We start from the raw sequence: 576,716 nt of genomic DNA on the forward strand, positions 1-576,716 counted from the left end.
AATTTCCATAGTGACAGCAGAAATAAATACACAAACTGGATGGAGGCCACAACCTTAAATGATATAAGAGCAGGGAGCAGAGAGCGCCTCCCACTTCACTGAGTTCATGTATTATTGTGTTTTCACCCATGTGGCCCCCTATTGTAAACACAACTGCAGTGCAAAGTGACTCAGTCTATGTGAGTCTGCTTACAAATATTAGAGGAGGATTCCTTTACATCACGGCCTCTAGTTTCACAGCAGCACGGATCAGCTCCTGGTCAAAAACACTCAATTCATCACCTTAAAAAACAAGACAATAAAGAAGAAATGTTCAACTAAAAATTTCTGTGTGTGTACTAATATGCCTTTGGCAAAAATGCAAATTAGTAATAACTTACATTACAATTACATTACATTAGTAGGGACATTGTGTAGCTTCTCTAGTTGTCCATTTACGAAAATCAATTATTTCATTCAAAAATATTTGTTTCATTCATCAGTAATTACCCCCATCAACAAACTGAAGTGTTCTGGTAAGCTTTGAATTTGCCGTTCATATCTATATACATAGAGCGGGTAAGCTCAGTGCTGGCTGCCATCTTTTACGTTCAGTGGCAGCGTGACTGTAGGAAACTACGGAAACTCACTGGAGACACCGGAGTGGTCGGTTCGGGGAGAAACGATCGAGGTGGCGTCTGTGAAAACCATCACCGCGGTGTAGTGTGAGGAAGGATGGAGGGTCACACTGATGCTGTCAGGCAGATGGCAGTCGAAAACAAACCAGATGTCGTTTTAGTCGACGAGAGAAAGCCGGTAAAACGCGGGTCAGGTAAACAATACGACATCACCATGACAACATATTGCTATGTGTATTGTTTTGCCTCGTGCTGGCGGACCACTTGTTTACATAGAGGCTTGTTTATGCCGTTACGCGCAGCGGCTGTCGTCCGTCTCCCTGATTCCACGTAAATGCAGCATAAAGAATGCGACTGAGTTGCCTAACCGCACCGCTAGATGGGAGTAATTTCTACACAATGTCCCTTTAAAGTTGATCAACTTTTGGTGATTCTGTGTAGCCTACGTGACAACTTCTGATTTAATTGTTCACTGTGGCTATAGATACATTTCTGTTCCTGGTGGTGATGCAGTAGTTAAAGCTCAACTCTCAGGCGGTTACGCCACTCCGACGTCACGGTCAAGATACTAAGGGTTGAGGGTTGGGTGCTGAACCATCAAAAGCTGTAGTCTGACCTAGAGCACTGGAAAAGAGAGTAACGACACGCATTGGTTCAATGGAAGCGCCTCCTGATGGAGGAATATGGGTATTGCAAAAGCGCCCAAGAACTGACATCTCGGCATTGTTGGTGAATGAGCAAGTGTGGTGTTTTCAATAATTTAAGGACATTTATAGATCACCCACGTTAATAGCATCACTGAGGATCCTTTACAGATGAACATTAACACATAGGCGAGTAAAAAAAACACAAAAAAAAAAACAGTTGTCTACATTAATGTTTCAATCTACATTTTGTAATAAACAAATTATAAGTATAATTTGATATGACCAAGACACCTAAAAACAAAAACACGGCCGTTTTCATCAATTTACAAGCAAGTGGGCAACACACATACATTGGAGTGAATGAGTTTTCTGGGCACATTTGCAATACCCATATCCTGCCACTCGGGGCGCAAAACCCTTACCACGGGAGTCAATGGTGGTGTCGTTACTCTCTTTTCCAGTGCTCTAGTCTGACCGAGGTTGCCGCTGTGAAATGAGGCCAATAAGTGCTTAGTATACATTTTCTCAACAAACCATTCAACTGTACATTTATGCATCAACACCATGCACCCCCAGAGCTGCTCCTAAGATTAAACATTCATGACATTTCAGATTAACGCCAACTCGTATATCTACATTGTGCTGCAATATACACAGTGGTCTTTCTCACTGTTCATACTGTTAGAGGCACAAGCTGCTGCCATTGTCAGACACACAGCTGATCACTGCGCATGTTTCCTGATTAATATCCTGTAGAGGAAACGACATTTGTTTTTTTTTGTGTGGCAAGAGCACCACAGTACCACAGTAGTAGTTACTTGGAAGAGCGTTACTTGTGAAAACCATTGCCACATTAGGTGGACGAGAAATTCAGTCTCTTGTCCTGCAGACTCAGCCTGTGGGCTTCGCTAGGAGACACTTTGTTCCTCCACAGCCTGAAAAACACAGCAGTGGCATATTAGAAATTAATTTATAACTACCTAGTATGATATCAGCAGGTGTCTGAGAGACATTTTACCTGATGATCTGAAGAGCAGGGCATGACTGTAAGGCTCTAACCAGGGCCTCCACTCCACAAACACTCACATTGTTGGACTCCAGACTGGGACAGATAAACACATGGATACCAAGACAAGATGTGAAATAAAAATAAAAAAAATAAGAAAATATTTTCAAACTTGTCAATTGTTTTACTAAACTCACTCTATTCTGGTCATCCTCTGACAGGAAGGCAAAACTCGGGCCAGCTCCTGGGCCACCTCATCACCACAGTTATTCCATCCCAGACTAGAGAAAGACAGTGAGAGTAAAGTTCACAGACAAGAACAATTTATTCAGTTTATATTTAATTGAAACTGTCACAACAGTCTTCACGTGGCTTTCGGTCTTGGACTTTTGCATGATTAAAGTTTTGAAATAAACGAGATGGATGTTTTGAAAATTTGAACTTCACAATCCGACCACAGCTTCTATTACACACAGTTATTTCTATCACTGTAGCAGCACTTTAGTGAGTTCATTGTATGTCTCTTACCCCACATCCTGTATGAGAGGACAGTGGGCCAGACTGGCAGCTACAGCACCCAGGTTTGACGTGCCAACAGAGGTCAGCCTGAAGAGAGAGAAACAGTCAGTGAAGCCGGTCATCCATTAGTGTTGACATTCCCACAGCAACAGGAGGAGGAGCTGGACAGTCTTACTGAATCTTTGTGAGGTTCTTCATGCACATTATTGCTTTGGACAGACTCACTGAGCCCTCGTTTCCAATACTGTTCTCTGAAATACTGCAAAAGACATAACGACACATAAAGGACACAAACCTCAGGATCACTCTGTTTAATGTCATAAATGTCAATGACAAACTTGAATGGGTGTGTGAGACTTACTCTAACACTGTGATGTGTGTCACTGATGTGAAGACGAGGGCCGTCCTGGCAGCAGTGAGATCACCAAGACAGTTGCTGCCCAGACTGGAGGAAAGAAAAAAACATCTTTACATTCTTTACTGGGAGAACTATGTAAATATAAGTATTGTAATAATGTCTATTCTTCTTTTTAATCCCAATACATCTGACAAAAAAAAAAGCCAAAAAAGCCAAAAACCTTTTCAGTGTTACAGAAAAAAAAAGGATTAAAAAAAAGATGTTCATGGCCATGGTATGGCCAAGTAGTGCTCATTTGAATTCATAAAGCAAAACACTGCACCTTATCAAGTGTTTTGTTTTCCAATATAATATTTACATGAATGAGCTACATACATAAAAATTAAAAAATGTGATATTTAATGTCCTCACTAGAGCTCCTCCAGATGACTACAGTTGACCAAAGCCTCCAGTAGTTTGTCTCCTGATTGGTCGCTGATGAGGTTCTTTGAGAGTCTGGAAGGAAAAAGACACACAAACAAATTTGATATATAAATAGAAAAAGAAGTAGTTGGAAGTCTTTCTCTAAAAGATTCAGTGGTTGTGTATTCTTTGAGACGACCACTGGGTGGTGCTAACATCAGAAATGTCCGATTCTGCATATAACTTAAACAGGAGCCATGAAGCAATTTTCGAAAAAAAAAAAAAGTATACAGCTACAACATCTTGTAATGAGTGAACAAATGATTGAATGACCACAGCTTTGTGGCACCTTTTTACAAGAGCTTTTAAACTGTCAGTGTCACTCCTGGAGAGGAAGGACATGCTGCCAAATAGGAGCAGCTGCTGCCCATAAAGACGGTGCAGACTGTCCAATAAAAGAGCTGGTGGTATGTTGTGACTGTCACTACATACTGAGCAGAGGCCAAACTCATGATTTATAGACTTTAGTTTATTAGTTTAAAATAAAAATGTCAAAGCGTAACATTATTTGACCAGTTAAAATGTGTAGTAAAAAATCAGTAGTAAAATGTGTGGAAGAGGAAAGGGCCCATCAGGTATGATATACATGTACAGTTTATGCCCTTGTAATGTCAAAGGGTGATATTGCCATGTCACTAATAAGGGGATATGTTGTTATCACATTATACTGCAAATATGAAGGTACATGTTAATGACATCTATTAAATAGAAAGTATATTATATGTATATTCAAATTCTGATTATTAAAAAATGTCTATATGATTTTTTATGTAGTATAAGATGCTATTTTTCTTATTCATTTCTCATTCATTTTAAGCATGTGTCCCTAAAGTTGTCTCTAAAATATGAAAATATAATGACAAGCTTTGGGCTGGTAATATATTTATAGGATATACCGTATCTCTATAATATATGCATACAGATACATAAACAAACATACTGAATTTGTGGGGGCTGGACATAGACAGTATATTACTACATACCTTTTTAATTTAATTTTAATTTTTTAAAAATAGGTTTCCTAAATAATTAGCATTTTGGCATTCATTTTAATTTAAGATCTTAGAAACTCTTCTTGCAAGCTTAAGAACAATAAAATGATGACCCGCAGGCTTGAAATACCACGGCTGACGTGTGTAGGTGTAGAAAATGAAGTGGAAAGATTTATGATATATGAGCGGTGTACTGTACCTGATCTTCCTGAGTCCGGTCCAGATAGGAAGCAGTCTGGTTAGCAGCTCCACTCCTCCGTCAGCCATCCTCCCGCCCTCCAGCCTGAAATCACAAGACATCCAACATGGCTGATTACAACTTTACTTCAATGACAGATTTGAAAGGGGTTTATCACATTTATCACACGGTTTATGTGCCAGGTTTTCTGCATGTGTGAAACACTAACTCGATCTCCTCCATCCGTGTCAGTCCATCCATAGCAGAGAGCAGATCCAACACGCTGTTTGCTCCTGATGGTCCAACTGCAGTGTCACTTTTGTTTAACCTGGCACACACACAAGCCACATAAAATGAGTCAACTGGGCAATAAGCCATTCAGTGAAACTGTTACCCTATACCTAATAGTAAGAGCGCAAAGATTAGTAGTGTTATACAAACCATCATGTCATCTGAGTCAGATTTATATCTATGCAAATATGATATGTATTCATGTACCGTACAGCTGCTGACATTTCATGTCTGTGTCCTGATCTTGGGAGATCGTAAGAGAGCTATACTTAACAGCTTAACACTATGAGTGGGCGGGGAGTGATATCTTTCCCCTGAGGGTGGGGAGCGTCAGGGGGGGTGCAATTGTAGGATCAGACTCAATTTATTTATGATGAGTATCATGTGGAGTTGATGACATGTTGGAATGATGAGCTGCAGCAACAGTGGCTGCAACATGAGCGGTGAAGCTGCTGCTTTGGCAGGGACGCGAGTGGCGCTAAATAACGTCCGAATAAAACGTGTCAGTGTCACCGCAGCATTATCATTAACGACTAACTACTTGGAATAGCTCTGCAGGCTTAAGTTTCGATATTAAATAAATTACAAGTACATGGCAAGTGGCTACAGGAGGTCGTATCTTACTTGGGACGCCTTCAAAAATGAGCTTTGAAAGGTCAGCTATGAATACATGTTTGTAACCATAATTATCGCCCTCCGGTTGTAGGCATCTGTCAAATAGCTACAGTAGGGTGCATGAAATATGGTCACAACTTCTTGCTCTGCCAATGTTTTTGCACAACATTATGATGTCACAGTGAAGTTGAATTTTGACCTAGTTTAGTTCTAGTATATCTATTTGTGAGCTGTGGTCAAAAAATGTTTTGTGTGGTATAATATGACAATTTGACTGGCAAAATAGAAATCAATTCATCTTTGGGTCCAGTTTTTTTTTTTTTTGGTCTTCAGAATTTTCATGTGACTGAGTAAATTAGACAGTTTCTCACCTGAGACAGCGAATCGATTTGATTCTCCTCAGTGCTTGTGCCAGACACGCCGTGCCTTTTTCATCCAGGTGCACAGAGTCCAGACTTGGGGTGTACACACAAATTAACACAACACAGAGACACACAGAAACACACTCATACGTCATGATACTTAAAGGGATAGTTCAACATTTTGGCACATTGGCCCATTGCCATAATCTCCAAAAGTTTTAGGACTGGGGTTCATTATCTTTAATTGTCGGTGCAAGCTATTTTTAGAACGGCGGAGCAGAGCCGTGAGCTGCTCAGAGCTACGCTACAGAGGCTCATGGGATTTCTTGGTTTCCCTCATCAAATACACAATCCAACAACTTAAAAATGCTCTCCTCTGGACAAGTTGTGACCTGCACATTCACCACGCTATGAGATAATAACGGAATGTTACGAGACTGAGTTGTTTTTTGAGGCAAACCAAGAAATCCCATGAGCCTCCGTAGCGTAGCTCTGAGCAGCTCACTGCTCTGCTCCGCTGTTCTAAAAATAGCTTGCACCGACAAATAAAGGTAACGAACCTACTCCTAAAACAATAGGGATTATGGCAATGGGCCAATTTGACCAAATGTTGAACTATCCCTATAAGAAGCCACTCTTTCTGTCCTTGTTTTTATAAATATGAACATGTGTGTGTGTGTGTCTTACCAAAGATCTTCGAGGTGAACACACTGTCCCAGAGCCTCCATGAGCTGCAGCCCTCCAGCCTCCGTCCATTGACAATGAGACAGACTAGAGGAGACAAGTCAGACGTTCATGCACTGTATGAAACAGCACCAGTAGTTTTAGTTTTATACCAAAAAACATGTGAACTGCACATGATGTCTCTTTTACACAGTGACTGTGCCTCATAGGTGCATTGACTAATTACAAAGACAATATACAACACTTACATCATCTGTACTTCATGTTAAATGCTTACTTGAGTGATCGCAAACGTGGAAACATCTGGGTCATAGTCTGAACTGCCTTGTCACTTATCACATGACCTGATAAACTGTGAGGAAGAGAGAAGAATTGCTCGAATATCAAGAATTATTTCTGAACATACTTTCACATTTATAATTTCTTACTTATGTTTACAGGTGTAATCAGTAATATATAAAGGATGCTGAGATTATTGTTTGTTGGTTTGTGCTTTTGTGCACTTTGTACAAAGGGAAAGGGCAATAAATGATCATGCTCTGGACAGGTAATAAAATGTGTTTGTGTTGCTCACTTGAGGCACTGAACAGGTGTCGACTGCAGCAAGACCTCAGAGAGCTTCTCAACCACAGTCAGGCTTCTTTCTTTAGAGACAAAACTGTAAAAGACGAACAGAGAGCAGATACTTGTCATGCATGAACTTCATACCAACTGTCAGCCAGAGCGTGAGATACAACGAAAGCTCTCTTACCTGAGAGATATGAGTTTTGGCAACAAGGTTAAAACAATACAGAGAGACTCAACTATCTCCAGGCTGTTGTGGGAGAAACTGTGGACAATGACAACAAACATGACCTTTATATTATTGTTTCTCTCATAATTTATTAATATGCCATTATTGCTCATGGCTATTTAAACAGAAAATGGAGAGGACTCACTCCAACTCTGTGAGTGAAGGACACTGGAAGATACTCTTCATAGGTGTGAGCTGGTGGCCCTCTAGGGCACAGTCCACAAAGCTGTGAGAAAGAGGAGAGGAACAGGAGGGATTAACACCTTACTCCTTCCTGAACACGAACAACTGCCAAAAGACACAGTGTGTGCCGTTGTCTTTTCCCTGCTGTCATTAGCTGTGCAAACAAATAAATAGCATGTGGCTTTTTTCCATTCCTGAAAATAGTTTCCAGGGTTTTGCAGCCTAGATACAGGAGCCAACTTAATGTACAGTATATTTCAACAAGGAATTTATTATCATGTTTATTTCTTTATGTTTTTAATTTTGTATAAATGTTAGTTAAAGGTTTATAATATATTTTAATTATTTAACTTAATTATTACCTGACTGAGGTCAGTCCGGTTGACGTCATCAGAAACAGGTGTAGCGTGGTGTGGTGCACCCTGTAAAATCAACAACATACATTCAGTTAACCTGGATTTGGGAAAGTCTACAGTGACTCTTAATGCTTGTAAAGAGAGTACAGCCTTGGTAAATGTGTGTGTGCATGAGTCTGCGTGTGTGTATTTGCATTTGTCACCTGATAGTTTGAATGTTCCTGCTGAGCTCAAGACAACGACTCACTAAACCAATAGCTTTTTCTGCTCTGATCCAACTCTCCTCAATACTGAAAGGAAGACACAGGATTTTAAGATCTTATTATATAAGATATGTTTATTATTATATAAGATATGTATTTCCAGATATTTGTTATTGTGAAACTGGTTTATCATTTCAGATCAGAACAAACAGGATCTACTGTTTGTCTTCTCACCTGACACTGCATCCTCTCTGACCAACCTTCAACACCTGCACAAAGTCTTCAATCCACTCTGACTGCAGTGAGTTGTTCCTGAACCTGTGGGCCAAACACAGGGTATTAAGGGCTGATATGGAAAATAAAATAAACACAAGACATCTAAATACAGTTGAAATGCACTACATCCAGATAAAGCCTTGTCTAAATCGAAGTCTCAGTTATAATCCTTATGTATAAGACTAACCTTTTATAAAACAAGTTTTTCTTTGACAAAAGTACAGAAAAAGATTATACCAAGTGCAGAAACTTACTCCAGTTTAGTCAGACTGGGACAGTCAGACACGATCTCTGCCAATCTGACCAGATGTTCTTGTTCCAGGTTACTCTGACTGACACTGGTGGAAGGAGCAGACAATGAGTAACTACACATATGAGGTTTTTTTTTTAATGTTTATACTGTCTGATAATAAATACAGTAAAACCTGAACACTGAGACCACATCACACTATAAAACACAGAGAATTAAGAATCAAGAAAATCAACAGTTCACAGCTGATCGTGCTGGTTCTGGTTATTGTTGTACACTGCAAGGCAAAAGTGTTTTAGCACAGCCCGTGTGCAAAATCCTGATATGTCGGATGTTTGTAAACTTCTAAAGGTTTTGTGGCTCTAGTTCAGTGTTTGGACAGGGATTACCAAACTGTTGTGCGTCATGTGAGGCAGAACTCCTGTGTTTTAAAGGCAGTGAACGCATAAACTGGATTGGCCACCACTGTCACAACATCAAACTGTCGTCGGTCACACATCAGAGCATTATCAGCGTTCAGTGATATTGATCAGAAGTCTTACCTCAGAGTTTTTGCACAGCCTCCGTACTGTCTGAACCAGATAACACATCTCTGCTCTGCTCCCAGACTACCACCAAACGTCGCAAAGTTGAGTCAATGGACAAAGAAACAGACAGGGGGGGGTGAATATATTATTGTGTTCTTTTTTTGCATTGCTTTTTTTTTTATTGCTCCTCATCACTCATTCATTCCTACAGGTCAGACTCACCTGACCTCAACACCAGAAACTTTATCACAGGTACACAGAGTCCTGGCCACGTCCAGCAGCCCCTGCCGGGTCAGGCAGTTGTTGCTCAGACTGCAGATGAAGGCATGTTTAAAAATATTAAATGTCATGGCACTAGTTCACAAGACTACAACTATATACTGTGATAAATGTTTGCTGTTGTTGGCAACTGTTTTCTAAGTGGTCAAAAATAAATAGAGCAGTTTTCAGGTTCATCTCTCTCTGAGAGACCACATCCTGTGAGGCTGAATGAAGTGGCCTAGCTGGTAGTGGTGAGTGCTTTTTTGTGATATCAGAAAAGTCCTGACAGCTTGTTTTAGGGATCTGTCTCAAAATATATAGAGACTAGATTTACTTTATAATCAAAAAAGACACAGACATGTCACTTAAATTACTATATGGAACCAATTTGGCAACTTAATACGGGAAACGTCAGTATGTAATCTTACTTGACAAAGCTGTTGATTTTAAGCCTCGGTAGAGAATCCATGAGACACTTGACTCCTTCATCTTCCAGTTGACTATCTGTTAAACTGCAGTCAGAAGAAAGAGTTGCTTAATTTCCAGTCTGTAAGAAATCACTGGTTTGCACATGGATACGGTGCTAATATATGCAAGAGTGTGTGTGGCACGTACTCCAGGTCAGACAGTTGGGGTCCCTGCTGTAGGACCTCAACCAGTGTCTCCATGCTGTTGCTGTCCAGCCTAAAATTAGTTAACCTAGAAAACAGACAGAAATTACATGAGGGCGTAAAAGTCATAGGAAGTTACAGCGAGTTGTTGAGTATTACTGTACAACCTTCTTCTTTCTTAGGCTGAAATTGTCTTCCTTATTTGTCAAACAGCACACAGAGAGAACAACTCTCAGGGAACCTAATGTACTTCAGTCTGACTCTTCCTAATCAGATAATCAATTACAAGTTTTTCCTGAGCCATTTACTGAGTGCAAAAAGAGAATGAATGGGAAAAGGGAAGCTAAAATATAAGTTAAATGACACACATGGAGTTAAGAGAAAGTGTGTTATATGTTAAAAATATTATAATTCATAGCCAAGATTGATCAAAAAGATTTTAAATTGAAAATGCCTGCTGATCAGGCCGTATCTGTTATCAATTGCTCTTGCCTTGATAAAGATACACAAAGTGGATAAATACATTAGTTTTAGTCACCTTTTGTAACATGATAGAAAGTGCACTTAAAGTTACACTTTAAAGCCTTGACTTGCTTCCTTTTTTCCCCTGTACAGTAAGTTGACATACGAGTTTAGTGAAAATGCCGATCTGTTGTTGATTGCTTATGTGTTGTTCAGGAAAAAAATGACATGAAAAAAATCTTAAATTTTCCCCCTTTACTGGAGAGAAACACACACATAAACTGCTGCTTGTGGGTCATAAAAGCTACATTTTTGTTGGTAACGCTCAATTGTTGATATTATGTGGGCTGTTCAAAAAGACACTGCATACTCTTTCAACTTAGCTTAGACAAAAAAATAAACAAAAGACCCAAACCAGTTGGTACTGAAGCACGTCATTTTCCACAATAAAAATACAAGCAGGCAGGATGTTGTCGTGTGTTTCCTGTGGAATTACAAATCGCTGCCAAGTTCCGCCACCGCATGCCAAGATCATTATCACTGTCAGAACGAACCAGGCAGGCACAAAGACTGAAAGAGCAACTAGAAGACACTACAACTAATCCGATTCTTGCAGAAGTGACAAACTCTGCAGGTCTGAAAAATAAAGTTGTGTGGAATGTGTCTTTGAATTAAATCAGTAAACAAGAGAACAAAACAAACTCTCAGTTATTGATCACAGACCTGCATCTGGCTTGTTCTGCTTTGACTCTGTCGAAATGGATGAAGCATTCACTCTGGGGCCTGAAGAAGAGGTCAAAGGAGCAGTTATCAGAAATATTACCATCTATGGCAGATATCTATTATTGTAAGAAACCTATTTGTGATAGTTGCCGATTTCATTTACAATGTGTTTTTGTTTATTTCTTTACAGATGTAACACAGATCAATAATGTACCTGAGTTCCACTGACGTGACTCGCTGACTGGCGGTCAAACACCTGACCAAGCTCAGTGCCCCAGTTGTGGAAGAGATGCTGTTGCTGAGACTGGAAGAACAGAGGACAGGGTTTATGAAAACTCAATGTATTTAAATGACTCATATAAGTGTCATAGGTAACCCTAACCCTAACCTTGTCTACTCAAAAGGCACAGCACTGACATCAATGAGGGAGCATTAGAGTGGTGGACGAGTTCAAACCTGACCATCAGTATTAACAACATTAATCATTAAATTTGATCCAAGCAAAATAAACTAGATATAACTACAGAAATTCAACCACAACACCGCGTGTGCATGTCTTACTTGAGCCTCTGCAGTGACGCCATCTTCGGCAGGGCTTTGACCAAATTCTTGACACCTTCGTCTTTCAGTGAACTGTGAGACAAACTAACACAACATACAAGTATGTCAATTCCCATCTCTTTAATAATATCACAAAATAATAACATGTGGATAGATAAACAATTATTGAACGTACTCAAACTCCAAATGGGAGCGACACTGAGCCAATTTTCGACACAGCGCGGCGATATCAGATGGCAGGATGCTGCTGTTGTTTATCCTACAAAATAAAAGACAATAACTTTCCTAATGACATGACAATCAAATCAATTCATTATCTGGTTGATAAATCACAACCATCACAACGTCCTACAACTATGATGAGCAATAACTTCCCATACTTGAGAGCCTAAAAGTGTGGATTTTTTTCTTGAAAAATTACTATTTGTATGAACCACTCCTCAAAATAGTTGGAGAGCATCTAATGAATCTTTGCAGCTCTAGAGTTTGTGTTTTTAAGAATAAAGTCAGACAACTGTGTCTTTTTTTGTACCTGAACATCTTCAGCCTGTCTTTGACATCACTGAAAAACAAGATAAAGACAGAATAAGCTTTAATAACACAATGTAGACAGTGGTTTAATTTTGAATGCAAGTTTCCCACCTTCTGTCAGAGCAGAACTTCAGGATCAACTGTTTCCTCCCTCCATCACTGTAAAAACAACTACACTGTCAGATCAACCAGCCTCCATATTAATGCCAATTTATTGTTAACAAGACCATCATCTCCACAATAAGTTTAGCTCTTTGTATACATGCCTGCTCTTTTTTTTAATTTAAATATGCAGGTGCAGAAACAGTACCTGATGTGGATTTCTGTCAAGTTGGGACAGGAGCACAAAGCACCAGCCAACATGACCGCTCCCTCCATGTTGACATCATTGTTTGTTGCACTAAAAAGAAACCACACACCAACACAATGAGCGAGCAGGACGAACATAATTTGCCGTCTCTGATGAACTGCTGTATTTGCACAGAAGGTGGCCCCAAGGTAAACGCAGTATATAGAGTTGGCAGCACTATCCAAACAAGGATCTGTTTGCAGAAAAAATGATAGTCCTGCTTCTACCAACTTAAAACGATCAGAGCAGTCCTCTTGCTCTTTTAATTCATGTTGTTCTAACTGAGCTGCCATAGCACGAAATGATGTCACAAGGGTCACTCCCATGGAATATATGCACATCTTACTTTTTCTTTCTCTCCTACTTTCTTTTCTTGTAATAACAAGGAAATGAAACCTTGTTATACTGTAATTTTGTTTGTGAGCCTTACTTGATTTCCTGAATTTGGCTAAATTGAGGCAGGACATCCAACAGCTTCCTCAGACCTTTGGTGCCTAAACAGTTGCTGGACAAACTGAAAGTAAAGAATATGGAGAAATAAACAAAACAAAATTGGAGAGCTGCAAAAACAAAGGATAAAATTAGACCAATCAGATGATGTAGAAAAATAAACATACAGCATAAATAACACTGAAATATAACCTGTCTGAATTAACCAGTGGGACAAATGATTACACATGAACTAGAGGCCATTTGGTACTGTGCCTAATAACATCTGGCAAGGGGACTACCAATGTAAACCAGCCCTGGCTGCAATTGGGTACAACCACATCACTTCCTCCTTGTTAGAAAGGAATGCTGAACATTGTACACTGTCCTCCTGAATAATAAATAAACTGAAATTGAAGTTACAGCTAATCTAAGCCTATCAGTGTTTCAATGATCACTATGGTGGACTGAAATGTATACTGATCATCAGTACTCAGGGAAAATGACAAGCAAGCTAATGGTAAATGTGAGAATATGAAGAATTATAAAGAGTGGCGTTCTCCCAGTCAAGCTGTCACTTCAAATTTAGACCACAGCAACACTACACAGCTCAACATGCTTCTGTTACACCTTGAAATATAATCAAGCACTAGCAGATAGAAACGGTGTAAACAGCATGAGCAGCATCTGCCAATACAGTTGGCTATGGAACTGCCGTGTATTAGACACACATGCTGAGTAAAGATGAAACCTGTTTAAGGGTCGTGATGGAATTTCACTGCGATGGCGGAAAGTTTGAGGGAGCTGCTGCTGATATGTACGCAACATGAGAGGTAAGGTGATACCCAGTTTCAAACCTCCGGATCACAACACAAGGTAGCAAATCCAGGTTTAGGAGTTGGGGGCACACACATGTGTCAGTCTTTCCATGTGTATTTACAGTACAGTATGATGTTTGATTGTATGTCTCGATGTGTGTCTTACTCTAGCACAGTGAGATCACAGGCGGTCCCCAAACTCCTCCACACTCTCCCCAGATCATCATGCAGCAGACCACAGCAGCTGAGACTTGACACAGAGGCAACAGCTTCATGATTATGGTCATAATCATCGTCATTAGTGATACAATGAGTAATCTTAGCGACACCATCGGCATCATTGCACATTCCACACGCCTTTAAAGTGCATGGTTGACTCATTGACTGTTTCCTATTATATGTTTCAGCATCACACAACATCCTGCTGTTGCTCATGAAATCCAGTTCATTACTAAGAATTAATATTCATAATTGTACTTCTGGCGCCTTTTGCATAGTTATGTTAGTGCAATTTAACAGCTTTATGAGTGACTAAACACTTAATAATAAGACAGCACAGATGCAAAGACAAACAATTTGACACTAATGCATCTGAGAAATAATAATAATATGAATGAAACTGATATAATATAACTAATTACATATATTTATAGTTTTTAGTAAATAAATAACTTCATACATACTTGAGTGTTTTCGACATTTCATTGGCAGGGTTTTCTTTCCCTCCAGAGAACACTATAGACACTTGAACAGGATCTGGACTAGACTGTAGTCTAAAACAACAACAAAAAATCATGCAAATACATGACAATGACAAACACACTGTTTAAACTTTTCAATGAGTAATCTTTGATGTAACATTATATCATTTTCATTACTTTACAATAAAGAAAATGCTGTAAAATACTGAAAAGTAGTGATTAATTTTAAGGAAGACAAAGGCATTGTTGCCAAAAAAAAGGTGTTGTGACTGACATGAGTCATTCTGCAACTGTTATTCATGTGATCTTCCCGTATGTGCAGTTATAGGGCACAATGCACGTTATAATTGCGGTTGTACCTGATACGAAGCTCCACCGCAGAAGGACATTTTGGCAGCAGGGCCGTCAGAACCACCAAGCCCTCCACTGAAGAGCAGCTGTCATTTATGCTGAGTGAAGACGAGAACATCAATAAACCGCTGCGGTTCATTTACGTATGAATGTTGAACACAATTCTTGTACTCGACCCTCTGTTTGAAACAAACTCAACATCCGGAAAACATCCAGCTTAATATCACAAATCAAGTCTTACATCATCTTGTTGCTGACACTGAACTTTGGCAGAGACTCGGTCAGTGTCTTAAGAATTTCCACATCCCACTGGCCTCCAGACAAACTACAATGGGCACACACACAAACACACACAAACACACACACAGGGCCTCATTTACATTTTCTTTGCGTAAATATTCAATATGCATGGTAACAAGCTGAAGTGATTGACATGTGAAGTGGCATACTTAGGATTACTTACTCCAGGACAGAAATGACAGGGCAACTTGCCAATGTCTTTGCCACCTTTTGCATCTCAGGTTTGTTCCACTTCTGGTTCAACAGGCTGGTCAAAAAACAACAACAACACCAAAAGATGAAGACTATCATAAATACAATACATATTGATGCTTAAAATTGTAATTTGAGTCACCTTTCAAACAATCTGCACAGAAACTAAATTGAGTTAATCAAATCAAGTGCAGGTCTCATAGTAATTATACAGTAGTGTTGAGGTTACTGGAAAGGAAGAAAAAAAGTTAAGGTACACGCACTTCACTCACAATCGACCTTCAAAGAAAGAGCAAAGTTCATGTAAGAAATTGGCTATGCACACAAGTTTTGGAAATAGTTAACCTGATAGTTTTATGTCTTACCTGATGGTTGGTACAGAGTTTGGTTTATGGCTGTGAAAGGGGAATACATAAAAAGAAGTACATGTCAGTATTGTTGGTGTTTGTGTTATGGTTTTATTACTTTAATCTAATCATAAAACCAACCTGTTCATATCTGAGATTTGGGAGAAAGTTACTCTCACTTCTTTGATTGCACTGCAAAGGGACAAAAAAGAATCAGTGAAGTGTATAACAAGTTGTATGCTTACAGGTCTATAATTACACTACACTCAAAATGAAAATTGGCTGCAAAGATGTCAGTACCAAACCAAAAGAGGGAAGTGCAATATCAGTATACTGCAGTCAACTGTGGGATATCGAAACTGTGTTCAACTGTTGAGCCTGTGTGGATACCATACATGGCCTCTGTGATGTATCATGCAAAATATAATAACACCTGTAGCTGCAGCTGTGTGTGTGTGTGTTAACATACTCTGCATGAATATGTTGGATGTTCAAACACGAAGACATTTTCTTGATGAGGTAGTCCACTGCTTTCAGAGAGCTGTTGTTTCGACTCAACCTGTAATTTTGCGCAGACACACATATTCTTATTCTTAATCTTTAGATGCTCTGTTGAAGTTATTTAAATGTTTCAACTTACATTACAGAAACCAGTTTGGGTAGTTTGGCAAAAATATCAGCGATTAGTTTGATCCCCTCGTCTTTCAGATTGTTGTCGCTTAGACTGCAACACAAAGACACAACAACAAGACCCGCATCAGAGGACATGTTTAAACCTGTTAATGGCCTTGATGATGTACATGAAAGACTTAAAATATACTTGATGTCAGTGATGTCAGGACATTTTTCTAGAGCAGAGGCCAAACTCGCTGTTCCTGTGGCAGTCAGACTGGCACCACAAAACCTTAAAAAACAAAACACACTGACAATCAGCCAATCACAGCAATAATAGCCAGGTTTAAAACATTTCAAGCCTGCAATGAACTACAAAAGTACTACGAAATGGTAAAAAAAACAAAAAAAACGAATCAAAATATTAGATTAAAACAATAATAACAGGTAAGTTTGCATAGGACACGTTGTGAAAGGGGGTGTTCCAGTCAATGCAAGATGCTTCAGTGAGGTAAAACAGGGAGATGAATGAATGTTGTGTCTCAGTTAATCTAAACAAATATCAATTAGAAACACTTAAAATGGCTATTTACTATTAAATAAATACTTTCTAAGTTTATGATATTCTACTGTAGGACAAAATGGAAAAAAAAAAAATCTTACTCTAGTTTTCTCAGGGTTGTGAATTCAGGCAAAATAGAGGACAGCTTCTCAGCAAACTTGTCCCCATACTTGCGGCTGCGAAAACTGAAGGCACAAATACAAAAAATGAGTTTTAAAACTGCCTTATAACTAATGCTTTTGTATGTATGTACATAGATTAACATATAGGGTGACATAATATATGCATACAATATGGAATAAGCACTGTATATGAAGATGGGAACTCTGTGATACTGACACAGAGAACTATGGCGAAAGACCTTGGCCTATTCGATGATGCATCACAGCTTTGCATATTACTTCTAATTTGCCTGAGGTCTACTTTGCAGAGCTGCCTAGTGAGCACACGTGCAGCGTTATGGACCTATGTAAACCTGACTCCTTTCTTACTTACCCCATCAACAACCCAACTGATATTAAGAGAAATAAAAGACCCTTCTCAACTTTAACCAAGTCAGAGAAACCAGGCAATTTGGAGTAAACAACTAAAACCATTCTCCTTGTTGATTTATTGTTACCTTAGGAAAACTGACACCAAAAGGACTGTGATTATCTTTTCAGTGTGAATCCTGAGCTCTCTATCTTCCTATTCTCTAACCTACAGGAAGTTTCTATGTAATTAATCTCAATCTTGTACAATGTCCAAACTTTACCATAGAGATTTGAAACAAGATGAAATTCAGAAAGTCTTTATTAATACCACCATAATCAAAAGACTGCAGTTTGACTGACATATCTATCCCCAGTTTTAGGAAACATTGATTATCGTTTGATGTGTAATGTGATTCCTGTCATTAGTACCATTTAGTTTAGTTTATTGGTTTAAATATACAGAGACAATGCACATTAATAAACATTTCTGTAAACATGCCGGTTTAGCCAAGTTGGCTAATTTTCAACCATAGTCTCTGGGGCAGGTGACTTGAGCACTACAATAATTTGATTTATATGTGATGGAAGATGGATGTGTTAGTTTTATTGGTAATTCAAGATTGAACAGAGAAGGGCTGGCCCCCTGGAGCGTGTACCGGCCCCCCAGGGAATGACCTTGTCACTTCACATGCAGGAAACTCTGAAGCAGTTAAAACAGTCACCGACCGAGTCAGCTGCACAATATCAAAAGGCAAAGCAGCAGATTTATACGGTTCTCCAAAGGCCCAAAAGCTAAACCCAGATTCTGACAGCTCAACACAATCAACTTCACCGTTCCCATGTGTTACAACTGCAGGTTCCAACTGCCCATTTTAGTGAACCCCGCCTCTGGTCGTAAAAATAGCTATTGGCCTCACATTCCTTGGGTACTTTGCATTTTAGCATCCAACTGTCTATTTTGACACTTATCACATAATTTATTTTTGGTATATTATAATTTGCTCCAATGGAGAGAAGACGCTGAAAACCATACTAAATATAAAATGAAGCTTCTGAAGTCAGTTGGAAAATAACATGTTTTTCATTTTAAAAACAACTGTTTGTTTCACTGTTGTATTGACGCTACAGTGTACGTACAGTAGCACTTTGCTTGTGTTATTGTTGTGTGTCTACCTACCTGAGGTAATGAATGTACTGACACCTCAGCAGGACATCTAAACACTCCAGCTCCATTGAACATGCTCCAAAGTCCAATCCGATGCCACTATCACCTACTGAATTAGCTACAAAAGCCAGAGCTTCGATATCATTAGGCAATAGCCAGATGTTGCGCAGCTCCAGGGTCGGTCTCGTACCCACAACCTCCTTAGCCAGTTGGTGGTCTTGGCTCTCCTGGACACAGTAACAAAGCTCCAGGATCTGGATATAATTAGGAAGGATCAGTAAAACAAAGCACAGCATGAAATTTTGCCTGCTAATTCACAAATTAGTTCACATCGTGTGTTACTTCTGTTTAATCTACCTTGGGTCCAGTCAGAGTGTTGCTGTGGCAAAGGGTTTTCAGCAGTTTGAGAACAAGGGCTTGTCGTTTCTGGACCCAAATTTGGACTCCTGGTCCACCAGACGCCCTGGCTAACTGAACCAGGGCTGCAGTGCAGTGTTGGGAGGCCAGACCACACAGATACAGGTGCAGGGAGTCAGTGAAGACTGACCTCTGGTCTGACTTGGTTGTCCAACGTGTTTTCAGATTGAATCTGTTAGAAGAAGAAGTGGAAGACAATTTTACACTAAAATCTTAAGAGTTTTGATTGTTGTTGTTTGGTTTGAAAGTTTGTTTGGGTGTTGTAAAATGATCTATGTTGGTCTGCTATTGAGATTTTTACTTTTCCACCTTATGAACAAGTCAACTACAGCAAGTGGCTTACTTCACAATTAGAATTGCACTACAGCCTAACCTAGTGTAAATTCCAATTTTTCCAAGTCAAAGGCATCTCTGGGCAATTGAATCAAGTCCAGTTGACTTGATTCAATTGGCTAGAGATACAATTACTTTGATACAGTTTCATAATAGCCATCAGTATAAATAACATTCTTTTAACAGTAGAAGACACAAGACCTTGAGTTAATATTGCCATACATAGGCAGGCTTTTCTTGAATGACAGAGTACACCTTGTGCTGCGTCACAGTCACATCTCAAATTCAGTGCCCCCTCAACTCTGCTGACCCCCGACCCACCACTGCTGTGATTGGACCATCTGCTCAGTGCCTGTTTTGGTTTATTTTTGACCTCCTTTTAGGGAGGAGGGACAGAACAGTTGTGTAGGCTGCTCAACTTACACATCTCATTTTACTTCCACAGCCAAGTTATTCCTGGCGTACGGTCAGCCTACAGCTGGTCAAATCCTGTAGCATGCCTTTGCTTGCGTCAGTAACCAGTCAATTTGCAAATACAGCTGTACACTAATGACGGATGTGCAATTTTGAAATGTAATTTTGCTATCAACTCTGAACATGGCTCTTGCTTGAATAGTATTGTGATTATCCATTTGTTATTTATCAGATTGTTTATCAGATTTAAGTTACGAGGGTCTATTTTGGTGGCAGTGGAACGACAGGTGCAAGCAACACAACAACAGGTTGGTTTTAATTTTGCATTGCTGGGAAGGAACCTGTTTTTAGTGGAACATTTGCATGTCTAGAGGTGAACACTGTCTCCGTTCGGTGAGTGAGGCTTGTGTGCATTACATTACATCTAAGATTGGAACTGTGTCCAACAATGAGTACATTGTACAGTGCAAATGTATAAAAGTATAAACAGATCTCATTGAAGAGAGGCAGCAGTTTGGTGTTAATGAAATTTGAGTCACGTGTTGCACTGTCAATACAAAAGTACAAGTTTGATACAAAAGCAAATGCGCTGCACTGCAATTAAATAATAATATTTTATCGTAACTGTAATAAACGTTAACTGATTAAACATGCAACAACATCACAGGACACTAAAATAGAGCCCACCCCTTGATGTGACAGCCTGGACGTCACCACAGCACGTACACACCCCCTGAAACAATAACAACCACCTGTTTGCTCATGCCACAAACGCTTCCTTTAATATCCTCAATCAGTTTTCGGGAGGGGGTTAGAAGAGGTCAGCAGGAATGACAGGAAGCAAGGCGCTCATTACAATAGCCACGAGTGAGGCCATTAAATCTCTTATAAATTGTCATCTTTCCACCACTGGCAGCTGGTCTCTGTTAACTACTTCTAAATGCTTTACATTCCCCTTTCCATTTTGTTCTTTATGGAAGCTGCTCATCAACAACTCAGCAACTTTCATGAATGAATGACTTGCCGACTGACCTGCTGACTGAGAAACTATTTGTTTATTTATTTATGGCTTTAGGGTTTTCCTGTTTGTGGAAGTTTTTTTTCTGCCTTAACTAAAATTAAAGTCTAAAAGAACTTTGTAATTGCAGTATCTTTAAAAATCAAATGTTTTTGTTTTGTTCTTTGTGGGGCTTTAGTAGATGTTCAATGTGTAGCAGATCGTTAACTTGACTTACGTATTACCCTAAATGCCAGGAGAGAGACCTGGCTTATCAAGTCAAACTGTCACAATCTTCATTTACAGTGACCACCTCACTGATCAATAGTAGAAGACTTTTGTGGTCTAAAATAAAATATAGCAATGTTCCTTTCCAGACCTCTGTGATTTTATTTCCTCACCTCTTCTTGAGCTGCGTGTCACTCACATCACTACTCGTCATGATTCTGATTGCAGCCAAAAATTCCTGTATGGTCAGATGAATGAAACAGTAGGCGCTGACAAGCTTCCCGTCCTCAAGTCTCAGCTCCACCTTCCAAGCACAAGGATAAACATATCATTAATAATGGCATGCTGTGTGCACTCTCTCTCTCACACACACACACACGCACACACACACACACTGACAATGGACCCCACTGCAACAGTTGGCCTGGCTAAAAACAACATGTGCGTTTATTACATTTGCAAGTGGGATCAAATCACTGGTATCACCTAAGGCATGTACAGATACATTTTACTGCTGGGTGTGAACTGATGTACTTAGAGCTGTCTACATGTGATTAGATCACTAAGGACACATGTTTAAACCAGGTCTCAACAGGGCCAGATTAAAAGTCTTTAGCAAGAGTAACAATATATGTCAACAGGCTTTGATTGAGGTTGTTTATGTTACAACATACTGTATATTTCTAATGCTCTTGCCTAAGTGTAGTCATTGAAATTTAGATGTGAGGCAAACAAAGATTATTTCAATGCCTTTAATCTCAGAGCAGACCCCACACACCAAAAAAAAAACCACGAAGATATGATTTCCATCCATGTCTGACCTGTGAGAAGAGCCTTGTCCTGAGGGCAAACTGCAGAACATCCTGATGTACAGCTTCTTCTAAGAAGATGATCCTGCTTTCATCTAAACCTCTCCAGGCCAGTTGACTTAGTTCACATATCTCAGATCGATAGTGACTCAGCCGACGAACCATGCTGCACAGTGAAACAGAAAACCGATTTAACTTAGAAATGAATCAGAATGTAACCAACTCATTTACTATTTGCATTATTAGACAATTAATACACAGTGTAATATTACATTATTAATGAAATCAGTTCTCTAATTGTCCTATACCTTTGTGCAGATTGTGTGTTTTTTGTCTTGTCTGATCTTCCTCCTTTACTAGGCTCATTGCTCAGAAATGCATCGAGAAAAGTGAGGTAGACCTGGGTAAGAGTGGGGGGTATCTGGATCCGGTCAGTCGTTATGTCTTCACTTCCACCTCTTCTTCCTTTCGTGTCATTTTCTGTGGTTTTCCTTTGCGTTTCACTTCCCTCTTCTTCCCTGATTTGGACTTTTGTTTCTCTCTCTTCACTTTCGATTAGAAGATGCTTTAGACAGATGCAGCAGATGTTGCAGAGGGCAGGAAGGCATGACATGGCATGGAGGTGTCGGCTGGAAAGAAGGAGATCCACCGCCTGTGCCCCGAGATCTTTGTTTGCCGAGTCACCTTTTGAGAAAAAAATACACAGTGAATTGGTTTAAGCCCAAAAAAACACAAAGTAGACCCACACAAATGTTTAAATCTTTCTATGCGTTTTTGGATGTGTGTTTTTTTTTTCTTTATTAAATAGAGAAAGTGGAGGGAGACTGGAAATACTGGAGAGAGACATGCATTAAAATACCAGCCACCTGGTAATCATACCAACTATACTGCCAATAAAGTACCAACTAGATTTGTAGAACATTATGATGTCATAGGAGTTTCCCTTTGACCTTTTGGATGTGTCATAATTTCATCATTTTAACCCATTTTGTATCAATAACTCAAACAGTGACTTGAATTATGGCCAAACCTTTGGTGGCCAAGATCTAATCAGTTTATCTTTGAGTCCAAGTTGTTTGCCTCAAATTTGAAGTGATTCCCTCAACATGTTCCTCAGATCAAGAATGGGCATGAAAACGTTACGTAACGCCCAGCAGACACAGACAGAGAGAAAACATGTCTGTCCATTAGTTGGCAGTTGGCATGTGGCTGTTGGGCAAGAGTGAGGCAGCCTGTGTGTGTGAGATTGCTGCATTTGTGTTATCTCCACTGGACAGACTGTTTAAATGATGCTCTTCAGTCACATAGACTGAGCGTGTTCTCGATTAGAAACTCCCTGAATTCAACAGAAAAAAAAATTCTGCTCTGCACAAGCCAATCAAAACCTTTAATAAACAAAAATCTGCACAACTCAAGAGATATATAGATAGATAGATATATAGATAGATAGATAGATAGATAGATAGATAGATAGATAGATAGATAGATAGATAGATAGATAGATAGATAGATAGATAGATAGATAGATAGATAGATAGATAGATAGATAGATACAGTAGAAGCTTTATTGTCATTGTAAAAGAATACAACGAAATTGCCAGTGGCCTCGGTGTCAACAAATGTAAACAAATAAAGATTAAAACCATATTGCAGAAAAAATGAATTCAGAAAAATAAAAGTATGCAAGCTTTTACCTTTTAATCCAAAGAAGTTTAGCACATACTCCTTTATTTGGTGGTGGTCCCACCCCAGCAGTTGCCCTACTTTGTCCGATACGCCCTCCAAATTCATGACATCACGCAGACGACAAGTGACCAGCACAGTGCATCCTGGAAGCAGCTGACGATTCAGTAAACCTGAGATGAGGTCTGCAATGGGCAGAGGTTTTTCTGGGTCCAACAGTCCTTTCTGTGGTTCTTGTCTGGCGACTTCGCAGTAAAACTCATCATATCCATCCAGCACCCAACAGCTTTGCTCTGGATTAGAAAGGAGGTAATCCAAGATGGCCCTCTGTCCAAACAAAAAATAAACGTGGAATGTTTGAACAGTGAAAGCATGTACGAGTTCACCTGTTTTATTACCCTGGCATACCTTTTCAATGTCACCCCCCTTTGGAGGGAGGTAGAGTTGGAATAGCAGCTCAGACAGGGAGAGAGGGCCAGACAGTAGATTGAGTTGACGAAACTCCAGCAGGACAAACAGATAGGATGATGGGATGGGGCCCTGGTTGATAAGAAGGGAATTGAAATCAGTGGCAAGACAGAAGGTACAGACAAAAACCCTGGAGTAAAACCCTGACCCTGATCCAACACACAAAAAAAATCTCATTCTGCATGCTGACCTAGTATTGATACTGATAGCTCTGCTTTTGGAAAATATGGCCTGTATTACAGTCTCCCTTTAATGGTCTCCTGGGGTGTTTTGTGTATTATCCCACATGTGCTTTTAAGTTAAGACAGTAACTGGACACGATTTGGTCACATCCCTTTGTTTCATTTCAGTAAAAACATGGACTTGATGATCTCACATTCTTTGATGGAGACATCTAACCACTAAAAAGAAGAAGCAGGTGGGGCGTGGTGGTTTGCATAGATTCTTGCCGGTTTTTTGCTTTCATAATGATGTGTGCACAGTGGATGCGCCACATTGTTTACAACACCAACAATCGAAAGCGGCCATGTTTACTGCAATTTGCCATTGTGGTTGAATGAATTACTTTTCTTAATTGACTCATTTCCTCCTGCTTGCAGCCTGCACTCACATCTCAAGTTGTGTCTGAATCTGGCCTCTGTCTTTGCTCACCAGTCTCTTGGGAACGGCCGCGACGCGATACGTAAGCGGGGCGGAGCGGAGGTTTTTAACTGCTACACGACACGCAACACGGCTTCACTGTTTGTTGTTGCAGCTGTCAGCTTCACCTTGTCAAGCCTGCAGTAAATGAGTGCACTTTATGCATCTCAACACATTTTACATCCCTCCTGTTAAAATGGATTGACAGTACCTTTTTCACAGGTAATTTGCTGACTATGTAGGGTTTGCAAGTGCAGACTATATTAAATGGTATCAATTAACTGTTTAACTACACGATCATGGATCCACAATGTTAAAAAAACAAACCCCATAATGTTGCACTGCTACTGGCTTTGCCTCTGGTACATGAGACATTTATTTTCATCACTTTTAAACGTAATATATTCATTTTATACACAGTTCTCTGTAGTTTTCTACCTGTTGGAGGGCCGCGTAGTACGCGACGAGGAAATAAAATAGACTCGGCGCCGCGCGACGGCCGCTGGAGTGCGCGACGCTCACATGGCCGGTGGAGGAGCTTCCATTGACTGAATGGGCGCGAGCTGCTGCGGCTGTCGCGCGACATACGTTTCGCGTCGCGGCCGTTCCCAGTGTATTTCAGCCGTTACAATAATCATCTATAAACTGCTTCATCTTTGCAACATAGCAATAGCTAAATTGATTGTTTTTGCACATTTCATGATTATGAAAGTGTGGTTAATATGACATACTGAAACCTGCCTTCATCCCAAACATGACCACAACACAGTGTGGAGTTACACCAACTCCAGTTTTTTTTTTTTAGAGAGGCGGTGCACCTGAGTAATGCTACAGGGGGTGTGTACATTAACATTTGCTGATGTTTGTCATTTTCAGACTTTTAATCTTGCAGAGTCCGGTTTTTTTCACATGTGCATTGACACTGCCCATTACCTAAACCAACACATTTACCTTAAACATTTAATGAGTAATAAAAAAGTATGTCAACTTACAAGACCTTGTGCCCACTGCTGTCCTAAACAAGACATCAGCAGAGTTTTTCCTGACCCGGGCTGCCCAACAACAGCTGTCACCTTCCCTGCACATCCTTGGAGGAAGGTCTCCAGTGTCACTTTAGACTCCAAAGACCCAAAGTCCCCATCAGGCTCTAAATTTGAAAAAAAAAATCATGTTAGTGCACAACATACTTTAATAACACTTTTTTGTGTATATAATAAGATGAAGAAGTCAGTCTGACCTGGTGTCCTGCTCCCTCTGTCTGGCCCAGGGGTTTGATCGGGTCTGTCTCTTCCTCTGTTCGCCGTCCTTAGGCTGACCCACACATTGTCCAACTGGACCTCCTTCACCAGACCCTCACTCAGATGCTGCCACCTCTTTTTCAGCAGGCTCGTCACTGCAGCAATGTAGTGCTCCCAGTAGTCTGCAACAAGAACAAGTCATAGAACAAGAAACTGTTTTATTTTGTTTGGACATGTCCCTCTGTGCATCTGAAAAGTAAATTGCTTCATGAAATTCAAAACATTTCCAAGTATGTAAACCTAATCCAGCCACCGGTCAAAAACTCTAAATCATGTGCAGGGCATACAGAGGAAATGAGTAAGTTCTTCTCAAGTAACCTAGCTTTGGTTCTCACACTGGGTTAGCCCTGGTAATGTAATACCCAGTAAGAGAAACATAGTTAACATTCCCAGTTTACGCTCATGGTTAACACATTACTGTGGAATGAAAACATCTCATATCTTTCCTACTTGGTTTTACTATCTGTGTTGACTAATTCAGTAGTTTTATGGTTATGCATTGATACACAACGCTTAACAATTTAGTTAATACTACCATCTATTTCTGCTATGTCAAAGCCTCAAATAGAAAGTCTAACTACGAGTAACACATGCAGTTGCGTGTCTACACTTCCTCATCGCATAGACTTCACTTTGAGATGTCATCCATGTAATGTCTCTTCACAGCACTATAATATTTAAATCATGTTAAATTACAGATTATATGAAGTTAAAGATTCACAAAATACATTCACAAAGGCTACCTGGTACTCTCTTTACTGTGCTTAGTTAACTCTCACATACGGATATATTGAAAAAAAAAGTTTTGGGTTGTGGAGGATTAATTCATTTTAGCACTTCAATTGGCAAACAAGGCTGATCCTGCTACTCTGTATCTGATTCTCTATGTAAATCCACAAACTGTGTATGTGAATGCAGCTGCAATGCAAAAGGGTTGGAGTGTCAAGTGCATGTTGTACCAATGCGTGGCCGTTTAATGAGCTGCTGCTCTGACGGTGGCGAAGACGGCTCCTCAATTGTTACACTGGGACTGGAAATTCCACAACTATCTATAATGCAGAAGAAGACACACACAGCATATGAAAAACATAAAAATATTATAAAATTAAAAAATAGACTAATTCCATCAACTACACTGCAAGAGTTTTTTTTGTTTCTATATCACCAGAGATTAAAAAAAAAAAGAAAAAGAAAAAAGAAACTATCGGAAATAATCACATCACATGATCACATGATCACATGATTTACTGAGCATCTTTGATGCGTCTCTCCACAGTTGCCTTTCGTTTTCACTTTTGCACTAAAGTCTGCCAGTAAGCCTCGAGGATATGGTTAAAAGGAGTGGATAAATCATAATTCTGTTTAATTTTGACATTGCAGAGGATGACACACAAATGTACTGATGAATATCAAATTACATCATCTACCAGATGAGCCGCACTTCATTTTGAAAGCTCTTCCTGGTGTGCTCAATATGCAAATACATAACAGCAGCACAGTCAACAACGTGTCTGTGAGTGTGAGTGTGTTGGCCTTTTGTCCATCGTGGAATTAGGACTGTTAATGAAGTTAACAGTATGTTTTGTTACTGCTAAAAAGTCACTTGTGGCACAAAACTGTGGCTGCATTGTTGGGCTGCACTTCTAGCCACAACCCATAGGGTGCTGTACTCTGAGGTACTTTCCAGCAATCACATTAAACAGAAAGAAAGAAAAAACACTTTGATATCAACCAACTGAGAGGCGTGCAGCAACAGTTTCTATCAGTGATTCATTTATAATTACCCTTAACAACAAATAAGCCTACCATTTCTTTTACACTCTCTTTAAACACACACAGCTATTTTTCTCATAATCCCCAAGATATGTGTATGACACTACTGGTTTTAATGACTAGCTTGCTTTAGCTTGTAGCTCGTACCACAGACTGATGCTCTCACACAGCAAATGGTGCAGACTCTGTATGATCTTTCAGCCAGGCATGTGCCAAAATTTTATTTTCATACTCACTGTTCGCATATCCAGCCACTGACATAAGCCTCGACTCCAGGCGCATGGGCATATTCTCACACAACATACACAGGCTTTGGAGGAAGCTCTGGCAATCTGCAGCACGGGCCACCTTGAAGTGCTCCAGCATGGGTCTGATGAGCTGCATTACTGCAGGTGAAGTGTTAATAGGGTCCTGATGTGCAGTGTTGTGCCTGACCCCACTGGGCATCATTTTCCACAGCTCCATTATAATTGCAGGTGACTGACTTCTAAGGACGTGGAACAGTTCTGAAGACTCCTGAGCCAAGACCGAGTTCACATTTTCGTCTCCAGGGTCAACCTCCTCATCCATGGTCAGACTCCATCAGCTGATACACAAACAAGAGAAGTTGAGGACCAGCACAACATGTTGTTGTCATACATTCACACACAAGAGGCTTCAGCAAAGGAATAAAAAGTCAAACCTGGGCTTTTTATTGTTCCTACAAGTCAGAAAATGTAAATGTACGCACTTTACATGCTCAAACTGCAGAGGGCCACTACTAATGACCACCGACATCATCATCAACACACTGGAAGTCACTTTTTGCAACAACAAAAAATGTTTTAGATGTATCAGAGCAGTTCCCTTCATTTATAGTAGACACTAAGCTGAATCTTCATTTATAGCCAGGCAGCAAGTTGACGCATGCTGTCTTCGAGTCAGACTTTATTCAACTAACTAAAGCAGAGCGCTTTATATATAGAAGGATGCTGCCTAGTTTTGCCTCATTTATGCATTTTCAGTCAGTTTGACGCATGTATTCTCTGAGATCCTGTGCTTGACCACAAACAAAGGGTGTGTGCGTGTATGTGCGCAGTATAGTGTTTGATGCGCACTTTTTTAACAAGTGCACGTGGGATTAATTTCATTTATGTTTTAGATGGTCAGTAAACTCCAAATGTGTGCATGATACATGTTTTGGAATCAGAAAGCACCACGAGGGCAGAAAGTGCGTCTTTTCTCCCCACACACCTCCGCTTGTCCCAAACTGTAGCCTACTGTACCAGAGCCGAGGTCATTTAAGGTAACGACACCAGCCGCGCGTTGTCATCTCGCTTTTTAACCCCTACCCACGTTAAGGGTAAACTAAACAATGCGGTTCTGTTCGTGTAGAGGCAGGTAACAATGAGAGAAATAAAAATAAAATACACACTCACCAGCAACTGATGTCGCAGACTGCATCTCTCTGCAGCCAGGTTAGATATTTATTTTAAAACGAAACTGAGGGAGGACTAGGAGGGAGACTTTTGGTTTCGTTTTTGACTTGGGCGCAGTTTAGTCTGGCACTGGCGGTCCTGACCGACCGCACTGAGACTGCCTGGTGAAATTGATTGATTATGACAACATTTTGTTGTATAAATTATATTTAATCGTGTATTTTGGCTACACATTCAATCAACAAGACACGACTTTGTGGCATTCCCTTAAGTGATGAGCTCAGCGCGATTGTGTTGACATGAAACAAGCGCACCCTCCTGTCGAGCTGCAATTACCAGGGTTCCTGTTGCAAACACAGCAAACAGAGGAGCCTGGCTCAGACTGGTTCCTGCTGCATGACAGTCGTCAGGGAGGCAGGTGGCCAGACAGTGAAAGTGAGTGTGAGGCACATTCCGAGTCTCATTTAGTTATAACTCAATTCTGTAATCTGTTTCAAATCATGCAACTGGAGTTGATTCAAAAAGCCAGCTGTGATAAAAAGAAAAAATAAACATCTCTTTTTTAGAGAGAGCAAGCAGGCAGCAGTGGCTGCTGGCCTGTCATGTGCAGGGGCCCCGGTCCACTCAAGATCTTCTGCAGGGTCTTTAGTGATAACTGACATTTTGTATACTACTACAGTATCTTTTTGTGGTCTGAGGTTATGAGAAAGGATGACCAGCTCTTATTATGATCCGGATTCACCATAATCCAGAAAAAAAATTCTTGTAAGGAATGGTCAATATCAAATAATTAAATTTCACGAAGATGTATCCTTGATCCTTGTTCCCTCAGAAACATACTTTTGCTTCACCACACAGATGTTTACAGCTGATCTTGATAACTCAGGGACACAGAACAAACAACCTGTCTTGTCTGTCTACTCATTCCCTCTCTACGCGTGGTGGACTGCAGTCCCTTTTATACAGTAGCCTACCCACCTAGACATCAATAGTTCATACCATAAGTGGACAAGGTGTTTCTATACTGTGCTGTTTCACTTTGGTTACTTGCTGACTGGCTTTTTACAAAAGCTCCTGCAAATGCCTTACACCTCAAAACTCACACCCCACCACCCGACTTCTGACCACTTCCCTCTTCATTCTTAGTATCCTGACACATATCTTATTACATAGGACACGTGTAATAAGATAAATGCCACACACCAAATGTTAGGTGAGCCTACAAGACAACACATAAAGGAACAAATTTGATTAAGTGATTAAAATGGGTTTGCACTCAAACCCAGACAGGTGGTTGACTGTGGATATACTCTTCTGTGCTGTGGCAGCTTTAGATATAGGCGACAAGGGCGACATCTTATCAGGGTGTGCTATGGATGCTTGCAAAAAAAGTTGTTACACTTGTGTGATCGATTTCTATCTCCCATTTGCACATCATGTCAAAGACGTCGTGTCACCGTGTCAGAGCGGCCCCCCTCTCTAGTCTATACGTGTTTCTGCTGAGATGGTCTCTTCTCTCACTCTGTCACTCTCTGAGGTGATGATGGGGATGGGGGGCCCACTTCTATCTCTGTACAGTACTAATGTGATTAGTAAAATCAGTCACACCAGAAAACAATTTATTCACGTTATGGTGAATACACGGGTTGTGTGAAATTATGTCTTTCAGTAATAGAGATATAGCAAAATCATGCTTGTGGTACAAAACATGATATTACTATTTAAGACAATTATTTGTTCTTCTCTCACTTAACATATTCTGTAGATTATTGTAATCTGAACTAGCTACATAGACACCAATCTACATCATATTTTCAATCATTTCAGTAAAACTGCGCATCAGTATACGGTTTGCTCCTGCCCTATTGGCACTCACAGTACATATCCTATGAATAAAAGCATTCATCTGTAAAAATGTTGTAATCAATATACAGTAAACTGACCCAGGACTAGACTTGTGCCCTCCCACTATTAGATGACTTGCAGACTTCTTTGATTTCCACACTCTCACTTTTAACACTACTCAAATGACATGATGGAGTATGACAGAGGTCCACCCCTAACAAATGTAGCCCAAAAAGGGTGAGCATGTGCTCCTCTCTGCACCCCAGGTTAGATGACAAGTGGCTCACTCTAAACACTAAATCAAACCCACTGTATACTGATACTTAGACTCAATTTCCGCAGAGATTTATATTCTAGGAGAGTGGCATTCCTGTAAATTGTACATTTCTTCAAACAGGAAAGAACGTTGGAATAAAAAGAATTGATGAAGATAAATGAATTAAAAATTGGTAATAAAAAAATAATAATAATTGCAATCCATAAAACTAACCATGAATGATACATTGCATAGTAAGTCAACCAGGCAAATCATCATTTTCATGTGCACAGTAAGCAACACCATAATAATTAAATTCAATTAGGATTTTTCCACAAAGAAAAACTGAGCTTTGATGGAATGTAAAGCCTGGTTTACTCATTCCTTTAGCTTGAAAAATGAAATGTATCATCATGGCAAAAAATATAACAACCAACCCACTCTGGCTCTAGTCTGTATTCAGAGAAAAATATCTGCTCCACATTACCGACCTCAACCCAAGTCAGTTTATTTGGGTGCAAGAATTGATGAAATAATTTCAAACAACAAATTTGCATTCCTAACATTAACTTAAATTATCACAACATCAAGTAAAGAACATTCTACTTTGAAAGCTTTCTGAGATTTCATTACAATTGGAAAGTGCGCAAAAAAATGTTTTTCTCAGTTTTAATCTCGGTTTTCATTTAAAAAAAAAAATCCATATCAATAAAATAAGAAGGTGCTACTGGAAATATAATGCAATTGTGGAATTTATATTGAAGGTGTTAATACCTGAAGATGTGTTTAATTTTTATCTGAAACCATTAATCCATTAACTGTCTATAAGTACCAATATATGTATTTGAGTGTTTTAACCACTTTTGAAAAGGATTATCCTGAAGTTAGTGCCAGCTAAATTCTTTAAATGCTTAAAGACTCCTGTGTCGTGCTAACCATATTTGTCATGGTGCCTGCTTTGGTCATTGCTTTGTAAGCAAACCAGACTGAATATAAGGAGTCTGCGAGGGGCCTCAGAGTGTGTGGTGGAAGACCGGTGAAGCTTCAGTCTGTGGTGAGACCTCCTACTCCTACTACTCCTCTCCTACTCTTTACTACTGGACCTTTTACATTTTATGAATCAGTTTGCAGAAATTAAAAAGTAAAAGTAAGCACAGCATGTATGTTATTGTCCAGGGCATATTTTCCTTTCCTCTAAAAAAGATTTTTATTTTCAATTACTTTCTTTTTTTTCTTGTATCTTTAAAATATTATATGTGAGTTTAAGAAGAAATGTAACTAAGGTATTAATGTTTGGGGGCTGCCTGTAATTGACTAACACATGATGTTTTTCAACAGGATTCTGCAATATAATATTCTTTTCACAAAGAGGAGCGTAAGGTATGTACATCTTTTACCATTGGTTACTATTCAAATATACAAAGGGGTCCAAGATGTTTAAGTGAGTTTAACAGTGACCCCAGGTGTTGTTAATACTCAACTCAGCTTTATTTATATAGCACATCCAATGCAGAGATTGATCCATAGTGCTTTACAGCAAAACAAAGAATACAAAACAGCAACAAAAGAAATAAATGTAAAAGGAAGATAAATTATATAGAATTATAAGAAGGGAATCAAACCAGGCACTGTTAAAATCAGGGCAATTAAAAGCTAGGGAGTAAAAGTGAGTTTTGAGGTGAAATACAATACAATTTGCAGGTATGCATAATGGCTAGGTGTGAAAACCTGCTGAAATAATGTAAGGTCATTATTTGATGAGGACAGGTTAAGTAACATATCACACACTAGGCAACTGCTCAATCACATGAAAAGTAAAAAAGATTGCTGTTGTTTTACTTGCTAAACAGACATAAGCCGCCACCATGAGTACGGACGCAGAGATGGCCATTTATGGCAAAGCTGCCATTTACCTCCGTAAGCCAGAGAAGGAGAGAATCGAGGCTCAAAACAAACCTTTTGATGCCAAGGCTGCCTGCTATGTGGTTGATGCCAAAGAGCTGTACCTGAAGGGAACAATCCTCAAGAAAGATGGTGGCAAAGTCACCGTCAAAGTCCTGGACACTCAGGAGGTTTGTATCATATTCAGAGTAATATATGAGTTAAATGTGATCAGCTCTCATTGTAACCAATTTCCTGTTGCAGGAGAGGACAGTTAAAGAGGATGACGTCTCTCAAATGAACCCTCCCAAGTACGACAAAATTGAGGATATGGCCATGATGACCTATCTCAATGAAGCCTCTGTCCTGTATAACCTCAAAGAGCGTTATGCAGCATGGATGATCTACGTAAGACAATCTGCCAAATGATACACACAATACTGAAAATGATTATACTTGTAGGAAACATGAAGTTAACTGTTTTACCTCTATGATCTCTTTCAGACCTACTCTGGTTTGTTCTGTGCCACCGTGAACCCCTACAAGTGGCTCCCAGTGTACGATGCTGAAGTTGTGAATGCCTACAGAGGCAAGAAGCGTATGGAGGCTCCACCCCACATCTTCTCTGTCTCTGACAATGCTTACCAGAACATGCTTACTGGTACGTCCTCAGCAGTATAACATTTGTTATGTATGAGGTTTATGTTGTAGAAATAAGTGCTTCATTTCTTTTTTTTGTGACTTAACAGACAGGGAGAACCAGTCTGTCTTGATCACGTAAGTTTCATTTTTGTTGACGTTTTTCCAAGATAATCAAATAGCTTGATCAAACTCTTACAAGTCTTTGTCTATACCTAGTGGAGAATCTGGTGCTGGAAAGACTGTCAACACCAAGCGTGTCATCCAGTACTTTGCCACAATCTCAGTTGGTGGTGGTGAAAAGAAGAAGGAGAGCAAAATCCAGGTATGTCACAATGACTCTGAATGTGTATTCAGTGCATATAGTATCTCCACAAGAAAAAACACATTTTGATATGATTTTGTCACTTGGATAATAGGGCTCACTGGAGGATCAGATTATTGCAGCCAATCCTCTGCTGGAGGCCTATGGTAATGCCAAAACTGTGAGGAATGACAACTCTTCTCGTTTCGTAAGTATGGAGAGATGTCAGCAAGAGAAAATTCCTCTTACACATTGCCAGTACTGAGAGATTTTAACAACTGCTTTGTTCCAAACAGGGTAAATTCATCAGAATCCATTTCGGCACAACTGGCAAACTGGCTAGTGCTGATATTGAGACATGTAAGTAATAATAGAAGTGAAAAAAGTGGGGGGGGGGAGTAATAAACCTCATAGTAAATATAAATGATTGGAGTTGAGAATTGTCCAGTGATTTAAGACCCACATTTGCAGATCTGCTGGAGAAGTCTAGAGTGTCATTCCAGCTCCCTGATGAGAGAGGCTACCATATCTTCTACCAGATGATGACCAACCACAAGCCTGAGCTGATTGGTAAGCAGATTAAGCTGCTGTACAGTGTTAAATGTACTTCGAAATTTCACTGAAAAACACTCTATTGAAACTTACCCCATTTTTTCACCTGCAGAGGTGTCACTCATCACAACAAACCCCTACGACTTCCCCATGTGCAGTCAGGGTCAGATCACTGTGGCCAGTATTGATGACAAAGAAGAGCTGGATGCCACTGATGTTAGTGATCTTCATTGTTAAAATCTTTACAATAATTTGCATGTTAATGATCAATATGGCTTTCTGAATGTGTTTTGTGAAGTGATTACATATTCTGATGACACTTTTTGTGAACACAGAATGCCATTGATATCCTGGGCTTCACTAATGAGGAGAAGATGAGCATCTACAAAATGACCGGTGCTGTGCTCCACCATGGTAACATGAAGTTCAAGCAGAAGCAGCGTGAGGAGCAGGCTGAGCCCGATGGCACAGAGGGTGAGTATTTATGATCATTCATGAAAATTTGGGTCCAACAACAACAGAGATTCTTGTCAGTCATTCGTGTCTATTATTAGAGGTCAATGTGATGTAAGTGTTAACTGTATATCACTGAACTGTTTTCAGATGCTGACAAGGTTGCTTACCTGTTGGGTCTGAACTCTGCTGACATGCTGAAGGCTCTGTGCTATCCCAGAGTGAAGGTCGGAAATGAGTTTGTCACCAAGGGACAGACTGTGCCTCAGGTAAATATGAAGTATAATTTTCCTATCAAAACAAACATACTGTTATACTGATTCAAGGGAATCAGTATACTGATTCAAGGGAATCAGTATAACATCAAGTCCATGAAAGATCAAGAAATGCAATGCAGTTTAGCCATATTTTAAATGAGTTTTATACATGAAATGCGAAATGCTTTGACTTGAGCAGTATTACCCCTAATGTCATTTTTATGTTGTTATTTAGGTGAATAACTCAGTGCCTGCCCTGGCCAAGTCTATCTATGAGAGGATGTTCTTGTGGATGGTCATCCGTATCAACCAGATGCTGGACACCAAGCAGCAAAGGAATTTCTTCATTGGTGTGCTGGATATCGCTGGCTTTGAAATCTTTGATGTAAGCTTCATTCACTATTTCAGCCTACAATACTTATCCTTCTTTTGGCATGTAAAGGATTAGGCTGACTATTTCTCCTCTAACAGTACAACAGCATGGAGCAGCTGTGTATCAACTTCACCAATGAGAAACTGCAACAGTTCTTCAACCATCACATGTTCGTCCTGGAGCAAGAGGAATACAAGAAGGAGGGTATTATCTGGGAGTTCATTGACTTCGGTATGGACTTGGCTGCCTGCATTGAGCTTATTGAGAAGGTACAGTTTAATTTTGTGATTCTATTCAAAGAGATTATTCTGAATATTTAACGACAGTATCAGTTCATGGTGTATCTCTTTCTGCTTTATCAAGCCCATGGGTATCTTCTCCATCCTTGAAGAGGAGTGCATGTTCCCCAAGGCCACTGACACATCCTTCAAGAATAAGCTGTATGACCAGCATCTTGGCAAAAACAGAGCCTTTGAGAAGCCAAAACCAGCCAAGGGCAAGGTTGAGGCCCACTTCTCCCTGGTGCATTATGCTGGTACTGTGGACTACAATATCGCTGGCTGGCTGGACAAGAACAAGGACCCACTGAACGAGTCTGTCATCCAGCTGTACCAGAAGTCCCCTGTTAAACTGTTGGCATCCCTGTATCCCCCTGTTGTTGAGGGTATGTATTCATTCAGTGCATTATAATTCTTTATTATTTTAAGGCTGGATATGTATTCATGTGCTGTTAATCAAAACACAGAAACCGGCGGTGCCAAGAAGGGAGGCAAGAAGAAGGGTGGCTCTATGCAGACTGTGTCTTCACAGTTCAGGGTAAAGTTTGACATCTACATTAAATCTTATTTGGTACTTAAATTCAAAATGTGTTAATTTTTGTAATAACGGTTTGCCACTTTGTATCCACAGGAGAACTTGGGCAAGCTGATGACTAACTTGAGGAGCACCCATCCCCACTTTGTGCGTTGTCTGATTCCCAATGAGTCCAAGACTCCAGGTACAAAAACACAATCTCATTTGTGTCTGGGTGTGTTTGTTTTGTTTGGGGATGATGTTCCAAGACTTCCAAACAATAACTTTAATTTAAATTCATTCACCGTACTAATGGCCAAATCTCTTTTACACAGGTCTGATGGAGAACTTCCTGGTCATCCACCAGCTCAGGTGTAACGGTGTGCTGGAGGGTATCAGAATCTGCAGGAAAGGTTTCCCCAGCAGAATCCTCTATGGTGACTTCAAGCAGAGGTATCAATATATAGTTAATTAATATAGTTTAATAATTTAGTTTTGTTTAAGACAAGGTAAAGAAAATGCTTACACTGACTATTAAATCTCTCACAATAGATACAAGGTACTGAATGCCAGTGTCATCCCTGAGGGCCAGTTCATTGACAACAAGAAGGCATCAGAGAAGCTGCTTGGATCAATTGATGTTAATCACGATGAGTACAGATTTGGACACACCAAGGTAAGCAACAACAGCAACAAAAAAAAGGTAGAGGCAGTTAACATTTACTCATTTCTTCTCTTTACTTAATCAGGAGGCCTGACACTCAAAGGTTTTCTATCCTGTAATGTGTTTTTTTCTGATGCTTCTGAAAAACCTAAGAAAGATTTTACTCCAACACCTACTTCAAATTTAACACAATTTTCACCAACCAATTTACAAAAAGGAAAGTCCAGTAATTTTGTGATTATATTTCATGTTTGACAGAATCATGGCACTTTGTAGAAACATTACATTGGAATCTAATTTGAAAATTCTAGGACACACCATTCAATCTGGTAAAACTTGACTCACTATGTGACTGGATATGATTCAAAGTTTCCCCCAATAGCACAGTGACAGTCATGTACTTAGCAGCTTACAACTAGATCTAATTGTTTTGGATGGTTAACATTGTTACAGATTCTCACCCCAAGGCTGCATAATGATTAACAGTACATTAACAATTCTTTTCAGATACATTGAAAGTATAAATAATACAGTGAGGCACACTCTCTGAGTTCTTTACAGTGTGTAGACAGATAGTGATTTTTTGTGTTCTGCTCACTCAGGTGTTCTTCAAGGCTGGTCTGCTGGGTACTCTTGAGGAGATGAGAGATGACAAACTGGCAGCTCTGGTCACCATGACTCAGGCCATGTGCCGTGGATACCTCATGAGAAAGGCATTTGTGAAGATGACAGCACAAAGGCATGTTGGAAAGAGCTACTTCTGACACACAAATCATGGTAGGAATATTAAGATGAATTGCCTATAATACAAATCTCTTCTCTACAGGGATGCCATTTATACCATCCAGTACAACATCCGCTCCTTCATGAATGTCAAGCACTGGCCATGGATGAAGGTTTATTACAAGATCAAGCCTCTGCTGAAGAGTGCTGAAACTGAGAAGGAGCTGGCTAATATGAAGGAAAACTATGAGAAGATGACAACTGACCTGGCTGCTGCCCTGGCCAAGAAGAAGGAACTGGAAGAGAAGATGGTGTCTCTTGTGCAGGAGAAGAATGATCTGCAGCTCCAAGTGGCATCTGTAAGTACATGTGAAAAGATAGCTGTGATTTCTGATGTTTCTGAAACAAGATTTTGATGTGCTAACAGAATACATTCATGCAACATGATCTAGGAAGGAGAGAATCTGTCAGATGCTGAGGAGAGATGTGAGGGACTCATCAAGAGCAAGATTCAGTTGGAGGCCAAACTCAAAGAGACAACTGAGAGACTGGAAGATGAAGAGGAAATCAATGCTGAGCTTACTGCTAAGAAGAGGAAGCTGGAGGATGAATGCTCTGAGCTGAAGAAGGATATTGATGACCTGGAGCTTACCTTGGCCAAGGTGGAAAAGGAGAAACATGCCACTGAGAACAAGGTTTGTCAACATGAATATCTTATAGATAAAGGGAAATCAGCACAATTAACTGCTGAATAACAAAATCTTTCTTGCAACCATAGGTGAAGAACCTGACAGAGGAGATGGCCTCTCAGGATGAGAGCATTGGTAAGCTGACCAAGGAGAAGAAAGCCCTTCAGGAGGCTCATCAGCAGACTCTTGACGACCTGCAGGCTGAGGAAGACAAAGTCAACACTCTGACCAAGGCCAAGACCAAGCTTGAACAGCAAGTTGATGATGTAAGTTTTTAAAGTCTATGACTTGGCAAAACAAGACCTTTCATGAACATATTAATAATTTATTGATATCAACTTGCAGCTTGAGGGTTCCCTGGAGCAAGAGAAGAAGCTGCGTATGGACCTTGAGAGAGCCAAGAGAAAGCTTGAGGGTGACCTGAAACTGGCCCAGGAATCCATCATGGATCTTGAGAATGACAAACAGCAGTCTGATGAGAAGATCAAAAAGTAAGAGATTTAATTTCTTCTCAATTTAAAAAGAACCATCATGTTTGTTGACACACTCAGTAGGTTGCATATACTCATACACTGCATTTTCTTACTTACACAGGAAGGACTTTGAAATCAGCCAGCTCCTCAGCAAGATCGAGGATGAGCAGTCAATGGGTGCTCAGCTCCAGAAGAAGATCAAGGAGCTTCAGGTAATGACACTGATAGAATGCATTGGTGCATATTGGTATGTTTTATTTTAATATTCACTGTTCACTGAATGACAACATATTTACATTAAACAGGCCCGTATTGAGGAACTGGAGGAAGAGATTGAGGCTGAGCGCGCTGCTCGTGCCAAGGTTGAGAAGCAGAGGGCTGACCTCTCCAGGGAACTTGAGGAGATCAGTGAGAGGCTGGAGGAGGCCGGTGGTGCCACTGCTGCTCAGATTGAGATGAACAAGAAGCGTGAGGCTGAGTTCCAGAAGCTGCGTCGTGACCTGGAGGAGTCCACTCTGCAGCATGAAGCTACTGCTGCTGCTCTTCGTAAGAAGCAGGCTGACAGTGTCGCTGAGCTGGGAGAGCAGATCGACAACCTCCAGCGTGTCAAGCAGAAGCTTGAGAAGGAAAAGAGTGAATACAAGATGGAGATTGATGATCTCTCCAGCAACATGGAGGCTGTGGCCAAAGCAAAGGTAAATGATATATTAAATCGCAATTTGATAATTAGATAGTATAATAACTGAGAGATACATGAATTAAACTGATTCTATTCTTTCTCAACTCAAGGGAAATCTTGAAAAGATGTGCCGTACTCTTGAGGACCAACTTAGCGAACTGAAGACCAAGAATGATGAAAATGTCCGCCAAAACAATGACCTGAATGCACAGAAAGCACGTCTCCTGACAGAAAACGGTTTGTTTAACACACTGTTTACCTACAGTAATCTTCAGTGTAGAATGAAGCCATACTAATGTTTGATGATAATTATTAAACTAGGTGAGTTCGGCCGTCAAATTGAGGAGAAGGAGGCTCTTGTCTCCCAGCTGACCAGAGGCAAACAGGCTTTCACTCAGCAGATTGAGGAGCTGAAGAGACAGACTGAAGAGGAGGTTAAGGTAAGGACATCGAACATATGCCCTGGTTTTACTTAATGGCATTTAGACATTTGATGCATTCAAGCATACATCTCTTCCACTAGGCCAAGAATGCTCTTGCTCATGGACTGCAATCAGCTCGCCATGACTGTGACCTGCTGAGGGAACAGTTTGAGGAGGAGCAGGAGGCCAAGGCTGAGCTGCAGCGTGGAATGTCCAAGGCCAACAGTGAGGTGGCTCAGTGGAGAACTAAGTACGAAACTGATGCTATCCAGCGCACTGAGGAGCTTGAGGAGGCCAAGTGAGTACCACTCAGACAATGAAATGACAGATATTGGTATCAACACTTGACACTGCAGTAATGGTCACTGGTCTTAAGCAAAAATATCTGTAAATGATTCTATTAGATTAAAGGTTTTTAAGGACTGACAAGAAAATGTAACATTTTTTTTAAAAAGGAAAAAGCTGGCTCAGCGCCTTCAGGAGGCTGAGGAGCAGATCGAGGCTGTGAATTCCAAGTGTGCCTCTCTGGAGAAAACCAAACAGAGGCTCCAGAGTGAGGTGGAGGACCTCATGATTGATGTTGAGAGGGCTAATGGACTGGCTGCTAACCTGGACAAGAAGCAGAGGAACTTTGACAAGGTACTAATGTTAATCTTGTGTGGCCAGGTGAAATGAAAATCTAAACAATAAAAATGATTTGTTTCATGTTCGTTTTCATATTGATACATAACTAATGAAACTGTATTAATTGTGTCACTCAGGTGTTGGCTGAGTGGAAGCAAAAGTATGAGGAGGGTCAGGCCGAGCTTGAAGGAGCTCAGAAGGAGGCTCGTTCTCTCAGCACTGAACTGTTCAAGATGAAGAACTCATATGAGGAAGCTCTGGATCAGCTGGAGACCATGAAGCGTGAAAACAAGAACCTGCAGCGTAAGTTCCTGCCTCATTGCATTGGAAACTAGGTTTAAATTTTGAGGCTTACTGATTATTAACCACACTTCTTTCTCTGCAGAGGAGATCTCAGATCTGACTGAACAGATTGGTGAGACTGGCAAGAGCATCCATGAGCTGGAGAAGGCCAAGAAGCAGGTGGAGACAGAGAAGTCTGAGATCCAGACAGCTCTTGAGGAGGCTGAGGTAAATTTTTATCTGAGGAGATAAAAATCAGCATACTGTGAAAGATCTCAAGGCAAAGATGAACATTTTATTCTTTGATTTCAATAGGGAACTCTGGAACACGAAGAGTCTAAGATCCTGCGTGTCCAGCTGGAGCTCAACCAGATTAAGGGTGAGGTGGACAGGAAGCTGGCAGAAAAAGATGAGGAGATGGAGCAGATCAAGAGGAACAGCCAGAGGGTGATTGACTCCATGCAGGGTACTCTGGATTCTGAGGTCAGGAGCAGGAACGACGCCCTGAGAATCAAGAAGAAGATGGAGGGAGATCTGAATGAGATGGAGATTCAGCTGAGCCATGCCAATCGCCAGGCTTCTGAGTCCCAGAAGCAGCTGAGGAATGTGCAGGCACAGCTCAAGGTATTGTTGTCATAGTGCTGCTGCACAAACTACAGTATAGTGAGTGGTCCCACAAAAGATGTCAGTGGTGTTAATCTGAATATTTGAATATACTTTTGAACTAGGATGCCCAACTGCACCTTGATGATGCTGTCAGAGCCCAGGAAGATGTCAAGGAACAGGCTGCCATGGTGGACCGCAGAAATGGTCTTATGGTGGCTGAAATTGAGGAACTTAGAGCTGCTCTGGAACAGACAGAGAGAGGCCGCAAGGTCGCTGAACAGGAGCTGGTGGACGCCAGTGAGCGTGTTGGACTTCTGCATTCTCAGGTGATGATCATTTCTTCAACAATTTATAAAAACAGATGGAGTTTGATAGTAAAAATATGAGGCATGTTATCACCTAAGTGACATTTCTCTTTAAACCTCTTAGAACACCAGCCTTCTGAACACCAAGAAGAAGCTTGAAACTGACCTGGTCCAGATCCAGAGTGAAGTTGACGACACCGTTCAGGAAGCAAGAAATGCAGAGGAGAAGGCAAAGAAGGCCATCACCGATGTAGGTTTAAATTTCATTTGGTCATAGTACCACTCCAGTTAAAATTTGGTTTGTATGAGACTTCTAATCCCTATTATATATTCTCTAGGCTGCCATGATGGCTGAGGAGCTGAAGAAGGAGCAGGATACTAGCGCTCACCTGGAGAGGATGAAGAAGAACCTGGAGGTTGCTGTTAAGGACCTGCAGCACCGTCTGGATGAGGCTGAGAACCTGGCCATGAAGGGTGGCAAGAAGCAGCTCCAGAAACTCGAGTCCAGGGTACAGTAGTCATGTTAATGTTTTGCCAGTTGAACAGAATTAAAAAGATATACAAAATACATTATTTTAAACATTGCATACATTTTCCTTTTTTCTGAAGGTGCGTGAGCTGGAGACAGAGGTTGAGGGTGAGCAGAGACGTGGAGCAGATGCTGTTAAGGGTGTCCGCAAGTATGAGAGGAGAGTGAAGGAGCTCACCTATCAGGTAATGCTCTGATCACATTTAACACATACAGTATACATCCATCAGATATCAGTTTACTTCCCATTAAAACATTTAAACATATAAATGAATTTTTCATATTACAGACTGAGGAGGACAAGAAAAACGTTGCCAGGCTGCAGGATCTGGTCGACAAGCTGCAGCTCAAGGTGAAGGCCTACAAGAGGCAGGCTGAGGAATCGGTAAGGACAAAACATGTGTTAAAAAAATAAGAATTCTGCAATATGTCATAGTCTAATGTACAGTATATTTGCTGGCCTTTTTGAATATTTAAACATTTTACATAATATTGTATTCCAGGAGGAGCAGGCCAATGTTCATCTGTCCAAGTGCAGGAAGGTCCAGCATGAGCTGGAGGAGGCTGAGGAGCGTGCTGACATTGCTGAGTCCCAGGTCAACAAGCTCAGAGCCAAGAGCCGTGACTCTGGCAAGGTAAATATAAAGTATTTTAGTAAAAGTGACCAATATCAAAAGAAAAAAAAAAAATCAAACCAAAAAGTTTGATTGTCAACTAAAACTTCTCACACAAAACATGTATCTGTTTTTACAGGGAAAAGAAGCAGCTGAGTAAAGCACAGTGTGTTTTACGATGTTGAATCATCTAATGTCATATCACTTATGCTGACACAATAAAGATCAAGCTATTGCTCTAATACTTCTGTCTGTCACTCGTATCTTTTTGCCTTGCATGAAAGGTTGCTACTTTGAGAGTTCTGTGCACTTTTGTATCTCTCTGAGGTTGGGGAGATAAGGGCAAATTTAAATGAGTGTCACATTAGTCACTTTATTTCTAACCTCAAAACTGAACACGTGATAGATTAATTACTTAATCTAAAACAAAATTCCACTCAGAAGTCAAACATGGACAAGACTGATTTGATAAAGTAAAGGAGTAAATTGAATATGACATTACCTCAACTGTTTCATAACAGCTGCTGGCAGACAATTACAATTTCAATAATAGTATGTTGTTTTATCAGGTGACAGTTTGAGTGTTTTTGGAAATGCAGTGCAAGTTTAACACTACTGAATGTGACACTGAAAAATAATATTGCTCAACTACCAGAGTGAGGCTGACCTTCACAGTCCAGTGATATGCATGAGCCAGAAATGGACTTGAGGCTGTGCCTGCAGAGTCAGTTAAAGTGTTCATAGCTTGACATATGAGTGTGAATACCACAGACCTATCCCTTACACTTAATAAGGAGCAATATATTTCATAGTTAATTTCTTGCTCAACTATTACATCTCAATTACTTGGTTGACTAATATGTCTAGAATATTATAAGAAATAATTCATCAGTTGTCTGGGTATATATCACATTTAATAATTTGAATTAATGCATTCATTAAATATCATATTAAATAATAAAACATCAATTAAATAATAAACTTTAATTGAATTTGCAAAAATACATAAATAAATAATCACCTGGAATCATGACAGTTTATAAAACTGCATAACATTAAAATGACCTATTCTGGGTAGGGATTATCACAAATTCAGGATCTGCCTCTGCTGGTGAAACACAGGATGGATGTACAGCAACAAATGTAAAACTCATGTAACCATCAGCTGTCGACCTTACCATATTTGGTATGTGTTCTGTTTTTAACTTCTGCTTTGTCAGCAAAATGCAAGGATTCCAATTTAAGCCAGCGTGTGTTAGAGGACCTATTAACTTATGTTTGTGGTGTAAAACTCTAATGAAATACTTTAATGAATTTTACCACATTAGATATAAGAGTTCAGTTACAAATTATGTGTATGAGATCAATGTGTTTTGATTAATCAAACATTCTTGTATCAACATTCCTACAATAACACATGTTGACATAGATGGTTTTAACTTCTGCTTTGTAAGCAAAACACATTCAATGCAAGGATTCCAATTTAAGCCTGGGAGTGTGGAAGAGGACCTATACGAACTTATGTTTGTGGTGTAAAACTCTAATGAAATACTTTAATGATTCAGACCACATGTGTATTACATATTTAAATTAATTAAACATTCTTGTATGAACATTTTTAAGACACATGGTGACATAGGTGTTTTAACTTCTGCTATGTCAGCAAAACACATTCAAAGCAAGGATTCCAATTTAAGCCTGGGAGTGTGGTGGAGGACCTACTCACTCATGTTCATGGTGAAAAATTCTCTCTTTAATTAATTAAACATTCTTATATTAACATTAATTTCCTACAATAACACTTGGTGACACAGGTTAATGCTGAGAAAATATATAATGAATAATGACACTTATTTTTAGTCATTATGAGCTCAGTCTCATTTGAGACCCTTTGAATTCCAACTATTGCTTTGCATGTAACTTCTGGGTTTTTTTTTTTTTTTGGTCTATTTCCTGTTTGGAAAAATTTAACTACACAAAGGGTAAGAGTGTCATAACACACACACATGAGTATTCACAATAATATCATTGAGAATCTGAGGGAGACTGACAGAAAATGCATGTTTAAGTAACTCGGGTAATGCTCCTGAATTCACTTAAACATTTTTTCACTTTACAAAGACTCTATATCTTCATCAAACCTAATATGATTTCATTAACTAATTTCTCTACCAGGAACCAAAGAACCCTTTTGAAAAATAAGGAGTTTTAGTTAAGTAGACGATCAGAGTGCATCAGACTGCAGAAAACTTAGTCCATAGAAAACAACAACCGGTGCAGTCATTTGGATTCGTAATAGCATCAAATAATTCCACTGTCAATCTGAATCGCTAAAAACATATCTAAAAAGATCAAAATGTTCACAAAATTCCTCAGTGCCATACGATTAACTCTATTGCAAAGGCAGAAAATAGACCTGAAGGTTGTGGCAAGACCTAAAGTGGGACTGAATCTTTGGACACTGGGGAGCCATTATAGACAGCTGCATAACTTTAAGTATAAATTAATGTTAAGGGAAATGTTCTTTCATCCGTAAAAGAGACAAAAAACTAAAAAAAAAAGGCTCTTGAAAGCCTCTCAGATGACTTGTAGCTACACTTGTCAACAGAAATAAGAAGAGGAGAATTATGAGGGGTGATTAAGCACCATGCCATATTCTGTAAACCACACCACATTTTATATGTGTCCCGTTATAACTTTTGCTGCATCCACAATTCTGACCTTATAAAAGGGTACTTAGAGCACTGAGCAGTGTGTGGAGACCCTTGACAGCCCCTGCTACTGGTAAGATCATCCTCTGTCTGCTCTGGAGAATATCGATGTTTTCATTTTAATATGTCTTTAAAATATAAATGTGTTGGATATATTTTGGAACAAATCTTCTCTTTAAACGTATCTCTGTGTCTGAAAATATGTACTATGTTTTTAGGATTGTGGAACATAACAACATTTTGACAGAGAGAGGGTCAGGTATGAATATAGTTTGAATTTAATGCATTTTATATGAAACATTTGATTGAATTAAGTTATTTTTGGCTGTTCAGATTCATGAGCTGATGTAACCTCAAAAAGGTGTCTTAAAATTACTCTCATTTCATTTTACCTCACAGACATAAACTGCCACCATGAGTACAGACGCTGAGATGGCCGTTTATGGCAAAGCTGCTATTTACCTCCGTAAGCCAGAGAAGGAGAGAATTGAGGCTCAAAGCAAACCCTTTGATGCCAAGGCTGCCTGCTATGTGGCTGATGTCAAAGAGCTGTACCTGAAGGGAACAATCCTCAAGAAAGAGGGTGGCAAAGTCACCGTCAAAGTCCTGGACACTCAGGAGGTTTGTATCATAAATTCAGAGTCATATATGAGTTAAATGTGATCAGCTCTCATTGTAACCAATTTCCTGTTGCAGGAGAAGACAGTTAAAGAGGATGACGTCTCTCAAATGAACCCTCCCAAGTACGACAAAATTGAGGATATGGCCATGATGACCTATCTCAATGAAGCCTCTGTCCTGTATAACCTCAAAGAGCGTTATGCAGCATGGATGATCTACGTAAGACAATCTGCCAGATGATACACACAATACTGAAAATGATTATACTTGTAGGAAACATGGAGTTAACTGTATTACCTCTATGATCTCTTTCAGACCTACTCTGGTTTGTTCTGTGCCACCGTGAACCCCTACAAGTGGCTCCCAGTGTACGATGCTGAAGTTGTGAATGCCTACAGAGGCAAGAAGCGTATGGAGGCTCCACCCCACATCTTCTCTGTCTCTGACAATGCCTACCAGAACATGCTTACTGGTACGTCCTCAACAGTATAAAATGTGTTAGTATGAGGTTTATGTTGTAGAAATAAGTGGTTAATCCCTTTATTTTGTGACTTAACAGACAGGGAGAACCAGTCTGTCTTGATCACGTAAGTTTCATTTTTGTTGACGTTTTTCCAAGATAATCAAATAGCTTGATCAAACTCTTACAAGTCTTTGTCTATACCTAGTGGAGAATCTGGTGCTGGAAAGACTGTCAACACCAAGCGTGTCATCCAGTACTTTGCCACAATCTCAGTTGGTGGTGGTGAAAAGAAGAAGGAGAGCAAAATCCAGGTATGTCACAATGACTCTGAATGTATATTCAGTGTATATAGTGTCTCCAGAAGCAAAAACACATTTTGATATGATTTTGTCACTTGGATAATAGGGCTCACTGGAGGATCAGATTATTGCAGCCAATCCTCTGCTGGAGGCCTATGGTAATGCCAAAACTGTGAGGAATGACAACTCTTCTCGTTTCGTAAGTATGGAGAGATGTCAGAAAGAGAAAATTCCTCTTACATCTTGCCAGTACTGAGAGATTTTAACAACTGCTTTGTTCCAAACAGGGTAAATTCATCAGAATCCATTTCGGCACAACTGGCAAACTGGCTAGTGCTGATATTGAGACATGTAAGTAACAATCCTAAAGTGAATACAAATGATTGGAGTTGAGAATTGTCCAGTTTGTGATTCAAGACCCACATTTGCAGATCTGCTGGAGAAGTCTAGAGTGTCATTCCAGCTCCCTGATGAGAGAGGCTACCATATCTTCTACCAGATGATGACCAACCACAAGCCTGAGCTGATTGGTAAGCAGATTAAGCTGCTGCACAATGTTAAATGTACTTAGAGATGTCACTGAAAAACACTCTGTTGAAACTTATCCTATTTTTTCACCTGCAGAGGTGTCACTCATCACAACAAACCCCTACGACTTCCCCATGTGCAGTCAGGGTCAGATCACTGTGGCCAGTATTGATGACAAAGAAGAGCTGGATGCCACTGACGTTAGTGATCTTCATTGTTAAAATCTTTATAATAATTTGCATGTTAATGATCAAAATGGCTTTCTGAATGTGTTTTGTGAAGTGATTATTCTGATGACACTTTTTGTGAACACAGAATGCCATTGATGTCCTGGGCTTCACTGGTGAGGAGAAGATGAGCATCTACAAAATGACTGGTGCTGTGCTCCACCATGGTAACATGAAGTTCAAGCAGAAGCAGCGTGAGGAGCAGGCTGAGCCCGATGGCACAGAGGGTGAGTATTTAACAACAGAGATTCTTGTCAGTCATTCGTTTCTATTATTAGAGGTCAATGTGATGTAAGTGTTAACTGTAAATCACTGACATGTTTACAGAGGCTGACAAGATTGCTTACCTGTTGGGTCTGAACTCTGCTGACATGCTGAAGGCTCTGTGCTATCCCAGAGTGAAGGTCGGAAATGAGTTTGTCACCAAGGGACAGACTGTGCCTCAGGTAAATATGAAGTATAATTTTCCTATCAAAACAAACATACTGTTATACTGATTCAAGAGAATCAGTATAACATCAAGTCCATGAAAGATCAAGAAAAGCAATGCAGTTTAGCCATATTTTTGATGAGTTTTATACATGAAATGCGAAATGCTTTGACTTGAGCAGTATTACCCCTAAAGTCATTTTTATGTTGTTATTTAGGTGAATAACTCAGTGACTGCCCTGGCCAAGTCTATCTATGAGAGGATGTTCTTGTGGATGGTCATCCGTATCAACCAGATGCTGGACACCAAGCAGCAAAGGAATTTCTTCATTGGTGTGCTGGATATCGCCGGCTTTGAAATCTTTGATGTAAGCTTCATTCATTATTTCAGCCTACAATACTTATCCTTCTTTTGGCATGTAAAGGATTAGGCTGACTATTTCTCCTCTAACAGTACAACAGCATGGAGCAGCTGTGCATCAACTTCACCAATGAGAAACTGCAACAGTTCTTCAACCATCACATGTTCGTCCTGGAGCAAGAGGAATACAAGAAGGAGGGTATTATCTGGGAGTTCATTGACTTCGGTATGGACTTGGCTGCCTGCATTGAGCTTATTGAGAAGGTACAGTTTAATTTTGTGATTCTATTCAAAGAGATTATTCTGAATATTTAACGACAGTATCAGTTCATGGTGTATCTCTTTCTGCTTTATCAAGCCCATGGGTATCTTCTCCATCCTTGAAGAGGAGTGCATGTTCCCCAAGGCCACTGACACATCCTTCAAGAATAAGCTGTATGACCAGCATCTTGGCAAAAACAGAGCCTTTGAGAAGCCAAAACCAGCCAAGGGCAAGGTTGAGGCCCACTTCTCCCTGGTGCATTATGCTGGTACTGTGGACTACAATATCGCTGGCTGGCTGGACAAGAACAAGGACCCACTGAACGACTCTGTCGTGCAGCTGTACCAGAAGTCCCCTGTTAAACTGTTGGCATCCCTGTATCCACCTGTTGTTGAGGGTATGGTATTCATTCAGTGCATTAGAATTCTTTATTATTTTAAGGCTGGATATGTATTCATGTGCTGTTAATCAAAACACAGAAACCGGCGGTGCCAAGAAGGGAGGCAAGAAGAAGGGTGGCTCTATGCAGACTGTGTCTTCACAGTTCAGGGTAAGGTTGGCATTATACACTGAAAAATAACATCACATTTAACTTCAAGTGCTAGACTTCATGACAATTGCTATTTTCCATCTATAGGAGAACTTGGGCAAGCTGATGACTAACTTGAGGAGCACCCATCCTCACTTTGTGCGTTGTCTGATTCCCAATGAGTCCAAGACTCCAGGTACAAAAACACAATCTCATTTGTGTCTGGGTGTGTTTGTTTTGTTTGGGGATGATGTTGCAAGACTCCCAAACAATAACAATGTATTCACCGTACTAATGGCCAAATCTTTTTTACACAGGTCTGATGGAGAACTTCCTGGTCATCCACCAGCTCAGGTGTAACGGTGTGCTGGAGGGTATCAGAATCTGCAGGAAAGGTTTCCCCAGCAGAATCCTCTATGGTGACTTCAAGCAGAGGTATCAATATATAGTTAATTAATATAGTTTAATAATTTAGTTTTGTTTAAGACAAGGTAAAGAAAATGCTTACACTGACTATTAAATCTCTCACAATAGATACAAGGTACTGAATGCCAGTGTCATCCCTGAGGGCCAGTTCATTGACAACAAGAAGGCATCAGAGAAGCTGCTTGGATCAATTGATGTTAATCACGATGAGTACAGATTTGGACACACCAAGGTAGGCACCATGCAAGATCTGTTAATTCAGTATTTTTACCAATGAGGATAGGTTTTTTACATTAGATTTTACATTTTTCATTAGATTACATCTACATGAACTACCTACTTAACTGAAATTAATTTAGAGAAGTGTCACAGATGCAGAGCAGTCTTAATATGGACATTCATAAAACATAAATCGTCTGTCTATTCAGGTGTTCTTCAAGGCCGGTCTGCTGGGTACCCTTGAGGAGATGAGAGATGAAAAACTGGCAGCTCTGGTCACCATGACTCAGGCTCTCTGCCGTGGATACCTCATGAGAAGGGAGTTTGTGAAGATGATGGAAAGAAGGCATGTTGGAAAAAACTACGTATCACACACACATGACAAACAGAAATAATGATGATTTCCCTATAACACAAACCTCTTCTCTACAGGGAAAGCATTTTCACCATTCAGTACAACATCCGCTCCTTCATGAATGTCAAGCACTGGCCATGGATGAAGGTTTACTACAAGATCAAGCCTCTGCTGAAGAGTGCTGAAACTGAGAAGGAGCTGGCTAATATGAAGGAAAACTATGAGAAGATGACAACTGACCTGGCTGCTGCCCTGGCCAAGAAGAAGGAACTGGAAGAGAAGATGGTGTCTCTTGTGCAAGAGAAGAATGATCTGCAGCTCCAAGTGGCATCTGTAAGTACATGTGAAAAGATAGCTGTGATTTCTGATGTTTCTGAAACAAGATTTTGATGTGCTAACAGAATACATTCATGCAACATGATCTAGGAAGGAGAGAATCTGTCAGATGCTGAGGAGAGATGTGAGGGACTCATCAAGAGCAAGATTCAGTTGGAGGCCAAACTCAAAGAGACAACTGAGAGACTGGAAGATGAAGAGGAAATCAATGCTGAGCTTACTGCGAAGAAGAGGAAGCTGGAGGATGAATGCTCTGAGCTGAAGAAGGATATTGATGACCTGGAGCTTACCTTGGCCAAGGTGGAAAAGGAGAAACATGCCACTGAGAACAAGGTTTGTCAACATGAATATCTCCATTAGATAAAGGAAAATCAGCACAATAAACTGTTGAATAACAAAATCTGTCTTGCAACCATAGGTGAAGAACCTGACAGAGGAGATGGCCTCTCAGGATGAGAGCATTGCTAAGCTGACCAAGGAGAAGAAAGCCCTTCAGGAGGCTCATCAGCAGACTCTTGACGACCTGCAGGCTGAGGAAGACAAAGTCAACACTCTGACCAAGGCCAAGACCAAGCTTGAACAGCAAGTTGATGATGTAAGTTTTTAAAGTCTATGACTTGGCAAAACAAGACCTTTCATGAACATATTAATAATTTATTGATATCAACTTGCAGCTTGAGGGTTCCCTGGAGCAAGAGAAGAAGCTGCGTATGGACCTTGAGAGAGCCAAGAGAAAGCTCGAGGGTGACCTGAAACTGGCCCAGGAATCCATCATGGATCTTGAGAATGACAAACAGCAGTCTGATGAGAAGATCAAAAAGTAAGAGATTTAATTTTCTTCTCAATTTAAAAATAACTACCATGTTTGTTGACACACTCAGTAGGTTGCATATACTCAAACACTGCATTTTCTTATTTACACAGGAAGGACTTTGAAATCAGCCAGCTCCTCAGCAAGATCGAGGATGAGCAGTCAATGGGTGCTCAGCTCCAGAAGAAGATCAAGGAGCTTCAGGTAATGACACTGATAGAATGCATTGGTTCATACCTTTGATATGTTTTATTTTAATGTTCACTGTTAACTGAAAGACAACATATTTACATTAAACAGGCCCGTATTGAGGAACTGGAGGAAGAGATTGAGGCTGAGCGCGCTGCTCGTGCCAAGGTTGAGAAGCAGAGGGCTGACCTCTCCAGGGAACTTGAGGAGATCAGTGAGAGGCTGGAGGAGGCCGGTGGTGCCACTGCTGCTCAGATTGAGATGAACAAGAAGCGTGAGGCTGAGTTCCAGAAGCTGCGTCGTGACCTGGAGGAGTCCACTCTGCAGCATGAAGCTACTGCTGCTGCTCTTCGTAAGAAGCAGGCTGACAGTGTCGCTGAGCTGGGAGAGCAGATCGACAACCTCCAGCGTGTCAAGCAGAAGCTTGAGAAGGAAAAGAGTGAATACAAGATGGAGATTGATGATCTCTCCAGCAACATGGAGGCTGTGGCCAAAGCAAAGGTAAATGATATATTAAATCGCAATTTGATCATAGATAGTATAATAACTGAGAGTTTCATGAATTAAACTGATTCTATTCTTTCTCGACTCAAGGGAAATCTTGAAAAGATGTGCCGTACTCTTGAGGACCAACTTAGTGAACTGAAGACCAAGAATGATGAAAATGTCCGCCAAAACAATGACCTGAGTGCACAGAAAGCACGTCTCCTGACAGAAAATGGTTTGTTTAACACATTGTTTACCTACAGTAATCTTCAGTATAAAATAAAAACATACTAATGTTTGATGATAATTATTAAACTAGGTGAGTTCGGCCGTCAAATTGAGGAGAAGGAGGCTCTTGTCTCCCAGCTGACCAGAGGCAAACAGGCCTTCACTCAGCAGATTGAGGAGCTGAAGAGACAGACTGAAGAGGAGGTTAAGGTAAGGAAACTGAACATGTGTCCTGGTTTTACTTAATGGCATTTAGACATATGGTACATTCAAGCATACATGTCTTCCACTAGGCCAAGAATGCTCTTGCTCATGGACTGCAATCAGCTCGCCATGACTGTGACCTGCTGAGGGAACAGTTTGAGGAGGAGCAGGAGGCCAAGGCTGAGCTGCAGCGTGGAATGTCCAAGGCCAACAGTGAGGTGGCTCAGTGGAGAACCAAGTATGAAACTGATGCTATCCAGCGCACTGAGGAGCTTGAGGAGGCCAAGTGAGTACCACTCAGACAATGAAATGACAGATATTGGTATCAATAAGTATTTTTATCAAAGTAATTTCTTTGCATTTTCAAAAATAATAAGTAACACTTGACACTGCAGTAATGGTCACTGGTGTCAACATACTGGCTGTTCAATTTAAGCAAAAATATCTGTAAATGATTCTATTAGATTAAAGGTTTTTAAGGACTGACAAGAAAATGTAACATTTTTTTTTAAAAGGAAAAAGCTGGCTCAGCGCCTTCAGGACGCTGAGGAGCAGATCGAGGCTGTGAATTCCAAGTGTGCCTCTCTGGAGAAAACCAAACAGAGGCTCCAGAGTGAGGTGGAGGACCTCATGATTGATGTTGAGAGGGCTAATGGACTGGCTGCTAACCTGGACAAGAAGCAGAGGAACTTTGACAAGGTACTAATGTTAATCTTGTGTGGCCAGGTCAAATGAAATTGTGAACACTAAAAATATCATTATATACGTATATATATATTAGTGTTTGTTTTCATATTGGTACATAACCAATTAAACCATATTAATTGTGTCACTTAGGTGCTGGCTGAGTGGAAGCAAAAGTATGAGGAGGGTCAGGCCGAGCTTGAAGGAGCTCAGAAGGAGGCTCGTTCTCTCAGCACTGAACTGTTCAAGATGAAGAACTCATATGAGGAAGCTCTGGATCACCTGGAGACCATGAAGCGTGAAAACAAGAACCTGCAGCGTAAGTTCCTGCCTCATTGCACTGGAAACTACATTCAATTTTGAGGCTTACTGATTACTAACCACACATCTATCTCTGCAGAGGAGATCTCAGATCTGACTGAACAGATGGGTGAGACTGGCAAGAGCATCCATGAGCTGGAGAAGGCCAAGAAACAGGTGGAGACAGAGAAGTCTGAGATCCAGACAGCTCTTGAGGAGGCTGAGGTAAATTTTTATCTGAGGAGATAAAAATCAGCATACTGTGAAAGATCTCAGGATAAGGATGAACATTTTATCATTTGATGTCAATAGGGAACTCTGGAACACGAAGAGTCTAAGATCCTGCGTGTCCAGCTGGAGCTCAACCAGATTAAGGGTGAGGTGGACAGGAAGCTGGCAGAAAAAGATGAGGAGATGGAGCAGATCAAGAGGAACAGCCAGAGGGTGATTGACTCCATGCAGGGTACTCTGGATTCTGAGGTCAGGAGCAGGAACGACGCCCTGAGAATCAAGAAGAAGATGGAGGGAGATCTGAATGAGATGGAGATTCAGCTGAGCCATGCCAATCGCCAGGCTTCTGAGTCCCAGAAGCAGCTGAGGAATGTGCAGGCACAGCTCAAGGTATTGTTGTCATAGTGCTGCTGCACAAACTACAGTATAGTGAGTGGTCCCACAAAAGATGTCAGTGGTGTTAATCTGAATATTTGAATATACTTTTGAATTAGGATGCCCAACTGCACCTTGATGATGCTGTCAGAGCCCAGGAAGACCTCAAGGAACAGGCTGCCATGGTGGACCGCAGAAATGGTCTTATGGTGTCTGAAATTGAGGAACTTAGAGCTGCTCTGGAACAGACAGAGAGAGGCCGCAAGGTCGCTGAACAGGAGCTGGTGGACGCCAGTGAGCGTGTTGGACTTCTGCATTCTCAGGTGATGATCATTTCAACAATTTAAAAAACAAAAAAGGTTTAATGATGCAAAAATGAGGCATGTTATCACTTAAGTGACATTTCTCTTTAAACCTCTTAGAACACCAGCCTTCTGAACACCAAGAAGAAGCTTGAGTCTGACCTGGTTCAGGTCCAGAGTGAAGTTGATGACTGCGTTCAGGAAGCAAGGAATGCAGAGGAGAAGGCAAAGAAGGCCATCACCGATGTAGGTTTAAATTTAATTTGGTTATAGTACTACTCCAGTTAAAATATGGTTTTTATGAGACTTCTAATCCTAATTTTATATTATCTAGGCTGCCATGATGGCTGAGGAGCTGAAGAAGGAGCAGGATACTAGCGCTCACCTGGAGAGGATGAAGAAGAACCTGGAGGTTGCTGTTAAGGACCTGCAGCACCGTCTGGATGAGGCTGAGAACCTGGCCATGAAGGGTGGCAAGAAGCAGCTCCAGAAACTCGAGTCTAGGGTACAACAGTCATGTTAATGTTTTGCCAGTTGAGCAGAAGTAAAAAGATAAACAAAAGACATTTTAAATATTGCATACAAACCTCCTGTTTTCTGAAGGTGCGTGAGCTGGAGACAGAGGTTGAGGCTGAGCAGAGACGTGGAGCAGATGCTGTTAAGGGTGTCCGCAAGTATGAGAGGAGGGTGAAGGAGCTCACCTATCAGGTAATGCTCTGATCACATTTAACATATACAGTATAAATCCATCAAATATCAATTTACTTCCCATTAAAACATTTGAACATGTAAATGAATTTTTCATATTACAGACTGAGGAGGACAAGAAAAACGTTACCAGGCTGCAGGATCTGGTCGACAAGCTGCAGCTCAAGGTGAAGGCCTACAAGAGGCAGGCTGAGGAAGCGGTAAGGACAGAACGTGTTAAAAAAATAAGAATTCTGCAATATGTCATATTTTTATGTACAGTAGGCCTATATATGCTATCCTTTTTGAAAATTTAAACATTTTACATAATATTGTATTCCAGGAGGAGCAGGCCAATGTTCATCTGTCCAAGTGCAGGAAGGTCCAGCATGAGCTGGAGGAGGCTGAGGAGCGTGCTGACATTGCTGAGTCCCAGGTCAACAAGCTCAGAGCCAAGAGCCGCGACTCTGGCAAGGTAAACACATAAGCTTAATGGAAATACATACAGGAAGGATATCTATCAAAGCCTATACTCCAGTCTATCATGATATCAAATGTATGACACCCTCTTTGAAAACAAATTCCATAAATGACATTGCAAACAAACCACAACATATACTCAGAGTGTGATATTAATGTATGCAAATATGTACTGCAAACATTCATCCATTTTCCTTTTCTTCTTCTTTTTTTTTTTTTTACAGGGAAAAGACGCAGCTGAGTAAAGCACCCTAGCTGGTTGGCTGTTTTCTATTCATATAATATGAAGTGAAATATTCCAAATAAAACTGATTTTCATGTTAAATTGCTGTCTGTGTTGATTTGAACTCATTCTTTTATGAGAAAGAGTAACTATGAGATGTGGGTCACTGTTGACACAGGTAGATATTCCACAGTTGACACTGGAATATTTGGCTTGTATGTCAGTACGTCTTTAAGTTAATAATAAACAAAAATACTTTAATGAAAAAAAAAAAAATTAATTAACATTTGAGGCATATCATATGGAATATGGAACACATTCACCCGCTTTAGAAGATACAGGCTGATGGTCTGCATGTTGGGCATTTCTGCCTGACGCACCTCCACCAGTGCCCATGCAGGTGTGCTCCTCTGAACACCTCTCTGGGCATAAACGGGTCATCAGCTGGGGATCACCGCTCATTGATGTTTCGCTACTTTAACCCCAGTACATCTCCCAATACAATACATGAGCACAAACAATTGGCAGGACAGCCTGGAGGGATTTCATTATTAACAACACTGTAAAATTAGAGAGAGAAAGTTGCACTAATGGTACATGTGTTTTGCTTTTGTTCACTCCTTACCTATGCTCCAACGCACCTGTTTTTCAAGATTTTTTTAGGTGTGCATCAGCCTTCACACCTTGACTACATGTGACAACCTTGCCATGAACATGTATGAATAATTGGTTTTAATGACCACTTTTGGAGATTACAAAATCTATACAGTTAGAGAGCCCATTTACCTCTTGCATCCCCAAGTCAAGCACTGAGTATTTACTTTTGTCCCTGATCCTAACACACGCAGTTATAGAAATTGAAGAGTCGAAAAAATGGTGGGAGATGTCTTATGTCTTAATGAATAAAGACCACATGCCAACCTTTTGGAGAAATATATATTTCTTCAATCAGACAAGAATAAAAAGTGGTGTTTTAATTTTTTCTCCTTATTTATCATGTCTTCATCAGCATCAGCATCAATAGCTTGTCATAAACTTGTTTGATACTGTTTTACCTGGCACACCTGGACCTTGATTACTGGAAGGGATCTTTTTCATTTATAGTTTTTATTAATCCAGGAAGTTATCTTTCGAGATCAACAATCTCTTTTTCAAGGATATCCTGGCCAAGGTGAACAGCAGCATTGTGTACATAAAGACAAACAATTAAACATTAAACAACAAATGTTAACAACAAAATTACAATTGCCAAAATAATTCTAGCAGTAGCTACAGTAAAACATCAATACTTCAAAACAAAAAATGAAATGTCAAAATGATAATGGTCCTGCACAGCTAAGAGTCACACGTGAAGCTGGTGACTAAAGACTCAACAAAAGGATGAGAGACCCCATCCTCAACCTGAACTGCAGGTCATTCCAGGACCTTGCTCTGAAATAGGATAGGCTCATCTTCCTCCTGACTCAGTCCGAAGAAGGGATGGCTTAAACTGCAGTCAACTGCTGGTTGCAGTCAACTGCTGGTTCTGAGACTGATGCGTGTTCTCGATGGCAGTGAACTTGGAGCTGATATAAGAAGGCAACTCGCCCAGGACAGCCTTAGAATATTCCACTGCTGTAACCTGCGAATATTAAATGAAGTAAAACCAGTTAGTTTATATCTTGCAGCATGGTAAAGAGATTCAAATTTAGCTGGGATTGTAGGGCAGGGAAATCTGTAGTGCCATTGTATAGCGACACTACAGTACAGATATGATAAAAGGATGTGGAAACATTAGGAAAGGGGTGTGGACCAAGTCTGTGGTTAATATTAATTACAATCAAATCCATAATTCCATTTTCCACAATATTATCTGTGCTGTCCCAATACATGGGCCGTTTAAAAGATAGGTGGAAGGTGGTGTTTCACAGGACTGGTTCAAATACATCAAAGATGAAAAAAAAAAGTTTTAAGTGGTCTGAGTCATAATCTTGCTGCACATAGTCTTATGAAATGATCAGAAAACAAAGAAACTGAAGGGACTGGGCTTTGGGCCGTTGAAATATTCAATGGTATTAGATCACTGTCTCCATAATTAGTTGAGAATGTGAACAATTGAATCACAGCAATAGGAAACTCAACAAACCAAATTTGACGTACAAAATCATTCTTCAAAAGGAGAATTAGCTGCAATATTTCATATGAACACTGATTATAAAGCATGAAAATATTAGGTGTATTGAAGTTCCCACCAAACAGCGAGAGTCCTATTTATTTCCTTAACATGGATCACCAACACCTACTTTACTTAACCATTTAAGGTGCTGAAGGAAAAAAGTGTGAAGGCTCTCATTATGCAAACATTTGTAGCATCACTACCCTGACCTGGTGGAACACCAGCTGTTGTTAACTTGGATTCATGCCAGCATGAATTCCTATATTAACCTCCGGTCAAGTCTAAATATATCACAATGTTAGATTATTCTTTAAACATATATTTAAAATAATGGATGGGGTGTAGACCAAGTGGTCAATATTCAATTATTGGTGTTTATTTTCAAATGATGTTTTACTATTACCATTTTTAGAGTTCCTACTTTGCTGGAAATTTGGCAATTAGCAAAATGTTAAATACAGCTCCTTGGCACTATAGTGTTCCAAAAAATATTTTCTCAAGTATAACAATCATATCTTGATGGGATTAGTTTACCAAAGAAAATATGAGTGATGAAGAAGGCAAGAGAAACTTTGCTCAAAATCACATACACAGGATCAAATGGGAGAAGCAATGAGCCACTATTTAACTTGGCTGCCTTCTAACTTAACAGGTCTGATTTACTAAAAGCTTGCACGTATAAAAACGTGTGTAAACTTCAAATAACCCACAAAGAAATGAACAAGCTGATTTACAAAGGACGCGCACTCAGGATAGCGAATCAACAGGTGCTGTCCGTTTAGTACCTTAGCCCTATAATGGGACCTTTCTGTCCAGGTGTGCATACTGGGAGGAGAGAAGGCAGACAGCTTGATTTAGCACACGCATGTGATTTACTGGAAGTGAGCGTTGGCATGACTGCGTCTGGATTTAGTACGTTTGAATAGGAGTTGGTAATCAGCCTTGCATAACGCACAATGGCTGCTGTTATTGCAGTAAGAAGCACAATTCAAGACGTACAGAACATACGTTTTTCTCACTCAGAAACAGAAAAAAAAAACCCTCAGACATAGGATATCGTCTATCACCCATGACATTTTGGAGCTGTTGACTAAAGGCTGATTTGGAGTCAGTCAAAAGAATTAGTTAGTCAATACCTGCCATAGCAAAACTTCGTTCACCATTGTATTTCCTCGCGTCTGGATTATTCCAGTGAACTGTAGCAATTTCTCATGTGTGTTATCAAACGTCTTTTAAATGATGTTATAGGCTACAGGCTGCGCATCTCTCCTTCGGTGCGCTCCAGCAGGCTACCTGTCTGCTCAGCTCTGGGACCGGGATTAACAGACTTTTACCACTGCCGTCACCCTATCTTTGATTTAGATTTAGATTTAGATCCAAGTTTGTCTCGAGTGTCCCGCCTGGGCGCTGCGCCACATTGCTCGCACCTCGCAGACAGTGAGCGGCACCTGCTGCTTTACACTGGCCAGACGCGTCTGTTCTCCCGTTTGCCGGAGTTTTATATTAAATCAGTTTTTCTCCTGTACTTCGCCTCTTGTCATTCTTTCTCAACTTCATCTGTTCTCTTACTGTTTTACCAACCGCGTTTCCTTTCTCACAGATGATCCCCCACGTTTTTCTCTGGTGTAGCGCAACAATGTTTATTTGCCCCTTTCTATTAATCCATCCAGTCAAATCAAAAATTTCATTTAGCCTTTGCTCTCAGTCCAAACTCTCCATTGCGAAAATGATTACAACGCGCAGTACCTGCATTTAAATACTGCGTTTGCCCTTGTTGTCATTGACACGATTACTCTTAGTAGATCACCCGCAAACCATAACACACACAATATTTTATCACGAGCACGCAGTTTAAAAGGTCGTTAATTTGATTTTAGTAGATCAGGTCGTAAGACTCTTACGTGCAAGAATTTACACTCGTAAAACGGGAGAAAATAGACTTCAGGGCTATAAAGATGCTTTGGACTGTGGTTACACTCGTAAAACTGCGGTGGAATGTGAGCCTTTGTTAGTTCTTTTGATTAAGGAAGTATAGGCTATCTATTCTTCCATCTGTGTGCAAAAAAAAAAAAAAAAAATCCTGAAAAGCATTCACTGTTGACATAACTTTATGACCAAAGAATGTGCGGGTCAATCTATCTCACAAATAAAGGTTAAGTAAAAAAGAAAAAAAAGAAAAGGAAAAATTAACCATCTCTGTTGTACCTGGACCCTTATATATTTCTCACAGAGAGTCATGACATAAAAAAACGTGACTCAATGACAAAAAAAGAGAAAGAATTGAATAACTTATAAAGATGAATTTCAGAATATGGACAAAGAAAATGTCATCTGTGTCCAAGCAACATATGTTTCAATGAATATGTATGTTATCTTCATCATCCACACCATGAATGGCATGTTTGCCATATTTAACTCTGCTGTGTAGGCAGGTCAGACCCAATATAAGGAGTCCAGGAGGACGCACCAGTGTGTGGTAGACCCTCGGAGACACCAACTGGAGGTAGGTTGCTCCTCTCCTATTCACAGCAAATCAGCATGTTGTGGATATAATTGTTAAAAAAAATTTAATTGTATTTATGTGTGAGCCATGACCTAGTTGGCAGTATATTAAACGAATCTTTGCATTTAATTTTTCCGAGTATTGAAAATATGTATAATGTTTTTTAAACAGGATTGTGGACTATAACAGACTTTTTAACAGAGAGAGGGGTCAGGTAATGCACATTTTCTTTGAATTTGTATGAATTCTGTGTGAAACATTTCATTCAATTGCAAAGCTTTTGTCCCTCCAATGTAGTCAACACTGTTATTTCTGCAATGTTGATACGATGTTAATCTTATCTCTTTTCACTCAGTCATTTGTTATGATGTAGGCTCAATGGAATAGAGACAATGTATGCTCATTCAGTAGTTGAATGCAGTCAGTCCATGATTTTCGATTGTATGAACTGCTTTGCTTTGAAATGGTTTACTTACATAAATCATATTACTTTCAAACTTATTCCTAATTGGTTACTGCCTCACAGAAATAACCTGCCATCATGAGTACGGACGCAGAGATGGCCATTTATGGCAAAGCTGCCATTTACCTTCGTAAGCCAGAGAAGGAGAGAATTGAGGCTCAAAGCAAACCCTTTGATGCCAAGGCTGCCTGCTACGTGGTTGATGCCAAAGAGCTGTACCTGAAGGGAACAATCCTCAAGAAAGAGGGTGGCAAAGTCACCGTCAAAGTCCTGGACACTCAGGAGGTTTGTATCATAAATTCAGAGTCATATATGAGTTAAATGTGATCAGTTCTCATTGTAACCAATTTCCTGTTGCAGGAGAAGACAGTTAAAGAGGATGACGTCACTCAAATGAACCCTCCCAAGTACGACAAAATTGAGGATATGGCCATGATGACCTATCTCAATGAAGCATCTGTCCTGTATAACCTCAAAGAGCGTTATGCAGCATGGATGATCTACGTAAGACAATCTTCCAGATGATACACACAATACTGAAAATGATTATACTTGTAGGAAACATGGAGCTAACTGTATTACCTCTATGATCTCTTTCAGACCTACTCTGGTTTGTTCTGTGCCACCGTGAACCCCTACAAGTGGCTCCCAGTGTACGATGCTGAAGTTGTGAGTGCCTACAGAGGCAAGAAGCGTATGGAGGCTCCACCCCACATCTTCTCTGTCTCTGACAACGCCTACCAGTTCATGCTTACTGGTACGTCCTTAACAGTATAACATTTGTTATGTATGAGGTTTATGTTGTAGAAATAAGTGCTTCATTTCTTTATTTTGTGACTTAACAGACAGGGAGAACCAGTCTGTCTTGATCACGTAAGTTTCATTTTTGTTGACGTTTTTCCGAGATAATCAAATAGCTTGATCAGACTCTTAAAAGTCTTTGTTTATACCTAGTGGAGAATCTGGTGCTGGAAAGACTGTCAACACCAAGCGTGTCATCCAGTACTTTGCCACAATCTCAGTTGGTGGCGACAAGAAGAAGGACTCCCAAAGCAAATTTCAGGCATGTCATAATGACTCTGAATGTATATTCAGTGTATATTTCCACAAGAAAAAAAGAACACATTTTGATATGATTTTGTCACTTGGATAATAGGGCTCACTGGAGGATCAGATTATTGCAGCCAATCCTCTGCTGGAGGCCTATGGTAATGCCAAAACTGTGAGGAATGACAACTCTTCTCGTTTCGTAAGTATGGAGAGATGTCAGCAAGAGAAAATTCCTCTTACACATTGCCAGTACTGAGAGATTTTAATAACTGCTTTTTTCCAAACAGGGTAAATTCATCAGAATCCATTTCGGCACAACTGGCAAACTGGCTAGTGCTGATATTGAGACATGTAAGTAACAATCTTAAAAGTGAATACAAATGTACAGAGTTGAGAATTGTCCAGTTTGTGATTCAAGACCCACATTTGCAGATCTGCTGGAGAAGTCTAGAGTGTCATTCCAGCTCCCTGATGAGAGAGGCTACCACATCTTCTACCAGATGATGACCAACCACAAGCCTGAGCTGATTGGTAAGCAGATTAAGCTGCTGCACAATGTTAAATATACTTAGATATTTAATTGAAAAACACTTACCCCAAACTTACCCCATTTTTTCACCTGCAGAAATAGCACTCATCACAACAAACCCCTACGACTTCCCCATGTGCAGCATGGGTCAGATCACTGTGGCCAGTATTGATGACAAAGAAGAGCTGGATGCCACTGATGTTAGTGATCTTCATTGTTCAAATTTTTACAATAATTTGCATGTTAATGATCAATATGGCTTTCTGAATGTGTTTTGTGAAGTGATTATATATTCTGATAACACTTTTTGTGAACACAGAATGCCATTGATATCCTGGGCTTCACTGGTGAGGAGAAGATGAGCATCTACAAAATGACTGGTGCTGTGCTCCACCATGGTAACTTGAAGTTCAAGCAGAAGCAGCGTGAGGAGCAGGCTGAGCCCGATGGCACAGAGGGTGAGGATTTACAATCATTTACAAAAAAACAATAGAGATTCTTGTCAGTCATTAATTTCTATTATTAGCTGTCAATGTAACGTAAGTGTTAACTGTAAATCACTGAACTATTTTCAGAGGCTGACAAGGCTGCTTACTTGTTGGGTCTGAACTCTGCTGACATGCTGAAGGCTCTGTGCTATCCCAGAGTGAAGGTCGGAAATGAGTTTGTGACCAAGGGACAGACTGTGCCTCAGGTGAATATAATTTTCCTTTCAAAACAAAATTAAAACACTTGTGTTTGTTCCAGGGAATCAGTAAAAAATCAAGTCCCTGAAAGATGAAGATGTGCAGTCTTATGGTTCAATTTGATCCTATATTTATTTTTATTTTTTTCATGAAATGCAAAATGCATTGACTTGAGTGATACCCCGAAAATCATATTTTTGTTGTTATTTAGGTGCTGAACTCAGTGACTGCCCTGGCCAAGTCTATCTATGAGAGGATGTTCTTGTGGATGGTCATCCGTATCAACCAGATGCTGGACACCAAGCAGCAGAGGAATTACTTCATTGGTGTGCTGGATATCGCCGGCTTTGAAATCTTTGATGTAAGCTTCATTCACTGTATTTCAGTCAACAATTCTTTCAATTACAGAATCATTCTTCTTGCCTGTAAAGGATTAGGCTGACTATTTCTCCTCTAACAGTACAATAGCATGGAACAGCTGTGCATCAACTTCACCAATGAGAAACTGCAACAGTTCTTCAATCATCACATGTTCGTCCTGGAGCAAGAGGAATACAAGAAGGAGGGTATTATTTGGGAGTTCATTGACTTCGGTATGGACTTGGCTGCCTGCATTGAGCTGATTGAGAAGGTACAGTTTAATTTTGTGATTCAATTCAAAGAGATTCTTCTGAATATTTAACAAATATATAAATATATAAAAGCATCAGTTCATGGTAAATCTTCTGCTTTCTTCAAGCCAATGGGCATCTTCTCCATCCTTGAAGAGGAGTGCATGTTCCCCAAGGCCACTGACACATCCTTCAAGAATAAGCTGTATGACCAGCATCTTGGCAAAAACAGAGCCTTTGAGAAGCCAAAGCCAGCAAAGGGCAAGGCTGAGGCCCACTTCTCCCTGGTGCATTATGCTGGTACTGTGGACTACAATATCTCTGGCTGGCTGGACAAGAACAAGGACCCACTGAACGAGTCTGTCATCCAGCTGTACCAGAAGTCCAATGTTAAACTGCTGGCATCCTTGTATCCCCCTGTTGTTGAGGGTATGGTATTCATTCAGTGCATTATAATTCTGTATCCTTTTTCTAAGGACTAGATATGCATTCATGTGCTGTTAATCAAAACACAGAAACCGGCGGTGGCAAGAAGGGAGGCAAGAAGAAGGGTGGCTCTATGCAGACTGTGTCTTCACAGTTCAGGGTAAGGTTGACACATACTGAAAAATGACATTTCACTTTAAGAATAAATGTAAGTTCTTGATGTCACAACAATCACCATTTTCCATCTATAGGAGAACTTGGGCAAGCTGATGACTAACTTGAGGAGCACCCATCCTCACTTTGTGCGTTGCCTGATTCCCAATGAATCAAAGACTCCAGGTACACAGGCAAAATCATTTCAAGTTAGTTAGGGGTGATGTGGTTTTGTTGTTATGGTTTATTTAGTTTGTGCATGTTGTAGGCCATGAATATAAATGTATTCAGAAAAGTACTTGTGCAAAATCTTTTCTATAGGTCTCATGGAGAACTTCCTGGTCATCCACCAGCTCAGGTGTAACGGTGTGCTGGAGGGTATCAGAATCTGCAGGAAAGGTTTCCCCAGCAGAATCCTCTATGGTGACTTCAAGCAGAGGTATCCATTTTTAGTTTATTAATATAGTTTAAGAACTTTTCTTTGATTAAGACAAGGTAAAGAAAATGCTCACTGACTATTAATTCTCTCATAATAGATACAAGGTACTGAATGCCAGTGTCATCCCTGAGGGCCAGTTCATTGACAACAAGAAGGCATCAGAGAAGCTGCTTGGATCAATTGATGTTAATCACGATGAGTACAGATTTGGACACACCAAGGTAGGCACCATGCATGATCTGTTTTAATTCAGTATATTTACCAATGAGGATAGGTTTTTTACATTAGAAATACATCTAAATGAACTACCTACTTAATTGAAATTAATTTAGTGCAATAGTGGACCGATGTGCCAAAAGAGGAAGTGTCATAGATGCAGAGCAGTCTTAATATAGACATTCATAAACCATAAATCATCTGTTTATTCAGGTGTTCTTCAAGGCCGGTCTGCTGGGTACCCTTGAGGAGATGAGAGATGAAAAACTGGCAGCTCTGGTCACCATGACTCAGGCCATGTGCCGTGGATTCCTCATGAGAAGGGAGTTTGTGAAGATGATGGAAAGAAGGCATGTTGGAAAAATCTACTTATGAAACACACATGACAAACAGAAATAATGATGATTTCCCTATAACACAAACTTCTTCTCTACAGGGATGCCATCTTCACCATCCAGTACAACATCCGCTCCTTCATGAATGTCAAGCACTGGCCATGGATGAAGGTTTACTACAAGATCAAGCCTCTGCTGAAGAGTGCTGAAACTGAGAAGGAGCTGGCTAATATGAAGGAAAACTATGAGAAGATGACAACTGACCTGGCTGCTGCCCTGGCCAAGAAGAAGGAACTGGAAGAGAAGATGGTGTCTCTTGTGCAGGAGAAGAATGATCTGCAGCTCCAAGTGGCATCTGTAAGTACATGTGAAAAGATAGCTGTGATTTCTGATGTTTCTGAAACAAGATTTTGATGTGCTAACAGAATACATTCATGCAACATGATCTAGGAAGGAGAGAATCTGTCAGATGCTGAGGAGAGATGTGAGGGACTCATCAAGAGCAAGATTCAGTTGGAGGCTAAACTCAAAGAGACAACTGAGAGACTGGAAGATGAAGAGGAAATCAATGCTGAGCTTACTGCGAAGAAGAGGAAGCTGGAGGATGAATGCTCTGAGCTGAAGAAGGATATTGATGACCTGGAGCTTACCTTGGCCAAGGTGGAAAAGGAGAAACATGCAACTGAGAACAAGGTTTGTCAACATGAATATCTTATAGATAAAGGAAAATCAGCACGATTAACTGTTGAATAACAAAAACTTTCTTGCAACTATAGGTGAAGAACCTGACAGAGGAGATGGCCTCTCAGGATGAGAGCATTGCTAAGCTGACCAAGGAGAAGAAAGCCCTCCAGGAGGCTCATCAGCAGACTCTTGACGACCTGCAGGCTGAGGAAGACAAAGTCAACACTCTGACCAAGGCCAAGACCAAACTTGAACAGCAAGTTGATGATGTAAGTTTTTAAAGTCTATGACTTGGCAAAACAAGACCTTTCATGAACATATTAATTATTTATTGATATCAACTTGCAGCTTGAGGGTTCCCTGGAGCAAGAGAAGAAGCTGCGTATGGACCTTGAGAGAGCCAAGAGAAAGCTTGAGGGTGACCTGAAACTGGCCCAGGAATCCATCATGGATCTTGAGAATGACAAACAGCAGTCTGAGGAGAAGATCAAAAAGTAAGAGATTTAATTTTCTTCTCTATTTAAAAAGAACTATCGTGTTTGTTGACACACTCAGTAGGTTGCATATACTCATACACTGCATTTTCTTATTTACACAGGAAGGACTTTGAAATCAGCCAGCTCCTCAGCAAGATTGAGGATGAGCAGTCAATGGGTGCTCAGCTCCAGAAGAAGATCAAGGAGCTTCAGGTAATGACACTGATAGAATGCATTGGTTCATACCTTTGGTATGTTTTATTTTAATGTCCACTGTTCACTGAATGACAACATATTTACATTAAACAGGCCCGTATTGAGGAACTGGAGGAAGAGATTGAGGCTGAGCGCGCTGCTCGTGCCAAGGTTGAGAAGCAGAGGGCTGACCTCTCCAGGGAACTTGAGGAGATCAGTGAGAGGCTGGAGGAGGCCGGTGGTGCCACTGCTGCTCAGATTGAGATGAACAAGAAGCGTGAGGCTGAGTTCCAGAAGCTGCGTCGTGACCTGGAGGAGTCCACTCTGCAGCATGAAGCTACTGCTGCTGCTCTTCGTAAGAAGCAGGCTGACAGTGTCGCTGAGCTGGGAGAGCAGATCGACAACCTCCAGCGTGTCAAGCAGAAGCTTGAGAAGGAAAAGAGTGAATACAAGATGGAGATTGATGATCTCTCCAGCAACATGGAGGCTGTGGCCAAAGCAAAGGTAAATGATAAATTAAATCGCAATTTGATAATTAGATGGTGTAATAACTGAGAGATTCATGAATAAAACAGTTTCTATTCTTTCTCGACTCAAGGGAAATCTTGAAAAGATGTGCCGTACTCTTGAGGACCAACTTAGCGAACTGAAGACCAAGAATGATGAAAATGTCCGCCAAAACAATGACCTGAATGCACAGAAAGCACGTCTCCTGACAGAAAATGGTTTGTTTAACACACTGTTTACCTACAGTAATCTTCAGTGTACAATGAAAACATACTAATGTTTGATGATAATTTTCACACTAGGTGAGTTCGGCCGTCAAATTGAGGAGAAGGAGGCTCTTGTCTCCCAGCTGACCAGAGGCAAACAGGCTTTCACTCAGCAGATTGAGGAGCTGAAGAGACAGACTGAAGAGGAGGTTAAGGTAAGGACATCGAACATATGCCCTGGTTTTACTTAATGGCATTTAGACATTTGATGCATTCAAGCATACATCTCTTCCACTAGGCCAAGAATGCTCTTGCTCATGGACTGCAATCAGCTCGCCATGACTGTGACCTGCTGAGGGAACAGTTTGAGGAGGAGCAGGAGGCCAAGGCTGAGCTGCAGCGTGGAATGTCCAAGGCCAACAGTGAGGTGGCTCAGTGGAGAACTAAGTACGAAACTGATGCTATCCAGCGCACTGAGGAGCTTGAGGAGGCCAAGTGAGTACCACTCAGACAATGAAATGACAGATATTGGTATCAACACTTGACACTGCAGTAATGGTCACTGGTCTTAAGCAAAAATATCTGTAAATGATTCTATTAGATTAAAGGTTTTTAAGGACTGACAAGAAAATGTAAAACATTTTTAAAAAAGGAAAAAGCTGGCTCAGCGCCTTCAGGAGGCTGAGGAGCAGATCGAGGCTGTGAATTCCAAGTGTGCCTCTCTGGAGAAAACCAAACAGAGGCTCCAGAGTGAGGTGGAGGACCTCATGATTGATGTTGAGAGGGCTAATGGACTGGCTGCTAACCTGGACAAGAAGCAGAGGAACTTTGACAAGGTACTAATGTTAATCTTGTGTGGCCAGGTCAAATGAAATTGTGAACACTAAAAATATAACTATATATACATACGTATATATATATTAGTGGGTGTTTTCATATTGGTACAGAACCAATGAAACCATATTATTGTGTCACTTAGGTGCTGGCTGAGTGGAAGCAAAAGTATGAGGAGGGTCAGGCCGAGCTTGAAGGAGCTCAGAAGGAGGCTCGTTCTCTCAGCACTGAACTGTTCAAGATGAAGAACTCATATGAGGAAGCTCTGGATCACCTGGAGACCATGAAGCGTGAAAACAAGAACCTGCAGCGTAAGTTCTTGCCTCATTGCATTGGAAACTAGGTTTAAATTTTGAGGCTTACTGATTACTAACCACACATCTTTCTCTGCAGAGGAGATCTCAGATCTGACTGAACAGATTGGTGAGACTGGCAAGAGCATCCATGAGCTGGAGAAGGCCAAGAAACAGGTGGAGACAGAGAAGTCTGAGATCCAGACAGCTCTTGAGGAGGCTGAGGTAAATTTTTATCTGAGGAGATAAAAATCAGCATACTGTGAAAGATCTCAGCATAAGGATGAACATTTTATTATTTGATGCCAATAGGGAACTCTGGAACACGAAGAGTCTAAGATCCTGCGTGTCCAGCTGGAGCTCAACCAGATTAAGGGTGAGGTGGACAGGAAGCTGGCAGAAAAAGATGAGGAGATGGAGCAGATCAAGAGGAACAGCCAGAGGGTGATTGACTCCATGCAGGGTACTCTGGATTCTGAAGTTAGGAGCAGGAATGATGCCCTGAGAATCAAGAAGAAGATGGAGGGAGATCTGAATGAGATGGAGATTCAGCTGAGCCATGCCAATCGCCAGGCTTCTGAGTCCCAGAAGCAGCTGAGGAATGTGCAGGCACAGCTCAAGGTATTGTTGTCATAGTGCTGCTGCACAAACTACAGTATAGTGAGTGGTCCCACAAAAGCTATCAATGGTGTTAATCTGAATATTTGAATATACTTTTGAACTAGGATGCCCAACTGCACCTTGATGATGCTGTCAGAGCCCAGGAAGACCTCAGGGAACAGGCTGCTATGGTGGACCGCAGAAATGGTCTTATGGTGGCTGAAATTGAGGAACTTAGAGCTGCTCTGGAACAGACAGAGAGAGGCCGCAAGGTCGCTGAACAGGAGCTGGTGGACGCCAGTGAGCGTGTTGGACTTCTGCACTCTCAGGTGATGATCATTTCTTCAACAATTTATCAAAACAGATAAGGTTTGATAATAAAAAAATGATACATATGATCATGTTAGTAACATTTCTCTTTAAACCTCTTAGAACACCAGCCTTCTGAACACCAAGAAGAAGCTTGAAACTGACCTGGTTCAGATCCAGAGTGAAGTTGATGACACCGTTCAGGAAGCAAGAAATGCAGAGGAGAAGGCAAAGAAGGCCATCACCGATGTAGGTTTAAATTTCATTTGGTTACAGTACTAATCCATCTTAAGTATGTTTTTCATGAGACTTCTAACCCCAATTTTATATTCTCTAGGCTGCCATGATGGCTGAGGAGCTGAAGAAGGAGCAGGATACTAGCGCTCACCTGGAGAGGATGAAGAAGAACCTGGAGGTTGCTGTTAAGGACCTGCAGCACCGTCTGGATGAGGCTGAGAACCTGGCCATGAAGGGTGGCAAGAAGCAGCTCCAGAAACTCGAGTCTAGGGTACAACAGTTAATGTTTTGCCAGTAGCAGTAAAAAAACAAAAAACAAAATACATTATTTTGAAATACTGCATACATTTTCCTTTTTTCTAAAAGGTGCGTGAGCTGGAGACAGAGGTTGAGGGTGAGCAGAGACGTGGAGCAGATGCTGTTAAGGGTGTCCGCAAGTATGAGAGGAGAGTGAAGGAGCTCACCTATCAGGTAATGCTCTGATCACATTTAACATAATGGTATAAATCCATCAAATATCAGTTTACTTCCCATTAAAACATTAAAACATGTAAATGAATTTTTCATATTACAGACTGAGGAGGACAAGAAAAACGTTTCCAGGCTGCAGGATCTGGTCGACAAGCTGCAGCTCAAGGTGAAGGCCTACAAGAGGCAGGCTGAGGAAGCGGTAAGGACAAAACATGCGGAAAAAAAATAAGTGTCATATTTTAATGTACAGTATACTTGCTGGCCTTTTTGAATATTTAAACGTTTTACATAATATTGTATTCCAGGAGGAGCAGGCCAATGTTCATCTGTCCAAGTGCAGGAAGGTCCAGCATGAGCTGGAGGAGGCTGAGGAGCGTGCTGACATTGCTGAGTCCCAGGTCAACAAGCTCAGAGCCAAGAGCCGCGATTCTGGCAAGGTAAATATACAAGTTTGACTGGAAAACAAATAGCAATTCAAAACACCAAACGATATTGTCAGTTAAAGGTACCTGAAGAAGATGATCACTTTTTCTTTCTTTCTTTCCAGGGAAAAGAAGCTGAATAAACCACGTTAATCCCTGCGCTGTTTCTCTTCATATAATATGCTGTGAAATATGCGACTACAATAAATGTTTTCTACCTAATGCACTGCTATTACTGTCTGTGTTTTTTCTCCCTCAAGAACATCACTCACAAATGTTTGCAAAGTTAAGTTAGCCACAAATATACACACATGCAAAGTTAACCTACCGACCCCACCTGGCTAGTTAGCTAAAATGAATGGATGAATGAAAATGAATGAGCTGCCTGCAATTAAAACATAGACATATGTCAACTGTTTCAATTGTTCAACTATTTTAATTGCATAGACATATTATGTCTTACTGTACATTACTTTACCTTTAGGGGTACCAAAGCTTGTTTCCCTTCCTTGGTCCTGATTTCTGACAACTAACCAATATACAGTGGCATGCAAAAGTTTGGGCACCCCTGGGGAACATTTTAACAGTTAAGCAAGAGGAAGATTAAATCTCCAAAAGGCATGAAGTTAGATGACACATTCCCCTACATTTTAAACAATATAATCGTTTACCCCCTTCTTTTACATTTTCAAAATGACAGAAAAGGAAAAGGGCCTGCAGCAATTGGTCTAGCCACCCTGCATAGAATAGTAGGAGCATCCCCTTTGGAAACTATCACAGCGCGTATAGTAAAAAGCTTGTCTGATACCTTGGTCAAAGTTATGCGAGAGCTCAAATCTCCTGGGTTTCCCTTTTTTTTGCAGGGTGCTGCTTTATTTCCCCTTTTCACTCTAAAATTGTAGAAAACATAAATAATACACTGACATTGCTTAAAATATTGCAAAGTAGTGCTTCATGTTTAATGTAATCTTTCACTTGCTTAACTGTTCACATTAACAGGCATTTTGATCAGGGGTGCCCAAACTTTTGCATGCCACTGTATAATTTAATTCAAACGTGTTCCTTTTAATTGATTGAATTTTTAGGAGCGATATTATAAGTAGAAATAAGCTTGTAAAGTTACTTGTTATGAATGAATGTTTGATAAAAGCATATATTCCGAGCAAATTCATAATTTCTCATTCAAAAAATACATTATCATCATTGGTTCAGTGGGTACTGGACAGTAAAGGATTGACACATAGGCTACTGTGTGCTCTGGGTGACTCCAAAAATTTGCCAACAGGTGGCAGCAAAGGCTTTATCTTAAGATAAATAAAGGCAGTCATCATGAAAACAGACATAGCTAGGTCCAGTCTGCAAATATTTTTCTCAGATTTTTTTCTATGGTCGCACTCAGGGACCTAGAGCTGTAGAACGTTGACCGGAATTCTCCTTTAAACCTAAAATGAATTAAAACCTATAAACATTTTTTTCTGTGTATTTGTCCGTTTGAGTGTGTGATAGATATTTCAGAAAAAGGACATTGTTTCCAACTGTGCGTACACTCTACCTCTACACCCAGTTAACATGAACTGTTTTCTTTTTTTGTCACATAGACAGTATAAGTTAGTCACAGTGAACTGACTGAACATTCAAAGTTTTGATATAACAATTTAATCATGAGTGGATGGTTTTTAAATCAGGCACAGAAGCTGCACAGCTTGAAGGTCAATAACACAGTAACAAACAATGCAGTTATTCACAGTGCAACACTCAAGTGATCTTCATCTGAAGGAAGGTCAAATCTTTACAGTTGTGAATATTATGAGATTTGAATCTAAAAAGATACAGAAGACCTTTTTCGTACCACTGTGGAATCAAGAGGGGAATGATCCATGTTTGGCTTTCAGTTACATGGGTCCCTCAAGAGCCTGATGCAGAAACACCACATGCAACAAGTAAAACACGAACAGGTAGGACATCCGAGAAGTGCAGGAGATGAGATTAAAGTCTTGTAACTCAGATCAGGAGGCCATGCCACTTTGCTATTGGTTGACGGACTGAGCGCATCATCAAGCTCCAGTGCTCATCTTCTGAACTCTTGTCCTTTCCCAGAGTTAACTGCCCCATCAGATGCTTGGTTGATTTCCTATTCATGCGAGTCTCATAGACAGAGACTGTAATTTTACATTGTTCAAGAGGAAACTCTGGCAGGGAGAACATGAGCACCTCATTGAAGACAGTCACCAGGCAGCGGGCCACTACAGAGGTCTTTTGATACCTCAGTCTGCACTGATTGCACTGGATGCTGATCCTGGCATACAAGGCTGTACAAGACAAGGAAGGCAGATTAGTTACTATGTGAGACTGTATGTGTCTGTGTCTGTGTCTGTGTCTGTGTATGTGACGGCTGGTGGCTTTATTATTGTGAAGACATATGGTTCCTACCTGCTTCTGAGCATATCTCACTGAGAGCTGTTCGGATCTTTAGCAGACCGACCTCCAGCCTCTGAGAAGTGGGAAGAAACTTCAGCGAAAGTAGGACCTCTCCTACAAAATCCTGAAAAGAAAGACACTCGACTTCTTAGTCAGTGAAATCAAGTCTAAAATGATTGTGAGCAAAAAATCTGATATTTATTATTTAAGCTGTTCACCAGTCAAAAACTCTATCTAGCTATTCTCTGATTCCTGCTCAAGGCTTGCTTCATTTCTTTTCAAGTATTTTTTTTTTCTCAATTGAAGCACAGTAGTGGGATACAGAGTGGAAACCCTATTAATACCAATAATCACATTAGGGGATATATGACAGAGTTAAATATAATAGCAAAAAGAAAGCTGAAAATAATAACATATCCATATTATATCATAACAGCAAATTTTCTATTGTGTGTCAAAGTATATCACAGATTTGATTTTTCATGTTATGATAAATGTGTGTTTGCAAACTAGTGTTGGGCGATTTTGACATTCTCAGATCGTCCCAATCGCCCTCCCTGGAGATCGCCGATAGACCTATCTATCGCCCGGGTCCGCGGGGGGGGGGGTTGGCGGCGGCCGTTCCACGTGTTCGTTCGACGGGGGGGGGGGGGGGGCGGCGGCGGCGTATGAGTATCGCTTTTACCGTGCCCTGCTGTCATGCATGCGCGCTTCTCTCTCTCTCTCTCTGTGTGTGAGGGCTAATAACGGAGAAAGAGCACTATGATCAATGAACGGAACGCTATTGTGTTGCCGAAAGCCGAAAAATCTATTCTGGCGGACGTAATTTATTTGTGGCATTAGTGAACACCTCGTCGGGCTGTGACATACAGTTACAGGGCTGGCGTCGGCAGCCTAGTCACAGCCACAACACCAGCTAAACGTGTTTCCTCAAATTTGAGGCGGAGTGGCCACCCTGTTTACCACAGAGATGTTGTGTGCGGTCATATGACTACCTGGCTCCGTCTGATTGGACGTCGCCAGTGGCTGCATTTGATTGGTGAAACACTGTCATATGACAGAGTATCTGTTGGAAGCAGTGAGAGGAGCGGCTTCATTAAAACAAAACAAACAGATGCGCATTAGATCAATAAAAAAGTAGCGAGTATGTGAGTGTGTAAAATCGCCAAGAAAACAAAACATCGCCGATCGTCCTTCCAATCGCCGATAGACGATTGGATCGCCAATCGGCACAACCCTATTGCAAACATAATATCTTCTACCTTCTGGGGTATCTGCAGATCCTCTTGTAGCTCCAGAGGGTAGGAGATGTTGAGCTGCCCTAGAGGAACCCTCAGCTCTCCCAACACTGAGTGTCTTGAGAATTTATCAAAGTCTCTCACCTGAGATGTGCACACGCACACACACACACACACACACACACACAGAAAACCATACAACTTAAAAAACAAAACAAAAAAACTGCATTTTTTAGAATTAATGTTAGTGCATGTGTACTGCACAACCTCCATCCTGAGGTTGATGTGATGAAGCTCATCTTTATCCTGTTGCAGAATACAGCTGAACTGATCTCCAAATAAAGGGTTACAGCTGCCTTTCACAACACGAGTCCGCCACTCCTGCAACACTGTCCACAGAACAGCTGACGTCCTTTCACCCTATAAGGATCACAGCAGTAATCCATAACATCCTCATCTGTCAAAGCTGCTTTAAGCAAAATCGATACAAAATGCAATCATTTTAATGCCCTAAAGTCAAAAGCATAAAAAGAAAAGAAATTTACATGTCAAGTACATATGTGGTAAATAATGAACACAGCATTACCTCCTCATCCTTAGAGCTTTCCATGTCTACTCCTAGTGATCCTGCCCACATGAGTCTTATCTTGACAAATGGCTGGAGGCTGCAGCTCTGGCTCTGTTCCAGAAGACCCTCCACCTGTAAGACCGTGACCACCAGGCGGGACTGCAGTTGGTCATAGTAGACAGAGAACCGTATCGATCCATCCACCTGGTAAAAGATTTTGTGTTAGGGAATATGCCAAGCACCCACTGCACAAATTGATATTGCCAGTTGAACCTTTTGGAGCAGAGCCTACAGCAGCTCCCACTGACAATTAGCCAAGCACCCACTTTGGACTATGCCCGCTAATTAGGGCCACGGGCAATCGCCCCGGGCACTGGTCCCAACAGCTATGAAATAGCTGCAGGGACCAGTGCCCGGGCAAAGCCCGGGCACTACTGTTATTGTGTGGATTTTTTCCTAGTTAGTGTGAATGCTGGAAGCATTCACACTATTGTTATTCGGTTCGGCCATTTTCTGCCTTTCTTTGTCATGTAACTAGTCCTTCATACTTTGTGCTATTTCAACAATTCAAATATCAAAATGTTCAGCCTTTTCGGGACAGGTGTGCTATGTCTTTTCTCTTTTCAACTCTTCATACTTTTTGCAATATTCAACTATTTCTGATTTTTTTTTCCCCATAGAGAATGCATTGGAACAGTCTTGAAACTCTTCAAATCTTCTTACTTCTTTCAGCCTTTAAAGCGTCCACATACTTTCAGCTAGAGACTTCATTCAAATTCTGAGCTGTAGACAAACTTCTAATGTTTTCATCCTGTATGTACAACTTTTTCATAGCTTGTACCGTTTTTGAGATAAATCCTTTAAAAGCACATGAGGATTTCTGACAAATTTCACACTTTTCAATGAGTGTGTATGGGGTTGGGTCAGAGTGAGTGACATCATCGTTAGAGTGAGAGGGATCGAAAAAACATTCAGGATTTTTTCTGGATAAATTGCCAGCACGGCCACAAATTAAACTCTAGACACATGATTTCCTCACCGGTTTGTAGCCACACTTGTCGTGTCTCATTTAATGTGCTCAAAACAGCAGACAGACTTACAGAATTGTCTCTATGAGCCTAATTGTGCAGCTAGACCCGCTCCAGTGGCTCATCCACTTCAATATAAAAGTAGGAGCTGATTTTTTTAGAAAAGCAGAAATGCCCCCCTTTTCTACCTTGCGACCCTGAGAAAAGTTTTTGCCCTACAAACATTTAATGCACATCAATGTGCTCAGGAAGGTATCCTTGCCCCGATGGTCAGGACAGCACATTCTGATAAGAGATACGGTTCTCTTTTTCTGGGCTGTTTTCGGAAGCTGCTCAGAGCACAAATCTCTCTGCTCTGCTCTGCTCTGTGTGCAGTTGGTCCAGCTGTTGGGGTCAGCTCGTTATCATGTCTATTAATAGAACAAGTGCAGGTGCAGCCTGGCTGCTCGTTAAGATGTTTTTAAACACAGCCCCACACACACACATGATAAACCAGACTGACAGAGGATGTCCACGCACAAACACAGGCAACACACTCACACAGACAGACACACACAGTCTCACACACACACACATACACATACACAAACAGACAAACACACAAACACAACACTGTTCCACACAGTAAAATGTAAGCATGGTAGTCGCCATGGTAACTTCTGAGGGCAGGCTGCCAATCAATCAGATCATTAGGGAGAGAGGAGTTTTGTGGCGCTTAACAGTTTTACTTTCTGCACATGTACATGCAGACAGAGAGACCGTCAGACTCACACACCCAGACACACACACAGGTTTTTAGCTCAAATTCATCAGGCTCTCAATTATTTTATACTTTTGATGTAAACATCTCCAACAATTTATATTTTTCTCATGAATTTAAGTTCAGACGTTTAGTCTTTCCAACTCTATTAAAGGGATAGTTCAACATTTTGGCAAATTGGCCCATTGCCATAATCGCTATAGTCATAGCAGTAGGTTCGTTACCTTTAATTGTAGGTGTAAGCTATTTTTAGTACGGCGGAGCGCAGCAGCAGGCTGCTCAGAGCTACGCTATGGAGGCTAACGGAATTTCTTGGTTTCCCTCATTAAACTCATCAAATTCAACATCCCAAAACTCCACAGCGCTTTTGTAGACAAGTTGTGACCTGCACAACCACCACGCTATGAGATAATGACGGAACGATACGAAACGGAGCCGTTTTCGAGGTAAATACAGGGTAAATACGGAGACTGCTTGCTGAAAAACTGTCCCTGAACGCAACGCGCATCAGCGGTTTTGTATGTATTTACCTCGAAAACAGCTCCGTTTCGTATCGTTCCGTCATTATCTCATAGCGTGGTGGTTGTGCAGGTCACAACTTGTCTACAAAAGCGCTGTGGAGTTTTGGGATTTTGTATTTGATGAGTTTAATGAGGGAAACCAAGAAATTCCGTTAGCCTCCATAGCGTAGCTCTGAGCAGCCAGCTGCTGCGCTCCGCCGTACTGAAAATAGCTTACACCTACAATTAAAGGTAATGAACCTACTGCTATGACTATAGCGATTATGGCAATGGGCCAATTTGCCAAAATGTTGAACTATCCCTTTAATAGTAGTACAATTACAGGTGGAGCCAGGACATAGGATGCAGCTTTTAACATGTGTCCTATCTATCTATCTATCTATCTATCTATCTATCTATCTATCTATCTATCTATCTATCTATCTATCTATCTATCTATCTATCTCCCTATTTTTTAACCCCTCTGTCTCCTTTTTTTCTTTCTTTCTTTCTTTCTTTCTTCTACTCCTTCATTTGTATTTTACGTAACTTTTTATATCCTTCCCTCTCTATCCATCCATCCATCCATCCATCCATCTACCTCTTTCTATCTATCATCCCCCTCTCTCTTTTTCTTCTTTCTTTCTTTCTTTCTTTCTTTCACTCCATTTCTGTCTTTTTACTTCTTTGTTTGTTTGATTGTTTCTTTCTTTCTTTCTATTCCTTTGTTTTTACTCCATTTCTTTCTTTCTTTCTTTCTTTCTTTCTTTCTTTCTTTCACTCCATTTCTGTCTTTTTACTTCTTTGTTTGTTTGATTCTTTCTTTCTTTCTTTCTTTCTACTCCTTTTCTCTTCCTTTGTTTTTACTCCATTTCTTTCTTTCTTTCTTTCTTTCTTTCTTTCTTTCTTTCTTTCTTTCTTTCTTTCTTTCTTTCTTTCACTCCATTTCTGTCTTTTTACTTCTTTGTTTGTTTGATTCTTTCTTTCTTTCTTTCTTTCTGTCCTTTTCTTTTTTCTCTCTTGTTTCAATCTTTCTTTCTTTCTTTCTTTCTTTCAACAATTTCTTCAGCTCATTCAGCATTGCTTCCAGCATTCACACCATTTCCATTCTTGGAAATGTTTTTTCTAGTTTTTATTAGTGTGACTGCTGAAGCAGTCACACTATTGTTCTTCTGTTTGGCCATTTTCTTCCGCCTTTTTACGGTCTTCTTCTAGTCCTTCATACTTTGTGCTATTTCAACAATTCATATATCAAAACGTGCAGCTTTTTTTGAACTTTATCGGCATTACTTTTCTCTTTTTAACTATTTATACTTTTTAGAATATTTAACTTTTTCACAAAAAATCTCACATTCATCAAAGTCTCAACCTCTCTTCGTGACAACTCCACTGTAGTGTAGGGGTTAGGGTAACTGCCTGCCAACCCTAAGGTCACTAGTTCGAATCCAAGGGAAGAACTCTTGTTATGTTATGTTGAATTCTGCTCTCCTCCCCCGCCTTCAATTGGTTACAGGTGTTTGTTATCTCCTTGATTACTCATACCAGTTTGCAGCACATCATCACATTACAATGAATGACAACAGTCTTAAAAGCAGTGTGCTCTCTGTAGCCGAGTGGCAGAGTAAAGGTTTTGTGATCATATGGTCATGGGTTCGATTCCTGCCTCAGTCTTTTCACTTCATTGCTTGACTTTTGATTCCAATTATTCAGCTGTCATTGGACAGTCTTTGATTCCTCATAGTATAAAGCTCATTGTAACTCAGGTTCTCTGTGGCCATATGGTTAGTGTGTTAGGTGTTGTGCTATTTCAACAATTCAAATATCAAAACGTGCAGCTTTTTTTTTAACTTTATCGGCATTACTTTTCTCTTTTTAACTATTTATACTTTTTAAAATATTTAACTTTTTCTGCAAATTAAACTCTAGACAAATTATTTTCTCCAGTTTTGTAGCCACACTTGTCTTTTGGCTAAAATTCTGGTCAAAAATGCAAAGAGACTTAGATAATAATTTAAAATATTTTTTAAATGCAGCCAGGGAGCTCTCTGCTCTCATTCAGCCCAATGCTGAGAGTTCTCCACAACATGCCTATGTCTGTGCTCTCTGTGGCAAAGTGGCAGAGTAAAGGTTTATTGATCATGAGGTCATGGGTTCGACTCCTTACTTTTTTTTTTAAGCAGAAGCCAGTGATCCTCTTATCAAAGGTTTTCTTTACCCCTCACATACTGTCTCTGTCTGTAGCCTAGTGGTTAGCTTGCTGGTCTGGAGACCTGAAGGTTGCCGGTTCAAATCTTGCCTCAACAACAATTACAGTGAATTATTTTCCCAGTTGTCCTCTGTTGACTTCTGATAACTTGCTTCATGTTGAAACTGCTGCTCTCAGCCTGAAATTCACAGAAATTTTCACTCTAAGTGTGCTCTGGCTGCCTAGTGGTTAGCTTGCTGGTCTGGAGACCTGAAGGTTGCTGGTTCAAATCTTGCCTCAACAACAATTATAGTGAATTATTTTCCCAGTTGTCCTCTGTTGACTTCTGATAACTTGCTTCATGTTGAAACTGCTGCTCTCAGCCTGAAATTCACAGAAATTTTCATTCTAAGTCATTCAAGCTTGACTCTCAAGCTTTCTTGATGTTGACAGTGTGCAGATCATTAACAGACAACAGTCTCTGCAACTGTGTGTGCACTGTGGCCTAGAGGCAGAGTGGAAGTCTAATGACCATGAGGTTGTGGGTTCAATTCCGACCTTGGTCAAACATTTGTATGGTGATCACTGCTTGCACTATTTGCTAATTCTGCAACAGCGTTCAGTTGCTATCAGCAGTCACACCATTTCCATTCTTGGAAATGCTTTTTCTAGTTAGTGTGACTGCTGAAGCAGTCACACTATTGTTCTTCTGTTTGGCCATTTTCTTCCGCCTTTTTACGGTCTTCTTCTAGTCCTTCATACTTTGTGCTATTTCAACAATTCATATATCAAAACGTGCAGCTTTTTTTGAACTTTATCGGCATTACTTTTCTCTTTTTAACTATTTATACTTTTTAAAATATTTAACTTTTTCACAAAAAATCTCACATTCATCAAAGTCTCAACCTCTAATCTTGACAACTCCACTGTAGTGTAGGGGTTAGGGTAACTGCCTGCCAACCCAAAGGTCACTGGTTCGAATCCAAGGGAAGAATTCTTGTTATGTTATGTTGAATTCTGCTCTCCTCCCCCGCCTTCAATTGGTTACAGGTGTTTGTTATCTCCTTGATTACTCGTACCAGTTTGCAGCACATCATCACATTACAATGAATGACAACAGTCTTGAAAGCAGTGTGCTCTCTGTAGCCGAGTGGCAGAGTAAAGGTTTAGTGATCATATGGTCACGGGTTCGATTCCTGCCTCAGTCATTTCACATCATTGCTTGACTTTTGATTCCAATTATTCAGCAGAGACCTGAAGGTGACTGGTTCAAATCTTGCCTCAATAACAATTATAGTGAATTATTTTCCCAGTCGTCCTCTGTTGACTTCTGATAACTTGCTTCATGTTGAAACTGCTGCTCTCAGCCTGAAATTCACAGAAATTTTATTTGTAAGTCATTCAAGCTTGACTCTCAAGCTTTCTTGATGTCAGAGTGAGACAGAGTGCAGCTCATCAACAGACAACAGTCTTTGCAACTGTGTGTGCACCGTGGCCTAGAGGCAGAGTGGAAGTCTACTGACCATGAGGTTGTGGGTTCAATTCCGACCTTGGTCAAACATTTGTATGGTGATCACTGCTAGCACTATTTGCTAATTCTGCAACAGCATTCAGCTGCTGTCAGCAGTCACACCATTTCCATTCTTGGAAATGCCTTTTCTAGTTATTTTTCATCTTCCGGACGATTTTCGATTCGCTACTAGTCCTGCAACTCGAAGAGTTGCAGGACAAATTATATATCAAAACGTGCGGTTTGATCGGGATCGGGGTGCTATTACTTTTCTCAACAGTTTACGAATTTTTCGCGACGTAGTCGCGAAAAACTGCGCAAAAAATTTGCATGTAAGTCAATGGGACGGGCGAAAAAAAAAGAGCGAAAAAGACCAATCATTGGAGTTTAACAAAAGTCTACTGCTCAGGCATACTTTCACCTAGAGACTCCATTTAAACTTTAAACAGTAGACACAAGTCTTGTGTATTGTCGCATTACTCCACGTTTTGATAGGTCATATAGTTTTTGATCAATCCCTGATCAATGACCATGATCATTTTTGGAGAAATTATGAGTTTATAATGGGTGTGTATTGCATGGAATGTTCGTGTCAGAGTGCGTGACATCATCGGTTAGAGTGGGAGAGAGTGAAGAAACATTCTGTATTTTTTCTGGATAAATTGCCACCACGGCCACAATTTACACTCTACAGACATAATTTTTTCAGAATTTGTAAGACAAACTTGTTATCTCTCATGTCATGTGCTCAAAATATCAGAGAGACTTACAGAACTTACAGAATCAGCCTCTGAGTGCGGCCACGTCTGTCCCTGCTCCTCATTGAGTCCAATACAAATATTTTCTGAGAGGAGCAGAACGGCCTGATGTTTTAAAACTGCCAGCGTCGCCAAAATATTTACTGTAGAAACACCAAATCGTACCGAAATTTTCAGTAAGTCCTTAGAGCAACGTTGATCTGTGTTTTGTTCTGATAGGAGTTACCGTTTTCTCACCCTAAGCCTAATTGTGAGGCCGGTTTAGAGGCAGAAAATGGCTGTTTTTCTCCACGTTTCTGTCTGTCTCAGCCTGCGGGGGCCCCTATCGCCGTGGTAACCTCTTTGATCCTCAGGCCAGAGCTCGTTAACTTCATAAACAATCCACCTGGCGCTCGTTTAAATGTTTATAAACACAGACACAGCTAAATCAGACTGACACAGGATGCAGCTACTAACTAACTATGTGACAAGTCAGTCACACACACACACACAGACTCTAGAGCCAGCTTCATGTGATTACAGTCACACACACACACACACACACACACACACACACACACACACAGGTAACCTAATGTGGTTACAGCTCCTCCATATCAGTGCTTATAGAAAGATGATCATGTGTCTGTCTGATCAGCTCTGTCTTGACCTTAAGATCGTGGGTTTGATTCCCATGTTGACAGAGATGGCACAACCCGCAGTAGCTCCCGTGGCCCATTCAAAATTTCCCGAGAGGAAATTTTCTAGTTGTGTTTATGTTGGTCTTTCTTTATTTGTTATCTGTTGTTGTTGTTTGTTAAGCGACCTTGGGTTTCCTCAAAGGTGCTATATGAGTTAAAGTTTAAGTTATTAATTTATTATTTTCTTTCAGTGATCCATGTCTGACAATCTGGTTTGTTTTCCAGTGGTATGTAAATACAGTAGTAGTATAGTAGTAGTGAATAGTTCTGCAGGGACTGTGTAGAAAGCAAATCTTTATAGACTATCTATCCCCTGCCTCTTCATCTGTAGCCACCATAAGGTTTAGAATAAAGTATATGAATCAAAATGTCATATTTGAATTACCATTTAGCATGCATGCAAACTATTGTATATTAGACCAGTTTCCAAGTGGGACCTAGCCTGACAAGCCAGACTATATCATTAAAATGTATAGTCTATAGTTGAAAAAATATCATTAAAATGTATAGTCTGGCAACGACCGGTAGACCTCGGCTCAATCCAGGGGGCGGGATGAAGGCTGTCTTTCAAACTGTCTCTGCACGCAATAGAGGGTATGCGTTTACGTCACGTTGCCCTCGGCAACGCCCCGTTCGATCGGACTGAGTGGCAAAACAAGCGTCCCTCAACATGCTGGCGGATAGCGATGGGCATTTCGAATAATTTTCTAACCAAGTATCCTAACCTTGTCGTACCCGGGTAACCGAATACTGTAATAAAAAATAAAATGACGTCATGTCTGACGGACAGAGCGCAGCCGGTGCATAAATCTCTGTCCATCAGACAGTCCGCATTACTGACACACAGCGTCGTCAGACAAAATATCAGGTGGATAATAAGAGACTGGAGTTTAAGATGCACATATGGGGCATATGTGCATCTTTATACCAGGGAATAAATGCGCTGCATGCGCTCTGAGCGCTGAGCGCAGCGCATTTATGCCGCGGCTGCCTCGGAGGAGAAAACTTTTTTTTCTTTAAATCATTAGCAGTGCTTATTTATTAGTCCACACTACATTTTGGTGCCTTCGGTCCTCTCTGCCTCGCATCGTTTCAGGAAATAACTGGGAAGGTTTCAGAATGTTTGTAAACTGAAAGCATATTTTCTAACAGACTTGATGACACCTGTCGTCTCTCTCCCGACGGCTTACGCCGAGGGAACCACCACAGATTATTGTAAAAGGTCCGAGGCTCGATCCAAAAATGCTTTTACACAGCAGAAAGTCACGTTGCTTGATCCGAAACTGTTTAACACTACAAAAAGCCGAACCATGGCATGATAATGTAGTTTGATCCGACACTAGACTGCGCTCTAACGTGTGGTTTTTTTAATCCTAGGTTAACCGGATAATAAATTCATAACCGGATAGCAGATTGCCTACTCGGGTACCCGGGTACTCGGGTAACCGTGCACATCCCTACTGTAAACACAGCTGATCGATCGAAAAAAAATGACCGCTCCAGTGAATTTACTTTCCGTCATTGAGAACAGGTTCTTGAATGTAACTTGGTCAAAGTGAGATGTATCCTCAAGATTTTTAGCAGCTCTGTTAGGTCATGCATGCTTTACATGCTGGCAAAGCTACACATGTCAGACTTGTGTGGGCTCGGAGAAAATCGCTTCGTTACTTGCTCGTTTTTAAACTTTGGCAGCTCTGCCACTCGTCTTTTTGCCACCCAGTGGACGTTCCACAGCGACTTCCGAGTACCGTGACGTCATGTGCATACCCTCCATAGGGTAGCGCTACGACTAATCAGAGCAAAGAGCAGGATGACGTCGGTAGATTAAACTTTTCCCATATCCCGTCGGCAAAACACCAAATACATCCTTCTTCGAAATGAATGACTTGAGTGCAGTCTCTTGTTCAACTTTTGAAGAAAATGACAACGCCGATTAGTGTTGTCACGATACCAACATTTTGGTACCGGTATCGGTACCAAAATGTTTTTCGATACTTTTCGGTACTTTTCCAAATAAAAAGAGAACACAAAAAATGTCATTATTGACTTTATTTTAATAGAAAATCTTAGAACTATAACATATGCATCAGTAGCCTACTGAACTCTTCCTAAATTAAATCATTAGTGGTCTGTTTAAAAATGATTATCAACTGCGTTATTTGAGGTCTGAAAACACTGCATCTTTTTTTGTTATTTTGACCAGTTGTAATTTTTGGGAGAAATTGTTCTCAGTAGTTTATAGAATGAAACACAAACGTTCATTTTACACAAACACACACCTATTGTTTCCCATATGCATCGCCACAGAATCAAGACCAAGCCCCCCCCCACCCCCCCATCAACGCAATATCGCTCCGTTAATTCATCTCCGCGTAGCGCTGTTCACTCACTCACTCACAGAGAGAGGGAGAGAGAGAGAGAGAGAGAGAGACAGAGACAGAGAGCATGCCAGTGGTGATCCGCGGTAAAAACGGACTTATCAACCAGCTGTTTGCATTAATTAACGAGTCTGTGGCGGCCCGTCTCTCTCGCGCGCGGCGCGCGCACACACACACAGTCACACATAAACACAGGCACATGGACAGGTGGCGCTGTAACGGTAATAAAAAAAAGCACCTTGCTTCGTTTGTGACTCGCTCACTCGCTCGCCTCGGCTCAAATTACAATGCGGCGACTTCACGCGGCGACGTCACCGCTGCCGGCGGCGCAAAATGAAAGTACCGGTCCCATCTAAGCGCAGTATGGTACCGTTTTAAATGCGTCAGTACCCCGGTACCACTCTAGTACCGGTATACCGAACAACCCTAACGCCGATTCAAACATTCCTTTGCCAAAGCCATCTTGTCATGTTTTTCACCGTCGCAAGTATGTCGTCATCGCGTTAAACCCGCCCAACGACTCTCTAAACAGATAGAGCGCTGTGATTGGTGAACACAAACGGTGTTCGAGACTCAAAAAGTTCCTATGGCTCGTTTCTAGACCTACCTACGGAGCAAATATATTTGCTGCCGCTAGGGTGCGTCTAGATTTCTAGGCTAAGTGGGACCAATTTGGAAAGACAAAGTTGTAAGGAAGGAAGTTTTTTAAAGATAAGAAGTGCAGGATACATCAATATTTGTTACCCTCTTAGTGTCGTCCTGCTCTCCCAAGTCTCCATCTGCCTGGCTGGATCCTGAGGCGGGGAATGAGGTCTGAGACAGACACCGACTCAGCCTGTGAACCTCAGTGCTGACATCCGACACCTGAGTAACACATACGCACCACATCTATCAGTGGTAGTTTTTAGTAGAATTATGCATAAAGTGTTGGACCAATTGATGAAAGAACCACTTCTATTTTGGTACTGATTTGGTTCAATTATTTTCCCTTAATGATGCAAGAAAATGTATAATTTTCTGGAAGGAAATTGAGGTAAAAGACATGTAAGGCTGTTTGACTCTGGTGAAGGGACGCACTCAACTGGGAACCATTTTAATAAACAACTACAGCACCTCCAGCTTTTATTTGACTAGAGAAAAGTCCCAACTCTTTTTTTGTTTGAACAAGTGTGCTCATTAATCTTTATGTACATAGACTGTGTTGAGTTTTGGTTGTATCTCTCCAGACTACAAGGTTTGAACAAAATAACAACACCTTCCAATATAAACCGATATTTTACAAACAACATGAAATTAAAAGCACATGTTTTGCTATTGTACCCTTGTGTTGCAATAAATTGATGTCTAAATACTGCTCTTTTTTCAACCATACTGTAACAGTAGTGCATTCATCCATTAGTCTTGGTTTTTCATCCACATCTTTTTTTTACCTGTGTATGTCAAGTCTCTTAATTCCTTGTTTTGTTTGCTGCTATCCATGAGAACACCTTCCTCTTTGTTACTCTGCTATAGTGTTTATCATTCTGAATAGGCCTCTAAATTAAGACATTTAAACTGCATTTCAGGGTGTTGTTTAGCTCGGTAGGCAGAGCAGGAGCCTCATATGTAGAGGCTTTACGCCGGGATTCCACTGGATGCGGAACGATTCCGAAACGGGTCCGCTACGGAACGGCTGCGTACTCCGACTCCGTCAACTCACACCGGTTCCGTCCGTGATGTTGATTGTTGAGGAGTAGTAGAGAAACAACTTGGTGCTGACCTGACTTGATTTTACAATCACTATCCCCTTGTCCATGGTGTAAACGGGGTGAAATGATGTCTGAAAACCTCCGAGCTGCTGACTTCAGGCCGGTCGCTGCCCATTACAACGTTTTCAAGGTGTAAAGCAGGAAATATGCTCCGCTGTAAACATGGTGTATTTTATTTTGAAAATTAACCGGATGTTTTATTTTGTATTTTGCCCGCGATTTCCTGTCATACACGACCTGCTCTGTGCTGATTGATGCGCCATGCTCCGGCGTCCGGCAAAAATAGAAGATCTGCGTATCTTTTGCGAGGGCTGCCGGATGCCGGTGCCGTTCGGGACCCACGACGCAGCGGACCCGGAGTCGGTGGACGCTCACACGGTGATTATAATTAATACGTAACGGCTCCGCCGCCGTACCGGAGCGGATCTGCAGCCGTTCCGCATCCAGTGGAATTTAGGCGTTAGTCCTCGCCGCACGACCCCAGTAAGATTCCCCTGTTGGCCCTTTGTTGATCGTCCTTTCCTATCTCTCTGTCTCCCCATTTCCTGTCTCTCTACAGTTGTCCTGTCGATTAAAGGCCTAAAAGCCCCCCAAAATAATTGAAAAACAACAACTGCATTTAATTTTCTCAAGCTCATGTTGATCTGCTGAATTATTTAATTGCCAAGTGTAATGCGCAAGTCTTATCTCAATGCACTCATAATCACAGCGCATAATTCAGATTCACCTCACTAACTGTGCGTTCACACCAAAAGCGTCGGGAGCGTTTCAGCGGCCAGAAGTCATTCATTTTCAATGGAGACTGGCGTCGAGGGGTGTCGACACGCGAAGAAGCGTCGAGAGCGTCAAATTAGAAGTTGAGAGGGGCGGTGCGTGGCGCAGTGGGTGGAGCGGCCGTCCCATGTGGAGGCTGCAGTCCTCGCCGCGGGCGTCCCCGGTTCGGGTCCCGCGTCGGGCGGGCCTTTCCTGCGTGTCATTCCCCCTCTCTCTGCCTCCCCATTTCCTGTCTATCTCTACTGTCATCACTATCAAATAAAGGCAAAAAGCCGAAAAAAAAAATAAAAAAATTAGAAGTTGAGAGAAGTTCAACTTTATGCAAATGAGGAGCGTCGCGGCAGCCAGTTGCAAACCGGGAGTCTCACAGCGGGAGAAATTGAGAGCGCCTGAGTGGACACATCTTCCACGCTGCTTGAAAGTCCCGCCCCTTTCGCCGCCGGCCGCTGGAGCTGAACAGAGCGTTGAAAGCGCCTGCTGCCCATGCTGCTGACGCTCCCGACGCTTTTGGTGTGAACGCACCATAAGACAAACATCCAGGCACAAGGGACTGTCCCCTGAGCATTAACTAAAAGGCAGATGCTTTGTTTAAGTTTTTCCATCAGTGGCTTTGCTCCAATAGGTTTATGGTTGTGACTTTGTGCTCCATGGCAGAATATACTGTAAGTCTCCACCATATCACCATCTCCTCTTACCTTAGTACTTGGAGCTCCTGAGTAGTTTCCCGCTGCCGTTGACTTTTCATCTGAATACAGCTGATCACTGTTCACTTTAGTAAAATGAGTCACAAATTTGCCTTTGGTTATTTCTGTATCAGTCAGACAACAAACTTCATCAATCTGCGCTGTACCGTTTTGGGAATGTAAACTCACCCATATCTTGTCGTGTGTATGTGGTCTGTCTCTGGGTGCAGCATCTGAAGGTCTGCCAGGCCAAGATAGCCAAGGCCAGAATGAGGAGGGTGACAGAAATGCCCAGGATGCAGTACTTGACTGTGTCTGACAGCGGCATTTTCAGCTCTCCAGCAGCAGAAAGCAACCTCAGAGGAGGTGGATAGTCCATCGGAGTGATCATGACTCTCTGCCTCCATGTGGTCTGCAAAACATCAATATATAGTATGTAAAGACCACTGGATCACTAGGTGGCTTTATGGACCACCTTGCAGTTGTGTTATAGTCTCAACCGTCAAACAACAACAGAATTAGCAATAAGCAATTTCTGCTCGCTCATAATCAAAATACTTTCACAATATGTAGAATTAGACATCATCAGTTAGCATTACATGTTGCTACCAGTTTAACTTTGATATTAAGGCAGAGCCAGGGCAATCAAACAGTATGTTGGGAGACTGTCGCAGAGCAAATATCACAATAGAGAGACAGTTAAGCCATGCAAAACAGTAAAATAAATGGTGACTGATTGTGCTCCAACTTCCACATACACTAAGGTTCATGAAGGTTAAAACATGACAGCTAGAGCTCTAGGAAGCTGACTGCAGTTACAAGTATTCACACAGGCTGAGATGAAGCATGAAGAGAAACATACAGTTAAAACTACTGTTTGATCAAAATCAGCAAACAGGCAAAGTGCTGCAAGATCAATGCCAAAATACTAATAGGGCTTTTTACAGTGGTTTAGTTCACTGAAGACTTTTTAGACTTTACATGTCAACATCTGGTCAATGTGAACATACTGTTGAGACTGGATTACTGTTGGTGTAGTTTATTATAAAGAAACTCTTAGGTAAAATAGCACTTGGTCACGCATCTACCAAAATATGAGAAAAGTCCGCAAAAAATCTACAAATCAGTAACAAAAATAAGTCAGTTACTGCAATCAGCCCCAAACCTACTTTAAAAGATAGGAGAACACCAAAGACTTTTACATGAATGTGCTTACAATCTGAATCATGAACTCTAATACTGTATATGATGACATCAAAGACAGATATTTAGCCTACCTGTAGCAAGAAGAATTCAGCTCACGGGGCACACATTTTCCTGTGCTATAAATCCATGCAGTGAGCTCTGAAAATTTCACTCACACAAAAGAGCTCGTCGGCAAGAGAAATTCAAAACAGTGCCTTATCACCTAACTGTTCACCTGTTTTGGGCACTACTCTCTCTCTCCTCCTCCCCTCCTCTCTCTCTCTACACACACACACCAGGCAGATGACTTTCTGGACAAACGGGTTTGATTAGATTTGAGTGACATTTGAGGGAGCTTCACATGACCTGAGATCTCCTGCTCTCTTCCTCTGAAAGACTCCTCTGCATACTTACATAGAAGTCAAGGTTCAGGTCAGACAACATCCACAGAAGGGCAAGAAAACAGGATTAAAATTATTATGCCGGACTGTGCTAGTGATTAGCCAAATCTTTGCCACCAGGTAGTATTGAGAACTGCTGACTAGCAATGAATCCTGTCTAAAATGTCGCTTTTTCTCTGCTGTACACCACAGTTGACATGTATATACTTTTCACTCATAAACACATCCAATACTTTAGTTCATTAGCTGTTAAATGTACTTTGCATGGACGTTAGACACATTTATCATTCAACCGTATGCAAAGCAGCTGTGGGTGCTGGTGATATCTCACTTTTACAGGTTACAACCACAGTGACACGTAGACGGCACGGCATCATAACTTTAAATAGCTTTTGCTCTAAAGGTTTTCCATTGTTGCCTAACTGAGTAGTCACCTTTTGTTTTGCAGGCCTGCTCACACAGAGAGGTAAGCTACATAATGGAAAGAGGAAGTATTCCTAAGAATGTAGCTGCTTGCAACATTCACACCATGCCAAGTCATCTTAGTCATATCACCTAACCCATATAGCTTCTTGACGCTTCAAGAATTTGAAAAAAATACAACAAACTTCCCGGTTCCTTCCCAGTCAAAGTTCACCTCAAAACTTATTAGGAGGAAGCATACTTTTCAAATGTACAGTGAGACAAAGTCAACAAAGTGCTCTGCTGAATCAAAGATAATCACACAGGGTAGACCACGGTGGCTCACCTGGTAGAAACAAGGCCGGGTCCACTTCAGCTGCAGAGGTTTAAATCCAGTTCAGGCCCTTCTACTGGCCTCTATCCCTTGCATTTCCTTCTTGACTTTGTGTAGTTAAGGTTTTTTTTTTTTTTTTACTCTGCAAAGTGTCTGTTTTCTTAACAATAACAACATGTTTAAGGTTCTTTAAAAAAAACAAAAAAAAACATTGTAGCAGAAAATAATTACATTTGATGTAAATATGTAGGCCTAGGTGGAGTATGGGCAGTAAACAAAGTCCCACAGACTACATTTCTTTCCCAGTCCAACCAGGCAATGTCTTTTCCTATATGATGCCATATTAACTGGGTTCTTCCACTTGATTTGAGTTTAGATTCTGTTCTCCTAAATCCGTATTATAACACAGCAGGCTATTGGAGGTCTATGAACATTTGGGTAACACTTTATTTCAAGGGGTCCTTGTTCCTGTGTATCTACTGTACCTAATTAATTACAGTGTAATTACCTATGTAACCGTATGTAATAACATGTACTTACATTGTAAATACATAGTGTATTTTGGTGTACTTACAGGTCCTCGTTACACTTGTAATAAGAAATGCCAAAGTGGCCTCTCTCTTTGCACAAGCATTTCTTATTACAAGTGTAACGAGGACCTGTAAGTACACCAAAATACACTATGTATTTACAATGTAAGTACATGTCATTACATACGGTTACATAGGTAATTACACTGTAATTAATTAGGTAGATACACAGGAACAAGGACCCCTTAAAATAAAGTGTTACCAACATTTGATACCAGGTCCATGTCATTGGAGTGACGCCATGGAAAGTCCGATATAGTTTCTCTCCCAGTCCTAGTATGGAATAGTTGAAAGCCTTTCTGCCACTACAAGTATGGAGGACCAAGGGGGTGGATCGGACTACACGCAGGCGTAGCTCACAGTCGGCCATATGAGGACGGGCAACTTGCTCTGACTCTGGCTGCAGTTACAGTGCAGTAGATAGGTGATCCAGTCATCTGCACTAAAAAAACGATTCATAACTCTGTGAAAAATAAATCAGTATGTAGCTATTACTTGAACTATTTGCATAATGTCACTATAATGTTACTTTTACCAAAAAAAATACATTATTAAAATTATCCGTGATTCTAAATATGCTGCATCATAACTGCATAAATGTTCATAAAAATCAAACCGTTTTGAAATCGGACAAAAACTGAGCAAGTTATGGTCATTATAGCAGAACATGCACCATAGGCTTAATGCTCTGAGGGAGAGAGTTGCCCGTCCCAAGATGGCCGCCGTACTGGCTACGCTTTGTCATTGGGAAACAGCTGCGGGTGAGTCATCTATCTATGTGGAGGACGGTTGAAACTAGGCTGCCATCTTGGCTCGGATACAGCGTCTTCTCCATGTGCAGGTAGATTGGCTGGACAATTTCACTTTGTTTTCAAAAACGCGCCAACATGCCAACTAATTTGCTGTCTCCGTCCTGTATAACAGACGTTTTTTGACAAGTGTTACCGAAACGTCATCAACAGTATAAACAGGGCCCCAGCACATAATATAAGGCATCAAACATCTGTTAGCTTTGCCTGGTTTCTATTGAAAAGAGACGAAAATAACTCTCCCACCCACTTGTTACTGCCATGGTTACAGGTAACGTTAATCCGCTGTGGTGGAGGCGATTACATTACCGAGTGAAGTAGAGTCCTGCAGCTCAAGAATGAAAATGTGTGTGTATTACTCCATATAATGCAGCCAAAGTTCCTGTGTATCTTCTTGCCTGTCAGTTTATAAAAGTTATTATCGAGTGTTCACAACGGAATTGGCCATTTCTAACTTCATATATTTGCGGGAGAAAGAATCACGTAAACAAGCGCGAGATTAGACGCGACGTGCGTCACACGCGAGATCAGGAGGACGTTCGTTGCCGGAAGAGAGTGAAGCAGACACGTGAGCAGACATCACAGAAGGGACAATACCCTGAGTTTATGCAGTTTGACAACAAGGAGGACTGGTTTCATTTCGATGGGCGCCCCTATCAGTTTGAGACTGAATTTACCGAACACGAGCAGAAGGAGAGAAAAGTGAAAGAGGGAGTGCTGCGGTGGCGTCTAAATGCTGGACCTGGGGGAATCAAGTGGTCAGTGTGGTGGTCGCTGCCTGTCGGCGGCCGCTGAAACCAGATGTTTATGCTGCCAGTCGGCCTCGGACGCGTGTTGTCAGTGCCCTGGACTCTATGCTGGACGCGGAAAGTTGCTGCATAGCGTATAACTGGAGGAGAGTGTGAGTTGTTTTTGTCTCTTTTCAATAGAAACCACCAGGCTAAGCTAACAGATGTTTGATGCCTCTTGTGCTGGGACCCTGTTTGTACTGTTGATGACGTTTGGTGCTGTTCCGAGCATTATCTGTGGCTATAAGTGGCTTTTTGATCGGTTGCATGTGTGGATCAATAGACTATGCTGTTTGTTATGGTGCAGTCATTGCTAAAGTTGCTACAACTAGAGAAGCTAACTTAGCGGTTAGCAGACTTCATGGGGGGTCTCGGTGTCATGGTGCGTTGGGTTAATTGTGGCCAGGCGCTGATGGTGCTAGCTGGGGCTAAATGCTGTAGTTTTATTCACTTGAAGTGAATCAGGGGCGACCAGACCACACGAGATTCAGAGGCACACCTTTCAAATAACTTTCAAGTAATTACTTCAACTTCAAACACACTACCCCCTCTAACTAACATGCATGCAAACAAACACACACACCACCCAATTAAAAAGCTATTTGAAGGCAAAAACTCATTTTCAAGCACTCTAGTGGCTCAATGGTGATTTAAAAAACCTTTAAAAAAGAAAAGAAAAAGATATTTCAGTAAGATCTTACCATATAATCCTTCACTTCGTTGAGAATGCATAGATAAGGACAAAAATGTCTATCTAAAACTGGAAGAAAAGCTGATTTTTTTTTTTTTTTCAAGTACTTTGCTGCTATCAGACTGGATTGTTTTATTCCGTTATTCCGCCCTGGTTGGTTTGAGAGTTCTTGCAGCTTATTCTTGACACATCATCTGGGCAGACCTTTTTTTCTTGTATGGTGTCCCACTGACAACTATTGTATGATTGGTGTAATGGAAATTTCTATGTTTATGACCCTTGATTGAACTCTGAAGATGTACGTTCATGAACCTTAGGTGAACCTTGAAGAAAGTGCAAAGTTGCACTTTCTGCTGTGCATGAGGCAGCATACAGGTGTCCGACTGGGTTCCTGTTATTTTGTGATGATTACGCTTAAGCAAGCAGTTGTCTCCATATTCAAAACCACAGTGAGATGTCAAAGAAATGTCAACTCGCTGAGGTGTGAAAAAACCACAACAGACCCTTGGTTACAGACAACCATGAGCTTCCTGCCTTTACATATGAGTTGATTTTATAATAACCCAAGATATGCCAAAAACGCTTAGTGCAAACTATGCAAATTTGTTCTGCAAGAATGCAGTAATGTAATTGGACAATGTATGATGCCGCCTCCAAGGAGGAGCAACATGGCTCCTTCTCGCTCTTGTGCCTATGTAACCTGATGTAACCAAATCTCAGCGTGTAGCCTACTCTCGTACAGACTTTTGTGTGTATGACAGTCCACCTCTTGCAAGATCAAATAAAGTACTTAAGTGAAGCCCTTCTTTGCTAGACTTCGATTTTCTCTCTCACAAGTTAAAGGAAATTTCCACAACATTGGTCAGAAATGTGAAGTAGGCTATGAAATGTCCTGGTCAGAACTAACTTTGTTCTTTTTCTTGCCACCTTGAGAAAACAAACAAATTTTCTCTGTTGCGGAGTAGCCTATGTACTGGCTTTTAACACCTTTCAATAATAATAACTTTAAATTAAAATTGTAATTACTTCAACTTCAAACACACTACCTCCAACCTCAAACACACACAATGAAATGCTGAAGGCAAAAACAATTGGAGAATTTTCTCCCAGTGGCTTACTGGTGTTTTTTTGTTTTTTTTTAATGCATAGATGAAGACAAAAATTTCTGTCCTGGCTAAAACTGGATAAAAAGTTGATTTGAAGTATGTTTGCTGATGTCAGACACATGCCATCGACAGCTGTCCAAATGAAACAGTTAACTTTATTCAAGTCTTAGAAGTTCTCTCGGTTTGGGAAGTGCACAGACCATCTAAATATAATGTAGGTCTAGTCGTTCTTAGACATAAGAAATACCCTTTTAAACATGGCAATTTTGTGGCCATGACACTTCAGCTTGGTATGGTAAGCAAAAATAACATTTTATTTACATTGTAACTCAGCAACACTGTACATTGGGTTATCTAAAAAGTTAGCTGCACAACATTCCTCTCATATCAACTTATGAAAACATCATAGTCAACTCTTTAAAACTAATTGAAAGTTATTGCATTTGGATTAAATTTATTAGATTTTGTCTAGCAGATAGAGCTAGATAAGGAAATAACACTGCCTCATGAATGTTTGATACCTCAATGTAGTAAAAGATAGTCATCATTGTGTAAATAGCCAAAGGTTTGCAGTACTAATAACTATTATCAGGATCACCAGGGCAACACCTCTCCTGTATAGTTCAGAAATGACCCATGATCCTTTTCAGTCAGTCCTCCGATCACGGACAGTACCGAAGAAATGCTCTCCTCTTTACTAAGTGGAGCCTGGAAAGGGATAGATAAACAAAATATATATTTTATTTAGTAACATGGTGTGTTTATTCATCAACAAGAGCACATGTGATAAAGCTCTCTAATGTTTGGAAAGTAAAGACCATGTTGACATCATGGTGGTGTGATGGCTGATATTGCCGGATCAGTTCATGAGAACATTTTTTTTTTATTGGTGTGAATTGAAAATATGGTATGCTTTTCGACTTGAGTTAGTCAGACCCTTACCTGAGCCCCACCCATGTCAGTACGGACCCAGCCTGGGTGTATAGCCATACAGAGAATCCCATCGGCCTCCATGTCCACAGCCATACAGCGAGACACCATGTTTAGGGCGCTCTGAGAAGACAAGCAAATCAATTTACCATGCAACACTCACTGTGACAAATGCAATACATCTGTAAGGGCCTGAGCTCCCTCTCTGTAGCCATACCAAATCGGAAATAACCCACATTACATGCTTTCAAGAGAAACATTTAATTAAAGCAGAAGTAAGTGATATATTTGTGTTAATGCTGATAAGTCTTTTAAAACCGTAAGTTACAGCTTCAAGTCGCGACTTACGACTTTGTAGCGTTCCAGGCAACCCGCAACTCGTGTTTCTCCGACCTGTTTTACCTGTGAAAGTCACTATAACGGCCACTCGTAACTTCCGACCCGTGAACTCGCACCAGATCGAACTGGTACGATTTCACAGGTCGGAAAAACATGAGTTACGAGTGGCCCTGAACGCACCATAACTTCTTGTCAGCCGACTGAGAGACCCATGTTTCAGTCCAAACACTCTATGTAAGTGATTGCTGTCGGAAGATATAACTATTTAAGACTTATATTAAAGCAGAAGTAAGTGGTCCGGTCATTTTCGCTAATGCTGCGTTCCAGGCAGGCTTTTGAAATCGTAAATTACAGCTTCAAGTCACAACTCGTATTTTTCCGACCGTGAAGTGGTACCAGTTCGATCTGGTACGAGTTCACCGGTCGGAAGTTACGAGTGGCCGTTATAGTGACTTTCACCGGTAAAACAGGTCGGAAAAACACGAGTGGGTTGCCTGAAACGCTACAAAGTCGTAAGTTGTGACTTGAAGCTGTAATTTACGATTTCAAAAGCCTGCCTGGAACGCAGCATTAGCGAAAACGACCGGACCACTTACTTCTGCTTTAATTAACTGGCTTCATCAAGCACAGTTTTGATTCCACAGTAACAATACCTTCGACGTCCTGTAGGGGTACCATTTGAATTTGTTTGCTCTCTCCCCCCAGTTGAGCTCCACTGAGCCAAGTGTGGAGGAAATGTTAATAACTGCCGCCCTCTGGATGCTCATACTCTTTGAGTCACCTGCTTGGCCTCTGGATGCAGCTCGCTTAAGCAGAGGCAGGAAGGCCTGGCAGTAGTGGAAGGACAGAGAAAAAATGAAGTTGAGTGAAATAAAACAACAAAATTTCCTCATTGTTTTATTTATAATCAGACTGTGGAAAGTTAAAGTGGAACAGATTTTAGATGAAGCTTGAAGAATCGGCTTAATTCTATATTTTATTTTATATTTTTTAATGATAATAATAATAATAATGACACTATAAATTATAGCCTATATAATGTGAATAGTAAAATTATGTATGTATACAGCATTGAAATAAGGACACCACAGCAAATGGATGAACTTTAAGTTAGTTTAAAAACACTGGAGTTTGCGTTATCCCTGTCAAAGTAAAGGGTTTTTCATGCTGTATGAGGGTGCCATCTAGTGGCAGTGCCTGAATTCTCCATACTGATTTTTGTAAAGATAAATATTCAGGCCACATTACTTTTTAGCAATGATGACTTAAGATTGCACCTTTTTTTATTTTTTTTAATGTGAGACAAACTTCCTGATTGTTACTGATTAGCTTTTAGTAGCTGCAGCATCTTATTAATACAGTTGATAATAATCAGATTCTATCCAGAGAGTTGTTTTCTTCCAAGTTTTCTCATTTCACTACTAATGTCAATGGCAATGTTGATACCACAAAGATACCACCACCTAAATGGTAATACTAAATCTTTTTGTTTAGTTTCGACAGGCTCTGTTTTGACATTCACAATATAAAACTCCAAGTGCTGGTTTTATCCAAACAGCCCAAATGCTAAAAAAAAATAATAATAATGTTCTGTTGAAAATAACAAATAATTTACAAAGCTGGAAACAAGAATTTTTGCATTTTAGCTTGGAAAAATTGTGTGATGTGATTCATTGCTCTTTTACCTCCCCTTGTACTCATTTATCATAGAGGAGCTTTGGGCTGCAGTGTGGCCTTGTTGACTGTTCCTCAATCGAAGCAAATTGTGCATCGGCGACTCAGTGAGCATCTGCCCTGCTGACATGTTTTTGATCAGAGCCTGAGTTTCTACCGGCTCAGGGTGCTGCTCTGTAGTCCTTACCATTCTCTGAGGCCAACTGAAACCAGACTTTTAATTAATATTTATGAAATGCAGTCGACCGTGAGCTAAAGGGGTTTTTGTTACTTCTGTCCTTCAAGGTCAACTTGCCGTTTTAGGTTTGCAGCATTTAGAAAGTGAGCTAACTCATGGGCTCTGCTCCTGGTGACTATATGAAACTGAAGTATGGTTTTCTTCTCTTTTGCTTATCCACCGTCTGTCAAAGTGAGATTTGAGGACCTTCCAAACAAACTGTTTTTTCCCTACTATGTAGTTGATCCACCACATCAAAGTCCACAGAAAACACAGACTCGATTGGTTCACAAATTACCTTAGTGATCATAAGAGGAGCCACAGCATTGGTGTGGAAGTTTTCTATCATCTTCTCTGCAGTGACAGAATGAAAGTCGGCTATCACGTTGATCCCTGCGTTGTTGATTAGGCAGTTCAGACCCTCTTCCTTTACCAGCTGGCTCACCTCTTCTGCACATTTCTCGATGCTCTCCTGGCTCACCACATCTAGTAAAGAGACACATGGATGGACACCACACATCAACAAAAAGAAATATGAATAAAAAAGAAAATACAAAATTACATAATATGTTATGAGGAGAAAAATAAACAATGACACAGGTAATATGACTACTGTCAGTGTAAATGTACACATTATGATGTATAGTTTTGATTGTAGGCTATGTACATTTCTACACATGTCAAATATATATGGTAGCTTTATACGTTGTAACATTATTTGATGATAGACACCAACCCTTGTTTTTCCTCTGTCTTACCCAGAGTAAATATGTGGATGTTGGGGTGTTTGTCTGCCAGTTCGTGAAGTTTCTGTGGGTCAAGAAGAGCACATGTCATCATTTTGCATTCACAGATATCCAGTTGGGGAATAATAGTGGCATTATTCTAGGGGTTAACTGCTGCTTTCATTTGACATCACTCCACTCTTGATATAAAACCTCATTATCTGCGTTGACTTTTAGTGTTGGTGCCGACCCAAACCAAACCAGTATAAAGCATGGATGTATTATACAGTAGATCCATGGTATAATTAAAGCCGTAGCCTATATAGCATGGCTACAGGGCAGACAGTTAGTTGTGGGGGTGTTTACCTGCGCGCTCCCCGGGGTTCTGGTCGTGGCTATAATCTTTCCTGGTGAGAAACCTCCACTCGCCAGACTCTCGACAATCTGCAGCCCGAGACCGCGACTGGCTCCCGTGACCAGCAGAGAGCCGCAGTTTTTGAAGTTCATGGCACCGCTCATCGTTAACGACCTAACAACCAACCAACACTGAAGTCAGACTTCTCAGTCAGTCAGCGGCCCAGTAGTTGAGGATTCAGATCTCGTGACAGGGATTAGCGGAATCTGGTAATATCGCGCGATTTCACCGCTAGATGGGAGGATTGCTCCACGCCAAAGAAAAGATACTCTACTATGACTATGACCCAGAGCTGTTACAAGTAGGAGATGGTTCAACACAGTGCAGCGTAGACAACGAGGTCTGGAAACAGTTGAAAAAAAAAAAACTAACGCCCAGTTCCTGACCTTACTTTTTCAGGAATTAAACGCAAAGTATCACACAAAATACTCGAAATGGTCAGACTGTTGTAAGAGGGAGAAACATTGGGGGTCAGAATCAGAACAAACTCACATTTCCCACAATCTAATTCTGCACAAATGCATTGGTTGCCATCTTGGATTTTCTTTTTTTCAAGTTTAATTAAATTACATTGAAAGACAAGCAAATGACATTCAATTAAAATCAAGGTAAATATAAGTTGAGGTAAAAAATATTCAACTGGACAAAAACATGTGGAAAATAATGCAATCTTTCAATCAAATTTGGTTTATTTTATTCTTCAGATAGAGGATATTGAGTGTCTTGAATAACACATGTTATAGGCTACACACGATGTTATAGCCAATTGTTGTCTCTTACATGTAACATGTTTATTAAAAGGTTAAAATCATTAGATGCTATTTTCTGTTGGTTGTCATAATGTCTTTCATAATTGAAGGGACACTGTCCAATAAGCAAATATTTGCTGTATGTGTGAGTGATAATTTGCTGCTTGTTTTTGTATTGTGTTATTTTTCAGATACAGAAGCTACAGTAAGATGGAGGTACAGAGATGGGGGTGACAGCCCAGCCGATGGAGCTTATGCAGTCGCAGCACACAGATGGTTTCCCTGGCAGCTTCCTGAGTCCAGATTCTCTTAAAGCTCCTGGTGCTTGGGAGCAGCAGATAGCCCTTCGCTACTCCAGGTCAGTTAATTTGGAATTTGGCTTCAATGCCTCCATTTACAGACACATTACTTTGGCACAGTGCTAACAGTGCAAATGACGAGTTGTTATTGGTACAATGTGTGGTGCTGGTGCAGAGCTGTGTCTATGAAGCTGCAGGGTATTAACTGGTTTGCCTAAGCATACAGAGTAGTGAGGTAGGCTATTGTCCCATACAGAAAATCCAACAACCAGTTAATATCTTAGGTTGCAGGTGGTCCGCCCAGTAATCTGTGTAAACAGCACAGTGACACCAGACACGTAGAACCACGATTAAGTAGTAAAACCAATAGATACACAAGTGAGTTGTAAATTTACCGATGCAAATTAGCGAAAAGTAAAAATGAACGTGCAATTATTAATTAAGAATCATTTCAAATAGATATTGAATGTTTTTTTTTTAAATAAAGTAACCATAACAGTCAATTTAACAGCAAAGGACACATATGAAAAGCGATTAAACAGTAGTTTAACATCAGTGTGCTGGTGAGGATGTGCCTCATCTGGTCTCTGGACTCTGGTCAAACAATGCTCTGTGAATGAATAAGTCACAATTACTATTTCATCTTCATTGGAGAGTGGAACATGGAAAGGAAGATGGCAGATTTGCACCTGTAGGGGACTGGGTGTGAACTCTAGATGACATGACATGACAACCTGATATTTTCCTTCTTTTTCCCAGTGAGGTGGAACACTCTGGCTGCTTTTTATGATACGCTGATAGTATGTAGTCATTATTCTTTAACATTCATTTCTTAATTATACATCATGATTAACAGGCACAGCGAGTTCCCTCAGAGCTGTGAAATTTTGAAATTTTAATGTGCAATTTAATTGACTATATATCTTTCTCATGGCTGCCCATCATTTCTTTTTGTGTGTCTTCCTTTCCACTTGAACGACAACTTAGGTCAAGCAGAATCAGCAAAATGAAGATATAACTTATTAAACACTGCACACTTGGTGGAAAGACAGTTTGAGTCACTCCAGGAGGAGTTTCTGTATGTAAAAATGGCATTATTGATCACCTGATAGTACTTCCTTTCATTGTATCCCTTTGGGATCATCTTTCATATGTTCTTCCGGAATCATCCAATACTGGCTTAGTGGTAAGAAATAAACATTACCGGGCCGCTGGGACTCGGTTAAGAGCCCTGTGAAAGAGAAAAGCATAATAGAAATCATTGTCAATCTTTATGCAAGCAAAGGGGAAAAAAGGTATTCATTTCTGCAGCTAATTCAATGTTCTGAATTTCCAATACAACAATCTCACAGATGACATTACTTAGCAGGGTGATACGATTCTGGGTCACTTGTCACTGTCAAACAACATGTATGTCTATTTAAATTCAAATTCAACAAACTTTATTTACTCCCAGTCCCAGGTGGCAATCAAAAGCACATAAGCAGCAGCATCATTATCAAGAAAGTGTACAAATCATAAAATGTGGAAAAACTATATAAAACTATGTAGAAAAAAAATCAAATGAGGTATATTGTACCGTGCAAAGGACATTCATGTTATGTGCAAAAAGTGAAAGTGGGAATTTTTTGTTTTATAGCCCTGGCATAAGAAATGCTATAAATAAGAAGTACTTCAAATTCATGTTAAACACAGGGGAAATTGCATTTTTTTTTTTTTAAGGAATAATTTGCAGCGCACCTCTCTGTTGCAGAGCTTTACTGTAAGTTTCATCTCGTCATTGGTTTGCTTGGCTCACGAGAAAACACAACACAAAAGACAAACCACCACATGAGCTTTGAAAGCGCTAGTTAGCATGTTGGCAGTTGTGTCTTGTTGTCTTTGAGAGGAGAATTTGCACATAGACGGCCAAAACAGATGCTTCCCCTGGCTGCCAGTAGTTCCTCCCTGACTGTGCTTCGGCCACAATCAAATAGCTTGGAGCCTGGCAGGAGAGATTCCCACTTGAAAGAAATCCAGCTAGCTCGCAAGATTAGGGCCACGCTATCTGTTTCTGCTGTTTTTCAGTCATTTTGCTACATTTAGCTAATTATCTACTGACTGTATCATTGTATTAAGATATAGACATGAGAATAGTGTTGACTTCCTTGCGATTTCTCTTTTAGAATGTGAATAAGCATTTTGGCAAATCTACCAAACATATTTAATTAGATAATTTACTAGTTTAGTCAGTTTAACGGATAAGTAGACTCCTTTTGTGATGAAGAAGAGAGGAATGAGCTAGAATAGACACTATGACTAGTAACACGTAAGCATTCATTGTTTGGAAAAGAGACTATTCATTATAATTCACAATGCTCAGACCAAACTACAGCATTTGTTGTGGTTATTTCTTCCTCAGAAGTGTGTCCGTTTATGAGCAGTGATTAATAAATATCAATTGTTCAAATTAGTTTTTTTTTTAGTGGCATCCAATCTTGCTTTTGCGTTATTGTGCTACAGCGAAGAGTCGGGGATAAAGCCGACAGTCAGGAGCCAAACCACAGAACGGAGTGTGCCTGTATTGATTTTGTCATCTGTCAATGTGCGCATGTATACAGTGCTGTGATGCACTGTGTGTTTGTGTACATGTGCGTGCGTGCATGCCTGCATTCAGTGTGTGCGTGTGCCCAGGTGTGTGGGATACACATGAATCTAGGTTGGAACATCCATTTTCAATAACTTATTTAATTCACACGAGCTATATTTAAAGAGATCATAAATAAAATACTAGGGTTCGTTTCATCAATAAATAAGTCATGGCAGTTATCCTCTTATATTCATATTCTCTTCTATCTTTCTCCCCTGCGCACAGTGTAGTAGTTGGCTGCCTCCAGTCTTTATCACATTGGTTTATCACAGTGGGCTGGATGGCCATGATTTTAGTGCACAACAGAGACAAACAAAACAAAACAGCTGAAATTTCTGAAAAACATATCAGAGGCAAAGCAATTTCCCTCAGTTATTTGACCTGCTCAAGCAGAGCTCCCTCCATTTCATGTTCAGTTATGTCTTGAATTATGATGCTGAACATTTTCAATCTTATTTAACTTCACTTAGGTGTAACCCACATCATAACAATTTATAAACCTTCATGACAATTTGATGGAGCCACATGTGCTACTTGCAAAAGCTACATGCATTAGCTGAAAGTTCAACAACAAACCGTCTCCAGCTGTGGGAAACAATGTCAAACTGTTTTGATTTTGCATCTTCACTGCTTTTCATCTACTGAACATGCTAACCAACTAGTCTCGTCTTGTTACTCTCTAATAGTGAGTAACTGGAGCGTTGCATCTACTAATGGCAGAGTATTACAACCTCTTTTTTTTGTAAATGCAACAGTGGCCAAAGGTATTGATAGGAAATCATCAGCACCACCTGCTCCCGACAAGAAACTATAACTAAAACCTACTTGCAGTCTCTTAAAGAGTTTTTAGAATTTGTTGCTTTGGAAGATATGTTTTTCATTTTTATTTTTACACTGATCTGCACTGTTTTCTGTTTGAGCTAACATCAGCATTTACAATGACAACACTCACATGTAAATGCTTTGCAGCTATTAAATTTTCAGCTTCTCTTGTGAGTGAACCCAAATGTAATGGCAGCGTATTCTATAGTTAACTCTAACATTTCACTCAAAACTACAAATATCAACCTGCTCGGGGCAGCGGACGTACGTAGAAAAGGTCAGGGGGTCACCAAAGGCACTGTAATGCATCCTCCAGGGACCAGAAGTGTCTGTACAAAATGTTATAGAAATCCATATACAAGATTTGATATTTCACTGGGGAGTGGACCCACCACTGATTATTGTCCCCAGAGTCACGTTACGGCATGAGAGTGGCAAAACACATAGCAAATTCTGACTGTAGTATAATGCAACATAATATCCTGCTCTTATTGATTTTTTTCCCAGCCTATAGGATTATACAGTAAACTATACCATATGCTATAAAGTATTTAATTACCAACATAAAAATGTAGCTAAGTTTACTCTTTTGGTCAAATAGGTTGTATGTCTTACTGGACTTATTTTCTTTTTTCTTTTTTTAGTTTGTTCTTTAGCTCTGGATGTGAAAAAAAGGAAAATGACAAAGTTCATCCTTCATCTGTTTTGAGAAGAGTGTGATTTTAAATGTAAAAATCTGCAGCAGGAGGCACTGCTTAGTAAGGCTGCATTCAGGGACTGTCGCTGCTTCTTGCCTTTGAGTGTTGCTTTTTAGTTCAGACTTCCTGCAGTGCCACGCTGGGTAAAACTCACAATTGACAGTTTTCTTGAGAAGCAAGTCAGAATTCTTGATGAGAGATCTGTGGAAGCAAGAGAGTATCTCTTAAAACACGAGGGTAGCTCTCCACATTTTTCAATTTTTTAATTTGAGACTGGGGTATGTACAGTTGTCCAACCTTTTAGCAACTTCCTCTTTGGAAGTGTTTGATTAGATGTTCCTCCCCTCCAAAGTTTATCAGTGGCTCCTTCTTGGAGTTGTGAAATTATTTCCACTGATTTACTCCCTTTGGCATTTTAAACAGTTCTCCTGCATGTTGGAAAGCCTGACGACAACAACAACACCTGAGTCTGTATACACTTTCCAACCACACAGTAATTAAAGATCTCATGTAGTTGACGCACGCACCTGAAGGAGGGTGGAAACATTTCTCACAGAGCAGCTGCAGGTGAGTGCAAAAACACCTGCTCCATTTAGCCAGTATCCACTCAGTCCTTACTTGCCCCACACACACACACACACACACACACATGCGCACACACACTGTTTACTGAATTAAACCAGAATCCTCATCCCCACTTTTAACCTTTTCTTCCTGAGATCAAGTCGTAAACTTCCTCTGATGAACTCTGACTCACTGCTCTGACTTTTAGTTAGTAATGCATCCTCTTCACATTTAACATTTTCCTGCATTTCTCACTCTTGGCCACTGTGTTCAACAAAGGTTACATACTGTAGCGTTGCATAAACAATATTATTAAATAGAATTTCTTATCAGCTAATTCAATGCTACTACTACTACTACTTCGATGATGCACACTTTCCTTGTGCAGCTGTGTGACGCATAAAGATTTAAATGCCTCTGATTAATTGATGTGGGTTTGCACCAGCTCCACAGTGAGATGGGAGCTTGTGTGCCTGCTGTATTATTCAGATTGCTTTAAAAGCATGTCAAGTCAATTACAGGGGTTTTACTAGAAATATCATGTCCTGTCCTACTATCTCAGGAGTAACATTTTAGCTCAGGCGCAGGGAAAACCTCCCACTCAGGAAAGACTCAGCTGAGGGGAAGACGACTTCTAGGACCAAAATCTTTTGCTCGTCATTTTAGATGATTGTTTAGGTAACGTTCAAATAGTTATATTTCATTGGAGGCCTTATTTAATAGAATCTGCATTCATGTTTCTAACAAATCCAAAGTTTCTGAGATGTCACCACATCATCCTTTTTAGTTTCATCTAATTAGATTATCTGCCCTTTAGATTTGCTTCAGTCATTTATGAGTCACAAAAATCAAGCCTCAGTATATGTAAATGTTTTCTCGCTCTCTCAACTTTAAATTGGACCAATTTATATTAGATAATCATGTTGATGAAATGTCCCGCCCGAGGTGATAAACTCTAGGTCGTCTCCAAATGATTTGCTGATTCATGCCAACTGCAACATCGGGTCAACTTTGTGTTGTGTCATTGCTTGGGTTTTCTTCAAAGAGCGAGGAGAGGTTGTTTGTTGTGCTGCCGCGTTTCATTCACACAGGCAACACCTTACAGAACTGACTCAGCAATATCACCCTGCTTGTTTCTTCAGTCATTTTCATTACACTCTCAGGAGAAAGACATCGTGCTGCAAATAACCCTGTCTGACTCAGTGCCATAGTGAGAACAGCCATTATTTCTACCACGTTGATTACAATACACATGCTAAGTAACAAATTTGCAAGGAAAGCACGAGAAGCCCAAGAATGACAGGCAAAACTAACTGCATCCAGTTTTTGTGACTTTTCTACAGCTATTGCATTGTTTTTGTGGCTGCATCCATCATCCAGGAAGTTCTTGAACTCACCACTGGCAGTGCAATTAAAGAAAATAAATAAAGATCCAAAACTGATTTTTATCTTAAGACATTTTATTAATATTTTCATTTGACAGTATCAGCCAAAAACAAACATTGAAAATGAAAATCATATCATGGCAATGGTCCAGAAGATTTTTCATGGAACAAGAGAGCTTCAGAACAAATAGAAGTGGAAAAATCAATATCAGTTCAATCACAGACTATAAATTAGATCAATTCAACTACAGCTCACTGCAGTTTTGTTTTAACTATATATTGTTTCTAATGCAAAGTTGATAGAGCGAGGGAATGTAAGGGGGTCAATGAAGCTGGGGTCAAGTTTCAGGGGTTGTCAATAGGTCAAAAGGTCATTTCTGTGGAATAAGGGGGGTTTTGGGCTTTTGGTCAGGAATTGCAAGTCAGGCACAGCACGGGCAGCACAGGGACGGGGGTCGGGCTAGAAAAGGCAAAAGACAAGGGGAAGAGTTGAGAGGGTGAAAAGCTAGAGGCTTCAGATAGGTCATGGTCAAGGTCGAAAGGTCAGGTTGCAGAAAATACGGGTTTGAGGAGGAAGAGCTGGTTGTGTGCTGACGGTGCACTTATCATTCATTCTGATGTTGTAACTTTAGGTCAGGCTGGGGGGAGATGATGGGAGGAAGTGGGAGTGTCCGGCACATGCACCTGGTGTTATGTTTCCAGGCAGCTGGAAGTGGGTGTGGTCTCGGGGAGATCAGGGCAGGGCAGGGCAGGCAGAGAAAATGATGATATGCAACAAGAGAGGAGGAAGAGTCACACAATGGGCTCCCTGCAGAGGACGATTTCCAGCTCGCCACGGTAGAGCTTCCCTCCATCGGACAGGCTCATGATGCTCTGCTTGTAGCCCGTCAGGCTGTTCGCGTCCACCTCCTGAGCGAGAGACAGGGAGGTAACGGAGTCAGTAACCTGAGGTAATAAGGATCTGAAGTAGAAATAATACTTTATTTCAAATCAAAATCAAGAGGTTTGGTCACCTCTATTAGAGTGGGAGAGCATGATGAGACTAGATGTGGGTTTCTGGCTACAAAAGCTAAATTAAACCAACTCTGTCCTCCAGACAGAAGACTCCATTAATGCCACACCAACCTAAGTCACACAGCACAGCTCCCGAGTGAAAGTAAAAACTAAAAATCTGAGCTTTAGCAGATTTATTTCTGTTTCATTTCTTCTCATACTCCGCCGATGCCGACAGTATATACAGGGATTAGCAGCTCAAAGGAGCAAAAAATGTGCCGGGTCACAAGCTGCAGCCTGTATATCACAGGATAAAATACCTGTAAACCTTTACCAAAGTCCTCAACTCACCTTCTTGTTTGACTGGTAAAGGTCTCGTAGCAGAGCATCCAACTCCTGCTCATCGATGTATCCATTACCATCCTGAAAGGAGTTGATAGAAAACACACGGCAAACATTATTCTCACTTCCAAACAGACAGTAAAGAAGCAATGACACATTTACTCAACGTGGAGCACGTATTTGATTGCAGCCATCATGAACGCACCAACTGGCCATTCACAGATGATGATTTAAAAATAAAAAAAAGGCTTTCCACCCGCACCTCTGTAAATTGGGATAGCTGCAGAGTCAATATGGAGCCACTTTTACTAATTAACGAGTTATGTCTCAGGGTAGTTAGTAGAGTTTGTTGCCAGGAAATGAGGCCAAATTGCTGGAAATCTTCCTTTTGCCAAGTAGCACGAAAACCATGTTCTGTTCACCTCATCTCCTTTCAAGAAGGCTTCAGAGCCAAATGGCTCAACAGTCTTAATTTTCAACACATGGTGATGCTCTTTGATGTTTACAAAGCAAAACTGAAGTGTCCCAGATCTTGGGAATAAAGTGTGAACTTCTTTATTGTCCAACAAAGGATGAAAGACCTGGGATTCTGCAGAATTATTGCAAAGCAGAACACAATGATCTAAAAAAATGGTCTCAGTTGTGTGCAATCTTGCATTGCCAGAGATTTCTTGAAGCTTTGCACAGCTTTGGGCAGTGACACTGTAAGCACTGTGAGCCATGTTAGTGTTCAGCTGACCGGCCACACTTTGCCCTGCCCAAGATCTCTCAGCACCAGTGACGGCAGCTGCCTCTGTTCCAGCTGCAGGGCTGAGCTCATAACAAAATGATGAAACTAATTACACACATAAATGGTAGTGCTCCATTCGCACAGAGTGTCTACATGAATGGACTGCAGTGGTTCATCCATAATTGAGTATTCAACCCTGTCCTCTCCAAGTGAGCAAGAGAGATGGCAAGCCTTCAGTCAAACCTGAGACATGAACATGCACGCAAGCCCCTTGCTGCTGTGAAGGACTGCGCCGTTCTCACTTTTAATGCCAGAGATGGCAAAGTGGCAAGGATTCAAAATAGCACAGAAATGATTATCTTAAATGTTTATTATTGTCCTTAACCATAATTATCAGGAAATTTCCAATTAATGGTCCTTGCACTGACACAATGTTGTCAGATTATACAGTATTATTGCTATAATATTCAATTTTCACTTTCTATCTTTTACTTCTGATCAGTAATAACAGGACCAGGTCCCTCATCAGGTCAACAAACCTTTCCCACCACCTGGAATCCGGAAAACACTCAATGATCTCCTTACAGAATAAACACTGATGTTGTGTCCAGCCCTAACCTTAACACAAATGCGCCCCGTAACCCGTGATCTCTTATTTATGACTATACACATCGTAACATTGCATATGATGTATAACGTTACGTACCTCTCTATTGATTGATTTCTCACTGGCTTTGTTGTAAACAAATGCACATGGCCAAGAGGAGGGTTAAACAGTGTAAAAGTGACCGGACTTGCATAGTTCCCCTTTTAATAATGATGTATTATTTCTACTGAAGAAACCATTAGGGGTCACTATGTAGTAATTAAACCCCTGGACATCTTCCCACATAAAGCAATTACAAATCAGCATTTAGCAGATGAGAACTGAGCTACAGTAACTACAGCACTGAGGCTGCTCCACATCGAGGTCACATGTTTACTGCTTCAAAAATCAAATCACTGTTCTTATAGCTACCTAGATCACGGCTGCTCCTTCAGGCACACAAAAACTCACGTTTTCATAAACAAGGGCAAATGATTTAGAGGACGTATAGGTGTGCTCTCTGTTCCCCTCTGTCTTGTATCGTCTTCCCTGTAGTCGCTCACCAACAATCTCCTGCTAATGTGGAATATGTGGCCATTAACGGAGCCACATCAACCACCCTGAGCTGTTTACAGAGAGCCAAAGTGTGCCAGCCAAACTTATGTCACCCAGTATATGGGGAGCGCACAAAAAAAGAAGCAATTTACATATTTATGATTCTTTACAAAAGGAAAGACCCAAAACAAACAAGACTGAGTCATTCAGAAAACTTGGGTTCAGCTCTTTCAAGCTCTGTTACATTTCGGCGTCTATTCTTATTTTACATTGTGAACGTAGCTGCATTTTATTCATCAAGTTTTTTAAGTGTTTTATGAAGACACAATGAAACAAATCCAATTTCAAGCTTCCTTCTGCTCCACTAGCTTTGGCTACATTAAATAAATACAGTTATTTCTTTAGCCTTCATAATGATGCCTCTGTGGCTAACACTCGTGGGACTTTTAGCTCTTGCGTACAAAATAACCTTTCCAGTTTCTAATTAAACATGACGTTAAAGTGTGCACTGCAAATGTTACTGTCCAGCATTGTTGCAGTTCACAATATCACAAAAGGCAGCTCCCAGCTTTTATATAAGACAGGCAAAATAAACTCTCCATGTCACAGTACAGTGCCTGAAGAATAACTGCACTCGAGGTGCATGTTTGTGAGTGTGTGATGAGCAGTCACCAACGGTTATTTATTACCACCTTGAATAGAATGTCACCTACCTTGTCATAGTATGTGAAGATGGCATTGAACTGCTCTGTGGTCAACTTGACACCCTGTGAAAACAAAATGAGTCTCACTGCTGGGCAATAAACTGTCAAAGTCACAGTAAGTTTATCATAAATGTTTGAAAACGGAGAACCACTCTGTGTGATTTCTTTCAGTAACAAACGTGTGTTTAGATTTAGATTTTTTCTTTTTTTTGTGCCACTTTAATGTATAGAGAGGGGAAACATGGGGAAAGCAGAGCAGGGGATGAAATACAGCAAACAGCCTGGCTGGGAATTGAACCGCTGTTCAGGGCATTTACTCATGAGGTATGCACCCGAGCCACTCAGCCATTAAGTCGGCCCCTAAATGAGCCATTTTGTGCGCCGTGTTTGTTCCCTACCTGGAATTTGAGTAAGAAATTCTCCTGAACAGGGAGAAGCCTGAGGGGGAGAAGGACTTCATTAGCGGACACAATAGCTGTTAAATTATTCAAATCTGCCAGCGGGCAATGTGTTTCAACATTTATTTAGTGAACGGAAGCAAGTAAAATTGCACATTACCTCGCCATCTCTGACAGGCCCAACTTCCCATCTCCATTCAGATCAAACATCCTGAGCTACAAAGTGAAGCAGAACAGAGATAGGGAGGGACAAAGGAGAGACACTGAAAAGAAAGTTTTTATAGGTATATGCTGTCAGGATGACAGAAAATATGGCCCCATAAATTTCACTGACTGCAGAATAAAATGGACAACCATAAAGCTTCTACTTTTATTATTCATCCACATTTTATTTTAATAGTTTTAGATGTTGAACAGTGAAGGAACTGTCCATAAAACACAACCCTGTGCATCTAGAACAGTAATCTAAACTGGTCTTTTTTAAAGCTCAGAGAGAAAGAAGACAAATTAGTAAAATATTGTTTTCCCAAAGAAGCACAACGTCTGTTGTATGAAGTCCTTAATGTAAAACGTGTTACTAAGAACATACTGGCAGAATGTACTGTATCCTTTGAATGTTTTACTAGTTATTATTTATTTATGGCTTTATTAAAAACATTTGTCTTCTCCTATGTTTTAATGAAACAGCTTTACTTTGTCTTTGGGGAGGGATTGTGCTTGTTATTATTGGTATTAAACTAAAATATCCCATCTTTAATTTTTGCCATGCTATCCAATAAGTGTTAGATGCATACAGTCAAACCTCGTCCCTACTGTAAGGTATTTGTTTCACATTAATGAGGAACACGGGGCAAATATCTAAAAAAAAAACAAAAACTTTATGTACTTCTTTTAATTATTGTGTGAAGTATGTTGAGGAGGCTGCTTCAGCAAATCAGGTCAGGTCAGCTCTGGGGCTTCCAAGAAGAAGCAGATGTGAGCACATCTGGGCTGTAAACATAACCTGCAGGACATGATGGGTCATGACCACTCAGCCGCACTGTGCTGCTGCCACCAACACGGTAGGCCTCTGAGGTCCTCAAGGCCAGATGGACACTAGACATACACCTTTCATAAAGACTTTTTTTCTATCCACCTTTTTCCGAACGTCAAAAACGTAGCCTGTTTTGCCGGTTTTGCTCTTCCGGTGGAATTTTATGTTTAGGTTTCTATGGTTTCGGTAGTCGCGGTAAATGCATAGATTCCTTTTTTTTTTTTTTTTTTTTTCAATGAAAATCAGTAAAACACATGAATCATCATTACTTTTAACAGTGGATATCACACAAATTGACATCCGTGTTAAAAGCCAGCGTTAATAGATCCATGCGCTTACCGCAACTATGACAACGACTGAAAACCATGGAAACGGAAACGTACAATTCCACCAAACCGGCAAAACCGGAAGCCGGTTTTGACCATAGATGACGTTTGGAAACTTGTGGATAGGGTTAAACATTTTTAATAAAAACACAAAAAACACAAAAACTCTCTAGCAACCTATAGTTTACTTTGATGGACACCAATGCCTTGTTCACTTCACTGTGACGCACAGAAGAGAACAAAACAATGCTTGGTTGGTATCTAAAATAATATTTTTTGTTCAAATAAAAGAAAAGTGAAAGCGAGCTTTACGTTCCTGACTTTAGTCAAAGAGAACAGCAGCTTTTAATAACTGTAAACAGCTCAATTATACTAAGTGTGAGTGTTTGAGTGTGTGAGTCTTACTATGGTCTGTGTGTACTCCTGCAGCTTCTGGTCATCGTAGTGTCTGTTAGCCTTCTCCAGCAGGTCTGACAGAAAGCCCTGAGGACAGACACACACAGATAAAAAGAGAAAGAACAGGCAGATGTGTGGCATGTGCAGGGTATGTTCACTTCTCACCAGCAGTGAGGAGAAAAATCACAACTGTAATGTTTGTGCCCACATTATGGTAACCTATTATGTGCATTAAAAAAGCAAATCAAATTCAAATTATTATGTAAACTTAAACTACAAAGATAATAAAGATGACAGGAATGAAGGAGAGACTGAAGACCAGAAGTATTTTTAAGAGTTTACTCATTGTTTTGTATTTAAAAGTCTTGTTAGTAGCGTAAGGTGCAATAAAAGAATAAGGTCTCTTATAAGTCAGCTATCTCTAATATGCGCCTATATCACTTGTACTGTAATTGAGCCAATATCCTATATTCCCCATGTCTGCTCAGTCATATGTCAGTCATATGGTCGGACATATGTCTGCCGCCTGCGATCTCATCTGCATCCTCCCAAAGCTTTTACGTGGCACACCTGAGTAACTCCTCTGCACCTGGTCAGCTGGAAGAAATGTGATCCCAGAACAACCCGAGCAGCATAATGTGTACATGAGGCATAATCACTGACCCCATTAACGCTCCTCTCCCCAGTGTGGAGCTTTTCCCTTTTATATAATTTGACACAACATTTCCAAGAGGTGATGAAGTGATAGGGTTTGTGTAATCTGTAAAGCTTTTTTCGTGCATCTGAATCCTCACCTGAAAAACACATTCATGGTCAATGGGGAATTTCCTGTGGGGGCGGCCACTTAACTCTCCTCTGTCAGTGCTGCTGCCTGGGCTTTACTCAGCCATATGCACTAATGCATCAAAAGAAGGCGGAGCACTACAGTGGAAGTGGATGTTTTTAGCTGATATGTCACTCAGTGGCTCTAACAGTGCAAAGACCTACAGCCTGTGTCAGTTTCCTAACTTAACTCAGCAGTGTCTTATTTTATAGTTTTATGGGCCTTAAAGGAAGACTTAACATTTCTAGAAAAATGGGTATTTGCTTTCTTGCTAAGAAGACGCTGATAATGAGACTGGATAAATGAACGTATTGTATATAAATTACAAACACTAACTAAATCTTTTGGTAATAGAATGTGCAAGTTTGACAAGCTTGATCCCAAGCTTGTCCCATTTTGCAAGATTAAATATGATTTAAATGAGATTAACAAACTTTCATCACATAATTTGCAATGACAAAAAGTTAATAAATGGACATGTATCACAAAATGTTATTGCAATACCCAGGGAATCGCAAAATTGTCACTAAATGGTAATAATGTATATCGTGACTTAAGTGTTGTAGTACTATTGTATTGTAGTAGTTACAGATTGTAACATTAAAAGAAAGTAGTGGATTGTTATTTTCTTTTTATTGGTGTAAACAGGAACAAAAACAGGATGTGATGTGTAACATGGATGCATACACATGCATGTAAGTTTAGAAAAACAAAACTATTACAGAGGTATTTAACTATATGAATGAAATTACAGGAAAAGACAGGGAGTATGATTGAATTCGCTACTGCAAGGTAGTTACAGTTTAGGGGGGGTGTCCTGTAAGTGAGTGTGTGTGTGTGTGTTGATGTGTGTGGGGGACAGAACAAAGAAAAAAGACATAACAAAATAAGATTAAGTATGAAAATGTGAGCAGAAGAACAAATAACGGGTATTTGTAAATGATGAGGTATTGCAGGATATCCTAGTTTTAGGATGAAATCTTACATTAAAGCCATTTGCATTATTGGTTTTAAGTGTGATATATTCATGACATGACATACCTTCAGTTCATTTGCTTCAATATAGCCACTGCGATCTGTATCATATCGCCGCCATGCCTAGAAGAAATCAACCAAACAAAAGAAACAGTGGGTTGAATTTCCCGTGCACACAGAGAGACACTGTCCTCCAGAGTGATTCACATTTCTCCCCCCTACATAAATCCTCTCTGATCGAACCCCGGCTTGCTCTTTATCTGCGCTAAGAGTTTGATTTTCTCCTGGTGCAGAGCAGAAATCGTTCCAGTGGGGAGGACTACAGAACCTCTGGACCATCACTGCAATCACACACTTTTCAATACAATCCCACTCGCCCACATACAGTACAAAGAGCGAGAGGGGCAAACGAGAGACTGAGGGGAGAGATGAGGGTAGAGAAAGTCATTTTAATGAATGTTTTAATCTAGCAGCTGTCCCTGTCCAAAGAAGGGCTCCTTATCAAAGATGGATGGCCTTCCCCCTTCCTCCTTCTCCTCTCCTCCTACCCCTCTGCTCCTCCTCTGGGCTCTGCAGTGAGGAGCTACAGTGGTGTTATCCATTATATATGACTCTGAAAATAGAAGGTTCTGCTTCCTCATTCTAACCCTTTAAAAACCTCTCTGCCCACCTCCTCCCCCTCCTCCTCCTCCCTGCACCCTTCACCAAAGACGGATTAATCCTCCTCCCTTGTTTTATGTTCTCAAACTCTGGCTCTCAACTTCCCATCGACATTTCACTTATGCCCTCTCTCTGCTCCTGCTGTCTCTCATTTGCCCTTTGTATCCCTCTCTCCTTCCAACACCTTCTCTCTTTCATTCACCCTCCATATTTTTCGTTTCATTCTTCCCCTCTCAGTTTGACACCGGAGACGAGGACTCCTTTCCACATGTAATTGGTTTCTAATTGGCTCCATCCTTTCATTGTGACACATCTAACATGAAATCTGCCATTTTCTTATCTTCTGAGGGTATTTTGCGGAATAAACGATGTTCCTTTCTTCTGGTACCTTTCACCACACATCTTGCTCTGCAGAGGGCTTTTTGTGACTCCGCGTTTCATTCATTATTCATAATTCACAACACTAAACCTACCGCACTTGGAAATCTTCATATATGGTTTCTTAAACAACGTAGCTCTTATATACCCAGGGAAGTAGGCATGCTTATTTTCTGTGAGGTTTTTCTAGTTACTAGTGCTGCACGGTTATTTTGTTGCAGCCAATGTCTAGCCGCATGTTAGTTAAACTGATTTAGCTGCTTTGCAAGTTTGCAACCCGTTGGTGTCCTGCTGTTAATACATAATCAAATATTTAAATAGGTCTATTTTGAATCTGAAAGTATTTCTGTAAATTTCAGTCCCAGAATAGCCTGAGTTAAGCTTAGGTGAAGAAGAAAAAGTACTACGTTCAATGAAATTCAATACCGTGACAACCCTCCCACTGTCGTAGAGGTTGTCGTGGGCAATCCAGTTGCATTATGAGAAATATATGTGGTTTTTAAGGCAATATGTGGACTTTACTGTATATGGCAGTTGCTCAACAACGTGACCAAATGAGAAACAGTGGCAAGTTTCTGAATTTTTCCTACAAAGTTCCAACCAATTTAGTTTTTCAGTGTTTGTTTAGCACTGTATGGTAAAAAATGAAGTTTTCTAATGCTGTTCATTTTATACTTAATATAGATTTTAGGCATGAAGATTACACTTTTTTTTTGTCATATCACATTTGATTCAGTCAGATTTCCTTGGGTCTGGGAGTTTGTGTGTGTCAGCTCCTCTGCTTCTCTATATAACCCACAACAACCCATAACTCGTCTACGTGCACCAGCAGACACATTTACCTGCGTCTTTAGCGAACAATTTACAGCCTATGTAATTAAGACTAATCAGCTGCTGAGCATAAAACACTGAAGCCAGTGGTGCAACATAAAATTAGCCCTCTTAAGCTTTGCAGCAGACACAACGAATATCAGGAGGATTTACGGTTCAGCAGTAACCAAAACACTGAAATTAGTCCCATTATAAACCACTTATTCCTCCTTTTAACTTCACTGTGGGAAGTTAAACTGCAACTGTCTTCTTTTTTTTCTTTCTCTCTTGCCGTTATATGTGCACAGCCACTTCTCCAAGTGTGTGTTCATGACACTGGATTTGTAGTCAGGTGTCCAATGGAGGCAGAGAGATTATGGGTTCACCCCCGACTAGTCAGTTTATTTTTCCAACAAATATAAAACTTCAACCACAGAGAGGGAAGCAATCCGTGAAATGAGCCGGTTGGTTCCTTCCTTCAGGGAGAACCGTCCTCGCTAATGGCATTTCACTTCGAACAAAAAGCTCAATGTGTTGCAAAGAGCCAATCAAATGACAGAGTTTGTTAAGAGGGTCCAGCTGCTTTGAATTTAAAATATACATATTCTGGTCCATCCACACACACAATCACACACGGAAACGCACTCTTACCGCCATAAACTCGGCGCTGGAGCTGACAAACTGTCTGAAGCACAACAAGAAGTTCTCTTCAGTTGGGAGAATCTGGGCCAGCTGGAGAGAGAAGTGACAGGGAGATGGGAGTGGGTGAGAACACAAGATGGTGGAGCCGAAATGCCGCGAGAAATAAGAAATGGAGGCCGGGGAGCTTTTTGTCTGCAAAGCTTCAAATGGACAACTCGCACATAAATAATAGAGAGAGGCCTAAATTGGAATAACCTTTCCCCCCTTTTTTTCCCCCCCCAGAAAGCATGTTTTTTGGATGCTCAAGACAAAGCCTTTACATTGGATTTTCTCTGCAATAGTTGGACTGAAAACTCACTCTCAGGTTTTCCAGGCTGGGTTATTGATATTGCAGAATCCCTCCGTCTCGCATCTCTTTCGGATCTCACCCTGAAAATGGTTAAATTGAGGGAAAGCAATATCCCAAACTGACGCTCCACGGAGACTATCATAAAGACCGCATTTATCCAATCGATCCGAGTATTGATCATGTCCATGAAGCTCCGCTTTCTGCACTGAGAATCATCTTACATTTTTTTTTCTTTTCACAACTTTTTCTCACCCTCCGTAGAGAGCAGGAAGACCAAACTCGCTGTGAGATTTACCAGCAGAGCGAATACACCGAAAATCCTCTACAAGGCAGATTCACAGAAGCAGAACAACTCCAGTGAATGACTTTATTGAATATAATATTAATCTTTTATTTAACTTTTGGCCACAAAATGAATAACTGTAGCCTATTTCCTTAAAATGTCAAACTTGTAAAGGTCTTTTTTACACTTCACCTGTGTTTTTATTTGAAGTGTTAATCCATGAGAAGATAAATCATCTAAATTAAGTTGTAACTTGTTTCTTCTATTTCCAGTCTCTATGCTAAGCTAACATCACTAGCTGCTGAGAATCTTCCTATGTGACTTGTGAAGCACCTCCAAAGCCTTACCTCTGACATCTCAATTCGTCCATCTTTGTTCTTGTCGAACTTCTGCATGAACTCCTTCATCTTTTCTCTGAATGTGGGGTTTGTGGGGTCCTGGAACAGATCGGTATCCGGGTATAAGTGAAACCCGAGCGGGTCGGTACTGTACATCTACCATGTGTTCAACGTCTAGTCCCAGGACTTACCACCCCTGCTCCTCTTCGGGCCATCTCCAGCTCCTTGAAGAAGTTCTCCAGTTCCTTCCCCTCGATGTAGCCATTACCTGAGAAACAGACAGACCGTCACGCCACACGATACCACAGTGACAGTATTGCTGACACAGCACAGATGTGGTCGCGGTGTCGCAGTGTCAAACAGATCGCAGCATGGTTCAGTTTTGCTGGTATTGATTCAAACATGAGCCTTTTACCAGTAACTCTCTTCCTTCCCCTCTGGCTCAATAGAGTGGTCTATCGACTGACACGATGCAAACTGATCACTCCTCAAAGGCCGTGTGTTCACAAGGAGAAGCTATATATGGAAAATTGCTTTTCCAGGCTTGAGAGGGTGGTGATCCACGGGGCAGCTTCTTTTACTCCACGGAGATCAATACTGCATTCAGCGGGGAGTTTGGCAAAGGTGACGGTTCAATATGGACAATAGTGTAATGTGATACAGCCAAAGTTGAAAGGTTGATTTTTCAGACAGTTTCTCCCAGAAGATGTGATCATGAAGAAACGTCTTAACCTGAAGTTGAAAAGTCACTTCTTTTCTTCTTTTTTTTTTTATCAGATGGAGTTTATTCTAAGAGGACGTCCATCGGATTATCTTGGATTCTCTAATGACAAATTTCAGCCTGGGGGCGACATAGTTGACTTTCGTCGCATCTTATTTCCTCATTGTTCCTTGGTGTTCTGGTGGTCTGACAGCACCTATTCAGAGGACAAATGAGTGCGCTCGCTTTCACCCAGGTACTCTGTGAACCGGTGCCAATATTCTATCAACAAGCGCGCTGAATGGCCGGACAGATGGCTCCAAACGATGCGACTAGATGCTTCAATAAAACCCTGGAAGGCAGAGCTGCCTCATTAAACACTAACAAAGATTATAATGCCATCCACTTCCTCTCCTCTCCCTCTAACTCGACGTCTCTCCAATCTAACTGATCCTCTCCCCAGCCAACCAGCATCTCAGCGTCTTTGTTCTATCCATGGAAATTTCTGTGCATGTGTGTGTGATGTGTGTGTGTGTGTGTGTGGGCACGCATGCATGCATTCCTTAGTGATGTTATCAAAACTCATGAATACATGACGGCGCTTCGATAAGTGGGACAGTGAAATGCCTCGCTGCCTGCTATCCACCCCCCTCCCTCCCTCCTGTGGGTTATATTGACATTTAACACTCTGGAGAGAATTGACCTGCTTGATAATTAAGTGGAATAAAATGTGAATAACTACAAGGCAAATGGCTTAAAATGACAATAAAAATAGATATATGAGTAGATTACACAGGAGCGCTGTCATTTGTTCAATAAATGCAGCCATGGATCCATACATCCTCATTATACTTGCGCATGAAGGGAGGGAGCATCTGTTTGTGGTTGTGCTGCACTCATTCAGAAGTAGGATGAGTACTTTCTGTTCCAAACCGCCTTGAATCCACAACTATATGCTTTAGGTACCCTGTGCACCCCCCTCTTTTTCTTTAATGAATGCTGTATGTGCTACATCATAATTACAGCATGTCCATGTTGTCTCAAAGTGTCCCAAGTTAGCACACACTCCTCATTTACAGTGAATAGTAATGATGCTGGATTAGTGTGCAGATGTAAGAAAACACCACCAGTGAACACACTTAAGTGTCCGACCACAACTCACTTCCGGATCATTCGGTTTTTATGTCAAATGATTGGTTTTATAACTCGTAATGAGAGCATGCCTTTTAACTGGCCCTTTATATACTTTTGGTACCACTACCGAGATCACACAAAACCACTTTTGCCCCAAATACACACTTTTTGGTGATACGGTGTCACTGCAGTACTAGGGGATTTTTTGTAAAAGATGTTTTACAACCCAGGGAAATTCTCACAGAGGTCTAAGTGCATATTTAAGGGCTTTATAAAGTGCATTTGACTTTCAAAGTAGAGTGCAGCCCAGTCTATTCAAATATTTTGTATGGAGATCAAGGTTAGGTCATTACTTAATATTCCAAATTTACATATTCAGCTTTTTAAAAAAAGGAAAGAAACATAGTAATGGAGAGAAAATGCTCTATAATTAGCAGTTGTTTCCTTTTTGTGGCTTTGAAGTGATTGAACTTATAAAGGCCTGACAGAGGCAGCGGAGAAAGATGAGAGGGACGTGGTGGAGTAAAGTGGAGGAGTCGCGAGAGACGCAAACCAGATGAGATTTGATCCCGGGCCAACAGGGGAATATGTGGTTTCATCATCTCTGGGTGCATCGCCTCTTCTCTTGTGTATTTTTATCTGATACTCAGAGATGTTTACTCAATCTGAGCAAACAAATTAGCTCTCCTTTCTTTCTGCTGAGCCAGAAGACACTCCCAGCCAGGGAAGGAGAAGCAGAAATCAAACACTCCAGCCAAATCTGTTGATGCTCACTGTTTGGATTTGATTTGCAAAGTGGCTTCGCTGCAGACTGAGCACAGTATGTAAAATACTTCTGGACTCAAACCTGGATGGCATGGATGGGATTGATGCACTTTACACTCCAAACAACAACAGATATAGGACAACTTTGTCTGCACAGCGGCTCATGTGGAGGAGCTCAGCTGCCGAGCCCCTCCACCCATCTTCCTCACTCCACCTTGATTTCCCTGCGGAGTACGTTTCAGCATGTATGCATCAAAACAGATCGTGTTAACAATGAATCCCCAGGAGTGTGTATGTGTAAAAGCAATAATTGCAACACGCTCGCCCCTGTCTGCAGGTGTGTTTTGGACCACACAAGAGAGTTGGCTGGATGAACGATTATGTGGTGACCAGTTGAAGCAGAGAAGAGCTACGGGTCACATTTACAGTGGGTCCCAGTCTAGTTCACTGTTGTCTCCTAATTATCTGGCACAGCAAAGGGCACGGTGCTTGTCCCCTCGGAGCAGGATGAAGCGTCTGACGCTGAAGTCTAAGCCAATTATGCCCAGTTCGGCAATTCAATAAAGGGCAACAGGATAAATAAAAAGTTTAAAAGGAGAAATTTCACACTGAACATTGAGGACCTTTGAGGTTTTCCCCCAGTCCACACAAGCCCGTGATGATGATGAGTGTGTGTGAGAAGCCAAAAGGAACTTGTGGTCCTGCATGCACGGTGCAATCACACACACACACACACACACAGAGGCAGAATGGGAATGAAAGACTGAACTGACACATAAAGATGGAGACGATCAGAGGATGGAGATGATTGAGGCTATGGAAAAAGTATGTGTGTGTGTGTGTGTGTGTGTGTTTGTGTGCACTGGAGAGGAATGGTATACAAATTGATGTGAGTAATCTCTGCTGCATAAAAAGCACAAGCTGAGACACTTTGATTTATTGATGAAACAAGCCATGCAGTTTTGTTTTTTTTTGATTGGAAACTGATATCGATACAAGGAGCCACTAACAGCCAATTACTTATAGGGCAACATCCAAACTATCAATTCATATAGGTTATTGGAAATGCTTTTTAGATAATGAATCAGCTGCTGTCTTTACTGTTGAGAAAATTAAATTGTCAGGGTTGACTTTATGTAGGTTACAGTGGGAGGGACATGATGTAATCACCACTTCATATGCAGTTTTTCAATATTCAGACATATATGAGCCCTGAACACTGATAATCAATTCATTTTTGTGTATATATTAGAATAACCTATTGGCAATTAAAGACTCTGTGTCGTAAATAATAACATTTTATCATGCTGTGTCCTGATTTGTGCGCATGAAAAATTCAGTAAATTCGGTTAAAAAAAGCTTTTTTTTTTACTGACAAAATCTCAAGTCATGAAAGCAGCAGCTTTTTAACTATTTAGATTTTTCTCGCTACTTTATCAGACAGTAAATAAAAAATAAAAAAAAATCAACAATTACAGACAAAATAGTCTCATTAAAGATGTGATTCGGATCTCTCCGGAGAAAAAAGTGAGTTTACAGAATCCCAGTTTCCTCTATTGTCACTTTATTTTCCACAAACCACCGATTTTTACTGTTGCAGTCACTTTCAGCTCTGTTGTGTTATAAATCCCCCTTAAGGTTATTTGTATCCCTCATCCAATCGGCTGGATTTTACAAAAGTGAACAACTCATATGAATGAATTTTCAATCTGGATCAACTTTTAGAGAAAAAAAAAAAGAAAAAAAAACTCAACTTACCGTCCGCGTCGAAATGTTTCCAAATGTCCAGGAACTGGGACGCGGTGACCTCGGCCAGGTGCAGGTGAGGAGGCTGCTGTGCTTTGTTTGCCATGATGCTCTCGGAAGGATGATGATGCTGCTGCTTGCAGGTCAGACGCCAGGGGAGAGGAAAAAAAATCCGCTACTAACTTTTCTTGTGTCTCTTGTTCAAACACACACCCCACACTGTAGCTCCAGCTCCGCCGCCCGCCGCTTTTTAACCCCGGCACCGGAGCCGCAGCGTCGCCGAGCGGCCGCTGGGGGCGCACCACGACCGACAGGACAGAGCCCATCTGAGTCAGCTCTCTCACTCTCTCTGAGCGGTGTGTGTGTGTGTGTGTGTGTGTGTGTGTGTGTGTGTGTGTGTGTGTGTGTGTGTGTGTGTGTGTCTTCCAAGCTCAGTTGTGTGATGGGATGTCTTGGGCACTGCAGTTAACATACAGATGTGTGTGTGTGTGTGTGCAAAAGATAGAGATGCAGAATATTTAGATGTTTTGTTGTTGCATCATCACCCCAGATCCCATACATCCCATGTCTATGTGTGTTTGATCCTGTGCACGTGCATGCATGTCAAAAACCCTGTGTTTTCCGTATGCACAAGACATGAAACTCATGCCTGCCTGTGTGTGTGTGTGTGTGTGTGTGTGTGTGTGTGTGTGTGTGTGTGTTCCACCCTCCTACATCTGTGTGTAGCCATCTAAGCGTGCAGCTCCCGGAGCCTGTCTACCAGTGTGTGAGGCTTCACAGACTTAATTAGAACTCACACACTAATCACATTCCCCACACCGCCGCCAGCCAGCTGTGATTAGCCCACATAATAAATGTAAATTCTGGAAAAAAAAAAAAAAAAAGAAAAAAGGGAAGGGGGCTGTTTTCATTAATGACCAGTCCACTGTGCAGAGTGGAGGAAAAGCCACAGATCCCATTAGGAGAATGAGAATGTACTCATGTATTCTTCTACTCATTTACTGCAAAAGGTGATAATATTCAGGATGGAGTAATGAGCAGGAGTGCAAATATCCCTGGAAATATTTCCATGTGTTGGATGAAATCTGCTGAAAGACAGCTTTTCATGTGCGAAGAATAATATGGAATATTGCATTTTTACATTTTTAATTGACCTATGTGGGTGTTTCAAATCATATGAGAAGCTCCTGCTGAGTTTTACAACCTCTATAGATTAATTTCACTAATTTCATTGAACACATTTTGACTTGTCATAGCATACTAGTGGTGTAGTATATAGACCACATGTGTAACTTAACAGCAGCAGCTTTGCCAGTAAGCAGTTACTTCTGTGCATTTCTTTCTACAATGTATCAAAAATATTACCAATGACATCTGTGAAGAAACAAATGTAAATCAAGAAGGTTCAATGCAGCTGCAATGCTCAAACCTCTATCATTTGGTTTCTATATTAAATTACCCACATTTAACCTGCAATACATTTTTTGACCAGCTGGAGGCAGCACTATCAGCATCCTGTTTATCTCAAGTCAATGTGAATGCACTGTAAGAAATATTCATTTTACTTTTTGCTCTATTTTGGTCTCCACCAACTGTTTAGTCTTTAGGAGGCAGTTAATGCCTCATTTAGTGATAAGAGAATAAATACTTATGTGTATATTCTCATTCTTCACATCAACGCCTCTGAAGCTCACTGATTAGTACGTTAGATCTTGTTTCATTAATCCAAACTCAAACAGTTATAAATAAAACTGACCACCTCTGGTTTCAAAGGATGCTGCATGCTGTTTCTGTCTCTTCCCCGTGTCCCTGTGCTTCAGCTGCATGGCAGGCTGCCATATGGTCAATGAGAACTGGTGGTTTAATGACACAGTACCAGAGCCGAGCTTGTTTCCCTTCCTCTCAGACATTCTCCTTTAAACCAACCTTCGAGGAAGTTAAAATTTAAAGAAAACAGATGTTGTCCAGTGACTTTTAGTGACAGTTTTAGTAATAGGATTGTCCATTTATATTTTGTCTTCATATCAAAAGCTATTAAGGTCAGTCAGTCAGTCAGTCAGTGTTGGATGTTGGATGATATTTCTTACGTTAAGTGCTTTAAATCGAGTTAACTCCATCTGATAATTAAGAGGATAAGGATGAACAAAGTTGGCAGCGTTACACCGATAGATGCACAGTTGAACTTGACCTGCCACATCTCCTCAGAGGTGGAGCAGTAATTTTCCAGATCCACCTTGCTGCGCATTGGTACAGTGCTGACACGCTGCTGGCAGCCGCCTCCTCCTCCTCCTCCTCCTCCTCCTCCTCCTCTTCCTGGAGGCAGCGTGTGAAAGTCAGCGGAGACGTTCCCTCTCTAGCATCTTTCCCTTTGGCTTGTAAAAGTCACATTCACTAAGAGGAGCACTGCTGCCTCACAGTCAGTGTGTGAACTCAGGTACATGACAGTGCATAAGGACGGCTCTTGTGTGTGTGTGACAGAATGTGACAGTGTTTAAGAGTGTAAACTCAGCAGAGCTGTCCCGCTCTATTTCCTCAGCTTCTCTTTTCACCCTATAATAATCAATATTGGGGCCCTGGGCTCACTTGGCACAGCGACAATGGATAGATCAACATTACATTACAGATGAGGCCTGTCGCCAGCCTGCGGGCACTGCCGAGTCAAACACACTTCATTCTCCTCTCTTGTTCTCTTTAGTCACTCCTCTCGTCCGTCTTCATCCCTCCATTCAAAGCAGTGAGCTGCCATTTGCATCCTACATGCACGTCTCTGGAGATGTCTCACTTCTTTTTCTGTGAAGCTGGGCCATGCGAGTCATTGGTGGTGCGACTGTGTGTAAATACAACCCGGCCGAGTGTATAGGTGTTGTGTTTGTGTTGTCAGGCAGCCTGGTTCATTTGTATTAATATTTCAGCTCCACAGTGGGCTGCACCTCGACACGCCGTATGCAGATCAATTATGTAACAGAAAGGAGCTCGGCACAGAACAGCCATTCCCATTTCATCTCAATCTCACAGCGTCTTCAGCCTGCTAGAGGTGTGTCTGAAGTGAAGGATTGTATGAGTGAAGCTTAACACAGTGTGTGTGTGTGTGTGTGTTTAGATGAGACCAGTGGGGGAGGTGGAGGATCTCTTCATATCCCTCACTCTAACCGAAAATTGCATTTTTCTCCTTGAAAATAAACTTTCACATCCTTATATTGATTGATTCTAGGCTATAGCTACTTCTTTCAATATACACACTCTTACACGCATACACACACACACAAATGTGTGCACTCATCCATTACAGTCCATGAAGAAAATAACAACCACTAGATGTCATTTGAAGTTTTTTTTTATGCAGCTGTAGCAGCAACAATTAATTGTTTTAGTTGCAACAGAGATAAAGTTTCTGTTTGAAATACTAAGAACCTGAGACCTGGAAACATTGAATGTGATTAAACAGAGCACACAACAGAGGTTAGACTTCACAAACCAGACAACAAAACACTAACAAGGGGAGCAAAATGCTAAATTAGGTGTTATGCCCAAACAGGAAATAAAACAAAACAAAGCATGGTAGGAATAAATTCACTGAAGGTCTTTTGGAGGATACAAACTTCAGAACTTATAAAAGACAGAAAATCACAAATGTTTTGATTAGTTCACTGTGTGTAAATAACAAGTCTGTTTATTGTGTATGGAGCAGCTCCAGGTTTTTTACATTTCAGTGATGGAAGGCTTTGTTCGGAGCAGTGTTCCCCTTTAAGACTTGCATTAGCATCTCGATGTTTAGCGAGATACAAATGGTCTAAGAGGTGGACTGCTGATCCAGGACTTTTCCAGCTCTAATGAATGAGACGGTCAAGGGGACCTGGCAGGAGGTCCCAGATCAGTGCAGAGGAAATTGAAAACTGTGGGCCCTGGAATTACAGCCCCACCCCTCCCCCGATATTACAGTGTCATGGTCTCGAGTTGTGCAAATAGAACAGATTCAACTGCAATCCGCCACAGAGGAACCTCCTGGATTATATTATGTCTTCGTAGTGATTCATTAGATTTCTATTTATAAATCAACTGATCTATGAGATCACTAAAATGACGACCTCTTCACTACTGGACAGGCTTTCTGATTCAGCTGATACTTGGTTTCCTTCCACAGAGATCCTTTGTTTTCAGAGAGATTTGACATGCCACTGGCATTTTGTCACATTTTTCTTTAATCAATAAATACATTAAATATTTAAAATAAGCAAATTTTATCTTCTTCCAAAATAAACAACTATATTTTGTTCATATAAGACTCTAAATAGACACTGATTTATAGTTAAAATAAACATTTGCAGTCCACCGGTAATAATACGCAATTGTAAAATGAAGGAAAGTAGGTACTAGTTGGTCCCAAATGATCACAAGCGTTTTTCTATACTCTCTCATTAGCAGCTATTAACATGTGGATTCACCACTGAAAATGAACGAGTGGGCTGTTTTCTTTAGCACCAACATGTGGAGAGTAGTCCATAAGTGCACAGTGTCTTATTAATACATCTGGCTGGTTATAGATGTATACAAAGGTCTTGCTAAAGGCAAATAAGACAAACTGTGTAGCAAGTATCCATAGAACAAATATAAGTATAAATAATGGAGGGTTAATAGATTGTCAGTAACAACATGTAAACCTTTGTAATAGACAATCATTAAAAATGAAACTCAAGAAGCACAGGCCATTACCCAGTGATCATCACAACTATGACGCAATCATCTCTAAGGCTGCATGTCTCCATATAGTTGTCTCAGATTCATCCCAGTGTCTAGATGCACTCAGATATACAGATTGAGATGTCATTTTAAATAAGAGAGTGGTATATTTTAAGCATTCTCTGAGACTGTGATATTTAAACAAACATAACAAAAGTAAATTTGTACCTAAAATTTTTAGAGATGCTCATTTTAAGTGTCATTCTGAGGCAAACTCCCGTTGTATTTTCTAACCACATCGTATGATTCATATGCTCCATCTATTATTAAAGAGAAATGTAGCAGCCCCTAAAGGTCCTGTTGCTTTTTTCTAGCCTGCAGTGTCTTAATTTTTCACCGTGGCGATACACCATGACATTATTGTTAGGTGTGGTCACAGCCAAGCAGAGCACAACCACAGGCAAAAACAATACTCAGTGTGGTCGGTCGGTTAAAACATACTTGAAACATTCACCCGGAGAAGCCTGTGAAAGCTTTTTCAGACTGGCCCTAAGTGACTTTTGTGGTGTTAAGAAGGGCACCCCTTCTTGCCCCGAGGGCCTGGACAGTGACACATCAAAAAATGACAAAATTCAAATAAAAAAGCAGCGATTTCTGCCCATTAAAACTTTGCAAGACCAATGGCCAACTAGATCCTTGTTGGTATTTCACCTTATGAATACTACAACATGTTCACCAAGCTAGCATCTCAGACTATAGGGTCTCCAGCGATGTGATTCATCACTTGTGAAAGTCTTGATGTAATTACAGTAAATTGCAAACTGGCCTTAATAACATTTATCAGATCCTTGGGATGTGTTTAAATCTGCTCTTTACCTCCAAAACATCTCCTTCCCCAAATAAACGACATTACCCACTAAGAAATAAGAACCAACCCACCCCAGCTTCAACATCACTGCCACCATCTACAAATACATTTTACCTTTTGCTCAAAGCTATAACTATGACATCACCGATCACTTAGTTGTGAGGTTGGACATCCGACAGATTTGAGATGAACGTGCTAGATCTTGTTGATGAGGTGGGTGACGAGCCTCTGGAGGTCCTCGGTTCTGCGCAGCGTGGTCCTCAGCACCTCTTCGTGGTTTGCTTTCTCACTGCTGTCATAGTCGGTCACAACCTTGTTGGTGATGAGGGACAGGCCCAAGACGCGCAAACCACAGTGACGAGCCACCACCACCTCTGGGACTGTGCTCATACCTGGACAGAGGGAGGAAGGATTATTTCGAGGCTAAACCCCTGTCACCTACCGATATTACAGTAAAACTAATAGTTGACAGCTGCAGCTTTTCACATTTTTCTGCAGGGCTCTACAGTATGTGTTCTGTCACTTTTGGTCTGGGAAATGCAATGGCCCTGAGAGCTCACCACACCACAAGTTGAGAAAAGACATGCAAAGTCACAAACGTGCTTCAAATTCAGAAAACAACTTCATCAGTTTCACGACACACCCGCTGCAAAAATTTGTAACACTGTTATGTCTTTGCATATGTTTTATTAAGTTGCAGGGCAGTGAACTCTCAGGGAGAGAAGAGACAGAACACACAAGGAGGAAAGTGAATCTAAACTGAGACTAAATAAAAGCTGTGTAACAACTGTCCTCACAAAAAAAAAACCTGGTAAGCAGAGCAAGCATCTTATTTAGCTATTTGTTAAGGTCCGTAACTGCAACAGAGGACTTATTTTAATCTAAATCATGATCTTCCCCCAAACTAACCAGTTTTTGTGTGCCTATAACACTGTCACAACATTCACTGGTTAGTTATTTGACTGTCAACAGTGATGTTTAACAGTTTGTCCTCATAACTCCTGCTGCTGTAACTCAGGGAACACTCCTATGGGCTGTATACAGGGTTAGGGACAAACAGCCTGTCTGTTTAGGTTGGACTTGTGTGTTTTGTGGGGTGGAAGTTGTTGGGAAAAAAATAGGAGGACACCCAGATCAAAGTTGGTCTAAAAAGAAGGTTGAGTTTGTTTGAGTCTTCATGAGAGTAAATGAGAAAGCTATTGATAAAAACTTACACCCCAGTGTTTTTAACACGGTGCCTATTTTTCATTTGCACTTTTGACAGCGTCCCATCATGAAAAGCCATACTGTACATACTGCTCAGGCTGCTTACAGTTCCTATTCCAGGAAGCATACTGCTGAAAAATTTAAATGCTGTCTGTATTTGTTCAAATCACATTATCTGTTCTTAGCTGAATAATGTATTTACAATTATTTCCACAGTTCATCTCCTATTGGACATGTACTGTTCAGAGTCTATCCCACACCATGTCAGTATCCCATCATGTGAGCACGAGGGAGCTGTACTAACCCACGGCGTCGGCCCCCAGCTTCTGCAGGAGTTTGCACTCCGCAATGGTCTCATATGTCGGTCCAGCCAGCATGCAATAAACCCCCTCCTGCAGGAAGCCGTCGCAGCCCTGCTCCGCTGCAGTCTCCTTGGCCACGGCCCTCAACTCACGGTCGTACGCATCTGACATGCAGGGGAAACGCACTCCAAACCTGGAGACAAATTGAATGAAAGAATATAGGCTGTAGACACAGATGTTGGCAGTGTGTGTTTCACTTGGTATTTGTGCTGTACCTGTCATCGTTGTGCCCACAAAGCGGGCTCTGCCCTGCAAAGCCCGGCATGTTGATGTGATCCTTGATGAGCATGATGTCTCCCACGTTGAAGCTGTCATTCAGCCCCCCCGCTGCGTTTGTCACAATCAGAGTTTCTACACCCAGTAGGAAGAAGACTCGTATTGGGTACGTCACCTGTGGAGACAAACATGCTTTAATTACTACAGCATGTATGTGTTTTCTGTGACCTCGATATTGTGGAGGATGAATTTCACTTTCTGTTTCAATGCCCTCTGTATAATGAACGGAGGAAATCCATGTTTGAAAAAGTTCAGGCGAAGAACCCCGACTTATTTTGGATGTCTGGGTGTGATACTGTATGTTGAGCTGGTTTTTCAAGGAGATCTACTGTATGTCTTAGCCAGATTTATTGAAAAAGCATGGACCCTGAGACAGAAAACATTATAACCTACATAAGACTACTTCCTATTAATTGTTTTGGTTATTTTGAAAAACTGCCTCTTAACGCAGAAATCATTGCATGAGTCTATGGACACATATTTATGAGCAGACATCTTAGCCATCTTTGAATGTATGTATTTATATTGTCTAGTGTCTTGTAAGCCCATGGCTGTGCATAGTAATGCATGACACTTAAATAAACAAATCAATCAATGAATAAAAACTACAGAGACAGTATTTTTCCTTTTTTTTGTCTTGATTGTTAGATTGTTACAAACTGGAGTTACACAGATGGGATAGGAGGAAATCCAGCACATGAGAGGCCTGTATTTAAACTGAATCAGCTTTTGTAAGCACTGTGGTATTTTCTTTTTATTTCTGTAGGTTCTGTGCGTGTGGAACAGTTGTGGTTCTGTATTAACCTTTATATGGCAGCTGATGGCCTGTAAATGACTGTAGCTGCTGAGTCACATTTGAAAATTGCCTCTTTTACTTCACATTTCTCTACAGCTTGAAATGAAACCGCTCTGCTTGTTAGTGCAGAAATGTTTTCAAAGCCCCCTGCTTTCTTGATAAGGTCACTTTAGAACATGAGGCTGTTTGGTATGAGTTTTGCATATTATTTGATGGATTCTGTTGGACCTGAACTTGTCTGTGTTGCAGGTGAAACAGGAGAACTGTCAGAAACAGAAAGCTGTGAACGGTGAGTTGACTTTATTACACGATTTCCCGAAAGGCAAATAAAATAATACGTTTTCAGTCATAAAAGTTTCTCAGTTATAAGTACACGCCTCTGCACAATAGGATTTTATTCTGTTTGCCAAGACAGGACAAAGTCTACTACTTCAGATGAGTTTGTGTAGATGATTCAGACTGTGGCATTAAACATATCACATGTTTAAACTCCTGACTGGCACCAGAGGGTCATAATGCATCTGACCTTGTGTAATTGTTTGTATGGAACAGGATTTTAAATGTGACTCTTGAGGGTAACATTTATGCTTTTCTGTAAATGTATGTTTTTGGTATGTTATTATTTGTGTGAAACCTTGGACGTCATGGGACGCAAGACAAATTTCAGAGTGATCTGATAATAAAGTGTAATCTTATCTTATCTTATCTTATCTTTATGAGTCAGTGGAATCATATTGATGATTTCATGTGAAATGAAACATCGCTGCTGGTGATAAAATAAAACCAGCATCTCCAAAGGCCAAAGGTCGAGTCCAGCACTGACACCCTGGATGTTTTTCTCCCTGCAGCTGAGCGTTCAACACACATAGTACATTTTTTGCCAAGGCTGTGTGTGGACTATACGACAGTCTGCCCAGTTGGGGTTAAATAGCAACGGAAGACACAGAGTTTACGCAACTATATGAAAGTTACCAAATAATGACTAAGGATTAGGAAAACAATCTGAGAAAAGACCAGATCGAGTCGTATTTGTAGCTGTATGGACACCTGTCACTACAGTCAGCATCAGATTTGAACATAAAAGAGAGATATAAACACATAAAAGAAAATGGACACAAAATTTATCATGTGTCCTGGACCCATGATGAAACTAACAGCTTACGTTGTTATTCTTGTCCGTGGTTTAAAGATTACCAAGAGAAACTGTGAATATTTTTTTCTCAAAGTGATTGGCAAAGTCAGAGTTCAGACTGCCAGCTGCAGCTCAGTGATTCTGTATACGATGACATTTGCATCAGCAAGGTTTCGAAATGCAGAAGCAAGTTGGCTGAGACAGGAAGCTGCTCACAGGACAACTTAGAGAGGCAACAAATCTGCATCGTTGCACCGTGCAGTGCTCAAACAGGGGCCATTCAAGTTTCATTTTATCAAATGTATGTCCAGCATAACAAATAGTAAAGTAGACAAGGCCAATAGAGTATGTAATGCCAAAATCAAACAAACCAACATCCAATCAAAGGTGTTTTCAGACGTTTAAGCCACTTGGCTTTGGGGATGTTAATGTTTATCTCAATGACTGCAGTATGGAGTGCTATGAAATGTTGTTAAAAAGTTAAAATGATCCAATATATCGAAATAGATTTATGTAACAGAACTTAGTTTTTTTTTTTTTTAATCCTCCACCCACTTCAGATACATAGCTAATTCAATAGCTACACAAGAAACAGCTGCTCAGTATTACTAAATCATTTATAGTCAGTCAGGGGGGCCAAACCAGAGTTTCTAATTTAATATTTTCACTAAATGTTGCTGCTAATACTTACTCTGCTCTATGTACTTAGCTCTTGTTACTAGTAGCTGAGTATTGCTATACTCATGCTTTCACTTAAGTACATGATCTGAATACTTCTTCCACCACTGGCATTTTCATTGTTAGCATGTTACTGCGCTGACATCAGCTTTTAGTCCAAAGCACCATTGTGCCCAAGTACAGCCCCTCACAGCCAGCTGCGTGGCTGTAGACTCTTGTTTCTATCTTTTCATATATAACTTGGTCAGAAGAACAGTTCATTCTTAAGGTTGTTTACAACTCACCTTTAGCAGTTACACTCTGCTGCTCCGACTAATTAAAGAAAGTCACTGCGAGTACATCCCTGGTCAATATGACTAAAATGTTAAGTAATTGAACCAACCTTGTCAATTTAACGCAATTTACTTGTTTTCAGAAAAAGTATAAGAAGATTTAAGCCAATTAATTTGAAATGTTTGACTAACCAACTGCAACAAAGGTCAGTTTACCCTTCATTAGCATAATAGAGAGATTCTTTTAATTTTTATTATTTATATTTTATACAACAGATTCTTGAAGTGAGAAAGAAGGTCATCTTTTCATTCTGTTATAGAAATATATATATCCATCGATCTATAAATGCCATCTCCTCTCTTTCCCCACTCCTGCCTCAGTCACTGATTATCTCAGTGCCAAGTCAGAAACACTCAACCATCTGCTTTCCAACGTAAGGTTTCATAAATGTTTAGCAGCTTATGCTGAGCAGTCTATTGATGATTATTAAGTCACACAATCTGGTCTCTTTTACATGAGCCGGAGATTCCTCACCACGTGGAGCCATGTTGCATTAAACACAATTTAGCCCAAAGCTGAGAGAGCTGTATATTACTCACCTTTGTTGCATTTTCATAAAAATAGTGCACATATACAATTGTAATATTGTAAGATTTTACTGTTGCTTACCATGTGTATGTTGTAGCCCTCGTAGAAGTGAAATCTCCCCTGCATACAGACGCACTCTCTGCCCTGCAGCCTCCCAAACACCAGCTTTCCAGCATGACCTGGCACTGCACAGTACACACACACACACACAATATGAGCACCTGCTAATATGCTTATGCAGAGTGTCAAAACACTTATCATTGGTTTCTGATACAGTGCAACCGACAGGGTTGATGTACCAGTGCTGGTGGGGAATCGTGGGATGTCCTTGTATGGGAAGATAGTCTTGTTGTCCAGCAGATCAGCCAGACCTCCCAGGCCTGAGCCACAGATGATGGCCACTTTAGGACGCTGCTCTGTCTGTTCCAGCAGCCAATCTGCTGTCTCCTTGTACTCCTCATATCTGTATCTGAAAGAATGGGAAGAAATAATCTACATCAGCTATTACAAAACTATAGTTGTGATAAATAAGTCAAGGTCTGGTGTGAACATTACAATCATAAGTATCTCTAGTTATCAAAAAGGAATGAAAACCATAAATGCTTTTCAACATCTACATCTATTACATTACACTGTGAAAAGTAGAAAAAGACACTTGTCCGCATGAACACCAATGCTGCAAACTGGTGCAACTGGTTGGCCTTGAAGAGGTTTTTGCATTGTTTGTACTGTGGATTTTAACATAACCAGTTTTCCTGGAAGGTCCACATGTCATGACCACATCCTGGTGATAAATCAAGGTTCAAAAACAAACGACAGGATGTTACTCATGATGATATAATCCAATATTCTGCAACCGCTATAGTAAAAGAGCAGCTGCAGGGGGAAACACTCAGTAAAACTAAGTATAAATAATACATCGGGCAACAGACTTCTGGGTTTTACTTTTCCATTTTAAGTGTAGCAGCCACATTATTTTGTAGGAATGTTGATTTGATTGGGGAATGCCTTGAGGTACGACATTACACAAGGTCTGAAAGGGGCTGTAATTTTGGTTATAAATCTGGCTATAACCTTGTTAATGTTTCCTCCATGCCTCAGACTTTGTTATTAAAACACAATGACACTTGAGGCTGCAGCCTTCAATAGGCCAATCTGCAGTGATGGTGATTTTTGGGCTTTTTTTAACACTAGTATCTAAAACGATGGTAGCACCAATCTGGCCTTTTCACCACACTTCTCTTAACTCTTTCATTGTGCAGCACAATACAATTGCTGTACACCTGTCAGTTGCAGACGTTGCCCTTCACATAACTCTTCAGGTGGTAATGGCAGCGTTACACACAAAGACACACAACCACACTGACACTCAGCCAGCCGGACATACAGGTGACCGCTGCGCTATAACTTGTTTTGAAATACTCTGACGTCAGGTTTTTTTAACCTGATAAATGAACAACATCTCTTTTTTATAATCAGTGATTCATAAACTCCTCAAACTGAAACTTTGAACAGCAGTCATATAACAATATGCATATGCAACACAATGCAATGCAATTCATGAGTTAGTGAATTATCTCTTTTAATTTCATTTTCTAATTTAATTCTCTCTTTTTTTTTGTTTTACTTTTTAATTTAAAATCCAACTGCTTAATCACGAATCTCTAGCTAACCAAAATGATGACAGACACTAAGAAAAGTGTCAAACATCCACCTGGGTTTCATTTAGAAATGATGTCCTTGCATTGTTTGTCCAGGGAAAACAATGTTTGTGTTATGTTCATTATTACTGTTTGCTGCACACAACACTGTAGTAGGCTACTGATGGGAGCTTGTGAAAAGAAAGACTTGTGTAATTGTTCACTATAGGCCTTTATCTTTTTTGTAGATAGTTTCATTTATTCTTTTTACATTTTCCAACAGTTTAAAATAATAAATGTTATTAATTATTATTGTTGATAATCCTAATTGTTAATTCATTCCTTGATTTTTTATTTTATTTTATTCTTTACAGTAAAATGTTGTCACATTGACTGAACCATATTTGAGGCATCATTGTAAACCATGTGTGTGTATTACCTGGGATTGATTTTCAAGAAATTCCATAATGACCATAATAATAATAATAATACTAATAATAAAAAAAATCTATTATTTTATTGAAACATAAATGCAACCCCAACCTAAAATAATATGCAATGATTCGTATTCTTGCTACACATCCCTTTAACAACCCGCTATGTGTTACATTTCAGCCAGAGCAGGAAGTGAGCTCACGGGAGCTGTCCGCGGTGCTGCCGGAACTTGGTGTTTCTGCTCCGGCGTAAGAGCAGCGAGAGGAGCGGGGAGGGGACCCCTCCTCCTCCACTGTTTTTAGTCAGATAATATCACAGCCAGAATAAAGTAACAGTGATTTGTCTGTCTCTTTTTTTTTTGGGAGTGGAGCAGAATTAAATAATGAAAGGAATTTGACTTGCAGATGCCATGAATGTGGATGATAGGCTACTATCAAGCCTCTTTACGCAAATGCCACCTGTTAACATACAGTACGTGATTACGTCACAGTGAGGTGTCTGTCTGTCAACCCCCCGCAGGATGCTGTCAGTTTTGACAATAAAAACGTCCAGGTTCAGCTTCATTAAACGGGTCTCACACATCACACAAATATGTAGCCTACATTTGAACGTTTCCCTAATTACAGTAGCCTCCACACAGGCGATATAGGCTGCCCCATTATGTAGCCTAATTGAGCTACATGGTAGCCTTGACAACCATGAGGCTCATCTCATTTCACTCCAGCTCTCCGACATCATCATCATCCAGCCTTTATCGGTCTCTTACCTGCACTGACCGGAGGAGGAGGAGGAGGAGGAGGACGCTTCTTCCATGTCTGCTGATGACTGACCCGCTGCCAATACGCTGACAAGACGCTGATTATTATTGTCGTTTTATTTTGTCTGACAGGCGCCTTTCCCCCGTGCTGATGGGTGATTCTGCTGCGGCGGACGGTGTGGCGCGGAGGTCATGGTGCGCGCTGACGTCACGGCGTATGGAACGAAAGAGGGGGCGTGGCCTCGGGAGATTGCCGGTCCCTTTGAAGAAGAGTAAATCCAATTTTCTACCAGGATGGGCAGCTCACTGATCCGTTCACTGGGAGAGATACGGGGCTGGGAACGGGAGGGGTGGGGTGGGGTGAGGGGTGGTAGGGACAGAAGAGACCAGTGGTAAAACCAGCGACATTAAGTATGATAAAGATCAAAATCACCTGATGCTTCAAGTCACTCCACCACTTCTAAATGACATAGCCTGTAGGATACCTGCAGCATGATACAGCCTACAGCCAGTTCCTTTACATCTCTCTCTCTCTCTCTCTGTCTCTCTCTCACTCTCACACACACACACACACACACACACACGTACGCAAACAGGCTGTGCAACAATTCAAAGTGCTGACTCATGGGTTAGAAGAGAGAGGAATGAAAGCAATGGGAGAAAGAACAAAAAGAAAATGAGTGCCAATGGCTAACTATGGACTTAAGTTAGTAAGAAAGCAACATTTTTTTTAAAAAAATTTTTGTTATCGTTTGTTTGTTTTGTTTTTATGCTATATGCACTTATGTAAGTGTGTAATGATCCAAGATCCAGTAAACCTGCAGCTCAATGAAACATTTTCACCTTGGACTTATCAACAGATTTTATGATCTAAATGCGTGTTAAGTGAATTTAACGTAGCCTAGATAAAGCTGTCAGATCCTCAATCAGTTTACAGTAAAAAGCGAACACATAGTAGGTGTTTTTATAGGCTGAATCTATTTCAGTTTGACTGATTTTATTGTAAATAAATAACTGAATAAAGAATGTTTTATCAAGGCTTGAAATAGTAGCCTAGGCTACTTTTACCTCAAGATATGTTACAGTCCAGAATACAAGTTAGAGATCAAAAGTTTCAGACAGTGATAATAAAGACATGAGAAGAATGTGGCCTCTGGAGAAAATACCTCTCAATGTTGATCAGGGTCAAAATACTGCATGAGCAGGAATGTACCTCATCAGTCTATATGTGTATTTCATAAACTGACAGTAAAAGGGGATAAATAGATGGATTTGTGAAGCTGTAGATTAAACCAAGAATTCCTGCTCTGTCACCATGCTCACTGGGCTTTCAAATCCCTTTTTGTATTTCCATTTGCCCTTATAATGACCCTCTTAATCACACACACACGCACAGAGAGAGAAAGAGGGCGAGAGGGAGAGAGACAGTGCTCAACTCTACGGTTTGATGTGTGTGCCTGAGTGGATGTGTGCCTTTAATACATATAAGGTGGAACATAATATGATATGATAGCAATTTTCTGTGGTTAACTTTTAGCTCACAAAACACTGGATTATCTCACTTTTGTGAAGCTGTTTGACCAGGGCAAGCTGTTTCAATGTGAATGAGAAAAGGAATGTGTGAAACAACAATTTCAACAGTCATTAGACTGTAAATTAGTCAAACAAGTAAAAAGTTGAAAAAAGTATGCTTGTTTAAACCTGAAGGTCTCACGTATTGTAATTGTTATTTGGGTGCAAGTTTTACATGCAAAATAGGATCATGATTTAAATGTGGGACAATAGCCTGACTGCACAACAACAGGTTAAGTAGTTAAAATTAGCTCTAAATCAACCCTGATACAACATTATTCCCCATGGTTGGTATGATATTTATAGTATTTTAATATTGTGATGATCCATACACTCACAGCATTATGACTTCATAGGACTTTTGCTTTTAATCTGTACTTTTATATGAGATCATTCTGAGTGCAGAAATTTCACTTATACGTTGTACAACTGTTCAAGTTTAGTTTTGAGTTTTTCTTCCATATAGGATAGTAGCCTACTCGGTGTCCTATGGATTTAGAAAACAGGTATAATCCTTGCTCCCTCTCTCTAAAAACACACACAGACGGGCTCTGACTGTAGCATGTAGTGTAGCCTGTGTTGTAGTATGTTATACACGCACCAATCCCCAGCCAGTTCTTTTGACTAGCCGCTAGCCAATCAGAGAGCAGTTTACTGAGCGGTTGTTTGAGTGCGTTGCCACGGTAACAAACCACAACGAAGTTGACTGGAGAGTGTTTATGGTTTATATCTACGGGTTTAATCACCTAAGAAGTGGTAAGACTTGCTAAATTTCTCCTTTTCAGAGGAAAAAAACACGAGTTTAACCATTTAAGTTTAACTGTGGGAGATGTTTAGTTGTAGTAGAGATAATAGAGAGTATTACAGCTCAATTAAGTTAAACAGCGAGTCGACAAGTAAACTGAAGCCTTCATTTACTATTATGTTTATAATTATAAGCAGTTACATATGATTTCGACAGCCTGATGTGAGTTTATACTATGATATATTTCCACCAAAGTGGCAAATTGACTGGGAGGAGTTGTTAGACTGAAACTTTACATTATTAACGTTAAGCTAACAGCTATTCTAACGGCAAAATGTCTCTCTTGTCTTCTGTCATTTTTCAGGTGGTTTTGCTTCTAAATGCATTCAAAATGACAGACATTCAGACGCAGACAAGAAAAAAGCCGCCATCCCTGTCCAATTACAGACTTGTCCCAAAGAAGGACAAGCCAAGAAGGGTGAGGACATCTCGCTGTTTCTACTGAACTCACATTCACCAGTGCTTTGTAGATGATTCTGCTGTGTCCTGTACTTACACACAGAATGTGAGGTATCCAGCTAAAATTAATTAGATGTCGAAATCAGGTTTTTTTCATGAATTATCAGGAGACCAATTTCCTGCCACTGTACTTTTTGGACATTGTCCCATTCTTTTAAAAAAGCTCCTTGAAATGACAGATTGTCCTAATAATTACCTTGGCTTCTTATATGGAACAAAAATCAATATCCTGCTGCAGTGTTTTGTTGCAGTGACCTCAGCTCAGAAATTGAAGTCCTCTGCTCTTTCTTGAGCTGCTAGTGTCTGTACTTGAGAGTGGGCAAGACTAGTTAACAATCTGATTACACATATATTTTTCTCAGTGATACACAATACAGTGATAACACTAAATAATAATTCAAAAGTCATGGATGATAATCATGAATTAATCTAATGTTCCTAAATTATGATAAAAGTCTCTAAATAGTTATGTCTATTGGTAAACCTAATGATCGGTGATCAGATTATGTTTAGAGTCTGTTGGGTCTTTTGCCTGAATTTTTTTTTATTATTATTTGATTTTGATCAATTTTAATTGATTTTTAGGACACTATTAAGAAAACCCACATTATTTCACAACTTGCCTTTTTTTTGATAGTGTTTACTCATGCAACTTTTGTTGTCGCTGAATAATAGAATGGGTGTATTATGAATACACACCTAACTGGCAGCTGATAAATATTGCATATATAATAACCCCTGCTGCTACATTATTGATTTAGATTTTAAGCTAAAATTCCTAACCTTGAAATAGGGTAAGTGCAGTTCGATGTTTCTCTTCCTCTGCTGCCCTGATAAAGAGGTGCAGGAGGATTGTGAGGAGAGGATACCAACCACAAAATACTGCAGATTGTCCTCACTGAGGGGGAGAATATTAACATCCTCTGATGCATGAAAACTGATGATGCTAATATTCCTGTATGTTTGATGTATGTGTTTGTGCATATGTGTTACAGCTGACAGCTTTAAGTTGACAGTCTACAGTTTTTCTGCTCATTATTTCTTTCCACTGTCTTTATCAGAGGTGACATTGTTGTTTGATGTGAAAAAAGATAGGAAATAGGCAGTTACCTATACCATAATAGACTGTGCTGCTGTGTGTTTGCAGGTGACTCCATCTGTTTATACCCAGGAGATGTTACAGTCTACAGAGGAGCGCCTGGCTAACACCACAGAGGTGCACCCACCTCGGATCCTGGAGCTGCTTGACATGAGCAAAACTACGCAACACAAAGTAAATGCCAGACCACGTTGAGATAACACAGTGGCCTAAAACTGTTGACTAATGAAACCAGTTAAACATGTCAGGCCATTGCATGAAGTTAAAGCTGCTCCAATTATCAGGGACAAGTGTGACAGTGATAAAAGCCTACAGCAAAAGATAAAAAGTGGGGCAGCTATTACAATAGCTGTCTACAAACAAGTTTGAGCTGATCATGTTTACGAGAATAAAACCCTGGGGAGTCCACTTTGACGTTTGTGTCAAAAAATACACTGATGTCAACATTTCATTTGACAAGCTGTCGTCTCACTACAAAGAACTTGTGGAGGATATATGATAAAGTATAGAAAACTACATCTGTATTTTTTCTAATGTTACTTGTACTGTACATTTAGATTATAAGTATACATGCATTGCACCATAGTTAGTCCTCAATTCAGCAACTGGCCAAGCTAGATTTTAGCCCTATGGACTGAGCTAACATGAAATCATGTAAATAAAAAGAACTGAATGTGGCAGACTTGTTGGAGGGCTGGATGAGACAAACCAAACATAACAACACATTCAACTCCTCATTATTTTAATCATTATTCTCCTGTGGGGAATGTACTGCGTGGTAAGGTCATTTACACTGTGCTAAAGCTTCTTCCCCTTAGTCAGCATGCACTAATTGATGGGCAGAGGGCAACCAATGTGACTGAATGCTCTGTACCTTTAGAGTCAAAATTTAACGGGGGGCTTGGAGCAAAACTGGCATTAGTTTGTGAAATGCCTAAGAAATGAATAAGTGCACCCTCATCATAATTACAGGGACACATTTTTGCATCTCATCCTGTTCACATTTTCTGTTGACTTGTCAAATATGCAAATGTGCCTGTGACCAGTGTCCACTGCGGGCCACTGTAGGTGATAAGTAGGAGCAATGACCAGCGGGATCTTTTTAGGTCACCCTGAAGGCATCATCCTCAAAGCAAACTGCACACCTCAACTTTACTATTTTCATTCTATAACTTTATCATGACTATATCATTTCATGATAATAATTCAGGTTAACTTTATGAGGGAATGTTTTCTTATGCATATTATTGACTGAAGATTTATCATTGATTTTAAAAAAAAGTAACATGGGTGAGTAAGATGCAAAACTTGTTTGAATGAATTTAAGATGTGATAGTTTTGTGAAACTGATGAAATTCTCTTTTAAAGTTGGTCTTAACCTGTAATAGGTACTAAAAGTCAAAAATGCCTGAGTTGCTTGAAGTTAAATGCTGGAGTGCCATTTAAAATATAACATTATATGCACCCAAAAGGTGGTAAATATACTGGTAATGATATACAAATTTAACATAGTGATTTATTTTTGTGTGTGTGTGTGTGTCATCAGTCATGCTCAGTGAATATGGACAAAGCGCTTTTTCAGCCATACCCCTCAGAGCTGGTCTTCCAGAACTTCGCGCCTACGCAGACCCACAAGTTACCGCTTGTCCTCCTGAACAATGACAAGGTTTGTGAATAAGTGATGAATAGGAAAACACTTACACAAATAACACAGCTGCAGAGCTGACGTTTCAACCAAGAGCATCTTTTCTAACTGTTGGGTAGCTCCGACTTTAACAGCAGGAAAAAGAGTGAAAGGGGGGTTGAAGGGGGTTGAAGGTGATTTTTTGCTGTACAATTACCACTAAGTAAGAAGCAATAAATCATCACTCCTGTGTGTTCCTAGCTCTGTATTTGTTGCCATGCAGAGCTTGGATTTTATTTAAGTTTGTGTGACTGTGACATGTTTTTTTTTTCTTGCTAAGGTTCCTCGACAAATGAAGCTGGAGCTGCAGGACTCAGAGTATTTCCATGTGGTCGGTCCAAAGGATGCAGGTAGCAAGATTGCATCAGGAATGCCTACGACTTTCACTGTCTTCTTCACCCCAAAGGAGGCCAAGGTACTGGACACTTGGCGGGGGGTAGGGTGTGGAGCCATAACCATACACAGAAAGCCAGATTCTAAAAGCTCAATGACATGTCATGGTGATACACTAAAGGTTGATATTGAGTTTTTACATTAGATAAAGCTGTAATCAGATCCACAGGGAACCAGAGAATAGGATGTCGGAATAGGTGTCACATTAAAAAGAGAATACATGAAAACATGAATGGAATACATACATTAAATCAACTATATGAAAACCATTACTGGTTGTAAAAGAAATGTTTTCAGTTATTTCCCATTCATATCTTGTTCACAAATCTCTTTAAACAAGGTCATATTCAAAAGGTTAAGGGTCAAAGGTCAGGCATTGAGTTACACCGTCCTCATCCTTTTATCGTCTCTTTTACTGATACTGCGGTGAAAGTGAAATCTGAGAAGCAAAGGTCAACATGTAAATGTAGGAAATGTTTAAGGTTACGTAATCCCTTCTGTTTGTCACAGCTGTTTTTTTTTTGTGGTTACCACACCAAATGTTTTTGGCTGCTCTGGCAGCACGGGGCAAGGGATGGCAACAGTCTGTCTGTTGGTTGGTCGGTTTATCACAGTAGGGAAATATGGAATCAGGAATCCTACTGACTTTAATGGTCACCTGACTTTACATCTAGATTGTCAAGTTTTTTTTTTTTTAAATACTTATTGATACAATGTGAATGTGATGTTTCAATGATGGTAATATTTTCTATCCTCTGACGCCTCATTCAGCACCATCATTAGGTCTAAATACTACTTCCAAATACCTGCAAACAATATGATGTTAAATCAGAAGGTATAAACAGAGGTTTTTGCTTGGTAAATATTTAAAATGAAAATATCTGACATATATCTCTATTCAGGATTACCACCACAGACTGGTTTATGTGACAGAGAGGGAGCGGTTTGAGGTCCCAGTTCGTGCCATTGGACCACGCGCCATTCTTGACTTTCGAGACGAGCTCCATTTACCCCTCTGTGCAGTGAAAGGCTCCACACAGAGGACCCAGCTGGTCCGCAACGTAGGAAACGGCAAGGCCAAGTTCACGCTGCACACACAGAGGTTAGAGTCTGTGGAGAGCAGGTTTACATGCTGTGTCTGACTGACTCCATGCATGATATTTTACTATGCAGCAGTTTCAGTAGTTAGTTAACACATAGATAGTTTAAATCAAATCATTATTAAGTCAGTTATTAACAGTTAGTTTTCCCATTAATGCATTAGTGTTTGACAACTATTACTCTATGAAAGAAGGAAGAGCGCGCACACTCAAAAAGAAAAAGAAACAGTCAGGAGGTGCTTGGCTAGTAAACAATTTAAAAAGAACAAGAAGCCAGCAACACTCAGTGTCTTTCTGGTGTCTTTATTGCCTCACTGGTACAGGCAACTACCACAGACTGGTTTCGACAGTCAGTCTTCGTCACACTGACGAAGACTGACTGACTCAGTGTGTGACACACTGACGAAGACTGACTGTCGAAACCTGTCTGTGGTAGTTGCCTGTACCAGTGAGGCAATAAAGACATCAGAAAGACACTTCACTGAATGTTGCTAACTATTACTCTATGAACTATCACAACTACGACTGTATTTGCTGTTGGTTCAGCCGAGGTAAATCTCTAATGAGTAAAAAATTAATATTGATTGCAGTTTTATCGAACATTTGGTTTCTTTTGTCAGTTTCTAAAATGCCATTGCTCCATGGCTGTTATACACAGTAAGAAAATGTTCAGACCCGTCCATTGTGTTATTTTGCAGCCTGATGCTAAAATCCTTAAAAAAGCATTTTCCCTCATCAATCGACATTGAATAACAGTTTCCCCATTCTATTCTATTCTATTCTATTTTTTTCTAGTCCTTTCACAGTGACGCCCTCCTCTGGGAGCCTTGATGTGGGAGAGGGCATGCAAGTGACAGTGGATTTCCACCCTACGACCATAGGAGAACACCGCCAAGACCTGTTGCTGCACTACCACACTGGTAGGAGAGATTCAGACACAAACTACAAATCTGTGCCATGAATAACTGAAGGATATATAAAACTCACACCTACATGTACCACTCTAATGTCAGTTGTACAATGGCATAATTGACTGATGTCCCACAGTAAAACTGGGTGAGTAGTGAGTATAGCAGTGAAATACTTAGCCAGCCTGATCAGCTGATCAGCTCATCCAGACTTTCTCGTGCCCACCCACAAGTAACAGCTCGTTGTCAGAGGCATTCTGTTTCAACTTACCTCCCATTCACATGACTGTAATATCTAAGTAACATCTCAGGAAATATCTTCAAATGTGGTACAAATGAAGATCAGAAAGATTACAGTAGGTTTTAGGGTCTAGGACTGTGACTGTATTTTCTGCAAATTCACTTTTTAGCAGAGGGATCTATTTCGATACAAACAGGTTTCTGGAAGACACATTTTATTATACTTTGAATGCCTCAAGAGAAATGGTGTGTTGAGTCTGATAGATAATGTAGTGATATGAGATGGAACCATAAATGACAAATATCAAAATTTGCACAAACACAAATTAATCTACACAGTGAAACCTCAGAAAGTGTCACCAGAACAGGTGTACTGTACATTATTATTACCTGGCTACACATGTGCACATATGCACACACTACAAACACACACACACATACACATGCAGATGGAGGCAGAGATACTGTAACTGAACGACCAAAGGAGTTCTCCATTAATCAGCTGTGTCGAACAGTGTGGAACAAATAGGATGAATACCATTAGCTATAATCAAAGAGGTAAACACCTAATTAAGATTCTCTCTGCAGCAGCACTGACCCTGAAGCACAAGAGGGCTGCTAAACAGACCTCACCACACACACACACACACAAAACAATGTTTTCTCCAGCTCAGGACTTGACGATAATGACAGGTGTCCAGGTGAAGCCAGATTGTTCCAGTCTAATCTTTGAATAATACTGCTTGTGTGTGTGTGTGTTTAACTCTCTCTGTCGCATATGTAGCCTTATCAGTGTTTTCCATCCACATACCTCTGTAGCAGCCCAGTACAAATAGATTCCCCAAGCTGATCCAATTAACTGCTCATTGTCTCTTTTCTAATTGCCTCCTTCTTGCTGATTGATTTAAGCCTAATACGACTGCATTTGATGGTATGTGCAGGTATGAATGAGGCTGGTTTGGATTCAGGATAAGCCTTAAACCATATGTGTAACAGAGGTATAGAGTAGATGTTTATGTCTATCTGGGGCCATGAAGTCAAAGGTTGAATATGTATGTAATGGTGCTGTAAGGAGAATCTGCTTATGGAACTGGACAGTGAGCATGGTGAGGACTGTGATCATAAACATTTTACAGAAAATGTTGCTGTTCCACTGGGAATAAATCCCTGTTATTTCTGAAAAAAGGACAAATAACAGGTGAATAGCTGAATAATGGTTGCTATTATTCAGCTCACCTCAGCTCAGTGCAGTAAACAAATGAACCATTTATCCTCGTTAAGGATTTTTATTTTATGTAAAACCACCGCTTGAGAAATGCTTGTTTTAATGCCATACTCTAGTTGAGCACCCAGTTGTCATTGTTGGATCACCTTGGTTGCCTTCACAATTAGTCAGACTTCTCAACATCAAAGGGTGAGAGATGAAAGTTTTGACTTGTCCTAAATGTACATGAAGGGATCAGTTAGAAGTAAAAGGAGAAAGTTGCTTGACAGTGTCAGTGCATGGCTTTTATCCTGTTCAGCAAAAATTATATGAGCTGATCAAACCCGGGCTCATGTTAGCTCCACCTCGTTTGAGGAACCTTTATGTACTGAATATGTATTTAGGTAATTACTGTGTTAAAACTGTGTTTATTAGTCATTTCAAGGCTAATGTTCATTCATATTAGCTATGCATCTCCTGCGTAGATCACAGTGCACTCTTTTTTTTTTCTTTTTTTTATACAGTGTGTGAGTGTGGGGGAGAATTCAGTCAAATGCTGACACAACACTCATTCTTTTATCAGTAGTAGTCCTGAAACTCTCCTGCGACAAAGTCACCTTGTGCAAAAGCAGCCTGTTTATGATTGGATAATGGCAGATAAAGCAGAACTGTTCTGACTTCAGATTTATATTCATACATTTGAGTTTATCATTTAATTATTGTGATGCCAGAAAGAGAGGGTAGAGAGAGATCTGCTAAAAGATTTATGTGAAGCTCTTTAATGACGATTCTTTGAGTGAAAAATATCTCTATACTGTATGTGGCTGTGTGGGTGACTGATTTAGTTTTTGTGTACACTGTAGTGTGTGACCTTAAAATAGCAGGGATGTTGTGTTACTTACATAACCCCTTTACTTAGCTAATGCGCAGCAACAATACATGAATGGTATCTATGTGTATTCATGAAAAACACCTAGTTATGTTTATAGTGTATCCAATTAGCATCTTTTGGGGGGGATTCTGCCCTTAGAAGTGTCAGGTTTTGGTGTGACAGGACCCAAGAAAGCAAACAGCAGACGAGAACAGGTACGAAACTGGTAACTAAGGATTCATTGAAAAAACACAGGAACTACTCACCAGCAGGAACGTGGGCACAAAACACAGGGCTAGGAGGACAACACACAATCGGACAAAGACAATGGGAGGACACTCAATAGATAAATATGAGAAGACTAGATGACTCACCCAACGCTGCTGCCCAATGACACAGCGTTGCGACACCGGCACCACCTTGCGTCAGTCAACTTGCTCCCTCAGAGCATTAAGCCTATGGTACATGTCGTTACTATAACAACCAGAACTTGCTCAGTTTTTGACCGATTTTCAAACGTTTTGGTTTGTTATGAACGTCAGAAATGCAGTTATGATACTGCATACTTGAAATAACAAATAATTTCAAATAATATACTTTTCTATGAAAGTAACATTATAGTAACATTAAGCAAATGGTTAAAGTAATATATATTACAGACATAATTTCACAGAGTTATGAATAGGTTTTTCAGATCACCCATCTACTGCAGCCAGAGTCAGAGCAAATTGCCTGACCCAATATGGGTGAGTTACATCTGCGCATAGTCCGATCCACCCCCTTGAGGACACTGAGGTGAAGTACTCAGGGAAACGAGACACAGGTAGTGCAATCAGACACATGATCACAGCAGGGAGCACACAGGAAGACAGGACACTGAACTTCAAAATAAAACAGGAAACAACTCAACTAACCAGGGGGACACTCGGAGGACATGACACAGCAGTGACCTCGCAGACTGAGTGCCCATTAACTGTAATCTACACACCTCATGACTGAAAGAATATGGCTGCAGGAGACTTCTTATCCATAATTCTTATACTTAATACTTAACCTACCACATACCTTACCTAACTGTCAACTCCCCTTCTGTCATGCCCACATAGTAAAACTCACAAGGACATTTCAATAGGTAGACTACATGTGCAACCCCTAACTCACTTATCTAACTGTGCGGGGAGCTGAGATATCAGAAGAGGGATTGAAATAACTAATACCAGGGAACTAGAAAGAATATGCCAATGTTTTCTAACAACGCTTTCACCCAACCGCAAAACAGGTGCAAACGTAGTAGTCAGAACAAGTGTTAAAGGGGAGGAGGAGGATTAGGTGCTAAAAGGCTATCTCTATATATCGTTTTCACAGGCCTTAGAACAACATGCATTTAAAAACTTTCGGTCATAACGGGTCATAAGCCTGTCTCCTGATATCTCTTTCAGGCTGTGTGGATGGTTACTTGAATGATGTAAGTTGTTTCTCTTATCTGTCTTTTAGCAAAAAAAACAATGGTAGCCTGCAGTAACTCATATTAGTTTACACTCTCATCAGATACGCTACTTGTCTCTGCTGTGAACGTGACAGTAAAGATACTCTTTAGATGCTTTCAATACCTAAAAATACAAAAAAAAAAAAACAACGTGCTTTGTTTCAGCACAGGCAGGTCTGTTGAAGGAGTGGCAACAGTGGCAGCATTAAGCTTTTATAGTGGGAGGGATAGCCCAGGTCCAGAACACCACTTAGAGCCCATCAAGAGACTATCATTTTTAATTTAGCACCTTTCCCTGACTCCCTCACTCTCATGTATGTTTTAGGTCAGCATGTCGCGAAAGGCTTTACTCTGCTGAGGGGCCATTGGAGACTTCAGCATAAGCTGGCAGATGTAGCCTGTGTGTGTGCGTGTGTGAGCTTTAACGCGCTGTGTGTCAGTTTGCATGTACAGTAGTGTGCCATAGTGCTCAAAATGGGCACGCGTTGTGTCTTTATTTCCTCTTTGTCAGTTAAAAGTGGGTAAAGCTTTGAAAAATAATAGTTTGCTCAGCGCACTGGTTTTGCTTTCATTGGTGTGTTAGACAATCCTTGTTCTGTCTTAAAAGTGAGTACAGACTCTTTGATGCTCCAGTAACCTCCCCTCCCTGCTTTCCCCCCCATCACAGCCCCCTTCTGTCACTGCAGCTGATTTAAATGAAAAGACAGACAGCTCTTAGGGACGATGATGCATCTGCTTTGACAGGGCTAAAGCACCAGGGGGACTTGAGCACAGCAGCCTTTTAGAAAAAGCAGCACACCCTCGCACAAAAGGCGAGCGGCTCAAAAACAAACACTCAGTCTCGAATGCAAGAACATGCATGTGCGCGCTCACACAAATATAAACGCACACACACATATAAACGCCACACACTGAAGTGCTGTTGTTGGTGCTGCAATCAAAGGTAGCTAAAGGGGTTGAGAAGTTCTAGCTGTGCATATAGAGAAATTATGGGAAGAGAAAGCATGACGGGGTGGTGGACAGCTATGATGAAAGCTTAGCAATAAGCTGCAGCTCTCCCTGTCTGTCAGCTGCTGTCATAGCAGCCGGATACTGGCAGATAATTGCTTTTCTCCCTGTATTCCCCCATTCTTCCTCTCTCCCTCATTTCCTTCCAACACTCATCTTCTCTCCCCGATGTTCTCTTTTCTCTCTTCTTCTCCTTCTTCTTCATACGCTGATATTTCACAGCTTCATAGACTTTCTTTCTTCCAGTGTGCACAGAACTGGCCTTCCTGTGGGACTGAGCCCGGCTGTTTTTGTATTCCCCCTCCCTGCCTGAAGGTACATGATGGAAATCTCAGTGATAATTGGGCCGTTGGAAGCAAAAGTGACTACTTCTTGAATTCTAATGTGTTCTTACCGGAGGGCACGCGGAGCCATTGAATAGATCTTACCACTGCTGGTCTGTTTTCTATGCATCCAAAGGCGATAAAGTCACACTGGGAGAGTTGAATTATGACTCTAAATGAGGTTTCTCATGTTTCAACTAATCATTTCTGATCACTCGGGTTAAAGCTTAGGCAGAGATGTATTTCAAGCTTTCCTATTTGGTTGGATTTGCTTAGTATTGGTTGATATTTCTTTCTTATGAGATGTAGAACGTGCATGATTTACTGGTCAGGACATTTGTTACTTTTTCCAATTCCAACTTCTAAGGAACTAAATGGATTTGCTCCTTCCCACATCTTCCGTCTGATAATCCCATATGCTCCATCCCACTCTTTACACTTCATTCTTTTGATGCTCGTTACTTTGCACCTGGATTTGACAAAAAAAAAGTTTTGTGGGGTCGGAGTGCAGAGCCTTTGCTCACTGAGCTTCCCTTCTTTGGGCTAAACACTCTATGCAAATTTAGGAAGTAGGCTCTGTTGAGATTTTCAAATCTAGGATTTAAACCTGCTTATTTCCCTTCGCTATGTGATCCCTCTTAGTTTCACTGGCAGGGTAATCGTCAGACGGATTCTACATTAGTACCTTACTGTACCTAAGTGCTGGTGTACAGTATATGAACACACTTACATGTATATTTTGGATTATTACCAGTTTGTGTCTATTTGGTCTCATCGTTGTCTGTCTGACGTTTTATTGACACCATTGAATGAGATCGCAAAGTACCATTTTAATCGCCATTGTAACCAATTAGCAAGAATGGAAATATTGGGCTATACTCAATCTCAGTGTGTGTGTGTGTTTGTGTGTGTGTGTGTAGGGGGGCTGGTTGTAACTGGGTGTTTGTGACAATAAATAAAAAATCAGACGTTAGGCGTTGGGTCATTTTCATTCTAGCTGTACTACATACCATAGGCCACTGCACATATAGGAAAGGACATGTTAATGATGCCTCCTACAGGCAAAGAAAGGAACAGCATCTGCAATTCAATAGTTGCTTCTTCCAGGCAGGCGTTCAGTGTTGGGTCTTCCAACAGGTTCTCCCATCTCTGCAGAGGATTTATTTTGCTCTGTCAGTTGCTTGCTTTGTTTGATGTTCTTCATCTCCCAGAGTTAGCTCCTCTTGCTTGGAATGTGGGCCTAACTCTAGAGTCCAAACATCTTCAATTTCATAGTTATTACGGCTGCTGTGGTCCTGGGGAACGCTCTGAGCTTTAGAAATTGTTTTGTACCCTTGCCCTCATCTCTGCCTTGTCACAATTTTAGTGTGGGAGTCTACAGGGTGTCTTGGACTTCATGGCTTGCCTTTCTGCTGACATGCAGTGTAAACTGTGGAACCAGTGTGTGTCTTTTCAAAACTATCAGTCAAGTTTAGGACATTTCTCGGGGACAAATGGCACATATGATGCACCTGATCAAAATTTGAAGTGCACAGCAAACAGACTTTAGTGATATTTTTTGTAAGAGATTTAATTTCATAAATCTAAAAATCAGGGAATTTCATGTATTTAAAATTTAATCCTCAGTGCAATAAAGTGTGCAAAAAGTGAAGGGTTCCACAAACTTTGAGAGATGTATATTTTCTGTTGGTGCTGCAGGGTGGAGGACTTGTAGTCTTGTAGGCAACAAAACTGCAGCCCTGAATGCATGAGCACTGCAGCATTGCAACTTGATGAATGTGCTGTGCCTTGTTTTGGGCACACAGTTATTTCTACATTCACATCAGTGAAAGTTCACTAGTATCATTGCAGTCCACAAAATCTTTGCACTGTCAAAGCTGAGTCAAGTTTCTGTTACTTGGCCAAGAGCAGGATTTCACTCGACATCCTGCAGAGCAACTATCAATCCTCCAAAACGTTTGCCATGTGTTGAATCTGCATTTCAGAGCAATTGTTGAGTTGGCTACTCACTGTGTTTGGACCAAAGGCACGCCATGGGAAAATGCATTTGTAAGTAAGAAGTAATTAATAACAAATCTCCATGGTTGTTTTGGCAAACGATAAATGTTGAATAGCATAAAATCCCAAGTGTCACTTTGATCCCAATTTTCATCACTAGTAAATTCATTGACCAGGGTGCTTATTTTTTAAATAGTGCCATGTATGAAATGTATCAAAATAACTATTAGAAAGAAAACAAACAGAGAAGTTCAGAGTTCACACAACTCTGATTAAAATTCAGAGTTTCAGATATTGTGTACAGGATAATAATAAATATAAAACATAAATAGTATATAGCATCATTAATGCACTGATCAGCCCTGTTTTTCAGCAGGCTAAAGCTCTAGTCTTTCTCATTTGAATGTAAACAAACACTCACAACATTTACATAAGACCTTGTTCTTGGTGGCTTTATACAAAACCTAATTTTGCATCTTATTTTGTTGCTTGTTATTGTTGCTCTTTCTCTCACTGCTGGAAGTTTGCGCACTGTGATGGTGGCAACATATAACTATACCACAGAGACTTATTAGATGTCTTACTAACCATCAAGGTCTTGATCTCGTGAGGATTGTGGTTTCGAAACTTTACCCCAGAGACCCTTATTTTGTAATTGCTTATGATGGCTGATCACATAAACTTTATTAAAACATAATCTATTAAAATATAATTTCAAGCTTTTACTTTTTTATGCCTGATGTATTTCACACAGCTACATGTACTTGCAGTGTACTAAAGCCATGTGTACTAAAGGCTTTATTTGATCCAGATTCTGTTTTTCTCAGCTACACTCTGCAGTGTGTCCTTGACTGTACTCTGACGACATTAGTCCAGTGACACTCGGGAGCGGCTGCTCAGAGGACAATATTTTGTTCTGCTGGGCAGCTCCCATTTGAAAACCATCACGCCGTCATACAACTGCACTTTTAGGAAGTTTTCTTAGAATTACGAATTAGCTTCAAGTTTGTTTGCTTTTCAGTATTAAAAAAAGAAAACCAGTCGTCCAAACTAATGCATCATTCTACAAACATGGGACAAAGGGACAAAATGATCACAGATTACAAACTGAGACAGTCAGATGGGAGTTGTCACACAGTGTAACACCCCAGCTACATAAATGTGTGTATATTTCATAGACAGTGTCGCTAACTGTGCTGCAGCATCTACCCTACTACATGACAATGAGAAAAGATAGGACACAACAGTGTGGCACTGGTTTTATTTTAATGCTTCTCTTCATAAAAGGATTGTAGTGTAACTAATATACTACAAGTGAATTGTCTTTCTGATAAAACTTTTTTTTTTTATCAAAGTTTTATATTCCAACAACAAAACTAAAACGTACTAACTTAACCAATTATAACATGGTATAATGTCTGACACTGATTCTAACTACAGTTACCATGTTTCCATTGGGTTGTTTTGATGGGATCACACTAAATTCAGTATGTGGGATCAAAATAATGTTTGAATAATAACTGTAAATGATTCTCTGGATGGTCGTGTTTTGAGGGGGCCAAGTGAAACCACTTAATGTTTGTTACGAGTCAACACACCAACAAAAGCAACCTTTCATGCTTTTAATATGCTTTTATGCTTTAATATTCAAGCTGTGTTAACAGCTTCTCATCTCATAACCACGCCATGTTCATGGCATGCACCTTCAGATACTTTGCTGCAGACGTTTGCAGTCTTGCTAACCTGCAACCCACATCTGAGATGGTTTCAGGAATTCAGTGTTATTCAGTGTTAAATGAAGTAATGAAATTTGAAATGGCACTAAAATCCTCATTATTTTGGCCACAACTCTGATCCATGGGAACAATAAGTAGCTCATAAGTAACTGCACTTCTGCTGTTTTTGCATAATTTCTGCTCAGGTGAAGATGTGTGCATCAGCTTGTATGGAGCTTGCGAGGAACTGAATATTCACCTTGAGCCTGACACCGTCTGGATGAAGAACACGTACATTTCTCTGTCCTGCGCACACACAGTGTCTCTCACCAACAGCAGTGACATCCCTCTTCAGTACTGTTGGTCTGTGTGGCCCAGCCAGGAAGAGGAGGAGCTCAGTTTATTAAGGTTTGTATTGATGAGTGTAGACAAAAGAACACAGACAATATAGGACTGTTTTAACTGAATTCTGCGTGTGTGTGTCAGCCTCCCTCCTTCTGTACATGTAGCAAGTAAAAGTACCTGCTGTGATGTTTTTCATTTTATTTATATATTTATAAGGCAAAAATAACTGAGTTGTCCAATCATTGCATTTCTGTTGGCATTCCTTTGCTCATCTCCTGCCTCTTTTTCTCCATCACCCTCCTTTGCCTTTCACCTTCCCTTGCTCTCTCCCTCCCTCAGGGAGAGCTCAGTACTCCAGAGGAAGGGGGGGGAGGAGACAGGGCGGGTGCATTTTCAGTGCGAGCCAGACCCCACACAGAGTCATAGCCTCCCGCTGCTGGCCGGAGCCATGGAGGAATCAAAAAGCCAGACTGCAGAGGACCACCTCCTGGCGCTGTCGCACAGCTGCATAACTGTGGAGCCAGCGGTGTGTTTACCTCTCCTTCTTACCCCTTCTTAGCCCTGGTGGCTGTGAAGACAGAGACGGGGTTGTGAGAATATGCACAATATCCGATCTGAGATTAGATCTGTCACATATACTTAAGATTCATCCCTGTTGTTCACCTGTACATCCAGCTTGGCTCCTTAGTAACAGACGGGTCATGATTGGGGCCCTCTCTGTCCAGGGGCCTTCAGGTAGCCTGACCTGTTCTGACACTGCCACCCCTATATTCTGCCAGTGTCTCCTCCGCTCAGTTCAGCCAGTTTCCCCAGACAGAGAGAGAGGGAACACAAATTAAAAACAGAGAGAGAGAGCAGGAGGGAGTGAAAGGGCAGGAGAGGAAGAGTAAACAGTCTGTAGACCAGTCAACAAACTAAACTTTGGGAGGACATTTGAGAGGAGTGGTCTGCAGTCTACACACGTACAGTGCACACACAAACCTATACACACACACACACAGACACACACACACACACACACACACACACACACACAGACACACACAGGTATTAGTAGGTGTTAGGGGCAGTTAATGTGTGTTTAGAGTTGAGACTGACCGAACTTCCAATCTTCTTCACTGTTTTCAACCTTTAAAAAAGTCTCCCAAATTGGCTCTTTGCCTTAATCCCTGTAGTTTTAGTATTTCAAAGGAGGTTAAATCGAAAGCAACTGGACTTAATTATTTGTCTAGGAAGACGTTTCACCTCTCATCCAAGAGGCTTCATCAGTTCATGTACGCATCTGACCAGGCTGGGACTGGTCTGGACCAGTCCCAGCCTGGTCAGATGCGGCCTATAGTTTTAGGAGTAAGTTCGTTACCTTTAATTGTCAGTGCAAGCTATTTTTAGAATGGCGGAGCAGAGCCGCAAGCTGCTCAGAGCTACGCTATGGAGGCAAATGGGATTTCTTGTTTTCCCTCATCAAACTCATCAAATACACAATCCACTCGCTCTTGTGGACAAGTTGTGACCTGCACATTCACCACGCTATGAGATAATAATGGAACGTTACGAGACGGAGTTGTTTTCGAGGCAAATGCAGAGACTGCTTGCCGAAAAACTATTCCCAACGGGAGCGCGTATTAGCAGTTTTACATGAATTTATATATATAATTTCAGTGTAGAATCATGTCTGCTTTGTAACGTATGTGTAAATTGATTTCTTCTTCTTTTTGTTTTTGTGTGGCTCAGGAAGGCGAAATCTGGCCCAACACAACGGCACGGTTCAACATTGTCTTCAAGCCTGAGGAGGCAAAGATCTACCAGCAAACCATATACTGTGACGTGACAGGTCAATGTCTAACTAGAAAATACAAAACTCGTTTTTGTGTGATCTACAGACGCACAATTTTGCATTTAACACTGCAAGACAGTAGTGTTTAGTGAAGATGCAACTGATTTGCCTCTTTAGAACGACTTCCACAACCATAAAGTTTTGTTTTGTCTGCTTTAGCGGTGTTTACAGGCTCATCCACAAAATAAATACATGTAGGGAAGCAAAGTTTAATCACAGTAGGTCATTTAGGATCCGTTCTGCTGCGGTGTGTGAAGCACACTTTAGGATGTCCGATAGTCCTGAGATATAGCCCCACTGTCTATAAAGCTATTTTTTCTTTTGTTTGTTCTTCAACACCTTGGTATTGATTGTTTAAACAACTTCAAACAAACTTCCCTGCCCCCCCGCTGTAGATCAATAGCTTTGGCGTTCTCATAAAAGATCATGCTTCCCTCAGTGGGTTGCACCTCGGTGCAGACAAAGGTTAGAAAGACAAGTCCAGGCAGCAAACCGCCTCTGTCGATTTACTTATTGTCAGAGGACAACTGCTCCACACGTCTGTGTCTCTTCCATGTTTGTTTCTCCAGTGTATGACAGACACAGTGCTACTTGATCTCATTTTCATATTAGACAATCAAGTCATGGGGCCCCGGTATATTCATCTCACCCCAGTGGTAGTAAAAGGTTGTTAGAAAATTTGCATGTGGCCTTCACGTGTGTCTTCTGAGCCGGAGGCCAGATTTACATTAATTTCCATGTTTTCTGAGGCAGGTGATGACCTGACTAGGAGACTAGTTCGGCAGACTACTGTACCCTGATTTGTCACTTTGCAAAAAGCTTAAGAGGCTTGCCAAGCAAAACAGAAATAGAATCAAATGTTTTGCAAGTAATTTCGATATTTTGTATTTGGACTAACCTTTAATTCAGTGATTTAAACTATAAACATAAAAGCAGGCTTTCCACCTGCATCATATCAATTTCTCCATTAATGCTTCACAGACATTTTCTTCATTGAAACATTACATTTTCACTTTATACATCTCTCAGTTATTTTTCATTTTGTCTGTGTCTTTGTAATGAATAATTCCTACGTCTGTCTTTGTCTGCTCTCAGGCCGTGATTCTCGGCTACCTCTCACAATCAAGGGTGAAGGAATTGGACCTGAACTCCGACTCAACTATAACCTGATAGATATAAAGGATGTGTTCATCAATGACAAAGACTGTTATGAGGTAACAAAGTTAAGCCAAAGTGAACAGTTGTGTTTATTCAGAAAATTATCAGTTGGGCCATGGCAGTAGTGTGGTGCACTTGATGCATTCACCATGTATTACAAAATTGTGAATCCCGCTGTAGTAAATAGCTTGTGTATGGCAAAGTCTGTCTGTTATAAAGCACAAAAAACAAGTTGCCAAATAGGAATTTTGTCATAAACCAATGTTAATTGGTTATGTCGTCTGGAACAAAGTTGTTGGACCCAAAAACTGCCACTCTTGCCACCAAATTTCTTCTGAAAAATAAAGTAAGGCTCCAAAGCATTAGTTTCATTGTCATTTTGCTTTTAAAGCCAAACTCAAGTGTGGATAATTCCAGAAAACAGACCTGCAACATGTATCACATATTATTTAGTGATTCATCATGGGACTTAAACAAGAACAAACTTGATTTGTGTTTGGAATGACTGCATACTTCTTTTTGTCCAGGTATTGGTGACCAACATCGGGCTGATTGATGCCCCTTTCAAGCTGTCGGGCCCTGACACCACTTTCGGCCGCTGTTTCTCCTTCAGTCCTGAGGAAGGTGTTGTCCCCTCTGGGGCCTGCCAGACTGTGAAAGTCACTTTTCACAGTTGCACCTTGGGAACTTTCTCTGAGGACTTGCTGCTAGCTGTCACTGGACAGCCTAAACCACATACCTTGACCTTCAGGTAAAGTTAGCAAGTGTTGTAACTCAGATTGTTGTGAGTAATGGAGGTTTATTAAATATAACAATTCAGCCTGTTATTAAATACTAAATCACTTTCCACTACTCTCACAGTGCTTATTTAAAAATCATTCATTGCTTTTTCTTGTTTTTTAGGGGTTGTGTTGTGGGTCCTACTTTCGAATTCAGCGTCTCAGAGCTCGATTTTGGAGACATAGGCTTTGGTGGGTAACAACATTTTTGTTCCACATTTGTAATCTTTTTTGTCAATCGCTTGCTCATCATCGCTGCCTGTCATTCTGTCTCTATCACTTTATGCAGGCTTTCCACTAACATTGGTTTGTAGCATTTCCAACACCTCCTTTGTGCCTATGACCTTTGCCCTACGGGTCCCTGGAGATGGGCTGGGATCTCCTAGCATTAGCTGCGACAAGATGGAGGTGTCCAGGAACAATTGGCGGGGCAGCGATGCTAGAGACCTTTATGCCCGGCCTACGGAGTTCACCGTCAATCCTGCTGTTGGCTCTGTGTGTGCCATGTCAGACATCACCATCAAGGTGAATTCAATTTGAAGAATAAACCATCTAGATTCATTGCTGTACCTACAGGTTTTACAATACGCTGTGGTGCCACCTTGGGATGTTATGAGTATCAGCAGTGAGAGGGCATCAGTGATGCAGCACAGCTTTTTTTGGTAAATGTTAGCAATTTTATTTATTCATTTTTTGGGAGGACTATAGCCTCAACACATGGGGCGGGTGCTCTACCAACTGAGCTAAACACCACCCACAGTTTTATTTATTCATTATGTTTATATTAATTTTTACCTGTCAGACTGAGAGACTGCAGGTCCAGCGAGCCAGGCTTGTTGTCTGCTGAGTTTCAGCTACTCTGTCAGGACATCCTCTGCTGATACGAGCTAGCTGACGTTGTTTGGCTAGTTTTTGGGGCGCTGAGTCAGAGGCAGCTCATGCATTTTATGTGACTGAAAAACAGAGACGATATGCACACAGGCAAGCCTTTTAATTGTTAATAACACCGGAAACATTATTCGGAAGTTTTTGCTCACTATAGTCTTATATGGTTTTAGATCAGATGGCTGCGGAAAGACTAAAAATCTTTACACTGAATTTCAGTCAATGAATTTTAGCTTATTAGGCCCAAAATGACGTGAAACCAAGTGATCCCCTGCATGACGTTACTTCATTAATCCAACAAAGCGGCAATATATAGTTTTTGTCCGTTAGGAGGGTCCTGTCTTGGGAATCAAAGTATCCATTATAGCAGCCTAAATTAAGGTAAATAAGGTATTATACATTGTCTATAGTGAACATGAATTTGAAAAAAAAGTGAGTGATTACAAAACATTATCTGTGTATTACATATGTACAGGTGACCCTGTGCTCCAACACAGTAAAGAAATACAGGCTGGCGCTGGTGGTGGATGTTGAAGGTGTTGGAGAGGAGATCATGACTCTGCCTATCAAAGCCAGGTCAGACACAAGTTCAGTACATGTTCTTTCATGTGCAAACCTCTCAGCTGAAGTAATTTTTGTTGTATCTCACAAGTTGTAGTGAAAATACTTATGTAGTCATACTATTTCTTTTTGCCTGTGCACATAAAGACCATAAACACTGGTTCTTGGGTCAGTTTTCCTGTGTTTTTCTCTTGTTCCATTGACCAGTTTGATCTTTTCCCTTTTGAAAAAATGCTTCATAAGGAATGAATGAATAAACAAAAATGAATCACTAATCTCTTCTGAAATGAGAAATATTAAAATGAGATTTGACATAAAATGTGTTACAGCTGTACCACAAGATGCCATAAAACAGCAGAGGTTCCTGTCGCTCTTTACAGACTCTCCTGTCTCACTCTCTCTTTTAAGTAAAGAAAGTTTTTTTTTCTGGCAGTTACCTCTGCTGTGCTTCTGGCTGTTGCTGGTGCTTTGACAAGCTGTGAATGTGGTCCATTGAACCTCAATACAGGTGTCGACAAATCAGTGGAGTATGTGTTAAATATTCAGGGCCTCATCTGCATAACAATACATTTGAATGTCACCTGCACCATCTCTCAGAATAGGGCAATGGCAATCTGACTTCCTCACAGCAATCAACGTCATAGAAAATTTATGAAACAGTTCTAATTAATAGACTGCTGTTTTGGCAAGACGCAGTGCAATTACTGTTGTGACTCGTGAAAAGGACTCAGATCTTTTCCTCTTGCTCCCTCTCTGTTTCTCTCTGTTGATAGGTGTGTTGTTCCTGAGATTGTGGTGGAAACTCCTTTGTTGGATTTTCAAAGGTGTTTCCTCAATTATCCCTATAAACAGGAGGTGCTGCTCACCAACCCCAGCTCTCTGCCTGTCTGCTGTGGCGTGCTTGACCAGGTTAGAGGCAAATGAAGTGATGTTTGAACAGTACGTACATTAAACTGCATGTTTGTGTGTCAGGTGAGAGACACCATGGTGAGGTACAGTACAAGAGAACAAAACGCTTAAAGCCCATGAAGTCATATTTAGTACTAATCTGACTTCTTCACTGTAGTATCTTATCACTGAACATTATTAAACTTTAAATTACATAGAAAGTTGTTTTTTTATCTGCTTGGATATTAGCAATGGAGCTCTATGTCCTCATTAAAAGTGTGATTTTTATTGGTGTCTCATTCTCAGGAATACGAGGAAACTCCGTCGCTGCTTTTTCACAGTTCCTCACCAGGAGTCGTGATTCTTCCTCGCACTTCAGAGAAGTTCCCCCTGGTGCTGGTGGCCAAGGCCGTTGGAAGGCTGCTTCACACTCTGCATATTGCTGTGTTCGGCAGCATCCACCCCCCTCTGGTCAGTGGGAGAGCGTGTGCATGTGTGTGTGTGTGTGTGTGCATCTGAGCGTTAATATCCGTGCTTGTGCAGATATCATACTGTGTGCATGTTTGAACATTTGCAGTGTTATTAACTTCTCTTCCCTCCTCTTTCTGTTCTGTTCAAGGTAGTGCACTTGTCCTGTATTGGGCAGGGTCCAATAGTCCACGTTCAGAGCCCACAGCTGGACTTTGGCAGAATCCCTGTTCTGGCGGACGTTACTAAAACCCTGCTCCTGTCAAACCACTCACCTATTCCAGCCCCCTTTACGGCTTGCATGGTACAAACTCACTTCTCAACACACAAATTTAAATGGTCTTCTTATTAACATTAAAATGAACAAGGTAACATTAAATATCATCAGATCTACTGTTGAGCAGGCAGAGTTTTGGAGCACAGGGTTATGAACTAAAGGCAACATGAGTTTTAGTAGGGGATTATTATTTCTGTTCAGCCAGCTACCCATTCACCATCTAGACTTCTTGTATAAACTTCTGTCGGTTGTCGCCTGCTCCTGTTACTAATTAATTTTCAGTATAATTGGATATGTAATTAAAGAGAGGATAGGTTCGTTGCTTTGTTAGCTCTAGAAATAATTAGCTGCCCATTCAATTTCAGTTCATCCCCTGGGGAATAAGAGATTTTCTTCAGTGTGCATCTCTTTGGGATCCTATTATGAACCAGTCAGACAACTAGAAGTTCTTGGCCCTGATTATCTTTTGGACATTTTATCCTCAAAACAGTGTATTAGTAGTGTTTACAAAACAATATCCACAGTTCAACGGACAGTTCAGCTGTTTCTATATCTTACAGTGTACATTTTACTGGCAGCTGATGTTAGTCCTCACTGGACATCTCAGCTGCCAGTTAAAGATACTTTGGACTGTTTATAGTTTTTACACCTGCAACCAACAAGCACGTGGCACCAAAGTTGTGCTTCACCAATTTTTAATTTATCATGCTTACTCTGTGGAATGAAATGAAACTAAACTCTGCAGCAACCTGAGATCTACTATTCATCATATTCAGTGTGTCTCTTGCCTCCTCCTGAAAGCCCCTCCCTCCCTGCACATCGCCTTATCAGCATTCCCTGACATCCACGGGGAACAAACTTGTGACTGAAACCGTGCCTCAATTCTCCCTAAGTTGGCATATACACAACCGTGTGGCCACAGGAATTCACACACACAGGCAACCCTGGTGTAACTGCAGTGGTGTGACCCTGTCCTTTCCTCTGAGGCAGCGGTGAGGGAAGGAGTTTCTCCTCTGCACTCTGAAACATCAATCGATGCAGATTCTCCTGGAATTACATTACATCTCGCTCAATAGGCTGGCAGCGAGCCGCACAAATAGACCTGATGACAGAAGATCGCAGGGATATTGCGGAAGATATCCACACTTGCTTGTCAACTGTGTTAAGTTAACCTTTACTCCAACCCAGCCTAGGTTTTATAAATTATCTGTACATAAAAAAAAGAATAGTGTCCAAACAGCTGTTCTTCTTTATGTACTTACTGTTAAAACAAATTGATCTGAAAATCCAGATGTTATTTTTGTCTCTTTTTGGCTGCCACCAGAAACATGAGCCTCATAATATTCAGGGTCAATATATTGATTCTCTTCTTGTGCTATATAATATTTGACAGGAGAACTGACTGTAGCACTAACCGCAGCACCAGTGGAGGATTAATGCAGTGTGATGCACTGATGATGGCGATATAGCATACAGCACAGCTTTGGACTCTAAACCCTTCTGACTTGTGTTGCATTCAAAGGCAATCAATTCTAATAATGCTGTGGGGTGCAGCAGGTTTGATGTGATTATTGAGATTCCAGTCGTCTTGCTCCTCTCTCCAGGGAGTCGACCCCCTGCTCCTTCTCCTCTTCCAACTCTACACACCCCTTAACCATGATCACCCTAGTATCGACCCAGCGCAAGTTTGCTTTCACTGGCTTCTTCACCCGATCATACAAATGCTGAGAAAGTGATCTGTGACTCCTAGAGTCACTCACTGGTCAAGTGTTGCCTGTTTGTGTGAGGCTTTTTTCTTCAAATACTCTGTTTCCACAGGATTTTCTGTAAGAACATGGCTTTGAACTGAGGCATCAAACAACATCTTTATTTCATTTGTCCAATATCACTTTTAGTGTGGTCTCAATGTCAGTAGTACATCAGCATGTCAATTACTGTATTTGAGTAGGAGTATTTTTTCCCATTGACTGACAATCTACTGTGTTGTCCTACAAGGCAGTGAAAGCCTCAGTGCTTTTGTGTGAAGCTCATTCTCAAAATCCCAATTAAAAGTTTATGTTCCAGCCATTCGTCAGCAGAGATGCTGTATGGAACATTGATTTTGATCTTGACCACCTCTTGGCCAGAGTTATATATGTACATATGGACATTTGGATCTGTTTTTTCTTTACATCGAACTGTAGTCAAATAAATGTAATTGAACAATACACTGAGCTGGGAACTATTGAATTAGTCTTGCAACAGTCATTTTTTATTCTTGACATCAAACAGTCTGGATATTAAATACATTTTAAACCAGCTTTTGTATGTTTCAAATATGTTCAATATAAATCTTACACTCTTCTTAGCTTCTCCTTTACTGCTGTACATCTGTATGTATTGCTCCGCCTCCACCTATTATCTTACTATAGTAGGGAGGTATTTAATCTTACTTATGTCAGGCAGGGAGCCACTGCTCTCATGCTGCGCTGAGATGTTGATGTGATTATGCAGCTATATGATATACACATCTGTCTTTCAAGTTCCATCTATAGCATAGATCTCCATGGTTTGTGGAAAGCAGTTAGAGGAAAGTGCCCCCACCAGGGAGACATTTTCATGCATCACATTTCAGCCATCAAAGCAGTTGCTGTAGGTGTTACGATGCCCTGCTTCCACTCACTAGATCCAAAGTCAGATTTCCCATAGTGACTTTATGTTTCTATTTCCTCAGAACCGTAGAAAGTCATTTTGGCGTGTGGAGCCCAGTGATGGGGAGGTGCCACCAGAGAGCCAGCTGGAGCTTTGTGTTGTAGCACACCTGAAGGACATCATCCACTTCCAGGACAGGCTGGAAGTGTCCATCCAGGACGGACAAAGACACATAGTTCCTCTGTCCGCCACAGGCACTGGCACCACAATCGTCTGTGACAGGCCTCTTGCCCCAAGCCTTGACTTAGGAACACACTTCAGGTAGAAAAGGACAGGTTATTACTCTTGAATTAATATTAGGGAAAGGGAATTAAGGGAAAGTTCAACCTTTTGGAAAATTGGCCAATTGCCATAAACCCTATAGTTTTAGGAGTAGGCTCGTTACCTTACCTTTGATTGTCAGTGCAAGCTATTTTTAGAAGGGCGGAGCAGAGCCGCGAGCTGCTCAGAGCTACGCTACGGAGGCTAATGGAATTTCTTGGTTTCCCTCATCAAATTCATCAAATACACAATCCAACAACCCCAAAACACTCTCTTGGACAAGTTGTGACCTGCACATCCACCGCGCTATGAGATAATAATGGAACGTTACGAGACAGAGTTGTTTTCGAGGCAAATGCAGAAACTGCTTGCCGAAAACTGTCCCCGACGGAAACACGCATCAGCAGTTTTGCATGAATTTACCTCAATAACAACTCTGTCTCACAACTTTCCGTTATTATCTCATAACGTGGTGAATGTGCAGGTCACAACTTGTCCACGAGAGCATTTTGGAGTTGTTGGATTGTGTATTTGATGAGTTTGATGAGGGAAACCAAGAAATCCCATTATCCTCTGTGCAGCTCTGCCGTTCTAAAAATAGCTTGCACTGACAATTTAAGGTAACGAACCTACTGCTAAAACTATAGGGATTATGGCAATGGGCCAATTTGCCAAAATGTTGTGCTATCCCTTTAACGTAACATGATTTAGATCTAATGATGTAATGCTGACAGTATGTCTTACATCCTTGCCGTCTTCTTTGCCCTACAAGTCACGGGCCATGCCAGTACCACTTCAAGCTGACTAACCACGGCAAGCGGGTACACCGTTTGTACTGGCGGACTGATGGCTACTCTGATACCGGCAGCTTGTCTAGCTACTCCGTCCTGCCCCCTATCACTGGTCCAAGGAAGAGAGATGTTCCAAGCCGTGGATCTATTGTGTCCTCTGGTAGAGAGAAGCCAGTGTTCAGTGTCAACCCTGCTCGAGTAGAGCTTTTCCCAGGAACCTCTGCTGACATGGTGCTGACAGGATCTTCAGAGTTGTCCAAGGCAAGACGATCCAAGACTAAATAAACCTAAGTTCTGAATTTAACAAACATGGCCAGTATGCACCCATTACACAAATGTCTGTTGCAGAACATGAACTGTATGTTTTTGTCTCTCCAGCTTGTACAGGAGCGTCTGTTGTGCTGTGGCATTGTGGGTAAACAGGGATCTTCTGAAGTCATCATGTCTGTAGATGTTTCCTGTCATTTCATTGCCCCAATGCTCAACATTTCCCCCAAGCAGCTCAGCTTCTACATAAAGAAGGTTGGTCCAAGGATCATGAACAGGATATTTACCGTGCTGTAAAATTCCTGTTGCACATGCCCTTATATTGTTAGATTAAAAAGCTAAATCCAAGTTTGTATGTGCCACAGGTTCCTGGGGAGAATCTAATCCCTGTATATGAGAAACTGATCTTGAAGAATGTGACGTCTCTGTCTCTATCCATGAGGCTCTCTCTGGTGCAGCCATTCTCTCTGTGTGAGGCCCCAGGAGCCCAAAGCACAGATACCACAAAGGTAAACATTTAGTACTTGTCCCTTTCAGTTCACTATTCACTGTTCTTTATTTCTATGTTCTTGAGTTCAAGTTCCAGGAGGTAGATACCCACAGATTTTGTTTGGTTTAAAGTTGCTTTAGTGAAGTAAACAGTACATTTTGAACTCAAATTGACAAATAGTATAAAATTGCACTAAATATTAGAAGTATGTAGTATGTATTTGAATAAATATAACTAGTTACTTTCCTTTTGTAAATCAAAGGGAATTAAGACTGTTCCATTTGTTCTTTCTTGCTTTGAAAAGGGTCAAACACAGTGTTATAATATGATTAACAACAATAACATGACATAAATGTACCCACTGACTGATGTTGATGTTTTATGTACACATTAGAGCTCAGATGGAAGTTTATGTTTCACAAGTCATATACTATAATATAAGGTGATGTGTGTGTTGATGACTTAAACTGCATTATTGTCTATAAAGTAACTCTGAGATAACCATGATAGAGGTTCAGGTCATATATTTTCATATTGCACATGCTTTTAATTTCACCATAACTCTAACATCTCAATTTGCCAGTTGATTAAAATGCAGGATTGGAATCCACATTAAAATGGTTTTCCAGCCCCTGGCAGGTCTCTGAATGAAGCCAAAGAGTAGCAGGATATTTTGATAAGCCTGGGTCCCATGGCAGGATCGCAATAAACGTCTCATTAAACTGTAGACGGCTTTTGAAAGGGTTGTGAACTTAGGCTTTGGGAGTAATCAGATAAAAAACATAATATAATGATTTTTAATCAAGTGTGCAATTCCAGATTCTCAAAGTTAAAAAAGAAGTTGAAGAACCAGTTTAATGTTTGCTGATGAGTTTATTAGTAAATATTGCAGAGACAGCGTCTCCTATGATACATTTATGCTACATATATTTACTATTGCAACTATACACCTTTTTTCCAGTCCATGGTTTTAGGTGACGGGAGGCAGGCTGAGTTGTGGGTATGCTTTAATCCAGTTTGCTGTCAAGATCGGGTGTCACGCGTCGTGGATGAGGTAACAGTAATGTGCTTCTTTGTAAATTTTTTATGTAATGCTTTTCATCTGGTGCCATATTGTGTCATTCTGAGCTCACCATATTTTAGCGCATATGACAGTAGTTCCCAGACGTGGGTTTTAGAGCCTTCATAAGGTTATTATATATATATTTTATTTTTATTTTTCTCTTTTATTATTATTATTTAAAGGGCTAAGAACAGAAACACACATATTTTACACCCATTTTCTTATTCATGGTCATGAGTAGCATGATTTCTTATTTACGTAATACAATAATAAATTTCCTTCCTGCTCCTTTTTTTTCTCCAGTTCCTTCACGTGCACTACCAGGGACACCCGCAGCAGGACATACTGGGGCTGCATGCTGAGGTCCACTTCCCCAACCTCCAGTTCTCCTCCACCACTGTTGACTTTGGCTCTGTACTCAACTGCACATCGACTCAACGAGTAATCACAGTCACCAACTGCTCCCCGATGCCTGTGTCCTACCACTGGGCTTTCCTGGAAGACCAGAAACACTACACCATCAGGTAAATCTACACTGCAAAACGTCCATAGTTAACATTTATACGGATGTATGTTTACAGCACGGCCAGCACCTGATACACTATCAAGAGTAGTTAAGTGGTGTCCAGTAACTAAACAGACTTAAATGCACAAGAAAAGTAATTTCCTTAGAGAGGAAACAACTAAAAGTGATAACTGAGGAGCGTATTTTGATCAACGTTTCCAACTATATTAATTATGAAAATGGTAAGTATAAGGTTACCAATAACCATTTGTGGGCATTTGATCCTAAATTACACTTTTCTATTAAGTGGTGGTTTTCTTAAACTTTCATATACAGAGCATATGGCCTCAAAGTGGGTAGGTGCACAGAGACTGCTCTAATGCTATGATTCCTGTATCATTGCTTTTTTTTTTTTTTTTTACTATACTCCAGGACAAAAGATGTGTAAAAAGTAGAGTCCTGGGGAGACGAGATTCAGGGCCAAGAACAGAATGGATCTCAGCCATACAGTATATTAAAACTGTCCTTTAAGATAAGTTAGTACCGTAGCTATACATTTAACCTGTGAATTGAAAGCCAAGTCCATTATAAATTCTCTGGGAAGGACAAATCTACTGATTGTGTACTTTACAAACCTTACAGTGTGCCTTTCTCAGGCCTTTGCTTCAGCTCCCCTCCCTTGCAGTGGACTGTGAATATCATAGTGGTCTGTCTGTCCATGGCCTTGAACCAACTCACTGCTATAGCAATAGCTCTACAAGATTTATCACCCTCTACTGTCTTCCCCCCTCCCCCTGTTTCATCTATTGATATTCTTCCTTTCTTCCTTTTCGCTCTCCTCCTTGTCCTCATCTTAGGTTTTTACATCACCTATTTTTTTAATTTTTTTTCCTTCTTCTCCTCCCACTCCCCCTGCTTCTTCTGCCTGTGCTTCTGCTCTCTATCTAATCCTTATCATCCTTCTCTTCTCTTCTCTCTCTTCAGCTTTTCCCCTCCTAGATCATGACCTCTCCTAACAATCTGTCTCACAGGCCATCTCGCTAATTAAAAGGAGACCTCACTCTTCATGCACACTCTTTCTCTGAAGTCCTTCTTTCTTGCTCACAAAACCTGTACTATCTAGCCAGCCAATTACATCCCTATCAGTAATTACATGGCAGCCCTTGGAGAGGGGGATTTCAATAGAGCTAACTCCTTTCAGTCCATTTATGCCGATGATAGACTGGGGCAGTACAATATATTTAAATACTGTAACTAATATATATTTTTAGGAGTATATCAGCAAGAAATAAACTCCAATCAAGATCTTATTGTTTGATGTTTTTTGTATTAGGCACAATACTGAGAATATTACTGAGGACAATTATTTTTGCTCTGAGTTGCTCAGAGAACTAGGGATAAGAAAACCTCATTTTACACAGACAACAAATTATAGCTCTTATCTGTTTGTTATGTCCAGCTTTATTGTACTGTTCATGCACTTTGGGGTATCCATTAGGTGACTGAGGTTCATCATATTATTTAAATAGGTTAGTTTCAGCTGAAAATTATTAGGTAGAAAACATGGAAATAATATATTTCTTAAAACTGTATTTAAACACATTACACACCACAATAAATAAGGCAGGTATCTTATAAAATGACCCAATCTTTGAAAAACCTCTTGCGCAGGAAGCTGATAATAACGTACCAAAAGTGTGTTACATAATGATAGTTAGAGCTTGATGAATGAACTGTTTTTGTATGAAATACTGTATCAGAGGTAAACCAGAAAGCCCCCCCCCCTTCCTCCCCCTCTCTCTCGCACACACACGCACACACACACACAGGAACCTTGTACACCCAAAGTTGCACAGCATCAAACCCTCTCTCCTATTTTCTGACAGACTGCTGGAAGTGAGATGTTTGTGGTTCAGCAGGCTTTGATGTGTAGATAACAAAGGAAAACATAGTCACACCCATGGTGTGCATGAAAAGAAGAATACATGGAGAAGACACACAGAGAGAGAGAGAGAGAGAGAGAGAGATGAGAATGTCAGAGTAGGCTATTTGTGTTTTGAGCCGAGCACTTGCAGAGACATCATCTGCTGTCTCTCCATCTGTTCCTCTGTCCGCACCAGTGGGTTTTAAATTCTTTCTTAGAAGACTTGCATTTGAAAAAGCTTCTTTTTTCCACATGGGGCCAAATGGTTTTTTGTGGGCTCTTAAAAACTAACATCCACCCAAAAATGCATTCTGTTTTTGAAGTCGTTGACCTGCAGTATTTGTTCACCCTTACATCTTACATTGCTAGACTTGCTAATTTGTGATTCCCAAGGCAAGACATCAGGCCAGAGTCCCTCTTTAGAAAAAAAAGCATACATCATGGATTGACCATACAACAGTGCCCCCTGCTGGTTGCATCACTGTCGTCCATTCATGAGATGCAGCTGCAGCTTCTGCACCTCTGGACCACAACTATTACTCACTTAATCCAAACCCTAACTCAACCTTACCCTCACCGTACAGGGACTTTATTTTTGTCCCCTCAAGGAAGACGCGTCCCCAGAGTGTAAATGTGTAAACTGATTGAGCTCCCCACAACATGAGTAATATTAAGCAATAATAGACTCGCACACACACTCGCTTGCGCGTGCCCGCATACACTATAGCAGTTCCATAGCCACTGTTCAGTGATTTAATATAACTTGTCCAGTCCAGCTTTGAGATGGCTCCACTCACTAAATCTCCTTCATTCTCTTCCATGTTTATTCAGCACTTCACTGCAATCTATCCTGACCTGTTTCCTGCTGCTTGCCTATTAAAATTCCTCTTAATTATAGAACACTCTGTTTAATTAACTTGATGGATGCACCCAGTCTGATCCCACAGGGAAGGAGAGAGTAGAACAGAGAGAGAATGAGAGTCAGAGTTCTTGGGGGTGTATGGGTGGTATGGGTGCTACAGATTTTCTTCTTCACGTGGCTATTATAGTATATATGCATTGGATTTTAATATAATTTAATCTCACACAGCCATTTTGAGAGTTTAATTTGGCCATTTTTGTGAGGGTAAAAACATGGTTTCATTCATATTTCTCATGGCCTCTTTTTGTTAGAGGGGTTTTCCTTTCTTCCAATGACTGTATTGCACCATTCTGCTCTATTTATACACTTTTGCTTTCATATAATGCTTTAAAGCATTGATGTTAGAATATCTTTCTGCCACTATAGAATGACCAAGATGCTGGGGAAAGAGGACGAGCAGAAAAGCCCAGAAAACGAGGCTGAAGAAGTGTGCGGTTCCTCCAGAACATCCTCTCCTGCTTCTTCACTTTCCCTCAGCCCCAGGCCTGGTGTACATGAACAGAACAGCACGCAGTGTGCCATGTGTGTGGAGGAGGTAGGCAAATGCTTCATGTATAAACAAATAAGGGCTTCCCTGAGATTCCCACTTTGTCAGGGGATGATAGAATGGGCAGGTTATTCCCTCTCTGTCTACTGCAGTGCTATTACTGTAGAGGCGACACACATGCACATGCCTCACACAGTCTCACACACATTTTTCCATTATAAACCCCATTGTGGAGAAATCCTTCTTTGTTGTCACCGTGCAGAACATCTTTCTACTTTTTCATACACTGATTTAATAGAGTGCTGAACATCTTATGAAGGTTCCTTGATTTATAACTAACAATATTTCTGATGATTCCCTGAAGTGATCAGAGATTGCTTTGATCACATCTGTGCTTATGTAACTCAGTTGAGGCTGCGACTATAATTGTTTTCTTTAATGATTAATCAGTCACATCACATCTGCTTTTTGATTTTGCAGTGGAATAATATTATTGTCTGAACAATCCAGAAAGAAACATAATTTAGTATAATGTTAAGTCAATGGAAAATGGACTAAATGTGTCTGCACTCAACTCAGATAGTGCATCTAGATAATGAATAGTCTGAGTAATCTGGAATACTAGCTTAAAGACACAGTTGAACATTTTACACTTTTTTGGCCAAGATTTAGATGAGAGGACAAACAGCCACTGTCATATCTGTCAATTAAATATGAAGTTGGACTGGGGATACAGTTAACTTAACCTAGCGTAAAGACTTGGGAGCAGGGGGAAGCTCCTGGCAAAGCTGTGTCCAAAAAAAGAAAAAGAAAAAAAAAGAGCAGAGCTTCTACATTTTACTACTTAACTAGCAACAACTTTTTATTCTGAAATCTTAAGTGTTTAAACATGCAGTTATGGAGGGTTAAAGGCTGGAACATTTTCTTTGACATTAAGACCATAGGAGGTGGCTGCAATTGTCCTTGAGATAGAGAAAGTAGTTCAGCTCATTATTCTTTGTGGATAAGGACATGAGAGTGGTATTAACTGTCTTATCTAATTCATTACATAAGAGCAAATAAGGACATGTCCCAAAATGTCAAACTGTTTAACTTTAATGTATCACAGCAGCACACTAAGACATAAGAATGAATTCTGTGCTTTAATGCTTTTCTTTTTATAACTGTAGGTATTTGATGTCTTGCCGAAGTACGGTCATCTGCCACCTGGGGAGCAGCAGCTTGTCACATTTTCTTTCTACGGACATGAAGACATCAGAAAAGAGGCGGTGGCTCAGTGCCATGTAGAGGAAGGGCCTACGTATGATATCAACCTCACAGGAGAAGCATCAGTAATCACCTACAGCCTCGGCCTCACCAATGTTGACTTTGGGCAGCAGGTACACATCCAGGCCTCCTCTACTTTTACCCTGTGTTTTCTTACAGTACCAAACCCCAACAACGTCTACCAGTCAAAAAGTTACATTTCACCTTTGTATTGCAAGGATAGGCTGCAACCGGGGCCATGATTGGGGTTAGACAGAGGTTGTATTGGCAAGAGAAGGAGGATTCACTGTTGCTTGCACAGCTCATGTCAGTGCAGAACTCCCCTTTCCTGTATTTATTACTACTCTTCATTATATTGTGTTAATTTGCCTCCTCGTCTTGTTTTCCCACTTTTCTTGTCCTTGCTCTTCATTTGCCATCTGCTTGCTTGCTCATGTGTGGCACTTGATATGTCAGACAAAACTAATTTGATTTTTGCAAAACTTATGGAAATGATGCATACTGCCATTTTCAAAACGACACTGACAGGCCTGAGGGGAGCGTGACTGATGATGAGTCTGCTGCATTGGTGCAGTTTTTTTCATGACTATTTGCTTTCCATGACACTGTCTTGACTGACAATTCATCCAAATTTTACTCTCCTCATTCCATATTTTTCTGGTATTACAAACTCTCAAGCTGAGGAACAACTTGTGGGACGAGCTTGCACGTTATTTAGTGGTTGTCATGTCATGTCATCTACTGTGGCATCAAACTTATTTTAATTTTCCACAATAACAAAGTCTGCTTGAGAAGAATGACATCATCTTTGAATGACACTATGCTGTTTTTTCCATAGTTTGGTCTTTTGCACGTCTACTCCCTCTGTAAATATGCAAGAAATTCAGACCAGTTGTCATTGATATTCAAACAAGGACATATTGATTTTTGATTTAGTTGAAATGAGCAATTCAGCAGAACATTTCTCTGACCTTCCTGTGTGTTCAGCACTACTCTCTCTCTTGCTTTCTTTTCTCCTTCTCTTGTTCTCTTTGCTGTTCTCTTGTATACAAACATTATATTTATTTATTTAGGATAAGAAATTCCTGAAACCACTCTGTAGATCAGGTATGGGCAAACTAAGGCCATATGCAACCTGTTGGGCTTTTTAATCCGGTCCGTCAAATACTGGTACAAAATTGTCCAAATTATAGCAAAGACTGCAAACTTTGATGCCCTGGAAAAAAGACACTGCTTCCACTGACACTGAATGTAGTTTGAATGTCATTTTTCTTTGACTTTTAGGTAATGGCTTTTACCTGTAATTTGTATTAGTTCACAGAAGCACTCTCCATCCATACTTGTACTGGCTGGGCCCGTCAAATTTTAAAACTCATTGTGGCACTGGAGCCAAAAAGTTTACCCACCCAACTTCGATCTCTTCCAGATTTTGAGCATTATTTTTGTGTCACTTTTGTCTCTATTTGTCTATGTTCACGAATCACTCTATCTTTCTGCCATAAATCATGAGAGGCCAAATCACTCGACCTAAAAACACTAGGTGGAGTAGTTCTCCAAAACTGTCTGTGTGCCAAACTAATTCACATTGTTTACAATGACCATAAAGATACGAGGTAAACGACGAAGAGCCAACAGTGTCTCCTCTCCCTCTTTTTCCCCCAGCTGTTTGATCATCTAGGGGAAGCTGAGGTAACACTAAGGAATACTGGCAGGGTGGGCTTCAACTTCAATATCACAGACACTCAGAGGGAGGAGGAGGAAGAGGAGGAGGAAGAGGATGCCAATGAGGAGGCAGAAGCACAGAGGAAAACCCCTGTGGAGGACGAGCAGCAGCCAAATGGGAGGCAGCAAAAAGACAATGGGCAATATGAGGAGAGGGTGAGACCAGGCCAGCCCATGGTCATCCCCAGCTCGGTGAGCTTAACTTGGTGCAATTTTAGATACAGAGGGACCATTCATTATGTATGGAGGGTTTTACCAGTTGTGTGTTTTTTTCTGTGTGTGTGTGTGTGTGTGTTTCAGGGTTATGTAGAAGCAGGTGCAGAGCAATGCTTGTGTGTGCTCTACCTCCCCGGCACCCCCGAAGTGTTTGTGAAACGGCTTCAGCTGCAGGTGGCTTTTCTTCCACCTCAGGAGATCACAGTGACTGGAGAGGGAGTGTTCCCAAGGATCAGCCTAAACTTGCCACGAAACCTGTGTATGCACACAAATGCACTCATACTGTAGACGCAGATATGACTGTTTCCATATGCAACAAGCCAAAGGAAGAAATTTTAAATCCCAATATGCATATTTTTTTAGTGTATATTTGCTATGTGGGCCTAAATGCAATGAAACAATGTAAACAATGTCAGGATATGTTCTCTGTGCAGTGAAATGGACAAGCAGTCAAGCTCAGACAGGAGGTGCTTAGTTGCATACCATGTAATGCATTCGTTTATTGATCACCACAAGGGATATGTTGTAACAGATTCATCTGCAGAACAGTGCTGTTCCGTAGAACTGTAGAAATGTGGGCCCTTCAAACAATTTGCATACTAGAAAGCATTTAGCCCAAGTCTTTCAGTAACTAATCATCACATCTCCATGCAAACAGATAATGAGACACACATTCTCAATATTTTTATGTGTGCACTTTGCAGCGGAGGAGTGCTACAGGGATGTGGTGCAGCAGACCAGAGAAGCTGTGGAGGCAAATGGACTCAGAGAGGAGCTCCTGAATGGAAATCCTGCTGCAGCAACAACGGAGGCCAGCTGCACACTCACAGTCAGTGGCTACAAACAACGTTGATGTGGTGCATGTATTGTATTTTCCAAAATTATGTTTTCAAGGATCAAGAAAGGTTTTCTTAAATGTTTGATTTGTATAAAATCTGTTCTCATAGATGCTGAGTTCAACCTAATATCGTCACCATGCAGGGTACTTAAAGGCATTTGTAGTTACACCTACACACTGTTTAATTAAAGCACAACAGATATAAATGATTCCCAAAGATACAACAAAACTGTGAATAGCAGTTGCTCATGTTCCCTGTCCATGAAAATATATATATTTTTTCTGTATATCCAAAATAAGAAAATATAACCCTCATAATATTACTACTACTGCTATTACAATGGTTGTCAAAATTAATGATGTGGGAAATGGATCGTCCTGAATCTGCAAACCTCAAAGCTCTCTATAAACTCAGTCATGAACCATTCCTGCTTTTGCAACTGATTAACAAAGCTGGATTACAATATTTTACAGTATAAAGTTAACATTTGCTATGAATAGCAAAAATGTATACCTAAATGATTATTCTTTAAGAGCCTGACAAACTGTTCTGATTGTTTATTACTTGAAAAACTTCTCTATTTACTTTATAACTTTTGAGTGTTCTCTTTTTCTTCCTTCCGTTTGTGTCATGCTGCCTCCAGTATGAAGAGCTGCTTCACATGGAGATTGACAGAGCGCTGGTCAAAGAGAAAGCTCTTGCTGTGACTGATAGCTCTGTTAGCTTGCTGGAGCTCAGGGACTCAGGAGGATCCTCCAGACAGTGGTACAACCTTAGCAAGTATGTACAAAGACACACACTCTTCCCTTTGTTCAACAGATGGTCCACTCAGTGGATTCAAGTGATTTAAAGACTTCTGCTTAATGAATAATATTTGGCTGTTTATGTTTTTCCTCTGTGGTTCTTACTAATTGGGGGATTATATCATCATGACAACTTGAAACTGTCCCGCTGAATCTCAGTTGAAGATCCTCCTGAAGTATAACCAGGCCAGGCTGCTTCAGTAAACAAACTTATGTGTGTAGTGCTTGTTGGTCTTATTTATCTCTTTAAACTCCTCCAGGTTCCTGCTCCCGGAGTACGTTTTGGATTTTGGTTATGTTGTTCCTGGCAAAGTCCTCAGTCACACTGTAAATGTCACCAACACTGGATCAGTACCTGTGTCCTACCAGGCCAATCGCAAAGCCATCACTGGCACAGGTGACACAACACGTTACTGAAGCACCCACAGCATTTTCAGTCTTTGCCTCTGTTTGTTTTCAAATGTGATATCTTAACATTACTTTACCACAATTATACAAAACAATCTGTGAGGGAAATTCTGGAAATTATAAATGATAAGTATTTGAGGCTATGGGACTCTTAGCAATACTAAGAACTATAACTATATGGAAAAACATAGTTCAGCAGGTTGTATTAATATGATAACATGATTAAGAAACTACTAAAGATGTATATTGTTGCAGCAATATTTAGAGTTTTTTGGTTTTAATATGATACAACATTAAGATTTAATGCAATTCTAAAACATCGTTTTGTCATGTTCCTTCAAAGGTTTCAGTGCTGAATTTGAAAGAGTGAAGAACCTGCCCTGTGGTGAGACACAGACCTTTACAGTTAAATTTGATCCTCAAGAAGCCAAACTGCAGATGGGGAGCACAAGTGTTGTCATGCCAATAAAGGTACACATTAGGCATACACAAATATGCACCAACATTGTCATTATTTCTAATTTAAAGAAACTTTTCATAAATAGTTATAATAGTTAGAAATATCTAATTTTGTGACTTTTTCATTATCATGATTATTTTTGCTTTCACAGGTTGTTGGTGGCCCAGTGGTGCAGGTGCGACTGCATGCAGAGTTGACAATGCCGGTCATTACTGTTTCCACGGATACACTGCAGTTTGACACAGTGCAGTGTGGCATGTGTCAGGTAAGTCGGGAGTATATGTTAAGGTGGGATACAAAGATCCAATTATGCAGCCGTCTAAAGTTTTGTTATGGTGCTTTACAATGAAATGAGAATGCTGTGTTGAACGGTGGTAAGCTGTGTATACACAATCTCTGCTGAAACTGGATTGTTACACAAATTCTGACCCTTTTATTTTACTTGTTATCAACATGCAGAAGAAGAAGATAGAAAAGTAGGTGAAAGAACAAAATGTTGTAAACAGCCTGACACTACAGAGTGTATGCAAAGCGCGCTAATGAGGCTCATTAATAAAAGAGACCACTGCTGCCTTTCTGTGGTGACATCCTACAATTGCTTACTGCAAAATCAGGTTATGTTAATCATTTCCAAAGACTTTTCTTACAAACCACATGCACTGCAGTGGTTTAAACTTGGTTGTGTTTGGACAAAATGTGGTAAAAACATTAGCTTAAAAGTATAATTAATGAGGAAGTAGGAAGGCCATGTATATCGAAACAACTGAAACAAAAATCATTCTCTTGAGAGTGACCTCGGGCTGTTGTTTAAACCCTGCAAATTGTATATTTTATAACGTTTCCCACCAGATGAGGACTGTACAGCTGCTGAATCATGAGTTTGTCTCGTGCCACTGGAGCATAGCTGAGGATATAAAACCAGTCAAAAAGGTATAACTGTCATTTTATGGAAATTACATTTCCTAATCATTTTGTAAATGCTGTTGGCCACAAAAGAAATTACATGGCATATACACACACACACACACAACATACATACATGCATATAAATATATATACAGTATATACTGTATATATTTAAAGATGAATTGTGACACCAATATGTTCTTGTTTTCACTCAGGTCAATAAGTTTCTGCCTCTTCACCAGCGTAAAAAAGCCTTGCAGGAGCTGCGTCAACCTCCTGTGGTGTTTGAAATGTTTCCTGCCTCTGGCACGCTGAACCCCGGTGATCGAGTCAATGTCCAGATAAAGTTCATTCCTGCTGAGGGGGTAACTGATTTTAGAGTTCGACACAACGTATAGCAGAGAATTGAGAAAGTATTGAAGTCACTGCGTTAATGAAATGGTGAAAAACACATTTTGTAAAACAGTTGTACAAAGAAAAAGAATATTTACCTCCTGTATATGTCTTTGCAGCGCTCTTACAACAGACAGCTAGTGGTGCGTGTGGCCAACAGCACCCAGCAGGTGATCATTACAGCCCAGGGTCAAGGCGAGGAGCCACAACTAGAGTTCTGCCCATCGACACTGAAGTTTGGGCCTTGTCTGCCTCTCAATGCTGAGGTTGAAGCAGAGGTCACAGTGAAAAACCCCTGCTCTTTCCCCATCGAGTTCTACTCTTTGGAGTTCGACACACAGTATCTCAAGGAAGAAAAGGTAGTTCTGGGTTAAAGGGTGATGGCAAGATTGGAATTTGTTATCCTACAGTACACTTCTGTTTGTCAGGGTTTTATGATAACCTTTCTTTGTGTCTTTCCACTTCCTGGTCTCTCTCTCTCTCATCTGCCCATTTACATTATGCCTCTCAGATCCTGCGTCTGATGCAAGGTTATGATGAGAACGACATGTTACTGCTGCCCCCCAGGATCCCTGGAGAAAGTCTTCCATCAGAGCTGCTCAACTACTACAAGGAGTATTGCTCCCAGAAGCTGAAAGACAGTGGTAGCCTCAGGCACTCGTAGATGCCCATATTCAACCTACAACCACTGAAATCACACATGTGCTTATTGTATCAGTGCGTTCCTGTTTTAATCTATTCTACCTGTGTACACCAGAGCTAAAGGATGAGCTGCAGGAGGAAGAAAAGAGTTCAGCCGAAGTTGATACCCACCTCGCAGATAGCAAAGAAGATGAAGAAGAAGTACATGCAAGGACTGTAAAAACAGCTGAATTGTGTGAGTACAACCATTTTAAAAACTCAGAAACTCAGCTTGCTAATAGTAACCTGACTTTGCTGTTATTTTGACAGATACTTTGTAATTTACTAAAGATTAGTGGCTTTCTGTCTAATCCTGGGCTTTGTGAATTCAGTTATTTCAGAGATGACCAGTGAGGTGAACAGTGGGAGGGTGGGACAGCTCGAACTCACCCCCGTCTCCAGAGCAATTGCCCGCCACATGTGCGTTGATTTGTCACCTGAGGGTCTGGCGGCCCACAACCGCAGAGGCATTGCTATTATTGTCTATGGAGCCCCACTGACAGGTAAAAAGGCAGATTGAGAAAAGTAAATCACGAGTTGATGGGTATGTATTTGTGGATTTGTCTGTATAACCCATTTCTACACTTTTCTAGATAAGAGCAGCACAGCGGCTGTCCTGGCTCGTCACTACGGGGGAGCGTGTTTGAGCGTTGATGCTGTGGTTACAGATGTGCTACTACATGGCACCTCACCTGTGAGCCTTACAGGCAGAGGGCTCTATCACTCTGCTGCTGCTGAGTATGCTGAGAAGGAAGCAAAGGAGTCTGGTAAGCATCATATACAATGCATACATTGAGTTAAGCTTTTCCATTCTGTCCATAAGACAAAAGTGTTCTATTAAAACTGTTAAATACAGTGTAAATTAACTCTCTATAACTGCCACAGAGCCAGGACCTACAGTACATCCAAAAGCCTCAGGTCCAGCTCCAACCTCACTCGATACCATGCAAGTTCCCCCAAAACCAAGAGAAGCCTACAGCAATGAAAATGGCACCAAGCATCAGGAGGCTGAGAGCACAGCCATTGCACTTTGTCTGGTACATTTTCTCTGGTCATCTGTTATTATCTTGTGTTGTATTGTCACGCAGAGCTGAAGCTGCTCAATCTATGTCTAACTTTAGAAGCAAACTGGGGAGATAAAAATATGAATATGGTTTAATAATTGAATATAACCAGTCGTTTTGCTGTGTTTTCACCCCAGGGAGGAGATGTGACCACACTCAGCAGCCTCTTACCTGATCAACTAATAGCTGATATCTTGTCAGAGAGATTTCAGGTAAGTTTAGACATACCTTCCTTCTATACAGTAAATTGTAGTAGAATATTTTGTGACACATCACAAAACAGTCGCAAAATACAGAGGTTTTTAACAAGTCAATTAAAATAGAAAGTAAGAATGTGTACATCAAGAAAGCTCACTCCACAGGAAGGTCGGTCATTGGCTTCCAGCTGCTTTCACTTGTGGCAGTTACGTGTATTCAGTTTAACCCTAAAACTTTTCACATAAGTTTCACTCCTGTCTTCTAATTCTTTTCTCTTTTTTTATGTCACTACTGTTGCTGTTGCTGTCACTGTGGTAACAGTTAAGCGACTGTCACCGTGGCATAGTGATTCAGGATCTGGAGTCTGTGTACACTCAATCACCAGCAAGCACTCTGCAAGTTGTCCTTAAGGCCCTTAATAACCGCAGACACATCTATGTAGTCAATTTGTCTGACTCCTACGCTGCCCTGAAGGAACGGGTGAGAGCGCAGAAAGCAGCTGAAGGTATAAAAAAAAAAGTGTACCAGAACACATTAGTATACAAAATTGTGATATTGTTATTTCTCTAAAGTAAGGTTGATGAAATTGTGTGAAATTGCCTGTGTGTGTCCTTCAGATGCTCTGAAGAAGGAGAAAGTAGACAGGGAGGAGCAGTGGTTAAAGGAGTTGGATGAGGAAGGCTTTAATGCTCTGCCAGAGGACCAGAAAGAGCAAATTACCCAGAAACACAGAGAAAAACTCAGACGGCAGAAGCTCAGGTACTGACCAGAAGATGGGTGGACACACTGAACCTCACGCTAGGACTTTGAGATTTTATCCAAAAGTTCTCATTTGTGTGTTGTGATTCAGACTCATCAAACTCTCTTAACTGCACAAACTTGTTGTAGATCATTTGTTTCAACCTAATGAATATCATCCGTTTGCAAGCAGCGTTGCATTTGTGAGGTTTGATCATCAGTTATGGGGTCATTCAGAAAACTTTAAGACTTCTGAAATATGCCAATATGAATGCTAAAATAAGGAAAAAAAACTCTCTGATGTTACGGTGAAGATATTGCAAATATTTTCAACCATTAACTGTCTGAACCTGTGTATAAGGGAGCATGAACAATCAGTGAAAGAGCTGGAGGAGAGGAGGCAACAGGAGGAGATCAGGAGGTTGAGAGAGGAAGAGCTGAAGAAGAAGAGTAAAAAGGGTTTAAAGAAGGATGGTAAAGAAATGCCAAAGAAGAAGATGGATGGACGGCAGGTCTGTAAATGCATCCCATTCCAGCAGTCTTCTGTTGTGGACCAAATTACATGCAACTCCCATAAGCGCACACAAATACACATGTTTTCTGTTTTCTCTCCAGTCAACAGATGTGATGAATGGACAACGGAGATCCTCCTGTCACAACTCTAAAGAGTCACTAGTGGATACAGGAGAGCAACATCATGAAGGTGCAAACAACCGCAAAAACACTCAATATTTTTGTTTTGTGACAAAAAAAAAATTGAACAAGTTATTCCCTAATTGCAATTGGTTCATTTCTTACATATGGCTGTCTTTGCTGCTGCAGGGTATTATAGCAAAGAGGCTGAACATACACAGGAAATCAAAGCACCACAACCAGAGTCTCCAAAACTCACGGACAAGATGGAGGAACAAAAGGTAGGTTTACCACTGGGTGATACACACCACAAATGCAGTCTATGATACAGTACTTTGATTGCACTATGGATCCAGGTATCAACAGGTATTATTCTATTCAATTCCAGTTGTAAACTGCTGGCTTGGTGTAGCTGACTTTAGCTCAGGAAACTTTATACAGATAGAGGGAAGGATGTACTCGATTGAATATAAACAAAATTTTGATGCAAGTGTCACCAACTCTGTCGACCAAAGTTGACCTCAAAATCCCCCATGAACTACCACTACTCTGTAATCCTCTAAAAACTGCTTGTGCTCCCTTGTCCAGTCCACTGTAGATGAGCTGCAGTCTGAGTTCATCGCATATGAGCATACTGAGGTGCAGGTGGAGCACATCCTGCAGCACTGGGACCGGGCCCAGCTTTTGTTGATGGTTGCGCTCCCCAGTGAAGACGCCCCACTGTTGACGGAGGATGTCCCAGTAGAAAAACAGGTCTGTTTAATGACAACAAACAAAAATACCAAGAAAGTTTGGAAGTAATCATGTGGTTGGGGTTGGGGTGATGATGGCTGTGTCTTACACTGGTGCATCTTTTACTGTATGCCCATTGTGAAATGTAAAAAGGTTGTACTGATAGTATAAACGTTTAACAAAAAAAAATTGTATTACAACTGCTGGATCCCATCAATCATCATCCTGTTTTCACAGAGCCCTGCTGGCAAGAGGGGCAAGAAAGCCAGTACCAAGACCATGTCCCCACTGCCCAATCAGACGACAGCACCGGCTGATGCAGACAAGGAGGGAGACAAGGTGTCTCCACACGACATCATCCCTCATATAGTGCTGACTCTAACAGAGACAGAAAATTCCACAGAGCAACTTGAAGGCGACGCCCTGCCCCCAGTGGACGAGGTACAGTAAGGCTAAAGCAGGATGATTTACTGTATGTTTCTTCCCAAAATTTATGGGTGTAAGATTTCTCATAGATTTATGATAATTTCCTAAACCGTTTCCATCTCTCCTTTGGTGTCCTTAGGTGTTGGATGATTTGGGGTTGGGACCCAGAGGCCCACCCGTCCCTTCCCCTGTCAACTTTTCTGTTGTTCGTTTCCCTAAAAACAGGAAGCAATCTATCAGTCAACTCACCTGCGACTGTTTCACCTTCCTGGCTTCTTCAGGGCAGGACGAACAGGGTGATTCTGAGGAGGATGTACAAGCACTGGCTGTAAAGGTAACAGTCATTTTACCAACTCGATACATACAGTAATGTACATGTAAACAGTGAATACAAAAATTGTGTTGCAGCAAGTATTTGGAAAACGGTTTAGTTGCCATGAAATACAACCTTCTATCTATCATTATCTTGGTTTATTAACATATTCTAACAATTAATATATCTAAAGTACACTTTGATTTCAAGATACTTTAAAAAAAATTCAGAATGGTGTTTGTGCTTATGTTTGTGTACACTAAAGGAAGGGAGTGTGACAGCAGCATCTAAAGCCCGCAGCAGAGCCGGCATTAGGGAGACAGCAGCGACGAAAGACAAAAATAAAAAGGGAAGAGAGAGTCAGATGAGCAGGGCACGAGGTTCAGCCAAGGCAAAAACAAAGGGCACGGCTCGCTCACCTTTACACGCCTCCACCACGCCAGACGGCACTGAACAACACCAAGGAATTGTAGAGCAGAAACGTAACCAGAGGCAAGGACAACACGCAGACTTACTCTACATGTTTAAGTTTTGTTTTTGTTGTTTTTGCTTCAGTCTTGTTACTAATTGTGTGCATGTGTTTATGTGCGTTCATGTATTGTGTATGCAGCCTGACAACATTTCGCTGGGTCGTACCAGCTCGTGGTGAGGTGGTTCTGAAGACCTGGTTCTACTCAGACTCCCCAGGGACGTTTGAACAGACCTACAACTTTGAACTGCTGGGGACCCGGAGACAGTATCAGCTACACTGCAGAGGAATTTGCATCTACCCGTCCATCTGCAAAGACTTCACGTAATTCTGCATTGTTGAGCCATGTAGTGTTGCAGTTAAACTGGTAAAGATGAGGAAGGAGAGGGAAAGGAGGATAGAGAAAGGATAAAATACATTAAAACAAACAACACTGAACGTCTTCCTAGACAAATAACTAAGTCCAGTTGCTTTCGATTTAACCTCCTTTGAAATACTATGACCTGGGCAAATGAGAATATGCACCGGCCTAACACTGAACTCATTTTGACTGCAAAAATCAATGTCCTAATGTGCTTTCAGCTGGAATTAAAGCTGTCATTTGTTGTTTTGTTTCTCCAGGACTCTTTTCGCTCTTAGTAAAAAGGTGCCACGGGTGCAAGATGGGCTTCAGAAGACTTTCGTTGCCAAACCTGGTTACTTTGAGTTTGGACCACTACTCTGTAGCAAATCCAGAGACAGGTGAGAGGGAGTGTTGGGAGTGAAAGGCTTAATGTGTTGATATTGTTCTTTACCTTTATATTTACATTTTGCTGTCTGTGTGTGTATAGATATAAAGAAAACAGGTACCCAGAGAATACGGAGAGATTGGTGATTCATAACAATTCAGGCCTGGAAGCTGAGGTCCAGTTCCGTTTCCAGGAGGACACACAGGCCACCACGTATCTGCTGGACCCCCCAACCATGACTCTCAAACCAGACCAGAAACAGGTAGCATAGCACTACATTGTCCATAGAAAACATCATATGACAATAATAATATAGTAGTAGTACATTTAAATAATCCTCTCTCCTGGTAGGAGTTGACAGTGTGGGCTTACCCAACAAAAGTTGGACAAATCAAGGACAGCATAGTGTGCTGTGTCAGGGACAATCCAGAGCCTGTCATCGTCAGCCTCTCCTGCTGCGGGGTTCGGCCGGAGCTGGAGCTGGAGAGCAGGCATTTGCAGTTTGACAGGCTTTTGCTGCACAGGTACCAAGGAACTAATATAGGAAAGACAAATTTTAGAGTGGTTTCTGACAATAGTTTGACAAGTGATTTTCATAAAACAGCAGATAGAAAGAACGAAAGAAAGAAAGAATACGATAATATCAAAATACTGTACATGAGTTATAGCCTCAACAGTGGTTATTTTAAAATTCTGAAGTAAATGTATGCCACCACTCTTACGTTTTTCTGATTAACCTCTTCTGCTCTATCCCTCGTTTAGACAGGACAGCCGTAGTGTGCTGCTACATAACAAGACAGCTCTTCCTGTATCCTGGAGACTGCAGGGTGTGGAGGAGTTGGGTGATGAGTTCAGTGTGCCTAAGGACCACGGCATCATCTCACCTGACTCGTCTTTCCGCCTGTGCTTATACTTTAGGGCCAGCAGGCCCCGCAACATTAAGAAAATCTTACGTTTAGAGGTGAGATATGTGTGACTGTATTTCCCAATCTGTTTGTACTGTACTGTATGAATGCACAGTTAACTTCAGGTTGTGTGTTTTGTTTCAGGTGTCAGATGTAGAGAAGATTCTTGGCATTGTACACACTGAAAACATACAGGTCACTGCTGAAGCCTATGATATAACCCTGGACCTCTCACCAGGTAGACACAGTAACAGCTTGTACTTTTTTAGGACAGATTTTACCCAGAATTCTCTGAAAGGCGATAACGTTTACTATCGAGTGACAAAGATGCTGCTGAATGAAAAACAATATTCTCTATCCTCTTGCTTCTGTAGCAGATGGATATGTGGACTTTGGAACCATCAAAGTCTTTGAAGAGGCCAAAATGTCTCTCAGGTTGAAAAACCAAGGAAAATATGAAATAGTCTACAAGTGAGTGTAACACAGTATTTAAGTATGAATAAACTACACAATTAAATTTTTATATAATAATTTTTGAACTTTATTCCATGGTGTGATTGTGTTTTTTCACTTTTATCCTTCTTCTTCTTCTCACAAGGTTTACACTTGAGCTGATGGACAAAACCAAGCCAAACACAGGCTCCATTTTCTCTGTGTTTCCCCAGCGTGGTTCTCTAATCCCCCATGAGAAGCCCACAACAGTGCAGATCCACTGCAAACCCAACACTGAAGTCTTAATCGAAGAGCAGCCTTTCCTGTCTTGCCAGGTCTGAACCAAAACAGGTCCCAGTTATCATAGAGGCTTATCTATTTACTAAATAACTTGTGTTTTCTTACCCTATTCGCAAACTTCTGGTACCAGAACTTTTCGATTACTTGATGATAAAAGGGTTATGCCTTCTCTGTTAACAAGAAAGTCATTTTAGTTCACAACAAATAATCAAAACAAACTTTTGTATGAATCAAATATCTGAGCAAGATGCTCCCAAAATTCTGTTTCACTAAGACTGTAGAGAGACATGTCTTTCTCAGGTTCCTCATTGTTGATGCAAGAAAGCAACTCATCAGTTACAAGCTCTGTCCGTTTTGTGTAGAAACTTTAATGGAACTGAATTAAGTAATCTAACTAACTTCTCTCTCCGCTTCAGTTGATTGAACCAAACATCGGGAATGGAGGTGAAATCATTGCCATCTTACCTATTAAGGTTTCAGTCCAGTCTGTCTTCACCAGGTTAAAGCTTGATTCTTACTATCAGTTTCATGTAATGTGACTGTAAGAAACAATATTACAGTTAATGCAGATTTTGATTGTGTTGCACATGTCATGGTTGGATTATGTCGAATGATCATTCTTAGTAGTACATGCTTTGCTTTACAGAATTGCTCAGAACATACATTATCATTTACCATCTCATCACTTTTACAGGTACAAGATCACACCTGCATATGATGTCAACTTTGGTCCACTTGTCTCTGGCTGCAAGAGAAGCCAGACCATTACTATTGAGAACTGTGGAGTCTTTGAGACCCGTTTCAGCATCTGCCGTATGATCAGCGACGCTGCTCTAATGGAGAGATCGGAGTAAGAGAACAAAACCAACACACACACACACAAAAACACACAAACCTACAGTGTAGTGAGATACACAACGGTGTGCGTACACTTGGAACAGCAGTTTCAAAATGTGTTTTAAAACCGAGAGGAAGAAAGTAGCAGCTCAGCTCTGGGCTTGTGGATGAGATATTATGGTGATTCTTGTCTGCATCTAACAAAGTTTGATGGAGGCCTCATTGTGTTGCCAACCCCACAAGGACCGTGTTGTTATCATGATGAAGTTTTGTCATGTAAAAGTGAACAAATTAAGAAAATCTAAGTGAAAATTGTCAATATGCCTTAAGTCTATACGAGTATATTTGTCTATGAATAAGATTAGAGCCATTATTGTGATGGTGAAAACTTCATACTGAAAAGAAAGGGGGTAATAAAAAACTAAAGTGGGTTGTGTGGGCTGTTTTTGGATTCACTATAATTTTAATGATAAGAAAACATATTAGCATGGTTCATTACATACATTGTTGTGTTAATACTAAATAAATAATGTCTTGTGCATAAATTGCAGTTTGGTTTTGCTTGAAGCAATTCTGGTTTGAGTTGCTCTTTTTTAGCTTAAGATACTTTGACAAGAGTAGAACAATACAGAACATCACATACAAACAAGTAACAGTATGCATTATGGATTCCAAGATTTACTGAACTTTTACTAAGTCATGCATTTTGTTTTGTTTGTGTACATTAAATGCCTGCTAGCACAACATGAGACTTCTGATCTGCCAGACATCTGCTGCCTGAGAGTTAATTTTTTTAATTAGTTCTTGTAAAGATGTTTAAAATAGATTGTGGTTTACCGGTGTGTCACTCTGTCCTGGTGTCAGGCGCCTGGTTAAGAAGCTCCCTCATGAGAACCGCCTCACCATGGGGGTCTTCACAGTGTCTCCCTGCTCCGGTAGCCTGCATCCAGGAGGTCAGCAAGTGATAACGGTTAACTGCGTAGCTGAAACGCTGGGCAACTGGAACCAGGGTTTGCTCATTGACATCAGTGACCGTGACCCCTCGGACCAGCCCGACGGCATACCATACAGACTGCTGTCTGAAGTCTGCAAGCCAGGTGGGAACCATACAGTATGGTCTTATTTTGTCATATTTGATCGATTAACTGGACCAAAGTAGTGGCTTGTTTCCAAATGGCTCAGTTCTATACATGTCATATGCATGGATTTTTCTAAAATCACTGGCTGCACAAATATTTGCATTTGACTAGTTTGGCTTTTTTTTTTGCCTTCCAGGTATAGTGGTAGACATGGCATCCATCTTTGAAGAGCATCATCTGTGCAACAATAGCGCACAGCTCTCCTCTGAGCAGTTTTGCATTGCTGAAGGCATTTATGTCCTGGAGGAGAACAAGTTTATCTTCAACCAAGTCCTGGTCATGCAAACAGCTCAGGCTCGCTTCAAACTCACCAACCCCAACAAGGTGCCCTGTGTGCTCAGCCTGGCCATCAAATATGCTGGCGGGAAGGTAATGCATGTTTTGTGAAAGTTTTGTTGGGTAGGTGCATGGGTAAATTCTTGCATCTTGTGTCACTGATTATGGTGCGGCAGGTAACAATGTATCCTGTGTTTGCTTGCAGTCGTCCCGTAACATGGAGGTTTTTGATTTGGCTGCTACAACGCTAACCGTTCCCAGCCAGTCACACTCCTTTGCTGTAGTCACCTTCACACCACAGGCAATGCAGCAATACAGTGCTGTGTTTGAGGCCACATTGGAGGGAAGCAGCAGGTACATGTGCACAACTGTTTACGTTTCTTTGATGGTTGTTTGTCCTCTTGTTATTTACCACCACTGAATAGCAAGACCTCTTGTTTGTCTCACTGACCACCGTTCACCTTCCTTTTCTCAGAATGACACCCACGTGTCAGTCCAGGGTGCTGGAGTTTGACCTAATGGGAGAGGGAAACATGCCCAGTGTAAGCGTGGTGCGTCCAGCTCTGAGGAGTGGTAGAGGAAGCCCGGTGTTGCAGTTCAAACAGGTGATGGTGGGGCGGAGACATACCCTGCCCCTGGTGTTGGTCAACGACGGAAATGTTGCAGCTCAGGTGAGATGCATTATTTTGTTCTTTTATTTTATCACTGATCTGGGCCAACAAAAAATATTTTGGTAACCCTTTAATTTACAGGCCGCTCATTACGTGATAATGTCTAGAAATAGCCCAGAAATAATGGTCAATTGCAAGGACTTGGTAGAGAAACATTCTGGCCTTTCCCAAAAAATTCAAAGCATGTGATCTTTTGCCTTTATGAAAAACATGACATTACTATGAAATTGACCTTTATTTCTAGGCTATTTCTTGGCATAAATCTTTATTTTTTAGCTATTTCTTGACATTATCACATAATTAGCAGCCTGTAAATTAAAGGGTTACTACCGGTAATATTTTTCCTTAAATTAGCTTTAGCTACATTAGATAGTTACTTACTTTAATAATCACTGTAAACATTTTCATCACCTTTCATAGCTGAAACGTAGCAAAAAGTGCATACTGTAAGTTAAGCTCTAACAAATGAACCAAACTCCCTTCTTTTTACAATGCCAACATGACTGTGCTGAACTGAACTTTGTTAATAAAGGTTTTTGTGATTGTGTTGTGTAGGTCCAGATTGACATGCTGGATAAACACGGCGTGTTCACTCTCAAAGCCGCTCCTGGCCACACCTGCAGCTCAATACAATCTACAGAGCTAGAGGGCACCACTGATTCAGGTACAACCTAAATTTAAACATAAACCTCTATCTACGGTAAAATGCATCTCCTCTTTGTGGAAGTAATTCAGCGTATGTAATTGTCAGTGATTCTGTTGTTTTTAAAGGTAAATAATTTCATGAGCTGCTTTTTCTATGTTTGTAACCGTCTTCCCCTTTTCCCTCTTCCACAGAGCATCACCTGGTGCACAGAGCAACTCTAACGCTGGATGTCCATGAACGGGTGAAGCTTGAGGTCAGTTTTTGCCCTCACAAACCTGTGAGCGTCAAAGCCAAGATGACGATGCTGGTGGAGAACAACCAATACAGCAGTACCATAATACAACTCATCGGAGAGACGTACCAAGACATCATCTCCCTTGACAACATCAGCAGGCCATCTGAGGAGCTGGATCAGGAGGATGATGAGAGCGGTAAGAGCGAAAGGAGGGCAGAGGAGGAGAGACAGAGAGGAAGAGGATTAAAGTTGACATATTAATCATGGGCTCCTTGATTGTGCACATGGAGCCCTGTTTCTTATCCTGGACCTATTTCTCTCTCATAGGTAATTATGAAGCCCTGGATTTTGGTGACTGCCATGTAGATTGTCCCTACCAAGAGAGTTTCACCATGACCAACCACAGCAGCAGCAGCCAGGTGGTGCGGTTTGAGTGGCCTCCCGCAGGACCCCACATCCTCTTCTCCCCACAGGTAAAGCACTGAAGGAGGGAGTGGGGCACACGTGTAAAATTAGTAAAATGGGTCAAATAAAGCCTCAGTTCTTTGTAATAATATACTGTACAGTGTTATTAACAGTTACAATAACCAACTTTAACATAATGAAGATGATGGGACAAAATGCCTCTGCTGTGCCCTAGCTGTAGAACTAAACATGAGTGCACCACGATATCTGTTATAGTATCATTCTGAAATGTATTTTTGTTACAGGTGGGACACCTTCATGCCGGTTGTTCCAAGGAAGTGACCGTCACCTTTAGCTCCCATCAGCCAGTGACTCTGGACCGACAGCCAATGAGATGCAAGGTTTCCCAGGTGGAGTTCCAGCAGCCACTGGAGCAGGTGGTAGACTGGGACGATCGACAGAGAACAGTCGAGTGGCTTAGCGCCTCAAAGCAGGCTCCAGTCACACAACCACAGCAACCGGTAAAGAATAAGGTATATGTTGAGACTGTGACGTCAACAAAGTGTTAAAAAGAGCTACCAGTTCAAGTCTGTAATTTGTGAAACATGTGTATGCATGCATGCAGGTGGTAAAGACGGATCCCGAGCCCTGCTGCTCTGTGGTTGAAGGTTCACAGCGGGAGTTTGAATTGCGTGTCAGTGCAGTTTGTGACTATGTGAAGTTCAGCTGTGACTTAAACAACATCCATTTCAAAGACACCATGCTTTACCAATCCAGACTCCATCAGTAAGTCCACACACGGTGTGCAGTATACTCTGTTTGTTAAACTAAATATAACAATATTGACCCAGTCAGTGATCACACAGAATGAGCCTTTATTTAAACCAACAAATCATAATATTTCAACAAAAATAATGATGTCTGTGTGTGTTTGTCTGTGTGCATGCAGGCTGCAGATAGGGAATCAGGGTGGTGTCAAACTGGATTTCTCCTGGCAGGTCCTCATGGACCACAGCAGTAACACTGGCAACAATGAGCATGGAGGTATGTCACAGTAATATGGTATTTTACTACTTACTGTAGACTGTGTGAATGAATGTGTAAGTGATAAATGTGGGCATGTGTTGTCTTTAACAGATGAGACCCCCAGTTCTCGTCCTGGCAGTGGGTCAGCGGGAGCGCTCAGTGGAGCTCGTCCTTCCAGTGCTCTCGCCAGCGTGATGTCTCTCCTGATGCGCAGCCCCGAGCTGCCACCCTTCACCGTTGAGCCCAGCATAGGGGGCATAGAGCCTGGTGCCACGCAGAACTTCAGCATTCGCTTTTCACCTCTGGAAGTTGCCAACTATCAGGCCAGGCTGGTGTGCAGGTAAATACAATGACAATATGATGCAGTAATTTAAATGAATGTGATAAGAGGTGTAAAATATAAGAGGAAGGGAGCGAATGTCTTTACAAGAAATATCTACAGGGACATGTTTTGTGTACGTTTTTTCAGGATCCCCAACTTGCAGGATGAGGATCAGACTCCCTGTATCTCAGCATGTGGCCGCAGCCTGCAGCCGCACTGTCACTTTGAACTGGAGGACTCGGACTACATCAGCGGAGACCACCGACACCCTGAATTCAGAGAGCCTCTTGACCCGAACACCAGAGTCATAGAGTTCAACGCTGTCGGCCTCTCTGTGCCATCAATAAGGTAACACACAGAGAAAGACAGATAAGAGCTTTTTTTTTTTTTTTTCATCTCCATCTGAGTAAGCCCTAATGCTTTGAGTGCATGTGTGTTCCTGCTCCACAGACGTTTTATTGTGGTGAATCCAACCAGCAAACCTTACTCATTCAGCTGGAAGTGTGAGGATGAAGGTGGCAGCCCAATTAACTGTCTCACCCCATGTGGTACAATCCAGCCTGGGAAAAAAGTGGAGGTAAGGATGATGACACACAACATTTCTTATACGAGTCGAGGTATCTAACAGCATTTTTCTTCCATTTTCTTACAGTATGTCATCTTATTCTCTTGTCTTTCTTTATTTCATTGCACATCAGTCAGTCTCATTTTCTATCCTGAATTTACATTTTTGGTTTGCATCTCATTGCTGTTCCAGTGTCCCCGTCTCCACATGACCCACTCTATCGCAGCTAATCTAATCTTAACTGCATGGTTCCTTCACTTTAATCCAATTCCATTTTCATTTCAAATCATCGTATCTATTTTTAGATCATCTCATTTCATCTAATCTGTTCTAGTGATTCTTTTATCATTAAATCTATATATTGCACCCTAATCATTTGGTCTGTGTGTGTGTGTGTTTGTGTGTCTGTAGATGTGTTTTGAGTACATAGCTGAGCAGCAGGATGTGGTGGAGTCATCCTGGAGATTTGTGATTGAGGCTCTGTCACTGTCATTTCCCTTCCTGTGTGTGGGTAACACCAGAGAACCACTCATCTATTTCAGCAAACCACACCTTGACTTTGGAGAACTGCTTGTTGGTATGCTGCATTCACCCACACACTCCTTTTTAGGTTGCACTACATATTAAAGACATGCACATACATATTTCATGTTTTAAGGTACATACAGTACACTTAGATATGTTTTTTCAACAATATCTACAAAGGCTTAGTTATGACTAAGATAAGGTCAGTGTTACACAACTCAAAACACTTTCTTTGGGTAAAGTAAAGCTTGTGGTTATCACTAACTCATGAATTTAGGACATGGTCCCTAACAATGTTTGTAAATCTGGCCCACCATCAAAAAAGTAATTAAATGTTATAAACATCTAATACTGAGAGGCATGCAGACCGCAGATGCTGTGCCAGGCTTATTCTGCAACAGGCTTTCTGAACAGAGCACGGAGCTGAAATGAAGTCTAATAAATTCACCAGAAGAGTAACGCAGATAAATTATATAATCAGTTTCATTAGAAAAGTAACAGGAGAATTCAAACACACTTTTCAAATTCCCAATTCCTCGAGTTAAGTCTGCATGACTGTAGTAATGGTATAATGGATCTCTATAAGTGTGGTACAGAACATACACTGATGTATAAGAGTCATTGTTCTGACAAATGATATGAACATGCCGCTGGAAGCTACTGTCACTTTGTTAGCCCTCACTTTATAATGAGAAAAATTAGAACTGCATGTGAATGAAATCTTCAAGCACTTTCATGAATCAATTTTTAATCCTTAATAGATTAAAATAAATTGCATAGGGAATATTCAGAAAGCAGCAGTACAAATGTTTTTTTGTGTGTGTGTCTGTTTGTGTGTGTACAGGCCGCAAAGTGCAGCAAATAGTGGATCTGGTGAATGGAGAGGAAGAGCCTTTTCACTTCTCATTGCTGCAGCCATCCCTCATCTGTGGAGAAGACCAACAATCCATCCTCAGTTTGCAGCCCATGGGTGGCACAGTGTCTCCTAAAGACAGGTTAGTGACACTTAGCTGTGAACACAACTAAATGTATAGACTCTCATTCCAGAATTTCTGCCAATCAATTTCCACATCAATGTCCCTCCTTTAAGCACATTGTAGATAATTGCTGTGGACTCTTTGGTACAGGTTGCCATTGTCAGTGTCCTTCACACCTTCCCATGAGGGCTACGTGAGCTTCAAGTTGGTTCTGAAGGTGAACAGGAGGTCAGAGCCTCTAACGCTGTCTGTTTCGGCCGACTGTTTCGCAATGAGCACTTCAGTTCAAGTCGTAAATCAGGATGGAGGCTTTAGAGATATCAGCTCCGTCCACCAGGACACTCTGGATTTTGGAAAGGTCAGTACACTTTCACATCAAGTCAGGAAATACTAAAACAGGACAATCACCTTTGTTCCTTTATACTCTCTATTTTATAGGTGGGGATTTCAGAGCAATCCACCTTTAATCTTCTTGTTTCCAACCTGGCAAGATTCAGCCTGGAAGCGAATTTCGACTTAACAGGCCCTGACGAGCTGCTGAAACACGTGGAAGTAAAACCACAAAATGCGACTATTGAAGTCGGAAAGCAGCTGCAATTGTCACTCTTCTTTTGTCCTCGGAGCAGTTGTAACCTCCACAATGTCAGACTGAGTATAAGGGTGAGATGATCTCCTAAATGAAATATTTTTTTTATACAAGTGTTAATAGTTCCATATACAAAATTTGCCAAATAAAAAAATATGACGATAAGTGCAACTTTTGCTTCATAGTCATAAAGCTTAGAGGAGGACAGAGACAGACTTCATTCTCTCCTGTATCATCTTAGGTAAAACATGGGCCAACATTTACCTGTGCCATTAGAGGCAGGGCTGTAGCCCCTAGCCTTGAATTCTCCTTCACCAAATTCAATTTTGGCAAGTGTTTCCTGTACTGTCCTGGCATGGTGCCGGCCTCCCAGACTCTCCTGATCAGCAACAGAGGTGAACAGGACATCAGGTGTGTGTGTATATCCTTCTGTTTTTCTTCATGCGTTATGGTTAAGGTGTTTACTGCAGAAAGATTTGTTTTATTTGAGTCAGAATGTGAGAGTTAGAAACCTTACTCTCATTTGAAAACATCTCGTACTTCACCTTTCCTTCCTCAGTGTCGAAAGCCAGTTTAAAAACACGTCTTACTTGGAGATGGACCTCCAATCAGATATTTTGTGTCCCGGTGCTGCGATGGAGGTACCAGTCACTTTCTATCCACGTGAGGCATGTCGATATCATGAAAAGCTCACCTTCATCTTGAACAACTGCATCACAAAAGAAGTGGACATACTTGGACAAGGCATCGAGATGAAGGTGAAGAAGAGTGTGTGTGAGCCTGTCTGTAGTTATACAGTACCTGCCCTCTCGTTTATGGTTTGTCATGTACACGTTTCTCCCTGCTTCTCTGTAGAATAATCTATTTCAACATGCTCTCTATTGTTTTTGTTCCAGCTGGAAGTGCAGGACCCAAAGCAGAGGAATATAAAACTTGGATCTCTGATGTTTGGTCAGACGGTGAAAAAACAGGTGGTTCTGGTCAACCGCAGCCCTTTGGATCTCACCTTTACCCTGTGCCTCAACACAGACACATCACTGGACCCAAAGGTAGGGAACGCACACACAATGATTATCAGTGGTTCACATACAGGCAACTCTTACATCCTTTTCTTTTCTTTTCTCTGCTCTCCTCTCCTCCTTCTCTGCTCTACCTCTTCAGGATTTGTCCTTTAGTCCTGCAACTGAGCTGAAACTGAGAGCGGGTGGAGGTTCTTGTAACGTGACCATCCAGTTCTCACCTCGTCAGCACATACGTCCCTTCAGGGCTGAACTGCAGGCAGAGATTGCAGGCCTGTTACACCCCCTGCTGACCATCCAGGGCTGCTGCCAGGTAACCTGTGAAGCACACTTCCTGCTGTTTTATGAAAAGATACATGTATTTGCTTCCCTTGGCGAGCACTGAATCCTTTATTAAAGTCAGTTTATCATTTCTGCAGCTTTGTATATGGTGTAGTAACAATTCATTTTATGGTTAGCTCTTTTTAAATCTCTGTATCTGATGAAAACATGTTAAGTAGTTTTTAAAATTGAAACCTCCAGGGTGCGGAAGTCCAGGTGGACCAGGACCATTTGGCTTTTGGAGCTGTGGTTCAGCGTTGCCAGACCAGTAAGAGGATTGTGATGATGAACACTGGGGACATTGGTGCCAGGTGAGGTTAGATACTACACAGTATATTATCCGGTGTGAAACCTTCATGTGTATCCATATCAAAGCTTAAAACCATAAAGCCTCAGAAAGACTTACACATCCATCTTCACACGGACATGCAATATTGTTTTATCACCGTCTTGTTTATCTTGTAACTAGGTTCCACTGGAGAACGGAGAATTTTCCTCCAGTGTTGTCCATCACGCCAGCTAAAGGCTACATCTGCCCCGGTGCAGAGGTCCCTTTTGATGTGACCTTTGCCCCTGAGGAACTGAGTGACGACACGAGATATGAGAACCTGTCCTGCTTTGTCGAGAACTCCCCCTCGCCTGTCACCCTCACTGTGACAGGTTCCTGCATTGAGCCCTCCACCAGCAAAGAGGTGACTGATGCATTTTTATTTTTGTTCGGCTTCAGTGTTGAAAATCTACTACTTATATTTGATTCTGTGAAATCTGCTCATTTCGGGTTGATGTGATGAACAGTTGGGGATATTTCTTCTTATCATCATCACCATTATAAGGTAAAGAAATGGTAATTTACAGTAGTGAATGCATCATACTGTATGTGCAGCGGCAAAACAAAAGAAATGTGACTCAGACATTGCACAGCCTGTTATTCATACAAAACTGTGGGTTTAGTTTCCCATCCAAACGAATGTAACTCTTAAAATAAACATTACCAGAGCCAGGGACGCCTAATTTTATCCAACCCTAAACTACATCTCTAAATCTCCTGACAAAACGCCTCCTCCCTGCGCGCCTCCTCACACAGGGACAAACACTCTTTATTGACTAATCGTATTATTCATCACATTATTTGTTGTATATGTTTATATATAACTGGACATTTGTTAAACTTTCCACTGTTTTGTCAGTCACTGAAGGCTTTGGAGAGGAAGTTGTGCTCTTCTGCTTTAGAATAAGTTGACGATGATTAATCCTGTGGTTCGTTTTTAATAATGTTTTCAGTGAGACTTACAGTATTACTTACAATGTAACTCTCTGCATGCCACCTATAGTATCTATCGTCTGTCCGTTGTTGTAGGAGCCATAATTCATAGATATGTAAAAAAGAGTTGGAGACTTAGATTGTATTTCATTATTTCTATCTATAGTGCAGAGTTGAGCGAGATTACGGCACCGACTGCCTCAGTGGAGTAATGATGTATGATGATGGATGTAAATTGTTTTTTCTATAAGTAAACTTTGTTTTGAAACGGATACATCTCTTAATTCATTCTCGTAAGAATCCCTGCCTTTCATCCTCTCACGTGGCTTTGACAACGCGAAGGAAAGCCACAACTGTTGTATTTGTTCAACTCTGCCATCCTCTTCCTGTCTCCCAGGTGATACATTTTGTATGCCCAGTACGTGGCTCACACACCCACGCGCTACCTGTCGTCAACCCCACTAACCAGCAGTGCTGCATGAGACCTATCATTGAAGGCAGGGAGTGGAGCGCTGCACCTTATGTGACTCTTGAACCGCTCCAAAACAAGACCTATGAAATCACCTACCAACCGCTGACCATGACCACTGATGAGACGAAACACCAGGTACAGAAGCACAAGCTGTTATTTATTTTTGTAGTTTTTCATACCGACTGCATATGACTGACTAGTCATGCCCCCCCCTCCCTCCTTTTTTATGTTTCAGGGATCAGTCTTTTTCTCCTTCCCCGATGGGACCGGCCTGTTATACTCCCTGCAGGGAACTGCTGATCCTCCCAAGGCAGAGGACACCGTTGTGCATGAGGTGCCGGCCAAGACTCAACACACACAGTTGCTCCCAGTGCACAACTGGCTCCCCAAGCAACAGCGGTAAAATACACACACACACACACACACACACACACACACACACACACACACACACAGCAAACTCTTAAACTCTGCGATTTTAAAACCTGAGATAATTCAATATTTATGATACATGATCCATTCTGTTTATTTTCCCCACTACTGTGTGCAACTGACCAAATGAATTACTGTAACTCTTTTACACCACAAAGCTAGACTGCCTTTTATGTTGATATGGCAAAACTGTTAGTAAACATTTATTATTATTATTAAAACATTCAGCAGTTACAGAGAAATATTATCTGGTCACCTGGGAAACTTTTATTCTGAAAATGTTTATCATAGCTCTCATTCATACACTTCTTCCAATAGATTTTTTTTTTTAATCACAGTAAAAGTACAGTGAATGAGTGGCATTATCAGCTATTGATAGTGTTTATATATAAAATCACAGTGCTTTGTGCCATGAGTGAAATACAATGAGAGACAATGAGGCGATACAGATGTACATCCGAGTGATGAGTGTTTGTGTTTTCCCAGGTTCAGTGTGTTGATAGAGATACTGAAGCCTGACAAAGCAGATGCTACAATGTCTCTCAAGGGTCTGGAGCACATCGTTGTCCCTGCCCTGGCCACAAGAGAGTACAAGATGTCTTTCTTTGCCTACAAAGAGGGGCAGTACAGCACGAAGGTCTGATGACACACACACACACACACATATGTGAGATGAGATCTGAATGTATCTCTGAGTCCTGTCCTCACACCACCCTCCGTCTCTTTGATTCAGGTGACATTTCATAACGATGCGACAAACGAGTACATGTTTTACCTTGTTACCTTCGTGGCCACGTCTCCTGGAGCCCTGTCCACCATCGAGCTGGTGACCGCTGCGCGCCGCACAGCCTCGGCCACCGTACAGGTGGAGAACCCGCTGACCACATCCACCTGCCTCACCACTGTGTGTAAATGTAGTGAGATCAGTGTCCCGCCTCAGCACACCGTACCAGGGCAGTCTAAGGTGATTACAGAGCCACTCTACTCCCACACTATAGATAAAAAAAATACTGTGTGCCCTGCAGACCTGAACTGACACGCTGTATGTATGTATTTGTGTGTCTTTTGTTTAGAGTTCTCTGAGCTTCAGTTACCTGCCTCTGCGTGCAGGCGAGTCCACAGCCCGACTGACACTGTGCAGTACCGACCTGGGCTTCTTCCACTACAATCTGCTTCTCAGAGCTCTGCCTCCACCTCCAGAGAAAACCGTCGTCTTCAACACTTCGCTGGGCAGAAGCCACTCTGTTCTTGTTAAGTTTATCAACTACTCCCGCTTCAAAACCGAGTACCAGTGCAAGGTAACAAAACGACTGAGCCATCTAGAGTGCACATCGTGTTCTTGTGATACTACATATACTGTGTAGGCTTTACTTGACCGTCCTTTTCTCTTTTTCTCTCTGCTAGTTCTGTTTTTACAAATAGAAAATTGACATTGGATAGGGTCTGAGAAAGCAACTGGGATGAAAATTATTCAACTGATTTATTATGAACACCAGGTTTTATTGGATTTGTTCATTCGTAGCATGAATAAATAATTGAGTAACTGGAGGTGTTATTTGAATTTACTGAGGTACCATTATATTACTGACAATATAATTATCTATGAATCAAGCTATTTTAAGTGCTTTACACATCCACTGCAAACGTGAACTTATCTAGACGTGCTGCTTGTGAGAATACTGTACTGTACATGTGTCTGAATCAGGTGGATGAGGCATTAAAACAGATTTTACTTTAGTGCACAATAATCCATGTAACGTTTGGTTGAGTCAGTGTGTGAATAGAGATTCACAGTGAGTAAGTGTTGATGGCATTTCTGTCACCCCTCGCCTCACCTCTCCTCACCCTGAGAGCGTGTCTCACACAGAAGATGGAGGATTGAGTTCATCCGCTGTAGACACTGTGCTGTAAACTGCACTCCACCTTTTAAACGTATAAATAAAGCAACACAAATCTCTCTCCTCCAGACTGACTGCCCAGACTTCACTGTGGACAAAACTGTCAGCGCTTCACCGGGCTCCCAGGGAGGATCCGAGGTCGGCGTGGAGGTTTGTTTCGACCCTCATCAACTGGGCGAGGTCAAAGGTCAGCTCAGCCTGTCCTCGGGAACCGGTGGTGAATACATCTTTCCCTTACACGGGATCTGTCTCCCTCCCAAAGCCCAGGGCCCGTTTAGCATTCGGGCTGGGCAGAACCTCACTATCCCGTTCAAGAACGTGTTCCTGGAGACCACCGCTTTCACTTTTCAGGTAAGGAACCTGTAAGATTTAGTTCATAAACCTCTGTGGAAAAGAGGAAAAGAGAAAAAAACAGATTGAAGAATGGACCAAGAGCTCAAAAAAGTGTGTTGTTTCTGAAGGAGCATTTGTGTAACTGAGAATCAAAGTGATTAATAACATATCCAATACAATCACTTGTGCTGAAAGCCCAGACATTTCTTCAACTCCAAGGAAGGAATTACTTAGGCTTATTTTCTTTGGGACATTTACGCTGGGTCCACTGCCAGCCAGTATGAACAAGCTGATTTAAATGTAACCTCAGAGTGGTGCAGTCTAGCATTTCTACTTTCAGGCGACTGTTACTCTTGTTTGTCTGTGAATGCAGCCACACCTCCTTTTTTTACATCTAAAAAGGCTCTAACCCAAATCTAACCCCTGGCTTTACCCCCTCCTCCTTATCCTAGGTGGACAACCCCTGCTTCACTGTTAAAGGGGTGGACAGCATCCTCTCCAGAAAATCACAAAACATCCTGGTGTCGTTTGAGGCCCCGGTGGGAGACTCTGCCGGGCCCTGGTTTGGCAGGATGACCATCTCCAGCCAGCGCTCTGAGGGCCACAAAAAGCCCTGCTCGTGGGTCTTTTACCTGAAAGGATACCGTTTGGGTTCATCGGAGAGATAGATATGTGCACACGTACAGTACAAACACACAAATCAAATCTTTATTGTGTTTATTGTATGTTTTATTTTTAATCCAAGCCTGATATGCCAAAAATACAATTTGTAGGCTAAGTGTATTGTGTCGTTTTAAAGATTTCCTGTGACATATTTATTCATAAATATTTCAATAATTAAATAAACCTGCACAGAACACCTGCCCAGGTCCTGTCATTGCACTCTTGTATCCACTTGGGGGCAATCACGTCAAGTGTTTTCACCAACTGCAACGCTCCACTGATAAGGGAGGATACAAAATTTACCCATTTTCTTTTTCTTTTTGAGCGGCTGTAGAACCTTTACTGATAACCCACGTGTTTAAGTGTCATCTCTGTATGAGGGGTTAATTTGTCCAAACCACCCTGTGTGCTGTTGGACACCTGGCACATTGAAGGCAAGAGTAGCCACTCAACTGAAAGGGCAGAGCTGGGGGAGACGCTCATTACCAAAGGTTAGATCTGTCACAACACACACCACACACACATACACAAACCAACACACACACATATGTTCATATATATATATATACAGGAGGCTATAAACCCCCAGTGAGGAAACCACAGAAGGCTGCTGGTCCACACCTCCCACTTCTTTTTAAAGGGGTAAAGAGAAGTGATGATCAGTGGATTGCATGCAGTTCTAAGAGGTGAAGTAAAAGATGAATGAATGTTGAATGGACACAAACACACAACATATATCACATAGTATAATCACTTAAAATGTAACTGCACCAAATTTAAATAACTGTAGTGGGAAAAACTATATGAGATAGAGCTGCACAAAGTCTCTATACATCCCACAACCCACCAAAAATAATGCTCCTTATACTCATACAGTATAACAACTAGGCTATATTCCATTAGATAAATAAAAATGGGGCTATATAGGATGGGTGGGTATGGTTTGGGGTGGGTGCTGTGATGTAAGAGGGGAGGGGAGGGTGGGGGCTTCTCTCTCTCTCCCCCATAGAGCGCAGCATGAGCGCTCCGCAGCAAAAGGATGTGTGAGCAGGCAGCGCGCTACTGTAGGGACGGAGTCCACAAACTGCTCAACAAAGAACAAGCCAAACTTCGAGCCCAAGAAAACCGCGAGCAGCCGAACCCCGTAGCCGGTCTGGACAGCGAGTCCGCGACGGCAGCACAGTCCGGAAACAGCGGCGCCCAGCCCGGTGGAATCGACGGGCTCGTCCGCTGGATCGTCACCAAAATGAGCGACAACAAGAACATCTCCAGCCGGGAGTACGCCTCCAGCAAGGAGGAGGTGGCCGTGGCGCAGGAGCAGTTCTTCGCCCCGGAACCGCGGAGAGGCATCTCCGTTATTTTGGATGTAAGTATATTGGAGAGCCGCCTGGCAGTGGTCAGCCGGGGCAGGTCGGGGGTGTGTGTGGTGGGTGCACGGAATGAAGACATTCAGTCAGCAGCAGTGCGTATGGACCGGTGCAGTGCGCACTTACGCACAGAGAAGAGCTTACAAGTAGTAACAGCCACGGCTTGTAACCCGAGCGTAGCGCTGCAGGCAGCAGCTTGGTCCGGTTCATTAGCACTGAAAATTGGACACATGACACAGCTGGGGATCAAACCTGTGATCTACCGGGACTGGACGGTCTCAGAAACATCTTTTATTTCTTTGGTGCCAAAAACGTAATGTCTATGTCGCAGCTTACTGATTAAAACTCGCTGGCTGAAACTTATTTCTTTCTCTATCTGCACAAAACCCGCCACAAACCCGGGTCAGTGCGGCTCATTTTCACTTTTTAGTGATGATTTTCAGTCCAGAGAAAGTCTGACGCGCACCAAACGCACCTTCTCTCCCTGAGTATCCACCACCACTGACAGTAAAGGCAGAGTCAGTAAGACAAATGGGATGCTTACTCCACCTTTATCACAACACTTTAATTATTAATGAAAATGTGTCTCTGCCATATTTTATTGATCCCCGTGTTACAGTCATAGCTGATTATTTCCTGCTCCAACATAACATTCAATCTAAAGCCAGAGCGGACCAACCTGGAGAAAAGATCCAGTCTTCCTGTATTGGAAGTGACAATTAACGCCGCAACCCAGTCGATTTAGGTCAGCTCATCAATACTATTGGGTTATTTTTCATCACTGCCCCACTAAAGCTTCCCCCTGGAGGTCAGCCGTTGTTGTTATATTAACGCTTTAATGGGGAAGAAAACATAAGAGAAAAGTAGTACAAACCCTCCGACCACGACCCAAATAGACAGACCGATAAAGAGGGGGTCCATGGAAAACTAATTATGATCAAGACCAGAGGGCCGATGTATCCTAGTAGCCCAGTAAACTCATTCTGTTTGTGTGTGAGTGAGTGTGTGTGCAGGGGGGTTGATGGGGGTGCTGCTCTCACTCTTCTCCTTGACTGTCCTCACAGGCAGGTGCAGAACAATAGGAATATATTGGACCTAAAATTGATCTTTGATTTGTTTCTGCATGTGTGGTCAGTTTTCATTTCACTCAAAAAATCTAATCTTTGGTTTTAGGAACAAAAACATATAGAAAAGTCTCATTTTACAGAGGCTTTGTTTCTCATTTAAGTTTCTTATGTCTTTTTTACACTTTATCATTTCTGCACTGTGCATGACACTTATCTGCTCTGCTCTGCTCACACTGATTGGTTGATATAAGCAGTCCAAGGCCTCGCCTTCTCACATCGGCTGCAAACTCATTCTGGCATTTTCTCTCCAGCTCACTCTGCATTGACTTGAACTTTGAAATGTTAATCTTTTTTTGTGCCATTTTCCAATACTATTGACCCAAGTGTTATTATCATGGTGAGGAAGTCCACACCAAAGAGATTTGAGTGATTACTCTATGTGTGTGTGTGTGTGTGTGTGTGCGTGTGCGTGCGCCTGCAGCCATCTTTCTCCTACACACCCTCTCTCTGCTTGTTGTTTCTCCTCCTTTTGCTGTTTTGGTTTTCTCCTTCATTTTAACCCTGACACATCTTTTTCTTTATTCTTTAACTCCTTTTATCCTTCGTCCTCTCTGTTCCACGTCTCTCCTGTCCTCCTTTCCTTCCTCTCCACCCTTCTCGCCCTCCTCTTCTTTTCCCCCTCCTCTGTCAGAAAACATCCATTCTTAATAACGTTAGGAGAAGGATGCAACACTCTCCCTCCCTCTGTTTCTGTCTTCTGCTTCTATTTTGTTCCAACTTCTCTGTTTTCTCTCTCGTTTTCTTCTCACTCTACGTTTCTATTACAAGTCCCCCTCTACACACACACACACACACCGCCTCCTCACCGCCACACTTTCCCTCCTCTCCAAGGCTGCCTTTCTCCAGCAGCTTCAGAGCTGTTTTCTGCGGAGTTGAGTGCGCCCCAGGGTGCAGCCGGAAAGCAGAACAATACAGAACAGCTTGTCATTTGGAGCGTCGCTCGTCTCAGCGGTTAATGATTTTCTCTTTGGCCTGTGCAGTTGGCTGTGGTCGCTGCTTGAATGCATCACTTATTTATAGTTTTACAAGCTGCACAGCTGAAGAGTAAACGCTCTCTAGATTAGTTTATGTGTAATAGTTGATCAAAAACCATGAAGAATGAATTTGTCAAACTTTCATCCCGATGTGTCTGAGCTGCACAGCAGTCATCTTGTTCCTGTTGTCCATCTACACTGCCTTGAAATGGGGACTGCATCTATTACAGTAATTTGAAGACTGCTTCCTCAATTAAAACATAAAATGAAAGGTTTTGTCAGAAAACAGTGAACAATCTTTTTTGTTTCTTCAGTGAATTCATTAAATCCCAGAGTGAATTGTTCAAGTAGTCGGTTTCATCCAAACAACAGGCCAATACAGGACCAATACTCACCTTTCAACACCTCGAAACAAAGAAGGTTTTTAATTTTTTAATGAATAATGAATCAATTATCGAAATATCTGTTGTTGATTGATTCAAATATTGCAAGTAAGAAGTTATAACAGCTGGAAGATTTGAAGTTTAAGCAGAAAAATTCTTCTTTCTTTTCACATTCCCATTAAAAGTTGATAAGGAAAGTCAGTGAGAAGACGTTAGAGGGTTTTTCTCAGACAGATTTGGGTGTGAAATTTCAGAAGCTCTGCTCCAGCTCTGCTCCACACCTGTGATGGAAGGAAACCCGTGAACTTCACAGACTTTTGCACTCTTGTCTGTGGAATGGGGCTCGGTTAAAATGATGCTCCACCCTAAATCTATATCTTTTTATACCACTCGCATCCCCTGCAGGTGTCACAGTTCGAGCTACACAAGAAGAAAAGAAACCAAACATCTAAAGAACCTTCACCTCCACTTCTGTCTATCTGTGTGCTGCAGTTGTCATAGCTTACGTTTCTCACAATTAACGCAATAAATGCAGAAAATGGCTAAATCAATACACTCACACATCCCCTCTCTCACACTGTGTTCGTTAACTTTGTGCATCTCCCTCCCTCTCTTTCTGCCTGTCTCTCCATTTCATCTCTTGCATCCCCCTCCTCTCTTGCCGTGTGTTTCCGTCTGTCTTCCACCGTGTCATTTTGCTGTTTTCTGCCACTCGTTGTCAGTGGAAACGGTTCATACGACGCTCTGAAACGCTGATGAAAGAACCCGACCTGCCACGTTCAATTCCACAGGGAGAGAGGCTTTCACTGAAGCTATGAATTAGCTCGCAGCGTTATGTGTGTGTGTGTGTACTCTACATCCAGACAGGTGACAAATTAAGGGAGAATTCAAAACATAAAGTGTCTTAGTAAGGTGTTTGGATGACCATGTCCAGAACAGCTTCACTGTCGATGATACAAAAGCTCATTCCTCCAAAAACAGTGGAGAAATCTCCCACAGTTGTTCAACTACACTGAGATCTGGTGACCGTGAAGGCCACAGCATATGATTCACGTCATTTTCCTACTCATCAAACCATCCAGTGACCTCCTCGTGCCCTTTGGACGGGTCAGTGTCGTCCTCTTTCACTGCTCTCTGTACTTTTCTTTAATTTGTTACCCATCTGAACACTTTTTACACATTTCAGTCCCATGGCTCCTAACAACTCTTATCACATGCCACTGCACTTTATATGGTTGAGACACGCTATGTTTCCAAGTGTGTGTGTGTGTGTGTATGTGTGTGTGTGATTCGGTTTCGGTGTGGACATTTCTATTACCTTCTAGGTTCAGTCCTTACTCAGTCATCTGCAGTGTTTGACCAGCTGTCACCTCAGGGGAAACGTCTTCATTAAAGAAACAAATGACACCAGCTTTTGTGTGGAGATGCAGCATCATGATCGTTGGCTCTTAGTGATGTCCATGAGAAAATGGTTGATGTACTGTAGCCTACCTTTTATTTTCTTTTGTTAAACCTCCTCAATAACCTCCAGCTGCTCTTTGGATCTGACTCTAATACCCTCGTCTGGTTAAAATCTGTTAGCTACACTTTTAAAATCGAACTCTTGGTTGACTGAGAAATGCCATTCTAATAAATCTGCTTACCCTTATCTTAAATTGTATGCAAATATAATATATTGTTATGTAACATCCCCACTCTCTTAACTGATGGTTCAGCCTTTTATTCTTTCTTCATACTGTACTTCACTTGATGCACCTAAGAACTTAAATGGATGTAACAGAAAACAAAAAAGAAACATTGGATATCATTTGTTTATAACCGCACGTACATTTCTTCAGTGAATAAACTACTATTTATGTCACTTATTTCCACATTCTGTTTAAACTGTTCCTTTAAACTTATGGATATCTTTAACCGAGTGTTTAATCTTATTTTACTCTTTGAAATCAAACATTAAAACGTCCACATGCCTCATCCCCGCTGGCAAAATCACATGAAACATTAATGCCATTTACATGTTATGCCGACGATACTCTGCTATACTTACACACTAGTACAACGTGTATTGAAAAATGTTGAATGTGAAAACGTATTGACATCAAGAAGTAAACTCTGTAACACAAACAGCTAAGAAAAACAATTCTAATGAATTTAATACTTAAGTTAACACGTTAGATTGTGTTACAGCAACTTCCTGGGTGTATGGTGTTAATATTTGTGTTTAAGTGACTATCATATCAAAAATATTGAGCTGCTAAAAACTAACTTTTCCAGACACTGCTTCAGACTTGCGTAACTGCCCTCATTCACTGGTTTTCACCAACTATTAAGTGGAGCTCTGAGTCTTTGAACCTGCAGCAGCTCTTTGCTGAAACCTTCATGTGCACTAACGACACTGTCTCTGTTTGTGTTCACAGATATTCAGAAGAGCTGACAAAGATGGTGAGTGAATTATTTGACTATTTTGACTTTGACTATAAGTTCTCGAGGGAGCACGTCTGAAAAATGTCTTAAAATGTTAGTTCACATGATGTACTAGCTGAAAATGTGATGTAACATAACTGTAAAATGATGCAGGCAGTGATTTCAGAGGATTCGTAGACACATGATGTGCAGCACCCATGAGTTCAATCACAAGATATTACACAAGAAAATCCTTTTTTCAACACTTTTCTTCATACATATTTATTTTGGGGCTGTTTGGATGAGGATCCAGTTTGAAAGATAAAATTGGAGACATAACCTACAGGATTAATACTGGCTGCATGCCATTTCTCTAACTGATGGGTTACACCTCTGCTTATTTTAACGATGGGAAGTCAAAACATCCACCTTACGCAACACATAAAAACTTAAGAGGCTTGTTCAAGCTTTACAGGGTTATACTCTCTGGGTGTTTTGCTGTTCAGTGCCAGTTTCATACAGTTTGCATCTTCGGTTTTGCCTCCAGGGGCAAGTATTTCCTCAAACAACCTTTCAGGGAACCATTCTGGCCTTGTTGGGTTGGTTTTCAGTCGGATAATTGTTTTTTAACACAGACATGAGACGAATTTTGTAGCAGGAAGCTACCGTTCGTCAGCCCTGTCTGTCTGTCGGCTGCTGCTGCTGCAGTGTGCCGTATTTTTAGCATGTTGGGACATTAAAGCGTTTTCAAAGAGGAAAGTTTATATTACTGTGTAGCTGTGCCAGAGAGCAGTTTGTTTATACCCTCTGGCATCCCATGCACTGCTACTTTCTCTTCATCTTCATCTTCTCCCCATCTCTCTCTCTCTTCTCCCTTTGCATCTCTCCCTGCTCTCTCCATCTTTCTTCTTTCCCATCCTCTCCCTCTTTGCCTCTTTTATCCTATCACTGTGCCATTGACAAAAAAGAATTTGACTAATGAGGAAACCGCCTAAAAAGCTTAGCTTTCATAGCAGCCAGATGGCCATTTGCTTTTCAAGTGTGTGTCTGTGTGTGTGTGCGTGTAAATGGATGAGTTTCCCTGCCATCCAGGCTGATACCTATTCACTTTAATGCCCTCTACCGTGGTAGTTTATGTAGTCATTGCTTAGTCATCTGTTTGAGCTTTGTTTCATTAGTTGTCAGCTGCGTGTGTGTATGTGTGTGTGTGGGTGTAGATACACACTGTATTAATGTCAACCAGCGAACATAAACAATTTTTTACAGATGGTTAAACTGTTGACGTCTCCGTGGTAGATGACCTCCTGATCCTGAGGGATGATTTGCGTCTTCACATGCTATGGGGCAGCTTCTTTTTAACACCCCCTCCCCCTCCCTGCCTCATTACCACCTCCTCACATACACAGTGTCAGTGAAAAACATCACAAAATGTACATATTCATTTCTCTTTAATCTTATCCTGAACTAAAACCAGTTGTGGTGTGGTGATAAAGCAGCGTTTTCTCCATCACCATTCGGCGACGGCGTTAGTTGTTTGTGCAACTTTATGATAACGGTCGTATACGAAGCTGCTAATTGTCTTTAAAGAGCCAGATGTGAGTGTGGTTGGGTGAGGGGGCTACAGAGAGAGAGAGAACAGAGACTGAGAGTCAGGGAGGGAAAAAAAAGAGAGTGAAGAAGAAGAGGGAAAGGGTGGTTATTATAGAGAAATGTAGTTATTTGATGTATGGAACACAGGCTGCAAAGACAGAACCAGCAAGCACAAGCTGAAGACGAGCTATTTTTATCCTCCTCCTCCTCTCCCCCGGGAAAAGACCGGGGAACTGTTTTAATGAGTGAGAGGGAGAAGGGGGATGCTAACAGGGAGAGGAGAGAATTGTTAAAAAAGAAAAGAAGGTATACGGAGAGAGAGGGAGAGATTGACGGAGGGGATGGAAGGTGGTGGCATGAGTCTAAAAGGGAGAGAGGGCAAGAAGGAGAGAGAGGAAGAGGAGAGAGAGGATACGAGGGAGTGCTGTATTTCTGACAACGGAGCTGTAATTAAGGTTTAATTGGCCGAGTTCTGTCTTTACATTCATAGCACAGATTTCAGGGCCGGCCCTCCTCCCCCCCGAGCTGCTGAAACAGCGACTAGTGAATGTATATGAGTGTGTCTGTGTGTGTGCATGTGTGCGTGTGTGTGCATAAGTATAGCCTATGTACATTATGCATCCACCGCCTCTGTAAATACAACTATCATGCATTGGTTAGCGTTTTTTTTTCTTTTTCTGGTGTGTAAGTGTGTCAGCATGAGCTTGTTTGCACTGTATATATATATGTGTGTGTGTGTGTGTGTGTGTTTTGTGATTATTGTGCCTGACTCAAAGACATTGTTGTGCGGCTGCTCGAGTGTTTCAGCAGCCAATGATCCTCTGAAACAGTTGCATCATTTGACAGCACTTCGTTTACTCTTCGCACTTGCAGCAGCACCTTCCTACAGTAATACGCCACAGTCCATTGAGCTGCTGCAGCCTGAAACTTAATCTTTGCAAATAGAATGGAAATGTTATGAAATAACAACTGAGGGGAGCTGTTTTAATTACACAATTTCTGTAACTGCAGCTGACTGAATTATCTCAGTTTTATTACAAAGAAGGAACCCGAGCTGCATTCAATCCTGAGTCCTTAGTCAGTGTAATGTTGCACCATAAACACATGTTCAAATATTTCTTTCCTTGCAGTTATCACAGTGTCTAAAATATGGATTAACTTTTAATACTGGAACTGACTTAGAATATTGAATGAATAATTGATAGAGCTCAGGAGAGGTCTAATTAGGAGATGTGAGTGAAAACACCTGGGCAGAGCTTCACCTGATCTAAATTAAGGAAAAAATATCGTCGTGACGCCTCAGACATAAACAACAGAGACTAACTAGTGTCTGTTTCTCATCACTTCACAGGTAGGATTTTCCCTCTTCTTATTTTAATATTTCTTTTTTTTCTTTCTGTCCTCTTGTCTCTTGGCTTGTGACTCATGTGCCATCTGGTAATTACCGTCACAGTGTCTGACATGAAGACAGAAAGCAGACGGAGTTTAGGGAGGCTTGTTGATCCACGCTGTCAGGAGCAGACAGAATTACAACGTTACAGCTAAAAGCAAATAAGGGGGCAGCAGATTCTTGTGTGCAGTGTGGGCAAACACGGCTCATTTGTAAGCAGCCGAGGGAAAAAAAATGTAAATGTAAAGTGTTGCTCCATGTGGGAAACCTGCTACTCATGCTTTACATTTACCTCCAGGAAAACAGAAAAATCTTTAGCCGTGATTTGAGGTCATTACAAACTTTTGAACAGTCTCCTCCCATCACCATGACTGTGTAATGTGCTCAAATGAGATCTGTGGACTAATCTTGTCTAAATCAACATCCAGGTTTAACAGCCAGTGTCTCATGGTGGTATTTCTTATAAGGATACCTGGAGAACTCTGTGACAGGGAGAACGAGTTATTGATCCCTCCGCCCCATTTAATCTGAGTTATTCCAGCAGCCACTGACTGTACTTTTTGTTGCAGCTTGTCGTCATTAACTGATTGCTCTGCGCTTTGGATTCATCATTATGCATCATCATCATTCTTTCAGTGGATCTACTGGAAGTGTTGATGCTGACTTAGTGGCTTTCTTACGAGATTTTACAATTTAAAAAGACAAATTGCAATTTATATCAGTTATCCTATCAATATGATAATTTAGGTGGTTAACACTGTTGCCTAATATCGAGCTGGTGCTGGGCTCAGTTCCTTACTGTAGAGTTTGCACACCAGGTTTACTGGTGATTCACCTGTAGATGTGAATGTGTGTGCGTTGTTGTCGACCCTGTGATAAACTGGTGACATGGCTGTCGAGGGTGTAGCACACCTTCGCCTTCTGTCAGCTGGGATTAGTTCAAGCCCCTCTCTCCTGGTGTTAGCCAACGGATGGATAATACAAATTTAAAGGGGAACTATGTAAGTCCAGTCGCTTTTCTGCTGTTTTGCTAACCCTCCTCCTGGCCGTGTGCATTTGTTTACTGAAGCCGGCGAGAAAGCAACCCATGGAGAGGTGGATAACGTTATTTATCATATATACGCATTATGATGTGTATATTTGTGTAGTCTTATCGGTCATAAACAGGAGATTACGGGTTACGGGGCTCATTTGTGTTGCAGTGCCATCTTGCAAGGTTAGTTTTCCGCCAAGAGACGCTATGTGGAAGGGAGAGAGCCTCCATTCTCCCTCTTAACAAGTTAGAAAGACATTTATTTAACGATCGCAATTACCCCAAAGTTATTTAATTAAGGTAAAAAACTTGCATAGTTCCTCTTTAAACCATTTCAACTCAGACACTCAGATTTGTTCAGTCCCAAAGATCCACTACAACAGTTTGCTGAGCTGTTGGGAATCACTGGTACGAATATCTTCCTTGTTTTGCAACTGTATGTCGCTCTTTGTTCACTAACTACAGCGGTCCACCATGCAGTTAGCCCTGAGAGAAGTCACCTGCTGCGCCTCAAATCACACATTTGCACTGGAAAAGACAATTGCAACATCTAATCATGATTAGCGTTAGCTCACCGGGTGCTTTGTTTGCTGTGTCTTGCAACATGGAAATTAGGCTGCATGCGGTTGTTGTGTCCACCTTCCTCTGCCACTGTTTTTGCAAGCTTGATGATTCACTAGTGCCCCCTCCCTCTTTCTGTTACGTAGCCATGACAGTGAATTGTGAGGATGAGAAGTGTCCATCAAAACTTTTGGACCATTTTTAATGCAACATTTGCCATGTTATCCATTTGGTACTGCCACATATTTTAAACTTTGTGGGATTAAGTTCCAAAGTTTAATTCCTCAGAGTTGAGTTTTACCCCACAGTCCCCCCTCGTAAACAGATAGTGTCGATATTTGCACCTGGGTCATGTCATCAATCATGGTTCTGGCTGCAGTTACACAGAGATTTGTGATACACCTTTACAGGAGGACAAAGATGAATAAGACAGCCAGGAGTAAAGAGGCAAACGTTGGCGAGACCAGAGGGAAATTAACAACAAGCAATCATCGAACAGCCCCAAAAATAGGCTGAAGAAAGAGGAGGACTGTTTAAAAATGAAAAATAAAAGATGCTGTTAAGAAACTGAAGAGCAAGACAGAGTGAAAGTCGGTGTCAAAGATGCAGTGATGTAGATAAATGAGGTTAAGGAGAAGAATGAGGACAAAGATTTAGATGAAAAGAGAGCTCACTTCATCGCTGTCAACAGGAAGAATGAGACAGAGAGAAAAGCATGACATGTATCAGTGGAGAAAGACAAACTGACAAGAGGCAGAGACACGAGTGAGAGATGAGGTGATGCAGACTGAGAGTATGATGGGCCTGCACTGGAACATTTAGTTCATGGTTTATTCAACAGGAGCCGGCTGAATCATCGTGCACATGCAGGTCTAAAAGAGACGTTGCTGTTAACTGTCCGTTTCCCAAACCTGTGGGATTTGAGTTTGATGTCTCAGCGTTTTTGAACTTTAAAGGAAAAATTTTATAGCTATTTTTGTAATTTTCTTGTAAACACATAACCAACGTCTGGGTATAGATTTAATTTGTTTCAGTAACACAATGTGTGTTTTGTGAAAGTTCGGTTACTGTCAGTGGGACTTTGAACAAGGTTTTCTTCGGGGATCCTTGGAGATGGCTCTAGGTTGGCTAAATTAACTTGTTAACACAAGTTATGATCTTTAGTGGTGCTGTTAAGTGTTTTGTTTTGTTTTGTTTTTTAGACTGAGCCAAGCCCACGAATTTCCAGTTTAATTATTCCAGGGTTAAAATAATCTACTCCTGCAGGCAGCTCCACAGCTAAATAGTAACATCAGTTTTCACAGAACTAGTGAGAAAGGTCAAGTCAAGAAACATCTACTGATTTTCAGCCTGTTGACATTTTGTTTAAAACTCTGGGAAACCCTTGATCTTAAACTTGGTATATGTGGCTACTTAACTTAATTAGCATGGCTCTGTCTATGCCCTGTGAATTGCAATATATAGTATAATGCTTTATGTTACTTTGGACATAGCCATCTTAGCTGTTTTAGCCGTTTCCAGTAGCCTATGTGTTAGCTGTTGGTTTTTAACCGTGTAGCATTCATCTTGTAGCATTTTGTTTAAAGTGAGATTTCATTAGGCCTACATTGATATTTTTGTATTAACTGGTAGACAGTCCTGTTGTAGGCTAAAGCCAAACAGACAGTGGCAGAGTCTCCATCCTGCAGATTCACACTCACGTCAGGCTGTGTGTAGGTTTTCAGACAGACGGACCTCACATCAACCAGCTGGTTTCTCAGTTTGTGGTCTGTTAGTGTAAACCAGTTCATCTGCCACTCAGCTCTCACATGTTAAACTAGTGACCCAGGAAATATGCAAATCGACCATCAGTGTGAAACCGTACAGCAGGCAATTTACTGACAGAGTGAAGTCATGACTCCAAATAAAACTGATACTGTGGATGTCAAAGATCAATACGTAAGTGAAGCTGTGGGTGGAACTCACATTGATTTATAGCAGCGATAGTCTAGATGTAAAAGTATAAAGCAACACACATTAATAATGTAACACAATTAGTAGTCCTGTAGTGATAATTTATTCACCTAGTGATTTGACAACATTGGTTTCAAGATACATATCTTCACACAGCAAATAAACAAGACAATGTAGGATTGGAATAATGAAATAAAACAGTTAACATATACAGTATGTGTACATGTTTACAAATGTATCTGTATATGTAGCAACATTAATTCCCTCAACCCACAAACTGTTAAACCTCTATTTTCCTTCAAAATGACCACATTTTGAGATATATGATTTTCATTAAAGACTCTCTCTAGCTGCATATTGTTATCATCGTGCAATGTCTTCAGAGAAAACTCACTGAAAGCCTGGACACTGTAGCTAGTTTGCTTTATTGCTTTATACCTGAACAAACCTGCAGAATAATTAACTTTGACTTTTCATTTGAATAACAAAGAGAAGTCAAACATCCTGCAAGACACTCAAATGATTAAACTTTGCAGTTATGCACATGCACCAGCTAGGGCTTGAGCTGGAAACGCTGGTGGGGAGGATTTGACTGTGAACAGTAAAAAACATGGAGCTCCTCTGCTGATAGATGCTGCAGCTCGTCAGTCAGCCAGTCATTCACAATGGTGTCATGTGTATCTAATTACCTGCAGTCTTTAATCACCGACACTGTTGCTAACAAGCCCCAGAGTGCTGCACGCTGAGGGAGACAGACGGCAGAAGAGAGAGGAGAAGTTCTGTCTGAAGGACGGGGAAAAGTCAGAAAAACACGTAGGAAAGTGTTTGAAATGAGATGATTTCTGCTGTAGAAAGAAAGTTTAGGAAATAAATCACAACTCTGCTCACGTCTTGGAAAAAGGAAAAAACTGTTTTGCTTGAATTTAAAACTGGCAACGGAAAGGTGTAAAATTCTACCTCCTCCTCGTTGTAACATTGTTAGTTAGTTTAAGTCCTAAAGCCTGGGGGTCAACCTGTTCCTTCACTAATCCAGCTATCCTTGAAAATGTGTGTGAAAATGATAGGTTCAAGATTTATGTACACAATGACATACCAAATCAACAGGAAATAGAGCTTAATGTCTTATTAGTTTGTACCAGCACCACCCATGTCGTTATGGCTAAGAGTTGTATGTCCATCTGTCCCATTCTCATGCACAAGATATCTTTAAAGTACTTGAAAGAAATTCAGTAACCCTTTAATTTACAGGCTGTTAATTATGTGATAATGTCAAGAAATAGCCAGGAAATGACAGTCAATTGCAAGGACTTGGAGGAGAAAATTTCTGGCCTTTCCCAAAAAAATTCAAAGCATGAAAAGCATGTGTAGCTAATCTTTTGCCTTTCTGAAAAACATGACTATGAAATTGTCCGTTATTTCTAGGCTATTTCTAAACATTACTACGTAATTAATTGTTATTTCTTGGCTATTTCTTGACATTATCACGTAATTAACGGCCCGTAAATTAAACGGTTACTGGAATTTCTTCAAATGTCAGAGGTCACGGTTGACATTTATGTGACAGAAATCAATCTTTTTAACTATTGTGTCAGCCAGTCGGAGGGTGATTGAGATATATTTAGTGTTTTCAGGGTTGTAAAAGTTGGTTAAAACTAATGTGTAAGGCCAGTGAGTAGATAGCTTAGGTCAGAGTTATTAAATGTATAACCTTGGAGATGCAGAGCCAACTAGATCCCCTTTGTCCTCAGTCCTAATGCTAAGCTAAGCTAACCATCTTCTGACTGTACTGTACACACGAGAATCTTCTCTGGTTTTATCTGCAGTGGCATGAATTCCTGTATTGTTTCTACAAGATGAAACACTTATTTGCAACACAATACCACAGTTTCCAGTCTCACTCACACGGACCCCCCCACCCCCCCCCACCCCTGCAGCGGAAGGTCTGAATGAGTTAGTGTTGTGGTGCAGTAATGTGTGTATGTGTGTGTGTGGAGAAAAAAGTAAAAAGGATTGTGTGCAGGTTCCTTCGGTGGCCTGCAGAAGAAAGAGCGTGGAGGGAGGAGACCAAAGGGGATTGAGGTCTCTTTGTTCAGCGTCTTGGTCGTCTGGATTTGGATCAAAGAGCTGAGAGTTAAGACGCTCTTTGAAGATTTTTTTTTTTTCTTTCTCTCACCTGACGCTTTGTGCCCTCAGCTCGGTCGGGATCAATCCTCCTGCTTTTAGGTTCATTCATTTGAAATATTGATACGCACTAAAACTACAGGAGCACAGAGGCCGGAATAGGAGCCTGCAGATGTAAATTCATGAATGTGGGTCAGTTAGTGCATCAGACTGCTGTGAACTCCACCACCACCACACACACACACACACACACATTTCATTAGTTCTTGACTTTCTCTACAAAACCGGTCTTGAAGATCTAATGGCGTTTTTTCATTCGTTCTTCCTTTCGTCTTTCACTTTTTGTCAGGCTTAGAAAATCCTTCAGTCCATTTTCTTTTTAATCAACAGCTTTTTCTTTCTGTCTTTCCTCCGTTTCTCTCTGCTCATGTCACCTCACTTCTCTCTCCCTCCCTCCCTCCCTCCCTCCCCCTTCCCCCCCTCGCTGCAGTACAATCTGCACCGAGGATTTTTAAACTCGGGCCTCAGCGCTTGTGTGGCAGGACTCCCCAGCCACGTTTGGCAGCGCTGCTGAAACAAAGCTGAGCTGCCTGTGTGATGAGTGGGCATTTGGCACCGTCACCCCTCCATCCCTCTCATTGTCCTCTTCCTCCCCCTCTGTGTCGTTGGTCCCTCTTCTTTACCCTCTCTTTTGCAACTTATCCCTCGAGCTCTCCCTCTTCCTGCCCCCTGTCTGAGTCTCACGAGCCAGGTTTCCATTGTGGTTTTTGCACAAATCAGAGGCATTTCTGAGAGAGGACAGTAGAAAGCACAATAGCAGAAGGTCTTTAGTGGAGTTATGATATGCAAATAAACCTGTTTTCTCCTCTTGTGATGGCATTGAAACATATTTCCCTGGGGTATTATATGGCAGATGTCACTACTAGAATGTGTTGTGTTTCCATCTCAACTTTGTAAAAAAAAAAAAAAGTCTGAAGTGTTTTTGTGGCTCTTTGTTTTAATTTGCAATTACAAATTGTGCATTAAGCAGGTTAATGGAAACACACCTACTGTTCTCTCACCTCCTGTTCTCTTCTCCATCGCACCGTCATCTCGTGTCCTTTCCGAAGCAGACAGAGCTGAGTGTACAAGAGAGAAAGAGAGAGAGAAATGTAACTATGGAGAGGAATTTAATCTTAATATTCTTCTAAATCATAGACTTGTCTTAACATTTTAAAGCATCATTTATTTAACCTGAGTAAAGTCGTACACATACATATGCAGTGGCAGCATATGAACCTTGTCCGCTGGTTGTTTTCAACCTTCACAGTCTCCTTCCCTGAACCTGTGCAGTCGTCACTGATGTCATGAGAAAAGGCAAAAGACTCAAACCAGAGGCCAAAGAAATTATAGGTCTAAACAAGTCATCAGGAACAAAGCAAAGCCTTTAATCAGTCCAACCAGATTCTCTACTTAAGTGCCGGAGGTATGAGAGGCAATCATCGATTCACTGATGTGACCTTTTCAACCACTCTCCCACTCTCTCTTTCAGACACACACACACACACACGCGCACACACACACACACACACACACGCACACGCACACACACACACACACACACACACACACACACACACACACACACACACACACCCTCTCGGGAATCTGAACAAACAAACCGTGATGAGATCAGAGCTGTATTGTGTCCTGGACAGATTACACCCAGTGATTGTTTGAGCCTCAGTGTGTGTGTATGTGTGTGCGTGCACGTGCGTGTGTGTGTTTGTTTGTCTGTGTTAAGGCATATGTTAGACATGTTGCTTGTAGCGATAGTGGCGTATCTACCCTTGTCACCATGGTTACTATAAAAATGGTCATAAAATTGCAATTTGTGTTCAAATTAGATTTTTTTTTTGTTAACATTACGTGGTCTTTGTTGTCGTGGTTATGAATCAAGCAACTGGAGCCACTCTTCTGTGTCATGTTCTGGTCTTTTGTTGAACCAACCCACCCTTTCAACGCCAACTTTGTCACTCTGCACCAACACACCCCTTCCTCTCTTTTCATAATCGCTTTGTCGTTGTTGCCCGACGACAAAACTGAACTGGCAATCACCTAAACTGCAGTGTTGCTGTAACACTTTATTCACTTTATTTGGTAAAGGTTCATTGGCATAATGAATGTTTCATCCGCATGCTCAAGTTTTCATTCCTGTTTTGCTGTTTCTCTTTCAATTGTAAAAAAAAAAAAAAAAATCCACAAAAATGATCTTTTATCCTTCTGCTCGTTCTGTCCTGCATGACGACAATTGTTGTAATTTGGGGGTCAAGCCATCATTGTAAATAAAAACTTGCTTAATTGATTCCGCTTGGTTAAATAAAGGTTAAATAAATAAAATAAAAACCCTAATTGTTGAGGTTCAGAGGTTTTGAGTCCAAATGAAGCGGCAGTTCAGTGATTTCATCAGGGCAGCAATACCAAACCCAGACTCCATGGGCACAGGGTCTCTTGAGGTGTGAATGTATGAATCTCTTTATAACCACAAAGTCTCTGTAATCCTTGGGAGATTTAAATCTGTTCGCAACATCCAACGTGTGTTTCAAGTCGTAATCTCAGCCCAGTTCGATGGTGTGAACTTTGTCAGAGCACACAGCTCAGGTTCAGAAGCAGCGTCTATTATCTCGCTATCAAGTCGGCTTGTTGCTCTCTTACACCATTAGTAGCGGGGGAAGTATCTGCCACAGCACTTGAAAAGTGAGGCACCTTTGCATAAAAACCGTTGGGGGGTTTCCATGGCGAACACCGCCACAGCAGATGATTGACAGCGCTGATCTGCTCGGTGTTTGTTCTTCTAAGAGCTTTATATTGGAAGAGAATCAAGCTGCGGCTGCTAATTCCTGACTTTCTCTCTTTTTTTTAATGAGCAGCGGTTGGGAGCTGCCACTCAGGTGAAGCTGTGTGTGTGTGTGCGCTGATTAGTATCTCTGCACACTGCCTGTATTTATTATCACAAAAGTGTGGCCCTGTGTTATGAGCCTAAATGCACCAGGGGCACTTAAGACATGACATTTAACATGCCCACATAATTAACTCTGTGGCCTCGCCAGGTGTGGCTGAGTATGTTTGTGCCATGTGCATATTCAGTTCATAAAGGGGACCCAGCTGGATGGATTTGTGGTTTCCAAACTTCGCTTTGTTTAACCTGCACTGTTATGTCAGATTTATATGTAGAAGTGCTGTTATTTAAACCTGTTGATATTGGTGATGTTTATCAGCGAGAGTCAAAGTCGTATGTGTTAAAAACTCAGTTCACCTGTAAACCTCTAAACGCCGCCAAGAGCCACTGAACAAAAAGATGAAAACAAGTTTTCTTGTCCTATTTTAGTATTCTGTAATAAAGCACTGACGCAGCAGTTTACCTCTGTGCAGATCAAGGATACAGTAACCCTAGTTACAACTCAGTTGCCCCTGGTTACAGCATCCCTCTGTTCTCCTCCCTTGAGGCCTTATGGGCTGCTGTTTCCATGACACCAAAGTTAACCCACCCCCCAACCATCCTGCCCCCTCCCCTCCACAAAAAAAAGACTGTGCAGAAGATAACAGCACTTTTGTGAGGACTTGTTTTCATCACAGACTGTGGGCAGCTGTTGGGCTTCACATCTGCACTCGGGGGACGTCCACAAGGACACACTGAGCAGACGGAAAAAATATTGTTTTTTTATTTTTAGGAGTCATTATCATTAGGAGTCATTTAATGCATTAGTTCATTAAAAAACACAATAAATAAATCAACTATTAATGGTATTTAACCTTTAGCCAGGCTAACAGTGTCACGCAGTTATCAATGGCACCATCACGTAACTTGATATATCCCTACGACTACGGCAGTGAAACACCGAACATTCATGGTCTCCTGAGGATGAAGACTTTTGACTTTTCCTACAATGCACAGTCATTGTTTGAGTCACTGTGGTGATCCTTTCATTTTCCATTTAGTGCCATCATCAGGTCAAAATCTGAATTTGTTGAGTACGTATTAGTATGTTCATATGCTAAACTGACTAATACTGTCACCACATTACGTAGTGCGCTGATATTAGCATAGCTCAGTGCAGCCTTTCAGTGTTAGCACGGCTGCAGGCCCTTAGTCTTGTTTTAGAAAATGCCAGATACGTGTCAGTTATTATGATGAAATACTTACTGACAATTATGATGGAAAATTGTGATGAAAGCTGCATCATACAGTAGTAAATCATAGTTTTCTGGTTATCTGACCCATGTGATTCACTGCCATCCACTTTCTGTTTGGTAAAGCAGTTTGCTGCATGATCATCACTCATCTCTGATCATGTGGTTTAATTTGTATTTATATATTTTTATCTCTCTCCACACCTGCAACTATTCTTTCTGCCCTCACATCACATCTGCTTCCGTTTTATCAACACACCTCTCTTATTTGGATTTATTATTCCCCTCACAGCTGGCATCTAGTTCAACATCTGTTACCTGCAGACATTCACCTACCTTATGTCACCAGGAGGACTCATGCTGCTGACATGTGGCCTTGGAGAAATTGAGTTAAAAAGTGTAAATGCAGCGTCACCACCACACAGCGCAACCTTGTTTCACATCCGTTAGCAAAGTGAGTTTGTCTTTAACATGTAGAGGTCAGACTTGAATTAGTTTTTCTTATTAGTGCGTCAGGAGTGATTACTGGCGCTGGGCGCTGAGCTCCAGTCCTCAGTGACCCCACAGGAAGAAACACATCTAAGTGAATACGTTTGAATCCTGTCAAATTAAAACTTTTGAAAAACAGCGGCCGTCCATCTGAAGTGCTGGCTCCACCACGTCTCTATATCGTTTGTGTTTAATATTCATATCAAACCGCTGGCACCATGAAAAAGCAAAAATACTTTTTTTTCTGGTTAAAGGCCAGAGCTTCTCTCTCAGCTGACAGATATTGGCAGCTCGTATATATTCAGTCCCAACAACACGCTGCAAGTGCTTCGTCCTGTGCTGCTGATTTGCTTGCACACACACACACGCACACATACACACATACACACACACCAGAGGGTGAATTGACAGAAACACACTCACACAAATAAGTATGAAGAAAGTGATATCTGGAACTGCTGTCAGGGTCAGACAAATGTGCTGTTATCCAGTTCGATCTTAATATATTTCACTGTTAAAGTCATAAATGGCAAATGACATCTCTGAGTCCCAGCGCTTATTAAATTATTCCTTTTTATATGAAGGCTGTGTATCTGTCAAGTTGTTTGTGAGATTAATTGAAGGCCACCGCAGTGGCTTTAGTGTCACCCACTCTGTTAAATCCATGTGTGTGTGTGTGTGTGTGTGTGTGTTGTCAGCTGTCGGCCTTGAAGCCTCACATCCTCCCTCAGTCCAGTTGATTTGTTCGCTCACTGAAAGTGAATAAAAGCAAAACTTTTATCCTCCTCTTGTCCTGTCTCGTGTCCCCTCTTATCTTTTCCTTTTATGAGGATGCCGACTGCTGTGCAGGGAAAGAGTTTTTTTTTAATCCAAACATTTTAATCCCCCAAGGAAATAAAAAGGAGAGTTCTTCATTAGTAGTTCTGTGTGTGTGAGGAGGGAGGGAGCGGATAGTTGGTGGTGGAGGGGGAGGTGGAGGATAGACAGAAGAGGGAGGGTTGCTGATTGTGAGGGTTGTGAAAACGACTGTCCACACGTATCCACAGTTACAGAGCCCTTAAAAATGGAAATACTTCAATCTCAGTTTTAGTTGTGAAACTCTGGATTTCATTGTGGTCTCTGCACCTGCAACAACTGACTTGTGGAAACTATGAAGATAACAAATCACAAGTGTTACTGATGTTATTTGCCTGGCGGGCTGCTGCTGCAGTCTGCTTATTGTCTGCACCACCTCATGCATGCTTGGTGTATGTGAATGGAGGGGTATGTTACTGTTCAGGTGTGACAATACAGTATAAATGAAGATAGGAAGCTAAAGTAGTCATCTGGACAGGGATGAGTTTTGTTTTAAAACATAATTGTGACATAAAAACGCAACAGTGTGGACGTAGCCTTATGCAAAGATATTGTTTTTAGGTTGTTATTGAAGTGGATGGTTTAAAACCTCACACACACCTCGACATCATCTCAACATGTCCTCTTTCCCTGCTCTGTCCACCCCGCTCTCTTTTCCCCTGCCTGTCTGACGTCTCTGCAGCTCTATTAATAATTACCTGGCTGACGCCGTGACAAGCACCGACCCTGTCAAACTCTTTGCGAACTAAACTGCTGGGTGTGATCGTGGGCGCTTTCTGTCGTCTCCAAACATCTGGTTTGTTGGTTCTGGTAAAAAAACGCCTCATCTGAAAACCTTGTGACTGGCCCGTCGGCCCAGACTGTGGAGTTGACAAGCTGTAGTCAGTAATGAGGACACTGATGCTGTTACTGTTGTTGTGAATGGAGCTGCTTGACGTATGTGAAGGTTTGGGCTCCGGTGGGACTGTCTCACAGGGCGATTAACTTTGTCTACAGTGTTTACAGCGTCAACACCTTAAACTGCAGCTCGGGAGCGATGAGACATCTTTATTTTTCTCCTCCATTTTTATCTCATGAGACTCGAGGATTAAAGACGCTGTCAAGCTCCCGGTTTAGGGCACGTCATCATATACTCATTACGTTTTACATAACTATGCTAATTACTCATCAGTAAAATTGATTAGTTACATCACTCATCTCTTTGTCTCTGTTGTTCAGTGCCATCCTGTCACGTCTTCTTCACTTAAATAGGCAACAATCAATACTTTTAAAATAATTACTTATTATATGCAGTTTGAAAACAATGTGAAATTTTTTTATTTGTAGTGATGATCGAAGAGAGACTTAATCATCATGAGATGTAGCAATCAATCAATTAATCAGTTTTATTTATCTGCATTAATGTCAACGTTCATCTCCGCACTCTCAGGTCAAAGTGTTGATATTTAAGTAGCTACAGGTTAAAAGGTCAAGATTAGTTTGTGATGAGCACAAACTTTTCTCCCATGGTGGAAAGTAACTAAGTACATTTACTCAGGTAAGTAGAGATATGCAACATCCAGTATAATCACCAAAAAATCATGTACTATTAGGGATTAAGAGACCTATCAAAAGTATTCCATCTTTACCAGCTGCAGCATTAAATTGCACCAATATTTAAATAAGAACATTTTTTTATTGTGTTGTGAAAATTTTTAGGCCTGAGTCAAAAAAACAAGACCATTGAAACATCATGTGCAATGATTTATTCTCTATAGAGAAGGGACACAACACAGAACTACACAGCAGTCAAGTATCTTAGGGTTGTGCCCACTGAGCAGTGGTTGCAGACCCTTCTTATACTCCATCCTACAGTATGCCTCTGGTTATCTCATTCCCAGCCATAAGATGAGCTCACATAGGCTATAAAACAATCAGGGTGCAATACTCTGTTAGTGTTAACCCCAGTTGTTGCTTAACTTTAGGAATTTACAACACAGATTGGTCTCAGAGAAGGTTATACAGAGTTCATCCTGTTACATCCTGCTACAGAAGGTTCAGCATACCAGGGTACAATTGGTTAACACTGATCATAATAGGACTCCATCAAAATTTCCACCACAATTGATTCTTATTTGTTCTATCTTGGTAATTGAGGCTGAAATCAAACTGAGGACTTTTAAAATGGATGAGCTCCCACTCACTCCACCGCCAGTGGAGATGATCCCTGTGTAATTAGAGGCATTAAATTGTAGCATCTCCTTCATGCTAATGTTTAAAGTGGTTTTGTTTCGAACAAAAGGAGATATCTGGATGTTTGTGATGGTAACAAATCAGTCCATTAACATTACACAACATTACATTAACACAACATGGACATCTTCCCTGGCAAGAAGCTCGTTAATCTGCGGAGCCACCAGGGCACCGTGTGATCACATTACACCGAGGGCCGACATGACACACGGGGACGACCTTGTTTAGCTTGCTGACGCTCTATTATCTGCCATTAAACACCATCATGCTGCATTAAAAAAGCGCCGTTGTGGGCCATGGTAGTCAATTACTGCCTGGTGAAGTACCATATCTGGCTGTAACAGCGTCCATTAAACACCATTTGTGCAAATGAGGGCTCCCCAAAGGGCTGATTGAGGCAGGAGAGACTGCCAATGGCTTTCAGATGGTAGGATGAGGCGGGCACCTGAATGCATCATCCTCACCAGCGCTCTGACATGCTGCTATTATCTGCCATCACCTAGGATTACTCATCATTAGGATAGACCCACATGTGCATATGTACAGACAGACAGACACACACACATCCTTCTCCACACCCATTGTGTTGTGTGCAGTGCAGTCACACTTATAATAACATTATTATGTTCAGCCGGCAGATTGATGATGATTACATATCATTCCACTCTGCGTTAAGACAGAAAATAGATAAGAGAGACTGATGAACATGTTCTGTGGCTCATCTCTTCATCCAGACAGACAGATAGACAGACTGACGGCGTATTACACCAGGGAACTGTCTGTCACAGAGAGACGATCATATCCTTCTCATTAAGACAAACTATGACCCATCTCTGTGTTTATTAAAGATTAGGAGGGTGTTGATGATTCCTCTGCTCCTTTACAAAGCAGCTTGTTCAGTTTAGACATATCGTACGCTGCGCCACGCTGGTGTGCATGAAATTTAACTGCGAGTCTGTCTAGATATTTGAATGCTGTCGGATGGTTGTGTGTGTGTGTGTGTATGTGTGTGTGATGCACCGTTAGCCCCTCGAGGGCCTCGGTGCCACAGAGGTAGAGCACTAAAACTTGACAGACATTATATTTATTGTCACATTTGCTGTAGAATTGTTGTCAGGGCATCACAAATATACAGCAGCCGTCTGCCTGCTGCTCTGCACGTTATTGCTTCATTCATTTCAGTGCGCTGTGAAAATCACCTTGCAGAGGCGAGAGATTTGCTTGAGGTGAACTTTATCCATCCAGCTTGTACTTACTTTGATCATTTTGTCAAAGTTACATTATTATCACATTAAAAATGAATGTCTGTGCAAGCAAGGGCAATTTCAATCTCTGTGTTAGAGACTCTAAAATGCTCATGTCTGAGGAAAGAACCAATCAAATTTGCATGAATCCTTTCTATGATGGAAATGACTGATTATTACCTGTATTTTGCATCTCATTTTGCAACACCATAACTTTGTAAATGTTCTGGTTTTTAGCAGGTACCGTTTACTGTAGGTATTTGGTGTGCACAGAGCATCCCGATGGCCTCAGGCTTTAAGATATTGATCGTATAATTGCAAAGTCACGGGTTTGAGTCCAGCTGAGGACCATTGTGGCGTTCCCTTCCCCCCGTCTCTCTCCTTTCATTTCCTTTCATCTCCGTCTGCACTGTTTGCTCATAAAGCCAAAAAGAACTTTAAAAAACCGGAGCTCCTACTAAGCAACAAAAGGGAACTGATAAAGAAAAAAATAGTACTAATAAAAAGGCAGAGACATTTTCAGTGTGATGCAGTATCTTTGTGATACAGTAAGCCGAGAGTCCGTGCAAGCTGATTTACATAATATACTTAAGTGAAAGGAAACCAAACACTGCCTGGAAGAAAATAAATTTAAAGCCTGTAGTAATTAGATTCATTTCAGTTAAAGAGCTAAAATTCGCAAAGCTGTTGATTTGGCCTCCTTAACTCATACACATGGAGCAATAATGCTGATCTTCCACCAATTTAAGTGTAAATGTAGCTTTGGAGGAGTGCAGTAGTTCAAGGGCTCTGATTTATTCAAGCATGTGACCTATAAAAGCGAGATAAAAAGGTGCAAAATATGTTCTCTTTTCAAAAGCACAGTAAAGCAAAGAGGAATGACCCTTCTTTGTTGTTTTTTTAATTTAAAACCAGATCCTCACACACTGCGGATCGGATTCATCACTCAGACTCTTTATTTTAGTCGACCAGGTTGAGAATGAATAGAGGTGAAACCTTTGTCTCCGGTGAGCTCACTCTTCTAGTCGAGGGGAGTTGATGATGACCCAGTTTTGCAGAGCAGTGGCATGATGGTCTTATGTTGCCGTCACGGTACCTGGTGTCAGGGTTTATCTCCCATCCAGAGAGAGCATCACTGACTCCACCGAGTTTTAACTGGACATCTGAAGCTCCAGCTAATACCTGACACGGTTGTTGCCAGAGGCTTTATAGCTTCGTTCATTCTGACAGTGCTGTTGCCGATCATAGGTAATAAACAGTCTGTGTTATTGTGAATGGCTGCGTGTCGTCGTTGTGGGACCAAAACCGGTCGTCAGTGGTGTAATATGTAAAACCAGCGTCTCGCTCAGTGACAGTTTCATAGGTGGATGCCTGCGGTCCCCAATCAGCCAAGGAGCTGATTGGTTGGAAAGTAAGACACAGATGTGACTGTTGTTTAAATCAATGCTTCATCGGGGAGTGTTCAGTGAGATCCTAAATTACTGTGTGTGTGTGTGTGTGTGTGTTCGTGTTCGTGTTCCAGGTGGGCTGCAATGATGGATAGGGAGAAAGGACAAGAGCTGACAGCTCAGTGAGAATCACTTCTGTTCCTGATCTATCAGATGAAACAGCTCCCTGGCAGCACACGCGCACACACACACACACACACACACACACACACACACACACACACACACACACACACACACAAATGCGCACACACACACACACCCTCTCTCTCTCTGCTGCTGATAAGAATTATTTTGGAAAGAGAGATCATTTAGACAAAGAGAGGAACACCAGCTCTTAGAGATAAATCTCTACCTCTCACTGACAAAGCGAGTGATGGTGATTGAGGAAGTAATAAGAGAAAGAAAAAGGGGAAAAAAAGAGAAACACAAAATTGGTTTAAAAGTGAGAGCGAGAGCAGGAGATAAGGAAACAAAAGTGGCTGTGTGTCTTTGTGTGTGTGTGCGTGCGCAAATTGTGTGTTAATGGTGCACAGAGGGAGAAGGCGATGGTGATATCCTGAGCCTGAAAGGTTGGTCAAGTCCCCTCTTCTTGTTGCTATGACAACCCATCATGTAGCACCCCCCCACCAACCCCCCCACCCACCCAAAAAAGATGACAAACAGTAAGAAAGACACAGAGAGGAGACCGAGACGCTGAGAGAAAATCCAAGAGGAAAATTATTAAAACAATGCGAGAACTTGTGTTAGACAGATTGTGTGTGTGTGTGTGTGTGTGTGTGTGTGTTGTGTGTGTGTGTAGTGTGTGTGTGTGTGTGTGTGTGTAGTGTGTGTAGAGTAGCAATGAGTCTCCTCAGTTCCTCCTTGGTCTGTGTGCTGCTGTGTGCAGGATGTGGAGCTCAGCAGGAAGAGGGAAGTGCTAATTGCTTCTCTTTAGTCTGCGGTGAGAAAAGAGAGAGCAGTTAGCACAGTGGGTCCACCACTCTGACCGGTTCCCCTCACTCGCTCTCTCTTTCTCTTACACACACACACACACACACACACACACACACACACACACACACACACACACACACACACACACACATACACACCATGCACTGTACTGTAGGTTTGGATCAGTGAACATCTCATGTGGTAAACTGTGACGTCTCTGCCCCAGAGTGTTCATCCTCGGCCCTTTTCCTACTGTCTTGATAGCGGAGGAGACACGTCCTCCCTCGGTGCCGGTCAAACAGGCTTCACTTATACTGATACAAATAGACTGGTGTTGTTCCAGAGCAGGGATTAGTCTGTGCCCCGATGTCGGGAGAGGACGAGGACGAGGGGGAGGGGACTGGAGGCTCGACTGAACCCCGAAGCCTGCTGGACTTTTGAGAGGAGCTGGGCCACGTTCAGATCAAAAATAGCCGAGTGTTTAAAAAAGAAAAAGAAAAAAGAGAGAAGCACAGTGGTCGGCATCAGTTTGGTCGTGAGGTCTTATTTTGGACATGAGCTGCTGAATCAGTACTCTTCCTCAACCCGATGTGCATATAACTTGAATTATGAACGAACAAGTCAAGGGTTTCAAAGCAGCTGTTCTCTGTGAGTGCTGTGGGTCGCGTCTGCACTGGGATACTGGGATATATACACAGCCTCCAGAAATGACTCGTATAACCTCACACTCTCGAGTCTGACACTGACAGAAGCTCTCACCATCTCCAGTCTGACCAACTCAAAATATAGAAGCATTACAGACAGAAAGAGCTTTTTACAAAGTCACTCCAGCTCCATGAGTGGCTGAACTACACACACTGGCCACAGAGTCATCGTTGACTCTTTGCTGCTGTTTTCATGCACATTTTGATTCATGTTTGTAGACAGACCTACAAGTCCTTCAACCTTATATGTTGCTATTTTACCCTCTTAGACGACTCGTACAGTTTGAGTGCTCCCTGAAATACTGCACCTACAACTCCAATCGACCTTGGTTGTCTTTGGTTACTGTAACAAACTCAGCAGCTGTATCGGTGTACAGATAATTGCCATGGTTGCTGAAATATCGGTTCTGGCTTCATTAGCTTTAGGGCACTAAAAGTGGACTTGGTTAGTTTCAGTTAAACGTCACAATTTTGTTAAAGGGACAACGAGGAGTTTCTATTCGGTTATAAAAAAGTCTCACGTTAATGTGGATGAATCTCCGCTACCCACACTTGTTAATGGGCCCATTTTCGATAAATATATCGTTCTGTCTCTATCGTTATTTTGTTATTATTAGTGGTGGCGGAAATGCTGGTCGAGCCGACCAGCGTTTCCTTCGTGGCGAGTCATGAGAATAACGCAGCCGAATCGCCGTTTATGGTCGGAACCACGACGGTATGTGATCGTCTTTGAACCTCTGACTTTAATTCTTGATGAATGAAAACATGAGTCTGTCTTGCGCCGGTCAAAGAATTTCACGGTGCGCGCGGAGGCTCACAAATGTAGTGTGAAAACGCTTCGCTTTTCCAAAACTCCTCGTTGTCCCTTTAATACTCCTGCATAAACATGTTTCATCCAAACATCGAACCTCATTCTCTCCTCCATGAAATGTCCTGTGTCCTTCCACCTCAAGATCCTCCTCTCATGGACTTTGCTGCTCTACTTCACTGCACTTCTCCTTCTGCTGCTCTTGTCATAATTACCACAGCCACTAGATGTTACCCTGAAAGAAACATAACTACAGGTCATGACAACCTGCTGAACAAATGACCTATGGGCTTGTTTTTTGTTTTTTTGTATTTTTTAAACCAGAGGACAGTGTCAGACAGACACAATCTCCAAAAAAACATGTTGGTTTGACTGCAGCTTCAGTGGCTTGTGGTTGTTGTGGCGTGCACGGTCTGGTCTGGTCAAAGTAAAACGATTGGGTGGTGATAGTTTGTTCACAAATCATTTTTCCATTTGGACACATTTGAAGTAGAAGAGAAGGAACTGAAATCAGATCTTTCATGGAAACATAAAGTGAAGCCTCAGAACAAAGGAAGCTGCAATCTGTTTGATTTGAGTGATTTTTATTCTGCTTGGTTGCTTTTGCTGTTTCTTTTTTTTTTTTTCTTAACTTAAATCAATCAACTCACAGCAAGCTCACAAACCTGTTGTGTTTACAAAGGTGAAGCACATTTTGATTTACTCTTGTATTAATTCACTGATGTTAGGCAGCCTGGAAATGATGGGGTGCGTCGATGGCATTTTCACCGACTGTAATTTGCAACACTACAGATGGCACCACAGTTATGTAGATCTGCCTTTTTCATTATTGGCTGAACAAAGAGCTTTTTTTTCTAGTTGCCTGATTTCCTTTGTGGTAATTTCAAAATGAACTTTGATGGAAATGCCATCCTGTTTCTGACACCACCCCGGGGTGTTAAAATGACACTGATGAGATTACAAGGTAATGGAGCAGGCTTAAATTCATTCGGGATGATGGTGGGGAATGATTTGTTTTAAACAGCTTCAAATCAGCTGATATGTAGTCGCTGTTTAATTCATTAAGAAAATATTATCCTCTATCCCCTGTTAAATAATATCACCAGATGTGGAAAGGCTGTGACAGAGGAGTAGCCTACAGTACATTAGATTATACTTACAAAAACAAAGCAGCAGGTTGTAAAATGACCAGTGTCAGCACAAGTAGGTAAATTTACTCACAAACAATTATCTTATTCAGTAGATCTGACTCTTTTCTGATTGAAAAACAAACATGCAGAGGCAGCAGGCAGGTCTTCTCCTTTAACTTTGGCTCTGATTCGGTGCACAGTGCACTATTTTTGAAGTTTGCTCATTTGCTCTTCTCTCCCATGGGATGAGAGGAGAAGATCGATGGTGCTGGGATGGGTTCCCATGTCATCGATTTTTCCCCAAATCCCAAAAGTAAAAGGAGGGCCGGCACCTGTAGCATACAGCTAACTAACAAAGAGAGGTGTGTCTCTTGCTAACAGGAGCTCACTGGGGACTCTCTGCTTTCAACAGCTTGTTCAAAAAGACATTGGGTTGGTTGTTAGAAGTCTCTAAAGCTAAAAAGAAAAAGAAAAAAGAAAAAGTTGGCAGCGCTGCAGGCAGTAGATGCCTCCCAGCTTATAGAAAGTCTCTGTGTGAATTCACTTTGATTTAACAGTAGGTGGCTGGAGGACTGGTGATCTAACGTCATGGCTCATATACCGTAGTACTCAGCTAACGGGTAACTTTATCACTCAGTCAGTCACATACATTTGTTTTAATAGTGCTGACTTGTGGACCAAACAACAAAGCAAATTAATAAACACAATCAGCGAAAGAAGGAAACATGTACAGTTTGTGACATAAAGAAAAAATGTTGCAAATACAGAATCACTGTAAAGCTGTAAAATAATAACATGGAGAAGGTGGCAGAGCCAAGATGCAGAAAATAAGACCCACCTGTTTTATTTCTGTCACAGTACAGTCTCAGTTAAAGCCACAGTGCCCATCATGTGTAATACTTCTCCATCACTATTAACACAAGCTCCCCTGCAGTTTATGACGGATGTTTTATACAAAGCTGCCCAGTGCGGCTTTGTTGCTGTTCCGTCTCCTCAGGTGAATCGTATTCCCTGTTTGTTTCGCTGCGTTTGGAGTCTTTTTCATTTTTGCATTAACACAAGGTCTTGTACCACTAATCTACAAGACCCTGGTACAGCATGATTAAATTATGGAAATCTCACTCCCAAACACACACACAGTGCATGAACCCAATCACAGCTACAAAGAGTGAGGGCTTAGGTAGAGAACCTTTTGGCTGACTGCACCTTTTTTTATTCTTGTTCTTATTTGTTTTCTACAAATGTATTCAATCAGACAGTGGGCTGTTTTTATATAGGTCGTTACTTTACAACCCATAATGTTAGAAGAAGGTAAACCTAAACATAAAAGCTAAATGTACTACACATTACTAACTTTAGGTAGTACACATTCAACCCTGTTATATTATTAAATAATCGGATTATTATTATTACTGTTGCATTAATGTGTTATATGACATTTTGCTGTTGTATTTAAAATAGCTTAATCCACAAAGTGACTAAAGCTGTTAGAGTAAAAACTACAGTACAACATTATGGAGTAGAACTATGGAGCTGTGTAAAAATCAACTTATTTGTATTCCCCCACTGGCCTCACATCACATATACATCACACCCCAAAGTAGGTGGTGAAAACTGACTGGAGTGAAAATACAAACAGCCGCTGCTGTAATTCAGCCTTTATATATATATATAGAGAGAAGCATCAAGAGCGTAACTTATTTTTATTATTTGCTCCAAATCCTGTGTTTTGCAGTTCATGCACTTTAAACCATTGGCCTCTGAAGGATGACAGGCATTTCCTCCTCCGTGCTCTCTTTAACAAAAGGTGCAGGTCTTAGGTGAGCTGCAAGGGTTTATTTACACTGGAGGATGTGAGTATTTTGATGACATGGGAAATAAACTGAATTTATTTCATACCCTGTTGAAATTGATCCAACCTTTTTCTTTTGTTTTTGGTCCGCTCTTCCACCTCATCTCTGCTCTAAGGTGTTTTCCAGTGTTTCTCCCTCTGTTAAACTGTTTGGGACAGTAGAATAATAGTAGTTTCCAAAATAGCTGATCCACAGTGTCTCTTCTGGGCGAGGAAGGAAGGAAGCTCTGGATATTGTTGAGCAAAGAGTGTTTTTGATTTTTTTTACCATGGGTTGCTGTACAGTACATCACTTTTAGTGGAGCTTTGTTAAATGAGTAGCAGGGTGAATCGGTGGTGAAAGAGCCTGGACTCAAATAACAGGACTCAGCTGCAGCTTGCAGCCAGGCGTCATGGCTGGATGGATGCAAAAAGAGAATTTACCCGTGGAAAAGAAAGAATTATTAAATCACATCACATGGGCTGGAGAAGAAACACATCTGTATCTGACAGTGGTCGAGCAGCGGCATCCACCAGGAATTAGAGGAGCTGTAGTTTTTTGTTAGACATGTGTAATTTGGGAGTATTTCATGCTTTAGGAAATGGGGTTAGCCTGCTATCTGCTTTGCTTGAGTAGCATGTGTGTGTGTGTGTGTGTTGCTGTGTTTCTGGTGTGTTACTGGAGAATTCCTAAGTGGGTCTAACCGGGCTAGCTGGCTGCACGCACGAAAATTGGGTCACTGCTGAATTAAACACCAGTGCCTCTGCCTTCAGTGTTGCTTCGCTGCTGCACCAGAGAAGGGCAGGTTGGAAATAAGTCATGGACGCAAAGTCTCTGAATAAACAGCTCGGTCCGGGAGCGAGCTGGGACACCGTGACTGGTGCTGTGAACACAAGAAGTGGCATTTCAGAAGTGCGCCTCAAACAAACATGCCTTCTGTCATGGAAAGGTTATGCCAAGTGTCAGTGAAAGAAAGCCATTTGTGACAGCCTCTCTTATTGTGCGCCGCAGAAATCAACACGGCACAGCATCTGAGAGCCGGCCTCCGCTTTGTGTTCCTCTAACAAGGAGCCTGAAGAGAGGAGGGATGAAATATATGGAGAGACAAGAAGGGAGATGGGGAGGAGGGAGGAGAAAAGCCAAGATGGGACTGTGCTGTTTGTGGAGCTAAAAAAAAGTTTTTCTTTGTTTTGGCAATTTGGAAGTCTGTTTCAAAAACTGTGTGAAGTCTTTTCTCCGACGTGGTCAAAACTTGAACCCAGGCAGAAAGTGAAACTCACTGTGTCTCTCACTGTGCTGGACGAGTATCAACGTTGGAAGAGAGAAAAGAAAAGAAAAAAAACAGAACAGAGGAAAGAAAACAACAGCATACGGAGGAAAAGAGGCAATAAAAATGAATCAAGTCTCGGTGTTAAAATGAGAAATTCATAAACATAAGCTTCCCTAATCCTGCAACTGGGAGACAACAGAGGGAATATATAAGGCAGACTTAAGAGCAGCACATTTGAATTCAGTCCCTTTTGTAAGGCTGCAGTGCCCCCCACCCCTACTCCCCTCCTCGTCCCTGTGGTTTCCCAGCTCTCTGCAGCGGTCCCATAGCTGGAGCTGCTGCATCCAGTCAGCCACACTCAAGGACAACCACACTTTGAGGGCAAGGGAATGAATATTTGATATCTAGCGCTGCATCATGTGGCGAGACAGACAGTCAGGCATACCAGAGAGCAGATAGTCAGAAACCGTGAATAACTACCACCCCCCACCCCTGCTGCTGCTGTAGAGCCCCCAGACCACCTCAGGAAAAAAACCCATACTGGACGACACTTTAAACTGTAAAAACTGTTAAACTGTTTTTAAAAAAAATTGGTTTAAGAAACTCTGCAGCTTTAGTTGTAATTATAGATGCAGAATAAAAACCTGTCAGTGAAGTCACAGCCCCTCATGTGGTCACCCAGGGTCCCACTGCATCCTCCAGAAAGATCTAATTATCTAAAAAACATTACTGCTGGTGTGAGATTGGACGATAGACTCCGAAAATAAAGAGTTATGTATTTTTGTGCTACAAGTGCATTTTTCACAGAGGTGCCATTAAAAGGGTTCATAATGGCCCCTCATGAGACTGTGTTGCATATGAAGCAAACAACTTCTTTGTTTCTGAGGCTCTTAGCAGCCCCTCCCCTGAAAATCATTGGTTTTAACTTCTCACCTTGTATTGTTGTAGTACTTTGTCACTGATGTGTGATGAATATAATCACAGGTTTCTGAATATGAGAGAGAGAAAAGAGAGTTATGTAAAGAGAGTTTTTTTCATTCATTCATTCATTCCATTCACACAAGTAGGTTAAAAGGTCTGCAGGTTGAAAAGATAAGCTCTTAGTAGCGGTGTGCAGGTGCAGACAGATGGAAAAAAGCCTGTTTGGTGTAATAAGAGTGTAGAATAAGAGTGTAGACCCAGCTCAGGTGCAGCTGACACTATTAAGCATCAGTGATGGGTTGTTTCTATAAAGTAAAGTAGGTGGGGAATCTACCTGAGGTTCTGCTAGAAAGAACAGACACTTTGAATGTAGTTCAGCTCCTGCTGCTGCTGCTGCTGCTGCTGCTGCTGCCCAGGTTTGTCCTGTAAAAAGGAAACAAACTCGATTGATCTGTCCCTCTGGTGCATTTCTTTTATTTTGAGCATGGGGAAAGTTATGTGTTGGTGAAGCCAGGCATCCAGACTTAAACTCTGGTCCATATACCAGTATTTCACCCCCAGTACTCAGGGATCTAGGTTCTGTCTTTACCCCATGACATCACTGTCGGGTTTGATCACAGCTGCAACACCTGTGTGACCTGTGACCACACCACTCGGAGCTGAAGCAGACCTGAAAGCATGAGGATCAGTCAGATGATTATCATCAAAGTTCTTACAGCTGATCCTGAAGACGCCACGAATGTCAGTAGCTACAGCAACGAAAATGTAAAGACGATGCGTCGTCTGAACATGCATCAAATTCTTTGGTTATCCATCAAAAAATATTTCAGTCCGGATCAAAGCAGATGAATGAATCCCTGAGAGACTGACAGTGGAATCACTAGAACTATGTACAAAATAGTTCTAGTGTGGACAGAAATCCCAAATTGATTTATAAAAAGCCTTGTAACCCAACAGCAAAGGACTGTGGTTGTGATAGCCACACTTTGAATCTAGTCGTGACTTAAAATCTCAAAAGGCCAAATAGAGCCCATGTTGGTGTCAACTGAGCTTCAGCAGGACGATGATTATTGAGAGGAAAACAACATGAGCAGGTGGAGCCAGAGCTTCAGTGATGAGCTCGCTGATTTAATTTGCTTTCATCTCCTTTAAACACAACTGACAGGAGAAATTAGTTACATGATAATGGCTTGAAACTCACAGCTCCACGTAATAAGGCTGTGCATTGAGTGTTTTTGTCCTGGGATCTTTGATGGAGCTCAGGACTCATTCTGAGGATACACCCCACAGCAGATCATTTCATAATAACGTGTGTGTGTGTGTTTCTCCCGCAGATGACGGTAAGCTGTCTCTGGACGAGTTCCAGGCTTTCTTCTCTGACGGCACGCTGAATGAGGACGAGCTGGAGAAGCTGTTTCACACCATCGACTCTGATAACACCAGGTCAGCACTATACTGCAGCACCGCCGGACTGTCGTGTGCTTTTCAGTGTGTGTGTATGTTTGTGTTTGTGTGTGTTTGTGTGTGTGTTGCCTCCAGCATGCAACACCGCTGTTCGTGTAGCTGCATGAAATAAATCTGCATACACCACTTGTGCATTTTTGAGTTAGAGTGGGTTTGCTCGCTCCACCATGACTTTTGCTTTTGATCACATCTCACTATCAATTATGAAAAGTTTTCCAGCTGCACAGCCTCAGCACCATGCTGTTTAGCTGTGTGTGTGTGTGTGTGTGTGTGTGTGTGTGTGTGTGTGTGTGCATGCTTAGGTAAAAATGTACAGAAAGTCATTTATGCTGCAGCCAGGAAATGTCACCTCCAGTTCTGAAAGCTCTTTTATGGGGAACCTTTTGTACCTGAGCCCTTTACGTTAAGTGACACTTTCCATATGAAAACGACAGAATAAAAATATCATAAAAGGAGATGAGATGAAAAGACAGTGTAGGAAAATAATGAAAGAGTAGTGAAAACTGAGGATTGACCTGTTTTTACATCTTTCACCTTCTCTTCTTGTCATTTATTTCTGCATTAGTCATTCTGTCCCCCCAGGACATTAACCTTTCTTCGGCTGTCGCCCCCCCCAGGACACTGTGTTGATTGGCTCTCATTAAATCAGTTTATTGACTCTTTATAAGCAGCCAATCAGCTCATCCAACCTGTAATCAGGAGAAGTGTGCTGACACAGTGGGATCTGAGTAATCAAAAGACCGGCTCTGTTAATTTACACAAGCTCCGAATCCTGCAGGTCCTCGAATAAAACCGAACCAAGCAGAACAAAAGCTGACCTTTATGGTTGTTGTAGAATTGAATTAGGCTCAATAAGTCCTCCGCCGACTGGGCTCAGATATTAGTGGTGAATTTTTCCCTTTTCAAATCAGTGCAGGAAGTGAACCATGCAACGGCTCTTGCTGCCATTTCTCTGGCGTTATAGCCACCTCACCCCTTTTGGAGACACTGGTGCTTTATAAATCTTTCTCACTGCAGTGGATGCAGTCAGAAAAGTTTCTGCTCATTGGGTGGAGTGAAGCAGACTTGGCAGCTGCATGCCAGGCCTCAGCATTATCATGTGACAGCAGATAAGGTTATTGATTGGTCGGAGTAAAAGCTGAAATGACGGCGTAAGCGTTTCCTGGTGAAGCAGGAAGTTGATGGATGGAGAAAAGGGACGGAGCAGGCAGAGACGGAGCGCTGCCCGGCCTCCAGTCATTCATCTATCTGTCTCTGTCACGTCTCCTCCCATCTCCACCTCTCTTCCCCTCTCAGGCAGTTTGTGACAAGGCTGTCCTGTGTGCACACGCTTGTGGAGGTGAACAGAGCATGAACCTTCAACTGATATCCAAACTCCACTTCAAATAGTTTTTAGTTAGTTTAGTTTTTTTTTTTTTTTTAAATCAGTTGCATTTGTTGTTTTTAAATAGCTTTTCAACTGACTCCAGTCCTCAGTGTCCGCCTTTAAACCATGATTACAAGTAACATAAGTACTTTTTTCCCCCAGTGACTGTGCACACAAACCACACAGATTGATTCATGAAATAAAACTATGCTCCTCCAACATAAAATGTTCATAAAATATAGGGTATAGTCCCCCCTTTTGATTGGTCAAAAATAGCAATAGCTTTATTTCTCTGTCAAACAAATCACACAAATAAAGCATAAAATAATGTTTAATTAAATGTAGCTGCCACCCTGAAAGAGTGCACCAGCAATTAAGCATTAGTCTTCCATAAAGAGGGACATATTTATTCTTAATTCATGCTACAGAGCCTTAGATAACTTAACTTTAGTCCCTAGGACACTGAAGCTAAAATTACTGGACTCTCCATTTCCCATGATGCAGTCACACACTCCTCTACCTGGCAAACACTCGTGTCTTTCAAACTTCGCAATCTTAGCTGTATAACATTGGTTATTTGTCAATTTAATCTGCTCAAAGCAGTGCAGATGTAGCCTAAATTAGATACTGTGTAAAAGATCAGCAGTCTTAGATGGTTTCAAATACTAATGAAGTCTCATGTTACCATAGAAACATATGCTGCTTTTTAGCACCCATAATAAAGTGTAAACCCAAGGATTAATAAAAAAAAAAACCTAGGTGCCTGTACCACTTGGAGAGCAACAACATAATTACTGGTTAACTTCCTGCGAGGAGGCAGCCTGCATCTGGAGCTACCATGTGGATAGTAAACAATCTGCCACTGTTATTTTAGCCAACAAAATGTTGGAACAACTTTATTAGACTCATTATGCACACACATCCCCAAACACAGCTTAAAGTAAACAAGACAGTAAACAGGAAAATACAATTAATGTTGGGTAAAACTGGACTTTTGGTTTTAAAGCCCATCTGTCACAGTGATGGATCAGGATTTCCTCTGGCAGACGTCCTGCATGCAAAATGAAACTGCCGCTTAATAAGATAATATGGGCCGTTATCCAATGAAACTGTCAAAGTCGGGTCATTGAGCCAAAACAATGCACAAAGGTCATCTGCTGATAAAAATATATATATATTGGAATAGAAATTAAATTAATTTAGTGTTTTATTTTTCTGTGAATGCTCCGTATAACATGCGTGTTTTACTGAGCAGTAATTTGTAATGAAGATGAACAGATGGAGTCTTTCTGTCTGTCTCCTCCTCCGTCCCCAGTTCTTCTCTCCCATCAGTTACATGATCATCCCTCTTTTGGCTGGATCATCTTCCCTCCACTCCCTCCTCCTTCTTTTTCCTTCTTCTCTTTAGCCCCCTTTTAAAAGGTATTGTTGCTTTGAGCGTGCACAATCCAATCCAATCCAATCCAATCCATTTTATTTATAACCCACAATTTAAATAAACACAAAGGTTTCCAAAGTGCTGTACAGTAAAATAAAAACCATAAAACATACTAAGAAAGCAGAAAATACAAAAGATAAAAAACACAATAAAACATAGGGAATAATATACTGTCCACCCCAGGTAAAATATCTGTTTACATAAAATCAACAACCTACGTAGCGCAAAAAGCCAAAGAAAAGAGGTGGGTTTTAAGAAGAGTTTTAAAAGGCAGGGGTGGTCACCGAGGGTGCAAAATGCAAGGGGGCACCGCAAGAGATGCACCCTCTAATTGCTAAAGTAGAAGAATAGTATCGCAGTGACATATTCTTATCAATCACTGTTACACTAACAACATTATTAACAAAAACAGACTTGTAATTACAGAAATAGACAAACTGCACCTGCTGAACTGTCAATTATGAGCTGACAACATGATGAACGCTGTCTGCTATTGTGGTGTGATGCAGCATTACTCAACAAGACTGACTTATTCTGCAGGTGCAAAATGAGTTAAAAAGGGAAAAAAGGGGTAAAAAAAAAAAAAAGACTGAATTATCAGATGCACAAAGCAGGAAGTGCCAATCAAAAATCCCGCCTTGGGTGCCAGCGTTTCTCCCCGGGTGGTCCTGGCAGTAGACGTGGTCACAGAGCGGGATTGAAGCCTGTGTAGAAGACGGAGCTGGCGTGGTGGGACAGACACAAGAGCGGTCGCATCTGAAACCCACACACACACAGTGGCTGTGCTATGGTGGGTTTGTTTGGTTTCAGTGTGAACAAAAACAAAGCCAGCATAATAATGCAAGGTCTTCTCGACAGTAATCTAACAGGGCTCTCTGTCTGAAAGAGGCTTTTCTCCGCTGGTCAGTGGACCAGGGGACGTCTCCTCTCCACCAGAGAGGAATCAGCTGCCAAACGAGTCTCCACACTGTGAGCTGAGCGTGAGTGATGGCAGTGGATTGATTCAGACTCCTGTCAGAGAGCCTTGTTAGATCACTCCCCGCCTGCCAAACTCCAAGTCTGTGTGTGTGTGTGTGTGTGTGTGTGAATGCATGCAAAAAGCCTTTCCTCTGTTTCTGACCCTACTCTTCTTCAACCTTTTCCTTCCTTCCTTCCTTCCTTGCTGCCATCTTTCCTTACTTCCTGCCCCTCTCTCCCTCTGCTGCTCCTCTGCCATGATGTGATAGTAATGTTGACACTAAGGAGCTCTGTGGTAAGTTAACACGCATACACACACACACACACACACACACACACCCCGGTTTCACTCCGGTATCTATTATTAAAGTGCCTCCCAGTTGAAATGTAATTATTTTTATTTAAAATATATGAATAACAGATATGAATTCACTACAAATTGTGTTCACACAGACTACTTTGCCAAGCACATGGGGGACTACGAGGGAGTTCTGGCCTCGTTGGAAACACTCAATCTTTCCATCCTCAAAGCCATGGACTTCACCAAGAAGGTAAGTTTTGATTTGATTCTCCTTCTGTCTCTTATTATTGAACTGCTTATGAGTTGCTGCAAGTGAAGATCACGCCTCAGTTAAAGAACTTTTATTTGTTTTGGTTTACTCTCACTCACTATTCTTATAGTGTTCTTTCTTGTCAAAGAAAGCAGCTGTTTCCTGCCAAACGCTCTGAAAACGCATTAGCCTGCACCTGCCCGGCATCAAACAGCAGTTAGCAACTAGCTGTTGAGCACAGTGGAGCATTTAGCCGCTGAGGAGACAGCTGTTTCCCCCGAGAATCGGTAGAGACTGAGCCAAATGTTGGATTTAGATGCATCAAGTGGCCAGAAACACGACTCCAAATGCATCATAAATGTTGCTCCATGACCACTGCTGCATCTAAACTCCAGCGCCGTGACAACCTGTCTTCACTGATATGAGTAAATGGCCTGCAGCAGCTGTACAGATGTGGAGGCAGAGTGTCCATATTTGACCCTCTGAACGTACGACGACACAATGTACATCGGCAGCCCAACTATACAGTAATCTCTGGGAACAGATGAGGTGACACAGGGATGTCTGTGTGTGTGTTTGTGGAGTTGGATATGTGTGTACTTCAGTGTGTGTGTGTGTGTGTGTGTGTATTGTGGAGTGTGGCAAAATAATGGTACGTCAAGTTTCTCTCTTGTGCTACAGCCACAGGCTCCTCGGCCCACTGGTCCAGATTGTTAGAGTGTGAGTGGATATCCTGGTGTGAGTGTGTGTGTGTGTGTGTGTGTGTGTGCGTGTGTGTGGCAGTCAGCTGAAGAACAGTAATGTGTTATCCTAGTTTTTCCCCATGTGCTATATATAGCAGCAGATGGTCCACAGTCACAATCCAATATCCATGTTCATGTTAGAGTTCTGCTTCAAAGAGTGTGAGTGTGTGTGTGTTTAGCACTCTGCTGCTGTGTGTGTGTGTGTCTCTGTATCTCTATCCACCAGCTCTGTCTTTATCTTCCTTTTAGCTGCAGGCCATTCAGCATCACACACACACACACACACACACACACACACACACACACACACACAACCCCGGGCTAGTTTCTCTCTAATGAGCAGCCATTGTTTAATCAATCAGTTGAGTGTCTCTTGTTCTGCTGCTGTTTCTCTCCTGCGCTCACACACTCGCTCTCTCTCTCCGTCCATCTTTTTTTTTTACCTGGGAGCTGATATACTGTACATACCGTATACCATGTCTGGTGCGGTCAGCGTGGAAGAGCGTCGGCAGCGCTGCGTAGGCCGTGGATCAGCTCAAAGTGCCATATGTAGCCAAACCGGAGCTCCTAGATACTGCTGATGAGTCAAATGTGTGTGGTTGTGTTTGTTTTAAACAGTGAAGTTAAAGTGCGGAGAGAGAGAGAGAGAGAGAGGTGAAGATTGGAGGCTGACATATCCTTGTTTCAGATACAGTCTAGACGTCGCCTCTGTCAGTCATTTAGCAAACAGCTGTTTTGCCTGGTTGGTCAGTTCTCTGCCTCTTGAGAAGCCGGAGCTTATCAGCGAAGGTCTAAGTGGACTGTGTGAGTGCTAATCCACAAGTAGCGATAAGAGCTTAAGTCACTGGACTGGCTGTGATACAGTAGCTGCATAAATTTAAATTGAATATTATCCATCAGTGTTGCCCATTTCTGTATCTTTTCCTCCTGCACTCTTCTTCTCCCCCATTTATCCATCACCACTTTCTTTCTCTGCTGTGTCATTATTCACTCCCTCTCCATCATTCCTGTCCTCGTCTACAGCCGTCAGCTTCCTCCATCTTTCTCTCTCTGTCTGTTTGGTAGAAGATTCTGTATTTTACTCTTTTCTAGTGTCTTATCTGAAGTGTTAATATCCAATATAGTGTATATATGTGGTTTTATGGACCAAAGAGAATCTGTGTGGAGTTTCATCCCTCCTCTCTCAGGCTTCTCTCTGGAGCTCCAGTCACAAGAGACTGGTGAGCAAATCAGAAGAGAGGAAGCTCCGAGTCTGTCCTCTGATTGGCTGACTGACTTTATGAATGATGGAATGAAAGTGTATTAGATTTCAGGTAAACAATCAGAGAAACAAAATCGTGCAAGACTGTATAATTTTTTTATGCTGAGTCAGAGTGGGCGGGGCTGAAGCTAATAGAGTGAGTCTTCTTTGTTATGACATCACAAAGTTACAGATGTCCTGACCGCTTGTTTGAAGGCTGTGTGCACTTCTCTGTGGACATTATTAATATAGAGCCAAGATCCACTTACTAAAAATAATAATGATATGAATCTTTACTTTACAGAGTAAAAGACCTTTAAAAAATAATAAATCATTCCATATTGCAGATAATTAGAAGAAATAGTTAGTAGTTTCTGAATAAGAACCAATTAAATCGAAGCGCTCAAAGAAATTTTTTTTTTCAGACACTTTTCATGTGGAAACTGTAGAAAATGTTCAAATCAAAGCAGATGTGAGGAGGAGGAGTGGGTGGAGCTAAAAGACAGAGCGTGATATTAACTTGAACAGAAGGCTGCAGCCTGAGCCCTGGCCTTTTAGATCCCAGTGAGAATTGATTAGCTCTCCATCTACCTCAGCGAAAAGAGATGCAGAGGGAAGGAACGAGTGAAGTTGGAGAGCGGACTTTGTTCTGGGCAGTTATATTTCTACTGTACTGTAGAAAGAGTGTGTGTGTGTGTTTTTTTCTTTTCTAGAAATCTATACCCCAGCAGCTCTTGGCTCCGCTATGTATGCTGCAGAGCAATGTAAGAAAGGAATGCGTAAAAAATTACACAGTGCAGCTGCTTCGGGAATAAAACATGTGACAGAAGCTGATGCATAATGTCCCAGACCAAATATTCCTCTCACAGGAACACAACCATCAACTGTCTGAATGTGTGTCTCTCCCTGGAGAAGAGGTTTGATACACTGGACACACTGCCAAAGGGATACTGATAGTGCTTGTCTGTGTCACAATCGCTCATCGTCCTCCCCTTCATGCTCCCAGAGGGACAACAAGCGCACTAATAATTCATGCAAATGTGATATTTCCATTCACTTCATGCAGTATTCATTATTTTGACTGTCAAGGTATCAATTAGTGGAAGCAGTTGTTGCTGCCTGTCTTCAAGAGGCTCATGAGATTCTGCAAATGAGCTGATCATAAACTAATTAGTGGTGATTAACACACTCAAATCACCTCTGACCACCAGATCAGTCCAGGTATTAATTGTAATTATCTTGATGATACACAAAAGAATCAGAAGAGGTAGACATACAGTAATTAGACATAATTATCTTACGATGGTTTGATGGTTTACAGCAGCAGCTTTGATGGATTTTTCTTTTTTTTTTAGCAGCTTTGATGGATGATCTGGTTATCTGTATGTATCAATAGGCTACTAACGCTTTATTTGTTTTAGTTTTATTATTCTTTTTCATTAATATTATAAAGTATTTGAATTTTTGAGTTATTTTAGAGGTTTTTTTATTATTTCAAACAAGGTGTGAACTGTTCAACTTGCCCGTGATCTCCCACTGCGCCTTGTGTCAACATGGCATCACCTCAGGAGCTCTTCACAGTTGCCATGGAGGCAGGATACTTTGGAGACAGTTGTCATAGCGATAGGTTGAACTGATGTGAGTGTATACACGGAGCCAGCTCGTTAAGGAGAGGAGATCACTCGACTGACTTTTTTAGCAAAGTTTTTGCGCGACTCGCTGTGGTCGAACCTCTGATGTCTTTATGATAGTTTGGTACTTTACTCTTTACTTTGCTTCAAACATCAAAGATGGCCGCCATCGAGCATTATGAGCAGCAAGGAAGGCCTAGGAGGACATTTAATAATGGAGTGGCTGACAATGAGTTTCCTCTTCCTCCTCCTCCTCCTACATGTCTGCTTCTTACCCACGGTAGCATCTTAGTCACATTCCCAGATGACGGCTCTGAATGTCAGGATTCAGACCGGGAGTGAGTCTATAATCCACAGGGATGCAGTCGATGTGTAGAAAGACTTCAAACCCACTGTTCTTTCAACTATTTATCTCTGTTTCTTTTCTTTTTTTTCTTCTTTTTTTTTGAGTGAAGTGCCTTTTATGGCACCAGAGTCAGAAGTGGTTCCAGAAAAATGTTTTAATTGGCTCAACGGCAGGTGGAAATATGTAACCTCCTTTCTCATGAGTAACTGTGTGTGTGTGTGTGTGTGTGTGTGTGTGTGTGTGTGTGTGTGTGTGTGTGTGTGTGTGTGTGTGTGTGTGTGTGTGTGTGTGTCTTGGGGGTGATGAGAGCTGAAGCAAGAAACAAAAAGAGAAGAGGGAGAATTCATTAAATCTCCTGTCCTATCTGCCCTGTATAAATGCTGTGTTTAATGAGCCACACTCATTAGCATTTTATTTTTTCAAGCCACCACTCTCATTGACAACTATGCAGTATGAACACACACACACACACACACACACACACACACACACACACACACACACACACACACACACACACACACACACACACACACACTGAAACCTTGTTAAGTCCGCCTGAAATGGTTTCAGGTTGGTGAATGACCCTCCATGAGGTTTTCAGCTGTTTCTCGTCTAACTCCTCCTCCACATCTCCTCTTCCTCCCGTTTCTCTCCTCTCTCTCATCTTCTCTCCTCTTTCATCTCTGCTCTATTGTCATCTTCTGCCCCCGAGCCATTGCCGCCTCCCCCTCCTCATCATCCTCTTCATCCTCTCCCCTTTCTTCATGAAGATTAAGGTGAAGCAGATCATGGGGGGTGGGGGGGGATTAGGGTGTTTTGGTGTGTACACAATCACATGTAAGGAGGAGAATGGGGAGAGGAGAATGGGAAACGGGATAAAGAGACAAAATGGGAAGAAGAGAGGGGGAAAGCGATGTGGTGAGATGTTGGCAGGAGGTGAAGGTGTTGAGGAAATAAAAATGATGAATCAGAAGTGAGTAAAACATCTCGGCTGGCTCAGTGAGTGGGTCTGCTCTGCTGTGACGCTTGGTGGAGCAGTTTGTGTAGCATGCATCACTTATTCATTAGGATTTAATGGTGTTTCAGACGAACATTGTACACATCCACCATCCATGATCTGGGAACGCGGCGGTGATGGGGGAGAAAAGCTGAGCCTGTGCTCTTGAACTTTTATGCTTGTGACAGCAATTTTTCCAGCCCTTAATGAGATCATTTCTAAGGAGCCCAAAACTGACAAAAAGCAGTAAAATCAGAAAAGTGAGAAATAAAACAGAATGCATGAATAAATAATTGTGTTAGTTCAACAGTTAAACTGGAGTTTTTTTAGTTTTCCTTTAATGTCAAATAAATTGGTAAATAACGGGGAAAAAAAAGTCACCCTCACATCGTATGTGGCCAGTCCACATCACCTAATTAGTATATTACCATAAAGCAAATTGGGAATTTGAGGAAAACTGGAAATGTTAAAGGGATAGTTCAAGCTATTTTTAGAACGGTGGAGCAGAGCCGCGAGCTGCTCAGAGCTACGCTACGGAGGCTCATGGGATTTCTTGGTTTCCCTCATCAAACTCATCAAATACACAATCCAACAACTCCAAAACGCTCTGGTGGACAAGTTGTGACCTGCACATTCACCACGCTATGAGATAATAACATAACATTACCTGACAGAGTTGTTTGGAGGCAAATGCAGAGACTGCTTGATGAAAAACTGCCCCTGACAGAAACGTGCATCTGTGGTTTTGCATGAATTTACCTCGAAAACAACGTGGTCTCGTAATGTTCTGTTATTATCTCATAGCGTGGTGAATGTGCATCACAACTTGTCCACGAGAGCATTTTGGAGTTGGTGGATTGTGTCCACGCAGCTCGCGGCTCTGCTCCGCCGTTCTAAAAATAGCTTGCACCGACAATTTAAACCTACTGCTATGACTATAGGGATTATGGCAATGGGCCAGTTTGCCAAAATGTTAAACTATCCCTTTAAATGTGTGTGGGGAAAAATATATATAAAAATAATTTCTAAATTATCAATAAAATAGAAAATAAACAGATCAAATCCAAAGAAAAAAGTGTTCCCCTTTCTTCACTTACTGACTGGATGTTAAAGTTGACACTTGTGGTTACTACGGCAACAGCAAACATGGGTTTTATACCAGAGCAAACACCCCTTAGGAGCTATAGAGTGGGTCATCCACTAATCGGAGGGTCAGTGGTGGTTTAATTCCTGACTCTGACTCCTCCTCCTCCAGTCTGTGTCCATGTCGAAGAGTCCTCAGGCAAGACACTGAACCGAGTGTGTGTGTGTGTGTGTGTGTGTGTGTGTGTGTGTGTGTGTAAAAAAAAAAGGGTGAGAAAAGCACACAACAAAATAAACACACAAAAAAAGGCACAGAGTTAGAGAAAAAGTGTCATTTAGTGGCGCCTATAACCAATGCATCACAGTAGGCTATGGAGTCAGTCAGTAATTGCAATGATCTGATCTAATGTTGCTTGTTGTGTTGTGTTGTGTTGTGTTGTGTTGTGTTGTGTTGTGTTGTGTTGTGTTGTGTTGTGTTGTGTTGTGTTGTGTTGTGTTGTGTTGTGTTGTGTTGTGTTGTGTTGTACTCTTGGTCACAGTAACACACTAACCTCTGAACAAACACAGTGCGTCATCATCAGTGAGTGACACCTCCACTGCATGTTTCACCGGTTCAATGCTTTTAATATAACACACAGTAGCACCAGTGGGGGAAAATGTCGCGTTTGCAATAGCCGTTACATAACGAGGACTCTGGCTTGGTGACACAACAACAGTGCGGAGAAAATATTATTATTATGAACAGCAGTGATTGATCGCATGCGCGCCGCCCTCCTCATGAATTCTTTGTGTGCATATGAAGGAAATGTCGACCAGCAGCAACAAAGCAGACTACAACACAAAGAGGCAATTACAGAACTTGAATATCTTGAATGGCTGTTGGGGAGAACATGCAAAATATAAAATGTATACTGGAGCTCTGGGATGTCTGATAACTTTATTATTTTTGTTTTAATATGATCAGTTTCTGCTTGATTTAGGAATAAAAAAAACATTTCCTAATGTTTTGACAGCAGATTGATTTTCTATGACACCCCATTCAATCTTCATCAGTTTATTGATAGTTAATCTGGTTACACAAGCACGATGGGACTCTGTAAATTGCATGCATATAATCTTAGTGATTACTAATCACTGCATGGCCCAAGGTGATTTTCTTTTCTGCAGTGCACTTGTCCATGTGTGTGTGTGCGTGTATGTGTGTATGTGTGTGTGTGTGCGTTTCTAAGTAGCCACCTGGTGCAAAGCGTTCAGTCGGGATCGTTTCTATAATTACAGCAGCCCAGCAGACACACGTACATTATACAATATATATACCATACACATATTACTAAGTGGTGTCAACCCCACTGAGTGTATCGGGTTCATCCTCAATAATATGTTGTTCAGGGTTACTGTTTCCGTGGTAACCAAGGAGCAGGATACTGCTGTTACAGTAGAGTGTGGGATGTTAAAGAAGAAGCGCAAAAGTCAGACTAAGGGAGTGAGGAGTGAAGACGAAGTTGGGGCGAAGAACGAATTTAACAAAGGTCAAAGAGACAGAAAAGAAAAGTAGAGGAAGTGGGCAGGAGATGAGTAGGAAGGAAGAGAGAGAAAAGGAATTAAGGTAAGAGTGAAGGAGCAAGCGAGACGGGAAGGAACAGGAGGAGGTATCGCAGGTGATGGGAGAGGAGTCTGAGATAAGTCAAGAGCTCAGACACAGAGAGAGAAAGAGAAAGAGAAAGAGAGAGAGGCGAGTGAGGTCAGACATCTGACATCTCTCTCATGGTTTCCATTACTCAGCGGATGAGGAGGAAGCTCTGCTGCTCCAAGAGTGAAACTGATTACATGGTTTCACTTCATCCTTCAGCTCCTGAGTGGTGCATCACATCACGACAACACTTCACCTCGCTACAGCCGTGTTTATCTCTTTCTTAATAAAATATAGGACTGAGCTACCAGCTAACACCAGCTCTGTCGTTAAGAGAGAGAGATCTGTAGTTGGTGGTGGCGAGGAGGGTCAAGTTGCTGTAGATTATGACGTAACTGCCTTTTTAAAAATGTAAAAACCTGTCAAGCTTATTGCACTGCTTCTGTTTGTGATGATACAGGTGGAGATCGTAACCCTGTCTGTCAGATGAGCTTCACCTCCGCTCCGCCTGCTCTCTGTAGCTTTTCCTCTAGATGGATATTTTGATGCAAGTGAGGAAACTAAATCAGTAAAAACACAGACTAGGCTACTTGTATTGATTTGACTGTATCGCTCAGTGCAATTTATGGTGTTGTCTAAAGGCTCAGTTATACTTTACGCCAGATACACATACAGATATAGATCCAGCCTGCCGTTCATTGCGTAAATATTTCAGCATGTTTACTGGGTGCTTATGGATACAGTTGAACAGTGATCAAGCAGGCCCTCCAAAAAGAGAAATTATAACCCTGTGCATGAGCCCAGACAACTAGCCTACTACAGAAAAAATGGACCCTGGTTTGTGGAGGTCCATCCCAATATCAAGTATGTGGTCAGTGACGGAGTTGTTTTCGAGGTAAATTCATGCAAAACAGCTGATGCACGTTCCTGTCAGGGGCAGTTTTTTGGCAAGCAGTCTTTGCATTTACCTCTAAAACAACTCAGTCTCGTAACGATCCGTTATTATCTCATAGCGTGGTGAATGTGCAGGTCACAACTTGTCCACCAGAGCGTTTTGGAGTTGTTGGATTGTGTATTTGATGAGTTTGATGAGGGAAACCAAGAAATCCCAGTAGCCTCCGTAGCGTAGCTCTGAGCAGCTCGCGGCTCTGCTCCACCGTTCCAAAAATAGCTTTCACCGACAATTAAAGGTAACAAACCTACTGCCATATAGGGATTATGGCAATGGGCCAGTTTGCCAAAATGTTAAACTATCCCTTTAACACAACAAACTACTCAGCTGTACAATAGACAGCCATATTTTTTTAGCCATTTTTTGCCTTTATTATATAAGGGCAGAGAGTGAGATCCACTAAAGTCAGGGAACAGAGAGGTGACTGAAACTCTGAAGGTTTGATACTGATTTCTTTCCCCCAGATCAGAATTAGCAGAAATCACTTTCCATTTCGTCTGGGGAACCAGCCTGGTTTGGCCATGGCCATCGCAGTAACCCCCCCTCCCCCCTCCTGTACATTAGCATTGCAGATTCAGCTTGATGCTTGAAGTCAGCTCCGCGCAGAGTTGGAGCTACAACACAGCCGCCGGCATGTCACACATTTCATATGTACAGTAGCGTGTGTGTGTGTGTGTGTCCCCTGTTTCCTCCTTCAAGGTTCGGGCCTGTGCAGAGCAGAGGTGAACATGTGATCTGCAAATATGCCACTGACTGACTGACTGACTGACGGCATCCTCAGTCTCTCCCACAGCTGTTAATGATGTGGACATGAATTATTTGTGCGTGTGTGCGTGTGAGAGAGAGAGAGAGAGAGAGAGAGAGAAATGGCAGAGTGTGTGTTGTGTTGTCAGCTGGGTGTGTGTGTTGACTGATGAGGTTACACCCAAAAACATGAATAATGCAGAGGACTGTAGGGAGTGAGAAAGTGAGAGTCAGTGTGTGTGTGTGTGTGTGTGTGTGTGTGTGTGAGAGAGAGACAGAGAGAGAGAGAGAGAGGTGGTTGGGAAATTGAGTGAAAAGAACAGAGATAGAGAGAGAGAGAGAGGAACTCCACTTAGGGTTTTAACACAGAGTCAGAGAGAAAAGACTCACAAACGAAGCAGAAAGCCTGATACAATGCACAGTAATCCTTTTATTCTCCGCTCGTCACTCCTCTTCCCGGTTTTCCCATTTCCTGTCTCCATCTTCTCTCCTCTTATCGTCCTTTCCTGGAGCAGCTTCGTTCCCTCCTACTGTTTTTCCTCGCCTTCTGTCTCCTTCCATCCTCCATCCATCCTCCTTCATTCTTCAGTCTCTCTCTCTCTCTCTCTCTGAAGGCCTGGCATGATATCTGAAGAGTGTGAATGTTTCTGGTGCCTGTTAATGTGCTCGCCGTCTGTTTAGAAACAAACTCCGGCACGCTGCCGACCGTGAACCACTTCCACACTCACACCACTTAAATTCCTCTAATGAACCAAACGCTCAGTCATCTATTATAACCTCCGTCTCTTTGTGGCATCCTTTCAATCCTGATTACAAACCTTTAATGCAAATTTAAATCTATTAATGTTTATGAGACGACAGCAGCTCCATCACGGTATTCTGATAGTAATAGTGATATATCATTTATTGTGGAGAAATGAGACACAGTGAGGACATCGGTGTGTAATTTATCAAAAGTGCTGATTATACCTCCACACACACACACACACACACACACACACACGCACACACACACGTCTCTGATGTCTGATGAGGTAGGACCGAGTCCAGCAATTACTGTAACCTTCCAAAAGTGACAATCTGACATTCACACCCACTTCACACAGCGGGGACACTGTCCAACATGGTGGAGGTGAGAAAGTGAGGAAGGCCTGAACTTCTTTCTTTTCATGTATTACACAACTATTTCTGTCACTTTCTGCATGTTAACACTATAGGAACATCTTCTAGAAGAGACTGTCTGCACCTTTATCGAAACTGTTATTATGGCTCTCTGCTTTCTGTCACAATCAACTGAAACAGCTTTCAACGTTTTTTCCCTTTTGACATCTTGAGTGCTCCAAGTCAGATCCAGACAGGGAAGGTTGTATTCACTTGTAGTATAATCCCTCTTTTATTACTACAACATAGGGAACATCCAAGTTAGGCATTTTTAGTCTCTTCATGGTGTCTTCAGTCTTTTGGACTAAAACCAAATCAATAGCTATGAAAGTACTCATTCAGAAATATGCCAATTAATGGATGGATCAACATCACTCTTGTATCTGTTTATTACAATAAGAGGTTGCACACAGCAGCTGGTACAGTAAGCTTAGCTCAGCATTAAGACTGGCGGAGCTAGGTGAAACTGTAGCGGTAGATCTTTTAAAAGCTGTATCTGAACATAGATACCGTACCGTGAAGTGCATCCCTGTCTTTCCAGGAAAATAAAGGATCCAATATGTGGATTCTTCACGGCCGAACTTATTCCCAGATTTCATTGCTCACTAGTGATGAATAACTTGCAATGGCCTTTACAAATAAAACAGTGGTTAAGGATGAATAGGAAGTCATCTGTTGACCGGAGCATCTCGTATCGATTCAGCCTTCACAGTCTGTTTCCCCCTGTGTCCAGTCTTTATGCTAAGCTAACCTTATGCTACTGTACAGGCATGTGATCGTATTCATTCTCTCATTGATCGAGTCCTTAAGAAGAAGGTAGTGGGAAGATTTCCCAAAAGCTCAGAGCCCCGAAATAATATTTAAAAAACACATAACCACCCACCTGGTGATGAGACAAAACAGATCAATTTTACCAGTCTGCACAGCAGCCAGCAGCTCGCTCTTTGATTTCTGTGTCTGCATGTGAGTGTGTGTGTGTGTGGGCTCTGTTACTGCATGACATGACATTGGTCCCTGCAGGTGCAGTGTATCTGTGTCAAACTGGTTTACCTGTGTTTAAAAAAAAGGGCTTATACGCACTAATTTTAGTGCAAAAAGCAGCTCTCATTATTTCCTATATAGGAGCTGACATATACTTACTGTGAAAATCCATAGACTCATCTCCAGCAGCCTTTAGCTATTTCATAGGTCATAAGACACGCATCTTAAGATTAGTCCTGTTATAAAATCAGAGAATAGATGCTGATATTGCAGAGTTTGTGCGTGCGTGTGTGTCCATGTTCAGGTTTAGAGGCTCGCTAATGGACTGGTAGATGTCTCAAGAGGAGGAGCAGCGAGTGGTCAGCTATACTAGTTCACCATTAGTGCTCAACCACACACACACACACACACACATCCAGAGTCCATTTCTCTTGGTCATTTACTCCTCTCTGCTCTCCTCTTTTTTTGCACTGAACCATCTTTGCTTCCCTGTGATATGATGGTGATGGTGATGAAGAAGTCGCAGCTGTTAGGAAAGTAAATGGAATATGTTTCTCTCTGTCAGAGGTCTGTTTCTCAGCTACCACTTCCTGCATACTGCTAACTTGGTGTTGCTTGGAGACATATTGACTGTTAATGTGATCGGGTAATGTGTGAAGCTGAGGCAGCGCTGTAGGAGAGAGGGGGGAAGGGTTTGGAGGTAGCGCGGCACCCGGGGGGAGCTGCACTTGTGCTTCCCAACACATCAAACCTCTGTTATCCTGGAGACCTACTGTGGGGAGACAATGTTGACTCTGCAGAGACCTGTGAGGTAAAAAGCAGATTCCTTTTGAGCTGTGAAATAAAAGAGAAATCAACACAGTTTCTCACACAAGAGATGGATCAGTCCTGCTGCAGCACAGATAAGCAGCTTTTATGGATTTCCATGATCCACAAAAAAGATCAAAATAATTGAAGGTTAGAAAAATTCAAAAGAAATCGGCAGCTCAGTCAGGACGTCTCCAGAGAGCACACCTTGGTCGGCTGAGATGTGGGCGTTGTACAGCCTGAAGCTGTTTGGAGACCAGTTGAAAGGAAATGCAGGAACAGCAAACTGCTCACGGGCTACATGCTGAAACCTCACCGTGCTCTTCTCTTCTCTTCTCTTCTCTTCTCTTCTCTTCTCTTCTCTTCTCTTCTCTTCTCTTCTCTTCTCTTCTCTTCTCTTCTCTCTTCTCTTCTCTTCTCTTCTCTTCTCTTCTCTTCTCTTCTCTTCTCTTCTCTTCTCTTCTCTTCTCTTCTCTTCTCTTCTCTTCTCTTATGCTGACTGACTGAAAAGAAAAAAGTAAAACAACAACATTTCAGCCAGTTTCTATCTATCATCGTAATCAAACTGTTGCAACTACAACATCTGGGCGTTAGCTATGTTAGTGAACACCACAGTTGACCCAATGATCAATTATATCATGTGTTGCTTACCTGTCTTCATGGGCAGACAATTTACAGTAAATACCAGATAATTCCAGTAGCAGAAACATGTATAACTCAACTGAGCTAAAAAACATAAATGATCTTGTTCTATCTGGTATCACTTAGATTACAGTTACCTGCTAATCTAACGTCTTCATTTTTCACAGTATTAGTTATAAACTATGCAAGAACAAAGTAATACATACAGAAAAATGTAGCACATTTGCAGTCTTTTTGAAGTCTTTGACCGCTGTTTGTATTGTTTATTTACATGCACGCTTGCTAACCTTGGGTTGTCGTCTTGTTTATTGCTGGTGCCTGGTTGTAGTACTGAACAGCTCTGCTGCCAACTCAATGGAAATGATACAGGGATCAATTTTAAATGTTTTTACTCCCAACCAGATAATGTTCATTGTCTGACTTGTTTTTTTTTGTTTAAACTTCAACAATCACATCTAGTAGGTTTTACTTCTATTTGCGCAGACTGTTTTGACAAAGCGGCTCCTTCACTCTCCCCTGAGAGTTGATTGAGGCGACTTGCCTGTGAGAGTGATCAGGCTCCTTCAGGCTAAGCTGCTGGATATTGGGAATTATCAGTGGATCAATACCAACACTTACAAACCCTCTCCGAGCGGAGCGTTCCTATCTGAGTCACGGTCTGTTTGCAGCACCTGTTTCTTTCTTGATTCATCTCTGACACATGCTCCACATTTCTCCTATCAAAGCGGTGAAGACTATTTACACTAAACAACACTGCTGGGGATTGTAAAAGAGAGAGAGGGACACCGACAGCCTCATTTGGACTAGTTAATTTGGTGGACTAGATCATATAACAATTAAATCAGCCAGGTTGAATGATTAATAGACAGATTTCAGATTATTTTAGCTGCTCCAGTTGAGAAAACGTTTCTGCACTAACTCATCTAGTTCAGTCTGGTTTTGTATCTCATGATCCTCTGTTATTGTGGTGTTTTCTTCATATTATTATTATTAGTGACACATTTTCTGTTACAGCTCAACAGTAAGTTCATCAGCTGATTACACAGGCCCCACTACATCCCTGTCACCTCCACAAAGCCTCTGTATCTCCATCTGAGACGCTGAAGCTGGAATAATTTCCTCTAACAAGACCAATCTCTGTAATCACTGATTACTTCTGCAACCCCCTGTAATCAGCCGCCAACATCTTTTCACTAAAGATTCTCTGTGTGTATGTGTGCGTGCGTGTGTGTGTACATAGCAGTCCTCCACATGTGCGCAGATGTGTAGGTGGATGATAATGTGCAGATTTATTATTGTTAACCTTAAGAATATGAGAAGAGACGTGAACACTCACACACACCCACACCAAGACACACAGCGTTTTAGCGACCCGGCTGGAACGATCAATTTTCCTTCTGTCTGATTAGATTTTTCTGATCTTAAATGAAAATCACGCCACCTCCACTTTGTGAAAACAAAAGCTCATATTTAAACTGACTCTTGTGTGCATTATTTCCAGTGAAGTGTTTCCTGATGTGTGAAAAATGTATATGCTAAGCACACCGAGGCTCGTAGTAGGTGTGATACATGTAAGTTGTAGAGATTCTATCATCAATCATCACACAAAACCAGGCGTATCAACATAATCGCACACTGACACACTCATTCCTGCTGCCTTAAACTCACAAACACACACAGATGTGAGCAGATAGACACACCACACACACACACACACACACACACACACACACTGGGACCCACATGCTTACGATAATAATACACACTGTGGCTAATCATCAGGCTGTGTTCGGGGAGCCAGCGGAGATAGATGGTGTATCTCCTCCTGGGTCAGTGATCTGTGTGAATTATAGATCACAGCTTTTCTATCCCAGGTTTTGTAGCTGCGCCCGTGGGACACGCTCAGTGAAGGGAGAGGGAGTGATAGATACATACAGGAGGGAGAGATGGAGAGTGAAGAGCGGGTAGAGGAGGAAGACAGGTTGAACTGTGGTGGAAATTTTTAAAATAGAGAAAACAATTTAACAACATTTTACATTTTTTAGAAAGTACAAATAAAGTCACATTATGTGTTTTTTTTTATCTGCTGGATTCCCTGATTATCTGGGTCACCAACTGGGCAACTGCCCTGGGGAGGTTAAAGGAGGAGTTCATGTTTTTTTTATGTGTGAGGTGGTCATACATACAGTAGTATGTTGTATATATTATATACTATGTTATGCGTAGTAGATCCTGCTCAGGGCCTCCCCAGGCAGTTAGAGTTAACACAAATATCTTTTTCACTGCTTCCATAAAAATACCCTACTAAACATTAGGTCTGACCGATTAATCTAAATTCATTGTCATTGCGATATCAACATGTGATGAGTACTGTACGTTTTATTCGTGCCACCACTCTCATACACCTCATACCTGAGCTACACCGCTAGACGTATGTACTGTAACGTAACGTAATGTAACAACAACACTAGCCTACATCCATCGGGTCCCTCGCATACCATGTGCCTGAAACGCGGCCATATTTGTTCTGGCACGACTTCTCATGTTTAGTCGACTTATAATGTTTGGAGTTTGTTTACAGCACGCAAGCTTTCCACTCTTCATCTTTGTTTTTGGTGTATTTGAGTGGCAGTGTTACAGCGCCACTACAGGCCTGGTGTATGTACTACAGCGTATTGAGTCGTTTTCAGAAAGACACAGGAACTGTATGGTTAATATGCACACCTGATTATTATTTGCTTATTTATCCCATATCATATCATCATCGCGATATTGAACCGTGTCATTGCACATCTGACATTTTGCTGATATCATGCAGGCATATACTACACATACAGTAGCCTACATCTATATGTGCATGTGTGTGTATACATCATGATCTCAGTAACACTTTTCCTGCAAATTTTCCTAAAAATGTTCACTTGGATGAACCAGAGGAGGTTTTAGAGGTCAAAGGTCAGAGTTCATTGTCACTGAAACTTCAAGTTCTTGTGAATTTGATATATTGGGAATAACCAGAGGGAGTTTTATTAGATCTGGCACATGCATTCAGTTGCACTGAAGGGTGACGTGGTCAGAAGTCAAAGGTCAAGATCAGTGTGACCTCATTGAACTTCAGGCCATTATTCAGTGCTGCCAAACACATGACAAGCTGTAGCTATCATGAATTTATCAGAATTGTCTCAATAAATGACTTTAAGTGTAGATAATCTTGTAAAGTCAACTTATCATTTATATTTATTTAGAGACTGAATATTTCTCACTTAGGTAGCTGAATCTCAGCTTAGTAGTGAATCGCTAAAACGGCAAATAAATAATCATAGTGAAGTCTGTCGCCTGGTTGTATTAAAGATAAATGTGTGTTTTACACTTTGCATTGATTTTAATGAAAACCAGAACAAGCTGACTGGACTTAAAACATGAGCTGATGATGATGACGATCTCTCTTTTTGTGTTTGCATGTTTGTGTGCGGACGTGTGTGTGTGTGTGTGTGTAAAAGCCAGTGACTGTGATAATGGAAGTCAATACGGCCTGTGTGATTCTGTGTCCTGTGGGAGCGTTTGTCTTTGATTAGAGTGCAGCAGAGAAAGGCTGACTGCACAGGAACCTTAATTGTCTCCCTGAATCACTGCACTGTGACTTCTGACAGTAAAGCTGACATGACCGACTGACTTTACTCTCTGGAGTACATATGTAGTCAATTATGACCGTGCATTTGATGGTGAAGTTTTCATGTGTTTATCTGACAGACCTTTAAACACGTCTCAGCGCCACGTAAAAAGTTGGCATCTTCCTTTCTTGTAATTGTCAAATGTGAGAAATTGAAGTAGTAAAGTCAGTTAGCCGGGCGCTAAGCCTTACTCTGTTAATCACATGATGTTATGCCTGGTGCCTTTTCATTCAGCACATATGCATTTTAAAAGAATAAAGGCACATTCACCACAATGGGCCATTGATTTCAGTCATATGTGGAAAAAACTGCTGATTTGAGGAATATAGCTAGGTAGTTAACTGAGCTAGTGTTAGATTCATGAGTTTTTGAAGACACCATTTAATTTTATTTGAAGAGACCTTGCTTTTTAAAGTGACCTTTGCTTTTGGTTATAAAAAAAGTCTCATATTAATGTGGCTGAGTCTACGTTACCCACACTTGTTACGTAATGGGTCCACTTACAATAAATATATCGTTTTGTCTTTATAGTTATTTTGATATAATTATTTAGGCTAGAATTTCCTAGTTTCGGTTTCCCAGACGCTGCCCGGCGGGTCATGCACGCCGCTGAATCGCAGTTTATGGTCGGAACTACGACAGTATCTGATCGTCTTCGAATCTCCGACTTTCATTTTTGATTAATGAAAACATTCTCACAAAACATTTTCGCTTTTGTCTTGTCTTGTCCGCCGGTCCAAGAATTTCACTGTGTGCACGGAGGCTCGTGGGAAATGTAGTGTGAAAACACTTTGCTTTCCGAAACTCCTCGTAGTCCCTTGAATATGAAAATGAAAACATATAAATAAGATGTTGTGAATAGCCTGACGTGATGTTAATAGCGTAGGTAGCCCTCCTTAGTAAGCTGGACATACTAACAACTGTATTACAACATAAACACAGTTTAATCCATTCCTTTTAATTGTGCTCCTGTGGTTTGACTTTTAAAACCTCCGACATGTGGGAGAAACCCAAAGCTTGACAATCCTGCTGAGTCTAGTTACTGTTTGCATATTTACATATTAATGGAAGATATTTCCTCTCAAGGTTTTCTTGCAGCACTTGTGACAATTTCAAACAGGTCTCTGGAAATGGTTTATTACCACTGGATCAATACGCTTTGAGCTGAATGTTGTAACTCAGTTTGTCCATAGGAATCAGTGTTGTAGTAGTGGAGCAATAAATGATGCTGCCAGTTCAGGACTTTATGGATTTCTAGTCATTCTTTTTTCACCGTAATTCTGTCATGTTTAATAAGAGAAGGGGGATAATAGTCGAGTCTGACCTTCTGTTTTTCCTGTTGAATCTGTATTAAAATCACTATACAGCACTTTTATATATTCCCAGTAGAGCAGACCTGAAGCTCAAATGAAAAGGTTTGCGTTCATGCCTGGCCTGGCACCAAGTTTAAAGCTCCACAGAAACAGGGAAGACTCGAAGAGAGACGAGGAAAAGATGTAGGAGAGAGTGAAGGAAGAGATGGCAGCAGAGAGAGAGAGAGAGTAAAAGGTACTCGTCTATTTTTGCCTTCCTGCTCACTGTCTGTCTGTCCACCATGAGGAAACTCTGCAGCCGGAGGAATGAGCTCAGAAAGATTTGCGCTGGAAAAGTATTTTCAGAGGATGAAGCTGTGATGTGTGAAAGAAATGATAATGAAATCTCTTTCATTAAAACGCCTACAGATTTTTATGGATGTTTTTTTTTTTGTATTAAAACTTAAGAATGACCAGCTTTTCATTTCAAATTTCAAATAAGGTTTTGTAATGATCACATCTTTTTTTTTCTCCCCACTTCTGTTTTCTCAGGTTTATGAGAGAGGAACCAACGTGGAGCAGTTTGTGACACGTTTCCTTCTGAAGGAATCGGCCAATCAGATCCAGTCTCTCCTGAGCTCTGTGGAGAGCGCAGTGGATGCGATCGACGAGCAGCACAGCCAACCAGGGTGAGTCTATGAGGGTATCGTGTGTGTGTGTGTGTGTGTGTGTGTGTGTGTGTGTGTGTGTGTGTGTGTGTGTGTGTGTGTGTGTGTGTGTGTTCATGACCGTGCACATGTGTCATGCATTATGTGTAAAACTCAGATTGTCAGTGGTCATAATGGAAATCAGGCAGTGTTTCAAGAAGAGCTCTTCTCTGGTTAAAACGTCTGTCACTCACACACAAACACACACACACACAAACAGGTTTTCATCTCGTTTATCCCATTTTCATCACCCTCAATCTCATCCTCATTTCTCCTCTCCATCCCATGTGGACCCCTCCCCCTCTCCACCTATTCTCCATCCAAATTCCTTTATTGCTTTTTTTCCCCCCCACTGTCGCTTTCTCTTTCTCTCATTTCTTCTTCTCAATTCCCATAACTCCGTTCTCTTTATCTAATTCTCATTTGCCCTGCTCGCCTCTCTCTCTCTCCCTCTATCGCTTTCTTTTCCAGTCATCTACCTGCCAAGGTGAGTCCACGAGTGCCAGAGAAGCGCAACGAAAACACCGTTCCTGACTATCCACCTAACAACAGAGTCAGCGCCAGGGAGGCTGTCAGGACCATCAACACTGCTTCAGGTGACACACACACACACACTCACCGATTTCACGGTTGGAGGCCATCAGTCATGCATTTCTATGATTAGCATCAGTTTTTAGTGACAGTACATCATTCTGGGTGAGCAGAAATCAAAGACTGACTGCCACTCAGCAGTTTTTAATCCATTGCAAGCACACTCATTTATTCTCCATTGTTCAACTGATCCTGCACCTGCACCGGTCTGTAGAGGCTTTCGTCCAGCAAAACAGGAGGGAATAGGTGGTGAACAAGGGGTAATAACAGGGGTTGGAAGAAGCAAAATGGGGTTAAAGAGAAAGACGAAGAGTGGAGCAAGAAGGCAACGAAGGTAGAGGAAGGACGACCTCATGGCTGAGCAAGCAAAGTCAGAGGGTATAGACAGATGCTTAATAAATCTCCTAAAGTGTTTGAATCAAACCTGTAAGTGTGTATAAAAGTCTGTTCAGCACTTAATACTTAAAATCTGCTATGTAGTGCTGTTTTTATAGAAGAGAGAGCTCGTGAGAGAGAGAGAGAGAGAGAGAGAGACAGAGAGAGAGAGAGAGAGGGAGATAGAGAGAGAGAGAGAGAGAGAGCATTTTATGAAGTTACAGCTGCATAAACACAAATTGATTGAGCCCTGCGATTCTCTTTGAGGATGTGCAGGCAGGACTCATTATTCTTCTGTTTTCTCTGTAAACTCCCCTCCTCTCTCTTATTTGCTCTCTTACAGTCATCCTCCCTCTTTCTCTCCCTCCCTCCCTCCCTCCTCTAGCTCATAGTTAAAACTGCAGTGAACACTCGCCTTGACACTTTGCACCCACTTGAAGCAAATTGCTGACTGGGGAAATGACACTTCAAAGGTTGTTGAGATGTGGCGTCACTTCATCACAACGTAAACTCCACACTAGAGTCATACGAGAAGTAACAGTTCAGTCAAGGTTCAGGGGGGAGAGGAGGATAATCAATCACTCCTCAGGTATTGTTATTGATAGGTGATGTGTTATTCTGACATTGAAAAACATGGCTCCACCTCGACAACTTGGGGTCAGATGTAAAATGCTGCAGTGTTGTAGTGAACGCTATCATTGTGTCAGTGATAGCACAACAGTGATGAACATGCTGTATAACAGCTGCAGCAGAGAGAACTGTGAAAGCCACGTGTCCCAACTAAGTAATGAGTATTTCTTCAAGGTGCCTCCTTGGAGTTTTCTTGTAAAAAAACAAACTTTTATTTACATTCGGTGTTTTCTCACCAAAAAATCCACTGTGTGCGTCTTTGAAGTCAAACACACAGCCTGAAAGTATTTACTTCTTCATCATGGCCCCTGTTCGTGCATTCATATGTTTTTTTCACAGTAACTGCTGATCAGGCGGAAAGTGTGAAACTGCTTGGCAGGATGATGTCCATGTGTATTTGGTCCATGTGCAAAAAGAAAATTGGGGACTCACTTGTGAAAACATGAACACAAACTCCACATGGTAAAATAATACAAGCAGACAGCACATGGTTGACTCAGGGATGACCAAACTTCATTTTTCCCATCAAAAACTTTACAACTTTACATATTTTCTAATTTATAGCATGAACATTTTAGATGATTTCCTACATAGTCAAACAGCAGTCCATCAGTCCATCATAACCTCTGCGTACATTGCAGGTGGTGCACGTTATTAGTTTCATGCACTTTATCCATTCGATTTTCAGAATATTTATGAGGGGCATCTTTAATTATTGCATATTGAAGATCAGACAATGGATTACAATTTGTGGTTGCAGTATTGTAAAGTAGAAATGGTAATCACTTCATTTCATTTCTTATTCATGTGCAAAGGAGATAAATAAAAGTTTAGATGTAGCCTTCACTCTTATGTGGTGTAATGTAAATAACAATGCAATTAAGATCAAAGCATTTGTAAATGTGTGTTACATAAATCTTTTGTTTTTCACCTAATACAGTCAGAATATGAATGGCTCAATACTATAAGTTTGTTTACAGTTTTACAGTTTTGCCCTCTCATTACTGAATCAGACCGTATTTACAGTGTTGAGATAATAAACCACTCTTGATTCAAGAATTGAATCCCTTTCTAATAAGTTAAATTTATTATAGTATGTTATAACATGTTTTTCAGTGCAACATACCACATACATTGTATAGCTCTTCAAGACATATCCAGACCCCTCAGTCTTTTGTGTTGTAAAGTAACGCTGCATAATTTCTACATAATCTGACCCTTTTACTCCAGTGAATCTGTTTTCTCAAATCTAATTTGTTAGTGATTAAGTTGATATATAAAAAATGCAGTTTAAGTGCAGCAGAACTGGATCAAACTAAAACAAATCAACCTTTGTAACGGTCTGGTGTGAATGTGTGTCTCTGTGGTCACATCTGACCGAGGGCTGTGGAGTAAAGCGGCTCATGCTATAGAGTTCTTGTCAACGCCATTATTGATTCAGTGAGTGATCAGTAGAGCAGAGATCGTTCTTCTGTGTTTATTAAACGCATGCAGCTTTTACACTGCATTGACTCTGTGACACAGGAGACCACAGCATTTCTTACAGCAGGTCAGTCACATAAAGTCGACTCACTGTTTCAACACACAGAGCATTTCATCAATACCAAGGCCGGTATTTTGTAGCTTGACCCATTTTGGTCCAACATGGACATAAAACAAAAATTAAGCCTATAAAAGGTGGTCGCCTTGACAGAACATTGTAATTTATGTGATTTATCGCCTCACTGATGCACTTAAGTGAAAAGACTGAACAGTTTCCATTGGTTTCTGGAAATGTTGGTGTTTCATCCGGACGGTGTGTCACATCGCTGTCACATCAGATGTCTCTTTATTCTCACACAAGCTCGTGATTGTGACAGGACGCTGCCAGCAATCAGTTTATTCTTCATCTTATACCTCTTAAAGTACATCCTCATGCATAATACATATTGTGCCATGACAAAAGATGAGCATGATCTTTTAGCATTTCCTTGATGCTGCCTCTTGACACGATACATAGAAACATAGAAAAGATAAAATGGCTGTATTTGAGGAGACGCTGGATGTAAGCCTACTGTCTGTAGCCAGGGAAGCTGTTTGACTTTCATAAATTATTAATTTGATATTGGTAATATGTCAAACAATTCAGGAAATCATCTTTTCTTGCAAAGAGTTAGTTGGAAAGATTCATAGTATTCTCACAACTGCACACAAAATATGAAATGAAACCGGCTTAGCATCAAGACAAAATACAGGAGAGAAAAGCTATCCCATCTCTGTCTGAAGCATCTCTAAAGCTCACTAATTAACATTCGTGCTATTTGTAAAATTGTGCTGTGATTCAATATTTCTATTGTATTTGAAACTTGACTAAAATAAGCAAGTAGCTAAATGCAGTTGTAATAGCAAACATAACCTAACGCATAATAGTACTAATGACAGTAATAATTCTGAAGGTAAGTAGGAAGAAATAGGGACAACAGGGACAAAGGATGAAAGAATGAAAGACATAGCTAAACTTGAGCATGTGCCATAAGCGCCTATACATGCTTGTACGCCTGGAAAAATATGTGCTGGAACAATATGAACAAGTGGATGATAAATAAACAACATAATTTGTCAAGATAATAGAAAATGTATTTTGGTTGAAGTTATGTTTCTGTTAAAACATATTTACTGTTGCAAGTTAGTTTTCTGTAGATGTGAATTATGGAAGACAGGTTTAGATTATACAAACAAGACAGGAAATTGCCTGTAGTTGTTTTTTTATTACTATTTACCCAGCTTTTAAGCTAAGCTAGGAGGCTGCTGGCTGCTCTAGCTTCATATCTGCCGATATGAGAGAGAAATCGATCTTTTTATTTCCCAAAATGTCCAACCGTTTCCATGATCCAGAGTAAAATAAGGGAAATGTGGTGACAATTACAGCCCTGTTGTCATTGTTGTAGAGTTTTCCTGAATGGTTGATTTAGCTGTCCTACTGTATGTTAACAATAAAACAGGAGATATTTTTTCTTTTTTGGTTGAGCTGTATTTCCTTTAAATGACTCGCTGCAGGATATGTGGCCCTTGACCCTGACACAGATGTGTTGATATAGACGATATGAACAAGCAATGATCCAGTCCACTGACAGAGACATAGTGGTCCAATAAAACAAAAACCAAAGTGCTGCTGGGTAATAATAACAAACCCTCCAGTGAACACTGCACATGCCAGAGTTCAGTGAACATGTATGGTCTTAACATTCATACTGAGATCCTCTCTTCCAAATACAAACATTAACAACAACAACAAAACCCAAGCGCACCACTTCAGAAACCTACTGATAAAAAATTCTAATAAAAAAATCTATTTCAACTATTTCTGTGGCCTTGAGATAAATAATGAAGCTTTAGCTCAGAAGTACAGTAAGTAAAAAAGAAAAGTGATTGGAAAGCAGGGGGTTATCATAGTTATCCAATTAATGGCAGACGTCAAGTCAAGAAAAGCAAATGTACAGAAGTTTGGATTTTAATTGGAGTTCTTATTTTTCTTAATATCTGGGGGGTTATTTCTTGTGTGGAAAGTCAAAATTCATTGCCCTGTTCAAAGTGCATGTTATATAAAGTTCTGTGGCTTTTGAAAAATAAACAAAATAAATCTTGTATCATCCGTGAGAAAAAATATTTCAGGACATGCAGATTTTCAAGAGTTATGCCAAAACATTGCATGACACTGCAGAGCTTGTTATCCAGTCATGCCATCCAGTTATAAATACTGGATACTGAATACTGGAAGTGACACATCTGCACTGATGCAATCATTTTCTTCAATATGCCACATTGATCTTTGAAAAAGGCAATAAAAGTTGTTTTATTACAAAAAACACAATTTATATCATTCCATGTGCTCTTTGCTTTGTGTGCTGCACAAATATTAATCACTGCTGCATGCTTACACATTAACTTATGTTCTGTAGGCATCAAAATGCAGAAGGAACGACAGGTTATACACAGATAACGTTATAAAGTTTTATGTCGGTGATGTGCGCTCTTCTGACGTTGAGCAATTGAGAAAGTTTCTGTAAGTGCTTCTGCTCTAATGCTGCACAGAAAGAAAATCAATTATTTTTTGGATGAATTGAGGAAAGACGGCTGCTCAAACTGACAGTTCTTTCTCCGTCAGAGTCCAAACATCTGTCACCTGTCAGGGGGAGTGCATCCCAGGATGTGTTGAAGCTTCAGGGTGTCAGAAAAAGGCCACTGAGCTGTGTGATGGAGCCGTACAGGCTTGGAGACATTGATGTTAAGTTAACAGAGAATCACAGATAAAGGTTTTGAGAGATGTTTATATGTTGTTTACTGGTTAAAATCTCAATGTGTGCTCTCAGACCTCACAGTTGCCAAGTTTCTCTTAAGCACATCTGGTTGATGGGAAGGTCAGTGCTTTGCTTCGGGCTGCAACCAAACCCAGTTAGCGTGAAGCAGATGGTGACATACGGGAGGTGGCGGGAAGTTCTCTACCCAAATGACACTTCACTCTCACTGTGCAGTAAAAAAAAAATCCACATGAAAATTATTTTAAGTCCCCATTTCACCGAACATATTTTCATGCAGCAGCTATGGGCGATTCTTTTTGCAGCACCGGGATTGAATCCAGCCCAAGTTGCCATCACATTAACAGCTATTCACCTTCAGAATTGCTTGAGCTGTAGCTGGAGGAGCGCTGCGTGATTGCAGCATTTCCCAGCAGGTCTGGAAAATTTGAAGTGGAGACTTTTCCGGTCATTTTTACAGCCTCCATGTTCAGATGAGGAGATTGAGACACATTTAGCCAAACTGCTGTGATCTGGTTTCATCACTCTAGCAGATTCAAATTCCCTCTGCCATTTATGCACGAAGCCAAAATGCTCGACTCGCTGCAGTGTAGGCTGGAGTTTACAGACGTGCCATGTAAACACATTTCTGCTCTTATTAATATTCTGCAAATATTTGAGATGTCACCATGAATATGCTCCAATAGGAATAGTGAATGAGGGCTTCAAATTTGTGAGAAAAAAAAGATTAAGACAACAAAATAAAACATTAAAGGACGCCTTTATTATCATTTTAAGCAGAATATAAACACTAAACTGTTCATTAGCCTATTTGTCAACAAGCATGTTCCATGAGTCCATAACTGGTGCATTAACAATAACCCATTACACAATATTGCAAATCAGTGGATTTATGTATTTAAACACATAAAAACTGAATTTTCTCTGTTGCTATGGAGAGTTTAGAAAAGGTATGCTAAAAATACTCCTTGAAGTAATAGAAATGACGTCTTCCATCATAAATGTGATAATTCAATATGTCATATGAGTTTTTATGTAAAAATAACTGCAGTATTCATGGTATAACGTTTTTTCTGTTGTCAGTCATTCATTATTCAGGATGCTATAATAAAACAAGGCTTTAAAGAAAGGGAAAGTGGGGATAGCTTGTTACTGACAATATTAGAAAAATAACAGGTAGTACAAATCTCATTATTATAACAAATAAACATTCCCCACAACTGAATCTGCTCAGTATTTTCAAAACCTGTAGTCGCTGCTCACCCACTGCATCTTAAAACTCACTCTCCTAATTTTCGGTTGGGCGTTTTAAGAAGTATTGTGGGTATTGGAGCAGGTATTTCTCTCCCCTGCTCATATTAACTCGGACACATCCCGATTCCAAAACATGGCGAAGATGTAAAAGCAAGCAGCCTTTAGTGTCACCATCTGTTGGCACAACGTCATGCCTCGCTGTTTTCCTTGTCTCTGGGTTTTTCTCTCCATGCTGTTGGATACTGTAGGCTGTAAAGCAGCTCTGACAGCTAAGGACCTTCATGTCAGCTGTGCTTTGTCTTGAGTCAGGACGAGTCGATTGATTAATGACCCCCAGATACACTCTCTTGTCTCTCCCCCTCTCCCCCGTCCTGCTGCACAGCCTCCTCCAATATGTATGAAATACTCCCGAGTCATTTCTTCATTCTCCCCTTCCTTTATTGTTCCCCTCTGCTTATGGCCATGTGCACACATAAAGCCGCCTTGAGGGTTTTTTTTCCCTTTTCCTCTCCCCTTTAATGTCATTGTAGCACAGAGAGAGAGTGTGTGGTGTTTTTTTTCTCTGTGAATTGATCATTGAGTCTCCACAGAGATACAGACGGACATAAGTGAAAGAGAAAAGATGAGGCAGCGAGTGGGAGATGAGAAAGGGAAGGACAAACAAAGAGCGAAGAAAAAAGTAAGAGAGGTGGGGGAAAAGAATACGAGCTAAAAATATCCACCACCATCACATCACATCGCCACCACCTTTAACTCAAGCAACTGATGGTGCGGGCCTATTGTTGCTGTGCGTCATGCTCCACTACATACAATGTCTAAGTGCATTTTACTTAGGAATTTTAATTGTGAATGAACTGCAGTTTACTGTTCAGCGGGTTTTCAGGCACTCACACTTACAGATGGGCCACAGAGTGCATACATGTCCCCATGCAGTTGCTACTGTATGTACTAAAATACATACTTATTCCTTAGCTGAAGAAAACATAGATGTAGTGACGTTGCTAAAAGTTAACTACGACATCAGTTCTCAGCACAAGCAGCAAGATCAGTGCAGCCTTGATCAAGTTTTTCAGCTGAAATGATTTTGATTGTATCATGCTATACCTCATGATCAACTATACCTAACTAGATAATTAAACTAATGTTAGCCGGCAGACAATGTTGTCCCTAGCTGACTAGTGTCCAGTTGACTCATTACATCATGGCCCAGATAAAAAGTATTTTTTTTTATTCATAGAAGACATAGAAATTAAACAAGCTCTACTCTTCAAACATGCTCTACTGCAGTGTCGGCTAATCCTAGCACTAAACATATAAGAAATAAAGAACATACGCTGTATATTTGAACAGTATGTTTTTATTACTTACAGTATTGGTTGTTTGGGGGAGGAAAATTGAGACACAAGGAACAGCCTGTAAAGAAATCTTTTAAAAAAGGATTCATTGTGTCACTTTCACATTTATCAAATCAAATATAGCACAAGTCTTAGTCAACAACATGTGCATTTGAGTGTTCACACCCAGCTGTGCCAAACATTGTGACTGTGATAGAGAGGATGTTGTTGGTTATTTTCCATCTGCTGAGTTAGAAAAACAGTAACAGACATTTCACACCGTCTGTGGTTTAAAAAAAAAAAAAAAATCCCATTACTGGATCTAATGGCATAAATAGAAAGCTGGTCCTCCTTCTACTTTTTCCACTATCTTTGTATTTGTGGTGGACGCTGTTGAATCTTATGTTGCCATAAGCATGAAATAGCCACTGTTCTGAACCATTGGACAAATGCATTTATCCGTGACAGGGCTCCTTCAGGACTCATAATGGTTGGGTGATGATTTTGGAGTGAGTGGGAGTAGATGAGTGGGTCTGTGTGAGGAGCACAGAGCTTCTTAATGTGCCATACAGTACATTTACCACAGAGTAAATGTTGGCCTGCTTCTCTTTTGTGTAATTCAGCATGCTATGCATCTGCCTCAGCCTCACCACTTTGTCTTATAATTGCCATCTGGCAGCTCCTAACAGCAAAATAAAGTCCACTGCAGAGAAGAGAGATGATCTCATACAAATATAAGATGACACCACCCACACTATTTGACTGACAAGTAATTGGTGGGCAGCGCAATGCATAACCCCTCCGGCAATGACTGATGAGAGCGAAGACATGTTTACAGACCTTTGTTTTATTTTTGCGATCTGCTGAGGTTTGTTTTTCCACTGAGCTGAACTTCTTTGTTGTTTTTTTTGACAAAATGTGTCAATACTTATTAATCCCACAGAGAAGCAGGTTTAGGACCATCCAAACTTAGGCTCCAGATAAAGCCAATGACATTTAGATCCCATCCTGCAACATCAAGCATGTCGCCGGTAAGGTCAAGAGAGGAAGATGCATGAAAACATAAAGCAGCCTCACAAAATGTCTTGTGGGAAACCAAAGGAACTTGTAAAAAAACAAAATATAATAGATAAGTATCATGAATTGAAAGAGGACTTCAATCAATTTTAAATGATACAGATACAGAAAGTGGAGTGATGCAATCTCTTTCAACAGTTTTGTTTTAGATAATGAAAATGTGGCCTGTTAAAATGACAAATACAATCAGTTATTAAGTTATTAAAAAGCTAATATTAATCATTGTGACAGAATGCAAACTCCATTGTCTGATGTGAAAGTCAGAAATATTACACCAATACACCATATGCCAACGTCTTTTTAACATGCAACTCACAACTTTTGACAATGAACTGTTACGTGGCTTTTCAAGTAAATCGAGTGGTAGTTATTATCATAATCTGTGGCGTTAAAAAAAAAGTCCCTGGCTTTTGACAGTGTGAAGTTATGCAACACAAGAAAAAATAAAACTGAAGCAATCAAAACAAAAACACATTTATGAACTTTTAAGGCACTTGCACTGTGGGGTGTTGTCATGACAGTGGAGCTTTTTCCATGATTCATATCAGCTGACACAGAATGGAAAGTTAAATAAGGTGAAAGTGGAATAATTCAAATGAGGTTTAATTGAGTAGAAAGTCAATAGAGTTCCCTCCTCTTCCTCTCCCCCCCTGCTGCTTGATTTGAAAGCTGTAATTCTTCACACACGTCTATAATTGACCAGGACACTTATTTTGTACTGTGTCCGTAGAAATATGACCACTGGGCTTTTATCTTTAAGTGTCTCCATGGTTACAGACTATGGTTTAGTTGATGTGTGCGTGTGTATTGGGGGTGGAGGGAGGTACAGCCTAATTGACTGGCTGTTAAAGCTTTTAATGAAGAGTGGGCAGCTAGCTCTCCAATTAGCTTTGAGGGGCTCATCAGGGGATGAAAAGAGGACAGCAGCTCAGGAGAAAGTGGATGGAGGGAGGGAGGGAGGGAGGGGGGTGAGATAGAGGAAAGGGGGGTGGGGTGGGGGGGGGCAGAAAAGGCGATAAGGTGAAAAGAGAGAGACAATGTTAAAGTCAAATGTCAGGTTAAGTCTTTCCAACAAGAGGGATTTCTCAGCGCTACATTGAACATTTACATGCATTCATACATTTATAGGAGGTAATGAATACTAACAGGCCCTATGTGGAGCATTTTATCCACCCACTGCTCCCTATAGAAACATTTGAAAAGCATTTTAAATCATTTACAGTTACATTACATCCATGCGTACCTGTTAGCTGTCTTCTTTATTCTCTCGTATGGCACTGTGAAACACACTTCATGCTCTTTGTCAAAAAGATCTTTTTCTGCTTTTCTGCTTTGTAATTAATGATAATATTCTTAATCAATGATTAAAATCATATTGGCAACAGCACCAATGTATACTGCCAGTTGAAGATGTTGCAGAAAGAGCTTTACTTTGTTCAGATGAACACAGTATAAACCCAGTCTTTGTTGCTTAAAAGTAAACATTTTGTACCACTGTGAAATATTACTTTAAGACCAAAGCTAATTAAGGAAGATCCCTGTGTGGCAGCGAGGTACCTCAAAATCACACTGGAACAAGAGCCAATTAAACAGAGCACCTCAAAGGAGCTGGCCTCCCATCCATCCATTCCTTGAATATAAGATATACAGATATAATTGCCTATTTATCAACCTCTTTGTAACATGAAATATTCATGAAGGAACAAAGGAAAAAAAAAACAGAGAGATAAGAAGAGGAGTGTAAAGATAGTTTTAGGGTAGTCGTAATGTTTGCTCAGTGTCTGCGCTTGTGTTTTATTTTTCCTTTAAGAAAGAGAGAAATGTAGTTGTGCACTATATGAATCAAACATGGGAAAGACAGCATACGTGAAACTACTCAATAGAAACAGATTGGTGAGGATGATTTCAAGAGGTCCCATTACAAGTGACATTTGAATGGTTGTTTTTTATTTATTATTAAATATTATCATTCATTTTATTACGACTTGGGAATTTGAATTAATATAATTCATCTGTGCCAGATCAAGTGACAACTGAGAAATAAGGGACACAACTTAAATATTCACACTTCCCTCAGTGTATTAACAATGTGTGTGCACATGTGTGCTGCAGGTGCTGTGGAGGTGAGGAAAGAAGGTTTAGAGGCTCAGATCAACCGCCTGGCAGAGCTAATTGGCCGACTGGAGAATAAGGTAAGGAATAAAGACACACACACACACACACACACTAATTACACATGCATTAACTAACACTCATTCATGAAACCCTGAGCATTGCCACTACTACTACTTATACATGTGTAACCCCAAAACTGCTGCAACGGCGAAAGGAAGAGATACATGAAAACCATATAGAGTCATCCCTTTATTTATTTGACTGTCAAATCAGATTGTAAATGTCTTGAATGACCCGAGGAGGAATAACAGAAATTTTTCTGGAGTGGGAAAATGTATTTGTTCTCACTGTCATAGCTTGTTAATCCTCTGGCAACCTCTCAGGTGTATCGTGCGACTCCCTTGGGGGAAACGCTGTCAGAAAGCACTACGATAAAGACTAACAGATTGTTTATTTTGGTCTTTTCTTTAAAATCTATCATCCCAACAACCTGTTTCTTTGCCTGTGAAGTAAAACGGTTTTGCATTGTCTCAAAATGAAAAGTTTTGAGTCCACGATGGGATTGTGGAACAGTTTTGATCCCATAAAGTGACTAATACAGGAGCGGATATTCATCATAGCACAGCTGCATACGGCACATAAAGTTATGAGGAGTTTTTTTCTTTCTTTTTTCTTTCTTTTGCAAAGTTGTCAGGATGTGTAGGGTTTGTTTGGCAAAACTGGCGAACTCCAAAGCAGCATATTGAAGCTGAAGATCTGCAGAGGACAGAGAAAGAAAAAACATGGAGCAGGAGGAGAGAAGGAATGAAGCAGGGGGTTAATGAGGAGATGAAGGAGGCGTTGGCACGAGGAGTTAATTAACACTAAGTGACGGAGAGGAAAAGGCAGGAAGTGAAGAAAAGGGGGGGGAGCGGATGAAGGGAGAACCAGAGGAGACAATTAAAGAAAGAAAGGCCTCACGTCCAAACTATTGCAGAGTGTATTTTTTTCCTCACTGTAGCAGCTCACTGGTCCCACAAGCCTTGTCAAGCCCTGCTCCCCCCCACCTCCCCCTCCCCCTGCAGCCCCCTCTCTCTTCCTCCATCTTTACATCTATCACCCCCCCCCCCCCCCTCCTTTTCTTTCCTCTTTCCTCTTTGCCTGCATCTTGTCCAGTGCTGAACATGTTAAGGCTAATGGGGCCCCAGAAGACTCGGTTGTCTTTGGGGGAGTGGTCCGCTACAGCAGAAAGAGCTAAGAATAACTAAACACAATGTGCTGTCGGGGGAAGAGGGGGAGGAGGGGGGGGGGGGTCACATAAAGAAAAAAAAGAAAGAAAAGAAGAAGAAGATAAGAGAGTCTGAATGTTTCATGTGTGAAGAGACCCGTGTCTCCAACCGTGGCTTCTATTTAGAAACAACCTTTAGCCTTTGACCCTTAACGATAATCTAATACACCTCTAACAAATAGCCGGGGTTTAAGTGAAGCACTTTCCCTCAGTTGAGTGACCTGCACCGTAGCAGAAATGATTGAAACGCCTCTCACTAAAGGATCGTTCAATAATCACCTGTGACCTGTGAAGCCCCTCCAGACAGCCCATTACTCTACCCAGCAGTGACTGACTTATTCACAGTGAGTGACCCGAGCACAAAGGGACATCGTCTCACAGTTGGTTACGCACAGTTGAGTCTGATTTTCACCTGTTAAAGACGACGATAATGAGAAGTCAGAGTCAGGAATGATTTTTGTTTTTAACTGTGTGAAAGTAGCTGGTAATAAATCAAAGGTTGAATTTTTGTTAGATGGGAAAGTGGAGATGACAGCGATGTGGCATTAATTCAACAAACTAAATCCTGTATAGTGGGGGTGGACACCAGGAGACAAATGATGGCCTGTAACAATGAAGTGTAAAATAAACAGCAATGACAATCCTTTGAGGTAGGAGCAGCGGACAGAGTAAGAATTGATATACTAAATATGTATATAGAGAAACTGAAAATAAATGCATTATTCAAATATGCACATATAATACACTCTGAGCAAATACTAAAAACATCCATATTTTTAGTTGTACATTATTTTTTATTCATGATTCAGGATCGTCAGGGCTGCAGGCAGCAACAGAGGAGCTGAAGTTAGGGAGCATCTGAATGGGGCGTGTTAATAAACAAACACAGCTTTTCTTTTTTTTAAATTCTTCAGTCTTCTTTTTTTAGATACGTATTCATATTTCCATTAATATCTTATTCACTTTTCATCAAATACACTTCAAACCAACTTAACATTTATCTCACCCTCCTCTTATAATGAACTTAAGTCTGTTAAAAAATAAATGTGGGGTTCACATGGTTCTAACTCCAGAACAGTTACATGTAAAATGTGGTATTATCATATTGGTAGCTAGATGTGAGAGGTGTATAAAGGGCAACAGGAAACCACAATGAATCAGATAAAAACCATTTCCAACCAATCCCAGTATATGCGCCATTCCCTCCCCTTGTGTAACCCACACTACATAAATACAGTTTTAGTTTTACCCTACTTACTAGGGTTGTCGTTGCTCTGAATTTCTGTCTTACACTGATTTTCTTTGTGAAAATATCAAATAATTGCCCTTCCAATCGCAGCACTGAAGAGCAGAAACACACTGTATAATAAAAACTTGGTGACCCATTTCTCTAAATGTGTTGTTAGAATAATGGGAGCTACAGAAAAGTGAATGAATAGACATTTTCTGTTGGATTACATCTCAGAAGGCCAGACAGCATATTGCAGTAATCTTATCGTATCAAAGCAAATATGGCTTTGAGGAGGCTTACTGACTGTGGCTTTGTCTTTGCCTCTCTGTTTGTCCTGGTATTGCCTTCCTGGATCTCAGTCTTAAGACTGAGCAGGAGTCTGGAAGAGGAAATGATATCATCACACTGCGTCAGAGTGAATTATCAAGTGTTTACTGAATGCATAGTAAGCCAGATACACACTGAGTGATGTTGCATCTGGTGGGATGAACCCAGTGCCCCGTGTTGGCACTACTGCACTATGATAACACGCTGGAAATCCCGTTACCTGCAAACTCCGCTCACAGTGGCAAATTTATGTCGCCTCTGTTGCTCTCACTTTCATATTCCCCTGCCGTCTTCCTCCACACTCTCCTAGGAGTTTATTTCCCCCTTTGATTGCAATATATGACTTTTTTATTGCTGTCTGTGTGCTGCAGACAAGAAAACGTGTTTCTCCTCTGGTAGTCGGTGTCAGTTTGAGAGACTTTGATAGTGGCAGCACATCTGGTATATAGGTGATACGGAGGCTAAAAACTGACAAGCACAAACGATGCATGTTTCTTCTCTTTTTGAAGCAAAATAATCTAAGGTTGTCTTTTATAACTCTAATAAAACACTGTCCTGTAATCCTGACCTTATGTAGCCTACTGTACTGTATGTGTTCAGCAAAGGACTGTGGGAAACACAAAAGTGACTAAACTAAGTCATCTGTCACTATTAAAGGGAAACAGCTGTCGGATTAAGTCTGCACACAACTTAAAGCCGCTATAATCTTTATTTTTATAGCAGCAATCTTGTAAAGCCTTAAGCATTACATGGATTTAGTAGCACTTTAAAAAAGGCTATAATCAACAATACTGATAATGGATCACATAACTGTGTGTGGTGTGAGAGGAGCTGTTAGTAGTGAAAAACTACAGATGGGATAATTATCTTCAGGACCACTCAGCTCATCTTTCACCCCATTGTCTCAGTTTTATAGCCCATGATGACTGTTTTCGTTCAGTTTCACCGTAAGATTTAAGATGTAAACCAGACTGAAATACTGAGAGTTCATGCAAGTGTAAGTTGGTGAGGACAAAATTAGTCAATGCGACACTAAACCTATGTCAATATGTCCATTTTGAGAAAGGTTTGTTGGGTAAATTGTGTCCAAAATCAGTCGTTACTCCATGAAAAGCAATGCAGCCAACAATTGATGACATTAACAAAGCAATATAGACCATCATGCATTGCACCTGTGCTTGCTTTTCCATTTTACTGACACATTTTCCTATTCTAATAATAATCTAAGTGAGTGAGGAGAAGTTAACGACTGAGTGATTTGGGATTTCACAAAAAAGTGTCTCAGTGCAGGTTATGCAGTAAAACAAAATTGCAGACCGTTAGGTTTCAGCTCTGAAATCTTTTATGTGCTGAACAACCAACAGCACACAGCACATGTCATTTCAGTCCAGCTGAGACCAGACTGTGTTGTATTAAGTTCGAATCATTCATCCTGAATCTCAGTATGTGTCCGGTAGCTCTTTACAGCGTGTGTCTGTGGTCTGCCCACTGAGTCAGACCCCATTTTCTGGACTTTTCCCGCTGCGTTTGGTAAAAGTCTTACTTACCCTGCAAATGATGCCGACACTGTTCATTCACAGTAGCAGCAGTCCTGCTCGTCAGTCACCGTGGTGGCAAAAACCAGCAGCTCTTACTGTGATTTATTTGAAAAGGTTTTTATAACTCTGACTCACAGGCAGCGAGGGTGGAGGAGAGAACTAGAAATCAGTGTCTCGTTGTTGGTAAACACAGACATGCATACTGTAGCTATAGCCTACACACTAGTGCACCTGGCTTTGCTGATATCTCACCTGCAGAGCACATTTTAATTTAGCAGTAGTTTTAATTTGTGTCCTATTAATTTAAGCAGAGGTATGGGGATCTAATAAGATCTATATTCATTATTTACAGAGCTGGGAGGGTTGTGTCTGCTTTTTTTAGCCTTTACAAAACCAAACAACACAAGTACAAAAGCTTTTGGAGTGGAGTAAACAGAAGTTAAGCTAGATTTTTTGTTATTACAGGGTAGTCTGTTAGAAAACAATATTTTTAGAAAAAGTATTGAAAAATGTATCCACTGGAAACATAAATATGTCAGCTAGAGACAGTGTTTTCAAACCATCAGCATTATCTTACAGTAGCTATGCCAGCAGACAGCATCCATGGGCTTTATCTAGAAACAATGGCCCAGCTATAGTTTGTTTTTAACACTGTGTGAGATCAAGTTTCAATTAATTTATCAATATTTTATGAACTACACAGCTGCTCTGTGGGAATTAAAATGTGACAAGGTGTAGTGGGCAGGGTTTGTGGCTACATTACTTTGCTATATCCTCTTTTGCTTGCAGCCTTATGAGTAAACTAACTGTTACCACCTACAGCTCCTGCATTAAGTTCAGTGCTCTTGTATGTTTAAGTCTTAAGATGACGATTTAATTCATTGTCTTTTATTTTGCGCATCACTCATCTGTACATCCGCCTCTCCTCCGAACCATCTTCCTTGATCGTTGTGCTGAACCTTAGAGGCTATTTGGTCTTAAAAGACATACAATGTCTGCTTCTGTCCATTTCAGCATGTTCATTAATAGCATTGTAGGTGACTAATGTCCGCTTCAAGCTGTTGTTGTGGCAGTTGCTGTCGTTGGTCTTGCCGATTGACATGTTATTGCTGTTGTTGTTGTTGTGCTTCTCCTTGCAGACGGTCTCGTTTGATTTGCACCAGAGGCTAACAGACACAGATGGCACCAGCAGCGCAGTAAGTAGCCGCTAAATGAATAACTGTTGTACATTATACTGCAACACACAACCCCCAGGTGCTAGATAATTTACTTCTGCTTTTACAAAGGCCAACAACCAGTACAGCAGTTCTTTGGGTTGTGAGTGTTACAAGACTGAGACAGGAGTTTGTGATGTAATTAACTTGGGACAACACCAGTGCTGTCCAAAAATAAGTCAGGTCTTTGTGCCTGTCTTTTGAATTGTTTCCTGAAAATCGTTGGTTGTTTTGTTGTCTAGTCTTAAATAATTTATCGAGGCTTGGTATTCTCAAGGAGAATTAATCGAGTCTCACATTATTTTACAATATTGAATTCCCTTAGAGAAAATAACATATGAGCTGTCCTAGAAACATAACATCTTCAGGGTGTGATATTTGCACTAATAATCATCAATGATTTATATGAAAAGCTACATTATATGCACCACAACCACTGCCTGGGCTTCAGATTTTCAGGCTATGTTTAGACTGAATCATAAATGAGAGGCACAGAATAGCTCAACTATTTGCGACCATGTCTGATAATGATGTGATAGCCCATGCGTATTTTCAAGTACAGTAGTCACAGATCATCTATACAGGATTTAAAAAGACCATCTGCCATACACAGTAACCTAATACACCTCTACCAGATTTTAATGGCAGCCCATTAAAGAATTGTTTAGATATTTGTGTCGTTAATAACAATGACAAGCTAAACATGTTTTATTATTTAAATTCCCTTTTCACTTTCCACCTAAAATCATCACTGGTTGTTGCAACGTGTTTTTTGCTTCATAAACACTTGTCTGTGTGTGCTGTATGATGTATGCATGTTTTATGCATGCAGCATTTCACAATCTGGCCCCAGGTATACACCACAAACAGATACAAACTAGGTCCTCTACTTCTGTGTCTGCAGGAGACCAGGGTAATAATTATAACCTTCAGCACTTTTACTTAAATGAGTCAAGCTACTTATGGCTTTCCATTACCTGCCGGCAAGTAGTGAGAGTCCTGATGTAATTGTCCGGTTGTCATGGGCACAGACGCAGAGATTATTTTAAGAACTTGTTCACATGCACTGAGAGGGAGAAGTTTCAACTTGTGATTTGCCTTTAAAATGGATCTCAAACAAACTCACCAAAGAGCACTTAAACTGACAAATAATGGGCAGAGATGGGCAAAATTAAAGAGAAACCACTTGAGCAGCTGCACGTCTGCTGTGGAGAAGAGATAAGACAGAGGTCAAACATTATCTTACAGGTCTGAAAGTTTGCAGAGATAGGGAAGCAATCAATACGTCAGAGAAACATCAATTCATTGTAGTCACAGACATTTTTCATGAAGCCCTACAGTATGTCAGATTAGGAAAGCCTCCTGAAGTCCTGAAGTCTCAGGTGTGTCTGCTTCTTGCAGGAGAGTGGTGTTGATGCTGGAGTTGAGTTCATTGATTCTTGTCTAAGAAACAGTCTGAGGGATATCACTGGCACCAGTATAAAGTTACAGCACATTTTCACCAGAGCACGTGACCAGTAGATCCTGGAAAAAATCCATCCCACATGGTTTCTTTTGACATGAAAAATCACTACAACAGCAGCCTGATCCACTAAACTATAGATTCACCTTTAAATGTCTGCACACACACAGAGAGAGATACAGCAGTTCACATTGGTTTTTAAAGTTGTGCACACCCATGGTTTTCTTAAGAAATTTCAATCACTGTGGAACAAAGCACAAACACACCGAGGCCACCTGCAGGGATTGCTTTAGCAAATGTCAAATGTCGTGTATGGAGTAGTATCAGCATCATCTTTATGCTGCTTCACTATTCAGTGTCTTTGATTTAACATGTAAGCATATGAACAGCTGGCTCCAGGTCTATGCCACAAATAGAGTTGTAAACCTACTCTGCTTTGTCTGCAGGAGACCAGGGGGTAATAATCACCTTGTGCACTTTAACTCCAAGCACTCAAGCTACTTACGGCTTTTCATTACCGGCCGACAAGTCACAATGTAATTGTCCAGTTGTCATGGGCACAGACGCAGAGATTATTTTAAAAGACTGTTCATATGCACTGAGAGGGAGAAGTTTCAAGATGGGATCTCAAAGAAACTCACCTAAACATGTACGACAGAGCACTTAAACGGACAAACAGTGGACAGCGTGGAAATTATAGAAACCTGTGAGATTAATGAATTTAGTCTTGAATTAAAACATTCACCTAAAATACACAATGCAAGGCAAATAAAGAAGTAGCTGTCAGTGATCAAACACTCGGCTTCAGACACATTTTCACAGCACAACCGTTTTGAACAGAATTGAAACTTTGTCATTGCCTCTAAAAAGCCCTGGAATATGAAAACTGGTTCAAAATGGAATAAATTCTATACAACATAAAATATTTATGAATAAATAAGGAACAAAGAAAGTTGACGTTCATGAGAAAAAATCTTGTAAAAATTGTACCGGTTGTTATTAATAATTTAGAGAGAACTCCACATCCTATACACATTGGTGTGTTTACAGGTCATCAGGAGTAGCAAATGTGAAGAGGCTGTATAAATAAAGCCTTTTGTTGTTCCAGAGGAATCTGTGCAAAGTCTGATAAACTGCCCCAAGTGATACAGCTTGAATTATTGTTGTTATTAGGGCTGTATATAGTTTTAAAATTGAAATAAATATCCGGGAGTCAGAGACAAGTGAGCCCACAAGACCTCTGTTCATTTAGATTAGGCCTAAATATAGCAGCTGAGTTACTAATTTAGCAATCAGCAGATGGGACTGTCCACTCTGCAGGACAGCAGGACAGCAGGGCACAAAGGTTCAGAGGTCAGAGATGGGACCTTCCTGCAAAGCACATAAGGAATTAAAAAATAATGATGTTTTAACTGGAAATCTCTTAACCCACAAATCAAATTCATCCGAGGGAAACATCCTTTTGACTGTTCAATGCAGTCAACTGTATTCACATCAAAAGGAAAGGTTGTGTATAAAAATAGCATCTTTCACAACATAAATGTCTGAGTCCTCTCAAAGCAGTGCAATCCCCGTGCAACCCAGTGAATGTTGGGTTCAAGTTTTAAAAGCACAAAAACACAACATGTCGGTTTATATAAATGTCGGACTATAAATATCTGTTGTAAAATGGTTGCGTGCCACGTCCATTATTATCAGGCACTTCTTTCTTTTTCCTTTAATTCCAACAGGGTTTTTTTTCTGTAGAGTACCGGTACTGCTGCTTCAATTCAAAGCGGCTTCCCAGTGCATTTTTCATGAGATGCACTCACTGTTTTGTCTGTTGTCGCTGATATTTTTGCTTAACTATGTTATTTTTTTTTACTCTTTCTATCCTGCCGCAACTTTCTTTCAAAACACAACACCAGCACAAGTCTGCATCTGCTTCTTAAGGCCATAAAATACTGCACACGCCTTAATAAATCCAGTGAAACTAGAGACGTATCATATTTCCTTCAGTTATTTGCATCGTCCTTTAAGCAGAGACACACTTCACTGATTACACACAACCTGCTCTTGGAGGCTGCTGCTGTGCCTATTTGATGAATAAATTGCACATCTGTATGCACAGAAGGCTCCTGAAACTGCGTGGGAAAAAAAAGGTTAATAAATCTGGTCATTCGCTTCTAAACTCAAATAGAGACAAAGTGTGTTCCCTTAGGTCCTCCACCATCCATCTATCACCTCCTCTCATCGCTGCCTTCATCTCATCCTCTTATCCTACATATATACCGTCACCCTTTGACCCTTTTGTTCCTTGACGCCCCCCTATTCTTCCTCTAAACAGAGATTTCTTTTAACAAGGTCATGATCCTCTTCAACACGTAATTTCACCCTGCCTCCCACAGCAGGCTCAGCCCATCCCACCTGACCTTCCATTCTCCACCAGGAGAAGGATTCAAACCTGATTACCCTGTATCTTCTTCCGCTGTCAAAGCAATCATTCCTCCTCTCTGTACAAAGACGCTCCTGCGAGTCATACTGTATCGCCATACCAGGGATTATCTTAAGATCATATACTCTATGAGAAATACATACATACATTGAAGCTGCTTGTTGTGAAGCTACAGTAGATTATAGCGCCTCCATTTTTGGTTGTTGTAGTGGACACAAGTGCAGCAGTGAGTGAGTGGTTGGCTCACCGTGATTTCTTTTTGAAGTTCATTTGTTATTTGAAGTGAGGAAATCAATCCCATATCATATATCTTATCCGTCTTTGGAGCCGCGTCGAAAAAAGAGAAGCAATAAGAACAGAAGAAGTGTGGAGAATACAAAATGTAAAGAAGGATATGGGTTGAAAGGGCACATTGCAGAGTAATAAGGAAGAGATGGGAGAAATAAGGAAAGTGAATGAGAAAGAGAAAAGGCCACAGAGGCCAAGTATTGCTCGGTTTTTGGAAGCAGTGTTTCTAATAGCTTAATGCAACAGCCAGCAATACAAATCTGTCATGCTTTCTCCCTTTTTTAAGATATATGAATCCATAATTAAGTAGCAGGTATAGAGCTTGTGGCCGTGCTTACTATTTTCCATCTTACAAAGCAGCATCTCTTTTACTTTTTTGATTTGACCTTCCAAAAAAACATCATTTTAATTTAATGATGTTGAACAGCAAACCTGGACATTATAGACGGCTCACATGCACATAAAGCCTCATACAGATACTTGATGGTTACGCCATGCAAGCAGCCTTGTGAGTCTATACACAATACTGTCTGTTCAAATTGGTCTGCTAACTTGGACAGACTTTCTTGCATAGGTGCAAGGGAATTTTGAGCAGTAGTTTGGTTTTGTTGTTACGCAAGTGATCAACGCTGGTGATTGTGTGAGACAGTAGCGATCTTTTCAACAACAGCATGTTTACATCAAGGTGGCAGTGTCCTCCAAGGTAATTATGATGGGAACAAAGGGGGGAGGAAGGTGCTGTTGTTATGAGCATGGGGGATGAGTGGTGACAAAACGCTGGCTTTAACACAACAACAACAACCACGGTGTGTGTTTTATTGTGACCATGACAACTAATCTAACCTTAACAAAGTACTTATTTATTATTAGTCTACTTGCCAGCCCATAGGGCCCCATTGTGAACCCGGAAATGTTGAGTACCCCAAAGTTTTATGTTAGAAATATATAGTATGGGTCCCCAGTATTCAGAAACTGCCGGATGCTAACTTATATATATTGGGCAATTAGCATAACTGACATAATTAGCATACATTAGCATAATTGCCTATAGGCCTATGGGCAATTTTTCAACAAAATTGACTCGGCTGATCTGGGCAATATTGGAGTGGTTTTAGGGGTTATTGATGATGCTGAATCCATTTCTGACATTTTCAAAATTCAAAATGGCTGTCTAAACCGGAAGTGACCAGATTTTAACCGCCAGTGGGCCGATTTTGATGGATTTCAAAATCTGGTCACTTCCGGTTTAGACAGCCATTTTGAATTTTGAAAATGTCAGAAATGGATTCAGCATCATCAATCCATCAATCCACCACTAAAACCACTAAAATCACTCCAATATTGCCGAGATCAGCCAAGTCAATTTTGTTGAAATATTGCCCATATAGGCAAGTATGCTAATTTATGCTAATTATGCCAATTATGCTAATTGTCCAATATATATAAGTTAGCATCCGGCAGTTTCTGAATACTGGGGACCCATACTATCTATTTCTAACATAAAACTTTGGGGTACTCAACATTTCCGGGTACTCATTGTTGGCATATAGACTATATTATTTCATCAGTGCTTACTTTCCACAAACCTAACCAAGTCATTTAGTTTCCCCAATGTATTTAACCTTTACTACGGCAGAGTAACAACTGAAAAGTGCAGTCATTTAGACTATGCTGCCATACGGATGATAATTGGGAAAGGGATGAAAGTCTGTATGGTCATGGAGGCTCACGCTAAATAAGCCGAAAGAAATTAAGTCAGAACTCCTGTGGTCTGTGAATAAAAACGTATTACCTAATTAATTGTATTTAAGTTAATGATAAAGGATTAGATGATGTGATTTTTTATAGAGAAAAAATTCAAGACACACAATTCATGGTAATCCATTCAAAAGCTGAATAATGCTGCCATTTATAGAGACATATCTACGGCGCTTAACTAATCCTGGGGGTGGCTCACATTTTAGCCAAATATTCAGGCACACTTTCTCTAACACTAGGCCTACAAGATAACTTGCCAAGAACCAAACAGAGGAGATTCTCACCACTTTCCACAGTCATTAGCAGAACAGGCCAATTAAAAAACTACAACAGATTATTAAAAGGGATGTGTGGGAAAACAGCAGAGAGGTGACAAGCTGGCAATTAAAAATAATTACAAGATGCACATAAAGAAGAGACGAGAGGAAGAAAAGTTAAAGCAAAAACGATCGTATCAGTAAAGATGTAAAGCAAAATCCACGCTTAGTGATTCGATGACTCAGAGCTTCGGCATATGGCTTAGATTTATAATGTGTGCTTAAATAAGATGTAGATAAATGGAACAGACAGTCTAGAGGTGAAAAGGAGAAAGTGAAGTTCACAGAGGGGCATTTACGATGCTGTGAAGGCCCTTATGAAAAATAAATCACAAGGTTATAAATATGGATATATCCGTATGAACGGGTCACGGACTCACATGCATCTCCCACTCAGATTGGCCTGTTCTCTGAATTAACTATAATTCTCTCATACCACCACTGCTGACTCAGATGAGGTGGATACGAAGTGTGAAATAGGTCCCACCTGGCAGCTATAATGTGTTTCACCTGCACACATACATTTCTTTCAGCAGAGGGCATTCATTCAAGATGTTAAATTACTATTTTTAAAGAATTACCCCATGATATATGACAACTTTACTGTCTCAAAGAGAATGTGTCATTGGCTAAAAGTGAAGCTGCATAGTACAGTAGCAACAACCAAGACGGGGCATATAGCCTACGTAATATTCAGTGAACAAGGGGTCAACAAAACAGCAACTGATGTGCTGTAATACAGGAAGTAATTTTGCACTTACCATGTAAAATATAAGAACAATCTTATTCCCAACACTGAGAGGTGGTATGATCATGATGATTTATTTGTTTGTTCAGGAGTGATGTGGATGAGTGAATGAACGATGAATGTCTGATGGTAAAAGCTCATTGTCCAGATGTTGGAGATTGGATGCACAATGTTTATAATTTGTCATATTTCAGCAAGGATGGAAATGTTAACAGAGTAAAGAAAGATGGTTAGCTGAAAGTCACTAGTCAACATAAACAACTGTTTATCTCAATACGAAATGTTACAAGTTTAGATCTAACTTTGTCCTTTACTCACCAAGAGTCGTCTCTACTTTTTTCTACTGAGGTTAGCATGCTAACAAGGCTAACCCCATCCCACAATTGGAGGGTCTTCTTGTCACTTTCCAACACAGAGTCTCTGCAGTTTCTGGGCTACCTGGTCAAATCAGCGCTGTTGAGAGGGATTAGCTATTATATTATTGTAAACACAACAATGGCTGTAGCTCTTTGTAAGATGCTAATGATGACTATGCAGTGATAGCCAAACTTGGCTGTCCAATTGCTGTTGGATTATATGAGCCATTCTCATAGTAATTTTATTTTAGAAATGATCGATTAAAAATAGCTACAGTGGGGTAACCCCTAGGAGGTGCCCCGTGTTTTTGAGTCCAAAGCAGGGATGGAAAATATACAAAAGAATGAGTCTTCCACATTGAAATTTCAATATCAAAGAACAGAAAGAAGAAGCTTTTTCAGTATTTATACCTGCTATTTATGACACAGTGACTGAATTATTCAGACTGAAAAAGGCACACAAGCGACGGGTCGGCCCCCGGTGGAGGAGTACTGTAGCCTACCTAATGTTGGGGAGAACAGTGAAGGGTTATTCAGCAGAATTTACCACAGTGCTCATGTTTCAGTCCTGGCTGCTCTGCACTCTGTTGGTAAAATCACCATCCATGCTGAAGTGTTCTTGCTTTCTCCAGGTACAAGGTGCCAGGTTTTGACCCTTGGCAGACACTTTCTCACTCTGTTAACAAGACACCACTTTTTTGTGAGAGTTTGAATAATCTTGGAAGAAGTAGCACAACGTTCCTAAATAAGAAAGCGTGACAGGATTATGTGAGTCTTTCAATCTCCCAGTGCCACTGTGAAACTGACTGTGATGTCTAGAGACTCTAGCATTTATCAAGCCCACATTATGTGTTTGTCAAAATGAAGACAGCATTACTCAAAAAACCTTTCAGCTGCTGTCCCATTTTAGTCAAAAATGGTTGGTTGGTCAAACACAGTAAATTAAGCTGCAAGTGTTTGTCCTTTGCCTCTTTGTCCAAAACTGTTCCAATTGCCCCAAATGTGTCCCAATTCCACACTAAATAGCACACTGTGTGTTATTGTATTTGGTGCACCCTGCAGCCAATATTTAAGAAATCAGTTTATTTCTTCGTTTTTTTTAAAGGAATAGTTCACCAAAAATGAAATTCAGTCATTATTGACTCACCCTCATGCTGATAAATACTCCGGAGTAGGTTTTTATTCCTCAGAGTTCATCTGGAGACCCGGGAGGCCAGTTCGTAGTCCAACGAAATCCTTATATGAGAGTCAATAGCGCCCGACACAAACAGTCCATAAAACTACACAAAAAACTTGTAATCTTCCACCATGCTGCCCGTCCGCTGCAATCCAAGTGTCCTGAAGGGATATAGTCCAGTTTACTTGAAACAACGTCATTTAGGACATTTTTACAGCCTAAACAGTCCTGTATTGAATTTGCCTGGATCTGCCTGAATTTCATTTTTTGATTAACTATTCCTTTAACAGTAAAATTGTTAAACTGTCAATCAAACTGTAGCTTTGGTATGCCTTTAGTGTTATTCTTTTCTCAGAGCTCCTCTGTTTCATTTGTGCTGCTGCTTACCTGCAAACATTTTTGAAGAGGTGATTTACCAGTCGATATTGTGCAATGTGCCTTTAAGACATGCCACGTTACCTCCACAGTCTGATGTATTGCATTCTTCTGTCCCATAGAGCTCCATTCATCCAAAAACTATTAAAAACACATTAATGAGACACACCACTGCACAGGGTGACTTCATTACAAAGAACATAGTTTATTTTGACTCAGGCCAACACACACCATCCAGCTGCCGTTAACACGCACTGCTGCACAAAACGTGTGTGAATCCACATCTATTTACTCCTGTACAGTCCCCAGCTGCAACTACTGGGCCTTAATGAAACTTTATATTTCTTAGCTATTGTTGAAGATTAATGTCTTCAGTGGGAACGATTTGGCCACAGGGAAACTGACAAGAAGAAAAATGTAGACCAACACCAGCCCTATTTTTTTCTAATACCACAGAAAGCCTCTTCTTTTCAACACTGATCCTATTTGTTTACAGTAATAAAGATGTCAGCGAGTGAATTTTCCAATACTATAGTGCTGTGTTACAATGATAATGAAGCATCTCTGAAGTTATTAGAATGACGATGTGTAAATGTTTCACTCAGCACTTGTTCCCACTGCATGGAAAGCTCATACACTATTAAGCTATCACAGAACCATGCAGTCGGTTCATATAATACCCACCAAAGTCAACCATGTCTGAAGACTTATGAGATCTGGATCTTTTCACTGTCTCTGGTCTTGATGTATGAATGGTGGCACTTTGTTCCCTGAATGGCTCCAATCCCCCGGTGGCTGTTTGTGTTCTTCGGCTCTGGAGATTTTCTCTGTAAATTCAATAACCCCTCCTACGTGTATTAATCAGCCACAACCCACACCGCCTCTCTCTCTCTCTCTCTTTCTCCCTCCCTCTCTGTCTCTTTCTTTCTTTCTTTTTCTGTTGGTTTTCCTCCCCTTGTCTCTGCCGCAACACAATTTAGCCCACTTAGCCTGCAAAACTGTCAGCTTGCTCACTGTAGCTGTTCCTGTATGGGTGTGTGTGTGTGTGTGTGTGTGTGTGTGTGTGTGTGTGTGTGTGTGTGTGTGGTCCTCTCTCTCCATATATTTTGACTAAGCCTTTATTGCCTCCCCTTTCTCCCTAATTGACTTCATTGACCAGACTTTTATCCACCAGAAAACTCACCTAACCACACTGAAAGCCCTCCTTAATCTGTTTTCATTTTCCAAAGTAAACATATAATGAAACAAAACATCAGGCCACCCATTGCACATAATATAAGTAAGCAATGTAGATGTTTTATGGTAAAAGCAACAGAGGGGCAGAGGAAATTAAAGCAAAAAGCAAATGACGCAAAACCCTTTAAACACACTTGTATACACACACACACACATGCCTAAGCAGCATAGAGCACAGTGTCTGCATATTTTCTGTTGCAATCTGTCCTGGTCTCTTGGAGTCAGCACAGCATTATTTCACTGAGATGCAGGGCTCAGTGAACGTGAATCACCATGTCACTATAAGTACAGTACCGTGAACAAGAGAGACAAAAGAGAGGGAGAGGGAGAGAAAGGGAGAGAGAGATAGAGAGGGTTGGGCATTGAGGCAATAGATATCCAGAGAGACAGAAAGTAAATGTTCAGAGATATCTGGAGTTTGTTCTCACTGCAGTAAATGCAGATGAAACGGAGCCCCTTTCAGCCAAATCTATACTGTGCAAGTTTCTCGTTTCAATGGTTAAATTCATCGTCTTATCTCTAACTGAACTACGCTTTATTCTTAATCTTCGTGCAGCCACTAAAATAATTAGATGTCCTTGCACTCTGTACTGTAATGTACTTTTTTTTTAGTCTAATGTCAGTTAAATAGAGACATCCTCACCTTTGGCTACATTATGAGAGACAAACATTTGGCACTGACCAGAAGGTAGTCTGTCTGAACTTCAAGGTATGCTATGGCTTTTTAAATAACATCAACATCAGATTGCTAAAATTTGATTCTTTCATGAAGACGTAAGATGCGGAAACCTTTGTATTGACAACTAGTGTTGCAGAGAGATGCAAGGATGTATATTTTGATGCATGGTAGAGGTCTGTCAATTCCTCGGCATCAGCATAATGCTTAAAGGGATTGTTCAACATTTTGGCAAATTGGCCCATTGCCAGAATCCCTATAGTCATAGCAGTAGGTTTGTTACCTCGAGACAGAGTTGTTTTTGAGGTAAATTCATGCAAAACAGCTGACACGCGTTCCCGTCTGGGGCAGTTTTTCTGCAAGAAAGGACAAGCTTTCAGGCCTTTCCCTTACTCCTACCCAACACCTGGTTCACTTGGTATTTGCTTCCTTTTCAAACGATCACCTGCCAAATCAAACATGAAGCACAGACAAAACATCATCAGTGCTGATTGTGAATGTGACGTGAGGTGAATACAGACTAGTTTCACTGAGATGCATCTTCATCAAGCGATGTAAACAGTGATAAAAAGGAATAATTTTGAAGATAGATGGGAAATCAAGAGGCAGAGTGAATTAAGTGATGTTGGAAGCAATACATTACCGGAAAAAGAAGACACTGATATGAAATAAGTAACGATGTATGCAGTCACTTTCAAAAAATCTTAGTTGTTATGCCTCATGAAAACCACCACCTGAAGGTCATGACACTTCATACAATAGCCTATTGTGTTGTGCATATTAACAATCAAGGTGATATGGTGAGAAAGAATAGAGATTGAGTTATGCAGCAACATTGGGATGGAAGAGAGATCCTTACGGAACAGCAATACCCCTGATGAATGGATTTACAAGCAGGTTGCATCAGTGTAGTTCACAGCAGGCTGGTGTGTGTGAAGTGTGTGTGTGTGTGTGTGTGTGTGTCGTGGGGATAAAGAAAAGCAGACAGCTGAAAAGAAAATGTGCTCATGCTGTATTTGTCGGCGAGAAACAGATGAAGATTGAGTGAAGGTTTTGACAATAAAGAAGAATTTGTCTTTGGAAATATTTCAGCCAGTGTTACATTGCTAGGACATCAGCAGCAGCTGTCATTTCAATTTCATCTTCTTTATGACTGCAACCCGATTGGACCTCAAGGACTCACTCTAGTGGAACAAAGAGTGAAAAATATTTAGGAATGATTAATTTGTAGTATACAAGATAAATATTGGGTATGTTCTGAGGCTTTTAAAGCAGTGTTTTGTATTTTTCTTTAGCAAAGATAATGCACTTCCTGATGCTTTTTTAATGTCTCCATTCTGTATGCAAATGCATTGGACAGGTAAACAAATAGCTATCTATAAATAGCTATGAATCTTAAGAGTTTTGTTGTTGTTTTATCAGGCAAAGTACGAATGGGTGGATCTGCAGTCCCACAGTGCATTAGTGCATTATGAAACCTAAAAGTGTTCAGTGCAGCCATTTACCCCAATTTCGACAGGCAACTCAGCTCCATTTATAATTGCGGCAATAGTCTCAGAGATGGAATTTTAATGGACACGATAACATCTGGAAAGCGCACACCAGTTCCACAAAGTGAAGCTGTAATTAGAGGTTCAATACACGCAATCTGTTTAGTTGTTACTGTTTTTTTGTGTGGGTTTCCCAGCTACATGTATTACTTGTCTGTCAGACTGTTGGCAGAGCTGTAAATAACCTTTCTCTAAGCTGGTATTTATAAATACATCCTTTTCTTCTTTCTTTGATTACATTTCCAGCTATTCGCTCTCATACTGAGACCTCAATGTCAAAAACTTTATTAACCTAGATTGATTTAGACTGAGCAAGGAACACCAACAGGAAACCCACACAGGAAGCAGCCAAGCTAACACCACTGAAGTTAAAGCTGCACTTCTTGATGTTTTTTGTATGAGCAATCAAATTATGATGTGTAATAGAGATAGGCTATATGGATCACAGTTTTGACCAACAATGACAACAGGAAAAAACAAAAGACTAATGCAGCTTTTAATGGCTTAATCTCTTCTATTTGGTTACATCTGGACTGTATGATGATGTTAATTCTTCTTTATTCTTTGTTAGTCTTTTTTTCTACTATTCACCATGAAATAGGAACTGACCATAATACATTCAATTCTTCCATCTGTCTTGTAATCAAGCAAAATGTAAAATCACATCACTTCACGTTAGATAATCATTAAAAAAAACTGTAAACAAACAGCAACAACCAAAAAGATAAGAAATTAGATGACAACTGCTGGTGTAGGTGCTACCTCTTACTGTAAAGTATTTCTGCTCCTCTTTCCTCTGCTGCAGTCAGCAGGTCAGCACACTGTAAGCCATACTGTAGTCATCTATTATTGCAGCCAAAGGAGAGATATGCAAATCATTCCTGAATTAATGAAGGGGTTCTTTCTTTTTTTTGTGTTTTATTTGAATAAATAAGAGAATCATTGAGCTCAGTGCGAGCAGGGGGAGGAACAGCAAGGATGGAGAGAGAGAGACATTGATGATGAAGTAAAAGGGAGAATGAGTAGGAGAGATGTATAGTCATATAGGGAGATTGTAGGAGGAGAAGAAAAAGAAGTAGGGAGGAAGAGGTGTGGAGCTTTTTAGATGTCAAAACCAAGAACTGGGGCAATGAGGAGAAGTGGAGAAGGAGTTCCTGAAGAAAAGACATAATGGAGAGGAGGTGTGGGAAGATGAAAAGTCAAGAACGAATAGAGGTGTGAGATGAGGGCCTGCATGTGGGTAACTGGTATTTCCCAGTTCCCATGGTAACGCTAGACTGATTCACCCCCCTCCCCCCCTTCTGTATCACATACACATCCTTCTCCTACTCCCATTTTCATACCCAGTGGGTTAACATATCACACTGCAGCACGCTCAACATACACACTTTATCTTGTCTGCTGTGTGGACGGTCATTGACATTATAATGCATTCCCAAGCCCCTCACCCCCAACCTCAGCTATCACAAATATCTTAACCCTGAAGGTAACCTAAAGCTAAACCTAAAGATAATTCTACCCTTAAGCTTAAAACCTAGTCTGAACCTCAAACACCTGCTTGAAATTGTGAAGACTGGCCTCACAACACAAAATTGTCCTCATGCTGCCAAAATGTCCTTGCTATATTCAAATGTCCTCACAATACCAAAATGTCCCCATAATGTTTAAATGTCTTCACAAAACCAAAATGTCCTCACAATACCAGAATGTCTCCATAATGTTTAAATGTCTTCACAAAACCAAAATGTCCTCACAATACCAAAATGTCCCCATAATGTTTAAATGTCTTCACAAAACCAAAATGTCCTCACAATACCAGAATGTCCCCATAATGTTTAAATGTCTTCACAAAACCAAAATGTCCTCACAATACCAGAATGTCCCCATAATGTTTAAATGTCTTCACAAAACCAAAATGTCCTCACAATACTAGAATGTCCCCATAATGTTTAAATGTCTTCACAATACCAAAATGTCCTCACAATGATGGTTTCACACCAGATATTTACGCATGGAGTAATGTTCGGTCTCTGTAAATGATATAGACCTGGTCTATATGAAAAGTGTTTTGAGATTTGATGCTATATTAAATTGAACTGAAATTTGAATATTCAACTATAGGACATGCACATGCAACACACACACACACACACACACACATATGCTATTGTACAGTACACTATACTGTATGAAGCCTTCATAGATGTGGAAGATATTTGCATATTTTACACAGCTGTTAGTGCCGAGCCCCTCAGCTCACTCAGAGGATTGCAGACAAGAAGACACAGTGAGACAGAGAGAGAGAGAGAGAGAGAGCAGGAGGACAAGTTTTTGAAATGCTTCACGCCTGATTTACTTTTTGCTCACTCACATTTACCATCACATCAGGGGTTTTTTGGTACATAGTCCTGCTATTTCTGACTTGTACGCCCCCCAGAGGTGATATCAGATCTGACTCTGGAGGTGAACACACATCACATGGAAAAGCACACACTGTTTGACTGAAAATGATGCGCAAATAAACTCAGATATTCAGCTGGCAGCAAAGGGAACTCTTCCTTTTCCCAGACAGAATAGGCCATGTTGAAGAATGCAGATAAGGAAGAGAGAAAGGCAAAAATCAATAACCTTTATACAAGCCAGTGAAAGAGGCTCCACGTGTCTTTACGACGTGGTGATAGTTGTACAATCAAACCAGCTCAGTGGTGTCCTATAAACACACACAAACTGCATGCTGTAATTTGCAGGTTTAAAAGATACGAGTACAAGCACCATTATAGATGTTCTTGCTGACACAACACAACACAACACAACACAGCACAATACAACACACACTGAGCAGGAGCAGGCAGACCAAACTCATATATCATATATTGAAAGCTCAAGGCAGTTCTTAAATGAAGGAAATCAATGAGCCACAAACATCTGATAAAGGAATCTGTGTATATTTCAAAACAAGTATGGGTCTCTAAGGAAAACGTCGCCCTGCATCTTGTTGAACTGTTCAACATCATAAGTTTGAGTTCACTGCATTTTGTTAACAAAGTGCTGTGAATTTTCTTCTGGGAGCATATACAGTATCCACCACTTTAACTCAAACTACTTCACCTATTTCTATTTAGTGTTCAATTTACTACATTTCCCAAGATCCCAGAGAAGTTGTTTGACCTCATAATTTTTCAATTGTTTTTGGGCATGTAAATATGGGTAATCAAGTATAATTTGGGGCAACCAAGGTCTTCATTATGAACTCTGAGGTTTAGAGTTTAAAATAAAGTTCATGTTTGTGTTCAATCTGAATCACAAGACCCCTGACTTTGTGAAAGTGCAATGCAAAATTTAATGACAGGTGCAGTGTGCATTGCAATGCATTGAGTGTCATAATTAAAACCACACATTCTGAATTTGATTACATAAATATACATATAATAGGCTTCTTTGCATCTCATTGATATTGTTGTGAACTGAGTGCATCTTAGTTGAAAGGGAAGAGAATAAGACTTGAATACCAATTTACATGTTGATTAAAATTTGACAAGATGGAAAGTCAGGGAGCATTTAGAACCAATTATATAAATGACTGCACCATACTTTATTACTCTTGCTTATTATTTATTAGTGTTTTTAACATAGATGTCAGAAATAATTCATTATTTTAATGGACAAAGTAACATAGTAGCAATTTTAAGGAAAATAGTCTATGTACGGGTTAATAAAGCTGCTACTGTTCAGTCTCACTTTGCATTTTAAAAGTACAAAGCGCCTCTAAGTGCATCTAATAATTTGGTAAATATGACATTCACAAAGTCGATCCTCAGAAAGCAAAATGGAAAATGCTGTCTGACATTTAACTTCAGGAAACAAGCAATTGGCAACCACTGTGCTGCAGTGGCATAATGAATGATGAAAATAATGTCAGTAAATTAATAATTGTTTACTGAGGGGATTTAATGAAATAAAATAAGGCATCAATTAGCATTGCATCTTCTATTTACTCCGCCACCGTAGACAAACCGTAAACAACACTGTAAGTGGCATTGAGGACGCAGAGGACACGTCCACAGTGTTTTTCTCTGGGAATTAAATGCATTTATGTTTCACAATTACACACAAATTGGACAAGCTGACCTTTCTGAGGGGGACGCATTTTTTGAGTCCGTTTTTTTCTGTTTCACTTTGTTAGACTTTAACTAACCTAAAGCTAAAATGGAAGCTTTTGAAGCTCAATTTAGACCATATAGGGAGAAATAAGTATACAAAAGATAATCTTTAGCTGTCAAATAAATATAGAGCATGTGCAGAACAAAACAGAAAGACCATAAACTGACTTTTGTGCAGTTTTGAGGAAAGAGAGTTACTTAACTCAGTAGAGAATAGGGCTGGATATCATTGATTGTAAGTGGATGGCAGTGTGCTCACTGAAAAGGCCTGGACCTATTGCTTCTGATTTATCTCAGTTTACTGTAGAAAGTTTTGAGAAAGCAACTTTTTGGAAAAGCAGATTGTATTTTGTGTTGTGCTGTAGGAGTCAAACAAAAAAGATCATCACATCATCTGCATAAAAAAGAGAGATCTGATGATATAAGTAGTTAGTAGTAAGAGGCTAATAACTGAGCCTTGATGGACTCTTTAAATAATGTGGGAAGTGTTACAATTAAAGGTGACCACACAATTTGTTGACATAGTGGTGTCGGTTTCTAAACTGAAATGTGGACATGACAAAGCGTAAAAAAAAGAAAAAAGGTTTGTTTTGATGTTGACGGTTAGAGGAGAGGTTAGAGGAGCGGTAAATGTACAGATGTGGAGAGTTTGAGGCTCCCGATTTATCACCTCTGTGGGGTCGCAGTGTCAGAGGTGAGTGGATGTAATCGCAGTAATTTGGCCGGGGAGGCTGGATGGTTAATGGAGTGGTAGTGATTAGATTATCTGAGGCTGCTGGGCAATGTAGTGTTTCTAATGGAGTTGGTAGGATGTGCTTGTGCATTTGTGTGTGTGTGTGTTTGTGTTTTAAGGTAGACCATACGGTGGTTATAAGTCTGTCAGGTCCAATCATTGTTGTGGGTGCTTCACACATACACGCCCATGCAATGATTGCCTCATAAATCACAGATACACATGCAACACATGTGCACACTGCCAAGCAGCCGGGTGTTCATTCATGCAGCTTAACGTTGCAGTGGTGCTGTTGCCTCATGACAGCCATTTAAGTTAATGGCAGTAGATAAACAGCGATATGAAGACATAAACAGTCATTACATGCCAATAAAACAGACAATCAAGACAATCGCAGTGCACGAACACACAAGTGGATGCAGATGTGTTGAACACTTGTGCATGTGTACAAGCTGTTAGAGCTGTAGCTAATATCTGATAGACATGGAGAGCTTTCTTATTAGGATGTTAGACAAGAAGCTATTTCCAGTTATTCAGCAGCTGCATGGCCTGATATATAATATCTGTCCTGATAATAGCAACAACACTTCCTCCGTGTGCACTCAACTGCCAGTATGTGAAAGACAACCAGGAATAATTTTCACTACAGAGAAATGGAGTGAAATCCTAAAATCTGAACCAGACAGTGACAAGAAGCAGCAGCCTCCAGAGATTACCTACAGACTTTACCGTCCAAAGTAGCTTGAAACAGAGAGGAGCAGTGCTTTCCATACAGATAAATTGGATTTAATCTCATTTGTATTGTAGAAGAGACTCAGAATGAGGACAGAGGGACAGGAGGAGGAGGAGGAGGAGGAGGAGGAAGAGCGAGAACAGAAACTGGAAGAGGGACAGTGTTTGGTAAAAAGGGTTAGATGAGGTAAAAATGAATTAAGCAGAAAGATAACAGAGCTGAGGTTGGAGAGGAAGGTAAGAGAAGATAAGTCAACTGATGAGAAGACTGTAAACAAAAACAGTTGTGATTCACATGTCTTTTCAATCAATTTTCAGGCAATTCTTGCACAGATTATATGATGTGGGACTGTGTAACTGTAAATGCAGGTCAAATGTTTGTCTGTATATGTTGTGTATACTCACACCCACACTTTTATACGGTATCTATACAGAACACATACAGTACACACGCTGAGAATACCATGTTATTGCTACAAAAGTACAAGTACCTCAGTACCTGTACTTCAGTGTAGGTCTGAGTTCCTTGTACCAAGGTCAATGTATTTAGGTGCTTGTGTCCTTCAAGTCATTATTGATAACATTACAAATCACTATTGGTTAAGAAATGCAAATGCAGGAAAGCAGCGGGCATTAAAAATTCATATCAAACAGAACAAGATTGTCTGAGGAGAGATGTAGGTGCATAATGAATCAATGTGTGTGTGTGTGTGTGTGTGTGTGTGTGTGTGTGTGTGTGTGTGTGTGTGTGTGTGTGTGTGTGTGTGTTTGACAGCTTGATTGACAAACCTGACTGGCTGACACTGACAGCTTTTTCTCCAAACAGTGAATAATAGATTAAGAAGTGATAGCCCAATAGTCTACTACTGTGTGTGCATGTGTGTGTGTGTGTGTGTGTGTGTGAGAGAGAGAGAGGGAAGTGTGTGTAGTGTCAGTATAGCTGATGTGCAAGTATGTATGGGCTCCCCTCCCAAGTATGCATGCACATGCTTGAGCTGCATGTGTGTGTGGATGTGTATGAAGTCTCAGTGAGACCCAGTTATCTAGGTCATAGTGGATGAATTTTTAATTGTACTGTAGTGAGCGACAGTAACAGCAGTACATGAGAAGCTGAGGAGAGACGCTCATCTCGTCTGTTTAAAAACCACTGCAGAGGCAAAGATACAAACAAACACCAATCATTTCCTCAGGTTGCAGCCTTTTCCACGGAGATGCACACTATGAAGAAGCTGCTGTATTGTACTGTAAAGGATAAACGCCTCTCACACACACACACAAACACATGTAGGTCACTGGAACGGCTGCAGTTGCATCTCTTATGCATCTCAGACCTCTGGGTCCAGAGAAAGCCACCACCATCAAACCAGTTTTATAGCCTGTGTGGTCCTGGTTAATTATTGACAATGTTGATGCTGACATGGAGCTCTACATAAGACGCAGTGAATGTAATCCAAGAAGTAATCTCCTCCACAAAGTGTCTGGCAAAGCTGATTATAAGCATATAAATCTAAATGTATTTTGGGGGGAGAGAAATGAAACATGTCAGTTGGAAAATTTACAGTATATTAATGTCTTTCCCCTCTCTGTTTCTGTCTCTCTCTCTCTCTTTCTCTGTCTGTCTGCAGTCCTTGCTGCTCATCCGTCAGGAGATGGTGGTTTCCCAGAAGAAGGTTGGCGAGTTTTGTGAGGCTCTGAAGCAGTATCTGAAGAACGTCTCCACTCAGAGAGACTGCTTTCAGTAAGTCTCGTTATCACTGCTCCACATTTTCTCAACTGCTGCTGTTAGTGCTGCAGCCACAGAGTGCGGCACCATAACCCTAATCATTTTAAATATTTAATGCACTCCAGTGTCAGGTCCTCACTGTTTACTTCTTCATTTAGTACAACCTCGGTTATTTCCTTCTTTGGTTTTGGACTGTAGCAGCATTCATACACACACACACACACACACACAGAAATGATATACAGATGTTTTAGATCAGTAAAGATAGTAATGTCATGCTGTATTATATTGTTCCTGTATTATAGACAGCTATACACATGCCGCTACAGTATAAACCTCATGTGCGTCCACCCCGGAGCCTCAGACTCTTAATATCTAGAGGGATTTCTCCGAATCCCAGACTCAATATACTGCATCCACAGTCCAGAGTCATATTCTACATATGCCCTTGCAAGACTTTAATGCTCTGGCTCGACTGTACTTTTGCATTTGTATTATAGTTTCTCCTACTATTCGCTGCAGTCTGTACTTTGGAATAATTGGTCTATAAGAGTGGGTAGGGCTTGGATACCCCCTTTAGCATATGCTTTCATTTGTATTCACATTTACATAACATGCAATAATGTTTGGGTGATTAAAAAAAAAAAAACGTACTCCATCTTCTAACAAAATATTGCATCTGCCTTTAGAGGCAGCAGAAACAACATTTAAACATAACATTAACGTGAGCTCCTTAAGATGTCACCACTAATGTCTCCACAAGCTGCTGCCTATTTACACATCTAGCAGACACAGAACATCATTATCATTCATTTGAATCTATGTTTCTGGACAACTAATGAATGTTAATGAAAGTCCAATACTCAGACTCCATTTAGCTCTCCTTCAGTTTCCACGAACTCCTGAGGGAAATATCGGGCTCTTTAAGCAGCTAAAAGCTCCACTGTGTTTACCAGCCAGTCTCTAACTCTGTCTGTCTGCTGTTTGATGCTGGGCCGTTTCCCCTGAAAACAACTTCATGAGGCCAAGAGCGGTGGGATTAAACCAAAAATCATAAGGTTACCACAACAGGTAGCTGCGGTTTCACATACAGGTATTAATGAGATTAATATTTCTAACATTATATTGACTGTTGCAGCTTTAAAATTAACACGACGGGAACACGCATCAGCGGTTTTGCATGAATTTACCTCGAAAACAACTCTCTTAACGTTCCGTCATTATCTCATACTATAGTGTGGTGAATGTGCAGGTCACAACTTGTCCACCAGAGCGTTTTGGAGTTGTTGGATTGTGTATTTGATGAGTTTGATGAGGGAAACCAAGAAATCCCATTAGCCTCCGTAGCGTAGCTCTGAGCAGCTCGTGGCTCTGCTCCGCCGTTCTAAAAATAGCTTGCACCGACAATTAAAGGTAACGAACCTACAGCTATGACTATAGGGATTATGGCAATGGGTCAATTTGCCAAAATGTTGAACTATCCCTTTAAAAATATCCACCATCAGCTCCTTGATTTCTTCATCTTGTTCTATTGTTTTACAGCACTGAATCATAGTTGATGCAATTAGGTTTTTCTAAGACTCATTAATCGACAAAAAACAATCTTTGCCATCGAACTGAAAACAAATCTTTGTGAAAAATCCGAACTAAGGAGAAAACAAAAGTAAAGTGCTTGCTCCTTAAGTATAACACCTCTAAATCATCACTGGTGCAGTCACTTGTCTTAAGATGTTGCATAACAAGTTGGATCGTTATGGTCGTGTGTTGTCAAGATGAGGCATTAGGCTTATTTGACACACGCAGCTGCTTTAGTCAGTTTTACATCTAAAACCACTACACATCAGGAAGACAAAGGAGGATTGTGGAGCTAATGTACCTAATGCACGAGGTGACAGATACAGTGGGTACTAGTTTCATTTGGACGGTTTCACGCGAGATTCACGCGTGAGTCACGGGAGGCTCACGCGGATTTTTTGTGGAGGAGTAATTGTGTTTTCACCAGAAGCTGCAATGTGCCCAAACAACCGCCAGGTGGCATCTGTGAGCAGCAGATCGCCTCTATAAGACAGCAGCACGGAGCAGTGCAGGCATGGGGAATGCAATATAATAATAATACAGTATAGTTTTTCAATGAGAAAAATGTAACGACGGCAGCTATACGTCTCACTCTCTTTTATCGATCCTCTAGTCAGCTCCAAACACACCCATCTGCACCGCGATTAGGCTATGGACCACAGCGTGGTTTTCCACACAGCAGTTAATTAACTCAGTGGGCGATGCTGCCGGTGTGTTTTTAAAATGAGCCAACTACTGTACAGTAGTGTTCATTCCCCACCTTGTTTGACTGAGAGTGTAGCTGGATGATTTCTCATGAATGAACGGGCAATAGCCTATATGTCACTTTCGGGCTGGGCGATAAAACAGGATATCCTGAAATAACTTTCCCTCGATAGAAATAGGCTACAAGATGTGTGGATATAGGTTTCATTCATCCATGTTTTGACAGACAACACAAACAACCAGTGACAGGGACGGACTGGCCATAGGGCAATATGGGCTAATGCCACAGCAGCCGCGACCGAAGATGCAGCCGTGCTGATGTGACCGCAAAAAAAAAAAGTCAGTCGGGGTCAGCTGGTTTACAGCCGGCCGACTCTGAAACACTCGAGACACAATAACATTAGTAACGCAAGAAAGGTATAGTTCACTTAGTAGAGCAGCTCTCACTGTAAGCAAAGGTTTTATTTCAGTCTGGGATGCCAACGTGCAGTTTTAGTGAACAATGCATTTTCTCTTATCATCATTATTATGATCACTGATATAGCCTATATGTGCGGCTATATCGTATGTGTGTGTTTGTGTAATGCAGGGGTGCTTTAAAAAAAAACACAGTTGTCTGGACAGCAGGCATTTTTCTCACAACCGACCTCAAAAGCGAGGGCAGGTCCGCCGAAGCATCATTCCGGTTTGTTGCCGCTCCACAGAGCACATGGCCACTTAATTATGCACGTGCTGACCATATATGGTTGTGCTGATGCATTCTGGGGGTGGAGTACGAGGTGTGTTCATGTCTGCACCATTCTTGGGTCCGGATTTATCAATGGAATATTGCGGAGAGTTGTGCGTATGCACAGCTTGATCAGTGTTTCCCACAGAATAAATAAATAAATAAATGTGTCCACGTCTCACGTGTGTTTACGTGCGGTGCGCCCGCACGCGAGAGAGGCGGCAGGTTGAGAGGCTGACTGGCGGAGACGAGAGCTGGTGAAACACTAGCATGGTTATTTAAAACACCATCTCTGATCTCTGCCCGCACATAGACAGACACAGGTTCACATACAGACAGGGGCGCACGGCAAATGCAGCTGCAGCGCTATTAAACTAGAGCAACAGCAACTCTCATATTTAAATTGTGTTTTATATTGATTTCATATATTTCACTGATTGCAATTAGGCTATAGAATGCTAGTGTGTGTTTTATTGAAAGCGAGGCTGGGTGAAAATCGCCACAGTGGGGTTTATATGCAGCGGTCTGTAGGACCAGCTTAATAGACACATCAGCGACACATTAGCACCTTCATTTATCTCTGATCAATAGGTGTGCTTGTGGATACTTCACTCAAGTAGGCTACAGCCCTGCCCCCCACAGAACTTCACACAGCTGTTCAGTCATCTTAGAAAAACCGGTTCTTACAGATAGCTACCTCTCCTCACACTTTTCGTAAGCCGGAGGACAAAACTGTAGGCTTCATTGTTTCGTTTCATTTCGTTAAGTGAAAATCATCTCTGAATTATGGAACTAAGAATAAAATAGGCTTATCTTTAAAAAAAAAAGATCCTATGATATTTTGCCTAATTGCATTATTTTTATTCAAATGTGACTGAGACCTTTATCTACCTAAACATAGGGTAACATGAATAAATATCCTGTTTTGTATTTTTCTGGAAACTGTTACATTATGTAACGTGACCGCGGCACTCTCTCCCCCCTCTCTCCCTCCCGAATTGGGCATATTATGATAAATATAACTGTAGATGAAAACAATAATTGAAGAAAAAATAAGCTATTGTCGGCCCGAGGTATAAATGCCCAGAAATCGAATGTTTCAAGAGGCTTCAGCCTCTTGACTGAGAGGTGAAACGTCTTCCTAGACCAATAACCAAGTCCAGTTGCATTCGATTTAAATTTCCTTGAGATAACTAGGCTATGACCGGGAGTCCGGGACAAATGAGAATATTCACAGGCTTAGTGCATGTGCACACGCCGGCCGGAGATCAACTCGCAACAATGTAGCTTTCCCTCGATTAAAGTAGTTCTGTCATCTCCCACTTTGTACCGGATAAGAGACAGCACCCGACAGATATGCTAAATGTTTGGATGCAACAAAGTCACTGTTAACAAAATCAGCATCTAGTCTGTCCCTTCAAGAGCAGCTGCTGACAGATGTGCATTATTGCTCCGCTCGTGGGTCCAGCAGCATCGGGTCCAGGCTGCTGGCACGGACGTAGCGATCGTGGGCTATGAGTGGATTGTTACATTCACCAGAACTTGCAGAACTCAAACTACTCAAACTTGGAGCCACCCAGCCAGGCTACAGGAGGGGGACCCCCAAAAGGCTGAGAACCACTGATCCTGATGAACGTAGGCTGCTGTAACCACTGTGAAACAATAAAACAACAACATTGATCTGATTGACCTGCGTAGCGGTCCCTCTCTCCATCCACTCTCTAGCTCTCTCGACCACAGCTGCAAATGAAGTACCTATGGCGTATGAACAGCGCCACTCTCCATTGCAGCTACGTTGTGGTCAAACGTGGAATTATCCCAAAATATTTTGAGCTGCATCTCAGTACGATGCTTCCACCTAGTGGCTACAGTGTGACCTACAATTTCACGCAACGCGTGAATCACGCGTTACGTGAGGGAAACGTCCAAATGAAACTAGTACCCACTGTAGTGAACTTCCCTCAGAGTACAGAAAGGTCAGTCATAAAACTGAAGGGAGATGGTGGTGCAGTGGTAAATCTCTCCTCTAAACCTCAGTGCCTGTCTGTGTGGGCTGGAGGCAAACATGAAGGCATCTTTCCCAGAAAGAAAGGGGAGAAAATGGAAGCGTGGAAAGCCGAGGCAATCTTCTAATACCTACATAAACACAAGGCTTTAACTGCTGCTGTACGTGCCTCTGCTCAGTGTAATCTAAAATGAGCTCAAGCCATGCAGCGACTTTCTGATTGGACAAGAATCGTTAGGTCAAGATCAGTTTTCAACAACTAGTATGAAAAGAATAAATCCATACAGTATATTTATAATTGCACCAACCTGATTCGAACTTATCCACATTTTGTGACCTGAAAGCACAACTTTTAATTGGTTACAATAGGGAGAATAAATAACGTCCTAAAATCATCTCGCTACAAGGTCCTGGAAAGTGGAACAAGGCAAAGCTTTTCAAGCCAAGTCGTGTTACTGTAATCTTTGTTTCATGAAGTGTTGTAAAGTTTCAGGCTCACACCATGATAGCCTGTCACGGGACAGGCTTTGGTAAGAAATTTGAAGCTGGATGTTTGTGACCTTTGAAAAGCTTTTGTTTAAAATCTGTGAACATTCAGCTCCTTTGTAATTTACTGATGTTGATCCCAGCGCTGGTCTGTGAGCAGCAGATACATGGCCGCACTGTTTGTTCCTTTTTAAGTGCATCTCTCTATGTGTAATGCAAATAAAATCTGGTTTACATCAAACAAAAGAGAAACAGAAAGAGAAATATGCTGTAGATATTAACTAAATCCACGTAAGTAAGCATATAGACATCAAACTGAAGCCAGCAACATGTCTGTAGGTGCACCACTTTGGTCCACAATAGCTATGCAATGCTACATATTTTGGATGAATGATTGTCAGAAGATGAGTTGTTTAAACCTTTATCCATTTGATCTTTCATCCAGTGACACCATCATGGCAAAATGTTTGTCAAAAAAGGCAATTAAACCATAGTAAAATCTTTATTTTACAAGTGTTAACATACATTGAGACCAAGTTTTATAAATATGTGTATGAGTAGCATATCATTGAATTTTGATATTTTAACCATTTTCATTTCTCAAACACTCTAGATCTGTGGGAACACATAACACCTGCCTTTTTATTTTTTATTTTTTAACACATATAAAGTCTTCAGCTCTGTGTGTCCCACTCAGTCCTGCCCACTTCACACTCTGCTCTTGGAGGATGGAAACTTTTGATCAGTGTGGTCAAGAAATAGCGCAAAGTGGTGGAAGACTCACAATAACGCAATCATTCAAAGGCTGCTATTAGCAGTAGACTTTTCACTGGTTTGTCGGTGCCTTTGTTGCTTTCTCACTTTAGCAGGAAGAGGCAAGGCAGCACAAAGTTTATAGATAGCTGAAGTAAATAAAACATGAGATGGTTTGTTGGAGGAAACCTGCTCATTAGCTCACTGCAGACTTTTCTCTCCTGTGTGCTGCCTTTCTTTTGTGTCACCGTGTGTCAGTCCTTCTCCCTTTCTCTCTCATTTCCTCGTTTAATCTTGCACAAAGTAACTGTAATCTACAAAGTTTATTTAGTTTCAGTCTTCCCTGCTCATTATCTTTTAGAGTGACTGTGTGATTCGATGCACAAACACTTTATTATATCCTCCAGCAGAGCTTGCATAACTTATATTGCCTCTTGTAAAGCCCAGTGGAAATGTTTGGGAGGCAGCAGCAGCTTGTCCCTCACTGCCCTCTACAGGTGAAGGGGATAAGTACAACGGCGGATGCCTTTATTACAATCGCTTTCATATCCTTTAGATTGTTTCTACACTCCTCAGGCCATGTGATAACAATCCAGTCTTTAGATTATGGACAATACAAGCAGTGGCAACCGAAAAGGACCTCAGTATTGAATAAATAAGGTTCAGGTCAAAATCTAGTATGCAAAATTGAGAACATAGCTAAAAACTGTTGTGTGACCGCTTTAAACATCATTGCATTGTATTTACTTCTCTCCTACTAAAACACTGAATGAAACATGACCATTAGTCTCTTACATGGTGTCATCATTCTGTCGAAATTAGCCATGGTTTGTCGTGACGTAACTTGGTTCTTGTTTTGAAAAAGATTTTTCTAAAGTCTACAAAATCTGTTTGCACAAGTTTGTTTTTCAAAAGCAAAGGTTTATGGTTTTACTATGGTCACTAGGGAACTAGGGTTTCCCCACTGTCAAGGTCCAGCCAGTGTGATGTACAGTATAAATAATTTCAGATGAATTCAAACTATAATTCAGTATTATTTCTTCATTTTTATATTCTGTATTTAGACAAAATGTATTTCATTTTAAAAATGTCACATCCAATTTCAACATCCATTTTCTAAATGCTTTCATTCAGTCATGTGTAGTTTTTGCATTATAAAATGCTGCAAATGTAGGAAAGAGTAATAACCCTGGAGCTACCTGGACCAGAGAAAGAAAAATGTGTAAAAGCAGTGAAATTCAGCATACAGGAAAGATGATTTTTGAGTCATCTGAAAGCTTCTTCTTGAAAATTGAAATCTTTGAAATGCAAAGTGTTTTTTTGTGGAACGGCGCACCCTGAGCAGTTCTAAATGCAAGTTTAATTTCATGCTGAAACAAATACCCAAATTACCCTGCACCATCTCATCTGCGTAAACACAACCTCAGCTGCTGCTCAGAGTCTGAAAATTACAAAACAGGTGTACAGTAGATGCAAAAATCCTCCATCTTCTCCAAAATGGGATGGTGCTAATGTCCGCTTTTTGATGGCACTAAATTGTGTCGTCTGTGAGACACAAACTGTGCCTCTTAACATTTCCTTAACTTACCTCGTATCACATGGATAAAACTGATTTAAAGACTTCAACACTGAAAATGTTCTTAATGATGAGATGTTAAATGCTGAACCTGGTTGGTCTGCGCTTCAAGACAATGAGTTATGTTGCACATTAACCACCTTCAGCATCTTCAAAACAGCCGACAACTGTATCACCACTCAAGGTCACACTGTCAAGATCAAAGTTACCTTTCCAGGAAGACAGTAATCTCCTCCCAATGTGCACACTCCACGCTCCAACATCAATATGGTTTTACTGCTGCAGCTCTTGGAAAAAAAGCGAGTGCCACTATTAAGTAAACAAAGACAAAGATCCCCGGTGGATTATTTCCAGTGTGGTGTTGAAACCACACAACACATTCACGCCCCTTTGGAGGCAACATGGAGCCCTTGTTCATTACAGCAGAGTGTACCCTATAAAATGCCTCATAGAATTGGCCAATAACGTCCAACAGTGCCCATTCTCTCTGACCTGTTCGCACATTATTCCGCTGTGTTATTGCAAGTCTCATTTTTATAGATGTGATATAATCTCCACGCCCTCTTCTTGGTGTTTAGTGCCGTAAACTGTGATCTTTTTTTCTCTCACTATTATTGTGTGTTTTGCCTTTTTTTTAATATCTAAACACAATGTTTCAATGTGTTCTTGACTTCTGTTTCCTCCCTTCCCCTTCTGTCTCTGTTCCAGTGTGACTGCGGTGCGTCTGCCCGACAGTTTATCCTTTGTCGTCTACGAGTTCTGGGATGGAGAGGAGGAGTGGAAGAGGTGAGTTTTCAATCACATCCACCTTAAAAGGGAACATTTCAATCTAAAACCTAAGCTCCTCGCTGATGTCTGTCACTCATGCGGTATTAAGAGCTTTTTGAGTTTATCTGACTTGTTTGAGCAAGATCTCGTAGAAGTTTTAATGCATAGAAAGTAGGTTTCCAGCTGTGATACTAAGAATGAACCAAAGCAGCAGACAGAGAGAGATGGTGTGTAAATGCTGAAGAAGGTGCATTCTTGTAAAATGTTTAATTCCCCGGTGCTGCGCCACTTTAAAAGTATTAAAAGTCATTACTGAGTGTGGACATTCATTTTCTTTCTGAAAATGTCTTTGAGTCAGCACTCTGCCTCCACTGAAAAGTTTTTGGAGCTGAGCGTGCCGTTCCCTCCTGCCATTGTTTTCATTGATTGGTGATTGCCAAATAAAAAGAGCGCTCACTTTTCTTCCATTACTGTCATGAGCCTGTTGGAAGAATTCCTCCGTCCACATTTAATTAGCATTCTTCAGCCATTCGCTCCCCCCACAGAGTTGCTGAAGCACTCAAGTTGCGTCAGGTCGTCATGATTTAGTGATGGTGCTGGTGCTGGGCATGAGGAGAGGCTGCTGATGTAGCTGCCTGCTGATCTGAGTTTCTGCTCCACTGCTCACAGCATCTCACCGCCATTAATATTTCAACTCTTACAGTAAAGGCTAAGGGTCGCGCTAAGCGGTTTGAGGCTATGTGTGTGCCTGTGTGCATCTAGTGAGCGGCTGCAGATGTGTGCGACCGTTGTTGGGTACAGTCATGCTGTGTGTAAAGCTCCATGATGTGCTCTCTTACACCTCTCCTCCGATTGCAGGCACCTCCAGTCGCCCCCCAATAAGGCCTTTCAGCATGTGAAGGTGGACACACTGTGCCAGCCGGAGACCGTGTCCTCTGTAGCCGTGCCAGGTCAGTGGTAAAATAAAATACTACACAATGTACTGTTATTGAACTCATACCATAGGATGATATGATGATACTCCACATAGGATAGGAATTTATTTATTTAAAACAGGGACAATGCACAAAAACATTAATCTTGTGAGACAAGAGAAGATGCCTTGAGCCAGGTTGTAGCAACATTTGCTAATTTCCACCTGTGGTCCCTGGACAGGTAAGAACAGATAACAATATTAAGATTGTTAATATAAAAGTGATATTATCTGGTATAATAATATTTTAAAAATAGACAAAATAAACTACCAAAAGCAGGGAACCCTATGCACAATAGAGCTTAGATGAACAGCACATACTCTCTCTTACTCTCATCACACATTCAAACACAAGCACATACATAGACAACAGCCCAACTATCTCCATCTCCATCCTCACCCTCATCTAATAACCACACTCATACACATATTAATAACCGGTCACATTTACATACACACTCACATGTAACTCAACAGTGTGTGCAGGCTTGCTTACTCAGTAACAAGCGCTTTGATAAGCATGAAAATGTATAGGAATTTGTACATAAGATAAATTCTGTGGGAAGGACAGTCCACTGACTCATGGCCACACATGAAAAACCTAAGAGGATATATGTCATGGATTTTTATGACAGCCTGCAGTGTGTTACAACCACATGTGGTAATGATTTGTATTTTATTCATACTGGCAAGTTTATTAAAACCCAAATTTATTTATTTTAATAAAAATGTAAACCAGGGGAAAGCAGCAAAACCTCACGAGAAGCTAAAATCAGTGAATGATTCATTTCATTTGAATGTTTGCTGCGGTAATTAGAATTCAAAACTTTTCTTTGTTCCCGGTGGGCAATTTTAAGGCACCTTGAGCATATTGAAACATCAAGTAAAAACAAGAAGAAAGGAAGGAGAAAGATAGGAAAAATCTGTGGAATATCCTCAGCTAGTTAAAAAAAAAACAATCACTATATGTATATGTATACACACACTGTACTAGGCAGCAATGAAAAATAGACATAACAGTTCAACAAGTACATAATGTGAAATGAGGCACACGAAAAAAAAAGAAGAATAATTGAGCAGCTAAGGTGATACAGTAAATGAGGAATATATGTTCAGGCAGCAAATGACAAACATTGTGACAAATGAATTAATATCTGTACGACAAATGAGTTGCAGCAGACAATAAATCGTGAAGCAGAGAAATAATTTTAATAAATAACCAATTATCAGAGTCAGTGAATAGAAAACAATAGAAGAAAACAGAGCAGGATTCGGTGTATAGGGAGGGAGGAGAGAAGCAGAAGTGAGAGAAGCAGATTAGTGTGGAGTCAGGGAGGCTGCCTGTGTAATTACTTGAAGTTTAGATGCAGCTAAAGGAACCTGGCTCTGAAAATGGCATCATTTAAAACAACTGACACTGGCGCTTGTCCACGCTCCGAGATGCAGACTGCCAATGGCTTGAGGTGAAGCCTGGCAGACTGCCATCCTACTTTCTTTTTTTTTTTTTTTTTTTCTTATCCAACTCTCATTTTTTATCCGTCTCTCTCCACCCCTCCCCCCCCTCGCCCTTTGGTCTTCTCTTTCTCCAAACTCACACTCCATCCTCTTTCTGCCAAATGTCTCCTTTCTTCTCTATTCAATCTGCTTCCTCTGATTCCCTGACACGTCTTTCTGCCTGTGCTCCCCCCCCTCTGCGGATCTTTTTCTGTTCAATCTCTTTCTTTCTTTCTCTCTCTCTCTCACATCACTCTCTCTCTCTCTCTCTATTTGCAGCCGCCTGGTGCAGTGTGAAAAGGGACTGAGCATGAAGATATCCAACTACACGCCAAGACTCCTGGTCGCTCCCTATTTCCTCTTTAACTACCCCTCCTCCTCCGTCCCTGAAACTTTTTCCTTCTGCATTTCACCCACTCTCACTCCCGCTCCTCTCCTCTCTCCTCTTTCACTCCTCACATTCCTCAACTCTTTTTGTAAGTACATGTTTACACAGTGCAAATGAATGGTGTCAACTGCAGTGAAAATTGAACAATGCATTTTACAACGTGAGATTACTACTAAAAACGCGTTTGCATCTCACCAATGGTAGTTTGCTGGTTCCAGATTTTGGATTATTTCACGCTCATGTTTCAAGTAGCTCTGAGCCACTGGTTAAAGGTGGAGTTAGTCATGTAGCAAGAACCCCGGGGTTGAGTTTTTCATGTAGCAGTAATATTTTTGGATAGAGCATTTGGGAATGTGACATTTTTACTTTGTTTTTGTTTTGTTTTTTTCCCCCACACTTATAAAAGTTGAATTCACTAGGCTACAGAAAGCACATCCATGTAGCCGTCAGTTCAAACCACCTGCTCATTCTGCATTTGTTCATTTATGAGTTGTTCAATTAATTATATTAATTTGTTTTGTAAATGACCAAATGCTATGGACATTATTCTCACATCAGCCATTCTGAAGTCACGATCTGCATGTTGACTAAGTAACGACAGAAGACATGTGGCTGAGGATTAGCTTCAGTCTTGGGAACTGAATGCTTGAAATCTGCTTGAACGTTAACTTGCCCACTAGCTAGCTGCCTGTCAGAGTCATTCGTCCCATGTCCCTGAGTTAAAGAAAATATATATTACAGGAGAAAAAAGGGTTTTGAAGCAGTGAATGACTTTTTGGACATGTGCAATTTAAATGTTATGCTTGGACATGGACAAGAGGCTTTCGCAGGAACTTAATGTGTAACCAAGATTCTTTGTTTAATATAGCCTAGTAGCTACTACAATATTATTAAATATTAAATAAACAATGTTCAAAATAAATGCATTCATATTCTCAACTTGCAAACAAGAATTTCAAACAAGAACTTAATTATATGCACCACTGCTGGATTCTCATACTGTAGTTGGCTGGAGTAGGGTTAATACCTCATTAGCCTTAATTTAAGATCGTCTTTATCTGTAGGGTGGGGGTGGGGTGTTTAAAGGCAAAGGAATCTGAACTAGACAAGAGAAGCAGATACAACATCTCACATCTTTTGAATCTGAAAAATAAAACGTCTCCAATGCTCCAATAAGAAAGTGTGTTTTCTGAGCATACCAAACTAATGTTCTGACAGAGTGTATGATGTTATTATCTTATGTTATATTTGGGGGGGGCAACCTGAATATTATTTATCATCATACGACAAAATTCTCAATTCTTTCATGTTTTCATTTGATTTGTTGTGCGATTAGCTAGTTTTTGCAACCGAAGAACTTCACAATGGCTGCCGTGGGACTAATGTCTATGAAGATGTGACCTTATTTGCTACGTTTAAACACAGTAGCCTAATTAAACACAGAATTATCATGAGCAGCAAAAATCCTGCTCATGCACAAACAATTGGGAGTTATATTTCTTCACGTAGCTTTCGTTTTTGTTTTTACGCTATGGGGTTTAGAGGTGAATCTTTGAATACTGACATCAGGGTCATTAAAGAGCTGAGAGGAATCTATTGTTTTGCTGTCAAAGGATAATTTCTGACTTAGGAAAGAGTCTGCTGCTACCTTGAGACAGAAAAGACTAAGTTGTGAGGAAAAAGGCAGCACCACCGATCCCCATGCAGCTAAACATCGTTTTATTTCTCTCTGTGTATTCCTTGTCTGAATTGGCAATGGGTAGCCTATATTAGCTGTGTAAGTCTAGTAGAGATTGTACATAATGCAAATGTTGTTCTGATTATTATGATTATATTTGTATTTATTGACATCTTTTAGTGCTATGGTGCACATTTTTCCTCAGTGGAAGTGGCAGTAGCTTTATAGGTGCTGTATAGCTTCTCTTAACAGTTTCTTTGAATCAGAATACCAACCATCAGAAACAGATACACCCATCTAAATGACATTGAATATAAAGCCTTAAACATCACCACATGCTAGAGGAGATTTTAATGGTTTTCAAAAGGTGGCTTCCCTTTTTTTTCCTCTCTCCCTCTCTTTTTTTGATGTGGTGTAAATTTCCCGGTAAAAAGGGAAATTGCCCACTAAAGTGGTCTTTCAGTGCAGGCCTCTTGGTATAAGATTGCGCAGCATCAGTCTTGTGTTGCATTAACATATTGACATGAAGACAGCTTCACGTTTCAGCGTTATATTTCTGTACACCAGACTTATTCAGTTATCAACACATCACAGGAAAAACAACATTGACTTCAAAATAACACTTTACACCACTAAGCATAAGCATACTGTAGCTGATAGATAGAACCACCTTTGCATCAACATTTCTAAACACACAATGATGATGTATAATGCCACGATTGACCCCAACACTAAGTGCAAAAAAAAAAAGAAAAGTAAGGGAAGGAAGAGTCTCACAATCTACTAACTCAACAGGAAGACATTGCCGAAAATCCTCATTGAACTGCATCCCAGCTGGTGAAAATCCAGATCGTCGGAATCAAATTTAGGATGGTCTGATCATCATGTCGGTCTTTCAAGACCATGAAATGAGGCTCATCTAATATTTCTTATGTGCCAAAAAAAAACTTCCTTACAATAAAAGACCTTCTGTGCTGAGTTTTTCTGATGGATTAAGTTTCCATCTATAATCCTAACCCATGCAAGTGGATGCAATAGAAACCACTATTTGTCTTTGGATCGACTGCACTGGCAACCTTTTCCTTTCCTCAGTCCATTACATGGTATGATATATTGGATTTGTTGGAAAATGATCAGACCCGCCTCTGCATCTGTTCTGACCTTTCTTGGATCTTGATCCAAATCTGGGATGAACTGAGGTCAAAATCTCACCGGACCTTACCACCACGAACACCACTATGAACCCACCATACCACAATCAGACTCTCAGACTCTTCATACAGAAAGCACAATGTAAAAATGAGTGAATATTGTGACTTAAAGATACAGTATATTAGAGTTTATTGAGTATGATGAGAGTATTTAGAGATATATAGTATAACTGTTTATCTGGTTAAAGATTTGTTGAAGAATCACACTCCTTTATAGCTCTTTATAGCTACTTCCGAAGGTGCCATCTTACCATCCGCCTCACTGTTGGCTCTATTTGCTCTCGTATCATTTGTGAATGACAGCCAGTCTGTCATCTGCCAGTACTGTGGTAGCAGTGAGTGGGGATACAGCTACACTGATACAAATGTTGATCTAGCACCATGACCTTCTTTTAGAGCTCTGGGCTGCACCGAGTTGGGCAGGACTGTGTGGAATGTGGAAGTGCTGAATATTATCAATACTATATGACAGATTAGTATTACAGTAGGCTCGTAGAACAGGCATGCAAAGGCGTTGCTGCTTCATATCTAGCTATACTAATTTCAGTGGTACTCTGTGGAGTTTTTTTTTTTTTTTTACCATTGGTAACACTTAGGAGGAGCAAAGTTTTTTATAAATTACCCGCAGTTTGTGTTTGGGCATTACTCACATTGAGATTCTTGCTCCCTCATTCTTACATCCTATTTCGCTAATCAATACCTTTAAAGCACCAAGAAATGTATCGATGCACCTGCAAACTCAAAGAAGATGAAAGCTGCTGGCTAGCAAACATGGATATAAAGAATGCTGGATTTGCAAATGTTTTAGGTTCATGCATCCAACATGTTTGCCAGACCTTATGGATAAACATGACAGGGCTGTTGTTCTGTCGCTTGGCATCTGACTAGCTTAGTTGCGGTTTTCCTGCGGGCCCAGCTAAACCGGAACTTGCAGCCGCAGAGACTCAGCTGACCTGGAGCTAACCTGCAGCTAAATGAGATGAATGATGAAGTTACTGTAGCTTTAGATCCCGCCAAAACAAGTGTCGACCGGTGAAAAAGCAGTGCATCAAGATGGTTAGTGTAACGGATGTGCACTCACTCCACCCATAAAAGACGTGCTAACCAACCTGCCAAGTGGTTGTCAACCTCTTGGCGAAGAGGTTAGCATCGTCGCCTCCAGTGCGGGAGGTCGTGGGATCGGACCCCACCTAGGGCAGGCCGTGAGAAACACAACGCAGAGGGCCAGATATGACATTGGCTACATTAGCATTAGAGGAAACATCGAAGAGACCCAAACTCAGATGGGAAGTTTGTTGTGCACTGAGTTTGGCATCAAGCTTTGTTAGTAGCCTATCTCTAGCATCACCCTGGCTGTCTGAATCTTTTGAGTGTCCTGAGCACATTGCAGTTACAGTACAAGGTGGATAATACTCGCTATCATAAAACACAAACACCGCCAAGGAACTTGTTTATCAATGTACTTAATAAATATAATATCCACATTCTGAGCTAATGACAGAGCAAGTTTCTGTTGCCAAGAAAACTCCACAGAGCACCACACACCTTTAGCTTGTTAAAAAAAAATAAAAAAAATCACACTATTGCACTTCTGTGCCACTCAAAACTGTGTCAAATCTTGTTTGCGCCCAAGAAGGAGCTGCTGTGTTCTGACTAGAAACATAAAGCCATAATGCATGGATTGACGTTTACATGTCAGTGACTTTACCACACTGATAGCCATAGTATTAACAGTAACCGAGTGCCCAGCTGGATGCAGCCCACACGGCTCTAATCAAGGGTCTCTTTCCTGTAAATTGTGACCAGCTTGGTTGGGTTGTGTATATGAGGTAGATAGTGAGTGAACTGTATGCCAATACTGTTACCTGTTGATACATTCCTGAATGTCCCTCAGACTGTGCAACCTGTTCTTTTTCTATCCTCCTACTCCTCAGTGCAACCTGTGCTTCGTCATACAATGAAAGAGTTATGCCATCGAATTGTAGTATAAAACAGGCCTTGATTGAATGTTTCCTGACAACATGAAAAAACGAAGAAGACGAAAAGAAAAAAAAAAAAAGATTTAGCAGCAGAGGACATCTGAGCATGTGGAAATCAGACCCCCTGTAGGGAAGCTGGTGGACAGGAAGCGTGCCACCAGGTTTACCTCAAGAGCAGTTGTTACATGATACCGAGCCAATCAGGAATTAGCTGAGTTGACCAACGTCAGGGCCATAACTCTTCCCTTCTATGGCTGTGTTCTTTTCTATCCTTTAACTGAGTGCATGTCAACTGAATGTCCAGTAACTTCTTTGCTGTAGTATTAGGCCATGCTACTCTTCAATGGATTTTGTGCATTTCTTACCTTCTTTCTTTTCTAGTATTCCTATGAAGGAGACAGAGACTAAAATCTATTATATAAAATATATATGACTAGAAAAATGGCATACATGAATGAAGATTCACTTTTATGGCAATGTTTAATGAAATATTAATTCTTAATGTATGTTTCAGTAAAACAGCTTTCTCTTCTTAAGTGTAGAGACTTATTGCAGGGATGCAAGTATTATATTTGGTCTTTAAAGAATATCTTGTTGAAATTCTAGATGATGTAGAGTGATGCAATTCAATAAATCATAAAACTGAAGACTGTGGCTTTGATTTTTTTTTTTTTTTTTTTTAAACGCACATCACACGGGAAGGTTGCTGCAGATCGATGATTAATCACAAATGTCGTTCATCCTCTAGTGACGTTTATGTCCTGATGAAAGTCTAATCATCCTGCATGACGATCCTCAAGTCATGAGTGCTTGATTTATGTTTTGATGACTGTTATAATAAGGAACACTTAGGGAGGTACATTGGGTTCATCTCATCTCATAATTTTGTGATACTTTTATTATTTCTGTCAAACCAAGGCTCTTTTTAATTAACAAGTGTGGCCTTTCAGAAATGTCACCACATTTCAGCAGTATAACAGTTATACGTATTGTAATATTGTATTGACAATTTTATGAAAATAATTATTTTATGTAACTTTGTGTACGGTTTTCATAAATCATAAATTCAATCGGCCCCTTTAACTTTACTTCCTCTTCATTCTTTTAATGTTATGAGGGATGCAGGTAGATTGGATTTTAACCCGACTATTTTTCTTTTGCTTGTATTTGTTTACACCATCAAGATCATCATCTTGTTTGGAATATACCTAAAAAAAAAAAATCCAACATTACTTCTAAGGCTGGAGAAAACTTCCAAACTTGATGATTATCTGGAACAATCTGAACTTACCATGATATCTATGCAAATTTATGTATTTCTACCCACATAGTTATAACTGTTAAAGATAGTATCCCAGCGTGCAAGTCACAGTGATTTGAAAAATATCTGTGTGTTTAGATTGGACCAAGTTATGAAAACAATCTCAGTGTGGTTCAAAAGGGTGATTTTTAAACATGAACTCTTGACATCACATGATCAATATGTAATACATGAGGTGATGTCACAACATAGCAGTCTCCACCCTAAGCCATGTCTCAAGCCTCGCCCACCTAAACCAACCACTAAAGTCTTGGAGGAATTGGGAAATATAAAAAACACATTAAGATGTGTTTAGATTGTGAAAGCCAAAATTAGTTTTCTTCCAGCTCAATACTTAAAAAGACAAAACTGTAAAAACAAATTGGACTTTTAAACAAAGGCTTCGTATAAAATTATTTTATTCAATTTTCTTTTCACTGACTCAATAATATTTACTTTTAACTCAACTACTTTACAGATCGTTACTAATTTATCAAATACCATAAAGCAGCTTTTTTTTCTTTTAAACATACAAAACACATATATAGATATAACTTATTTACACACTCATCCAAATATACACACACAGATAAATGAAAGTATCCTCCCGCCCTGCCCCCTGTGGCGCCTTCAAGCAACCTGTCATTTCAGTCTTGTATGACAATGCAAACCAACAATCAGACCCCCTTCATTACATTGTAGCGGTGACACAATGGTGCAAAAATGAATACTAATGGCAGCATGATGCTTTCCTGGATTATGTTTTGACATACATGATAAAATCTTAAATGTTTTAATTTCACATTGATATAATTCTCTATTTTTTTTCCTATGTTACTCTACCGATGATATAAAGCAGCTACCATTTCAGTGAAAACTAGTGTTTTGGAAAACGAGGAAATAAAAACGGTGACAAACTAAATAACACCCTGCTGTTCATAGCACCCAGGGACTGAAAACAACAAGCAGGTTGGATTTTAACATGCACAATTACTCACTGACACATGTGACGACAGAGGGTCAGCTAAGTGCAGAAAATACCTGAGGATTTCAGATTATCAGATCATCTCGGCGTGGATGGAGACGGACGGGGCTGGTCGTCAGGGTGGAACTACAAACAACTAACCCAAGTGGAAAGTAACGTGCTGTGACACCGAGTGGGGGGTGGGGGTCCTCTGGGTTTAGCCTGTTGGTTATAGCTGCAAGTTTTTAGTTTTTTTCTTTTTTTAAAAAAAGGGGGCTCTTGATTGTTCAGGGGTCATGTTCAGTTTTTAAATTGTCTGTGGTGGCCATTATATAATTTTGGATGGGGGGGAGATATAGAGGGAGTAACAAGTTAAGATCCGGTCACCAGTGTCTCCGTGGAAACACCTGGATCAGCGACGGACGCTGGAGAGTCAGATCTTTCCAATGAGCTGCATGACGGCAATGGTGGTGCTTTGGCCAAAGATGAAGGCTCCACAGATCAGGGTCACTACTCCCCAAACTGTGAGGACGACTCTGAGGAGAAGAAAGCAGAATAAACAAATAGAAAGATTTCTTATTTTTAGTCTGCTATTTTTTATTATTTCACCCCCTCCCCTTCTTACAATATGCCCACATTAAATCATATTCACAGCTACATACTTGACATACATACACCACCTTACATCGTACCACTGTACATCGTACATACATAAAATGTGTACATCATAACTATGTGAGCTATTGTCCCACCTATACCCCCTCTGGCTTATTTCCCTCCCCTCCCATTGCTGGATTCAGTCAATATCTGAACAAAAAGGGGGAAGTACATAACATACAGTTCAATTAATTAACACAGGGGTGCCGAGTCCCCTTGTCCCTCTCATCTTCTACTAACAAATGTCCAAAGAGTACACAAGTAATAACAGAAAAATATATTTTTTTTAAAAAGTAATAATGACCATCCTGAGACAAGGGTGATCCTATCAGTTCACACTGCCAGTAGTATCCTCCCAAATATTCAACATACATACAAAACATACCATACAGGTACCCCTCAACTCACACAAATCCATATGCACAAATTTACCCAAACATCTTCATACACATTTATAGTTCATACATACTGTATATGGAGGACTGAGCCCTATCGACTCACCAGTTTCATCCGTGTACGTAACTTAAGTCTAATCTTCTCCAATGCCTTAGACAGGACCTAGTCTGCTATTTTTATTGTTTTATTTTGTAGGCCCACACTACTCTACTGTAGTCTAACATCACCCATATGTACATTCACATTTTCCCCTCACCTGGTCTTACAGGACACCGGCTCAGACTGCATGGCAAAGATCAAACACAGTCCTGTCCCACATACAAAACACAGGGTTAAAAGGTTGAAACACATTTGACAAGTCTTATGAATGTGTGACTGCTGCGGCGTTACCTGGGAAGATGAAGATGAAGAAGGCGCTGATGCCTCCGATGACACTGATGACCTTGCTGATGTCTGGCACAAAGACGGCAATGAGAAGTGTCACCGTGATCCACAGGACTGTCAAAGCGTAGCGGCTGCGGCTTTCAAACTCCTGTGTCACTATGCCGTAACGCCTCCGCCGCCAGCTCAGCAGGGGGTCCTGGATCACTGATCTGACGCACAGAAATAAAAGAGTCTAATCTTCTTTCATGTTCACTGGAAAAATTACCTGCATTCAGATCAGGTAAAATTATATATATGTTAAAATATTTGATATAAATGTATATTTAAAGGCTCTGTAAAGAATCATCACTGCCACCACTGTCTTTGCTGCTCTGCACTTTTCACATTGCACTTTATTATCTCCCCACAACATCATAGGCCTCTGTCAGTATATCTGTGCTTATTTTTATTATCGTTGATGTCTGTGTCCACTTTTATGTCATATGTATGGTAAATGTATGTTGAAAATTTTAAATTTTTAATTGCACATTTGGAGTTTGGGGAAACATAATTTCGATCCCCTGTGTAACTGACAGTTACATAGTGTGATTGACAATAAAATTTACTAAACTAAACTAAACTAGACCAAAATAAACTAATTGAAACTAATGAAAAAACATGTAAAGCTCTGTAGCAATCAGTTATTAACTGAAATGAAGAAAAGTCAGTTCCAGCTTTGGATTTATCCAACAGGATGACAGAAACACAAAAACACAAAAACACAAAAACAAATGACAGTGATGGAGCTGGTGAAATCTTTAAAGATTTTATGGGATGTGTTCGCGGTCCCATGGGCAGTCCACCTGCGCTCTAATCTTATCTCTTTGTTGGAGGACATTTCAGATGAAAAATGTGGGTTTTTCCAATAGGGGAAACTGTTAAAGGTCACTTCTTTCTAAACTGTCTAAATATAGGGCGGGTTGAAGTTTTAGCAGGAGGAAGAAAGACAGTTCTCTCCACAGGACGTCATGTAAAATCTAATTTACAGGACCTTTAACCTTCCAGATAACCTTGGAGAGTTTAACTGAGTTGATGATTTAATTTAACGGAGGTGGTGATTTAATTAAGCTTAATGAGTCTTTTTACAGCCAGGTGCTCTAACATCAGTACGGCCGTGTGCCTGACCTGCCGAGCAGCAGGATGATGGGATAGATGGTGATGATGGAGACTCCGAACAGCAGCCTGGCGATGAGCATCAGAATGTCATCGCCGGTGTACGACATCAAAATGTCAGCCTTGACGTTCTTCCCAAATGTCAAGTACCCATAAACCCCTGCAACATGAGGAAGAAGAGTTATACTTCCTGTAGAAACGATTGACAGTCAGTATTTGAACATAAATGATAAATCAGATATTTCTGTTTGCCCACTGATGATTCAGCACAAATGCAATGCGATGTGTTGATAGTAAATGTTATTGTGTTGTGCATACAGCTGCGTCCGGCCCACAGTAGCCATGAGCCACGGCCAGATCCAAAATACAGAGGGGAAGCATGTTCAAACACAAATAAATGAGAACATCAGCTGTTTGGCACAGGGTTAATAAGAATTTGGAAGTACGAAAATGTTACACTTTAAATTCAGAGTTTTGTCGAATCGTTTCAAGAAAAATCTACTTTCACTTTTACCTTCGCACAGCTTCACTCTGCTCACATCTGTATTCTCCAACATGTTTCTGAATCTGTTCATCTCAACGACCAGAAGAAGGAAAACCAGTCCTCAGCTGTTCGACTAAAACTCTTTGGCTTCAACATAAACTCAATAAAATATCCGATTCAGAGCCAAACCTAAGATTGATGCAGATAAACCTCTTTCATTTGGGCTTTGAGAGGAGTAATGGTTTAAAATATCTTGTCGAAAGCTTTCCTTTTCAAAATCACATCACAAATTATTCTGCCAATAATCCACAATATCCACCTCCTCTCAGGCTGCGCTTTACTCGGTATGAACACATCTTCATTCCTCTATCATCTGACTTTTTAATTAGACAACTCCACAGTCAAGATAATTTCACATTTCTCTTGCACTGACCTCGATATCCCATCGCTGTCTCTTTAATTACCAGTAAAAGAGCAAATTTATGAACGTGCAGAAAACAGCTCTATCCTATAGAGTCTGAAGCTCTGGCTCTGAATTCAACACAAATCTTAAAGTGTCACCACCTCTGAAGCAGGCTCGTCACTTTACCTTGGACTGACTGACTGGTAGGTGGGTTTCTGTAATCGATGTTATTAAGACTACAGTCTAGACATGCTCTATTTATAAAGTGCCCTGCGATAACTCATGTTGTGATTTACAGCTATATAAGTAAATAAATCAATAAATATTGACTTGACTGACCACGTTGCATTGTAGCAAAACCTCCAGGACTCTGTTGAGTCTGTTTCCCAAAGTTGACCCGACCAACTTTGAGCACATTCGGAGTTCTTAATCACAAGAACAAACAGGATCAGGATGTAAAGCTGATCACTCAGTGGGAATAATATATTTGTGTTCAGTGGTCTAAAGGGAGTATGGAAAAGCAATGGTGCATCAATATTAAAGGGCGGAAAAACATCCTGGTTGTCAAGAATCCTGCTGGGAATGCAAGAAATTACCATTCAAGTACAAATCTCTTTATACATTATGCGCTCAGCATGTTAACCTGTAATCCCACGGTTTGTTTGAGGAATTTATGAATGTGTAAAATTATTCTTTAAAGCCTCATGATACTGGAAAACCAGAGTCAAATCCAATGACAGCTGATATCTCCTTTCCTGTCACATTCCCCTAATGTTTCTTCTGATGCTATAATATGGCACAGAAATCGTGTGGAGAGAGATACAGACATGCAGAGACTTAAGACGTGTAATTCAGTAATAGGTACAGACACACACATTATGTTCTATAAATCTGTTATATAAAACTTTTGGACTGAAATGAAGGATACATTTAATAATTCTGGCAGTTAAAGTGGACAGTGCAAGGAATACAGACAATGCTCCTATATAGCAATTCTCAAATTCTGTCCTCAGCCCTATCGTGGATGCTGTCGTCATGACTACGCTAAGAGATTTGTTAAGATATAACGGCGACCTGTCCTGGAGAACGTCCTGTACCTTTATAAACTGGACTTCATTCTGTCAAATTTACAATATCTTAACTAAGACATTTGACAGCCTGGCAGTGTGGATGATTTCCTCTTTTACACCTGCTGTTTATCCGTGTCTGTTAAGTTAAAGGGATAGTTCCACATTTTGGCAAATTGGCCCATTGCCATAATCCCTATAGTCATAGCAGTAGGTTTGTTACCTTTAAACCAACACTAAGGAACTTTTCAACCTTCATATAATATTTTCATAACTTTTGTGATGGTACATCGACTTACAACAGGTTGAATGACACCTCTGTCATGGCCTGAGGGGGTCTGTATCGCCTTCACTGGCACTAAGCAACTTTGAGGAGCATGGTAGGAACCCGGCTCTCTCTTAAGTTTCACTTTCACTTTTGCGAGTCACCACGAGGAGGGAGCAGGCAATGCAGCACCTTTCTGTCGGATTTCTCAGTGTGTTTACTGAGAAATGATCCGAGAAATGATCCGCTGCTAACAGAAACTTAGTTTGGACGTCTTCTGTTAATTTCCATGCGCTAGTGCTCATGGGAAATGGAGTCTTCCTTCAGGCAAAACACTACCGCTTTGGGCCACTGGCGCCGCCAAACTCAACCAAAACTGAAAGTTCTTTAGTACTGCTTTAATTGTCGGTACAAGCTATTTTTAGAACGGCGGAGCAGAGCTGTGAGCTGCTCAGAGCTAGGCTACGGAGGCTCATGGGATTTCTTGGTTTCCCTCATCAAACTCATCAAATACACAATCCAACAACTCCAAAACGCTCCCATGAGCCTCCGTAGCGTAGCTCTGAGCAGCTCGCGGCTCTGCTCCGCCGTTCTAAAAATACCTTGCACCGGTAATCAAAGGTAACAAACCTACTGCTAAGACTATAGGGATTATGGCAATGGGCCAGTTTGCCAAAATGTTGAACTATCCCTTTAAACATGTGAGATAATATGGTTCTGTGTATGATTATAATTGCAGCATGATACTGTGGTTAGAAGAACCTCAGAAAAAAGAAAAGTAAGAGAGAGGATTAACTAAAATCCTTCCCCACCTGTGAGGGAGTAGATGACGAGACAGAAGATCATGGAAACCACAGAGATGAAGACCCAGTGGGAGAGCCGCTGGTTGGCCATGCTGCTGTAGATGGCGATGGACGCCTCGTGGCACTGCAACACACACAGAGAAGAAAACAAAAAAAGTAGAGCGCACAGCTGCAGCCAAGGACTGAGAAAAGGTCGCTTCTGAAATCACCACAGCAACTCCTTTTAATGCACCGGTTCCTCCTCCTCCTCCTCCTCCTCCTCCTCCTGTCGAGTGTAACATTAACTGCTGGTGGGAGTGAAAAGCAAATTCAGACCAACTATAGATGCACTGACAAATGAAGTAGGACATCAGACAGGGACCGGTTGTTGGTGTCTCTCTCTCCAGCCACCGACATTGGATTTTTCTCATCTGTGTAAAGCTCACGGGGGAAAGTGAAGATCTAAAGGTCTTATTATCTCTGATCTCTGTCGGTGATGAACCGAGATGAGATAGGGAATTAAATGAAAGCAAAGGAGTTAACCCATCGCAGAGGTCAGGATCCAGACTCTTGTCCCCACTTGATCCCAGCTGCCATCGCCCTGTTTTAAATCTGACTTCATCTCTGCTGCCTCGGCCTCATCCACTGCTCTCAGGATCTCATCAAGTCGCTTTTCAAACCTTTGCACTGCAATCACTCACCCTGAGGGAGCACGTCTCTCTGTGTGTGTGTTTGTGTGTGAAAGGACATGTATCAATCCTTTCACACTTTCCTCTCCTTTTATTAGATTTTGCCAGCATCCGTCAGAGGTTACCTTGGCAACTCTGGAAGTTACACATCAGTCGGCCTTGCTTTAGATTGACAGACTGATCATTTTCCCGCACTCTAACCTGCTATTAAATATGAAAAGCTCACGCTGCCGAGATCCTGTGGAGCACAGTGGCGCGGTGACCTTTACACAACTCTTAAACACACTCTCCCGAGAAAGCTCATGTCCTAAAGATTACTGAAAATACCCACACTGCATCACGTCTACTTCATTACAGATATATGCTGAAGAATGAGATGGACTATTTAGTGGGGTTGTGCCATGTGGAAAAATTTGATTTAATTTGCGCAGATTTGGAGATACCTGAGATTTCTGCCTCTGGTGCAGTGAGCTAAATGGGATTTCATTTGTGGTGCTCATAGCGTTACAAAATGACATTTTAAAAAATTCAAGAGCAGTTTGTGACTCTGAGTGATCCACTGATGGCGCCGCAACCACTTCTCAAAAAGGGGTAATTTCCTCTGGAGGAAGTAGTTTCACTGGAAACTTTTTAAAATGACGTCCGGACGACCCATTTAAATTAATATCTGACAATTTCATGAAGCTAAGTACAAAGTGGGGAGTGAGAAAATATGTTTTTTCTGTAATTTCAGTGAACCGACCCTGCTTGTTTTTGAAAGTTCACAAGTGTACGTACAACGTAAACCCTCCCACTGTCTCTGACCTGCAGCTTTACGTCGCCATGGCTACACATTTTAACACAAGTCAACTCAAAACTGTTGCACTCACTTGGAAACCGAAGCAGATGGTCGGGATGACGCTGAACATGGAGGCCCAGGAGCTGACCCTGCACCGAGAGGAGGAGGAGACACACACACACACACACACACACACACACACACACACAGGACAGTCATTTTCTCAAGTTCACAAATGACACGTACAAGATGGAAAAAGAAGAAATAAGCTATTATTAGGGCGTCATTCATAATGCCATGGCATTTAGAGACGCTTTTGCCATAACGTTCATCCGTCAGTCACTGGCACACGGCCGACCAGGGGTAAAGCCAGCGAGGCAGACGGTGTCGAAACAGTGACACAGGGTTCAAGGAGAGGGAGGGAGCAGAACAGGATGATCTACTTTGTCTGTCCTGGATTCACAGCAGATATATGGATAAGACTGGAGCCAGCCATATTTCCTGGAGCAACCCAGTAACAGGCTGGACCTGGGCTCTGTTGATTAACTATATTTATGACACAGAAAAGACAAAGTAGAAGACAGCAGAAAACTTTACTTTACAAAAAGATCTGCTGTCAAACATCTTGTTGTAATCATTTGTTCGTCTTCCTTCACTTTGAATGAAATATCTGAAGTGTGAAGACGGATTATACACCTTGGATCAGTCAGGCAGACGACGGTAAACACAGACTGCTGAGCATATATGCACAGTAAAATCGATTCAGAGACAGCACACACATTTAAAATACATAAAAGTCAAAAGAAAATATCTTTGTGCAAGATAAAAACAGAGTCAGAGAAAAATTACAGTCAAAGCAAAAACACTTAATAACAAGTAAATACCGACAATCACATTTTTGTTGAGGATTGAATTTTGTTGTTTGTCGACTTTAGGTAAATTGATTACTTTCTCAAAATCACATTTTGACAGCCAAACAGTGCAAGCAAACACAGAAGATATCCAGCTGGCAATAATGCATAAGAGAAAAACAAAATCTGACTGACAGCATTTTTCTGTTTCTTTTCTACCACGACAATAAACTCAGACAAATGTCTCCTTCCCTTGAGCTCAGAATAAAAACAGTTCTTCTTCTCCCATTTAACTGCAGCCAATAGGACTGCTGACTGACTCATGTGACTTTGGTGGTCATCTCTAGTAAAGCCCACAGGCTCATAACTCACAGGCGGCCATCTCGCTCCGACTCCGGCCGCAGTAAGGTGGATGATCCAGTCACCTGCACTCAAACTACTCAGAATTACACTGAAATGTTGACTTACATAATGTAACTTTTCATCAAAAAAGTACATGATGAAAATTATTTGTAATTTTAAAGCAGAAGTAAGCGATATTTCTGTATTAATATAAGTCTTAAATAGTTATATCTTCCGACAGCAATCACTTACATAGAGTGTTTGGACCGAAACACGGGTCTCTCAGTCACTCTGCTCTGCTCTGAGCCGAGGAGAAAACTTTTCTCGTATCCTACAAGTTTTATCCAATGAGGAGAGAGAACGGCATGAAGGGCTGTGTGTGCAGCCAAGGGACGCCGTGAATGTGGCGACGTAGGGACGAGGACCAATAGATCCATGACGAGGGCGGGGGCTGCTAACTCCATCGGCTGACAAGACGTTATGGTGCGTTCAAGGCAACCCGTAACTCGTGTTTTTCCGACCTGTGAAGTCGTACCAGTTCGATCTGGTACGAGTTCACGGGTCGGAAGTTACGAGTGGCCGTTATAGTGACTTTCACCGGTAAAACAGGTCGGAAAAACACGAGTGGGTTGCCTGGAACGCTACAAAGTCGTAAGTCGTGACTTGAAGCTGTAATTTACGGTTTCAAAAGCCTGCCTGGAACGCAGCATTAGCCAAAACGACCGGATCGCTTACTTCTGCTTTAAGTATGCAGTATCATAACTGCATTTCTGACATTTATAACAAACCAAACTGTTTGAAAATCAGTCCAAATTTGTATGACTACTTCAAATCTTTTCTAACTTTTAACATTAGTACGTTGTTCAAAGTCAGCGACTTGCACAAACAAACAAGCTTCTTAGAAAGATGATTCTCTGGTTTATTAAGGGAAAAAAACTGCATGTCTCCAAGTCAAATTGGTGCAGAGTAATAATGCTCTAAAGACAACATGATATTTGGAAACGTATACACTCCCATGGACTATAATGACAATAGTGCTATACTTAGGACAGCATCAGGACCAAAAACCCCTCCTTTGTCTCACACAGACACACACATGTACGTACCCACTGCTGTAGAGAGGGGCGACCTGAACCAGAACAGACGGCATGGTGTGGTATTTGATGATGATGGCTACAGTCAGGTAGGTGGCAGCCAGAGTTCCCAGGACGCTGTGGGACGACAGAGACACCGACTGCTTCAGACAGACTCTGGGACATTAAGGTTGCAGTGCAAAGGACGAGCGGATTACTAAAAATTAACCTCAGGAATAAGGTTGTGTTTCTTGTATGTATGTATATATGAACATTGGTTATTATCTTGAAAAAACAGGACGGTGTGACAAAAACTGAGCATTTTACTACCCACGGTTAAAGTTTTACTTTAACACAAAGGGGAAAAAGGTGAAGTCTGTCCTGAGGGTGGTGCCTGAGAGAAAGTGTTGGGGTCAGTGTCACTCTACATATAGGAAGTTATAGTTATCTTGGGAATTCTGATGGTAATCTGCCAGTAATGAGGTGTCTGGGGTGAAGATTTGACATTTTGGGATATAGGAGGGAGAATTCAAATGGAAAGGGTTCATTTTCTGTGGAGCATAAATATTCTCATTAAATCTGGCAGTGATCTATTCTGCACACTACATTTTTTTTTAAACTGATGGTGGCGCCAGAGTAAATAAGTCAGCAAACTTGCCAGATGATTTTCATATTGTCCTGGTGTGTAGACCCGCTAAATACAGAAGTAACATACATCTAGGGCCTATATGATAAACATCTAGACTAGAGATGGTGTGAGCACAGTGTGACTGGCTGCTCCTGACCTGATGTATTTCTGAATGCTGATCTCTTTGGGGATGGACAGCGGCAGGATGAGGACGACGCAGAGCAGCACCAGAGCAAAGCGCTGGTCTGTGTAGAAGTGATACGGCATCTCCGAGTCCGGCAAACCAGTCACCAGCTCGTACAGGGAGCCGCACACTGAAAGACACACAAACAGCAGGGTCGCATAAGAACACGCATATGACACGACATGCAAGCAAATATAAAATTATCAGAGCTTTAATTGCAAAATGCACCATAGATGACACATTTGATACTGTCATTGAATTCATTCTTAATTTATATAAATTGTTTTGTGGAATATGAGCATATTTGTTAAAGAAAGCTGCTTATTTATTTACTACTTTTTATAGACAAACTGACATCCTACCTCTCAGTCCACAACCTCACTGTGTTGTGAAGTAATAAAAACCAACGCCGCTGTCCGTGGTGCTGAAGTAACAGACGGATTTGCACAAACTCCTCAGACATCAAGTTCTCTCAGGTCATTTTAAGTGACATATTGTCGTGATGTTAAGAGCGACCTTGGTTTCCTGAAGAAGTAATGTAGTGAATGTTAGAGCTGAATGTTGTTAAGTGACATTTGATTTCCGCCACTATGGCAACAAAGTGTGCGGCCGTCCCTTCAACAGCTGCTGCTTTAAGCCTCTAATAACATGAAGCCAGAGAACAGAACAGCCTCTCTGTAGAGACGATACAACCTGGACTATTGAGTTACATTCAACCCAATAAGATTCAACAAACCACAAAATGCAATTTTACCATCGGAGGAAAAAAAGCCAAGGTCACAGAGGAGACTTCCACACCAACATTAAAGGGACATATTATGGAAATATCACTTTTTGAAGGCTCTTCTATTTGGGCGTTTGACTTGCCTTCTGGCCCCCAAAATGTGAGAATTGACAAAGAAATCTGTAATTTGCAGACTCCCTGGGTTGAAATCCACATGGTTTTACGAGCTGTTCCCTCAGTTGACATACAATGATGTAATCAGTTTTCGAATTTGCATAATACCACCCCTATCTGTGAATACTGGGGTGAGCAGTGGTTGATTTGCATTTAAAGGGACAGGCACTGAAACCAGCCGTTCTGAACAGGGCTGCTTTGAGTGGATGAAAAGAGCTGTGATGTTTGATCCTTGGGGTATTTTGACCAAAGCATGTCACAGATATGTCTTTAAGACACCTGGGAACTATTTTAATTTGTGGAAAAGAGGCATTATATGTCTCCTTTAAGATTGACTGGATTTAGATTCACAGAGAAACAGCCACAGTTTTTATTTATTACAAATACAAAGACTCACACTTCTCCAGCTGATCGTCCACTATGACCAGAAAGGCCACGGAGATCATGAAGAGGTTGAAGACGAAGCAGATCTCACAGAGCTGACCGATGGCCGGCCCGCACACCTCTTTCACCACCGCCTGGTAGGTGCACTGGCCGCTGATGGATGACGAGTATCCCAGGATGATCAGACCGCTGATCAGGAACACAAGGGAGACCTGAGTGGATGGAGGGAAACATAACGAAATCCAAATTAAATAACACAGCTCTGTCTTCCTATTTTATCGTAACATCGCATGGTTTTACCCAATTTGCTGAATTATCTAATGTAACTTGTTCTGGGAATTAACGTTTTATTTTTGAGCATATATTTTGGATGTATTGTGGTTTAATTAGATGATGTAGATCTGTGGAGAAGGAGTTCACCGAAGCGTGCAGCATGGTGGGGGATGTGGGAAACATCAGTGCAGCCTCTGACCTCCCGTTCAGCTCGGCCATGTTCCCGCGTTTTTGTTGGTTAAAAGTGGAAATAAAATCAACTCAAATGAGGTCAACAGTGTCTGTTATTGTTGTGATTTGGATAGTTACCAATTCATCCTGATGACTTAAACTCAACTGTAAAAGCCAGCCTGTTGGCAGGCTAACATTTACTGACTAGCAAAACAACACAGCAAAGTTCAGCTGGTGAGAAATGAATCTACTGTAGTATTAGAGAAAAATCAAACCTTTGACCTGATGGTGGCGTCAGATGAAAAGTCAAGAGATCAAGAAACATTTACTAAAATAATCTTGAGGGAAAATAAATCTGTGCCAGAGTTTGTGCCAATCAATCCAATAGTCGTTAATATTTAGTCTGGACTGAACAAGGACGACATTAGCTGAGGTAGCATGATAATCATTTCACTTTTACCTTACATTTATCAGGTCAGAGATCTTCAGACGACATTCAACATTTCAACTATTTTGTTGTAACTTGTCCTATTATTTTTTCAAAAGTATTGTTTTTGCATGAACACACAAATGACCATATAGCCCGACCGCTGGATGGTGATTAAAATACAAATTTTACAAGTTAAATCCTACTGGTGGCTTTGTTTGTTAGGAAACATCAAAGTTTCACATTTTTCTGTACATCTCCACCTGCCACTGTCTGATCTGTTTTTCCACATCTTTTTTTTTCCCCCTTGGTTATCCCTCATTTCCTTACTCCCTATTTAAAATTTCTGGCATCCAGCTTTGATTAATAACACAAGTGACACGAAAACGATTATTGGACGCCTGGATGGATGAGTCATTTCGTGGCTATAAAGCAGTTTGACAAGTCTATTTAATGAAAAGCGCCGTTGTGAACGAACCTGATGAGAGTGAAAAATGACACAGAGGAAAACAAGGCAGGAGTAAGACAGAGCCTCCTTTCAAAGTTTCCCTAGCGGAACATAAAATCAAAAAGCGGATTTTTCTTTTCTTTTTTTCTTTTGAAAGTGTTCCTCTGGGTTGTAGAGGACTGGGATAAAAACATGAACAGACAAGAATAACTTTGGCAAATGATCCTGTTTTGTCTTCCCATTGTAGCACCAAAAGGGATGAGGATGACCATCTGAACTTTCCAGTTGAAACTTTCAAACACTTTCACCCTTTTCTGTGAGATGTGTGCCGAGCACTAATCTTCACAGGCCGAGAGGTTAGCTCCGCTCCCTGCTGGGTGTCAGGACATGTCAGAGTCCTCTGCTGATAAGCAGCAGTGACTTACTGCCCTCTAATGAAAGGAATAGAAGATAAAGGGTTTCTTCAATGGCAATAAGAAATCCAGCTAACACAACCTAAAGCAGAGAGAGGGGAGAAACTGTAGAAAGGAAGCGTCCTTCAGGGTTATAGTTCCCTGATGAACAGGTGTAAGGTCAAAGTCTGGAGTTAGTCGACAGGGACGTGGAAATGAGCCTAATTATTCAAATTGGGTCTATAAATGAAATGAGAGGGAAAACACTTGGACAGACTTTGGGAAAAGAGCACAAACACACAGAAAGTCAAAAGTTACTGTCCAGTGTCCACTCAGGGATTTAAGATCACTGCAGTGTAACGCAGATATTTAGACTAATTGGGATGCAAAGAAAAAATAAATTCAGATTCAAGCCATTGGCCTCATTTAACACCAATTACACCGTCCAGAAGAAAAGTGCACAGCAAGTTTTACCGACGCCAGCTGAGATGCTCTGGCACTGCTGCTGATATTGATTAGCTAAATGTATAAATTAAAACTACAAATAAAAGATGAGCAGTGCAGGATATCAAGAGTCATCATGTTGCCTCCGTCTGCGTGATGGAGGGTCTGAGAGCAAACCAGCCAGGACTGTGTTTTCTCCGTTTTTCAATTTGCAACCAGATTTTATATTTTTCATTTAATTATTAAAATACAAAGAGCAAAACTTCCAGGTCCAATGTTACGCATCAGAACTCAAAAGCATTACATTTACAAAACGGACACAAAACAGAGCCAGGAAGAAATTCTTAATAATCGTTAGAAAATAAAACATGCATAATTATATTTGCAGTCACACAGAGTTTATCTGCGATGTAAAAGTAGTGGCTCTTGAAAACTCTGCAGCTCTGTACAGGTGTTTAGCCTCTGTTAGCTCGCTGCACATGGTTCAGTCTGCTGACAACAGCCTCTGTCACATTTGTCAGGTTGGCAGAAACACAACGCTAATTGAAAGATAATGTTGCTACATCTGATTAGGCAACAATTCAATAACGGGTTAGCCATGTTAACAATTAAGCTTGTGATATACAGTGTGTGGTGGTGGGCTGCTCATCTGTTGGCTGCTTCCATTTTTGTCTACCCTCTAGTGGGCAGTAAGTAAAATTCAATCCATGCAGCTTTAAAAAAACTGATCAATGCATTAGAAAAAAGCTCTCATCTGTTTAAATTTCACATCTGTCTTTAAATATTAATGCATTAATGCAAAATCCATATGGATTAGAGAAAACAGTCCGACTGGTCTTTTTTCCGACATGGACAATGCACTTTCAAACATGAAGCCAAATTTTGTCAAGAATTTGCAGAACAAGTGGAGCAAAGAGATCTGAACACAGTGCAGAGTGGGAATATAACAGAGGACAAATATATCTGACTTATTCTGACATATGGGTATGGGTTGTTGATCCAAAAAGAGATAAACTGAAGGTTAGAAAAGAGGACAGCCTGGGGCACCAAGAGAATAGATTTACGAATATTTTCAATCTAACTTTTGTGTGGTAGCCTAACATTTTCTAAAAAAAAGAAAGTAGTTATCCAACAATGCATGGCTTGTTTCTCTAAGAGTTAAACAGGTTCCCCAGCAGAACTGCTTCTCACCCACATGGCTAACGGAAAAAAGAAAGGAAAAAAGACTGATGCTGGGATTTATGGGACTTTATGAGCTTTTAACACATGACTACAACAGGGATGACTCAATCAAGTCAATTTCCAAGGGTCAAGGTGATGTGATGAGCGACTGAGGGAGGTGAAAAAGCCACATCAAGCAGAAGTGAGAGGACTGACTGGGTCAAGTGTTCAATAAAAAATATATATATATAGCTTACAATACAGCAGCGGTGTGAGTGACAGAGAAGGAGAAAAGTCAGAGTGATAAGGATGAAGTGAATCTAAAATGTGCTCAGGCCAGGTCCAACATGGCCTCTCCTCTCCTGTCAGGTGGAACAGATCACAATCTCCTTAATTGATCTCAGTGGACCTGGGGCCTTCAATAGATAAGATGCATCACTCCAACTTCCAATAAATATAAATAAATACTTATGAGAAATAACCTCTAAAAAAAAAAGAAAGAAAAAAAGTAGTATCTTTCCCAGAGCTCATCCATAAGAACTCCTCACACACAGACAGTAGTAGATGTATCCTGTGTTAAGTTAATCTGAGATGCATAATCAAAGAAAGCCCACCAGCTCCACGGTGACTGCGCTGCGGATGCCCCCGGCTCTCTCGAAGGCCCAGGGGAAGTTGAGCAGTCCGGCGCCCAGAGCGGACTTGAGCATGATGAAGATGGCCCCCATGGAGCCGAGGCGAGGGGCGGCGGCGGCCACGTCCAGCGGGGGCTTGGCTGAGGCTGAGGCTGAAGCCAGTAGGCTGATGCTCTCTCTGGCTAACTCCTCCATGCTACCACACCACACCACACCACACACACTCGCCACGCACACACACACACCGGCGGCGGCTCCCAACTGCTCCCCGGGGGCAAGGTGCTGCTGCTGCTGCGATTTGTGTGTGGGCCGCACGGGGGGTTGGCTGCTGCCTTCAGGTGCTGCTCGGAAAAAAAAAAAAAAGAACTAAAGTGAATTCCTCAGGGAGGGAGCTTGCTGACAAAACCACAGACTTGACTGTGGATCTTTGTAATGAACACACAGAGGTGAGTAAGAGTTTAACTACTGCAGTAAAATGCAATGGAGCAATGCAGTTTCATAAAAAGACAAATAGATGCTGTTTTAGGTTATCTTTAAAAACAAGTGTGATCTCAATGCAGATGAAAACTATGCATTAAAATGATGTAAGAAAAGTGACAGACAACAACAACAACAACAACAAAAATGAATAAAAGTAGTTCACTTTGTCATCACTAAATATCACAGCAATATTGTAGGCTAAATTTAAAAGATTACTTCATAATCTTGTAGCCTAGTTGTGATATTTCCTAACAGCCCTTGAAGGCCACATCGTTGAAAGTAGCTCCTTATGTTGAAAAAAATGATTTGCCATTATTTATATAAGTTTGACAAGCCACCAACCTGAATTATGTGACCACTATAATTTATAATATGTTTTATATAATTTATAAGAATTTAAATAGTCAGGTGTCATGTTTTTCCAAATTTGGGGGAAAATTAAGGTAAATAAAATCTTGGATGTACACTATGTCCTCTGATGGTCTTCTTAGTAGCCATTATGTTGAATTTGGCTTCAAAATGTGAATTTTTCATAATTCTCATGTAAAGTTAAAGTTCACATGCATGGCTAAGAGAGTTTGTGGGTGTGTTTGTGTGTCATCAAATCTGGTGATGCCAATGTGAGGAGGAAGAAAGAAAAAAACAGGAATGAAAGAAGCTGGGGGGAAAAAACAGGGTAAAGGAGGATTTCGGTATAGGGTTACACATCAAGTCACATTCAAGAAAGAAGTAGAAAAAGATGGAGAATCTAACAGGAAAGAAAGAAAGAGAGGGAGAGAAAGCGAATAATGAGAATTGGGGGTGGGCGGAGCTCAGTTGAGAGGAGGGCAACAGAGAGAGGTGGAGCAGGGGTAAAGGTCTGTGTGGGGCCAGAATGTCTAGTGCCCGGGCCGTCCAGACCATCACATGCAGGGATGTCAGTGAAAGTCAGTGAAAGTCAGACCAAAGAGAACTGAGGGGTGGTGGGGGGGGATTAGGCGTCTGAGAGAGTCGTACGTGCAGAAGGTTGTTGTTGTTTTTTTGCCTTTTTTTCTCAAAAAGTTTAGGCTGATTACACTGCAGGCTGTCAAAATGAGGGGTCGAAAGTGTTATGTGCTATATTTGACACAGAGCAGAGTAATGTGGAGTAGGTCAGGTGAGGAAGAGTTTGTGCAACGCTGGTTTCAGACAAGATTTGGCCTCTATTTGTGGTGTTGAGAAGGACAGGAGAGAGGACATGAAGATGATGGAAACTCATCTGCTGCTTGTGCACTTTCTCTTCCAGTCTCCTGTCTGGCCTCCCCCTCTACTTTCATCACATCTGGCCTTCGATGAATAAGGTTGTTTTGTGTCCAAGATTCGTTGTTCTGGCGTTGTTCTCTCGTCTTGCCTGGAAAGAGAAGAAAACATGAAGCAGCCAGAATGAGTGGGCAATTCTGTAAAGTTCGAAAAGTGGCTGCATTAACATGTAAATGTCATGACATGCACAGAACTGATATGGTGGTACAAAAGCTAAACAGAAAAAATGCTTTATTTGAGTTCATCCCAAATAAATGCGTAGACATCACCTTACTTCACTTGTGAAATTGGATTTTGACTTTTAATTTCATGGATGAAAATGAAAAAGCTACACAAATCAATTTCCTGCTGTACAGTCACGGGGTAACAAATTGCACCCTGTAGGTTGAAGCCAGCTTTCTGAAGGGAAAGAACGCCATGGACCGAAGACCGGGTGTCATTTGTTGATTTGCTTTAAATCCTTCTGTATATAATTTACAGGAACATATACTGTATAGAAAATTCAAATTCATTAATAAATATCTTTGAATAGGAGCAAACCACAAACATGCACGGGATAATGGAGAAAAAAGGACCAAGCTTTGATTATCTGCAAGTCACCAGTCTCAAGTCTCGATAATGAAGTCAAGACTAACAAGTCTTAAAACACATCTCAATCTGAAAACCTTTGTGTTATTCGATAAAATCCACAGAGATAATTATCATTTTTGGTTATATCAGTCACAATGAACTATCCAAACTATGAGGAGGATTACCATGAGCTGTACAAACAGTCCTATACCTACTGTGGTGATGGAGATTTTCCCCGTAGCGCCACCATTTTGGTTTTGTGTGTGATTTTTCAACAGCAATTGGACACATGGTAATTTAATTTTCTTATGCAACTGTTCAGGATTAATCTTATCCAGCCACATTACCTGGTTAGTTTGTCTAGAACATTGGTTTATGACCAAAGTAAATGGTTTTTCCAGTGAATCTCAGGTGATATTGATGAGTTGATCCACTGATTATATCATAATTTCTGACCTTTGGGCTTGATCATGTCAGTCCAAGTCAAAAGGCTGAAGTTGCGAGTCACTGGTGTTAAAAGAACACACAGGTCACACGTCTGAAGTCGTCCCATTCATGACTTGAGGCTGATTAATGTCCGAGTCATATGAACACAGTGACAGTCACATGACACCTTTTCAGAAAATGTTAGCTCACTTGATGAGGGAGGTTCCTTCCTAACTCCAGGCTGCGACACGCTGAAGTCTCGTGGGGACAAAGTGGAGACATGTAGGAGGACTGATGATGTGAGCTGAACAGGTGAGACAGAAAGGCCTGTAGCTGGCCTTTGATGCTGGCACATGCGAATGGCTAAAGTGCACGGGGAAAGGTACAGGCTGGTAGGACATATGATGAGGGAGGAACTGCTGAATCTGAGGGGTGGGAGGTGGGAGGTGGGAGGTGGGGGGTGGGGGTGAGTGCTCAGCCCAGAGCCACCACGGTGTCTCTTTCAACTGCTTGTCCAGGATGCGAGCAGGCGACCTGATTGGCCCGACCAGGAAGTCCTGGCATCTGGGAACCGTGGAGGGAAAGAGGGCATGTGACCTCCACTCACCACCAGCTTTCCCAAATCTTGTTAGCACAGCTAGCTGGCTCCGGGGTTATTTCCCAGTTTCCCAAGGCTCCGAGGGAGATTAGTTCTCCGGTGGGGCCGTCATCCAACAGGACGGGTGACAGATTCACAGGCTGATCTGGCCTATTAGGCTCGGATAAGGAGCCAAAGCTCAGGCCCCTGAGCACACAGACGCACATCACCTCTGATGAAATCAACCTGCATCACTGAATTCAGCCCATAACCAATACTAAACCCATGAGTGTGATGGAATTAGTCCATTCAATCTATAATTAATTACTCCAAAGGGAGGAATGCAATAATTTCTTCTCAACAACCTGTCAAGGAAACAGAGAACATGTTACAAACCTGCAGAATGAAAAGGAGTAAGCTTGCGTCAGATGAAAACCTCAGCTGATCACTCAGCCTTTGATGCTCGAGTGTTTGTGGCGACTGTAGCAAATTGCTCATGTAGGTTTCCTCTTGTCTTTGAGATGCACTGTTGAGCAACACAATATGAAACACAAAGACAACAAAGACTTGAACCGACGGCTGTTGTGCTGACAAAGCTATTTCCTGTTATTCCTTGTTTAAACTGGATAAATGATTATGCTCAGTCAACATGTACAAGCTGCAGCTCTCCACATCCCGTTGGTTTCAACATCCGTCATCTACCCATGATGCTAATGATAATAATTCAGTTTTGGCTGCAAACCTTTTTTTGCACATTAATGAACGTCTCTCTCTACCTTTTGTCACCACATACTGTATCTATTGCTGAATGAAGGTCAAAGTGACACTCAAAACTTTTACAGTTTTGTCCATTTTCTATTGTGGATTCTGCAGCTCGTTCCGTTCTCTCAAAGGTCGGTACTGTCAAGACATTTTGTGGCTGGCCAGGTGAGTGTGCAAAGGTTCAAGTGAGTTTACAGTTCAAGTTCATTTCACTTATGTGAGTAAAACTCAACCAAAGCTACACATAAAAAAAAATTGTGTTCACAGGCAATAGAGCCGATGTTAAAATAAGGGGATATTAGAGAAATGACCTAAGAGCTGAGGACCACAAGAGGGGCAAACTCTCCCGTCATCTTGGCAAGGAACCAGCAGCTCAAGTCTGGTCATCAATGGCACTGGAAGTGGTTCAGTTGCAGGAACTGTGTGTTATAGGATAATGAATATCTACTGTAGTCATATTAGATTTTAGAAATCTGAGATAGAACAAAACCAACCGCATCAATAATAATGCACATAGCTAACGTGACACAAAACGATCAAGAATAAAGAAGAGATCACGTCAGTTTGATAATGCTTTTTTTTAATTGATGAGATATATTTGAAGGAGTCTGTCGATGCTACTTTGACCATGAGATCACGAGGGAGCATATTAACAGAATGCCTGACCAGAGTTCATTAATCATAGAAAATACAAAATGATGAAAAGACACTGAGTTTAAGCAGATATGGGCAGGATGTAGAAAACAGTGGAAGATGACAGAGGTGGACATGGTTTGATCATCCAATGAGAATTCATACTGGAAACAAGTGGGATGTGTTTTTGTTACAGGGTATGACAACCGCTTCATTCTCATCTCAAAGTGTGTACAGTATATAATACATTTTGTGCGTGTGTTTGTATTATACCATTTTTAACCCTAAATCAGAGTGTATAAGCAGGTTGTTTTCTTTTTGAAACACGGGTAAACCCACTAATAAAAAACCGAATGACCCCTTTTCCACTGCCAGTCGAGTTTGTCTTTCTGCTATAAATGAGGACACAAACAACTGCAAGGAGTGAGGTCGTCGCTTTGCCCTTACAGAGCACACTCACACACACACACACTCACACATACACACAAACTCAGGGGGGGAAGAGTGAGCTGCTAGCTGCTGTGCAAACTGGTAAAACGGATCTGTCACGGTCACCCCAGGGTTGGTGTTCCTGTGAAAGTGCCAGAGTGTCCGCATGAGGTGCTGTGAATGGCAATTGTGTGTTTTTAAAACTTATTTTGGAGCGCTCACTCTTTCGCCCCTGTGTGCAGTGCACACCCAGTGTTTCCAGTCTAACAGCGGCTGTGACAGGTCTCATTACAGTATCTGTGCTCTGAAAGACACCATGGCAGAAAAAAGGGTGAAAATTAGCAGGTTCATCCGGGTGTTGTGTTCGACAATGAAGATCAGAGCTGATTATTATCTGTGTATACTGCAGTCAAACCTTTAAATCGCTAACAAAGTGTTAGCAGGTCTTTAGTGGGAATTTTTGACGAGTGGAAAAAGGGGCTGTAGGGTACAAACAAATTCAATAAATATAAAAGTCAGACACATTTCATTCATAAAGAAACAGTTTGGTCAAAGAAGAGAGAGCGAAATGTTGACAACATGTCTGTCTGAAACAGGCATTTTTTAGAGTCAGATGTGTAGTGTGCGTTTTACATCATGCACGTAACACTGTCTAATACTGTTCATCAGTCCACGAACACACAAACACCCACGGACAGCCTTGAACAGACAAGAGGCACGAAAACTGTTTCAGCATCCGACAGACACCTGGATGCCTTTAAAGTCCGGCAGGCTCGAGTTAAAGAAGTCACGGGTTTCCCTCATAGAGTCCATTAAACACCATGAAATCCCAAACCTCCAAACATGTTGGTTCTCAACACAAGTTGTCCTTTTTGAACAGTTTTGGAGGGAAACCCAGCTCTCCATGCAGCGGCAGCTGAAAGTTGCAGTCCTGATCAAACCGTTGGGTTTTTCCCCGTCGTCGTCTGCTGCTGTTGGAGGTATGTGGGCCGTTTGATGCGCGGTTTCCTGCGCTTGGGTTTGCTCTTGGCCTTGGTGAGCTGGACCACGAAGAAGGACAGGACCACCATCGCTCCCAGGAAGGCAAAGACAGGGATGGTCTGGCCCACTTCCTGGTTGTAGTGACCAGGCATTATCCCTAAAAAGGGGGGAGGGAGGAGAGGGCAGAGGTCACACCAGGACTCATCAATAACGACCTTTATCTGATTCACTGCAGCCATTTCTTTCTTTCTTTAGATAATTACACAGTAGAGGGCAAATTGATCCTTCTGTGGTGAATATTAAAGGGCAATTCCAGGCAAATTCAACCTGGGACTGCAGTTTCCTAATAATTTAGGTCTAAAAGAATGAATCTGAAGATTTTCTTCGCAAGACTTTGTATTACAGCTCCGTTTACAAACATGTCGGCTTTCTTCAAGTAAACAAACCCCTCGGTGTATGTTTGAATAGCCACCTTAAGGTGTCTGTGAAAAAAGATGCGGTTTTGTGGGATGTAAACAGCCTGAACAGCGTAAGATCCGTCAGCTCCCATTATACGCTGCTGTGGCGATGCGGGGACAGACAGACTTACTGCATACGAGTTAAAAAGAAAATCTTCAGATTCAATCTTTTAGACCTAAAATATTAGGAAACCACAGCCTTAGGTTGAATTTGCCTGCAATAGTCCTTTAATATAATTTCCACTGCAAAGGCTGCGATTGTACTAAGAACACATACAGACAGGTCTGTTACCTCCAGGGATGTCCCAGGCCCCGCTCTCTCCAGGAGACAGAGGTCTGACCTGGGGACGGTACGCCCTCACGTTGGGCAGCGCCACCTTGTCCAGATCCACTGAGAGAAGCTTCTGGTGCTTCCACAGGTTACTGAAAAAGGAAGAGTGAAAGGAGAGACGGGGGTGGGTGAGGAACTCTGCATGTGTTCAGTCCACTTCAATTATGATTCGACTCAACTCTTTTCATAGAGTTGAAAAACAGGGATTCCTGTGGTGTGGACATTTTAGAAGAAAGGAAAAAAAAAGAGGAAGACGACGCATCTAAATTTCTGTAGAAAGAGTGTTAAAGTCCTGATGCGGCCAACTTTAGCAGACAAAGTTTGGAGGTCACCTCATTAATGTTTTTGGGTAAAATCCAAAATATTGCTTAAATAAATTGTATTTCCCTTATTAAATTTTGCATCAAATCATCTGCCATTATATCTCGTCAGTCAATCCTCATCATAGCTCAAGTACTCATCAGTTTATAACAGGAACATCGAACTAAGTGTTGATAACTAGTTTTTTGACAAGTTATTTGTCTGGTGAACCTGTGTGCTGCTGCTGCTGCTGCTGCTGCTGCTGCTGCTGCTGCTGAGTTTTCATTAGTTTTATGTAAAAAATGAAGAGACAGTGGGTGAAATAGGTAACAGCAGAAGTAATCAGCACACGGTGTGTCCCTGAAAAATAACTTGAATGAATGTTTGGGGAAATTGCTGAAATGTTAACAGCAGCAAACACATCATAGACCTCTGAAGAAACATGATGAGGGAAAATGAGCCTGAAAGGAAAGTCAAGGCAAGGCAATTTTATTTGAATAGCCCATTTTTACAAACAGTTTGTCTCAAAGGGCTCTCTGCATGGCATCACTGGGAAATCATGGGGAAAAAGTAAAAGAAAAAGAAAAGAAAAAAAAGACGTATTTCTTCACACTTACCTGGGCGCCGTCTCATTGACCGGCTGTGGCTTTGCCCAAGACAGGTGAGGGCATGCTGGTAGTGGGCGGGGCTTAGGGTCTCCAAGGTGAGCCTCCAGAACCTTGGAGTAGCGGTACAGATGGTTACCTGGAGGGAGCGAACGGAAGAGAAGAAGGAAGGATGAAGGACATTAAAGAAGAAAGGAAAGAACAAACATTTAAAAGGAGGTGGCTCACTGTTTTTTTTTAAAGCTTTTGGGAGACTCATTACTACTACATCATAAAGTATTGTGTGATTTGCTTCCTCACCTTCCAGTCTCTGTGGCAGTGGGCGCTCTGTGCCAGTGGGAGGTGCCACCCGACTGTGGGAGTGACTGAGGCTGGGAGGGGTCATACTGTAAGAGGTGTACTGGAGGAGGGCGTCTAGCAGCCAGAAACAATCTGACAAAACAGACACAGAAAAACACAGAATATTACCGTCTGCTCGGATGTGCATCATGTTTCATTCCCCCACCCATCACATCACATATGAAGAGAAAAAAGGAAATGAGAGAAATTACCTTTTTGTCTGTGGCTGTCGTCAATACAATTAGAATCTCCGTACAGGGCGATACGACCTCCCCCGTCAGATGGCGTTTGGTACAGTCCAAGGATGGGAACTCCTTCCACCACCGCCGTCTCCTGCTTCAACACTTCCAGACCTGTGAGAATGAACACACAAATACACAGCGGGTCAATTCTGAATGAACTACAGACCCACAAGACTAAAAAGTTGGCCCATAACTACTGCCCATTCCTCTGCTACACAAGGTCCAAAACTTTAAGAGGGGAAACTGGTACCTTGATCCTTCAGGTTCTTTGCAATGACTATTCCATCCTCTGGGAAACGGGCAATGCTGCAGCCGGAGGCATAGTACACTGAGAGAGAGAAGGAGAGGGAGAGAGAGAGAGATTTATATTTCCTAGGGAACAATATGTTTTAAAAAATGACAAAAAAGGCCAAGAGCTTGTACCTGTGTGTGTGTGTGTGTGTGTGGTTGTGTGGTTGTGTGTGTCTTACTGTCATGATCAGCCAAGGTGAAGTCTCCCTCATACAGCCCGTCGCTGAAAGCCATCCCCCACACTGAGATCAGGTCGTTCAGAGCTGGTATGTTGGCGCCCCCTGTGTCCGGCATCCACCACTGCCTGCAGGTTACATCAGGAAAATTATCTCCACAACCATTAATTCATTAATTCATTCATTCATTCAGTCACAAAAATGCAGATCTGCATGATAGATAATGACTGAAGATTTCCTGATGGTCTATTGTCACAGAAACAGAACCAAACTCTGCTTTGAAGTTGACGTCCACCTTATGCAGAGAAAAAACATTTCACATAAATGAAATCTATTTAATCTAACTCAGATTATCAGCAGATTTCATTAGGATAAAAATGTCAACATAAAAAAATAAATCCTATGATAAAATGTAAATAAACACCTCACAACAGCAGCACATTCATGAAGTGACACGCTGAGTTCCTAATTCAACTGTATGTCTGGATCAATTTGTCCTTAAAGCCAAATGACCCATCGCCATTCAATTAAAAGTGAATTACTCAGCCTAATATTTTGAAGCTGTAAAGACTATATTTAACTGTGTTAAAGACTTTTAATCCGGTGGATACTGTGCGACAGCTTGGGTGGGATATGAATGGAGCTAAAAGAAGTGGTGAGTGATTATTAGCTCTGCATGAGGAGGCCTGAATCGGAGAAGTCGTGATACATTATATCTATTACAGAGCGAGCAAAGAATAACTAGAGTCCAGTCCACCACTGCAGAGAGCAGGTCCAATAGAAACAGTTAACTAGACATAGTTTATCATGCTATCATTATAACATAATGAAGCTTTCAGTGAGAGCACTGAGGGTAATCGGGCCGTCTCATATCCGTGAACAGGACACGCAGATCATTTTAAAGAAATAGATAAAGAGAAACCACACGAGACAGTCCGGGAGAACCTGACAGGACTGGTGCACTATTACAGTCAAGCTCCTTCCTACGTCTCATAAAAAACACCTCTGCATTACTTATTGAATTTGTCTGGAAATGCTGTGGCTGCAATTCTGTTTTCTTTTTTCTTTTTTTTTAGATCAGTGCTACAACAGTTTTACACCTTTACATTCTTAAAATTGTTCTGCAGTGCAGTGAGATGCTGCTCTTCAAATATAATAACAGGATGTTTTAAAAACACAAGGCACTGTCTGTGCCTTTAAAAAAAAAAAAAATAATATTTGCTTTTACCATTCGCATATTGCCATCTATTTATATATTTATACTATACGTCTTTGACATTCAGCTTTAGGCCAAAGTTAAAACTTTGGGATATTATTATCTCACTTGAGACATTTCTGCATTTCATTTTTTCTCTGTGCTTTTCTCCTGTGCTCTTCTTCTCGGTGCTCAGTTGAAACGGGAGGAGGGGGGGTTTCTGCAGTATTCACCATGTTAAATATAGATCTATAGATATGGACCTTATTAATACCGGAGAGAATTCAATTTAATGCCTGTTTCATGGCCAAACCAGCCAGAGTGCGACAGTTTGATGAAAAACCAGTAGGAGTGAGCTCAGTAGTTTCCAGCAATATATAACAATAATCCCTAATGATATAATTCATTTAGTTAATGAGACCTGGACCTGGATAAAAAAAATAAGTAGACTGAGATGATTAATTCATTTTGGTTTTTGCTCAAATCAACAATGCCATTAAGAGACTGTGAGCGTCCTGCTGTAACTACCAGGAGCAGCACTTTGCTACAGGTCTGACGGTGCCAGATGGTGACTAAGCCTCCACAAAAAAGATTGTGAGCACAGTTTTCTGTTGTAACAATCCCTCTATTAGTTTATTGGTCTGTAACTTCTACTGACAACGGGATGCAGACACATTTTATAAATAACATTACTGCTGCTACTACTACCGTCAGTCACCTCTGATCAAATGCAACTGTTTTGAGTTCGATTTTTGCTTTAGTCATGAATATCTAATGTTAAAGACAGGAGGTAAGATCTTAATACCAGCATCGGCTTTAACAGCCAAGTGGATATTAGATTTTTCTAAATATACATGAAAGAAGTTGCTTTCTGAAATCAATGTACTTGGGCAAAAAGAAAAGTCAGTAGATGTCAATTCAAACTTTGCACACTTTTAATCATGTGTGACATTGTGCACCTTAAAATACTTAAATCAATTCAGAGCAACTTATATTAGGTGTTCCCTGCATTATATATACACATGCAGTGGAATTTCCTCCTCTCACGGACAGTTGTTCACTGTCAGTACATGGTGATGATAAAGGTTTGCAGCAAAGCCCAGTATTTTTTACACTATTACATTACAAAATAGCAACATAACATTCAATATAGACAAATCTAAAAAAAGTAAAAAAAAAAAGTATCCAGTCCACTTCATTACATCTAAGTAGTAATAAGCCGCCACAATTTCAGACTTTGCTTCAATTATTGATCAGTTGTGGATGATACACAGAACCGTGTTTATATAGGACTCTACGTCTCTGACAGTAAGAAGAAAAGAAGTTAGGTTTCTACCTCGTGTTCTCGTCGTAGAACTTGACCTTCCTCATGACCGAAGTGTTGTACCAGTCACTGAAGATAATAAGTGACAGGCCGTTGTCGATGTCTCTCCTCAGCTTGGTGATCTCCTCGGGGAAATACTCCTCCTCACTGTCCACCATCAGCAACGTGCCTGCACAGACACAGAGGCACAAAACAACCCATGAGTTTATTATCTTGTGCTGCTCAGTCATAAGCAACCGGCGTTCTGGATCCTGAAGCTGCATCGTATTAAAATGGAAATCTTCACATCTGTTGCTGTTTGTAAAGTCTGTTTGTGAATCCGTACCATACTGGCTGGCATCGAAGCAGGTGATGGGCGCTCCCAGCACCTCGACGAAGTAACCCATACTCCTCAGGTGCTGGTACATGTCCCTGAAGTTAGTGTGGATGTGGTCCCCATTCCTGAAAACAATCAATCAATCAATCAATTGTATTGGACATGTCAAGAGAAAAAACAAATAAAATAAATAAAAGTGTATTAATAATAAAGAAGTACTATCCTCCTATTTTGAAACATCCTGCTCATGCTTTCATTAACTCTGTCACCATATTTCATCTAATATTTGTATAAACTTTGGTTGCAATTTTGTGATGTGATTGCATATGTTTGTTTTATTTTATTGTCTGTATTGTATTGTACTGTTTTGTCTTGTTTCCTTTCATTGTATTGTGCTGAGTTGTGTTATGTCTTGATGTTATTTGTGTAGGACCCCCTCGTAAACAAGTTGTGACAACTCAAGGGGCTTATCCTACGAAAAATAAACAACTTTAACTAATCATCATCTCCAAAGAAAATACCTGTCATCTTCAAAAGGGGTAAGAAGAAGTTAAAAACTTTTCTGGTCCTACCCCCTTTTACTATTGAAAAATGAGTTCATTTTACTGCCATCAATACTTTCGTAATTGATACAAACAAATCAACTCATTTGGTCAGAACAAGGACAGTCACAGTCAAAATAAATACACCAGACAATTTCTACAGTCTGTAAGATATAGAAAAAAACAAAAACACTAGTCCAAACAAACAAAAAACGTAAACACACATACGCACCAGTCTAGTGGGTCGTTCTTCATACGGAGGTTGTCTCGGGGGAAGTAGCCGGGCGGGTAGCGCAGGTTGTGGTATTGGTCCCACAACACCCTCTTACTGCGCGGGGGGGTTGGCACTATCCTCACCTTGATGGGCAGTTTGACTGTGGAGGTCAGCTCCCCGCCCACCTCCGACTGGAAGGAGGGAGAGTTTATTAATCACTCATTACTAAACGTCACTTAGTGTACACATAGTTTCAACCAATGTGTGAATTTAAAAAAAAAACGAAAGTAGTAATAAACTGTTGAAATGATATCTAACAACAGCTCAACAGTCAAAATAGAGCTACATCTGTACCCTACAAGTACAGATACATTGTTAAGATGGACGAGAGCAACTACAAACCCATTTAAACCTTGAAGGTAGATGAAAAAACTCAAGTAAACACATGTGGAACAAGGTGGATATTACTGAACAAGGGTTACTTGAGCTCATTGGATAGGCATGTTGGCGTATATAACACATACCTGAACCACTCCCTTGTTGCTATTTTTTGTTTGCATTATGAATTGTTGTGTTTTCTTGGAGGGATGTGAAAACACAAAGGAGTAAAATGACTAAAACTGTGGTCGAGTCCTTGATTGTGCTGGAATGTATGTTGGTGGGAATTTGGGTTTTGTTGTGATAATCTTTTTGTATAGTGGTTGATCTTATAATTAACTTTCTTATTATTTGTCAGACCACACCAACTCATGATCAAAACTGTTACAACATGAATAAGTTTGGGCGCTAATGCTGCTGCTGCTGCTGTAAAAAAAAAAAACTACAGCTCAGAAGTCGCTAAAGTGACTCACATCATTCTCTGCAGGCGATGCCACGGTGACCATCACATGACCTTGAGCAATCCCTTCCCACGATGCTGCTTTCTTGGCGACAGAGATGGACACGGCCAGGTAGCCAGCCCATGGCCACAGCACCGGCGAGTAGGAGACGGCCACGTCGATGTGGTCGCCGTTCTGGGGGAGGTAGGGCTGCCAGATGGGCTGAGCAGGAGAGAGCAACCTTTAGAAGACTTTTTCCATTTTTCTGGAACAACTTAAATAGTTCATCATCATGCTGGAAAAGCAGGTCAGTCAAGGATGAAACTCCTTCACCTGTCCTCTTTTTTGAAATCAACTGGTTACTTTCTATATGGTTACTTTACCTTTTATAATTGTTATAACTGACATAGCCTTTGTAAATCCTTGTAAAGCCTTTATACATTTCTATTGCTAGTTGCTATCATTGTATGTCTTAACCTAAGCACAAGTTTCTCCTTCAATGCATCTTCCGAGTTTTTTTTATATAATATGAAACTAAAACAATCCAACATCAGCAAACTGAAACATGATTTTTCTCATTTTTTTGTTGTGTGTGCACACCTTGTCTACAATCCTGCCAGTGACACCCATGCCATTAAGGATTGTCACATTGACAATAGTGGGCATTCCTCCGTAGTAGATGGGCTGAGAGCAATAAGGCCACATGTATGGACACTCTGTCAGGTCGATGTAGCTGGGAGACAGACTGGAAGAAGAAGAAGAAGAAGACAAGAACAAGTTATGAAGTGTGACTTTGCTCTGCTGGCACAGATGTAATCTACGTATTTTTGAATAGAAAACCAGTAAATACAGAGGTTTTTCATAATCTTCCCCCCTTCTCCAGCCTCTATGTGTAGATCTATGACCCTCAAGGGATAGTTAAGTAGTCTGCCTTAAAGGGCAAATCTGATTGTGTCAGTTTGCCCCCTGTCTCCTCCTTTTCCTCCCAAGAGTGAGGGCTGTGACAGCAGCACAGAGTTGGTCTCCCTTAGCGTTAGGTAATATTTGGTTTTACGCCTACATTCAGAGACACTGTTACATCAGTGGAGCTGAGGAACAGGCTTTGCTTTGTCTTCATGTGCACATTCGGTTTCTGCATTCAAAAACCAGTGCTTGTACTCATTTTCCAATCTGTGCGTGTGTGTGTGTGTGTGTGTGCAAAGACAATTACCTGGCCTGAGGTCTGTAGCTGTTGAGTATCTGGTAGGCTCTGATCAGGTCCAGTTTCCCGTGGCCCTGTTCGAACATGTTCACCCCTGGCAGCCTGCGGGCCGAAGCAATCAGAGCCTGCTTCATGGACGCTGGGTTCACCAACTCCCGGTTCAGGACAGTGCTGGAGGATGAAGGAAGACGGGCTGCGTTAGTGAAAAGTCTGCTGGTGTCAGCTTCCTCATCTTATAATTCAGAACATTGCTGAAGGAAAGAAGAAGGGTGGGCTCACAAATCGGCTTAGTTACAGCTCTGCAACAAGAGGTCTTTCACCGTGTAAAGACAGGATATTGACAGACTGAGAATAATACCAAACATTAATCAGTGACACACCTCCTTCCTCTGGGACACTTTTCACCGCCTGCTCATGAAGGATTACGGCACAGGAGGTAATTAAACCGCATCTTGCTTCGGTATTATACAACATGTATCATCTGATGTCAAGCCCCTCCACGGGTCAGCTCAAACAGCCCCCTCACTAGGACACATTCACATTCAGCCACCACAGGAGAGCCTCAGAGAGCCCCACACTTTATCTAAAACTGCTCAAACAGATTGTCCACTGACTCTGTACCACACAAAGGACGAGATAGCCAGAACAATTTTGGCTGCTTTTAATGTTTTTTGGCTGCTTTTCTTTTTTTTGGGCTGCTTGCAATTGGTAAGATTCCTGGAACTGTGAAACACTGGCAACAATAATATCACCAAAAGCAGCTCTCACCAGCATCTTAACAACTAACCTCATGGAAAATACACCTACGAAAAAACCCACTCAATAAAAACAGTCAAATAAGAACCACATTAAAATCTCACAGTTTCAGGTTCTTGTCTGTTTAGCCACAGCGAAAAGATTAAACCCTTGGGTAGTTAATGATACAGACCTGGCCAGGAGAGTCACGGCACCAGCCACCACCGGCGAAGCCACGCTGGTCCCAGACAAAGAGCGACATCCCTCCTTCATCCCTGAGCCGCGAACTCCAGAACCATACGTGACGATATCGGGCTTGACTCGGCCGTAGCCTCCTGGCAGCTCCTGCACAGAGACGAGACACAGATACATAAAGCTGAGACTGTCTTGAGCTGTTCAAAGGTGGTTTGGTGGAAATATAAAGACACTGAGGAGCAAAAAAAAAGGTCTGCATGCTTATCAGTTTGCTATTTGAAATGATTTTGATCAGTGTTTTCAACTTGTAAAGCACTTTGTGTTGTATTTTATATGAAAGGTGCTATATAAATAAATAAAGTTTGAAGTGTAATGAACAGTGCTCTTTAAAGCTGCTTTGCAATATCTATGAAGCAGCACAGAAGGCAGATAAACACAAAAACTCTGTTTATACACACACACACACACACACACGCACGTTGGGTGTTTTCTGGACAGCAAAGACTAAAGCTGTAATTCAAAATTTTAAAATAGCTCTTATTCACACGCTTAAATGCATGTTCACGTCCAGTTGGTGTCATTACGCCAACACAAAGCAGTCACAGGACTCTGCTCCTGCTCTAAGCTCTGCTATTGTTAAAAATACAGGCATCAGAGGTGGAGTGGATATGTGGTGATGACTTCCAGCAGGAGGTATCCTACAGGAACAGGAGCTAGGGTTGGAGCAGAACGCAAAAAAAAAAAGAAAAACGACTCCAGAAGATCTTAAACGGCTTTGATGCATTCAATTTGGAGAGTGGAGTGGGTGAGCGAGGGCCTTTTCATGGCTGGCTGACGGTGGCTGAGAGCTGACTGGATCAGAGAGTGCAGTCTTAATAAGATTTCAAGGCAGATGTCTGCTTTCGGCTACGACTGATAATAAAAGTGGTGTGTGTGTGAGTGTGTGTAAGAATCTGGCTGGGATGGGATGGGATGTGGATGAGGGATCCCGGAGCCTACGGTACGGTCGACTACCTCGGAAAGCGCAGAGTAGATCTTGGAAGTAGATGTCTGCCCTAAACCCTGATAAACGTTGTGGCAGTGTTTCCGTGTCAGGGCGTGTGGAAGAGTGTTTGTTCCCGCAGTATAGCTCACCCAGGTGGTCATGCCTCTCGAGGAAAACCTGGCAATGTTGTCCTCAAAGTCGATCCCTCCGACCCCAATCACATCCATCTGGTCTGCTGGGTTGTTCAGCGTGCTGGGGGGTGGGAAAATTACTATATGGTTCATAAGACTTAAAAGAACAGTTCACATTTTCATCACAGAAACATGAAAGTGAAACAAAAAGTCTCTCTTTACTGTTGTGTCCTTTTAATGATTTTTTTTTTTTTTTTTTTTAACACAAGAGGAAGAGTCAGCAGATGTTCAGCCGGGTCATAAAACCCAGTTGGCCTGGGGGTCATTTAGATAATTAAAACAGTCAAAATGGTCTTGTAGAAGTCAGCATTTTTGTAGAACTTAATAGTGATTTCATTAAATTAAACAGAGAGATTCATCTACAATGAAAACACTTAAAAATGTGTAAAAATATCCATGATATGGCCACAACAACACATAGAAAACTGAGAAACTTGAGGTGAGACTGAGCAACTTTTAGCAAACAGCACCCACTCCTAATTATGGCAAAACTCTACTGTTGTTTCACATTTAGACAAATTCTAAGCAATTCAGAGAGGTCAAAGGGTCAACAAACTGACTCAGTCATAAAACTATATTTTTCTCAAGTTTACCAACAAAAGTAAACAGTCATTACTAAGCTAGATCATACCAGATGCAACCATGCAAGGTTGTAGCAGTAAAGCTCCTGTGTGTACTGAAATTATGCATTTTATAGCTTCTGAGTTTAACCTCTATTACACAATGTCCTTTTACTGAACTAAGACATTTAACAGACATGTGTACTTGAATTGTTTTGCTATTTTTGTTTTGCCGACTTTAGCAGCAGTCGCCTTCACCTTCGTTATAATTAATAATAATAATTCATTTATTTTGTATAGTGCTTTTCAATGACCCAAAGACGCTTTACATACAGAAAGAAGAACAAGGGGAAAGACAAATACAGAGAACACATACTATAAGTATGAATGCCACTGTTTAGAGCGGTTAGCATACCCATATAGAGGTCCATCGTTGCCGATAGCAGAGACCATGATCACCCTGTTGGCAGTGAGCTCCCACACCTGTCAGACGAGAAAATGACCCAAATTAGCAAGGGGAAAATAGACCAAATGGGTTACATTTAATTAGTAATTGTGATTTATTTTACTGGCACGGCAATAAGGTCACTTAGAGAACAAAGCACTCTGAATCCGGTGCACTTCAGCCCTTTGCCAAGAGGATTTCCAGAGGCACAGATCTTGTCACAACAACTAATGCGAGTGCTTCTTTCACACTGTACACTTAAATCTTAATAATATCCAGAGCCAAAAGCCTGTCGTTTAATACACGATTTACAATAATCCCCATTAATCAGGGAGAAGCTTTGCAGCTGACAGATAGATATGTTCACATACAGTGTTACATGTTGCTGTTGTGCTCATCTGTGAGCAGAAAACACTTCACACAGCAGAGTTCATGCAGTGCCAAGCACGTCAAAGCCTGGTCCGACCCATTCACGGTGACAGTTGAGCTGCTTATTGTGCAGCGTGTTACTACATTGTGAACAAGGGTGTAACGTAGAACAAGGAAGGGTGGGGCTTAGGAGCTATTTTTTACGCCTAAACAAACATCAAAACATCAGCTCACAGTTGACCTGGTTAAATATCAAACTCGTCCATATGCTTCCATGTTACAGCATTATTGTTTTGTGCAGCTCTATCACCTTATCAACGAAGGGGTGGTCCATGAAGTCAGGCCCACCGATGCTGAGGTTAAGAACATCAATCTTCTTCAGGATGGCGTAGTTAAAAGCATCGAGGAACCATGAAGTGTATGAAACCTGGGAGGTTGGGGAGAGACAAGCATCCAAATCACATTTTAATCTTGAGATTTTTATAAATTATTATTATTATAGAGCTTTTTTGGTGTTGGGCCAGACAATATAAAAACAGTGTTAACAGCTGCACTGGAACACATTAAATAAAGAGCAGCTGTATCATAAAATAGATGAATATAAATAAAGATTGAAGACAATGGATAGACTGGATGACAGTGTTTGAATAGAGGGGAATTCAGAAATATTTTAAAAATACATCAAATAGGATTGATATCACTTTTGTCAACCTGCAAACACAATTTATGCTCACTCATGAGCATGTTCTGCCTGAGTTTGGTCTCTAAAAGGTTTATAAAATTTCTTTAACTTCTTTAGCTTCTATGTTTCTTTGTGCTTTTATTCATTTCTCCATTAATATTTAGTAACACTTATTGACTTATTGTTGTGCGGTGGACATGTGCTTACCTGGTTGTTGGTGAAAACTCTGAAGATGTGCAGCTCCGAGTCAGGAGCAAAGCCCTGACACTCCCTCATACTGGCTATAACTCCTGCCACAAATGTACCATGACCGAGGCCTGAAAGAACAAAACAAAGAGGTTGATCATTATCTGTCTCTCTTTTCCACTCCCAACTTACACACCCTGGAGTTGCATAAAGCAGACACCCACTTGGGTTAAACCATATCAGTACCAATCATCAGCAATAACAGTTAAAGGGATAGTTCAACATTTTGGCAAAGTAGCCCATTGCCATAATCCCTATAGTCATAGCAGTAGGTTCGTTACCTTTAATTGTCGGTGCAAGCTATTTTTAGAACGGTGGAGCAGAGCCGTGAGCTGCTCAGAGCTACGCTACGGAGGCTCATGGGATTTCTTGGTTTCCCCTCATCAAATTCATCAAATACACAATCCAATATGGCAATGGGCCAATTTGCCAAAATGTTGAACTATCCCTTTCACACAAACATCTTTATCATCAAGCCTTTCATGTCATCATCATCATCATCACATTCCTCCTCCTCCTCTTTCTCACCATCATCCAGTGTCTTCTCATTAGTCCAGTTGGTTCTCTCTTTCACATTCTTGAAATGCGGATGTTTCTCACTCAGGCCGGTATCAAACACTGCAACCTTCACACCAGAGCCTGCAAACATACAAGGGCCAACGTTACATCAGCTCCTCAAGCACCGCAGTCACTTACTAAACTGAGAATATTAGTCACTTGCATCTTTTATTAGAAGCAGCTCTTCGTGCTCTCATTACACTTTATGAAATTGGGAAGCAGATGTTCACTAAACCGAGAGGTCAAAAGGTCAACGTCTTACCGGTGTGCCCCATCTGCCAGAGGACGTCTGCCTGCAGGATCTGGGCGACTTGGCGAGGTATGGCCCGTAGCAGACGCCGGCTGGAGTGGCGACCGGTGGCGTGCCAGAAACCCGAACCGAGTGACAGGCTGGTCCGTCTGAAAGGGCGGGATGACTGCCACGACTGCGTCCCACGGGTGGCGTTGCAGGGTGCAGCGGGTTCAGGCGCTGCGGACACACGGGACAGGACTAACCGTGTTAACAGCAGGACTAAAACTATGATAACAAAGGTCTTGTACATCCAGGACTCAATAAAATCTATTATGGATACATCTCACTTACAGTCTAGCATTATACATCAGAGTCCCTCCTCATTAGCATGTCCTGACACTGCTGCTAATGTATCCCCTTATGCACATAGTAAAATCTTCTGTTAACTTACTGCTGAGCCCTCACTTTAAGTCTCTCTCTCTTACATTCTATCTCTTTCTCCTCTCGCCTCTCCCCCCTCCCTCCCTATTTCCGATGATGTGCTATGAAGTGAGGCCGATCACACCGGGCTCATTTGAACTAATCTTATCACAATTTGCCGCATTTGGACAGAACAAATTATCATTAGACCGGGCAGCGGAGCCCTGAGGGGACATTTTATGCCTTTAAGTTGGAGTGAAGCGCAGAGGCGAGGTTCTTCTCTTCCCTCCCAGTTAATTACCTCGGCAGGTAGATGCTTCAAGTTTTCACAAGTTCAGCTCCAAGTTCTCAGACATGACACTGACTGCACCACACGGCGCATTTCACGCTAGCGCTAAAGTTCAAGTCTTATCTAAAGACAAATCTACATTCTTTGGAGGTAAAATAAAAATAGACACTACAGCCACTTCAAAACCACTTAACCCCACAGGCAACCACAAGTTCTTGTTTGTTTTAACCCAAATATCGACCAATACCATTACCAACACATTATGATCTCCGTGTACAGCTATACTACTATTTGTATATACACTACTCACAAAAAGTTAGGGATATTTGACAAGAATATCGCTATAAAAAGTTCATGCTACAGTGATATTCTATCATGAAAGTAGGCCTTTTAATGCAATTGTAATTTCTTTATCTCAAACAAAACAGTGGTGGCTATAGCACAACAAAAATCTCAGTGTCTCAATAACTTGATCAATTTGATCAAAGTGTTGTCTTAGTCTCATGATGTCAAAATTTGAACATTGTGGAGAGGAGAGGGAGAGAGAAGAGGACTGTCTACAGATTGCCCTTGAACCAGAACATTTAGTGGTTCAATGACAACTGAACCACTAAATCAGACGCTGCTTGTGATTTTTGTGGTTAATCACCTTGTTAGAGAACAGCATGTTATTCAATAAGTACTGAAACATTGAACAATTGGACATGTGCATTCAAAAGTTTAGCGAAGGTTAAATTAAGTTCACCTGTAAAGGTTATAGTGCATTTAAGGTGCATTCTGAAATGTAATCCAAAAGCCAAACATCCCTAACTTTTTGTGAGTAGTGTATATATATGCTGCTGTGCATCAATTTCAGTCTGTAAGACTGTAAAAGAACGTCACTTTTAAAGAAACCCAGGAAATAAAGGTTTTTTCATGGCCTGCACCTAGCCTCCATACTGATATGGCTTGTGTACATGCAGACTGGGGGCACAGTGAAGTCTTTCATCCGGTGCCAGGCGCAGGGCGTGCACCCCTGTCCAGGCAAGCCCCACCACACTGACTCACCTCTGCTCCCTCCCAGGGTGAACAAACACAGACATTCTCTGTCCTTCCTCCCATCCCCCAACATCACACACACACAAAAACACACACACACTCACACCACCCGGCATCGACACCCCCAAGTTGTTGGCCTGCGCTGCAAATTAAGATATACAATCCCCTTTCTGCACCGCAAACACAGCGTGGAGAGAAATGCATCCTCTGACTCCACAAACAAAAGAGATATTCTGAGAAGTGTAGCAGACAAACAGCTTTCTGTGCTATTCAGAGTTTTGTATTTCTTGGGTGTGCCAACCCCAGAGCTCCTCCTGAGACGCCTTTTCCCCCCCAACACAATGACACCACATTAGCAGACTTACAGGGAATGTATTTTAGCGTGCGGAACACTTTGCGTTGCGGCGTAACCCTCTTGATGTAAGGGTGGTCCTCCAAGGTCAGCAGACTGCTGGGCGACGCCTGACGGATGTGGACCAGCTCGAAGTCGCTGGGGAAGTCGGAGGCTGGGTTTTCTCTGGGAACGATGTGCCACTCTAGAGGTCGGTCGCCGGCGTTCCTCAGGGCGCTGCTGATGTACAGGCTGCGAGCTTTGGCCGAGAAATACCCTGTAAATGCCACGATGTACTCTGGAGGAGGACAGAGAGGAGACAGGAGGACAGTTTTAAAAACAGGCAGGACATTGAGTAATGTTTCGTTTGACACTGTCCAATTAAAGAAAAGGTTTAAGCTCCTTTTTTGGCTCAACTCCACGCGTACTGATGAAGATTGCTTTAACAACATATAAGGAAAATATGCTTAAAGAATATAACACCCCCTCTTAAATTAATGAAGTTCCACAATCTAAGAAATAACTTTCAAAGTAAAGGTGTCTCTCTGTCTATTCTTATGAACAGGTTGGGCTCAGGTGGTGTTAAATCTTTCCTCTGTAAGACAATGAAACAGGTGACTGATTTAAACTGAACCAGAACTATTTATTGATTTGCTTTTCAAACAAATAAAACTTGTCAGGTTCACAGTCCTGTATGAGTGTTGATATAATACAGCACCAGGACAGGACCTGAATAGCAAGTTGTGCAGACTAGCTGGATGGTGTGTGCAAAAATGCTGAGCTCAGAACAATACACTGCCGCCTTTTTATTTGAGGTGTGACACAAGGGGTTTTGTTTCTTCAAATATGATGTTGTGGTTATATCAGCCTATCAGAAGTTCTGTGGAGAAAGGTGAACTCAAAACTCCTTAATCGAAAAGACACAAACTCCACAAAGTTGTTAACAGCTGCACAGACTCTCTCCCCTGCACACCTCACCTCTATCTACTCTATCTATCTCTCACTATGACAGCAACTCTTATTTTGAGTTCATTTACTTTGTGAAAGGTTTTTCCACTAGCGCTGCTCATACCTCCATTGTGCTGGATCGAGCACCAGTTGCTGGAGGGGACGGAGGAGGAAAAAAAAAGGAACGCGACAAGGACAAAGCAGATAAGCCTGATAACTCAATTATCCTCTGAAAACAGATGGGACAGCATATTGATATTCATTGGACAAAGGTGCATACTGAGTACCTATCAATTTGCTTACAACCTTTGCATCTCTCACTTTTCACATTTTTGTGGTGTCTCTAGTGTCTACAGTACAGCTACAGGACGGATTAAAAATGCAATTCAACAAATGAATTTTAATCACAAGTACCTAAAAAAAAAAAAAAGTTGAAGCAGCCTGATTTTGAGGTTTGACATTTAATTTCCTTCCGAATCGTTTTGCTTGATTGATTGTCGTAAAGACACAGCACCTCAAGCGTGCTCTCCAATCTCAATTACCCCAAAAAATGGGCTGTGAACTCTCTGCCATCATTAAGACGTGCTTTTTGAATTATGTGAGCCTCAGCATGACCTACATTTTATTTTCAATCAATTAAACTGACACTGTGGGATTCCTCTCTGTCATGCAGTGTTATTTAGTCTTGAGGCAATGCAATGGACTAACAGCAACTCCACAGCTTCAGTTGTGGGTGTTGGTGCTTCGTCTGCCCAGATGTGCCCTGATATTCTATGAACTTGTCTCGTGTCAGTCATTAAACTGAAACCTTTTTAAGCCCTTTTAAATTGAAAACCAGTGTTCATACCATGATCTCATTCTCAAAAGAGTGGTTACACAGGTTCAATCTACGTATTCAATCCATCTTGGCTAACCTTAGCAAAAGGATAGAAAATGGGAATCAGCTCACCTGGCTGCAGCTAAAGGTGACAAACTCTACCTACAAAGCTTATTAATTTAATAATCATATCTAGTTAGTTAAATCTGTAAAACAACAGGTTGTACAGGAGGTTATGTGTTAGGTTTTTTCTTGCCCAGGTCTCACCTATTTCTTCATATCCAATCTTCATGTTACGCTAAGCTAACACATGTATTTCCCTTTAAGATAGAAAACAAGCTCGTTTCTGATACATACTGTTGACGAGGGTGATCGGGGACTTGCTCTACTAATTTTAATGTAGCCCTTGGCTTCTTGTGCAATGAAAGCTGACCCAGATAAAAAGGACTGTGGGAGGATAGGGATGATTGAAGGTAAAAAAAAATATATATATATATTATATCAGGACAATTCTTGCCCTGACACTCCATACATTCAACATTTACACCCCTGTTGAAAGTTAATTTCATTAAATATACGTTTCTTACCATGTTCCACCACCTTAGAGGAAAACTCCAGCTTAAGGGTTAACTGGGAGCAGTTGGAGCCAGATGACGAAGGGAGGGGGTCCGAGTTGGAGGCATGTTCGGAGCCCGATCGGGCCCCTCCCGTTGACTCCATCCCAACTTCAGGCAGAAAGCCAGACAGCAGCCCCAGAAGCATGGATGCCCACAGAGGTAACAGGATCATGGTGAGTTGAGAAGTAGCGCAAACCATCAGTTTCACCAGGCGAACTTTAAAGTTGCAGTGAGCAGCAGGCGCGCTGTTTCAGATGAAAAAATGGGCAGTTAAAACCTGGATCCAGGTTCAGGGGTTGGGACAAAGCATTTCAGGTCCAGAGCTCTAAAAATGAGTCCATACTGCAAACAGCCTGAGCAGCTAAATTAATTTCTTTCTGCGTTTTCTCTCCATGGTGGTAGTCCAGTGAGGAGGTCAGTGGCACTGCCAGAGTAGGAGCATAGCAGCCATGATGAAACCGGAGGAGGCAACCAGCAGGAACAGTGGATGGATGGCAGGATGGATGGGACCAGTAATAGAGAAGATCCTGGTGCCAACTGAGAGGTTCAGTACAGTCCTGGTTTTATTTCTAGAAAAAGAAAAAGGACAAACCAAACAACGGTTATAACTAGAAATTTGGAACAAAGCTCACTGATTAAAATAATCGAATTACATTAGTGTAGTTCAAATACAATAAACAGGAGTGATGAAAGCTCTCTGATAGAACAACATCTACCAGCACTTTCAAAACCTCCTTCTACACCGAGAAACATTAATTCCCATCACTTGAGATTAATGGCAAATTGATTTTTGACCCAGTGCAAACACATACTTTGATGGGTGTGGAATCAAGTCTCCATTAGTTTCACAGCTGTGTTTGCAAAACAATCTGCATCTGATGGCAGAAATCCAAGATCCAGATTAGAGCCCAACCAGGGTGTTGCTTTGAGGTCAGTTTTCCAGCAATCAATATTTAAGAATAATGAAAATACAATAACAACTAATCATCAGATTTATGCTTACTTTAAAATTTGCACATACACATTTTTTTTCCGCAATGAATCTGTAAATTTAACCATCCGACCACCAGGGCAGATTGTAAACACTGAACTGTAAAGCTACCTGGAAATCTAATCACCCTATTGTTGAGAAATAAAGGTAAAACCCAAGTAAAACAAATATATCAAAGTGAACTTATGCTGACTAAGTTTAATTTGGCAAACGTGTGTATTTTTATTGCTAAGAGGACAGTCAGTTAGGCTCACACGCATAAACTACATGGCTAAGCACATACGGTGTGTGGGCAATATACATAACGACACAACCTATAAACATTTATTGCTGAATTTTACAGCACGGCTATTATTTCCTTTTGCATTATCATCCATATCTTCAATATACTATCAGCCCAACTATATCAGTCGGACTGAAATTCTTACTCAGTTGTTTTGTTATGTGTTTGAAATCTGCTGCCGAGTGATAATCAAAGTGCTTGAAAAGATAACAATAACAATCGAGTTTCCCATACAGCATCAAGGTTTAAGTAAACAACATCATGTCGGCTTTGTTTCCATCTCTATGCCCTCATGCAGTGTTCACGGCTTCCTCTGTTCTGCCAAGGGGAAGGAAGGGAGGAGCTGGGCCGAGATGATGATGAGATGTACAGTGTGGTGTTAACCTCTCCTTCCTCATTTAAAAACAGATAGTTCAGTTTATTTTGTCAGTGGGGTTGTCTGAGGTACAAATGGTGTCTTGTTTTGAGATGAGACTTGTCGGCAGCGAAAATACACTGTTAGTTTGGGCACGTTCACAGCTGTTCATCACTTGCATCTCTACGCGCTGGTGTGGCTAACCAGGGGAGAGCAGAGAGCCGTCGACTGCAGATATTGTACTTAGGGGCCATTTGTACCTCATACAATCTCACTTCAAAAAAAGCTGAACTATCCCTTTAACCACTCATGAAGAACATGAGGTGCTAGATACAGCACATACACTGAGATAAAGCTTTATCTTACCTGCAAGGATGACATGGTGTGTATAGCAATGAAAAAAAAATCAACAACAACCAGCCACAGGCTCAGCAAAGTTAAGTCAGCAGCAAATAACTCACAAAACTGCCAAGAAGCAAAAGTTTCATCAAAGATTGTTTTGCTATCTACCGTTCCAGGGAGGCAGCACAGACACGCTACAGATGCACAGAAAGACCAACCATTACAGGCTGCTACAACTGATCTGAAACTGCATGTGTTATACGACTCTCTACCCCACACACTCACACTCACACAACTGCATATCCTCCGGGGCTGCATCAAAAAGGAAATTCTTCTAGGCAGGTACGGGATCATTTCCCCCTGTCCCCAGGCTTGGACAACCCAGTAATATAATACACATCAATAGATAGATACACACCAGCAAGACATAAAGGCATGCACACACATACACACACAAACCAGTAAAAAAAACACAACAACACAATAGCCCATGCAAACCAGCTCCAGGCCGACTGAGGGTCCGGCCCAGGTTACATAAGATGACCTCCCTTCCTGCAGGGCCTGCAATAGCCTGTCCATAACATTGTTTGTTTAAACACATCTTACAGAGATGTTTATGTTTCAGCTCGGCCTGTCTCAGTTATTACATAATCACCCGATCGCAGTGATTTTAGACTGTTATCATTTTTGCATAATCGTTAAAATCGTTTACATTCATCTGTATAAAAACAGCTGGATGAAACTGAGGTTTGACTGTTCTTTCGATGACATCACCACAAGTGTTTACCTCAAGGTGCATAATTTCTAATATTCATAACCGCATTTCAATCAGCATCTATCATATTTAGTTGCAAACCCTTAAGTCAAACAGAAATGCACTTTTTATTTTATTCATATGTTCCAACTTTTAATGCCAATAAATGGCTCTTCTTCTTCATAAGGTCTATGTGTATTATTAAACTATGTTAACGATATAGTGGCATAAAATGATCAGAAGAAGATTTAATCGTTTTAATCGTCAACTCAAATTTCACGATTGTGACAGCTCTAGTTTCAGGATTCACTCATCCCCTTCCCCATGATTTGGGGGGAAAATAAACCTTAAAATAACTCACTCAGTTACTGTTAGTTCACTGTGGAGCAGCTTCTCCCTCTTTGCTGCTGTACAGAGCACGTGTTCAACATGTTTCAGAGCTGCATGTGCAGCTATGCACTAAACAGTATGCGTATGTGTGTGTGCATTCTTACATGGTCCGTCTGTTTAATTTTAGGCAGTCAAAAACTCTATTGTCAGGCTGTTATTAAAATCAAACAAAACTGTTTGTGTGCTACCTACGAGTTAGTTCAACAGTGAGGCACAAACAAGCAGATTCACAAGGCTCAGTAGTGTCTATGTCCAGATAACATATAGAGCCATGGTATACTTGTGGTACTGATATCTAAACCTGCTTTAGTTGTAACTATGAAGTCAACTGAGTTTAACTTATCTTGCCTGGTCCTCCTGATGCTCACATCTTTTCTATGACGGCCACTGTAAATATTACTAATGAAAGCCTTTCAAGTTATTGGATTAGGAGTATTATGGTCATTGTGTGACAGATTTTAAATGTGCAGAGGAAGCCTTTTGTTACAGCACTGAGCTGTTAATTATGCAGTGTGTGTCCCCCTGGGGATTACAAAAAAAAAACCAACTTGAATATTTGTCAGAAATGATACAATATCCCCATCTTTACTTTCATGTTGTGTGTATGTGTGTGTGTGGGCACACACCTCCCCCTGCTTAGTCTTAATGACACGGTAGATAAAACCTTCAGATACGGGCTTGCACAAGTGAGTCAAGTGTAGACAATTTAATTAAAAGCCCCTGGCTGGTCTGGTCTGGTCTAACAGGAGGGGTCTCAATCACTAGTTCCGGCTCAGGGCAGGATCCAAGTCTCTGATAGAAAACAATACAGCTAATCACCACTGGTTTTGACCCAGGGCTGTAAAAATAGTCCAACTGGTTAGGGCAGGGCTGTAAAAGACAGGCTGGGACCACTTGTGTCAATATAACAACCAAGCCACAAAAGTGGCATCATACCTCAGGGCAAGCACTGATTAGTAGCTAGAGAAAAAGACCCCCACCCCCAATCAAAGGAAAGTATCAATCACTGCAGAATCTGCCTGGACACAAAGCACAAAACAACCCCACTACTACCAATGTTTAACCAATGGCATCCACATCTGCTCTACGTAAGTTAGTGGTCATGGTTAACTCCTTGAGCAAATCCAATTCAATGCAAAATACACGGACGTCTGGAGTGTCCATGGTTTACATTACCGGGTGCATAAAGGACCCAGTGTTGTTACAAGGATTTAACAACGTTACACACAATTTCACCCTCTCGACGGGACCAAAAGTGTGAATAACAAATTGTTGCTTCCAGGCGCAATAAAACCTGTGTTCATAAAACGTAATCTTACACATAATTATCTAAGTCAATCAACAAAACAAAGCCGTGCAGCCACATAAAAGTAACGATTTCATCAGTATAAACATTGCAGTAAGCCTTAGCAAACATATGCTGGGGGGGCTACGTCTAAACATCTATTGGAAGGACAGTTATTTCCTATTTTTTTTAACATCGCCATTAAATAATTATTCGAAATGGTTTAAAACACGAGTTAAATGTCGGGGACACATCTGAAACGGGTTTTTGTAAACAAGGAGATTTTTTGGAGCAAGCAGTCAATCACATGTATAGCGTTAGCTAGCTAGCTTATCAGTATTTTTCAGTATCTGCTGGTGTCTCGTGTGCTCCAATAAATAATACTCACCGAGTTGAGTCACGTCTCACACTTGTGTGTATCAAAAAAGCAGGTCTGTGTCGTTTTACACTCCGTTTATTGATCTGTTGCTATTTATTTGGTGGCTACTTATCGTCCCTCGAACAAAAGCTAGCAGCAGCAAACTCACTAAACGTTACAGCCGCAGCGGACCACTGACGTCTGGTTACTGAGGGGCGCCTGGTTTGGTTGGATCCTCCCATTTAAAAGCCAAACTCCTTATACATTTCACACAATACAACTCTTTAAAAGGACGATTATTTTTTATATAATTTATGTATTATCCATATCTATTACCACCTACGTAATAAAATTGACCTTTCGATCAATTTTCACGTGTGCACCTTAGATCGTAGTGTGTGAAGCTTGTTCCATACCTGGCAACCCAAAAGGACCCGAGCTACCGCTTTAGCCAAGCCTCCCCGGTCACGTTGCGTTGCTGCCAGCAGTGGGCGCTGTTTGCCGTCAGGAAACAGAGGCTTAAATAAAACGTACAGTATCCGCATCATTATTACAACAGGTCCACAACACATTAGGACAGGGGGTTTCAACGTTTTTCTGGCCCGAGACCCCCAAACTGATGGAGGGATTGATTAGGGACCCCCTACTATACTGTATGAAATGGTGTTTTTCTTATATTAAACTCTACACAGGTTTGTGCATTGGATAAGCTATTCACATAATACACAGTCAACACAGGTTCATATCCATGTTTTTATTTTAAACATGGAAACTACAACGAGTAGGGGGGGGCGTCCCACTGGCATTTATAAACACACCTTGTTGTTAAGTGATACCAATGCCAATATCAACAATGTCAATTTGATCCATTAATTTGTGTATAAAACGTAAATAATAAAAACGTATAGTACTCATGGCTACCTAAATGTATTTCCTTCAATAATAGTCTTCAGCTCATATAAGTGTTACAACTTAAAATGTAAACATGTTTATAAATGTACTTTCTTCCACCACTCTTTGTAGATAATGTTCCACATTTCACAAATCACAAAGCCAGATACTGTCGGTCATTCCCAAACTGTAGCCTGTACATGAAATTTCAAAATGTTTGGTTAAATCATTAGGGGCCCTATTATCCACTCACAGTATTAGTGATAGCTGCTTTTTGATTTTTTTGGAGTAATGAAGAGCTGAAGACATCTGAATGCCATTTTTACTGTCTGTGCAACTGAGTGGTTTTTGCTCATTTACTAAAAACTACAAATCTTGAAGCTGCAGTAGACTTTTCACCCACTTGGGGTCAGAACATCTCCACTTCAGGTTGACACACAGTACAGCATGTTGGCCATAGACCCTTTATCTATAGTTTGAGGCATGTTTGTAGCCATATTATAAATGAAAAAACATTCACTCTTATTTTAGCTCTGTTTTGAAAAAAATATCTGCCATTAGATGGTGGGTATTTTTTTCAGCTGGTTTCTAATGGTGTTTGTTAGCTGCTTGGTGCACATAATGTGGCAAACAGTTTGATAATTTAGCTTTTGCGACAGGGCCTGCTGATAAAATAGAATTAAAAATAGCTACAAGGGGTTTTATTCATTAATGCTGACCATTTCCAATCCATGATAATGAATCAAGACCAGCTTTGAACAAACCTAAAAATAAACTAGTTCAACAGAATGTGCTGTCAATGCTTACTCATTAAAAAAAACTAATTTTTTGAATCTGTTGGTTAAATCACAAACATGACTCCTTCCAGAGAAGAAAATTGTGTAAAACTCCAAACAAACACAGTCCGACAGGTCAGGTTTGGGGGTTTTTTTATTGGCACATACAACTCACCTTTTAAAAAAATAAAAAAGTTAATGGTAGAAGAATCAACGTGTTATTCATTCTGACACAGTAACAAAACATGAACAACTGTTTTCAGGTAACAGTGTTGAGTTGGCTACTTCATTTAGGACAGCATTTATATAAAATCACACATGTATATATTTAAAAAACAAACACACAAAATGAAAATGTGCTGACATTCTGCAAACCTGCTGATGAACTGATTTGGTTATTCATTGAATATTGTACACAACAGGTACTCAACATTTCTGCAGACTAATTCAACCACTGCATTTCCTTTGAGTCCAAATGATTACTTTGTGACTGCGATTCTTATATCCGACAATTGAAAACAGGTTAAAAATGTTTATTTCACAAAGATGCTATGCTCTAAAAGAACTAACTACCAGAATTAAGGCTACCTCATAATACTCTATGTTGCAGGAAATATGACACTTTCATGTGATACTTCACCCAAAATCTGTCTTTAAATGTGACTACCACAGGTAGCAGGAAACAACAGAGATTTTAAATGCTACTTTTCCATTTGACATTAAAAAGACACATTTTGGGTCAAGATACGAGTGTACGGACACCAGGTATAATTTAAGCCTCACTTACAGTCTTTAAAATATAGAAAATTTACTATCACCCAAAAGGTGAGATATCAGATCAGATAACAGCAGTGGGACAAAGAAAATAAAGGTTCAAAAGGTACACTTACATCAAGGAAAAAAGAAAGAACAGCATCAGAGAGAGGACAGAGCATCCTGGAACAAGCGACGTCCAAAGGACAAAAAGAAAAGGAAAATCTGAGGTCAGCTGACATGGCTCGGTTAGGTTTCCAGTATGTGTTAAAAAGTTCACAACAACAGCACACTTTATGATTCTGGGGCAGACCACAGCAAAATTACTCTTATAAAGAAGAAAAGACCACACTGTGCCATCTGATTTACTCTAGGAGTCTTCTGAAGGGACTAACACATAAAAACACAGTGAACAGGTCCAACAAACAAAACTCAATTAAACTTTGTACACGAAGTGCTTTGCCAGATAAAAAAAAAAGAGGAAAAAACAGAAAGAAAGAAAAAGGAAAATGAGACCTACGAGAATCACTTGAGTTATGTTGTTATTTCTGGGAAAAATAAAATCTAATATCACATTTTCTGGCGAATTTGGGAATGTAGATCATTAGAGGCAAGGAATGTCACATCCTCTTGTTCACCTCACTCTGTTTCAGCTGTTTAATAAATTCATTTTAATGTGAGGCAGCCTTTTACCACAAAAAAATAAAACAAAAACACACAATCCTGCTTAAACTAAGATTCCTAACAGAAATATAGCTCCGAGTAGTGTGTTGGTCACATTACCTAATCATGTGGAGGATGCCGACTGCCCACACGATAGGTTTTATACTGCTTATGATTCAGACTCAAAAAGGCAGAACTGATTGGAATTGACTCTGAATTAAGTGCACTTTTTTTTTTCAAACAACATCAAAAAAGAAAACATTTATGCATTAGACTGTGTAATTGCAACCATGTCCACTATGGTTTCCTTCATTTTTGGTCCAAAGGGTAGAATAGAAATTTAGGATACAGAGACACAACCTGCCTGGCCTTATGTAAAAAAAAAATAAAAAATAAAAATCACTGAGAGCTGGAGAAGATGAGCTGTGGGCTCTGTCAAACTACAGAAAGCTGAAGTCCCTGCTCCGTGGTGGCAGACTTTTATGGCTAAATGTATTTATCTTTCTCTTCAAAGGTTTTCTCTTTTTTAAAAAAAAAACATTTTATCACTTTAACAAAGAAAAGAAAAAACTATTACTTAAACAGCAGACCAGTGGCTGAGACAGGTGGGAACAGAGACTTGCAGGAAAAAAAAGAAAGAAAAAAAAGTGTACTCAGGATTGGGTTACACCCGATATTCATAAATCCATTAATACAATAGATTCATTTTTAAGCAAAGTCCTTCTTGAGTGTTAAATTCGGTTGTACCATTTAAACTAAGACATTAGCATTGCATTGAAAGTTATCAGCATCATAGTTGTTGATGTAATTACAAAAAAATGAACAGATTTTGGGCACAAACAGTACCATAAACTTAGCAGCCAAAACCCTGTAAATTTAGATGTAAGAGATTTGTTTCAGGTTCAGTCTTCGATCCAATTATGCTGAAGAGGCTGCGTAACCTAGCAGGCATTTTTTGTTGTCACATTTTGTTATTATATCTTAATCCGTTAATGTTATTGACAGTCTCTTCAGTTAGCATCGTTGTCAAAGTGTCAAGTCAGATTGGTCGATCACAGCTGGCTACACAACAGTTCCACTTTGAAGTTGACGGGTTTAAAGATCGATTCTGCTGTTTTGTAGTTTCAAGTAAACACAGACAACAGCATGATAATAAAGGGTTCAGCCCAATATGTTAGCAAGTTAGCATCAGCTCTGTCGATTCGCTAGTCCAGTTGGCCAACCATGCAACACCTGACAGTTTAAATGTGTAAATATTTACTAACAACAAATTCCTATGTAAGAATACGTTTATGTGGCACAACCCATTTGAGTTTAGTAATGCAGAAATCTTCTCTGAGCATTTGCTAACTAGGCTACGTTTGAACTTAGAACCAACAAGAGGAGCTCTCTGTAACGTTCACCTTCATTGTTTCTCTAAGAAGATGCATCACTCTCATTTTAACGAATTGTAAGACCATGAATCCTTTGAATACTGTTACACAACAAGAGGACAGGCTCATGGCGAATAAGTGAAGTAAAATAAGTTCAACATGGGGGCTGTGTGGTCTGTTATCTAAGGCAATACATTTAACACGGACAGAAAACAGCTTCACAATCTTTTGACAGCTTTAGGACAATGATATTACCAGAGCAAATAATGGCAAGGTTAGATATGCTTATTACAGATGACTAATAAAAACCAAAAAAAAACACGCCTTCATCTGGCCATTAAGGGTGTGGTTGTGTTGCAGTGTGCTTCCATCGCCCACATCTTTAGAAAAGGTCTGTACAATTAGTACAATAATAAATTCACAGCAATTTTCAATCAGGAATGAGTGAGGGGAATCTGGTTTCCCCACTTCTAAAAGTATCCCATTCTTCTTAGAAACTTCAGTACCCAGAACTCTGTTCAACAGATCCTCGTGGAAGGTCATTATCCAGTGACCCATCTGAATGGAGACTAAAAATCATGTCAACAATAATAAATAAATATGTAGAGACACAGGAATTGAAAGACAAAATGAAAAGTAGTGGAAGGCAACCATCCTGCCAAAGGAAAGGTGAAGGAATGGATGGAGAGATGATGAAACCGTTGCAGTACAACACTTAACCGGTGTTTCCTTCTGTGTCCTCATCCGGAGACACAATGCCATAGGAATGATGATTGATTTCACTGTCTTTTTATGATCAATAATATATTTTTAACTTGCCCCATAGTCTTGACTGGCAGCAGTTACTTTTCATCCTTAATTTTGCCTGTAGCCGTCATCTAGTGAAGTTGTTTCCTTCTTTCTTTTTTTTTTTAAGGCAGTGATTTGGGCCTTTCAGCCTTTTTGGCCTTTAACACTGGCAGCAACTTTGAATGGTGATAGTCATTATAGGAGTTCAGTCAATGTAGTGCTGTTTTCCCCTTAAAGCACGAGGTCCCGCATCAGTCCTGGGCCGTCGTCACGCTCCCCCCCCCCCGACCCCCCCCCCGTGTCAGCCGTTATACTGCTGCTGATAGCGTCGGTTCAACTCGCGCAGCTCTTTCTCCCGCACGCGCCGAGCTTTGTTGGATTTGGTGGACCGGCTGGAGCGAGTGGACTGGGCCGACTTGGTGCTGTGGCAGCGCGAAGACGCCCGCTTCAGGAGGTTCTGAGATATACAGCGCTGGAGGTTCTTCATGGAGGAAGATGCGGCCATGCTGACGATCCAGGGGTGCTTGAGGGCCTGGCCAGCTGTGAGCCGCTCACTGGGGTCCACGGTCAGGATTCGTTCCACAAAGTCTTTGGCCAAGTTGGACACACTGGGCCACGGCTGGAGACAAGAGACAGATGTGAGACAGGACTGTAGTACAATGTGTAACAATGAGATTTCAGTGTCTGTGCTCGACATAGACTAAATCTGTGGATAATAGACATCATTAATATTTCAGCTTCAGCTGCTCTGAAACTGCATTAAGGTCAGAAAAGGCCATGGAAATGAACAGGTAATTACAGGGAAATTAGAAAAACCTTCTGTGATTGATAGAGATAAGAAACTACTGTAGAACAAAACTCAGCAAATATGAGAACACTTTTTATAGTATAGGACATCTCCTGAATATTTTCTGAGGATGCATTTAAACAATACTGTACATTGAGACAGAAAGATTTATTCTGCCTTGAATAATAATTTGTGTCTGATGTGTTTTGGGGTTTTTTTGCACAGAAAATGAGATGAAAAAATTCTACACATCTACTCCTTTCTCCCTCTCGGAAAGGAAACCCATGAATATGCAAATATTGTTCATTTCAGAAGTTACACTGCTGAGTATCTGTCCGTCTCCCTCTTGACTTTTAAAGTCCATTTTCAATGTCTCTGACCTGGAGGTTTCAGATTTTTACATCAAGTTAAGTAAGTGAGTTACATATTGGTCCATGATCGGCTTGCAGCGACGATGACAGAGTTATTCCATATGTACACGTGTTAAAGTAAGGTGAGAAATCTTTTGTGAACTAGACACAAGAGGGCAGCAGACCAGTATAAAGCCGAGAATGAGCCGAGCTGCGCTGTTTTATTCTACACACAGTGTCTTCCTGATCGTTTAATATTGTCCAGCTCAGTAATGGGTGTGGAGTCGTGAATCTGATGTGGCAACCAGCTGTTTTCTCAGTCTCCCAGTAGACGACTAACCCTCTTCCCCCCTCCTCCCTCACACAGCAGGTAAATCATCAGTGTTGGCTAAAGATACATGACACATATATGACCCTCAGACATACATTGCTCCCCCACCTACAACAATGTCCAGGCTGTGATTCACTCTTGGACTGCAGCTGTAAATGTAAATGTTATAAGACACAACCCCATGGGAAATGCAGTCGAGTCTGCTCCACTTCAGCTCCAGCTCTCACCCTCAGGACACAGTTTCTTAAACTAAAACATCGGCCGACTCATTGCCATCCATTGTGACATAATGAGTGTTCTTGTGTTGCATCTGACCCACGGAGATAAAATTACCACTTTATGAAGTGAATACTTCTAGTCCCCTGCTGTGTCTGCACACCCATTACATTTTTAAATGTTGTGTTTATGGTGTTATTTGCAACTTAAGGCAGGAAACACAGGGATGCGAGAGAAGGGCGTGACATGCAACAAAGGTCCCCTGCTGGAATCAGACCAGCACCACAAAAAGCACTTTACTGCTTGGTGACGGAAGGAAAACTAATTGTTACCCCACAATTAATCAATATTCAGACAATAATTTAGCTTGTAAAATATCCTGAATAACACTCATCACATTTTGTCAGAGCTATAAATGATAACATGAAATTGATTGTTTTGACCACTCCACAGTCCAAAGGGAGAGAAAATCAATGTATGATCATGTAAAACAGTGCAGAGCAGCAAATGCTCAAAATTAAGAAGCTGGTGCTGGCAGTTTGTCATTCGTTCTTATTTTGATGGACCAATCAATTAATCAACTACTTGTTTTAGCACTATACATATTTTTTTACAGGGTTTTTAGGTTGAAATTGGTAAACATTTATTTTAAGTTGTCAAAGGCACCCAACCATGCATGTAAACAACGGAGGATTAAAACCATTTCTTAAAAACTGAATTTGATGTATACACAGAATACATGGTGAGAAACACTGAGGGCAAACAAGGTATTTTTTCTTTAAGAAACTGCACAGGGCGGGGTTTTAAAACAATTAAAAAAAAGGCATAAATGTTTTTACTAAGGGGCCAATTCTTGTCAAACTTAACAGAAGCAATAGCAGAAAAAGAAAAGAAAAAAAAACATGGGTTAATGTTGGATTTGGCAGGTGGTAAAACCAGTTTTGAATGATTGCAAACCAACCCCCAGAAACTGGACAGCACCAAACCTTGAAGAGTTGCTGCTGCAAAATCTTCTGTAAATAATAACTTCTTTTGAAGAATAAATGGGCGAAGCCATAGAACATTATCACCCGACACTTCAGATCCTCTCAGCTCCACTGCAGTGGTTTGACCTGTTGCTTGAACTTGGATTTTAAGCGTCCTTGTGAGCTACAATGCCAGCTGACAACTTTGTTAAGTAAAGCCATCTTTTTGCCTACTCTCCCTGGCTTTTCACAACAGAGCATAATAGATAATATTTACAGAAATAATCTGAACCTGTACTGACCCAGGATAAATACTTTTCCATTTTTGCTATGGTGTGAGAAACTTTTGTGACAGACATCTGTACTCTCAGTCTAGTCAATACCTACAGAATTATGCTAAAAATGCATAATAATAATAAGCTCTATTCCTCTTTGCCGATCTCAAAGACAACTCCTTGGACATACCTTGTCTTTATCCAGCAGCTCTGTTGAACCTTATGCAGACCTCAGCTAAAACACAGGTCCCATGGAAGCGATTTCTAAATACCGTAATAAATACCCGTCGGCAAAGTGGCCGAAAGATGGCCTCCAAGGACCAAAAACACTTCTGCGGAAATGGCGGTATCGGTGAGCATAGACATAATCAGTGTTTCCCACACATTCATTTATTCGTGGTGGCCTGCCACAAATAAATTACGTCCGCCACGAATAGATTTTTCGGCTATTTTCTTTTTCGTTAACGCAATATCGTTCCATTCATTCATCTCCGCATAGCGCTGTTTGTTGGCATTCACAGCAGCAGTGCGCGGTAACTGTATGTGCGAAAACACACACTGTGGCTGCACTTAGGCTTTTTTAAAATCAGTTATTTATTTCTAGATGTGTATGTTATTTTTCAGTTGTGCCCCCCTTCTCGCCCCCAACAACACACTGGGATTTAAAGGTAAAACGAACGGCGAACCAAGTTTGTCCCCTTTCGGCTACCGCATTCAAAGATGGCGATGCACCATGGCAGCTTCAGTTGGGTGCACCGCCACCTGTGTATTTGTAAACAACTCATTCTATCCTACGAGAAAGCTTTCATTTGTATACGATTGTGATTAGACTTCGGTAAATACGTATTTATGAAAGCAATATTTGATTTTTGCTAATAAAAAGCCAAATAAGTTACACACTGTACCTTTAAATACAATATAAAATGTATTTTGCTGTACCTTGACTTTTGACCACCAAAATCGAATTAGTTCATCACTGAGTCTGAATGAATGTTTCGGCCAAATATGACAAATTTTAATCCGAGTGTTTCCCAGATATCAGAAAAAAAACAGACAGGACAGGACACTCTGTCTGAAATAATAATGCCTCCGGCTGTCGCTGGCTTGGAGGTATAAAAACTGAGATGATTCAACTGCTCCTTAGTACAAAACCACTCAGCTATTATTTGTGCTGGAGTAGCCGTATGTGGGGCAAACATTAACCGAGGGCCTCTTTTGTAAGGCTCACTGGCAACATAAACATCCCACGCTATGAAACAAAGAAACGGACAACTCAGCATTCTTCCAACTACATACACAGATAGAGCATAAATTATTGCGCGCGCACGGAAGGAGGGCATGTTGACTTAGAGCGAACAAATAAATGAAAGTGAGGATGGTGAGGTGGAGACGGTGCAGGAGATAGACGTGGACATGAAGTGAGGGGATGAGGAAAAAGTGGAGCGTCTGCGTTAAAAAACCATGTCACCACCGCACAAGAAAAGCAGAACTTCTTGGAAATCTGTTGACAAAGCCTCATGTGGTGTGAGGAATGTAATCCAAATATGGGTGAAGTCTGCTGGATTGGGTACGTGCATGCATGTGTGTGTGAAAGACAGAGAGAGAGAGAGAGTAAAGTGTGACACAGATCTAACACCTCACCTCTCCAGAGAAGCTGTACTTCCCCTTGAGGATCTGTCGGTAGAGCCTCATGCGGTTGTCGTCCTCGAAGGGCATGGTTCCGCTCAGCAGGATATACGATATCACCCCCAGCGCCCACATGTCCACTGCGTTCGTGTACGGCTTCCTCACCAGGATCTCAGGCGCGATGTACTCCGGCGTGCCGCAGGTGGTCTTCATCAGACACTCGTCCCCCTTCTTCCTGCTGCTGGCCAGGCCGAAGTCGGTGATGATGATCTTGGAGTCGGCCCCGGGGTGGTAGTAGAGCAGGTTCTCCGGCTTCAGATCTCGGTGAGTGATCCCCAACGTGTGGAGATACTTGACGCCGTCCAGCACCATCTGCAGCACCCGGGTGGCGTCCCGCTCCGTGAAGGAGCCGCGAGCGATGATGCGGTCAAAGAGCTCTCCTCCGGTGGCGAGCTCCATCACCATGTAGACGCGTTCTGCCGTCTCGAAGACCTCCATCAGCTGGATGATGTTGGTGTGGCGGACGCGGCGGAGAACGCACAGCTCCGACTCGCACACCTCCCTCCCCTCCCGGTAACGGGTCTCGATCATCTTGATGGCGTACGGCTGCCGCGTGCTCTTGTGTTCCACGCGGACGACGCGGCTGAAACTCCCTCGTCCTATCAGAGCCTTGATGTCGTATTTCGCCGTGACCCTGGGATCAAACTTGGCTCGATACTTTGCCACCTTTTTCCGCTGAGGGTCCGACAGTTCGGAGGGATTGGGCGGCTGGGCGGAAGCGGTGGGAGTGGCGGCTTGGGCCTGGGGCTGATATGGGGAGGTGGAGTCAGCCTTGTCCACGCCCCCTCCGCCAGCCCCGCCCATTTTGCTTGCAGTGCCATCCCCTCGTATGAAGTGCTTAAAGATATCTGTCTGAGGGGGTTGGAGGGGATCAACCTGAAAGGCACAGGAACACGGTTAAACACCAAAAGAAAGTTGAACTAAAACAGCAGCTCTGTCAGACACATGCAAGACTGACGTACGTAGTAATATAGACTAACACACATTAGTCTATCGTTACTACAGCTCAGTCAATACTGGATGTTTGAAGCCTCACTCCAGTGCCTGTTTTTAGGACTGAAAATACAGAAAATATATTTATTATCAACTTATTTCTGTGTATTTTCTGGCTTCATTTAGTAAGAAAGACATCTTGAACTATCTCGTTTTGTCTGACCAACAGTACAGGGACTAAAGAAATGTTCAGCTTTACATTCAGCTGAGCAATACATCATAATAAAACTTAAACATATTGGTTGATACTTGTTGATTATCTTTTTTAAAAAAAATGACCTAGAGAAAAGTACCTGTTTAGATATTGTCACAATCCGTTTCAAGGCACATGATTGGAAGGGTGCAAGTGGCATCTTTTTGCTACTACATGTCTATTGTGTGTCCAGTTAAATTTAAACGTACTATCTCAGGGCCTATCAATATCTTTGAGGACTTTGAAAACCAGCAAACATCTGCGTTTAAACGATGGAAGCAGAAATTTTTGTCATGCTTTTAGTGAAAAGCATGACAAAAATCAAATCTTTTGCTACCTGAATTTTCTTTGCCTGAGCTCCACTTTCAAAACACAGACTGCACCAGTTTTACAATGCAAATAAAACTTAACTAAATGAAAATTATAACTGAAGTTTGATTGGGACAAATAGATGAAATCATAGAGTAAATCTTTTGGAAAATTGATTAATTCTTAATTTTAAGCAAAATCACCAAACACGTTCTGGCTCCAGCTTTGCTACTTTTCTTGATTCACTGTTCAATACTGTTGGTCAACAAGTCAGACACTTCACTAATACAATGACTAGTAGATACAATATTGTCCTTGTACTGACCTTTTTGACCAGGTCCAACTGAACATCCCCTGGAGGCTCAGGGAGGACCTTACTGTTCCTGCACCCCATCACATCACCTTGGGCCACTGCCCAGCCAGCCTTGCAGGCCACCAGGAGCCCTGCCTCATCACAGCAACAGCTGATTCAACACACTCAGGGCATCCAACATCCAGGCTCTACCCAGACGAAGAGAGAGGGTTCATGAATAAAGCCGATTACATCCACTCAAGTCCCACTGAGCTGGCATCAGCAGTCACGGTTCATGAATACAACCAATACATCCACTTAAGTCCAGTTTAAAAGTCACAGAGTTCATGAATACATTTGGGCAAGCACGCTGTATGTTTTGACTCCAAGCACTTTATCATTGGCCGTATTTTTATAACAGTATTCTTTTATAAACCTGTGCTGACGGCTCTTGTTCACACACAGCCAAGCAGGCTGCACTGTCAGCAGCCAGGGGGGTGCCTCAAGCCCCTTGGAGAAGCTACTAGGGCCCCATCTCAGACGCTGTATAATGTTGAATGTTGTGGAGAAAATTGCACGCGCAGAGTCAGAATGAACGCTCAAAAAGTGATTGATCAGGAGAGAACAGGGACTGCTGCACCTGGGCTCTTTAAACCTAGGTTTAAGTGGGGATGTGTTTAGGACAAACACAACTTCATCTTTCAGGATTCATGCAGAGATTTCCTCAGAAAATAAGATAATTGACTTCGCTTGAATCCATTGGCAGGAGCTGTGGTGTCAGCAGCGGTCTTGCCACAGATAAAGCAGCTCCCCAGGAGAATCACAGGCTGGATAACAGCAGAGGGAAGGCTGAAATGCAGAACACAATGAAATATGAAACTTCACTGTTCACAGTTAGGGCTCAACAAATACATGGGCTCTATGTCTGAGTCCTGACATGACAGGAAATCGACACAAATCTACATTAGAAAAAGAAATGTCCTAAAGTTATTTATCATTTCTCAGCACACCATTCCTTTCATTAAAGTACTGTGATGAGGCCATACTGTGTGAAACCTCCAGTTTAAATATGATCACAGGCAAACCAGACATGTTTTCAAATGGCCAAGAAAACAAGGGAAAGCTTTGGCATCTCAAGAAATGACTGTACTGTCACAGATGGCTTGGAGTTATCCAAGTTTGTAAGTCTGCTTAGTTTATATTTTTAGAAGAATTCATTACTGATGAATATTTATCAACTAACTTTACATTGTGGGAAATAAGTAGCAAATCAATTAATAAAAAATAATTTAAAAAAAAAAGAAGTAAAAACTAAAAACAAGTATCATAAATGATGAGGAAATCATGACAAATTATATATTTAAAAAAAACATGATGCATTTGAGGTTAAGTAAAGTTTAAAAATTGACCAGGCCCTACTCATGTCAATGTTTTTTTAAGGTTTTCAAAAATCCGTTATTTGTCTGTTACATTCTAGAACAGAACGTCACACCAGTTTATTGTATGATAAACTGTCACAACGAACCCAGACGTTAGAAGTTTTTTAAAAAAAGAAGTGACCAGGCCCTGTATCTCATGTCAATGTTTTTTCTTTGGTTTAAAAAACCGTTATGTGACCGTTACATTCTAGAACACATTGACACACCAGTTCAGTGTGTAACAAACGGTCACAACTAACCCCGACGTTAAAAATGTTAAAAAAAATTAAAAAAAAAAAGTAACTTTTTACTCTCACCTCATAACTTAACCGAATTAGCGAAGTTCCCTGAGCATGCTAACTAGCCTGCTAGCAGCAGCAGCAGCAGCAGCAGCAGGGCAGGACTCCCAACTTTTGCCAAATCCAGCCTCCTCACCCCACTCTCACTCAGCTGAGCTCTCCATTTTCACCTCGTAGTTTCCAAACTTTATTCCCGAGGACAAACGAGACAAATCCACCGCTTCCGTTTCCGTTTTTGGCATCATTTCGTGTCACATTTACCGGAGTTTATCGGTTTGTTTTGGGGAGATGTTTAAAGAGTGGAGTAGACCCGTCGCTTGGTTTTCTGAACAGTGTTTTTCGATCAGGACCAGGACCAGGACCACCTTCCCACAGCCAGAGCAGTGAAGAGACATGGGGAGACGCGGGACTTCCGGTTTACAGTTTCAAAATAAAACGCGCGTTGAGGATTTATTTTTATTTTTATTTTTTTGTAGTGCAAACAACCAAGAACAAAAACTGCAAATAAAACTTAAGCTAGAAATAAAATCTCTCACAGTCCCCCTTACTAAATTACAGAAATTAATAACATACTTTTGTAAACCATTTGGAGATAAGTGGCATTATTTTTGTCATTTTATCCATGTTTGACATAAGTGTCATAATAAGTGTAGGGTGGCACTGGGCAGTGGTTAATGGTTAGTGTTGGTTGGTAGTTGTTAGCACTGTTAGCACTTCTCACCTGGATTAGTCTCTCATTTCTTTGAGAAAAAGGGATAGTCTTCTTAAAACCAATAGAAGTTAGCCTATGGTATGTTTATTTATCACAAGGAATACTCAATCACAAGGAAATGCTTATAAGCACAGTAAATGACATGATAAATGGCAATGGGACCTTTTTGAAAGGGCATCACTGTCTTGCGGGACATTTCACAGAGAGTGGGAGGACAGAGTTGTTCATCTCATGTTTCGTGTTTTTTCTTCATGGGTCTTAACTTTAGCTATCCACAGGAAATGATATTTATCCATTTTCAAAATGCTGCAAGCCACAGGCTGTTGTTGGGCAGTTGGGCACATATTATAATGTATAGGTTTATTTTGCCACCATTCATGTTTTGCACTCTTACTTTGAAGGTCCAACATTTCAATTTCCTGTACACGCCTCTGTGGCTGTGGTAGCCTGACGGAGCTCCTCTTCCACCCAACTTCTTTTGTAGGGACTGGACGACCTCCCTCGGCTTGTTTCGACCCCATTAAGTCCTCGCCGTCACTTCCTGGATACAGTGAGAAGTCTCTCTGACAAAATGCTGACTTCTCTCTTGGAAAAGTACTAGAAAGTCTGGGAGGCACGTTTCCAGTTCCCTCACAAGTCTAGGTTACACATAGGATGACTCTTCTCTGACCCCTATTTGATATGATCATGCCTGAAGTTACAACATCTGAGGGAATGTATAATGTTACAGCACAACTAGCTACAGACATATGAGAAAAACAGGAATGATGATTTCAAATAACATAAAAATTATAGAGTGTAGTTGATATTTTTACTTCTTTGTTATTCCTTTATGTGGTGGGGTCTCGCTGGGACTCTCTCCGGGACTCTGGGGCATTTGGGAATAAACAAGCCCCTTAATTCAGTGCAGGCATGCTCTGTGCTGGATCACTTCTGTAATTCCTGAGATGGTAAAAACCAATGAAAACTAACCACCAAGCCACTTCACTATGCCTCTGGAGTAAAAAACTTACATTGAACTCAACCATTTGTTTAGACACGTGTTTCACAATGTATCAAAATCCCTATGTTTGGGCACATGTGTTTTTTATTTTTGCAACTATTTCAAGTGGTCAAAATATGTATTATTTAATGGAATGGTTTCATAGAGGAAGATACAGCAAAAAAAAAAAATGCATGTCAGATGTTCCTGCAGCATGAGCAGCACACTGATGTTTAAATCTGTTACAGGACATTTCCACATGGTGTCACTATACACATAAAAGTCACTGTCAAGGCCACATCAGAATGTAAGGTGACTTTTTACACATTTAATTGTAAGCAGGCTGTTTCTTAATACCCAACACCCATATCCAGGGTACTTGTAAAACAGCCTGAAGCATTTAGTTTCATCCTACTTGTTCATGAGCAAGGTAATAAAGAACACATTGCCTTGACTTCAGTGTGCTGATGTGATGGAGGAGTGTAGTATTGGACTCACACTGTTGAGTGGCCATGACTTGTACAGCACCTGTGCAGCTGAGTTTTGTGGAGTAGCATCAAAAGTGGTGAATTAGAGAGAGGAAGACAAATTTACCAGATAGAGAGGCAGAGAGACAGTAAAATTCATCTTATGATGCCAATAAAGCTCCTTGAATTGGATTGAGGGAGTGAAAATGAGCGGGAGAGGGGGAGCTGAGGTGACAGAGGAAGACAACGGATGACAGATGGTGGGTACCAGACAGAAATATAGGGAGAAAGGAAGAGAGGGAGAGGAGGGGGGGGAGCAGAGAGATGAAACAACAGAGAGTAATCAAAATGGAAAGAGGGGGATACAATGAAAAGATAGAAGAGGTGAGGAAGACACAATGCAGCGGGGAAGGAGGGACACAGGATGAAAGCAAAGAAGGGGGGAGTCTCTCAGGTCCGGTGCTGCCTCGGTGCTCTATCTGCAGTGCAGCTGAGGTCAGGGCCTCTCCGGCTCTCGCTATACTGACTGCTACATCGTCATCCTCGTGATTGATCACCGCTTCGTCGCATTCTGATTAAGATGCTTTGTCTGAGCGCTTCGCTTCTATTGACACTTGTGTGCGCCCCCTCTGCATCACTGCGCTCTCAGCTCTTGTTTTTTCCTCTTTGTCTCACTCTCTCTCTCTCCATCCCCTGCCTGTGCTGTCCCAGCACTCACTCACTCCTCCCTCCCTCCCTCCCTCCCCTTTTTTCCCTCCCCCAAAGGTCAATATCATCTATTAGATCTAGATTTGCTGACTGCTGTATTATTTATCCATAGAGAGGAAGAGGAGATGCTCTATTAAAAGCTCAATTGACTCTGTCTGTGTCTCTGGCTCCATTAATATCCCCATGATGCTTCTCCTTCATTTGTGAGTGTGTGAGAGGGAAGAGTTTTGGCAGCGGGCGCAGTGTGTTTCAGTGTATTTGTGTATAGGCTGCAGAGGATGAATCAGCTGGTGAGATTAGAGTGAGTGGACAACTTTATGCGTGCCTGTTTACAAGCGTTTCGGTGCAGTGGGGGAAAGAGGAGAAACTCTAGAAAAATGACGTCCTGTGTCAGATAGGGTCCTCGTTGGAGGATGCTGCTATTTCTGTTTCCTCACCCCCCCCAACCCCCCACCCCGACCCCTCCACCTTCTCACATTAGCAGGGGGACTCCCCCCAGAGAGTCGGGCGTAAAAAGAGAACAAGACAGAGAGGGACCACTGCTGCATGCCGTCGGTACAATCAGGTCATAGTAAACTCACTATTGATTACCGCATGCACATAACTCCCCCGAAGGAATATTGTATGAGTATTATACTGACACCGCAGGAGATAAAAATATCACAATATACAACACACCCATTGCAAGGACATTATTGACATCCTCGGGCAAGCTATTTAGTTTCCAGGAGAATATTATATGAGTGTTACAGTGATTTTTATCTCTGTATTTATGTCAGAAGGTGCTGCATCTACATGGCAGGTGTCACAGAGACTGGGATTTTTCATTTGGTTTCCCAGCTGAACTGTGCATGTCAGAAACAGCTGTGGTACTAACTTTTATAGTCCAGATAATGGCCCGTAAGTTACGTCTCCTGCTGTGACTCTTTCTTTTTCTTTTTTTTTTTCTTTTTTTACTGCAGTTGTTTTTGAAGTTCCTCAGAATCACCAGGGAAATATTTCCCCGTGTAACACATCCAAGGTCCCAGGTGTCCTTAAAATTCAAGTTGAAGGTGCCCACAGCTGAAAGTGCCCAAGCAGTTTTTCTTCTTCTTCTTCTTCTTTGTTGCAGTTGTTGTCAAAAAAATGCAGCAGCACATAGACAGAGAGAGAGAGAGAGAGAGAGGCCAACAGGCTGAGTAGGGCTGAAGGAGACAAGAGAGAGTTAGAGGTCTATGTGCATCTGAAGAAATGAAATAAAAGATTAGAAAATTATTGGGTTTGTACCACTCTTCTTCGCCAAGTTGTCACCACTCGTCATTTCACACTAAGTTGGCTGCATCGTCGACAATTTAACATCACAGCTCATGAAGATTTGCTAAAACAAATATAGAATATCAATGGTTTTGTACAATGTCATTTAAAGTCTTTGTATTTGTATTGATCAAATTCTTGATGTGGACAATGTTATTATCATTTTTTTTGCCGAACACCAACAAGATTGTGTTATCAAGCTACAGTAACAAACTAGCTGGTTAAATTATTGGGTGGAAATAGTAACAACTCTTAATTTTGTGTTGTTTTGTGCAGTAAGGCAATAAGTCTCTAATTAGTAAACACTATTAACACACACACACAGTAAACACTAACACACATTATAACCAGGTTCAATTTGAAGCCGGTGCATCTGGCGCCAGATGAGGAGATAAACAAAGAAAAACACGCACTCTCCAACAAAACTCTCAGGAACAAACTAAAGAGGTGCACGGCCAAAACTTATACTACTACTCTTATGTTCTGAACTCGCATTTCAGAACATAAGAGTAGTATTAGAAATTCTGATGAAAAGTCTTCTGTAGCGAGACACTTTAATAGTTAATAGTTTTCTATTGTGCGCATATTGTCAGTAAAGTTTTCTATTATGTGCATATTGTTGGTAACGTTTTCTATTATGTGCATGGTGTGGAGTCTCATGGAGTATATTCTGGATTCTGGATTCTGTATTTTGTGGCTTGATGTAAGGCTTCAGTCTGGTATTTCATTTTGATACTGGATGTTCATTTTGATACTGGATGAGTATTATGTTATATATAGAGGGAGCTACAGCTTTTCCAGCGCTTTATGTTTTCACTGTGCTGTTGTGCTCTGTCTCCTTTTATTGTAATGGCTGACCGCATTTTTTTAATTGGTCTATTTACCTGTGGATTTACCTATATATTTGAGATGTCTGGGTTGTTGAATATTTGTTATATTTTTCTATATATTGTTACATTTTTCTACATATTTCTATTTTTCTAATGTCTGTAATTTGTTATTTGTCTCGAATGTTAATACTGATCAATCAAGTGATTAACCACACCTGTGAGTATTTAAATGCATCACTTCCTGCTGAATTTTGCACACTGAGGAAGACGTTGTCCAAACCGGTTTGTGCATGTTAAGCGCCGACGCAGTATGTAATAAAGGACAATGAGAAGGACACGAGTGCTGCTGGCCTTTCTTCTGTTTCTGCCAGATGAGGAGATAACTGATGGATGATAGAAAATAAATAAGTTGAAAAACCAGTACATATAGCCTAATGTAACAGGTCAGGTACTGCAGTGACCACCACACCCTGCCCAGAACCAAGTGGGTCCTGGTAGTAGTGGAGGAGCCTTGCAGCAACTTAAAAGCCAAATATGATATGCATTATTTCCATGCACCTCGAGCAATTCAGTTTCCCCTTGTAAAAAGAAAAAAAAGGTGTAAAGGAGAAGGAACTCTGAGTTCCTGGAAGAGATCAATAATAAACCCTCTTTAATATTCACTTTGAATTTTTGCCTCATACCTTCCTGATTCATGATCGAGGACCTGATCATCTGGGCCTGATCAGCGATTTCATCCACATCACAGAGTGAGATTAGATGGTGGGTTTTCAATTGTATTCTAGCACCACTTATCTGTTCTGTCTTTTCCTTTGCCACCCCATATAAAGACACTAAAACTGCAACTATACTGCAACTTGACCTCATGTAAGAGTGGAAATGACAGAGAGAAAGACTGGAAAGAAAGACAGGAAATAAACACAGAACGGTAGACAGCAGACAGATAGGAGTCACGGACTGACAGTTGAGACGGGCTGAATGACAGACTGGCAAATAGACCAGCAAGCAGAGTGACAGACAGACACAGCAACAGTGACAGATGTAACCAGGTTTGGGCCGAATTCTGTCCAGCATCAACACTGCAGAGCATCACGCTTTTCAAGAGGGGAGAAAGCACAGTTTTAGATAACCTTAAGTAAAAGATACAAGTTCCTCAAGTTAAATTTAAGCCCTGATTAACCACTCTTGTAGAAGTGAATAAGAAACGACCGTGGTGATGGAGTACTTAAGAACTCCTTAGACATTGCAGTCTGGGTGTAGGTGTTAATTCATTAGCTTCCAGCTTCGCAGACAGAGGAGAGGAGAGAGGCTGGCACAGTGGGATCCACAGGCAGACAGAGATAAATCTGAGAAACCACAGACACAGAGAAGAACTACTACGTTTACATGTTTTTACTCCCCTACAGCTTTACAGAGAAAACTGTTCATTTCATATTAACCCCACTGTAGGTAACATCTGATTCGCTGCAAGAAGACAATTACTTTGGCCCAGCCATTTGAAACCTCATGGTATAGTTGACTCGGCTATTAACCCATGAGAGTTTGTGTTTTCTTCCTGAAACACTGCAACAAAAGCACTGGCCAAATAATGACCATAAAGTCAGGCCTGTCAGTCCCTCTACCATCAATATTTCTCTGTTCTTCCTGTTTCTCAGATGAGGTGGTAGATGAGACACTGAAAGCCAACATCTGTCATCCTGTTAACACTGAAACAACCCACTGAGTTGAATCCTGTCTGACTTTCAACAATCTTTTTTGTCTTTACAGAGTTTACTTTTACACTACACTCAGATATAGTCTTAAAGCTGTCAAAAGAGGAACAGCTTTTGAAGTCAAAATGTGGATTATCTTAGACTTGTTTTCCCTCAGTCTGAAAATGTAATGGAAACAGATGACAACGACAGTATCAGCAGTATCCTGTTGTTGTATTCTGCTGTAACTTTGTTGATATAATTTAGGATTTTGGAGGGAGGGAAATTCCACTGAGGTTCAGTGCACCATTGCATGGATTTAATGCATCTCAGGCTCTGAACAAGGGCTCTTGAAATTTGTTAAAGACCCAAATTTGTACGAGAAGCTAAATGAAGAACAACACGTTAACGGAGACGCCAGTCCTCGGGGAGCACCCGTCATCTGCACCAGATGACTACGATTTTTGCAGAGGCTCGTGAAAGCAGCAATTAAGGAACAAATAAGTCAGAGTATGGTTCCACAAATGACTTTATTAATGGCTAATAAATCATTTACAAATCATTACATTTACTAATGATTAGAAATGGTTGATATGGGGTTCTTGCGACAATCCCTCATGTTTGCAGCTGCGAATATTACAAAACTGTTAATGAATGTGTTTTAATCCAGATGTTCTGCAGTCCTTTTCCAGATGCGAGGACGCTGAAGTAGCATTTTCCACAGCCAAAGTACAAGTGATTTAAAATGGATGATAAAGTAATATATCAACCATCAGCAAAGCCATTAATTGCACACTTTAAACCGTTTGCAAAGGTTGCCTTGATATTAAGTGGCTCCATCATACCTCCTCTTCATATGAAGTGATCCCAGCATGGCACTGAACAGGCAGACAATTTAGTCCAAATTCCTGCTCCTGTGTGAATAAAACGCAATATCAATTCAATGCAGTTAAATATGAAGATTCAACAGTCTGATTTAGCTGCGGTGAAGGAGAGGTGATACAGTTCAGAGGGTCTTCATTCGTAGGCCACACGAACTGATCAGTAACACACTGTTCCAGCCCAGATTCAAATAAATCATCCCAACTAGTGCCTATAAAGGGTTAAAACATTAATATTGTACCTAATATAAAAACCTGTTTGATCAAATTTATATGACAGACAGAGAGGTGATGTGCTCATGTAACAAGTTCAATATCCAATCAATGATCTAGCCAGAGATTGCAAAGTCAACACAATGTAAAGGAAAAGCAATACAGCAATATTTGAATCTGATGGTTGATCCACTGGGCTGGTAAGATGTATTGATGCAGGGATGAACTCGAGATATGCACCTGTCTTTGTAAAAAATAAAATAAGAAGACAGGAAGCTGGCTGGTATACAGAAACATCAACACTGAAAGAGTGAAGTTTCTCAAGGAGGAAGTTGGACGACTGTGCAGAGATGATTCAAGTGGGTTTGAGATGCTTAATGCAGCCAGATTCAAAGAAAAGCGGTGTTCATACAAGTCCCCGTAGCTCAACAATAAAAGGTAGTTCAGTCACGCCACTCGCACCAAGGTTTTAGTGAATACATGTTTGTTTAAGTGCTTTAGTGGTGTGGCTCGGTTCATGTGACGTTTCACTGAGCAGACGTGACAGTGGAGATTGTCCCCTCCTGGAAGAGCCTGAGATGCACAACATTTCATGCATATTAAATATTAACACATCTTACAACTCCGTCTCCTAAAAAATTATGTTCCTGAACAACTAAACTGCAACAGCGAAGAGGTTTTGTAGCAATACATAATCGCTGGGTGAATTATGTTGAGAGGCAACATGATTTCCTAAATGCAGTATGTAAATTGAAAACATATCCTCATTGCATTTATGTAAAATCTAATACAGATGCAGTGCTGTTTCTTACAAAATGTATTTGCGGTTGCAGTTTGCATATTAAGGAGAAACATTCAAGAATTGTAAGTAAAAAAGTTATGCCCACCCAAGCAAGTTTTTTATTTAGACTTTTTTCTACAGAAGAAACAGGATGTGTGTGTGTGTTTTTTTGTAAGGCCCCACTGTGCTGCCCTGTTTCCTGTCTTTGTGCTAAGAGAAGCTAACAGCTTCAAATTTGATGGAGAGGTATCGATCTTTGGATCCAACACTTGGCAAGGCAGTGAACAAGCGTATTTCCCCAAACGTCTAACAACTTCTTTACGTTTTAAGGTTTAACAAACGAAGACAGAGTGATTTGTCTGATGTGGACAGTCTCTCAGAGGAGCAGCTCAGCCGCAGTCGAATTCCCAGATTTTCCACGCTCAGCAAGGCAATAAACATATCTGTGTGAGGATGCAAAGTTAATCTTTGCTGATAGAGCTGTGGAGCCTCTGACAGCAACACGCGACCATACATAAACAAAGGGGCATTATTCTGCTTTTAAAAGTGCAAATGTGAGGCATGGTCTCTGAATGGTGAATGCAGTGTATTGTTGTTCAGGCGCACATTAAGAAGGTCGTGATAAACCATTGGGTTGGGAAACACCACTATATTAATACTTTGCCATAATATCCTGGCACATTACTCATAGGACTGTTTACTGTGTGGGTCCGACTGGAAAACAGGAGAGGGTGTGTAGCTTTGTGTCCACATCCTCATGGAAGCCGAAGATTCGAGCAGGCCACAAAGGCATCTTCTGTGGAAAGCAATATCCAGAATAAGGAGGAATCAGGGGCATTGTCTGGTGAAGCATTTGTCACAGATGTCAGGGAATAAAACACAACGACATACCTGTACTCAACTTCCTTCAACATCTAGGTTAATTTTAAAAATACACCTAATTTCCCAACGGCGAACAGTAAAGTTTCTTCCTGTCATATCTGCAGAACTCTAACGTAAGAGCTCAATACATCTTGTCCTGTATTTAAGTAAATGCATTTGCCCTTCATTTCTAAGCACTGGTCATTAGACATTAAAAGCTTCTTATGAGTTCATTACAGGCGTAATGATCATAATATAATAATCTTCTGTGCAATTTGCACAACCTCGAGGCAATGAGCACCATCAGAAGGAACTGTGTGGGTAACATTACATTACAGATCCATGATGACAGATTGTATGTTACTCTCAAATGTAATAATAATGAAGGACAACAGCGCACTTCAAGTAAACCAAGGTCTCTGGGTCACAGAGAAATACCCAGAGAGGCATAAACAAGCTCAGTTTGGTCAAACACACTCCACTGTCAATGATTGACACAGCAGGTCGATGATGCATCATATCACCACTGATTAATTTATGTCTGTGAATAGACAGGAAACGCCATCAGGTGCACAAACATGCTGCACGCTCACTTACACAACATAACAAGTCCAGATGTACATATTTCATACAGAATAACTTAATGTGTATCAAGGCAGCCAGTATTTGAAAAGATATGAAAAATACATGAATTAGACCTTGTGCAAGAATGAAATATGTATATGCCTGCGTGTGTGTGTGTGGGTCTACAGTATCAGAAAATGAGTTGTCGAAATGAAAATACACACACACACACACACACACACACAGGTTTTTGTGACTGATGCATGTTAATTTAAAATCCCTACGATCTCTGCCAGTGTGTTTGTTTGCTTTTGTTTTTTATTTTATTTTTTATGGGAACTATGTGGATGGTATGGATACTACTGGCACAAGAAGATGTACAATTTACTGTCACTGATATTGTATCAGGGTGGATGTTTCTGGTATATTCATGGTAAAATAAAATAAAAAGGAAAAGCCTGTGATATGTTTAGTGTAATTACTTTCACTTTTCTTGAGATGTTCATTTCTATTCTATTCTTACAAACAGATGAATTAATTATGAACTTGATGAATTATGACATATTTGTAGTCATCCATAGTTATTTATAGTCATATCGTAATATTAAAGTTTGAGGAGTTTGTTTTTTTCTTCTTGATGGCAGCAGTACAAGTTGTAAACACAGCACTGATGTAATATATTATTATTACATTATACACTTATTGTGGCTAACAGGTTTGCATCATCTGTCATCTGTTTCACTGTAAAAGATGCGAGGAATATTAGCACTTGTTCAGAGTTGTGTCTCAAGAACTGACCTCTGACCAGCAAAGTCTAATCAGTTTGTCTGGGAGTCCAAATAAATGTCACATCCCCGTTTATCCAGAGTCATTAAAAAAGATAACAATTGTCATAATTTGTCATAATTGCTGTGTGATGTTTTGAGTAATTGCAAAGAAGTGTTTTCTGATCATCTGATCATCATCACCTTTGACATATGACCACCAAGGTCTTAGTTTATCTTTTAATCAACTACGTTCAGACTGCAGGCAGTGTCCCAAATCACACTCAAATCTTGCCCAGATCAGATGTGTTTCAAGTTTGAACAACTAAGGCGGATTTGATGTGACTTTTACGCCACTAAAAAGTTTGGCTCTTCTTTTCTTCATTTCTTTCCTCCGCAGCACCTGCTCACACATTTCCCTTCTTCCACTGCACAGACACTTTAAAATAAAAGCGAAGAATGCTAATTTCATCCATGTTTCCTGTACAACAGCCTGCTGCGCCTGACACCATTGTTATTGTTCTTTTGCACATGGGGCTCAGTTCTGAATTGAGCATTAAGACTTGCAGTCTGGGCCCAAAAATCTTATTAGTTTGTCCTTGAGTCCAGATTTGAAGAAAGTTCCTAAAAGGTGCCATATGTAAGAATGTGGCCAAAAACGGTAACTGCAGTCAAATTCAAAACACAGCGATCTTGTTTTTCCTCCCAGCTGTAGCGGCAGCTCAGTGGACCAGACCGGAGGCTGAAATGCCACTGACACCGCCGTGACTGGGAGAGAGGGCTAGGTGGCGCAACATGTAAACACGTAAATTCAAAACATAAACATGATTTGCGGTCTGCAAAAAAAGATTTTTAATGCGAATACTCTGGCTGTGCTGTTGTTGTTGGTGAGTTCATCATGTTATATGAACATTATTCCTGAGTCTCTGTGACATATTAGGAGGATTTTACCGCCAGTTGCTTTAGATTTCTTACATATTGTACCTTTAAGGCATTGCAGAGATATCATATGTCTGTACATATGCATGTACAAAGCTGCCCACATCAATATATACAGTATATATATATTGCCTCCACACAGGCAACAGCCAGAGCTGGAGGCATGTTGTTGTCAAGTTTTTCATCTGCCTGTGCAGAGGCATAGAAATATTCATATGGGCAGCTTTAACGGTGATGCATGTACACAACATTTAGTCTTGGTTGAAGGCGAAACTAATTGACTAAACTAATTTTACAATCCCTCGTTTATTTGAAACACGATGGAGAAGATGTAGTCATGAGCTCAACAGTTCATGACTACGTCTACTTTCTGTTGTGCAACAAATGCTGCAAGCTTTTGATGATTTGTTCATTAAAATTAAAACAACCTTCCTGCAGGCCAGTTATCGCTTTAGTAGTGTTAAGTCTTTAATTAACTTGTACTGACAGACTTGGCTCTTTGATTTATTTCTAAATTCCATGTCAGCTCCAACAAACAGATGCGATATTTGGCTTTCTAGAAAGAAGCATCTTCAGTTTGCATATCATCACCAACCTTTGGAAACCAGCTTCTGCCCTTTACGTAATACAGGTCAGATTTAGATGCAGATTTTCTCCTGAACGCCTCGAATACTTACTGTCAATCTTTGTTTGACCTTTGCCCTTTGTAGTGGTGACTTCATCCCTGGTTGGACTTTTTTTTTTCTTTCTCAGTTCAGTGAGAGGGCTGCTGGTATTGAGATGTAACCTGAAGATTTATGTATCCAAACAGATAGAGCCAGACCGACACGCTGATCCAGCAGTGGGGGGAATCACACACTGGGGGTGGATTGGCAGCGAGTGTGAATTTTCCAAGAGGGAAAACATGGCTTTCACTTTGTGTCTCCATCCATCAGCAAACACACGATCTGGCGCCGGTTCTATCTCTCAAATTTCTCACAGTCACTCTTGGGCTTCTCACACTCCTCACGTCTTTATTTTTTGCTTAATTCCCCCACTCTTTCTCTCATCTCCATCTTTCTATAACCTCCTATAACCTCCTTCCTGCCTTCAGTTGCCCCCCCCTCCCTCTTCCCCCTCTTACTCTCTCTCTCCATGGATAATTCATCAGTGTTTCTCAGAGCTGCTGTCTGCCTGCCTGCCTACTGTGATTTCCACTGGGACTCTTTCAGGGACCATTCCCACCTCAGCCGGGAATTAGAGCCATGGCTACAGAGGGAAATTAATCACAGCCACCTTTACTATACACAAACACACACACACACACACACACACACACACACACACACACACACACACGCACAAACTGTGGCACACTGGAGAATTTCATGCTTAACTTTGCTTGTTTTGTTTTTTTGTTATACTTCCCTGCTTTTTGTTTCCACTCACTTTCACTTTAAGTGCACATATAAAAAAAAAAGCAACTCTCACACTCGATCTCCAATACACACACACGCACATGTACACTCAGCAGCAGCCTTGCTTTGATCAGTTGTATGTCCCAGAGCTGTGCACACTATACCTGGACTGTAGCAGTGATCGTAATAACTATTTTATATCTAACAGATAAAAGTTGAATGCTCTGCTCTACAGATTTTCACCACAGATGAAGAAACACACGTGTTTCTTCATCAAAACATGAGAGAAAGATGTACACGATGTATGACCAGAAGAAGTGTAGGAGATGTTTTGGCAATCTGTTTGCTATTGATCTTGTGTGTGTGTGTGTGTGTGTGTGTGTGTGTGTGTGTGTGTGTGTGTGTGTGTGTGTGTGTGTGTGTGTCTGTCTCTGTGTGTATGTACTTGAATGGGGAGGAGCAGTGCATTGATCAGGGATCGAGTTGCTCCTGGTGAGAGCACCAGAGGAGGGACTGGGAGCACAGTGAATGTCACCACATGCACTTAAGCGCATGTGAGAGAGAGAGAGAGAGAGAGAGAGAGAGACGTAGAGTAGAGTGTGTGTTGTGGGGTGGGGGTGGGGTCTCCTCAGACTTGGCTTGAAAATTGAAACTGCACCTTTTCTGGTGTAACATGTTGCAAAAACACCCAATGGTGTCAATGGTCAACCATTGAAAAAAATATGAGCCAAAATCTTATACTTAAGTGAAAAAAAGTAAAGTTTGTGTATCAATGATAACTTAGTTATAACTAAGTTGTGAGTCACTTAGCAAATAATACATGACATACGGTGGTACGGTGCAAGATATACAGAGCTACACAGTGCAGATTCACTTCAGTCAGCATTGGGGATACCCACTTCAAAATCCCCTCTGATGTGCATCACTCAGTTGTGCACTGCAAGCCATTTTTATCAAGTGGTGAAGATCTGACCCGACCTACTATTACTATTACTACTGCTACTACCACTAGGCTACCCCAGACTGGGTAGTTCTTGTTGTCCAGGATCAGTAACTCGATTTGTTTGTCTTTCACGATGGTCATCATGTCAGATTAAACACTCACAGTGGCATAAATTCTTGCCGTGTCTTGGTCCGGAGACTGGCAACACTACAAGTATGACCACAAACAGTCATGATCCTGTGCAAGTTCATAGGTCATCGGGGAGGTGTAACAACAAACTGTCAATCATGGCTACCGTAGCGCTGTGTGTAATGCTAGCAGTCTTTAGCTCAGACCCAAAAAAGAAAAGAAAAAATGATTGTTGACCTGTTCCTATGTTTGGTGAAGAGGACTGTATGGACCGTCTGTCTTTCAGAAAGAACGCGAGGTACGTTAATAAATGTGCCATTAACTTACATTGCGTACATGAAGCGAGCTAACATACCTTCACGATGTGTAAACAATGCCTCAAAGTGCAGAAATGCATATACTGTAGCCTATCTGGTGCCTTGCATAGGTTAGTAAGATTGGTTGGTCAGGTTTTCATTTTCTGCACATGGGCCGTGTCCTTGACAGCACCTAGCTGCAGCACACATCCTATACGAATCAGACTAGTGGAGCGCTAACCACAAGTTCGCAAAACAACCTGGAACATGTAGCACAATTTGGTCACAAAAGGATAGCCTACCTAGTTCATTTCTGCACTGTGCTCTTTGCTCCCTCAGAGAAACACTTGTCATCACTTTATTAATAAAAGTTGTATTGAAGGACTAAAAGAGCTAAGCTAATGGCTTATACCTTGGCTGCTCCATTAAAACTCATTCAAGGAAATATCTTAAAAGTATCATGTATATTTTTAGGACCTCTCATTAATGCCAGCTAAAAGGTTGAACATTATAAAAAACCTTGTGACAAAAGTCTTTACTTTGTCAGCTGACTCAATTCTGTTGGCTGTTTTTTTGCAGGGACGAAATTTAGAAGAATTACACAGAGCAGGAAACGACAGAAGTCAATTGATTGGAGTCAATTAGAGAAAAGGTCAGGCCACAGCTGGGGCAGTGAGGCCAGACTGTCACTGGGATTAGAGCAGCAAGAACGCCACGGAAACACACACACATACCGGTATGCAACACACTTGAACCTATCACATGTGCGACGATGTCTCATGTCGAATAACACATGAGCACAAACCTCTAATGGAGACGACATCTAATGGAGACAGATCAACAGAATTGTCGATTATGACATGGTTTTTCAAGCAACACACACACACACACACACACACACACACAGAGACACACTCATACACATGTTTCCTGCTGCTTATCTGATTGCTGTTCTGAACATTGGATCAATCCTTCTCATGTGTAATGAGCCGTGTCGACCATCAGATCCTCCACTAGCTGCATTTAGCCTATCTTCATTGACAGTGAATATGTGTGTGTGTTTGTGTGTGTGTGTGTGTGTGTCCGCTCTCCTGTAAACTTCTGTACTTCTGCATTGAATTATATGAAGATTTGGCCTCACAAGGTCTCTCTCTCTCTCTCTCTCTCTCTCTCTCTCTCACACACACACACACAAACCATCTTTCTTTAAACATCCCTTGACACCCGCACATTCCCTTCCTAACCTCCCTTTCCTCTCTTCTTTGCTATTTACCCTCCTCCTCTCTCCACCCTCCCTACTCTAACCATTCATTAGTATAACCTTCACTCACTTTCTGTTCTTTCTTTCTTTCTTGCTTTCTTTCTTTCTGTTCTTTCTTTCTCTTGCTTTCCCTCGTGTTCACATCTCCCTTGCATATATCTTCATAATCTGTCCTTCAATTCCTCATATCTCCCCTGTAACCCCTCCTCCCTTCTCTCATCCGTTCTTCCTGCAGTCTCTCGGTCTCAATGAGCATTCAAACAATAATGCTTTAACAGCAAACAAACGGAGAGAGGAATAGGGGAAGCTTCTCTCTTTCTGGCATCTGAACATACATGTATTACATTTTGATTATTTCCTCTGCATAGATTTCTATTCTTTGTTCTCTCTGTTTTACTTGCACTGAATGTTGATGCTGGAAAGGAGGAAAAGGGACTATTTCTGCAGAGTGGTCCCTTTAAGTTATTGATGTGCTAAACTGAGAGCAGCCACAGCTCCGGTTTGTTAGTTTTCTCTGTTGTCGTTCATTGTCTACTTTATACTGCAAGAGGTCTTCAGGGCAGAACAGAGGTCACAGTGAGTCACAGTTAAAGAGAGACGAGATGGGCCAGAGCCTCAGCAGAAGAAAAGACATAATAGAGACAAGGGGTAGAGTTGATGTTGCTTTCCACCTCTGGAAACAGCTCTTTGTGGGTAAAAAGAACAAAGTCACAATGTTTGCTTCAGAGTGGAGCGTCAACAGCTGTTTGTGGGAATAGCAAATTGTACAAATAGCTCCTTTTAAGTGAGGCTCTGTAACTTTAAATAAATAATACAATCTCTCTTTTAGAAGTTTAAATCTGAATTTTCCAAGCAATAAAACACACAAAATATCAGATTACAGTAAAACACGTACATGTTTTGCAGCCTTAGTCTAATTTGGTCTGGTTCTAATGTTACGGTAATACAAGGGAAGTGAAGTCATACACTCATAGTCGCAATGTCAAATATAACTATGCAAGTCTAGATGCTTTTTTGCTGTCTTGGGCGCTTTTTAAAAAAAAAACTCTACGGAGCTCCCCCTACAGTTTGTGCATATGTTCGCCCAACTTACCTCTAAGTTGGACGATGCACTGAGCGATGTCTTCTGAGGTGGGTGACGCTACGTAACAAGAGATTACATACCGGACTGTTTTGTGTCGCAGTGCCGTAAAGCAGTCCATGTTTCTTGCAGGACACCGGGTTGGAGGTGCTGATCTTGGTTTTTGGCCAAGAGACGCTAGGTGGAAGGCAGAGAGCCTCCATCCTCCCCTTAACTAGTCAATTAACCATCACAATTACTCCAAAGCTGTTTAATCTTGCATAGTTCCTCTTTAAAAAAAATCTCTCACTGTACATGAGACTAAACCATACGAGCAGAGCAGGTTACAGAGAGGTTTGTCCTGGACACTCGGTCATTAAGACATTCAGCCAATTTCAGGGTAATTATTAGATTTGTTGTGTCCCTTACAAGCCTTTGTGTAATTAGACAGTTTAATTTCACTCTGAGATATTCATCAAATCTATAAATACAACACTACAGCAACACTGCAAAACTGATACAGACATTTATATATGATATAAATATCCCAGAATGAATTACCTATTTAGCTTCTTATTTTAGAAGTGCATAGTGAGAAACGAATCGGTGACACATAATGTGAATATTTTTCTGTAACTGTAACAAACTCTTATTTAAACAGACACTGTGAACTATAGATGTATATTTAAGGTTGAAGCGGTTTAAATATATTCCAAGTTCCAAGCTTGATAACAAACCAAGAGTATCAGAATAACACAGAAAGTTTCATCAGACCAGTGAATTTCATAGTAAATCAGTGCTGCGATTGGAGACGTCCTTTCTAAACTCAAACTGCACACGTAATTAATGCAGCGACAAAAGACCAAACGGAACAAAGATGAGCTCCAGTTCGTCATTTACAGCAGTTTGAGTGTGAGTGTGCTTGAAAATGCTTTTAACTTCCCTTTAAACCCACACAATTAATTCCTATTACAATGTGACTTGCCGCAGCCTATTGTTGGCTTTCATTATGCGGAATAATCACTTGTTTCACAGCTGTCTGGTATATACGCAGGAGAGCTGCCGCTGTGTTGGAAGCATTTTGCACCTCAAGGTCAAAATGAATAAATAACGAACTTTGACACAAACTACTATACACAGTTTTCAGAGCAGAAACCGAAGCCACCAGGGCTGGAGGTTCACTGCTCTTTGAAACACAGGAAACTCAAGGAAGGAGAGGAACGCTGAGACCAAGCACCTTTACACCGCCTGGAAGTGCAGATGTAGTTTTTGCGAGTCTGCAAGTATTTGTGTGTCAGTGTCCATCGGAGTGTGTGTTTACACGTGCTTATGCACTTACTGTGTAAACCCGAGGAGCTCTGGGACTTCATCTTCACTCTATAAACTGCTGCCGCTTCTCTGTTTACTGAGGCATCCGGCAGTAATAAAATATTCATCTCCAAAAAACCATCCAAATAACTGGGAGCAACCTCTGCGTAGCATACAGTACATGCTTTCACCTGAGACTCTCACGCTCCCTCACACCGCACTGTGATGATGAACTACAGTGCAGGTACAAATGAGGGCGAGACACATGCACACACACACACACACACACACACACACACACTCACACACACTTTCTCAGGGTTGCACCCCTCCTCTAAATGACCAGAAATAAATCTCAGCTTTGACTTGAATTCCTCACTTGTTGTACAGCTTCTTCTCATAATTCACAAGATTAACTAGTCAAGTCTCTCAGATGTGAAAATTTGCATCAAGTCACACAATCCATTTGCTGAAATGAGTCAAAGGGAAAAAAATCAAGATGAAACCATAAATACAAATGATTATTTTCATATAACTAAATGGAACATTCTTGGGAAGCTTTAGTGACATAATGTATAAAAAAAAACACATACAAATATGGTGTTACCACATGGCATTATTACAAAACATATCCTAACCTCATCAGTATGTATATGCATGTACAGTGTGGTTGTAAAAAATGTATTACAATTTGAACCATATGGGAAAAAGTTTCTGCTATATTTTCATAAATGTGACTTGAAACTGGTGAGAGACATACATGCACAGTAACAAACATTTACATATAAGCTGTCAGTGTAATCTCCATACATTAGATCTTTGAAGTGTATCACATGTTATAACCCATTTCTCTGGTGTATTGTGTGCAAACAGCAGCAGCAGAAGGTCAGGAGGCAGTGTGCCCACTGTAGGTCAACATCTCTCACCACATTCACACAGGAGATATTTAAGGAGGCCCAGAGGGTAAAACCATCCGTGTGGTGGTTTTGCATGAACATGAGGAGTCGAGGCAGTGTGTAAGTATCCTGAATCATATTTCACATAATGGCCGTAACGAGCAAAAATAGTATTCCTGGAATCCGGCACTGAATGACTAACCCACGGGAAAAAAACAATGAACCTACGGGTTGTTTTTCAAGAAAAAGGCACAACATGCTCTCTCTGTGTGTGTGTGTGTTTGTATGTGTGTGTGTGTGTCACATCTTTGAGTGGTCAGAGAAAACACACCAAGGCCAAGACGCCCGAGAGAAGATTCAATCAGACTCACGCCATGTGTTCAGCTTTGGCGCTTGCATTCAGCTGCTGTTATACAGAAAGCAGCAGAACATTTTCCCTGTTACTGTGAAGCACACACACGTTGTCAGCTCACTTCATTCACTTTATTCTGAATCTCCTTGATACTATCTGCTGCAGAAAAAAAGAAACCCCTCAGAATTCAACTCCAAATAACCTGTGTGAAGCCGGACCAGACCAAACTTTGAGAGTTAAATTTGACTGCATGGTCACGGGAAATGAAGAATCAAGATTCAAGAGTGAAGTCCAGTCTCTCTCTCACATGCACACACACACACACACATACACAGGAGAAAGTGTCTCTTTGTCCAGAAAAAGTTGCACTCAGCAGTGTAAGACCTTCTCTGCCTTCATTACTTTGCACTCCTTCAGTATAAAAGCACCACTGATGAGAATGCCGTGCTGCTCACTGATGTCACCTTAAAGGATTTCTGGGCATTGAAGTTCAAAACATTCAAACACTTATCTCTTGTGGCCATTTGGAGCTGCAAAACATGCTGAGTTGCTCAGTGAAGCTTTAATCTGGAGTCATGAAATGTCAAAGAGAGAGAGAGAGAAGAAACAACAACTTTTTAGAGGAATCTTCTGTAACCAAGCATCAACCCGCTGAGGTCATTCGCCTTGAACAGCGACCTGTACTTGGCCTGTGTGATTGTTCTATACACGTATGTAGCTCTACGGCCCAAATCTGGCCCATATGACAGCATGATTATGCTACTTCCACATCTGGACTACTAGATTACTGTCAGAAGAACGACCAGACTCTGCCCAGATGAAGAAGCACATGGGCCAGAAGTTGTTATTTGTTTGTTAAATCTATCTAGCAGTCAGCTTTTTGTGCAACAGCAACAACTCGGTGCAACGCCCTCCCAGATGACATTAAAAATTCCAGCTCAATTTGCAGTTTTAAAGTGAAACTGAAGATTTTTCTCTCTAATACTGCTCCGATTAGCATAATGCGTATTTGTTGCTTGTGTTAAAATCTGACTGACATACTCTTTTGTGTTATTTGAGTTTTACATTGTGTTTTGTATATGACTTGCCAAGGGACTGCAGATGTATCTGACTGGTACAATGCATTAAATAACATTTATATGCTTTATATTGTTCATGGTCATAGTTGTCTGCACTCTTTGTTTAGCGTCCATGTTCCCAGATCTCACCCCCAGGACACCCTGCTCACCTGCTGCAGCTCCACATCAACCATCAACGTGTGCATCTGCCTGCTGTACCAGCTCTGTCTCTTTCTACCCGGAGTTTGTCTTGGATAATGGCCATCAAACATTATCAAATGTTTGATTTCTTTTCATTATAAAACTTATTAAAGTTGTGTACCTTTGTTCAGAGCAAGACATGCACACACACACAAAGAGACAGAGAGCGCTGTGGACAAAGTACCGACCCTCACCTGTTAAAGCATTGACATAATATAATTACATTTATCTTGCTATTATGCTACCGTGCATGTGGCCACCACTGTGTCCACACTCAGTTGCCTAAGTGGTTACTTCAAAATCTCCAAAATGTTGGTGGCCTATACCCGACCCCAAAACATTACAGAGGCCAAATAAAGTTTCTTCTCGGAGCACTTTATCTTTTAATGATCATAATGGAGCATTAAGAGGAACTCAACAAAGACAAATTCAATTTCTCTTTTTTCTTTGATGGACGAGAGGTCATACAAAGTTTGTGGTCAGGCTGGCAACAACAAAATGTTCCCACAATTATTATTGTTTTTATTTATTTTTTTCTCAATTCTTTATGAAGAGCACGTTCGAAATTTAGAGTGGACTGCAGCACCGTTCACATCTTGGCCTGACTCAATTTAAGTCATTGATGCAATGGGGGAAAAAAAGAAATCTGCAAAGTTTACAGCCCACAAATTACATGATAATGTCAAGAAATAGCCAAGAAATAAGAAGTGATTGTGTAATAATGTCTAGAAATAGCCTAGAAATAATGGTCAATTTCATTGAAAAATATAGCCAAGAAATAACAATTGATTGTGTAGAAATAGCCAGGGCCGTCCCTGACCAAAATGGGGCCCTAAGCGAAAAAATTTTGTCGGGGCCCTCCTATAATCGATTATAATGCAAACTACAACCACTAATACTGGCAGTTTAGCAGTTATATACTTATACTAATATTAATTTAAAAAAAACAATTGCTATCGCTATCTATTATTACTATTATTGTCATTATTATCATCATTATTATTATTATTATTATTATTATATAGGCTACAACTACAATCCTAATAAAACATACTAATTCAGCACCAAAGAGACTGATATTTCAAAATGTAGCTACATTCAAATTTAGTTCCTTCTGTCAACCAAAGTATCAAATACACTCATTTCTATCAATATGTATCTCTAATATCTCCTCCAAAGCTGCCTGTCATAGATTAAATTCACCAACAGATCCTTGTGTGGAGATAAAATAGATTATAAAGTTTAGCCGAAAATATGACCAACAACTGATAAATTTACCACTGCCTTTCAACAGAGGTGAATGCATATAGACAAAGGTGTTAACAAGACATTTAATAAATGGTAAGGGCCGCTGGAAAATAACTTTCATCTCCAGACCACAGTCCACATGGAGGCTAGCAGCATCTCTCCTCCTACCTGCAGCAGCAGCTGTGCTGAGCATGGAGGTTTAGTGCTTGCTTATGCCACAAAGTTTTACATTTTTACTAGTGCTGGCTTTAACACCATTAGCAGCGTTAACGGACATTAACCCAGCCCAGCACTAACTTCAACAAATGCCCACCTTCGAGAGAAGCACGAGTTTCCTCTTGTTTTGGTTTTTTCCCCTCTTGCTCGCGCCTGACTCGTTCTTTTCGAAGCTATGATCACGTCTTCACCTGCAGCTGCTTGACAAGTGCCTGCAGCATCTGACCAGTGATTGGTCAGATCGACGCGTGACGGCGCGTGCAGTGTCAGATTACAAAAAAAAGGGTCTCTTCTCCCTCTTCTCCTGCCTCGCGCTGACAGCTGATCTAGTAGCGCGCACCACGGCTGTGCATATGCGCATCCTTTGTGCAAAACGGGGCCCCTATTGGATCGCGGGGCCCTACGCACTGTGCGTGATCTGCGTGTAGGCAGGGGCGGCCCTGGAAATAGCCCAGAAATAATTGATTGTAAATGACAATTGCAAGGACTTAGTGGAGAAAAATTGAAAAGCATGTGTTATCTTTTGCCTTTATGAAAAACATGACATTACTATGAAATTGGCCATTATCTCTAGGCTATTTTGTGACATTACATTATGCAAGTAATTGTTATTTCTTGGCTATTTCTTGACATTATCATGTAAACTAAAGGGTTCCCACAAATACAAAATAACATTTAAAAAAAAAATGAAATTGGGTAAAGTGGTGATGTGCGCAGAGCTGAGCCCAGATTGTACCAATTTGTACCAAGACAAGCACATGCTCACCCAGCTGTCACACAAAGCAGCACACACTCAATTGTGCATCTTAATTAAATTATAAACAATTGTAAATAATTTGATGCACCACTTGCGATAGCCCTGTCCTTTGCATGGGGAATAGTATGGTTGCATGGTAATAGTAGGTTTCAGACTTGTACTTCTCCCTCCTTTAAAATAATTGTACAAAAAAGACACAAACTTTGATGCCACTAATAAAACAAATCTCAAATCAAACACTACCGTAGGTGCGCTCATAAACGTGCCCTTGTTCTTTCAATGAAAGTTATTGATGAACTTCAATACTTGACCTTTTGTGTGTGATGGAGGACAAATGTGGGAACAAAATATGGGGAACTTATTCAACAACTCCAAACAGAGGAAGGCCTCATCAGGAATCAGTTCAATCTTTCCTTGACCAGGGTTTCCACTGCATTGAAGTAGTGCACAACCTGAAACGTTTATTCTCTGTTGAACCATTTTCATGAGATGAAATAATGTTTTTTCTTTCTCTTTTTTATGTATGTAACCTTGTTTTCAACCGCAAGCACACAATTCCCTACCAAGAAACATTAATTTGAATTTTACAGAGCAATATGAACACACTCAGTAATTCAGTCAGTCAGCACCAATTTAATGATTTTCTATAAAGGTAGCAAAACCTACTATGTATGGATGGATATAAGCACAGAGGGCAGAGAAAAATACCAGGAAAAGAAGCACAGGCGATGGGACATGAAGGTCAAAGAGAGAAAGTAAAGAAGGAAGAGGAAAAAGTGCAACAAGCAAATATAAATGAAGACGGCCAAGGACAATTACAAAAATTCTCAGCAGAGTTCGGTTGGAAAGCAGGAAATGCTGCGTCTGCAACATTTGGAGAAGCCTCTGGGTTGCATGAAGTAATGAACAATACAAAGCTTGTTGTCACTGTCCACAGAAAAAATACAATCTACAGCTATGTGGTCTGTGTGTGCGCAGAGCTTCTCTTGTGTAGCTTCCCCCACTTTCATCCTGAGAAAAGTCCATCCTTCATCCATGATCCCACACGTCTGGATCTCCATTCTGTTTGATGGGGAAGCTCCGAGCTGCAGCGGTGCCACTTTAAAGCCAGCTCATGTTTCTCATCCACAGGAACACACTTCTCTTTGCTTCACAGGTGTGTTACGTAAGCAAAGAGTTGACACATTATGTCACAGAACCATACATGTAGCCTACACACAAACACTGGCTTTAGTCACGTCGCTCTGGTTACACTCACACACACACACACACACGGAGGCAAAGAAAGCTCAACACTGCATGCTATCTCTACATACAAACAAGGTTAGAGTGCGAGGAATGAGAGGAGAGCACAATGGAGGGTGCATGTTGTGTGGATAAATGGCAAATTCAACAAAGAAATTTACACCACAGTGAGATATTTGATCTGTTCTTCTTCCCTCTGCCTCGCGCACATTTACATACAACCTTGAACACCGACAGCCGTCACCATCTGCCGTACAAAGACACCGATACAGTGAGAACAGCACAACAATCAAGTTAAATATCTCCTTAGAGTTTATGTTTAGCTCCTTCTTCTTTTTTTTCTTTTTTTTTGTTTCCCCCCTCAACAGTTCGCTGTGCATTTGACGAAACGTGGCAGGATTTTTAACTTTTGTCAGACTGGTGTTTGTGTATCCACATCATTCCTAGTCTCGTACCGCCGTGTGAAATACAGGTATTTAGTTTTTAGTTTATCCTTTCACTGAACAGGCCTCTGTGAGAGTTAGCACTATGCTACAAGATTTAGATTAGCTTATGTTGCAGCTGTGAAAACTGCAAAATGTCTGCAAGATGTTTACATGTCAGCTAATAAGAGCTAATGCTAGAATAGCACACTTCTCCAAGTATAAAGCCAGAGGTTTGATCACTTTATGTAAGTTTAGGTGTGACACTGAGGTGGACGTAGCCTCAGTGACGTCACCCAGAGCGGACTGCTGCACCGTTGCCATCTTGGCAGCGCTTTACTCCTCTGCAGCTAACTCCTGGGATTGTGTGGAGCCGAGACTTAAAGCGTCTCTCAACCTTAATTATGCAGAACTTAAAGCCGTGATAAAATTTAAACGACCACACATACAGTTTTCATGAAGAGGGAAATTAGCTCTAGAGACCGAGGCGGTAAATGTAACGTATTTCTGCTCTAGAGTTGGGCTTTTAACACAAGGGTCTACAAGGATTGACTTGGATTTGGAGCAGCGCAAGTGGTGTTTTGAGGAACTGGGGAAGCTTCATTTTTGAGCCCGCCCGTATCATTTGTTTCAAAAAAACAAAAAACATACTGCTTGACTCATGCTCAGTGAAAGGAATAAACACGTCACACCCATAACTCAGACAGGGAGAAATGGGACTGGGAATCATTTGGATATGATAAAGAGAACAACTAAATAGAAAATGTTAAAGCTTTAAAAGTAGCACTTGCAGGGAATATATGACGTTGTCTATATACATATGAAATACTTCTATATACACTGATATTCATAGAGCTGTAATTATTCACACTATACACAGTGAAGCGACCTAACTCATTGTCAATCCGTGCATTTCAAGTCATAAAACAGTGATTAGTAAGACTTTCCACATTTAGAGAGACTTGTTTTGATTGATTTGGGTAATGTGCCTGTATATGTGTCTGTGTGTGTATATTTCATTGAAGGGGGAGGAATTTAGATTCAGTAAATTCAAGATAGAGGGGAAAAAACACAGAATTATTTCCTATCATCACTCTTTCAAAAAACATCTACACTGGAGATCAGTACTCAACTTATCTTGTACTTCACTCTCCCACGTTTTCACTGCTTTAAAATGTCTGTTTTGTCTTATCAGTCATTAAACTGTGAGGCCACAGGTTCGAACTTTGAGCCCGTAAACACAGCGATTTGCTTTAGGCGAGTACATGAGTCACGTCTGATCCTTCTCTGGTCAAGGTGTCATACATTTTTCACATTGCCATCTGCCACATTTTCACCCGGCTCTAACTTGTGCTTGTTCAAACTCAAACTTACTTGCTAAAGTGCTGTTGAGTTGGAGGGGCTTGTAATTATTCACAGAAAAACCCAGGTGACCCGCTGATGGAAAAATAGACCTGAATTCAAGCACACAGTGCAGCTGAATGATTTCTGCTGCAGCTCGACCCCTGAACCTCGGGTGGAGAACGTTCCTGTGTTCGATATTACGCCTCCTCTCCTCTGCTTTGACCGCTGCGTTTAAGGTGTTATGTGCTTCAAAGAGATATTCTTATTATGGGCTTTCTTTTCAAGAGTTTTATGAGAAGATGGATGCTTCACTCATCCCTCTGCTTCAAGAGTCAGAATGTGTTTAGTTCAGTTCAGCATCAGGGTTAAAAGTAGGAAAGAAACTGCTGGAGCGACGCTGTCCAGAGTTCACTGATCCACCTACCAGCACTTCTAAAGCTCACCACTTTGCATGCTGCATCTCATTTGTTTAATTTGTACAGAAACAGGCATGTAAGATCAATCATTTGGGGTTTGTAGGAGGAATTATACAGTGGGGAGGGGAAGAAAAAAAGTATTTGATCCCCTGCTGATTGTGTAAGTTTGCTCCCCCACAAAGAAATGGGCGGTCTATAGTTTTTATGGTACATTTATTTAACAGAGAGAGACAGAATATCGACAAAACATCCAGAAATAATGTCGTCATATAAAGGTTATAAATTAATTTACATTTGATCAAGTGAAATAAGGGCAAAAAAATCAGCAGGGGATCAAATCCTTATTTTCCCGACCCATTCATCCATCAATCCATCCACCTACAGTATACGGGTATCCATAATCCCAAGCACTGGGCTTTACCCTCGGCACCTGCTTCAGTAAACGTTGAACAATCTGTTTAAGACAGAAACAACAGTGGTTCTGAACACATCTGAGACCGGATTAGCACTAGAGAAGAGAAGCATCTATCAGCATCTACTCTGAGTTTTACATGGTTGGATTTAGAGGGTTTATTGGTTTGCCCCGTAGCACTATTGGGAAAATGAAATTCAAGTTGCAATAGCTGTTTCCACTTATGGATCTGTTTCTGTGCATGTTGTTGGGATATCAGGAATTTGCTGAAATCTAACAAATGTCTTATTGAACCTTTTTTCTCTCTCCTCGGTCTGTTTAATTAGCATCGAACCAGGAAAAGGAGGAAAGGGAAACTTCTCATTTTTGGCCCTGACCACTGCTTTTGACGTTACCAGATTGTAAATTAGCTGGTAATTATTTGTAATCCTGTTTGTGACTTGACAACCGACTTGTCAGCTAATTCATGTGAATTTCAAAGGGAAGTGTGTCAAGAGGAGGAAGGAACAACCGGCATGTGACAAAAGCGGAAAGGTTTATGCAAATTAAAAATCTAATAATAGTGTGATATGGAGGCCAGCAGTCATCAGCGCGTTATTTGTTCGCCGTGACAACAGCAAATATACAGTACCATTAATGTGACAATGATGCATTGGTGTTTAAGAGTGTGTCTCTTCCTGCTGCAGTCCTCTCTGTCCAATTTAACCTATTTGTCAGAGGAGTGAGTTCTTGCTGGAGGGGAAGAGATGCACCGTCTCAAATGTGGTGCTGGAAAATGATTCCCTGCTCTGCTCTGGTCAATAACGTTGCATTTACACGCCAGCGTTATTGAAAACCACTCTGAAATCGGATTTGTCCACAAACCTTACATGAAACATATCTTCTCATAAAAGAGACTTCATGAGCCCTGCTGTGTTTGAGACCACAACACCTCGGCGCACGACAGACTTTAAAATCTAATCTGAATGAGTTATATTGCTCTAACACATTGCGTGGTGAGTTTATGATGACTGAACTCACTCTAGGCCTGGATTTATACAAACACGTCCAATCTTATTTTTCTGTGTAGCCTCGAAGTTGTGTTGTTCTCCGATTCAGCCTCTGGTGACAACATTTTATCTGAGTTTCATGAAGATAGTTTTAAGATCTGCACCTTGGTGAATCAGCTATTGAGGCCCCTAATTGCTAATTCTGTCACTTTAATTAAAGTTCACAACTACAGCAGCCTCTTTAAACTATCCAAGCGTATCTCTGGGTGAAGTCCCTCGTGTGTATTTAAAAAAAAAGAAAAAGAAAAAGTAGCTGTGGGCTGATTGGAGCTTTTTCTTTCCATTTCTACTCTTTCTTCTTTCTGCTCTGTACTCTCAGCCTTGCACTTTCACCTCACTGTGTTTTCTGCCATTAGGCTCCTATAGCAACTGGGTTTATTCTCAGCGTTTGATTGAGTTAAGGCCAGGTCGGTGTTAAAATATCAGTGTTGGATGTTGGTCAAAGGTTTATTTCAGCCAGAGCTTTTTGGCTGAAAAAAAAAACAGAGCAAAACTTCTGACACCAGAGCCCCAAACCAAACACTACTGTATATAACTGTGTTAAAATCTGCTTTATATACCTCGCTGTTTATTTCAACCATGTAGGTATGATTAATGAACTTGCCACAGGCAAGGTAGACAAGTTCACTCAGTTCTTAAGGTGAAGCACAACCCTCTTCGGATTTCTTTGTCTAATCAATTTTTTTTTATTTCCCTCTCTTAAAGTTAGCACACCGTTGCAGCCTTTGAGGATTTTTGTTTTGTGCTTCTTCACATTCAAGCGCAACTCTTTAAAGTCAGACGGCTTTGATTTATTTTTTGTGGGGAAAGAAAAGTAAAGTAAATCTACAACCTACAGCCCCTTGTGTAAAACACACTCTCTGCTAGACAGGTGTATTCAATCCTCAACAAGGTGTGTTCATCTCTCCCTCTCTCTCTCTCTTTCTTTCTCTCTCTTTCCTTCTTCCTGTCTCTAATCTGATAGTATTTCTGATCCAGGGCCAGACAGAAACAACTGTTACCTGCAGCCACTTAGAATAACAAGCAGTTTTGAGCGGGCCTACAGGGCCAAACTGCGAGTCCTGGAGCATGAAATACACTTGGCATGCGTGAGGGTTGTGATTCCAAGTGGAGAACATATTGGTCTCATACTGTACGGCTACCTCGCCTCGCAGGATTTCATACCTGGACGGGCACCAAATAAAAACAGCTGCAGAACTCTGACTTCTCTTTAACTTCAGCTCAAAGCTCGTGTTGCTCTGCAGCAGCTGCAGAGGAAACAGTTGTGGTGAATAAGAGATCCATGACGACGTTCACTGTTTAATTTTCAAAATAAAGGTAATCAAGTGTATGTTTTCTTTTCTTTTTTTTGTTATATACATTTCAGAAAATGTACACTTTACATTCTGCATCTCAATTTTGTTATAATAATGGCACAATTTATCTATACTATCTCTGCAGTTGAAGGTGTTTGCAAATGTCCGGCCTTTGTCTTTAATCAATTCAGTCTTTGTGGTCCTTTATGAACCTTTACACATATAACAAGGAAAGATTTCTAGGCGTCATTGGTGGATGGTGGATTTTATATCCCCTAAGAGGATGTTGTTTCTCAGAGACAGGTGAAAACTCATGTAGTTTTATATCCAAGAAATTGTTACTGTGTGTTCAGAAGCATTTGGAGACATATCCGTAAACCCAATGGCCAATTTACAGAACTGTATCCTCAGCTAAGACCTTGTACTTTTAGAGAAACATGGTATGATTTTTAGGAGCACACAATGGTCTGAGCTTTGGAGGAGAGTAACAGCGGAAGGAGCGACGCTCAATTTTATGTTCTTGGACTCTGGGCTTTAACTGTGAAAATGAGTGAGTATTTGTACACTACATTTGCACATCCATTAATTGTGCATTCATTTGCATTTCATTTTTTGCAAGATTGTCTAGAAATTCTGCTTAAGTTTGTGCTAAACTTCAGATGGGAGCTCAGCTATTGATGGTCATAGAAGTGGGAGCTTTGACAGTGGTGCTGCTCAGAGACCAAAAAAGGAAAATTAAAAGGGGGAAAAAAATCAGAAAAAGTTAGCAAAATAAAGTCCAACTGCAAGGAGCAAGAAAGCCAGGGCCGTTAGATTCACCATCTATCAAATGGTTCATTCTGTAAAGATGATACATAAATGAGTTCAGCTGGAACTAGTTACGACATCTGGCATCTTCATCAATTAGTTTTCGGGTTTATTAGGTCGGACGTTGTTATTATATCTCTCTTATTACACTCAGGAAGGCTGCCTCCCCCTGGAACCATCATATACTAGCTCACACTAAGTAGATGTAGGGGGATAGGAGATAAGGACAGATGACATGAGGCTGCTGTTTGCATCTGTTTAACTATGCATGTGTTTGCAGGCCTGTTTGTACAGTGGTTGTGTAGCTCTGTATAAATTTTGTGTGAGTTTGCAACAGAGCGACTAATTTAAAGGCAGAGAATATGCATGAAACGGCACAGGCAGTTTAAAGATACATTATCAAAAAGACTGTCGGGCCTCTGAACATGCAGTTAGAAGTATTCACCCTCCGGCAGAGCAGAAGAAAAAACTGTGGAAAGTCTATGGACTCGTGGAGGGAGAAAAAAAAATACACAAAGTTTATATCTATTCACATTAGTCCCATTTCTTTAGGGTAATTATATCCAAAAAAACAAGAGCAGCAGAGGAGACAGTAGCACGAGAACGTGGAGGCAGCCTGCCAGATGATCAGCAGCACCCGCTCTTAGAGACTCCTGGTTGATCTCTTCCTGATTGGGCGAACCGTGTGGGGAGACCGAGGCAACCGCGTGGCTGTTTCGGTTGGAGCACATGTCGTAAAGGTTTCCGGAGAACTGCATCTTTTTGGATTCCTGGCGGAGAGACTCCCACACAGCTGCCGCTTCCTCCGGACAGCCAGCCATCGCCACGTTAGCACAGTCATGGAACTCGTCCCACGACCTGCAGAGAGAGAGAGACGAAGAGAAGGAGGTTGGAAAGATGGACACAAAGACACATGACACCAAAATCTAAAGACACTATATAGCCTATAATAATCCAGAGACAGTCGGACCAGAAAGAAAAGTTATATCTGGAGTTTTAAACCCTTAAACATTATAAGAGTTTTGAACAACCACTAGTAAAAAAAAATAATAAGTACTGTATTTTACAGTATGACTAATGAATGTGGTGGATGAAGGAACCCAGTATGTGGGAGAACTCACTGCACTGTGGAGGAATACATGTTGCTCATCTCAAAAAAAGGCTGAAAGTAAACTTAATATATCAGCACTGCCACATGAATAGCTTGGAAGTGGCAGCTGGTTAATATGTAGTCTTAATGGGCCAAGTTTGAGTTGTTATTTTAGACTTATTATGTTGTAAGGCAACAGAAAAAGAAAAATATATGAACGGGAACAACTTTAAAGTTGGTACTGTGTATGTGAACACAGAAAGGAGGAGAGAAGGGAACAGATAAAAGGCTGATGCCAGGCAGAAGGTAAATAAAATGTGATGAATTAATAAAATAGCTCATTTTGCGCATTATGTCATCGAGTGGCGTTCAGGGACTTATTGTGCATCAAAAGAAGTTGCTCACAGCAGTTTTCAGCCTCAGACACAGTCCAGCTTTTTACTCAGTTTTAACCTGGATTTGCACTTTATATGTTTACAATTTAATCACAATCATCCAAGTCAAATCAGGTTGGATGCTCCTTTTACGTGGGTTTGTCTTCGCCTCTTTGACTTCATGCAACCGAGCCACGTCTGACATTCATACCTCACCGCTGTTGAAGATCTAAACAGACAGCTCTGAAAGTAACTGATAAGGATGCACTGACAGAGGCAGAAGTCCTTTCACCGACTAAATCAAATTCAGCCTCTTTGCTCCCTCGGTTTCTATTGGTAGTTGCCAAGAGACCATCTGCTGATCTTCACCACTCCAGGCAAAGGTCTCCCTGCAGGTTAGACAGAAACTTGGAAAACGTTCATTCAGAGAATGGAAAAGCTGTCATGAACTCTGTGTTTGTTGAATAGCCGCTGTGTTATATAAATTTGAAGCAAAGCGGATGTTTGAAACACTGTCTAGACCTAAGAAGAGCCACAATAAGGGAAGAAAAATAGAGCCAAATAGAACAACTTTTCTCAGTGAACTCCGGCATTAAACTTCATTTAAATAACCTTCCAGCTCCACATCCAACGCTGAGTCTGACTGTAAATAGCTGCTAATTCTTCCTCTCATCATGAATGTGTTGGCTAAGTTGTCTCGGAGGAAATACTGGCTGAGTGTTAAATAGAAGAACAGAGAGAGAGAGAGGGCTGGTGGAGAAAGCAGAAGCAGATGGCTCTGTTCAAAATCTGCTTGACACAAAACATTCAAATGCAACAACTCTTAAATACTTAAAGCGCATTAACACGATGAAACGTCCATATAGTGAACAACATGGTGAACAGCGTGCTGCCTCTGCCACTGTCACAGTGGAAGAGCTGTGTTCTTATGTCACGCACACTCGGAGATGAACCTCAGAAAACGTTGTGCATAATGCCGTCCATATGAGCTCAATACCAATTCCATCTTCATTCGCTTAGACCAGAAATTGATCTAGGACATATTTAGACTGAAACGCAAACCCTGGACGCAGTGGGGAGCCGAGAGTTCAGCTCAAAACGGTTTCCATCAATCTCAAAGCCATCTCATTCTCACACTATAACTTGTATTTCACACAAAGACACAGAAAACAACATGGTTTTGTTTTTGGTCCAACAGCTGTTAGCTGATGCTGAGTAACACACAGCGGTGTAACGTTTGTCACCAATCGGCCAGAGCTCGGTTACAGGTATAGGTGTAAAACTATTTGGTTAGGTTCAGGAAAAGGAAGGTTATGGTTGGGGTTGTGAATGACTGACTGAGTGCTGAACTCTAGTCTACTGCACTGTTTGGGAACTCTAGGGAAGCAGAGGAGTACTTCCAATACACAGAGTCTTACCTCCATTACAGAACAGAACATCAAACTAATTTCATCGCATATATCATTATCACCGAAGGACGCAGAGGAATAATTCAACGTAAGAGACACTGAGCAGAGAGAGCAGAAGAAACAGTCCTGAGTCTTCAGTAATGAGGCTTCGCACTCACCGCTACCACTGACTGACTGTACGTATCATCAACGAGAGGGAGTTAGACGCAAAGACCTGTGTCTAATAAAAGCAAAATCTTACGCTTTTGGAGTAGAAAGTAAATAACAGCTAAACTGTTATGGCTCCCAGACAGAGGCTGTGAGCTTTTCAGGAGACAAAAGTAGGCTACATATCTCAGTAATTCACCTGGTTTTCATGCCTGTGAACTGGACCTTGTGGACCTGACCAAGTACAACTTCAGCCTGTGGCCCATAAGCTCTCTCTTTCTCTCCAGTTTTCTTATTCTGTCTTGCTATGACTGTAATAAAGGCAAAATAAAAATTGAAATAATAGCTTAAAAAGAAAGATAACTTTCTCTCTGAGTGTTTATAAATAATTACAGCTCAAATCACAGCTCGGTCTTTGTCTTTCATTTATCTGTTTGGTCTTTGTCAATTTGACAATGACGAGGTTATATTATAAAACCAGGATTCGACCACAGGCGGTCCTGCCACACTCTCAGTTTTTAACTAAGTCTTGTTTCTTGTCAGGCTTCATGGCCTCTTACATTTATACTACATATTCTATATACTATAATATACCAAAGGCAACTAATCATGGAATCAGCTTTTGATGTGCTCCACCAAAGGAAAGGGACACAAGAGAGACAAAGATCTAATGTTGGTGAGTCTGGCGGCGTCTGCAGGGAGCACTTTCTCATTTTTTATTCATCGCTGTGGTTGGTGAGGGATTGATCACCAGAATTTATTTCAAACAAATAAGATAAACATGATGGGATGGGACACTCTCCTCCTATGATGTTCTTGAGCACTGAAGGGTTATATCATTACTAATCCTGCAAAGTAGTGGCTGTAACTCGTCTCACCTTAACTGAACTCCTGAAGTCTTACAGCTCTAAAACACATAGAAGAAAAATAAAAAATCTCAACATTTCTTCAGTTTGGAGGACTTCTCTTCTTCTGTCTGTGCTGCTGCTGTGTCAGTTTGAGGACATTTGCTTCTGATCATATGTACAGAAATGCAACACAAACACACACACTCTCTGTCTCCCTCTGGCAGAATCCTGCACGCATCATGAATTTTGCGACTGTGTCAATATTATGCAGGAGAAACACAGCACAACCAGGCTTTCTCTTCTCTCTCTCACACATATGTAGTTTCATAAAACAGGCCTGGCCTCCCTTGATGACTCTGCATCTGTGTGTGTGTGTGTGTGTGTGTGTGTGTGTGTGTGTGTGTGTGTGTGTGTGTGTGTGTGTGTGTTTGGCCTATGTCCAGGACTTCAGCTCTCCAGAGGTCCACCTCTGACAGAGCGGATGCTGAAGGCTGCTTACCTGCTGCTGTGGGAGGAGCAGCTGATGGAGGGGAGTGGCCCCCGCGGGCTGTCGGCATCTGGCTGCTTTCTGTTCGCTCATATGAGGAAACAGTGTGTGTGTGTGTGTGTGTGTGTGCGTGTGTAAGGGATGGCAAAAATCAGACGGAGAAAGTGATTGTGTCTTGTGCAGTGGTGCATAGTTCTTCATCTGTATCGGTGTGTGTGTGTGTGTGTGTGTGTGTGTGTGTGTGTGTGTGTGTGTGTGTGTGTGTGTGTGTGTGTGTGCTGGGGTGTACTGTAGGTGCGCTGGTCTCTGCTAAAGTCACAGGTGGTGCAGAGACAGCAGAAATACAGGACACTGACAGACAACCAGCTGCTTTCACAATAAGAAATCCTCCCGAGTGTAGCTGTGTCTGTTCTGCTGCTAACACGCTGCTGCTGCTGCTGCTGCTGCTGCTGCTACTGCTGCTGTTACCTGAAAACCTCCAAACCCCGGCCCTCAGCTTATTTTTTGACTCGAAAACGAATCACTTGGGTGTCGACTGAGTTTAGTTTCCTGAGCTCCGTGTTTCAGGATACATACAGTAACTGACATCTTCTGGGGCAATGTTTAGCACATTTAGCTAAAGTAGGAAAGTGCTGTAATTCTGTGGAGCTGCTACAGTTTCTGCTCCCCGCTGACGAGAGATTATCTGAGACTGAATCAACAGTAAATATTCAAAACTCCGACTGTAAATGAGTTTGGAAAAGGTGGAGGAACTTCACAGGAACCTCTCGCCCTCCGTGTCTCCACTGCAGAGCAGGACCCGCCAGACTCTTAATCGACGTAATCGTTGTGTAATCGTTTTTACTGTTCTTGTTGTTGTTTTTTTCCGGCAGTGTAGACGCTTTCTAATAATGACAAGTTTTAAAAATGCTGTTCTCATGGTGTAATTGCATAGGCGTCTGTCCACTTATCATACATCTTGTCTTGTTTTACTGCGCTTGGTTACTTTTCCAGCCGTACCGATGCTTTCTATGAATGCTTTTCCTGTGTTGAGTTTTATAAATGCCGCTTATTTTTGCGCTTTCTGTCGACGCCACATCGTGATTTGGATCCAAAACCAAAATTACAACCCAACTGAACTCAAATGTTAAGGGGGGACACTACAGGTGAATAGGGTAAACATTTCAACTAACAGATATCACCACAGAATTTCCCAAGTTTATCACTTACATTAAGACAAATATTTTTTTTATTACAAGTTTTGTCAAATCTTATGTTTAAATATGTAAATGAGGCTGTCTAATTAAATATGCGCTAATTTGCATACATTTCCAGAACCGAAATCTGAACAATGGATAAAGCCCCTTGTATCATTTTGTTGACATATAAGAGTCAGAAGTTTTTACAGAGGGGATTTTGGATATCTCTTTCTATCACTCTGTAAATGAGAAAATTAAATTTTGCCATGTTTTTAGGAATAAAATGTTGTATAAATCAAGCTTTGAATGATATATCAACAATCCTCTCTGTAAAAACCTTCAGAATATAGACAGGAATAAAACTGGAAGGTTTGGTGTCTGTAAGATTTCGAACTCATTTTGAGAAAACGGCCGTAAAGTAGTATAGAATTGTAGAATTACTATAGAATTAGATTGTTAATGTGAATCGTACTTTTACGATTGGTTGCGGATAAAGCGGAAATTACAATTTTTATAGCCTACATCATTGTTCAGGAGAGAGAGCTTTACAATGATACCTGACATGACATGGGTCAGATAACAAGCACAGCACAGTATGTCACAGTTAGCATGCTAACTTTTGGCGAATTTAGGAGAAATCTACTGACAAAATGAGGTAAAATAACAAGACTACCAATTCTTTTGACTTTTCTGAAAGAATACATGTTAAGGAAGAAAAATAGCCCAAAATCTCAAAATTGATCAGTGCATGAAAAAACTGTGTTTTTGCCTGTAGTGTCTCACCTTAAAAAATGAAGTGATGACATTTTACCTCCAAAAGGTCAAAGTTCAAATTCAATGTGACATCAGACTGTACAGCAAGAGCACTTATGGTCGTTAGTTATGTAAAAATTTGTGACTGTATTTCTTATAATTTGGCCAATCGGCACTGGTGTAAACCAGAAGGGAACTATTTTCTATCTTTATAACCAACAGAATAAAACTTTGGAGTCTCACAATGTCGCACATTTTACCACAGATCTGTTATACAAAAAAAAAAAAAAAAAAAAAAATCATAATAGAACATTCAACAATCGTGTTTTTTGTAATATATTAAATTTCTATCACAGCTGAAAATAACACAACGTGGTTGTAATAATAAAAAGGGGGTGGAGGGAGGCGGGGCGGTCTATATCCTCAATGCTCTTGGTCTTTTTTACATATCTCTGTAGAAACCTCACAGAGTGTCGTGACTTTTCTGTCCAAGGTTGATGCACTAAAAGGTATAAAAAGAAAGAAAGAAAAAAAAACATTTTTTTTTTTGTCGCAGCCTCTCAGCTCCGGCATGTTAGACGGATTGAAAAGGAGCAAAAGAAATGAAAAGAATTCTTGCATATTCTTGCGGAAGACTTTGACAAAGCTTTTATATTAAAGCAACACATTTGAGCTGCAGTGGCCTTCATCAGGGTTACTGCTTGACACAATCCAAGGCAGCTTCCTTCACCTTGTCGCAGAGAAAAGCTTCTCTGCTTTCTGCTCACACAAGAGTTGATCTATATTTTGCAACTGTAGCATCACTGCATTGAAGGTTTAAACTGTAAATAACTATTTTTTATTCATGTTACACAGGCTATTTCATGTGGGCAGCAAAGGCCTTCACAGATCTGTGATGACTGCATGTGACAGCTTCTTTATATAAAGAAAGTCACACAATTCTTCCTCCTTGGCCCCTTTAAATCATTTCTAAAATCGACGTGATACCCAGTGAGAGATGCTGAACTTGGGAATATTCACGGCAGCTTTGTTTGGCACCAGTTTAAATCCTAACTGCTGCATCCTGAATAAGTTGTAGCCCGAAAGTGACTTTAAACTGAGGTGGGAATGGGAACAGAGAGCGCCGCAATGAGATGCAATGAAAACATGAATGGCCTTATCTAAATCTGTAGAGGATAAAAGTATAAAGGGAAATAGACGGGCTGCTCTGAAGGAAGACTGAGTGAAAGAAAACTCAACCTTGTGAGAGAGTTTTCCAATAACACCCATTTTAGCAACTGTAGACTCCGGCTTTTGTTCGCATGACTGAAACCAAGGAGACAACCGCCGTGTTCTTTCCTCACTCCTGTTTCTACAAATACTTCAGCTCAGTGACGACTTTTCTCAGTGTTGTTAAGATTTAACTGCTTTTACTGATTGGTATCGTGTCCTTTCTTTTTCTTTTCTCCTTTTTTTTTGTATAGAAGGCATTGTTTGCATATCATGAGATCTGCACCGACAACATCTTGAGTTGTTGTCAGGTTGTTTGTGCATCCCATTTTCGTGGACACAATAATCTCAGTGACGACTCCTTCAAATGTGGCACAAACGAAACATTCACCAGGACTCAAAGAAGGACTGATTAAGTTTTGTATTTTACTCAGTTTTACTCAAATGTCAAAGGTGGAGATTTCAGAAAACATCTTTTAGGCAAACGCTCAAGATTTCATACAGCAATCACAACAAAATTTCATACAAAAGGTTAAAGGGATAGTTCACCCAAAATTCAAATTTCACTCATTTTCTACTTCTACCCTCATGTCGACTAAGGGTTGGGAGAAGTTTCAGAGTCATCCGTGCTTTTTTGAAGTTACAGGGGGGCTCGGCACAGCACTGCATGTCCATATGACGGTCGCAAATGGGGCTCACTTTTCTTCGTCCAAAAAGACACACCAAAAAACATCCAAATACCTCCATACTGCTCGTCTGTAATGTCCCTCTTGTATTGAAGCCCCAACATGAGAAATTGTTCAGAAAAAAATTAAATAAGTCTATATTTTATCCTTTTTTGTAGCGGAAGCTCCCAGTGTCTCAGTCTCAAATCTCGCACGATTTGCACTGACACCGGCAGAGCAGTGAACTGAGACACCGGGAGCTTCCGCTACAAACAAGCTTAAAATATAGACTTATTTAATTTTTTTTCGGAAAAATTTCTCATGTTGGGGCTTCAATACAAGAAGGACATTACAGACGAGCACTATGGAGGTATTTGGATGGTTTTTGGTGTGTCTTTTTGGACGAAGAAAAGTGAGCACGAATGAGTCTGAAACTTCTCCCAGCCCTTAGTCGACATGAGGGTGAGTAGAAAATGAGTGAAATTTAAATTTTGGGTGAACTATCCCTTTAAATTTTCAAATGATTCTGGATAAACAGTGATGTGACCTGTAACTAGTCTGGAAGACGGAAGGCAGATAGATATTTTTGGTGGATTTTGAAATATCTCCTCTAATATCTGATGGATTACTGTGAAAATGTGCGGAGACGTTCATGAGCACAATGTTATGAATCTTAATGGCTTTAATGAGCCCCAACCTTTTCCCTCCCTCTGGTGCCGCAGTGACATTTGTGATTCACAGTGAAAATACGTTGACAACTATCACATGGACTGACATGAAATTTGCAGCAGATATTTCCATCGATAATCGATTGTAATGACTCTTGTGATTCCTCCTGGGCCTCCAGCAGGTCAAGTGTTTCATATCTAATCATGTGTTTGATGAACTGGCACCAATTTCTCTACAGATTTTCACAGTCACCTGATGACTTTATAGCACCTTCAGGACTTCTGACTTTTCCTCTGGTGCCAAAATGAGATTGGATTTTCATTTTCCACCTCCACATTTAAGAAAACGTTTTGTCCAGTGCTTTGGTTTATGATCAAATCTCTTACAAAACTAATGACAGAAAAGAAAGTGCTGACCAGGGGGTGTGTGAACATTTTAGCCCAAAGCACTTCTGTACCTTGAGATTATTGATATACAAGGAAAATGATATCACAGATAATCTAATTTGAGTCAAAATTTCAGTTTGAATTTTATTTTTTATTTTTTATTTTTACTGAAAAGAAAGTTTAAAAATGAAATGATTTTGAAAAAAGCTTGTTTTTTCATGTCAGGAGGACATAGTTTGCAGAACAGGTCATTTCTGTAGCACATTGATGCTTTGTTGATACTTTGTGACATGTTTTACCCTGATTAAAAAAAATCTGCATATCATGATTTGGATATTTTACTTGGACATAGAGAAATTTTGATAATACTTGATAATACTTTGCTTAATTGTTTGGCTCTAACCACAGGTGCAGGTGCAACAGTGCAACTTTAGTCTTGTTAATTGTTCAATGAGGTATTATAACTGTTGTTAAACTGTGCTGTATGAATATTGTACAATGTCGACACACCAAAAATAAATCGGTTTAAGCCCATAAGTCTGCAAATGTGGAAACACACTCGTAAAAGAGAATCCACAAGTTCACAACCTGGATATCGCTCCTCTTATTACAGTAATGTAAGAATGGGCGTTATAGTGGATTACTGCAAATAATAATAGCTTAAAAACCTATTAGAGATAAAAACCCATATAAACCTTTATTTATTTATTTATTTATTTAACTTTGACTTAATGTCAAGTGGTACCTATTTTTAATGTCAGGCTTTGCAACTCATTTTATACCTGCATCAAAAGGTTACTGTTTAATTCTATTGTACCTAATTCCTCTGTATCTTCAGTCCCAAACATTTCCATCTCACCTCACCTACTCTGGAACCACGGTGAATGATTGCAACTGCATAATGTCTATTGTGAATAGGAGGAATAAAAGCAGTGCTGTACTCCTGGGAGAACTCTGACAATGGAGCAGCCTTGGCCTAGATGCAAATCACAGCCTCCTGTGTGTGTGTGTGTGTGTGTGTGTGTGTGTGTGTGTGTGTGTGTGTGTGTGTGTGTGTGTGTGTGTGTGTGTGTGTGTGTGTGTGTGTGTGTGTGTGTGAGTGAGAGTCTGAATTTTGTGTGTGTGTGTGTGTGTGAGTCTGAATTTTTGTGTGAATTTTGTGTGTGTGTGTGTGCACGTGCCATGCTACCTCCTCATTAGGTGGCTCTGATAGAAGGGCTAAAAACCATGTTCCTGAGTGGAAAGAGGGAGGAAGGGAGGGATGGTTGGACGGATGGATGGATGGATGGACGGATGGATGGATGGATGGATGGATGGAGGGAGGGAGGGAGGTGAAAAAGACAAAAGGGGAGGGGGCGGGGCAAAAAAGGAGGAAGAAAGAAAGAAAGAAAGAAAGAAAGAGTGAGGTGATGGAGAGAAAGAGATAAAGAGAACGAAGAAAGTGAGAAGAAGTGAAGCGAGGACACAGAGAACGAGAGTGTGGTTTGGAGGGAAGTGTGTGTGGACATGTGGAGAGAGAGAGAGAGAGAGAGAGAGAGAGAGAGAGAGAGAGAGAGAGCTTATGTGTCCCTGCATTAGGCAACACTCACACGGAGGTGGCTGGGTTGCAGGATTAGTAGTTTAATTGGTACCTCAAGGAATAGCAAAGACTTAACAACAGTGGACTGGTACCATGGGTGGGCTGCAGGGCCATGGCGACACACACACACACACACACGCGCGCGCACGCGCGCGCACACACACACACACACACACACACACACACACACACACACACACACACACACAAACAAGCTTTTGAAACTATTCCCTCACCCCTACTTTAATCAAAAGTCACAGTTAAACCAAACCCTGTTTCTAAATTTTCCACCATGTCAATATCAATGAGAGGAGCGACACTGAAAGCAGAGGGGGAGTCGGTTTGATCGGGCTTTTCCTCAGATACCATTCAGTCACATTTATATTGATATAAATGTGTCTTGAACTAAAGACAAACCTCCTCGTGAACTATGAAATGTCTGCAAGCTGTATTTAAAGGGGAATTGCCGTTTTTTACATTCTGGACCTTATTTCTATAGCATAAAATACGATCATTTACTCACCTAGATAACTTTGGTGTCATTACAAGTCGCTCCAATGAAATTAGATCCAACCAAGAGCCGCGTATAACCGTATAATGCGAGAACACAGGGCAGCGCAATGCAGCCTCTAAATAACACATTATCTGCCGCGAAACTCATTCATTTCACCAATATTTTGTTATGATACGCTAGTGCTATTCCCCTCTGTGTCCGGGGTTAGCTGTTATCAACATCCGGGGTCGGTAGGTTGACCTACTGACCTCTGACCTGGATGATTATCATCTCTGACTGTGGTGCGGCGCAGCTTGTTAATATAATATCGTATAATGCGTGTACTCGCATTATACGGATATACGCGGCTCTCGGCTGGATCTAATTTTGTCTGAACGACTTGTAATGACACCAAAGTTATCTACGTAGGTGAGTAAATGATCGTATTTTATGCTAGAAATAAGGTCCAGATTGTAAAGAACGGCAATTCTCCTTTAATGGCACACATATGTTGTTGCAAAAAAGCCTCATTCATATTGCAGTGAGTAAAGAGCATGGGTCGCTGTTTAATAGGTTGCATTACACAACTACTTCACCTGTCTGTGCTTTTATCTGAGCGCCACATCTGCTTTGACCTCTGTGCTTGACCTCTCTTGCTATCTGCGTATAATTCTGGGTCCAGTATGATTTCAGCACTGTGCAAATCTCACTTGACAGAAACATTGCTCTCAAATCAGCGATCCTATTCTGAGACCCTTCACACATTAATGGGTCCTTTTCTCTGGTCGAGAGGACACGGAAGATGGATGACAGAGGTATGTATAAATAGAGTGGTGAGCGGAGATGACACGGAGAGAGAGAGAGCAATGATGGATGGATACAGGATATAGAGAAATGAAGTGGTGAGAGAAAGTAGTTGGGAGGGATTGGGGGGGGGGGGCTGTGGGGGGAGATGATGTTCTGCATATTTAATCGGTGTCATCAGGCCTCTGTAGCCGAAACAATGAGAGAAAAGAGAAAAGCACTACAGAGTGCAAATGTGCTGAGGGCAGAGTGATGCTTGTGTTCATAGTCAAAGTCCGTCTGAAATTAAAATTTAAAATTCATCATTAACATCAGTACAATTATAGTACTTCTATTTTATCTTATGTATTTTATCCTCTTTCTTCTAACATACCATGTTCTTTTGTGCTGCTGTGTCAAATATGTATTTCTTCTACAGGGATCAGTAACGATGCATCTCATCCTGTACGTATTTAACTTAACTTATAGTTATATAAGTATGCATATATATAGTTGAACCTAACTTGTGTGGTCCAACTTTTAACGACTAAAAACAAGAATTTTAAACCTAATTTTTCTACAATGACCATCATCTCTCTGTTAGTATTCAGGGTTATGCAATATTTATTTATATAGGCCTAATATATACAATATCTATTGGTAATTTCATTGGTGCAACATCTCTGTGGCAATAAGAGTATTTAATATTATCACTAAAAGGAGAAGTTAAATATTTTTGCTTTATTTGTGAGTTAGACTGACATCATGGATGCTAACAGCAGCTAACTTTGCTTGTTACATGTAGATAGAAATAATAAGTTGTGTTCCAATTTTGGGGCTTCATCGACCACAAACACAGAAACTAAACTGGATGATATTCGACAATATCCCTCCCTGTCTGTTGTCACACAAACCACTGATCCTGTCGCCAAGTATCATTGAGTGTTTTTTTTCTTCTAACCACCTAACATGAGGTTTTTAGATCCTTGGTTTTGCTTTGTTTAACTGAGCTGAGAACTAATACTTACATTTACAAATGCAGTCCTCTGGTTCTCTTTCGCTATTGTTTGTGGCCATTTTCTTGTCGTTTGTGGCTCACAATGAATTTGTGGATCAGTTGGACCACAAAGGATCCGCCCGTTTTGAGCCTTCATTGCCCAGGAAAAGAAAAAACGCGTTTCTTGGCCGCATTTGAAGGAAACTTCAAAATGGGACAGCCTAGTTGTGCCACTGTGATGCAACCGGCCTTCAGAAGCAGCCTGTGAAGGCTGCGGATACCCCTGAATTGGGACACAGCTTATGTCTGACACATAAACCAGCATTTGTCACGTTTACAAGAGATAAATGTGAGATTTGTTTTGCTTTGTTACTTTCAAACAGAGCCGGATTAGCTGCTTCCCCCTGTGTCCATTCTGTGTGCTAAGATACGTTAGCCGACTGTCGTCTTCTGTGCCGTAAATATGACAGTATATCACCAGCAAAGGTGTCGATTCTCTTCTCTAACGCTTAGAAGTAAAGAAACCAAATAAGCCTGTTTCCAAATATATTGAGCTGCCTAGTTTGATTTGAATCACAGGATACTGTGCAGAGTGCTGAGGTGACACGATTCATCTTGTTAGCGTGAGTTAAGACCGTGTGGTTATTTACCATAATTGGACCCCAGAAGAGATTATAATCCCTCCTAATTATAATAATATAAGACAAACACAGCACTGACAATGACTCAGCAGGTGTTGAAATAGCATGAATTAGAAGTAGCATACAATCAGAATTCAATATTTCTAACCAAGAAATTGGGACAGTAACCCATGTGAGCTTGGTGATAAAGTGGGGAAGAGAGTATTTAATTAACTTTAATAGGCTGTAAAACAGCTCTAACAAATATGTCCCAAAACCTTTGAAAAGTAGAACAATTTGCATATCAACAGGTTTTTATTTCCTTATACAAAATATGAGAATAATTTAACATTTAAAATAGATTTTTACTGTGATCAAAGTTACAGAAAAATCACACAAATCAACTCTGAGGTCTTTGTAGAAAATAAATTTTACACTGTAGAAACTAAACATGTTCTTTGACTACAACTCACAGGGTGCGTGAGGTATGGGTGCAATAGAAGTCACACTGCATAGATCACTGCAATAATTGGGTTTGTGTAAATGAGACGATCAGTATTCCTCTCATACAGCCCCACTCAGTAAAATCCTTTTTCATTTTTATCAGGGAGTATATTCACCATCCTTTGATGCCTGCATGTCAATGACACAAAGGGAATTCTCCAGAGAAAATGAAAATTTAGTTTGCAGTGGAGAAATATTAACTCTTATTGGTCAAAGAGATTTTTTTGACTGGTTTGAATACTTTTGATTTTTTCCTTTTATACAATATTAATTATGTTTTAATGTCCTAATCTTTTTTTTTTTTCATCATACCATCACCCATATGAACATTCAATCTTCTTTTCTTATTTTGACATGTTGTATTGACATATTGGAGATATAAATGAACAAAACCTGCTTCTACTTCTTCTATTTGCATCAAACAAAAAGTGACAGAAAGTGTGAAGTCAGCACTTTCAACTGAAGTTGAAATAACAGAATCATCTAGATGCATTTCTCTCTGCAGCGTCTGTTGTGCAGAATCTCCTGACAACACTTTAGCTGTCTGGTCTCCATGTAAGTACATTTTTGTATCCATACTAGCACTGTGTGTGTCGATAATGTGGTTTGCACTACTAACCAGATAGTATGCTAATAATTAAAACAGGTGAAAATGGTAAACATTGTAGGCTACCTAGACATCAGTTAGCCTAACACTGAGCGTATTAGCGAGTAAAGCTGTGTCCAAGTGAGGCCTTGCATAGGGTTAGGGTTAGGGTTTAGGCTGTAAAAATGTCCTAAATGACATCGCTTCAAGTAAACTCTGGACTATATCCCTTCAGGACACTTGGATTGCAGTGGACGAGCAGTAAGGAGGAAGATTACAAAGTTTTTGTGTAGTTTTATGGACCTTTTTGTGTCGGGCACTATTGACTCTCATATAAGAATGAATTTCATTTTTTGGTGAACTATTCCTTTAATACGTTGATTCATCGCTGGTTTGCACTAAGAAACAAAAGGCTTTTTCAGTCTGATAAACACTTTCTGTCATCATCAACCTCTCATTCATTATTCGACTATACATCAAATTGTTACTGAGTTGCATTATGGGAAGTGTAGGATCCAAGGGTTTTTATTTTATCCTCTTAATCTCTTCCAGAGTCATGTGTCGTCTTACGTCCCCCAACTTTGTGGAGCCACAACACTGATTTGCTGGAGCCGCTAGTGCACAGTCCTCGAGTCAAAGGTAGTATAGTGTGCAAGCAGCAAACTGTCTCAGCAGAGTTCTCATTAATGTAGCTAATAACTAATTTACAGCATGTAGTAATGTAACACACTACTATAAGTCCCAGTCCAGTGTTGTGCACAGGTTATAGTACTGTATACTGTATATTCACCGCCAGCATTGCACCTATTGATTCATCCCTTACAACAGTAATGAAACTTCAAGTGCAAGACACAAAAATAACTACTAATACTGATCTGGTCATAACGTTGCCATCATTTCGTATTGTTCAGTTATTTGGAGAAAAAATAATTTTCCCAGCTGCATGTGAGCAGGTCATGAGTAAGTCCGGTGAGGGATTACAGAGCCAAGACTTCGATTTGTGTTACCGTGCAGATGTATTGATATCAGATAGCAGACCTTTGTGGTTCTGTGAAATGCTTTTCTAAACTTTTCCTTCCAAAAGCTTTGCATATGCATTTCCAGCACTGACGTCTTTGTTTTCTAACCCCTCCTCCACCGTATGTAAGGGACTAATGCTGACCTGACTTCTCTTTTTTTTTTTGCATGTGTATGTGTGATTACACTGACCTGCAGATGGAGTGTATCTCGTGCACGTCCTCGTCCTTGCGGGCGTTGTCTGTCAGACTGTCGCCCAGCGTCATTAGACACTGAGCGAAACCTTTATAGATGGAGTGACACCTTCTGGCTGAAGCTGTAGCCACAGGGCACGGGCTCAGCACTGGAAAACACACACAAAAAAGCACAAACACACACACACATAGAGGAGATGAATTGAAAGTTGTACTTGCTGTGTAATATGAACTGGGAAAAAACAATGTGAGCAGAAATATCTGTTGACAATAAATGTATTACTGTTTCTCTTTGGTTAATGGCTGCAGCTGTTGGACTGGAGCGGGATGAGACAAGTGCGTATAAAAGGAGCGTCAGTGCAGCTGCAGTGACACCGCCGTCTCTGCAGCTGCTTGCTTCAATGATAGACCGAGAGGCCGAGTGTTATCCATCATCACACACACACGCACACACACACACACACACACACACAGAAGTGGGTCCATCTTCAGTGCTTCCCCCTCTCTCACTCATTCAGTGTTTAAAGTCAGCAGCTGATTGATCGCTCACATCAAAGATGAGACACATCAAGGCTCATTGACCGGGAAATAGAGATACAACAGGGGAAGACAAGCCCAGTCCCACACGAATTCATCCTCAGTGATCATCATATTGTGTTCACAGCAGCAGCAGCAACAACAACAACAACAACAAAAATGCAGCCAAGACGCAGTCACCGAAAACAGGCTAAAAGTAGGAAGTTTACTGAAATCATCGAAGACGCAACAACCCACACAAAATGTGGATTTTCGGTCTCAACGAGTCAGAAAAAAAGACACATGCTGAGAAAATGAGCAGACGCAGAGGACGACGACTCCCTGAGTGACAGCTGACGATGATTCGATTACTGTAAGAGTGTGAGGAAACCTTCAGGGAATAGTTTTAGACCAGGGAATCACAACTCTATATACACCTCAGATTTGTTTACGTAACAAGTCAAAGATGTGTCGTCGTTGTGTCCATTGACAGACAGACAGACAGACAGACAGATGTGGTTGAATAACTGTATTGTCCCATAATTCCTTGCATTCCTTGATAGATTAGTGCAGTGCTTCCCAGTCGTTTTGCCTTGTGAGCACTAAAAATGAAGTAATTTACAGTTTCTGAAGTTATTTTTTTATTTGTGTTTTATTGAGATATTTAGATTTAATTAGATAGATAGATAGATAGATAGATAGATAGATAGATAGATAGATAGATAGATAGATAGATAGATAGATAGATAGATAGATAGATAGATAGATAGATAGATAGATAGATAGATAGATAGATAGATAGATAGATAGATAGATAGATAGACAGACAGACTTGATGCAACTGCAGGATGTTAGAAACTCAAGTGACACATTTCTTTTAAGAACAGGAGAAACATTAAATCAACAACCAATTAAAGCCAGAGGGACAGATACCGTGTTGCCTACAAATTAGCTCTTCCTGAATACCACGGCAGGCTGAATGAAGTTAGACAAAATAGCATATTATCTGGCTACGCTATACACACTAGACAAATTCTTAAGTATTTCTGCACGTAGACAGCGAGACACATTTATCAACCACAGCTTTCCTTGTTATGTTTAATTATGCCTCAATTTAAGTTAAAAAAAAAAGCTATAAAAACAACAGCAAACAAAAACAAATTTACTCAACACCGCCGGTTCACTGATGTTTTCTTTTAATTACTTTACTCCATATGTGATAGTGATGGTTCAGATTATGTAAAAATGTTTGAACATGTTTGAAGTGGTGGGGAAAACAGCAGGCAGCCGCTTGATCAGAGGGCAAACAAGCCGCTCCACTTATTTGCCCTCTGATGAAACAAAATGGAAATTATGGCTGAAATAAAATGAAAACAATGAGCTGAAATAAGCTAAACAGGAGCCAGGCAGCTTTTGCTACTGCAGCTTATAAACATCCACTTTTTAAATGCAGAGCTCTTAATGCAAAAAGTCAAATAATCAGGATCCAACTGGGAACAATAACAACAACAAATCTGTCAGGTGTCAAGCAGCGAAGGTTTTGGCTTCTTGTCAGTTGTCAGCCAGGATTGTCGGGACAACGCTGATGGAGAATAAAGCCTGACAAGGTGTTTACTCTCAGTTCTGGGTACGTGTAAAAGGTTAGGGGAGGAAGTGACATGCTTGACACTCTTTGCTTCGACAGGAGAGGCAAATCCAATTTGAGATGCATTTGCGCTGCGTGCCAGGATGTATTTGGGATTAATGAATTTTATTTTCCGATTTTCACAAAATTTTAGGTTTGAATTAATGTAAGAAATGTGAATCACATTTCAAAAATGTTAATTAAAATCAAGGCCATTCAGAAAGTTGCTGCTTCTTCTTCTTTCTTTATGTCTTCATAGGACACGAGTTTCACAAAAATTCAAAATTAAGCAATAAAACAAATATGCGCACGCACACTCACACACATTTCCCTGTGAACTCAGTCTCACAAGTCATTTACTTTGTACATAGCTATTTACAGCATCTCACCAAGGCTCAGAGCTGTTTATTGAGTCAGAGGAGGATCAGAAAAGACCTCTCAGAGAGAGGAACTGTATTTGGTTTGTTGTGTTTTAAAATAATAATTAACCCTCATTTAGTAGTTTTCAAGTTGCACCATCATTAACAGAGGTTGGCATCAAGACTGGACGAAGGTTTCATGTACGCACAGCAGAGAACCAATGTTTTCTGAAATGAGGACATTGATTAGGTTGATAATTTCTCAATTTTATACTGTAAGCACCAGGCAAATACACATGAATAAATCAGGAAGACTTTGCGGAGTGTAAACTGTCATGAAAGCAGAGGTTTGGATTAATCTATCACAGGCTTTTAACTTTTCTCTCTCTTCTTCACCATGTCTCAACATTTCTGGGTTGTTCCCAAACACCTCAATCACCGCCGGCAACAGCGTTCCCCAGTGACTCAGTAAGGTCTGACGTTGTACTTATTCACAGCTGGAAAAAGACAACCTATCACAATTTTATAGGTGGTGGTATTAAGAATGAAAATGTAACGTTCAAGTGTCAGGAAAACCATGTTGTGGTTTTTTCTTTTCTTTTTTTCCCCCCTCTATTTGATGGTATCAGTGGAGACGGAGACTGGAAATGTGGGGACGGGGGGACAGAGGGACGGGTATAACATGCAACGGAGGTTCATCAGGTGATAGTTGAACCGTGCATGTTGCGGCGATGTGCTGTGCTGTTACGGTTCAGGAAATACTGGACCGAAGAGCATGACTCTCAGATGCAACAGTGTGAGAACTCAAACAGCTCACCGAAGACAACGAGCAGGTGGAGGTCAAAAAACAGGCGGACAAAAACATCAGGCGATGGCAAAGGGCTGAGAGGCTGCAGCTCTGATCGCCCAACAGAGATACAGCAAAGAGGTTACGACAGGTCACCGCAACAAAAACCATTTAAACTTCTCCAGAAACTCTCCAGAGAAGATTTGTGTAACTAGAATCTATCTCAACATCAGGAGTCACACATTGCACAGACAGAGCTAATTAGACAGACACATGATCATCTCTCTCTCTCTCTGGACACTGAAATTAAAGGGATACTTCACCCAAGATCAATAATTCACCAATTTTCTACTGGCCGTCATGCCAAGGAAGGGTTTGGAGAACTTTCGGAGTCTTCAAAACGCTTTTGGAGTTCCTGGGGGGGTCGGGCTGGCAACGGTTTTTCTTATAATGGCGGTGGATAGAGCTCACTTTTGAATCATCCAAAAAACACACTATGAAACATCCAGATACCTCCATACTACTCGTCCGTACTGACCCAAGTGTCCTGAAGCCGCCACATGAAAAAGTTGTTTGGAAAAAAATAATTTGAGCTCAGTTTTTATCCTTGTTGTAGCAGTAGCTCCCAGTGGCTGCACAAGATTTGCTGCGAGATGTTCTTCCGTGTTTACATCATACATCCAATGGTCGACAAACGAACATCTCGCAGCAAATCTTACGCATGCGCACAAACATCAACAGAGCCACAGGGAGCTACTACTACAACAAGACTAAAGACTGAGATCAAATTTATTTATTTTTTACTACTATTTACTATTTTAATTTAAGGAAAATAGTCATAATATGTCTCTTTTAACATCTCCAACTTCAACCAGACAGGCACCCAGACAAGACATAAACCAAGATATTCACAAGACTGTCAAAGTCATAGCAATCCAGATGTCACAAGTTCTGCTTTAACAGCCTCGTGAAATCAACATTGTGTCCCTGTGTTAATTGTTCATTTAACGTGTAAAACTGAGAGAAAGAAAGTGTAGCGCAAATAAATCAGTTCCATCTGTTTTCAGTAATTCTGGTGAAAAATAACAGATACAGGTGCAAACAAAAAAGATGTTATACTGTAATGAAGGAGGTATAATGATATGCACTGTAAAGATAGAAGCTGGTGCTTAATAATGCTCTGATTGCAAAGCGGAGATTTAGGAAAACAAATGGAAATATGTTTTCAGTGAACATCTTACAACATGTTCAACACTTTGCAAGTTGCCATAGTTTGACAATGTTTCCTCATTAGCCACGTCCTTCAAATTACTTTTCTTTGCAAATTAGTATCATATCACTGTTGTGTCTCGGAGACAGGACGGACAGGTCCTCCTGGAAAATTGCTACCACAAGAATCCCTGTTGACTTAAAGATGACATTGGCTAGGACAGATACATCGTTCATTACTGATTGATTGGGGTAAAACAAATAAATCTCCTAAACAGAAATTGGCAAACATGAGCAGGACCTCGGACTGATTAATGCAGCGATAAACAAAAAAAGCCACTTGAGTCTGATTATGAGGCTGCGACGTATTCTCATCCGTCATTTGTCCTGTTGTTATTTTCATATAGGTGTGTCTATGGTTATCGGCGATGACAATCTGTGATAGCGCGGGAGACAGGAGAAGTCGTTTCAGACGGAGAAGAGACAGGCGATCAATAAAACGACTCTGATGTGTCCCCCAAAAAAGAAAAAAAAACACACAACCAGTTGTCACTTCAGTGGCTGAACCAAAAACACATACATTTAATTAATAAATAAATGGGACGTTTTCATGAATCATCCCCTCGCCTCCCTCTCCACCTCGACTCCTCGTGGGACAGGTGATGGAGAAACGTTTCAGACAAAGGAGGCACCGTGGCAAGTTTTAGTTTTGGCAGCGTCTTTCTTTTACCATCTGTTGCTTATCCCGGTCTTTCTTCTCCTTGAATTCATCTCTTTACTCATTCATCTCACAGCTCCCGTCTCATGACAGCCAATGCACACCGATGACTACCTGCCCATTGAACGACAATGTTTGAATAGTTATTATCCCTGCATATACATGAGAGAGGCGAAAATAAAGAGAGGAAGTTGGTCTCTCCCTAAAAATAGACTTGATTAAAAGTGTGAGCTTGAATTTAAAAACAAATCCATTGTAAATGATAAGCACAGCTTGATTGACTGACACACATTTTTCATTCAAATCTTTTGTTTACTCAGATCATTCAGCGTTTGCTCTGATATGAACATCTGTTGTTTATCGTGCGAGCCGCCGGTCAGGTTATCGGTTAAAATACGCAGGATGGATCAGTCAAAAAAGGTGTTTTCACATTGTTGACATGATACTTGAACATCACTATCATTTATTATATCATATCTCATCATATTATAATGATTTAAAATGTGTGAGTATTAAAGGGATAGTTCAGTTTTTTTTAAGGTTGGTTGTATGAGGTACAAATGGCCACTAAGTGTAATATCTGCAGTAGAAAGGTCTCTGCTCTTTTTTCTGGTTTTCTGGTTACCACTCCAGGTTTTTGTATTTGATCCCACTGCACTCTTTGTCCTTATATGAGTAGAGCTTAACACTAGAAGGCCTTGTCACATCTTCAAGGGGGCAAATTTCTCTGTGCTCACTTTAAATCTCAGTTTGACACGTATACGTACCATCTGGATTTTGCTAAAGTTTCTATGCCAATCGTGGTCCGATGTAAAAGTTAGATTTAAACTAAGTGAGATAGAGAAACCTTCACCTTCACAAGTCACCGGTGTATATACTGAAAAAGAAAGAAAACTTATTACTGAAGCAGGAGAGGTTGCGAGGTAAACTTTGAAGATGAACAGTGTTTGCATTTTTATAAAGTACTTTTCCCTGGTCATTTTGCATTGAGGGAAGAAGGAGTAGATGTCATTTGAAAACTGTTCAACTCAGTAATTAAACTTTTTATAGAAAGTGATAGAAATTATTGTTTCGAGTACAGACGATTGCTTTTAAAATGGGCCTGTGGGGGATCTCAAAATATGAGTCACAAGTTCAATATGAATTTTAATTAGAGATATGAAAAGCGTAGTTATTTCCCATAATTATTGCGCTGTGACTGCAGAATACCTGTGTAAATAGGGTATTTGTTGGGGGTTTAATTGTTGCAGCGGCGAGTATTTACAGCAGCGGGATTGAAAATGAAAATTGCCTCAAAATAAACCCCTGCACAATGTTCATGTAATGAAGGAACACGTCACCGCTGAAAGAGTTTATTCTTACAACACTGGAGCTCCACGTCAAGAGGAATAAGTCACATAAACAATAATTAGTATTCACTGTTGTGTTGTATCTAGATGATACAGACAAACATATGCATTGTTTCAGTTGTGTTGTTTGTCCACACTTGATGAATGTAAGTCCAATATTCACCCATCTTTTAGCTTGTTCCGTCTCCACCACCATTTGGGGTGGAATATGAGGTCTATTAGCAGCTTATTGCTTCACTATGTTCACCATTAGCTCTGTTTTTGCAGAGACCGTGGCAACTCAATTTACAATTTATTCCACAACACAAAATTTATTGGTATGTTTCTTTATAGGCTAGTTGATAACAATTGGCTTAACGACATAACAAAGGTTGTTGGGGACACTAAATGTCATCACACTGAACATGAAACTGATCTATTTAGGCTACTCGCCGCTGCCTTGTTGTGTTGATGCTCTTGCACACTTACTACAAACTTTGCAAGAACAGAGATGAAGCTAAATGAAACAAAAACTACGAGTTGGGAGTTTATTGGTGCTGATCTTGAAGCCATGTGACTGTAGTGTGGTTCCTTTCTATAGTCCAACAGTTGCCTTGAATTGCCCCAAAATATCATTCATTTGTGAAGATTATCGTTCTGAACAAAACGTGTAACAAAATCTTCACTTTATTTGCAATAATCCAGCCAATGGAAAAATCCCATTGGCTTTTTGTTGAGAGATCTCGGGTGATGCTAAAGGCCCCCACACACCACCCCGACGCGAGCCAATGGCCGACTGCCTTTATCCGATGGCTCCATCGCCTCTCGTCAGACACAGTCGTCAGAAAGGAAGCATTGAAACACACTGCCTCAACTACCACCAACACGCCTTGCAACACATGCAATAAGTCTCCCTAACAGCGCGTGGCGCTAGTCTCGTGCCAGTAGTCCGAAACATGAAAACAGGAAATGACGGAACAGAGAAACCATAGAAGAAACCATGGAGATTAAAAACAAAGCACACACAACATTAGTTATTCGTTTTGAGAAGACGTTTTGGAAAACAAAGCTTGGCAGCAGAATGATCGGCTGAACTGATGGTTGCGTTGTCTCCTCTTGGGCTCGTTCTTGTTTTGTTTACTATCATCACTTCCGCCCCTCCCACACACCGCGCAATCAGAATGGTCATAGCTAGCACACAGCCAATCAGAGTATCCGACGGCTCTAATCGTCCGACGGCCGATGCTCCCCTACTGTGCATGTCGAATCGGACCCGACGGCTTCAGGTGCAGCCACACTATCTCCGACCAAAGTGTCGTGTCGCACTCATTGAAAATGCATTGGGTTGCGCCGTTGGATGTCGCCGTCGCCGCGCAAAGCGTGCTGGGATACCCTACGGCGCGACCCAATGTATTCTCAATGGGACCGACACGATGCTCCGCGATTTGGGCGATTATAGTGTGGCTGCACCTTTCCGCGCATTCCCGACGGAGCTGAACACACCAAACAGAAGCGTACCCGACGTAATCCGACTCTCCCCGACTGTCTCAGACGCCCGACGCTCGGGCAAAAAAACTACATCACAAAAACTACATCATCCTTGTCAACTCTGTAGAAGCAGAACAAAAGGCCTTCTTTAGAGACACCTCGTTGAGAATAAAGTAATGACGTCTGATGCTAAACTCACAGTGTTTCCTAGGTGAACAGCTGGAAATGCTAATCATGGCACCAGCAAAACTTCCAAATTATAGCTCCTTTTAAAGTTATACAGTCCCCGAAGAACCGTATGATTGGTAACATAAAAAAGCAGAGACGATGTAAGTAGAGAGTTTGCTCATCCCAGAGGAGTCTCATTGTGACTTGTTGACAGCCAGCTGTCCTGCGGAGCGAGATCATTCTGGAGCTGGTAGTGACCGATATTTCACTGAGCTAAGATGGCCCTCTTCAAGGCTGTAACAAGCACAGATGCATCGTGTCATGATTAGTGTACAAGACGGCGAGGATGAAGCTACTGAAGAGTGTGTGACTGTCCCAGAAGTGGATTGTCGTGATGAGTAAAAGTCAAAGAAGAGCCACGGCTGGAGCCTGGCAGGTGAACAGGAGATGCTAATTGGGTCAGACACTGCATCACCACAACTCTTCCCCCTCTCTCATGAGACCTCCTGTTAAATATTTGATAAACCAGACCTTCTCCCACCCCACTATTCTCTTTGTGTTGTTTTTTTTTTTTTCTCTAGGAAACCTATTGATTTCAGGCAGGGTTGTTCACAGAGCCTGAAGATTATTGGCTTCACTCATCTCCATCAAGTTTTAATGAAGCCTCCTAACCTGAGGAGTAAAAATGGCAGGAGCAGAAAAGAAGACAAGTGTGAGAGGAAAAGAGTGGAGGTGGAGAAGACTGGAAAAGAGACGAGAAAGTAATTTTTACTCAAAATTAATCCTGTTTAACATTATGTCATTCCAGCCGACTACTTGCTAAAGAAGAGAAGAGCTCCACAGACAACAACAAATTGTAATTGTGGTGTTTATTGGTCAAACAAATGAGATACAACAAGTTTATCAGTCAGTTTTGGGTTCAAATTTAAAAATCTCTCTCTATACATATTCTCTTCTCAGCTTCCTGTATTTATGCTAAGCTAGGCTCCAGCTCCATGCTTAATACACAGTCATGAAATTGATATAAACCTTCTCATCTCACTCAAAGGAAAAAAGAAAAGAAATGCTTAAATATTCTCCTAAACACATGCTCTGCAACTGAAAGACGAGTGTTTCGGTAAGTTACAGACAACAAACTGCTGTTTATGATTAAATGGTGCTAAACAAGTAGCACCGTTGCAATAAAGCTGAAAGCCTGTACCAATATGTATGCTTATGAATCACGTCTAATTCTGCGCGTTGTATTGATTATATGGAAATCAACATGGTGTATAGGGCAGTCCCATGATGCACTGATTTAAAAAATGTTTTGCACTCCTTTGGAAGAGGACCTCTTCAGAAAAGTGCAGCATGATTATCTCCACCAGCCACTTTTCAAACTGAGATGAGTTCTGGGGGTGCAGTTGGGAAATCAAGGCAGCGAGGCACATCTGTTCAATTGGCAAGAATTTGTTGTTCCTGGTTTGGCTTGTAAACTAATTATCTGTTTGCGATGCTTGATTGAACCTTTTCCACCTCATGCTGAGGTGACCTGGGGATCTGACAGGGCGGCCTGATCTAACTCTAATTGCTAAGTGTTTTAACACCGTGGCCTCACAGTGAGACGGATCCCCCGAGGCCGATCGAACGACCTTTACTGTGAGGACTATTATGCTCTTCTAGTTTTTTCTCACATAATGACATATGTCAGGATCTTATTTCATGAAATAAAATACTTTGTGTCCCTAAAGTGCTTCCTTAGAAGAAAAAAAAAAGGATTACGAGTAAAAGTTGCATAGACTCTTACTTGGCACAGTGCGGCTAGTAAATGCTAACATCAGGATGCTAACACACTCACATTGTCAAGCCTGTATAATGTTTACAATACAACTTCCCTCTGTTACCAATGTGATTATTTTGCATGTGTTGCACCAAATTACTTCAAAAATTTAAACTTTGACTTAATGATGCAAGAAGAAAGCAATTATAGGTTATCTTGGAACCAATGTCTGTGCTAATGTTTTTTTCGCCAATCTATTAGTGTTATGATATCATACTTTGGCCAAAACTGTGGCCCAGCAGAGTGACATTGCCAGCCCCACCTGCCGCAGTCAAAAATATGAGCAGCTAGCGGGACTAAGGTAAAAAAAAATCATATTAAAATGCAGCTACCAGCTTCCTGTAAAAGTTTCTGGGGTTAAAAACAGTCAAGTGAGTGTAATGTGATGTGCATTCAGCTTGTGAAGAAAGTAAACCACGGAATGAGTCGGTAAATAACGCAGAGAAGTTGGGAGGCTCCTATAGGACTTTCCCCATTAGTCAGTGGTAAGGATCTGTCAAGGTTAGTGCAGATGTGTGCTCACAGGAATAACAGATTGGCCTGAAAAACTTGGAGCCGAAGTATCACCGAAGTATTGCTTCACTGACATGAACATGTAGGTAGGCCTATGGGTTGTAGTGTTCAGTACACAAGAGGGCAGAAATGGACATAATGGATCATAACTAAGAAAATCTACATGCATATGCAAAAAAGAAAAAGAAAAATTAAAGAAAAAGAAAACGTTTGGACGAGTGGACGAGTAGCTCCAGCTGCATGGGTCACATCGGTGCTGAAGGGAGCAGGCAGATCAATGAAGGGACAACTGATCAACTGTGTCTCAACCTGCCTTGATTAATATTTGATATCTGAACTAAAACTGAGCCCAGGGAGAGACAGCGGGAGCAGAGGGAGTCGAGAGGTGGAGTGACTGATTGATACAGGCAGCAAGAGAAATCTCCAGGCTTTGCAGACTTGATTGTGATCAGAGAGAGATAAAGGGGATAAAAGGAGATAAAGAAGCGTGGAAAAGCATTTTTCTAAGGGGAGTGATGAATAGCTTCGATAAATAGTATTTGTTTGGCAGAATTGTTGAAGACTATTGATGTCAGGAAACATTGCTCTCACTGCACCCAATACAGCAGGTTATAACGTCAATATGACAAAATGTTTAAGGATGAGACTGACATTATTCTACATTTTTCTTAACTGTCAACAAATCCCATGAAGCAGACGTCTGTCTCTTAATACTTTGTCTTCCCTGCACTGTCTGCGATACTCCCCAAGGCCCCAAACAAGTTTGTTCCTTGGGAAGATGTTATCGTTAAAAACAGGTCACAGATATACGGAGTCATTTCTTTAAAGGGAGTTGTCCTAAAACAGCTTGCGTTTGTAGTTTTTAGCTAATGGTAACTTGGACAGGGGGACTGTGTGTTGGGAAAGGCTGAATAAAGTAAGAACCTGCCCTGAAGTCCCAGACCCCCAGAAGTCCCCAAATCCCAGCTTCACCTCATGGCAATTAGATTCAGTTAACATGATTAATTATAACTTCATCTGGGACAATGGGAGTGTGTACCACCAAAGCACAATGTCAATGTGATGATGATGTGGTGTTTTATGTATGCTGTCCTCATACCTGACCCTTTTGGTGTGGTGCAGCTAAACCCTGGTGGCTTTTCTGGTGTTAACTTTTGAGAGGACAGGGGACAACTGGACTGAAACCACCTTAAAACAAGAGTCTCGGTCGACCAACCGGGCTCTGATACAATTAGTTCATGTCTGAAAACAACTGGACGGATAATTAAATCAATTAAGTTATCCACTAACAGTACTTGCTTAGGTTTTATGGACTAAAAGTATTTAATTAGGTTTACGATCTAAAAGTACTCCATTAGGTTTACGATCTAAAAGTACTTCATTAGGTTTCCGATCTACAGTAGGTCTTACCGTGCGTTCACACCAAACGCGATGGACGCGATGCCATCGCCCGTAACGCGAGCATCGCGTCGCTTGACATATTTGTCACATTTTTCACCATCGCTTCATCGCGCTATGATGCAACCCATTTTCTTTCTCTCCTCAACCATGGCTGAGAAATAATAATAAATATAAATACATATGAAATATTCACAAGGAGGAAGCTGTAGGTCCTCTGACCCTCTGCAGGCATTATCTTTTTTTATTACGACCGCGGTAAAAGTACGACGTCGTGTCATAAAGCTCCGGGAAACGGCCATGGATGTATATTATTGATCTGAGGAAAACACACACAGCCCCTGGGTTGTTTTTTTTTTTTTTTTACACAGCCACAGGTTCTCTGTAGGAGGGTCTGGTGAGCGAGACTACAGCCACAGTGATCTTCTCCACCATGTTTTGAAATGTGTGTCTGCAGCTGTGTCGGTGACGTGGTTGAATATCAACACTGATTGGATGTCGCGGCACAGCGTCACGCGATGTCGCTTGAAAAGTTCAAATTTTTCAACTTCAAGCGATGGACGCGATGATGCGATGGCCGCGATGGACGCGTCATCGCTTCATCGCGTCGCTCGTATCGCCCGAAACGCGCCGCCCGACGCGCCATCGCGTGTCATCGCGCCATTTACATTGACTTTTAATGGAAAGTTGTGGCGTTCATCGCGTCCATCGCGTTTGGTGTGAACGCACCGTTAGGCACTAAAAGTACTTATCTAGGTTATGAACTAAAAGTCCTTGGTTAGGTTTAAGATCTAAAAGTACTTCATTAGGTTTAAGCTCTAAAAGTACTTCATTAGGTTTAAGCTCTAAAAGTACTTCATTGGGTTTAAGCTCTAGGTTTTAGGCACTAAAATTACTTATCTAGGTTATGAACTAAAAGTACTTGGTTAGGTTTAAGATCTAAAAGTACTTCATTGGGTTTAGGATCTAAAAGTACTCTATTAGGTTTAACCCTCTAGGCGCCAGAGTTTATTTAGGAAAATATTAAGTTTGGATTTCAGGATTTCACAAGGCTGTAGCTTTTAAGTGGTGAGAGATAAATCTATGGTGTAGATGAGAAAAATATTCATAATGACCTAAAGTTTGTGATAGGAGTAAATTTACTCATCTAATTTGCATATTGTGACATCACCGGGTGGCGGCCCCATTGGATTACGTGACTTCCAGTAAAACTGAATTTTGAACATATTTACACAGAAAAAAAATCAATTCCTGGTCGGCTCGAGCTGCGTGAGCTCCGCGAGTAAAAGCGGAGCGGCTGTGCGCCAATCAAACTTTTTTTTCTGCAGAAAAACACACCCACAAATGACATCGGGATTGAAGCTGAACGTGTTCGCCATCTAGTGGTACCAAGCAGTAACAATATAGTGCAGTAGATTTAAAGGGACAACGAGGAGTTTTGGAAAAGCGAAGCGTTTTCACACTACATTTATGAGCCTCCGCGCGCACCGTGAAATTCTTTGACCGGCGCAAGACAGACTCATGTTTTCATTCATCAAGAATTAAAGTCAGAGGTTCAAAGACGATCACATACCATCGTAGTTCCGACCATAAACGGCGATTCGGCGGCGTTATTCTCATGACTCGCCACGAAACCGAAAGTAAAGAAACGCTGGTCGGCTCGCCCAGCATTTCCACCACCACTAATAATAACAAAATAACGATAGAGACAAAACCATATATTTATCGAAAATGGGCCCATTAACAAGTGTGAGTAGCGTAGATTCATCCACATTAACGTGAGACAAATAGAAACTCCTCGTTGTCCCTTTAAAGATATGGGCTGTTTGATCCAAGAATGCTGCCTGTCACAATAATGCAACTTTGGCGCCTATAGGGTTAAGATCTAAAAGTACTCCATTAGGTTTAAGCTCAACAACAGACAAATGTTTTAAAAAGAAAACACACATCGACACAACTGCTGCCAAAGGGATAAAAACACAAAAAAGCCATCAGCTTATTTCCATTGTGGTCCCTTTTAGTGAGTGAGTGTGTGTGTCCGTGCAGGTCAGTGGGTGTAAGTGCATGATGTCCATGAGGGGAATGTGTGGGTGTGCCTCCACACAGAGAAATTGGGGTGGGGGGTGGGGGGACATTTCAAAATACAGTAACAATTATAAACTTGACACTAAAATAACTTATGCACTTACAGTACTCCATTAGGTTTAAGCTCTAAAAGTAGCTACTTCATTAGGTTTGAGCTCTAAAAGTACTTCATTAGGTCTAAGCTCTAGGTTCAGGCACTAAAAGTACTTGTTTCGGTTTGATTGACTCCCTTTATACTTCGTCGCTGCACTTCTCCCTCTGTTCCTGTCAGTATCACTCCAGCCACTAGATGTAACCTTTAAAAAAAAAAACATAACTATGGGTCATAAAGCTGCTCAACAAATGGCCCATGGGCTCGTTTTTTTACTGGAGGACAGTCTCATGTATACAAAGCAGTAGACGTTGTGCTCTGCTGTGCTTGTATCTATGTACTTGTGTGTACTTGGGCAGTTCATTATGTCTGTGACAAGTACGTGACATGGCGATCCCATGGTAATACCCCTTGGATTACTGATGCCTCCATCCATTTAATCATTAATTAAAACGTCATCGATTTGCAGTCTTATGACACAGATACTGCTGAGAATCAGTTATTTCTCCGTGAGCTGCTGTCCGCCCCGCCAGAAAACAGACTAACAGGCCTACTGGAAGTTTCAGTAGCAGGACCACTCCGCCTGCATCCCAAAAACAGAAGATCAACCTGCATTAATATATTTGACAAATCATTTAATCAATCGCATCCTGTTGATCATGCCAGTCCTTGCTTGTGAAACAGCACAACAAGCATTGAAGTGCTTTTATGTTATTTGTCAACCTGGCATTTATCTTAAAGAAACAAAACAACATCAAATGATTTTAAGTAGGGTGCAGTGATGCGGTGCAATCTGATTTATGTTGATGTTTTGAAAGATGTAACACATTTGTTGACCTTTTGAGAGGTGTTCGTATTTATTATGACTGTATGAGAAACTCAAAGAGACTCCTCTCTTTTTAATGCCTTTGATTTGTTCTCTCAGAGATGCCAGACAGCTCACCTTCCCCCCCTCCGACTTTGAAATTCAGCTGCACTTATTTAGAGGAATTTCTCTGAGTACAGTTTTATCTCAGGCATGAAAAAAAAAAAAAAGCACATCCCGGCTTCTACTTTCTCTTTCAAAAGATTGACCCTGAAGTATCGGTATACAATACAGTGTCTGTTAAGGCTCTATAGGCTTTGCTCAATATGTGATTTCTTGCTTATAATACTTAGAAGCAGTTTTGCAATGCAGTGCAGTGTGCAAATCTCTGCAGACAGTGATAAAATAGGATGCTAATTCTCTGGAGGGTGTGTGATCATCAACACATATACAAATAAATATCTTGTCAGTTTTGTTTGCTAATAAAGCTATAAACTATAGACTCCAAACTGCATTGTATAAATTGTATGTTTGGTTTCATTTCAAATGAACCAGACTATCAAATGAGCAGCACCATGTTGTGTTTCACACCAGTCCTGGAGTGTCTGGTGTAGCTGGTTAATTGAATCCACAAAGTCACGTCTTGCACACCGATACACAACATTTTAAAATGCTACACATGACGACTTCAGACAGCAGGCATCGCCATCTGTCACGGAGGCAAGACTGAACCTGTTGAAGATTGCTCCATCACCTGTTGTCTTCATTTAGTTTCAATGAAAACCTATAACTCAGTTGCAATGCAGCATTAAAAAATAAAGAATGTGCGATATAAAAATATGAATTGGTTGCCGAGCCTTGACGCGCAGTGTGAAGTATTTCATTTGCACTTCATCATTAAATTGCTGGAGTGAATCGTGTGCTCCGCAGTGTTTGATTTTGGTTCAGATGTTCAGAAGTGGCCGTTAGCTGTTTGTAACCCGTCCTGCTGAGAGCGCCGACCTCCATTAGCGGGGGGGCTGAAGCGGAAGAGACTCCTCGAAGGTAAAGAGTTATAGTTCGTTCCTCTTCATACGGTTTCACACAGTGTCCGTAGAAGTGCTTCATCTTTTAGCCACCCGCTGTTGACTGTGCAGAAAATGAATGGGATGTACGTACGGACTCAGACACCTGATCTACGGAGTCTCCCAACACCTCACACCTTCATCACTGACCTCACCACCGGCCGACAGGAGATCTTCAGCTTCTCAGGAGTACGGGTTTTTGTGTTTATGGGAATGGGGATGGAGATGGAAATCGGAAAGCACCCCTAATCATCAGTGTTTGTGATGTCTGTAATTTGTAGCAAGCTCAGCTAAACCACAGCTTTATTGATAAAAAGAAAAAAAACTGGTGCATTGTTAAGTATGGAGGACCAGAGTTGTCCACAGGAAGAGTTATAAAGCATTTCCTTAAAGCAGAAGTAAGCGATCCGGTCGTTTTGGCTAATGCTGCGTTCCAGGCAGGCTTTTGAAACCGTAAATTACAGCTTCAAGTCACGACTTATGCGTTCCAGGCAACCCACTCGTGTTTTTCCGACCTGTTTTACCTGTGAAAGTCACTATAACGGCCACTCGTAACTTCCGACCCGTGAACTCGTACCAGATCGAACTGGTACGACTTCACAGGTCGAAAAAACACGAGTTACGGGTTGCCTTGAATGCACCATAACATCTTGTCAGCGGACGGAGCTAGCAGCCCCCGCCCTCGTCATGGATCTATTGGTCCTCGTCCCTACGCCACCACATTCAGGCGCATCCCTTGGCTGCACACACAGCCCTGCATGCCGTTCTCTCTCCTCATTGGATAAAAATTGTAGGATACGAGAAATGTTTTCTCCTGGGCTCAGAACAGAGCAGAGTGACTGACAGACCCGTGTTTCGGTCCAAACACTCTATGTAAGTGATTGCTGTCGGAAGATATAACTATTTAAGACTTATATTAACACAAAAATATCGCTTACTTCTGCTTTAATTTCATATTTTGATATTTGCACTAGATATGATGGTGCATTACCGTAATACATAAAGAGATCTTTCTTTCTTTAGATTTGAAAATTATTGCCAAAGTTTTGGAAAATGTGAAGACACAACTAAGCCCAACATATAACATGGGACTGTTCATTCATAGACATATTAGTGTGGAAAAGTATATTGTAACTTGAAAATAGGAACTGTACAAAAACAATCATAAATGGATGATAAATTCAGGTTTAAAATGTAATTTACAAAAACAGAATAATACACTTAGTAGAAAAACAATTACTAATACATTTATGAATACATAATACCATTAAAAATGTGAAAGCACACCTTGATTCTCTCTTCAATTAATTTTTTCTTTACCAATTAGCTAATTAATGAGTTTAGTCATTGAGGATTTTCCGTTACACACTGCTGGAGAGTATAACAAGCTTTTTGATTGGTTGGAGACCTAACCATCAGGTGGGTTATAATGACGATTAGAATATTAAATAACTGAAAAGCTTCATCACTTTTCCTGAGACATCCCTGGTCCTCCATAGTAATTTATCAAAGCTACTAAAGCTATTATAATGAAATTGAGACTGGTCTCAGCTGGATGACACCCTGTCTTTAAGGAAACTGTCGCTCTGACACTGTTCCTGCTCAGGTGTTGTTTTTCATTTGGGCTTATAGTAAGAAAAAAAAAACATCAAAGCTGTTCTTTTACCCTCTGCTCCACTTTAAAAGCGGCGTGCTGCGTTTAGAGGCGAGAACACGGTGACGTCCCGCTGACAGAGCAGGCAGGAGGCTTCCACGCTGCCATGTTACGCACTGAAATGGCCAATATCTACGAGATGGACGCGCTATCATGTCGCCGTGTTTTTGTTTTTTTTTGGGGGGTGGGGAGTAGAATGCAAATGACATTCAGACTCGTCCACACACACACACACACACACACACACACACACACAGTCACTCACACACAGAAACACAAGGTACTGATCTATTCATGAGTCTGGTCGTGCAGAGGCTGGCAAGATCACTGCTGACTGGACTGAAATGCTGCTGATGCCGGCTGCTCACCTGACACACACACACACACACACCTACACACACACACACACACACACACACACACACACACACACACACACACACACAGAGTATCTCAGGGGATCACATTCAAATTGATTAGGCCTGCAGCTATTTTTCTTCAGGTGTCAATCCATTCCTGAATGATGCGCATGGCTCCTTGTGACCCCCCCTCCCCCTTCACACACACACACACACACACACACACACCGTAGCAGCGAATGTTTTTCATAAGACGTTATGGTAACTTTCACTATGGAAACTTTGCCGTGCCTCCTCATGGAAACATATGTAGAGCTAATGATGGTATACTCAAGGTGACAGGCCTCATTGCGTGAGAAACAACATCATCCCACTGAGACTATTTACATCTAACTAGCTTTGTGTGCGTGTGCATGTGCGTGTGTGTGTGTGTGTGTATATCTGCCTGTGTGTGGGAGTTTTCTTATGCAATTCACAGAAAACAAAAAAGAAGTTACATTAGTCCATGCATGTGCACATACTCTATATTTATAGAATGAATATGCAGTAGAGGATGATACTGTAGCTCTGGAAAAAAATTAAGAGACCACTTCAAAATGTTCAGTTCCTCTGGTTTTACTATTCATAGGTATGTGTTTGAGTAAAATTAACACGTTTGTTTCATTCTATAACCTACTGACAAGATTTCTCCCAAATTGGAAATAAAAATATTGTAATTTAGAGCATTTATTTGCAGAAAATGGCAACAGGTCAAAATAACAAAACAAAAAATCTAGTGTTTTCAGACCTTGTATAATGCAAAGAAAACAAGTTCATATTCATTTTAAAACAAAACAACACTACTTTTTAAACTTAGGAAGAGTTTAGAAATCAAAATTGGTGGAATAATCCCAATTTTTAATCACAGCAGTGTTTTTTTTTCAATTTATTTATTTATAATCTTTCTTCCTCATTAAATATGATTTGGTTCAGGTGATCAGCTAAGTAGAGTGAGGTGAGTTCAATAGACACTGGAATCGATGTCGTAAGAGAAGCGGAGTCATCTCTTTATTTTTTCCAGAGCTGTATATATATATATATTATTTCTACTATACTCTTTTCTTTGGCTTTTCACGCTACGTAGGTTGTTGATTTTTATGTTTTTTATGTTTTTATTTTATTTTATTATGTTTTATTGTAGTATTTTTGCCTTTTTTTGTATGTTTTATGGTCTTTATTTTACTGTACAGCACTTTGGAAACCTTTGTGTTTATTTAAATTGTGCTTTATAAATAAAATGGAATGGATTGGATAATTTGGATGTGCGTGTGCGCGTGTGTGCGTGTGCTACCTGTGCGTTCATGGGACCAGAAGTGAACAACAACACCTTATAATTAGACCAGGCCAAGTCAGGTGACTCCTCGCTGTGACTGGGAAACCTGCTCTCCACTACCTTTCCATTAACACCTCTGTGTGTGCTGTAGGGGAGAGAGGGAGGGGAGTTGTGTAGCCCAGAGTGAAGTGGAAATGAAAGCAAGAAAGAAAATTGTGAGGAGAAGAAAGAGAGGCCTCCACTCAGCAGGTCCTTCATTAGTGAAAGGCTTCAGGTAACTGACTTGGAGGAGTGTGTAACCAGTGAAAAGGGGAGAAGTGTGTGTGCAGCGCTGGAGCCTCTGTGGACAGGTTCAGTGCTTGTTAACATGAAAAGATGGTATAAGAGAAATGGGGGGGGGGGGGGGTTTCTCATGGACTTAATTTTCCAGTCGTTTGAAACTTCACACTGAAGTGCTGAAGTTCCTCCCACACAGGACTGACTCCTTTTCCTTTTCCTTTTCCTCAGGTGACAACTGTTTAAATTAAGCCTCATGTTTTATCCTCGTTGAAATGTTAAAATGAATGAGTTATTCATAAAACCTCCGCTCACCCCAGAGGAGCCGTGCTGCCGACGTCACAGGACAGGTCTCATCATGAAATGGAGACAGGGGCTCAGTAAGATATGCTGTGTATTTAAACAAACTGGGACCATTAAAGGGATAGTTCAACATTTTGGCAAATTGGCCCATTGCCATAATCGCTATAGTCATAGCAGTAGGTTCATTACCTTTAATTGTAGGTGTAAGCCATTTTCAGTACGGCGGAGCGCAGCAGCTGGCTGCTCAGAGCTACGCTATGGAGGCTAAGGGAATTTCTTGGTTTCCCTCATTAAACTCATCAAATTCAACATCCCAAAACTCCACAGCGCTTTTGTAGACAAGTTGTGACCTGCACAACCACCACGCTATGAGATAATGACGGAACGATACGAAACGGAGCCGTTTTCGAGGTAAATACAGGGTAAATACGGAGACTGCTTGCTGAAAAACTGTCCCTGAACGCAACGCGCATCAGCGGTTTTGTATGAATTTACCTCGAAAACGGCTCCGTTTCGTATCGTTCCGTCATTATCTCATAGCGTGGTGGTTGTGCAGCTCACAACTTGTCTACAAAAGCGCTGTGGAGTTTTGGGATGTTGAATTTGATGAGTTTAATGAGGGAAACCAAGAAATTCCGTTAGCCTCCATAGCGTAGCTCTGAGCAGCCAGCTGCTGCGCTCCGCCGTACTGAAAATAGCTTACACCTACAATTAAAGGTAATGAACCTACTGCTATGACTATAGCGATTATGGCAGTGGGCCAATTTGCCAAAATGTTGAACTATCCCTTTAAGACGTGTTGGATTTTCTATTTCTCCTGTTAAGATATACAGACAACACTTAATCACTTTGGTCCTGAGGTAAACTTGAGATGCGAACAGGCCAAAAGTAGCAAGAATTAAACATATAAAACATATTTCATATCATCTTTCTACTGCCTGCTGTCAAATTATCTTTCATCATGTCATAAACTGGTGTTTTGGATTATGTCAGAAAATAAACTCTGTGGCTAAATTTATGATACTTACAAGTTTTGTTCAGCGAGATAATCTTCACATTTGAACACCTTTTCTACCGTATTTGAAGCTTAAAGCAGAAGTAAGTGGTCCGGTCGTTTTGGCTAATGCTGCGTTCCAGGCAGGCTTTTGAAATCGTAAATTACAGCTTCAAGTCACAACTTACGACTTTGTAGCGTTCCAGGCAACCCACTCGTGTTTTTCCGACCTGTTTTACCTGTGAAAGTCACTATAACGGCCACTCGTAACTTCCGACCCGTGAACTCGTACCAGATTGAACTGGTACGATAAATGTTTTCTCCTCGGCTCAGAGCAGAGCAGAGTGACTGACAGACCCGTGTTTCAGACCAAACACTCCATGTAAGTGATTGCTGTCGGAAGATATAACTATTTAAGACTTATATTAACACAAATATATCACTTACTTCTGCTTTAAATGCGATCACCAGAAGAAAAAAGCTATAGGCTTTAACGGACTACAACACGGTCGCACTAAGCTTATTTTAAAAACAATGCATAATGCTTGTTATTACTTGTTGAAGACCCATAACATAAAATAATAATAATAACATCCAACTAACTTACTGTACCTTAACCTCTTCATAGCATTCAATTAGCATTAACCAAGTTACCTGGACGTCCACGCTTCTTCTCAAGATGCACAGTCAACAGTCACGTCGCTAAGAACATACACAGAAAATTAGAGACTTCTGGTCACTTTGACGTTCTCACCACTTGTCTCAGAAACACAACGAGACCACAGGGAAGCAGGTCCACCTCTGGCCAGCAGAATTTTTTAAATTGAATTGATTATAAAAGATTATATTAGTTTCATAATACCGTGCAACAGCTGTGAAGAAGTTACCAAGTTGTGCTCTATTAAAACACAGAGGATGTGTCTCGGAGAGCAGGTGCACAACAATAGAAAACTGTGGTTAATTAAAGCTTCAGTTCAATGACAGCAGCAGCGACTGTGGGTTATTTTTACACCTGTTTGTGATATTTAACAAGTGAGCACACCTTTGCAGAGCTGCTGTTAGTTTGCCCTGTTGTTACTGCTCGGGTAAATGAGTGTCTGCTGCAAAAGACTCACACCGACATCGTCTCTCTTAGTGGAAAGTGGCATGATTAAGGAAAATAAACGAACACAGTGAGGGCAGCGATAAGTGAAGGGCTCTTATTAATAACAGCTGCTGCTCATATTGTCATGCACGCTAATTTTACATCATGTCTCGACTACTGTACTTGTTCACCTGCCTCAGCAAATCTAATCTGCTGCAGCTCCTTCTTCCTTCCCTTTTGGCTGTTATACTGAGTCGATCTGAAAATACACCCACCTGACATCCAAAGGAATTAAAAGGGGATTGAATTCACTTTTCTATGTTTGTCTGTGTACACACTCGCAGAAGTAGACGCCCCGACTACGACAGTCGGGGCGTGTTTCTATGAAGAGCTGTCTTACTACACATGTAATTGATCCAGCAATTTGCACGGTGTTTTCACCTCAGCAGCTCACAAGATGCAAATAGCAACTACAAACACACATGCAGACACCCAAACACACACACACAACGGTGAAAAAGCTGACGGATAGTTATTAGTGTAATAATAACAAATGTGTATAATGCATAATAAATGATAAATTATGCACATTGTGTCTTTGGGAGAACAAGCTGATAGTTAACAACACGTCCTACAGCCTACAAGTGTCAACATTGCTCTGTCAAATCAAATCTCCACTTACAGAGGTCTGACAGCAGCACACACACGCGCAGCAACCTCCCCGACACACACACGTAAAGACACACACACACACACACCTACAGCACAAGTTCCTGCTTGTCTTATTTACACCTCACATAAATTGGTTTACGTGTGTCAGAGCTCCACAGTAGGCTATGTACAGCGGCTAAAAGAAGTCCACACTGCACCGGAAACAAAATGTTTTTATAAACTCAAATTGTAATTTATTGTCATCACACGAATCAAATATCTTTTAATATTGTATAAGCACACGGGAATAATCAGGGTTTGTCACGGCGACATTGACCCATTTAAAACATCAAAACATCCCATCACAACAACCCACTGTCCCCGTGACTCACTGGTGGACCTGCCGCTTCTGTCAAGCTGATGTGACATTTAGCCTGAAAACATCCAGAGCTTATTGGAAACAGTGGAATAAACAATGATATTACACCATTTTTCAAAAGACCATTGTCCTTATGACATGATGTTGTTGAGAATGAGAAAGCTTCTGTTGCCGGGTGTTGTTTTTTTTTTTTCAAATGTCAATGGGATTGTAAATGAGCTCTTCTTCTCACCACCGCTGCTGCAGAGTAATTTTTTGATTTCCTTGTTATTAGATCACTGGATATGGACTGTTCTGGGTTTTCTACATATACGGATGGATTTTGAAGTTGGAGTAAACTTGCTCCAACGTGTTTGTCAGCTGCACAGTCAAGTTCAGATGAAAGGAGAGAACTGTTTCAGGCTGTTTTCACATTTATATGCTGATGCATACAGAACATCTTACAAATTTTCATCCCATTTTTGTCAAAAACAAAATCTAATACCCTGAAAAGTCACACTTTTTAGTTTACAGTATTGTTTATTGTTCCTCTTTGATGCAGCACTGACCCCTATTATGAGGCATAATGGGCCTATAATGGAGGTTGGTCAAATTCTGTATCAGAGTAATAATGTATAACAACCAACTGCTGAAAAATCTTTTTCTTTTCTGCTTTTCAACAGAAAAAAAATATTATTAGTTCTGCAAACAGAAGGAAGAATTTACTCTCTCACATTTGGGCCAATGTTGTATTTATACCAGCAAGTCGTCAGCACAACTCTGTAGAAGTTATTGCACTTGCAGACGGATCCAGCTCTGATCTTAATACATTTGGTGCATTAGACAGTTGGCAGGAGCGAGATGTTTAATACCAACTAGGCAGACTAGCACAACTTTCCCTCTAAAGCAGAGATGAAATGAAATGAGTCTCAGAGTTTACGCAGGGCTTTTAAGTCTGATAAGGCTTGTGATCAGTGATTAAATTGGCTTTAATAGCAGGGAGGTCTGAGCGTGTGTGTGCATGCGTGCGTGTGTGTGTGTGTGTCCTCTGGTTTGATATAAATTGGTAAAATTGGCGCTTGTGGCTGTGTTTTGTATCTCTCTCCTCCCATTGCAGGGCAGGTGCTCATAAAGGGAAAGGGTTAGAGAGAAAACTTGTCTTTTATCCCTCCTCCTCCCATCACCCATCACCTGACGCTGTCTCTGTGTGTGGTTGAACCTTCTGAGCTGTGTGTAGGGAAAAAGACACACACACACACACACACACACACACAAAACAGTATTGGAAACTGCTGGGTAGTGACACATAGGTGAATAAATATTCATTGAAACACGACACGTCTGAGGGCACAGCGGGAGTTTATCCTGAGAACAGCCAGAACACACGAGGCTACATTTCATCCTCTGGTGAAATATGTATGTGAGTCCTCCTCGTCCTCCTCGTGGGACAGTTAAGTCCTTTTACACATACGATGATCCACAGCGACAGCCTATTCTACTCTCAGAGCAAACATGAAGTGCTGATTCAGACGATTTTAGCACCGGACGAGTTTCTTTTAGATGATGATGTAACAGTGAGGGGTTGATTTTAAGGTCATGTGGAGAGTAAGTTAACAGAGATGCCAAATAATGTTCATAGGGATTAGGTTAAAGGTAGAAATCCCCCCCCCCCTAAAAAAAAATGAAAAAAAAAAAAATTGCCATTTTTTATCTGTGATAAACGTTGCTATGGTTACAGCACGCTATGGTAACACTCAATGCGCGATGTCAGCAGAACATCCGCTTCCACTTTGTATGCCGTTGTAGTTGCTCCTCCGCGCTCCGCAGCAACATTTCCTCAGAAAAAATCAATTCAACTCCACACACACACACACCAGGTGCATGCACACAGACGCACCGCAGAGTAACACGGGGATTTAAGTGCTTGTTACACTGCACATACACAAACAGGTACACTACAATTCATGCAAAACAAGCTTGAGCAATACAAAAAAAAAGATATACTTCTTAAAAAATCCTTCTGACGTGGCTAATTGTGCTCCCTCTGGGCTCCTGTAGCATTTATCGAATAAGTGAATCCCCCAAACACCAATTACCACCACTGCATGTTGCATCTCATCACATATTCAAACACACACTGTGGGGTGATAACTGCTGTCCACCGTGTGCAGTGTATGAGCCCGCTGCTCCTCTGGACTCTCCGACTGTCTGCTGCCTGCTGCCACTCACTGTTATTTTAAAACAGGAGGATTCATCTTTATGGCTGTCACCCGCTCCGTTTCCACTGGGTATGAGTTGACAAACGTACTTGCTACTTTTTTTTGGTGCGTATTGTGTAAACTAGGTGTTGTTCGCAGCCGTCATAGGAGACTGTCTCATTCACTGCAAGCAAGCGAGCGAGCAGGAAGTGGTGGAGCCCACTGAGGCTGTGTGTGAAAAGATTTGTTAATTGCTCCGATCAACTGCCACAAACGGCCCTGAACATGGACCAAAGACGAATTTGTAGTTTCAGAGAAGTTGGCGTTCTGCAGCTGTTTTCTTTCTCTTTTGCAGCCACAACAAATATAAGAATTAATTTTCTTTTCCAATTAGTTTTCCATTTCATAAACTGATGGTAAACACACTCAACTAAGATGTGTTTTTGCACTAATGAATCATGGTATTAATTTACGTATTGACTCGATGGTTCCTGAGCAAACATTGAGGATGCTCACTCGGGGGGTTGCGACACTAATATTTGGGATTATGACAAAATTAACAAGACTTCGAGGTTCGTTTGTAACATTATTTATCATGATTGAGCCATTTAATATTACAATTATATACAGTAAATAGAGAAAACTCTTGGTTGCATCAGGTTTATTGGGGTTACATCGTTTTGGTTTAGAGTTTTCTCTGTTGAACCTCGTTGGCCGTTCGGTCCTCTACGAAGCACCTGTCTATCTTTTGAGGTGTGCATACGTTTTTTCGAGTTAAAGCAACAACAAAGAACTTTCATTGTGTTGATTTTGGCGACCGTTGCGGACAAAAGCAGTACAGTAGTGTTTTATCAGAATGAAGACTGCATTTCCCATGAGCTCTAGCGCAAATTGTCGTTAAGACACTTATCTGACGCTCTAGAAATAGCTCATCTTCCCACCAATGGCCTCATTTGCTGTTGTAGGTTATACCAGAGACATCAGCACTAACGAGAGACTTTTGCATATCCAGTTAAAAGTTCTTAGTTGCTTTAAATGTTAGTTACAGTAAATAAAACACAAAAATAACTTCATAATAAACTGTAAATTACTTCATTTTTAGTGCTCACAAGGCAAAAAGACTGGGAAGCACTGCACTAATCTATCAAGGAATGCGAGGAGGATTAGTCAACCCTATCTATCTATCTATCTATCTATCTATCTATCTATCTATCTATCTATCTATCTATCTATCTATCTATCTATCTATCTATCTATCTATCTATCTATCTATCTATCTATCCATCCATCCATCCATCCATCCATCCATCCATCCATCCATCCATCCATCAAATCCCACTAGGTCGTTCATTTTTCAATAAAGTAGTTTCTCGAAGTCTCTCTCTGTGACATCACTAAAAGATGATTTCTGGTCCCCTCCACGGAGAAAAGTTGAAATTAAACTGTTTACAGATGCAGCTCTCGTGATCTCGGATCCATTAACACTGCATCGTGCTGCATTATCACTGCAACATCTTCCCAACTCTCTGCTTTTACACCGAGCTTCTCTCACTTCACCAGGCAAATCTGCTGCACTGAGCTTCCAGTCTCCATCGTCTCCGTTCCAAAGAACAAGATGCCATTAAAGATGCCGATGGAGAGAGTGAAGCGCCTGCAGCAACAACGCCGTAAAGTTCAGTGTCATGTTGCTGATGGGTGTAGTGTGTCTCCGCCAGGTGATACAGTATATGTCTGTGGCAGTTGGGTCGATAAGTGAGTGTAAACCGCTGGAGCGAGAGGTGAGAGGAGAAGCCTCTACTGCTCTTCGGTTCGTTTAGAAAGTTGTTAACACTGTCATTTAGGGCCTTCGGTTATTGTTTTATTTATTCCTTAATTCATGCACCGGCTCTTATTTATCCGCTAATTTATTCACTCATTCACAACAACAAATTCTGAGCTGTATATCCCGCTAACTACCGCAGGATGATAGTTGGTTAATTAATTTGGTATAGGATTTACTGACAAACAGCTGCATAATAATAGGCTCTGTCTTGGCTTTAAGTTGCTGGTGCATAGCCAATTACACCGACTGACTGCCAAACCTATATTGCCCGCTGACAAACAAACATCCAGAGTGTGATTAAGGTGGGTTGAAGCCCAGACAGGTTCGGCACCGCTGCTGACAAAGTTCGACAGATCACAGGGAGTCTGAAATGAGCACGAGTGGACTGGGGTTTTGTCATTCAACTAACGAGATGACTGGTGGACATTGACAAGACTAACTCTCAAACTATCTACGTTTCAATGATTAAAGGGAGTCGCAAATTTACACTAATATCTGGATATATGTTTAAAACCAACACACAAACTTTTGGTGATTTTGTTTTTGCCTCTGTTGAAAATCTATATTTTTTTATCATTTGATTTAGTTCAAGTCAGATTAAGGTATTTACAGGTTAAAGCTGTTAAATGTCAGGCTTTGACTTCAGACCAACTAAGCCATCAAATAATGTTAAAGGTGTAATATTTCTTTAATGAACATCTGTCCACCTTATTCCAGGCTCAAGGATGTCTTCTTGGAAAATAAATGATGCGGGAACTTTAAACAGGATGCATCTGCCTTCTGCTACTGACGACGTGAAGTAGTGGTGCTTGCACAGTAATAAAGCCGAGCATGTTTTATTGAATGAGTCTGGAAAAGAGCCATGTCTGTCTCAAAGCAGACAGAGAACTGATGTGGGACCTCAAAGTCCCATCAGCAGCATTTAGCTAAAGCTAAGCTAACCTCACTGCTTCAGCTCATCCTGCCATCACGCTATTGTAGAAATAAACAGATCACATCATGCTGTTGAAAGATGATTAAAACGTCTGTCATGTGTGTTCACTAAAATGTTTACCTAAAAGGGATAGTTCAACATTTTGGCAAATTGGCCCATTGCCATAATCCCTATAGTCATAGCAGTAGGTTCGTTACCTTTAATTGTCGGTGCAAGCTATTTTTAGAACGGAGGAGCGGAGTCGCAAGCTGCTCAGAGCTACGCTACGGAGGCTAATGGGATTTCTTGGTTTCCCTCATCAAACTCATCAAATACACAATCCAACAACTCCAAAACGCTCTCGTGGACAAGTTGTGACCTGCACATTCACCACGCTATGAGATAATAACAGAACGTTACGAGACTGAGTTGTTTTCGAGGCAAATGCAGAGACTGCTTGCTGAAAAACTGCCGGTAACACGCATCAGCGGTTTTGCATGAATTTCGATAGTGTGCCCGCTCTCGTCTCAGTGGCACCGCAACACGCTCTGTAACCTTCACTCTTTTGTTTATGAAAGATAAGACTACACAACGATACATAACGTTATCCACCGCTCCATGGATTGCTTTCCCGCCAGCTTCGTTGAAAACAAATGCACCAGGGGGAACTATTAAAGAGGAACTATGCAAATCCGGGAGCTTTTTCATTGTTTTGCTTAGCTTGATTATGTTAGTAACGCTGGCTTTATTTATATAAAGATTGAAGCATTTCTTGCAGGTACTTTCTTGCATTTAAAAAGTTTTATAATTCACTTTATTTGTTGCACTTTACCTCAACCAGAAATAGAAATACAACTACGAGCCAAGTCTTATTCCACTAATAAAATCTTGGAGTAAAACTTCGAGTTCAGGTGGATATACCTTCTAGAAAATCCCCAGTGTTGCTCTCCGTCATTTCATCGCTCAGACTGGCACGTTAACACAGCCCAATAAAGTTGGACAAGAACGCAAAAGACTTTTCCACTTTTTTTGGGAAATATGCCAAGATATATCGTTGAATATGTATAAAGTTCAGTTTGAACCACTGCAAGCACATGTGTAAAGTGTATTCCTCCAGAGACCGACTCTGATGGGTACAACCTCACTCTCACACAAGAAGATCCAACGCCTGCAATCCACGGAGTGGGAGCGACTGATGCACTTATCCGAGAAACAGAAAGAGAAAGTGGAAGCTGGGAAGAATTTTAAGAGTGGACCAAAAAAAAAAAATGGGAGGAAAGTTAAAGGAGGCTCTGGGGAAAGTTGAGACGATGCAGTGAGAAAGATAGAGAGAAAGAAAGACAGAAAGAAAGAAAGGTTCATACGGAGAGAAGAGGAGTGTGGTAAAAAAGAAGTAGGAAGAAGAGGACACCTTGAGAAGGAGAGACTGTATGTGACAGACATTTGGGAGAGTGGAGGAGAAATGAAACCACTCGACGTTTTCTACCTGGTAGTTAGTTAAACTCAGCAAGAGTTCAGCTGTGAGGGGAAGGAAGGAGGAGGAGGAGGAGGAGGAGGAAAAGTGCAGAAACATCGAGAGAAAGCAGATGAAGAGAGGCCAGACAGTAACAAGAGATGGAGATGCAGAGAGGATACAGAAAATGAGACAAACACACAGTTGTTATGCTGTGATAAATATCTGTCAGTCTCTCCTTTAAAACAAAGAAGGCAGCGATGTGTGGCCATGATTGTTCTCGGTGATTTCCCTGCTGGTCTCTCTCGCTCCCTCCCTCTCTCTCTCTCACACACACACACACACACACACTATTGTCAGTGGTGAGGTGACAACACACACCCCACACACACACACACACACTCGTGCCGTACTTGCGGTCCCCTCAGAGCAACAGTGGGGTGATTAAAAAGACCTCTGAACAAATGGCGCTCCTTGAGGAATGTGTGCTCACCTTTCAGAGAGTGTGAGTGTGTGTACATGCATGTGTGTGTGTGTGTGTGTTTGCAAAGTGGTTGGGGACCCATTTAAAAGCTGAGCGCGTCCCCTTTCTGAACACACACACACACACAAACACACCTCAGTGACTGTTGCACCTTAGGAGGTGGAGGATCTAATCATTTTGGCAGGAAGCTTTTAACATCAGCGCCAGTGTTTTATTCAGCAGACTTGCTCCCATCAGCCGCTCTGCGCATCAAGACGCCGCCTGACAATAAAACAAACGCACCCGGCCACCGGAGACACGAGAGGGGAGCCGCCGCAGGAAGAAGTTTTCCTCCAAAAATCACACAAAAGCATAAACTGTTTCTTTGCAAAAGTTCATCATATATATATGATGATGATTTCAAACTTTGAATAAATCAAATTTCACCCTTTGCACCTCTGCTCGTTTTGCACTGCACAGTATCTTTATACGTTTATAGGTAATTAAAAACAAATTTGTGAACTTTCTCTCCAACTCATTGGGCTTTCTGTTGTCTTGTCTGATGACTGTGTCAGCTCCATGGGTGTTTAACTGCAACCTGCTGAGCAATAAACCCAATTCCTCACAGTAACGTTAATAAAAAGAGCGAGGGATAAAAAGAAAATCAAAAGAACTTTAAATGCTTACAAAAAAAAAACCCAAAAAACATTTGCTGCAAAATTAAAAATACAGTCTGCTCTGCTGTGACTGACTCCACCTCTGGGAAGTCCATTTGGCAAGAATGAAAGTTATTGTGTGTGAGTGGAATCACTTTGCTTTCCGTTTTTATGCCTTTGTGACAAAGCCGGAGATAATTATATAAGGTTATTTCAGTTTCTGCTCAAAGCTTAATGTTTTCATGCACTAGAAATAATGATTATAGTTTTGTTAGAATTATGCACAATTACTATTGTGTGTTTCATGCAAGACATTACATAATAGCCTATTGGAGAGCAACAGAAATGGCACAAATAACACACAGTGCACAGAGGAAGCCTCATCTGAACAGATTTACTTTATATCACAGATTTTCACATTAAAGAGAGTACGATGATCCGCTCTGTTGGCGAATCATTTTCAAAATGCATGCTGATGCATAAATCTGTGCTTCTGAAGTTGTTTCATCTTGATGTTGACAGTGGAAAACAAGTCAAGAAAAGTCCACCAATGCATCTTGCTCATCATGCTGGCTGAGTTTCGGCTTGACGCAAGAGGGTAAAAACTACTCATGGGGGGTCACGTTTTACCCCTCGTACATGTAGCTACATGTAAACGTTCCTGCAGCTCTCACTGGGGGAGTCCCAAGGCATTTCCAGGCCAGACGGGATATAAAAGCTCTACTATTACCTGCGTATCTGTCCAGAGGTTCCTGGGAAATCCCCACAATGATGCTGGTAAAATGAGAAAAACCAAGAACCAAAGAATATACCTGTAGCAGCTAAGGGGCCGCAGCCTCCCCTCCTCTTATCTTCTTTCTGCTTTTCTCTTCTAATATGGCTCATTAAAGCAAGTGGGAGGTGGTACAGAGACTAACCTGCGCCGGCCAGTGCCTTATTGCAAAAACTATGTTGTAAGTTTCTCCAGACGTTGGCAGACACCAAGCACAGAGCTAAAAGCAGAGCAGCTAATGGACTTAGATCCATCAGGTGGACACACACCCAGCTCATAATGAGTGCTAATGTTGCTCTGTGTCTCCTTAAAGTCCCTGTTTGCTAACACATTAACCATCAGGTGATATATAAGCTAATAGTTTTTTGGAGAAGCTGAAAGGATTTGGTTCATAGGTTTAGGAAGAATTCTTGGGTGTTAATTAAGGAATCTGAGTCCTCTGAGTATTTTTTTTTTACACAGGCGACTATGAGGTCACATCACCGCCCTCAAATCTGTGTTATTCTCTCCATTCAAGAACATTTTTTTAGAGAAAGTATCTCACATTAATTAAATAAATAATTATTATATCCAGGCTTCACTGACCCCTGTTTGTAGCCGTGACCTTTTCCCATGAGGCACCAAGTATTGATTTGCAATACATTAACTTGTTTGAGGAAACCGACGCGCTGCTCCTTGATTTGCCAGGATATAGATCACAGCTCTGGACCAAGGCGTGTCCACTCATCATCACGTGCTCATCCGATCATTTAAGCGCAACCGAGTGAGACAAACCGGTTCACGGCGCCACCACAGCATGTGAAAAATGTCACAGTTTTCTTTCCTTAATTGAGGAATTGCCCCGATGTCCTTCTGGTTTTCCCGTGGGCATAACACTTAAAGCCTGCAGTCTCCCTCCAGGGGCACGGAGCTGCATGCTGCACCGCCAGCAGCAGCAGCAGCAGCAGATGGCTCAATACAGCGACTGGCTGCTCTCATATGGAGGCGAATCCGACCTACAAGAACGTGAATCTGATAATACGAGCACGCCGACGTACCCAGACACACACAACTGATGTTCGGCCGCTGGCCACCGGTTGGTGCATTATTCAGCCTAAAAGCTTGTTAGGCAGAGCTCACAACGGAACTGTAATGAAAGATTGATGTGTAAAAAAAAGAAAGAAAAAAAGAAAACAGTTTAGTTAGCTGGTGTTATATAAAGCAATAAAGCAGCGGTTGAGAGATGGGCATGTAAAGACAGAGAGGGAGAAGAAGGACGAGGGTTGAGATGGATTTACAGCGCAGACACAGGACACAAGGACAAACATGGCAACAAGGAGAAGAAGGAATGAATGAGCGGGTGATGGCGAGAGAAAAAAAAAACAAGAGCAGAAAGACATGGAGAACCCAAGGAAAAAAGAAAACAGAGAGAATGAAAAAAAAAGACGGAGCAGCGAAGGCAAAGCAAACCAGACTAAGAAAGAGTGATCTCAGATGAATTAATGAAGTTCTCCCTGAGGCTCAAGGCAACATCTCCACATGAGACGCGACGAGTTACAACCTTTTCCAAAGCAAACACAAGGCACGCAGAGGAACGCATGCATGCAGCACACTCACTGCAGCACTGAGGCCATGCAGGAGCCATCGGCAGACATGATATCCAATAAAATATAATAATAATAATTACATTAAAGATGGATGTTGTAATATATTAATGGCTCAAATATAGACAGAAGAGTCAGACTGCCACTTGACAATTGATTTTCTTGCAATAATCTGTGAAAAGGGTCTATTCCTCATCTCAAGTGATTAAAACTGCAGTGAACTTCAGCTGCATGAAAGGTGCAGAAATCAATCTGAAGACTTATAAGACAGTTATATAGTAAATGTTATAATCTCTGTAAGCAAATCTTTATGTTTGTTTCCCCCTATTCTCCAACCTGCACTTTCTAACTCCCTGTTTTCCTAAAGTCAGAGGAAATCAACTGTGTTGCTCCATTGATCCAGCATCTCACACATGCATGCATACTCAGAGAAAAAAGGCAGCCCCACACACACACACACACACACACACACACACACACGCATCGCTCCCCTGTGAAGAAGACAAAGTGGGAGGTATATTGTGGTGGATGGAGCCACTGACCCTCTTGTTGAGTTAATGAGCTTTTATTGACTTCAGCACCTGAAGCTGCTGCTGTAACTTGTCACTGTTAGCACCTCACTCCCCAGACACACGACGCACAGGGGAGCACGCACACACACACGCAGATGAGCAAACACACATAATATCTGTTTGTGTGTTTGTGTGTGTCTGTGCAAAGAAGAGCCATGGAGATGCAGCCACACACACACACACACACACAACCACAGTGTGTGAGCAAACCGACAACATCTCCTGGGATTCAGAAACACAGAAGAACTCACAGAAAAGGGATTTAAACATATAATTAACAATTTGGGCTTCAAATAGGCCAATTTATTCAGCCTATCATTTGCATCACTTTAAAACAGTGAAAATGCTGATGCTTGATTTCCACTAAAGCTGTGTACAAAATCCACTCGTTATTTATATTAAAATGCACTTTATTCCTTAACAACTATTTTACCTCGGCTACCATTTCTAAACATACGTATGTGTTGGCATTAAAGCCAAATTTTAGCCTCTATATTAATGCACCAGAATGCCAAATTAACATAAAACATTATATCAGTATATGATTATTATTATTTAATTTGCATACTGTTGTTTTTTTCACTATACCTAATGCCACTTGCAAGCATTTAATCGCTCTGTACACCTACACAGTTCATATACCAAATAAAACTACCACCCCATCAGGTCTGCTTACCTGATGTTATGTCCGCACGCTGCTCGCTGCTTTACCAGAAAACACAAGGGACGGTAGGGCAGAGATCATCGCCTGGGACCAGAAGAAGATGGGTGTTTTTTTCCTCCAGGAAGCAAAACAGCAGGTGCTCAAGCTCCTCTCCAAATCGATCCATACATGGGCCAACTTTCTATAAACACTGCAATGTGGTGCTTTTTATAAATAGGCTAATAATATAAAAAAAACTTTGCACAACTCTACATTAAAAAAACACGATAGTGCTCATTAATGAGTAAAGTGTCAATAGGGAATAGTGCAGCTCAGCTGACATTTTGACTGATCACAGGGAAAGCACAGCAAGGTGTTACTAATAACATTAACGATGCTGGTCTCTGTCCAATCAGGTTTGAAGTGGGGGGGGTCACTCATGGGAGCTTCATGTCGTGACAAGTCACAGAGTTGGTGAACTCCTGTAGCTACGGCGCTAACTGTTAGCCAGTCACACTAACTCTCCAGGAGTCTCTTCTCTTTTTTTTTTAGCTAGACCTGACGGGCTACTGAAAACAAGTTGTTTTTTTTAACCATTGTGAACTGTTTAATTCATTAAAATAAAAAAAAATTTAAAAAAATCCTGCACTCAAGACAACTCAGAAGTAACAGAGAAGTTGGATCTCCAACTCAGACATTTACAACCTTCGGCATCATAGCGTTCAAGCTACAGGTTAACTCAGGGGAGAAAAAAACATGGATGCCTGAAAGAGGTTTGGCATATTGTTGCTGATTGCTGAACACGAAACATATAGGCTATGCAGCAGCAATTTATGTTTTCTTTGACAGCAGATGAAGAAGCATGAAAACATAGACAAATAACTTTTGCTACAGTTCCATTCTAACCGTGAACAACGAGGGCCGCCATGTTTCGTTGCTGTCACAAAATCGGAGCTCTGACATGAAACCTGAATTTCCAACCTGTAATTCTCGAGTTTGACGCTGTTCAATCCATTTCTCACAACTTTTCTCGTTTTGCAAGTTGTCTTGACTTGAACGCAGCATAAGCCTCTGTCTCTTTCACAGCTCTGTTCAGTTATTATATTCAATAAAAAGATAAATAATCAAAAAAACAACAACAACTGAGCTTTCCAAATGAACGACCTTGCTAAGGGCCTGTTGGCAGGCTTGTTAACTTGCTGACAGGACGTTCACACACTTTATTCTATAGAGGTAGAAGCTAGCATCTTGTATTTTGAGTTTGTCCCATCCAAAGGTTAGCAGCACTGTCAAAGTGTATATAATTCTTTCATTTGTTTGTTTGTTTGTTAATCTCCTGTATATCACACCACAATTTCCATCCTTAATTGTATTTTTTCATTACATGCTCTCTTCCCCTACACCTCCTGCATTTCGACTTCCTGTTCCTTAACGTTTTCAAGCCACGTAGCTGCTCTGTGACCGAACCTCAGCCTGTTTCCTGCCTGGTCTGTCTGCACCGTGTCCCGGCTCCTCTTCTGTAAATTTGTCCACAATGTGTGTTTTGACCATCTGCCTCTTCGTGAGTGCTCTACCTACTTTACCCCATGGGACTTGTTTGCTTTCTCTGACTGCTCCTGTTGCCAACTCTTCGCCTGTTCTCTGACCAGCGAGTCTTGGTATAGAGTCTTTATAATTGCACCTGTTTGCCCCCTCACTGTCTTTTCACAGTTTCAGCTACTTTTAACAGTGGTTAGTCCGAACCAGTAAAACAGTCGATACAAACTTGGGCTTCATTGTCTTTTCTCAGATCAAATCCACTCTTGACTCATCATCCAGCTTCGACTCTTGGTGCATTATAGTCTATGTGATACGCAGGTATAAGCACGATAATGCATTAATATTTTAGTATCTACCCACTACAACAAAACTATCTCTGCGATACAGCCAGCCAGGTATGAACAGTATACCAACTTCCAAAGCATTAAGATTTCAGTATATTTGTGGTTGAACAATAAGTACGAACTGCAGATCTGATTTCGAATGCAAAGGAGGAATCCCATTGGTTGTATTTACCTGAGTACACATCAAAACAATACCAATAAATAATTAGCAGCCAGTAGTATAGACTATAGACTTAAGTCGCTGCACTACAACAAGTTAGACTACAGTAGGCTACCACTGGTTGATATTAATCTGGGTTGAATTTTGATTCTGATTAATGCAAAGTTAGTATTTTAGTAGTTTAGTTAGTATTTTGGATTTGTTGAGTCCTGAATAAACATTTAAATTCCTATACCCCCTACTGTATTTAATTTGTCATTATTCGTTTGCCAAACAAGCACATGCAGGTACAAACCCTGTACGTACGTATGATCTATTCTAGTGCAATCCAATTTATAACAACCCTGCTGTTTGTTATAAATTCAGCCTTTGTGAAGTTTCTCCCGTTAGCCTGGTGCTGTGTCACAATGAAGTTTTTTTTTTTTTTTGTGGAGTTGCACTGCACTGAACTCCACTATGGTCAAAACTATTTCTAAGATTACATCATATTATCAAAATTTTTCCACATGGTGAACAAAATATTAGAAGCATCTATGAATAAATCACAAACTCCAGCCCATAAATTAGCATGAAGATAATCAACACCTCTTTGCTCAGTTGTGAACATAACATAAGGGAAAATGCTATATTTCACAAAGGAAGGACTATAGCGCAGTTTAAGTGAATTATTTTCTATTCGCTGTATAATGTATCTTTTCACACAGGATCCAGTCAAACACGCAGCAATGACACAAACATAAATAAGAAAGGCAAATAGGAGCATCCACAAGCAAAAGCACAATTAAGATCTTTGGTTAACACAACTAAGAGTGTATATACCCCCTCTGACTGAAACAAACTGAGCATCCCTGCAGTGATTCGTCTGTTTCCAACCTGAGGTTTAATGTTTACACATCAGTGAAAGTGAAGTCAGTTTTATTTATGCAGACCATGTCTCAAAAGACAGCCACACAGGGAGAGAATAATCTGTTTTAAACTGTGTGCGTGCGTGTGTGTTATTGTGGGGATTTACAATGCATGTTGCCAAACAGTTACCAATTAGGACAGAAAGAAAAATCGTGTACTTCATGTTATATGAAGCTAAGAACATAACACAGAGATTTACCATCGCTGAAACGAAGCGAAATTCAAATCTCTCATTACATTAAAGGAATTTTAAAATATGCTCCTTTGCTCTGAACCTTCAGCTCTTTTCCCTTCAGACCACACACACACACACACACACACACACACACACACACACAAACAGGAAGTCAGAATCTCATGGAAAACATATACACCTCTGACATACACAATATGGAAATCTAATCTTCCATTTCCTCTCCCTGGGGCTGTGTGTGTGCTGTGTGCTGTTATGTGTCCATAAAGAAGTGCGCATTTACATTTCAGAATAGTCACTGATTAAGAATGAACCTGTGGCTGTGCAACATTATCATTTGCATATCTGTGTGTTTACCGCCATGTGCATATGTTATGTATGAGAGTGTGTATATGAGCTGCTCTGGCTTGTGAGTACATTTCTTGGGACACCTACAGTGTATGCACTATGCAGCCATCCTGAGTGTTTCAAAGAGCAGCTGCTTTTAACCTGATAGTTTTAATGTTATTACAGCATCTGATTCACCACGTTGAAGTAAGACAGGAAATGTAACAGGGCGAAAAATCTGTGGCCCTCTCAACTGACAGAGTAAACACTTAAACTTGATCTTATTAGTCTCTTGAATTCAAACTTTTCACCTCATTTCGCACTAATCATAAGCACATAAGTGTAAATATGATTTATTCAGCAGTGGGTCGGGTATACCGGCAGAACCAGTGCAGCGGTTGAGGTCTAGAAGTTGGACTCTCCATCCATTCGTCCATTATTTATATTCCTTTAGTCCATATGGGCCCACACAGATCAAAAAATGAAAAGTTCTTTTTTTTTTCTTTCATAAAAGTTTTCTGAGTTATCCATATGGTCACGAGGATCTACAAGAGATTATTGAGTGAGTGACTATCTGTCTGTCTGAGCCATCTCTCCCTCACTTCAGCACCTGCACCTGCACCTGCATAAGTGGGTAACATTGTTGATGGTAATTTCATGATGGGAAAAGGCAAATTACGGACTTGATTTGTTTCAAGAACTTGGGTTTGTCTGGCTGCACTAAAATCATATGCACCAGCTGCTCCAAACATTGAGTCGCTTGTAAGTTTTTAGCTGCACCCAGTGTTATAAACCAGTAACCACAACAAGACATATGTTTAAAGATCAAGACTCCGATATATACAGCCTCATCACTGCAGTGTTTACAACAGCAATAACTGTCTCATTATAAATTGATTTGAATGAAATCACTACATAATTCACTTGCAAAGTAAATTTGTTTGTGAATGACCAATATAAACTACTGCAGAAAAGAAAAGAAAAAACGCTGTATGGGACAGGAGTGTGTGGTGCACAACGGTCCTGCTTCGTCACAAAGCCTCCAGCATCACCTACCTGTATTTCAAGATGATGCAAACTAATTTTTCTGTGTATTTTGTGGTGTGTGTGTGTGTGAGCAGGTGTGTGAGCCTTCTTTTATTACCACTGATCCTAAAGGGGAATTTTTCAAGATGCTGCAGGAGGTGAGCTCTATGAATACGGGGCGATGCTGGTAATCATTAGATGCTATTAGCGCCGATCTCGCACAGATTAGTCAAACAAATGTGTTAGGCTACTTCACTCCAAATGACTAAAACAACCACACTTTATCACTGTAATTTACAACACCTCTTGTTTTACAAAGGAAATGAGAAAAATATAAAGTACCTAACGAACACTGTTCATGATGCGGCGCAGGAATGAGCCGTATAAGAAGTGAAGCCGTGTGCCGAAGGACGTTAGAAAGGACCGGAGAATGCACCAGACTTTTTAAAAGATGCAGGCAGGAGATGAAGAAACTCCAACAAGCATGTGCACATCCACCTTTTGAAGCATTTATATATAATTTACAAAGGAAGAGAACTTGGGTTTCAGAAAGGTCGCAGGCTATTAAGTTTATGTCATTGTAAACAGCCATATGTCTCTGAACGTCTGTGTAGGTTGACTCAGTGGTAAACACCTCAGACAGACAGATGAATGTGTCTTCTTCAGCCTCCACATCTTTGGTGATTTTCTCCTCTCTAAGACTGCGTCTGACTGTCTTTATCTTCACTGTCTGCTTTCTGAAGGAGCTAGCGGTCGATTGTGTTCTTTCTCTAAGCCTCCAAGTCCTCAGCCTTGCAGCTACAAACCCGGGCTCTGTCCACTTCACCTTTCCCTCCGCCGGCCCACGGACACACACACACATAGGTAGCACACTGCGGTAGGTGCAGACGTGCATATATGCTCATCCACCCAGGCATGCACATCTTTTTTTAATGCTTGAGTCACTTCACAGTTCACATCCTTTGCAGGTTGTGCAAAAGCTATTCAAACAACTTCCTGTCTGGTCTGACTGAGGCAGAATACAAACAAACAAAAACACAAGAAAAGAGCTTTAAAATAATTCACCTGCTCTTGAGAAGCAATGGTGTAGGAAATGTACCGTTGCCGAACGCAAATCACTGATATAAATCACATTAAATGAACAGTTCAGTGGGGGAGTATGGTTCCTCTGCTTTCTTTACAAGAATAAGATGTGTCATTTCATGTGCATTAAAGGGATAGTAGCATTTTTTTTAAAAGTGGGGTTGTATGATCTACAAATAGCCTCTAAGTACTTTAATTGCAGTAGAAGACTCTCTGCACTCCTCCCGTTAGCAACGCCAGCCCATAATAGCCCTGCCCAGAGATTTACAACATACAGTGTTGTGAACAGACCCAAAGAAACGGCCTATTTTCACGGCCTAAAAGAGGTTTTACGTGAAAAAAAATACACAGTTCCATTGTTCGCTATAATATAATTTTTTCCAGCCCCTCAAAGTGCAGGAAAAACGCAGTTTTTATTTGGACCTAACCAACTGCTGATCGGCGGGCGCTACCCCCGGGCGGAGGGATACGTGAGTTGGTTAGGTCCAAATAAAAACTGTGTTTTTCCTGCACTTTGAGGGGCTGGAAAAAATTATATTATAGCGAACAATGGAACTGTGTATTTTTTTTCACGTAAAACCTCTTTTAGGCCGCGAAAATAGGCCGTTTCTTTGGGTCTGTTCACAACACTGTATGTTGTAAATCTGGGGAGGGCTATGGGCTGGCGTTGCTAACGGGAGGAGTGCAGAGAGTCTTCTACTGCAATTAAAGTACTTATAGGGCTATTTGTAGATCATACAACCCCACTTTAAAAAAATGCTACTATCCCTTTAAATATGGAGCTAGAGCCAGCTGGCAGTTAGCCTAGCTTAGCATAAAGACTGAAAGCTGGAACGAACACCCAACACCTAACACAAACTCATTTGTTTAATTGGTAGCCTACATATTGTTGATCCTATGCAAACGCTGCTGATAAAATCGCTGCATCCACAAAACAACGCTTTTAAGTATTCCATCATAAATACATGTTTAGAAGTTCAACATCAAAGAGCAATCCACACTCCAACAACAATACCTGAGAAACTTCCTGAGAAAGTCGTTGCTGTTTGCAGCAACAGATTTCAAACAAATCCAATCAGATGAAGCTGGCAACCGGCAGGTGAAGAGAGTGAAGCATTTAGCAGCTTATTTCCCTCAGGAAGTGGCTGAGATCAAACACGGTGAATACTGAACCTGAATTCTTCAGGTGGCCAAAGAAAAACAGGAATCTGGATGTTTGGATAAGTAAATAAATTAACATTCACAGTAGAAACTTTCAGCTCATATAGTTGCTCAAGGTTTTGCTCTTATTCTACCGCAATAACCAGATTTTTTAACCAGACTTTTTTTTAAAGGTATTTTCATCTGCTTAGGCCATTAATTGGTGCATCTTTTATACACTTTGTATTGTTCTGTTCTGGGGTCATTCATGAACTTCTTGTTAAGATGTCCGTGAAGGTTCTCAGTCATCCAGGTCATCTTATTCTTGTGGAGTTGTAGTAAAAAGCAAGTGGACTTCTTTTCTTGCTTGAAAGAAGCAAGCAACCAAGAAAATAAGTCCAGTTGCTTTTTACTACAACTCCACAAGAATTATTGTTTAAAAACCTTGGGTCATACAATTTCTTTGGTTTCTTTGTTGTTTTCTTTTAGTCTTTTTTTAAATTTTTTTATTACATTTAGTACATTTGTTATTTCAAGGGTGCTGGATAAATGAAGTTTATTAGAACTGTTGAGTTGAGTTGAGTTGAGTTGAGTTGAGTTGAGTTGAGTTGAGTTGAGTTGAGTTGAGTTGAGTTGAGTTGAGTTGAGTTGAGTTGAGTTGAGTTGAGTTGAGTTGAGTTGAGTTGGATTTAGTTTAGTTTAGTTTAGTTTAGTTTCAATGGTGTTGTGACTGTCAAAACAATCAATGGCTGCAGCTCTGAGACTGCACTGAGCACAACATGCAGTGGTGAGCTGCAGCGATCGCAGACGGGGTCTCTTTGGAGCGGCGGCTGGCTGTGCTGTGGGGCTGCTGGGTAACGATCTATCTGCCCATCAGGGATAAGATGAGAAGGCTATCAATCTAAAGCTGCTACATAATCTGAGCATTTATTACTCTAACAGGCTTGATCACATTTTCTGCCCATTTAGAGGGATGCCTGATTACATTTTGACTAATGACGACATCATCAGTCGCTATACTTGCCCCGCCCTTGTCTCTGTTTACATTGCTAATGCACTCGTCCTCCTCGCAGCCGGTGTGGGAGGCAGCAGGTCCTCACCTCACTCGTCCTTCTCCAAACTGCAGGTTTTTCTGTGCACACGGTGTCTCCTTTCTTTGCTCTCTTTCTCTTTCTCTCTCTCTGTCTCTCTGGTGGGTTTTATTCAAAGTTTCTAGAGTTGGAGAGCTTCTGCTGGATCTATTTTGTTGGCTTCAGATCATATTAAATTGAATTGTCCAGAGGCTGTGGTCACTGATCCATGATGGTTCGCCTTTTTCTGACAGGCTTGATAAATACAGGTCCTGATCTCTCTCTCTCTCTCTCTCTCTCTCTCTCTCTGCCTCCATTCCTCTCACCTCCTCCTCCTCTTCTCTATATTCTCTCTCTCTCTCTCTCTCTCTGTTTGTCCTCTGCCTCTCTCACTCACCTCCATATCACTTCTCTTACTTCTCTCGTGAATTGCGATCTGTGAACCACACTGGAGTTTTTCACTTTTCTCACTTTGTCTTGCTCCTTTCAGACGGAGAGAGAGCGAACACTCTCCGCACTCCTTCCCTATAGAGTGGTGTGTGTGTGTGTGTGTGTGTGTGTGTGTGTGGGTCGGTGTGTGTATGTGTGTGTGTGTGTGTGGGTCGGTGTGGAGGCAGACTAAAAGACGAGCTCTGCCGACCTTGGACACCCACTGTTCTTCTCCTTTCCAATAACCTTCATACAGTATATGCCTATACTGTATATGCTCTCTGTATACATTGAGGAGTAAACTGTGTGTGTGTGTGTACGCATGCGTATGTTACTCCGTCTCTTACCCCACACACACACACACACACGCATACTTAAACCTACATGCATATGAATAACTACATCAAACACACACACATAAGCCACACAGCGAGAACAGGAGATGAATGCAATTAGAGTGATTACAACAGAGGACAGTGACTCCTTTATGTCCTATATTGCCAGATGTGTGTGTATGTGTGTGTGTGTGTGTGTGTGTGTGTGTGTGTGTGTGTGTGTGTGTGTGTATGTGTGCACCGCGGTACACCATCTTTAAATTTGACGCATGTGTGTGTGTGTGTGTGTGTGTGTGTCTATCTATCTATGTGTGTGTATGAATATTCATGCTGGGTGTAGTTTGGGGATGAGGATAAGAGAGTCATGCTCTGCTGGTACTTCATTACTTGGTATTTGTTAGAGGAAACCTGACACCAACACACACAGCTTGTTTGAGAGGTCTTAATCCAATTCCTGCAGAACATACACACACACACACACACACACACACACACACATACACAGACACACACACAAACCTACATCAACAGTCTCCCTCGAGAACATTATATGTTCAGTGTATTTGGTGGTGTCAAGTGCGCCCATGGACGGTTTAAGTGCTTGTGAAAGATTTAAGAGTGTGTGAATGTGTTCTGTCTGTTCATTAACTGTGTGTGTGTGTGTGTGTGTGTGTGTGTGTGTGTGTGTGTGTGTGTGTGTGTGTGTGTGTGTGTGTGTCCTTTTATGTGTGTATATGTGTGCGTGTCCTTTTGTCCTATTCTTGTGAGGACATTTTGACCCGTTCCAACCACAACTTCAAAGAGCTGTTTGAGGGTTCGACGTGTATTTGTCATGGTTAAAGTAAAGGTAATGGCCTTAGTCGGTGTGGTTCTCGAGGGTCTTCTTTTAGGTGTTGTTTGGGGGTCTCAGCTAAAAATGGGAAGTCAATGGGAATATTCATTTTCACCGTGAATCCACAAGGAACTATTTAAGTGACAGGTTTCAAACATTTTGTGTCATAAAACGCTGAAAGCAAACCCTTAGCAGACGAGTTTCCATGGTCTCATGTGTCTATACAGTTAATGCTAGACAATACTGCGTGTATGTGTGTTTGTTTTGTGTTTTGTGTATTGTACAATCCTCATGATGAGTGTCTGTGTGCTGGTTAACAACAGGAAAGCAGAGCTGAAGTTTAGAGTGAAGTAGAGATGGGAGGAAGAAATGATGGACTGAAGGATGCAGGAAGGATGGAAGCTGAAAGATGGATGATAAAAACAATTAGGAAACATAACACATAGAAAAAAGAACGGGGAAATAAGCAAGAGATGGAGAACTTTTTCACTTTTTGTTGCTTGATTTGTCTCGAATTAACTTTTAGTTACGTAACAGTGTAAGAACTGTCCAGTGCAGTGAGACGGAACAATCCTCCTGCTCTGTATTGATTTACCCAGTCAGACCTGCTAACACTGAACAGGATGCCGTATCATGGAGGAGATCAGATGATGCTGAGCTGAGAGATGCTGCTTGACTCTGAAGTTTAGAAGACTTTGTTTTTGAAACACTGTAAAAGCTGTGTCCCAGTTCAGGAGTTCAGTCTGTGAATGTGTAGTTTTCTTTTCTTTTTCTATTGTTTTAAAGCCTATGTGGTTCTGATCAGCTGCATCTATTATTATTATTATTATTATTATTATGATTATTTCTGATGCCATCCGTCCTGTTGTCTGTCAGTTTATGAATTGTCTAGTATTACTGTTGCTTTTTGTGCATGGATTTTAATGTGTTCAGTGTACCTAGTTTGTTATTGTGTCTCGTGTAATTAATTTTTGTTAATGTTGGTGTTGCTGCTTAACGTTGCTTCTGTTTTGTCTGTAGCAATTGGCTGCTGTTTGAGCTGAGTTTTATGTTAGCTTGTATGGACTTGCATAATTTTCTGTCTTTTAATCTTTATTCAGATTTAGCCTTCAAATCCTTTAATGTATTATTTATATGTCTATAACTAAATCATTTTATTCTCTCCTAGGGTGACTACTTAACATCAGTCCAGGGACAGCATATGTAAAATAGCCTTTCAGCGAATTCTGGCATGTTTACATTTGTTAAAATGCATTGTCCCTGATTATTAAACCTTTAAATAAATAAAATAAAATAAAATAATAATATCCCAATATTTATATAGCACCTTTAAAAACAAAAGTGATAATGGCAGAAGAACCCAACAACAGTGACACAAAACCCAGAAAAGTCCAAGCGAGCAACCCAAACAACACAGGAGATACAAGAACAACATAAACTGAGACTAACTTGGTAATAATAATAATAATCACAACACGGATGCATCCAGGGGACCGGCATCTCTACAGCCACACTTCTTCTCTTTCTCTCTTCTCCACACCTCCCTCTCTACAGCGCCTCTAACGGCTGCATGCCAAAACCAACGTCAGTAACACAATCAACCACAGTAAGATGTAAGGAGATGTAAAGATGCAATTAATTGATGTGAAAGGTGGTATGAGTGGTGTGGAAAAAAAGAGATAAAAGGGGATAAAAAAAAAACTGAAACATGCAAAGGCATAAAATATAAAAAAGGTAACTGAGCTGAAACCCAACGCTTCACATTTAAAAGTGCAATCCTCAGATTCTCTGTCAAAATCACAAAAAAGCAGCAGCAGAGTGCCTGAAGTTTTTTTTGTTTTACTACATAAAGAACACCTCTAACAAAAACATCTTGAGTCTTCCTTCTCCAACATTTTTTTTTTATCTCTGTTGGTGTTTGATTCATAAACAGTGCACAGTGACTCTCAGACAGATTGGTTGGGCCACGAAGGGAAAAGAGAGCTTCATCTTCCAGCCAGAGTTTGGAGGAGCCTTCGAGATGCGAAGGTCTGGTCGTGTTGCTGTGACGCAATTGTTCTTACAATGATGCTGTTGTGTCTTAAATTAGGCCACGGCTCGTTTCTATTGGCCACTGTTCAGATACAGATTCAGTCTAAATGGATGAAAGTGTTTCAAGTGTGTTATATTCTTCCTCCTTTTGATGCCTTGTTATCGTTACAGTGAGCCGCCGCCGCCGTCCTCACTGGTGGTCTCACGGGGCCACGTGTCAATCAAACAGTGAGTCCCCTGAGTTGTTGTGTTGCCCGTATCTATAACCCCCCAGAGAAGCTCTTAAGATTCCTCCATTAAAAGAAAAGAGGAAAAACCCTGGAAATGAAACGGCTCGTCTTTTTTGATTTGAAACGTGTGACATAGGATCCTCAGCACCAGATTTATCAATATTTGTGAATCCCTGATGGGAACAACCGAGGGAGGCCAAAGAAGAGCAAGGAGGGGGGAGGGGGGATGATGAGAGAGGCAGAGAGATGAGAGACAGAGCAAGTTTAAGATAAAAAAAAAGAAGAAGAAGAGGAAGGACTGATGGACGGATGGCACAGGGGGGGAAAAAAACGACAGCAGAGATGAGAAGTAAGAGGAACGAGGGGGTTTGAGGTTTGCTGGAAGTAAGGAAGGAAGAAAGGGGGAAGAAGGGAAGGAAGGAGAGGATAGAAAAAGTGTGCGGTGTGGTAGGCACAACTATGCATGTGTGTGTGTGTGTGTGTGTGTGTGTGTGTGTTCAGCTGTAGCGATCTTGGTGAGCTGGAGAGGAATGGAGAGAGGAGGAGGAGGGGAAGTACAGGCAATTTTCCACGAGACTTTAAAAGCTCTTTTAATGAGGAATCTTCCACTTCATGTGTCTGTGCTGCAGTTTCAAAAACACCTCGGAAAAAAAGTCGACCCACTGAGAGGGAACTGGGAGAAAGAGAGAGAAAGAAAGAGAGAGAGAAGAGAAGAGAGGAGAGGAGAGAGAGGGAGAGAGGGAGGTGAGGAAGTGTTTCCTGAGGAGAACAATTAGAAGCCAAATATAATCTCGCTCTCGCCTATGGTCTGCTTTTTAATGTTGTTTTTGGGGGGCCGCTAATGACGCAGCACCCAGGAGGAGCCTCTCGCTCTCTCCGGTCCGGCCCAGATACTTCACAGCTTTCTGACCCGAGACAGTGACAAACAGGAAAACTGACAAACGAAGAAGACCACAGCAGGACAAGAAGACTTCTGCCTTATGACCACAGATCTGTGACATTTTAGGTGACTTTTGATGTGCTAAATCTGAGGCCTTGCAAAATGGTTGATTGCACCGATAAATAGGAGGCTAAATAAAGTTGGATGTGAACCAGTGAGAAGTACCTGAACCTGACACAAATAAACTCTGACTGTCACTCAAAGTGCCACATCCACCGTTATGCAGAATCTTAAATCTTTATAATAATAATAATAAAAAAAAAAAACTAAACAAGTGAGATACAAAATTCACCGCTGTGCAGTTGTCATGAAGAAGGAAATTAGTCATAGAGAGCAAAACTATCTTTTGTACTGGGCTGTAAACATGTTTATTCCTGGGGGCTGACTCACTTTTGGAGCCGCCCTCTAGTGGTCGTTTGAAGAAATGCAGTTTTCTGTTTTGGAGGTTGTTGCCCGGTTGCACCCATAAAATAGTCTTACAGCATCTTTCTTTTTTGTTCCCATTTGAACAAACAAGATTTTTAAGGTGTTTATAATTTAGCTTCAGGAAGAGCCATGGTAGTTGTTTTCAGTCTTTATGCTAAGTTAGGCTTCGGTAACTAACTGAGGCTGGAGCTTCACATTGAAGCATATTGGGTGGAATTAAAGGTTGAGTAGGAGATCCTGGGAAAACGGTTCGAGCAGGCTACATTTTTAAAAAAAAATACACAATTTAGAAGCCCAAGCCCCTTCCTCCAAACTTCTCTCCAAAGTTTTTTGGGACTTTTTGTCTTTGATTGACAGGACAGTAGAGATAGACACGAAATGGGCGCACCGGGGGGATTCGAACCGGGGCCGGCTATACAACTGTCTCATTCAGTACGTTTACATGCAGAGCTTAATCGAGCTATGCTCAAAATTCGATTTTGGCGTCTAATCGGACTTCGGTCCTTGTCCCAGTTTACATGCAACTGAGAAAATCGAATAACTGACGGGAACGTGTCCTCCTTCTCAACACTAGGTGGCAATTAAAGCGTTGTTTCAGCGGGTTAATACGGCCCCTTTTTCGGCCGACCTATTAGCCAGGCGGCAGACCGGCATTTTCGAACAACAGCAAGATGGTTAATCGTACAGCTTTGTTCATCTCGTACATAATGTGCGTGTTACTTATTGTGCAATATAAGGTGCACGGTATCCCTCGTGGTCATGGTGATTTCGAGAGGCAGACAATAACGCCGTAGTTAAACTCCAATTAAGGCGTATACATGCCGGAGAAAGTCGAATTCCAATCGCATTATCTGGGTGTCTTGGCCATGAAGGTCATTGGGAAAAGCGACAATCAGACTCTGCAGTCCATGTATGAGCAAACTGTTTTTAGGCAAGCCCTGAGAATAGTGAATGACCCCTCCCACATCCTTCACTCAGAGTTTGACCTCCTACCCTCAGGTAGACGATACAGAGTCCCTTGCTGTAAACTCTACCAAATTTCTTAACGAGTCTGTGCAATAATTCTTATAGTGCTCTTACCATGGTGAATTTATGAGGTGTATGTATGTGCTATGTTGTGGGATGTGTGCAATATGTGTTGTGTTATGTTATGGAATATGTGCTATGTTATAAGATATGTGCAATGCTGTTGAATTAATATGGCTGAGGTGTATTGTTCTTTTGTTTTTTGTTTTTGTCATTGTGGCCATTAAGGCATTTATGGCGCAGCTACAGTGTCCAAGACAAATTTCCCTGAACGGGACAATAAAGTTTATCGTATCGTATCATATCGTGTCTTAATCGGAGTTGGAGAACTCGCGTTTACATGCACTCAGTTGTGCAGTTACAGTCGGATTAAGGCAAAAATGTGGTTTTCTCAAGTGTCATGTAAACGTACTGACAGAATTTAGCATGCTAGCATAAGCTCTGGCGTCGTCTTTGTCTTATCGTAAACAGTCTTTGATTGAAAATCGTTAAAGACTCTAAGCACGCGCAGAAGGGGGAGGGAGGCGCAGATGGCTGTTTGATAAACGCATCACGATCCATCCAATGAATTTGTGTTTTTTACAGGATGGTCCGTTCCACAGGTGACTGACATTTTTTGTTTTTGTGAAAAAGCATTTAATGAATTGGTTACAATCGGGGTGTGAAGAGGATTTCAAGCAATATAGTTTTTAAAAAAAGCTCCAGTAAAAGATGCTCCTCCCCTACCTTTAATCTTCTCATCAGAAACTGAATGAGTGTATTTCCTTATTGCTTCCAGCTGCTTTTGCTCATGACAGAGATTTGCTCTTTAATAGTTAAAGACCGATAATGTTCCTAAGTGAAGAATCGTGGGAATTGTATGCAGCAAGTCCGGCGCTTGACCCGGTCCTGACAGCTGTGGGTGCAGTCTGGCTCTGTCACAGTGTCCTGTCCTTTAAATCTACTGTATATCCACTGTATAGAAGCTGCTGGTGACCTTTGCTTAAACAACATGTCAGAGCAGTTCTGTGTAAAATCCTCAAACTGCTGACACTGCAGTGTTGCTCTATGTGTCTTTGTGAGATTGCAGATACAGTAATGCCAGTTTCTTACACAGTTGTTCCATGCTTGTCTTGAAGAGATTTAACCCTCTAATAATCAACTTTTCATTCATGTTTATTGCATTTTAGAGATTTTGAAGCCAAATCATTAAATTTAGTCAGCAATATTTCAAAAACATTTTAAAATCCATGAAAATTAAGTGTTTAAATGGGTCCTGAGTGGTATTTGGGTGTAATTTCCTCCTTATTCTTTATATCTTAACACATTAGCACAGTCCTCCTGATGCTGCTGCATGGGTTCGGCACACAGTTAGTCTTCTTTGCTCTTCTTATCTGGTCTGCATTTGTACAAATCCTGAGCAGATTAGATTTTTCTCACTTCTCAGATTTCCCTTTGAGCTATACATTTTTTTTAAAAGAGATTATTGTTGTATAAAAGCGGTAAAACGCCTCAGGCAAGGTTGAGTACAGACCTGCGGGGTGCACGGACAAGGCTTTTGCCACCGGTGTTCTCAGGGTGGAGCTGTGTGTCTCACAGATCCACAAGTGATCTATAAATACCATATCGGTTATATGGAGAGAAAAACTAAGCTAATTGTGATCTAATATTAATTTCAGCCAAGAGGAAATTTTACTCTTTAATAATCAAACCATAGAGGATTCAGATATCTTCAACCTTGAAATGTTCCATAAAATATCAATAGCACTCAGATCAGATCTGTGGCAAAATGGGATAGATAGATAGATAGATAGATAGATAGATAGATAGATAGATAGATAGATAGATAGATAGATAGATAGATAGATAGATAGATAGATAGATAGATAGATAGATAGATAGATAGATCACATGGTCTACACACGATCAGAACAGCGAGGAGGGAGTTTCACATCAGAAACCATCACCAGCCCATATTAGGACAAAACGAGCCTGTTCCTCCCCCAGCGTGTCAGTAACATGAGTGAGTGAGTGAGTGAGTGAGTGAGTGAGTGAAGGTGGAGAAGACAGACAACAGCAGCAGCAGCAGCAGTGTTTCCCGCTCAGGTTCAGACGCGGGGCTGCAGAGCAGAGTCTCTAGAGACGCAGCTGAGCAGGGGAAGTGGACAGATGTGATTCATTCATCATTTATCTTTATCGGTGGGACTCTTTTTCTTCTTTATCCCCCCCCCACCACCACCACTGTGCCACACTCCCATGGGACCCCCGATCCCATCCACCCCCTCATCATCACCACCATAGGTATACTCTGACAGTAGCAGCAGCACAGGATGATGATCAATAACAGCGATGATGATGCTGATGATGGTCTACCTGTGCTTTAAAGTGACTGCTGATGAACTAATGAGTGTGTGTTGGGAAAAGTGACCCTGATGATGTCAGAGTGATGTCATCAGCTCATTACAACAACAAAAAAATCAGTATGTTATGTATAAACTGCGAAAACTTCAGAAACATGTTTTATTTAGGTAGGGGGTGCTACAGTTGCATCATGGGAAATGTAGGATGCAAGCAGCCATTTGGGAGTTTTAACCATGTTAATTAAGAGCGCTGCTTTGATTTTTGACCATTTCCGTTCTTAGTCGCCTATAACTTCATACTTAATCGCTGTAATGTCACATTATAGGCTACTTAATGAAATAAACTTTAATGATAATCAAATTAACTAGTTTGACAATAAGATTCCTGTTGTTGCGCTGTTGCTTTAATGTAGCCTAAAGTTGCCTGATTGGGTTGAAGTATTTACACGCTGTGTGGGGGAAGTGATATCATATTCCCGGGCTCCAGCTGTTTATCAGCAGCTGTTTGCGGTGTGTAAAGAAAGAAAGGAGAAGAGGAGAGAGAGAGAGATAGAGATAGAGAGAGAGAGATGCAGTCAGATCGCACTCAATGAAAATCACGACGGTAGTTTGCGTAACGATCCTGGATCCACCTCTGGTAACAAAATACTCTGCTGCTGCTGCTGCATCCACTACCTCTCCGTCTCTCTCTCTCTGTCTCTCCATCAGTAGCAGCACATGTTCCGCTGGATGCTGCTGGGTGTAGTGGATGTGGAAAGATACGGGACCTCTCAACTTGTGCCCGTGTACTCAAATGCAGCAGCAATAATCAAATCTACAACAGCGGATCTCCCCCCTCCAAAAAAGAAAAATCAGACCAGCCGTGTTGAAATAAAGCAGCAGTTACTATAAAGTCCAGATCTGTGCGCATCATCCCGTTACGCACAGTCACCCGCAGCAGCGCACACCTGCAGTGGAAGTTGTGCTTTTCTCTCTCTCTCTCACACACACACACACACACAAACAGACACAAGTTTCCCAGAGCAGAATCACTCAGATATATTTCCAGTACTTACTCAGGAGCAGAGCAACAGGCAAGAAGAGGAGACATGCGGAATTCACCAGAGATGCCATCCTGACCCGACAATCTGTCCTCCGACCTCTCGAAGTTTCAGGTCTGCGCCGAGTTTCTCTCTCTCTCCTTTCCTTCTTTTTCTTTCTTTCTTTTTATTTTTCTTTATTTTTCTTTCTTTATTTCTAAACAGAGGCAGTCCAATGTCCCGCGCTCCTCGATCCGCTGGTCAAAGTGTTTCCCCCTCCTGTCCTTGGTGCAGCTCTGTCTGTAGCCTACTCCTGTGATAAAGCATCCACAGTGCGCTCCCCTGCGCTGGAGAGGAGGAGGAGGTAGGGCGCGTCCGTGCCGAGGAGGGGGGAGGAGGAGGAGGAGGAGGAAGAGGAGGAAGAGGGAGAGGAGGAGGAAGGTCTACAGCAGCTCAGAGAGTCCCCACATGAGCTGCACTGGTCTGGTCAGGGTGGAAGAGGGGTATTCTGGGGGTTTCAAAGCAGTGGGAGAAGTATCCAGAGGTTTTAGACAAGTGGAAGTATGAGATCAACAAAACACTCAACTAAAGGGCGAAAATATCAAATTAAAAAGCCCTGGTTCAGTCATTGAATCAAGGCTGGTGTAACAGAGTGAGTGGTTATTTCACTGCTGCAGCTCCTGGTTGTATTACACTGTTATGTGAAGTGCAGTGGGTTTCCAAGGTTGAAAAGCATCTCTTTCATTTTATAAATACATGAGTTTTTTCTTTTCTTTTTTAAAATGAAATCTGAAAAAGTTCCTGCAGCTTTGTATTTGCCTCTTGAAGAAACAGGCATAAAATAGAAATAGTCTATTAAAGAACTACCTCAACATTGTTCAATAAGTTTCCGTGTTGTTGTTGTCGTCCACCTCTAAATTTGAAGAGTCTCCTACTTCAACCATGGGCCTGTTTTCTGGAAGCACACAACAACAACATCCTTCAACAATGATAAATAGAGATGCAAAAAATTGAACAATTCTTTTTTTAGAAACAATAAACCAAGCATTTTTTTTTCTTTTTTTTTTTTTATTATTCCAAAATGTTTGGGGTAAAAGAAACTGTAAAAGATACAACAAACAACCCAAAGCGAGGGGAAATGAACACAACAGAATAGAAGAAGTGACACAGCTGCCACTCAGGGTGAAGCAGGAGCGGCCCTGTCCTTCAACCGGGGCTGCAGCTGAAGTGTGAAGGTGCTAGTAGTCAAAATAAAACATCTCTCTCCCTTTCATACGCTGACATGAGCACTCACGGATCTGTCCAGGTCGACCTTCTTTATAGTCAAATGTTTGCAAAACAAAACATACAGGTTCTCCTCCGCTGTGCCGCACACAACTGAATATGAATTAAATGCTTGTAAGAGTTATGTGGAGCTGCTGCTGCTGCTGCTGCGGGATGACGCTCAAACATTGTGTATGTGTTGTCTAAAAGGCCCAAATAGGATCGAATGTCCAAAACAGGTAAAATACAGTAAGGCACTTGCTAGACAAATCCAACTTTAGATTGATTTTAAACACAGAGGTCATATGAACAGAACTTTTATTATACAATCAGCAAGTGTGGCCACCCTGTAGTTAAACAATAGGTGTGAATGGACTCTCCACAAATCACCATACAACTTTTGAACACACTTAAAAGATGATCAAACAGTGCACAAGGCTTTTCAACTGTTCCCTAAAACAGACACTGCCGGAGCAGGAATGATTTCTGAGTTTTCGAAACTTAAATGACAAAGCAGGGTGAATATCTGCAGTCCAACTAAGTGCTGCCTCCTAGAGTCTGAGAGAAGTAACTGCATGTTTTAAGTTTAAACAAACATATATCTGGAACATCCTGATAAAACAACATCAGCAGTAACAATTATTGTTTAGGAAGTGTTTTTTATTATGATTTATAACTAGTTTGACAACTCTTAAAGCAAGTATACAAGGCTTACGAATACTAAATGTTATTTAAAAAAAAAAAAAAAAAAAAAGAGGGACTAAGACAGGGGGGAAAAAACTGGAGTGGGGGAGCAGTCTGATCAATTTACAGGACCGAGCTGTACACATGGACGGCTGCCAACCTTGATGCTGGGCTCCAAACATTTCAAATTTCTAGGGGGAATTTTTTCAGCCTGGTGCACCTTGACAAATATTCATTAGATTTCAAAGATGTTTTTTTATTTTTATTATTATTATTCCTCGTCTTTAATCTCATTTGTATCCTTCGGAAATCAGAACTACTTGAGAAAAACAGGGTCAGACTGAAAAAAGGTGTAATGAGATATGCTTCGATACTTCGAACTGAAAACAAAATGTTATTAACTTTAGGTAAAAACAATTCACCGCGTTGATCCTCACTGAAGACAGATCTGGCCTGGCGAGGTTGTCATCTCCAACCTAACGAGAAATAACTGAAAGGAAATATGCCGCCATCTTAAATTGGCTTTGGATGTTTGGTACTCTTGGTTGCTGGGATTAGCCCGGTGCCGTATCCCTACAGCAGCAGAATTCCTTGTTAACTCTCTCTGTAATGAAGGAAAAATAAATGTGTCCAGGCCTGTTGTTTGCTCCTACGGCCGAGACACGAGGCGACATTTTCAGGTGAGAAGCCGCCGCCGCCGCCGCTGCTGCTTCTTCGTCTTCTTCTTGCTTTCGGCGTGCTGCTGCTCAGAAGAAGCCCCCGAATCACAACTTAGTCCAGTATCCCGAAACTCAACATGCCTGACGTGACGGGTCAGAGGAACACAGCAGAACAAAAACAAACAGCCTCCGTTTCGGTCTTGTGGACCATTAAGCTGCACATTCTTTGAGTCTTATGCACATTTTGGATGACGGATCATCAAAGGAGTGACAGGTATCGTGTTGTCTGGGAGACCAGACTCCGGGACCAGAACCGCCAGGCTCTCCGGCTGTCGTGTTTCTGATACAGTCTTTTGCTTCATGATGGGGATAAAAGGATGAGACACAAACAGGCTGCCTCTGGTCAGGGAGCAGCAGTAATGAAGGTTTCTAGAGGAATCTACAGTGAACTTAAAGAGTCTCTTTAACAGAAATCAAACAATGATCGTTCTCTCCGGACCGTTATTGTCTTGCATTGTAGATATGTGGAGGAAACAAAAGCACAAGAGTAACAAAAACTGTCTTTTTTTTTTTTTTATGAGTTGGACGCTTCACTTGTGCAGTTCGGAAGAGGAGGAGGGGGAGGGGGAGGGTGGGTTATAAATGTCCAGCGGTAGAAACAGAGGGATTTATGGGACCTTCTTCTTTGACCAAGTGAAAAGTTTAGTATCTTTTCAAACGAGTCCTCATCTTCCATCTTCCAACCAAAAAAAACATGCTCCATCCTCGAGCTCCAACAAACTGCTCGGTGGGGTGGGTGTGAAGTCGTCCTGGATGCTTTCTGCAGACCCCCCCTTAACAAAAAAAAAATGGACTCATGATCTGTATCTATGAGGAGAAAAAAAACGTCTTCGATCCGTCAAGACTTTAAACCGAGGGACTAATGGTTGACGAGACCCTGCAGCATCATCATCAGGCGCCGCGCCCTCTTGCTGAGCGGGCTGTGGGGGTCCTGCTGCAGGAAGGCGAACAGCTTCGGTCTGACCTGGGCCAACACGGAGGACATGTGGTCTCTGGTCAGCGGGTCGCCGTGGTCCAGGTTCATAACAGCGTCCTCCAGGTAACTGCACAGAGATACAGATAACAAGACGGGTTGTTAGATAACCATGTCGACAAAGAGCCGGGCAGATATCATCTCTGGTAGACATGAGCGGGAGAGACGGCGCTAAAGAACAAGTGTGTTTCGCCATCAGGCAGAATGATGAAAAATAACCAGGAAAATGACATGAGATGAAAAAGGCGGTTGACTTGTGCATCTCAAACCCCAAACCACAGCTTCGTTCACTCAGATGTAAAAGCAACACAACAGTAACTTCTTGCTCAGACTTTTGTGTTTTGACCCTCAGAGCGGCTGCGGGGGACACCGGCACGGAGCTCTATCACTGTCTCAACCGTGTTTTGCAGCTTGAATGTCAAGCGCCGTCCTTGATCACCTTCTTTCCTGGCCGCCAGCCCACTGTCTGCATGTGTACGTACGTATTCCTCTCAAATATCACAACAGAAATTGAATTTTGCTCACTCTCACCTGCGTCCTGTCCTCTCTCACCGCGTTTAACTCCTTGATTAATTGTTTTAGTCAAGACATCTGCTGACTGCTCAGCCCAGACTGTACGTACTCTCTGTTCGTGTCCTGCTCTCTCACTCTGTGTCTTTCCAGTTTCTACTATTTATCTCTGTGTCTGCAGAAGTACCTGGTCCCAGCCGAACCATTAGTGCTGTTCCCACATAGCAGAAAGCTGCCAAAATACTCTTCATAGGGACATTTAATGTCACTGCACATAACATCAGACATACTGCATGCAGGAGATAATCTGCCTCGAACTGAAATCTGTCCAACCCCTTGCTTTAAAAAAAAAAAATCACTCACATGAACTGCTAATGATCCTGCAAAGACCACAGTTTTTGTGGATAATTGCAACTTCTCAAGTCTTAACAATGCCAGCAGTGCTTTTCTGTCTCTCTTGGTATCTCTTCTGGGTTCTGAAGTACAGCAGAGTGGCCTCCTTCATTTTGTGCACAGCTCAAAAAGCACTTAAACCTTCGGATGCAAAGTCTAAAGAGCCCGAGTTATCTGTCATTTGATTTGAACAAAGACTTGAGAAGACAAGAATTTACCATGTGTCAACCTTGTGTTTTTGTATTATCCTACAATCAGCCTCGCTATTCACACTCAGTCACCAAAGCTTGGAGTTTCCTGTACTGTTTAAATGCAATTATTCATGAATGGAGGCGAAACTGACAATATGTTTAAAAAGTTTGTGATTTCTCCTGGTTGGATTCTTTCCTAGTGAACTCACTCCCACCGCATTCATCCAAACATGGCTGTATGAGCTCTAATAACGCTTTAGACTGAGCCACACCCCGCTGCCCTCATCTTTTTCTCCAGATGGCACACAGCGGCACCAGAGGGCTGTATTAGCAGCAGCAGGCAGCTGCAGTGTAAACGCAGCACCGAGTGTGTTGCTGTAAAAGGTCTCTGGTCGAGAAGAAGATTTTCTGAAGGAGAGACAAACAAGAGGAGATGGGATGCAAACACTCAGAAGATAAAAAACAAATGAAGTGAGTGGGATGGGGCTCACTGAGGAATAGGAGGAGTCACATCCGCTCATTTAGTGGATATAATACTGTTCAACACAAACACACTGTTATAGGAACAGAAAGAAAAAAAACAGAAGACAGGAGGGAACAACAGGATAAAAGATACAAGGACACAGAAGGAACAGAACGATTGAGAGTATCCAAAAATTGCGATGCTATTCACAGGTTCATCTGAGCTCCCCCGACAGCCATGTAGCAGGGCTACAGACGGAGCAGGGTGATGGGGTCAGCAGTTTAGCACCGTTTGGCACTCGGGAGACAGAGAATAATGGACGTACAATGGAGATGAGATGGGGGGCGAAAGTTTAGGCAAAGACTGACTTTATTATTGATCGAGGGGCACATGGTGTTGGAGAATGGGCGTGTAATAAAATTATAAGTGTGTTCGCTGCTATTGCTTTGTAGGGAGAAAAAAAAACTGAACATAAAATTAATTTGGGGAAAAGGTAAGCTTACACAGTTCACAGGTTTTTGATTAAAGCCAATGACATTTTCCAAATTTGCAGGTTATGCCTGCTGCATTGCAAGACAGGTTTTACACCAAGCTACAGCGAAGTGAGACAATAATTTAATGAGACGATGATTACCTGCAAAGTTTACAGATAACATTGTTTGCGTTCTTTTAAAAATGGAAACAGTGTGCGTGTGTGTGTGTTTTGGATGTCAATATTCATGTGCACAAATATTGAGGTTATTTTAATTATCTACGTAGAAGATAAAAATGGATTCAGTGGCTTGTCTGAGCTCTAAAATGACACCAGTAAAACCTTGTAGGAAGAGCACAATAAAAATAAATAAAGTAATAAAATACACTGTGATGCATTTCTTTAGAAACCTGGAATCTGGTCCTATGTAGGTGTCGTTATGTGGAGGACAGATTGTGCTTGAGGCTTTTGAATGCAGCTGATGTGCCGTGTCAGTTAGGGAGCAAGGTAAACTACCATATTGTCCCCGGCTACTTGTGGTTCCAGTGTCTTCATCTACAAATAAACACGCTACTCCGAACCTTTAGGAGAACCATGTGATCTTCCAGGTGGGAATGATGTCACTATGGACACGTGCAAAGATGAAATGTTCAATGAATCCATCATAACCTTGGTTTTTTTCCTCACCTGATTTTGAGCTCGGAGCGCGTTGTGAGGTTGGAGGAGAGCTGCTGGATGAGTGACAGCAGCACGGGCTGGCTGAGAGGGCAGGGGTGCTGACCAAACACCTGCTGAGAGTCAATAGTCTCGCACACATACAACACCAAGTTCAGATCTGTTGCCGACAGAGCCTGGGGACAAGTGGGAGAGAGAGAAAACTATTTTGACACATCCTTGACATCAACAGGTCAAAATACCACCTTCCCTGTGTTAGATCTGTAGCATGTTACGTCAAAGACCAGGCTGCTTGCTTTATTCTTATTTATAGCATAAAAACTAAGACTTACAATAACACAACCATCTGTTAAAACCATGTAAAACTATGAGCGCAGATGTGTTATTCTAAACCCAGCTATGAGAATGAGTGTGAACCAAAACCATGGAAATGTGAATTGAATTGTGTGAAGATGATTGATTACAAAGCAAAGAGAGCGTAGTGGCCATTTAGAAGTGGTTCAGGTAAGAACTTAGTAATGGTCAAGAAACAAACATAATGAGCATTTCGTTGCACAGCTAATGTACAAGTGGGGTCTGCAAATGGGACTGCAGTAAATTGGTGTGGGCCTGATAGTCCTTTTGGGCCCTGTGTGTGTGTGTGTGGAAATGCATTTGTATTTTAGGTTATGTGTGTGTTTGCATTCATTATCAAGTGGAAAATACAATTATGCTGCAACGGCTAGATGTGTGTGTGTGTGTGTGTGTGTGTGTGTGTGTGTGTGTGTGTGTGTGTGTGTGTGTGTGTGTGTGTGTGTTACCTGCTGGAAAGCCTGGTTAAGCTGGCCCTGCTGGAGGAGCTGCAGGATGTTGGCCTGCTGTGTCTGGTAGTCGAGGTGTGCCGTGGGGACGGGCGTGCCGGCCGCTGACCTCATTGCCTGCATGATGCTGGAGGTGACCACTGCCTGCTGCTCCTTCATCGCCAGGCTCACCTCCCCTTTGACGATGCGTTGCACGTGGCTAAGAATAGACTCCTGCAAACTGGGCAGGAAAAGGGCAGACGAGAAAACATAAGGACAAAAAAGTTACTATCAGGATTTTCGACCACAACGTCCGGATTGATTTGGTGTAACGTAAACGTAAAAACCCTGAATCTCGGATTAAAGTTCTCGCTCAGCCAGGTATTGTCATTTGTTGTTTTAAGATTTTGAATTTTTAGTTGGCCAACTACTTGCTCTCTGCTCCACCCCCGACAAATGTATAAACTCTGGAGGGCATGAAATTAATTGCAGAGGGAACAAGAGACCCGATCGAATTTATGTTCTTACATTAGCCCCAGGATTAAGCTTTGCTTGTTTCTACTCTCCAATCCATTACACACCTGCTCGATAGGCAGTGAATAAGGCCAGGACCGCTGCTGGCATAGGCATCTGCTGATGTGCAGATCTGATATCAAAAATGTCTGCTCAGAATGCTAATCAGTGACATCAGAAAAGCCAATAGGAGTTATTAATCAAGAGTTAACAATGACAGCTCGTAGTGCAGGATGCTATGAACCTTTCAGTGTTAAAGGCTGTAAGATTGTACTTAGGGAAATGTATAGATGTGGGTTAATGACGTGATGCAACCCAAGTGGTGTAACCAGTATTTTTTCATAAAACTGTGACTATGTACAGGAAAATAAATCTGGACTCAAATGTGGAATAAATATAATTCACTTTTGCAATGCAACACTATGTTTCTTGACAAATTTGACATCGCTTGTCACATTATTGAGAAGGAAAGAGGTGTTTTTAGGATCAGTCCTGCTCAGTGTTGCCAAAATGCATTAAAATTGAAATATAGAAACAGCAAAAAAAATCTATTTCAAATTAATGTTTTCAGAAGAATTTTTTTTTTTTTATAAGTACACTTAAGTCCACTGTAGGTGGATCAAATATTGAATATTGATCCTTCTTTTGTGGTCATACCGTTTGACATATTCAGTTAAAAAATGCTTCAAATGTCATAAAACCCACTACAAAATGTACATTTGAACAAATCTAATGCTTTTAAAAAACATTTTCTTTAAAGATATTTTTGAATTGCTCATTGCTAACATTTATTTGTCTCTGACCCATGTACCAAAATAAAGGTTGAGGACAAGGCGAGGGAAACGAGACAAAAGGTGGAAGTGGTTCACACACACAGGAGGAAATTCAGTTCAATACAGAAGTGATCAAACAACTTAATAAGCAGATTTCCGATCACAGTTGCTTTACAGTGAGATCAATGATACTTAGCGAGGATACATACTTTCCCACCATCATCTGGATCTGGTGTTGGATCTCTCCCCGCACATTTGCTGTGATGTTATTGGCCATCTGATCGCTGGAGCTTTGGAAGCTGTCGATCATCTGTTGGAGCTGGGCGACCATGGGGTCTCGTGTCTCCTGCTCCCTCTGTTTTCTGCTCTTCATATGAGTCTCGAGCTGCTGGATGTCTGCAAAAGACCAAAACCAAAAGAAATTCATTTATTCAAGAGTAAACCGTTCATAGCACCAGATTCTGCTTGTGTTAGTGGTTTGAAGAAATTATTGTTAGATACTATGAAAACTAATCAAATCACGAAGGTTTCTTGTCCCTGGCTCCAATAAATATTCCGTTTTTAACAAAAGCAAACTGAACAGAATGTATTATGCATATAAAATATTTAGCCTTATGGTTAGGCAGGTCCTGGATGATGTGTTACAAATGTGATTTTACTGTATTTCAGTGTATTCAAACGTAAACCTATGCATCCTCAACAAAGAGGATGTAAACAACACAGCCGATGTCGTGCACCGTAGTTATGCATCAGCTCAGGTGATAATGTGGAACTCAAAGTGAGAATATTTACGGTACACACAAATGATGAACTGAATTTGTTTGTGGGTTAAATTAAAATACGTGCAGCTCAAAAGAATGCACTCAGGTTGCTATTGTGGCCACTCTTAACTGTGTTTGTCTTCCTGCTCGACTCACTTCATGACAGCCTTGGTGAAAATTTGAAAAACATCATCTTCCAAGATGGGCACGAATACAATCTCGGAATAAACACATCAGTGCCTTTGCTGAGCCTGAAAAGGCAACGTTAGAAAAGCTGTCCCTGAGCTTTTTGAATTAGGTGGCTATTTAATTAGACTTAGATAAACAGACCCTGATTTCAGGGCCGGATACTGGACACAACATGAACAAAGCGGCATTCCTCCATCAAGAGCCATCAGAGCAGCACAGTTATTAATATATTTTCTGAGCCTTTTAGAAAAGTAAGTAGATATGACCTTGCGTTGTAAACCTCAACTACATTTTGGTATTTCATTGCAGAGGTTTCCTCACATTCTTGTGTTCCTTGTTTGAAGCTGTCATTGATTTGCTGGAACATGGACTGGCAGCCTCTCTCAAAAACAGGCAGCACAATACTCTGAAAGGCATCTTTATAGGCTGCCTGGATGGGCCCCTGCATCGCTTCGGCTGCTGCTCGACCGATTGCATCTGTCGTGTTCTGGAAAATATAGAGCAGAATGAGAAGATTTGTGTAAAACAAGACCAGGATAGTATACAGGACTCACCCTGCACTGCATAAATAAACAATATGAACTGCCTTGTAACTCTATGCCTCCACTAACCAGTCACGTTACAGGAAATATGGTCAAACCTGCCCCTCTGTTGTCGAGTTAGAGCGCTGAATAATGGCCAGAAGGGTTTTTGCAGAACATTAAATCACTCCATATCACTCCATCTCTTTATTCTACTAGACATCTGTGTTGCATTGTGCCAAACTTAGCACATGGATTCTCCTTACGGGCAAAAAAAATATTTTAGGGGTTCACAGTGACCATGAAATTTGACCTTTCACCTTCAAAATCTAACCAGTTTATCTAATAGATAAAGAATATATTATTCCCTTCAGTGTTTCCTGAGAAGAGTGGGACAGACAACCTGAAAACATAGGACCTGCGGCCCTGAAAGTCTCCGGCGTGGAGGCATAGAAAGGCAGACAGGTGATGGAGTGAGCCAACTACAGCTACCTACCTTGGATTTGACCACCTTGCTGACATTGTCCTTCAGGGTGACCTCCACAGCAGTTAGTTTAGCAGCAATTGTGTTGTTCAGTTGACCCGTCACGGGCTCCAGGCTCTTCGAGATCGCTAGAGAGGAAATAATTAACAAGACAGATTAGCAAGAAACTAACCTATAATTAGGCCTGTGATCGAGGACGGGGTGAAACGACAGGAACATCTCATCTCCGAATTAGAGGGCAGGAGAGGCGAAGCAAGAAAACATCTCTCTTAAGACTGCTCAATATTAGTGTCACAATCCAACACACCTCAGCTGTCTTTGTTATATTTAATTCAGCGAATGCCTCGGTTGACCTCCAGCATTAAGATAACAATGTGATTTATTGATGTACAGCCTGATGTGCACTTTGTCCTTTTTTTCCACTGCAAAACTAAACTTTGCAGGCAAGATAAAAGAAAGTAACCAAAACACACCGGTCAGAGGAGGACCAGATTTATTCCAACTTTGAAAGGCGTGTAAAACCTGCAATGACTGCTGAGGCTTTAAATCAGGGCTTCAGTGATCTGATTGTTAGAGAGGTATCCACACACTATCACTCTGCAGCAAATATCATTTCTTTCCGAGTGTCCTTCAAAACATTTTTTTTTTTTTTGTCACAGCAAGTCACACGACATCTGCATTCAATCATCGAAACATCAAAACACTCATTTGCATCCACATTAACATTTGCAAGTACTTTTTGAAGAGACATCTATCTGCAGCAGCAACACCTGAACATGAAAATACTTGCTACATCTCAAACAACCAAATGGTGCGATACCACCATCATCTGGTAGAAAAGCTAAGGCTGTCTGTAGTACCAAGATGAGTCACCACCTACAGCTCACCTTGGTTTGTAGGACTCACTAAGCCGAGTCTACACACTCTGGGGAGTCGACTGGCCTCATGTCACTACAGCTACTACTACGACTACTTGTGGAGTCCAAAAAACATTACTAGTTTTTGGGGCTGCAACTAACGATTATTTTCATTATTGAATAATCTGTTGATTATATAAACGATTAATCGATTAGTTGTTTGGTCAATAATATGTTAAAAAATGTTGAAAAATGTCAATCAGTGTTTCCCAAACCACAAGATGACGTCCTCAAATGTCTTGTTTTGTCCACAAACCAAAGAGATACTCAGTTGTCATAACGGAACAAAGAAACCAGAAATATTCACATTTAAAGGGATAGTTCAACATTTTGGCAAATTGGCCCATTGCCATAATTGCTATAGTCATAGCAGTAGGTTCATTACCTTTAATTGTAGGTGTAAGCTATTTTTAGTGCAGCGGAGCGCAGCAGCAGGCTGCTCAGAGCTACGCTATGGAGGCTAAGGGAATTTCTTGGTTTCCCTCATTAAACTCATCAAATACAAAATCCCAAAACTCCACAGCGCTTTTGTAGACAAGTTGTGACCTGCACAACCACCACGCTATGAGATAATGACGGAACGATACGAAACGGAGCCGTTTTCGAGGTAAATACATACAAAACCGCTGATGCGCGTTGCGTTCAGGGACAGTTTTTCAGCAAGCAGTCTCCGTATTTACCCTGTATTTACCTCGAAAACGGCTCCGTTTCGTATCGTTCCGTCATTATCTCATAGCGTGGTGGTTGTGCAGGTCACAACTTGTCTACAAAAGCGCTGTGGAGTTTTGGGATGTTGAATTTGATGAGTTTAATGAGGGAAACCAAGAAATTCCGTTAGCCTCCATAGTGTAGCTCTGAGCAGCTCACGGCTCTGCTCCGCCGTACTGAAAATAGCTTACACCTACAATTAAAGGTAATGAACCTACTGCTATGACTATAGCGATTATGGCAATGGGCCAATTTGCCAAAATGTTGAACTATCCCTTTAAGAAGCTAAAATTTTCTTAAAATAACTACCCAAACCGATTATTATATTATCAAAAATAGTTGACGACTAATTTAATAATCGATTATTGTTCAATTAATCGATTAATTGTTGCGGCTCTAGTAATTTTACACGTTGCTGCTTAGCATGAACTCCGAGTGTGAATGTTGATTCCTGTTCATGGACCTTTCCTTACTTTAAGAGTGCTGCTGCAGCCATGACGATTCATCCTATTAACCGTGTTTCTACCATTGAATGAGTTTAGAAACATTATTTTAAGGCTGAGAAACTACATTGTGTTGCTTTAACAAAGCCTGGTCATCTCCATCAGGGGAAGTAACCTTAGCAAACCTCAAGATTATGAATGGAAAGAGATTCAGGTCCACGAAAGAGGTTTTAAACACCTAATACTCGACACCAAAGTGCTCAAAGAAGAGACTAACTTAATTTTCTCTGGGGGCGCCAAGGAAACTGAAAGTGGTGTCTTGCTTAACTGAAGGTTTTGGCACAGCACACATGTACACGAAACCTCTTGCACTCCTACTTTTGAAATCTCTGTCATGAGTCTTCAGAAAGTTCCCCTCGTGTGAAGCGGAAATAACAACAGCCTCCCTCTAGTCGCTGCCTGGTCTGAAAAGCAGCTGGGCTTCGTTAGAGGCATCACCCAGCCCTTACTAAATACCAGCAGAGTGGAGGGGTGACACAGACCGCAGCGTATCTATGGCAACGTTGTTAAGGCAAGAGCTATTGACATTATTAGTTAATAGTTATTTCCCTGCCTCTCTTCCCAGTGTCAGTCATGTGAATAAAGTACAGGAGCACAGTGCTGCTCAATCAGATATTCTCTGTACTATTGATCATAGCCTCAATGACGTGGAAACACTGAAGCAATCATTACCCAGACTCGTATAGTTTCACTTCAGATTTGGTAAATTAAGTCTTGTTTCATGTCGTATACAACATGTAATGCCCTGATAGCATCATATTTGAGATTCTTAAAAGCCTCCAGGCCTCAGTTACCTCAGGGTCTTTCGCTGAGGTGCCCTTCCTCACAGAATACCACAGGAAGACAGCACTCTCTGCACATGAAAAGACTTTTCTCTCTCCTCCCTGAGGTCTATAAAATGCATGCTTGCCCACACACTAACGTGACTCTGGATACCGACATTATTTGACCTAAACAAAAAGGTACGTATGCCTTAAAATAAGAATGAATCATCTAAATTCAACGCTGCAGTCCTGGACCCTCGAGATGCCTTTGGAACATTTTTACACAAGTTGGTACTTGATGCACTTGAGGAAATTCACCTTCCTCTCTGTTGACATTTTAAGTGATGTGTACAAAGGCTCTTCTCTTCAAGTCACCTGTGGGTATAAAGTCACAGGGCATATACCACTCACTGTAGTGCTGTACTTAATCCTAACCATCAATAAGTGGATGAAATTTTGCTTTGTCACTGTGCCCCTCCTCACAGCAAATCACCCAAAAAAATCCTTCCCGTCTATGCTGACCACGACTTTCAGGCCTCACCCAGAGATGAACGTGTTATTAAAAACATATTATGAGTTCTTAAAATGGTTCGGCTTAAAAGTCAAACACATTTAATGTGCAGTCTTGTACAGAAATGTGTTAATCCTGCAGATAGAGTGTTAATGACATGCAGACGGATGAAGGCATTTCTAGCAAGCTGATCAAGTGCCAGTCTCTGGTGGCGACTGTCAAAGAGCTGGGATTGATTTCAGATCACTGATGCCATGTTTGATTTAGCCTGTGCTTTCTGCACCTTTCAATATGAGGGAATATATGACACCTCTGCACATAGGAGGCCTGTGAAGTGTCAGTTTAATTGGAAGAATCAAATTGAGTATTTGAATTGGTTTTTTTTTAAAAGTTTCCTTACTTTGTGGGACCGTTTTCTTCATTTCGTCTCGCAGCACTTTGTCCATTCTGTTGGTGAGAGCTGAGCTGAGGGTGTGGCTCAGCTGTTGGCTCAGCTGCTCCTGAAGCTGCTGCTGATGATTCTGACTCTCGGCCAGAACTCGCTCCAATCTGCGCTCTGAGGTCAGCGATGGTCAAGGCTCAAAAAATGTTATGGTGTTCTCAATCAAGACCAGCATGTACCGAATAATGACGCCTCTGCAGGGGTTTGTCCTACCAGAGGAGCGTCTCAAATGGAGCTCATCCTGTTTATAAGACCTTTTTTCTGCAACTTAATCACTAAACTTTGTGCTTCCATGCTTTCAGTTGAACCAATTTACACCAGGTCTCTGGTTGTGTAACCAAAGAAAACACATGTTGCTACTGCGTGATTCAATTTAATGTCTGAATAATGGCACCGCTGTCGGCAAATCTGCAAAATAAACAAACTTTTGAAGACCAAAGGATACGTTCCTGTTCCTGGTGGTTGGTGAGGACGTGCTCCACCTGGACCATGATGGAGCTCTGCATGGCTTCAATTTGTCCACGCAGCTCAGTCAGCTCTCTCTGCTGGCTGCGCAGGAGCATCAGCAACTCATCCTGCACCTCTACGTTCATCTGTGAATAAACAGAAAAAAAGGGAATGAACATTTTTGTGTTGAACACTGAATTAAGTAGATGAGCATTCACAAAAAGACAAGAACTAGCGGTAACACTTTATAAGTACACACAACAAGCATTGGTTAAGCTTTAAATACTGAATTCATCATTTATAAACACATGAATACTCATTAGTATGTTGTTTATAAACACAGTTCAAAATGTTTTATCATCATTGATAAGCACTAACTGTATTTATAAATGTTTAATAGTGTTAAAAGTTCGGTAAAAGTGTTACCAAACTAGCTAATTTGTAAACAGCAGAAAGCATCTGCCAGCTTCTTTTGATTTTCCAGTCCACGAGAATCAACGACTGGTTTAAGTTACATGTTGACTATGACTTTCGAATTACCTCAAAAGATTTACATAAAACCATATATTACATAAAATAGCGGCATTATACACTCATTTGTGTAATAATCTTACCTGTCCAGCATCCATTTGCCTGGACTGAGAAGATTCACTGAGGAGAAGGAAGACAGAGACGTTATAAACATTAAAACACAGTGTAAATCCATGTAAACACTGTGAACATTCAAATCAATGACATGAAGACATCATCTTCCTACTATATTCCCACTCTGTACCCAAGTTTCTCGTGTATCAAAAAAATACCCGTCATCTTTTTTGGCCTTCCTCTTGAGTTTTGGCGAGCCTCGTGGTGAGGTCTTCCAGTCCTTAACTGGGAGTCTGTGAGAGGAGCGAGAGCCACAGTTCCCTGAGGACGACCCCAAGCTGGCCACCTCATCGTCGGGGTCACTGAATAGACACATACACAAACAGACCACATGGTAAGAAAGCTGCTGTACACCATGTGTGAAGCTGCTGTACGCCATGTGTGAAGCTGCTGTACGCCGTATGTGTGGTTGCGGTAATCACCTTGGAAAATTAACAACATCACAACATTTTTGTGTCTTTTCTAAAGATGTGTTACCTCTGCTCTGCACCGGCATCTTGACTGTCATTCTGTGTGAGGTGATAGGAGCGCCGATGGTAAGGTGAGCTCAAGTGCCTGTCCTTTGACTCCTCTCTTGAACTGGAAAACAGTAGACACAGGCCACAAATTAGGTTGATGAATGATTCTCACACTTATTTTACAATTTCAGCCCGGGACACACAAACTGACTCAGTCCTATTGTTAGCGCCAAATTATCTCTTCATCTCTCCATTTACAGCCTTACAAAACTACTTGTGTGTCTGTGTTCATAATGGCTTTTCTGTCATGGGTTTTGTAAATAGAGAACAAAGATGGCTTACAAGTGATAATTTACAGCCAACAAAATGTTATCAAATAAACAATATTTACCTATTACATTCTGATTATCATCTAAAAATTAAGAAAACACCCAAGTTTTGCGGTCAAATTTAGCAAGTAAGATTGCAGAACCTTATGTATTTGAGTATGTTTATAATTATAATTGTCCAAAATTAGGAAATTCTTACCACTCTCCTAGACCATTGTCCCTGAGACTGTTCCTGGTTTCTCTGGTAATATCAGGTGCAGCCGGCCAAGGTGTGAGGCTAACGCTGCCATCTGAAGACCCTCCTCCGACCCCAGGGTTCTCCTGCGATAAGGCGTTCTCCAGTAAAGACGGGGTGTGGCTGAGTCTGGGCTCCGACTCTGCCGCCCCACCCACTGGCCCATCTGCCCCGCCGAGTTCGAGTGGCAAGAGGCTGAGAGAGACAATACAGTAGTTTGGTTCATTTAAAGGACAGTGCTGGTGTATTTTCAAATTACCATTATGCTCAATATTACTTCTTACAAGGCTTTCCTTCCTTTTTGTCTCAGTCGGTTAGTGTGAACTCCAAGTTTTTCTAAATCGGCAGTGTAGTGTGTCCCCAGCTTTACTGGCTCCAGCAGATTTTTAATGACGACTGGGGATCACACACTTAACGACTTTGCCAGATGAGGGAGCACAGATTACACGATTTGTCAAACCAACTGAAGACACCTGAACGCACCAAACTCTCGCAAAAAACTCTTGCGGGAGTGACAGTTTAAGAGTGTAGTGATTTCCACAGATGCGATTTGCTGATTTAACTTGTGACTCACTTTATTAGCAGAAGTGGGCTGGGCTAGGCTTTTGTAAACGACGCCTCAAATATGAAAAAAATTGGTGGTGTTAGCCAGGCTAATCTGCTGTGAGAAATCCATAAAAAAGAAAAAATGGGTATGAATCAAGTTGTGGAGGAGTCGACGTTGAGTTCATACGCTATTTCATTTGTCCCACCTCCTCTTTTTCATTGGCTGTGGGCGACGTGTTTGTTGTGACGTGCGTTTGGGTCGGTACACACTACCTGACTGCATCCAGAATCGACTCAAAAAAATCAAACATGTTTGAATTGCTGCAGCTGAAGTCAGGCAGCGTCTGTTCCCCATCACACACTAACAGATTTCTGCGCCAACTCGCCATGCCGACTATCCCCAACTAGCGCCGACTGGTGCAGACTAGACCCGACTGTGAATCGTGGCTAAAATCGGGCAACAAATCGTGTAGTGTGTCCCTCCCCAGCTTAAGATAGTAACATTATGATCACTGGTCATCAGCATACCCGTTGTTGGCACTGCGTGGTGAGGTGAGCAGGTGCAGAGCGGAGGCAGCGGAGGCCATGCTGTCCGTCTGGAGAGCCGAAAGTGGTAAGGGCTCCAAGCTGGACACGAGTCCACGCTGAAGCTGCAAGGTCTGGGACGCAATTTCCGGCATATCCTGGGACATGGCTGTGGAGGCCGAGGAGATGACATCAGGGGAGCGGGCCCTGGTCGGAGAGGCCAGTGGTGGTAGGAGGGGAGAGTCCAAGATCTGAGGGTTGTCAAGTGCAAGGGGACCACTAGGGGATGCCAAAGCCTGTATATGGAGAGAAAAAACATTTTGAAAAAGACCAAAAAACTGAAAGAAGAAAAAAAAACATATAATAGGAGAATTTTGAACAAGAGTGCGTCAGGTCCTACCTGCAGGCTCTCCAGACCAGGCAGCAGCACAGCAGAAGCAGCTCTTGGGCTGCTGGTGGAGGCAGAAAGTGTCAGACTACTGCTGCTGCTGTTCTCTGCTCTGTTAGGACTCTGACTGACATCATCTATAACTCTGCACATAGTAAGACAAACATACTGCACTCAACCATACATGTTAATGAGAGCGACAAGAAAACAAAACAGGAACAAAAATATGTGGGTCCGTCAACCGAATAATGTTGAGCAGGATCTGAACATAAAATATCCACATAAGATAAATAAAAGTCAAACACAAAAAAACATCTAAACTGCAACTGGAACATCTGGGTCATTTAACACTGAAGAAATTAAACTATTGAAATTGATATAAAGGCGCGTGGTTAAAGAGATAATCTGAGAACATGTGCGATCAACTGTAATGACTTTAACTACACACAGTAGGGAAGAGATTAAACATATTTTCACATTACAAAATCTCAGGTGGATGGTTTTATACTACACAGTACAGAGCCACATACCTGTTGGTCGAGTCAGAATTGCTGCTGATTGCTGTTACAATGGTCAAACTGCTGGCGCTGCTGCCAGGAGACGCCGGTACCTGGAGGGCGACAAAAGAGTAAATTATGGGCTGCGAATGCTGTATAATGAAAGAAAAAATCAACTCCCACGGGTTATAAAAACATATGTTACATTATTCCCCTTGACTTCCTTTTTTATGTTCCTCAGTTGACGTTTCACAAGAAATTTCACAACTGTACCAAACTAAAAGCATGATGCATGATGATGATGATACAGAACTGAGTGTCTTTTAATATCTAATATTATCTTTGGCTGTTTAAGATGAACCTTCGTGTCAATTCAAGCAGCCAAAGATGAAGCATGTCTTCAGATTGCAGACAGACTGAATTAACAGGGTTATGGGTTTGTATCTGTAAAGCACAACATGCGGCACTCAACACTTGATGTGTGGGAGTCGGTACTATTCATGGGCAGAGATGTTGCTAGGTGACAAACAAAAACATGTCTGAAGCACAGTGTCCATCTGCTGGAGATGAAGTGTTTTTGACCATTTTGTGGACTGCATGTTGAACTAAAACTCAGAAGTAGTCCTGACAAGCAAATATCACTATATACAGTTGTATATAGTGTAAATATTTCCCAGGTGCTGTATTGAGATGAGTATTTTTACCGAAGTGCTTGGTGTCATGAAGGCATCTGGAGTCATCAGCTTGGGCATTGGTCCAGTGCTAGGGGCAGAGTTTGTGAGGAAGTCAGCAGGAGCAGGAAGAGACGGGATCTTCCTCAGGTCGGTCTGGGAACCGCTTCCTGAATCCTTGTCAGAGCTCTGGTCAGTGAGATGGTCTGAAAACCCTGCTGTAAATACAAAATGTGAAGAGTTCTTCACTCATGTGGCAATATTTGACACAACAACAAAATCAAAACCTATGTGCTATACATCGATGTCTTCACAATGCAGGATTTCTTTAAATGTATAATATGCAGGATTTAGCAATAAATAGAAACAATAATTTCAGACTTATACAAATTATCCCTGTCAACCATTAGATAAGGAGTGTTGAGGCGAATTTTTGCTGCAGAGAACCTGCCCTCTGTTGGTATTTTCTTGTTTTGCTGTGTTTGGGATGTTTCTGAGCTGCAAACACTTACGTAGCTGTCTATGATGTAAATATCACAACCAACACACACCCACTTTTACGATGCAGGATTATTCAGTTATTTGGTTTGGTCGGATAAAACTAAACCTCCCACTTTTTTCAACACACTTTCACAGATGATCAGAATGTAGACAATGGAAAAGAAACTTTTGTAAAAAAAAAAAATTAAAAAGCTACATCTCCATAGACTGAGATTCATCCTTTATGTTTGCTTTATTCTGAAATCATGGGACTGACTTACCAAAACCATCCTGAGAATCAGAATGAGGCAGGAAGGCTGCAGAGCTGGACCCCCCTGCGGGCTGAAACCAGATCTGGACATCCTGCAGACTCCTGAAAACACAAGCAGAGACAAACACACAAATTTACCACTATTCTCTACTTATTTTTGGAACTGTTGCACACCTGTGTGCCAGACTCAACGGTGGTGCCCCCGCTGTGTAACCATGACATTTTAAACATCATGATTCAATTAGCTTGAACTGAAACATCATAAACCAGTTATAGCAATTTGGCATTTATTTATACCAACTGCCTATGAGCCAAGCTGTACTCTACTCAATGTGAGCTGGTATCAGACAGTCGGTGGAGGGAGACTTACTTGGTGTGAACACAGTAGAGTTTAATCTGGATCCCAGACTTGGACTCTGTGGGTCCTTGAGTGCCCTCTGGAAGAAAACAAACAGGATCAGTAATGCTGTGTTAAGTAGATCAATGCTGCTGCATATTTAATGTTCTAAAAGGGGGAAATAATTTTAATTCACCAATGATCCCAAAATGTTACCAAATGAAAGCTGAAAATAACAAATCACCTTTGTTTTAAAGGAAACTGTGTGTATGGCAGTCCTTTGAATAACTAATAACACACCATACACAGTTTTCAGGGGTAGAAACTCTATAAAAAGCAGACTACAGGAGGGAGGAGTGATTTGATTTTTGTGATGCGGTGCATGCATGTAAATGTGTTAATGTGCACCTATGGTCATGCTCTCGCTCTCCTCCTCTGCAGGGAGGACCTCAGTGTGTTGCAGTCGGCAGTGGGAGACATCCCGGACTCCAAAGCTGAGGACGGGGTGGGTGAGAAGGAACTCGGACACAGCTGTGAAACTCGCCCTCCCTTTGTCCAAATCCTGTCGCAGCTCTATCACGTACAAAACCTGAGAGGAATGACACCAATACCATGTTGGTGAAGTCCAACGCAGGTTAAAAAGGTAATGTGTGGAAAGGTCCGGATGCCAAATCCAAAACATCAAGGATTTTGAGTTGGTATCACGGACAAACTATCTCTTGTTCTAGTAAGAGTGGCTTTTCAAACAAGATTAACTCAAACTGAGTTCTCTGAGATGAGGCAAGATTCAATTTGATTTAATTTGTGTTAATTTAACTGGAGACATTTCCTGAAGGAAGATCCGATTTTAACACACAAGGAGGCCGTTTGTCTTTAGATTAATGCTGAGTGTCAATGGAGTAACACTAGAGTGATAGAAAAGCAAGTTAAGTGTTTATAATTTGTATCACTATCAGGGGATGAGTCAGTACTTGATTACTGGTTTAAAATATCTAATGAGAACATTCCTGAAACTATGCATTTGAAAACACAGTACTAACCTTCCTCTGTACGTCGGTGAGGATGAGATACTCAGCAGCGAGGTCCAGACTGGCCTTCAGGCTTGGCAGAGCTGAGGAGTTGAAGGGATCTGGAGAGAACCTGGAAGGAAATACTCATCATTAGTATCTTTAAAGCTAAGAGATGGTACCTGTTCCAGATAACCCTCATGTGATGATCCCTCATGACATGTGTTTATTCAAGAGCCAAATCTGACAGCTAGACTGGTCTGAAGCGCCAACATGTTGATATTTATACATATACGTTGTGTTGGAAATGGAGGTTCTGCAAAAGTGATTTAAATGTTGAGCCAATGAATAACCTGATGGTCTGTAAACAGGTCCAGGAAACCGTGCACCACATCTTCAACTCCTGGTTCTGATCTGCTCCAGTTATGAGGAACCGCCAGAAAGGAACCCTACGGATAATAAACATGGAAAGAACCAGGGAAGACAAAAGGAGAAACAGACCACAAATTTACAAAAGAATTGAATCACAACAGCCTTCGTTTAACCCTAAAGTGCTGTAACATGACAAGTTTCACTGAAAGCAGTGTATGCATATGTGTGTACTAACTCTGGGTCCTGCCGCTTGTGGTTGTCACAGAACAGAAGGCAAGAGAGGGGGCGCCCTCCGTGTGGCCGCAACTCATGGAGACATCTGGACAAAGTGAAGAAAAAAGTGAAAAGGTGAGGAGAAGATAAGAAAAAACTTAAATAGCCTGCCACACACACACACGCACTCAAAAACACATCCTCCTTGCTCACCTGGGCTTGTCCTGTCCTCCTTCTATATATATCTGCCAGAACTTGATGTATCCGTCGTGGCTGGCTGTGGCTAACACAGTCCCATCTGGAGACAAGGCTCCTTCACTGACTCGCTGGAAGGACACACATAAAACAACACAGAGTGTCAGTGCAAGTAATTTATGTAGGAAATCCACTTTGTACTTTTGGTTCTTGTGGTTCCACTTTTTCCTCATCAAAGCATCTTTCACAGTTCTGAGTCTTGCTGTTCAAGTATAAGAGCTCTTATGGCAAAACTGTATTGACTAGGAGTGTCACGATTCTCCAAATCCTCGATTCGATTCGATTTTCGATTTTAGGGTCACGATTTGATTCGATTCTCGATTTTTTTTTCTTTTTCTTACAGCACAGAGGCCTATGCCATTTTCAGACTAGTCTAGTCTATGATCATTGGTTTTAGTCATCAAATTTTGTACAGTAAATCTTATTTCAAAAGATGGGCTACATGCAATTTCCATAATGTATCACATTAGGCACTATGGTCACATTTAAATAATTTATTTACAATATAAAGGTAACAATTTTCATGATCCAGGGGCCAAAATTGCCCTAAGGTTTTGAAACAAATATATTTATATCTGTACATTATCATAATTTTATTTTCTTTAATTTACCGTCGCGTCATCTCCTGATGTCGACTTCACCTAATATAAACGAGATTGCGCTGATACAGAGAGTCATGTGGCAGACAGTGGGGCAGAGCTGCAGCTGCAGCTGCTGTGCTGCGATGGACCTGATGATCAGGTCCTGATCAGACTGGTGGTGGCCCACAGTGAATCAGTCCCGGATCCTCCACCGTCACCAGATCCCCCGAAAGCCCCCGCAAATAATACATCCACAAAAAGTTAAGTGGCAAGTTGCACCTTTTCGTCGGCTTATTATTTGCGGGTTGTTGTTGTTGTTGTTTTTTTAAATATTATAACGTCACTGCAACATGCGGCTCAGTGCTTGTCGGTGTTGTGTAGTCAGAGCTGTGTCTCTCCTGTTTACCAGGTAGGAGGGGGACAATAGCCCACCTAGGGCTGGGTGATAAAACGCTATAAATTGTGAAATAACTTTTCTTCGATAGAAATATGAGACGTGGTCTGCATTTGTTTGGGTTGCTGCAGACGTGCACATCAGCTGACACCGCCGGTAAAATAAGAGAGAGAGAGAGAGAGAGAGAGAGAGAGAGAGAGAGAGAGAGAGAGAGAGAGAGAGAGAGAATGAGTGTTGTCTCGAGAGAAAAAGGAAAGGAGAACTCGGACCAGTGACTGAAAAGACGCCGGTGCGCAATGGGGACAACAGGCAGTTGTAGCTTTGCGGGGGGGGGGGTGGATCATCGATCCTCTCTTTGACTTCGATGCTCGAGACCATGACGTAATTTCGATCGATTTCGATAAAAAATCGAAATCGTGACACCCCTAGTATTGACCTAATACTTTTCTGGTGAAGTCCTATTTTTAAAAGGTTAAGATTAGTGTTTGATATTGATCCGTACCTGGGTGTGTCCCTTCACTGTGATCAGGCCGTCCTTCAGGTCTGTGGCATCAATAGGCCAACTACTGTTGTTGGCTCTCAAGACTTCCAAGTCCCACACCTCCGCCTGAAAGGGGAAGGGAACAACATTTAAAATCAGGGATACACAGATGCTACACTGTGATTTCAGTTCTCTTTTTTATTTGTATTTGCAGTTATGTTTCCTTTAAGCTTGGTCAAATTGCGTTAAGGCAAAACACTGTTACCCTGTCCTCATGTAGAAGGGCCAGGGTCTGGCTTGTGTCATCCTGGTTTTCCTCATTGTCGTCCAGGATGAAGGGACACCAGATGAGACGACGGTGGGAATTCAGTGGAGTGTTCTCTGGCCGTTTGATGTGAACCACTATCTGATCTCTGCCAGGAATATGAATTAAGGGAAATGGGAGAGAAGAGGAATTCTTGGAAGATGCATTTCTGTCATTACTGGGACGGACGTATTTGGTGATGAATCAAAGGGTTTGAACTGTAATGTGTATAATTTCAGTGGTGGTTAGACACAGAAATATATGCAAATACAAGACAAACACATCTTCCCAAACACTATTTTCAGTTTCTCCCACATCAGGATACAGTATCTTGTTTCCGGTGCAGGTGAGCTGCCAGACCATCAGGTTGCCTGCTTCATCTACACAACCCAACAGGGAGGAGTCCAGATGGGCAAAAGCCAGATCTGTGACGGCTCCAGTGAATCCCTTCAGTAGGGAGCGCTCGGCAAAGCCCAGACTCAGGACACGGATCATTGCATGGTTGTTGGCTCCTGTAAGAGGAGGTGGTGTTTATTTATTATAAAATGTAATATTAAAAGTTAGATCAAAGAACCTGGGATATCACAGTGGACTATTTAAATACTTGTCGTCTATACTTAACACGGATCAATGTAAATACACGATTACTGTTTCAATGAACAACTAACTGGACAAAAATCCCACAATCCAAGACACACAATTGTTTGTAATATTACTTATTGATTTATAACAATTGTTTGTTTTACTTTCAGTTTGTAGTAGAATTAACTGATAAAGAAATAGCTCAGGGACTCTCACCTCTGATGGCGTAGGCCAGGAAGGAGTTGGAGACAGCGATCAGTCTACCATAATAGTACTTGTGCTCCCAGTCAAATTTGGCAACAGGCTGAATCTTCACCTGAACAGAAAACAAATTCAAAATTATTTCATATCCTCTCAACAAATTACTTTTTAATATGTGGTCATGCTCTGCCTATGGCCCTTTTTCTGTTAAGAACTAAATGTAAATACTGAAACTATGAATTAACATTAAAAGTGTGAAAATTAAAGCAGGGATAGATATCCATGTACTAAGATGAGCAGGTCATCACTTCTAAGGAAACAAGCTTGTGGCATTCTGTTGAGTAACTACAGATGTAGGTTTTGATCGATATAAAAGTAAAATTACATAAATATACCATAATAATGCATAATAAAATAACAGCAACAGATCCTTTTTTGTTGCACAGTAGCTTTAATATTTTACTTAGTTGGGGCGGTAGATAACCAAACTTGTGATTTACACAACAACAACTCTTTTTTGAAGCCGATAATTGGAGTTCTTACCTTGTTGCTACCTCGAGCCTTACTGTTGATGCTGGAGTCCTGACTTGCTACGATCTCCACATTATTCGAGGTGATGGGGATACAGGTGGACCCATCATCACCCGTAAGGCAGCTGAAATTGTAGCAGATGGAAATCAGTGGATATATGGATTCAGTTTCTTCAAAAGCTAAAATGCTGACAAATATACTCTTGGTGAGTTGTTCAAATGACCGATTCCAAAAACCCAACTCACATTATCTGAGTCTCCTGAGCGGTGCTCATGTCTGTGGAGATGGGTCTAGTGGAGTCTGACATGGTTGACCGATCAGTGCTAGTTGCTAGAATGCCGGCTGTTCCCAATAACCCGTTCAACTCTCCATTGAAAGATGGCTTTCTCTCAACATCACTTGGCTGTGCATCTGAAGAAACAAATCAAATGCATGGGTTATATCAGTACACACAAACACAAACACACACAAAGATGTAAATTCAAAGCCAGCATGCAAAGAGTTAATGCTTGTTCTGTAAATTTCTTATTAATCTAACAGCACTAACAGCCTCATAAACAATTGTAATTTAGAGAAAGCCTGTTGGTGGATTTTCACATTCTGGTAGTGCTTATTCTTTTTAGAAAAAAAAATACCAACATTTTATTCTTGTACAATTCTGTCCAGTTGTGTTTTATATTCCAGGTAAAGTAGATTAAAATATATTAGTGCTGCTTGATCAGTTACAAGCTACAAGCTCCTACTAACCTAAAATGCCTGTTAATATACTTTAATAGCATGGTGAATGAATGGTGCCAGCAAGATGCCAGTCATTTTTCCTCGCAGGCACTAGTCAGCTCTCTTCTTACTACAGCCTAATACTTAATTCATACACAATTGATAATGTCGAAGTAGGGAAAACCACAAGTGGAGCTGATATAAAAACTGAATCAATACCACAAGCACAAGATGCTATTCAGGGATGTTCTAGTAAGTAGTATAGTATCTGACCATATCAATGAATGATATACAACACAGCTGAGTGACTATTTATAGAGAATGTGGAGCATTGTTTTTTCTTTCCATAAAAACAAACCAAAAAAACAATGCTGCATACCTCAACTCAACAGTGAACACCGTTTACAAACGAGTCATTAGGGCCAAATGTAGGACACCTGCGTTTTATTTTAACCGTCCACAATGACGAAAATGACTTCGTAACAGCGATTTGACAATTTACTGGGTTTCAATTAGACTGGGCAGTTCGTAAAAGGCGCCATAAACACAGCTGAAATGAGTGGGACCATATTAGCCAAGAACAGCGACCTTGGTGCGCAGTTTCGGAGGCTCAAGCTAATTCTTGATAGCAGTAAAAGTAACTTGGCTTAATGCGGTATTTAAAAAAAAGCTCCGGTTAAAGTTTCCTACATTGTGGTCACAAATGAGCAATTACCATAGAAGGCATTTTGGATATACAAATGAAAAGCAAACATTTTGCTAAATCTCCGTCGCCGGGTATCAAAAAGATATAAGTTTACCTACTACACCAGAAAATAGACTGAAACAGAAGCTAGCTCGCAGCGTAGCGTAGCTAAAATGCTGGACACTTTTTCTTTTCTTTTCCGGCGCAGTTAGCTTCCCAACTCTACGACAAACAAATAATGAATATGGAAATGAAAATTTTAAAAACAAATCAATGACATAGCAGGTAGCGAAACTACTGTAGCGCTAACTTCACTTCTGCAAAGCAAAGCAAAGCGTGCTAAACCATCCTCTAACGATTTAGCATGCTAGTTAGCTTAGCATTAGCTTCTGCGGCCTAAACGTCGTTTTTCCGTTCCCGGTCCAAACTTACCGGTGCTGTTACCGGGACGGTCGAGCTTGAGGATATCCCGGAGATGCTGGGTCGCACCCTCGATATCTATGTTGGAATTATTGGACGCCATGGGTGAGGGAAAGGGGGAGACGACTGGGTTTATTTAAGGGGGGAGAGAATAATAATTTCTTTTTTTGACGCGATGCTGCCTGTCAGTGTTGTTCACTTCGTTCACCCAGAGCAACCGTCTAAACTTCCGGTTACGTCCGCGCCGTAGGTTCCGACGTGTCCGCGCGTGCGTCAGGTCATTGGTTCCTACCTACCTCAAAATTCCAATGAGGATTACACAACATTTGCACACATATTATCAAACGTCACATCTGTTTCTATAAATAGTGTTTTTTCCTTTTATCATTTTTGGTATTGATATGCATTTGCTTCCTGATAATTTTATCATCAGCCTCAAAACCTAAAACTAAGCTCATAATGAATCTAACGAGATGGGCACTGATCTGAATGAAAATTCCCCCAGACTATATCAGACTCATTCTTTTATAGCCACCAAAACGGAAACCTGGAAAATTGCCAGTATCCAAAATATGACGATGATGATAACGATACTGAACAGTTACAATAAGTTAATACACTTAGAATTAAAAGTCATTAACATCAATCGAAAGATAGTATCACATTTTATTTAATCGTTTATGTTGTTGTAGCCTACTAATGTCCAAAGAGTGAAAAAAAGAAAAGAAAAAAGATTTGACTCCGTTTTAGATGCAGAGATGCTCCTCACTCTGGCCCCCTGGTGGCACACCACTTTAACCCCATATTAAAGGTGCCAGTCTTTGTAGTAGTTCTCCCAAGTTCCAAAACACTGCAGCCTGCCATTATTACTCCTTCTATCCCCATCCACTAAAGCCAGACATGATATCAAACCATTATGGTCTCCTGTTTCTATTATGGTTTTTCTTTTTCTTTTTGCTGTTGTTTTTTGTTTTACCTGCACATCCTTGCAAAGACATAACTTACACCCCGATTGCATGTTTTGCCAGTTCTGTGATGAACATGAGATATCACATTTGGCTACTGTTCTAACTGCCATAGAGGTGCTGTTAATTGTGTCACAGGTGTGTCTGTTTTTAATTACCCCTCATTGATTTGGATGGAGTGAAGAAAATAGTAGAAAAACATCTTCAAAACACCTCAACAGCTTCATATCACATACCTAATCATTATGTACTTGAAACAACATCCGTCCAGGCTGTGACTGGCATGTCAGATGACTGGCTCCTTTGTTCACATGTAACTGATGTAATCATCTCAGGGATGTGTCAGTGCATAAATGAATCAGCAAAATCCTGCTGCACCTTGCAAAACAGCAGGGGAAAGTAAGTATTGAACGTGTGTATAGAGGCCATGAAGGTTGAGTAGATTACTCATTGTTTTTGTTTTTTAAACGTAACATCAATGTAACTGCTATTTCTAAAGTCTCTGTGAGTGGTCCTTGGTTCTGCCAACTTTAGAAACACGTCTGTAACCCCAGTGTCGTCAGTATGTTTTTCAACATAAGGTTGTGAAGGTCTTGAGAGAGCTCTTTGCTTTTACTCATCATGAAGAGCTTCTTATGTGACACCTTGATAATGAGAAACCTTTTTACAGGCCATCAGTTAGGACTAAACCAGCTGATATTAGGGACGAGATTACTTTCTGAATACTGTCAGATTTCAGCTGGTTTCTTGGCTTTCCCTTCCTTTTTGCACCTCCTCCTTTTCTTCATGTGTTCAATACTTGTTCCCTGTGTCATTTCTCTTTAACACATTACTTCCTTAATGAACATTTATGTTTTGATTTCTTTGTATGTGGATTACTTGGGTGTCATCAACAATGTGGTGAAAATTCATGTCAATATTGGAGCCCCATTAGAAATATATTTACTGAGAGAAATGTTGACGTGTTCAATACTCATTTCCCCCACCGTATATTCAACGAGGAGACGACTACCTGCTGTTTCAACACATTAAACATTTCTATTCTGTACAACAAGATGTTTGACTTTGTTCATAAAGTCTGTAGTAGTGCCCTTGTGGTACTACTGAATTACAAATACTACATAAACATCTGTAAGGTGTCAATATAGGAATGATAACATTTTAAATTCATTTTTGGTCAGAGCTATGGCTGTTTTACCAATCCAACCCTTTCTCTTGGTATTCCTGGTAACCACTGATGAGAGTACCAGAGAACTGATCCAATACAGATCCCCTCATCCCCAGGGTAAACTCTATGGGTTCATTTTTATGCAGGGTAACACAAGGAAAGGAAAAGACAGCAGCTCTGTTACTATTAAAACAGAACCACTGAACACAGTGTCGTTATGTGAATTGGTCATAACCTGGCTGATATCCAATCACTTATAATAAGGTCAGTATTGGTCCAATAGAGATCTAACAGACTAATTGCTTGTTTATTTGAATTTACTCCTTCAACTATCTTTTAATAAAGAAATAAATTGCATCTTCAGTTATGCAGCTGATCTGCATAATGTGTATTAAGTCAACAATTGTATGACAAATCACTGTGAAGACAAAACAATAAACTAGGAAAACAAAAAATAACCGGAGATTGATATGGAGACGAAGCCACACCATTAAGAAAAAAGTCCAGGTTTTATTGTGTATCGTGGCTGTAGTCCATGTTAACTGCCAGATATGTGAGAGAGAATGACAGAAAGAGAGAGAGAGAGAATATTTGAAAGATCAGAGCCAATCACACAGAAGGGGGAAACCATGTCCTCCATGATTCTTCGGTTTGCAAGAGCAAAACCTGACATGAGAACGAACCATGGCAAAGTAACAATTGTGTAAAAGGGGAGTAAAAGTAATTTAAATACACTAAGGCAAGCTAAAGTCAACAACACAGGTGGCATCTAAAAACAAATAACAACACAAGAAGTTGGAACTGAGGGAGCTGACTCTGGACCTGAACATGGTCTACAAACCAGTCAACAATAGTGCTTACAGAACTGAGTTGACAGCAGTGGAGTCAACGGTGGAGTAGAATGGGTTAGAGTAGAGTAAAGAAGAGTGGAGAGCAGAGCAGAGCATGAGTTAATGGCGTCGGTCAGCCGTTTGTCTTCCTGGTGGCTTGAGAGTAGATATTGAAATGAGGGGCTCCCAGCGTCATGCAGATCAGCGGAGTGGCAGACAGGGGCGTCTGATTGGTCGGCCGGCTCTCAGCAAAGAAACACGTCGCAGTTCTACTGGCTGGGGTGGTTTTGAAAACCCACCTGGATGAGGTTCAGTGATTGACATCTAGAATCCGGTGTTCACTTGTTTGTCAAACAGGCGTAAAGCAGGAGGGAGGGACGAGTGCTTTCTTCTCTCCATCCTCAACTCCTCCCCCCCCTCCCTCCATACTTTACACAGTGCCCTTCACTATGGCTGCCCCTGCCCACCGGAGTCGGGTATGGGCTTAGCCAAAGTTGTGAATGGCCAGCCTGAACATGTCATTGGTGCACACCCATGCATCGTTAATGTTCTTGAGGATGAAACTCTGATGGAAACCCATGACTGGGTCATCGTCCGCCTGCAGACGCACACAGAGGGAGAAGAGGTTTAGGACAAAGAATATATTAGAGATACTGGCAGAGGCAGCAGACATCGTACGGACACAGAGGAAGTTGACTCAGTAAAGGAGAGAAAAGAGGGAAACATTGTTGGAGGAAATAAAATTGGCCACAATCACTATGGAGAGGAATGACACCTGCAAGTCATCCGGCTGCATATGCATAACAGTTTCTCAAACCAATGCAGTCTAAATAAAACAACAATCCCACTACACATCCTCCCTGTAGGTTGTAATGATAAGTTTGTTGTGAAACATCTGGTATTTTCGAGAATGTAATAATTATCGCTCGCTGCTGTTGTGCATGAACCAGAGAAATGTCAGTTTTTTAACCCATATCCACTGATTTAAATCAGCACCTGGCAGCAAACTACAGTCATTTCATCACAAACAGGACATTATAACTTTGATTTAAAGGACAATTCCAGGCAATTCAACCTGGAGCTATAGTTTCCTAATATTTTAGGTCTAAAAGAATGAATCTGAATTGCTTCTTATGCAGTAGTTCTGTCTGTCCCCGCATCGCCACAGCAGCGTATAATGGTAATGGACAGATTTTAGGCTGTTTAGGCTGTTTACATCCCACAAAACCACAGAAAACGTCAGATGGTTATTCAAACATACACCAAGGGGTTTGCTTACTTCAAAAAAGCCGACAGTAAACAGAGCTGTAATACAAAGTCTCGCACAAGAGTCAAGTTGATGGCTAACATTGTGTTGTTTACAGGTTGACCATTTGTTTTATCGCCAAAGAATATCAACTCGGAGGAATGATGTATTCGTAGCAGTAAGCGTAAGTCTGGATATTGTTTATTCTGCATACTGAGCACGTCAACTTGACTCTTTTTTAGGTCTGTTGCTTTACCTGGATTTCCCTAACAAACTGGGACCTCACTGTGTGTTTGTATAGTTTTAATAACAACAAGAAAACGATCAGATCACTTGAACGGAGGTGGTGCGATTCTGCCACTCACTGTTGCACAGAGTATTCACCACCCGAGTGTAGATGGATATTATCTCAGATGTGTTGATGAGTCAGAGACACTAAACTCCTAAAGCTCCTTTTTAGGCTCTTGGTTATAAAGATACATCTGGATTGTTTTTATTCTGTCAAATAGATCACTGAAAGCAGTATACCAAATGTTGCCTGTTCACAAATTCTATTTTTAGAGTGCACTGAGAAAGTATTCAGACCCCTTCACGGCATCTGAATATAAATGAAAGAACAATTAGATCCAAATAAGATCATTTGATGGTACAGTACTGTTGATTATTTGAAACCCAGGCACATACATGAATAACGACATTTATTTTCAATCAGCTGACTCTGAACATGCAGCGAATGAGAGCACTACTTACTTTTAGTTGTCCAACAACCATACTCAAGATGCAGCAGTCTGGAGTTGGCTGGTGATCTTGCGCTGTTATACTATGCGCTATTTTTGTGAAGGGGAGACTCTGGCACACACAAAAACACACACAAGGGGAATATTATCACAGGTGTAACAGACACAAAGAGAAGAAATCAGACACTCAAAAAGAAATCAAACATCCAGGAGAGATCCAGAAGGTGGTAAACAAGTTTAGTTTAGTTTATTTAAAAGTCTAACAACTGCCTGCTGTCTATAGAGATATTACAGTGATAACATAGGTTAAAGCAGAAGTAAGCGATCCGGTCGTTTTGGCTAACTTCCTGTCAGCTGATGGAGTTAGCAGTCCCCGCCCTCGTCCCTACGTCACCACATTCACGCGCATCCCTCGGCTGCACACACAGAGAGGACCGCCCCTTTATGCCGTTCTCTCTCCTCATTGGATAAAGGTTGTAGGATACGAGGAAAGTTTTCTCCTCGGCTTACAGCAGAGCAGAGTGACTGACAGACCCGTGTTTCGGACCAAACACTCTATAGAAGTGATTGCTGTCGGAAGATATAACTATTTAAGACTTATATTAACACAAACATTCCGCTTCTGCTTTAACATGTTGCCCCAGTATACAGCAAAAAGTTACCTAGCAAACTCACCGACAGTTTCTCAACAATAGCTCTTTTCCCCTGGAACTGTTGTCCTTCCCACGTAAGGCATGATGCATCAATCTGTGTGGAGCAGAAAGAGAGAGCGCTTATAACCACATCAATTCATCAACATGTTATGTGCTTATAATCAGTTACACTGACAAAAAAAATCCCAGTGTTTAGGCAGAGGGTGTATTTGATTATATTTTATTCAATCAGGAAGCTTATTTGAAAAAAATGGATAAAGGTCTTTAATTAGATTTTTGTTTCTCCACTAATTGTTTTATCAATAAAATGTGAGACATGACCATTATTATTGTTATAATGCAAAATGTAGTGGTTGATGGAAGCTGCATGGGCAAGTTAAACTGTAAGCATCAGGACATGGCTATAAACCCCCCAAGGTTAGCGAGACATTCTTTAACTTGAACCTGCTCAGTTGGCCTGTGAAACCCAAGACCACTACCAACTGCTCCAGATGATCAGTGTCACTCTCTTGTCAGATCACTTGTGAAACTAAGTCAGTCCTCATTCTCCTGTGTCCTGATTTACAACAAAGATAAACAATAAAAACCAATGTCTTTTTTTTTTTATTGATCAGTTTAATGGTTTTGTTTCTCCAAATTGTCCATGTTTCACATCTGGTTTCAAAGCAGAGTTTCTAAAAATGGGAGGAAAAGTTTATCCCAGGACCTGACTACATAATGTTGATGACAACTTTGACATTTGGTTCAAATGATATTATAAATGCAAAATCTCAGGCAGACACTATCCCACATTTACCATTTTCTCATCCTCCTTGAAACTGTCTTTCTTTTAAAATTTTGATAGCTTGTTGATCATTTTCAAAAAAAAAAAATAAATACTGAATCTACATTGAAGACAAAACATAATTCCTGCACTTCTTTTTGACTCACTTTTATATATGTAATTTAATATCTAGTTTGCACAGCTGCTTATATTATTATTACTCTTATTAGTAAGTGCTAAATTCATGGGACTGACAACACTAGTTGTGTTTGAGTTAACTAAGTTCAACTCCCGTTATTACTCAGGTCCCTGAACCTGTGCATTTCCCTAAATAAAAACTCTTATGTAAGTATCAATATGTTTATGATTGATAATGAACAAGTGTTGATTCAAATACCTAATTTCCTTGGGCTGTGCTGTGAAACAATAGAGGAACAGGGTTTTTTTGTTTTGTTTTACAACATTAATGAACACCAACATGGCCAAATCTAAATGAACAATACTTCTTCTTCTTCTTTTTTTTTTTTTAATGGCATCATCCACCCCATGTTAAGAATTTCTTGTGAATGAATGAAAACACACTCACATATATAGATCCAAGTTGTGATCTGTCAGAGTCAAACATCTGGTAGTAGTGCTGCACAAAGCTGGATCCTATCTGCTCCCACAGAGGCTGGTCCACCATCCTGAATCACCCTGCAACACACACTGGAAAGAGGGGCACACGTTAGAAGAGATGGAAACTAGAAAAATAAAAATGATCATATCCTAGAGCTAGAAGGGAAAAACAAACCAAGAAAACATATATACAACTTGCATCATAAATGTTTTTGCTTTAACATTTTTCACTTATTTTAGCCAGAACTTAAAGCAGATATCATCGGCACGGCCGTTTCGGCTAATGCTGTGTTCAAGGCAGGCTTTTGAAACCGTAAGTTACAGCTTCAAGTCACAACTACGACTTGGTAGCGTTCCAGGTAACCCGTAGCTCGTGTTTTTACCGTCCTGTTGTCTGTGAAAGTTCCCTATAACGGCCACTCGTAACTTCCGACCCGTGAACTCGTACCAGATCGAACTGGTATGACTTCACAGGAAGGAAAAACACAAAGTACGAGTTTCCTTGAACGCACCATGAGTTAGCAGCCCCCGCCCTTGTCAGGCATCAATTGGGCCTCGTGCTACGTCACCACATTCACGCGCATCCCTTGGCTGCACACACAGCCCTTCATGCCGTTCTCTCCCCTCATTGGATAACACTTGTATCCCACAAGGAAAATTTTCTCCTCGGGTTACAGCAGAGCAGAGTGACGGAGAGACTCGTGTTTAGGCTGAAATACTTCATGTAAGTGATTGCTGACGGAAAATAGGACTATTTAGGACTTATATTAACAAAAACATTCCACTGATATCTGCTTTAATGGCTAAACAACACAAAAATACAGACAGGCTGCACAACGCTGCACTGCACTGGTCCTGCCGTCTCTGAGAGACAGATACACCAGGATCATCATTAGAGACCCATCTCAGACCCTACAAGTGCCTGTTCCAGCAGCTGGGATCAGGAAAACGGCCCCGCCTAACTTGAAAATCTAGGAGCGCAAGCAGAAAAATTTAGGGGCACACACAATGAATCGCCTTGCAAAGCAAATATTTACATTTCCTTTTCATTCATGATCCTCACACACACTGGCCTGCCAACTGTAATGACAGATTCCAGATACTTTGAGTCGCCCCTTCCACATTTCACCAGTGTTAAAACAAAACCCAGCAAATTTACTGGTTGCACATGCGCAAGTAGATTAAAAATCAACTTGTACTGTCTCCATTTAGGGGCAGTCTGGAGCCCTGTGATGGCCAAAACCGAGAAACTCAGGAGGAGCTTTCCTCAGGCCATCTGACTCCTGAACCAGGACTGACCTCCACTCCCCAGGACTCAACCTGACACCCCACCCCCACATGGTCAGGATTAGTGTGAATGAATGAGGATGACTGCTTGTTTTTATCTACTTCGCACCACTGCTTGTTTTAGTTATAAACTTATGGTTCTGTTACCTTGTTTGTATTTTATTTGATGTATATATTCCTCTTATTTATTTTACTTATATGGCCAGTCTTAGAAGCAACCAGGAGATATGTCACAGCATGTTATACTCTATGACTGTGGATTATGACAAATGAAGTAATCCTGAGGCTTGGTATGTGACATGTTACAATTACGAAGCTTATGAACTCCATTAAGCTCTGAAATGAACACATTTAGACAACTTTTAAAACGATCCGGGAGACTTTTGCTGAGCACGCCGTTCAGTTACATTCTCTCCGCTTGGGTGACAGTGACAGCACAAGTCATGTGCTTCCACATTACGATACAGTGTTGTTGTTACTGGAACAATCTGAGAGCTCGGAAAAATTAGCAATGAAGCCTATAGGCAACATATCAAACACGGCTGGACGTAAACACATCTAGGTCCGACTGATTATAGCTTAAGGCCGGGAAAGGCAGCAAAATGCACGTAGTGGTGTACGTTAATGAAGGGGAGGAAAGCTCATTTATGGCTAGTTAACGCAAGCTAGCTAACTAGCTAGCTACGACTAGCTCACAGGCTGTCTTGTTTGCTAACGTTAACGTCAAGGCAGAGACAGTTCGTCCCTCAACGCCGGCCAACGATAGACGTCTGATAAATTATATTTCTAAACGTTAGCTCCAACTGGCCGGCTGGCTGGCGTTGGCCTGCTCACTAGTTGCTAAAAATACCTCGTCTTTACCAAGTGTTGATGCCTCCTTCGGGCCCGTTCGCACACACACACACACACCGCTCTGGATCCCCGGGGCAGCTACCCTACATAGGCGTGCCCAACGTTAGAGCCCTAAACCGGACAGCAGCAGCCGATTTAACTACTTATACTCCGTTGTGTGTGTTCAAATGTCAGACTGAACTAGCGCTTTTGGTTTCCGCACATGTTTCCATTCACTATTCCCTCAGAGGATTTCCTAAAAATAAGTAATAAAAACTTACCTCTAACCCAACGCCGAGGCCGGCTGCACGATCGCAAAGTGCAGTGTCTGCGCCGCCGTTACGAGGGCACGTTCGATGGCGCCGTTACTGGCTCGGAGGATTATGGGTAATGTAGTTCTTATATTATACTAACAATTCTCAAAAGTAGAGCAATTTGCCATTTGAAAGAGATTTAAAAGTGTAAAAATGAAGCAAGTAGGCTGATTCAGGCACTGTAAATTCAGGCAGCGTAATTGTAAGTTATTATTTATTCATTATTATGTAATATGTCCGTGCTATATGACTTTTTCTACATCTACTCTGTTGTAAATCCTCATTATCCTCAAATCCTCTAACATTTATTTTATTCCAGAGAGACAACCACATTTGAGTTTTCTCCAGACATGATGCTTAGAAGAAAAGCCTAATAATTAAATCTTGGTTTCATCAGACCAGAGACTCCTATTTCTCACAGTCTGAGAGTCCTATGTGTGTGTGTGTGTGTGTTTTTTTTGTTTTTTTTGCAATCATTAAGAACAGGCTTCCATAAGTGCTGCAGTTATGGCTGTACCTCTCAACATGTCTCCCACCTCCACACAGGATCTCTGCAGCTCAGAGTGAATATAAAGATATGAGTTGTCTGTCATCTGTCATTGTCAGTCAGTCAGTCAGTCAGTCACTTGATTCGCCCTTGAGTTGTAAACCAGTTTCTTCTTGTTGTTTGTGTGTGTGTTCATTAGCTCAGGTCATTACAATTGTTGAATGATAATGATTCCCAAATGTCCTGATATTTCTCTGATTCAGTGTTATGTTACATTGTGCAATGTGTAAGCCGCTTTCTTGAGCCACTTTTGCAGAAAAAGGAGGGCACATGACGTCAACATGTGCAGTAAAATTGGCATTTACAGATTACTGTAAATGTCTGAAAGGAGTTCATCGAGGGTAACCACTTTATCAGTAACAGGACATTCATTAATCTCTGCCACCAGGCCACCTACTGTACTCAAAGGGGACTGGGGCCAGTCGGGTCCCTTACGTTGTTCATGCAGATACAGTTGAATGCTGTGTACCATCTTCACTGTTTTCTGCACTCAAGCTGTGACTAATACAGTAAAGTATGTAGTATGTAGTTTGAATTATACTTTTTTGCCCACAAGTGTGTTCAGTATGAGGTGTTAGTGTTTCAGTGAGAGTAAATCCACATGTAAAGACAGATATAAAGTCTGAAAGTAATGTCAGTCACCCAGTATAAACATCTTAATACAAATACTGTCTGTGTGCAACTGGACTTTGTCAGACTAAGGTAATGTTCTTGTACAGACCTTGATGACTCACCAGCTGCTATAGATTAGTTTAAAACTCAGGCCTCCAATGACTACCGGCTTTGTGCTGTAACTGTACCCTTATAAAAGCATAATGCCCACTCAAACAGTGTTTCTACCACAAACCCACATCCAATCCAGTTGGCTTGGCTTGTGGATCTGGGAGGGTCATGTCAATAGAAAATTGTCACACTCGCTGTTTTGTGAATTGAAATATGTATTGAAGGTTGTTCATGGTAAGTTGGTATCTTAACCGGGGTGCACTGACTATAACTTTTGTTTGTTTGCTCCCCTTTAAAATACATTGACGCTGTATGAATGTCAGACAAAAAAGCCACCTAAATGTCCAAAAATCATTATTTATACGTTGTATTTTGACAAATTACAATTAACAGGTTGAGATTAAACCATTCTACAAGGTGCACATGATATTGTTTCAGTTTTGTTTGGCAAGATGTGGAGGTGTGTTCTGGTATTTTCACAAAGGACATTTATTTTAAATCATACTCTAATAACTGTACCTAAATCTGCAAATATTTGAATATCAAGAACCGTTATGATCAAATGTGTAGGAACATTGAATTATTTGTATTTTAAGAATTAATGTTACATTCACTTTTTTTTTTAACCACATGTCATTAATCTGGCAAGCTGGTCTACTTTAACAAAAAATTAATTCTTCAACATTATATCAGCTGCTGGCCGCTGGAAGATCATTTGACACAGCGTTCTCCTCTGTCTGGTCATCAGCTGGAGGTAAGGCGGCGCCACCAGACTCTGCAGGCTGTTGGAGCATTAAAGTTAAAAGAGCAAAGTTTTATAAAGGATGAGAGAGCTAGTCTCTAAACTATATTTAACATAACACATTTCACATTTCATTTCATTAGTGTAGGTGGTTACAATGACTGTGCTTAATAAAATTACTTTACACCTCATAGGCTGTGAAGTGCATCACGTAACATCAGACTGAGATGGTGAAACCCTGCTGGTACGTACCAGGCTGTTGAGGCTCTGGGTGGAGATGATGTCATTGCCTTTGTCTAGATCACTTTGAGCTGAGGTCACAAGTGTGTCTACTTCCTCATCTGACTTCAGGGGGAATTCTGCCCTATACATACCCACATGAACACAAACAATTCCCTTATGACATAGAAACAGATATAGCAATAGAGAATGACTTGTTTGAGTTAAGGCTCTAATAGTAATGGCCTTTGTAAATTGTACAGATTGTGAAGCTCTTTGAGGCATATTTGTGATTTTGGACTACAATTGTGTGTGTGTGCTTTTGTCCGTGCATCACAATGTATATATGTCACCTAAACTCTTGGATAGTGGTTGTGTCGCTCTCATGCATATCAGAGTTGATCGGCTCTTTTAGCTGACTGGATTGAATTTGACTTTGCTCTTGAGACACACTTGCGTCCATCTGTAAAAACAACAAAAAGCTAATTAAACAAAAGTCATGTGTATATTGTTCGTAGAGCTAAATGAGAAAATCAACGCCACTCTCATGTCTGTCATTTCTATACAAAGCTACAGCCAGTAGATGATTAGCTTAGCCTAGCATAAAGACTGGAAAAGGGGGCAATGCTAGCTTGGACCAGTCTTAAGATTAAAAAGACTCACTAAAGGTTAAATGAAATATAATTTGTTTAATACATTTAGATGATATCCATACATACCCTCAAAAACTACCTCCCATAAAAGCAGTGAGGAGATTTTTTTTCAGCTTAAACTGAGGCTTGCTTTTCCCCCGTTTCCAGTCTTAATGATAAGCCAAGCTATCGCTGGACAAAGACAGCATATAAGCATATAACCAAAAATGCTGAACTATTCTTTTATGCAAGGTCAGGCAGTATAACTTACTGAAATAAATCTGTAAAAATACAATAATCTGTTTAGGGTCAAATATTAATGGTAATTTGGAATTTGGGTCGGTCAAATATGACTACACTGACTGTACAGTCTGGAGGAACAGAATTCAATACAAAAATGGGTGTGATGGACTTTACCTGCAAAGTGCTGGAGTCATGTGTCTCAGCCTGCATGCTGCTTCTTTTATGGAGATCTAGCAGGGTGTCATACTCACTCTTCACCTGATCAAAGTCAACCTGTAGTGTCTTCATCTGAACAGAAGAATATACAAATGCAAAGACTATAGTTAATATTTTACATTAACGAGTTAGACTTTAAATAGTGGATTCTGTAAGTACACAGTGTATACAGTTCATCTGTCTGTATGAGCCACCTGCAGGAGAGTCTGTTTGTGTGTTTGTTCCAGTGTCTCCCAGTTGCACCTTGGTACCACATCCCAGTACTCTGCCTTCATCCTGTTCAGCTCCTCCTGGGCTTTAGCCAGGTCTTCCCGACACACCTTCAGGGCGAGCTGCAGCTCCACTGGGTCTTTGGCCTCTTCTTTTACAATGGAGACACATTTCAGAACAAAAAGGACAATTATTAACATAATTGTTATGTGCAAGTGTACAAAAGAAATCTGTTTCCCCCCTTTGGCTCACCTGTGTTTTCATCTGCAGGGTGCTCCTCCTTCACAGAGGCACTAGTTAGGTCACTGAGCTGCCAGATCAGCAACTTGCGGGCGTCATACTCCTCTCTGTACTGCAGATACTGGTTGGACAGTTCACGCTGCAGATGTTCTACCTGAATATGAATGGAGCAATCGGTGACTTGCACTAGATGATGATAACCTACCATCAACCTTATGATCTGAAAAGAGCTTCAGACCAAACATGTTTTGGATTTTAGACAGTAAGCAAAGTTTTTCATGCACAGGTGTGAGATCAGGAAATTCATATAGAAAGCAATTAAAACACAGCTTTATAAGTATGCCATGTACCAATGCCTGCATGGCCTTTCTGTTCTCCCTCATGGCCTCTATGGCCTTCTGCAGTTGCTGCTTCTCCCTTTTCAAGGCTCCAATCTCAGCTTGCTCCTCTGCCCAGCGAGCTTGAATCTTCCTGTCACATTCCTCCGTCACCAGCCTCAGATTGGATCGCAGTGGCTCCAGTTCTCGGATTTGATCCCGCTGATATGCTGAACAGATGTATGATGAATAATGAAACACCTATTGTTAAACTACTAGATTACATTCTGTTTTATTTTCCACATTTAGTTTAATTGCAAATAAGATCCCTTTGGGTATTCTAGCCGTCGAAATAAGAACAACTGAATAATTGGATCAAAACGATGTTATGACTATTTCTAGCCTCTGCAAGATTATATTTGTAAGTTGTTTGTTTGTCTACTATATGCCAGCTATATGAGGAGTTAATTATACATTTCATTAGAATTAAGTCCAACTTTGAGTCTTAAAAAATGCCAGACTCTCAAGATCTACTATACTTTAAATTGAAATGTTTCTCATGATTGTCATTTTGTTTTTTAAGGAGAGAAAAAAAACGTTAACATTTTTCCATTGTTAAAATAATAAATTAGACAACTGTCTTTCTGACCTAAAGTGTTTTCATATTCCTTTTTGATGGCAAAGAGAAGGGGTTGGTAGGTTTTGAACTCTTTAATGAAATGACCAAAGGCATCAGAGTAGACCTGTGGCCAAAGCAGAAGAAGATATGAATTAAAAACAAACAGACAAACAAAAGAATATAAGTTTGATGTTTTGTTTCGGCTTCATTGTGCACCTGCAGTTTTAGTTCCTGGGAGTTTGGCTCTTGGAGGCTGATAGTTAGCAGCTCTTTGGTCACATATCTCTCCAGGCGCAGCAGCAGTTGGGGCTTCCTCCCCAGACCTGCATAAATATAACTGCTGCCTGCTGGGTGAAGCTAACAGGGTAGGGTTTATTACACACACACACACACACACACATACAAAACCAGTGATCATCTTTGTTATGACAGTGGAAAGGACACTAAGAGGAGACAAACAGTAACATAAAGTAAGCCTACCAGGAAATCATCACAGGCTTGATGAACCTGTTGCTGGTCTGTTTGTCTCGCTGCTGCAGTTGGATGGACATTTTCTTCTTCTTTCTCCTCCTCTGACTTCTGGATAGTGTCATTTTGAACACTATCAAATGTACGTCTTAAAAAAAAAGAAAGAACAACAATTCAACCAGCTACTACACTAACTACTCTACTCTACAGTAGCTACTCATAATAGGCCCAATACAATGGTTTAGCTACAGTACTTTATATAGCAATAGCTCTGTCACTTGCCTTTGTTTTTGCGACGGCGTTAAAGGTGGAAATTTAACATATTTGTGTGGTGACATCTCCGAAGTACGAGCTCTTGGTGTTTTTCACTTGAGTTTTGGCATCACAGGTTGCAGCCAGGCAGCCCATGTACTGTAGCAGCGTTGCCATGGAAACGATGACGACGCAACAAGACCCACAGAGTGGACCGCGGCGCGCCTAACTAGTTTGATGAAAACTTCCCTCTCAGATCGAGAAAAGAAAACTCTCTACCCACTGGAAAGTGTCGATTTTTACTTTATTCATAATTCAGTTTTTAGACAGTCCGCTGGGGATCTGTTTAACAAGCTATTTATGAGCCACTTTGAAGGCTGCAAATATGATAATAAATAATCAAACAGGTAACCTACTTCATGAATATCATTAGGAACTGCCAGAAATAATAATGTTGTAGCCGACAAAACACAAGATAAGAAAACCACTATAAGATTAAAAAAAAAAATAATAATAACAACTTGAAAACATCATTATAATTCATTAGAAATGGGCACACAGGCTACATTACACTTTTGTTTATGTTCTGGAAATGATGAGACTACTAATCCCATTATTTTCATTTAAGTAGAAAATATTATTATATGTCCCACTTTCTCTAATGTTTAAAACACGAGATGGAAAATAAAATAAATAATTAAAAAAGTTAAATATAATGAAGTATTCGTTTATTTAAAAAAAATAAAATAATACTGTCTCCCAGTTTGATAGCTAAAAAAAAAAAAAAAAAAAAAACTACATTTCCTAGCTTCCTTTCTCAGTGGAAGCTGTGGACCAGGGTCACCGCGGTGGAGCTGTGTAGTCATTTCTAGACACATTAGCACATGCATTAGCATAATACGAGCGAGCAGCTGGACTACAGTACCCAGAAGGCACCGCTCCAGCCTACAGTACATTCTGCTGCTGCTTATCCGGGGATGTCACACCGCTGCTGCTGCTATTTTCTCCCCTCAGTCCCTCTCACTCTCAGCCTACAGCTCCAGCAGGACTGACACAGGGCTTTGGATAGGAAAGGAACCGAAGAATAAGACACCAAACAGAGGGCCACAACAAAAAAAAATAAGAAAATTAAAAATGGCAGAGCAGCTCGGAGCGGGAAGCCTGCCGTTAGGAGATCCTGCTTTTAACTACCAGGAGCACGAACTGAACGAGCGACTGAAACGGCTCTACCCGGCTGTGAACGAGGACGAGACCCCTTTACCCCGATCCTGGAGCCCCAAGGATAAATACAGCTATATTGGGCTGTCACAGAACAACCTGCGGGTCCATTATAAAGGTTAGAGAGCTGAGCTTTTGGGGGGTGTGAGGGGGGGGGGTCAGACCCTAATGGTCTGATGAGTCGCAGCAAAGAGCACACAGAGGTCTCTCAGCTCAAATCTGTCACTGTTCTGTTGTTATACGGGGAGGGGGTTTCTTTTTCAGTCGCACACACTCACGCACACACACGGTATGCGATTATGTTGACTGTGTATGTGTGTGTGTGTGTGTGTGTGTGTGCAGTCCTGGTAAATCTAGTCTGAGCTGCTTCTCCTCCTGTCCCTATAACATTGCTTTGTTGCACAAATGAGCAGAGGAATGCCTAAATGAGTGACAGTGGACTCGCTAACCCTGTTGGTCTTATTATTTACCACACACTGAAATTCACCTTCAATAAGCTTCGGTTGTCTTTTGTTTATTTTTAACGTTTAACGGCCCGTTAACGTTTATTTTGTTGCCAGTAAAAACAAAAAAAAAACTGACATTCACATCTGACGGTCACCCTAGTTTGTGCTGGAAGAGGTGTATTGATGGCGATAACGACGCAGTCAGGAGGTTACCAATAAGCTAACTACTAAATGGTATTTTAACAAACAGGAGCAGCAAGCTAACAGCAGGCTACCTCTTATTAAGCAAGTACAGTACAGTAGTTAGCTGTGCGGCTACTAGCAAAGCTAACGTTAGCCTAACCTAGCTGCTCCTTGTGACTAATATTGTATTGAAAACTGTGATAAGCTGGGCACAAGATGGACACGTGCCAAACTTGTTAACCATTTACAATGTTGTAGTACCGCCTGTGATATACTGCAGTTGTTTTAGTTTTTTGTTTTTTTTAACCACAGCAAGTAACAAAAATAGAATAAAAATGGCATTGTTGTGTTCGCATCGCGTGATTTCAGTGGCAGTGTTCTAGAATAGAAGTCTTTTCCAGAATTCGTAAATATTCTTTTGCCAGTCTGGAAGCAACCGGTCCAGCTCCATTCACATGTGTGTGTATGTATGTATATGTATGTGTCCTGAGCACAACAACAGTCTCATGTACAACCTCCAGCCAGGCAGCCAGCTTGTTTTCAACAGCTGCTGCTGTGAGTGAGTGAGAGAGTGAGTGAGGAGGCCTCTGCGCATTGCATTAGGCCAGATGTACCGATCTTAATAAATCTCCAGTATCGGAAAGACTGGCAATTTCACAATAACAGCAACTTTTGCTCGTCGTCAGATGGCCGCAGTCAGTCCCTTATTATTCTGTTGCCTATTACCTAACTGTCAGTATGGTCTACCAAGCCTGTCAGATGGATTATATTAGCATCCAGCTCCCTAAATCAAAACAAAGTGACATCTGTGTGAAGTCCTGTGTTCAGTCTTTTGACTGCTCTGTTGTTTTTCGTCAGGCGACACGTCAGGGCAGACCCGCAGGCCAGCTAGTCCTGCATCTCAGGCAATGAAAAATCTCCACAGAGGCATTGCAAGGCCACTTTGGGCCCTGTTGGCTGTTTACATCAGTGAAACATGCAGAGGATGAGAGGATGCAGGCAGGCTGTGTATCCCATTTTGAAAATCTTATTTGGCTCATACGTAGTAATGGTCCTGCTGTTTGTGGATAACAGGAAAGCTACATTTTGTTGTTGTTGTTTAATTTAAGACTCACTGGCAGATAGCCTGAAATAACCCACAGATTATTTAATGCATTATTGATCAGGATGCTGCTGTTGATACAAACTGTGGTTTGATTTGATATAAGCCCACACACTTTGTTTTTTACAAAGGGTATTCATAATACTGCATATTTTGTGGATACTGTTGTGCTGCATGTTGATTTCTGTGGTGTGACAAACCAGTTACTGAGATCCTTGCCTAGAAATGCTAACAGCTGTGACATTGGCACAAAATGCTGAATGGCCCCATGTGTGTCTTAAGATAAGATATGCCATCTCATGTTGGGTTTATGTAGAGCACTGAGTCTTTATGTCTATGAAAGTGGCACAGATTAAGTGACACTGCACAATTGTTCAGGGATGACAATATAAGTAGGTCTACTCTGTAGTGTGTAGGATAATTTTCTCCTCCTGGTTGTTCTAGCTCCAGCTCTGTTCCTTCACCCTTGGGGTTTGGATGCTATTTTGACCAGTGTGCCAATTTTCTCTGTTCAAGGCCACACAGTGTCTACCTAGTCCTGTTGTGTGCAGACACATATTAATCTACCCAGTCTTAACAGGTAGATACACAAATAGACCCTATATAAATAACATTTTGACATAGTGTCTATGAATACACCATTTCAGTTATGTTATGTTTTTTTTTTACTGAAACCCCAGAATGTGGGTCAGTTAAGGATACATCTGCTTTATTCTGATGCAGAGATGATTTCATTGTTCTTTTAATAGGCCCTCAGGATCGATAAATGGAAAGACAAATACAGCTGCTTGACAGGTAGGGCTATATATAGGGAGTAAAATATTCTGTATGCACTATGCAGCATACCCTGTAGCATTGTTTGTGCTGTTATAGATCGTCTAGAATCCACTGCATCTTTTCATTGTCCTTTAGGATGACTAAGATGATTGAGGACTTTGTGAGAAACTAAAAGAAATTTAACAGGAATTAAAGAAAAATAACTTTTCATTATATTAGAAACCTATTCTGCTATTATATCTGTCAGGTCTATTATGTTCACTCTTAATCTTCCATCTATTCCCATAACTACTGTTAATTTAAAAAAAAGCACATTCAAGGTAAACACTGTTTTCAATCTAAAAGTTGTAAAAAAACAAAACAAAAACAAGACAAAGTTAATTACATTATTTAAACAACGTAACTTGGACAGAATAATTTGAATCTTAGAGAAGCCAGTATGCGGCAGAATAAGGATGTTTCTCTTTCAATGTTGGTCTTTACTGGGGCATACCATCTGTGTCATTAATCTTAGGGTGGACACAGGCAGTTTGCACCAACTTGTAGGTAATCAAGAAGTTTAATTTCAGTGACGGCAGCTTTAGGCTTCTGCACTTGGGGCAGCACTTTACTCCACAGCCATTGGGGATAATTTACCATCTTCTGACAGGAACCATGAGGTGCTGTCCCTTATCCCAATAGTGATGTAGGTCACTGCCGGACAAAGCTAATAGAAATACATCAACTGCGAAAATATGACACGCAATCTTGAGGTCACCAGAGAGGACTGGACATCCTCCAATCCTTGGCTGTGCCTTAAAGTTTTGTCCTTGAAAATAAAAAAACTGAATTAATGACACAGCACAACCTCAGTGGACTCCATCTATTGAGAAAGTTGGACAGAGTGCCAATGATGAAGACAACATTTTTAGTCCAGTTATGCAAGGACCTCATTGCTCATAGTAACAGCCCCACACTTCATAATCCCAGAGTTGTCACCTTGAACCAGTTCAAGTCCATCAATCACCATCACTGAAATGAACAGAAAATCTGGCACCTCTGCCATCCGTCCCAAGTTTGCTGAGTTCCATACATAATAATTTATTTATATTATGTATCTGAAAATCAAACCCCCTTGCTCTCTCACACAAGTCCATTAATATTTTCTGATAGTTGACCTTTCAGAGTTCAGGTATGTTCTCTGGTATGGTCACTTTGTGTAATTTAAACTGCACAAACTAACATAGGGGCCATGTCGACTCACAAGGTAGACAGTGTTGAATGTAATTGACAAAAGTGGTGGTCTGATACACACCTGTTCGCATTCACCAAATCCAACAGTACTAGTAGCAACTGTTCCACATCCAATTTTTTTTGCTCCATAGCCTATGTTAGCATTAACAGTCTCAAAGAAATGTTGCACGTTCCGCATCATCTTCATCTTTTTTACTCACCATGAGCTGTTCCCAGCAAGCAAAAGTCCCTGTCACATCTTTTCTTCTACTAGCATGCTAACCAGCTAGCCCCAGATAATAACAACTTAGTGTAGCCTCCAATCTGAGGCTCTATCACAGAGATCACTTATAAATAACCCCTTTTAATAAAATCTTTAAAGAGATTTTTCTTTATTTTCAATAGACCCATAACAGAAATAAGACAGAACTAAAATAAACAAAACATAAAACTCATGAATACAGCTACAATATCACTGCTTCTTAAACCCAACAAAGATCCATCATTGCCATCAAGCTACTGTCCAATCTCTTGTATTAACGTTGTCAAAATCATGGCTAAAACTCTCGCCCATAGAATAGAAAAAGTTATCTCATCCATCATCCACCCAGAACAAACTGGCTTCATTAAAGGCAGACATTCATCCAATAACACACGTAGACTCTTTAATATAATGGACTACTCATCACAACAAGAACAAACTATCATTGCTGAATTAAAGGCTGAAAAAGCTTTTGACATGGTTAATTGATCATTTCTTATCAATGCAAAACTTTGACTTTGAGGAATCATTTATTAACTGGGTGAAAATTTTAAACAGCACCTTCAGCTACAGTAATCACCATCGGACTTACATGCAGAGATTTTTCCAGTCTGGCACACTGAATCATGACTGATGTCACAAGAGAAAAAGGTTTTTGTTATTCTTGATGTGGATTAATTGTGAGCAGTTACAACTCAATGGTTTGAGCGATCTACTTTATAAACCAAATAATTTGTCCTTTGTCTTCACAGACGTTTTGACCTATCGTAGTTGGAAAGGCCAGGATTACCAGTAACATTAACAATGGCTCTGTTTTATTTAAACGGTCAAGTAAAACATGACGGTTTCCCAGTGAGCCAGGACACACAACAAGCCTGAAATGGAAGTGGCTCAATGGAACGAAACCAGTATGAATTGGATTATTTCTACCTATGCTTCTTACAGTAAGACATGCAAGGACTGGTATATGACTGAGTGGAAGCAAAGCAAACCATTGTTGTATCATGATACTGGTAAAAACAAGGTTTCATACATCTCACCACCACTGACACCTACTGTGTGTGATATTCAACTCTTCAAGCCATTTGAATGATTCTTTGCACCAGAGCCACCACAGATCTCTATGGGTCTTTACTTTTAAATTTAAATGTAATACTATTCACTCTTTTGCTTCCGCTGCTGCTGACCTGATGAGGCAGAGGGCATCGAGGCACATTGTGTCACCTTGGTTGCACTCGCTGTTACAGGACTGCTATTCTGTACTTTCTCCTGCTTGTGGACAAAGATAGAACCTAAGGTGGGACTTCTAGTTACCCAGCAAGCAATTAAAGACTGTGTTGTAGGGGTAAGAAGAACAGGGCATTGGCCTTTGATCCTTGACCTCTGGTGGAGAAGTTTCAAGTCACATAACAGCTGAAGTTTGTAGTGACACTGTTGTTTCTCAGACAACTGTTTTGTCTCAGTATTTTGGTTAAATGAATTGTTGAAATGTTTGGGTACAATTGATAATTTATAGTCATATTGAGGCAATAGCTGCTGCAGTACGTCTCTGTTACACCATTTGTCCTAATCACCTTACACAAAAACATGGTCTGAATGTAAACTTTCTGTCTACCGTAATTTAGGAGTGTCATTCAGCGGGGGGGTGGGGGTGGAGGGTGGTTGTTAAAAGTAGTAGCCAGTCGTTTCTCCTACCCATCTATGCAGTTGTAAAGAGACCTGTTGGCCTACTGACAACTTGTTTTCACGAGGAGAAGCTAAAAATAGATGGCATGAATGCTATTGCGACCATTGGACCAGACAATTGCAACACACACATGCAAGACACACATGCGCAGGCTTGCTGGTCACATGAATTTAACATGTAATAACACACCTTGTACTACTGTATAGTATGTTTGAGAGAGATTTAGGTCAGATTTCCATGATGACATTGCATGCAATACATACATACATACATACATACATACATACATACATACATACATGCATTTCTATGTGTTGAGATGTCTTGCAAGCAGCTGTGAACTTCAATTTAAATGCACTGTCGTAATATTAAGGTGTATTTTAATGACAAAAACTTTGATCATGAACTGGAAAATCAATTTTAGACCAGAATCAGATCACCAAACGCAGCTTTTTAAATCATTGTTACATGTCCTGATCACTGTTGGCTGTATATGAGTGGCCAGAGCTTCCATGCGTGGTTTGTCTCCCACACACAAAAACAAATGAACCTCAATGTGTCTGCTGAAAGCCAGCTGCTGGGTTTAAGGTTATATCTTAGATTAGCTCATATTTCTTCATTTCATACATCAGCACACACACACACAGCTCACAGTGACTTGTTAACTATCACAACTAGCAAACCCAGTGGTGTGATCACATGTAACAGATACACATGCTAACTGTCGAGCCTAAATTGCAGTTATACAACACACTAGTGAACACAGATTCTCTCTCAGGACCCGGGGGATTGCATAAGCAGCCATCTGAATATAGAATGACAGACAGTAATGAGTTCTGTGCTTGAAACAAATTGGTCCAGACACAATACTGGAGCCCTATGACCCTGTTTACATGTTTACCACACACTATTGACAGTGCATTATTTTTACACACGAGAATAATCAATTCTTTAATTATAAAGTCACAGTAACAAAATTAGTAATTGTTGGAAGAAAGGCAGAGCTGTTTAGGTGTCGTCTGATGGATGGATGGCTATTTATCATTGTAGGTTCCAGTACATCAAGTGACAGATTGTGTGCATGTGGATTGAGATGTACTAGAAAACTAAGTATGACAAAGAGGAACTTACTCATCACACAGCATTGGGGGAACTGTAAAATGAGAAAAATAAAAGCTGATGGAACTACAGGAGTCATGGCCCACACATAACATCATATGGTTTCTATAGAGGGCAGTCAGGTTTTGTCAAGTGGTAGGCTGATTTATAGCCCTACTCCTACAATTTGTCATATTTGGCCTAACTCAGATGAAGTACAATACAATCTCTGTTTAGATAGCATCTTCTTCTTATAGCAGACAAGTCATAAAACCATCCCATTTAAAAGGAAAAAGGATTATAAAAATATAAAACTCGGTTAAAATCGGATAAACAAAACATCAAAAATATGTGGAAGTAAAGTGGAAGTGAAATAGGTAAAAAGAGAGTTAAGAGAAAGTTGAACTCAAGTTAAATCAGGAAAGGATTGTGATACGGGTACTGTGTGTTTTAAGAAGGAGCTTCTTCAATTGCTGAGTCAGCCGACCTGATTTCCTCGGGTAGATCGTTCCAGAGCCTCAGGGACCTTTCTACCAAAAGGTCAGGGTTATAGCAGGGTACGAGAGGTAATGAAGACCCTTAAAAATAATCAGCAACATCCTGAAATCAATTCTAAAACATGCTGCCTTCAGGAGTCATGTGATCACATCTTTTGGTTGTGGTTAAAAAAACCTGGCAGCCTGAGTTCTGGACAGTTTGCAGTCAATCAATAGATGGTCTGTGTGTAAAAGGAGTCCGTGGAGAGACAACATACTTATGTCTCAAATTTGTTTTTATGTTCTTAAAATGGAGAAAATACATGCTGTGTAATATTTAAGTTCTTAGGAAGGAATGGACACTTGGGAAGACAGGGTTGCTGCATGCTGTTAGATCCTATCTGCCATTTTTAAGACAAGAAACACTGGAGCTGGGCAATACGACTTTGAATCTCTAATGTTAGTTGGATAGGACAGAGTCATGTGAGTGAATACAAGGTCGTAGGAACAGTTTATGAATATTCACACTGTGGAAACTATAAAGCAAGTGACCAGCAAGAGCAAGATCAAGATTAAGTCGGCAAAAGGCTCTAAATGTTGGTTTTGGTAATTGTGCAGTTAATAGCCCGGCCCTACTTAGCACCTCCTTGGTGCCATTAGAAACAAATAAAACTGTGCAGCTGACGTCACCTCTGCTCGTTTAGGAACAACGCTTGGTATCCAACCAAACTCTTAGGTGAACTTGTCTGCTCTACCAGCTTTGGTATAGTAGAGTATCAGTAGTCCAATACAGGCTGGTTTTACTGGTTAAATAATAATGGAAGTGGCAGGCTAGGGTTACGTACATGAGGACCTTGCTCTTTTCAAGGGAGCTGAAAGGTATTTCAAAGCTTTACACTGCATTTTCCGGCAGCATGAAAGATGCATTGATGATGATGCTACGTACCTACACAGAACACTTATGCTGCATTTCCACTACGTGGTACCAGCTCGACTTGACTCGACTCTACTCGCCCTTTTTGTGTTTCCATTAGGTAAAAGTACCTGGAATCTGTTACTTGGTACTACTTTTCTGGTACCACCTTGGCTGAGCTTCCAAAACGGGTGAATAGGTACTGAAAAGTGACGTGAAAACACTGCAGAATGCAGACCACTGATTGGTCAAGAATCTCAGAGGCTAGCAGCCCGTCTCCTGAGATGGTTGGCCGGTCAGCCTCCGTCGTCGTCATACCAGGGAGAAAGCGATTCGACAAATTTACATGCAGCTCTTTAGAGTATTTAGTGCCGGCTGATATAATTACTTTTGGAAGATAAATGTTGGTCTAATAGATGAAATCTAACAACTGTGGCAGCCACATTAGTTTGTCTGAATGTAAAGTGAAGCTTCATGTTTGTACTGGACAGAACAGCAACGCTGCCTCGGGGGCTCTATTTACAGATATCACCACATTTCAATAAATAAATGTTTTAAAATGAACAGATCAGTCTATATTTTATGTAATTATACATATACTATATATCAGTCTATACTCTCTACTCTAATAGTGGTACTATCCTGTAATGGAAACAATCTCCAAAACAGTACCTGGTACCAAAGCTGTGTCGAGTCGTGTCAAGCTGGTACCATGTAATGGAAACGAGGCATTAATCGTTGCATTAATCGTCACATAAAATTGCATGTCGTATGTTTTTAATCACCTTGTGTTTGCTCTCTTGCAGGTCATGGTAAAAACCACAAGGACGCAGCATCAGTGCGAGCCACACACCCAATCCCCGCTGCCTGTGGGATCTACTACTTTGAAGTCAAGATTGTCAGCAAAGGTCGAGATGGGTAAGCAGAACAAACTCAGGACAAGCTTCAGTGCATGAGTGCCATGACACTATGGAAACCCATTAAAGCTTTGGATCACTCAGTATTTGTCTCATAACATGGTCACTGGGCCAAAAAAGAAAACCAAAACTGCATCAGCCTGCAGTATTTCTGCTATTAGCTTTTATTTGTCCGTACTAAGTGAAGCCTCAGCTTCATGTTCAGGTCTGTGGATGGATGACTGGACTGCATCAGCAGTTTACTCACAATTTTACCGAAGGAGGCAATCTAAAGAAAGGTTTTACCTGCTCCCACACTGATTTTCAGAGCATTTATGATCCAAATCAGAGTTTGTGAAATGCAGCTGCAACTTTAAATTATCCTATTAGGAGACAAGAGGAAAACATTAATTGTATCAAATATATACAAAATCAGTCCTGGAGTCACTCTCCAATACTTTCAGCAATAAATAATAAGTCATCATCTGTTAGAAATCATTTCCCTCAAGTTATGTTAAGGCTTTGTAGGTTGTTTGGTCGGCCTTGACGAGGGTTGATGCATGCTAATATGCTAAATGTCAGTTACAGTGACAAATGTCAGCATGCTAATGTTTAGCATGTTGACATTTATAAAGCTCATGGTATGCATGTTTATGTGCTGATGATGCTAAATATTAACATGCCAGACAAGTATGTTAACATGCTAACATTGGTGTGCTAACGAGCCAACAGCTCAAATGTTTTGTATATAAATGTGCTAAAACCAACAAACAACACAACTCTATGAACTTGGAGTCAACCAGAAAGATGCCACACACCCAAACATGTTTGCGGCCTCACAAATTTCCCACATAACCGCTGTAGGCCAAATGATTAACTCAGGACACGGATAAGATCATATTAATTGTCTGTTCTCGTAGAGTGAAGGTGGACGGAGGATTATGGAAGGTGAAGGCAGAAGAGGGCCGAGGGGAAGCCGGTGGCTGACAAAGCAGGGCAGAGAGGGTATGAAGGCGGGGTTGGACCGGCATGGTGGGATGAGTGATGATGAGCAGGCAGGGAAAACCGGCAGGAAAAAGGCAGGCATGTGGCACAGAGAGACAAGGATTAGTTCAGTGATCAAAACAACATGAGAGTCGAAAGCTCAGAGTGCACGGCTCTAAGTGGCCTGAGAATGTGATGATCGACCACGCCGGTTCAAACAGAGACGTGGCGACGGGTGGATGAAGAACCGTGGGGTTAATGAGTACATGATGTGCAGGTGTACAGGCTGATCAGAGAGCAGCACCACGCCCACAACACACACACACACAGACAGACAGACAGACAGACAGAGGGATAGACATTAAAATAGACATGAGGGAGTGGAGGACAGGAGCCACAGGGGAAAATCTGCACCGCTTCAAATTATTATTTCATGTGTATTCTAATGTCTTCATCCTTAGGCCTTGGTGACTAAGCCTGTAGTTCCGTTATTATTATAGTCTTTGATGATATGAGTGTATCTTTACTCATTTATGTTTCGTGGGATTGGTCTTCTAAGCTGGAGACGTTTCTGGGTCACTTTGTTTGGGTTGCAAATTTGCAAACTTGCTTCAGCAGCATGTCCCTCACCTTGACTCTGCATGAAAACAGCAATCTTTACATCACTTGGCCAAATACAGTACAACAATGTCTCCGGAGATGTCACTCATCATCATGCTCCCAGTGATAGATAGATAGATAGATAGATAGATAGATAGAAAGATAGATAGATAGATAGATAGATAGATAGATAGATAGATAGATAGATAGATAGATAGATAGATAGATAGATAGATAGATAGATAGATAGATAGATAGATAGATAGATAGAGTTCCATCAAACTTTTTGTTTATCTGCTGGCTGTGTGAGAGAAATCGGGGATGTTACAACCCAAAACTGGCAGCTTTCAGTCAGCTAACAAGCCGTGACTCGTCCGGTCTGAGGGGCAGAACCTGAATGACGAGCTTCTGATGCAGCTGTGAAATCAAAATGCATCACCTTAGCTGCCACAGATGTTTTTATTAGTTGTCAATTTAAAACACCTGAAGTTTGCAGGCTCTTGTACAAAACACATTCTCTCCCCCTCTAATGCTGACACAGTTTTATTATACTCCTGCTTCTGTTTACTGACCCGGGTACACCGAGTACAAACGATTTCCTCAGGATTAAACCAGTCCAGGCATTGTTTGCTCCAAGATGGCACCCAGAATATGTGTCACCACGCACTGTTACTGAAGTTGTTGCCAAAAGTTGCTGAAATGGCTTCAAATAAGATTTAACATTGAGGTGATTCCTTCACTGCAGTCCTGATTTACCCACAGTAACTTTTCCCAGGAGTCTCTGGGAGGAAACTTAAATGACAGTTTCACAGGCTGCGGAGTAACCGATGTCATCAACCTGTGGTTTTAAAAGAAAGTCAAAAAATTAATGGCGCAGAAAATCAATATGGATAACTTGTCATGACTCGTATCAGTAAGCTACATTACGGTTCCTAAGCTAAAGCATCTGTTGGGATTGTTGATCAGCACCAGTGGCACTGTTATTATTTTGCCAGGTGTTTAGATTCAGGGCTCCAGACTGTCCCTAAAATTTGAGACAACATTTTTCATTTACTTGCACATCATGTACAACAAGTAAATTTGCTGCGTTTTTTGTTTTTTGTTTTTTGACACTGGTGAAATGTGCAAGGGACAACTCAAAGAATCTGGAGTCTGCCATTACAGTCACACACATGTGTGTGAGGATCATGAATGAAAAGGATATGTGAATATTTGCTTTGTTGATTTACGGTGTGCGCCACTAAATTTTCTTTTTGTGCTTCTAAAAAAATTTTTTTAAAAAGTTTTTAAGTTAAGGGCCACAACCTAAGGTTAGTCTGGAGCCCTGTAGATTACTACCTTACCTTTCCAACCAACTTTCCTCCAATTCTCCTCAATAAAAGCCTCAGGTTACGTAATCAGCTGTTAACACTCCACGGCTCCAGTCGAGCAGCTCAGTGTGAGACTGAACAAGAAAAGGTGGTGTAAAAGACAACTGCTATGTGGGAGTGTCTGTGTGTAACTACTACCTTGACTGTAAATAGGAAAGTCCTCCAAACTCAACCTACAGTAGGTGCTGGAGCTGAAACACCCAAACAGCGGTGTGACCATGTCTAAGGAACCGCGTGGTTCACTGGCCTGGCAGCAGAACTCAACAACACATTGAATTCATGTTTAAGTTTCAGCACGAAGTACTGACATAGGCTACAGCGCACAACTGACATTCCCTTCATTCTTACGGTGCAGATGGACGCAGTATGGCTGGAAACACGGCCATGACATTCCACTATAATTACATGTATTGTCAGTGTATTTCTCAGATGCATCACTGAAATGCAAAGTAAATCCAAATATAGTACTGACCTCCAAAAACAAACTCCAACTCTATACTATGGCCCCAGATTACACTTTATTTGACAACAACTGAGTAAATTCTCTTTAACTTGTGTAATTAAATATAAACAGATCAGATTATAGAGGAAGTGTTTGGGAGGACCCGTCATGCCGTCATGTTTTAATTAGCTAGGTAACTGGTCTAACAAGCGTCTACTCTCTCAGAAACAGGAATCTAGTTGGCCTTGCTGGTGAATGCTAGTGTTTACATTCCTTACTTTTCCTTTATGTTATTTAGGTACTGTCAAAGTATCATCCAGCTTCCGGTTTTCCAAGTTGCATTTAGCAACTGTCCTTATATGGGCTGAATGTAGTGATGGCAAGCGACCAAAACTTAACTTTTTGGGCCAAATCACAGCTGGTATACACAGCACTGTACCATATACAGTGCTGTAGCATACTGTGTATCCTTTTAGGGTTGACGCCTGTTTCAGACCAACAAAACACAATGAAGCCTGTTTGGCTTCAGTGTAATGTTTGGCCATGCAAATCTCCATTTGATTCACTCAGTGTTATGTACCGGTATGTTGAAATATTATTGCCCTGAAATGTATTTTGGTTTAGCTAACAAAGCCCAGGCCACAGGGCCAGATAAGCATGTAAATTACTTATCTGGCCAGGCTAATTAATAACCTGTCTATGGAAAATCAAAACAATTTAAGTGGGTGATATAATAAAAATCGCCATTGCTGTTGTTCTGACACTCTCCAGTGAACACGAGGTTCATCCCAACATCCCAGTGTACCTTTTAAAAGTCTGGGGTAGTAAAGACAGGAGGATTTAAGACGGGCTCTTTCAGCATATGTTTCATTTCATGGTAGTATGGGTGTCGTGGTTGGTTCGCCGCCACATCGGTACAGAAATAGAACTCAAAGCATCGTCCAGTCCACAGCCTCGGTTGCTGTGATACCAACGTCTTTTCCTCCCCCCTACATCCCACACCCATTCATCTCAAACCCGGGAGTTGAACGTTGACATCAGCATTTGCCAAACTGACCCGAGTTCAACGGACAAAATTAATCAATTGTTCAGTTGAGTCTTGAAAGGAGTGCATGTTGCCAACCACCCATCCTGGTGTGACAGACTTACGATGCCAGCGCTGACCCCTGAGCTCCAAGTCTCAACGCACTTTTAGTTTAGACTCTACCTCGGAGGCAGTTCACTCTGCAATAACTAGTCTCCACATTTTGGATTTGAAAGGAGATCAAAGACCATTATGTTCAAAAGTTACCTCTGCCTGACACGCATCAAACTCTGATCCACAGCTTTATTTGAATATTCTTCAAAGTTAACCTGAGATGAGAGCAAAACACCTGAATTACTGCAGATCAGAGAGAGCCGATGCTCTTTAATGATTACAGATGTGTTTAAATGTGTGTTGCTGTGTGTAATATGTAAAATCTACTGAAGTTTGAATTTTTTTTTCTCATCTGTAGGTACATGGGCATTGGCCTGTCCGCCCAGGGGGTCAACATGAACAGGCTGCCTGGTGAGTAACATGTGAATGATGTGTCAGGTGGACATTTGTGTGATAGACTGATGCAGAATTTAATTTAAGGATGTTACAACGGGGTGGGGTGGATGTCAGAATTTGTTGATGGAGAGATGGCAGAAACAACAACATGATCTGTGGCTGGAACAATCTGCGAGATGGGGGTGAAATAAGGATTCCCAAGGTTAGTGGACATGAACAGTGTGTATCATGGCAAGTGCTTCATCACGCCAACATCCAGCAATAGCATTGGCTCGCTGGTCTGGAGCCAGAATTTCAGCCACTTAGCAGATCGGACCAGCAGCTTTGGCAAGCTGAGAAGAACAACATCCTGCAGCGCTTTCCCCTTTTGTTCAATTTTGGTTACACACAGGACAGTCTGCCCAGTACAATTAAGCAACTCTATAGAGGGGGCTGGCCAAAACCTTGACCCTTAACATTCCTAATTATTTATTGGCCTATAGTTCCAGCCCTTCAACCCCATTGGCTCAGATTACAATCAAGCATTAATAATTTTGTGAATGCATCTGGTTTACTTTAGACCTAACATCACAGAACGGGGTGATTTCTTATCAACAATGTGAATACCAGAAAAGAGTTGACCATACCAGCTCTAATTCATGGTTTTTCATTGAGATATTTTTGGAGCTGGATTATTATTCTGAGATAAATTCTCTGGATGGGTGATAGTTTTGTGGAGTTTACCGAGGGAATACTGTATATAAAGGTAAATGAAAGGAACGAAGAAAGTGTCAAAAACGTGGATTTTGTGGAAAGTAGCCTAGTCGTAAGAGATTTTGGGGATGAAAGCAGGAGGAAGCAGATGTGGATGTGCAGCGTTGCTATAGTAATTGTATGTGGGGTATGAATGTGGATTTGGTCTGAATAGTCAGACCGCTGCAGAGAGAACATGTTAGGACATGTCACCGAGCAGCGACAGATGATGTTAACTGGAGCTTGTGTCTGACCTCAACTGATCCAACTGAAGACGGACATTGCTTCTCAGTTTGTAGCAACCGCTCAGTACTTTACATAGAAATGTCATTTTTGTTTCAAGGACTTTTTTTTGTGAATGTATTTCCCACATAACTGAGGGGGTTGTAGTTTTGGATACTGTATATTATCTACATGTGATTAAACCTCCTGGGTGACTGGCAGATGAATGAACTGATGTGAACAGTGAGTGGACAGACAGACAGACGCATGGTCGTGCCATTTAAAGAGCATCGTCCCTTTATTTTTTCAGCAGCAAATATTCCTCTTTATGTTCGGGCTCTTATCTTTCTTCTTGTGGCCTCGAGCCCAGGCCCACCATGTCCGTTCAGACTCTCTCAGCACACACACACATACACAATGACATCTGTGAATGGTTCAGCAGTCTCTGATGACATAGGAGGAAGCGTAGTAGCCATATAGCAGCCCCCAGAGCCTAACTAAAGCCCCCTTTGCCTCCTACCAGCCAATCAGACCACTGCTCTGCTTTGACCAATCACATGGTGGGGTTTTCCAGGCCTGTCTGGGGCCGTGCGGCCTGCTTATTGACCAGTCAAGATCTGTCCAGTGACCGTGGTTTGTGGAATGCTGTGGACTCTGGGGCAGTCGGTTCAGCAGACTCTAGATCCACACACACACACACACACACACACACACACACACACACACACACACACACACACACACACACACTTTCTCTCATTCTCTCGTTCACACACAAACACACAAAGATCTTTCATTCCCCTCCCTTCTTGATTCACATGTGTCGAATGTCACACAAACGGTGGAACAGTGTGGAACTGTGTCGTCGTGGTCATCGTGTGTATGTGTGTGTGTGTGTGCGCGGACAGACATGTTTTCCAAAAAAACCTGCTCACACATTAGTTATGAAAATATTTTCGGTTGCTAGGATTCCACCACAGATGGTCTGTAGCCCTGGTAGACAGATTACTGTTGATTGCCTTAACTCTGACTGACTGACTCAGTGTGTTTGTGTGCCAGTGTGTGTTTGTTCCGAACTCTGTGGATTTATCTGTGTGTGTCCTGGACTGACTGATTGCGTCTGTGAGTGTACTTGTGTGCGTGTTTGTTCCCACTTTTCTGTTGTGTGCACACACTTTTATGACCGTTTGCACATGTATTGCATATGGCAATGAACATGTATGTGTGTGTATGTAAATGTATGTGTGCTCCTTAACAGTACATTGTTCTCCACTGCTGACCTCTGTGTCTGATCCTGCTGTGGAGGCCTGCCCATTTCATTAGCATGTTGCAGCAGTGAGCCTGGCTTTAGAGGCAATATCCCTGTCAGCAGATTAATCTAATACCTCAACACACAAACACGCGTGCATACACACACATACACACATACAGAAGTATGTACACATCTACAGAAAAGAGTGCATGGACAGAGCGAGAACGGTGAACTCTCAGGTTTAAAAGAAACACACCACTGCACTTGAAATAAACACAAACATTTGGCTACATTTTGTATTTGGTTAATACTTAATACTTTTTCTTTTTTTTTCAAATGCTCAGAGACAACACATACACACATTATACAAGTACACATCTAATATCTCGGCTCACCCACGACCTACTTTCACTAACCCCGCTTTGCTTTTTGGCAACGACAGACAAGCTGCGATTGAGGAGAAACTCTGACAGATCGGCATCGAGCTGAAGCTCAGCGCTGTCAGGTTCAGATCCGCTTTCGCCACAAGAGGAGGAATTTCCTGCAAAATCCAATAAATATAGAACTTAAAACACAACGGGCCGGCCCTTCAAATAGCCGAGTGTGAATTCTCTGATGTAGTCGTTTCCTATAATAACTGTAGAAGGAATCCCGCTGCAGACTTCATAAGCCGTTGCCTTGTTGTCTGCTCAGGGATGTGATTTCTTTGAAGATCCATCCATCCGTCTGTTTGACCAGAGATGAATCGGCCCGTTTGGATTCACTAGACTGAAGTAATTAAAGCCTGTTTTGTTTTTCTCTGTTACAAGGATGTAACACACAACTAAGAAGTGGAGAATTCTCTTTCTGAGTGTTTTCTGGACACCAGGAAGTATAAAGCAGCTGTCCAGAAGCTAACTCTGTCCCTCAACCTCCATTTATTTCAAACATCATTTGCTGACACCATGCTAGTACTTCATTTCGGTTGTTGCATTATTTATTATTTATTTATTTATCTCATACTTGTGTGTGTGTGTGTGTGTGTGTGTGTGTGTGTGTGTGCGCGTGTGTGTATGTGTGAGTGTTTGCTGTTTATTGTGATCTTACCTGAACTGCTCAGCGTGCTTTTTAATTGCCCCTTGGGGATGAATAAAGTTTTTTGAATTGAATTGAATTGAATTGAATTGAATTGAATTGAATTTACATCTTTATTTGTTCTTCACATAAAACAGAATTTTATTCTTTTCATTGTTTCAGGCTGATTCGCTAGTTGGTGTATCTTTTATTAGCAGTTTTACTCACTTGCAAACATGTGCTGTTTTTTTTGTATTTTATCACTTTTTTTTTCATACTTCACTTTCCACTTCCGGACTTATTTTTTGCTATCTTAAATTTTTCATTTTTTTTATCCTGCCTCTGGTGTTTCCTCATTGCAAATTCATAAGATTTATGGGAGTGTTTTTTCAGCCCCTGTTTTTATTGAGTGTTTTATTTATAATATAGTTGTTTATTGCTTTGTGCATGGATTGGGAAATAAAATTGTTTTTATGTATAGCCTACTTTGTTTATCTTAATTTGAAATGCAATGAGCAACTCAAGTAAATGTAGAGAAGTAAAGATTGATATTCAAAAATATCAAGTAGCATAGAATGGAAATACTCTGAACTCTTCTTCAGTACCATATTTGTGCAACACATAGTTACTTTGTGAGTCAATGTGCGGGTCCTTATTGAAAGAATGAGTTCATGGAGATACCTACAGTAGCAGGAAGTACCACAGAGCTTGGTCTGAGTACTTTGGCAGGTGTTTCTATGTCTGTTGATCGATTTTTGTCCCAATGACCCTGTACGACACAGTCATGAAGCTTTACAGGTGTGTTGCCGAGGTTAAAAATAGTACAAGGATTAGATGGACTGACCCATGTATAATGTAGTAGTAACTACCGAGTACTCAGTAGTTAGGTCAGTGTGAACATGTTGGATCCATACTACTGTTGTGTTTACAAGTTGCTTTTAAGTACATCAGCACCTGCAGGAACAAGGAATGAGGGAGTTTAAAGAGCAAATCCTGACATCCTCTCCTCTCCCTCTGTGCTCCCCTGGCTCAGCCTCCTGTGCTGCTGCTGCTGCTGTTCCTGACGGCAGTGACTCACCAGTTTCTTTACATAGACAAGGTCCTCCTGGTGGCCATCCACGGCACTGCACCACATGCCAAACAGTCACAAAGTGTGTCTGTGTGTGTGTGTGTGTGAATTTTCATGAGACGCCTTGCAGGCAGCGCTAGTCAGATGGGAAAATCTGAGCAGCAAGAAGTCAATGAGTAACTGTCTCCCTTTCTTTGGCAGAAGCCACCGTTACAAGTAACCTCCAGCAAGTCACTTCACCTCAAATGCTCTAGTGGAATTACAAACAGTTTATACTGAGCTGCTGCCGCTTGATGTGTGCAGTATTACTGCTGTAAAACAACACGGATATTTATCAGCCTTCAGCTGTGCCGTTCATCCCGGAGGGGGGGGGTTGACTAGCAACACATTTTTCATAAGAGGTCAAGTATAAAGTAAAACATTAATCCTAATCCTTGTTCTATTTTTAGGATGGGACAAGCACTCATACGGTTACCACGGAGATGACGGCCACTCCTTCTGCTCTTCTGGGACCGGCCAACCATACGGCCCGACGTTCACCACAGGGGATGTGATTGGCTGCTGCGTTAACCTCATCAACAACACATGCTTTTACACCAAAAATGGCATCAGTTTAGGTTGGTGAACATGATGAATGGGGATGTGATGTTTGAATAGATACTTAAAAAAAAAAAAAAAATGTTTTAGCTGCCTCTTCCCACTGGAAGTCTCATCAGAGAGAAATCCTAATCAAAACTCAACTTTTCAAAATTGTTTTCAATATGTAATATTATTATGAGTTGTATAATTTTAGTTTCTTTGTCCATTCTAACTCACACTACACACACTAGTGAAAATGTATTCTTTATATTCATAACTTTGACTGTTTTTTCTTTCTTCCTTTAGGTGTTGCCTTCACAGACCTCCCTGTAAGTACCAATGACTAACTTTCATTCATTGACCTGATTTCAGCTATGATTCTGCAGCTACTTGATGCCTTAAAAACACTCAAATACACGTGTAATACAGTGTCCTACACTTTGAGCCAGTGCCCACATCATCCCTTTTATATCATTCCTGTAACTGTAGAAAGTGACATACTGAATAACTGGATATCAGCCATGCAGGTCCATATCTAATTGCAGCTTTTCTTGGCAGTTGGCTTGGAAACTAATTTTTCTTTTTTGTCCAGTGGCCACAGTAACTGGAACATTCCCCTGAAAGAAAAAAGAAAAAAAAAACAGCCACTTTAACGGTTTTACCAACCAAATTGGTGGTAAGAATAGAAACAGAGAGTCAAAACCTCAGTTGGCTGCCGGCCACAGTGGCTGCAGGAGCAGATGGAGTTACCAACCCCTGTCAAAGCTAAACAGCATTCAGCTGGGTGTTGGTTGATTTCATGTCCTGTTTGGTGGCTTCTGCATATGCCAAAGAGACAAAGTACTAAAGAGCTTGTTTATAGTTTGTGCTATTAGCCAATTTGTTCATCCATTCAACAGTTTTCTACTACAGGAACTTTACCGCCCACATCCATCAAGCCTGATAAAACTCTGAAATATTTTGTGAATAAAGCATGTACAGTACTGTAAGAAACAGGATCTATTTATCTTGTGGTTTTGATCTTGTTCTCTCTTGTCTTTCAAGTCAAGTCACAGTTTATTATTTATAAAGCACATTTAAAACAACCTCAGTCGACCAAAGTGCTGTACAGTTGTAAAAATACAATATAGTTAATCATAAACACTATAATAAAAGGAGTCTTTAATTTCTTCCAGCCCAATCTGTACCCCACCGTGGGGCTCCAGACCCCGGGTGAGATCGTAGATGCTAACTTTGGCCAGCAGCCGTTTGTCTTCGACATCGAGGACTACATGAGTGAATGGCGGGCCAAGATCCACGGCATGATCGCTCGCTTCCCCATAGGAGAAAGACTGGGAGAATGGCAGGCCGTCCTGCAGAAGTAAGATTCATCACAACCATGAATCCCAACACACACATGTGCATACGTCTCACTAATATAGATCACTGTTCTATGATAGTTGTCTTCCCATTTTCCGATAATAACTGTAACCCCGATCTGCCCCTGATGAAGGAGCGAGGGCCCATTAAAACCTCTTATCTTGTAAAGACAATGATCAACACCACCTGTTTGTTGTCTCAAAGTTGAGATAATGACGCTGTAGCAAAGGGGAGCGATGCTGGATCAGGCAATGTAAAAAAAAACCTGCAAAAACATGTCACTGTTCTGAATTTGCATTGAGGGACTGCAGAGAGTTCCCTTGGGAGAACAGACAGTCTACAGCAAAAAAAAAAACTCTGCAGTAGATGAAAACATGATAACTCACATCTAATGCTTCTGAAATAAATCTGGATATGTCTGTTTTGTTTTGAAAAATTATTATTTTTTTAATGCTCAGAAGTACATCTTTGGCATGTTCTGTCTTTATTTGTAAGTGATGAGTAGAAAAGTAATGGAAAATTAGGAAGGCATCAGGACTGAAATCAAACCAAGGAAATTGATATCACTGCTGTTTTTATATGTTTGTTTTTTAAACTGGTAAAGCTCAGTGTGCTACCACTTAGTATAAGTATATCACTATCTTTGTGTTTTCTTCCATTATAAGGGTTTTAGTCACAGCAATGGGTCAAGATTCAAAACAATAGGCCCCACATTACCTATAATGCAGTTTTTATGACATACCCCTGTTTCATGAACACACGTGTCCTTCACACCCTGAGTTTGCAACCTTGGTTTTCTGTTTAAAACACTCAGCAAGAGAACGAGTAAAATTGTATCAGTTGTGAATTTGAATTTGTGAAGTGGGATAAATAAGCTCCAATGGCCAACTTTTGTCATGTTTTGTCTGCAGTATGGTGTCCAGCTACCTGGTGCACCATGGGTACTGTGCCACCGCAACAGCCTTCGCCAGAGCCACAGAGACTATGATACAAGAGGACCAGACATCTATAAAGAACAGACAGAGTGAGTGAACGAAACCAGTTACACCCACATCTTCATTTGATTTGTTGCAAATGTTACATACTTTATACATGAGGTCATTTAACAGCGCCAGACTTGGATACTATGGGAATTGTTTGGCCCTGATGACCTGTGGTCTCACTGGCCTCTATCAAATGTATGCTGTGAAAGCAATGGCTCCTTTTTGATCGATACACTGTGAATAGCATCTTGTTTTTTCATGTAATAGGAATACAGAAGCTGGTGCTGGCAGGACGGGTGGGAGAAGCCATAGAAGCGACTCAGCAGCTTTATCCCGGCCTGTTAGAACACAACCCCAACCTACTATTCATGTTGAAGTAAGTCAGCGAGACCACGCATCCAAGATTCAGACCTAATATCTTATTTCTAGCTTGAATCAATGTTATCTCCCATTTATTAACCAGTACACTGCAAAAACCCTAAATCTTACCAAGAATATTTGTCTTACTTCTCGTCAAAATGTAATTTCTAGTCAAAACAAATCTCATTATACTTAAAATAAGATAAGTAGTAGTAGTAGTAGTAGTAGTAAGTAGTAAAAAGTAGCTTGTTTTTAGACACTTTTTACTTCTTTCAAGGATATTTTCACTTGAAATAAGTAGAATTTTAGACAATTATAGTTCCGTATAGTGGAGCAAGTTTTTCTTTCTTATTACAAGCACAAAAAACTTGCTTTCACTGGTAGATTTTTCTACTTATTTCAAGTGAAATTTTGTTTGAAACAAGTGAAAATTATCTAAAAACAAGTACATTTTTAGGCGGCAAGTCTTATTTTAAGTGGAAAGAGATTAGTTTTGACTAGAAATGAGACATTTTGACAAGAAATAAGGCAAATATTCTTGGAAAGATTTTGAGTTTTTGCAGTGTAACACCAGTATGCTCTGCCCTTTAGGTGTCGTCAGTTTGTGGAGATGGTGAACGGTACAGACAGTGAGGTTCGCTGCTTGACTATTCGCTCCCCTAAGTCCCAGGACAGTTACCCCGGCTCACCCAGCCTTAGCCCCCGCCACGGAGCCAGCAACACACACCTGCACACTGGAGGTAACACACACAACACAACACAACACACACTGACAGAGTTGTCACCATAAAAAAAGCAATGATTTCATTGATTCATTGATTCATTGATTTCTTACACCCAGGAGCAGACAGCCCTACCTGCAGTAATGGTGTCACTCCCCCCAACAAGTCAAAGAGCCACAGCGCCACTGGCAGCAGCAGTGTCAAATATCCCAGTGCGTCCTCCTCCGCCTCCTCCTCCACCTCTTCCTCCCCTTCCTCGGTCAACTACTCCGAGTCCAACTCCTCTGATTCCACCAAGAGCCAGCCGCACAGCGCCAACAGCACCCAGGAAACCAGGTGAGAAGGCCCGTCACAACCAACCAGGAGGATATGTATCTGGTTGCTGCTACTGGTATCAGATGATATTAGACAACATGACTACACATAAACAAAGGATGGACAGTTGATCATTAAGTGGACCACATGGGTGGATGGATGGTTCGTCATTAATAAATCATTACCGCAGTCATTCACTGTAGCATTTTGCTTCTCCACTGCCCTGAATATTTCAACGAATTAACCTAAACAATGGCACTTACAGGGTTTATGTTGATTCCAGTCTCTTGAATATTACCTTGTAATCAAACCCAAGTTTACACAGGTTACAATGGGAAGCAAAAACCTCCCCTGTAGCAAACATAAAAGACAAAAACAATAAAACCATAAAGCAAGAAAAGCTAGAAAAAGAAACTTTCTCCTGAGCAGCAGCAACAATTACTTCCAGTTACTTTCATTGAGTAGCTTGTTACTTTTATTGCCTGTAAGAACAATGGCCAAAAGATCCAAGGAGGGAACTAATAATGATATTTTACATAATAACTTCAGTTAAAGGGATACTTCACCCAAAATCGACAATTCACCAATTTTCTACTCACCGTCATGCCAAGGAAGGGTTCGGAGAACTTTTGGAGACATGAAAATGCTTTTGGAGTTCCAGGGGGTTTCGGCTGGCAACGGATTTTCATATAATGGCGGCGGAGAGAGTTCACTTTTGAATCGTCCAAAACACACACTATGAAACATCCAAATACCTCCATACTGTTCGTCCGTACTGACCCAAGTGTCCTGAAGTCGCAACATGAAAAAGATTTGCTGCGAGATGTTCTTCCGTGTTTACATCAAACATCCAATCGTTTACAACCACGAACAAACATCTCACAGCAAATCTCGTGCATGCGCACAAACATCAACAGAGACACTGGGAGCTACTACTACAACAAGGATAACAACTTTTTCATGTGGCGGCTTCAGGACACTTGGGTCAGTACGGACGAGTAGTATGGCGGTATCTAGATGTTTCATAGTGTGTGTTTTGGACGATTCAAAAGTGAACTCTATCCGCCGCCATTATATGAAAATCCGTTGCCAGCCGGACCCCCCCTGGAACTCCTAAAGCGTTTTGACGACTCTGAAAGTTCTCCAAACCCTTCCTTGGCATGATGGTGAGTAAATGATTGGTGAATTATCGATTTTGGGTGAAGTATCCCTTTAATCCCTTTAAAGCTCCAGTTGGTAAGTTGACGAAAGTGAAAGTAAACTCCGCGACTTGGTCGGAAATTTCAAGACAATACTCCGTCAGGTCCCTTTATGAACCTCTGCCAAGCGCCCCACACACACACACACACACACAAAGTAGCCATAAACGCACCCACAGAAGATGTACCGTATCCATAGCACGACGTGTAGGAGCTGCGATTGGCTGCTCATCCTGCTCCCTCTACCTGACTGGTGGAGAATCGTCGGTCGCGGTGGATTTTGGCAAATACGATTACAGGCTGTAGGTGGAGCCAGAGGAGTTGGATTTTGTCCTAAATTACTCATTTAATGTCTGACCATCAGAATATAGTGACAGTTCCAGCAAATATGACTGAATAATTGTTACCAACTGAAGCTTTAAGTGTCAAATGCAGTCTTGATAAGTTGATGACCGAATTACATTGAGCATTCTGTGTTACAGGAGCTGTTTGTAAGTTTTCCGAAGTGCAATGTTAACCAGCCCCAACAACTCTCACCATTTTCCAATAGCAGCTCACTGTAGCCTCTGCACTGACCGACCTGAAGACTATAAAGACTATTGTCCTGTAAACACAACGATGCCTGAAGCTCTTGTCAGGCAACAATCATTTACCACCCACTCTCAGCAGGAAACTACATTCAGTGGCAAAAAGAAAGAAAACAAAAACACACACACACAAAAAAAGCCCTTTTGAACAGGTTGTTTACAGTGCTGTCTTGTGAAACTTCGGCCTTCGTGTTTTTCTATTTCTGCGTGGTATTGTGTCTCTTTATCTGTGTGTGTGTGTGTGTGTTTTTGTGTGTAGTGACAGTGAGATGGAGATAGAAGCAGAGCACTATACCAACGGGGTTGTTGAGGGCTCCTCAGCGCGGATCATGAATGGAACATACAAACATGAAGAGATCCTTCAGCCAGACGACAACAGCATTGGCAATGGGGTTACAGGTACACAGGGTACACACACACACACACACACACACACACACATATATAGACAACAGCTTTACAAACCCCTGAAACTTTCTTGCTGCTGTTATTATTAATTTTTCCCTTTTACTGTTTTCATTTTAATGTGCTTTATTGTATTCCCCACTTTTCTCTCTCTCCTATTCCCAGTTTATTATAACTACATTTTCACAGCAGGTTTATTCTGCGTGTGTGTGTATTGTAACTATGTTTGTTTGTGTGTGTGTGTGTGTGTGTGTGTGTTTGTGCGTGTGTGTATGCGTGTTTCTGTTGCCAGCAGATGAGGGTTGTAGTAATAGCAAACAGCTTTGTGGAGGGAACCAGGCAGCCACAGAGAGGATGATCCAGTTTGGACGGGAGCTGCAGGCGCTCAGTGAACAGCTGTGCCGCGAGTACGGCAAGAACGCAGCACACAAGAAGATGTTACAGGTACACACACACACACACACACACACACATAACTGCATGTGCACACGGGCTGGAGTTCAACCAACAGCTGTGCTACAACAAAATAGAAACTGGTGCCAGAGCTGAAAAGGTTTCATGTTGGCACCAGTTAAAATCCTGGTGTTCTGGACACTCTGCAGGAACTGGAACAATGTTTTATTTCCAGTAATGAAGCTGTAAATAAATCGAATAGAGTCACAACGATCTTACAACAAGTGGCACAGTCGTTCCCGAGCGGTCCGTGATTTATAAGCAACCACTGTGAGAACAATATAAGCCTTGGCAAACAACACAAACCGCATTATAATGATGAAGTTATAACCAAAGGGCTTGTTTCTAGTCTCTGTAAACGGTAGACTATTTTCTAATATCATAAGCATTACACAATAACAAAATATCCATCACAACAAACTAGACCCATAGAAATGGACACGTTTTTAAAGGGGATATAATTCAGTTAGTAACCACCAGGTGGCAGAAAGACTTCAACCCTCACATAGAGCACAGTGGTGTAGTAGGAGCTCAGTACGTTGTTGCCCAGTGACTCATGGCCATCTGATTACAGTAAAAGTATCTGTGTCTTATGACCCAGATCTGAAAATGTACAGGTTGATTTATTGGAAACTGACACCTGGAGAACCAAAACAATGAGCTGAAAGAAGCTAAAATACTAATTTACACTGACCAAACATCTGTCTGTCCGTCTTTTGTGTGTAGGATGCTTTCAGCCTGTTAGCGTACTCGGATCCATGGAACTGTCCCGTTGGCCAGCAGCTAGATCCCACGCAGAGAGAAGCACTCTGCTCCGCCCTCAACAGCGCCATACTGGGTAAATATTGTCTTACACTCACATCAGCAGGGTTTTTTAATGTATTTTTTTTATTGTTTTCAATCATAACATAAGAATAGACGAATATTCACAATCCAGGTGCATCTCAATTAATTGAAAATGGAAAAACAAGTATTGAGTTCATATATCAGGAGGCTAACATTTCCATATTAAATATGCTTTTTTTAATTGGTCTTTTGTAATATTAATTTTTTTTTTTAGAATACTGACTTTTAGGTCATTATTAAATGTAGGCCATTATCATTACAATTACAATAAATTGAATAAATACAGACATGAAATGTTTCACTCTGTGTGTAATGGATCTATATAATGTGGTAGTTTCCCTTTTTGAGTTGAATTACTGACATAAATCTACTTTTCCATGATATTCTAACATATTGAGATGCAGCTGTAGTTGGTGGTTATAAAGAGAACAGTGCAGTTTTCTGACAGAGGTTTTTGACGTGTGACAAACAGGACACCGATAATGGCACAGTGGCAGGCTAGCATTAGGTCAACTTCCAGACATTGAATCGAGAAAAGGTTGCCAGGCTGACATAATGTACCTGATTTTCTCTAAATGTAATACATTCCCCAGCTCCCTTGGCAACACTTTGAATGTAGAAACCTTTTAAGATTTATAAGATGGTAAAATTAGCTTTCTGACTAACACTGTTGAGAGGGAAATAGCCCTAGTCTCTGTCTACTTTTGAGTGGGGCTGAAAAACTCAGCAGGTTTTTCTTTTACTGTAACTTGAAGGTGAATGAACAAACATGCTGCAGAAAGAAAGAGATTAGTTTTAACAAATGTCACACATTTGAATTATACAAAATTCATACAAAATGAATCAAATTATCGGCTTGTATTTTATCTCTCTCTTCTCTGCGTTGATTTCTTTTTTCTTTTTCTTTTTAACTTGTTTTGGATTTATATAAAAGGGCCCTTGTGCTCCAATTTCGTACCAGGCGCAAGGTGGCATAGCCTATTCAGTGCTAATTTCGTCCAGCACAACATCGTGCGCAGCCAATTAGGCACTTTGATATACTGAGGTGTATGTGCCGATATGGGTGTGGTGGCGCAGTAGGGGGAGGAGTCAACAGATTCAGCCTGGCGCAGTGACACTTTTGTGCCAAAACACTGCGCCAAAGGTGCGCTGAAAGCTCGCCAACTCCAAATGTCCAAACATCCAAACATCCAAACGCACATTCTAGTGGTAATTTGGCTGCCCGGCGCACGGTGTGCCCGACAGTCGGCCTGTGGAGGTCCGTTTGTGTTACCACCCGGACCAAAAGATCAGTTTCCTTCTGGAACAAGTTTGGCCTTCTGGCGTCGCTGTCTCCTTCGTCCATGTCGAAATATTAAATAAAAATTGCAGTGCGCCTCGCCCGCAGGCAGCACATTTAAAGGTGAGGAGAGGACTCGGCTGTGTTAAACCCACTCACGCCTTCTCCCCTCCCTCCCTTGCAAAGTGCGCCTGGTCTACGAAATTAGAGCCCCTTATGTCTCCCACAGTGCAGTGAGCTGACATGAACTTAAACAGTGAAGAAAAAAATATGATTAGTGTGAACTTAAGCATTGCAATGGTCATGGCAAATACACCGAAAACAAACACATACACATACACATAAAAAGTAAGTAAAATGCCGCTCCCTAACAATTGCATCTTGCCCCCACCTGGTTGTGTTTTTCTGATCTAGAGTCCCAAAATCTGCCTAAGCAGCCTCCACTGATGTTAGCACTGGGTCAGGCCACAGAGTGTGTTCAGCTCATGGCCCGAGTCCGGTCCGGTTCCTGCTCCTTCGCCAGAGTAGACAACTTTTTGCACTAGCCCAGGTCCAGGTGAGTCACTTTAAACAATGGAAAACACTTAGCTATCGGTTGTTTGTTAGAGAGGTATATCATTAAGACATAACGGGTCTCATGCTTTAACCGCTCATACAGATTTGTTCATATTATGTAGCATGTATGAGAAATTAGCTTTTTCTTTCCAAGTTAGAAATGACCTGTTACATGGGTCATGTGCAGATAGTCTGCCTTTATGCACAGGAGGAAACACTTGTATGAATTTTATAATTACAACAATTATATTATAATGGTGACTTCATATATGTAGTCTTTTTTATCAACTAAACTAAAGAGTTAACAAACAATTTGTCACTTAATGTATAATGGAATATATTCTCTCGTCCATCTGCATAAGTGTCACACTGCTTTGACCACCACCTCTTTTATGTCATGGACATTTTTACCATTTCATTTAATATCAAACAAGCCACAAGTTTAATTGTGGTGCTATCAGGCGCTCTTTGACGTGAGCTACACCATCATTGGTTTTGCTTGTTTCAGCTCCTCTGATATGACCACTGTTAAATGTGTGTTGTCTGTTCTCATGCAGCACTCTGCAGTGTGAGAGTTTTTGTGACTGAAACCGCACATCAGCAGATTAGTTGACATTGCATCAATTATAGAGGGAGGTGACTCTGCTAATTATCAAATCTTATGCGCTCAGCTTTCATCAAGGTGAAACAAGCAGTTTTTTCGCTGTGAATTTATGATGGAAAAATGCAGAGAGGATGAGGAAAATAAAACAGAAAATTAATCGCATGAGGCCCAGTGTTGCGTCAGTCAACAGCGATCACAGCTCCGCATCAACCAAAGGCATTTAGAAGTAACCATAGCAACAGTATTGATGCTTTACACAATTACAAATGGTTGCTGTATTGACTGTTATCATTAAATAATTTATTTTTTTAGCTTTCATTTTTTATTTTCCAAGGTAAATGACGTGTGACACTTGGCCTCTTGGGTGTCCACAATAGACGATAATGGAATAATAATAATAATGACGATGCTACTGTAAAGCAGTGACCATCTCATTCATTATTTTTCTTTAGTGGGACACCACATTGTGGCGAGAGGTCAATTACTCCAAAACAAACAAAGTGAAAAACAAAACAGGATATTTATGCTGTACATAAATAATATAAATGCAAAGTGTTTTAATCCTGCTGCATTCAGTCATTACCTTGCTTAGATGATTGCCCGTCTCTCCACAGGTTAATGTTAAGTAGCACTGAGAGAAGGCATGTCCAGCAGGTAGTTGTCATGGCGACGGAGGAAAGAGCATGCGTGTGATTGGTGTGTTTGGCTGTCCGTCAGACCAAGTCAGCGGCACAGACAGAGGAGCGGAGGAAAGAGCAAGAGAGAAGAAAGCTTCCTTTTAATTTAGTATTATCAAATAAAGAAACGTGTGACACTATTTAAAGATAATTAATTATTATTCTGTTTATCTAGCCTTTTTTTTTTTTTTTTTTTTAGTTCTTTTTTTTGTCAGTTTGTTGTGCTCATCCTGGACAAAACAAATTGTAATTCCCCTTTTCTTTTCTTTTCTTTTCTTGTTTTAATGGGTGGATTTTGATTCCCTACAATCAGTATTTTTACTCACATCGTTGTTGTTGTTCACCATATCACAGACCACAATACTCACAGCTGGTTGCCACAGTGACCCCCACGACTGCAGGTCAGGCTTAACAGAACCTGATGTAAATGAAGAAATAATAAAAAAAAAAAAAGACAGACCGACTCTGTAGTACAAACTCTGAGCTTTTTATTCAACTTCTACCAGGAAGTGCATTCATTTATTTCAACAAGTTGCCAGCATGAAAACACCTCTGACTGAGTGGAGCAGATCATTAGCTCTGGTCAAGTGCAGCGCAGTTGTTAACACTAACGTTGATTGAAATCCAACTTATGTAAAACATAACTTGAGCCCCCAATTATTCCAGGAAGTTGAACATTTCTAATATATAGTTATACTGTGAGCTAACACATGAGTAGCCAAAGAAAAAAGTACCCTTCCTAAAAAATACATCACTTGTGTTGTGTGTAACATAATTGAAGTGGCACACGTTGCCAGTAACCAAGGGGAAAAGGGTGATGGCAAGTGATTGAACTGAAATATATATATATGGAAGTGTTGAAGCCTTAATTTTGCTGTGAATTCCACAGCGTCGACCAATCAGTGAGGTGGTTGCAGGTGGCGGAGCTCAGCCCAAGCTTGCATCTACAACACCTGCTCTCAGGACTGAGGCACTATTACCCCGGTCACCTTGAAGCCAGCATAGAGAGAAGCAGTATCAAAGGCAGACTAACAAGCAAAGTGTTTGTGTGGCTAAAAAGTCAATCCACTCCAGGAGTCTTTAATTTTTTCCCCCCCCTTTTTTTAAATTTATATACTATATATATCGTCCACAGTCTGACCTGCTCTGTGCATGTGCTGTCGCAATTAGAATTTCAAAAAGGTAAAAGTCATTTGCCAAACAAAAAGGTTTTTTAATTGTAGGGTGCACTTTGTGATAATTGAATCACAGTCTCTGTTTCTTTTTTATTTCAAACCACTTAAATCCAGTCCTGTTTGTAAGGGAAAGTGCATTTTTTTGGTTCCTAGACAGAGATCTCTCCATTTCTCTTACGAACTGGACTATGACTTCTCCCCTCCACTTGATAGTGGGGCCATTATGTTGTATGTAGCCCAATGTATCAAGATTGTCCCCTGAATGTTTTTTTTTCCACCATGTATATTAACATGAATGCAACATGAAAAAGAAGGATATTTTCATTGTTCGCTGCTGGCCACTATGAGATTTACAAAGAAGTTGAGAGACGTCACTTCTGCAGGAGTTTGTATTTTAGAGTCGCATCAGTGGTAACGAAACTACCAAATACCGCATAAAGCTCCAATATTCAATAACTAGGACATAAAATAAATCCATACAAAAATGATGGATTGAAATAACATAACCAAACCATGAAATTGTAAACTAATGCAATACAATGTTTAATGATATTAGAGTAACTCAACCCCTCATTTATTTTACTCCCAGCGCAGGCTCAGAAACAGCTATCTGAGGTTTAGCTAGCTAGCTCCTGTTTGCTTGTAGCAAGACCAAGTTGACCAATTAGTTATTGCTGCTGCTCGTAAACACACATTTTTTTATTATTATTATTTTTAAATTAAATGTCTCAAGGCTATACACGCCCCCCAATGAGCAGGCTAACTAGCTGGGCTGGCGTGAGCTTGGATTTACTACTTAGCATTTAGAGCTAACATTAGCGGGTTAATATTAATTTGGCTGTGTTGTGAGTGACTCTGTAAAATCTAATCAGCTCTATGAATGACATAAACACAGATTTTATGCATTAACAAACACACAAACACACTTTTTTTTATGATAAAACAAGCATAAATACACGTTCAATGCCGAAGTTGTTGTAGCCAACAGGAGTTATCCAGCTAACCAGGTGGACGATAAAGAGCCTGAATTCTGTTTTGATCTGTGAAAAAAATATTTCTTTTGAATATTAAATTGTGGTTTTTCACAATGTTGTGTTTATTTATTTAATATTGGACATATAATTTGGGCATTTTAAAACATAATTGTGTATGCCTCATGTTAGCGCTAAGCCGTTGTTAATTTGTGAGGTCAAAATCATCACCATCATCATCATCATCTGCTTTCTGTTTCTGTAAACTGATTATGGTTTGTGGCAAAATTACACCTCTGACTCGACTGCACCCCCATTTTTGATATGAATCATTAGTCTAATTGGGTTTCAATCAAAAACAAAAATGTTCCATCCCACAAGTTTTATCGAAAGCATTTTACTTTTGTTTTTACACAGGACCTATTTTCAACCAAATAGCAATGACTGAATGTTGTCTGACTAGTGGCAAACCGTCACTCTCGCTGCTTTGTTGTGACCTGGGAAAATGGCTCATGGATCCACCCTGAAGTGTATATTTCCATTTATGTGAGAATTTCCATCTAAGGTAGAGAAATATATAATACCTGAGATGTGTGTATGCAGTGTGGGGTTTACTACAGGGTATGTGGTCAAACTTTATACCAGGCTGTTTGTTTTGGGTTTTTTTTATTTTATTTTTTTTGGATAAACACACCTTCTGCTATAATAGGAATTATTCTAATAACTACACAGAACTACACTTGGCATCTGCTTCTACAGCTGTAAAGGACTTATGTTACACAAACACACACACTTGACTTAACACACAAAGACACACCTGTACGTGAAAGAACAACCTCTGTTGCATACCTGTAGGGAACAAGTCTCCCAGCTGTCCTTCGTGTTTGAGCCTGGGTTGTGTCTCAGCGCTGTTACTACCACACACACCCCCTCCTCTACTCCCTGCATAGACATAGCCACTGATGTGATCAGTGATTGTTTTAAGGACTGGAGGGATGTGAATAACTTTTTTTTGGAAATGGGCCCCGAGGCCTCTGAAGCCACATGGACTTCTTCTTGGAGAGGCTGGGGAAATGGATTAAAGGTATCACAGACAAGCTGTGCACAGTTGACTTCTATCATGATTTTAATTTCATATTTTGACTTTTGAGTTTTAGCAAAAAAAATAAATAAATGAAAAAAAATTATAAAAAAAGAAAGAAAAAAAACCAATTGTGAGATGAGTTACCCTCTACTTAGCATGACTTTTAAAACCTTTAAAATGATATTAAAAAAAAAAAAGAAAAATGATAATTGAAAAAAAAAAAAAACCTATGTACTGGAAACATGTTAAAGAAGAAATATTGTATTCTGTTTAATTTTGACAGACTTATTTTTATTAAAATACATCCATAAGCAAATCATTGTTCGATCTGTTTTTATTTTGTGTGTCTCGTTGATTAATAATTTTCCTCCCACAGGCGAGCTGGATTAGGAGCCGATAAATGACCTGTTAATGCAGCAGGTCACAAAGAGCGTGGGCAAACTGTGAGCACATACACAATGCAAATCAATTAATGTGAGTGCAAAGGCTTTGGAGGCCACATACAGATTTGGCGGAGACCATGAACTCAGCAGGCGTTTCCTTGTAACATCAGATTGGTCAGTGTCTTTGTGTCTTTTGACTTTGTGAACTGAAACGCTGAATGAAACAGCAACATTTACCCCCAAAGACATTCAAGCATAAATGGTGCTATGGTTGCTCTCATTATGTTGATGTACCACCAAGTGATTATTGTGGTATGTCCTGTCAACAAACAATGTGGAAACTGGGAAATCTGGTCTGTATGTGTAACACATTTCTTGCACTTTTAAGGTGGGACACAGGTGAATTGGGTACAAATTTTAACTAACAGATATCACCATGAAATTTCCTAAGTTCATCACTTACATTAAGACAAATATTTTTTGTATTACAAGTTTTGTCAAATGGTATGTTTAAATATGTAAATAAGGCAATATCTAATGAAATATGCGCTAATTTGTATACATTTCCAGAACAGAAATCTGAGCCCCTTTCAAAATTCTTGTTTTATTTTGTTGACATATTAGAGTCAGAAGTTTTTACAGAGGGGATTTTGGATATCTCTTTTTATCAGTCTGTAAATGAGAAAATACTGTCACAAAAGAAATATATCAACAAACCCCTCTGTAAAAACCTTCAGAATATAGACAGGAATAAAACTGGAAGGTTTGGTGTCTGTAGGTGCTGCTGAAGTGGAGATTTCTAGCTCAGAGTCTGAGGAAAAACTCATTTTGAGAAAACGGCCTTTAAAGACTTGTACTGTAAAATTCCATAGATCGTTCATGTAAATCGTACTTTTACGATTGGTTGCGGATACGGAGAAAATGACAATGTTTGGAGCCTACATAATTATGATATGACATGGGTCAGATAACAGGTACAGCACAGTATGCCACATGTTAACTTTTGGTGAATTTAGGAGAAATCTAGAGATGAAAAAGACAAAATGAACTAAAATAACCACCTTAATGTGGACTTTCTACTATTTCTTTCGACTTTTTTTTGAAAGAATACATGTTAAGGAAGAAAAATAGCTCAAAATCTCAAAATGTATTGGTGCAAAACAGTGTTTTTGCCTATATAGTATCTCGCCTTAAAGATCAGTAACCACACTATACACATCAAGCTGCTCTGTAGCTTTGCAGCCTCACAGCTTCACGTCTTAACCAGCACTAAGTATGGAGTTATTTTTGTCTCATAAATATCTGTAAACGCACAGAAGGTGATCTACAAATGTTCCTTGGTTTGCACACGTGTTTTGCTATCACCTTCTGTGCGTTTACAGATATTTATGAGACAAAAATAACTCCATAACTAAGGTTCACAGCAATTTGTGCTACAGTAGCTCTATGACCTATGACATAGTATGCACCAACCATATTAATCAATCCATACCAAGAAGACCCCACCTGACCTGGCTGTCGTCTACCTATCACAATTTGGCCCTTGTCAAATTTTGCTCAGCACCTCACACTTGGCCTCCTGTTTACCTGCTGGTTAGCGTTTCCCACCTCTTGACAGGTGTCAATGTAACGAGATAATCATCGTTATTCTCTACATCTGTCAGTGGTTTTAACCTTTGTGGCTGAGCGGTGTGTGTGTTCGCTGTCAGACGTGAAGTGTATAAATGTTGTAATTGTATGGATCCTCCTCATCCAATGCAAATTTGGCCCAGCTCACATTATAGTTTTCATCATGTTAAAGAGGAATAGTAAGAAAGAAAGAAAGAAAGAAAGAAAGAAAGAAAGAAAGAAAGACAGAAAGAAAAGTCTTATGGCACAAATTTAGCCAAAAAGAAAAACTTTTCTTTTGAGAGGCAACATGAATTCAGTAAACTCAGGATCTGTCAGCTCATATTATCAATCCAGACCCTATTGGTGAGACAACATGGTAATAATCAGGTTAATATTTTATTATTTGTGTCAACTGAGCAAAAATCATGACAAAACCAATTAATATGATATTATAAAATGAGAAATAAAAGCATTTCTTAAGGTGAAATGAATCTATTAACCAGTGCTCCTTGATCATTACAATATGCAGTCTTGCAAGTCATACTAACAAACAACAGACATGTTTTATTCCTCCACAAGGGATGAAGCAGTTTGTTTTATATAGGGATAATGCACTTTTCAAGAGGAAGGATGTGACTGTACTCATCTGTGTTGCAGTGGTTGTACAGCAGAGGGCATGAGGAGGTTGGATTCATTACCCTCACAGCAGCAGCGACAGACATTTAGGTTAATACATGAAGGATCCTCTTGGGTTTAGCCTCTTTCTTATATATATAAAGTTGTGTAAATTGAGATTTTAAAGAATAATATGGCAGCAAACTGTTTTCTAGGTTAATATATATATTGTGCATTAATGGTCCCCTGACCAGAGAAGAGAAGTTAAAACCCTTGGCAATATGATGTTTTTTGCAGTGAATCCCTGTATCATTCTTTCTTTCTTTCATTTATTCAATGAGAATCCAAAAATAGGGAAATAAAAATAAAAAGATTTGGAATTTCATTTTCATTTCATTATTATTATTCATTTCAAATTCTGTACTGTAGCCTATAGTAATCAGAATAGTGATTGCAAATGTGGAAAGTCAGTAATAATTTCATTTTCCAATTATTTTACACTTACAAAACTGTACATGTGTAACTTCCCGTTAACATTGTAAGGTATTTTTTATTCCATTGAATGTAGTTATGGTTACTAATTACTTTTTGAATTTCCTGTTGTATGATAATTATGTATTTCCAGCTTTGGAGATTTTTAATGTTATGAACTAAGGACTTTGTTATCCTACACGTCACACTCCAAACTAGCAACCAATCACAGCCGGCCAGGGCCGTTGTATAGGGGAGAAAGGTGATGATAATTCTAGGGGCCCAGCGACCAGTAGGGCCCCCCCCCCCCAAAAAAAACCCAGTAGTCTAATCTTTGTATGACTGAATTATTCTGCATATGACCCTGATTAATACTCATAGTAATGCTGCATTAGCATCAAAACAAAGTAAATAAAAAATGATAATACATACGTAGTCTAAGAAAGAAAGGGGAAAAGTCAGGGGGCAGGGGCCCACTTTAGTATTCTTTCAGGGGGCCCAGAATTCCTGGCAACGGCCCTGCAGCCGGCGTTTCACTGCGCCCAAACCTGACAGTTAAACCAATAAAATCATGAAGGGCGGGGTTAAACGTCACTATTGGATTCACTTTTTAGACCTAAAGTCCCTTTTTTCCCCACAGTCAAGTTTTTGGTCGTGACAATCACTTGCACAGCTTTTCATTGACACTCTGGATCAACGAAACCAACAGGAACAAGTTCAGTATTAAAGAAGCTACCCCAATAATAAAGCAGCAGCTCCCCTATACTTTCTGCTGAACCTGCCAGCTTGTAAATCAGGACATAAAGCATAACTTTTTATTTACAATAAATTACATACGAAACACCTTTGAAATTGGGTCGTGTCTGCAGAGAGCTGCCTCAGTCAGCTCACAGCTTTTTATGCTTTAGTTTTGTTTTTTAAAATCTTTAAAATCTTTTGTCACTTCAGCACGTACTTTAAAATGCTGTTATAAGTATCGATATCAGTGGTTGGTTGATTAATATCAAAGAAAACACTGTGAGGTGCATTGCCCCCCACAGCACCACCAAAGAGGGTGGTTATTGCTGGGGCAACTTCGGGTTGTTCCTGACACAGATTTAAAAAAAAAAAAAAAAAAAAAAAAGCCCACAGTGTGATTTTTACCTGCAGGGAAAATGTTCTGGGGTAGCAGACGGAGGTTGACCCCGCTGTAATCAAAGCCTGTGGTGCATTTATGTCTGTGGGGGAAAGAGGTTGTGTAGTGCTGAGGTCCACACACAAGTTGTCATCAGAGAGAGAAAGTTTCTTACTTGTCTTTATGCAATCATGTCTTATCTTAGATGTTTATTATTTATTCAAATGTTTTTTTAATTGTCTTTTAATGCAATTTTAACGCTGTCATTATGCTATTATGCTATAGCAGTGATGTGCTATGAATTAACCTGCCTCACCTTGTCACAGCTATTTATTCACAATCTTTATGTTCCTGTTAATTTGGAGGGTTTGTCTGTCCATGTCTGATATATATATTGTTACAAGTAACTTAAATGTCCTCTTTCTAATTGCTTTATAAAGATGAGAAGACAGATTAAGAAGATTAAGAAATGGCATCTGTCTCAAAGTCCATGAATAATCACGTTATCCGGAGGAGCGCTGTGGCTTTTCAAGGAAACTGTTACTTATTGATACGACAAAACTGATCTTTATTCCATGTTTATTATAACACAAGCTGGTCTGTCTCAGTCAAGTCAATTGAATGGATCTTAACATGTTTTATTGAGCAAGGGAACTTCATTTTGTGCCAGCAGTGACAGTTATAAATGAAAGCATAACCCCCTTTGTTAGTTATTTATTATTCAGTTTGCTCAATTAGTGCCACATTAAAATTGATGCAATGTGTCATTTATCAACATCAAGTCTTGAGCTTGTTTCTCAGAAGCATGAGATCATGTTTGGGATGTAAAAACACAGAGGCCTACAAATATGCAAGAATTTAGTAATGCAGTAATTTGATATTTATTTTGACCTGACCTGAGGCTGTTTGTGGTCAAGGCCGGTTTGCATCTAATTGTTGGTGTAAAGGGCTCTGTCACTGCAACACAATAAAACCAAATATGCAGAGTTTTGTGGAAAATGTTACACAAAATGATGCAAAACGTCTAAATTAACCTTTGATAAGTTCTCAGACGAAGCTTGTTGTACATAATGTATACCGCCACTGCTGCAGGAGCAAACACTTGATGTTGAGGGATTTAAAAACAAACAGTGATTATAAGGCCCCTGGGCCCTGACCATTATGCTATGAGCACACACACACACACACACACACACACACACACACACACACTCTACAGCAGCACTGCAACTCCCAGTCGGGTGACAGAGAAATCCCTGCTGGGCTGTTCAGAGGTTAGTGGTTCAAATACCTGCTTGAAAATGTAACTTTAGGGCATGTTTTTCTTTCTGTTCTTCTTTTTTTTTTTAAATCCCTTTTCTTGTGCAGATGGAGCTGATCCTGTAATTATGCACGATGTGGTGAGAGTGGTGGGCCGCCGCTGCCTCTGCCTCTGCAGTGCGGCCACGGTGAATTTCCAACATCATATATTATGCCCTCAAGGCCCGTAGACCGTCCTCACAGCGCTGCGAGACCTCTGGCCTTCAGAATTGGGGATGGAACATTCAGCGTGGTTGCTATGGTAAACGTCAGTCGGCATGGCAACCCGATACCGCATCCTCCAAGCGGGAGGGTGGGGGGGGGCGAAGGAGGAGGGGAGGTAGGGTGTAAATAACGCAACACCCACTCGTTTTGCCCAATCGCTCTAATGCATATTCATAGTCACATGCGAGTCATTATGGACATGTTTTATTAGTCTACCCACCCACCTATCTTCTATCTATCTATCATCTATCTATCAATCTATCCATCCATCCATCCATCCATCCATCCATCCATCCATCCATCCATCCATCCATCCATCTATACTTTTTTGGCTTGGCTAAATAGTAATTACTCTGAGGCCAGTTGAAGGATGCAGCTCCCGTCTCCTCTCAGCGAGATTGTAATGGGTTCATAAGCGCTGCTGATTGAATTGATTGCCACAGTTGGAGTCTGGCTGCGGTTTACAATGGGGTGGAATATACGGAGCGCAGCACGTTAATCAGCTCACACGCACACGGCTACAGGCTGTCGCTTTTATTTCAGGGTACAGTTGAGTTGAAAACATATACAGTATGTAGGCTACAAAAGTCATGGAAAAGAGACGACGGTAAAGAAAGACAGTATTCTTTTGTTTTTCTCTCCTTTGAGTTCGGCGGATGTTTTATTAGTTTTCCATATATTCTGTCTTCACACAATTACATACAGAACAATACATGATTCAACAAGCAGGAAAATGAGACGACTTACCTTTAACATACATGAGAGGGAGTCTTTTTATAGCAGTTCATAAAGGCATCACAGATTTACACTGATTAGTTACCATCTATAGAGTTTATGTTCTCCGTGGTGGATTCAGGTTAGAAGAAAAATATACAAGTCAGGTACTGTATAGCTGCAGCAGTTGCTTTTTTTCTTCTGTTGTATTTCTCATTGTGAGTTTCAGGCCCCCTACTGATTGTAAAATGTGTCAAACTGAACAGAAATCTGGACGTACAGTGGCGGTAATAAGTATTTGATCCCCTGCTGATTTTTGCCCTTATTTCACTTGATCAAAATTCATTTATGACGATATTATTTCTGGATGTTTTGTTGATATTCTGTCTCTTTCTGTTAAAATAAACTTACCATAAAAACTATAGATCATCCATTTCTTTGTTGGGGGGAGCAAACTTACAAAATCAGCAGGGGATCAAATAAATATTTCCCCCTCTGTAACTTACTGTGACCCTAAAGGTGAAGTCTTCAGTCCTCGGTTTCCCATACAAGTCCTTATACAGTAAAAAAAAAAATACAGGCAATTTGAGTCTTATTTGTAACACTATTACGTACTTAAAGGAGCTGATGTTAACCAGAGTATGGACGTTGGAAGAAAAAAAAACACCTGACAGTGGAGGAGGCGTGGTGGGCGTGACTCACTGAGGTAGACTGTGACTTGTTGTCAAGAACGTGAGTTTACAACAACAAAATCACTAGTCTTCCACAGCGTGTCACACTGTAGCGCAGAGAGAATAACAAAAGAGTCGCTGTTGTTAATTTTTTTGTAAATCAGCTAAGTTGTGACCTCACAAGTGAAGTTTTTCTTTGATTAAAATGTTATTTTATCAACAGGACTAAGGCAGGAGGCAAAATAACTTGTAAAAAAGGTTTGATTAATACATAATAAAAAATAATAATCCTAAACATCGATGGCATTTATGACATTATATGAGCATTTACCATGTGTTTGTGCTTTATTTCACTGTGTGACATGAATGACAGCGATGTGATCCATTCAACACACGTGAGGGACAGGAGAGACAGGAAACAACATGCTAAAGGAGAGATGGAGCAACCTTGATGATTTAATTTATTAGAGCGACCCTGCTGACACACACACACACACACACACACACACACACACAAAGCTGAGCAGTTGTGAGAGAGCGGCTGTTTTAATAACAGAAGAGTAAAAAGGACACAAGTTTAATCTCCTGGAATTGGTTCTGTAAAGCTCTGTCAATAAAGTTGGATCTATGTTGGATAAGGAGGAGGAGAGGAAAGAGGGAGAAGGGAATGACAGAACCTAGAAATGGAGGGAAGAGTTAAGAGAATAAACATGTGACAAGTGAAAAAGGAAAGAACAGAGAGGAGGAAAACAAATAACAAAGAGGGAGGGACAAGAGGAGACGAGGGAAGCAAGTAAGGGATAAAGAGATAAGAGGACTAGAGAGAGAGAGAGAAGGAAAATAAAGTGCAAATGTGAGTGAGAATAAAGCAGTGAGATAACCGTTTACAGCAGCTGTCTGTTATTCAAGCCAAACATCACACACTATTTGCGGGTTGCAGGTTGTGTTGTGAATGACAAATATCCTGTAAATGAATGATAATGGCTTGTTTAGCTGTAGCCCGCCTACAGCGTCTCTGCTGCATCCTATTTCCTGTTAATATCGCCGGGCTGCAGCCTCTCTGACCTCTCCGCCGTTCTTCTGTTTCTATTAATATTTAATGCCACGTAAACGGTCCCATGCCACACACTGACCGACGTGGCTTTCCCACCTCATTACCGTCCCACGGGAGAAAAGAAGGAACAAAAACAAAAAAATTACTTATCCCCTCTTAAAATGTATTGGAAGACGTGGACTTTCTACACACGCTCGTGATGTTTCTCCGTCATTGGCTTTATCTGCTGCTCCGAGCTGTTTTCAAGCCTCGATGAACTCCTGCTTTTTAATTACGGGGCCAAGATGGTAAAGATGTGTTACTCCACGTTTAATGGCGGCCATCTTCCCCGGCTGATGGTTTTTAATGTGACAGCGGAGTCACAAAGCTGCAGCACAGCAGAGCTATAAAGTTGTCAATTCAAGGCTTTTCCTTTTTTTATTTTTTGTTATTGCTCTACTTTTTTCTCTCTTTTTTTTTAACCTTCGTCTGTCAGTTCATTCATGTGTGCTCGACACTACACTACACACACACACACACACTGGTGCCCTGCTTGCTGATCTCAACAAAGGTCTGTGACACGGTGACATTTGGAAGTAGATGAAATGACCGACAGGGTCGTGGAGTGCTGCGCTCCATGTTTTACTGCTCGGGGATAAGGGCTCTTAAGACCTGAATAGAGCACACACACACACACACACACACACACACACACACACACACACAAACCTGACTCTTTAGGATCTCAATACCTGCTTCAATACCTCTCTATTCATATCCCTGCTCTCCGGGAGCCTTTCAGCTCTGTTGGGGTTGGGGCTCTACAGGACCCAATCAACCCTCAGTCTAAAGCGCATTAAGGAGCAGGACCTGCGGCTGTTGAGCTGCTAAATGTATAATTTAAAATCTGTACATTACTACAGCTGGAGGAAAACTTCATATCTCAGAGAAGTGGCATTTTCTCCCAGATATGAAGTAACAGGTTCCTATTTTAGTCGTGACATGGATGATTGATGTCTGAAATGACACAACAGGACAAATGGATTTCTCTGGTTTGCATATTAAAATACACCACAGAGGTCTGCATGTGTGGTGTTTAGTATAAAGCACCCATTACCCAGGCTGCTGTTTCACAAGCTTAAAAGCGTGTGATTACTGTAAAATTACAGCTTTCCACAAGGACAATACTGTTTTCTCAACACCCACCCACCCCCCTCCAAAAAAAAGTGGCAAATCCTTGTGTCTCTTCTTTAATTGATTTTCACATCCTGGGTGCTAATCAGCTGAGGCTGTGGTGCTTCTGCTCCACTCTTCCTCAGATCATTTGTCAGCCCAAGAGTGTGTGTATGTGTGTGTGTGTGTGTGTGTGTGTGTGTGTGTGTAGCACCTCTTTACATTATGGGATTTAAGTAAGTGGCATAAATGTTATAACAGTCAATCAACAAAACACCAAATTATTGTGTGTGCGGCCAAAGCCTGACATACAGTAGTCGTGTATTATCCTGCAACAATGAATGTGTTATTTCACAAAACCCTTGGTATTTAATCTGCTTTTGTGAAGCTAAAATTGTACAGTAGCCTACTCTATAACATGCAAAATAAAGAAATAAATACAGATTATTTAAGCAGACATTGCAATGTGCTATTTTTGTTGGCTAATTAAATTAAATTAAATTAATTTATCTGACACATTTTTATCTTTTGCTTTTTTTTTTTCTTTTCAATTTGAGTATTGCCCTTTGGATATATCTTTTCATGGCATTTGGTTGAATAAAACCATCTGCTGCAGGTTGGTTGTCACAGCCCGAGGTAAGTCGACCTGTCCCCTGAACAACCCCTCCTCCTATTGGTCGACAGGCCTAATACCAGACCTTGATTGTCATGGTTACAATAAGAAAACATGTAGTAGACTGAACTGACAGCAACATACCTGCCTTAATCACCATGGTTACTGTATAATAATGATCACTCTTGCTTTGTTTTGTGTTTTTTTTTTTTTTAAAGAAGAAAAACTACTTTGTTAGGAAAATATCAGGATATGGTTAAAAATAACGACTTCTTTAATATTAAAGGCTCTTTATAATATAATCTGCTGGTTTCTCCTGTGATGCATTCTTGTGATTTGTTGATGCATTCATCCACTATAATCTCCTCTTAAAGGGATAGTTCAACATTTTGGCAAATTGCCATAATCCCTATAGTCATAGCAGTAGGTTTGTAACCTTTAATTGTCGGTGCAAGCTATTTTTAGAACGGCGGAGCAGAGCCGCAAGCTGCTCAGAGCTACGCTACGGAGGCTAATGGGATTTCTTGGTTTCCCTCATCAAACTCATCAAATACACAATCCAACAACTCCACAACGCTCTGGTGGACAAGTTGTGACCTGCACATTCACCACGCTATGAGATAATAACACAACGTTACGAGACAAAGTTGTTTTAGAGGGAAATGCAGAAACTGTTTGCCGAAAAACTGCCCTCGACAGGAACGCGCATCAGCGGTTTTGCATGAATTTACCTCGAAAACAACTCTGTCTTGTTACGTTCTGTCACTCGGGGTGGGAAGATTCAACGCCGTCACATAACGTCACCATTAACGTTAGCAATGCCGGCTAACTAAATTCAAATCAGTTTAACCCAAATGTTGTTTTACTTTGAAATATGGCCCGATGTCCTTTCGGATGTTAACAACCCATGCCTTCCTCAAATCTGTATCAACCGGGAAGCAATGAAAGGAAAGCAGTTTATCAGACCCCCGACGTTTGTACGGCTTGCAGCCAGGGACGCAGTAGGCTAGTTATATGGTTTGTTTACCCACTCCCGAGCGATGACGCAAGGAAAGATGGCGATGCTGTGAATATGTTCAATAGAATTCCCAACACGTTAACATTGAAAATTGCAAAATGTATGCTATCATCTGCATAAAAATGAACTATAGTATCTTAACTTCAAAATCCAAATAAATATATATAAAATAGAAATAGAAATATAGATCATATGATATTAAAGTGAACTACATATCCTAGATCTATGCCATTCTATCAAGGAAAGGCAAAAAATAAACTACCTACATAAACGAGATTAAAATAAGTGCGTTAAAGAAGTCAAACCTCCTCTTTTTACCCCGCTCCCCGAATCCCCTGACTAATAATCGCTGTCCTTAACTGTTCCCTTTGCTGCTGAAGCTGTCTATAGTACACGTCTTTATCATCTTGTGGTGAACTCGCAGCCTCCACAAACTGTAACACCGAGTCGTGTCTTGCGGTTTTCTGTCGAGTTTCTCTCCCTCACAATGGCCTCATCAAAGGCGGCTGTCATCGGCAAACAATACTGAGAATGACATCTGCCTTCGCTGGCCCTGCGCTGCCACCAAGTTTAAGTTACAGGACTCATTGATTCTCTATGGGTCTGCCGCCGGCTGCCTGGGTTAGTATGTGCACAATGCCGGGGCCCCAACAATGTGGCGGCATTGTCCACGTCACAGCGCTGAGCAGGAGAGTGACAGCGTAGAAGCCGGCTATGAGTTCATTAGACCAGCACTGCTCTCCTTTCTTTCTCTTCATCTGCTCCCTCTCTCTCCCTCTCTCTCTCTCTCTCTCTCTGCCTGACGAGGTGTGCCCTTCTCAGTACTCATTAACGTCCAGTATCAGCCACTGAGTTACAGGTATTAGCCGAGGAACATTGAAGATTGCCTCGCAAGGACATGCTGCCTGTTTAAACCCATGAACCCCCACACACACACACACACACACACTCTTCACACACTCACAACCACAGAATGACACATTGAGAATTAGCTCCACGTCCAGTCTGCTTCTAATTTTCACATTAAAAAAGCATATTAAGAAATAATGGGCTCCCCATAGTTCACATAACTTACTGGCTCTAGTTATCTCTGTCTCTCAGTCTCTCTCTGGAGGTCTGAGGTCACTGCCATGTTCTCAAAGTTGTGTGGAGGAAAAGCTCAGCTCGGATCGCAGCGTGAGGGGGTTTGGGACTATTATTCTCCCCCCCGGCCCTGGTCCAACAATTATGGTGCTGAATAGTTCTGTGTCATTAGAGCGGGGCTAAGTTATGCTCCTCACTTTGGGATGAAGGTCCTTTCATTGAGAGCCACAGATAGAAATAACTGGGAGAAGAAGACAGTGTAGTGTTCACAATGAAGCTGATGAGTGTTCAAATGGGTAGACTTTCATTTCTCTTCTGGTAATGGTCTATATTAAACTGATGTTCAATTAGGTTGTCAGAGGAGCGATGGATGGGGATGGGGGTGGGGGTGGGGGGGGGGGCTTTTATCATATTCCATCATATCCAATGTGAATAATTTCCCTTTACATATATGGTAGGCTAATCAAATCATTAACCACTCATTCATGATGATGAATTCAACTAAGATTTCATGTTAATGATGCAGAGAGACTCTCCTCAGTGCCATAGGAGCTTATCTTAATTCCTGTTCCCACTTCACGTAGACAAAGCTTCTTTTTTTTTTAAGTGGTCAATGTGCATTAGTGCTTTAAAATGCAATAGTACCATGGACAGGAAGTGGACAAATTAATAAGTATACCTTTGAATCTAGTAGGCTATAACGTAACTCTGCGTCACTGAAAATGAACTTTTTAGATGTAGAAGAGGTAGATTAACCTTTACAAACGTCATCAAGTTTAGATTAATAACTCTACAGGTTAGGTTATTATGGGTTATATCAGTCACTTCCTCTTTTTTTCAGTCCACGTCTATCTTAAAGAAATTAAATATGACCTGTGAACTGTGAAATATTAGGAGGTTTTTTTTGTTTTTTGCAGTAAAAAAAAAAAAATCATAAAAGTCTGTTCTTACTCCAGAAAGAGGAGATTTATCTTCTTCTAATTGAGCAGTGATACAAAGATTTAACCGTTCACTTAAAGGGACGTAAAACCATCACAGCGGTCAGTCATGGACTTCTGCTTTAACACACAGGACAGGACGTTGCTGCGTTTGACTGGCTGAGCGCTTGATGCTTGTTTTGTTTGTGTGTGTGTGTTTTTTTTTAAGGTTATATCTAACTGGTGAGGTTGACTGCCAGCAGACGGGGGGCTCGTAAACCTAAATGCCACGAGAGCAGACGTGGCAGAGAGGAGCAGCTTCATCTGACCGGCTGCAGGAAACGAGAGGCCGAGCGCTGTCGCAGTAAAAACACAACAGCCGACACTGATGAGATGAAACAGCACAAAGCGTCTGTCTGAAACGCTCGGCTGTCTGGCTGTTGATTTAACCACCGGAGAAACAACTTACTCCGATCTGTGCACTAGATCCTCTGCTCTTCTTTCTTTCTTTATCCTTTGTTTTATTCCTTTTTCTTCTAGCCTTTCTTTCCCTCATTTTCTGTCTTCTTATTCTTCCTCCTGTCTTTTGTCCCTCTATCTTTCCTTCTTACACAAATCCACTGATCCTCTCTCCTCTCTTTACCTTTAAATCATTTTTCTCTTATTCCTCTGTCCGCTCTTGCTTTTCCTTTTCCTTTACTTTCTTATAGTCTCTTCTTTTTTTATCCTTTAAAATCCTTTATTTCTTTCCTTTCTTCTCATCTCTCCCCTTTTATCCTATCCTCCCTCCTTTCCCTTCCTTTTTTATTTCCCTTTTGTTTATGTGTTTCCTTTTCTCCCCACTCCACTCTTGTCCTCTCTTCCCTCGTTTCCTTTTCCATTTCCTTTTGTCTTCTCTTTCCTTACACTTTCACTCCCTATTTTATCTCCTCTCCCCCATTTTTTTTTACCTTTCCTTTACTGACTTTCCCCCTTTTTTCCTTCTACACTCTGTGCAGCCCACCCTGCTCTTCCTCCTCCTCCTCTCACCTCATCCACAGCTCCCATCCTCTTCCTCCTCCTCCTCCTTCTCGTATCGATTCTGTGTTAGTGAATCTGGAGCGGTGGGGGGGAGCGGGGGAGGGATAATGGCCACTGAGCGGAAGTCCACAGAGCCAGATGTGGCTACTTCCTGCACAGCGTGGTGGTCATTTCATCACCTGGGTCATTTGTCTAACACCCACCACCTCCACCTCCACCTCCACAACCTCCCCCACTCCTCTTTCTCTCTCTCTCCCTCTTTATATATATATATTTTCTACCTCACTCTTTGCCTTTTCTCTCATTTTCCTTCCACCTTCATGATCTCTCTAAATACCACGCAGGGCTGCAGACAGAAAGCTGACAGACCATCACGGGTCGCCTGTAGGCTGATCATTAGCGGTGCCCTGTGGTTGACTTCAATTAGCCTGCGGAGACTCGGCGCCGCAGCGAGAAGAACATGCGCTGAGATTTTACACTTAGATTTAAAGTTGTGGCCTCTTTGAGACGCAGAGAAAAAAATTAAACAGGAAGTAACATTATTCTAAGTTTAATACTGTTGCTTTCACTTCACAAGTCTGCAGAGGTTCTTTATTGATACTGATACCTTAATAAAAGGTAAAATAATAACAGCTGCATTAATAACGAAGGCACCGATAGATAGTTTTTCCAAAGCCATCGCTGTAAGTCATTGTTTTTCTTTGGATGTTGTAAAGCTGGAAATCATCTTGACTGACCTGACAGACTCTTCCTATATAATTTGTCTGAGCTATTTCTGTGGAAAAAAAAAAAAGACAGAGAGAGAGAGAGAGAGAGAGAGAAACTAAGTGAGTGAAAATGTCAGCGAGCACGATGACAGTTGATGTGGAGGACAAGGAGGGGAAAATCTGCTAGAGTGGGTAAAACGGCATGATGGAGAAATGGAGACAAGAAATTGATGGCGAGACGGAGAAATACAATAATAATAATCAAAAACATAAAATGAAATAAAGAAAATAGAAAAAAACAAAGAGAGCGAATGCGAGCAGGGAGAGCCAATCTGCACGAATGTGGAACAGACAACTCTGGGATTATCAACAACGGTGACAGCAGATGATGATTGTTGGTTATGTATGTGTGTGTATGTGTGTATGTGTGTGTGGAGGGAAGAGAGAGGGGGGGGGGCAATTATGTATAACTCCCCCTTCTCTTTCTCTACCCCCTACGGTGGCCCTGATGGGACACAGCCTTTCATTTGCTCATTGTGGTAATTGGTGTATGTGAGGGGGAGGTACATGTGTTCTGCTCCCCCTCTGCGTCTGTCAGAGAATTAGAAAATGAAATTCTCTGAAGAGCAGTGGGCCTCTGCCTTCCTCGTCCAAGATGACACATTTTCATTATTCGCTCGGTGACAGAACAGATTTCTGTGTCCTCTGGACAACGGCATACATTATGATTTGCAATTCTGGAGATAATTTATGTTGTGATTAATTTTTTTTTGCAAAAGTACATTTAAACAAATGAATGGTAAATTAATAGGTTCAGCAATTACATTTTTTTTCTTTTTTTTTTTGCTACAGGTCATTCTCAGCTGGGATGAAAATAATAAATGATAACGTTTCTTTACAACTGAAAGTTTTCAAATTGGTTTGCAAATTAATTAGCCCTATAGGATGAACTAGACAAGACAGGGCCTATATTTCTGCCTCAAGTATCGCCACCTTTTCTGGCTTACTTTAAATCCCAGGTTAAACCATGTAGCACAGTGGTAATATGTGTAATCATAATTTAGAAGCTGTATTTTTTATAATACATAGAAACTAAAGGCATTGGTATTGAAACCACGGTGTATCCAACACATCAACACAGTGGTGCTGAAATTTTACATTTCAGTCTACGTGGTTTAACTGGATTGGTCCGAAAAAACAGTTTGAAAACCAAACTGTGTAACCAAAGTCAAAACCGTCATTATAAAACAGTAACCTGTTGTATCTTTTGGCTTTGACTAGCACATGCAGAATGTAGCGCAAACAACATCTTCTTGGATTTTATCAAACATATGTCATAATACAATATGATAAAAATAAATATGTGATGTAAATGTTGCTTATCCAGATGAGTCGCAGGAACTCAACTGTCGACTTTCTGCTGCTCTACTAAATTCAGCTAGCTGTCGCTCAGTAGGAGTTGTATTACTTTTTCTTTCCTTTGTCATAATTACATCCAGATATTGTGGTTTGCATGTTATAAAGTAAACTCATTATAGAGATATTAGAGTGTGTCAGGAAACAGAAAAAGAATTGAATTGGTTTTACCCAAAGCCAAAAAATGCAGTTTGACTTTTGTAGTTAGTTCTTTGAAATTGTAAGATACTAAGAATTACACATTTCTACAGCACACTTTTCATATGATGAAACGGAAAAATAAAAAGTCAGATTTGGCTTAAAGCCGGTTTTATCCAAATACAAAGTTGCAATGCTGCGTTTTGATCTTAAGTCTTTTGTCATGTAAACCTAAATGTTTCCTGCAAAACATTTTCACATTCTTGTCGATACTATTACAAATTAAAGCTAGTTAATCATTAAAAGAAAACACATTTTATGTATATCACATCTACTCTCCCATATATGCATTTTGTTAATTCTCTAGAGAAATATAAATGGAGAAAAACAGCATCCTTTTTGCCTCACAAAGTGGAATTGAGAGTTTAATTTTGAGAAGCAGTAACAACACCAGTCAGGCTGTTGTCATGTGAATTGTTTTGTGGTAATAATGAGGGTTCAAAGTTGATGTGATCAGCCTGTGTTCATGTTTAAAAACGCTACGAGTCAATGTCAGCGTGACTACAATTACAAACGCAAACAACTCTGCAAGCAAAGCACCGAGTGTAGCTGCCTAAAATAATCTACTGTATGTTCTGTCAACAAAAAACAAATTATAATAATGAAAAAACAGGATGTATAAATATGAAATTTAACCCTTTGGGAGCTTATTCAAGAGTAAATGAAAGGCCCAGAGACACGGGGCAGAGAAAACAGCCAGACCACTGACCTCTCACCGAGGGAACATCCTGTAGATGAGGGCTCGCCACAGGGGAAACAGCAACCCCCAGATGTGAGGTGGTAGAGGAGGAAGAGGAGGAGGAAGAGGAGGAGGAGGGGGAGGAGGAGGTGGGGGGGGGATGAGGGCAGCTCTCGGGAGCTGAGGTTATTGGGTTAGAGGGGAACGAGAGCAGAGGAGATCCAGGGAGAGGAGGAGGAGGAGGAGGAGGAAGAGGGGAGCGTTGTTGAGAGAGGAGAGGTGAGGGAGGTGGTGTAAGAGAGGTGCGAGGAAGAGGAGAGACAAATGGGGGAGTGAGTGCGAAAGAAAAGAAAGGTGCAATGTGGGGGGAGGCGGGGGGGGGGGGACATATGGAAAAGGTGAAAAGGAGACGGAGAGAGGTGGCGAACATGTAGGAGGAAAAACGGCAAACGAACAAGAGGGAGCGACGAACGAACGAAGAAACCCTTTTATTGAAAGATTTCATTTCGTGGCCTCCCCCTCCTCCTCCTCCTCCTCCCCTCCTCCCCCTCCTCCTCCCCCTCCTCCCCCTCCTCCTCCTCCCCCTCCTCCTCCCTCACCCACTTCTGCATCTGGCTCCAAACTACAACAACCTAATAAAATCATGATCTGATGGAAGAAAAAAAAAATAAAAAATCAGATCAAGCGCAGGTGTAAACGCACCCGGGGCACAGCGAAGTGAGGTGAAGTGAAGTGAAGTGAAGTGAAGTGAAGGTCGGCCTCGCTCGCGTCAATTGTTGTTATACTACGCCGAAATAAACTCACAAACAGGTGGAGGAGGGCGGCTCAGACTGAGGCCACGTCGTCTTGTCAATAAGGATTTACAGTGGGGGGGAAGGGGGGGTGGGGGTACTTCACTTGTCGACTTGAACAGCTGACTGCACAAGACCAAGTGCTTCCTGTCAATATTAATTATCTCATAAATATTATCAAGGGAAGTCATGTGAAAAGCAAAACTGAGTGGAGTGAGTGGAAGGAGGAGGGGGGAGGGGAGGTTGTATCTTATAATGTCAGATGTAGCTCTGCTCCGAATCACATGAGACTATGTTAATGCCAGGTGGAGTCGGGGGTTCAAGAGCTTAAGGCGTTTTTTTTAGGGGGAGGGGGGGGCTTATGTTTGTCCTTTTGGGTTTATTAGATCGTATATGTTGGAGGAGAGAGAGGTGAGGTGGGGGGAGGAGGGGAGGAAGTCTGATTGGATGAGGGAGACCGAGACGTCGTCGTGGGTATGAGTTTTACCGACAGCGGGATGTCTCATGAGGACACGTGGATCAAGTGGGCACTGGAGGATGGAGGGATGTGCAGGAGGAGGAAGAGGAGGAGGAGGAGAGGGAGGGGAGAAGGGGGAGAAGGGGGAGGAGGAGGAGGAGGAGGAGGAGGGAAAGGGGGAGGAGGACAGGTGCCGCCGTGTGGACGTCAGGCGGAGAGAGAGGGAGAGAGATGGAGGTGAAGAGCAGCGGGATGTTAGGTGAAAGGGTGAGGGTGGCAGCGGCATCAACACAGTCACAGGAGGGGGGAGGAGGAGTGAGGTGAGCACAGGGAGGGAGGGGGGAGGAGGAGTGAGGTAAGGGAGGGGGAGGGAGAGGGAGGGGAGGGAAGGGAGAGAGGGAGCTCTGCAGGGTCTTCAAGTCAAAGAACCCTCACTGGGCACTCGTTTTTTTTTTTATACAATTCAGTCTTTTCAGGCTTCATCTAATAGACCGGCGCCAGCACATCTCCCTCCAATCTAACACTTCCTTTTATATTTCACTTTGTTTTCCACTTTCTCTCTTTCTGTCTCTTTCTTTTCATCTGTAACCCTAAAATCCAAATCACACAAATGTCTCCTGCGGTAATGAATATATATCTAAAAGGAGCCGCCGTCCACTGATCCGTCGACTCCACTGAGTGTTTGTTATAGGCTACAGCCTCAACAAACTCTTGTTAATCTGATGTAGTCGCCTGTCGAAGCAAAAATAATACCCTGTCTTTGCTAATTCTATAAAAAAAATAATATATGGTGACAGAAATTAGGACATTGACCTGGTAGGGAATCTCTTGTGGTGACAGTTGGGTTATTGGAAAAGGTGGATCTAACGTAGAGCTGCACGATATGCAAAAAAAACATCATATTGTGATTATATGGTTGGATATTGCAATATGAGTTTCAATGTGGATTCGGGCTGTCACCATCATGAAATTTTAGTTAACGATTTATTGCCATATAACGATTTAATTGTCTTTTTCTGATGAATGAATGAATAAAAAATTAATTTCTGTTTGACTTTTGGCTTTGCAACTAAATCCATGATACTAATAATCAATCAACAGATGCTCATCGAAATGCCGTCTTCGAATATTAGAAATGAAGCGGCTCGAGATAAACAGTTTTGTGGCGCTCCACTCATGTGTCATTAAACCATAGAAGATGAAGAAAAAGAAAGGTGCGCAACGTGATGATGTCATTAAAGGAGCGCCATTCAAACCTCAAAAACGACGTGGAGATAGTGATGGAAATGTCATCCAGCTGTTTTTATACAGATGAATGTAAACGATTTTAACGATTATGCAAAAAATAATTGTGGCCGCGCAATTACGTCACAATGGTGACAGGCCTAATGTGAACGTGTCAATTTGTCCTTTTCATTTCACTTCAAAAATCTATAAAAATTGACGAAGTGACGATCTTGTACCAAACAAACAGTTGGTCCCTTTGTGACTTAAGAATGATTTGCAGCTCCTGCAATTTGGTTCCTGCACGAATCCATATCGCAATTTCAAGAACATAATTGGTCATTAATTGTGCAGCTCTAATATAGTGTTTTTTTTTGGGACTTTTGGACAATTAAAAATCTGTCTTGTTGTGGAACTTGTCCCACTTCCTTCCCCCTTAAAGTGTTTCAAAAAGAAACTTAAAATTTGAAGCCACAACGTTTAACCCCGACCTGATTCCAGTCTGAACCTGACGACACACAAAATCGTCCTTTTAACAAAAAAAAACACACACAAAAAAAATCCTCTCTCAGAAGAACTAAACCTCACGCTGTTTCTCACAACACACACACACACTTCCATGTACACACACACACACACACCAGTTCAGACTGGGACATAATGTTTTTGCACCATGTTGGTTCCTCGCTGGTGGCGACAAGCACCTGTGCGTTGTGTGCAACAAAGGTTCCTGGCAACAGTCGTCGAGGAGAGACACTGTCAGGATGCACACCTGTTTGATCTGCCGGGACCCTCTGTGATAAGTGGCCCTGGTAACCATGGCGACTAGGATATGGGATGGATTCATGTGGCGCAATTGAATGGCCTTGGATTGTAGATACACACACACACACACACAAACACACATACATACGGAGACACACATGGATGCACACGCAAACTTAGGAAACACACATGCTTGCAAGTACTTCCACACACCTATAAATGTACACACACACACACACACACACACACACACACACATTCACTCTCAACGAATACACAAGCGCACCTGTACTCCGAGACACAAAAACATACAAAACCACACAACTAAACTAAAGTCGCACACATAACAAGGTAGTGGATCATCATCATCAACACCTGCGTACAGACTCGTAGCAGACTTCACACATGGAGAAAAAAAAAAACGTGCAAAGAAAAGGTCTTGAGTACAAAAATATAAATAAATAAAATAAACAGATTCATGCAACGACGCAGGCTGACTCCAAACACACACAATCAGAGGAACGACACAATTCAATGTGCATGTGTGTGTGTGTGTGTGTGTGTGGAGAGAGAGAGAAAGCCGAGGCGGCAGATGGCCGACATGCTGACGGTTACTCACAGCGTTGCAGGTGGACGAAGCAGCACTTTGCCTCTCCCTGCAGAACTCAGCATCGACCTTGGGAGTGGGAAAAGAGAAGAGAAATAGGAAAAAAAAGAAAAAGAAATGTGAATCGTTAACTCTGCAGCAGTCATTCACACAAAAAAAAAATAGTTGTGAAAACCTGCACAGAGAAAACGCAGCATCATCAGCGCTGCTATTATTTTTATTATCTTCCACTGACTGATGGGCCTGATAGAAATGTGAGTGTTTAAACGCAATCAAATGCGAGCAGCGCGGCGTGCTGCTGCTGCTGCTGCTGCTGCTGCTGCTGCTGATACATGGGAATGAGAATAGTCACCAATTAAGATGTGTGAACGTGTGAGTGGCGCTCTGCTCTGTAGTTCTCTATATTTAATCACATACGGCGTGTGCACGACGTCCAAAGCATTGAAATGTAAATGAGGCAACAATCTGTGTTGTTTGCATTCAGATAAGGTCACATATAGAGATCTGTGTGCAGCCCTTTCTGCATAGATTAACCTCCGATGCTCTGCACAAAGCACCAGATTTTACACCTAACTCCAGTTGCAGCCTGTTCACAATCACAATGTAAGATAACTAGCCTGCATCTGACTGAGAAAGTTAATCAACAGATCTTTAATCATATTTCCCCCTCACATTATTATCTTGGAAATACTTGTTATCTTGCTGCTCTTTGGAGTTAAATATAATTTCAAGACAGATGCATAGTTGGGAGGTGGAAACACATACACATAGGTCTACTGTACATGCAGCAGAAGCAGCCAGATGTTTGCATAATAACAACAATAGCAGTAACACACAGAGGCAGTGGCGTGTGTGTGTATGTGTGTGTGTGTGTGTGTGTGTGTGTGTGTATAATGCAGATCTCGTCTGTGACCTTCCAGTTTTCAAGCATGATCCTTTATTTGCATGAATCTGTATTTTCCTTTATGCTGACAGCCCTTTGTAAGTGCTATTGAAATAAATCATTTGTTATAATTGTGCGGAGGGGCAAGCCTGACAGCTCAGATGTTGTAGTCTGTCAGGGAACAGACAGAAGAGAGAGAAGCAGCCGCATCTTTTATTCTACGAGCCAATCATGACTCACAACCTGCATGTCACAAGGAGCGAACAGCTCGGCCTAAACAGCGGCGCTTTTCTCTTTTTTTTTTCTTCTTTTTTTTTTCTTTCTCCTGCAACATTTTAAACAACTCAAGCATCAAGCGTTTGGGAAAAAGAAAGAAGAAGTAAAAAAAACTATGAATTCGACCATCAGCCAATCAAGTCAGTTGACAACGACGTTTATTTTACCCTGCGTTTCTTCTAGAGAGGAAGAAGAGCGACGGTGCCACAGCTGGGGATCAGATGTCAGAGCAGATGACGAGGTTCAGTCCCAATGACACTTTGATCTCATCATACACTCACTCACAACAGATAATCTGCTTCCTGCTCATTAGCCCGATCCAACGTGTCTTGTGTTCACTAGACTACAGTATACTGTTTTTTTTGTTTTTTTGTTTTTCCAAACCACTTGAAATCAGAGTTTATTGAATATTCTTTGTTTGGTGCCAAGAAAAGATAATGGCAGAAAAAACATCACCTGAAGAAACAAGCAGCCAGTTTTCAGGTGTTAAGCGCTCGGCTACATCAACTTTTTAACTGATTTTCAAAGTTAAAATTAATACTGAGGCTTTTTTTTTTTAATGATAATTATTGATTGACTGACTTGAATTTTCTCTGGTCTGTGTGTGTGTGTTGCAGATTTAGATTACAGTCCTGCTTTTTATTTTCATTTTCTAAAAGAAGAAGTAAAGTAGCTTAAAAGTAAAGCGTATTTAGCTTCAGCAGCATGTTATCAGTAACAGCTTGCATGGCTATGAAAAAAAGACAAAAGAAAATCTCACTGCCTTCACTAAACTGACCCCATGTGATCAAATCTAATGTAAATGTGATATTTACATTTAGTTTAACGGGTCATTGCCATCAGAATGAAGATATTAGCTACAGGAAGTGCTCATGCCTTGTGTTTGGATGGCATTTCGGTCTCAGTGGTCAAATATAGGGACAAAGTAATCATGCACAGTGTCTTGTTAGTGGTGGTACTAAATAATAATGATCATACTAATCGTAAACCGACTTAAATATATAGCAACCCAGCTAATTAGCTAGCTAGTCTGCAAGCGAGCATTAGCGGTGCAGTTTTCTCTGGCTGGGTGTTTGTTCAGTTGTTCATTCACCAAATTAACCTGAGTCTGTGGCTCCTGTGTGTCAAGCTGTTAGTCATTAACTCCCTATGTACAGTAGCTACTATACTATACAATGTGGTGCACCACGTTCACCCTGCATCGTTTCACCAGAGCGTCTGAAATCTGCCCGTGAAGCGAATCCACCACATTATGTTTGCTGTTCTCACTGAGGTGCGATGCCCTTTCTGCTATAACAAGGCCAAACGCATTTTATAGAAAATGACAGTCTCTCAACCGGAGATGATTATGATTTGTAAATGTCCAAATCCTCACAATTGAGTGTTACATAGCCCGAGCGGTGACTATAGGAGTCATTTCAGGCCCAGATAATGTAACTGTTAGTCAGTGACATTTCTGCCTTGTATCTAAAATATAATAAGGGCGTGATTGAATCCATAAAATCATAATCTGTGTAGACTGAGAAGTGATAGCAAATCATAAAAAACACATATATTGACCTATAACCTATATAGAGGAAAGTTTTTTTTAATGTAGAGCACAGTGCATAGGAGAATAAATAGGCCTACAATACAAATGGTGATGATTTCAGCTTGATCTAAAACCTTAATAGAAAAAGCAAAACGAGTAAATCAATTAATTTTGTCAGTGATCTCTCACAGCACTGGCTCAAAAAATACATGAAAGCAAAAAAAAAAAAAAAAAAAAAAAAACCTGACCTGGATTTTATTGTAAGGCAGCTCCACAAACACTAACAAGCCTGTTGCTCCAGGACTCTTCCCTCCCTCTTTCCCTCCCCCTCAGTAATTTTTCTCTTTTCTCTATCATCCTCAAGTGGCCTCCACCCTCCTACACCTCCTTCACCTCTCCATCCCTGCCCCCTCCCCCTCCTCCTCCTCTTCTGTTCCTTTTCTCCAGTGAATGAAAAGGCCATATCAAACAATGGACTTAGCCTGCTCCCTCCCTAAGTACAAGAAGAGGAAGGGGGGAAACAACGGATTGGAAGATGGAGAAACGAAGCCGGGATACAAGAGGGTCGAGGGGGGAGGTGGGGTGGGGGTGGGGTGTGTGATTGTGGGTGTGGGTGTGGGTGTGGGAGGAGGTGCAGTATGGAGGAGGTAAATAGGTGGAAGAGTGGAGGAGGACCAGGTGTGGAGAGACAGGGACGGAAGGAGCAAATATCAAGTGAGTAGGAAATCGAACACAAATTACACTAAAAAGAAAATGAGAGAGAAGTGACATTTTAAACAGGAAGTCACAGGTTTCTAAAAAGAAGTATACATACATGTATATATATATATATATTTTTTTACTTTATCTGTACTATATTTTTCTGAGATTTCCAATTAATCAACTTTTAACTTTGATTTCTTGAGTCAAATTCATTTTTATTCACTCACTACATGATTTTTTCGTCTTTATTTCACTGTGTTCGCTCTAAATTCTAAGATTATTTCTTATGCTAAATTGAGACAAATTGTTTTTACAAGGTGTCAAGGTGAAAATAGAAAAGAGAAGGAAAGTTATTTATAAGACTGCAGACAATATGAGAGGAAAAATAATTTTAAAAGATAAATGTTTTGCACCTCGTTTGTCCTATACATTTTCTTTTCTATATCCCAGATTTTCTTTGCTGCTCAAACTGGCCCAGTTTCCCCTCAGAGAATCATTGAAATGCAATAAAATCATCTGCACAGTGTGTCACTCTCATCACAGGCAGCTCAGCAGCGGTGGCGACAGAGGAAGCTCAGATGCTCAGATGGGTTTTTTTTGTTTTTTTTTATCTTCCCCCAGCGCAGTATTGAAGAAGAGCGTCCAAGGCCACACTACAGGAATAGGAGGGACACCTTGTTTTCATGGCTTTTTACAAAGCAGCTTTTTGAAGTTGGATTGAAAGAAAGAGATCTGAAGCTATAATAACTTTTTGCCGGGAGAAGCAGAGCAGAGCAGAGGAGCTCGAGTCCAGATCCTCGGCCTCAGCTGTGGTGGTGGAAGAGCGATGCAGTGTCAGTCAGTCAGGAGGAGAGAGGGGTGAAGATGTAGGAGCAACAGGAGGTGCGGGAGGGAGGTTAAAGAGGAGCAGAGGGTGCAGAAGGAAGAGGATGATGTTGATGAGGAGGAGGAGGAGGAGGAGGAAGAGGAGGAGGAGGAGGAGGAGGAGGAAGAGGAGGAGGAGTGAAGGAGCAGCAGAAGGTTGCAGGGCGGAGAGTGGGGGAGTGACGGCGAGAGAGAGAGAGAGAGAGAGAGAGTCTCCCACCACCACCAGCGCTGTCACAACCACACACTCAGCTGCTGTCGCCGCTGATTGTGATTGCTGTTCAAACAAGGCCGACAGCTGCCACAAACATCTCCCGCTTAATATGACACACATGAACGCTCACCTATACACACACACACACACACACACACACACACACACACACACACAGACACACTAACTGATATTGCTCAGATGTCACTCGTCGCTGCTGTCCCGCTTTATGGCACCCTGTTATCTGTCTTTCTTGTTCTTGCTCTCTGATAAGACTGCGGATGCTGTGATTGCCCTCTGCTCTCTGTAAAGTGTGACAGCTCAGTCAGTCGCTCATCAAATCAACATGTTTCCCCCCTCCCTCCCCCCCACCCCCCACCTCTGTCACCGTCACCGGAGAATACCTGCGCCCCTCTATCACACACTTACTCTCCTTGTCATTCTCAGCTTTCTCATGTTTTCCCTACATCTATAAAAAAAAAAAAAAAAAAACACCTTTCAAGCATATTTGAGAGGTGTTGCTGCTTTTCTCTGCTGTAGCTAGGCCTATATCGTTTAAAAAAACTGAATAGCATCGTGGTTTAGATAAAAGAAAACATTTGAACACATCACCACGATGACACAATGTTTTACCCTGGACTAAAAAAATAATCGATTATTATCGCAAGATCAATCGGTAAAGTGAAGCAACAAAATTCCCATTTCACACAATCGGGCGTCATTTTTCAAGTCCAGGCCCGTTGCAATTAGTATGCCTGCCGTGCCGTGCATCAACACAGACACATAACACATAACACACATAGCTAACACAAAAGCAGTAGATAGATACAAAGCAGTTTATCTGAAACACACCGATCACTCTACTGTACCGTGGGAGTCTGTGTTTTTTCATGTGAAATCAAGCGCCGTTGTGGTCTGCAGCCGAGGCAAAAAGCCTGCAGTTTTTAGACAATCTGCTAAAGCTGATAATGACTCAGGGCAAAAAGGGATTAGTTTTGCCTTCAGAGAGTGTTCACTCAATAATATATAATTCACACTTGCTTGTGTGTTTTTTTTTTCTCTCTTTTTTTCTCCCTTCAGAGAGCAACAATCGCAACCATCTCACACACACTGAGGCCTCACTCTCTGTCTCTCCCTCTCTCTCTATGCTTTTGCTTTCCTGCTGTTTTCCCTCTATTTCTGTCTATCTCTGTCATTCACACACAAACACATAGGCTACACACACACACACACACACACACACACACACACACACATACGTATACACACACTTCCTCCTCCACAGCAGTTGTACATTATGGAGTGGTAACCAGGCAGCATCTAATTGCAATAATTGGAAGAATGTACCGAGCGGCCTGTTTGAACACCTGTTAGCACTGAATTTCTCTCATGGCTACAGATTGTATGTGCTGTGTCACACCATTTGGTGTAGTGCGTGTGTGTCTGTGTGTCTGTGTGTGTGTGTGTGCATGTGTGTGTGTGGGTGTATGTATCTGTGTGTAGGCTTCAGATTGTGTTGCCCCCCCCTCCCTCTCTCTTCCTAGCAGGCTCATATAAAGAGGAGGGGGTGGTGGGGGTGGGGGGTATGTTAATAGGAAATCCTGGCTGCGCTCCAGTTTCCATTTTGACACCTCAGACCTCGCCAGAAGGAGGCTGCCTGTCACCGACACATCCCAAGGCAATTCACTTCACCCACAATCATTTGGGAGTTTGACAAAAATTAATCATATGCATGATACATCTTGGCCCTCACACTTCTTCTCTCACAGTCGTCACTGGTCTCTGTCAGTTTTTCTTTCTTTCTTTCTTTTTCTTTTCTTTTTTTTGACATACCGAAAAATCACAACCAGGACTAACAGGAGACAGAAAACATCGACTTCCTCAAAACATCAGGCACAAAAACAACTTCCTATGTGTGTGTGTTTGTGCTTCTTTTTTCTTTTTCTGCTACGTTTCTTATTCAGGTGGTGTCCCTTTCTCTCTCTTTTCCCTCTCTTTTCACTCTCTCTCTCTCTCTCTCCCTTTGCTGGGGGCAACTGGACAGATGTGTGGAGCTGTCCGCCCAGCTCCAGTGCTGAAATCATTTTTCAGCCCTTTGGTTAAACACACACACACACACACACATAGCCTACATACACACACACGTCTGCCTCTTCCCTCTCTTTTCACGCTCATAAAAAGCTGTGATTGCACCGGCAGCTCGTTCACAGGAAGTGAACTAACTACTACAGGTGTAATTCTTCCTTTTCTTTTTTTTCTTCGTCTTCTCTCTATACCTGCATTTATCAGTTCACACTGTTTCCATGAATTAAAAAAGACCAATTAAGGGTCTCTGTGTCTGTCTGTCTCATGTGTTCAGTCTGCAGGAGGCAGGCTCGTATTGATTGAGTCAGGGGGGCTTCAACATTGAGCTGTTGTCATTTGACCCCAGGAGGCCCAGACCTGAGAGCTGATAATCCATCGGGGAGTGAAGGACGCAGGGGCCCCGCTGCTCTGTCTGCAGGGGCCCCACACTGACAACTTTTCTTTCTTTCTTTCTTTTCTTTTTTTTTCTTCTTATCTAATTACGTTGCCATTATTGTTGTTAATTGGCTCGTCGTCGCCTACAGATCAATACTTGCTCTCAACACTGGCATCAATTCACTTTCTCATAGTATGTAGCCTATGTAGAGGCTTCACGTAGCCTACCTGTTGATTTGTAGCCGCTCAGTCTGCTGCGTCTCCTCCACCACCACCATCATCACCATCATCACCGTCATCATCACCATCATCGTATCTAAAGCACGAGGGAGGAAGCAGATGGTCAAGAAGGAAAAGATGAGTTCATCTCTGTTTTTTTTTTTGTTTTTTGTTTTTTGTTTTACTTCAGATGTATGCTGTGTCTCCTGCAGCCCTCCCCTCTCCTCCACTCTTTCTATCTGTTTCTCTTTCCTAAAATGCGACATGCTGAGAGGCTCCGAGCTCACCTGATCGCTGCTGCCGCCGCCGCTGCTGCTCCCGTCAGTCCGGTTTCTCCTCCTCCACCGCCGCCGCCGCCGCTGCCGCCGCTGCTGCTGCGCGTCTGGAGCGGAGATGGAGCCTCCGGTGCTGCTGCCTGCTCTTTTAAAAAGCCTCCACTGGTCCAATAGGAGGTCTGCCAGCCTCATGGGACCTGACGTCACCTAACCCCCCTCCCTCCCTCTTTCCTTCTCTCCCTCTCCCTCTCTCCCTCCATCTCTCCTCTCCCTCCGCACTCACATTTGAACTATAGGGGGGGGGGGGGGATATAGCCTATCAGCTCTGTTTCCTCGTCGATCTGGAAGGATGTCGGTGCCAAACGAGATTTTACTGCAAGTGGGTGATGGATTTGTTCATTTCTCATTTTCTTACAGGCTCCTTTTTTTATTATTATTTTTTAACTTATCACTAAACATATAGTGTCAGGTTTTTTTTTTGTCATATATGAAGGCTAATTTTCTTTTCTTTTTTCTTCTTTTTTTTTCTACACATGCAAACTGCAAAAATATTTCAAGCAATTGAACTTCAAGGAGGAGCTGGAGACAACAGTTGTTCAGTAGCATGAGCAACAGGCTGCAGCTCAGTGTCTCAATATGTTCTTCATATTTCACATTCAAATAAGAGATGTAGGCTAGCAGACATGAGTTACTGCTAGGCACTTACAATATGTCCCCACTTCTTCTTTTTTTCTCTTTTTTAGATACTTTAATCATGATTGTACTGTACATATATGGATTATTTTAATTAATCTTCCATAATGATTCACGTTGAATATTAAGTTACATTGCTTCATTGAGTCATAATATAATTTCATTATCAGTTGTATTATTTCACATAGCCTACATTATTTGTAGGTGTGACATTTGAGCCCCTTCTGGTTCCCGTCTGACATTGTTTGCAGGGGGACAGGTGAGAATGTGACTGTCTTTGAGCTGCACATGTTCTGCTATAGGACAGATGCCTATATTGTGTGTGTGTGTGTGTGTGTTTTTATACCACTACTCTTGCTTTTGCAATTTTCATGCTTTTCATATCAAAACACACTCACACAAAAATGATGCACATAAATGTTAGGTTATAAGCCACTTAAAATGTTACTGCATGCTGATTATCAGTGTGCTCCAATAATAGTAATAATTACATGCATCAGCTTCCATTTTGCACAATGGATACCTGAAAGAAGAGACCTGTGCTGTAGTTCATTGTCGTTGCTTCTGTAAAAATGGAAAGAGGTCTAGATAATAATATGCAGACTTTTGTTTTTACCCTTTTATGTTGTTCTGTACTGTCTATCTCAGCAGGTCAGTGCAGGGACAGCAGAAGGACCAAATAAGAAAAAATAAATAAAAAACCACTGTGGAAAACAAGGAGCAAAGTTAAATTAAAACTCCTATGATGAACGAGTAAACACTTTAATCAAAAATATCTTTTTTAATTTTGAAGAGGAAAAAAACAACTTAACAACAATGTCTTTCTTTATTTTGGGGCAGTTTTGAAAAAGGTCCTGAAGGTCAGTGTCTGGGTGAATGAATTCATCCCACAGAGGAGCCTCATTTCCATCTTTTTTGTATGAATACAATAATGTGACTAGATACTGTAGCAAATTATAATCATATTATTACTAGTTAAAGATTAGCCCACTCTCTAAGAGAACCGCACTTAACTCAAAAACAAAGTGAGCAAGACTCCAAATAACATCCAAGACTGCGTCATATCAAAGCCTTGAGGGTCAGTTCATCAACATTTTGTGAGATAACCATGAATATCTAAATTAATATTCTTTAAGACCTTTTACATTGATTATATTATAACTGGATGGTGAGTCCCTTTAATTAGGCTAGATCTCTGTTTTACATTTCAGAGGCAGAGTGCATGAGATCAACTATGTAATTTCTATTTATTTTGATAAATAGAATGTAAAAACATATAAAATGCCTGACAAATCAATTTATATCGTACTCGCATTGAGTCAAGGTCTCCATCAAACCCGTGAATACTCTGTGATGTTTTGAAGAAAGAATACAAGTGTGTAAATCTAAGGTGTGTGAGTATAATGTGTTGTGTACAGTGAACCTGTTCACCGCTGTCCAGCTGTGCGCAGCAGCAGCAGCAGCAGCAGCGGCACTACAACAGTATCTAAAGCCAATAAACAAATTAGAAAAAAAAAATACTTTATACGAACTCTACTCACCCAGCAGATGACATCTACGTATAATCTGTCTTCCCCGGCAGAAAATGCTGAAAAAGCGGTGTATTTTCAGACACAAATGAGCAATTCGTAAGGCCATTGTGTGCACTGTGCATCATTGTACTTTCTAATTTCCCAGACTCAGAAACCATTGTGGGAAATGCTTTTGTGTTGTCGAGTGCTTGTTTTTTTCTGTGGGTTTTGTGTATTATTTTTTGTGTGTGTAGCTCTTGAAATTGGTCTACACACACACACACACACACACACACACACATACACATACATACACATACATTTAGACATTTGTTCAGGGTTTTTGTTTATTTCTTTTTATTTTAATTTCATTCTTTTTGGGAACTTTAACATAACCTGTGTGTGCGCTCCGGTTCACACATGTCTACATCTAGGTCAAGTCCGAACTCCTTTCATATGAGACTGTAGTAGTTTGACAACAGCAGTGTTGGGGAGTGAATAATGAGGGCGATGAGGCTGACTGTACCGCTCTGACAGCTTACTGTGAACGCAGCATGCGGCCCTCCGACAGCACAACAAAATGAGGACTTGACATACGAGGCAAACACACAACGCCTGAAGATGACAGACATTTTGACACTGAGATGGTAAAGGCCGAGGTTGTGCTCATGGATGGATTTGCAGCTTGAACTTTGACCCTAAATTAGCTTGGGTTCAACTAAACCAGGCTCGAACATCTGTTTTGTTTTATGTTTTTTTCCATTATCACATCAGAAATAATTGTTAGATGAATCTGGTGCATCATGAAATAAATAATTTGACCATTTGGAAACACAAGCACCATGTGCCAGTTATCTTAGCTTAGCTTAGCATAAAGACTGGAAACAAAGGGAAACTGCTAGCCTGGCTCTCTCCAAAGGCTGTTTCATAAAAAGTTGAGTGAAAAAGACCCTGAGTCAAATAATACACAGTGATGTAGGAGCAGTGTGACAGTCTCTTTTCTTCAAATGACCAAAACCACAAAACCACAAAACCAACTGTGGTGGAGATAGAGATGATGCAGGGCAGCGCAGCAGAAGTCTTTACCTTTGGTTGCTAAGTTAACACAGTGGGCCCAGTCTGATCTTTTACACCTGCATGTGAGTAAATTGGTTGATGACAGTGTGAACAACCTAAGTCACATGGATTTATAGCTTTTCAAACCAGATTTCATGTGTGGCTCTAAATCCGATTTGCACACAAGCAAAAATAAACATGGCAGATGAAAAATTGAACCTTAAACATGCTGTTCTGGAAAGAAATCTGTACCAAGCACTTGGGCTCGTAGTGTAAACCTAGTCTAAGTGATGTAATACTAAAAAAATAACTAACTAACCAAAAGCTGGAGATCATTATCAACCTCATCCCATCCAACACAAGAGTAAGCTACTTCCCTCTCCCTTCCCCCGCAAAATGTTGCTCTCCTCTGTGGATGATCAATTATCCATTATCCATTATCCATTATCAACAGGACACAACCACGGCCAAAAATATGTCCGACGCGATAGATGCGATGGCCGCTGACCAGTCAAGTTAGCTTCGGGAGACGACAGCCTGATGTAGCCACGGGATGTCAGCAAGTTTCAAAATGAATGCTGCCGGCATGCATCACCATCCATTTCTATATTTTAAATAATCCAGCACTGCTAATCTTTTGGGCCTGATGGTATGCAGCATTGGTACGCATTAAAAAGAAGCAGAAGCACTGATTTTCAAAGACTTGCGCACCAACTGTATGATTAAATGTAACATAACATCCTCATAACTTGACATAAGTATCTAAAAATGATGGTGAAGAATTAAGAGATTGAAGAGCGACTGGGGAAAATGAATCTACTATCGTTACATTCAGCTCTGACAGACAAGAAACAATGGATGTGAATTATATAACTGTGTTTATAACTGTGGTTGGCCAATGGTTTTTAGAGGTAGAGACAGACACAGTGCGAAGCCTCTTCTGCTTTGAAGCTGAGGAAAGCAGATGGTCTCTACAAAACTTCCACTTTTACTCTTTACACAGAAAAAACCAACAGCTAGCAGATGTACAGTATACCTATCGTGTGAAAAACACACACTCATTAAAATAACAAGGATTTATTTATTGATACTGCTGTTTTCAGCTTCAAATTAACAACATGTGACATTTTACATTGTAAGTGGTTGTGTATTTGAAATACTAGAAACACCTTAAAAGCCAGATTCATGTTGCAACTTCCTCTATAAAACCACAAATGGCACAGGATTAAAATAAATATGACATACAAAAGAAATATCCAGACATGTCTAAACTGGACATGTTGAAGGCAGAGCCAAATCAAGTCTAAAGGAATACACCCATTTTAATCAATTTGACAGGCTGCTATATATTCATAGAGTCGAATATGACAGAGATTGCACTTACAGTGCAGTTTCACTGAAGGAGGCCCAAACATCATTAGAGAGAGAGAGACCTTCCAAATCTATAATTCTGTCTCCACAGTTTATACAGAGGGTCCTGTAAGCATGGCAACCACTCCAAATATCACACACACACACACACACACACACACAAGCGCCATCAGGTATACGCATTGTGCACCTACTACGCTAAAGGACACACGAACAGAGGTAATCATACACACACAAAACTCAACATTGAGAAATCCTTCGGGGAATAAAATCTGTAAAAAAAAACTGAAAACCCAAACTCAATTATAATTTAAAATAGGATCTTAATTAACCCACAATCTTCACAATAATTGGAGCAGAGATGTAAGTTAAAGTGTAAGTATCCCATATTCCCGCTAAAGATAAATGGTCCCTTAATTTCTGATCTTGGCCAGAGTCAAGTCAAGATTTTATATCCAAATTTACACCCACAACAAACTATCAGCCTTACTTTTCCATCAGTTTTACTTTGTGCTTTGTTGCTAACATGCTAAACTAAGATGGTGACTAAGGTCACACCATTGTAGCCTTCCTGCTAATGAGTACTACCTGTAGCTTTTTAACATGTTAGCTCACTGACATTAGCGTTTTGCTCGTCCTTGTGCACACAGTGGCGTCACAGCTGCTAGCACGGCTGCTGACTTGTCATCTTGTTAAACCCGTGTTGACCCTCGTGTTCATTGTCATACTAACTCATCAGCCTTACTCCCTAAACTCAGCCCTAATTCCAGCCCCCCAGCCCACACACTAACACACCTGAACAAATCCACACAGACAATTGTAGTAGTCCTGATGTTTTTAATCAGCAGTGGGGCCCCACCCCGGCAGATAAGCGTCTGGTTACGTGTCTGTAAAGAGCAGTGGGGAAGACGGAGTCGCCTCGGCAGATGGCCCTATCAGCGCTGGGTAAACCAGCGGCCTGGGCCGTCGTGTTTGGCTTAACGGCCTATAAGTAATTCATTGTGTTCACTGAGAAGGAGCATCTGTCAACCCCTCGGCCCTGGAGACGCACACATACACACACACACACACACACACACACACACACACACACACACAGTTATGCATAGATGCAGAGATAAACATACTTACATGAACATTTGGTCACATGCACAACTGCAGGGACACACACACACACACAAACGCACAGGTCTTTCAAACTCATCTGTAGTAGGAAGGCAGTGCAGGTGGCTGGACGTAAAGGGAGAGGTCTTTGTTCCATGTGACCTGCTCTGATCAGATAACACCACTGATCTTAGTTAATACTCACTAAGAGCTCATTTACCTGCTAATGTGAAAACAGAAGAGAGAGGCAGAGGGAAAGAGAGATGATGCAGGGAAAAGTGAAGGAGGAAAAAACACTCTGAGATCAGCTGTGCAGCTGCAGCGCGCCAGGACGTCCACAACTCACCACCAAAACAACACAAACACTGAATTTGCATTTTCACATCAGTGACTGAACAGAAATTACCGCGTAACAGTCTCTTATGGTCCCCATTGAATAAACTGTAGTGCAGTCACACCTCCCTCGTATCGTATCATGTCTTCTCAGTATGAAAACTATTTTTACGCCTCAGCAGTGAGCGCTATTATAATAACAACAAGCGAAAGCTATCGCTCTGGATGCACTAAAATAAACTCCTATTAAATCTCTTTCTTCAGAGGCATGGCTGACAACACTTGCAACGAGGCGTGCCATCTTAAAAAGAGCCCAATTAATGTACAAAATACTTTTGATTAATGCCATTAATATTACCAGCTTCATTATGTAACATGAAACCAAATCTGTAAAGGGAATTTGTTTCCTGTGTTGATATTTTATTAAAGAATAACACTGTTACACATTTTAGATACACTGTCAGTGTCAGCAAATTCCATAACCTGAAATTTAAAGTATGTCAATGAGCTTTTTTTTAAAGTTGATCTTTTAGCCCCTTTCTCCAGACTTCTCCCCAAAGCCACGCCTCCAGAGCACAGGAACGCACAATACTTTAACTTTTCTAATAGAAGAAATGTGAGTGCTGCCCTGGGTGAGGGTGGATGAACCACTCAGGTGCTCTTCAAGGACACAGGATTGAGAAAACCTGAAGATAAAAACACAGCAAGCAGACCGTCCTGGTGCAAATAGTGGTAAAGAGTAAAAGGCAGTCCAAAACTGCTTGCTGTGTTTTCATCTTCACTTTAACTTTTCTGCCATAACATCTCTTCAACTGTCTCATTGAATTTAGCAAGCTGGCATAAGCTCTGGCTCTTGCATCGTCTTTTCCGTATCGTAAATCGGTGAAGACTCAGTGCATGAAGAGGGTACTATACGCAGAGGGGGGAGGGAGGAAGGGGCATATGGCAGCTTGATAGATGCATCACGAACCAATGAATTTGTTCGTGGCTTTCAAAGTTATGGGATGGTGTTTTTACAGGATTGTCCGTTCCACAGGTGACTGACAATTTTCAATATTGTTAAAAAAGCATTTAATTAATTGGGGTGTGAAGAGGATTTCATGCAATACAGTTGAAAATGCTCCAGAAAAGGATCTCCAACCCTATATATACCTTTAAAGGTGTACAGAAATGGCCGTTTGTCCTGTTTGTCACGCCGAGTTGTCACGAGCTGCAACACGAGTTTACCCGAGTAAGGAAAACGAATTTGATTGGTCGTTATCGAACGGGCGGGATATTCAAAGCTTGGGGCGAGACCGAGCTCCGTGTGTGTGTGTGCGTGTCTCAGACGTTTGAATGACGGATTACGGATCCAATATCAGT

The 576,716-nt window shown here is 41.1% G+C and overlaps 18 protein-coding genes across 24 annotated transcripts; 6 read left to right on the forward strand and 12 right to left on the reverse strand.

Moving 5' to 3' along the window:
* Positions 1-1,015: 1,015 nt before the first annotated feature.
* On the reverse strand, positions 1,016-29,379 carry nlrc5 (NLR family, CARD domain containing 5). The gene is made up of 55 exons (XM_085779875.1): positions 29,245-29,379; positions 28,063-28,412; positions 27,013-27,102; positions 25,993-26,175; positions 25,748-25,902; positions 24,057-24,188; positions 23,660-23,975; positions 22,274-22,649; positions 21,978-22,131; positions 21,330-21,460; positions 19,125-19,356; positions 18,780-19,021; positions 17,231-17,314; positions 16,776-16,859; positions 16,596-16,679; positions 16,425-16,514; positions 16,097-16,147; positions 15,974-16,003; positions 15,580-15,663; positions 15,358-15,441; positions 15,125-15,214; positions 14,748-14,837; positions 14,231-14,314; positions 13,248-13,331; positions 12,779-12,868; positions 12,580-12,627; positions 12,470-12,499; positions 12,113-12,196; positions 11,938-12,021; positions 11,591-11,680; positions 11,377-11,436; positions 10,196-10,279; positions 10,009-10,092; positions 9,542-9,631; positions 9,335-9,400; positions 8,797-8,880; positions 8,501-8,584; positions 8,267-8,353; positions 8,070-8,129; positions 7,670-7,750; positions 7,483-7,560; positions 7,306-7,389; positions 7,009-7,083; positions 6,735-6,818; positions 6,057-6,140; positions 5,009-5,107; positions 4,801-4,884; positions 3,559-3,642; positions 3,151-3,234; positions 2,965-3,048; positions 2,799-2,876; positions 2,468-2,551; positions 2,283-2,366; positions 1,740-2,199; positions 1,016-1,233 (listed from the first exon to the last, which is right to left on the reverse strand). Exons 2-54 carry the CDS (start codon positions 28,394-28,396, stop codon positions 2,118-2,120), a joined length of 5,658 nt encoding a protein of 1,885 aa, XP_085636001.1. The 5' UTR covers positions 28,397-28,412; positions 29,245-29,379; the 3' UTR covers positions 1,016-1,233; positions 1,740-2,117.
* Positions 29,380-33,193: 3,814 nt separating this feature from the next.
* On the forward strand, positions 33,194-43,441 carry LOC146986183 (myosin heavy chain, fast skeletal muscle-like). The gene is made up of 39 exons (XM_085779879.1): positions 33,194-33,417; positions 33,491-33,634; positions 33,731-33,887; positions 33,976-34,003; positions 34,085-34,190; positions 34,285-34,377; positions 34,466-34,529; positions 34,641-34,739; positions 34,834-34,937; positions 35,057-35,195; positions 35,325-35,443; positions 35,667-35,816; positions 35,903-36,073; positions 36,168-36,468; positions 36,550-36,620; positions 36,714-36,801; positions 36,932-37,049; positions 37,149-37,272; positions 37,863-37,999; positions 38,087-38,342; positions 38,436-38,678; positions 38,762-38,938; positions 39,018-39,163; positions 39,267-39,357; positions 39,451-39,840; positions 39,935-40,061; positions 40,146-40,264; positions 40,348-40,544; positions 40,702-40,885; positions 41,008-41,173; positions 41,256-41,380; positions 41,468-41,776; positions 41,881-42,084; positions 42,188-42,313; positions 42,402-42,572; positions 42,673-42,777; positions 42,882-42,977; positions 43,096-43,227; positions 43,346-43,441. Exons 1-39 carry the CDS (start codon positions 33,211-33,213, stop codon positions 43,364-43,366), a joined length of 5,805 nt encoding a protein of 1,934 aa, XP_085636005.1. The 5' UTR covers positions 33,194-33,210; the 3' UTR covers positions 43,367-43,441.
* Positions 43,442-46,134: 2,693 nt separating this feature from the next.
* LOC146986184 (myosin heavy chain, fast skeletal muscle-like) lies at positions 46,135-56,274 on the forward strand. The gene is made up of 40 exons (XM_085779878.1): positions 46,135-46,176; positions 46,317-46,538; positions 46,614-46,757; positions 46,854-47,010; positions 47,098-47,125; positions 47,207-47,312; positions 47,407-47,499; positions 47,588-47,651; positions 47,732-47,830; positions 47,925-48,028; positions 48,144-48,282; positions 48,383-48,501; positions 48,703-48,852; positions 48,939-49,109; positions 49,204-49,504; positions 49,587-49,657; positions 49,745-49,832; positions 49,954-50,071; positions 50,171-50,294; positions 50,491-50,627; positions 50,714-50,969; positions 51,063-51,305; positions 51,391-51,567; positions 51,647-51,792; positions 51,897-51,987; positions 52,084-52,473; positions 52,567-52,693; positions 52,778-52,896; positions 52,980-53,176; positions 53,406-53,589; positions 53,728-53,893; positions 53,975-54,099; positions 54,187-54,495; positions 54,600-54,803; positions 54,903-55,028; positions 55,117-55,287; positions 55,386-55,490; positions 55,595-55,690; positions 55,813-55,944; positions 56,174-56,274. The coding sequence occupies exons 2-40, from the start codon at positions 46,332-46,334 to the stop codon at positions 56,192-56,194; spliced, it is 5,805 nt and encodes a 1,934-aa protein (XP_085636004.1). The 5' UTR covers positions 46,135-46,176; positions 46,317-46,331; the 3' UTR covers positions 56,195-56,274.
* A 5,082-nt stretch (positions 56,275-61,356) lies between these two features.
* On the forward strand, positions 61,357-71,013 carry LOC146986185 (myosin heavy chain, fast skeletal muscle-like). Its single transcript, XM_085779884.1, has 38 exons — positions 61,357-61,578; positions 61,654-61,797; positions 61,894-62,050; positions 62,139-62,166; positions 62,248-62,356; positions 62,450-62,542; positions 62,631-62,694; positions 62,776-62,874; positions 62,969-63,072; positions 63,192-63,330; positions 63,448-63,566; positions 63,770-63,919; positions 64,019-64,189; positions 64,298-64,598; positions 64,685-64,755; positions 64,847-64,934; positions 65,070-65,187; positions 65,285-65,408; positions 65,617-65,753; positions 65,840-66,095; positions 66,189-66,431; positions 66,515-66,691; positions 66,771-66,916; positions 67,021-67,111; positions 67,208-67,597; positions 67,692-67,818; positions 67,903-68,021; positions 68,105-68,301; positions 68,459-68,642; positions 68,786-68,951; positions 69,034-69,158; positions 69,246-69,554; positions 69,659-69,862; positions 69,966-70,091; positions 70,180-70,350; positions 70,446-70,550; positions 70,654-70,749; positions 70,856-71,013. Exons 1-38 carry the CDS (start codon positions 61,372-61,374, stop codon positions 71,003-71,005), a joined length of 5,805 nt encoding a protein of 1,934 aa, XP_085636010.1. The 5' UTR covers positions 61,357-61,371; the 3' UTR covers positions 71,006-71,013.
* A 1,604-nt stretch (positions 71,014-72,617) lies between these two features.
* Positions 72,618-89,627, reverse strand: syt19 (synaptotagmin XIX). Its single transcript, XM_085780605.1, has 9 exons — positions 89,478-89,627; positions 88,390-88,612; positions 88,213-88,286; positions 85,740-85,859; positions 75,215-75,400; positions 74,896-75,048; positions 74,653-74,772; positions 73,403-73,514; positions 72,618-73,281 (listed from the first exon to the last, which is right to left on the reverse strand). Exons 2-9 carry the CDS (start codon positions 88,589-88,591, stop codon positions 72,974-72,976), a joined length of 1,275 nt encoding a protein of 424 aa, XP_085636731.1. The 5' UTR covers positions 88,592-88,612; positions 89,478-89,627; the 3' UTR covers positions 72,618-72,973.
* A 5,170-nt stretch (positions 89,628-94,797) lies between these two features.
* On the reverse strand, positions 94,798-99,031 carry LOC146986187 (uncharacterized). The gene is made up of 6 exons (XM_085779885.1): positions 98,758-99,031; positions 98,425-98,476; positions 97,965-98,152; positions 96,429-96,602; positions 95,449-95,559; positions 94,798-95,214 (listed from the first exon to the last, which is right to left on the reverse strand). Exons 1-6 carry the CDS (start codon positions 98,908-98,910, stop codon positions 95,101-95,103), a joined length of 792 nt encoding a protein of 263 aa, XP_085636011.1. The 5' UTR covers positions 98,911-99,031; the 3' UTR covers positions 94,798-95,100.
* Positions 99,032-106,009: 6,978 nt separating this feature from the next.
* calb2a (calbindin 2a) lies at positions 106,010-121,877 on the reverse strand. The gene is made up of 11 exons (XM_085779886.1): positions 121,631-121,877; positions 117,465-117,541; positions 117,283-117,372; positions 116,313-116,393; positions 113,880-113,936; positions 112,025-112,102; positions 110,421-110,476; positions 110,261-110,300; positions 109,872-109,925; positions 107,297-107,368; positions 106,010-106,861 (listed from the first exon to the last, which is right to left on the reverse strand). Exons 1-11 carry the CDS (start codon positions 121,722-121,724, stop codon positions 106,745-106,747), a joined length of 816 nt encoding a protein of 271 aa, XP_085636012.1. The 5' UTR covers positions 121,725-121,877; the 3' UTR covers positions 106,010-106,744.
* Positions 121,878-127,335: 5,458 nt separating this feature from the next.
* Positions 127,336-135,508, reverse strand: pnp6 (purine nucleoside phosphorylase 6). Of its 2 annotated transcripts, none has more exons than XM_085779889.1 (6): positions 135,322-135,508; positions 132,774-132,943; positions 132,556-132,659; positions 128,947-129,122; positions 128,674-128,864; positions 127,336-127,555 (listed from the first exon to the last, which is right to left on the reverse strand). In XM_085779889.1, the coding sequence occupies exons 1-6, from the start codon at positions 135,360-135,362 to the stop codon at positions 127,359-127,361; spliced, it is 879 nt and encodes a 292-aa protein (XP_085636015.1). In that variant the 5' UTR covers positions 135,363-135,508; the 3' UTR covers positions 127,336-127,358. The 2 variants fall into 2 exon arrangements, with proteins under 2 accessions (XP_085636015.1, XP_085636013.1); XM_085779887.1 differs by having other exon boundaries at positions 135,316-135,503.
* A 2,034-nt stretch (positions 135,509-137,542) lies between these two features.
* hydin (HYDIN axonemal central pair apparatus protein) lies at positions 137,543-198,207 on the forward strand. The gene is made up of 91 exons (XM_085779890.1): positions 137,543-137,634; positions 137,988-138,101; positions 139,290-139,415; positions 140,788-140,907; positions 141,206-141,340; positions 142,221-142,420; positions 143,214-143,338; positions 152,378-152,579; positions 152,856-153,042; positions 154,248-154,347; positions 155,446-155,564; positions 156,036-156,259; positions 156,412-156,479; positions 156,577-156,812; positions 157,648-157,748; positions 158,507-158,642; positions 158,928-159,092; positions 159,241-159,393; positions 162,080-162,318; positions 163,091-163,370; positions 163,488-163,631; positions 163,742-163,885; positions 164,828-164,920; positions 165,233-165,453; positions 168,647-168,815; positions 169,937-170,146; positions 171,696-171,947; positions 172,056-172,230; positions 172,676-172,800; positions 173,454-173,590; positions 173,874-174,010; positions 174,365-174,492; positions 174,633-174,746; positions 175,331-175,411; positions 175,603-175,752; positions 175,900-176,139; positions 176,292-176,424; positions 176,538-176,657; positions 176,794-176,964; positions 177,055-177,228; positions 177,347-177,498; positions 177,663-177,737; positions 178,045-178,228; positions 178,341-178,482; positions 178,823-178,973; positions 179,077-179,164; positions 179,284-179,375; positions 179,683-179,847; positions 180,064-180,267; positions 180,392-180,586; positions 180,831-181,057; positions 181,176-181,358; positions 181,656-181,775; positions 181,865-182,024; positions 182,114-182,286; positions 182,525-182,723; positions 182,812-182,905; positions 183,045-183,138; positions 183,266-183,434; positions 183,816-183,898; positions 184,094-184,249; positions 185,101-185,333; positions 185,512-185,744; positions 185,857-186,005; positions 186,127-186,322; positions 186,878-186,986; positions 187,160-187,399; positions 187,531-187,676; positions 187,914-188,141; positions 188,234-188,394; positions 188,558-188,652; positions 188,746-188,974; positions 189,104-189,304; positions 189,407-189,533; positions 189,933-190,098; positions 190,891-191,041; positions 191,174-191,381; positions 191,462-191,683; positions 191,851-192,020; positions 192,169-192,367; positions 192,506-192,658; positions 192,771-192,941; positions 193,151-193,260; positions 193,419-193,641; positions 194,608-194,817; positions 194,918-195,081; positions 195,601-195,751; positions 195,848-196,078; positions 196,188-196,412; positions 197,082-197,363; positions 197,798-198,207. Exons 2-91 carry the CDS (start codon positions 138,015-138,017, stop codon positions 198,011-198,013), a joined length of 14,826 nt encoding a protein of 4,941 aa, XP_085636016.1. The 5' UTR covers positions 137,543-137,634; positions 137,988-138,014; the 3' UTR covers positions 198,014-198,207.
* A 799-nt stretch (positions 198,208-199,006) lies between these two features.
* Positions 199,007-304,460, forward strand: necab2 (N-terminal EF-hand calcium binding protein 2). 2 transcript variants are annotated; one of them, XM_085779891.1, is made up of 13 exons: positions 199,007-199,374; positions 204,277-204,301; positions 232,284-232,392; positions 236,444-236,469; positions 236,628-236,725; positions 255,201-255,337; positions 255,827-255,951; positions 267,024-267,103; positions 272,529-272,585; positions 292,231-292,343; positions 300,864-300,941; positions 301,782-301,873; positions 303,670-304,457. In XM_085779891.1, exons 1-13 carry the CDS (start codon positions 199,048-199,050, stop codon positions 303,696-303,698), a joined length of 1,296 nt encoding a protein of 431 aa, XP_085636017.1. In that variant the 5' UTR covers positions 199,007-199,047; the 3' UTR covers positions 303,699-304,457. The 2 variants fall into 2 exon arrangements, with proteins under 2 accessions (XP_085636017.1, XP_085636018.1); XM_085779892.1 differs by lacking the exon at positions 272,529-272,585 and having other exon boundaries at positions 303,670-304,460.
* A 5,883-nt stretch (positions 304,461-310,343) lies between these two features.
* Positions 310,344-326,472, reverse strand: slc38a8a (solute carrier family 38 member 8a). Its single transcript, XM_085779893.1, has 10 exons — positions 326,258-326,472; positions 322,341-322,539; positions 321,019-321,175; positions 320,267-320,371; positions 318,059-318,116; positions 316,531-316,645; positions 313,512-313,659; positions 312,354-312,556; positions 312,220-312,271; positions 310,344-311,446 (listed from the first exon to the last, which is right to left on the reverse strand). Exons 1-10 carry the CDS (start codon positions 326,468-326,470, stop codon positions 311,344-311,346), a joined length of 1,353 nt encoding a protein of 450 aa, XP_085636019.1. The 5' UTR covers positions 326,471-326,472; the 3' UTR covers positions 310,344-311,343.
* Positions 326,473-331,327: 4,855 nt separating this feature from the next.
* On the reverse strand, positions 331,328-355,407 carry mbtps1 (membrane-bound transcription factor peptidase, site 1). The gene is made up of 23 exons (XM_085779894.1): positions 355,210-355,407; positions 350,392-350,990; positions 348,074-348,337; positions 345,992-346,198; positions 345,700-345,810; positions 345,133-345,242; positions 344,554-344,670; positions 343,845-343,912; positions 342,828-342,930; positions 341,692-341,843; positions 340,773-340,934; positions 340,163-340,307; positions 339,596-339,784; positions 338,763-338,935; positions 337,998-338,113; positions 337,685-337,841; positions 335,157-335,281; positions 334,937-335,014; positions 334,657-334,797; positions 334,406-334,537; positions 334,118-334,244; positions 333,162-333,292; positions 331,328-332,568 (listed from the first exon to the last, which is right to left on the reverse strand). The coding sequence occupies exons 2-23, from the start codon at positions 350,618-350,620 to the stop codon at positions 332,366-332,368; spliced, it is 3,240 nt and encodes a 1,079-aa protein (XP_085636020.1). The 5' UTR covers positions 350,621-350,990; positions 355,210-355,407; the 3' UTR covers positions 331,328-332,365.
* A 3,391-nt stretch (positions 355,408-358,798) lies between these two features.
* pskh1 (protein serine kinase H1) lies at positions 358,799-368,952 on the reverse strand. Its single transcript, XM_085779895.1, has 4 exons — positions 368,557-368,952; positions 366,855-367,670; positions 364,990-365,910; positions 358,799-361,043 (listed from the first exon to the last, which is right to left on the reverse strand). The coding sequence occupies exons 2-4, from the start codon at positions 366,921-366,923 to the stop codon at positions 360,726-360,728; spliced, it is 1,308 nt and encodes a 435-aa protein (XP_085636021.1). The 5' UTR covers positions 366,924-367,670; positions 368,557-368,952; the 3' UTR covers positions 358,799-360,725.
* Positions 368,953-398,428: 29,476 nt separating this feature from the next.
* On the reverse strand, positions 398,429-465,925 carry nrn1la (neuritin 1-like a). Its single transcript, XM_085780607.1, has 3 exons — positions 465,794-465,925; positions 414,323-414,473; positions 398,429-399,194 (listed from the first exon to the last, which is right to left on the reverse strand). The coding sequence occupies exons 1-3, from the start codon at positions 465,849-465,851 to the stop codon at positions 398,894-398,896; spliced, it is 510 nt and encodes a 169-aa protein (XP_085636733.1). The 5' UTR covers positions 465,852-465,925; the 3' UTR covers positions 398,429-398,893.
* Positions 465,926-467,226: 1,301 nt separating this feature from the next.
* On the reverse strand, positions 467,227-492,827 carry edc4 (enhancer of mRNA decapping 4). Its single transcript, XM_085779896.1, has 30 exons — positions 492,550-492,827; positions 490,961-491,126; positions 490,728-490,839; positions 490,200-490,299; positions 489,727-489,913; positions 489,363-489,510; positions 489,119-489,223; positions 487,600-487,712; positions 487,409-487,492; positions 487,155-487,250; positions 486,835-486,934; positions 486,203-486,383; positions 485,828-485,894; positions 485,468-485,559; positions 484,740-484,924; positions 484,069-484,148; positions 483,551-483,683; positions 483,154-483,446; positions 482,044-482,274; positions 481,535-481,636; positions 481,216-481,359; positions 481,027-481,063; positions 480,411-480,558; positions 479,924-480,079; positions 476,133-476,248; positions 475,437-475,602; positions 474,375-474,561; positions 472,901-473,120; positions 472,113-472,276; positions 467,227-469,466 (listed from the first exon to the last, which is right to left on the reverse strand). Exons 1-30 carry the CDS (start codon positions 492,638-492,640, stop codon positions 469,283-469,285), a joined length of 4,188 nt encoding a protein of 1,395 aa, XP_085636022.1. The 5' UTR covers positions 492,641-492,827; the 3' UTR covers positions 467,227-469,282.
* Positions 492,828-495,160: 2,333 nt separating this feature from the next.
* Positions 495,161-501,961, reverse strand: nutf2 (nuclear transport factor 2). 2 transcript variants are annotated; one of them, XM_085779923.1, is made up of 5 exons: positions 501,917-501,961; positions 499,486-499,607; positions 498,159-498,230; positions 497,497-497,595; positions 495,161-496,098 (listed from the first exon to the last, which is right to left on the reverse strand). In XM_085779923.1, exons 2-5 carry the CDS (start codon positions 499,582-499,584, stop codon positions 495,985-495,987), a joined length of 384 nt encoding a protein of 127 aa, XP_085636049.1. In that variant the 5' UTR covers positions 499,585-499,607; positions 501,917-501,961; the 3' UTR covers positions 495,161-495,984. The 2 variants fall into 2 exon arrangements, with proteins under 2 accessions (XP_085636049.1, XP_085636050.1); XM_085779924.1 differs by having other exon boundaries at positions 501,666-501,961.
* Positions 501,962-503,721: 1,760 nt separating this feature from the next.
* Positions 503,722-507,544, reverse strand: tsnaxip1 (translin-associated factor X interacting protein 1). Of its 2 annotated transcripts, none has more exons than XM_085780608.1 (11): positions 507,408-507,544; positions 507,138-507,273; positions 506,874-507,014; positions 506,688-506,781; positions 506,072-506,268; positions 505,734-505,875; positions 505,466-505,632; positions 505,230-505,343; positions 504,534-504,643; positions 504,214-504,325; positions 503,722-504,001 (listed from the first exon to the last, which is right to left on the reverse strand). In XM_085780608.1, the coding sequence occupies exons 1-11, from the start codon at positions 507,461-507,463 to the stop codon at positions 503,909-503,911; spliced, it is 1,362 nt and encodes a 453-aa protein (XP_085636734.1). In that variant the 5' UTR covers positions 507,464-507,544; the 3' UTR covers positions 503,722-503,908. The 2 variants fall into 2 exon arrangements, with proteins under 2 accessions (XP_085636734.1, XP_085636735.1); XM_085780609.1 differs by having other exon boundaries at positions 503,785-504,001; positions 505,466-505,629.
* Positions 507,545-508,312: 768 nt separating this feature from the next.
* On the forward strand, positions 508,313-540,641 carry ranbp10 (RAN binding protein 10). 3 transcript variants are annotated; one of them, XM_085779899.1, is made up of 15 exons: positions 508,313-508,713; positions 517,558-517,669; positions 522,540-522,592; positions 527,355-527,522; positions 527,791-527,813; positions 528,660-528,844; positions 529,755-529,867; positions 530,094-530,202; positions 530,778-530,926; positions 531,028-531,244; positions 533,269-533,408; positions 533,710-533,858; positions 534,594-534,705; positions 536,407-536,548; positions 537,766-537,968. In XM_085779899.1, the coding sequence occupies exons 1-14, from the start codon at positions 508,512-508,514 to the stop codon at positions 536,535-536,537; spliced, it is 1,863 nt and encodes a 620-aa protein (XP_085636025.1). In that variant the 5' UTR covers positions 508,313-508,511; the 3' UTR covers positions 536,538-536,548; positions 537,766-537,968. The 3 variants fall into 3 exon arrangements, with proteins under 3 accessions (XP_085636025.1, XP_085636024.1, XP_085636023.1); XM_085779898.1 differs by lacking the exon at positions 537,766-537,968 and adding an exon at positions 540,392-540,641 and having other exon boundaries at positions 508,336-508,713; positions 533,707-533,858; XM_085779897.1 differs by having other exon boundaries at positions 508,336-508,713; positions 533,707-533,858.
* Positions 540,642-576,716: the final 36,075 nt, after the last annotated feature.

The sequence above is a fragment of the Trachurus japonicus genome, chromosome 6 (genome assembly GCF_045865225.1).
Source record: "Trachurus japonicus isolate A0001 chromosome 6, Traja_1.0".
Classification (NCBI taxonomy): Eukaryota; Metazoa; Chordata; class Actinopteri; order Carangiformes; family Carangidae; genus Trachurus; species Trachurus japonicus.

What these genes read in the sequence shown, in the direction of transcription:
- hydin (XM_085779890.1), top strand. Translation starts at nt 138,015, where the DNA reads ATGACAGACATTCAGACGCAGACAAGAAAAAAGCCGCCATCCCTGTCC. An exon ending in AGAAGATGGATGGACGGCAG is followed by an intron (nt 178,974 to 179,076) that starts GTCTGTAAATGC and finishes TTTTCTCTCCAG; the next exon opens with TCAACAGATGTGATGAATGG. An exon ending in TGGCTCCCCAAGCAACAGCG is followed by an intron (nt 195,082 to 195,600) that starts GTAAAATACACA and finishes GTGTTTTCCCAG; the next exon opens with GTTCAGTGTGTTGATAGAGA.
- ranbp10 (XM_085779898.1), top strand. Translation starts at nt 508,512, where the DNA reads ATGGCAGAGCAGCTCGGAGCGGGAAGCCTGCCGTTAGGAGATCCTGCT. An exon ending in CCTGCGGGTCCATTATAAAG is followed by an intron (nt 508,714 to 517,557) that starts GTTAGAGAGCTG and finishes GCTCTCTTGCAG; the next exon opens with GTCATGGTAAAAACCACAAG. An exon ending in CAACATGAACAGGCTGCCTG is followed by an intron (nt 522,593 to 527,354) that starts GTGAGTAACATG and finishes TTCTATTTTTAG; the next exon opens with GATGGGACAAGCACTCATAC.
- nutf2 (XM_085779923.1), bottom strand. Translation starts at nt 499,584, where the DNA reads ATGGTGGACCAGCCTCTGTGGGAGCAGATAGGATCCAGCTTTGTGCAG. An exon ending in CACAACTTGGATCTATATAT is followed by an intron (nt 498,231 to 499,485) that starts GTGAGTGTGTTT and finishes TGCTCCACACAG; the next exon opens with ATTGATGCATCATGCCTTAC. An exon ending in CTATTGTTGAGAAACTGTCG is followed by an intron (nt 497,596 to 498,158) that starts GTGAGTTTGCTA and finishes TGTGTGTGCCAG; the next exon opens with AGTCTCCCCTTCACAAAAAT.
- nlrc5 (XM_085779875.1), bottom strand. Translation starts at nt 28,396, where the DNA reads ATGGATGAGGAGGTTGACCCTGGAGACGAAAATGTGAACTCGGTCTTG. An exon ending in AACACACAATCTGCACAAAG is followed by an intron (nt 22,132 to 22,273) that starts GTATAGGACAAT and finishes TTCACTGTGCAG; the next exon opens with CATGGTTCGTCGGCTGAGTC. An exon ending in CCCAGTCTGACTAAACTGGA is followed by an intron (nt 8,585 to 8,796) that starts GTAAGTTTCTGC and finishes TTTGGCCCACAG; the next exon opens with GTTCAGGAACAACTCACTGC.
- slc38a8a (XM_085779893.1), bottom strand. Translation starts at nt 326,470, where the DNA reads ATGGAGGAGTTAGCCAGAGAGAGCATCAGCCTACTGGCTTCAGCCTCA. An exon ending in ATCATCCTGCTGCTCGGCAG is followed by an intron (nt 312,557 to 313,511) that starts GTCAGGCACACG and finishes TCTGTGCGTCAG; the next exon opens with ATCAGTGATCCAGGACCCCC. An exon ending in CCGGTGTCCTGTAAGACCAG is followed by an intron (nt 311,447 to 312,219) that starts GTGAGGGGAAAA and finishes TCTTCTCCTCAG; the next exon opens with AGTCGTCCTCACAGTTTGGG.
- LOC146986185 (XM_085779884.1), top strand. Translation starts at nt 61,372, where the DNA reads ATGAGTACGGACGCAGAGATGGCCATTTATGGCAAAGCTGCCATTTAC. An exon ending in TGAGCCCGATGGCACAGAGG is followed by an intron (nt 63,331 to 63,447) that starts GTGAGGATTTAC and finishes AACTATTTTCAG; the next exon opens with AGGCTGACAAGGCTGCTTAC. An exon ending in AGGGACAGACTGTGCCTCAG is followed by an intron (nt 63,567 to 63,769) that starts GTGAATATAATT and finishes GTTGTTATTTAG; the next exon opens with GTGCTGAACTCAGTGACTGC.
- pnp6 (XM_085779887.1), bottom strand. Translation starts at nt 135,362, where the DNA reads ATGGAAGAAGCGTCCTCCTCCTCCTCCTCCTCCTCCGGTCAGTGCAG. An exon ending in AGGGCTACAACATACACATG is followed by an intron (nt 129,123 to 132,555) that starts GTAAGCAACAGT and finishes TTGTCTCCACAG; the next exon opens with GTGACGTACCCAATACGAGT. An exon ending in GCTGGGGGCCGACGCCGTGG is followed by an intron (nt 127,556 to 128,673) that starts GTTAGTACAGCT and finishes CCCTCTGTCCAG; the next exon opens with GTATGAGCACAGTCCCAGAG.
- LOC146986183 (XM_085779879.1), top strand. Translation starts at nt 33,211, where the DNA reads ATGAGTACGGACGCAGAGATGGCCATTTATGGCAAAGCTGCCATTTAC. An exon ending in GTGAAGATGACAGCACAAAG is followed by an intron (nt 38,000 to 38,086) that starts GCATGTTGGAAA and finishes TCTTCTCTACAG; the next exon opens with GGATGCCATTTATACCATCC. An exon ending in GAGGAGCTTGAGGAGGCCAA is followed by an intron (nt 40,545 to 40,701) that starts GTGAGTACCACT and finishes TTTTTTAAAAAG; the next exon opens with GAAAAAGCTGGCTCAGCGCC.
- tsnaxip1 (XM_085780608.1), bottom strand. Translation starts at nt 507,463, where the DNA reads ATGTCACCACACAAATATGTTAAATTTCCACCTTTAACGCCGTCGCAA. An exon ending in GGAATATGAAAACACTTTAG is followed by an intron (nt 506,269 to 506,687) that starts GTCAGAAAGACA and finishes ACATCTGTTCAG; the next exon opens with CATATCAGCGGGATCAAATC. An exon ending in GAAAGGCCATGCAGGCATTG is followed by an intron (nt 505,876 to 506,071) that starts GTACATGGCATA and finishes ATTCATATTCAG; the next exon opens with GTAGAACATCTGCAGCGTGA.
- nrn1la (XM_085780607.1), bottom strand. Translation starts at nt 465,851, where the DNA reads ATGGCATCTCTGGTGAATTCCGCATGTCTCCTCTTCTTGCCTGTTGCT. An exon ending in GCCTGTTGCTCTGCTCCTGA is followed by an intron (nt 414,474 to 465,793) that starts GTAAGTACTGGA and finishes TGTGTTTTCCAG; the next exon opens with TGCTGAGCCCGTGCCCTGTG. An exon ending in GAGATACACTCCATCTGCAG is followed by an intron (nt 399,195 to 414,322) that starts GTCAGTGTAATC and finishes CTCTCTCTGCAG; the next exon opens with GTCGTGGGACGAGTTCCATG.
- calb2a (XM_085779886.1), bottom strand. Translation starts at nt 121,724, where the DNA reads ATGGCAAACAAAGCACAGCAGCCTCCTCACCTGCACCTGGCCGAGGTC. An exon ending in GAAACATTTCGACGCGGACG is followed by an intron (nt 117,542 to 121,630) that starts GTAAGTTGAGTT and finishes TCTGTTTCTCAG; the next exon opens with GTAATGGCTACATCGAGGGG. An exon ending in AGGAGTACACACAGACCATA is followed by an intron (nt 110,477 to 112,024) that starts GTAAGACTCACA and finishes TTCACTTTGTAG; the next exon opens with CTCAGGATGTTTGATCTGAA.
- pskh1 (XM_085779895.1), bottom strand. Translation starts at nt 366,923, where the DNA reads ATGGGGTGCAGGAACAGTAAGGTCCTCCCTGAGCCTCCAGGGGATGTT. An exon ending in AGTTGGACCTGGTCAAAAAG is followed by an intron (nt 365,911 to 366,854) that starts GTCAGTACAAGG and finishes TGTGCCTTTCAG; the next exon opens with GTTGATCCCCTCCAACCCCC. An exon ending in AGTACAGCTTCTCTGGAGAG is followed by an intron (nt 361,044 to 364,989) that starts GTGAGGTGTTAG and finishes TCTTGTCTCCAG; the next exon opens with CCGTGGCCCAGTGTGTCCAA.
- mbtps1 (XM_085779894.1), bottom strand. Translation starts at nt 350,620, where the DNA reads ATGGTTTGCGCTACTTCTCAACTCACCATGATCCTGTTACCTCTGTGG. An exon ending in CGAGAGGCATGACCACCTGG is followed by an intron (nt 341,844 to 342,827) that starts GTGAGCTATACT and finishes GTCTCTGTGCAG; the next exon opens with GAGCTGCCAGGAGGCTACGG. An exon ending in CTGGCAGGATTGTAGACAAG is followed by an intron (nt 339,785 to 340,162) that starts GTGTGCACACAC and finishes TCTCCTGCTCAG; the next exon opens with CCCATCTGGCAGCCCTACCT.
- syt19 (XM_085780605.1), bottom strand. Translation starts at nt 88,591, where the DNA reads ATGATCACTCCGATGGACTATCCACCTCCTCTGAGGTTGCTTTCTGCT. An exon ending in ATCTGCAGATACCCCAGAAG is followed by an intron (nt 73,515 to 74,652) that starts GTAGAAGATATT and finishes CTTTCTTTTCAG; the next exon opens with GATTTTGTAGGAGAGGTCCT. An exon ending in TGAGATATGCTCAGAAGCAG is followed by an intron (nt 73,282 to 73,402) that starts GTAGGAACCATA and finishes TGTCTTGTACAG; the next exon opens with CCTTGTATGCCAGGATCAGC.
- LOC146986184 (XM_085779878.1), top strand. Translation starts at nt 46,332, where the DNA reads ATGAGTACAGACGCTGAGATGGCCGTTTATGGCAAAGCTGCTATTTAC. An exon ending in TAGTGCTGATATTGAGACAT is followed by an intron (nt 47,652 to 47,731) that starts GTAAGTAACAAT and finishes CCACATTTGCAG; the next exon opens with ATCTGCTGGAGAAGTCTAGA. An exon ending in AACATGCCACTGAGAACAAG is followed by an intron (nt 51,306 to 51,390) that starts GTTTGTCAACAT and finishes TTGCAACCATAG; the next exon opens with GTGAAGAACCTGACAGAGGA.
- LOC146986187 (XM_085779885.1), bottom strand. Translation starts at nt 98,910, where the DNA reads ATGAGCGGTGCCATGAACTTCAAAAACTGCGGCTCTCTGCTGGTCACG. An exon ending in ACCCCTACAGGACGTCGAAG is followed by an intron (nt 95,560 to 96,428) that starts GTATTGTTACTG and finishes TTGTCTTCTCAG; the next exon opens with AGCGCCCTAAACATGGTGTC. An exon ending in CTGACATGGGTGGGGCTCAG is followed by an intron (nt 95,215 to 95,448) that starts GTAAGGGTCTGA and finishes ATCCCTTTCCAG; the next exon opens with GCTCCACTTAGTAAAGAGGA.
- necab2 (XM_085779891.1), top strand. Translation starts at nt 199,048, where the DNA reads ATGTGTGAGCAGGCAGCGCGCTACTGTAGGGACGGAGTCCACAAACTG. An exon ending in CAGAAGAGCTGACAAAGATG is followed by an intron (nt 204,302 to 232,283) that starts GTGAGTGAATTA and finishes TTTCTCCCGCAG; the next exon opens with ATGACGGTAAGCTGTCTCTG. An exon ending in TTGGCCGACTGGAGAATAAG is followed by an intron (nt 267,104 to 272,528) that starts GTAAGGAATAAA and finishes TTCTCCTTGCAG; the next exon opens with ACGGTCTCGTTTGATTTGCA.
- edc4 (XM_085779896.1), bottom strand. Translation starts at nt 492,640, where the DNA reads ATGGCGTCCAATAATTCCAACATAGATATCGAGGGTGCGACCCAGCAT. An exon ending in ACCTGTTTACAGACCATCAG is followed by an intron (nt 486,935 to 487,154) that starts GTTATTCATTGG and finishes ATTTCCTTCCAG; the next exon opens with GTTCTCTCCAGATCCCTTCA. An exon ending in GCAAGGTGGTCAAATCCAAG is followed by an intron (nt 475,603 to 476,132) that starts GTAGGTAGCTGT and finishes TATATTTTCCAG; the next exon opens with AACACGACAGATGCAATCGG.